This window comes from Eublepharis macularius, chromosome 13 (genome assembly GCF_028583425.1).
Source record: "Eublepharis macularius isolate TG4126 chromosome 13, MPM_Emac_v1.0, whole genome shotgun sequence".
NCBI lineage: Eukaryota > Metazoa > Chordata > Lepidosauria > Squamata > Eublepharidae > Eublepharis > Eublepharis macularius.
The window spans coordinates 8,290,026-8,866,741 of NC_072802.1; the positions used below are offsets into that span (position 1 = coordinate 8,290,026).

General features: G+C 45.9%; 2 protein-coding genes and 1 long non-coding RNA gene across 6 annotated transcripts; 1 reads left to right on the forward strand and 2 right to left on the reverse strand.

The window, feature by feature from the left end:
- Nucleotides 1-60,839: 60,839 nt before the first annotated feature.
- On the reverse strand, nucleotides 60,840-469,218 carry ARHGEF9 (Cdc42 guanine nucleotide exchange factor 9). Of its 4 annotated transcripts, XM_054996023.1 has the most exons (14): nucleotides 468,995-469,218; nucleotides 414,172-416,428; nucleotides 402,101-402,248; nucleotides 395,939-396,048; nucleotides 190,142-190,321; nucleotides 166,610-166,804; nucleotides 146,891-147,070; nucleotides 139,045-139,277; nucleotides 129,811-129,940; nucleotides 99,074-99,205; nucleotides 85,886-86,129; nucleotides 85,301-85,369; nucleotides 65,596-65,755; nucleotides 60,840-62,240 (listed from the first exon to the last, which is right to left on the reverse strand). In XM_054996023.1, the coding sequence occupies exons 2-14, from the start codon at nucleotides 416,386-416,388 to the stop codon at nucleotides 62,228-62,230; spliced, it is 4,011 nt and encodes a 1,336-aa protein (XP_054851998.1). In that variant the 5' UTR covers nucleotides 416,389-416,428; nucleotides 468,995-469,218; the 3' UTR covers nucleotides 60,840-62,227. The 4 variants fall into 4 exon arrangements, with proteins under 4 accessions (XP_054851998.1, XP_054851997.1, XP_054851999.1 ...); XM_054996022.1 differs by having other exon boundaries at nucleotides 60,840-65,755; nucleotides 468,995-469,217; XM_054996024.1 differs by lacking the exons at nucleotides 395,939-396,048; nucleotides 402,101-402,248; nucleotides 414,172-416,428; nucleotides 468,995-469,218 and adding an exon at nucleotides 257,979-258,263 and having other exon boundaries at nucleotides 60,840-65,755.
- A 14,408-nt stretch (nucleotides 469,219-483,626) lies between these two features.
- LOC129341086 (uncharacterized) lies at nucleotides 483,627-484,340 on the forward strand. Its single transcript, XR_008598094.1, has 3 exons — nucleotides 483,627-483,650; nucleotides 483,818-483,869; nucleotides 484,230-484,340. It is a non-coding gene; the product is annotated as an uncharacterized LOC129341086 (long non-coding RNA).
- A 59,645-nt stretch (nucleotides 484,341-543,985) lies between these two features.
- On the reverse strand, nucleotides 543,986-569,243 carry AMER1 (APC membrane recruitment protein 1). Its single transcript, XM_054996669.1, has 2 exons — nucleotides 569,182-569,243; nucleotides 543,986-551,514 (listed from the first exon to the last, which is right to left on the reverse strand). Exon 2 carries the CDS (start codon nucleotides 551,440-551,442, stop codon nucleotides 547,963-547,965), a length of 3,480 nt encoding a protein of 1,159 aa, XP_054852644.1. The 5' UTR covers nucleotides 551,443-551,514; nucleotides 569,182-569,243; the 3' UTR covers nucleotides 543,986-547,962.
- Nucleotides 569,244-576,716: the final 7,473 nt, after the last annotated feature.

Sequence of the window (576,716 nt, forward strand, 5' to 3'; positions counted from 1 at the left end):
TAATGTGCACATGCTCAGCACTGTGTAAAGAATGTGAGCAACATGTAATCCAAGACACAGCCTCAAACAGTCTGAAAATGGAACATATCTGTAAGTCCCTGGCAGTTAGGTCCCTTCAAGTTCTCTACAGTTAACACACAGGTGTTCCAGTTGAAGCAACTTTGTTAGAGATCCATTCAGTTCAGGGTGTTCACACAAAGGTAGCAATTGGCAGAAGTGACAATTCAAACAAAGGCATTACTAATTATAGGGAAACTTCCCGCCCTTCGGGTCTGTTGACGTTCTTGCACGAAAACCCAAAGAAGTTACATGGGAAACAGAGTACAAAGTGAAATTATCCCAGTCTCTGGGGAAAAGATACATTATTCACTGCTCGCAGCTCTCCTCCAAGGACACTTGCTGGAAAAGTGAAAGTAAATATTTTTAACAGATAATGGAGAGGCCCCACTGGCTCTCCTGCATTTCATGTTAGCAGTTTACACACTCTCAGATGATATAACAGAATACAACTTTAGCAAACAGTTATGCTCAGTACAAAATGCATAACACAGTATTGGCAGGTATGCCAATACATGACATACTGCCTCCCCCAAGATTGCTCCCCCACATCGGGCCAGGTTCGTCAGGGTAGAGTCTATGAAATCTGCTTATAAGCCATGCAGCATTCATGTTCGAGCTCTCTACCCCTTCCCTGTGACTTTCAGCAAAATATTTCCAACGAACCAAGTGAAAAAGTTTCCCCCAGCTCATTTTAGAGTCCAGAATGTCTTCTATTTCATGGTGCACTTATCAATCCACTAGGATGGGGCGGGGAGCTCCATACTCCAGATGCCATTTGTCAGGGGGTGGGGAGCTTTTTTCAGGAGACTAAAGTGAAATATGGGGTAGATTTTTAAAAAGTTCTTTGGTAAGTCCACCTCTACAGTCACTTCATTTATTAATTTTTTCACTGAAAATGGTCCCAGAAATTTCCATCCAAGTTTTTTACTAGGTTGCTCCCCCTGCAAGTTTTTGATGGAGATGTACACATAATCTCCTGCCTGTAATTTCCACTGGACAGATCGTTTCCTCTCAGCAACCTTTTTGTAGTCCTCTTTGGCTTTTTCCAAAGTTTTCTTGATGACCTCCTGCTGGGTCAGTAGGTTAGTCCACCACTCCCCCAGATCTCCTGGTTGTTGAGATTTTGGGGTTTGAGCAAAGGGCATTGCTGTGCCCTTGTAGCCTTGTGCTACCATAAATGGGGAGGCACCTGTGGAACTATGTATTGAATTGTTATAACAATATTTGGCGAAAACCAAGAAATTGCCTTTGCACTAGATGCAATGTTTTCAAGTATCCAAAATGACCAGCCTATTTGGAATCATGACATTGTTTCAACACTTCCCTTCTCAGGCTGGCTGGAACATACAATTTATCATTTCTGTACCAGTTACCATTTCCCCCTTCTTTCAATTCAGCTTTTGGTACAGCTTCCCCTTCCTTTTCCACCTGTTTTTTAACTCTTTCCTCCCAGTCGGGGAGGTCAGGCTCCACATTTGCCTTTGTAGTTTGACTATGGGTAATCACGGCCCCTCCTAATTGGGTTGACGAGAACATTGTGTCTATCACCTCCTCCCTTTGGCTTTCATGTTGGGGCATGCACGAGAGCATGTCTGCCAGGAAGTTAGATTTGCTGGGGAGGTTCTTCAGAGTAAAATTGAACTTGGAGAAGAATTCCACCCACCGCAAATGTTTGGCACCTAACTTGTGGGGTGTACGCAGGGCTTCTAGGTTCTTATGATCAGTCCATACTTTGAACAGTACCCTAGCCCCCTCTAACCAGTGTCTCCAAGTAGTTAATGCCAGTTTAACAGCGGAAGCTTCTTTATCCCATATCACCCAATGGCGTTCAGACTCAGAGAATTTTTTTGACACATACGCACAGGAGTGCAATTTCCCCTCACCATCTGCTTGCAGGAATACACCCCACATCGCAACATCGCTAGCATCCACTTGCACAATAAATTTACAATTCTCTTCCGGGTGCTGCAGGACCGGCTCTGAGGTAAACAGTTTCTTTAAATGATCAAATGCCTCCTGGCATTCTTTAGTCCAGATTAATTTAGCACTGCGTTTCGTTCCTTGAGTCCCCTTTCCTTTTGTTTTCAACAGATCAGTTAAGGGTAAGGAGATTTGAGCAAAGTTCTTTATGAACAGTGTGTAGAAATTAGCGAAACCCAGGAAGGATTGCAACTGCCTTCCAGTTTTGGGGGGGATTGCACCCCATCATGGCTTGTATTTTAGCCGGATCCATTTTTAGGCCTTACCAAGACACATGGTAGCCCAAGAAGTCCAACTCCTCTTTGTGAAATTCACATTTAGACAGTTTTACTGGTAAGTGATTGTCTTTTAAGCCTTTAAGCTCTTCTCTAACATCCCATGTGACTCATAATCTCGTGAATAAATCAACACATCATCAAGATAAACCACCACACCTTTGTATAGGTATTTATGCAAAATTTCATTAATTAAATTCATAAAAACCCCAAGAGCCCCTTGTAATCCAAAAGGCATCACCCGGTATTCAAACTGTCCCAGTGGGGTGTTGAAAGCAGTTTTCCATGTCCCAGTGGGGTGTTGAAAGCAGTTTCCCCTCCCTTATTCGTACCCAGAAGTACGCATCTTTTAAATCCAGTTTAGAAAAAAATGTTTCCTTGAGCCACCACATTCAGCAAATCCTTAATGAGAAGGAGGGAGTAGGCATTAGTCACCGAAACAGCATTTATTCCTCAATAATCAGTACAAAGTCTTAGCCCCCTCATCCTTTTTCTTATGAAACAACACCGGCACAGCATGGGGAGAGCTGGCAGGACGGATGAATCCTCGCACCAAGTTTTTATCAGTGAGTTCTCTCAGCTCCTCCCATTCCTCCCAGCTCATCGAATATAATTTCCCTTTTGACAGCTTCTGCCCTGGGAGCAGTTCAATAGCACAATCTCTAGCTCGGTGGAGGGGAAGTTCATCAGCTTCCTTTTCATCAAACACTTGTTGTAAATCCCGATATTCAAGGAGGATTTGTTCCATCTTCTCTCAAGTTAGCAGCATAGTTTCTAAGAGGGAAGGCACATTTGGACCCCACTTTTGAGTCCATACATATTCTCGGCATTTCTTCCCATCAAATTGTAGTCCTCCCATTTTCCATTTGCCAAATGGGTCATGATCCCAAAGGCATCTGATCCCCAACACCAGAGGGAATTTGGTGGCAGTACTAACTATAAAAGTTCTCGACTCCCAATGATTTCCAATGCCCAGCAGGACTGGTTCAGTCTGATAGCGAGTGGGTTCCCCTTTCATGTGAGACGCATCCATTTGTTCGAACACAATGGGGTGTTCTAATTCATTTACACTCAGTCCCAATCCTATGACTAGGGCCGGGGCTATTAAATCTCAAGTGCATCCCCAGTCAATTAAAGCTTGCACTTGCATATGAGCCCCCCTTTTGGGATTAACTAAAGTTACTGGCAGGTAAAGTAGGGCCCTTTTGGTCTCACCTTCTCCGGTACCATTGCTTTCAGGACCTGCCGCCGGGGCCTTTCCATGGCAGACCGTTGTCGTTTCCCGCTGGTTGGGTGGGCTGGTACTCCTCTCCCTCCGAGGGGTCCTTGCCCACCCTATCCGGGATTTCTGCAGCTTCAAGGCTGGTCTCCAATCAGTTCTGTTTCAGGAGTGCCTTTTTGGGTGCTGCTTTTGCTGACGGTGCAACTTTCCTCGCAGGGCGCCTTCTCTCCGTGAGTTCTCTCCTTCCTGGACATTCGGATGCAAAGTGGCCCAATCCTTCACACTGTATGTATAGGCCCTATCTCCAACACAGGGCTGTCTCCATCTCCAAGGGGTGAGGTTTGGGCCATTTTCGGTCCTTTCCTCCCGTTTCCAAGTGTGGCTTTTTGGATCCCCCCTGTTGTTGCATCTTGATGAGTTTCACCACTTGGTCTAGGTTCTCAACCTCACATGCCAGCTGGATCCATCCCAGCAGGGGTCTGGGGTTGTCTTGCATGAGGGCTTTTGCTACTAGGTCTGCATTTAGTCCCGTTCGGAAGAATTCGATTTTAATTCCTTCAGTCCAATTGCACACTTTGGCTGCATTTTGTCTGAATTCAGCGGCATATTCCCGCACAGGTCTATGCCCTTGCTGCATTGTTTTCAACTTTGTTCTGGTCCGTTACTCCTCCAGAGGATCTGCTATTTGGGCTCTCAGTTCACGCACGAACACATTGAGGGTCCATAGTTTGGGCACTCCAGCTTCATATAGGGTCACATACCATTTGGCTGCGGGTCCACCTAATTGCAATCCTAGATGGCTCACACTGCTGTGTTCATTGGGGAAGGTGTGATCCCATTCCTGGAAAAATTCCAGTGCTTATACAATGAAGAATCCCAATTCTTTTGGGTTCCTATTGAACTGTGCATCTAGCTTGTGCCATCCTTGATGTGGGCCCATTGCTGGAGGCCCTCCCCCCTGAAGCAGCTTGTGGTCCAAGGATTGGGGCCGCAGGGGGAGGCTATGGATAAGGTTCTCTCCACCCTCCCGGGGGTGGTAGCAGTATGACAGGGCCTCTACAGGGTAGAGGTGCCCCCTGTGGTGGAAATAGCAATGGCTGCCCTCTTGGTACTCCAGAGGGTGGTTGCATGACAGCGGCTCCCTGATGTGGTAGATCCCATTGTAATCCATTCCCCGCTGAAGCAATCAGTATCCCTGCTGGCAGTACTTGGAGCGGGGAAATGGGGATGTTGTAGCAGTCATCCCCCCCTTGGTGGAAGTGGCAGCAAGCCTGCCACTGCTCCTTGAAGTGGTGGCATGAATGGGGTCCCCTGAAGAGGTAGAACCATCGGTACTCCGTTTCGTGGAGAACTGACTTGTAATCTAACTGGTCCTCCCTGGATTGGCCTTGCAGAGGGGGGGTCACATCAGGTTTCCCCCCCTTTCTCCTGGCTGTGGCTGGGCGGGTTTGGTGGCCCCCAACAGTGCGGATCCCATCGGTAGCCGCTGTCATGGTGGTGGCACTGGCTGGCCCCCTTAGGGTTGTGAAACAGCTTGCTGCGAAGTAGCAGGAGTTAATTGTAATCCCGTCGCCAAACCATGCAGTGGCGACATCTTGGAGCCATTCTGGGGAGTCGACCCCCCTCGCCATCCCATTCACTGGCAAGATAGCTGGTCCCCCCCAGAGAGTAACAGGGGCAGGTGATTGCTCTGGTGGGAGTTGTTGCTGCTCGGACATCAGTTCACTTGTGTCAGGTATCCCATCCCAAGCAGGTTCTGTCATATCCTGGTTGGTAGGGTTCTGTGCGGCTGCTCTCATCCAGCTACGAGTGAGTCCCATTAGGGCTAGCAGGTCACACCTCATTACTTGCAACTCCTCGCGGAGATCAGTTAGGGAGTCCGCCCTCGCTCCGCTGGGTTCTGTATTGTCCCCATTCTCTGTGGACCCCTGATCAAGGAACAAACTCCTTCAACAAAGGCTTCTCCATTGCCTGCGTTTGCACCTCCCTTCTGTGGGGTCCTCTGCCCCCATTAAGCATATGTCGGGGGGTATCAGTTCCACAGGGTAAGTAGCTTCCTCTCCTCAGTGGGGAGCTGAAGTACTGTTCTAGCCTTGGTTCCCACCACAGTTCCAGTCTGTTCTCCATCGATGCTGTCACTTCGAGCCCACGTCATTCGGCAGGGTCCTGATGTGTGCTGTCCTCTAGGTTCTCATGAGCTCCTGCCATGGCACAGGGAGCCTCGTGCAGAGTCCAGCTCAGATGAGTAACACCCCTCCTGGGGATCGCTCCGAGCTCCTCATTTATTGGCGCAGTGCCCGCTGCCCTGAACCCATGCATCCCTGCAGGGTCTTTATCCACGGTTATATCCATTAGGAACTCAACCCTAGGTTGGGGTTTGGGTAGCAGTTCGTTTGAAGGTCCCCCAGCCATTTCATTCCCTGGGCTTGGCTCCAGCTGAGGTTCTAGAATGTTTTGAGGTTCCTCTGGCTCCATCATCCCTGGGTCCAACTCGTACGGCATAGTAGCAGTAGCCAAACATCAGAGGTATTGTGTTCATAGGAATAAAGGGACTTCTGTCAAAATGGCAGTTAAGTCCCTTTAAGTTCTCCACAGTTAACACATAGGTGTTCCAGTTGAAGCAACTTTATTTGAGATCCATTCAGTTCAGGCTGTTCACACAAAGGTAGCAATTGGCAGAAGTGACGATTCAAACAAAGGCATTACTAATTATAGGGAAACTTCCCACCCTTTGGGTCCGTTGACATTCTGGTGTGAAAACCCAAAGAAATTACATGGGAACTGATTCATGTAGTCTAGACAGAGTACAAAGTGAAATTATCCCAGTCTCTGGGAAAAGATACATTATTCGCTGCTCGCAGCTTTCCTCCAAGGACACTTGCTGGGAAAGTGAAAGTAAATATTTTAAACAGATAATGGAGAGGCCCCACTGGCTCTCCTGCATTTCATGTTAGCAGTTTACACACTCTCAGATGATATAACAGAATACAACTTTAGCAAACAGTTATGCTCAGTACTAAATGCATAACACAATGTTGGCAGGTATGCTGGCATACATGACAATATCTGAATTTCTCTCTGAAAAGCAGAGATAGTGTACTCCACCATCAACAATAGCTGGGCTTACCATTCCTCTGCTGGTGGTGGGGGATACTTCACTGCCAGTGGACACTTCCTACTGTCACTGAGCTGGCTGGCAGGGGAGAAATGGCAGGAAATTGGGAGAGGGGAGTCAGTACCATCCCAACATGCTGACTTCACTCCCTCTGCACCTGGAAGTGGTGTCAGTGTGTCACTAGGGGATGCCGCACCAGCAATACACTGATATCAAATCTGGGTGCATGGGGCGTGACATCAGCACATCATTGATGCTGTAAGGACATCATGGGCAGCCCCCCATGACCTGGGTAAGTCCCCCCCCCCACCAGTTACCTGGCCACTCTATGAATAGCTGAGGTACTTCCACACCATCTAGAAAGCTGCATTTCCTTGGCTTCAGGGCTCTGATTATGTCATAATCTTTAACATCTTCTGAAAACATTCTCATGCACATATATCCCAAAGCACGTACAGTTGCTCCTAGTAGCCTTCGTACTATTGCAAAACACAGTTTGAATGGAAGCACTGCAAGACCATCCAGGTGTGGATCCATTTTCATTAGAACCATAGAATCATAAGGTTGGAATGGACCTCTAGGGTCATCTAGTCCAACTCCCTGCACAATGCAGGAAATTCACAAATATCTCCTCCCCAGACACACCCAGTGACCCTTACTCCATACCCAGAAGATGGCAAAACTGTTGGGAATTAGCAAGTGTTTACGTTTAGTCATGAAAGGGTTAGACTGTTTGTGTTACTTAGTTAATAAACCTATTTGCATGTAATTGTTTAGGCTTCGAGTCTATTCTTAATGAAGTAGATTTAGGATTCTCTATTGGGCAACCAGTTTATGGGGGGGCGGGCAATTAAGCTCTTTGTTCAGTCTAAACTCTCTAAACTCTCTCTTAGGATGTAACAGTCTTCTTCAGTCTGCAGCCTTCTTCAGACTAGTGAATGTAACCTTTTATCCTTTACTACATAAAGGACATACAGATCTAGTATATACACTATTTTATAGAGCTGAACTGCAGCGTGTGTGTTCTCATTATATCCAATGAGCATATCTGCTACTCTTCTAATCCAAATTGAAAATATCTCTACAAAAACCCCATCAGGATCCTTAGCCAAACTGGCCTGAGGAAAATAGCTATCTGGCCCCAAGGTAGCAATCGACCTTACACTGGACATGTAAGAAGGGGCCATGAGAACTAAGCACTGAGCATTCCTCATAATATTTCACTCTAATGCATGAATTTCACTGGCTGCTTTCACTAGGCTGTGGTTTTAATGTTTTTAGCTATCCAAACGCTGAAGGATGGAAAGCTGAATAAAGTTAAGTAACTGACGGTGCCATCCTAAGTAGTAGACCAACACAGTTCTAAGCCCATTGACTTCAATAGACTTAGCCAAGGCCATGCCACCCTGAACACGCCCAATCTTGTCTGATCTTGGCTGCTAAGCAGGATCGGGCCTGGTTAGTACTTGGATGGGAGACTTCAATGGACTTAGAGGAGTACAACTCTGCTAAGGATCACACTATAAATGAATTCTTAGTTATTATACTATTATTATAATTAGTTTTTATAACTAGCTGTTATCACTAAACGAATACTTAGTTGTTATGTAACTCTGCCTACATACATAAGCTTCTTTCCGATGCTGTATGTTCAGCATATGTGATTTTTGTAACACATACTTTTGGTGTGTGTGTTGTTCAAGTGTATTAGTCTTGCAAACAAGTTTGCAAAAGCTTGCAAAGGTTCTGTCTAGCCCATCTGTCTGCAGTCAGCGTGAGTCATTGGGGCATGTTAAAAGCCAAGGTGAAAAAAACACAGGAAAAAGCACAGGCTTGCTAGGTTTCCTGCTGGCAATGCTTATCCTTGGCCAGGAGTCAAGTAGTAATTAGCCTTCCAACCACACTCAATCAGTAGCATCTCCAAGGAGGATGAGAAACTGACAGTGCCGTTCTAAGCAGAGTTGCTTCAATGCTCTTCAAAGGGGGCAAAGTCTGCTTAGCATTGCATGGTCACAGTGCAATCCTCGCAGAAAAACAACCGGGATCACAGTGTACAACCCAAAAACAGACAATCACTGTGATGCATGGCTACTATACTTTATAATTATTAAAATTACATATCATCCTTACATGTTACATAGACACATTAGCACAACAAATAATGTGATCCCGTATCACAAATTTAGAAAAGTCCCATCCTTGTGATATTATCAAACAACTTCTGTAATGTGTTGTAGTAAGACCGAGCATCTAGGTGTAAGCCCATTTCGTAACTGACCTTCCTTAGAAGTTACAGGAAGCGAGCCATTCTGATAGCCTTTCCTTAATCAGGTGCAAAGCCTGCTGCTCTAATACTGGCCAGTGAAATGTTCCCTAAATCCTAAACTTGTGCAATCCTAAGCATGTGCATTCAGATATAAATCCCAAATGAGTTCAATGGAATTTACTCCTTAGTAAGTGTGCTTAGGATCGCAGACTCTAATTACAGGAAAAAAGTGAATCAGATTAACTGTTTGGGTATCTGGTAACCAGGGATAACAACGGTCTGTATAAAACTAATTATGAACCATTAACAGGCAAAAACTGACCTTCTGGTGAAGTTAAATTTATCTTACATGGGTGAATACAATAAAAATGATGGGCTCCCCCCAGAATAATTTCCTTCTTACCAGTGGAGACTTCTAATAAAATGTTAAATGATTGATAACAATTGTTAAATACTTTCATATGAGATAATAAATCCCTTTGTCAGAGCAGTTGACCCTTGTAGACTTGGTTAAATGTTGTGGGGTTATACTGGATCCGGCACTGATACTAGAGAATAGAGACGGGCACAAAACGAACCACAGAACAAAATTCCAGACGGAACGTCCGGTTCATATTCAAAGAACCACGCGTTCCATGGGACTGCGTTTTTCCAAACCAAACGAACTTTTTTTAAAAAAATTTATTGGGTGAGTATAATATAAATGTTTACATTTCCCAAATCTGCCCATTCTTAATCTATTCCCTCACCCTTTCCCTCCCCCCTTTCTACTATAGACTTCCAACAGCTTTCCAACCCAATATCTAACTACTCTGCTTAATATTATTTGGCTATTTAACAAATAAATTATTCTCTTAACTCAATTACTATTTCACATCATTGTCCATATGACCCCCTTGTAATGATCACTAACTCCTCCCTTAATCAAAACCTAAAAATTATCTAATGCCCACATCTCCCCTTTTACGTCCCACTTTTTTTTTATATACTGTTTCAATTTCCCCCAGTCTTTAAAAAATTCTTCTGGATTTTGTGCTCTTAGCTTCCTTGTTAATTTGTCCATTTCAGTCATATGTAGTAATTTTTGTATCCAATTCTCTACATATGGCACTTCTTGTGTCTTCCATACTTGAGCATACAATATTCTTGCTGCCATTGTCATGTAAAAGACTAATGTTCTGTCTTGTGGAATAATTCCGTCTAAGTTCAAGTCCAGCAAAAGCAGTTCTGGATTTTTATTTATTTGGATTTGTAGAATTTGAGACATAGCTTCTATAATATTCTTCCAGAACTGCCTTGCAACATCACAAGTCCACCACATATGATAAAATGAACCTTCATGTTTCTTACATTTCCAACATTTATCAGACATTTGATTATTTCCGTATGCTATTTTCTTCGGTGTTAAGTACCATCTGTACATCATCTTATATACATTTTCTTTAATATTGGTGCATGTTGATATCTTTAAGGTGTTCTTCCACAAGTGTTCCCACGCCTCCATTGGTATGTCTCTGTTACAATTTATGGCCCATTTCATCATTTGCACTTTAACTGTTTCATCTTCTGTGTACCATCTTAACAGGACCTTATAAACTTTAGATATCTTCCCCCCCCCCCCATCTTGCAGTATGCTTTCTTCCAATTCAGAGTTTTTCAGTTTAAATCCAAATTTCAAACAATCCGAATTGTGTAAGTCTTTGATCTGTCTATATTGAAACCAACCATATTCAACTGGCAACTCATCACATGTTTTCAACTTAGCCATATTTTACTCCTTTTTCAAAATTTCTTCATAGGTCAAACATTGTTCTCTGTTGTAAATCTTATATTGGGCAATTGTAGTCCTCCTCTTTCTTTTGCATCACATAACACTTTCATTTTTACTCTGGGCTTCTTCCCAGCCCACACAAAATCTGATAACTTCCTTTGTCACTTGTCAAATTGTTTGTTATCTCTTATTATTGGTATCGTTTGCAGTAAAAACATTATTCTCGGTAACACATTCATTTTAATTGCTGCTATTCTTCCTAGCCATGACAAATTCAGTTTATTCCATTTAATCATATCTCTATTTGTTGCCACAGCTTCTCATAGTTGTTCTTAAATATATCTATGTTCTTTGCAGTGAGTTCAATTCCTAAATATTTCACTTTTTGTGTTACCTCACAACTTGTAATTTCCATTAATTCTTGTTGTTTTTGCTTGGTCATATTTTTACATAATATCTTAGACTTTCTTTTATTCACATAAAATCCCTCCAGATCACCAAATTCGTTAATCTTAGTCAACAATTTTGGCATATTTTGAATCGGATCTTCTGTTATAACCATTATGTCATCTGCAAATGCTCTTACTTTATATGTAAATCCTTTTATCTTCATACCTCTTATATCATCATCCTCTCGTATCTGTTTCAATAGAATTTCCAGTACTATAACGAACAGTAATGGAGACAGTGGGCAACCTTGTCTTGTTCCTTTTATTATCTCTAATCTCTTAGTAAGTTCATCGTTTACTACAATCGCTGCACATTGGTCTTTATAAATTGTTTTGACAGCTTGAATAAATTTCTTTCCCAGTTGCAATTTCTCCATTGTGGCGAACATAAAGTCCCAATTTAAATTGTCAAACGCTTTCTCTGCATCTACAAAGAAGAGAGCAACTTCTTTTTCAGGATGTTTTTCATAGTATTCAATTACATTTATTGCAGTTCTCAGGTTGTCTTTAATCTGTCTATCAGGCAAAAATCCAACTTGTTCCTCCGCTATGAATTCTGTCAACCACTCTTTTAATCTTTCCGCCAGTACCTTGGCAAAAATTTTATAATAGTTGTTTATCAAGGATCTGGGACGATAATTTTTCACATTTAACAAATCTTGATCTTCTTTTGGAATCAATGTTATATTTGCCTCATTCCAAGTTTCTGGCAAATTTCGCCCTTCCAAAATGCCATTCATCACTTTTTTCAGAAATGGTACAAGCTATTCTGCCATGAACTTATAAAATTTAGCTGATATTCCATCTGGCCCTGGCGCTTTCCCCAACTTTGTCATTTGTATAGCTTCTTTAATCTCAGCTTCTGTAATTTCTGCATTCAGTTTTTCTCTAAACCTCTCTGGTACCGCTGGCAAATTCATTCTCTCCAAATATCAGTTAATACAGTTCACCTCTATTGCCTCCTTCTGATACAGTTTTGCATAAAATTTATAAAATGCTCTACTAATTGCAGATTGGTCAGTCAATGTTTTTCCCTCATCCAAAATTTTGGTTATCATTTTTTTCTCTCTCCTTTTTTTCAATTGCCATGCCAGGTATTTTCCAGGTTTGTTGGCACCTTCAAAAGTCTTCTGTTTCATTCTCTTCAGTTCCCATTCCAATTCTTTATTTTCCATTGCCTTTATTTGTTCTTGTAACATCCGAATCTCCTGTTGCAGTCCCCCCCCCTGGTCTTTTCTTTAACTGTTGTTCTTTCACTTTTATTTTTTCTTGAATTTCTTTCCTTTTTTCCTTTTTGGCTTTTTTATTGCTGGCATTTAAGTCCATTAGGATCCCTCTCACCACGGCTTTATAGGTGTCCCATACTTTGTGCGTTGGTACTGTCTGGTCCAAGTTATATTGAGTGAAGAATTTAGTCTCTCTTTGTAATAAGTTTAAGTTGTTTTGATGTTGTAGTAAGTCTTCATTAAGTCTCCATCTGAACTTCTTAGTACGTTTTCCAAATCTCCACAAAATTGGATTATGATCTGAGTTACTTTAGGCATTATTTCAACATCTTTAGTCCATATCGTTAACTCTTTTGAAGCCCAGATCATGTCTATCCTCGATAGAGATGCATGTCTTGCTGAATAGTAGGTATACTGCTTAGATTTAAGGTTGTTTCTCCTCCAGATGTCTTCCAAATTCTCTTGGCTTTGTAATTCAAAAAAGGATTTCGGTAACAGTCCCCTTTTCTTTTTTGTCCCCTTTGTTTTTTTATCATCTTGTAAATTCACCACACCATTAAAATCTCCAGCCAAAATAATTTATGCGTATGCCAGTGTCAGGTTCTGACTATGTTTTATGTATCTTTAAACCAAAGAGACTCCATTTTAATCTTGTCAGTATTTTAAGTGCTTCTGTTGCAGGTGGCAAGCAGTTCACTGAAACTTCAGAGAGAGAAGAAGAATGTTATGTCTATAACTTTTCCAGCCTTGGGAAGCTTTTACTTTCTCACCCTCAGGCCGTTTGTTTTGAGAACTGTGGGGGAGGATGGGGCCTACAGGGAACTGTTATTCTGTACCTTTGCTTTTGCCTGTCATTCGTAACAATACTTCTGTATCAGCCAAGATCCTAGCATCTTGGATTGTGGACTATAATGGTTGTTTATATTCAGTAAATCTTTTGAAACCTAGGGACTCATGTCTCATTGCAAGAGGTAGTCTGGATTACAACTTTTAGCAAGCCACAGTCTGACAGCCAGTTGGTCTAATTGTTTCAATATCTCTTTGAAAAAAAGGTCCTTGGCACCATTTGGTGCATAGATCCCTACCATTAATGTCTTTTGAGAGTTCCAATCAAATTCCACAGCCAAAAATCTGCCTTGCAGGTCTTTAAAAATCATCTTAGACTGAAGCTCTTCCTTTATGTATATAACAACTCTTTTTTTCTGCTTTGTTGAGGCCACAAATTCTCTACCCAATTTGTTATTTTTTAGGTATTTTAAATCTTGTGTTTTTACATGGGTTTCTTGTAAACAAATTATATTACAGTGTTGTTTTATTAGCCAATGAAAAATAGCTTTGCGTTTAGAAGGTGAATTAAATCCATTTACATTCCATGATATTATTTTGCACTCCATGATTATGATCTGGGTCGCTTAGGTAAATCTTTTTCATAGTCCAAAAAGAACATCTCCATCTCATGTCGTGATTTGATAATTGTCCTGCTTTCTTGAAACTCAAAGCTCAGACCTTCTGGTATCTCCCATCTATATCGTATATTGAGCTCCTTCAAAATCTGAGTCAGATCTCTGTATTTCTTCCTTTCAAACAAAATCCTCTTGGGTAGTTCTTTCATTATTCTCACTTTTTTCCCATCCATTACAAGTAGGTTTTGGAATTGCCTGCTGATAATTTCTTCTTTCATTCTCTTTGTAATTAACTGCACAAGCATATCTCTCGGTATATTCCTCTGGGCTGCCTACTTTGAGTTAATTCTATACGCCACATCAATATTGCTTGCAATTTCTTCCAATGGTTTATTCAAAAATCCTGCTAATATTTCCAAAATTTGCTCTTGGGCGGATTTCCCATCTTCCTCCGGGACGCCACAAAATCTCAGTTGTTTATCCATATTTTTGCACTCCATTACTGCCATTCTTTCATTCAGTCCTGTGGTCTCCGCTTTAAAAGACGTAGCAAGCTTTTCTGTCTTTTCTTCAACCTCTGTAACTTTCTGCTGCGTTGTTTGTAATTCTTTCTTCACTTCTTTCAAGTTTTTAGCCAGCTCTGCCACCTCCGATTTTATTGCTTCTTTAATGTTGTTCATCATACTTTGCATAGTCTCTTTTAATTCTCTGTTGCCTTCCATCATTTTTTTATCTAAGTTATCAAAAGCCGATTGCCATTCTTTCTTCGACATCGTTGGGCTTGCTTTGCTTCCCGCCCACGAGTCTGATCTCTTCCTTAATTCCGTGGTTTGATTAATTTGTATTCCCAATTTTAATCAATTGGAGTCAAAATAACAAGAAAAAAGCTTTAAGTCCATCAAAATGTTGGGCGTTTTTTCTCTATGGTTCTTAACTGAAGTTTTGCCCTTTCCCTTCTCCAAAACGGCGTCCTTGCTCCTTGGATGAAGTCTTGCCCTTGCCCTTCTTCAAAATGGCGTTCTTGCTCCTTGGGTGAAGTCTTGCCCTTTCCCTTATCCAAAATGGCGCTCTTCCACTTCCTTCTTTGTTCTGTCGCTCTATCACTCCGCAGCTTGTTGGTACCTGACGTACTTCCTGTTTCGTCTCTGTCGTCAGCCTGCCAGTCTCTTGTCGCGATGTTTCCGCAGTTCCCACAGCTCACTATCTCTCCTGACCACAAGTATGTAAACAATCTTCTTTTTTCTTCTCTAAGTCTTTTAGAAAGTCTTATTTTAATCTAGTTTTCTTTCCGGAGCAAACTTAAATAGTTTCTACAGAGTCTCAATTAATGATTTCCAGTTTGATCTTATTCTTCTAGCCAAATTTAAGTCTGTGAAAGAGAGAGTGATCTTTACCTTGCTGGTTCTTTTCTGGGTTGTAATTGCTGTTTCAGTTGTCAAAATTAGTCCAATTTTGCTACTGAGGCTTGGGTACGACGGCCCTATACCAACTCGATGACTCCAAAGTTGTTGCAGAGCTGCCCTTCTTGGAGCGGGACCTCAAGGCTGGGAGAGGATCCTTTATTCAGAACCCCACCTCAGCCGAGATCACACACCCTCTGGGTCTTGAGCGTACCTGCCTGCTTTCCACCTGAAAGTAGGGGGCTGTGGGCGATCTAGCACCCCACCAGCCCAACAAACAACAACTTGGATGGTTCAGCTCCCTGAACCGTGTCAGCCTGCCATGAATCCCAACCGGAAGTCCACCCGAACCAAACGAACTTTTCTTACCATTCTGTGGGTGGTTCAGACACTTTTGATGCCAAAACATTCCCTCTCCCAGGCAACGGTGGCAGTCTTTGGGTTGCCCCCAATCTGAGGCCTCAAGGCTTGATTGGCAGCTGTCCCTGCCAACTAGAGAGCTCCCACTCTGGCCCATCCAGCTAGGAAAAGGGGAGGGAGGGTTCGAATCTCTAAAGCAACTGAGGAGCTGGGCCTTCAGCAGCCATGGTAACACCCAGGGCTCATTTCGAGGGGGAACGCACAGGAACGCAGTTCTGGCAGTTCCCCAAAGAGGTCACATGTCAGGTGGCCCTGCCCACCTGACTCTCGGATTGGGGCTGAAACGGCCTGGATTGGGCCTCTGATGGGTCGTGGATCACTCTCACACTCAGCAGCGGCCCAATCCTGACCATTTTGGGCCCCTTTTCAGCCATTTTCAGCCCCTTTTTGCCATTTTGGGCCCAATTTTGGCCCTGAATGGCCAGGATTGGGTCCAAATCAGCCAGGATAGGTGATGTCAGGGGGTGTAGCATATCCAAACCAGTTATGCTAATAACACACTTCCAGTGATGGCAAGGGGCGTGGCATATGCTAATAAGTTATGCTAATGAGTTCCTACAGCTCTTTTTCTACAAAATGACCCCTGGTAACACCAATCTCTTCCTTCCAAAACCAAGTTAGGCAGGTTTTTCTGCCAACCAGAGTGCTCCTGTGTTGTTCAATCTTCATGGCTTTTCCCATAAATAGAGGAAGCCGTGTGATTCCTGGTTTCATTTTCTCCAGAGTGGAAGAGGGAGGGGACGGAGAGCTTGTTGGATGTAGTGTTGGGAACTTGGGAGGAATCTTTGGCCTGCACTTCTGGCTGCTGGAAAAGGGGCTGAAAAGCCTCTTTTCTTTTCTCTTGCTGCCTTTCTTACTGGGGACTGGGGAGGTGTTTGGGAAAAGGGTGTTTTTTGCCTTTCTCCCCCCCCATCCCAGTCTTAGCTTTTCACCTCTTTCCCCCACCCCCCCAGTCTAGTGTTAGGCCTTTGGGTAGAACTGTGGTCTTGCTTGACCAAGGTTTTTATTTGCTTTTATTTTTCTCCTTCTCTGCTTTGTGGAGGCTTTGGTTTCTGGGGGGTTGTGGCCTCTCCAACCGAGGGAGCTTCACTTTTATTTGATTTTATTTCACTCTTTCTCTGCTTATTGGAGGTTCTCACTTCTGATTTGTTTTGTGGGTTCCCCCCCTCCCCGGGATCCTGACTTTTCTGTTAGCTCTCTGTGTACATTTGTGTGGTGTAGTGCAGTTTGCCCTTTTTCTGCACACTCCTTTACTGCCCTTTAGTTTTCTTATGTGCGCCTCTGCAGCAGCCAGTGCCTGTGACTGGGTGGTGTTTTGGGGGGCTTGTGCCTCTGGTGTGCTGACTCACACCTGAATGGTTGCTCCACTGTCTCTGCTGTGCACACCATCAGTGCCCACACTGTTTTGTTTTTTTTAATTTGGAGCCCCTGTCCAGCTGGGGACAGTGACTGGGTGGAGGTGGTTTTGGGGCTTAACACCCCCCCCCCACTTGCAGAACAGAGAATCTGAAATCTCTTGGATCTTTGTGCATCTCGAGAAAATGCTGCACTAAAGGTGCTTCTGCCACTCTGTTTCTGAGACAGGAGATGTGTTCTTGAATCCTGATCTTAACTGGTCTTGATGTACTACCTATGTAAAGCAGGGGGCCTCAGCATTCAATCATGTAGATAACCCCTGCTGTGTTGCAGGTAGAGAAATCCGTAAGGTGAACAGATCGTGCAGTAGAGGTAATCACAAACTCACTCCCATTGGCCACTAGATCACACACATTACAATTCCCACATCTATAGTGGCCTACAACACTGCCCCTGACAGGTAGATTTTTTCTGAAATCAGACTGCACTAGAGAATCCTTGATGTTTCTGGTGCGACGCAAAACTACAAAGGGTACTCACCCTCACCAATGTCACTGACAAGGTGCCAATGTTTCTTAATAATGCCAATGATTCCTTTGGCTAAAGCTGTATATTTGATGGACCAAGTAAGTCGGGAGTCTCTCTCTCTATTGCTTTGTTTTTAAACAAGTCTTCATGTGGGATATGTGATGCCCTCTGCACTGATGCCTCCAAGACCTCCCTGGGATACCCTCTGTAAAATAGGTCCCTACAGAGTCTATTCCTCTTGATCAAGTAATCGTCCTCTTTAGATGAGTTCTTGAATAACCGAAGGAACTGCCCATATGATAGATTATGTTTGAGATGTGGAGGATGAAAGGACTCATAAGACAAGTATGAATTCCTGTCAATTTGTTTATGAAATGGTCTGACTTTAATAACGTCCTGCTCATTTCTAAAAGTCACCACATCCAGGTAGTTAACACTGGAGCTGCTGTAGTGCCAGGTGTTTTGAATGTGCACATTTCTGGCATTGAGCCATCTACCCATATCCTCTACAGTATCAATGTTTGCATACGCAAAATACAGATCATCAATAAATCTTTTAAAAAATAATATATTGTGGAAGAAAGGATTGAGATCAGCATTCATTATATACTAATTAGACTTTTTGTAGGTCAATTTCCCTGCCCAGGGGAAGAAAAAATGGTGAAGAAGAAAATTGTGATCCTTAACATTGAAGATTATTTATATGAAGTGAACAGACAACTACAGGACCAGACGAACTACCAGCCTATTGCTAGAAATCCCACCTCCCACACAGAGGCTTTAGGTACAGAGGCACTCACAACAGCTGTTCATGATTTCCTTATTAACAAACATCCGAGAATCCCCACCTTTTACCTCCTTGCAAAAAATCATAAAGGAAGGATTCCACCGCAGGGCAGACCTATCTTATCAGGTTCTGGTTCTATTTTGGAACCATTAGCCCAATACCTGGAACATTTTCTACAACCCCTGGCTAGAAAAACAACTTCCTTTATTTTAGACACCCGGGAATTTATTAAGGCAATTGAGAATGCTCCCCCATTCCCCCAAATGCAGCTCTGGTTACGATGGACGTTACCGCACTTTATACTTCTATACCACTGGAAGAAGCCCGAGCAGTGGTAGAGGAGGCATTGATTGCTAATAGTGTCCCTTCAATTCTATTCTTGATGAACCTTCTAGACATCATCCTAGAGAAGTCTAATTCCCGTAATTAACACAATACTCTAACACACACTATGCAATTATTAACAACTCTAATTAAAGTGCTTGTGCAAATATACTCAGTGCAAATTCATAGCCAGCATATCATTTACAAAAATAGCACAATTCATCATGTTAGCAAAAGTTCACTATCCCCAATAAATACTTATACAATCAATTGCAGCTTATTGACTGAGAAAAGGACTCAGTTGGGAACATTGCTGGTGGGAAACCTTTTCGGTCCTGGCCCTGACCTGGTGGAACTCTCTGTCTGAGGACACCCGGGCCTGCCAAGATCTTGTCTCCTTCAGGTGGGCCTGTAAGACGGAGATGTTCCACCAGGCGTATGGTTGAGGCCATCAGGGTTTCCACCAAATGAGCCTCTCTCCTGGTCTCCTCTATGTCTGTAGGGAGTATTGACCATCTACCCCCCACATATGAGCGATCACGCATGGTTACGCCGCACCTCCACCTCCATCAGATGTTATATGGTTTTTATATGGTGAGCAGGTGTTTTATTAGAAACCTGTGTTAATTTATTGTGATTTTATCTTGTATATTTTATCTTCTGTTGTAACCCGCCCTGAGCCCGCTTGCGGGGAGGATAGGATATAAATATAATACATAATAATAATAATAAAAGGAAAAGTGAGAAATTTCCCCTGAGAAAGCGGTAACGAAACAGAAGAGTAGCTAGCGTCCTGTCGGGATTTTGGGGAACACCCATGCTGATCCAGTACAGCTTCTATGCAGGTGGATTTGCATATACCCAGGAAGTGATCTTTACTGGAGTACTACATCTCGATGAACCTGTGGAAATAAAATAGAATGTTTGGAATGAAACAACACCACGTCATTTGGATATTTTAACGGAGCACAGGGACCACAGGGGAGGAACAGTACTCACCTCCATCATCCCCTTTTGAGCTTGATTTTTCCACTTTTCTATGTATCATTGTGTATTTATTGAAGAATTTTGTATAACCTAAATTATTGATCTAACTATTTACTGCAATTGCTTGTATAAGTATTTATTGGGGATATGGAGCTTTTGCTAACATGATGACTTGTACTATTTTTGTAAATGATATGCTGGTTATGAATTTGCACTGAGTATATTTGCACTAGCACTTTAATTAGCGTTGTTAATAATTGCATAGTGTGTATTAGAGTATTGTGTTAATTACGGGAATTAGGTTTTTTGTAGGTCAGTTCCAACCCATAATCGCACTCATTGTGTATCTGGGCAGGGGAATGGCAAGCCTATTATTAAGCACAGTTATTATCACTGGGGATGCTCTAGCATTCAGGTAAAACTCTATGGGGGAGCATTGCTGTCACTTCCAGTTGCGTAGAAAGTGACATCAGTGTTGGGATGCTGGCCTCCCTCCACCCCATTGTCTCCTTTATTTTTCTCCTGACACTTAACTGAGCAGCTGTGGGAGGAGCCCATTGGGGCAGGTGATCCCCACTCCCAGCGATAACTTAGGAAGTCCAGTGCAACCACAAAATGGCTGCTACAGGAGGCTGAGCCAGCCACAAAATGTCAGGGTCATGTGTAACTCTAATAGTAATGCTTTGACATTTCAAGCAGAAGGTCTGTTTAACAGATTGCCTTTTAAAATTTAAAAGATATTCTTTAAAATATTTTCTTCCATACGTACCTTCAGTGATTCAATGAAGATACTTGTGCTGTAGTGACAACTTTATAAAAATATGTACAACCAATCAGATCCATGGCCAATCAGAAGCCCTGCTAGGCAAAAGCCCCAACTGGTCCCACCCACTTTCTAGAAACCAGTTGGCGGGCTTCAGGAAAGGTGCTGGTCTGCCCCATGGTGCCCCTGGGCACCCTGTTGGGGACCACTGGTGTAACTGAAACGCATATTCTTTCATTATGTAGCAGGAGTATTTCAAATATTGGTTCTGTCATGTCCTTCTGATGACATGACAGGAGATTTCACGAGGCTGATGGATCCTGCATCTCTCCCTGCATCTCTCTGTATTTACGGCAGCTCCCGCATCTGTCCCCAATAACGGCAGCCAGCACACAGCAGCTGATACGTCCTCCTTCCCTTCTCTGACACAGGAGCAGAGGGAGGGAGGGGAGGAGCCCTTTCCCTTGGCTGTCACCACATGTCTAGTCCCTCCCTTGGCACTAGGGTTGCCAACAAGCCTGGAGAAAAACTCCTTCTCCTTTTAATATGGGTTTGATATGTGGAAAGCAAAGCTTCCCATGCCATGGAGGGAAATAATATCCCATTCATCCTCTGTTAAAGGAACAGGACATTTTCCCCCACCAGGCAGAGAGTAACGGTACTTGGTGTGTGTACATGTTTGGTCACAGAGGACGATTCACATTCCCAATGCCATTTGTGCACAGGCACCACTGCCGGCACCGGGGGCATTCACCGGCGGATGGCTGGGGTGGCGGGCGGAGGCTGCTCTGCGCTCCGCATGCCGCCCCGGCAGCGGCTCATGGCTGCTGTGCTCGGCTGGGTCGTGTGGCGGCGGCGGCACGGGGCTGGCTGGCTGCAGCAGCTGCGGGCCAGCCACGCCAGCTCCGCGGCACACGCCTCCGCCCCCGACAACCCCTCTGGCGCCTCTCCAGTGCCCTCGCGCCTGAGGCCACCGCCTACCTGGCCTCTATGGGTGTGCTGGCCCTGACAGGCACACACACCATGAAGGTGGAGGGGTCCTTCCTCTTTAATTTGGTGTGTCTCCTTCTTCATCCTCTCTGGCAGAGGATGAAGAAGGGTCCATTCCTGTCCTTACAGTGGCTCTCCCAGGGAGTGGCACTGCCCTGCCAGCTCACCCTTATCCCCAGCCATGTCCCTCCTCCTCTCCCTGTGTGAACAAGTAGCAGCAGGTGGTAGTGGCTACTCCCAGGTGCCATTGCTGCCAGGGCCAGCTCCTCCATTGAGGCAACCCCAGTGATTGCCTGCAGTACTGAGGTGCTGGAGGGGGTGCCGGGGCTGGGGGAGGGGCCATGCTGTGGAGCTGGCGGTGGCAGCATGCAGGCGGCTGACCGGGAGGGGTAGGAAGCTGCCTGCACACTGCCCCAGCCACCTGCCACACCTGGCTCGCAGCTATTGCAGCCTTCCAGCTCTCCCATGCTGCTGCTGCCGCCAACATGCACCCCCGGCCAGGAGCAGCAGCCACAGACCAGGTGCAGCAGGCATCCAGGGCGGTGCGTGGAGCAATGGAGCAGCATGGCTGGGAGGACACATGCACGCCTCCCCAGCTACCCGTTGTGCCTGGCGGGCCGGCAGCCTCTCAGCCCTCCTGCCCAGCCACCCACTGCCCCGCAGTCCGGGTGCACACGCATGTGCAAGGGAGCAGGAGTAGTCCTGAAGCTGCCCCCCCCCCCGGCCTCAGAAATTCTGGCGCCGGCCCTGATTGCTGCTCACACTCTGGGAAGCTTCACCACAGCTGCCCTCCTGTCTCCCTGCTACCCACAGAGTGTTTAGTGAGTAAGTGGGATCCAGCCCTGGAGAATTCAACAAACAGGCAGGAATCTGTGATCTGGCATTCAATGGAAGGGACACCATAGCAGAAGGCAGCCCTAATTCTTCAGGAGGGACAGGATGCTTCTGAAAAAAAAACTCCCAGGAATCAAGTTAGAGATGGAAAAGAGGCTCCAATTCTCCCCCTTCTACCAAGTTTGTTGCACTTCTAGATAGTAAATATACACAGTGAATTAAATGACCCAACAGCTGCAGCAACTGGACAGTGCAAGGCCAGCATGCCGTTTGCTGTCCTAGCAAGAAGGCATGAAAGGGTTCTGCTTTGATCACAGCAAATGCCCACACACATTGCTTTCCCTGGGACTGATTTCTTAACAGTGCAAATTGGTGCCTTCAGACAGTTTGCCAGCTGCCCCGTGAGGTCACGTACAATAGAAGGGATGACAGTAAGGGCTGTTTTTGTTTCGGTTTATAAATCTTGCATTCACCAGATCAGTCTACGAAGGGCTCATCATGTTGGAAAATGCGTTATTATCCAACTGGCTGGCCCTGGGGTAGCATTCACCACTCCCCCCTTCATCACTTTTTCTGGTTTTGCTGCTGCTAAGATTGATTTTTCCCATCTCCATGGTAGCAGCAGGTGAGGACAGACTCATCTGATCCCTTCTGAGTCACACCTTGAAAACCTTTAGGTAATCCTTCATCTCCACTTTTAGCTAAAAAGGGGCCTAGCTGGTGACATTTCTAAAAGTAATTTGTGCTTCTAGATGAATGGCAGAGGGAGAACACAGCACTGCATTCCTAGATGGCTGCCCTGCAGAGGACAGAGCTGAACAAAACTGGGCTGCTCTGTAGACACCAAATGGGCCCAAACTTATGACAGCCCAGTCACTGACTTCTCTGAAGCCCCCTTCATTTGTCTGGCCAAAGAAGTTCACTCACTCAAGAGAAGTGCTGCTCAGCACAAGACACTGTTCCAGTCCTTGGCAGGTGGAATCCCCAACTTCTCCACAGCAAACACGCAGGTGTATTGGTTGAAGTAACTTTATTAGAGATACATCAAGTTCAGGGTGCTCAGACAACTGAATTGGCAGAAGTGACGTAAATGGGGTTGGTAGTGTTAGTTATAGGGAAGGTTCCCGCCATCAGGATAGGGACCGTTAAAGTTTTAGGAGCGAAAGAGCCGTGTGTGTGTGTGTGTGTGTGTGTGTGTGTGTGTGAGTGAAAGGGAAAAGTTAGGTTTAGGCTAGACAGAACAAAGAATGAAATCATCTCAGTTACTAAGAAAGATACATTCCGAGCTGGCCGCAGCTGGCCTTCAAGGACAATTGCTGGAGGCTGCGGGGAAAGAGAAAGTAAACATTTGCGAGGTAACCTACTGCCTTAACATCAATAAGAAACTTCTCATGTCCTCAGAGGACCAGCACATAACACAGAATACATTCACGGCAGATATGCAGAGAGGCATTTATGAGAAGCGCCTCCTCAGGGCAGGTCATTTTTGCATTGTGAATGCTTGAATGATTCTGTCAGATCCTCTTCAGAGATGAGGCATAAAGAAGAAACGGGCATCTCAGGAAGACACTTCCCAAAAGACAGAATGATGCACTTTTTGCTTTCAAAAATCAGGCGACCTGTGTGCACGCTCTCTCATCCTGCCACTGCTCTTCACAGGCACCAAAAAGGCTGAGGCCTTCATTTATTCCCTGCTGGCAGGCTGAGATATTGTGCCCCAAATGCATTCCTTTTGCCGCATCCTCTGTTCAGCAATTTGCAGTGCCGAGCACTGCAATTAGTAATAATCACTACAACGGATTTGAAGCAGCCAAAAAGAAATGTCTCTCTGAATTAGTTTCAGCCCACTTCAGGCCTCATGCTCTCAACTTTAGAAGAAAAAAGAGATAGTACAGAAAGGCACTGGCAGGTCTCCCAGAGAGCTGGGTCACAAACTGGCAGCTGCACTGGGCCCTTGAAGGCCACCAAAAATGCAAATTCTGAAATGAGAAACACATGCGGTTGAGCAGAAAAGCAGGGTAGATGTGTATGCCACAATTCTGTAAAGGACAGTCACCATGGGGGCCAGAGACTCCCAGCTTCGTAAGAACCCTCCTTGTCATTTTTTTAAGAAGTGAGTTTTTATGGACTTGCAAACATTGTTCATCGTGCCTTGTAGCTATAGTTGCCAACTCTGTCTTGGGAAGCTCCTGGAGATCTGACCCATAGAGGGATGAGTTTGGGGAAGGGGAGGGAGCTCAGTAGGTAACTGATCTCTGTAGTCTGGAGATCAGTTGTAATCCCAGGAGAACTCAGGCTCTACCTGGAGGTTGGCAACCCTATCTTTTATTTGCCGATACTGCCCTAGGGTTGCCACACTGTGCGTTGCAATCAGGAAGAGGGTTGTAGATGGGGACACGGGAAGGGCACAATGCTGGCTGGGGTGGTACATCACTAGGCTTGCCATTCTCCCGCCCAGGGTGGGGCATCCCCTGATCTTACCTCCTCCTCCCCGCTCCCCCTTAACTGGACAGTAGAGGGGTGCGCCCCCCAGGACACTCCCCCGGGCAGCGCAGCACACCCTGGGTGGTGTGGCACATCTCCACACCCCTCAACAACCCTGTTTCAGGCCAAATCGGGCTCGCTGGGGTTGGAGGTTGAACTCTGTGGTATAATTTCCCCACTGAGCTGCTTCCCCTGCCCAGGAGGAAGCCTCCCTTCCTCACTAGGCGTCACCCCCACAAATCTCCAGGAATGCATGCTTAACATGTGGCACGTCTAGGGTTCCCAAGTCCCTATACCCTCCTGGTGAGTGTGTGGGGAGGAACCCAGTACTTACTGTGAGTCTTTGAGGATCAGCCTCAAATGAAGCGCAGGGCTTAACTCATCATGACTTGTTGGAATTTTCTCCAGGTCAAGTTAAAATCAAATCAAGAGAGGATTTAGCAGCAGGAGGGCATGTTTGCCAGTGGTTTCCCTATATGCAAATCTCAGAGAGATTTAAACTAGACAAGGGTCAATATGACTTTGAGCAATCTAAAACTGAATTTGAAATTACACTCTGTACAAATGATGAACATGTTATTTCTAAAATGTATAAACTTTTGTTGAGGTTTGAGACAAAAGAAGAGCAAGTAAAAGAACACAAAATTGTGGACATGACATATTAATGGAGCAATGGGAAAATATGTGGACAAGAGGGTTGAAATTTACATTAAGCTCTAGTAGCAAAGAAAATTTCTACAAGATGATGTATCGTTGGTATATGACTCCTGAAAAACTGGCTAGAATGTATAAGCATGCTTCAAATGTGTATTGGAAATGTGCTAAACAAGAAGGGACATTTTTTCATATGTGGTGGACATGTAAGAAAGCAAAGTTTCTGGTTACAGATACAATCACCGATTCAGAAGATTTTGAAGATTAAAATCCAGTTGAAACTAGAGACTTTTTTGTTGGGAATAATGGACAGCCAGTTGGAAAGAAGCTTTGGAACTTAGTTTTTATATTTGATTATGGCGGCAAGAGAACTCTGTGCACAAAAGTGGAAAACTCCAACAGTGCCTACAGTGGAGGAATGGAGCTTGCATCAATGGCAAAACTTACTTCACTGATTAGGGAAAAAACATTAGTTACATTTTTGACTGAATGGAAACTATTTACAGACTTTTTACATGAAATGGATAATAAGGATTTGATGGCATCTGGATTTATGGATTAAGAACCACGAACAATAGAAAAAAGAGGGCTTTTATGTTTAACTTGGAATAAATGAGACTCTGAAAATGATCCATATTTGTGGCAGAGAAAATCGGAACTCAGTCTGTAGTTTAGTTTAAGGGTTCCTTTTTTCCCCTTTTTTCACTTGTTTATGTATTGTTAGTGTGTCTTCTTTTTAGAATTTTTTTTATCCTCTATGATTGTTGTCTATAGCTTTTATGTTATTGTTTATAGTTTAAATAAAGAAAAATTCCATTAAAAAAAAGGAGTACTGCCATGGCTGTGTAATGATATTACTTCTGGAAATGATGTTGTCAGGTAGGGGTGCCAGGTCCCCTGACTCCCCCAGCAGGAGATCAGGGGCCTGGCACTTACTTTGCTGTGTCCCTGTTTGTGTCAGGTTCAATGTGCATATGAGCTGTACTGACTCCATTTTCTAATGCTTCTAGTGTTTAAGTGCTTTCTCCACAGGTTCACCCGTTCCCAAGCAGACTTCTCACCGAAAGGGAATGTTATGTCTATCAACGTTCCACCCAAGATTGGCCTTGGAAATGTCCAGCTTCCCAAGTCTGAAAGCTGTTGTTTTGAGAACTATGGGGGGAGGCTGGTTCAGCTGGGAACTGTTACTTTGTACCTCATGCTTTTCTCTTCATTGGTAACAATGCTCTTGTACCATCCTGAGTCTCCTATTCAGGACAGTGGACTATAATGAACCATTTCTGCAGTAAAGTTTCCTTATTCAAACAATGGACTCTTGTTTGCTTGTAAAGGAGAATCTGTAGGAAGGACATTATCTAGCCACAGTCTGACATTTTGTTACCAATCATGTCTAAGTCGGGCTCATCGGAATCCAAAGCAGTCCCGGACAGGGATCCTTTGTTTGATCCGTATGCTTCTCCCGGCGATCAACAGTTACCACCTCAAGGCCCTGCACTGGAGGGAACCGGAGCTTCGACTACCACCCCTCCTCTCATCGATCTCAACAGTGAGGGTGAAAAGCCGAAGGCCATCACCATCCCACTGTTCTCGGCGCCTACACCCTCGGAGTGGGGACCCAGGCCCCGGGAAACGAGAGAATGCAGGGCCAGCGGGATGTTCCATCTGTTAACTTTGGATGGGCGTCGAAGCCTAGAGACAGTCCCTGAGCAGGACAGCAGCCAACCATGGCTTTTTTGGAACAGGACGACCGAACAGATGTAATGGGAAACGTCCTGCCGCGGCGTCCTAAGATGGGATTATTCGGAAGTCACCCCGTGGACGGGACAACCAGAGATTTCCGAACAACGTTGGGTACAAATGCAAAGCCGTACCCTGGCTGTAGATTCCGGCATTTCCGCAGTTACGGGATTGGCCAAAGGAATTCTAGCAGCGAGGTCGCAAGACGATCAAGGAGACCCTCCACCATGGAGACCGAGTACCCCGGTGACCACCACCGCAGGAGACTCAACGACACTGAGTGAAAGACCGACGGACCAACAGGGTCCCAGTAGAGTTCAGTTACTAGAAGCTAGGTTAGCCGATATGGAAGAAAGCCTAGCTCATGCCATACATTTACTCTCAGTAATGGTAGCGGGGAATGGAGAGAGGCCATCACCCGAAGAAATGGCTCTACAAATAGCTACCCTCCAAAGCGTTATCTCCAACCCGCGGGAGCCTGCCCCATCCCGGCCGGCCACCACGGACGAACAAGGGACAGGAGGTGGAGGGGATTCCTGCTCCGATAACCTGTGCCCAGACGACCCTGAGGAGTCTACATCTGACTCGGAGGAAGAGGAAGATTCCTGCCCTGGAGATACTCCGACAGAGGTCCCGGGAGCGGGCGGAGATGAACCAGTCCGCCCGACGGAATCAACTACTCTGGTAATACCCCCCCCCGGCTTCTCCGGTAATTCCCCAACCGGATCAGCAAGAAGAACTGCCAGCTCCTCCGAGGGGGGGACACCACACCAAACGCCAATAACGACCCCCTTGCAACATCCTCCGGGGGGGATCAACCTCTGCAGACCATACCCCGAGGACCACTTCCAGCTCCAAGACTGACGATGCCGGGAGGGGCAAGCCCGCGCGGTCCGGCACCTATCAGGCCCTCACCGCAGCGGCCCCTTCCGCTCCGGCCTCAACAAATACCACCACCGCAGCCTATAAGGCCACCTCCAGCTCAACCGCTGTTACCACCTCCCGATCAACCGGTAAGGCCTCCCCCACTTCAACCGCTCCGCCCTGCACCCCAGCGACCACCGCCGGTCCAACCTGTTCGGCCACCTCCAACCCAACCGGTACGGCCACCGCCAGTTCAGCCGGTGAGACCGCCACCAATTCCATCGATCCCGCATCTACAGCCGCAGCCGGGGAGGCCCGGGCAACCATTACCGCAGCCACAACCCTGGCCCCAACCACCCCCCCAGCAACCTCCGATCACACCACAGACGCAGCTATCCGTCCCGCTGGACTACTACCCCACCACCACCCCAGTCCCACGGCAAGATCTCCTGATGGGCTGGGTGAAACTGGAAGCCACTTTTGACGGAGATCCCTCCAAATTGGGATTTTTTCTGGTACAAGTGGTGCAGTTCTTCAATCGGTGGGGACATCTATTCGGGAGCGAGGCCAGCCAGATCGAACATCTCGGATCCCGACTTCAAGGCAAAGCGGCGGACTGGTATGTAGGACTGTATAATGTTGGGGCTCCTGAACTTAATACCTTACAAGGGTTGGTGGATGCTATAAGAGCGCAATACGAAGACCCGCTAGAAGAAACTAGAGCCCGAACGGAACTGCAAGCTCTTAAGCAAGGCAGCATGTCGGCCAGAGACTATGTTACAAAATTCCGACAACTAGCTGCCAAATGCCCCAGATGTGAAGAATCCACTAAAATAATATTGTTTAAACAAGGGCTAAATCCGAGACTTTTGGACAGAGCACTTATGCAAGACAATCCTCCTACGCTGTTGGGATGGATTCAACTAACTTGTGAGGTCGAAAATCGTATATTAGAAGTCCGATTAGTTGAACAGCAGCAACAATCAGCACAAAGACGACCTCTAACTTTGCAAAAAGGAGGACGGGGCACTGGATATGCTACTCGAGGAGCGAGAGATGCTAGATGGCAACAAGGTTTGTGCTTGCAATGCGGGCAAAGTGGTCACTTTGCAGCGCAATGTCCATACCGGCCTGTGCAAAGACCTCCGCTCCAATTACGGCGTCCAACCCCTACTCCGTTTCCCCCAGCTCAACGCCCAACACCCGCTCCCAGATTGGGCAGGGGTCGCGGCACTTCCCAACGAAATGTCCCCGACAGAGGGTTAGAGGTAGAGGAACTCATGGAATACGACCCTACTGCCTTGAACGGAGAGGAAAATCCGGAGAGTCCCCAGTCGGGAAACGAAATGGATCTGTCGTAAAGGGACCCAAACGGCAGATCCACTCTCGGCCACAAGGGTCCATACTGTTTATACCAGTGACTTTGTTAAACCCTGAGAGAAAAATGCATATCCGTGTACAAGCCCTCATTGACTCAGGCTGCTCTAGAGACATCATTGCCCCTGCTCTGGTTAATGGACTGATATTACCAGTGCGGGAATTGAAAAACTCAGTCATTTTCGAACAAATGGATGGCACCAACATGAACCCTGTCACCACTGAAACAATCCCGGTGGTGACGGGCATGGGCCAACACTGGGAAAAAAGATCTTTTGTTATTAGTACCACTGCCAAGTATCCGTTGATCCTGGGCAGTAAGTGGCTGTGCGATCACAACCCCTATATAAATTGGGCTGAGGGAAGCATCACCTTCAGTCACGCCAATTGCGAAAACCATTGATGGGATCAAAATTGGGGTATCAATCCGACCCACACCGAGACAGCTCTCCTTACACAGGAGGAAATAAACCAAATACCTGAACATTATTGGACTTACTTACCGGCCTTCTCCGAAGAAGAAGCCGATACTCTACCCCCGCACAGACGAACCGATTGTGCGGTAGAGATCTTACCCGGAGCCTCGCTGCCAAAAGGCCGACTCTACCCTATGAGTCTTCAGGAAAGAGAGGAACTCAGGAAGTTTATTGACACCAATCTTCAAAGAGGGTTCATCCGTCCAGCCAATAGTCCCCATGCGGCACCAGTACTTTTCGTAAAGAAGAAAGACGGAGGACTCCGACTATGCACAGACTTTAGAGGACTTAATGCTGTCTCAACCAACAACGCCTACCCCATCCCGCTCGTCCGGGATCTTCTCAACGTCGTGGCCCAAGGTAAGATCTTTACAAAATTAGATTTGAAAGATGCTTACTTCCATGTTCGTATCAAAGCCGGGGATGAGTGGAAAACCGCTTTTAATACTTCTCTTGGACAGTATGAATATTTAGTTATGCCTTTTGGATTAACGGGAGCACCATCTGTATTCATGTCCATGATAAATGAAGTGCTACATGAATTTCTATATAAGGGAGTAGTGGTGTATCTAGATGATGTGTTAATTTATTCAGAATCGGAGGAAGACCATATATAATTGGTCAAAAAAGTCCTGGCAACCCTAATGGATAATAAACTGCCTATTAAATTGTCTAAATGCGAATTCCATAAAACTGAACTCACTTACCTTGGTTACTGTATATCCCAAGATGGCTTGAAAATGGATCCAGCCAAAATACAGGCGATCCAAGAATGGCAAACTCCCACTACCCGTAAAGAACTGCAATCTTTCTTGGGATTTGCCAATTTTTACCGGGAATTCATTGCAAATTTTGCGCAGATAGCACTTCCCCTGACGGAACTGTTAAAAACCAAAGACAAAGGGGATCAGGCGAAAAGGCCCAGCTCCAAATTACTGTGGACACCCGATTGCCAAATAGCCTTTGAACGCCTGAAGATGCAGTTCATAACCGAACCCATTCTCCGTCACCCTAATGAAAACTACCCCTTCATAGTGCAGGTCGACGCCAGCGATACTGCAATTGGAGGCGTATTATTGCAGAAGGGAGAGGACGGGAAGCTTCGACCTTGTGCATTCCTATCGAGAAAGTTTTCTGAGGCTGAAAGAAATTGGAATGTGTGGGAGAAGGAAGCCTTTGCAGTAAAGGCAGCCCTCACAAATTGGCGGCATTGGCTAGAGGGGGCACGCCACCCATTCGAAGTTTGGACAGACCATAAAAATTTGGAAGCCCTCCGAAGTCCACGCCGACTAAATGCCAAACAACTACGGTGGGCCAAATTTTTCTCCAAATTCAATTTCACTTTGAACTACCTGCCGGGCAAAACCAATTTTCTCGCAGACGCCCTATCGCGCATGCCCCAACACAAAAGCAAACGGGAGGAGACTATAGATACAGTCTTCTCGCCTACGCAATTAGGAGGCGTGGTAACTACACGCAGCCGCACACTTCAGCACCTCCCGCACAGCTCCCAAGAATGGAAATCGAAACTTAAGGCTGAAGTGGAGAAGGAGGGGGAGAAGGCACCCAAATCCAAACTGCATCAATCCCCGCAGGGGGAGTGGTTATCGGGGAATCGCTTTTATGTACCTGACAGTATGCGGAAAGAGGTTTTACAGCGGTGTCATGATGCCCCCACCGCAGGACACTATGGTTACCTAAAAACGCTACATTTAATACAACGGCAGTTCTGGTGGCCGGGCATGCGCAAAGACATTTCCCAATACGTAGCCTCCTGCCCCATTTGCCTCAGCGCCAAAACCCGAAAAGGAAAGCCGCCGGGTCTGTTACAACCCCTGGAAATGCCCAGTAGACCTTGGGAAACAATATCCATGGATTTTATCACTGATTTACCAGTGTCCAAGGGACACAACTGCATTTTAGTGGTAGTGGATCTATTTTCCAAGCAAGCTCATTTCATCCCATGTACCACTATACCCACCGCTCGAAAACTGGCAGACCTATTTCTGAAACACATTGTAAAATTACATTCTTTTCCGTCCAAGGTGATTTCGGATCGCGGCGGACAATTCGTTGCCAACTTCTGGCGGGAGCTTTTGCAGATGTTGAATATTGAACAGGGAATCAGTTCAAGCCACCACCCACAAACCGACGGGCAGTCGGAAAAAACTAATCAAATTCTAGAGCAATTCCTTTGTTGTTACATCAATTTCCAACAAGACAACTGGGTAGACCTCCTCCCTCTAGCAGAGTTTTCATACAACAACAGTGTACATGCATCCACAGGAGAAGCCCCGTTTAAAGTTGTATATGGGGCCCATTTCAATCCTTTTCCACTAGACGCCCCCCCTTCCTCCGCACCGACTTCGCCCGATGTGTCTTCATGGTGGAAGGGGGCAGCCCAGCAATGGACTCTCATTAAAAAACACCTAGAGAAAGCCAAACAGGATTACAAAAAATACGCAGATCGCCATCGTGCGGCCGAATGGGATTTACAACCAGGAGATCATGTTTATATATCCACCAAAAATTTAAAACTAGCCCAACTCAGCCGCAAACTAGCATTGAAATTCCTCGGACCTTTTCCAGTACGCAAAGTAATTAACAAAGTGACTGTTGCTGTAAATTTACCCAAAAATCTTCGCCATGTCCACGACACCTTCCATGTCAGCCTGCTGAAGAAAGCTCCAACAGATGATAAATGGCACGTCAAAGCTCCTCCTATCCCTACTTTGATAGATGACCAAATACACTACGAGGTGCAACAGATTTTGGACTCTAAACTCAAACGCAATCAGCTGTTTTACCTCATCAGATGGAAGGACTTTGACTCTGGGTTCGATGAGTGGGTGAATTCTGTACATGTTCATGCCCCTAGATTAACCAAAGCTTTTCATGCTCGCTACCCATATAAACCTGGGGGGGATTTATTTTAAGGGGGGCAGAATGTCAGGTTCAATGTGCATATGAGCTGTACTGACTCCATTTTCTAATGCTTCTAGTGTTTAAGTGCTTTCTCCACAGGTGCACCCGTTCCCAAGCAGACTTCTCACCGAAAGGGAATGTTATGTCTATCAACGTTCCACCCAAGATTGGCCTTGGAAATGTCCAGCTTCCCAAGTCTGAAAGCTGTTGTTTTGAGAACTATGGGGGGAGGCTGGTTCAGCTGGGAACTGTTACTTTGTACCTCATGCTTTTCTCTTCAGTGGTAACAATGCTCTTGTACCATCCTGAATCTGCTATTCAGGCCAGTGGACTATAATGAACTATTTCTGCAGTAAAGTTTCCTTATTCAAACAATGGACTCTTGTTTGCTTGTAAAGGAGAATCTGTAGGAAGGACATTATCTAGCCACAGTCTGACAGTTTGCTCCCGGCTTGTGCGATGATGTCACTTCCAGGAAGTGACATCACCGTGTAGGTCAAGGGGCAGCTTGGGAGTGCTCACCAGGGGACTGAATTGGGCCTGATTCGGCCTGAATCTGGCCTGCTGTGGGGCATGATTTGGCCCAAATTGGGCTGCTGTAGGCACGGGAGCATGCCATGCCACCTGGTGGTGTGCCCCAGGAAGTGTGTCCCCCACTGGCCAGGTAAGTGGGGGTGGAGGTAGAGGATGGGAGCAGGGACCCCCCACCCCATGCAGGGTAATGGCACTCCTATCGTTAGGTCCCCTGGGAGCATGCACAACCTGCACATTTCCAGGGTGCCTGCCAGTGGTGAGGTATTTCTGGGCATCCCAAAACCTCCTGCCAGTCACCAGTGACTGGCTGACAAGCAGGTAAACCACCCGGAGATTTCCCACCATCAGCAGGCATGTCTTGAATCCATTGGCCCCTTAGGGAAGCTCATGGTCAGTTATCAAGAATTGCACACAGAGGTGACCCAACTGGCCCCTCCTGCCTGCAGATTCTGGTGTCATTTAGGGCAACAGACAAATGTGACCCACAAGGTCAAATTTGAGGGACAGGTTGATCAAGGATGAGAAGGAGGCCACACTGAAACTGGCCTGGAGGCTAGGCACTGTTTTCTCAGAGTTGCCAGGTCGCCCCAGCAACCAGCATGGAGAAGAGGTGCATGTACTGACCCCGCGCACATATGCTCATGACCCCTACCAATGGCTGCTGTGCCAGTGCCAACTCTTTAAAAATCAGCCCTAAATGTTATGTTTGGGGTGAGTTTTAGAGAACTGGCCCCTGGCACAACTCGTTGCTTCTGTGTTGTGCCAGAAATTATGTCATTGACCAGCGACACAGGAACATGTGAATCCATTTTGGCCACAAGCCTCCTGATTTCCCGTTCCATTCCCCATGTGAGCGATGGAAGGAGGTGGCAGTTGGTGGCAGCTGGGGGTGGGGCACGCCCCACCAGGGAACTGGCAACCCTGCTACATAAGCAACTGCATTAGGCTTGTTTCTGTATAATCAGGAGATATGCTTAGACTCATGACTCATGCAGCGATCCATTGGGTGGATTTCTCATGAGGGCAGATATTTTTGGCTCTTACAGATGCTAAAATTTTACTTTTTAGGTACACCAGAGATATTCCCACTGCCCCCATTTTGATTCAGAAAAAAAGCATATCTCATAGAATCATAGAATCATAGGGTTAGAAGGTACCTCTAGGGTCATCTAGTCCAACCCACTGCACAATGCAGGAAATTCACAAATACCCCCCCCCGACTACCCCAGTGACCCCTGCTCCATGTCCAGAAGATGGAGAAACACCTTCTGGATTGCTAGCCAAATCAGCCTGTGGATAACCACCACCTGACCCCAAGGTGGCGATCGGCACCACCCTGGGCATGTAAGAAGGGCCACGAAAACCAAGCACTGATGCAGCCCCTTCTGCCCTCCCCCTCATGATCTGCCCAGGCTCACAGAATCAGCATTGCTGTCAGGTGGCCATCTAGCCTCTGCTTTAAAATCTCCAAAGAAAGAAGCCTGTTCCACTGAGATATCGCTCTAACTGTCAGGAAGTTCTTCCTAATGTTTTGCTGAACGCTCTTTTGATTTAATTTCAAGCCATTGGTTCTGGTCTGGGGCAGTGGAAAACAACTCCACACCATCCTCTATATTGCAGCCCTTCAAGTACTTGAAGATGGTTATCATATCACCTCTCAGGCGTCCCCTCTCCAGGCTAAACATTCTGAGCTCCTTCAAGCTTTCCTCATAGGACTTGGTCTCCAGACCCCTCACCATCTTCATTGCTGTCATGTCTGTGTTCATTCATGCCGTGATTGTCTGTATGTTGTAACCACAATGCTCATTATTAAGCTGATGTATTCTCTCCTTAGTACAAGTGTTACTTTTTGAGACCCAGAGTGGGCCTCTCCTCTTATCTTATAGATATAGGTTCCTCTAAGCTCTAAGCTAAGATGCCAGCTCTTGCTACTTCGCCCAGATACTGGGAATGTATTGTTGTATACTGAGTGTCTAGCCATAACTAAAAAGGGTGCTCACAGGACCTGTGTATACTGCATGCCAAAACCTTAACAGTTAAGCACGGGAAAATCAAGTATAACAGTACTTCTTGCCTTGCCTTATCACTTCTACCAAGCTCCGTGATGGAGTGCAGACCTGAACTAAAGCTTTTCTACTGGAACCAATGTGTGTTCACTGGCAATGGGCTGAGGGATCACCTGCCAGGAAGTGACATTTTGGTAGAAGTGGACCGACACCACTGTCTTCCAGACCTCAGAGGAGGGAGTTGCTGAGCCCAAATCTCAGGAACTAAGGATCATGCGAGCGGAGTTGGATGAATTCTGCCGAGACATGAGGCAACTGCTAAATGATCTGCAACAAATGTTGTGTGAAGTAGCCACCACCAAAACCCTGACAAACCCGACTCTTACAGTGAAATTGACGACAGGTGAGACCACTCCACTTCTTCCGAAGGGGAAGTTGGAGACGGCTGACCCACCTGTGAGACAATTACAAGGAACCTTGACAAGTTCATCCCAAGCCAAGCCACCGATAACCAGAAGCAGCAGGAGTCAACTCACTATCCCACCCCAAGGGGAGTCAGATTCGAAAGTCCCCCTACCAAGGATCGGAATGCCGTGATCTGGATTACAAATGGACTCTGCTACCACACAGGAGATTGGATTACAAATGGACTTTGCTACCACACAGCAGATTGGATTACAAGTACCTCCAGCTGGGAAGTTACAACCTATGCCTCTCCAAAGGAACCGGGAGATTCAAAGGACAACCCCACCAAGGTTGCAGATGAATGCACCCTTTGGACCTATCCCTACAGTGGCACCAGCAACCATTCCAAGGCGACCTCAAATAATACTGGGGTGTGCACCCGGCTCAACCGTGCCACAGGAACTACCTGTCATGTATGTCTCTGCCCAGCCATCCATGCCAATTTTGATTCTACTGCTCAGTGCTTGATGCTGGATGCTGGATGCTTGATGCTAGTATTTGTAAACAGAGGCTTGATGTACTTTGATTTGCTCTTTGTTAGTGTTATAACTGTTCTCAAGCTTACAGGTGGCTATCTACTGGACTCTACTGTTATGACCTTGGGCTTCCTCTCAGACTATGATATGTCTTTCTCCTTGGCAACGAAGCGTGATAGCACAAATATGTGAAATGTTCTCACAGGGAAGGAGCGGGGAAACTTTGCTGATAACTGGGAGGGGGAGGAGAAGAGTGAACTAGAAAAGAAATGTTTCTTTCCAATGTCATCATTCTGGTCAATCTCTAGTCGAGCTGCTTAGATGTTTATATTACTCCTAAGTAGACCTATGGAACTGTATATTGAAATGAACTGATTTCCGAATAAAATCCATTTGACTAAGTACTGGTGTCTTACTGCAAATGGGCCAGAGATCTGTCTGCAGTATCCTGTCATCCGTAGCCTGACATTTTGACCAGAATCCTCCTTTCACCAGCAGAAGCCGAAAAGGAGGGGGAAGATATGCCCAAAGCCGAACTAAAGCAGGCGGGGGATGGCCACTGGTATAAAGGGAGCAAACTATATATCCCAACCAACTTGAGAAGAGAAATTTTGCACCAATGCCATGATGCAAAAACCGCTGGACATTTTGGATATTTAAAAACATTACACTTAGTACAAAGACAATTTTGGTGGCCAGCAATGAGAAAAGACATTTCTCAATACATATCCTCCTTCCCCTTTATGTATAATGGGGAAATCAAGGAGGGGGAAACCCCCAGGACTATTGCAACCATTAGAAACTGCCCCTAGACCATGGGCTGTGATTTCAATGGACTTTATTACAGATCTTCTCCCCTCAAAAGGACACACAGTCATTCTAGTAGTGGTGGATCTCTTTTCAAAACAGGCTCATTTTGTTCCGTTTACCACAATTACCCACAGCCAAAAAGTGGGAGGGGAAGGAGAAGTGAAAATGGACCCGGCAAAAATCCAAGCAGTGGTGGGGTGGGAGGCCCCCAGAACAAGAAGGCAATTGCAATCATTCCTAGGGTTTGCTAACTTTTACAGACCCTTCATAAAAAACTTTGCTCAGATTGCCCTACCCTTAACAGACTTGTTAAAAACGAAGGGGAAAGGGTTACAAGGGAAAAAGCCGAGTGCTAAATTAAACTGGAAAGCAGAGTGTCGAAAAGCTTTCGACAATCTCAAGAAGTTGTTCATTTCTGAACCGGTGTTACAGTACCCAGATGAAAACAGAAAATTTGTAGTGCAAGTTGATGCGAGCAACACGACAGTGGGGCAGGGTGCTTCTACAGCCAAATGACGAGGGGAAACTGCACCCCTGAGCTTACATTTCTAAGAAATTTTCTGAGACTGAACACAATTGGAGTGTGTGGGAGAAAGAATTGTTTGCAGTGAAACTAGCCCTTGAGACCTGGCAGCATTGGCTGGAGGGGGCTAAAGTGCCTTTTGAAGTATGGACTGATCACAAAAATTTGGAGGCACTACACAGCCCCGGAAAACTGAATGCCAAACAATTAAGGTGGGCAGAATTCTTCTCTAAATTCAACTTCACGTTGAAATACCTCCCCGGGTGATCGAATTTCTTAGCAGATGGCCTTTCGCGCATGCCCCAACCTGACAGCCAGAGGGAGGAGATAATTGATACCGTTTTTTCACCGGCTCAGTTGGGAGAAGCGGTGACAACACGTAGACAAGCAGCAAAACTGCAAAGCAGCCTGAAACCTGATCTCTCAGAGTGGGGAGAGAGAGTACAAGTGGAAGCCGAAAAGGAGGGGGAAGACTTGCCCAAAGCCGAACTGAAGCAGGCGGGGGATGGCCACTGGTATAAGGGGAGCAAACTGTATATCCCAACCAGCTTGAGAAGAGAAATCTTGCACCAATTCCATGATGCAAAAACCGCTGGACATTTTGGATATTTAAAAACATTACACTTAGTACAAAGACAATTTTGGTGGCTAGCAACGAGAAAAGACATTTTGTTCCGTGTACCACAATACCCACACCCAGGGCTTTTTTACTGGGAAAAGAGGAGGTGGAACTCAGTGGTGGAACTCAGGACCACACAATGATGTCACTTTGGGTCAGCTGGAGCAGGAGGGGAGTTTTTTAAAGTTTAAATTGCCCTCAGCGAAAATGGTCACATGGCCGGTGGCCCCGCCCCCTGATCTCCAGTCAGAGGGGAGTTTAGATTGCCCTCCGCACTACAGCGCGGAAGGCGATCTAAACTCCCTCTGTCTGGAGATCAGGGGGCGGGGCCACCGGCCATGTGACCACTTTCAAGAGGTGCCGGAACTCTGTTCCACAGCGTTTCAGCTGAAAAAAAGCCCTGCTCACAGCTAGCCAGCCTGTTCTTGAAGCGTATAGTGAAATTGCATTTGTTTTCTGAGAAGGTGATCTCAGACAGGGAGCCACAATTCGTTGCTAACTTCTGGCAGGAGCTTCTTCAACTTGCGGGGATTGAACAAGGATTAAGCTCCGCCTACCATCCACAGACCGACGGACAGTCGGAATGCACAAATCAAGTGCTTGAACAATTCCTCAGATGTTACATTAATTACCAACAGGACGACTGGTTGGATTTCCTTGATTTCGCCAAATATGCGTATAACAACTCAATACATTCCTCACCAGGAGCTACACCATTTAAAATAGAACATGGATATGAAGGAAATGCTCTGCGTTTCGCTACAGCCCCTGAATACTCACAGGGAGGAGACCTGGAGGAATGGTGGACTATGTTAGTTTCCCAATGGGGAATCATTCAGAAGACTTTGGACAAGCCAGGCCCTTAGGAAAGTGAGCCATCTTTAGGGAGGCAGAATGTCATGTATGTCTCTGCCCAGCCATCCATGCCAATTTTGATTCTACTGCTCAGTGCTTGATGCTGGATGCTTGATGCTTGATGCTAGTATTTGTAAACAGAGGCTTGATTAGGGGTGTGCAAGCCAAAAATTTTCGGCTAAAGCCGAAAGCAGAAAGCCGAAAGAGGATTCTCTTTCATATAAGCCGAAAGCCGAAACGGCCAGCCGTTTCGGCTTTCGGCTTTCGGCTTACTTTCAGCTTTCGGCTTTTGGCTTTTTCAATGGGAAAATGCCTCCGGCGTCTTCCCGGACGTCTGGGGGAGGCATTTTCCCACTGAATCAGCCCAAAATTGGTGGGGACCTTCCTCTAACCCTTCTCTACAAACCCCCCAAGTTTCAGACCGATTGGACTTTGGGGGGCATGTTATGGCCCCCCAAAGCAGGTCCCCCTATCCTCCCATAAGAAAGCGAAGGAGCAGCATATTGTTAGCATGCTGCTGCTCATCTTCTTCATTATTTCCTATGGGGAAAAATGAAGAAGCAGGCTTCCTTTGCCAGGGGTGGCATTTTGCATGCAAAATGCCCCCTCACCCTCAGGGGCCCTTCTCCCACCCTTCCTCCCACCCCCCACCAAGGCTCAGCCTGCTCCCACTTGGGGGGGGCCATTTCATGGCCTCCCCAAGTAGGTGCTCTAATCTCATTCTCTACCACTGACAGCTGGGGGAGGCTTGTCTTGCCAGGGGTGGCATTTTGCATGCAAAATGCCCCCCAGCCGTCTGGGACCCTTCTCCCACCCTTCCTCCCACTCCCCACCAAGGCTCAGACTGCTCCCACTTGGGGGGGCCATTTCATGGCCTCCCCAAGTAGGTGCTCTTTTCTCTACCACTGACAGCTGGGGGAGGCTTGTCTTGCCAGGGGTGGCATTTTGCATGCAAAATGCCCCCCAGCCCTCTGGGGCCCTTCTCCCACCCTTCCTCCCACCCCCCACCAAGGCTCAGACTGCTCCCACTTGGGGGGGGCATTTCATGGCCTCCCCAAGTAGGTCCTCTCAGCCCCTAAAGTCCACCCCTTACAGCCCCACACAAACCCAATTCCCCCCCAGCTGCCACACACAGACCCAAATCCCCACATTAGCCCCTCACAGACCCAAATCCACCCCCAGCAGCCCCACACCCATAACCCCAGGAACAGGCTGGCAAAGGCCAGCCCTCTCCCTTTGTTCCCTATGCTGGGAACTTCTAAACTCTCTTTCCCTGGGCAATTCTGCACAGCCCAAGGGTGCCACAATGGTGGGCACACTTCTGAGTGCCAGCTGGTCCCTGTGAAAGAGCACCTGAACCACAGACACCCTCCCTCAAATTCCCCCACCACCTACAGAACACTTTATTTCTTGAACAGCTTTAGGTTACACAGCAGGGGGGAACACCAAAGGGCATGGCAGCACTATCTTACACAAAAATAACACAACTCACTTCACATCAGAGAATCACAAAAACACAATTCCTGGCAAAAACACTTTATTTCTTGAACAGCTTTAGGTTACACAGTAGGAGGGCACAACAGGGCATGATAGCAATGTACTACAAAAAATAATACAACCCACTTCACCGTTTTTGACAGCAATTGTGTTTGTGTGATTCTCTGATGTGAAGTGAGTTGTGTTATTTTTGTGTAGTACACTGCTTTCCTGCTCTGTTGTGCCTTCCTACTGTGTAACCTAAAGCAGTTACAGAAATAAAGTGCTTTTGACAGCAATTTTTGGGGTGATTCTTTAATCTGAAGTGAGTTGTGTTATTTTTGTGTAAGATACTGCTTCCATGCCCTTTGGTGTTCCCCCCCTGCTGTGTAACCTAAAGCTGTTCAAGAAATAAAGTGTTTTTGACAGGAATTGTGCTTTTGTGATTCTCTGATGTTAAGTGAGTTGTGTTATTTTTGTGTAAGATAGTGCTGCCATGCCCTTTGGTGTTCCCCCCTGCTGTGTAACCTAAAGCTGTTCAAGAAATAAAGTGTTTTTGACAGGAATCGTGCTTTGTGATTCTCTGATGTTAAGTGAGTTGTGTTATTTTTCTGTGTGGGGGACTGCTGGTGTAATGTGTCATTATGCTTTGCCTACTTGTACTTTGGAAGGGAGAAAATAATTTTTTAAAAACTTTATTTTGTGTTGTTCTTGTTTTATTCTTTGTTGTGCAGTTGGTTCCCATCATAGGGAACAATGGGGCTGGCTTGCCAGCCATCTGTGTAGGTGGTGGGGGAATTTGAGGGAGGGTGTCTGTGGTTCAGGTGCTCTTTCACAGGGACCAGCTGGCACTCAGAAGTGTGCCCACCATTGTGGCACCCCTGGGCTGTGCAGAATTGCCCAGGGAAAGAGAGTTTAGAAGTTCCCAGCATAGGGAACAAAGGGAGAGGGCTGGCCTTTGCCAGCCTGTTCCTGGGGTTATGGGTGTGGGGCTGCTGGGGGTGGATTTGGGTCTGTGAGGGGCTAATGTGGGGATTTGGGTCTGTGTGTGGCAGCTGGGGGGGAATTGGGTTTGTGTGGGGCTGTAGGGGGTGGACTTTGGGGGCTGAGAGCACCTACTTGGGGAGGCCATGAAATGGCCCCCCAAGTGGGAGCAGTCTGAGCCTTGGTGGGGGGTGGGAGGAAGGGTGGGAGAAGGGCCCCAGAGGGCTGGGGGGCATTTTGCATGCAAAATGCCACCCCTGGCAAGACAAGCCTCCCCCAGCTGTCAGTGGTAGAGATGAGAGCACCTACTTGGGGAGGCCATGAAATGCCCCCCCAAGTGGGAGCAGTCTGAGCCTTGGTGGGGGGTGGGAGAAGGGCCCCAGAGGGTTGGGGGGCATTTTGCATGCAAAATGCCACCCCTGGCAAGACAAGCCTCCCCCAGCTGTCAGTGGTAGAGAATGAGATTAGAGCACCTACTTGGGGAGGCCATGAAATGGCCCCCCCAAGTGGGAGCAGGCTGAGCCTTGGTGGGGGGTGGGAGAAGGGGTGGGAGAAGGGCCCCTGAGAGTGAGGGGGCATTTTGCATGCAAAATGCCACCCCTGGCAAAGGAAGCCTGCTTCTTCATTTTTCCCCATAGGAAATAATGAAGAAGATGAGCAGCAGCATGCTAACAATATGCTGCTCCTTCGCTTTCTTATGGGAGGATAGGGGGACCTGCTTTGGGGGGGCCATAACATGGCCCCCCAAAGTCCAATCGGTCTGAAACTTGGGGGGTTTGTAGAGAGGGGTTAGAGGAAGGTCCCCACCAATTCTGGGATGATTCGGTGGGAAAATGCCTCCCCCAGACGTCCGGGAAGACGCCGGAGGCATTTTCCCATTGAAAAAGCCGAAAGCCGAAACGTTTCGGCTTTTTTTCTTTCGGCTAGCCGAAACGGTTCGGCTTAGCCCGAAACGTTTCGGCTAACCTGAAAGAAGCCGAAACACTTTTGTTTCGGCTTTCTTTCTGCTTTCAGAAAGCCGAAATGCACATCCCTAGGCTTGATGTACTTTGATTTGCTCTTTGTTAGTGTTATAACTGTTTCTCAAGCTTAAAGGTGGCTATCTACTGGACTCTACTGTTATGACCTTGGGCTTCCTCTCAGACTATGATATGTCTTTCTTCTTGGCAATGAAGTGTGATAGCACAAATATGTGAAATGTTCTCACAGGGAAGGAGCGGGGAAACTTTGCTGATAACTGGGAGGGGGAGGACTAAACTAGAAAAGAACTGTTTCTTTCCCATGTCGTCATTCTGGTCAATCTCTAGTCGAGCTGCTTAGACGTTTATATTACTCCTAAGTAGACCTATGGAATTGTATATTGAAATGAACTGATTTCTTAATAAAATCCATTTGACTAAGTACTGGTGTCTTACTGCAGATGGGCCAGAGATCTGTCTGCAGTATCTTGTCATCCATAGCCTGACACTACCGTTCCTGAGGGCCCCCCGAGTACCTTTGAGTGTAAGAACATTTATGGCCCTGGCCCCTCACTATGCACCAGTGAGAATTCCGATGCAACAGCAGAGGGCCTGGCCACTGTGAGCTCTCTTGGCCTGACAGCTTCCTAGGGGACCAGGCCCCTACCAACCCAGATTGGGACCTCAGCCAGGGCCCCCCTGGCACTTCCACTTCACCTTAATGGATGGCTGATCCAACCAATCTCCAGGATCCAAACACCCAAGCCTGCAGGCTATGGATACTCCAAAGGGGGGGCCTCGCTCAAGGCATACAAGGAGCAGGGCCGAGGCTGGAGGCAAATTTCAATGGGGACCCAGAGAAGCTAGGGTTCTTCATCGTACAAGCGTTGGAGTTCTTCTAGACCTGGGGCCGTCTATTCCCAAATGAATCAAGTCGAATGAGTCATTTGGGATCACGTCTGGACGGGGCCGCAGCCATGTGGTATGTCACCCAGTATGAAATCAATGCACCTGAACTGGGGTCCCTAAATGCCTTTGTGCAGGTGATGAGAGCCCAATTCGAAGATCCTCTGGAGAAGGAGAGGGCCCGGATCAAACTCAAAATGATCCAGCAAGACCACCAGGGGGGTACGTGAATATGCAACTGAGTTCAGGAGATATGCAGCCAAAATACATGGCTGGACAGAAGAGATGAAGACAGAATTCTTCCGGGAGGCCTAAAGGCAGAATTAGTGGTGAAAGCCTTGATACAAGACAACCCCAGCACCCTACTGGGATGGATTCAACTTGCATGTGAAGTCAAAAACCGTGACCACATTGTGAAACTTCTGAAAACATGGCAGCAAGGGGGATCCCAACCAGTGTGTCCAAATACAAGTGCTAAAGACAGGCCAGGACCCAGCTTCCAAACTCCAATGGGGGAGAGTTGCGCTGGCAGCGGGGCCAATGTATTCAATGCGGGAGATTTGGAATTTTGCAGCGGAGTGCACAAGTAAAAGAGGCCACACGGGAAAACCCCAACCCCCCGAGGAGACGACATCGTCCCTCACACCAGATCTAAAAAAGGCTCTTCAAACATGGGACAAACCTGAACCCGGCCTGGAGGTCATGGATCGGGCTGGGGAAAGTCCCTCTGAGAAGGAGGAAAACCAAGCCACCCCGCAGCCAGGAAATGCCCACAGCCTGCCGTGAAAAGATCCCGATGGCAGGTCCCGACTTAACCAACACCAAAGATGAGACATAAAGGGGCCCAAGGAAGGGAACACATATGTGCGTACAAGCATTAATAGATTTGGGCTGTGGTCGAGATCTAATAGCCCCTGCTCTAGTGATGGGACTGGGACTGGATGTAACCGAACTAGAGAAACCGATTGTGTCCGAACAAATGGATGGGTCCCAAATGAAAGGGGAGTCTGCTAACTATCAAATGGAACCCACTCCCATGGGCATGGGAAATCACTGGGAATCCAGGACTTTCATAGTAAGTCCAGCCACTACCTACCCTTTGGTACTAGGGATCAGATGGCTGTGGGATCATGATCCCTAAATCAAGTGGAAGACGGGATTGCTAATGTTCGAAAAAGGGGACTGTTGAGCACATGGACGGGCTCCAGAATGGGGCCAAACCACTCCTCTCCCCCTTAGAACTAGTGCTGCTAACACAAGAGCAGATGGAACAAATCCCCACAGAATATTGGAATCTGAAACAAGTGTTTGAGGAGAAAGAGGCCAATGAGCTCCCTCCCCACTGTGCAACAGACTGCACTATTGAACTCATCCCAGGGGAAAAACTTCCAAAGGAAAAACTATACTTAATGCACAGAGAAGAGTGGAAAGAGTTCAGGAGGTTCATTGACAAAAACCTGGTGTGAGGATTCATCTGCCCAGCCAGCTCCCCCTATGCCGCTCGCATCTTTTTCCACAAGAAAAAGGATGGGTGGGGGGCTGAGACTCTGTACAGACTACAGAAAAATAAATGCTGTTTCCATGTCAAACGCATACTCCCTCCCTCTCATCAAAGATTTGCTAAGCGTGGTCGCCCAAGGGAAAATCTTCTCTAAACTGCCCTTGAAAGATGCTTACTTCTGGGTAAGAATTCGGGAGGGGGATGAATGGAAAACTGCTTTCAACACCCCTTTGGGGCAATTTGAGTACTGGGTCATGCCATTTGGACTTCAAGGGGTTCTTGGTGTTTTTATGAATGTAATTAATGAAGTACTGCATGAACACCTGTACAAAGGTGTGGTTGTTTACCTAGATGACATGTTGATCTATTCTCCCGATAAAAAAATCACATGTCGAACTAGTCAGGAAAGTGTTGAAAGCCCTAAAAGACAATCACTTGCCTGTGGAGTTGTCCAAGTGCGAATTCTATAAAGAGGAACTGGACTTCTTAGGTTACAGAGTCTCAAGTCAGGGGTTGAAAATGGACCTGCAAAAAATTCAAGCAGTACTAGGGTGGGAACCCCGCCAAACCAGGAGACAGTTGCAATCCTTCCTGGGATTCGCAAACTTCTACTGCCCCTTTATTAAAAACTTTGCCCAAATGTCCCTGCCACTAACTGATTTACTCAAAACCAAAGGAAAAGGGCTACAAGGGACAAAACCAAGTGCAAAGTTGAATTGGTCACAAGAATGCCAGAATGCATTCGACTAACTAAAAAAAGCGTTCGCTTCCGAACCAGCTTTACAGCACCCTGATGAGAACCGTAAGTTCATTGTGCAAGTGGACGCTAGTGACATAGCCATGGGAGGGAGATGACACAGAAAAACTCCACCCCTGTGCTTTCGTGTCCAAAAAATTCTCTGAAACTGAATGCCATTGGGTGGTCTGGGACAAAGAGGCAGGAGCTATTAAATTAGCGCTGTCTCCATGGAGGCACTGGCTAGAAGGAACAAAAGTGCTGTTTGAAGTTTGGACTGATTTCTGACTGAAAACGCCCACGCCCCCCACCGAAGCTTCAACCAGGAGACTTTGTGTACATCTCCATAAAAAACCTCAGGGTGGAGCAGCCTAGTAAAAAACTGGGGTGGGAATTTTTAGGGCTCTTTCCTGTAAAAAGACTGATCAATGAAGTGACAATAGAGGTGGAATTGCCAAAGAACTTACGTCAAACCCATCCAGTCTTTCACTTCAGTCTGCTAAAGAAAGCTCCGCCTCCTGACCAAGTGGCATCCTGAATGGGGAGCCCCCCATCCCATCCTGGTGGATGGCCAAGTTCATTATGAAATCGAAAGCAGTCTAAACTCTAAGCTCAAACACAATCAACTGTGTTACCTGGTAAGGTGGAAATATTTTGACCCTAGTTACCATGAATGGATTGAGAACTCTAACATGAAAGCTCCTAAACTCATCAAAAAATTCCATGAACTGTATCCTGACAAACCTGGTCTCCTGTGAGAGGAAAAAAAGATCTTTGAGGGGGCAGAATGTCATGTCTGTGTTCATTCGTGCCATGATTGTCTGTATGTTGTAACCACAATGCTCATTTTTAAGCTGATGTATTCTCTCCTTAGTACAAGTGTTACTTTTTGAGACCCAGAGCGGGCCTCTCCTGTTAGCTTATAGAAATAGGCTCCTCTAAGCTCTAAGCTAAGATGCCAGCTCTTGCTACTTCGCCCTGATGCTGGGCATGTATAATTGTATACTGCCATAACTAAAGCCATAACTAAAAAGGGTTCTCACAGGACCCGTGTATACTGCACGCCAAAACCTTAACAGTTAAGCGCGGGAAAATCAAGTATAACATAGTACTGCTTGCCTTGCCTTATCACTTCTACCAAGCTCCGTGACAGAGTGCAGACCTGAACTGTAAAATCCTGAATAAAGCTTTTCTACTGGAACCAATGTGTGTTCACTGGAGAGGGGCTGAGGGATCTACCTGCCAGGAACTGACAATTGCCCTCCTCTGGACATGTTCCAGCTTGTCTGTATCCTTCTTAAATTGTAGTGCCCAAAACTGAACACCATATTCTAGGTGAGGTCTAACCAGAGCAGAGTAGAGCGATACCATCACTTCTCATGATCTGGGCACTATGCTTCTGTTGCTATAGCCCAAAACCACATTTGCCTTTTTAGCTACCACATCACACTGCTGACTCAGTGTGTGGTCTACTAAGACCTTTACATCTTAGCTGTAATAAATCTGGGGAGCCCTGTCTTAAGGGATAAATTTGTCAGGAGACCCAAAGTCTCATTTGGGGTTAATCCAGCTCTCTGGCTAAACTGAACAACTCTGTTTCATCTTCGTCCTTGTTTATCAGCTCCAAGGCTGGATTATTGCTTTGCAAACTAGGCCAACACCCATCCTATTATTGCTTAATTAAGTACAATGCATCTTGTCCCTCCATTTGCATCTGCAATCCAAAATAGCCTGGAGGAACATGAGGGAGCTTAAACAAAAATAATAAATGGTGAACCTCTCTTCCATGCCGCATTCATCATTGTGGAAAGAGGACATGATGGCTCCATTGATGAGGGAATTAGCTGCATGGATGCACAATTTTAAAAAAGGCTGGTCACTTTTCTGTTGCTATGCCAGGAGTGGAAGAGCTGGCAGAGGGGCAGCTGGGGGTGAATCACTTTGCATGAAGGGGCCTAAGCTGGCTGAGTTGAGTCACCCTCGTGTTTTGCTCCACAGCGGAGGAGAGCTCTGAAACTCTTACGTGGCCCTGTGTGCAAGGGCCAGTGGAGTACCTGAGACCTCTCCCAAAATACTTTTTGTTTTGCATTGTGAGGAGAGGTAGGAGGCAAGTTTTTAAAATATATATATTGCTTGTACACACGCAAAGGCCAAATGGCCATCTGACAGCAATGCTGATTCTGTGAACTAGGCATATCATCAGAGGGAGGGCAGGAAGGGTTACATCAGTGTCCCGTCTTACATGCCAATCGCCACCTTGGGATTAGTTAGCAATTTTCTGCACGCCAGTTTGACTAGGGGACTCCTGACGGTATTTTGTCATCTTCTGGGCATGGAGCAAGGGTCACTGTATGTCAGGGAGGGGTTGGACTAGATGTCCCTGGATTCTATGATTTTGTGATTCTATGAAACATGGATTCTTCAGGTACTGGCCACCTGCCACTGATCTATTGAAATCTAAGTGCAGCTTGACCTTATGTGAAATCGAGGCATGCACATAATCACTAAATGCCACACTCCGCTTTCCTAACTGCCCCAAGAGTAAATGGTGCATTTGTACTGCAACTGGTCTTCAATTAGTATAACCACTGTGGAATTCAACATGCTTGAGGGTTGAGGTTATTTTTTTCCCCAACGAAATTGGTATAGTATGAATGCAGCCTGACCATTGCAGAGTAAATGAATGCAGCATACAACAGGAGAAGAGATGGCAGCAGTGTGATCGGAGGGCAAGGGCCAAGCAGTGATCTTTGATGAGAGAAGAGGGTGTAGCAGGTATGCATGTAAGTCTGTTCCCATTTTCATCTGCGGAATATCAAAGGGTATGAGAATACGTCTCTAGGGGACTCCATTGGCCCATGAACACATCCTAGAGATGTTCCAGAGTCCCCTGCAGTTTGAGCCAATGGAGGGATGATGGGAAAACGAAGCACTTCAGGCCCTGGGATGTCTCTGCTGTGGCCGACTTTGTGTGGCTGAGAAGCTACTAATGCACATGAGCGTTTGTAAAAAGGACCAGTTGAGAACGTGTCTTAGGCCCCCAAATATATCCAAGTCTTGCTGGGTTGTGATTTCCCCCCACCCCTCTACTTTCATGCCACATTCAATAACATCTAATTTCCTACAACTTCTCTGTTTTTTTGCGGGGGGGGGGACCTCTCATAACCTTTGCTTACATGAACAGAGAAGAACTTGTAGGTTTCAGTGCCATCTGGTGCCACACACTGTAACTACACTATTTAGTTAAGGGACTTCCATTCATTTCTGGCAGCAGTCAACCCCATCTAGAACTTTCCACCTGTCATTTTCCAAGACCAGAATCTTCCAGTACCCTTTCTGACCCAGTTGAGGCTTCTTCACTGTGTCCTTATCCACTGAATGCAGAGGAAAAGACAGCTACTCAAAAGGGCTTTTTATTCAGATAGGAGGGCTGTAACGTAGGGAGATGGTGTCGAAGAGATGCTTCACTAACAAGTTAGGGAGTGGGACCATAGACTTCACCACTGTGTTGCCATACATACTATCTATTGCTTTAAGCATGACCCTACTGGGTAGTTTTATGTTGTCTAATGTCAGCCCTAGAATTGCTTATGTCCCGTTTCAGCATTTCTTCAACTCTGTATTGGATTTTTTGCTAATGTTATATCTTTGTAAACTTGCATTTATTTACCCTATGGCATTGTTTATTGAAATGTCCTTGATATTGACTGCTATGCTATGTAATCCACCTTGAGTCTCAGTGAGAAAGGTGGACTATAAATGAATGAATGAATGAATGAATGAATGAATTAGGTTTATTTCTCTGAAAAATGCCCACACATAAAAAGCTGTTCTGTCTTACTTCCATACTGAAATCAAGCAAAATAACATTTAATTGTCACAAAAACATTTTCTGACACTTTTTATCCTCTGCCAGGAATTTTAGGTTGGGAACTGTTAGGGGCAAGAACCCTACAAGCCTTCATAAGGAACAAAACTTAAAGACAGAATAATAAGAAAAATCAGGAGCTACAAGAAAAATTAGTAAAAAGTACTCACTTGAAAAACTCAATCACAAAAGCTAATAAAGTTCAGCAGAATCTCAGAAGTTAGGTTGAAAGCTCTAGAAACCCCCCAGTGAAATCCTAAGCAGAGTTACTCCAGTTGAAGCCCATTGCCTAAGATTTCCCTGTAATTCTGACACTCTTTAGAAGCTCTTCAAGATAAGCGTTCTTAATAATCAGGGCTTTTTTGCTAGGAAAAGAGGTGGTGGAACTCAGTGGTGGAACTCAGGACTGCACAATGACATCACTTTGGGTCAGCAGGAACAAGGGGGTAGTTTTTTAAAGTTTAAATTGCCCTCGGCGGAAATGGTCACATGGCCGGTGGCCCCACTCCCTGATCTCCAGACAAAAGGGAGTTTAGATTGCCCTCCACGCTCAGCGGCGCGGAGGGCAATCTAACTCCCCTCTGTCTGGAGATCAGGGGGTGGGGCCACCGGCCATGTGGCCATTTTCAAGAGATGCCCAAACTCCATTCCACTGCGTTCCAGCTGAAAAAAGCCCTGCTAATAATTGTGTGTAGATGTGTGAAAGAAGTGTATCCCCAGAAATCTGCAGGATGGTGGATATGTTCTACCAACTGTACTGTACTCTGCCCTGGTATGTTAGTGTACATTTAACCCTCAGCCAAAAATTACTGCTATGGGATTTATCCCTCAAGAAATTCAGACTCTGATTCATCCTCATCTTTCACCTGGAGAACTTGCTTTGGAAACCTGGTGGTAACTTACGAACGCTTCCTATAATTACCCAACGGACACTTTAACTCTGTGGCTAGTGGCTGTAGACGCCACCCAGAAGTCTGATGTGTTTCCTGTTGTTTCCTTGGGGAAAATCTTGGGTTCATTTGCAGTGACCGATGTCTACAGGTTCACCAGGACTGTTTCTCTGTAACCACTGCTAAATGCTCTTTTGACATCCTAGAAGTCAGTCAGTTGTTCACCTCTGTCAAGGGTGTGTTTGCATCAGAACTCACTGTTAATGTGTTTTTATTAATAACCAAACCATCTTTCCTATGCTTCTTACAGTAAATAGATGGTTCTTGTAGGTTTAGTATCATCACAGGGGGTGATTTTGTCTTTCAGTGGCAGGTAGAGCTCAACCTTAGACATGCTGCAAAACTGCTGCTCCATTCAAGACTTGAATGAATTATCCAAGGCTCCATATAGAGGGTTGCCAGGTCTCCTTAAGCCTACCAGTGGGATGGGGAGAGACCTGGCTCTTGCCTCCTTCTTACTTTCTTTTTTGTTTACCTGCATGCGCTACATGCACACAGTCCTGTGGCTGTGCGCCTGCTTCACAACAGGCTGATTTGGGCCTCAAATGGGCTCAATTTGGCCCATTTGATACCCAATTTGGCCTGCAGCAAAATGCAGGGGAGGTGCGCTTGGTGCGGTGTGATGACGTCAGTGATGTTGTTGCACCACCCTGGGAGCGTGCCTGAGAGGCCCGTTCCTGTGTGAAAGGGAGTGAAAGCGGAGGATCTCCCACTTCCACCGGAGAACTGGGATCCCTATCCATGTAAGACCCGAATCCCATTGAAAACTTGAATGGGTGACCTGAGCATTGTCTGAAGGGCTGTGGGTGGGGTGGACTAGTTCCTGGGCCAGCCCAGTGGCAGAAAGATTGCATCCAGCCCATCCCGCTGGGTAACAGGCTGCCTCTCTTTCCCTCCTTCAGGGAGAGGTGCTAGCCAGGTGACACACCCTTTCCCAAGCAAAGTCTTCCAAGGAAGCGTGGCTCCTGACCTGGGCAGGAAAGGCATTGCTCTTGCTGTGTTCCCATCACCGTCCACTTAGCAGAGCCAGTTCTGACCTGCCCTGGCCTTTGTGCTAGAGCACTAAATCAAAGAGCTAGATTCGGGTTGAGTAACACCTTAAAGACCAACATTTGCACCTGAAAAGAGCATCTAGATTAAATCACTAAATCAATGAACACTTTTTTTCTAAATGGCTTGGAAAATGGCCTCAGCAATGGCCAGACTAAATCTTTTGGAGGACTGATAAAATTTCCAACCCCCCTCTCCCTGGTAGTAACACAATTTGCACATGGAATGCACTTGACATTTAGACAAGCGTATCTGCCACACATCAGTCTGACATTGCAGTGATGCAGCTGCTACAGGCACATCTCGCCCTTCTTAAGCTAGGATGTGCGATAACATGGATGCTCCCCTTGCGATATGAGCAGCAGGAAATCCTGGCATGCCTGAGCAAGATTCTTGCATCCTTCACAGCCACCTATTCCTCAGCTACATGAACACATTCCGTCCTGCCAAGCGCACCAGAAGGCCGCCGTCTCTTAGTGGTGGTTGGCTTGTACCCTAAAACACCAGCACGTAGGATCAATTGGTTTAGCACAGTAGACATGATTTCTTTTAAAAAATAAAAAATGTGCTTACCTTGGCTGCATAGTGTGTGGGGTAGGGAGAGATCTGGTGAGAAGAGCTGTCCAGGTAAGGAGAGGGGACAGCAGAAATCTGCACGCTGTTGCCCTTTCTGGCCACCTGAGATGATGTTGGTAACCATATCAACAACCCACCAGACTATAAACTCTCGCTGTTAAATGCCGGGTCAGTCACAGGAAAAATAGCAGCTGACCTGGCACACATCACTGAGACTTGGCTGGGGGAAGGGGGACAGACTAACCTCTCCCAACTGGATCTCCCAGTGCTAGCAAGGTGGGGAGGTACCGTTGCTGTAGTCTATAAGGATTCTATCCCCCTAGCATGGTGCTCCATCCGGGACACTTCCAGGTGTGAGGTTGTGTACCTAACGTTGGGATTGTTCTGCTGTTTGAGATACTTTTCAGTTTATTCCATCTGTGGTCCTTGGGGGTTTGAGGCCTACCACCTGTTTGTATGACCCTTACCCTTTCTGGCTACTTAAGTCTGCAAGGGGGATAGGGATGGCTTTTTGGGCCCTTCTTGAGAGACGGGAGTGGTTGCCTTAGTTTTGAAATGTTATGGTGTGTCCATGTCATGAGCCAGCCTACTGCCCCCACCTCACCACTGGCCGCTGTGTCCTCCTTGGAGGACAAAGAGTTTGGAGAGCCGGCTATAGAGCTGCCATCAGAGAAGCTGCAATCAGAACAGCAGGAACCCGTTGGAGAAGCCTCTGGGGACAAGAGCTCATGCGGGGCTGAAGGGAAGCTGCCGGCAGAGGAGCCTGCACTGCCAGCATCCCTTGAGTCAGCCACGTGACAGAGAAGCTGGGAAAGGGCGGCGGTTTGGAAGTGGCGGAGAAGTGCATGCTTGCACGTGCAGCACCAAACATTGCTGGTTTCCAAGGACGAGGCCCTGTGCTCATAGGAGGAGGGAATGCCTGCACCTCAGCCTATTAACTGAGCATGAAGATAAAAGGACACAACGTAGGGCTTGTCATGGAAGCAACCTTGTTTGCCACTCCCTGAGACCTGCATTCTCATGCCTGGAAGCTCTTCACCCTCCCTTGTATCCTGCTCCCTGTGGTTGGAAGTCTTGGCTTTCGACCTCGGCTCGACCCCTGGACTTGCCTTGCTTTTGGACTGACTTGCCTGTGGATTGACTTGGACTGTTTAGATTACTCTTGGGCTGCCCTGCTTGTGTATGAACTTGGACTGCCCAACTTACTGGTGAGCTACCTTGCCAATCAGGCACACCCAACCCAGCACTTGGCTGGCACCCAGCTCCAGAGCACAACAGTCCACAACTAAAGAAGGCTACTCTGGACCCAGGAGATTTCAATAACTGTCGACCAGTCTCAAACAATCAATTCTTAAGCAAGCTGACTGCATGGGTGGTGGCTGGGTAACTTCTGGGATTCCTGGAGGAATCAGACAGTTTGGAGCCTTTCCAATCTGGTTTCAGGCCTGGTTATGGGCCTGAAACAGCCTTGGTTGGCCTGGGAGATGTTCTGCACCAGAAAATGGCCAGGGAGTATGCAACTTTATTGATTCTTCTGGACCTCTCCATGGCTCTCAGTACCATTGATTATGGTATCCTTCTGGACTGCCTTTCTGGATTCTCAGGATGGAAACTGGGATGTTATACATGTAGAGCATGTGCCCCACCACAGAAAAATTGCACGTTTCCTCTACCTGAGAAACCCTAACCCTGAATCCCTATTTGTACATTATTTCTGTGGGAAACTACAGAAGATATTGTCTGAAATGAAAAAAACCTAGATAGATAGATAGATAGATAGATAGATAGATAGATAGATAGATAGATAGATAGATAGATAGATAGATAGATAGATAGATATTGTCACATGTTCTTTTCAAAAGATTGTGTCTTTACTAACATGACTGAAAAATTTCCCTTTTCTATTTATTGTACAATTTAGTGCAGATTGTGATCCTAATATAGTTTTTTTTATATATTTAAGGATCTGAGTAGGGATGAGGGAATCAAGAGCTGCAAGTTGTTAATTTCTTTGAACATTTTTTAAACTGATAAATCTATTTATTTATTTATTTCCTGATACAGACATACATGATATTTATGTAAAATGATGAAATGTTAAAAGACCCTTCCTGTGTCCAGGAGTCATATTTGTTTTAGAACATGGGGAATAAAAACCACCCAAAACCTCTGAGGGGGGCTTCTGGCAGGCTCTCACTTGTGCCAGACTGGATGTGCCTCACCATACCTGCTCGAGCAGCACCTGGGGTCCACGCGGCAGTTGTGCAAGCCAACCTTCTCAGAGGAATCAGCCGAGGAGTCAACTGGCATTCTTTTTCTCTTCTTGGGACCAGAAACATGCTGCTCGGAAGAATAAATATGTCTATGCTAGAAATAGCCAACCTTTGGCCCAGGGGACTTGCCGGGGGGGGAGGAATCTGGGAAGGGAACTTGTGACCCCAACAGATCATTCTCAGCACTCTCAAACTCCCCTTCTCAGGATTCTTTGAGGGAAATCATGGCCCTTTGCAATGCAGGAGTGCCCTGGCAGGAGGCACAGCCAGTATTACACGTTCATCCTTTCCAATCAAAGCAGTTGAAAGGGTGCTGGCCATTCTCAGGCAAGCAGAAACCACCCTAAGCTGCATCCAGACATCTTCGGTATCTTGTTCTCATGGGCAAATCATGAGCAAACAATTGTAGACAAACTGCAAAAATTTCCTACTGCAAAAAGGAATAGCACAACAGCCCAAGTGAAGACACCAGAGGCATACCTCAGCTCACTATCAGAACCTAAGAGGAACCCACTAGGTCAGTCCAGTTGTCCACCTAGTCCAACATCATGACTCACATAGCGGCCAACCAGTTACTCCAGAGGGCCAATAAAATGGATTTTCCCTGATGTTCCGTCTTGGTTTCAGAGGTTTTAAGAAATTTATTTATTCATTGTCTGCCTTTCTCAATGAGACTCAAGTGCAATACAATATCATCAACAGCTAGGACATTCACTGAGCGGTATACGATATGGACAACAGTTAGGACATTCAGTGAGCAGATACAATAGGATATAGTAGCAGAAACTTCAAAAACAAGCATAAAGCCAAGTGCAGAGATAAAATATTTCTGAAACAAAGTGTAACTAATTACCATGGCATTAAATGCCAAAACTCCGCAGGAGGAGCATATTGACATCAGCAAACAGTACCTTATAGTGTATAGTCCCCACCCCCACCAAGGCATCTCTCTGAGCTATTGTTTATGAAACAGCCCTATAATCTAGGCAGAAAGCACTCCTGAATATTTCAGTCTTGCATAGTTTGTGAAAAGCCAGGAGAGTGGGAACTTTTCTGACCTCCTCAAGCAGTCCATTCCATAAGGTAGGAGCTACCACAGAGAATGCACGTGTGCGGTCAGCTCTTGATTTTGCCCAGCTGCAGGGCAGTATCTGCAGAAGGCACTGCTTGGATGAATGAAGCTGCAAGGGCAGAATATAGGGAGAGAGACGATTGCTCAGGCCAAGGCCACGAAGGACTTGAGATGCGATAGTTATGACTTTCAGTTGGGCTTTGTAACTGATGGGCAGCCTATGGAGTAACTGCAGAAGGGTGGTGGTGGTGGTGAGATGCATGCTCCATCTAGCTCCTGAGAGCAAATGAGCTGCAGCATTCTGAACCAAATGGAGTCTTCAAGTTGACTTTGAGGGGAGACTCATGTAGAATGCATTTACAGTAGTCTAGTCTTGATGCTACTGTGAGATGAATTCAGGTGGCCAGATGAGCTGTGCCAAGTCTTTCAGGCTGGTCCGAGTTGGGAGAAGGCCTTTTTTGCAGCGGAATGTGGAGGCTCCCTTTGGTCCCCATGGCCAGTGGCCTCTGATAGACCTTGCTCTCCTCCATGCATCTCTCTAATCCCCTTTTACAGCAGTTTATGTTCATGGCCAGCACTATGTCCACTGGCAGCAAATTCCACATTTTAATCAAACATTGAGTAAAAAAGCATTTCCTTTGTCTGTCCTCATTCTATTGCCCATCAACTTCATTGGATTCCCCCCACCCCCCATTTTAATATTATGGGAGAGGAATAAAAAGCTACTTCTATCCTCTTTCTCCACCCTATGCATAATTTTATAAACCTCTATCATATCTCCCCATTAGCCATCTTTTTGTATAGTAAAAAATCCCAGATTCTCCAGCCTTTCCTCAAAAGAAATGTGCTCCAGCACCTTAATCATCTTAGGTGCCTTCCTCTGTACTTTTTCCAGCTCTGCAACGTCCTTTTTGAGATAATAGTGTCTAACTTGTCAGATGTGAGGTCACATGAGCAAAGATACAATTCTCTGTGGGGAAGCCAGAAATCTGCTCATGTGGCACAGAACAGAGCTGGCAAATCCTTGGGAGAGTGATCCTATAGAATGTAGGGTCCGCGGAAAAGGGTAGCAAAAATATTCAGTATAAATTTGTCAACTTGTGACAGCTGCCCAGCATTCTCATGAGTGTTAGATCTCAGTCCTACCTCACTCAAGGGCTCTGTACAGACTGTTGGAAAGCTATAGTCTGTGAATTGGTTCTGCGTATGTCGAGGTCGAACTGCGTGTGTCCTACCCCATAAGTGTATCATGAGAAGAAGCAACATAACACTTGCAGTGTGCCTTGCACACTAAAAGTAATGTTATAAAAACATAAGCATACATAGAGATGACAGTGCAATCGTTAATGACGCATTGAACTGGTTTGAGCTGGGAACTGTAAGTGACAACCAGTGATGTCTGTTGTTGTTCCATTTGGGCCTATCTTGTAGCAGGTCATCCCTTGGTATCATTCTGGCTTTCTTAACCTGTTTTCTTACTACATTCAGTGGGTATTGTAATCCCAGAAAACTCTGTTGTAGATCACGCAGGTGAGACTATGTCAGAGGAACTGGAGCAGATGAGGCTGTGCTGTAGAGCTTGGCTGTAGACAATAGATTGTATCATGCATTCAGTATGATGACTGGAGGTGTGTAGATACATTTGGTGATCAATAGGCTTTTGGTATAAGGTGGTTTTTATATGCTTCCATCATGTATTTGTATAGTGGTGTCTAGAAAATGTACTTCCTGTGTGGATTGATTCATGGTACGGTTTATGATAGTATGGAAGTTGCTGAAAGCCTAGTGAAATTTCTCCAGTGTTTCTTTCCCAGGTGTCCAGTTGATAAAAATGTCATCTGTAAATCTCGGGTATTAGCAAGTGAGAGCTAAGAAAATGCTGCTCCAAGTCAGCCATGAAAATGAGACCCAGTTTGGTGAAGTGGTTAAGAGTGCGGGACTGTAGTCTGGAGAACCGGGTTTGATTCCCCACTCCTCTGCTTGAAGCCAGCTGGGTGACCTTGGGTCAGTCACAGCTCTCTCAGAGCTCTCAGCCCCACCTATAATAACAACATACTTTGTAAACTGCTCTGAGTGGGCGTTAAGTTGTCCTGAAGGGATAACGCATTGAACTGGTTTGAGCTGGGAACTGTGACAACCAGTGATGTCTGTTGTAGTTCCATTAATATAAATCGAATGTTGCTGTTGTTATTATTAAAATGTTGGCATATTGTGGTGCCCTGTGAATGCTCATGACTGTGCCATTGATCTGAAGAAATAAACCATCACCAAATCTGAAGTACTTGTGGGTGAGGACAAACTGGCAGAGCTTGGTCGCAAGGTCAGCTGTGGTGTTGTTAAAGATGTGTCCCAATGGCTTGTATTCTATCTTTGTTGGGGATGCTAGTATACAGGGATTCAACATCCGTGGTGGTTAAAATAGTGTTTTGTGTGTGTGTATACATGCCGTCAAGTGTCAGCAATGCCCTTCAATTCTCTATATAGGACAAACAGGTCAGACTCTTTGCTAAATAATAAATGGACATAAATCCAATATAAAAAAAATCACAACATTCAAAAACCAGTGGGAGAACATTTTAATCTGCCAGGACATTCCATTACTGACCAAAGAGTAGCAAGCAGAAAACCTTCAAAGGAAAAATTACAACACACGATTGCTGAAACTGAGTTCATTTGCAAGTTTGGAACAATGGACCTGCCAGGGTTGAATCAGGACATTGGATTTTTCTCACACTACAGATGCTAATTTTCTGTACTTCACACCCATGCTCTATCAAACTAATTATGTATTATAGCTAGCTTCTTGACACTCTAATTTGCAATACTCCTCTCACTCTCTGCCTGGATTATAAAGACTTCTAACTTTTTCCACTCCATGTATCTTACAAAGGGAGGGTTGACTCCTGGTAATCTAGTTGGGTCTTTATGTTGCTACTGGATTCGACTCTTGCACTTGGTAGATCAGTCACTGAAATCCCCAACTATCCTACTCACCCAGAAAGGAATTTGGATGAGTTTTTCATATGAGTTCTGCCCCCATATTGATTTTGGTTGACTCGTAGGTCCAAATTGTCTTTGAGAAAGTCTCATAGGACCTGGGGCCTCCAAGGATACAGGTACTGTGTAGTTTCAGGTGGGTAGCTGTGTTGGTCTATTGTAGAATAGCAGGATTTGAGTCCAGTGGGACCTTAGAACCCAACAAGCTTTTCAGGGGATAAGCTTTCAAAAGTCAAAGCTCCTTTCTTCAGATACGGTTTCTGTGACTGCTGCAAGTTTTTAAACTGACTTTGCAAACCGGCCTCAGATCCAAAGGCACCATAGTTCAGGTTCATTAATATACTCACACCTCAGAGCTGCACTTGCGTCCCTGGCAGCGTGTGATGCATGTTTTCCTATTGCTGGACACTCTTTCCAGCTTATCTGATGGGCATCGATGATCTGCACAGCCTCATCACACCACATCCTTGGGGGGGAAGCACCAAAGTCTTCCCCAATGAAGCCTATTATGTAGTGTTTCTCCAAACCCTGGTAGTTGACACACACTTCTCCTCCACTGAATTAAAATGGGAAGCAAAAATAACCTGTAGCTTGAACAAGGATATGAAGAGCCCCAATCTGGATGGCCCAGGCTAGCCCAATTTTGTCAGATCTGAGAAGCTACGCAGGATCAGCCTTGGTTAGCTATTGGATGGGAGACCTTCAAGGAAGACCTGAGTTTCTATACAGAGGCAGGCTTTTTTGTTAGTCCCAGCAGGGATCGCCATAAGTCAGCTATGATTTGACAGCAGTATCCACCACCAAATGTATGAATTACCATCCACCCTCCAAGGAAACCCCCCTTCCATGTTTCTGTGAGTTACTACTCTTGGCATGCCTCCTCTGTAACTATGTTGCATCTCTTGATAACTGATCCAATGGAGCCTGCTTCAGAGACAAACATAATTCCATACCCTCCGGCAAAGGTAGAACAATGAGGCACACAGAGACACTGCAGGCAATCTCCACTTTGGTTCTACAGAGCCTTCTATCTTTTAACGTCTATTCCATGTTTGGGAACTAGTGTTGAGGCTGGTGGGAGAGGCAGGATTCCCTGCAGCTTAGTGGGGTAACAACCATCAAGCCTTCCTTGGAACTCCAGGTTCCGGCTCCACTTCCATTTCCTCATGGAGAGTACAGGGTTGTGTGGCCTCCTCCTCCATGCCATAAACCAATGGTGGTCAGGACTGTCTACAATGGCTAAGACCTGAAGTGCACCAATAAGGAAGGCTGCTCCATTTATGTATCTATTAGGAGTTGCTCCATTTATGTATCTATTAGGAGTATGTTTTGTGCCTACTTACACCCTAGGCATCATCTCATGCTCTGGCGATTATGTGTGTGCACCAACTGGATCAAGGTGAAGTCTGACGAAGCAATTATCGGTGCCTATTTGGATGGCACATTCACACTCATTTGTCCTTCATACTACAATGCATCATCAGGAATGCAATGGAGAATACACTTTTAAAAACACACACTTACTAATGCACTTCAATAACGAAGCTGCCCTGCATGAATTCTCATTTTGATATTTGCTTCAAATTTAACATATCTGAAACAACCAAACAAATTAATGAAAAAGATACACACTTGGCTGGGAATTTACAGTGTTTAAGGTACCTTTCTGTCTTCTTAGCTGCTGCCTTGTGTCTGCTCCATTTTGCTTCCTCTCCTTTGTCTTCACTGTCCATGACCTCATTTGTCATCAGTTATTTTAATCTGATTAATTATTGGTGGTGCCCTGACCCGGATAGTCCAGGTGAGCCTGATCTCATCAGATCTCAGAAACTTAGCAAGGTAAGCTTTGGTTAGTAATTGGATGGGAGACCTCCAACAGAGACCAGGGTTGCAGAGGCAGGCAATGGCAAACCACCTCTGTTAGTCTCTTGCCATGAAAATCCCACCAGAGGTTGCCATAAGTCAGCTGGGACTTGAGGGTACTCTCCACTACCACCAATTATTGGTGATAAACCACAACCTGTTATTTAAATGTGTGCATAACATATTCATGTTAAACACAGTCCAATGTAAATATATCAAGAAAATCACATCTCCTGCCACAGTAGCAAATTAAATAGCAGTGACAGCAAATGAGGCCAAGGGCACTGATGGCCAATAAGAAGAGAGACAGAGAAGGAAAGCACCAGCCAATGGAACAAAAGAGCACAAAACAGCTTCAAACAAGTGCAAAAATGTTCCCAAGAGATCACCCCAGGTAGGAGATGCCTTTTGATATGAAAACTAACACCAGGTTAGTTTGGGCTCTTTTTCCATTAAGTGGCTCCTTCAATGGAGATGAAATCCAGGAGTGAACACATGAGTCTTTTATTGGTACCCCATCCTTTGTGGTAAAGGTAAATGCATAGATAAACACATGATATCGCTTTCCCCCAACCAAACAGCTTCTCATACACCTCTTTAGAAAACAAGAAGTAAATTTTTATTTGTGTGGGGAAAGTTTTTTTTTTTTTTAAGAAATGCCTGGAGATGTCTTTTAATTTCTTTTTATTTAACTCCATAAATATTTTTCATAAGGCTCAGTGTCTTTACAACACTTTTTTAAAAACACTGTTTTTTTTTTAAAATACACACAACTCTGACATTTGTTTGACAGGGTCAAACAGTCCAATAGAAACAAAATAATAGAACTGGCAAGTGAGAATTAGCTGGCTTACCAAAACCCTTTGTTTGTTTGCTGACTCGTTCCTCAAGCCTCCCCCACCCCAAAAGAGAATTTCAATATTTAGTTCCAAACGAGGATTTTTAAGCCTTTTTTCTTTCCCCACCTATTCTCTGGCACAAGACCCTCTTTATTTATCCAAGTGCCTTGAAGCTACAACAGGCCCCCCATCTTTTCAAGGAAAAACGAGCTTGGTGATGCCATGCAGAACGCACAATAGCTACTAAATATACATGTTCCCTGAAAGGTAGCTGCAATGAAAAGATGACTGAGCATAAAGTGAACAAAACCGGAAACCTGAAGCACCACAGCGTACTATCAATAACATTGCAAGGGATGGCAAGTGTCCATCCAAGAAAGGAAACGAATTTCAATTTTTCTCTCTGTTTATTGTCTATTTACAACTGTTAGATGCACCTAGGTTTGTTCTTGTGTTGTTTTTTAATTTGAAAAGAAGGTATGTAGGCAATACTCTTAAAGAGAAATCCTTTGTATCTGCAAAGTCAAGGGGGAAGGGGGAATGTGAATCAGTTATCTAAGGAAAGAAGGTAAAATTTTCCCCATATATATATATATATATATATAAGATAGCTATGTCTATATTCTTTGATTCAGCCAGAGAAATTCGGTGTACAGAAAGTGTCCTACAGCTTCCAAGTTCTAAACCTTGAGGCACCATGTTAAAACTGGGCACCAGCTTCCTCTTTGTCAGGCACAGCAATTTAAGTCGATAGAACATGCTCAGTCATCATTGAACCACCAACACCCCCCTCCCCAAATTCAATCCCATCTGAGCTTCCAAGTAGAAAAGACAGCTCAGCCCAGCACCACCTTCCCCATCAAGGACGTCAGTAGGCAGTAAAACTGGAACCCATTGCTGGTTCTTCGTTGCAGTCACGCTTCATTCCGTGTAGCACCTTGGCAACGTATGGAAAGGAGGGGTGTTCTTGAATGCCACAAGGAGGGGCAAATGCCTGCATCTGCTATGCCCGATGCTTGGCTTTGGCACTGAGTTGGCAAAGCTCTTCCTTTTGGGCTTTTCCACTTAAGAAAGAAGCTGGGAGTCGAACAAGTGGCCTTGTCAGACCAAGCGAGTCTTGATTTATGATGCAAATAATGGTGAGACGATGTTGTTTCTTTTTTTTTCCTAGTGCTGAATATTTAGGAAGCATCTTCTCATAAAAATAATGGATGTTTCATTTTCGCTCTCTGAGGCACAAAACAGTAAACGAACAGGCTTAACTAATGTGCTTGATACTTTCTCCCCCCCCCAACAATTAAAAATGCAAAGGAATAAATAAAAGTCCTGACAAGTTGCCCCTTGTCTCCTGCTCTCGATCCCTGCCTCTCTTCTCCTCTCTCCAGCCATTCAGAAACAGCAAGATAGCCAAAAGGCTTTGCAGAGTTACTCAACCCATTTTTAAAACATCTGCCTGGCTAAGTGAACCAAGGTAATAAAATGACTATGAGAGCCTATATTAAAATCTGCTCTAATAACTATAAAAATGCAGCTATAGAAAAGAATATTTTTTAAAGAAGATGCTCTTTGTGATACAAAATTTTGTTACCGACTGTCCTGTTGCTGTTTGCACTGGGCTAAAATGCTAAACCCACCCAGAGTGGCTGGAAAGATTGCTCTGAAGTTCTGCAGATGAAGGGCAGCACTCAGGGATCTGCCAGGCAAACATCTCTCATCTCTGGGGGGGGGGGGGGCAGCAGCTCTGTGGGCACCTCTGTGCCTACGACAGAGTGTTCCTTCCCCACCTGTGACACATTATGAGACTAACATGGTTAGCAACAATGAAGCAGGATCACAGCCAAAGAAAGTGCTTTGTGCTTTAGATGGAAGATAAGGTCATCTATTTCTATTGCCATTCTTGTCTTGATACTTGCTGCAGCCATGCACAATAAGCATGCTTTTGCGCAGGAGTTCCCCATGCTCCAACTTTGTAAATGGACAGAGCAGAGAGCAGGCCTTCCTAGTGCAGTGCAGGAAAAGCCACTACCAGCATCAAACACAGGACGGGGGGAAGGACTGCTATGCCCGGAGATCAGGGTGTCCTGCGGAAAATCCAACGTCCGGTTCCCCCAACCAAATGCCACCTGCCCGCACCAGAAAGAAACATCCTGGGATGGCTTTAAAAAGGCAGGTGTGCACTGTCAATCTAGAATTTTATTCATGGGGCAAAATATGAAACGGGGGTAAGCCAATTAATCCTTCCCATTGAAAGGTCAGCCTGATTCCCCTGAAGGGCAATGTGGAAATCAGACTGAAAATCAATGAAAAGCCACTGCAGACGGCCAAGGAAACAGGAGGTTTGAATAGATTTGCTCTCTGTTTTCAAACAGATCTAAGCAATGTGCAGTTGCCAGCAACACAAATCCTCCTTCTTAAGTAAAGCCTATCTACATTTGTAAATTCAGGCTGAAAGGCAATGTTGTAGGTACCCTGTGGAGGCCTGGAAAATCAGCAGCTGTGCATCGCCAGCTCCTCTCTCTGCTAGTCATGTCTAACAAACCAAAACATGTGCAATGGTGTCATCATGTTGTGCTCCCAAAAATGGCAGCTAAGATATGGAAACATCATCACAACATAATGAAATCACACATTTTAGTTTACTAAATATTACTTGGTGGGGCAGAGGGGGAGAAAAGAGAAAGATACAGAACGACAAACACGTCTAATTTAAATCTCAGACTTGTACTTTAGCAGGCAATTTTATGTCTTTGAAGTTTTAATGCAAGGTCTGGTGAGGTTAGGCCAATTCATGTCTTTGGGGAATCCAGAGCAAAAGGTGGCTTTTACCCTTGCAATGGAGAACGTGGAGTAGGGAGGGGCAGGGTGAGAGAGAGAGAGAACCTTACAAACCACTGACAATGACAAAAAATGCCTGTTTTGGCCAACCTAGGGCTGTATATAGCAGCCACCAAATCACGCAGTTTGCATTTTTCTGTCCAAAGCAGTGCTGCTGCAACTGCAGAGTGTGCTGTGCTTTGCTCCCTGCATGGATCTCATCCCTCAGCAATCAAGCAGGTGGATTACCAAGGCAGTGATCCTTCGGCAAACTGTTTAGCAAATGGCTAATGCTGTACTTGGTAGTTTGGACTTGAGGACAGAGCTTGGAACAGGTGAAATAGGGCAGTCCATAAGGACTATAACGACTTGTCTTCACTGGGACCAAAGCATCTCTAATCAAGGGCACATAACAGCCATCGTACGCGGGATCAGGAGGGATGGGACTCCCTGACAGGAAAGCTAAAAATTTCTTGGAGGCTGAGAGCCCGTTTGGTTCTAAGCTAGGATATGGGCTGTGAGCTTATGACCTCTTTTCTGCACATCTTCTGAGCCTGCAGATTGTGCAAATTAGTAGATCGGGCATTTTATGTGGCAATTGCCCAATGGGAAAGAAAAAAGAAAAGCAGGGGAGACAAAAGAAAACCCTACAATCAACAGAATACACAACCCAAATTGGAAGAACCTGAATAATATTACTGGGGGAGAAAAACCATTATGCTCAAACTACACAGCAGGAAGAAAAAAAAGCATAATTAACAAAAATGCAACATCAGCCAGAGAGTCATAATTCCTTGCATAATAAACAATTGGGTTCCCTCTGGCCACCCCATTCTCTTTGCACCCTTGAGGCCCAGGCTGCCAAAACTCTTGCGTCTCAACTTCCATTTTCTGAATGGCATTGGCATAGCCGCAGAGCCTGGTTGTGCTGTCCCCTCTAGCAAACGCTTCAAAGCAACAGAAGTACTGAGCAGCATATTACAGTGCATAGATTCAGAACAGAAGAACACTGGGAAATAAAAATGCAACTTTAAAAAAAATCCGTAATATTCAACTTAGGTGGCATAATCCCCCCTCCACTCCCTGGCCTCTACCACAGTACACCTTCCAAATAAGTTCTACTGAAGTGAATGAGACCTCCCATTCATCTCAATAGAGCTCAGACAGAAGCGGGTCCTGGGGTGAGATGGGGGGATGGCCTCTATGATGGGCTGTGGGAATGAGATGTCAAAAAGAAGAGTCCTCCCTCCCCTGTGCCCACCCCCTTCTAAGGGCAGACAATCTATAAATAATTTTTTTAAAAGGAAATCTACACCAGAATGGGCCTGTTTGGAACATGATAGAAGTGTGATGCACAACGGACAGCAAATCACCCTGGCAGACGATTCTGACACAAACAGTAAAATAAAAAGTAACAGTAACAAGGATTCCAATGGTGCCAAAATAAAGCTGGTTACATGATTAGAAGTCATTGGTGCTTCCTGGAATGGAGTAGCAGAGACTGCATCCCAAAACAACAACAACAGAAACATTTTTGGTCCTTCAGTATAGACATATATTTATGTGTGTGTGTAAATATATGTGCCACTGTGTGGCACATACATATACACATACATTGTGTGTATATATATATATATGATTTTTTAAAATTGCAACAGTGCTTCTCCAAAAAAGGTCCATCTATAAATATAATTTTTAATTTTTTAATTTTTTATTTATTTTTAAAATTCTCCATCTCACTCTATATATTATTTTTTGAATGGCGTTAACCTGCTGAAGTTTTGCCAGAATGGTGACTGGCTGCGTTTGGGTTCGGAGAACTCGTAGACCTGTGGCTGGGCTATGCCATCCGTCACCATGTATTGTCCCTGATTTAGTGGATCCTGGGGAGGTGGGTAGGCTGGAGGAACTGACCGCGAGTAGCCGACACCTGCATCGATGGTGGAAGAAAAGAGAAGGGTAGGGTGGAATTACAGAAGAACATGTCCATCAGAACGTAACAAGAAATTACAGGCATCCATCCATCCATCCATCCTTCCTTCACTGGGCAGCATGCGCTTCAGCCCCTGGATACAAAATGACGGCCAAGGACCACGTTCTCCACTCCAGCTAGTATAATGCTCTATATATCTAATTCAATTTTAATTACTCTGTAAGCATGAGAAATAAAAACACTAGACTCACAGAATTATGTTGACTTTTGAACTTGTTTGAACTCCAGAATGTCTCCAAAGTTTGAGGAGCCAAGTTCTGGCACCAAGACAGCACACTGGAACCGTGACCCTTTGGCCGCCCTCATGCCCCCAAGAACTGATCTGCGTGCCCTGCCAATTTCCTGCCAGCCTCGCCAGGGCTGAGTCTAAAAGATTGTCCCCTTCTGGTGTCCACTCTGCAGCTGGCATGCCAAAAGGAAAAGATTCTCAGGGCCTAGAGCACTTGCTTCCATTTCATGATGTTCTCTTATGATGGGTGTTTTTGTTTTATTTTTATCTACGGTTATACACTTTGATCTTTTGGGAAACATTGGGATAGGAAATGAACTCTCCAACTAGACATTAGAAGGGTATTACAAATGCCAAGGTGTAGTTTTCAGCTGTTCATATCTCTGAAGTTATCCTATGATGATTCATAAGGAACAGATGTTATTAGTGGTGAGAATTTCAAGGTCTCCAGACTGAGAGGAAGCAATCCTAAGAGTACATAATGCTGACGGGAGCACATAACACCAGTACTGTATGTCTACTCTGACTCTTGATGGCTTTCCGTGATCATTTCAAGGCACTGCCAATGGCCAACAAAGCCCTAAAGGGCCTATTGGTAAAGCTAAGAGGCCACCTCTATCCCATGTTCCACCACAGCCTTTCAGATTGACTATAAATGCCCTCTTAAGCTAAAAATCAAAACCAAAAAAAATGATACACCATCAGGATTGCAATGTGTTGTATTGCAATTTTCTGCTAAAGCCTGAGCATGTTCAGAAGCAACGGAGTTGAGTAATTAGCATATTGGTACTGTTGCAGATCCTTGGGACGGGATAGGCCACAAACCTCAAACAAGCCACAAACAGTCCACAAACCTCAAACAAGCAGAAGGAATAGGATTGGACTGGAGGCATTTGTGGTTCACAATCATTGGGTCACAAAAGAAAAAAAAGCTGTGTTGATCAAACTGGGAGATGTAAAAACTGTGAGCAGAGATGGAAGGACACCCCTGGCAGAGGTTACTCCCTCTTCCATGGAATACAACGAGGGTTGCCAGGTCCCTCTACTCCCCAGGCAGGAGTTTGGATGTTCCTCTCTCGTGCACTCACTCCTGGACAGCGCGGTAACACGGGTCACATTCTGCCCTGGGGCCGCTCCTGCGCTCTGCAGGGGGTTGAATTGGGCTCGATTCGGCCTTGTGCTGCTGCGCTTCGCAGCAACCCGAATCTGGCCCAGTTCGAGCTGAATCAGGCCCAAATTGGGCCGAATCAGGCCCGAATTGGACCGCTGCAGTGTGGGAGCACACCGTTCCACCTGGAAGCACATCCAGGGAGGTGCATTCCCCCCCTGGCCAGGTAAGTGGGGGTAGAGTGTGGAAGGGGGGATCCCCCACTCCTAGCGGAGGACTGTCAACCCTAGGTACAATTCAAGTGTTATCATCACTGGCAAAACCTCTACTGGGACCTTTTAAGAGGATATTAACAAAAGTACAAGTTCTTCCACTTCAGTGTGTCTAGAAAACGGACAACTAAAGAACTACAGCATTTCATTGCTTCAAAGCCAAATAGAGAGCATATTGCCCTATTGTTTCCATTTAACCTCTTATCCTGTAAACCTTTTTCTTTATTACTATCCCTAATAGTAAAGCTGGTGGCTGGTGACAATCACAAATCCAGCAAAACTAGGCTGCCCACTGTCACAGCTGCTGGAGCCCAGGGAAGCTGTCTGCAGGCTGCCACCACTCTGGTCCAGGTTTCCTAAAGAAGGGCCCAGAGCACCCAACTAACACCTTTCGTTGACTCTTTCCCAGTGGGTGTGATTTATTACATGACCAAATGAGGCATGAGGACCCAGGCAGAATAATAAAGAACTTTATTTAAAAGGTTTATTAATAACTGGTTCTCAAACTTGGTATATTAAAGAGAATGGTAAAGGTTGGTGAACAAACAAAACTAAAACACCCTAATGCATCTAACTAGACTGTTCTTACTGTCTTCTAGTGACTGTCTTCCAACTGTCTCACCCCTTCTGGATGAGGGAACACTCTGTCTGCAGCATCCTCTCCTCACTCTGCTCCCTAGAAGTGAACACCCTCCCACTGTGATGAGGCCTTTTATCTCTTCTCTCAGGCACCATCCCCCTATTTTCCTAATGGTGCAAATTCTCCCTCTAAATCCCCTCTTACCCAATCACAGGGGCCAAAGGGAACCTGGGAAATGTAGGCCTTGCAGTAACTTTAGTGCAGGCTTCCCCAGAGCCACTAGGCCTCACTAGGCCCGGGCTCATAACACCCACAAAGAGGGGACTTCCTAGGTATGCAGGGGGGAAAATATACCCTCTTTCTAAACTGGCTAGATGAGCATTCTACCAGAGGCAGAAAATGTGGAGAGCAGTGGAGCATCATTGGGGGGGGGGGTACACAAGAGGGGAGAAGAGAAAATGACATCCTCTCCTGAGAGTTTATAGAATATGGGATGGGGAAGATTTCAGATGGTGCTGTGTAAATTTTCAAATTATTTATTCTTGTGCAGTTCATCGTTGGCCTCTAGCTCAATCCCTCTAATAGCAAACTTCATGGTCAAGTGGATATCACAGAGGCAGTGAGGCCTGCCCCCCTGAAGACAGGGTTTCTGCATACTTGGGTGCCTACCTTTACATGCAGAACAATACTTCCTGGTAATTTTCTGAAACACACAAAGACATGACATTTGCTATTAGAGGGAATGGATCTTGACTCAAATCAGTATTGCTTCAGACTGCAAACTCAGAGAAGTGACTTCTGTCACTTATCAGAAAATCGGTTCAGCTCTGTTGCTTTGTACACACTCCCTGCCCCCCAAAATCCCCAACCAACCAGTGCGTGGTTGGTTTCCAGAGATAGGCATCCTCCCCCCACAGCCTTAATTTCCCTTCTTCCATGAGTGACAGCTAATCATGCAGAGAAGAAACACCCATGCCATGGGATGGGGGAGCTGGAGGAGGAAAATTCATTGGGGATGGGTTGGTGTGCAGTCCCATTCTCAAGGGGAAAGAGAATTAGACTTTGACTGCTGTTGGAATGCTTTGCTGCTGCTTGAAATTATACGTTTGTGGGTTTTATGGCTGTTATTTTATGGATTATATTATCATTCTCAGTCTCGGGGATATTTTACTGGAACGACGGTTAAAGAAATTCTAATTAAATGAAGAACAAATTCAGTAAATTAAAATCCACAAATATATCATGCAGAGGTAGCTCCACAAAAGACCAAGGTCAGTATTTTCAGGACACCAGTGTGATACAGTGGTCCAAGTATCAGCCACGGATCTGGGAGACCCGGTTTTGAATTCCCACCCTGCCAAGAAAAATGGCTGGGTGAATTTGGGCCAGTCACACACCTTCAGCCTAATGTACCTCACAGGGCTGTTGTGAGAATAAAATGGAGGAGAGAAGAGTGATATAAGGGTCTCCAGGATCTCCTTTGTGGAGAAAGGCAGGATATAAATAAAATAATTAAATAAATATGCCACATGGCAGTGGGGCTGAACACATGTAAGCGACTTTGCCCTGAGACAAACCATCATTCAATCCTGCCCGGGCTAGGTACTTGGAATGGCAGCAATCCAATTCTGCTTAGCGGAAACCTGTCGTTCCCACCACGTGCATATGATGGTAAGAGACACACATGTGCACACACTTCTTGAATTGGTGTCTGACTTCAATGCTGACTTACTGAAGTCCTGAATATTTTTTAAAAAGTGTGCATGTGTGAACACTGCAGAATGACTGATTCTTACAAATATGAATTCCAGAGAAATAGCTGTTGCTAGTCCACGGCCACAAAACAAAAAGATCTTGCAGCACCTTTAAAGATTTATTGTGTCAGAAGCTTTTGTGGATTAGAGTCCACTTGCACAAAAGCTGATACAACAGTGGGCTTTATGGAATATTAAGTGGCACAGGTTTCAGGGGTACAAACTTTTGTACCATTTGGCATGGATGAGACTGGCAGATGAGTCAGGATATCCTTATTATTCCGTTTGTCGCTGTCTGAAGAGTTAAGTGCTTATCTCAACACCTCCGCCTCCGCATCTACGCAGGGAACTTCCCCGTTTTAGCTGCTTTCCCCTACTTTCCCCACTGGGCTTTTGTCGCATCCCAGATGTTCAAAGCAAATTCACCCTGCAGGCATTTTCTGGTTCTCCCCCCCCCCACCTTCCTGGGTAGCATTCTGCTCACATCTCCTCTCTGGCGTTTCCCCAGCAAGTGGTGACTGAAATGTTTCAGTTTAACAAGAATCTGCTTATCTCCCACTGGATACTCTTGAGGTATATGCCATGATAGTTCATGAAATAAGCTGCAGATTATTCTGGGGTGGGCTGGGGGGTGTAGCTGCTGGAAGTTTACCTCTCTTGGGTCTGCTCCTGCATTCCTCCTTTATCCATCCTCTTACCTGCTTTTCTCTCTCTCTTGCCACCCTCCCGCTAAGAACTCCATCGCAGTTTCACACAATTCAAAGTTTTGCCCCTCTAAGGAGGTATGTGCATATCTATCTCAGCATTTTCCCAATAGCCAAAAGTAGTTGAACTGTTTGATTAGCAATGAAGGGGAAAAAATACAACGACTTGATATGGCTTAAATGGGGTGTGCCTGACATCAGTCTGCCAAGCGTTTGATAGATAAAGTACACACCAAAAAACTCTACAAATTTGAAATTTCCAAGCTTGACTGGCTTTGTACCTAATCTTTGTTACTAATTAATTTTATGAAGTGATTCCATTTTAGAAATTAAGTATTTCTGTAGCATGTTGCTGACTTCATTAGATCAACTGTTAGCGAGAAAGAATATTCTGATTCCTGAAAGCTGAGGCCATCGTAAAGCTCTTAGTCTTTAACAAGCCACAAGGCTAAAGCAAGTGTTTAATTGTTATCATGCAGTCGTGTTTCCAGTCAAAACAACGGGGTTTCGTGCGGTTCGATTTTTTCAAGCTGGGAGGTTCGGGATGCCTTTTTATCAAAGGAATTCCAATATTGCAAAAGAGGCTCAGCCTGCAAATGAAGGGGCTGCCAGGTCAACTGGGAAAGCAGAAACTAATTAATTTTATAGGCAATGGAGCCTGGACCATCATTTACTTCCAAGGGTCCACAGGGAGGCAAAGAATATGAGAGAGAGCAACTGCTCTGGTTCAGAAATAAATTCAATGAAGAATGCTGTGTTTGTCCAGATAAGCATCTGAAGTAGGGATCCCAGACCCCTGGTGGATCCCTGGAGATTCCCTGCCCCTGCTCCCCCACCCCGCCACCACTTACCTAACTGGTGGGGGGGGGGTGGCACACCTGCCCTGCGGGCTCCCCCGCGGCGCTGCACGCTCCCGTGCACAGCAGCCACCGGGATCAGGCCCATTTTGGCCCGGATCGGGGGCACTGTGGAGCATGAGTGCTCCGCTCTGCAGTGCCTGAAAACGGGCCCGATCCTTGGCAAAATGGGCCTGTTTTGAGGTGCTGCAGAGTGCAGGAGCGCTCCTGCACTCTGCAGTGCCTGAAAACAGGCCCGTTTTAGCGCAGATCATGCCTGTTTTTGAGGCGCTGCAGAGCGTAGAAGTGCTCCTGCGCTCCACACTGCCTCAAAAACGGCCTGTTTCAGCGTGGATCAGGCCCATTTTAAGCCCCTGCGGAGCCTGGACGTGCTCCCAGGGGCTGCGCGATGACGTCACTTCTGAAGTGACATCATCGCACCTGTGTGTGTGTGGGGGGGCGCATGCTTGCTTTGTGCACCCCCCCTCTCCTCCAAGGTAAGTGCCAGGCCCCTATCCCCCACCCGGAGTTTGAGGGTGGCCTGGCAACCCTAATCTGAAGCAACAACTGGAACTGTTCATAAAGTATCTGAGGCCTATGTAGTGATGCCTAGTGGCTCCAGGGAAGCCTGTACTAGATTGACTACAGGGACTACATTTCCCAGGTCCCCTTTGCCTGTTTAGCCTAGTTAGACACAGGAGCGCTTTGGGTTCTGGGACCACGGGATAAGTTTTCTTAGAGAAGGCCTTCTAGCACATAATGGGCTTCACCTCTCAAGGTCAGGGAAGAAAATGTTTGGAAAGAACCTGGAGAGCTTCATCAGGAGAGCTTTGAACTGATGCCGCAAGGGGAAGGGGACGATCAACATAGGGATTTCAATGAGAAGTGATAACAGCAGGAGCCCACCTGAGTAGGACAGATCAAACAAAGGTACAAGGCTACAAGTGCCTATAGACCAATGCCCAAAGTATCGGAAATAAGGAAGAGCTTGAGCTTCTCTTGCAAACAGAGGGCTACAATATAGAAGGAATTACTGAGACTTGGTGGGATGATTCCCATGACTGGAATGTGGTAGTGGATGGGTACGAGTTGTTCAAGAAAAACCAGAAGGGTAGAAGAGGAGGTGGAGTGGCATTGTATGTGAGGAGATGGTTTGATCGTCAGCAAGTTCTGGAGAATGTGGTTGACAGCCCAGTGGAGAGTATATGGGTGGAAATAAGGGAAGGAAGGACAAAGGGTATTGTTGTTGGAGTCTGCTACAGACCACCTGACCAGGGAGAGGAAATGGGTGCTGCCCTCCTTGAACAGATTGATAGAGTATCCAGATATCAGAATAGGGTTGCCAGGTCCAACTCAGTCAATACTTGGAGATTTTGGGGGCGGTGCTGAGCAAGAATGTGACATCACCTCACCTCTTCCTGTGACGTCACTTCCAGGGTACTCCCCTAAAACCCACCCCTTCCTGTTATCACTTCCTGCTTTTAAAATTAAAATTCCCCCACTTATATCACTTCCCACCCTCACCTTTTCCCCATCTTACATTACTTATAACCTTTCTATACAGCCTAGGCTACTGTAGTAAAAAGTACTTCACATCAGGGCTTCTTTTCTGGGAAAAGAGGTGGTGAAACTCAGTGGGTTGCCCTTGGAGAAAATGGTCACATGGCTGGTGGCCCTGCCCCCTGATCTCCAGACAGAGGGGAGGTTAGATTGCCCTCGGAGGGCAATCTAAACTCCTCTCTGTCTGGAGATCAGGGGTCGGGGCCACCAGCCATGTGACCATTTTCAAGAGGTTCCGAAACTCCGTACCACCTGAAAAAAAGCCCTGCTTCAAATTATATTCACACAAGCGTGCCAAAGGAACCAAGGGAAGTACTTATTTGTAAAATGAGAGGTTCTGGAATAGTGTGGAAGCCTTCCAGCACAGCTGAAACACTGCCTCTTAGTGCCAGCTGCGGAGCTGGATGGCATGTTTAGGAAAAGGTACTCAAGCAATGTGCTCAAAGGTGCTTATTTTGGTTATACAGTATGACTAGAACGGTCACCCCCTTAAACGTTTCTTAATTTATCACCGCTCTGGGTAAGGCACGAATCTGTCTAGAAGAGCAGTATATAAGTGCAGTTATTATTATTATTACTATCATCAATCAGATGACACATAGCAAGGGCCACCTCTGCTACGGGATTCCCTTTTCCCTCCTGCACCCAGGTGGGAATACTTTTTCGGATATGATGTTGTTAACACGTGCATATATTACCTAAAGGAGTGTGTGTCCTTTTTTCTGAATAATCCCTGCACTATACGTTATAAAGTAATAATAAATAAGCTTCCAGCCCTAATCATTAGCAAAAGAATGGATGTGTGCATGTGGTACAAAGAATGTGTACAGCAGCTGTGCTCTGGTAAGTTCATTATACAATAAAAATTTACATGTTCAGGAATGAGTTTCTGACCTCATACAGTGTTTTAACATCTCCAATGTGCCATATAGGTGAGATCTTCCAGCTCAGCTTCGGATGCAGTTCTGTCCCTTTCTACTTGCAAATTAGGAAAATGCCAATTGCAGTTATGAGATCTGGTAAGGGCTCTATTTGGAGGCAAGGTGGCATGGTATAGCCAGACCACCACAGATCTCAGAAGTTAAGCAGGGTCAGTACTTGGATGGGAGACCACCAAGGAAGTCTTGGTGGAGGAAGGAAATGGCAAATCACCTGTGCCCCTCACCTGCTTTAGAAGTTCCCTTGCTGGAGCCACCATATTTTCTCTCCCCCATCCAATTTTTCTAATAGGTGGCCTGATGAATAGTTTTGTAGAAATTAAAAATTTCCATGCTGTTTTGTTAGTTTGATAGATGTTAATAAAATACTCTAAATAGGGTTTTTTGTTGTGGGGTATACTAGGAACAGTATCTGATCCTCAAAAGTAGCTGCAGAAAAATAACTTATTTCAACAGTCTTGTGAGCAAAGTGATTACCTCAATTTTTCTATGGGGGAATGGAAAGGAAACCAATCTGCAGAGAATGCTCAATAGCCTTTATGATGGTCAGTTATTTTCAAATCTATTATCTAATGTAACAAGTCCACTGTGTTAAAGCTCTTGCTATGTTCTGAAGTATATGCTTTTGAAACATTTATTTCCATGCCAAACTCCTGATATTTCATGTTTTTTTGGCACATTACGCTCTGGAATTCTTCAAAACGTATGTGTGGTGGTGTGAGGGGGGGGTGGTATCTCTATTCTATATAGTTTTGGGTGCTTCTAAGAGATTCTGAACTTCTTTCAAGTGGGAGTGCAAATGGATGGGCATGGGAAAAGTGGATTTATACCATGCCAACTGCCTTCTGAGTAGACCTGCTTTGAGCATAGTCTGACCTTCCCTTCTTTCTGCATCTTCATAGTCACTCTCTCTCTCTCTCTCTCTCACACACACCCTCCCTCCCTCTGTCTCAATCACAGGGACCCCTCCTGAACGGTCTCAGTCCAAGCAGGAAGGAGGGAACAGCTGCATGCAACACCAAGTTCGGGCTGTCCTAATATGTGTCAAGCCTAGCCCTTGGGATGTCTTTGGATGACAGGCAGCGGGAATAGATCCAGAGGAGTTAGCCGTGTTAGTCTGTAGTAGCGAAATCAAAAAGAGTCCAGTAGCACCTTTAAGACTAACCAATTTTATCGTAGCATAAGCTTTCGAGAATCACAGTTCTCTTTGTCAGATGCATGGAGGGCCAACAGAAACCAGCCAATTTGTGTCTGAAAAAGGGAGCTCTGCCTCTCAAAAACTTACACCTTGAAAATCTTGGTTTCTGCAGAGTAGGACTGCCAGCCTCCAGGTAGTGGCTGGAGATCTCCCCAAATTACAACTGATCTCCAGATCACAGAGATCAGTTCATCTTGGCTGCTTTGGAAGATGGACTCTATGGTATTATTCCCTAATGAGGTCCCTCCCCTCCCCAAAATCTCCAGGAATTTCCCGACCTGGAGCTGGCAACCTACTGCAGAGTCACTGGACTAATATCCTCCTTTTCCCTCTGGTTTTGCTGCCAGCAGAAAAGATCCTCTGCCCTCCCCTCCCTTCTAGGCAGGAAGACAGCAAATGCAAGCAAGCAAGCACTGAAGCTCAGGCTGCATTGCCTCTCTCCAATCTTGCCCCATTTGAGCTGTTCTCGGTCTTATCTTGCAAGGAGCTCTATCAAGCTAATTCTCAGCCTTCTGCAAACAGAGGGTACTGCAGACAACCTGTAAAGAATTGCAAAGGGAAGCAACAGCAAGAGCAGAGCTCACATGCACTCACACACACACACACCATGGGCTGCCCAGGACAGAAGTCTGAAGCAGGGGAGGAGGGGAAGAGTGGAGGAAGCTGAGCTTCTGTATTGTTTTGCAAATCAGTGAAGGTTGGAACTAGGCAGCTGAAACTAACTCACTGGCAGCCTCCTCAGCCCCGTTCTCTGCTGGGAAGACACACAAGCTTTAAGAACAGCAGAACTAAATGGAGCAAGTCAAGGACCCCTGTGTTGGAGGGCGGCGGCGGGGGGGGGGAGTAAAAGAGTGGAACTTGAGACTCAGAAGGCTGTGTGTGAGGTTGCTTAGATCTGCTCATCTCCTCACCACCCACCCCTCCACACAAACAATTTTAAACAATAAACAATTTTAAGAGAAGCGTCCCCATGGGAAAGCCTCTGTTTCCATTAGAAGAAGAACTCAGCGTAACGTACCTCTCCTCTTCTCCTTTTACAGAGTGCACTCAGAAGCTGTGCACACCAGCTTTTACCCGAAGGGGACACTCTAGCTGAAACTTGTCTTCCTTCCATAGAGACTAGGAGGGGAAAATGCTAGAGCGTCCCCCTGGTGGTGGCCTTCCCCCCCCCCGCTGCTGAATGCATCAGAAGCGGGGGGAGGGGGCTCAAACTGTGGGGTCCCCTGCCCCCAGTGGGGGCCTGGCAACCCTACATCAGAACCTTATAATTATGGCTGACTTCAACTTCCCCGATATGTGCTGGGAGACAAGCTCAGCAAAGTGAGTAATCAAGTCACTTCCTCACCTGCCTGGCCGATAACTTACTTTTTCAAATGGTGGAGGAAGCTACAAGGGGCTCGGCCATACTAGATTTAATATTAACCAACAGGGAAGAATTGGTAGATGGGGTGAAGGTGGTGGGGACCTTAGGGGGGACTGACCATGTCTTCCTTGAATTCCAGTTGCTGTGGGGGGCCAAGGAAGTTCGTAGCCAGACTCGTAGGCTAGATTTTCATAGGGCCAACTTCTTCTTCTTCTTCTTCTTTTTTAATTTTTATTGGTGAGTTTATATTCCATGTTTAATACATACATTTCCATCATATCTAATTTACTCTAACCCCCACCCTTTCCTCCCCCCTCCTTATCGACTTCCAACAGCTTTCCAACCTTTAACCCTTCTTATTACTTAACTTCACTTATATTCTTCTATAACACATATATCATAATATCTCTTACTCTAAGCATATTCAAATTATTTTATATATATACTATATTAAAATCACTAATCCACCAATGTGTCCATTTTACTCTTCCTTGATTAAACTCTATATTCTAAGTAAGATTTGCATAAACATAATACTAGCTTAGATTGTAATAATAAAATTCCCCCTAAATGGTAAAGTCGCTTATCTCTTCCTATTTTCAACATCACATTTTAATCGTTCTCAAACTGCCACAGTTCTCCCTTCACATCCCATTTTTTTTCTAAATAATGTTTCAATTTCCCCCAATCAGCAATGAATTGTCCTGGATCAAGATCTTTAAGTTTTCTTGTCTTTTTGTCCATCTCCGCCATGTACAGCAATTTATAAATCCAATCTTCTATAGTTGGTATTTCTTGTATTTTCCATTTCTGCGCGTACAAAAGTCTTGCCACTGTAGTCATATAAAATAACAATGTTCTGTACTGCACTGGAACACCTTCCATTCCCAAGTTCAGTAGAAACAATTCTGGGTTCTTATTTATTTGGATTTGTAAAATTTCGCTAATTGCTTCAGTTATATCTCCCCAGTATTGCTTAGCTACCTCACAAGTCCACCACAGATGATACAGTGACCCTTCATGCTTTTTACATTTCCAACATTTGTCTGACATGTTAGTATTTCCTAACGCAATCTTCTTTGGTGTTAGATACCATCTGTAGATCATTTTGTATGCATTCTCTTTAATGTTCGTACAAGTTGAAATCTTCAATGTGTTTTTCCACAGGTGCTCCCATGCCTCCATTGTTTCTTTATTAAAATTTATTGCCCACTTCACCATCTGGACTTTTACTATTTCATCCTCCGTATGCCATTTTAGAAGTACTTTATAAATCTTTGAAATTTCTTTTTTGCCTTCTTGTAATATCACTTCTTCTAATTCTGAGTTTTCCATTCTTATTCCTCCTTTTAAACAATCCAAATTGAAAAGATCTCTGATCTGTCTATATTGAAACCATCCATACCAAGGAGACAGCTCTTCATCTGTCTTTATTCTTATTGTTGAATCTTGTATTTGTGTTATCTCCTTGTAGGTCAGACGTTGCTGTTCATTATCGACAGTTCTTGGATCTATTACTTCATACGGAACCACCCATGAAGGAATTCCGTCTTCCATATAAACCTTATACTTCTTCCAGATTGTGAAGAGGCTTCTTCGAATATAATGGTGCAAAAACATAGAGTCTGCTTTAACTTTATCGTACCACAGATAGGCATGCCATCCAAACAACTTTTTGTATCCCTCCAAGGCCAGCAATTTACGGTTTTTTAATGTTATCCAATCTTTTAACCATGCCAGAGATTGCTTCATAGTATAGTCTTATATTGGGCAGTTGCAAACCACCTCTTTCCTTCGCATCCTGTAATACTTTCATTTTCACACGTGGTTTTTTGCCTGCCCACACAAAGTCTGAAATTTTCCTTTGCCATTTGTCAAATTGTTTAGAGTCTCGGATAATTGGAATTGTTTGCAACAAGAACATCACACGCAGTAAAACATTCATCTTTACTGCTGCTATTCTTCCCAACCATGATAAATTCAATTTGTTCCATTTTATCAAATCTCTCTCTATTTGTACCCACAATTTCTCATAGTTATTTTAAAATAAATCTATGTTTTTCGGAGTCAGTTCAATACCAAGATATTTTACTTTATTAGTTACCTCGCAGTCCGTTATCTCCATTCGTTCTTGCTGCTTCTGCTTGGTCATATTTTTACATAATATCTTCGACTTCTTTTTATTCACATAAAATCCAGCCAAATCACCGAACTCCTGTATTTTGTCTATTATTTTAGGCATATTCTCAATTGGATCGTCTACTATTAACATTATATCATCCGCAAATGCTCTGACCTTGTAGGAAAATTCCTTTATTTTTATGCCTCGGATTGTATCATCCTCTCGTATTTGAATCATCAATATTTCCAAGATCAAAATGAACAACAATGGAGACAGAGGGCAGCCCTGTCTTGTACCTTTGCTTATTTTCAACTTTTTAGTTAAGTCATCATTCACTACAATCGCTGCACTTTGGTCTCTATAGATTTCTTTGACCGCTTGTATGAACTTTTCTCCCATTTGCAGCTTTTCCATAGTGGCAAACATAAAGTCCCAGTTCAGATTGTCAAATGCTTTTTCTGCATCCACGAAAAAGAAACCAACCTCCCTATCACAGTGCTTGCTATAGTATTCAATAGCGTTTATTACTGTCCTTAAATTGTCTTTAATTTGTCTGTTAGGTAAAAAACCAGCCTGCTCTTCTGCAATAAATTCCGACAGCCATCCCTTTATCCTTTCCGCCAAAACTTTTGCAAATATTTTATAGTCATTGTTCAGCAACGAAATTGGCCGATAATTTTTAACATTAGTCAAATCCTGTCCATCTTTCGGAATCAGTGATATGTTAGCTTCGTTCCATGAATCAGGAATCTTTTGGCCTTGCATAACTTCATTCATCACCTCTCTCAAAAAAGGTGCCAATTCGCTAGCCATCATTTTGTAAAACTTTGCCGTCAGTCCATCCGGTCCCGGTGCTTTCCCTAATTTCGTTGATTGGATGGCCTCTTTTATTTCTTCCTCTGTCACTTCCCTATTTAATTTTTCTTTCCATTCCTCTGACATCATTGGCAGTTTCATTCTTTCCAAATAATCCGTTATTGAATCTCTATTCACTTTTTTCTGATACAGTTTTGCATAAAATTTATAAAAAGCTTTACTAATAGCTGGTTGGTCCAATAATGTTCTGTCTTCCTCTCGTATTTTAATTATGGTTTTCTTCTCTTTTTTCTTTTTTAATTGCCAAGCTAGATATTTGCCAGGTTTATTTGCACCTTCAAATATTTTTTGGTTCGTTTTTTTCAAATTCCACTCCAATTCTTTGTTATTCATTGCCGTCAATTGCTCCTGCAGTATTTTTATATCCTGGTATATACGTTTCTTCCCTGGTCTTTTCTTGAGTTGTATCTCTTTGGCTTTGATTTTTTCAGTTATTTCCTTTCTCTTTTCTTCTTTTCTCCTTCTGTCCCTTGCATTCAAGTCCATCAATGTTCCCCTTATTACAGCTTTGTAAGTATCCCATACCTTATAAGTTGACACATCCTTATTTAAATTGTATTGTATAAAGAACTTGGTCTCCTTTCGTAGCAACGCCATGTTATCTTCTATCTGCAGCAAGTCTTCATTTATTCTCCATCCTCTTCTTTTAGTATTTTTTCCAAATCTCCACATGATAGGGTTGTGATCTGAGCCTACCTTAGGCATTATCTCCACATCTCTAGTCCACAACATTAGTTCTTTGGAAGCCCAGATCATATCAATTCTTGATAGAGTAGCATGCCTCGCAGAATAAAAGGTATATTGTCTGTTTTTTGGGTTTTGTCTCCTCCATACATCTTCCAGACTTTCCTGTTCCTTAATCGCAAAAAACGACTTTGGCAAAAGTCCTCTTTTTTTGTGTGCAATTTTAGATTTCTTATCTTCTTCCAAGTTTGTAACTCCATTGAAGTCGCCTGCCAGAATTATTTGATCATAGGTCAGCTCATCGAGTTGTTTTTGTAGATCCTTGAAAAAGTTTTCTTTTGCACCATTAGGTGCATAAATTCCAATCACCAAGGTCTTCAAGTTCCAAATTATTTCCACTGCTAAATATCTAGCTTCTGCATCACTTAAAATTAATTTTGGCTGCAGTTCCTCCTTTATATACAACACAACTCCTCTCTTCTTCTTTTTGGAGGCTGCTGCAAATTCATTTCCAAGCTTTGCAAATTTCAAATACTTTAAATCCTGCTTTCTGATATGTGTCTCTTGGAGACATACTATATTACATTTTTGTTTTAAAAGCCAGTGGAAAATAGCCTTACGTTTACAGGGTGAATTTAGTCCATTTACATTCCAAGATATTATTTTACACTCCATGATCACATTCTTGTACTTTTTGGTAAGTCCTTTTCATTGTCCCTAATAAAGTTTTCCATCTCCTGACCCGACCTAATATTCCTCCTTACTCCACCAAATTCAAATGCCAGTCCTTCTGGTATTTCCCATCTGTACCTAATTTTCAAATCCTTTAACATCTGGACCGGCTCTCTGTATTTTTTCCGCTCCAACAACACCGCTCTGGGCAGTTCTTTCATGACTCTCACCACCTTCCCGTCGACTTCTAATGGTTCCTGAAACTGTTTGCTTACGATTGACTCTCTTGTATTTCTAGTCGTAAATTGCACAATCATATCCCTTGGTAACTTCTTCTGAGCAGCAAATTTTGAGTTAATTCTGTATGCCACGTCCAGGAGAGCTGCAACCTCCTCTTCTTCTTTCCCCAGGTAGCCCGCCAAGATTTCTGTAATCTGCTCTTGGGCTGTTTTTTCCACAATCTCCGGAATCCCACGAAATCTGAGTTGCTTTTCCATTTGTTTACATTCAGCTACGGCCATTCTTCCCTTCATTCCTCGCATCTCCGTTCTCTGCACGTATGTTAAGGTGTCAACCGCGTTCTCTACTACATTGACTCTCTGCTGTGTCGCTTGCAAGTCATTCTGTACTTGATCCATTTTTTTTGTGAATTCTGCCGTCTCCGATTTTAGTGCCTCTTTAAAATCCTTAAAGTTCTCCTGCATCATTTCTTTAAGCTCTTTATTTCCTTCTGAGACTTTTTTATCCAAATTTTCCAGCGCAGTTTGCCACTCCTTCTTCAACATTGTGGGGCTAGCTCTACTTCGCTCCCACGTGTCCGCTCTTTTCCTCAACTCCGTGGCGCTAGTTTATTACTTTCTGTTATTTTTAAAAGTCCCGATTCAATTCATTTTTTAGAGAAAAAAAGTTTGCATAGTCCAAAATGTCGGGCGTTTTTTCTCTATGGTTTTATGTTGAAGCAATCACCCTTACCTTCACCAAAGATGGCCTACTTCCGTTTTCCTTGAAGCCACAGCTTTGCCCTGTTCCAAAATGGCGGCCTCCCGCTTCCGTTGTTAACAAGCCACTTCTTGCCAGTCTCTTTATGGTTCTGACGTACTTCCTGTTCCTCTTCCTTTCACAGCAGTTCTCGCGATATTAAAACTTTCTCACAGTCTGCTATCTCTTCCTAGACGCAGGTATGTAAACAATAGTCAATTTTCCGCATTAACTTCTCTTTACAATGTCTCTTTTTAAAGTTTAATTTGCCGGAATTTCCTTCTTTACATAACAAGTCTCTTGCAGTTTTTAGATTCTCTTTATCACTTTATTCCTTTTTATAATCTGTCCCGTATTAAGAGATAGCAATCTTTACCTTCTTAGACGTTTCTCTTGGGTTGTAATTGCTGCTCCAATTATCCGATTAGTTCTTATTCCCTTTTCGGTTTACTGAAGCTTGGGTATGTAGGTCTTATGCCAGAAACTGACTCCAGAGCCGCTGCAGAGATTTTAGCAACCTTTCTTCGGGTGGGACCTCAAGAGTGGATGGGGGTTCATTGTGTAGAACCCCCCTCACACCCGAGATCAACGCACCCTCAGGTTCTTAAGTGTACTTGCCTGTTCTCCGCCTGACAACAGGGGGCTGCGGGCAGTTGGCGCCCCTCCAGCCTCCACAAACAGCGGCACAGACAGCCCAGCTCCCTGAGCTGCGTTAGACCTCCATAAATCCCAAACCGGAAGTCCATAGGGCCAACTTCAATGAACTCAGAGGCTTGATGAGAGTCATTCCATGGGGGAGTGTGCTGGAAGGGAAAGGAGCGAGTGAAGGTTGGGCCCTTCTCAAACACGAGCTTTTGCAAGCTCAAGCCTTCACAATTCCAGGAAGATGGAAACATGATTCCGCACACATTGGATAATGCACTTTCAATGCACTTTATCAATTGTTTGAGGTGGATTTTTTGTTCCATACACAAAAAAATCCGTTCCAAATGATATATAAAGAGGATTGGAAGTGGATTATCCAACGTGTGCAGAATCACTCATGGTAAGGGCTCCAAGAAACTGATGTGGATGAACAGAGAGCTCCAGAAAAAGCTAAGGGAGAAAAAGGAAATGTTCAGGAAATGGAGAGAAAGACAGACCTCTAAAGAGGAATATATGAGGGTTATGAGGTACTGCAGATCAGCCATCAGAGAAGCCAAAGCTCAGCATGAGCTGGGTCTGGCCAGGGGGGCTCGCTACAATAAGAAAAACTTCTACAGATATGTGAGAAGTAAATACAAGGTAAAAGAGGCAACTGGACCACTGTTGGAAGTGGAAGGAGAAACTCTGATGGAGCACAGAGAAAAAGCAGACAGGCTTAATGACTTTTTTGCCTCTGTTTTCTCCCTGAAGAACTTGAGCCCGTCTAGAGATGGTAGTAGACACGACAGGACACCTGGGTGGCTAGTTGATATTGACAGAGAGGTTGTGGAGAGGCACCTGGCTGCACTGGATGAATACAAATCCCCTGGGCCGGATGGTGTGCGCCCAAGAGTACTCAAAGAACTTTCTAGAGAACTTGCAGAGCCTCTGTCCATCATCTTCAAGGCCTCCTGGAGGACTGGGGATGTGCCACAAGATTGGAGAAGAGCGAATGTTATCCCAATCTTTAAGAAAGGGTAGAAGGATGACCCGGGAAACTACAGGCCAGTTGGTCTGACTTCTGTTGCTGGGAAGATATTAGAGCAGATATTAAAGGGATTGATCTGTAAGCATCTGAAGGACCACTTAGTGATCTGGGGAAGTCAACATGGTTTTGTCCTCAACAGATCTTGTCAGACCAAGCTGGTTTCCTTTGATCGAGTGACGAGTTTACTGGATCGTGGGAACTCTGTCAACGTGATTTACCTGGATTAAAGTAAAGCTTTTGATAAGGTTCCCCATGACACTCTAATGGGTAAACTGGAAGACTGTGGACTGGACTATAGGACACTTCGGTGGATAGGAAACTGGTTAGAGGACCGCACCCAAAGAGTGGTGGTCAATGGCGTTTCATCAGATTGGAGGGAGGTGTCCAGTGGTGTGCCACAGGGCTTGGTTTTAGGCCCGGTACTTTTCAATATTTTTATCAATGATCTGGATGAAGGGGTAAACAGGCTACTCATTAAATCTTTTGATGATACCAAATTGAGAGGAGTGGCAAACACCCAAGAAGATAGAGTTAAAATTCAACAAGACCTGAACACTATGGAGACGTGGGCGGTTGTGAACAGGATGCAATTCAACATAGGTAACTGCAGGGCTCATTTTGAGGGGGAACATGCAGGAATGCAGTTCCGGTAGTTCTTCAAAGAGGTCACATGTCAGGTGGCCCCGCCCATCTGATTTTTGGCCATTTGGGGCCCGTTTTGGCCTGGATTGGGCCTAAAACAGCTAGGATTGGTCCCAGAATGGCCAAAATTGGGCCTCTGATGGATGGTGGATCACCAGTTTGCTTTCTTTGGAGCAGATCCATTCAGCATTGATCCCCCCTCCCTGCCAGTGGCCTCATGCTACAGGAGGGAGCAGAGATCCCCTAGGATTCTCTGATACGACACACCTACAAATGTGTGGAATTCTTGTTTAAGAAGCCTGATCTCATCCCTAACTGAGAGGGCAAAAAGGAGGGTTGGATGCTGCAAGACAAGGTTCATTGGGTCAGGATACTTCTTGTTCTGGGAATGGACTGCCGGTAGTATGGATTCTTCAATGTATGAGTGAAATCTGGATCTGGATACAGAAAAAAACACACACTGCCACTGTTATCAGAAGTTTGAGAGAAACACTGGTCTCATCTTCCAGGCAGCAGCTCTCCAAAATCTGAGATACAGGACTTTCCCAGGCCCCTTATCTAAAGCTCTCTAACTGGAGACGCTGAGGACTGAACCTGGCGCTTAAAACTGGTTGCCTTTGCACATACTTCTGCCCTTTATGTATTGGAAAGCAAAGAGTATGCTGAAAGTGTATCACAATGCAGTCATCTAATTCTATTCCAATCGAGGGTGCAAAACATGCACATTATAGCAAAGCAGAACCAGCAGCTTATCAAACTTGGTCCAGGTCTGACATCCAGGCTGCGGAGGGCCAGATATCCACCACCTCTGCTCTGCCTCTCTTGCTGTGACCTGAGAGGGGGGGAGGGCTACATCTTAGGGTTTCAAAATAGCAAAGAGTCCAGTAGCACCTTTAAGACTAACCCCCTTTATTGTAGCTTAAGCTTTCGAGAACCACAGCTCTCTTTGTCAGATGCGTCTGACAATGCATCTGACGAAAAGAGCTGTGGTTCTCGAAAGCTACGATAAAGTGGGTTAGTCTTAAAGGTGCTACTGGACTCTTGGCTATTTTGCAACTACAGACTAACACGGCTACTCCTCTGGTTCTTAGGGTTTGGAGCCATTTTGCTTGTTGGGTTGAATGCCAAGGACTGTTTTGATACAGCAACATATCAGCCAAACAAAGATACATTTGTGCAAAGGAAACCAGAGAAAAGCCAAGCCAGAGAGGCTCCTGGCCCAGCTTTGCTCCCTGCTTCCCCCCCCCCCCCCCCGGCCGCCAACAACAACAACAATATACCCCCAGGCAGTTACCTTTTTGTTTACTGACTTTCCTTACTGTCATTGCAGCTTGTCGTTTCTGGTTTTCAGAAATTTCAAAGCCTGTGACGGAAAGGAAAAAAGTCAATACACCAGAGAGTTCAACACTGCTTCTTGCTACCCTCATCAAAATTCCCAAGATTCTTCAAGAAGGAGCTACATCAGGTGAAGTGCAGCGAAACTGATGTAAGTTGGCAAGGTAGATATCCTCTCCCTCACAGCCCATGCCCACCACCAGTAGAGGAGTTTACCAATCAGCCAATGTGTAAAATTAGCTTCATGGCTATAACTCCACCAGTGAATTCTCTAAAGGCTACACAAACTCTACTTCCGACTAGAATCAAAGTCTTCTGGGAGAAGAGAGCTCAAGGCAGAACACAAGGGTAGGCTTTCTTTTCTAGAACTCTGTTGCCAATCAGATCTTTTAAGGGCAAGGCTTCCCCACCATGAAAAGTCACAAAGAGAGAGAAATACATTTCTTACTTCTTTATTCCAGAATCAAAAGCTGCCATAAGAACCTGGATGGTAGAAACATCACTAACACATGCTTCCCATCCAAGTTGAACTGCTGGGCCATACCTATTTTTTCATCTTCTTGTACCATTTTCCTCTCCTCCTGGAAAGCTCTCAGCCACCGCAGTTTCTCCTCCAACTTCTTGGCAAAAAATAAATGCATTTCCTCTGTCTCCTTGTTGTGAAGTTTGAATGCGTTCTTCATGCTCACATTGAAGTCATCATCCCGCCCATCTTCGATATCCAAGACCTCATACCTATCCATATCAATACGTCCTTTGTAATACAGGATATCTCTTCTTATTAGATCCTAAGGGGAAAAGAAAAGGTAGATTTAAATCTTAATTTAAGTCCTTAGAAGTAATTTAATACTTGAATACAAATGGCTATCAACAAAGGTAGTCAAGACTGGTTGCTGAATGTTTTGGAACTGCAATCCTAATCCAAGACTGCTGAGAAATGAACAGAACAGGAAAGTGCTGAAGTGTACTAGAGGCTTGCAGACAAAGATCTGCCTGGTGATTGCAAACCAATATGCAGGCCTTTCTCACCTCTGTGGTACCTGGCCACAGGCATCTCTTCCCCCTCCCAAGTTTGCTCTCGACCCCTCCCTTTACCCCCAAACTCTTTCAGTCTTGTTTTCCTTGACTCTGGTTTGTTCTGCTTCTCCTTTCCTGGGATCTTCTGTCACAGGTCAGAGCAGCTCAACGAACCACAGAGATCAGATTCAGAGGCCCTTCTGACAGGCAGCTAACCGAGCCATTCAGTGCCAGTCTTCATTGCCACAAGGATCACTACAAAATCTCTTAGCGCATCATGAGACAGACACTTCTGCTCATTCTGTATTCTTGGAGGCCTTCTGTTACCCAGAGGGTGGCCTGGTGAAGCAGCAGTACTTCTAGCCTTTCCATCTAACTCTTTTGAATAATCAGTCTTCTTGGCACCACCATCCAACTCTTGCAGACATACCAATAAGTACATGTATATGATTAATAATGTATTTTAAAACTGTTAGATCCCAAACAAGCTGAAAAATTAGTATTTGGGGAGGAAAAAATACTTTGTTTTCTTCTAGAGCTGTTGGATGATGCTGAGTTCACTTAAGGTTTTCTTTCTGGTCTTTACCCCTTCAGTTATTTTACAACTATACAATTCGGTTAAATCATGGGGTGAGCTTGTCTATCACTTGACCTGCTGCCCCAGAAGCTGGGATTCCTGTCTGCTCCAGCTGCTCTCATTAGCTGCTGGCTTTCATTACGTTCCTTGACTCTGAAGAACCCACAGAGCCTGTGAATGGACCTCGGACAGCAGAGGAAGGTTAGAAGCAATAAGACAAGCTGGAGGCAAACCACAGAGGCTGGGGCTGCATCAGCAGCTGCTGCCAAGGAAGGTTAGAAGTGACCAGAATGAGGACCTAGTGAAGAAGGTTCTGAGGGTATAATGTGTCCACAGACAGCCTAAGCAGGAACAAAGCTTGGCTCAGTTCTGCCCTGTTTCCATGGACTTCATTCCCTTCCAGACCACATGTTCTTACCTGGATCATGGAGGGTCTCAACTCAGAGGGTTTCCAGGACCAGCTGCCTGAGCCACTTTTGTCTTGGAAACACCTATTGCATGAAGCTCACAGACCTCACATCTTGGCTTGCCTCTTACCTGTCTCCTTCCTGGCCCTGAAAGTCTTCTGTGGTTCCTTGGTGCCTCCAGACCCCCCCACCTGCTTTTTGTCCTGTACTTTTCTCTTCTGCCAGGACTGCATATCAGGAATTGACCTCAGCTTGCCTCTCTGACGCACAATTCCATGTTGCCCCTAGTCCCCCACTTCAGCCACAGCACTTGCCTAAACAAAGTCTACATCTGGGGAGATCCAACTTCCTGAATTCTCCTGCTCTGAATCTGCTGGGGAAGGAAAGTAAGGACCCCTCCACTGTGGGACAGTTATCACTGGCTGTTCATTTCTTACACACTTTTTGAACCTCTACACATACTGAGCATGTTTAGCATCCATTTTTGGCTTGGACTTCATGGCGCTGTCTGCCACGTGCCCGCCATCTGGGTCAAGATGAACCTGTCTGATGGTTGCTCATTCCAGCAGAAAATGGGCAACTCATTATACATATTTACAGGGATGTTGCACTGACTACTTTGACCCAGGAATGAAAATGCAGATGTTGGCCAGCATTCTTCTGTAAATTCCAAGTTCCTTAACGGTTTTCAATGAATTAACTTCTGACTAGCATCAATGTGATCAAAAATGTCCTGCAATAGAAACCAATGATCCAGAAAGCTCCCCGCATCCCAGTGCTGGCCCCCACAGATCCGTTCCACTACAGCAGGTGCTTTTCTTCTCTGGAAAGAGCTGTCTGAAATGCTTGCATCAAGGGAAGGAAGGCTCTTTGGATGGGAGGAAAGTGTCCAGTGAAACAGATCCACAGGACCCAACCCACAGAGGCTGATTAGATAGAAGGTGTGACTTGATATGGAGAGAGGCCTAATATCCCCTTTACAGATTTAAATAGCGCATTTCAAGACACACAAAGTCAAGGCAGTGTTTTTACAACAGGAGCCATAAACTGATCTTAAGTTGCATAGACTTCATTTTGCTTAACCATTCAATGAACAAGGAGCTGATTTTCCTGGACATTTTATTTCAAAGTTTTTGGAAAAGGTTGGGGAGATCAATATCACATTGAAGAAACAAACTCCAGAGAAAAATAAAAACAAAACAGACCAAATGTCAACAAGATTTAGTGGCAAATTGGTCAATCTTTGGCCAAGGTTTGCATATGATGATTTATTTAAACAAGGGCACGTTAAGAATTGCTGACAGCACAAAGGACAGGACTTTTTAAAAGCCTGTAATACAATCACGTGTGTAGCTGACTAACGGGAAAATGAGGTGAACACACAAAGTCACCTTACACTGAGTCCGGTCACTGGCCTGTTACGGCCAGTCTTGCTTACTGTCGCCAGCAGCAGCTCTCTGGAGTGCGGAGGCGAAGGTCTTTCACATCCCATACTACCTCCTCCAAGTCAGGATGCGCAACTTTTAACCCCTCCCCCCCCAAACATGGAAATACAAGTTATCCAAACAACGTTTTTCTAGGACATTGTCTTCAGTGAGAATGATGCTGCATGAGCTAAACACCTCCTGTGGATTGCTTAATCAATCAGTTGTCACAGAATCACACTGAGTTGGAAGGGGCCACACAGACCATCTAGTCCAACCTCCTGCCCAATGCAGGATGAGCCTAAAGCATCCCTGACAAAGATTCATCCAGCCTCTTCTTGAAAACTGCCAGTGAAGGGGAGCTCACCACCACCTCCCTAAGCAGCTGATTCCACCTTTGAACTACTCTGACCGTGAAAAAGTTTTTCCTACTATCCAGCCGGTACCTTTCTGCATGTAATTTAAGCCCGTAGCTTCGAGTTGTATCCTCTGCTGCCAACTGGAACAGCTCCTTGCCCTCCTCTAAATGACAGCCTTTCAAATATTTAAAGAGAGCAATCATGTCCCCCCCCCCCCGGCAATCTCCTCCAAACTAAACATTCCCAAGGCTCTCCGCCTCTCCTTGTAGGGCTCAGTCTCCAGACCCCTGATCATCCTTGTCGCTCTCTTCTGCACCCTCTCAGTTTTGTCCACATCCTTTTTGAAGTGAGGCCTCCAGAACTGCAGACAGTACTTCAGGTGCAGCCTGACCAAGGCAGTATAGAGAGGGACTATGACCTCCTGAGATTTTGATGCAATGGCCCATTTGATATAACCCAAGACTGTTTGCCTTTTTTGCTACCACATCACACTGACTGCTCATATTTAGTTTACAGTCCAATCTTACCCCAAGATTTCTTTCGCATACACTATTACCCAGAAGTGTATCCCCCATCCTGTATTTGTGCTTCACTTTTTTGTGGCCCAGATGTAATACTGTGCACTTATCTATGTTGAATTGCATCCTGTTCACCACCCACTTTTCCAGAGTAGAACTTTGATAGACAAAGTTCTTTGAGCACTCTTGGGTGCACACCAGGGGGATTTGTGTTCATCCTGATATCACACCCCCTTAGTGTTTATACAGCAACATCATTGACCACAGTCTGTGCCTCCAAGGAAGTTGACAGAAGTTGGAGGGGGCAGAAGAAGGGATGGATGGCTGAGATGGAGGAATGTGAGCAAAAGCTCCATGGATGAAGTTTGGAGATTTAAGCAAGGGCTTTGCAGAAAATGTGATCCCTCCCTTTTATCTATCACATTTGTATGTTACCCTTCTGCCCAGGCATCCAAAATGGGGTACATGGTATTATCCCAGTTGTTTTAACAAGGAAGATGAAAAAGAAAAGATTGATGGTGTCGGTTAGGGAAAACAGCTGGGATTCTTTCAGAGAGAAGGGAAACTTATGCTGGTGGATTAGATCTGGGAGAGCCAAATAATGCCACCATGGGAAATAAGAAAGGTAATTTGGGACCTGCCGCTGGGCCAAAGATTTTGTGCAGCATCTGGATGGGGAGCCAGCCAGTGAGGGGATTTGAGGAAGGGGGGGGTCACCCTCTTTGAGTGATAGGCCCAGTGGTTTGGGCAGTACAGGTCTAGGCAGAAGGAAAGGGGCTGTGATGGAATGGGGGAAGATCAAAGGAAAGGTCATGAGGAAGTCCAGAGAACAGAGCAAAGTTTAAGTGAAGGACCAGACAAGAAGGGGTGGGTTTTGGCCATATTGTATAGGACTAGCACAATATTTTGGCAATAAATTGGATGAGGGGTACACAAATGAGCAATTAGAGAGAAAGCCCAAGCTTCATGCCTGGTTGAAAGGGTGGCTGGTGATGTTGTCTATTGGTTATGAAGAATAATCAAGAGAAGGAAAGCATATTGGGGGTGGGGTTGCACATACTGAGACATCCAGATGGCATCATCAGGAAAGGCAGCTGCAGATGGGAGAGGTCTAGGACTGAGGGGTATGACTGCCTCCATCAGCTTATTGAGGGCAGAAGCACCAGCAAAGAGGAGGCTGAAAACCATGCTGCATAAAAAGAATATGGTCTCTACAGCTTTAGTTTAATTCCCCACGTCTGGAAGCAAGTCTTCTTTATCTATGCCAGTTTATCTATCTGGCCAGTTTACAGCGCTCTGTAATGCCAAGATGCAGCCTAAAGTAGCTCTCCAGGGTGCTGATCTGCTTCTCTCTGAAGCCCGCAGTACTGAACTGTCAGATTCTTCTGTGGCCTGCTGTTTCAAAATACATCCCTCCTACATTCTGCAACAGTGGATGTGCCCTTTGGGTAATGGTGGGTGCTGCTGCTAAAGAAGAGGAGCCCAAGGTCATTGGGCATGAAGAAAGATTCTTAGTGGGTAGCTGTTATTGTCTCTCTTCTCTATTTCTTTCCCCTTTAGCAACAAACTGCATTTGAGGATACTTAAACGGTTTCCCCTGTGGGCTAAGAAACCAATAGGAAAGGTTGCTTGATGTCTACCTTCATTCTGTTCTGTATGGTCACACAGCAGCTCTGGGATAGCCACTCTCTTGGGAAGGGACTTGGGGAGTTTCTTTTCTCATCCCAGGCTAGTTCTACTGGGAGCGATTTCTTTCTGCATCATCAAGGGTTCAGACCCCTAGATTACCAGATATGTTTGGGCCACCATGGCTGCAAGCCACAAGAGTCATCAAGCTCATCTTCAGGCAAAGCTGGAGAAATCTGGAGTGTCCAGAGCTTACGGTCATATAACCAGACTGGTTTGGCAAACAGGCTTAGCTAATGGGCCTGTAAGAAAGAGTTAATTCCATTTTAGATCAATTTTTTTAATCTAGAGGAGAAGAGCTATGGCTCACTGGCAGAATACATGATTTGTACATAGAAGGTCTCAATTTCAAGCTCGTGCACCTGGTTAAAGAGTGTCACGTAGCACCGAGAAAGATCATTCTCAGCCCAAGACCCTGAAGAGTTCCTGCTAAGTCAGAGAAGACTGTACTGACCTCGATGGGCCAGTGGTCAGACTGGGTTTGAAACTGCTTCTCCGTAAGTAAATGCAAAAACTAGATATTGCTTTAGAAGTAATATTATTCTGTTTACCCCTAGATATGATTATAATGTAGTTATGTACAGCTAGGCCTAAGGATACCCTTTCCACTACTCAAATTATGTGTGAGGAAAAGCTGAGCTGAGTGAACTGCAAAGGGGGAGGGAGGCACAATCCATTCTGGTTCTGCTAATCATAGGGAGAAGCAAAGAACAATACTCAACAATGAGCCCCCCCCCCCGACCACTGGAAAGCCTTTTCTACTCCCATTGGTTTTAGAGACTTTACCAGGCACCAGGCACGTACTTCCAAATCTACTTCCCCAAAATCCAGGGGCAGAAACGTGGTTTTTTTTTTTTTAAAGAATGTACTTAAAGCTAAGCTTTTCAGGGTGCTATATCCATCTGTGCTTGTATAGTGTGATTACATCTTCTGCATAATTTTACATCAAAACCTGCCTTACCCCCTTTCAACTACTACACAAACAGAGTGTAAGCGGTCGGCCCGGCCTCCACCATTTTAATAGCAGTTTTATATGGCTGCTTGTGATATTAAAAATGTTCAGGCCTCTGGAGTTAAAATGGCTGCTGTATTGTCACCAAAGGACCTCCAACAGTTGCTGAATCCCACCCGGGAGAACACGGCATGCATGGAATGCCGCACAGGAATGCGGAGTGATTAAGAGGTGATTGGATTTGCAGTCCCGCCAGCCCCATAGGAGTCCAGTGCAACAAAGGTCTCACAGAGTCATCCCCACTGAACACATTCCTTTCCCTTCTTCCGTGATGAGATCTCCTGTCCTTGATTGAGGAGTTAATCAAATGATATCCATAAGCATATACAGTTGTTCTTGGGAAAGTAATATCCCCACCTAAAATCCATCAACTTAGCTTTGGTGGAATTCACTAACAAACTATTCCTTTTATGCAGCGATAGAACATGTTTTGCATTTGTTTTGACACACCCCAGCAGCTACTGATCGAGGTACTCAAACCTTTTGTCAAACCCAGGAACTGACTATTGGAGCCTTTGTTCTAACGGCTAGGTGGGCTCTTCCACCTCAGGGCACATTTTACCTATAAAGCTAGGGCCCTGGCCTCATTCAGATCGCGCATGCTTCCTGGCTGCTCCCTTAAGGTCACTTCCCTAAACCTCTCTCTCATCGTACATGCTTCCGGATCCACAAGCACTGTTCCCTTGAGGTTTGCCCAAGCCTCTTGCTCTCCTAGCCAAGGATGCTGGCGTTCGAAGCTACTCTCTTCTCCTGTAGACTGAACCCCTCTTCAGGATAGGTAGATATATTTGCTCCCTCTCTCTCTATTCCCAATTTCTGACTAAGCTTCCTAGGACTCTGTGTGTGTGTTTAATTATTTTTACCCCATAACTGCGTGTTTATGTGCATGCCATTTTGTTCTTAATAGAAGTTATTGTTTGACTTCAAGAACCAGCCTCATTTGCTATTCTGGGACCTGGGAGAAACTGGGGACAGATCCCTGCGGTTACCGGCCTCTTGCATAGCCATTCTCCTTGCTAGCTAATTCCCCCACAAATCATTTTATTGCAAGGAGACCAGTTCCGGTAAAAAGAGAGTATCATGATATAGCGATTATCTCAACAAAAATACAAATCATGAAATCTTACTAAGAAGCAATTTCTATCAAATTGGATTCAATAGCCTTTCAACCTCTCCCCCTTTCAAGGCAGTGTGGATGGAAGGATTAAACCCTCCTTCTCCTCTCTGCACTGCCTTGATCTGAATCATGGCCATAAGTGGCTTTAATGTAGTTCTTAAAATGCTGCTAAGACCCAGTCAAAGAGCTCCCAACATCTCATTTCATTGAACTCAGAGATAAAATATCAACTTTCTGTTTCTAAGCATTATATCTTAGCGGCAGCTTATAGATGTGATGCAAACAAACCAAACAGTTCTGTGCTTTTATCACATTCTTCTAAATGATCTATTGGTTGGCTGTACAGCCTTGGAGCAGAGAGGAAGGACCACCTAGACAAAATCTTTTGCTGTAGACTGGAACTGATATTTATCGCTAGAAGGAAAAACATTAAAGGACTATTTACTTCAATCTCTCCCCAAACAGATCTAATCAGGAGCTAATAAGTAGGCTAAGTGGTGTGGGATATTAAATGGCAACATTTCTGCAGCATTTGCTGTGAATAAAGCAGTAGAGCCAAAATTACTGTTAACTTCTGGGACATGAACACAAACTGGGTAAGTAATGCAGGCCTGTGCAACCTGTAACCTACCAAGACAAATGCAGCCCAGAACCCACATACTGCGGCCTGCAGGCGCTCAACAGCCCCATTTTGATAGTTCTTAGGAGGCAACAAAAACAGATGTATAGAATCCCTGATCCCCCAAGGTATCAAGAACTTAAAACCCTGCAGGAGGACCCAAGCCCTTTTGGGCCCCCATGATAGTTCTCCGGAGGAGGCAGCTGTTGGCTTGCTCTCTGCGGAACTTCCAGGGGTGCACGGGTAACATGCAACCAACGGCTCAGCGGGAGTCAGCTGCAAGGAGTCAGGAAGATTCTATAAAGCTGCTCAACCTGGCCTGGCTCCTCAGTCTGAGCAGGCATCACTCCAACCACAGATAAAGTTGCTCTTGGCTTGTCTGACCTCCCTGCCCCTCCACATCATCAACCGGGTGGGTTACCGCTGAATGTGACTGGCAGTCAAAGGCTGCGCAGCCTCCTTTAAGGCGGCCTTGGTGACATGGGTGCTAATATCTGTCCCTGGACAAACTCAGCCCTGTGTTGGGCATAGCGGGGGTGGGGGGGGGATGGGGACGGGGAGCATAAACTAGAGGACAAAAACCAAAAAAGAACTTCAGGGTCCTCCTATTAGATGACTTGTATTGAGAGTCTTGGTAGTTGATTTTTTTCATTTCTCCTCCCTGTTTAGGAAAGACACTCTCTTAGCTACCGCCTCACACAAAAATCAGAAAATATATACCTTCTATTTCACTTGTGATTGCTAGACACTGGAGAGAAATGCTGGCTGGGCTGCCCATTTTTCCTCACAAGAAATGTCTGAGGACTGTACCTGTTTGTGCTCTGAAACTCTTCACCTCTGCCACATAGTCTCACGTTCCTTGACTGCAGATGTGTCTAAGGTGAATTTTTGTTCTTGAAACAATTGTGGTGGTTGGTGCTGGTGATGCTGGCTGTGAAAACACCTCACTGGCATGTCTGCCTTCCTTTCCACATACAGCACTGGTGGCTTCTCCCTAGACCGAATGGAGGCTTAAGGCCAGCTCAAGGCAGCTCTCCTACAAGAATTCTCTCCATGGCCAACACTGCCCTCCAGCCCCAATGCATACAAAGTTTACTCACTTTCTGCCCGGGTAGATCAGCTGCCTAGTTCAAGCAAGGGCTCCCAAGGCAAGCTCTGCATTGCTTCACAGTGGCATACCAACAGCCATCAAACCAGGACATAAGCCAGCGTGGCAATGCATGGTAAGCACTCTGCAGGCGCCATGTTTACCCTGCAGTGACTGCAAATACAACTGGATGCCTGAGACTTTACAAAACAGCTTTCCTTGTACGTAAGAACTACAGTCAAGAATTAGTGAAACCTAATTCTATCAAGTCACAGAGAACAGAATAATCTAAAAGAATCGCCTTTTGTCTTGCAAACAGACAGGCTTCTATACTAGAGATATCTTGACAGGAGTGATCATTTTAGAATTGAATAAGCACCAACATGAAAGAGAGCCTCGAAGAACGGGCATTATTCAAAGCCAATTAGTGTGAAGGAGTAACTGCTTCCCCTGTTGTGTGAACTCCCTGGCAGTACCAAGGGTAACAACGTTTACTGTACCCGGCAGTTAGCAATACCTCACATTTTTAAAGAGTTTAATCGAACACACAAAAGAGAAAACAGAGACAGCTCAAAATAGTACCACACGACTCTTTGCATCTGTAGGCTTCTAAGACCTTCACCAAAGAGAGTATCGCTGTCTTTGCTTTGCAAGTGGAAAAATAGACTGTAACGGTAAAATGTAAGACAGGAACCTATAAAAGAACGAGGCTACATGAAGTAGGAATGAGGGGATGTTTCATATTTCATTTCTTTTTATATTCACATATATTTAGCAATCAGTTGGATCCCACTGGTCCATTCTGCTAGCGCTTTCTCCCATTGCCAGGGCCAGGGTGAAAGAGCCTCTTGTGACAGAGGGAGACTCCCTGTGCCGAGGGAAAAAGCCATTATGAACAGAATGGATTTGTGATATCCAGCCCAGCAGTTCCAGTTCTCTACCTTTTTGTCTTTTTAAAATTTTGTTTGTATTGTGCATGCACATTCTATTCTATTTACAATTTTTATGTGATACATTAGTCATACAGGTGATGTATGTTTAAAGGTATAATGTACAATTTATTTTAGATATTAATACCCTATTTTTCAGATAAAATGCTTAATGGGATTTACAATAAAATACATAGATCCAGAGGAGTTAGCCGTGTTAGTCTGTAGTAGCGAAATCAAAAAGAGTCCAGTAGCACCTTTAAGACTAACCAATTTTATTGTAGCATAAGCTTTCGAGAATCACAGTTCTCTTCGTCAGATGCATGGAGGGCAGAAAGAAACTGGTCAAATATAGAGGAAGAGAGGGGAGGGGAGGAGGAGAGAGGGGATGTAAACAAAGGAGTTGTTTGCATCTCCCCTCTCCCCTCCCCTCCTCTATATTTGACCAGTTTCTGTTGGCCCTCCATGCATCTGACGAAGAGAACTGTGATTCTCAAAAGCTTATGCTACAATAAAATTGGTTAGTCTTAAAGGTGCTACTGGACTCTTTTTTATTACAATAAAATACAGAAATTACAATTAGATTACAAGTATACTGTATAATGCTGATTTATTCATGTACCAATAATGCTGTAAAAATGCATACATTTATTTTATGGGGAAAATTTGGTGCCAGGAAACAAAGTATGGTACAAAAATAAAGGCTCATAGATTTGACTTGCCCAAAGTAGTACCAAACTGAAACAGGGATTTTTCTGGTTGAAGCAAAAGTGATGGTATAGCAATCAAATTTTTAAAAAATGTGATTTTCTCCCTCCTCACCATACACTTTATTAGTTACACTGTAGGATTCCAGAACAAAAACTGGAACTGAGAATATCCTGAATCTCACTCATGCACACTCACAACTCCTCTCTAAACATATAATAGGCAACAGTTTAGATTCATCTTTCTTGGCTCCAAGCTCAGTACTGTCATCACTGGCTGCTGACTGAAGGCCTCAATAGACGACCTGGGTTTAGAACCCCTGAACAGTCTTTGTTCTTATCATCACAGAGTCCCTGTTCCCATGGCAATGATTCTGGGTCTCCAACTGGAAACCTCTTGGCCTAATCCCGGTGGTCCCGGCCGGGGATCCTATGTGAATTCAGGCTGCAGAGTCCTGCTCTTTCAGTTACCTAGGACTGGCAGAGAGGAGGGAGCTTCTGGGCGGGCCCGTCCTAGTATAAATGCCAGCAGACAGGCCTGCCCTGAGCAGGCTAGCAGAATGTTTCCCGGCCTAGGGGCTGGGGCCCAAAAGAGGTTTATGAAGTGCTCTGGAAGTGGGGCACAGGCCAGCCACCCCCAACAGCAACTCCTGCCCTTTGCACCCTTCTCTTTGTCTCCTCTTCTTCCTTGTCAGCTTCTCCCGTTCTCAATCTCCCTTCCCCTTTGTGGCAATAATGGGGAGGAAAGCAACCTGGCAACTAGCAACTTTACAACAGTAGATGGAAGAAGAGAGGGGAAGGCTGGAGAGTAGGCAGGAGTTGTTCAGTAGAGGGGAAAGTGAGAGGAGGAGAGAAAGTCGTGTGTGCAAGCGCAGGCTTTGTCTTGGTGCTGCTCCTTCAGCAGCCCAGCCTTGTGCCCAGCCCCTGGAAGTGCCTGACTGCTCTTCACCTGCTGTGGGAGATGTCCTGCACTGAGCCACTTGCCACCCACCTCTTTGCTGACATCTGCCGTTTCCCCACATCTCCTCAACCCGCTGCGCATTCCACCCCCTCCGCTCCTTTTCAATCTCTTGGGCCAGCCCCGAATGGGTCATCATACAAAGTAAAGTTGAACTTGTGTGTCGCCCTACCAAAAAGGCGGGGAACCACTGGGCTAGTCCCTGCATTAAGGTCCCATTTCCTGCTTCTGGCTGATTTTTTTATTTGCTATATTTATAGCCCAAGGTTCTCACCGAGATGCAAGCCTGACAAGTCCCAAGGGCCGTTCTTGGCTCTTTGTGCTGCTGAGCTGCTCCTTCTCTCCCCCCTCTCCTCTCCTCTCCTTTTCTTTTGTTTAAATTAGATTTGTAAGCTGCTTTGAGTCCCCAGTGGGGAGAAAAGTGGGAGAGAGAGAAATTCTTAAATAAACAAACCGGCCCAGTAAATGATTTGTGGGCATCGAATTCCATAGCGGCTCTTAAGCTAAGCAGACATGCGTGTGTTATGTGCCGTCAAGTCATCTCCGACCAAAGGCGACCCTATAAATAAAAGACCTCCAAAATGTCCTATTGTTAACAGACTTGCTCAGATCTTGCAAACTAGAAGTCGTGGCTTCCTTTACTGAGTCCAGCGTTCTCGTTTTAGGTCTTCCTCTTTTCCTAGGGACATGGTCATTTTCTAGGTCACCTCAGATGCTCAGAAGTTTTTAGAAGGAAGAACAGAAGGAGATAGACATGAACATTACTTGATGTGTGTAAAGGTGGGGTATGGTGGTTTGGTGCTGAAGGATAAACATTTTTGAACCTGCCTAAGTGTCTTGCCTAGGGGAAGACACTTAGCAACCTGGGGAAAAGAAGTCCTGCCTGTTTAACAGAGACTTTATACGTGGAAATAGATCCAGAGGAGTTAGCCGTGTTAGTCTGTAGTTGCAAAATAGTAAAAAGTCCAATAGCACCTTTAAGACTAACCAACTTTATTGAGGCATAAGCTTTCGAGAACCACAGCTCTCTTCATCACATGCATCATATCTGATGAAGAGAGCTGTGGTTCTTGAAAGCTTATGCCTCAATAAAGTTGGCTAGTCTAAAAGGTGCTACTGGACTTTTTACTGTATGTGGAAATGGGCCGTTGAAACTTCTCACCACAGAATGATAAACAACGTCACCCAGCGAATAACATCCCACTAAGCTCAGGACATTTTTTCCCCAGGTTGCTAGCGACTCTTGCCATTGCTATGGGATTTGGGGCGGGGGGCTTGATCTGCAATCAGAAGCAATCAGCTTGGATTTCAATACCTTTTTGCAGAGAACCATCTGGTGATCAAAGAGGAAGAAGACGCGCTGTTGGCTTCGTCCATAAGGTTGGTAAATCCAGGACATCTCCCCTGTATAGATCAGCTCAGAGCTGCGATCCAAGATGTCCTCCCCCTGTTGGACACAGGAAAGAAGGAAGAACATGTAATTATGCTGCGCAAAAGTGAACATCCTGAGAAGTCTCATATTACGGCCCAGATGTGGAGGCCAATGCTAGCAAGATGGAAAATCCCTCTGAACAAAAACAGCTGGAAATCTAGCAGGCTGCTCAAAAATCCTTCCTTGTACATAAATTATCCTAGAGCTGAAATTCAAATACTCTGATTCTGCAATAATGAATGCTAAATGTTAAATTCTGGATGTGAACTTTTTCTCTCAGAATGCAAAATCCCTGTGCTTTAGATTTATTTTTACTTCAGCAGGCATCCCACACAAGATTTCAGAAGCGATCATTTGCCAGATGTTGTTTCATGTCGTCTGTCAAATACCATGACATGAGAAATTTCACTTACAGAGAACTGCTAAATATTACTGCCTGGCACCCATCCAATATTTGTCAGATATTAGTTACCAGTGTATTTCAGCAATCAAAAACTGTCAAACCTCAACTGTTGAAGTCAAACCATAAAACCAAATACCATAGCATATCCAGAATATCAGTGAGTCAGCAAACATAAATATCAGGAGAATTTTCAATATCACAGCTCATAAAGTAGAATTTCAGGACCAAATTTCCTATTCTGGCAAAATACTTTCAACAGATTTTCCATCAAGGAATCACTCACTTTTTATAGGGTTAGATGTTTCTGGCAAGAAATTTTAGACAGAATCAGAAATATAACAAGATATGCTTTCCCTTTTAATCCTGGAGTGAGCTTGCTTGGTTTTCTGAAAGATACGGTAAATATCACTGACTGAGAATTTGTGGTAACTTTATCTACTGCTAGCTAAAATGTGCATTGTATTCTCCTGGGAAAAAATCAGACCTCCCCCTGCTTCTTGCTAAACTGACTGAGAAGAGTTTGCTCAACTACTTTCATGTCCAACTTGAAAGACGATCAAAAACAAATTTGTTTATTTATTCATATTATTTATAGTCCTCCTTTCTCACTGAGACTCAAGGCGGATTGTAGAGTGTGAGTACAGTCAATTTCAAAGACATTTCAATAAAGAAGTAATTGGGTATGAAAATGCAATTTTGCAAAGCTTTAAAACTAGTAGGAATCTAATACAGAGTTGTAGAAATGCTGAGTGCATAAGCAGTTCTAATTCTGAAATATTAAACAACATCAACTATCCAGTAGGATCATACTTATAGCAACAGGCAGTACATAGAAGTAAAGTCTGAACAGTTTTTCTGTTGCTACTAGAATGGACCAAATTTCTTTAAGGAAGTTCATGTGTTTCCAGCTTCCTTCAGGCCCTCCTCCCAGCTCCTGACTCTGTCAAGGCAGTCTCGGCATCTCAGCAAAAGTATATAGATATAGCTGTGCCTTATGTACAGTTTGGACTGTATTGCACTCATATACTGTGGGCCAAAATCAAGCGCTTCCAAAGTGCCATTGACTTCAATGGGACTTCAACACAATCTTACCTCTTCCATACAAATCAATGAAACATGAGCCTTTCTCAGTACTGGCTAGCTCACGTCCTACATCCAGGACCCAACCACTGCCTGCCATCTTGGACTGCATTGCACATGCGTTGCATATCTTCCCCAGTAACACAAGACAAACACCCTAGACAGATTGTTCTGGCATCTATGGAACTGATTTAATTTAATTGATCTTGATCGTTTTATTATAGCAATTACAACCCATTTTACAAACTTCACTAAGAATATATACAGCCTTATGAAGCTTCCTTATATGGAACCAGAGCATTGGTCTGCCTGGCTGAGCACCGTCTTTGCTGATTGGCAAGAAAGGTCTTTCCCCTCTGCCATTTGAGTTCCTTCAACAGGAAGTTCAAGTCTTGGACACTCACTAGTGTCCAGAAGGTAGCTGCTCTCCCTCTCTCAGGCCTGAACTACCATTTGAAAACCATGTGAGAAAGGGCACGGCAGCTTTGGAGTAACTGATTTATATTGGGGAAACAAAACAATGGCACACAGGGTTAAAGATGAGCCCAAGGTGATGGAGAAATGAGTCCCTTTGGTTTCCAGGCTGTATTCATGACTCCACAAGGGAGTCATTCTCCTTCTGGGTGTGAGTTTATACGGTCTGTGTTCAAAATTGTATACTGCTGAGAGAGAGCTGATTTGTTTAAACGATTATATAAGGCTGTTGATAAATTGATACTTTTGTACTGAAGAGACTTTAACTGTGTGAGTAATTCTTGAAGTTTGTTACACTGTATAATTTGATTGGTATTAACTCCTGGGTGTTGTGCAGATAGTGCATCTGTTCCTGATTCCAGCCGGGTGAAAGGGCAAACATTGTCACCTGCTCTTCGCCTGATCTCAGCCGGGTGAAAGGGAGCGGGCATTGCTTCCTGCTCCATGCCTGATCCTGGATGGGTGAAGGTGGGGGGCTGGCATTGTCAGGTTCAGAATATATTGTAACCAAAGAAACTCCATTTTAATTCTGTTAGTGTTCTAAGTGCTCTCTTCACAGGTGCCAAGATGTTCCCTAGCAGCTATCTCTCAGAAGAGGAATGTTTTGGCTACAGCTTTTCCAGTCCTGGGAAACTTTCACTGTCTCAGCTTCAAAGGGATTGTTTTGAGAACTGTGGGGGGAGGCTGGGCCTACTGAGTCTTGATACTTTGTACTGTATTCTTTGCCTTTCATTCGTAACAATACACGTGTACCAACCCAGATATTGCATCTGGGCCCGTGGACTATAATGGTTGCATTTTTCAGTAAATCTTTTGAAAACAACGGACTCTTGTCTGATTGCAGAAGGTAGTCTGGATACAGCTATTATTTAGCCACAGATCTGACATTTTGTTATGAATCAACTTTTTCCAATGCCTAAGCCGGAGCAGTCGGATGCCAAAGCCGTTCCCGACAGGGACCCTTTGTTTGATCCATATGCCTCCCCCGGCTCTCAAGGACTGGAACCTCAAGGACCCATTCCAAGAGGGACAGGGTCTTCTGTTACTACAATTTATACCCTCGCTCCCAGTAGGACGGATACCCGGCCTATAGCTGCAGCTGACCCGCTGATATCCTTACCGACGCCGACACAGTGGGGATCGAGGCCAAGGGAAGCAAGGGAAAGAAGAGCAAGTACTGTGTTCATGCAACCCCCAATGGATGGTCGATGGAGTCTGGAGATGATTACAGAGCATTCCAGTAGTCAACCTTGGTACTACTGGAACAGAGAGGCCGACCAGTTGGAATGGGAAACGTCCCGCTGCGATGTATTGAGTTGGGACTATGCAGAAGTTACTCCGTGGACGGGGCAACAAGATCTGAATGAACACACGTGGGTACAATTACAAAGTCGAACAGTCGCCGTTGATGCTGGTAGTGAAGGGAATCCTGGCAGGGAGATCGCAAGAAGAACAAGGTGCGGGGGCCCAAGTCATGGGAGAAATAAGACCTTGGCCCGGGGCAGCCTGTGCGGAGTCCTATGCAGAGTACGTGGAGACTTCGCAAGCTACCGATGAACCTCCCTATAAGCATGCAGAAACCCAAGTCACTGAGGTGAACTCGAGTCGCGTACAAGTCCTGGAAGAAAGACTGTCTAGCATGGAAGAGAGTTTGGCCCATGCAGTCCATTTACTCTCCGTACTCGTGGTCAGAGGATCGGAAGGAAACCGAGAAACATCCGTTGGTATGCAAAGCATTAGTCAGAGTCTGTCAAATCTACAGAAAATCACTGAGACTGGGACACCAAGTCAGCCGCTCCCAATAGCGGACGTCCCGCAGCAACCTGAGCAGCCGCTGAATCCTACTCCGGAACTAGTTGAGGATAACTCGACTGACACTGATGAAGAAGAAGAAGAAGTGGAAGAGGAAGGAGCAGGAGGGGGACAACCTCCAGAGGAGCCCCTGACAACCCCGTCTCAACCGGGGGGTACACCACAACGTCCACAAGGAGAAGCTCCTGTCCTCACACCACCAGTCCTCCCGCCACCAACGTCCCAGGCAGGAGGACAACCGTTTCTGCCGAGACTAGTGGCACCGATGCCGAGAGGTACCACTCCTCGACAAACTCCGCTGCCGGGACCAATCGGGCGGGGAACTACGCCTCGGCCACTACGAACGCCCGGGCTGAGAGGAACCCCTATGCCAATGCAGCCGATTCCAAGAGGGCCTCCTCCGCTGCTACAGCCAGTACCGAGGGGACCTCCTCCGCCACTGTTACCTGCACCGGAGGACCCCCCCCACCAGTTCAACCCGTACCAATGCAGCCAATTCCAAGAGGACCCCCTCCGCCGCTACAGCCAGTGTCGAGGGGACCCCCTCCACGGCTTCCCCAACTGAGACTCCAACAACCTCCAGTACAACCCCTTCCGCAGTATCCTGATGGGGGGGCCGCAACAGGTGCCAATCCAATATTACCCACTGCCTGCACCGGTCGCCAGACAACCGGAGTTACCGATGGGGTGGGTGAAACTGGAGGCCACATTTGACGGAGATCCTTCCAAATTAGGATTCTTCCTCGTACAAGCGTTACAATTTTTTAACCGTTGGGGACATTTATTTGGAGATGAAGCCAGCCAGATCGAACACTTGGGGTCACGTCTCCAAGGAGTAGCAGCTGAATGGTATGTAGCTCTTTATGAATTGGGGCCCCCCGAATTGAACACTCTACAGGGGCTAGTCGATGCGCTTCGCGCCCAATACGAAGACCCCTTAGAGGAAAGTAGAGCCAGGACTGAGTTACAGTCCATTCGACAAGGCAGCATGTCGGCTAGAGACTACGTTACAAAATTCCAACAGCTGGCCGCCAAATGCCCAAGGTGTGAGGAGTCCACCAAAATAATCCTATTCAAACAGGGCATGAATCCCAAATTGTTGGATCAGGCTCTAATGCAAGATAACCCCCCTACGCTTTTGGGGTGGATCCAGTTAACTTGTGAAGTGGAAAATCGTATGCAGGAAGTACGCTTAGTCGAACAACAGCAAACCACTGGGCAGCGGCATTCATCCGTACTGGTTAGAGGAAGTAGGGGCGCTGGATACGCAACCAGAGGAGCGAGAGATGCTAGATGGCAACAAGGTTTGTGTCTGCAGTGTGGACAAAGCGGTCACTTTGCGGCACAATGTCCGTTCCGGCCTGTGCAAAGAACTCCGTTCCCACCAAAGTGTCCAGCCCCCACCGCTCTGCCCGCGCCAACCCGCCCAACGCCCGCTCCAAGAGCTACAAGAGGCAGAGGGACCTTCCGTAGAAATCCTCCCGAGAAAGGGTTAGAGCTGGAAGAAATTATGGACTATGATTCAACAGCTCTAATCGGTGAGGAAAACCCCGAGAGTCCTGCTTCGGGAAACGAGATGGATCTGTTGTAAAAGGGCCCAACCGGCAGATCAAAGATTGGTCCGTTCCTACTCCGAACAGACCTCATGGGTCCATACTATTCATACCAGTAACGTTAGTTAATCCAGAAAGAAAAACCCATATTCGTGTACAAGCCCTGATAGATTTGGGCTGTTCCAGAGACAGCCTTAGTAAATGGATTAGTGCTTCCTGTAAAGGAACTGGAAATCCCAGTCATTTTCGAACAGATGGATGGCACTAATATGAATCCTGTCACTACCGAAACTATACCTGTCATTACGGGTATGGGACACCATTGGGAAACAAGATCATTCGTAATTAGTGCTACAGCAAAATATCCTTTAATATTGGGAAGCAGATGGTTGTGGGATCACAACCCCTATATAGACTGGAAAGAAGGAAGCATTACATTTTCCCATGAGAAATGTGCAAACCATCGTTGGAATCAAAACTGGGGCAAAAATCCTACGCTCATTGAACAAGCCCTGTTAACTCAAGAAGAACTTGATCAAATACCTAAACAGTATAGAGCTTATGTCCAAGCCTTCACCGAAGAAGAGGCCAACTCCTTACCTCCCCACCGGAGGACGGATTGTGCCGAGGAAATTTTACCGGGAGCATCTTTACCCAAAGGCAGACTGTATCCTATGAGTCCAAACGAGCGGGAGGAGCTCCGCAAATTTATTGACATTAATCTTCAAAGGGGATTTATCCGACCCGCAAATAGCCCGCATGCTGCTCCAGTGCTATTTGTCAAAAAAAAGGATGGGGGATTGAGACTGTGCACAGACTTTCGAGGACTTAATGCCGTCTCTGCCAGCAACGCCTACCCCATCCCACTCATCCGGGATCTACTCAACATCGTGGCACAAGGTAAGATCTTTACGAAATTGGATTTAAAAGATGCTTACTTCCACGTTCGAATAAGAGAAGGCGATGAATGGAAAACTGCGTTCAATACGCCCCTCGGCCAATACGAATACTTAGTTATGCCTTTCGGCCTGGCCGGGGCCCCTTCAGTTTTCATGGCCATGATCAATGAAGTATTGCATGACTTTTTGTACAAAGGAGTAGTGGTGTATCTAGATGACATGTTAATTTATTCAGAATCTGAAGAAGAACACGTAGAACTAGTGAAAAAGGTTTTAACTACTCTAATGTGTAACAAATTGCCCATTAAACTGTCCAAATGTGAGTTTCACAAAACAGAACTCACCTATCTGGGATATTGCATCTCCAAAGATGGTCTAAAAATGGATCCGAGCAAAGTGCAAGCCGTCCAAGAATGGCAAACACCTACTACACGCAAAGAACTACAATCCTTTCTAGGGTTTGCCAATTTTTATAGAGAATTTATAGCTAACTTTGCTCAAATAACACTTCCCCTAACTAAACTATTAAAAACCAAAGACAAAGGGGAACAAGCTAAAAAGCCTAGCGCTAAATTGTCATGAACGCCACAATGCCAAGCAGCGTTCAATCAGCTCAAAACCCAATTTGTTTCCGAACCAGTCCTACAGCACCCTGACGAAAATTGCCCATTTATAGTGCAAGTAGACGCCAGCGATACTGCAATTGGAGGCGTCCTCTTGCAGCGGGGGGAGGACGATGTGCTTAAACCCTGTGCCTTTCTATCCCGCAAATTTTCTGAACCTGAAAGAAATTGGAATGTTTGGGAAAAGGAAGCCTTTGCGGTAAAGGCGGCGCTCTCCACCTGGAGACACTGGTTGGAGGGAGCCCGTCATCCGTTTGAAGTTTGGACGGATCACAAGAATTTAGAAGCCCTACGTAGTCCGCGAAGGCTGAATGCCAAACAATTGCGATGGGCAGAATACTTTTCTAAATTCAACTTCACTTTGAACTTTTTGCCCGGCAAAACTAACTTCCTTGCCGACGCCCTATCACGCATGCCCCAACATAACAGCAAGCGGGAGGAGACTATAGACACTGTCTTTTCCCCTATGCAATTAGGGGGAGTGGTTACAACGCGCAGCCGCGCCACCCAACCTCCTCAAACAGACGAAGGGTGGAGACAAAAACTGAAAGCTGAAGTGGAAAAGGAGGGGGGGAATGTGCCCAAGGAAAAGTTGCAACAATCCGAACAGGGAGAGTGGCTTTGGGGGGACCGCTTTTATGTACCCAACAGTTTAAGAAAAGAGGTATTGCATCGCTGTCACGACGCCCCTACTGCTGGCCACTATGGGTACTTAAAAACACTCCATTTAGTGCAACAGCAATTTTGGTGGCCAGGCATGCGCAAAGACATTTCCCAATTTATAGCATCATGCCCTATCATGCCCCATCTGTCTCAGTGCCAAATCACGCAAAGGCAAACCGCCCGGACTTTTGCAACCTTTAGAAACGCTGAACAGACTGCCTGTTCAACACTTGATCCCAGCAGGATGAAGGGGGGGGGGCGGACATTTCTCCTTGTTCTGCTCCTGATCCCAGCTGGCTGAAAGGGGTGTGGGCCTGCTCTGCTCCTATTCCCAGCAGGGAGAAGGGGGGGGTGGACATTGCCACCTGCTTCTCTCCTGATCCCAGCTGGATGAAGGTGGAGGGCGGGCACTGCCATCTGCTCTGCTCCTGATCCCAGATGGGTGAAGGTGGAGGGTGGGAATTGTTACCTGCTCCGCTTCTGATCCCAGATGGGTGCAGGTGAGGGCAGGCATTGCTGCCTGCTCTGTGCCTGATTTCGGCCTGGGCTTCCTGCCATGGCACGCTTTCTGGAGGTCTGGCTGCCTCATCTGGGCTTCCCTCCACAGCAGCGCCCTCTGGAGGCGCACCAGGGTAGCAAGTGAGTTTTCTTGAATATGCCTTTATATAGTAGGATGATCTAGAACATGCATACAGTACAACTGCTTCCATGAGAAGAAAAATAAGGGGAGAGAATTATACAACCAACCCCAAATTTCATCTTACTTCCTAGTCAAAAGACATGGAGTCATTCAAGAAAGCCTACTTGTGAGATATCTCAGGCTTTATTGCAAAGGCAAGAAAAGCAAAGGAAGAAACCCCTACTCACTAAAGACAAAATTCTAACTGCTGGAGCCAGTTTTGCTGCCATGGAAAACAACCACGGCTGGAGGATGGGAAAGGATGCTAAACCCATTAACTCAGTTAACCAAATCCAAAATGTACAGTACCAAGCTTCCAATTTGATGCATTCCAAAGGTCTGTTTGTGTCCAGTACAGACTGGTTTTCATTAAAGGCTCAGTAAGGCACAGACTCCATGTGAGTAGCCCAGCCAGCATTACTTCTCAAAAGACACAGTGGGATGCCTTAAAACAGTCAAGATGGATGCTGAAAGCTTGGGGGACAAGGAGCCTATTTGTACAGAAAGAAGCATCTGGTCCACATCTCTGGTTTACAAAGGAGCATTTAGTTGACTATTCCACATATTCAGACCTAATGTTTCTCCCTCTAATATCAATTCATAGCAAGTAATTGACCGTATCAACAAGTCTCCTAGAATTTTATAGCTTGGTTGGGCAAGCTCTGCTAAGCACTTGCATGCTGTAGCAATGAGACGGAACTTCACTCTAGCTTTAGTCTGCTCTAATTGTGCCCCCACAGCTTTTAAAGGCAGTCTTTACTGGACACCCCCCCCTCCTCCCAAGTGGTCTGAGTTCAAGTTCTAGAGTACAGCAGGAAAAATCATGCATCTTGTTTATTCATCATCATCTAGCTCTTTTATCAGTGTTAGACTGATATAGCAGCCCTTCTACAATCTCTTGTTATTGTATCTCATCATCAGATAGCTGACAGCCACATCTTAGCACGATTTTCATACTAAAACACAGTTTAGCAAATTTTGATCAGAGATTTGACATATAAGTTAGCAAACATTGTTCCATTAAGGCATAACTGACACATTCCACTAGCAGCTTCCCCCAAGTTCTTTTGGCTCCTCCTCCCGCATGTGCAGTGTGGCAAGAAGCCCCTGGCCCTCCTGCACTGTGGCAAGGAGCATCTCAGGGAAGCAGCTGCCTACTCTCCTTGCCCCCTGCACTGTGGCAAGGCAGTGGTGAGGCAATCACCCCCCCCCCCCAACTCAGCACAGCCATGAGCGAGGGGAAATAGTGTCTGCCCTCCTCATCCCCTTGCCGGGTGATGGCAAGGCAGCGCCTGCCTTCTTCGTCTAGTGGTGGGGTGGCAAAACGAGACAAGGCAAGGTGGAGGGAAGGAGGAAGCAGCTTGGGCCCCACCAATGAAAAGCAAGAGCAGGCTTCCTGCGGCCACCTACCAGGGCCAAGGGATCTCTCCTGGGGCTACCACTTGCTGCAGCAGACCCTGGAGGTCCCTTCCAACCCTTTGATTCTATGATTCTGTGGGCAGACAGGCATGGGGGGGGGAATGACAGGGCATGTTGGCACCCCTCCACCTCTGGCACCCTACGTCCAATCTCCTAGGTGTGCCTGGTGGATAGGCCGTCCCTGGACTTTGCATATATCACTCATGTACGGTTTTCCCTGCTTAGCTTCAAGTATGTTCTTTGGCTTTACTTTTGGTCCACACGTTAACCATCTAGCCCACAAGGTCTGACAGTTTGATAAGACTCTCTGCAGTCTCTGCAGGCTGAGATGCGTTATAATTCTCTTTGAGTGATTGCTCAGGAGTCCAGAAACATTTATATGCATGAGAGACAGAGCAGAAATGCGAACACCTTCTCGCAGAACTCCTGCCCCCTGCTCTCTGGGGATCAAGGGCATCACACAAGAGAGGTCCAATGAGCCAGTGTCCTTGTTGCTGAGGAAGGCTGACCATCATCAACGTTCTAAGCCGTGCCCCAGGGCCTCACTCTCCCTCACTTTGCGTGAGCAGGCAGAGGAGATGAAGTGGAGAGGGGTTAAGAGAAGATAATGAAAGACCTCAGATCATGGCCGCAAGAAAAGCAGAAGGATAAGAAGGAACAGGTAGGCAGAAATTAGCTGTAGCATTCACTGTCATGCATGACCAAGATGTGATGCAAAAGCCTAAGAAACCACCCACTCACTCCCCCTCTCTGCTCTACAAAGAGGACTGGATAGTGTCTTCTGGCACAAGAATCTCTTTCCTTGGTTGCATTATTCAGCAAAGCAAGTCATTCCTTTGACTGAGAGTCTAGCACTCTAATGAGAGAACTGATTGCTCGATTAATGTTTAGGGCAATGGGAAAAGAATGAGAAGGGAAGAGAAATATCCCTTTCATCAGTCACCATCTAATGCCTTCTGCCTCTAGAGGAGAGGGAGAGGGAGGAGGGAGGAAAAGAGACCTCCCCCCCTTAAGTATCAGTCCTGAACCTGTTTCTCCACCCCCAGGAGGGTCCCTCTCCTCAAGCTGCCCTTGCTGTGAAAAACAGGATGTTTGCAGCATCAGTCATTTTTTAATTCATGGAAACCTTTGGATTTAATAATGCGGCATTACGCTGCAGCCCGCTCTTGTCTGTTACATAATTAAGGGCACAGAGGCTTCCATTAGAGGATCCATAAATAACTGGAAGAAATTTGAGCTAGAAAGGATTTAAAAGAACAGCACCAATTATATTTTTCTACAATTATTCATCTTCCAGTGAATTTAATATTGTGGGAATATTGTCAAAAGAGACACCTTAGGAAAGGATCTCATTTTGATTAGACCAAATTCCACTGATTAAATGATCCAAGCTTCAGAGTTCTTTTTCAGACAGAATTGGCTGAGATTAAAGGTAACTGTTGCTTACACCTCACGCAAGGCTGGTCAGCAGCAGAACCACTATAATCACTGGTGGCAGAAGAGAGTCCGAGAGCAAGTTTTCATTACTGGCCATAGAAAGCTAATCAACAGGGGAGTCCAGATGAAAGATGCCATCGACTATGCCTTATTGCTTTTGTAGGTGCTCTGACATTGATTGACTGAGCTGGTGTAGAGGCACAAAATGTTCCATTGCTAGGGGACTAAACAGTTTGCAGTCCAGATTCTGTGAGGGAAGGGAAAGTAATCAGTTTGGTTGGGATTAAAACCTCACACAGGAGTAGGCAGAGTACAAAAAAAACTCTTGAGAGACAAGGAGGTTGAAGACAAGACCAGTGCCAAGAAGGCTAAAGGAGAGGCACAGACAAGGTGGTGAGCTGAGAAAGGGAAGACTGAAGGACAGGCAGGTGAAGAAGGAGGATGGAGGAAAAAACCTGAAGAGACAAAAATTAAAACAAGCAAATTGTAGTGGAGCTCTGTGGCAATTCCAGAAAGGCTGCACAATGTGGGGCCAAAGTAAAAGGAGTAATAGTGAGGTTGGTCAATATTCAGGATTGCTAATGGAACACATTAGGCTATGGTCTGAAAAGCAGAAATCCACATACTGCCAAGGCACTGAGCAAAGGAAAAGCTAAACAGAAAGCAGAAAGCAGAACTCAGGCAAATATAAAGGTATGACTGCATGGTCTGCTCTCTATTGGAAGAACAGAAGTGGACAGGCAAGAAAGAACTGCCCAACCCATCTGGCTCTATGCTCCTTAAGAGGCCCTTTGGTGTTTAAAAGGACTCTGTTGACTTGGAACAGATTATTGCTTTCTGCTCTAATTTAATAGGACTTGTTTTCTCAATTATTTCCTTGTCATTTTGGTTATCTCTTGCTATTTCTGGTATTCTCGAATGCTTTTATGGTTGTGGGGTTATAATAGAAGGTGGCTTTTTAATTTTCAGATTGTTTTGGGTTTTCTGATGCTTGTTTTAAGGCTGTTGTAAGGCACCTTGAAGATCCACGGAGATGTAAGGTCAGAGTATAAATGGTTTAATTAAAAAATGTGAAACAACAGCTAATTGTAGGAACTGTTGAAGGAAAATTTGGGGAGATGCATTTTTTCAGAAGAGCTAATTATTAATTATATGACAGTCAACATGTTTACACTAAATGCTAAAAAAGATGGTTAAATGGTAAGTGTAAAAGAGCCATGGCCCGTTCCGGCCAACCTTGACGTCCTCGCCTTCCCAGGCCTTCTAGACAAGACTAAGGGGGGAGGCTGGGAATGGGTGTTTGAAGTGTTGTTACATTCATTTTGTGTGTCATTCTCAACAAAGCTTTCGTTCAGCCAAGGCTTTCCTAGTCCTTGGAATATGGCTACTTGTATCCTGAGCACTGTCTTTCAATAAACTTTTTGGAATCAAGAAACTTTGTGCTTCTTGCAGAAGGGGGAAACGAACTCTAGATAACTGGGATTCCATAGTCTGACAAGCTGCCCGAACATGTGTGTTACGACCCTTTCTTTCTCTTGGGTAGATTTGGTCTTTAAGCCTTTAATTCTTGCCCCCTCTTGGTAGATTGCTGCCACCAGGAATTAAATTCTGGAATAAATTTCTCCTTTTAGTAACATGCCTGAGGGTCAGGCTTTTTTGTGGTACTATGTGGCTCTGAGGAAAAGAATGGGATATAGAAATAACTCTGGGATATAAACAAAAAGCAAATTAAACTTTTATTTTTTATAAGAAGCGTATCGGTTTCATATTATTTCTAAAACTTGATGGTTTTAAAAAGAGTAGTTCTCTGTCATGTATGCCTGCCTGCATCCCTGCCATTAATGCATTTGGCATCTTATGCTGATCATAAATGTTTGCTGAAGTTGTATCTTCTACACAGGATTGATCATCTGAGAGTGTGTAAATTGCTAACATGAAATGTACTGAGCCAAGGGGGGTTGCCTGTTATCTGTTGAAGGTATTTACTTTCATTTCTACAGCAAGTGTCCTTGGGAGCAAGCTGCGGGCAGCCAGCAATGTATCTTTTCTCGGAGACTGCGATGATTTCATTCAGTGCTCTGTCTAGCCTAAACTAATCAGTTCCCATGTAACTCTTTGGGGTTTTCGTGCCAGATTGTCAAGGGACCCAAAGGGCGGGAAGTTTCCCTATAATTAGCACTGCTCATTTTTGAATAGTCACTTCTGCCAATTGCTACCTTTGAGTGAACACCTTGAACTGTATGGATCTCTAATAAAAGTTACTTCAACCAATGCACCCGAGAGCTTGCTGTGAGGGACTTGGGGATCTAGCTGTCAAGGACTGACATTCTCAATTCTTAAAAGTCCTTTACTTAAACTCAGTCACACAGATCTTCCCTCAGGCTTCACACACAGTTTGCCTGCTTTTGATATTAATTTCTCTCTCAATTACAAGTAAGACCTTTTCTCAGGTGCGCACACAGTTTGCCTGCTTTTCCTGACTGAATGTTCTTTCACAAACACACAGTTCAGGCTACCACACAGGTTAATTTTCTCTCAGAACTGCTTAGACTTGCTCAGGCTGCACACAGCTGGCCTCTCTTGCCCTGACTGAATCTTTTCTCTCCCCTCTCAGTCTCAAACTGCCTTCACTCCGCCCACACTCTCAGTCATCAACCAATCATGTCACTCACTCATCCCTCTCTTTCAGCCCCACTCTTCATCTATACTACACCAAGACACTTAGATATATACACGCATTGTCAGAGTGTCAGTTTGCTTGTCAGTTCTCTAGCCAGAGTTATGCCATATTAATTTGCTATAATCTGTAGTTGTTTAGTTTTCCTCCCTCTAGGCCCAGGTGGTGCCCAGGCCGCATATATCCATGGGAGTGAAGAGTTCTTATCAGCCCGTTCCGGCTGAAGACCTTGACATCCTTGTCTGCCTTCGCAGACAGGACTAAGGGGGGAGGCTGGGAATGGGTGTTTGAAGTGTTGTTACTTTCATTTCATGTGTCATTCTCAACAAAGCTTTCATTCAGCCAAGGGCCTCAAGCCTTTGGATTGTGGACACCTGTATCCTGAGCACAATCTTCCAATAAACCCTTTGAAACCAAGAAACCTTGTGCTTCTTGCAGAAGGGGGAGACAAACTCTAGATAACTATGATTCCATAGTCTGACACGCATTTACTTCAAATCATTACAATGTGCTTTTTCTGTGGTAGCCCCCACATTATGGGATGGCCTGCCTGAGTAGTTTCAGAAAAATTTCCACAAATTTCCTGGCTTTCTGCAAACTATGCAACACTGAATTGTTCAGGAGGGCTGACTACCTAGATCACAGGACTGTGTCATAAGAAGAAGCTCAGACAGATGCCCTGGTAGGGACGGGGACTAAATGCTACACTATTGGGTACTGTGTGATGTAGATATGCACTTATTAATGAGGTTCATGCAGCTAAACGTGCCATGGAAATGAGTTAAGCTTTGTTTCAGATAGATTTCATCTCTGTGCTTGGCTTTATGCTTATTTAAAAATTTTCTACCATTCCTTAGTGTATCTATTTTCCTGAATGTCCTAACTGTTGTTCATTACTGTACTTTGCGCAGTCGATGTCCTAGCTGACTATTATATTGTACTAGTAACAAAGCCCATTGTGGGAAAAAATACAGCAGGCTCTAGAAAGGGGAGGGCGGGCAGGCAGGCATTATCTCCTCCTCCGTGACTGATCTTTGTTGGGTGAAGGGGGAGGGGGCATTGCCACCTGCTTTGCCACTAATCCCAGCTGGGTGAAGGGCGGGTGGGCATTGTCGCTTGCTCCATGCCTGATTCTGGCCAGTTGAAGGCAGGGGGCGGGCATCATCACCTGCTCTGCTCTTGATCCCAGCCGCATGAAGGAGGGCCGGACATTGCCACCTGCGCCGCACCTGATCCTGGCCAGGTGAACGGGGGATGGGCATTGCCTCCTGCTCTGTGTCTGATTCCATGTGGGTGAAGGGGTGTGGGCATTGCTGCCTGCTCTGTGTCTGACCCTGATGGGGTGAAGGGGAGTGGGTGGGAATTTCCACCTGCTCTGCTCCTGCTCCGGTCTGGGTGAAGAGGGGTTGGATAGTACCTCCTGCTCTGCGCTTGATTCTGTCTGGGTGAAGGGGGCTGGACTTTGCTGCCTGCTCCACGTCTGATTCCGGCTGAGTGAAGGGGGCAGAAATTGCCACCTGCTCCGCACCTGATCCTGGCAGGTTCAAGGGGGAGTGGGTATTGCCACCTACTCTGCTACTGATCCTGGTTGGGTGAAATGGGGAGTGGGCATTGCCTGCTGCTCCGTGCCTGATCACAGCTGGGAGATGGTGGGGGCGGACATTGCTACCTGCTCTACTCCTGATCCCAGCTGGGTGAAGGTGGGGGTCAGGCTTTGCCACCTGCTTTGTGCCTGATGCCAGCTGGGTGAAGGCAGGGAGCGGGCTTTCCCATCTGCTCTGTGCCTGATCCCAGCTGGATGAAGGTGGGGGGGTGGACATTGCCATTTGCTCCACTCCTGATCCCAGCTGGGTGAAAGGGGGTGGTCATTGCCACCTGCTTCACTCCTGATCCCAGCTGGGTGAAGGCGGGGGGGGGGGGAGGCATTGCCACTTGCTCTGCATCTGATCCCAGCTAGGTGAAGGTGAGGGGTGGGTATTGCCACCTGCTCTGCTCCTGGTCCCAGCTCGGTGAAGGTGTGGGGCAGACGTTGCCACTGGCTCTGCGCCTGATCCTGGCCTGGGCTTCCCGCTGTGGCATGCTCTCGGAGGGATGGGCTGCCTCTTTTGGGCTTCCCTCCATGGCAGTGCCCTCTGGAGGTGCACCAGGATAGGAAGTGAGTTGTCTGGAACACAGTTATTCTTTTATATAGTAGGATTTTTACTCACACTGTTGTACTCTCCATTGGATTATAAAAAATATAAATAAAATAAATTTATGAATGAAACACTTATATTTACTTAATTGTATTTGATTATAAGCCACAACATTTATAGGTTTGTGCATTCCTAACTTAGGCTCATCCCGAAGCATGTATTTATGGATCTTCTGATTGTTTGAGGACTATTTTTTACCAGTTCCTTGCTAACTTTATAGCCATTAGCAGCTTCCTGTACATTTTGATAAAAACATCTCCTGAAATAAATGGGGGGACGGGGAAGTGCAAAAGGAATTTGAATGAAATTTCATTTAACCTGTAAGAATCTCTCTTTTATTTAATACTGACCTCCACATTTAACCTTCAAATCACAACATTAATGAAGTAATCTTGAGGGCTAAGCAGGCTATGATACTGAATTGACACAAGATGGAGCTTGAGAATTCTGCCTGTTTTATCATGTTTTATGAAACTGCAGTCTTAGGGGAATATGAGTATCTCCCCAAAGTGGAAATGTGTCGAGCTAGCTGGAGAGCAGAATTGCAGACATTTTGGTAGCTCTGCTCCTGCGCTGCTGATAGAAACTGGACATAAAGACACTAAACATGATAGAGTGGGGCTCTTGTCTCCACTTTGTCTCCTACTTACACTTCTGCCAAGGCTGAGACTGGCTCGACATGAATCCAGACCTTTGAATTCTTCAACCCAGAGGCCACTTGAAGGAACAAGAAACTTGAGCTGGAACTCTGGGGGACTTGAAGTCCACTACCTCTATTGGCCAAACCAAAGAAGAGAGCCAATTTGGTGTACTGGTGAAGAGCACAGGACTCTAATCTGAAGAGCCGGGTTTGATCCCCCACTTCTCCAGCTGAAGCCAGCTGGGTGACCTTGCATCAATCACAGCTGCTTGGAGCTCTCAGCCCCACTCACCTCACAGGGTGTTTTGTTGTGGGGATAATGATAACACACTTTGTAAACCGCTCTGAGTGGGTGTTAAGTCATCCTGAAGGGTGGTATATAAATCAAATGTTATTATTAATGCTATTGGAGCTCTCTCAGCCCCACCCACCTCACAGAGTATTGTTTGGATAATAATAATAGCATACTTTGTAAACTGCTCTGAGTGGATATTAAGTTGGCCTGAAGAGCGGTATATAAATCAAATATTATTATTGTTAATGTTACTGTTATTGTTCAAATTACACACAACACAATCAATAACAAATAAAGATCACATTATCATTGATTGGTCTTACTAAGCTGATGCTACAAGTTTCTACCAGAGACCTAAGTAATATGGACGCTGTTCCAAGTAGTGCTGCCTTTTGCAGCTCTGTAGGTGTTATGTCAGAAAGCTGCAGTTTTTCTATATAAATTGCAAATTTTTTTGAAATAGTTCCCAGTACTCTGATGACCATGGGGACTACTGTTATATTCTTCTTCCATAGTCAGATGGTTTCTAAAGCCAGATCTCTATATTTAATCATTTTTTCTTGTTCTTTTTCTTTGGCATCCTGTCAGACTATGGAATCCCAGTTATCTTGAGTTCGTCTCCCCCTTCTGCAAGAAGCACAAGGTTTCTTGGTTTCAAAAGGTTTATTGGAAGATTATGCTCAGGATACAGGTGTCCACAATCCAAACACTTAAGGTCCTTGGCTGAATGAAAGCTTTGTTGAGAATGACACATGAAATGAAAGTAACAACACTTCAAACACCCATTCCTAGCCTCCCCCCTTAGTCATGTCTGTGAAGGCATGGGAAGACAAGGACGTCAAGGTCTTCGGCTGGAATGGGCTGATAAGAACTCTTCGCTCCCATGGATATATGCGGCCTGGGCACCACCTGGGCCTAGAGGGAGGAAAACTAAACAACTACAGATTATAGCAAAGTAAAATGGCATAACTCTGGGTAGAGAACTGATAAGCAAACTGACACTCTGACATTCTGCCTCCCTTAAGACCCCTCCCCTCACCCTTCAGCCCCTGATTTTTCAGGGTATTTCTTATGGAATTTAGAGAGTAGCTTAGGGGCATTTATATGAGAAGCCTCCACCCACTCACGAACCCCCTCCTCAAAGTCCTTCCACCTGACCAGGTAAACAGTCTTGTTGTGTCTGCGTTTGGAACCCAAGATTTCTTCTACCTCGTAGTGGATTTGGCCGTCTATCACCCTTGGGTGGGGCAGTGGTTTTTCTGGATGCCATTCATCTGGGGGAGGTGCCTTTTTGAGCAGGCTAATGTGAAAGGTAGGGTGGACCTGGCGCAAATTCTTTGGCAATTCCAATTCTACTGTCACATTGTTGATTACTCGTTTAATTGGGAAGGGCCCTAAATACTTTAACCCCAGTTTTTTACTGAATTGCTCTGATCTGAAATTCTTAGTAGAAACATAAACTTTATCTCTGGGGTGTAATTCCCATTGCACCACACGATGGCGATCGGCATACTTTTTGTAGTCTGCTTTTGCTTTGGTCAACGACTTTTGAATTACAATCCATTGCTCTGTGAGGAAGGCCCACCATTCCCCCAAGTCCCCCGAGTGCTTGGATTCTGGCTGCACTTCGAGGGGGACGCCAACCCCTCATACCCATGTACAATTTTAAATGGATTTTCACCTGTGGAACTGTGAACCGAATTGTTATAGGCGTACTCGGCCAGATGAAGAATTTGAGTCCAATTATCTTGTTGAAAATTAATATAACATCTGAGGAATTGCTCTAACATCTGATTAGTTCTTTCCGATTGTCCGTCGCTCTCGGGATGGTAGGCGGAGCTTAATCCTTGTTCAATGCCCGCCACTTGCAAAAGTTCCCACCAGAAGTTGGCAACAAATTGGGACACGTCCTTCCTGATGCTGGGCCACCAGAACTGTCTTTGTACTAAATGCAATGTTTTTAGGTATCCGAAATGGCTGGCGGTCCGGGCGTCGTGGCATTGTTGCAGCACTTCTCTCCTTAAGCTAGCTGGGATGTATAACTTGTCTCCCTTAACCCATTCTCCAGCAGCCGTTTGTGTCATTTTCCCTGTGGGTGCTCGCTCCCCCTCCTTTTCCACTTCGCTTTTCACTTTAGCTCTCCACCCCTTGAGACTATTTTGCTTCTTTGTTGTTTGGCTACGTGTAGTAACCACACCTCCCAATTGGCTGGGGGAAAACACTGTGTCAATAGTCTCCTCCCTTTTGCTCTGATGCTGGGGCATGCGCGAGAGAGCATCCACCAGGAAGTTGGATTTGCCTGGCAAGAAGTTCATGGTGAAATTAAACTTTGAGAAGAACGCAGCCCAGCGGAGTTGTTTAGCATTGAGACGCCGGGGCGTGCAGAGTGCCTCTAGGTTTTTGTGATCAGTCCACACCTGAAATGGATGCCGTGCTCCCTCCAGCCAGTGACGCCAGGTGGTGAGAGCCATTTTCACAGCAAACGCTTCTTTTCCCCACGCACTCCAATTGTGTTCTGCCTCCGTAAATTTCCTGTATAGGTATGCGCATGGCTGCACCTTGTTATCGTCCCCTTTCTGCATGAGGACCCCTCCAATGTCTGAGTCACTGGCATCTACTTGCACTATGAAAGCTCTGTTTTCATCGGGATGCTGTAGGACTGGCTCTGTGGTAAAATGATCCTTCAGTGTTTCGAATGCTAACTGACAGTTTGGCCCCCATCCAAGCTTAGCCATCGGCTTAGTGGCTTGCTCCCCCTTCCCTTTTGTTTTCAGCAAGTCCGTTAAAGGGAAGACAATTTGGGCGAAACCTTCAATGAATTGTCTGTAAAAATTAGCAAAGCCCAGGAACGATTGTAATTGTTTTCGGGTGGTGGGCGCTTGCCAGTTCTGCACAGCTTTAACTTTAGCAGGATCCATTTTTAATCCTTGCCCCGAGATACGATGGCCTAGATAATCCAATTCTTTCTTATGAAATTCACACTTGGATAGTTTGATTAGGAGCTCATGGCGCATTAGGGCAGCCAACACCTTCTGGACCAATTTTACACGCGCGTCATTATTTTCTGAATAAATTAACACATCATCTAGGTAAACAAAACTCCCTTGTATAAAAATTCATGCAGAACTTCATTGATCATTGTCATGTAAACCGAAGGGGCCCCTTTTAATCCAAATGGCATTACGAGATATTCATATTGGCCCAAGGGGGTATTGAACGCGGTCTTCCAGTCATCCCCTTCCCTTATTCTGACATGAAAATAAGCATCTTTGAGGTCCAATTTTGAAAAAATCTTACCCTGCGGCACCACACTAAGCAAGTCTCGAATCAAAGGAATCAGATAGGCATTGGTCAAAGATACAGCACTGATGCCCCGAAAGTCCGTACAAACCCTGAGCCCCCCGTCCTTTTTCTTCACAAACAGAACAGGGGCTGCATGTAGGGAGCTGGCAAGTCAGATGAAGCCTCTCTCCAGATTCTTATCTATGAACTTTCTGAGCTCTTATCTCTCTGCCGGGCTCATGGTATATAAATTCCCTTTGGGGAGCCTTTCACTCGGGATCAATTCAATGGCACAGTCTATATTCCGAAGAGGCTATCTGCCTCCTCTTCATTAAAGGCTTGAGCCATGTCTAGGTATTCTAGAGGAATAAGATTTAGCTCCTCTGTAGATAAAAGGGCAACCTCCAAATTCGCTGGGGCCTCCCCGCCCCATTCCAATCTCCAATGGTGTTTCTGGCAATATTCTCAATTGAAGACAATTATTCCTTTAGCCCAATTGATATAGGGGTTGTGGTCCCAAAGCGATCTACTTCCCAGGATGAGTGGATACTTGGCTGCTTGGCTTACAATGTATGAGCGACTTTCCCAATGCTTGCCCATCCCCGTGGGCGCTCACTCTGTCTCTAAAATGGCTGGATTCATGTTAGAGCCGTCCATTTGCTCAAAAAAAAATTGGGACTTTCAGCTCATGGGTTTCCAATCCCAGACCATTCACTAACGCTGGTGCAATAATGTCCCAGGAACACCCTGAGTCAATTAAAGCTTGCACTCGGACATGGGTCCCTCTTTTCGGGTTCACTAGCGTAACTGGAATAAACAATATGGCCCCTCTTTCTCTCACCTCCTCCGGGGTGGTCTTCTCTTCGATCTGTCATTGGGGCCTCCTCACGACAGATCCATCTCGTTTCCCGACGGCGGGCTGGCGGTTTCAGGATCCTGAAGCTGGGCGTCAAACTCCATCAATACTTCCTCATCTTCTAATCCCGTCTCCGGACGCCCCCTCTTAGTCGCTCCTCGACCTCTGTTGGCTCGTGGGGCCGGGCCAGGATGAGATGGTGGCGGTGGCTGAGCTTGCGCCCGGAGAGGGCATTGCACTGCGAAATGCCCGCTACTTCCACATTGGAGACATAGACCCTGTCTCCAGCGTGTTTCTCTGGCCCCCCTTGCCACAGGGGTACCCCGACCCCCTCTTGGAGCTGGTGGGGCTCTTCAGGTTCCCGTGGCTTGCTGTTGTTCAACTAGCCGGGCAACTTGGGTGCGGTTCACACGCTAGTTGTATCCACCCCAGGAGCATTGGGTGGGGGGTCATCCTGCATCAGGGCTCTATTGAGCAGCCTGGGATTCATCCCGTTACGGAACAGTACCACTTTTGTTCCCTTTTCGTGATGCGGGCACTTCGCGGCCAGCTGGCGAAATTTGGCAGCATAGTCCCTCACTGATTGAGATCCCTGTCGCAAGGTTTGGAGCTCTGTGCGGGCCCTCTCCCCTTCCAGCGGGTCTTCATACTGGGCTCTCAGCACGGCGATGAAGGCTTGCAAACTTACCAATTCGAGGCACCCCGAATAATAAAGAGTCACATACCATTCAGCTGCGATGCCTTCTAGGTGGGCTGCTAAATGCATCACTAGGCTTTCTTCGTTTGGTAAAAGGTAGCTCCACTGGTTAAAGAATTGTAGTGCCTGAACTACAAAAAATCCCAATTTACGTGGGTCCCCATCAAAAGTTGCTTCGAGTTTAATCCATCCCATAGGTAACTCGGCCCCACTGCCGGCCATCGCGTCTGAGGCTTGGAATGGTTGCAAGGGCAGCATTTGCGGTGCGGGACCCCTCGGCCGAGGCTGTGGTTGTGGGAACGGCACTCTTGCCCCAGGCATGGGTCTCAACGGGACCCCTTGTCCTCTGGGAAGCAGTTGCAGACGGAACGGGGCTTGTGGTTGACCCGGAGGTCCGGCTCCTCTGGGAACTGGCTGCGGCTGTGGCTGAGGCGGCGGTGGCAGTGGGCCTTGCGGCTGAGGAGCACCCCCCCTGGGGCAGTGGGTCTTGGTCCTGCTGGCGCAGCTGGTCCAACCGGAACTATAGGGCCGGCTGGTACTACAGGGCCGGCTGGAGGTACCACTGGCCCCCCTGGTGCTGGTTTGGCCGGCGTGGGCCCCCCCAGGTGTGGCGGGGCCAGCGGGCCCTGGTGGTGGTGGTAAAGGAATTGGCAGCCCCTGGGCCGGCGGGGCAGGTGGATGCATACGAACTCTAGGAGCCAGTAATGCAAGGAGTGGCCGGGGTCCTGGTTGGGCTGGGCCTCCAGGTTGAACTGACCCAACTGTGGGGCCAGGCCTCTGCTGGGCCAGCAGTCCCGTACCACCTCCTGGTGTTGCACCCGACTCCCCGGCCTGCGCTAAGTCCTCTCCCATCGCCTCCATCTGCTCCTCCAGAGCTTGGTAGCGATTCTCTGCCTGGTCACTGGGTTCTGGTTCGGCCTCTTCCTCTTGGGTTTGTTGGAGCAGGCTCTCCTCCCAGGCTCGCTGGCGGTGGTCAGCCCTCTCCGCCGCCTCCTCCAAGAATCCGGCCCCGCATGTTTGGGGCCCCGAGGCAGCAGCTGTCCCTGAGTTGGGTGGGCCCGACATCTCTGAGGCAGGCACTGGCGACCCAGCCTTTGACCATTCCTGTCACAGCCAGTATTCCGTACTGCAACACTTGGGCTTGATCCTGCAGATTAGACCAGTGCCCCTCTCCCGCCGGGATTCCAGTCTCGCTCTCCCAGGTTCCGGCTGAACCTACATCGGCATAGTCCCAGCTCATTAACTCCGTGCACGGTGTATTCCAGTCCGGGAGACTGCCAGTCTCCTCCGGTGGATTCCACTCCACAAGACAACCCGCTTCCTCATCCCAGTGGTACCAGGGCTTAGTGCTGACTCTGGTTGGCCCCGCTGAGAGCATGGAAAGTCGGCCAGTTTCCCAAGCTTGGCCTCTAGTTGGCCCCAGGTCCTCTGACACCGGGGCTAGGTTTGGGTCGATCATGAAGCGTGAAAACATGGTGCCGGTACGCCTCTCCCTAGTGTCCTGGGGTCTTGAACCCCACTGCCACGGCGTTGGCAACAACGTCAACATGCTAAAGCCTCGTCCCATGCTGACTCTCGGCCGGGCACCTCCACCGCTCACTCGCACCTGAACGATCCCACCGTCAGGCAAGGTAGCTGGCCCCGCACCCTCCGTGCCAGGATCAGACGGGTCTGTCGGAGTAGATCCGGTATCCATCCTTCCCGGGTGAGGGGTCGGGGGAGTAAGGAGATTCTCAACAAAATGTCAGACTATGGAATCCCAGTTATCTTGAGTTCGTCTCCCCCTTCTGCAAGAAGCACAAGGTTTCTTGGTTTCAAAGGGTTTATTGGAAGATTATGCTCAGGATACAGGTGTCCACAATCCAAAGGCTTGAGGCCCTTGGCTGAACGAAAGCTTTGTTGAGAATGACACATGAAATGAAAGTAACAACACTTCAAACACCCATTCCCAGCCTCCCCCCTTAGTCCTGTCTGTGAAGGCATGGGAAGACAGGGATGTCAAGGTCTTCGGCCGGAAGGGGCTGATAAGAACTCTTCGCTCCCATGGATATATGCGGTCTGGGCACCACCTGGGCCTAGAGGGAGGAAAACTAAACAACTACAGATTATAGCAAAGTAAAATGGCGTAACTCTGGCTAGAGAACTGACAAGCAAACTGACACTCTGACACATCCCTTGGAATTGCAATATCTATTATCCAAACTTTTCAATTTTCCACAACTGATATGTCTGGTTTATTCAAAGTGTCGATCAGTTTGTATTCTAAAAACCAACAAGATCTTGACTTGATCTTTTTCTAGCACCTTTTCCACCTGATGTTCCCATGAATTCTTTGATACAGGCAAGTTATACTTTTTACACAATGACCAGGGAATGCTCTGGAAAATTGTTCTGGAAGCTCTAGAATCTGCCCATGTGATTCTTTCCTCCTTCGGCCCCGCAGGCTCTGCAGAGGACGTTTAGCTGCTTTGAGTTCATTCTGCTTTTTTCATTCGTGAGTGAGAGAGAGAGAGAGAGAGAGAGAGAGAGAGAGAGAGAGAGAGAGCATAGCTGCTGGGGTCGGCTTTGTAGAGGAGGCTTTAGCTGCTTTGAGTTCATTCTGCTTTTTTCATTCATGAGTGAGTGAGAGAGAGAGAGAGACAGCGAGTACAAGCAGAGTGGCTGGGGTTGGCTTTGGAGAGGAGGCTTTAGCTGCTTTGTGTTCATTCTGCTTTCCATTTCATTCAGGGGTTTCTGTGTATGCGTGTGCTGCTTTGAATTCATGTTTTATTTTCATTGGGGGAGTGGGTGGGTGGGGCTGTGTGTGTATGTGTGCTGCTTTGAATTTATTCTGCTTTCTTTTAATGGGGGTGGGTGAGGATGTGTGTGTGTGTGTGTGTGTGTGTGTGTGTGTTTGTGTTGCTTTCAGTCTTTTGTTGACTGAAGTTGACATTGTTATGGTTCCCACAGCTTCTGAAAGCAGATTGGTCCTGTGTTAGTTAAATATATCAGTTATGGTTATTTGTATTAGTTAAAATATCAGTTATGGTTATTCCAGTTTTGTGCTAGGAATGGATAGCTGTGTCCAAGTCACAGAAGGCTTTCATCAATATATTCATAGGTGTTCTTATGTCTCGATAGCTATAACTCAAATGGTTCTCCCCACCCTTCGCTGATTAACATCACTGAAATTACGGTGGACATATTGGTGTTAAGGAAGTTTTTATGAATATTGTTTGTGTGGGACATTGGAATATTTATGAGCATTTCACAATATCACAACAGCTTAGCCATTGGTAAGGTAGAGTTGGCAGGCAACAAAAAAAAAGCCATTTTAAATTAAGCATAAATCTAATGCAGCTAAAGTTGAGTGTCTAATTTTGAATTGCTCCAGTAAAGCAAAACCCTCCCTGAAAATTTGAAAATTCAATAATCATTAGCAGTATTCAGACCCACCAGAAAAATACAACAGATGCTACGATCAGCAAAAGACAGTAGAGACCCGCTCACCTCTGTAGGAGTATACCGCATACCCTGCAGCTGTGGACAAGTTTACATCGGGACCACACAGCGTAGCATCCAGACAAGAATAAAAGAACATGAAAGACACTGCAGACTTGGCCATCCGGAAAAATCAGCAGTGGTTGAACATAGCCTAATTCAAACAGGACACAGTATCCTATTCCAGGACACTAAAATACTGGACAACACTTCCAACTACTTCATCAGATCGCACAGGGAAGCCATTGAAATTCATAAGCATAAGCACAATTTCAACAGGAAAGAAGAGACCTTAAGAATGAATAGAGCATGGTTTCCAGTCCTGAAAAACACCAGGCTAACAAAATACTCTATACCCGACAATAGCCCTGCAGAGAAGATTAGCATATCAAGCACCAATCCATATGCAAAAGAACCTCCTCAGGATACAGTGAAGCCTCCCTCCATTAGCATTCCACACCCTGGGAAACTCGTACAGGATGACCCAGCCCAACCCTACCTTCCCGAGTAGATATAAATTACCTGCCAACTTCTTTTCCACACTGTGACACAGAGATCTCTGTCTTTTGGTGCTACACCTCTGAAGATGCCAGTCACAGCTGCTGGCGAAACGTCAGGAACTACAATGCCAAGACCATGGCTATACAGCCTGGAAAATCCACAACAACCATCGTTCTCCGGCCGTGAAAGCCTTCGACAATAAATTTGTTTCAGTTGTTTTTAATATGTTCTCTGTTTTCACAGCCTGAAGTAATTTTTCTGTATGTCTGATGTAATCATTCAGACCTCTCTTTTCTTCTTCCACTATCTGATGTATGTGTAACAGTCCTTTTCCACCGAATTTTCATGGTGGTTGTTGTTATTTGAATTATCCGAAACACAATCAACAATAAGCAGAGGTCACATGTTATTATTGATTGTCCTTGCTAAGCTGATACAAGTTTCCACTGGAGACCTATCAACCAGATATCGGCGTAATATGTACGCTGTTCCAAGTAGTGCCATCTTTTGCAGTTCTGTAGGTGTTATGACAGAAAGCTGCAGTTTTTCCATATGAATTGCAAAGTTTTTTAAAATGATTCCAAATGCCCCGATGACAATGGGGACTACTGTTGCATTCTTCTTCCACAGTTTGGTGGTTTTTTTATTGCCAGATCTCTATATTTAATCATTTTTTCTTGTTCTTTTTATTCGACTCTGGCATCCCCAGGAATTGCAATGTCGATTATCCAGACTTTTCGATTTTCCATGACTGTTATGACTGGTGTATTATGTTCAAGGTGCCGATCAGTTTGAATTCTAAAATCCCACAAAATCTTGACTTGATCATTTTCTAGCACCTTTTCCACCTGATGTTCCCATGAATTCTTTGATACTGGCAAGTTATACTTTTTACACAATGACCAATGAATCAGCTTTGCATCCCCGACATGTATAGCTTTGTAGTCCGTCTGTGCAATTTTGCTGCATTTACAAATAAGGTGGGACACAGTTTCATCTTTTTCCTGGCAAAGTCGGCATTTTGGATTTTCACTGATTTTCTGAATGTTGCCTTTCATAACATTCATTTGCAATATTTGTTCTTGTGCTGCAAAGATCAGACCTTCAGTTTCTTTCTTGATTGTACCCATCTTCAACCATGCCCAAGTTAGGCTGTTGTCATGTTTTCCTTCAATATTTTTTAGATGTTGCCCAAGTAAGGGTTTGTTCTTCCAGCCATTTAATCTATTCTCAAACTGTTTCTTCTTGTATTCAGCCTTTGTTTCGGTTGTTTTTAATATGTTCTCTGTTTTCACAGCCTGAAGTAATTTTTCTGTACTTCTACTGATGTAATCATTCAGGCCTCCCTTTTCTTCTTCCACTACCTGATGTAACAGTCCTCTTCCACCAATTTTCCACCAACAGCCTGTCAACATAACTTTTTGGGTGTAAAGAGTGATGCATGTTCATTAGTTTTCACATCTGATCCAATTGTTCTAAAACGCTTTGTGTCTAATCTATTATTCCAGCTGGATATCTGATCACTGGAACCTCTCATGTATTTATGCCCTTGATTGTATTTCCACCATTTAATTTTGACTTCAGAATTTTTTGTACTCTCTTGATATATTCTTTCTGAATCAGTTCTTTTACTTTCACATGCAGGATGTTATCTAATTCTAATATCCCAAGCTATTTATAATTTTCATTGTTTGATAATGATTTCATAATGTCACCATTTTTAAGTTCTATTCCATCATTTTTTTTTTACTTTCCCCGCTGCATGGAGAGTACTGCACATTTGTCTAAGCCAAATTTCATTTGAATATCATCACTGTACATTTTCACTGTATTAAGCAATGATTCAAGTTCAATGGGACTCTTTGCATACAATTTCAAATCATTGATGTACAGGAGATGGTTTATTTTCCCAGATCAGAAATATAATAGCCCATTTTTGTTTTCTCTAGGACCATTGTCAAGGGGATTAATGAGATGTTGAATAATAAAGGCGACAAGGAGTCCCCTTGAAATATACCCTACTGGTAGCAACACTACCACCAGCACAGTTCGCAGCCTCATTGGAACACACAAGCCCCACCACCACTGCAAGATGGCACCCTTGGTGGGGTTTATTACTACTACTACTCTTACTACTACTACTCCTACTACTATTATTACTATTACTATTATCTGAAACACAAACATGCAAAGCCTTAATTAAATAAACAAGGTCATTTATACTAGGGGCATCCAAACTCTTTGGTCCCAAGGCTAGACTGAAATAAGTATGGGGAATCTGCCATTTCTTTATCACATATTTCCCATCTGCTCTAGGATCTGTAAAGGGGGACAAAGCCTCCCCTTTCTAGGAAGTGTCTGAGACATGTGTAGCTCTGGCTCCACATCACTCCTTGTTTATATTTAGGAACGCACCCTTGTTTAACTCTGGGAATGCTGCTGGACACACGGAGCTGACATGAGCACTCAGCACCTGAATGTTCAGTCTTCTGATCAATGCCATTCCACCACATCAGGTTGACTAATCCATGTCAGAGGTATTACGGTCACAAATGCAACACAGTATAAATACAGTGTTCTCTGAATGGCCATTATGCTGGGAACTACCTCCTCTTTATAACATTACAGGAAAATCCAATGTTGCTTCTAATAGTGCAGTCTCCTTACAGATCATGAAAATTAATGCTGAAAGAAATCTCTCAGAGAAAGAGTTGGCTAGTGGCCATGGCTTGCTAAGAATGAATGCCTCAAGGGACTAATGGTGGCAGAACAGAAACAGAACTCTCATCGATCCAAGGCAGAGGTCACCTTGGCCTTCCACCCACTTGTGAACACAGAGCATCTCAAAGCTGATCTGTTCTTAATTTGAGTTTATTTACAGTGAAAAGAATTTTACAAATAAGTCACATTGGTTCACTGCAAGTAAAGCCAGGAAGGCACACCTGATGATCTTCCACCCCAGCCACTGCTTCCTCACACACGCAATAATCCATCTCCACGGTCAGCCTGGCTGGAGTGGAGGGGGGGGGGTTGCTCTCAAATGACGCACCTGTCCCTCATGACTAGTAGTCTTAAAATTCAAGGCAGCGGGGAGGGGGAGCTACTCTGATAAAACCACCTATAAAAAATGGACTGATTTCTTTTCCTGTTCTTTCCTCTTTTGGATTTGCTAGACAGTAGTAAGCATTTTTTCTCCCTCTCCACAGTGGTTTCTTGGATCCCAGTCAATGGCATTATATTTCCATAGTGGGCTGTAGAGAAGAACTGAGAACAAGTCCCTGCCTATGTTGAGAGTGTTGGCTCTACTTCAAAGGAATCTACATCATACATATATAAATGAACACATTTTATAAATATATATATATTTTTACTCGCCCCTCCCCAAAAAATCTTGTAGGGGCTTTACAAGAAAACAAGAAACATGTGGGTGTCTATTTTCAACCCCACTATTGTTTAGGACATCTTGAGTACTAGAGCTGTTCCCTTCTGGATCAAGTAAATGACTGCAAATCAACAGCTTCATAAAAGAAAGAATAAAATACAGGGTTTGTTTTTGTAACTGATATGCAAGAGAAAAACGAAGCTTCATTCGTGGATTCTAGTAGTCATAGCCCTGATGAAGAGCCAATGGGGTTAAAACTCACAGAGATTTATTCTGTATTAACAAAGCACGCTCTGCATCCTGTTCTGCATTTTCTTTTTGCATGACAAGCTGATTTTTGCAGTTTCCCACCTTCTCTACTTTATTTTCATTCCAGAGCGTCATGCTCAGTCTCTTTAATTTGGCTCTTAGAAGCAACACAGGTTTTTGAAGGCCTTGCTGGGCAGGATAGAATCTGCACTATTTTCAACTAATTTCTGAAACAAAACTAACCTCAGACAACATGTGCGTTTCTTTCCAGTGCCATATGCTGCCTTCTAGTTCCTCTAGCTGTTTCTGCTTTTCAGTGCTTTTTTTGGTCACCTTCTTTACCCTCACTCACTGTCTGTGACCTCATTTGCCATCATCATCATCATCATCATCATCATCATCATCATCATCATCATCATCATCATCATCATCATCGCATTTATATACCATTCTTCTAGACAGATTCATGCCCCCCTCACACCGGTGAACAAAGTCAGTGTTATTGTTATCCCCACAAGACAGCTGGGAAGCTTGGCTGAGAGGAGTGGCTTATCCAAGGCCACCTGCTAGCTCATGGTAGTGGTGGGGTTTGAACCAGCAGAGTTCTGATTTTCAACCCAACCACTTCACCACTTTGCTACAGCAGCTCAAAACTGGAGCTGAGAGGAGTGGTTTACCCAAGGCCACCCACTGCACTCGTGGCAGGAGTGGGATTCGAACCAGCAGAGTGTTGATTTGCAATACAACCACTTAACCACTATGCTACAGCAGTTTGATTGGCTGAGGCTATTTGCATTATTTTGTAGACAAATATTCTTGACCATAATGATCTCATTACATCAAAAATTAACATAAGAATTAGTCTTGAGTCAAACAAGGCTTGAAACGTTTCAGACATAAATATGGATCTTTTTGCTATTATCATACAACAGGTATGCCTGTCTCCATGGTTCAAGCAGAGATCTTCCAAAGCTGAGATCCACTGATGGGAGATGCCTGGAAGTGAATCAGGAATCTGGTAAATGCAATCTCTCCTTCAAATATCTGAAGAAGTGAGCTGTGACTCACAAAAGCTCTGACCAAAATAAAAATTATTTGTCTTTAAGGTGCCGCTGGACTGTTTTATTCTGCTACAACAGACTAACATGGCCACCCCTTTGCAATCCAATGAATTTTACCATTGACCCATGAGGGGCCCTGTGCAATTTTTTTTTAAAGTTCATTGTCAAGAAAATGAGAGGCACAATCTGACTGGAAGTACCATATTAAAGAAGTGTGTGTGGGGTGTGTGTGTGTGAGAGAGAGTCTACAGTGTGCAACGTACCTCCCAATCCAGAACCGAGGCCTGCCACTGAGCGATCTTGTCAATGTTTTCTAGCCTTCTTTTTCTCTCGTTAATCTGCTGAGTCACATTCCTCATGACTGCGAGTGCTGCAGCCACATATCTGTAGTCGCTGGGGGGAAAAGGCAGGATGTAAGATCACATGTGATAGGCAATGGAGATGGTGGCAGATATGTAGAGCGTTCTTTGCTCTGATTGGTTACAAACACTGGTTGGTTACAAACGCACACCCCAGCATTTGTGCTGACCATCTGTCATGGATGTTCCTCCATTTTCACCAGATAGTCATTTTGCTATAGAAGACTCGTTCAAAAAAAGGAGTTTTCTTCTATGCTAGAACAATATTGGCCAACATCCCTCCCAGTACAAAATTATATAGAGCAATGCAGTGTGCAAACTGGGTGATTGTGAGAATGGCTGGAAGCAGCTGTGGTCACAGTGATGGGGGAAAGGACTTCTCTGATGTTGGGCATTCCGGGCAGCTGCATGAGCCGCAACAGCCTAGTTGCACAAGGGAAAACACGTGTGTGCGCGTGAGGTGAAGATCAAAGTACTTCTCATGTAAGCCACCTCTCAGTGAACGAATGTTACAGCTCGTTGACTAAGCCCACAAGTCCTTACTCACATCTCCCCACAGCCACCATGATCTAACATTAGTCAAAGCTACACAGTGTAAGGGTAACAGGGCTGTTCTAAGAATTACAGAGACTATGTAAGTGAAATGTTTTGGTTCTTAAAATGAGCTGTATAAAAGTAACAGATATTTGATTTACTTAAAATTCTTATCTCCTGCCTTTGAACCAAGACTGAAGATAAGCCACAGCTACTGAGTTCCGAAGATTTTCAGGAATGACAAAAAGTCTTGCCTTTGTAATAGCTTTTCAACTCTCCTTTTGAAAATGTTTGTTTATGTTGCCCTTGTAGTTTTCTCACTTCTGTCCTCAGTCAAGGAAGTCAATCCACGAAACGTCTGCTGCGCAGTCTGACCAAGTTTGCACCCCTCCCCGTTATCTCCCAGTGATTGCAGAGACTAGCCCTGCCACGGAAAGCACTCCCCGTTACATAGCTAAACGGAAACGAGAATAAGCAAACAATGAACTTGTGAAAGTGCTTGCCTCTTTTGCGCAGATGTGCTACACACTTCCCTGTTGCCTGTCCTTACTTCAGAAGACATCCCCTGGCTCCTGAACAGAATCATCTATCAATCTGAAGTCTCAGGGATTAGATTAACAAATTCAAATGCACAATGAGTAACTGTTCTGGCAGTTCTGAAGACATCAGGACAGAATCCAGCGGGACCAAATGTGTTGTGACCGGTCGGGTTGCGGTCACGGAAGGATTCAAAAAGTGCCACCCCCAGTACTCACTCTTGCTGCAGATTAAGACAAAGCCATACCTTCTGCCTCCTGGATGTGTGTGAGTGTAGTAGAACTGACTGGAAATCACCTCCTGTCAGGACTGGCCAGCTTTGAAAAAGTGATGCTGGAATCAATCTTATTGATTCCCACCTTATGCTTTACTTTCCATTCCGAGAGACCTTAATGTGTACTTCAGCTGGGAAGACAGGCAGTGCTGCCTGCCACCGTGTCACTAGAATTCATGATTGACTTGTGGCTTGCTACTGACTGTGGTCTGATCAGACAAATGCAGAATGTTGCTGAGCAAAGGCTCGCTTGTTCCCCGTTCTTGCTTCCTCAAAAGCAGGAAGTCCCCAGAACAGTGACAGAAGGAGAGGACCCTTAAGGCTTCAGGGCTGCATCCAGATGTTGCAACAAAATGGGACAGGAACACATCTCGGAAGTCTTTGTACTCTCCCTCCTCCCCTTGCGGGTGCCTTGGAAACTGGAATTTCTCCTTCTCAACAAACCAGTCTATAGTGATATTTGAATGGGATAAGATGACAAATGACGGCCTACTTTCCTGCCTACCAACATTGGTCTAATCCTGGTTTGGCATCCTGACTGATAGGCAAAAGAGTAAAATACAGGTTGTTTTATTCACCTGGGATGCCATGACATACATTGGTCTGTTACGACCCAGGGACTCAAGGAGTACTCAAGCTTCAATCTGCACACGACAGGAGAGTGGATGAGGTCAAGAACATCCTAATTTTCTTTCTATAATGGCAAACCATGATTTCCTGGTATGTCTGAACACAGACATTGATTTAGTAAGAATTGTTTACCAATAGCAAAATTGAGCAGGCTGCTAGGGGAGTGCTCAAGCTCCCAAATTAGCTATATAAAGCAGGGTCAGTTACTCCCAAAGCTGGCAGCTGCAGCCATTTTTGAAATCCTGTGCCTCTTTTTTACAAATGCAAAATGTCTTTGCTGGTTTTATTCCAGTGCCTAGCTAATTATCCCCTCTTCTGGACTGGGATCTCTGGGTCTAAATAAACATGTAAACAACATCAAGGAGAGAATGTAATTTGGTGGAGATGCAAGATGGGTTCTTAATACCCCTCCACTTCTCCTCTCCACTCCCATAAGTCATTTTTCCCTCCCATCTGCAGCCAACATGTGTTTGGGAAGTCTGGCTGGGGGGAGCCGTATCATAGAGAAGTGCATAGTAGAGAAGTAGTGAATGAAGAAATGGTAAATCACCTCTGCCTGGGTTCTAATCTCCAACTTCCCTGAGAAAAGTGGGTCACGAGAAGAGGCACAGAAACTACCAAACAATCTGGGCCTTGGCCAGATGTTGACGGGGCACCATTTATTTTGGCAACCAGATGCCTTGTCTTGGCCATGATGGTTGGGACAATGAGTTATTGCACTGTTGTCAAAATGATAAGAAAGGAGAAAGGTCAGGACTGTGTGATGCCCTCTGACAGGTGTGTAAAACAGAGCATGTGATGTAGTTGAGGATAACTCCCTCAAGCCTCTGCTAGGAGAACCCACTTCACAGCATAAATATGATCACAAGAGTTTCTAACCTCCACCCCTTTGGAGAGAAGATACAACCATTCGGGTGGCTGCTCCTGGATAATTCTTAACAGCTGGGAAGGTTGGAGTGAATCATTGCCAGCTCAGGCCTACTTCAGGATAAGCCAGTCCCATAAACGTCTTCCTCCCCATCTCTTCTCCCCTACAAAGCACGTTTCCCACTGTCACGTCAATGTCGGGTCTTCCACTAAACATCTGGTGTGTCCTATGGAGAGTTTCCTTTGCATTGCAATGCAAATATATATGATGAATTCCACCACTTCTTTACATAGTGATGGTTGTGGATCACAGGTCATCAGCCCTCACGACTGGTGCGAGACAGCCCAGATAGGCCCCAGTTTCGAGGATCCTGTCATGGGCAAAGCTTCAAGGAAGAAAAGCATCCCAGGGGTGCCTTCACATGGAAATATTTTAACTTTAACAAGCTAAAAGTTTACACTCCATGATCCTAAGGCTGGGCCTAGAAGTTACAGAGGACACGTGACTGCTTCTCTCTCTCTCCTGTAATGTCTAGCAACATGTGACACAGCCTCATCATGCTCCAAGTTTCATCTGTTAGGACTCCATCCCAGAGGAGGTCTTATTTAGAGGCCATCAGAACACGGCCAGACGGTCCCCGTTCAGGAACACAGTGTATGAGCCTTAGCAAATAAACCCTGTTCCTGGGTTCCTGGGTTTATCCAGGAATAAGGTTGGATATCAGAACACAACTGAACTATGAACTTCAGTCTGAGGGCCAAGCTAGATGTGATGCCAGGCATCACAGGTTTATACCTGTGTCAGCTCATGCCATTTTTATTAACGTGTAGTTTTTTAAGAAGATGGGTAGCCATGTTAGTCTGTTTGTAGCAGTAGAAAGGAGCAAGAGTCCAGTACCATCTATAACACTAACAAAATTTGTGGTAGGGTATGAGCTTTCATGAGCCACAGCTCACTTCTTCAGATACAGCCAAGAGAGAGACAGTTTTTTAACACCGAGCTGCAAGGCCCCATCAAGAACAGGCGCACCGTGAGGCAGCCCTTGGTGTGCGGGCTCCCTGGCTGGCCAGCTCACATGAAGGCCTGGCAAAGCCAGGCAAGAACAGGAAGGAGACAGCAATGGCGGGGCTGCACAGATTTGCCTGCTGGGTTACTTTATTTCTCCTGCAAAAGGAGGCAAGAAAAAAAAGAGGGGGGGGGGGTAGTTTATTGAAACTGACTCAGTGACATTAAAAAGGAAAGATGGAGGAGGTAGGCAAATCCAGTCTGAGATGCTGAGAAATCCCTCTTTGGGCAGCAATCCTATGCACGCTTACCTAGGAGTAAGCCCCATTGAAGACTGAGAGTGGCTCTCCCACCCACTCCTGAGAAACCTCCGGCCTCCACTGCACTCCTCTTCCCTGGGCATCGTGTTCTTTAAGGGCACTGGGAAACCTTACAGGGGAGGGGGGACACACACATGACCCCCATTTCCCGCCTGTCCCGCTGCATACATTCTCCCTTCCACCTATTTCTAATCTGTGAGCCTTTAAGAGGGTTTTCACTTCAATGGGTGATTGATGGCTGTTCTTCCACCATGGCTGCGGTGCTTCTGGCAAATGCCAATTGCAGCCCAGGGTGCTGGTGGGGCGTCTCTCTCATCAGCAGTGGTGCCCGGGCTGCCTCACTTTACCCTGCACCGAAGACAAAGCTTTGATGCCTTTGGGCTTACTTCAGGCTGTTTAACAGCCAGGGGTGGAAGAGGAGCTGGATGGATGCAATGTCCTCTTCCTCAGGAGGAAGATAGCCACCCAGTCAGTGGAGCCAGAAGACAGCAGAAAGAAGTGGACTCACCAGCCAGGTCTCCATCTTTCGCCTGCAAAGGGAGGTGTGACGGGTTGGCACAAGAGGCCACGCTGGAGGGGCAAGGCAGAGACAGCGGGACGGGAGCTTCAAAAGGAAGATGTGCCGCCCAGATGGGGATGGGTGTTGGAGAAGAGAGTGGTGGAAGTGGAGAGCAAGAGAGAGAGAGACACAGGACAGAGCATGAAGCTGAGGGGCAGAGCCAAATCCACTGCAAGCAGCCCGGCTCAGAGACGAGGCAGCAGGGATGGAGGTCCGGTCTTAGAGAGCCAGTAAGAGGGGAGCAGGAATGCTCCATGCAGAGCCTAGACAGGCAACCCAGGACTCCTCATCCTGAATGATGCTACAGCCTACCCGCTGGATAAGGCGTCCGGCATTGACCTCAGGAGGAGCACAGCTGATGGGAGCACAGGAAATCCTAGAGGCCAGGAAGCCCCAGTTAGGCCAGGGATGAGCTGTAAGGCTGCAGCCTGCTGTTAAGGGGGCTGCACCTACTCTGAGGCCACTGGGCAAGCATCACAGGAGGTAAGAGCAGGACGTGGAGGCAAAGGGAAGAGGAGCAATCTCTCTCCTCCCCCCTGCGTGTCACTCTGGGGCAAGGTGGTGAGGCCATGCCTCTGGGCGAGCTGGCTGGCCAGTAACCCTGCTTGTTTAGGGCTGCCTCACTGAGCACCTGTTCTGGACGGGGCCTCATGGATTGGTGCTAAAAACAATTAAAAATAGTGTCAGCTGACACGAGTCTAAACCCATGCCAGGTATCACATGCAGCTCAGCCCCGAGTGGGGAGTGCGATCCCCTAGAACACAGGCTGTGAACCAATTCCAGGAATTGCTTTATCACCGGCCGACACTTGCTGCATCTCAGCTGAATTGAACTTTAGTTGGTTTGTCCCATCACTGATTCCAGTCATTCATTTTCATAATCTAATCCTAGAGCCTCCCTAGAATTAGATGAAAAGGAGAGAAAGAGTTGGGTATCACCAGCATGTGGATGACACTTTACTCCCAAATCTATGATGACTTCACCATGTCATATAGAGGTTGGACAATATAGGAGAAAAAAGAATGATGGATCCTTATGTGATCCACATGCCAGAAATAAAGAGGCTGAGGCATCCAGCATGCCAGACTCATGCAGGAGGGGAACTCTCTGTCTTAGTTTGTGTTAGTCCTGGACAGCTCCCTGCTACACACCTCCAGCCCCTCCACCCAGGGTATACTCCAGCCTGGTTTGATCTCAGAGCCAAGCTACAAGTCATGCCTGACACAGGTTGGACACTTGTCAGCTTCCCTCAAGTTTTGATGGGAAATGTAGGCGCCCTGGTTTTACAGCTTGGCTCTCCATTACCGCTGCAAGACCAGGATGCCTACATTTCCCATCAAAACTTGAGGGAAGCTGACAAGTGTCCAACCTGTGTCAGGCGTCACTTGTAGCTTGGCTCTTAGTTGCCTACTGGAGACCCTGGACCTTTTCCATTGGTTTTCCAGGCAGAGAACGGCACCCTAGTACTTCATTCAGCAATCTCCTCTCCAGGAAAGATCATAAACACTGTAAAATGCTGCCTCGCAAATGCAACCCAGCCAGGTGGTCCAAAACGAGTGGTTCTGTTGGGAGAGCCAACAGAAATGCACTTCCCCAGACCATCCATAGTGAAAGATGGGCATGCCTCATCTATTCAAAACCAGGCTGGAAACCAAATTTATAATGATCCCTATGGTCCATTTTATCTAAGAAACTCTGGCATTAAGATGCAGCCACGTATTTAAGCAACTGATTTAAATATAGACTGGCCATTAATTATCTAGACTTGCCCATGGTTAATAAATATGGGGGCTTCTCAATGCCACCATAACTCTACTTCCATTAGCATTGACAAGCAGCACAACGGGGCTCAGAATCCTTAAAAGTAACCCAAATCTGTTTCAGACACTCATAATTTGAGAGCTGATAGGGAAGACTTTATGACAAAACTAGGGTTGCCTGCTGAGGGCGAGGGATCCGTTACTCCCATCTCCGCTTACCTGGCCAGCAAGGGGGGAACGCGCCTCCTGGTGTGTGCTCTTGCCCACTGCAGCAGCCTGTTTTGGGTTGGAATTGGCCAGATTCAGCCCGAAACGGGCTGCTGCGGAGCACAGGAGTGCCCCCGCGCTCTGCAGAGACTGGATTTGGGCTGGATTCAGCCCCCTGTGGAGCACGGGAGTGCTCCAAGGGCAGCACGCAACCCGTGCAATGTTGTCACTTCCTGGAAGTGATGTCATCACATGAGCTGGGAGTGTGACCACACAGAGTGCGCACGTCAGGAACAAGAGGCAAGGGCCTCCAACCTCCCGCCTGGGGGGTTGGCACACCTGGCAACCCTAGACAAATCTATGCTGATTCTTCTCCCCACCTGCGTAGCCATGGCTGCTGTGGACAGACTGGGGCTAGATCTACTACACCTGAGCCATCCGCTCTGGCCTCTGTAATCAACACCAGGTCAGCATCTGCATTCTGGATTAAATCTTGGAGACCTCTTGTTTCACTCCCTACTAACTGACCTTCAGCTTCAGACCAGACCAGTTACTGAAGTGATTGGGAGAAAGACCCGAAAGGGGGGGGGGTAGCTTCTTCCTAGCCTTAAGAAAAAATAAAGTAAGGCTTTGGGGCTTAATAATTAACTTATGTTGATCTCTCTCTTTTAGTCTTTAATAATGCTTTAGAATTATGTGGCTTCAATATTAACAGATCATTGCTTTAATCTTTGTAGGAAGACATCTTGAAAGCAAGGAGTATAGTATAAATATTTAAAATTAGTAGTGCTCAGCTGTGTGCTCATTATTCAAGCAAATTAGCTCAATATCCTCATTGAATTAGGAAGTCCATCATCATTTTAAATAAGTAAGATAAAAGAGGGCAGCAGAGGACCTTGCAGACTTGCTCATAAACTTCCCCCAGTGCACTTGGCTGGTCACAGACAGCTGAACCCGGCATATGAATACATGTCCTTACACACAAGGGGCACGATCCAACTGGGTTGGAATTCGCAGAGGACTTCTATGGATAGAATGGGGTGGGGTGGGTGGAAATGTTCATTGACCCACAGCAGACCTCCAACTCCCTGAGACTGTTCCTGGAGCTCCCCGTCTCTCAGGAGCAGTATTGGGGGGGGGGGCTTTTGGTTTGCAGAACTGGGTGGAGGCAAGGAAGTTGCACTCCATGAACTGAAAGGCCTCCCACCCACAGAAATTCACCATGGGTCTAACTAGAGGTGTGAAAAATGGAAAAATTCAGGAAAAAAATTTCCATGAACTTTTTTTGTTTTTCTGACAGGGAAAAAAAAAAAGAAAAATTTGGGGGAGAACTGAAAAGAAAAAACTTCCTATGAAATATTTTCTTTTAGAAAGAATAAAGTGCTTCTTAAGGCAAGGTACTTCATACTTGACATGCATAGAATGAAAAAAGTGTGAGGGCTTTTTCCATTTTTCCAACAGAAAAATTGTGAAATTTTGAGGAATACTAAAACAAAATCAGTATTTTGGAGCATCAGCAGTGGCTATTGGCTTTCAAACTGTGTTTTTTCTGGTGCCAGAAGTGACCATACAAAAGTGGGTTGGAGATGGGCGGGAGTAGGCAGGTCAAACAAAACTGAAAGAAGCATTAGACATGAGGAAAAAATTGACTCAAAATCGACTTTCAGGAAAATATCAGGGTAAAAGTACTGGGAAAAAAATGGGGGGAAACAAAAAACCCAAAGCAAAAACGAAAGGCAAAAAATTTGCGTGCAGAAATCAGGAGATAAACCGAAGCAGTGTGGGTTCAGAACCGACAAGAAAAAAACATGTGGAAAACCCCTATAGTTTTTTTTTCTTTTGTAAATGCTTCTTACAAAACAATTTAAAAATATGCTTGAGTTTCTTAAAAGTTAATTTAAAATTGCTATCTAATTGATCAAGGATAACTTTTGAGTCAGTCCGTTTTTTTAACTGATTAATCCAGCCAAACAGTACAGTTCTTAAAAAAAGGAAACTCCTTTAAAACAGAACAAAATCTAAGCTGTTAAAAGCAAGCAATGTACCCATCCACCCCTAATCCTCTACTAGCGAAGTATGACCATCAAAAATCAGGATTCCTTTCCATTTCTGAAAGATTCTTAGTCCTGGACATGAAGAAGGTCCATGTGGTCTTGCCATGAAAGTACTAAACGAGGAATGAGAAGATCCAGGTCTTAACCCCCACCCCACCCCATGAAGCTCAGTGGATGACCTTGGGCCATTTGTTTTCACATCACAGAGCAGTGGGGAGCACAAAATGAAATGGGGAGAGGGGGACAGAGTACCTGATCTCCTTGCAGGAAGGGCCAAAGAGGGTTCAATGGATTTTTCTCCCTCCAAAGTCTCCATAAACGTGAGGCAGCCAGTCCCTGAGAACAGCAGGCCCATGCAAATACCCCGGCCCCCTCTATATCCCCACATACCTGTGGTCTTGGGCAGTGTACTTCAGCAGTTCTGCCAGCTGCAGTGGGTATTTGCAGATCTTCTGCACAGGAGTCAGAAGGAACCCGTCGATGGCAATGTCAATCATCTGCTGCAAGAGTCGGCACGCTTCAAAGAAGTGCTGGTACCGGCCATCTTTCATGAGCTTCGACAGCTCCATGCATGCGTCCAAGTGATTGTTACAGTACTCAGAATAGATCCAGAAGCCATCTTGCTGCAAGATGTGCAAGTCAGAAGGTGCAGAGAGAGAAAAAGAGGAAGAGTGCATGAGACACAGGCCAGAAGCAATCCGCTGCTCAGCTGAGCAGAACCACAAAGAAATCAAATTGCTGCCTTTCAGCAGGAAGCTTCCTTAAAGTTCTGGCAGCTTCAACTAGTCTAAAATGCCATGGCCAAGCAAGTGCTGGGGTTTGGCCACAACGATCTGCCCTGGCTGCCCATTTGTTTGTGGCACAATTCAAAGGCAGGTTCTGATCTTTAAAGCCCTGAATGGCTTGGAGGCGAGAGGGCTGGAAGGGCTGCCTCTTCCTTTTCTGTCCAGCCCATCGGATAAGATCCTCCTTGCAAGCCCTCGCAAGGGTACAGCCTGCAGAGGGGAGATGGGGGGGGCAACCAGAGAGAGGGACTTTTCATTGGGGCAACTCAACTCTTGAAAGCCCCCAACCCTGAGGCTTGCTTGGCGCCTCCCTCGCTGTTTTAGGCACAGTGCTGCAACATTTCATTTTACCCCAACTTTTAATGGAGGGGTTCTATCTTCTGTTTATGATTTGCTTCTAGCTTGGGGGCTATTTTATGGCTTGTGGTTTCATGGTTTTCGGTTTTTTAAAAATATTGATAATTATTCATTTGTATTTTTATGGCCACCTCAAGCAGGTCTCAAGAGATTTGCTAAATATAAAGTAAAAATGGAGGCTCCATTAAAGTATCCATTAAGCTGAAGTGCCTACTGTCCATGGATATGACCTAACTGATCCTTTCAATAAAATTAGAGGATACAATCACATTTTGTGGCAGTAAATTCCATCACTGTGTGCTGTGTGAAGTACTATTTCACTTGGGAAATTTCAGGCATTTCTGCTGGTACTAAATAGACCAATGTAAGCAACTGAAACAAGCAAGTTATTTCCAGAATTTCTTATTTTACAACACATAGCTCTAGTGTGTTTCTTGTATGTATAGTAGCAATTTCTTACTGAACTCTGGAGTGCCACATTACTCTGCCTTTGTTTCCATAATGGAACTGAAGCATTAGGAACCCACTTTTTTAACATCTGAATTTTGTACAGGGAATTGTGCCTGTGCAGTCTGTCACAGCTACCTGTTTCTTCATATCATTTGTGTCCCTTCTCTCCATTTCCAATATGCATATGCTCACTGATAAAACATTGCAAAAAAGCAATTTGCTGCAATTATACATTGGGATGCATTATGATTCTTGTTGTGTGGTGTTTTACCAATGTGCAGAAGAGCAGGCAGAGATTGGTAATACACTGCACAACAAGGTTCCATGTGCAATTACACTGCCATCATCTCAGTGTTTTATCAATGTGCTCATGCTCATTGGCAGCAAAATTGGGGGGGGGGAGATTTAATTGAGTAGTAGTAAATGAAACTTGTGTCCACTGGAAGTGGACTTCTTCACTTGAAGCCAGCTAGGTGACCTTGGGTCAGTCACAGCTTCTAGGAGCTCTCTCAGTCTCACCTACATCATAGGGTGATTATTGTTGTGGGGATAATAAGAACATACTTTGTAAACCGCTCTGAGTGGGCATTAAGTTGTCCTGAAGGGCAGTATATAAATTGAATGTTGTTATTGTTGCTATGATGTTTCTGCTGCTGCTACTAATGATAATGAACGGAATGCAGGGAGGGGCAATAAAGGGACAGAATGGGGACCATCTACCCAACCCCAGTCTTCAGTCACACGGAGAGAGGTCTTTGATATAATCAGTATGAATTTGATCTGGCCTATAATACTGAACCACTGAGCAGGTTAAAGGCCTTGGATATTGACAGGATGGAGGGACACAATGAGTCCAGTCCTCTCCCCAACCCCTCTTCCCCACACCTCCTCCCAACTCCCCATCTTCCCACTCGTCATTGGCACCATCTCTACAGGTGAGCGGGACTAATGCTGTTTTTTCAGAACTGGCCCTGTCCTGCATTTCCCCAAATCAAACACCCCTAAGTCTTGAGAAGAAAGCAAGGGACACTTCCCCCTCTTCCACCCCAGAAGCTGCAGTAAGGACAGGGGATGGGGCCAATATAAGACCTGTAATATCCCGGAAGAACGTGCAGCGCATGGAGAAATGCATTGATCAATCAGATTCTTTCCATAATTGCTCACAGGTTCCCAACAAAAAACAGCACCATCCTTCTGTTTAAAAAACAAACAAACTCAGAGCAGCTCACATAAAGTTCTCAGCTGAATCACATCCAGGCACAGATCAGATCCACCTCAACTTAGTTTTACCATCAGTGTCCCAAGTATATTTTTCCACATGCTGTAAATTATGAATATTCAGTTAAAAAGCAAGGCTCACTTTGGACAACCGAGGCTGTTGGGCAAACCTTTCCAAACACCCTGACCCAACAGTGGCGAGAGATCTACCCGTCTGCTACCCCTGCAGCTTTATTTCCCTCCCCCACCTCCGCTTTTTTTTTTTAGGTAATTCTGCAGAGAGCATTTCTGTACCCTGTTATTCTGAAAACTGACAGCTGAAATTAAACTTTCTGACCTCTGTGGCAACAACCCAGCTTGGAGCAAAGCCAGCTCTGCAAGGGCTGAAGACCACTGCTGTGCTCTGTGCTGCTTCAAACCACACGTGGGAGCTTGTATTTTGAAATGTGCCACCAAATACAATGTCCCCTACACGTATTCTCCAGGATCATGACAGTTTCTAGTTCTGTTTATTTCTTCTGGATTTTTAAAAGACTGCTTATCACTACAGCCTGAGCTATTCTATGGACAGGGAAGAATGCTGCTTTTACACCCTCGTCCTTAAACAGAAAAGCACAAAACAACAGGGAGCAGCAAATCTAAGGCACTCGGAGAGAAGCTGCAGCGTGCAGCTTTAATGGTGTCCTGTTGAAGTTTCATTAGCATCTACAATGTGATTCTCTAATAGTATCTGAAGTGTTGCCGGTGTGAAATGTAGCTCAGCCAAGCAGCAATTGAAAGTAATGTAGTTACGCATAAAAGGATTCAGCATCCTAGATAGCAGCTTCCTCTTACATAAGTGCCAAGATAGTATTTTATTCTCCCTCAAGGCAAAGTTAAAAAAGCAAGGCTGCCTGAATTTCTTGGCATTTCCTGATATATTTACAACACTGGCCAATTCATCAGCGCCGGTACTGTGTGGCTTATGTAACAGCCAAAAAGGGGCGAGCCGAAGAGGGATCCCTATCAATGCAAACATCTTACATATTTGTACACTGTGGTACAGCCAGCTCCCTGATGGGTCACTGCTATGTTTGGAGAGGGCTTTCAGTTATGTACGCACAAGAATCCTCATTCACAACAAAACAAATAATAATACAGCACTGTTCCCCCACCCCACCCCCAGTCTCCACCAGGGCATCATTCCCTAATCCGTCCTGTTCTCCACCTGAAAAAATCTACGAGCTTCGTATAAACTCTGGGTCAGTGGTCTAGTGGGTTGATATTCTCAGGTGACTTTGGAGTCCCTCCTGCTGAGTCACAAACCCCTATGGAGCTGCTGGTTTTTTTAAAACTTCCTTTTGGATTGACCTCCTGCACTGAAGGCAAAGGTGCCATGCCGCCTGCCTCTTTTTACATGCATGCTGAGAAGAGCAGCAGGATAGCAAGGTGAGGTCACTCAGTGGAGGAGATGATTCCTCCAGGGCACGGCACGTCCTGACACTTGCCACATTTCCTGCCCCCAGTGTTTGGATCTGCTGTCCATGGTCCTGGCCTTGACAGAGTGGGGTGACAATTCTGGCTTTCACTCTTCCGGTCACGTGCCTCCGATGTCACGGGACTACCTGCAACCTGGCTTCCAGCTCTGCAAGGGCTGAAGACCACTGCTGGGCTCTGTGCTGCTTCAAACCACACGTGGGAGCTTGTATTTTGAAATGTGCCACCAAATACAATGTCCCCTACACGTATTCTCCAGGAATGGGTTATGCTCAATTTTTCTTTCTGGTGTATAAGTTTAGTATATTCAGGGAACTGTAAAAGTGGAGAGATAAGATTCATGAATACGCATCAATGGCTAAATTGACTACCTATTTACATAATAGACCGTTAAATGAGTTTTGGAAAAAATGGAAGGATCTTTTTGAATATTTAGGTATAATTAATTGAAATAGAAGTTCAGAGGGAGAGAGGGAAGGAGAGGGAAGGAGAAATGTTATGTATTTTGGCTAAGGGAAGTCAAACATGCATAGATCAAAGAAGTTTAAGTGTATTGTCTGTTTAACTCCCAAAACTATTATAGATGTATTGCTTACATACTTATTGTTTGTATAAGATAATATAAGTTTCAATTTTGATGTCTAATCTAGAATCTGTATAATCTTTTTGCTATGCACTTACTTTATTAAACTTTCTTTTCTGTTAAATAAAATTCTTCATTAAAAAAATGTGGCAGAGCACAACAAACGACAACCCTACAGCTGCAATCCGAAGCGGTCCTGACTAACACGCTATCGCCTTCTCTGTACTATGTGCATCTACTGGAATGCTTATGTTTCAGTCACGTTGTCAAGGTCCAAACTACATGAAATATTGGGAGATCCAAGAAGGCAGAGAAAGAAGAGTGCAAAACCTGGCAAAAGTAGGAGAAACTTCATGGTTCTGTGTGACTTTGGGGGCGATTAGGTTGAAGGACTCTTTTCTGATGTGGAATCTCAAATGGAGCATTAAATGGAGCATTAAAGAAAGATGATGGAGAGCTATTTAGCAACTGAAATATTTAGCCTAGCTTCCCTACATATGCTAGCAGCATTTCACATCTGCACTTCTTTCCCAAGTGAGCAAATTTGTTCTCAGCTGAGATTATGGTGAAAGGTCCACTACGCAATCAGAGAGGCCAATCATTTACTCTTCTAATCAAACAAGGATGTCTCACATCTTCCACGTGGTGCCGAAAGCACTCAAGAGTTATTTTTACAATAATTCTTTGATGGCAAAAATCACAGCACATGCAAGTAGCACTGCCCCGATTTGAATTTGACATGGTTTATGCCACTACGGGAGCTGGAGAAAGGTCCATCACAAACTGCAAGGGCTCAGAGTCTGCTCTCCAAATGGATGCGCCAGGCCACACAGCCAGCACCTCTGCATGGTCCTTATGAGGATGCAAACCCACAGGTAGCCTCATGCACTCTTACGGGGTTCAAAAAGCATCTGAACCAGGCCACAAAGTAAAGGGGAGGTGCCTGGCAAATCAGGCAGTAGAGACTAGTGGTAGAAGTCCAAAATGGACTGACACTTGATTGAACACAGGATGGCAGACGGCCAATCAGAAAAGTCAAGTCATGTCCAGGACTTCAGGGATGGAGCTTGATAACACTGGAAGAAGCTAATGGCACAAGCTCTCCTGCATATGAACTCTTATCCTGAGAATTTCATCATGCCCCTTGATACTTTGAGAAGAAACCTGATTCTCCAAAACTTCAAATCAAATCCTGACTGCAAGCAATATTGTAAATAACAGTGCTGGCTAAACTTTTTGGCAACTATGCCACAAGTGATGTTTAATGTTGGAGACAGTGGTACCACTCAGATGCCCATGACAGTTGGAAACCTGGCCCATGCCAGGGTTGCTGAGCCAGGGAGCAAATGACCACTTGCAGAAGAGAGACAGGCAAGAGGGCAACCTTACTCCATGCCATGGGAGCCATTTATTCCTAAGCAGGTGTGCCTGGCTCCTGGCTGGCCAGGTATGGCATCCACAGCCCAGGCTGGAAATCTATGGCTTCTATCATTTCAGATCCAGATTTCTAAACATAACATTAAACTTATCATTCAATACATTCTCTCATTACAGAAAACCCAAATGGACCTTTTCCTCATCTGAATTTCCTGGCTGGCTGTGATGTCTGTACGTGCATGTGTATGAGCGCGCATGCACACGTGAGGGTGAAAATGAATCACTTGAGATGGCAGAAATAGATAAAAAGGAAGCAGAATGGTTTGGGGATATAAAAAACGAGAAGCAGCTCTGGGCAGTGTAGCAGTTGCTACCGCATTAGGAACTGCATTTTCAACATTTTGACTCAAATAAACTCATTTTTACGTTCTTTTTAAGACATGAACAGTGCACTTCAGTGCAGAGATTACACCCTTATAACTCCACTGCAAGTCAACGGATAACTCTGCTTAGAAGGCTGCTACAAGAACTGAAAAGCCAAGCTGCTTAACGGAAAAGATCCCCCAGATCGCACTGGAGTTAGAGGCAAGCAGAGATTCCCAGAGGGGAACAGATTTTTCTTGGGTCAACACTTCTCCTAACTACCCTCATCTTCACAATAAGTTTATCTCATGATAGCTGAAATATCTGATATTGAGTGGCATGCATCTGTGTGTGAATGTCCCAGCCCATAGTATCAGTCTTCCCCACATGTATTACAGTAGGAATTCAGCACCCCACTGGTAAAAATGATTCCCACATGCTTTCCTCTTCTTGATACTGTGGAATTTGCGTAAATTTGGAAGCACACAGACTCTTTTCATTCTTGCCCATCCTCTGGTATTGGTACCATCAGCTGGGAAGGACTTCTGCAACCAGTGCCATCTGAAAGGTTTCAGCATTTACATGGAAACTCCGGCTGGATGCAGAGCAGAGAAACCCCATGGCAGATTTGCAGCGGGCAAGGGGAAGTAACAGTTGGTGGAAGAAAAAGAACAGTGACACGGAGGGAAAAAATCAAGAATGAGGAGTAAGTGACCCAGCTAAACAACTTTTATTGTCACCGTTGAGAGGTGGACTAAATATTGCAGTCCTGGCCTCAAGGTAGGCAACCCAGTTGCCTGCCAGAGATCAGGGGGAGGCAGCAAACCTCCTGGCAATTGCCCACCACTGGCAGGCAACCTGGGAAAGTGCACACCGGGTGTGCTCTGAGCGGGACGTGACGATATCACCTCCCCAAGTGATGTCATCATGCCAGGCGTGGGCTTGCTCCCGCACTTCATGGGGGCCAATTTTGGCCCCAAATAGACCAGAATTGGCCCTGTGCAAAGCGAGGGAGCATGCCTGTGGCTGGTGTGATGATGTCACTTCCCAGAAGTAACATCATTGCACCCAACTGGGAGCGCACATGAGCAAAGTGCAAGGAGACTACTCCAGGAATGTCTTGGGTCCCCCACCACCAGGAGGATATAGGGACCTGGGAACCCTACCCCAAGGGTCAATTGGCAAGTTGAAACATCAGAGTCCTTGAAGAAAGGCAGGCTGGAAAGCAGGATCTTCAAACCAGGCCAGAGGTTTCAAGAACTTATCTGAGACGCATATAGTGGGAAATGTTTCATAAGTCACTATTTTATTGCTAATCAATAAGTAACAGCCAAAATTCAAGACTATGCACTTCAGGGCTTGAAGCAGAAACTGTTCAGGCTCATCCAATAATCATGACCCTGTCCTCTTCCTGGACCAAAAAGCTTAGTTAGTGACCTGAACCATCGTCACGCGCACGCACGCCCGCACGCACATGCACACTGCTGCAATGCGGGTCATACCAAAGGGAGCTGTTCCCACATGCACATGTTTGTGTTCCCATTGGTCACCTGTGCCTCAAAAATAATGAACGAAGACTGGATCGGACAGGTCCATTTTACTCTTTGCCCCCCTTGGAAACACTTACATGCTCCAGAAAACACGGCCCAATTTCACTGAGATGGGGGTCCTCGTTGTTGTACTGCTTCTCCAAGTCTCTTACAAAGCCCATCTGAAACCTGTAGATTTCCTCAATGTTGCCAAAGATGATCTTCAACTGTTCATCACTGAACATGTCTCTTCTCTTCCGACACTGCTTCAAATAACCCTGAAAGAGAAGAGGATGACAGTGAAAACACAGTAAGTGCACAGTTCAGGGGATGCTTACGTGAGAGCAAAACTGTCTGGTTTGGGGGCTTTAAAAACAAAAACAAAGACATGGTCGCACATTGGTGCCTTCCCTTCTCTGTCTTCCCCTGCTTTTGTCTATTCTACATTTCCCTACCAAATGATTCAGGTACCTGGATCAGCTGTTTTCCATGGCTTCTTGGTTTTGTGCTTACTCACTGTACAACTCTTGTGAGTTAAAAGCCAGTTAGAGTGAGGCGAGCTCCGCCCATGTATTCCAAGAGGACTATCTTGCCGCCCACTGTGAGGACACAACACCTTCCTCCATTACTGATGGAGCTAAGGAGAGGGAGAAGCTGGAAGCGGCTGCAGAGTTTGCTGGGGAGGAGTCATTGCTTGTCTGCTCAAATTGGACAACCCAAGATTTTCCAGAAGTTGCTTCTGACATTGGAAAGGCTTTCCCCCCTGCCATTTTGATGTGAATCCACAAGCTTGAGTGGGGAGCTGAGGCAGGTGTTGAAAAATGGACCTAAAGGCCCAATGAAAGTACTCTGGAGAGGAAGTGGAAGGGACTCAGTAGGCAGAAAGAATGAGTTCCATTCCTCTCCAGCCCATTGCTAACACCAGGCTAAGCAACTCTGCAACCTGAAAACATACCCAGGGTCACAGCTACCTCCCCTGAGCTGCCCAAAGTGCTTTCATGGATTGGCCATGGCTGGGGATGATCAGCTAGTGAGTCACTCCACCTTTTCTGAACGTGTCTCACCACACTAAGCAAAATACACTCGAATTACACAGGTACTTGAAGTGTATTTTGTAATTCGAGTGTATTTGAGTATAATTCAAGTGTAATTCAAGTGTATCTGTTGTCTCATGTGGTTTGACCATTAGTGGCAAGTTTTGTCATTGAGGGCTCTTCCCCCTGCTCACTAAAAGGACAATTCCCTGTGGGATTTGGGCTGCAGTGGCTCCCACTCCTGAGGTTTTAGCCAGAGTAAATGCCTGTTGGGGAGGCACACACCCCATGTCACAGGGCTGATATTTTTGCTAGTTTCTGATCGGTTGCTTTTCTCTACTGCTCTCTGATAAGCTGAGTACTTTCCCCAGGATTCTCCCCACAACTGAACCTGCTTCACATCAGTTTTGGTTAGGCCCACAGCAGATGTTTGGGGTGAATGGGCCTACAAGGTGGGAAGAATTAGTGTAGAACAGCACTAACCTAAAATAGGTATTTAAAATGATTTACTTGCATCAAATATGAATAGCATTTAATTGTACAAAATGTAGCAACTATAGAGCTTTTAAATTTGCCTGGTGGCTCAGCACCCCTTGGAGAAAATACTCAAAAGTTTATCACTTACTGAGCAACTGGGTGTACCAGAGCCTTACAGTTCCAAAAATGAATTGTGGGGGGGGGGGGGAAAGCAATTTAGATCTCTCTCACTCTTTTTAAAACAAAAGATGAAATCACAGGCCTGATTTCTCAGGGTGGGGGGTGGGGAGATAACAGGTCCCTTCAGTGGCTATTGCCCCAGTTTGGAGCTTTCAGCTATGAGCTCCCCTGAAGGCCCATCTAAGTACTGATTCAAATTTCACTTTTTAAACCACAGTACTGAATTTTAAAGGACAAAATACACATTTGAAATGTGGTGCTGGAGGAGAGTTTTGTGGATACCATGGACAGCCAAAAAGACAAATAAGTCGGTACTAGGTCAAATCAAGCCTGAATCCTCCCTAGAAGCTAAAATAACAAAACTAAGGTTATCGTACTTTGGTCACATCATGAAAAGACAAGATTTTCTGGAAAAGTCAATAATGCTAGGAAAAGTAGAAGGCAGCAGGAAAAGAGGAAGACCTAAAATGAGATGGCTGGACTCAATAAAGGAAGACACACACACACACACTCAAACACACACTCACAGCTTCCAGTTGTCGGATGCTGCATTAGCATTCCAGTAGTGGGGTTACCTTAAAATAAACAGGAAACCACAATCCAGAAAGTTACTGCAACCAGGTTAACTAACCTTGTCAAATTCATCTTCGCTACTTACATATGTGAATTTTGTTTTTGTTTTTTAGGTGGGTGTTTTCTGTGCAACTTTAAAAACCAAAGTGTGAACTGGTTCTAAGGGACCGGAATTCACTTGAGCACAATTATTTGTGTTTAAGTCTCACGGCCTAACTAGACATTATGTGCTGTGCAACATCAAACAGATGTGATGTTGGGAAATGAGGCCTGATTTGGCTCAGGAACATGGCACAGGATGAGACTAGGGAGAAGCTTCCGCCTCTCCTCCATGGGGCACTTTTCTAAGTACAACTAAAACATCAATATTAGAAACACGCAGCTGTTGGACAGCACATGAATCCTCAAAATCTACTTTGGCTATCCATAGCATGTGAAATGGCAGGATGCGAGCTCTTCCCAGTCCATGCACGTGTCATCATACGCCTGTACACCAGACAGAAAATGCATCTGCCATGATGGGTCTCAGAAATGTCACCTTAGACAGACTCTGGGGGAGGGAGCTGAACCCAGGAGAACGACAACGCAAGCAGCTGAGCCTAGCAAGGAATCCACCATAGGGCAAAAAGCTGAGTCAAACAAGGAAAGGGATTTACTAGTGAAAGGGAACCAAAAGGATGATCTGTCCTTGGTAAGCACGGACAGCTGGAGTACAGAGCCCTCATTCAGCTGGCTGGGCGCTCTCATCCCTCACTTGACCAGTGATAAGACGCAGATGGCTTGGCTCACAGCGACAAAGGACGACAGCACTGTTGTGCTCTTGCAGTCTCCCCAGACAATCAGGCAATAGAATCAGAGGCCCATCAAGGACTCTCCGGATAGCACCCATATCAGGGGTAAGGGACGCTGCTGTTTCCCAGGTTTCGTACGGATAGTGCATTTCTGCTGATGCAGACAATTATCCCAAGCCCACCTTCTGTGCGGTTCACTTTCTGTTGGTATATGCAACAATTCACTTTCAATTGGTATAGGCAAGTGTCTGTGGGTATCAGCAGTTGGTGGGTGTATAAGGCAGCCATAGGTTTAAGAACTGAGGTGGGGGGCATGCATTTGAGTATTCACCCCACTGAAGGCAAACAGTAGCACGTGCATTGGATGGAAAAGCAGAAAACGCAACAGAAATAAAGAGGTTTTGCACATCCCTAATCATATCCCCCCAAGGATGTAATGACTGGGGGGGGGGACGTATGCCTTCATCCCTTCTTTCTATTAGACTGCAGCTGGAGAGCTGGCTGGTGTGAAAATGTCACCCTGTGGGAGATTGCTGGAAGGCTAAAAATAGATGGATGAAGGCTTAGTTTTAAGACAATGACGTTCAGCATCAATTTGTCAAATTCAATAGTTTATGCTGTGTTAGTTTTCTGCTGTGTGTGCAGATGCATACATACATACAAATCTCTCCAAAAAAATCCAATCCATGAAAACTTACATTAGAATTACAGTAAGGAAAAGTGAAGTTGGACAATTTGCTTCAGAATTTCCTCACTAAATTAATATTTGATCGATCTACAAGCTCATAGTGCTGAGATCAAACTCATGGTGTGGCCAAAATGTGGATGTTCAGTTGGACATTTACATGCTTCCCTTCTGTGCACTGCACAGAATCTTGGAACTGAGGACCTTTATGCTTGCCAGTTGTTAGAGGACCTTAGCATTAGGTGACAGAGAGTGACAGGCAGTGGACAAGCAACCAGGAGAATGTGGGGAGGGGGAGAAGGACCATGTACCACTGGGAAGCTATTGCAGCACAGATTCCTTGTGGTGCGAAAAGCAATGGTTTATGGCACTGCTGAATGGGAGCACAAGGGCCAATGGGACTGTGGGCACCTTTGGAAGTTTGGGAAGGATGGTGAGCACCACCCAAAATGGCTACTTCAAGAGCTGGAGCCAAACCCCAAATGGCTGCCACAAGAGGTGGAGCCAAACTTCCCTCCTCCTGGGAAGAAAGGAAGCCTGAAAAAAGGGGGGGGGAGTTAAACCATACACTGTCTAAGGAAAGATCCATCCTTGATCTTCTGGTGGAAAACTCTTTAATTTGAATTGGGGCAGCCAATAACCTTACAATGCCTCGGGGGAACCCTGGGCTATAGCACAGTCTGGTCTGCACTCCTGTCTGTCTCTCCAGGGCTGCACAGCTGCTTGCTCCTATTGCTGATGTAAAATTATCCCCTGGTACTGGGGAATTGCATAGCTATGCAGTGCGCACTCCAGCAGCACTGTCTTATACTGTGGACTCATGGCTAGGGATGACACAAAAGTTTGGGACAACTCTCGTTGGATCCAAAAGTTCAGTTTGCTTTTATGGTTTCTCCAAACTTGGGACAAAACTATGGCCTCCCCCTTGTCCAACTCTGTGAAAGAAAACAAATAGCAAGTAAGTGGTGGGAAAAGTGTGGGATGTATAAATGACATGAAAATGATGGGGGGAAATGCCATAAAGCAAACAAACAAAACAAAGAACTTTATTGAAGAAAACAGAAACAAGAAAAAAAGGTCCTCTTGGCCAAGCATATGCATGAAAAGAAATGAAAAATAAAACAAAACCAGAAAAAAACTCACATAGTTGTAAATAGGGGTGTGCACTTGAAAAAAAATTGGGTATAACCGAAGCAGGAAAAAAATCCGGAATAACCCTAAACCTGAAGTGGCAAGCAGCTTCAGGTTTGGGTATTTAAGTTGCTTTGGAGTGCTTTGTAAATATTCGGAGCATACAAAGCACCACTTCCCACAGGCATTTTCATCCAATGGGAGGGGGGAAGAGGGAGTTCCTTCTTCCCCCCTCCCACTGGGTGAAAAAGGCCAGTGGAGTTTTGAAAGCTCAAAGCAGCCCTGAAAAGAGCTGATTTGAGCTTTTTAAACTTTCAGGCTGGCTTTTTCATCCAATGGGAGGGGGAAAGAGAGAACTCCCTCTTCCCCCTCCCATTGGGTGAAAAAGAGGCCGGGGAGCTTTGAACGCTTTTCTTGCCACTGTTTGCAAATGGCAAGGTAAGTGCTGCTGCTGCTGCTCTACACAAAGCTTCCTGAAGTGTTCCGAAATGCTTTGGAAAGCTTTGCTTCAGGATTCTCTAATTGGCTCAGCAATGCTGGGGCCAATTCGGGAACCCCGAATCTATACAAATCGGGCCCAATTTGGGTTAAAAACCCGAATGGGAAACCTGAAGTGCACACCCGTAGTTGTAAAGCTCTACTGGTCACAGAATCTCTTAAATGGCCAGTACTGAAGTCAATAAACAAAACTGAGAACACATACCCGACGACCTGCTTTGCAGGATATGCCATATTTAATTTTCCCAAAAAAGAAAGTAAAGAAAAAGAAAGGAAAACCTTTTCCTTAAAAAAACAGCCTAAGTCCATTTGGAAAATCAGCCTCCCCCTCACGCTCCTTGGGAGAGCCACGGGGGCCCTGCAAGGCATAGCAGGGGAAGCACCAGTATTGGGGGAAATGCCTCTGGGTTTCTGAGATCCAGAGGTGTTAGCTGTGTTAGTCCGTAGTAGCAAAATAGTAAAGAGTCCAGAAGCACCTTTAAGACTAACCAACCTTTTTTGTAGCATAAGCTTCCGAGAATCACAGCTCTCTTCATTCGATGCATCTGACAAAGAGAGCTGTAGTTCTTGAAAGCTTATGCTACAATAAAGTTGGTTAATCTTAAAGGTGCTACTGGACTCTTTACTATTTTGGATTTCTGAGGGAATCCACAAATATTTGGAGAAGGTAGCACCGTTTCTGATGATGGTGGGGAGCTGGGCAGTTCACTAAAACAAGACCACTGCAGCCCCTCTCTCTTTCCTGTTACCCTTGCAATTGTGTGAGGCAAGGTCAATCTGCTTTCTCAATCTCACTTCAGCACAAAGAGGAATCAACCTATTTAGAGGGAGCCTGGCGTGATTAAGCTGTCTCTTCCAGCTGTGGAGGGGGTTGTGGAAGGGAGGGAATTGCTCAGGCTGTGTACACTTAATTTGGACAAAATGAGTTCCTCTGAAGCAGCAGCCAGCCAGTTGCTTTGCAAATGGCAATGCCCGTTTCAGTCTTCTCTGTTTTAAAAAGACATCTGAAAAGATTTGTTGGCACTCCACCTTCTGGCAAGATTTCTCATTCGATTCCATTTGGGATAATAAAGAGCTAACTAAGAAACTTGAGCAATATCGTTTGCCTTGACACACAGATTTGAAACTGCAAGCTGATGTGAACCAGAGCAATTCCAACAAAGTCCTCAAACGCACTGAGAAGATGGCCCTGGAGAGCCAGTTAAAAGAGCAGGTATGGCAGTTTGGTGCATTCTGACTTTCTCCTTTCTAGTACAAAAAAATACCATGAGAGGAAAGGAAAGCAAGCAAACAGCCGCGAGGCCGCTTCTTCTACAGCGCAGTGCAGACCCCTGCCATTCAAATGACAGAAGTAAAAATGTAAATTTATTTGCTTCTGTGCTGGAACCACCATCCATGTCACTTAGACATGGAACAGTGGACAGGAACCTCTCATGCTACTGACTCGGCACAGGCTGGAAACAGGGCTGGGCATTTTTAAGCTGGGTGTGGCAGAAGCTCTGAGTTGTGGTCTTTACTTCTGGGCCCCGTATGAAGAAGAAAAGTTTGAAGTTCGGCCTCAAGGAGAAGGGCTGAAAAAAAGAGCTTCCAGAACCCGGCAAAGCAGAAAAAGAGCAACTCTCTTTCCCTCAGCAGCTCCTGGGACCAAGCACTGGCACTGGAATAGAGCAGAGCTTGTGTGGGCACTGCCCCAACACAGCCATTTGAGACGAGCAGCTGGAGAAAAGACAGCCACAGAGTAGAGAACCACTGGAGTATATCAGGAAACTCGGGCTGGGCCTAGCTTTGTGAGCAACCATGCCCTGCACATACTAGAAACTCATTCCTGGCACAGAAATAAAGACGGACGTGTGGATTTATCCAGGATTATGAAGCCTCTGGTGTGGCTGGGTGTGGTATAATTGTGTGTGTGTGTGTGTGTGTGTGCGCGCGTGCGCCATCCAGCTGCAATCGACTTATGGTGGATCCAGCAAGGGTCTGTCAAGGTAGGTGAGAAGCAGAGGTGGTTTGCCAGTGCCTTCTTTCTTGGTAGTCTTTCTTAGTAGTCACCCATCCAAGTACTGATCCTGCTTAGCTTTCAAGATCTGACGAGATCGGGTTATACCATGATGCTCCCCCCCCCATGGTATATATACAGAATCACAGAGTTGGAAGGGGCCATACAGACCTTCTAGTCCAACCCCCTAGTCCAATGCAGGATGAGCCTAAAGCATCCCTGACAAAGATTCATCCAGCCTCTTCTTTAAAACTGCCAGTGAAGGGAAACTCACCACCTTCCTAGGCAGCTATTTCTACCTTTGAACTACTCTGACCGTAAAAAAGTTTTTCTTAATATCCAGCCGGTACCTTTGTACATGTAATTTAAGCCCGTTGCTTCGAGTCCTATCCTCTGCTGCCAACTGGAACAGCACCAGGGCTTTTTCAGTCCTGGCCCTAACCTGGTGGAGGTTAGGGCCAGGACTGAAAAAACCCTGGTCCTGGTCGAGGCCAGCTGGCCTCCCTGGGGCTGGGGACCACCAGTAAGTTCTTATTTGCAGATCTGAATGCTCTCGGGGGTACAAATGAGGAGAGACGGTCCTGCAGGTATGCTGGTCCCATTCCATTTAGGGCTTTAAAGGTTAAAACCAAAGGTTAAAACTAAAGGTTAAAACCAAAACCTTGAACCTAACCTGGAACTCTACGGGGAGCCAGTGCAGCTGCTGCAAGATGGGAGTAATATGTGTCCTGTATGGCATGCCCATCAGGACATGTGCAACAGTGTTCTGACCCCGCTGTAATTTCCGGGTTAAGCCCAAGGGAAGCCCTGCGTAGAGCGAGTTACAGTAATCTATTCTGGAGGTGACTGTTGCATGGATCGCTGTAGTTAGGTCGTGGGTCGACAGATAGGGCGCAAGCTGCCTGGCCTGTTGAAGATGGAAAAATGCAGACTGGGCAACTGCCGTGACCTGGCCCTCCATCGATAAGGAGGAATCCAGTATCTCTCCAAGACTCCGGACCGATGAGACAGGAACTAAAATTGTCCCATCAAAGGTTGGGAACCGGATTCCCAAATCTGGCAATCCCCAGCCCAAGTACAGGATCTCCGTCTTTACCAAGTTCAGCTTCAGCCGGTTCTGCTTTATCCATCTAGCCATAGCCTCCAAGGCTCTCAATAGGACATCAGGGGCAGTGTTAGGCCGCCCGCCCATCAACCAATACAACTGGGTGTCATCCACATACTGGTGACAACCCAGTCTGAAACTTGACACCAGCTGGGCAAGGGGACGCATATATAGGTTGAATAGCAAGGGGGAGAGTATTGCCCCTTGCGGGATGCCACACACCAAAGGCTGGCGTGTGAATAAGCTCTCCCCAAGCACCACCCTCTGTCCCCAACTAAGAAAAGAGACAAGCCACTGCATGGCAGTCCCTCAGATCCCCACCTTGGCACGGCAGTGGGTCAACAGTTCATAGACAACTATGTTGAACACTGCTGAAAGGTCCAACAAAATCAGCAGTGCCAACCAGCCTTGGTCCAGATGTCTGTGAAGCTGATCTGTGAGGGCGATCAGTACTGTCTCCATCTCATGTTCTGGACAGAAGCCGGACTGAAATTCTCCTTTTTCAAATGGTGGAGGAAGCTACAAGGGGCTCGGCCATACTAGACCTTAATATTAACCAACAAGGAAGAATTGGTAGATGGGGTGAAGGTGGTGGGGACCTTAGGGGGAAGTGACCATGTCCTCCTTGAATTACAGTTGCTGTGGGGGACCAAGAAAATTTGTAGCCAGACTTGTAGGTTAGATTTTCATAGGGCCGACTTCAATGAACTCAGAGGCTTGATGAGAGTCATTCCATGGGGGAGTGTGCTGGGAGGGAAAGGAAGGCCACAGAGATGTGGTAGGGCTCGGTGTCCTTCCAACCTGCACCCCATCTCAAGGCATGCTGGTTGTGGGGCTATGAGGATGAAATGCCTCCCTCTGGCACCGTTGTTGTGTAATGCCAGGTCCATAAATAACAAGACCAAGACACTGCAAGATTATATCGCAGCAAAAAATGTGGACCTGGTATGCGTGACTGAGACCTGGGTGAGGGATGGCGAAACAGTTGCCTTGAAAGAACTGCCCTCCCCCGGGTTCTCGGTTCTTCACCAGTCCCGGACGGATGGTCGGGAGAGAGGGGCGGCGATTCTCATTCGGGAGTGTTTCTCCTTCAGGCAGCTCCCTGCACGAAAGATTACAGGTATTGATTGTTTTGGCCTCACGTAAGATCCTGAGGAGAGTTTGGCTACCTGTCTGGAGTACCAACCACCTGGCACACCAGCAGCTACCCGGTCAAGCCTGTTGGAGGTTGTGGCAGGTTGGGTCTGGGAGCACCCCAGGTTATTGGCCATGTGTGACTTCAACATCCACATTGATGATGCCACCTCTGCACAGGTTTCGGACCTGGTGTCATCCATGGCTCTCCCAAGTTGTATCAGTTCCTACGCATCAAGCAGGCCTCATGCTAGATTTGATCTTTGGGATGGGGATACAGGTGGATCTGTATAAGAAAACTTATCCCGTGGTCCCAGAACCCAAAGCGCTCCTGCCGGCACCACCACCTCAGCCAACGATTCACCTCGAGTATGGTCTACTCCCTTTGCATTCCTCTTCCTTTAACAGGAAGGATAGAAGAGAATACCACCTGTGCCCCCATTGTCTTCGACTGCCTTCCAAGAGCTTCATAGTCCTCTTTAATTCTTGTGATGGTATTCGCGGTCGTGTCATTCGTTCTCACATGAACCAGCACAAATTGGGCCTGATCAGCCGGTCTGTAATATCCTGAATTCTGGCTCCCGGCAAGCAACACATCTCTTGGAGTAGGGAATCTGGCCTAGATACATGACATTCCATACCCCTGAGCAGAGAGTCCCTGATGACCACCACCTTCCATTTCCTTTCAGTTCCGTGTGGAACCTCTTCACTCCCTCCTCCAGGTTTTTGTGGTTCTCCTTCCATTCTCATCTCCGTCACCATCTCAAGCACCTCAAAATGATTCTTGACCTCCAGTGGACCAGAGCGTCGCCTTAGTCCACGTCTTCTGGTTTGTATTGCAGAACTGAGAGGAGGCTCAGAAGGGAGATTGACTCTTCCTTCTTCTCTTGGACTTACTTCTTCAGGCTTGTGCAGAGCCCCCAGGCTCTTCTCAATAAAATCCTCCCCTTCCTTGGTTTCCTGAAGGGTGGTGATCCTCTCCCCCAGTCTCTGAATCTTCTCCTCCAAGAGCCTGACCAGCTTACGCTTCTGACAAGAGAAGTCCGTCTTCTCTTTCAGGAGGAAAACAACCATGGCACACTCCATGCAGGTGACTGGAAAGGGCCCTTCTGTCGACATCATCGCCTTCCAAGTATATTCCAAGAGTACTCTTCTAGCTGCAGCTCCCTTTCCTGCTCCTTCTCAGATGGCTGTGATGTGCCTCTGGTGAGGAGGAGCCTAATTCAATTCAAGGCTCAGTCAGTAGAGGGTGGGGCCAGCAGTCAGCCCCAGGCAAAACAGACACTCTCCAGTTAGTAACAATCCCCCTCTGCAATCAGCTCCAACTCAGGCAAAAAAGACAAAGAGAAGCACTTACTCCAACTGGCACCACTTTACAGCAGGTTCTACACACTCACGTAGCCCCAAACACTGTCCTCCCCCACAGCAACCTCAGAGTCAAACTAAAAGTGATGCCTGACACAAGTTGGACACTTGTCAGCTTCCTTCAAGTTTTGATGGGAAATGTAGGCAGCTTGGCAGAATGTTGGACAAGTGACAGTTGAAAAGTCCATTGGACAGTAGTTGGAGAGCCAAGCTGCAAGACCAAGGTGCCTACATTTCCCATCAAAACTTGAGGGAAGCTGACAAGTGTCCAACTAGTGTTAGGCGTCCAGGGCTGGATCGAGGGGGCAGGGGGGGGTAGCCTGCCCCCGGCACCACCAAAGAGGGGGCACTGGGTGTGGCTGCCAGCCGCCTGGGAGGCTGAGCACAGGGTTGGGAGACCCTCGCCAGCCCCGCCGATGAGGAAGGGTGGCTTGCCGCGTGTGCAGGACCTCCCAGCCCTGCAATCAGCCACCAGCGCGGCAAGCCAGCTGCCCCAGCACACGCCCTCACCTCCGCAGCTCACCGTGCACTGGGGCGGCCAGCTTGCCGCGCAGGTGGCACAGGGCAGTGGGGCATGCGAACCATGTGCAGGGCCTCCTAGCCCTGCGCTCAGCCAGCCGCACAGCAAGCCGGCCACCCCAGCACCTGGTGAGCTGTGGAACTGGTGGCAGGGAGGGCATGCGCTGGGGCAGCTGCCTTGCCACGTGGTGGCTGAGGGCAGGGCTGGGAGGTCCTGCACGTGGGGCAAGCCAGCCAGCCACCCCAGCGCATGCCCGCGCCACCTCAAGTTCCACAGCTCACTGGGTGCTGGAGCGGCCGGCTTGCCGCGCAGGCGGGCATGCCTCCCGGCCCTGCGTGATGACATCACGAAAGGGAGCGTGTGAGCGCTGTGCGCGCGCGCAGAGCACATGGGCAAAGTTTGCCCCGTGCGCCCGTGTGCCTAGATCCGGCGCTGCAGGCGTCACTTGTAGTTTGGCTCTCAGCAAATTCCTGCAGCAGTTAAGGCAGGCAACAGAAAAAGATTCACCACTCTAGCAGCTCCCTTTCCTGCTCCTTCTCAGAGCCCAGATGGCTGTTAAATGTATGTATGCATACTGTTATTTTTGCGCCAGTTGCAATGACATAAAAATTGATGCAAAATTACATAAAATGGCATCAAAGAACAGACAAAACAAACCAGGATCCCCTTGAGAAAAACTGAATGACTTGGAAAGGTTTGTGAGAACAAACTCCAAAGCCAAAAAGGAACAAAAAAGGCATATTCATCCATGCCTAGACTGAGGCCAGGCCTGTCCTGTGAACGGGCAAATGTTAGCAATAACCTAGTATGAGGCTTGGTCTGTCTTTTCAGGGGGGCCCTAAAATATAATAGTCCATCTCATTACACTGTAGCTCACCTGATATGGGCTTTAAATGAGCTGTGCAAAATAGACAGTTGGTGGGTTATCAAAACTCTAGATAGGAAAATGATCTAAGACTTGCAGTGCCAAAGTTTAGAAAGGTGGCAATATCCTGGGGCAGTGGTGGAATAGAACCTTTTGCACATCGCTAGTGTGTGGGATCCACTGGATCTGGGTACAGCTTTCTCTTCAGGAAACCAAGGAAGGGGAGGATTGTATTGAGAAGAGCCTGGGGGCTCTGCCCAAGCCTGAAGAAGCAAGTCCAAGAGAAGAAGGAAAAGTCAATCTCCCTTCTGAGCCTCCTCTCAGTTCTGCAATACAAACCGGAAGACATGGACTAAGGCGACGCTCTGGTCCACTGGAGGTCAAGAATTGTTTTGAGGTGCTTAAGATGGTGATGGAGACTAGAATGGAAGGAGACCACAAAAACCTGGAGGAGAGAGTGAAGAGGGTATGGGGTCATAAGGAAGTGGAAGAAAACAGAAGGTGGTGGTCATTGGGGATTCTCTGCTCAGGGGTATGGAACGTCATGTATCTAGGCCAGATTCCCTACTCCGAGAGATGTGTTGCTTGCTGGGAGCCAGAATTCAGGATATTACAGACCGACTGACGAAACTGATCAGACTGACTGATCAGTACCCGTTTGTGTTGGTTCACATGAGAACGAATGACACGGCCACGAATATCATCACAAGAATGAAAGAGGACTATGAAGCTCTTGGAAGGCAGTCGAAGACAATGGGGGCACAGGTGGTATTCTCTTCTACCCTTCCTGTCAAAGGAAGAGGAATGTAAAGGGAGTAGACCATACTCAAGGTGAATCGTTGGCTGAGGTGGCTGTGCTGGCGGGAGTGCTTTGGGTTCTGGGACCACGGGATAAGTTTTCTTAGAGAAGGCCTTCTAGCACATGATGGGCTTCTCCACTCAAGGTCAGGGAAGAAAATGTTTGGAAAGAACCTGGAGAGCTTTAAACTGATGCCGCAAGGGGAAGGGGGTGATCGACAGGGGATTTCAACGAAGAAGTGAAAACAGCGGGGTAGGGCAGATCAAACAAAGGTACAAGGCTACAAGTGCCTGTATACCAATGCCTGAAGTATGGGTAATAAGAAGGAAGAGCTTGAGCTTCTCTTGCAAACAGAGGTCTACGATATAGTAGGAATTACTGAGACTTGGTGGGATGATTCCTGTGACTGGAATGTGGTAGTGGATGGGTATGAGTTGTTCAAGAAAAACCAGAAGGGTAGAAGAAGAGGCGGAGTAGCATTGTATGTGAGGAGAGGGCTTGATTGACAGTAAGTTCTGGAGAATGGGGTTGACAGCCCAGTGGAAAATATATGGGTGGAAATAAGGGGAGGAAGGACAAAGGGTATTGTTGTTGAAGTCTGCTACAGACCGCCTGACCAGGGAGAGAAAATGGATGCTGCCCTCCTTGAACAGATTGGTAGAGTATACAGATATCAGAACCTTATAATTATGGTTGACTTCAACTTTCCTGATGTGTGCTGGGAGACAAGCTCAGCAAAGCGACAAGGATCACACAACTTCCTGACCTGCCTGGCCGATAACTTCCTTTTTCAAATGGTGGAGGAAGCTACAAGGGGCTCGGCCATACTAGACTTTATATTAACCAACGGGGAAGAATTGGTAGATGAGGTGAAGATGGTGGGGACCTTAGGGGGAAGTGACCATGTCCTCCTTGAATTTCAGTTGGTGTGGGGGGCCAAGGAAGTTCGTAGCCAGACTCTCATAGGTTAGATTTCCATAGGGCCGACTTCAATGAGCTCAGAGGCTTGATGAGAGTCATTCCATGGGGAAGTGTGCTGGAAGGGAAAGGAGCGAGCGAAGGTTGGGCTCTTCTCAAACATGAGCTTTTGCAAGCTCAAGCCCTCACTATCCCAGCAAGATGGAAACATGGTAAGGGCTCCAAGAAACCAGTGTGGATGAACAGAGCACTCCAGAATAAACTAAGGGAGAAAAAGGAAATGTTCAGGAAATGGAGAGAAAGACAGACCTCTAAAGAGGAGTATATGAGGGTTACTAGGTACTGCAGATCAGCCATCAGAGAAGCCAAAGCTCAGCCGGGTCTGGCCAGGAGGGCTCGCTACAATAAGAAAAACTCCTACAGATATGTGAGAAGTAAACGTAAGATAGAAAAGGCACTTGGACCGCTGTTTCGAGTGGAAGGGGAAATTCTGATGGAGGACAGAGAAAAAGCAGACAGGCTTAATGACTTTTTTGCCTCTGTTTTCTCCCTGAAGACCTTGAGCCCATCTAGAGATGGTAGTAGACACGGCAGGACACCTGGGTGGCTAGTTGACATTGACAGAGAGGTAGTGGAGAGGCACCTGGCTGCACTGGATGAAGACAAATCCCCTGGGTGGGGTGGGGTGCAACCCAAAAGAGCTCAAAGAACTATCTAGAGAACTTGCAGAGCCTCTGTCCATCATCTTCAAGGCCTTCTAGAGGACTGGGGATGTGCCACAAGACTGGAGAAGAGCGAATGTTATCCCAATCTTTAAGAAAGGGATGAAGGATGACCTAGGAAACTACAGGCCAGTCAATCTGACTTTTGTTACTGGGAAGATATTAGAGCAGATTTTAAAGGGATCGATCTGTAAGCATCTGAAGGACCACTTGGCAATCTGGGGAAGTCAACATGGTTTTGTCCCCAACAGATCTTGTCAGACCAACCTGGTTTCCTTCTTTGATCGAGTGATGATCTTACTGGATCATGGGAACTCTGTCGACGTGATTTACCTGGAGTTCAGTAAAGCTTTTGATATGGTTCCCCATGACATTCTAATGCGTAAACTGGAAGACTGCGGACTGGACTATAGGACAGTTCGGTGGATAGGGAACTGGTTAGAGGACTGCCCCCAAAGACTGGTGGTCAATGGCGTTTCATCAGATTGGAGGGAGATGTCCAGTGGGGTGCTGCAGGGCTCGGTTTTGGGCCTGGTACTTTTCAATATTTTTATCAGTGATCTGGATGAAGGGGTAAATGGGCTACTCATTAAATTTGCTGATGATACCAAATTGGGAGGAGTGGCAAACATCCAAGAAGATAGAGATAAAATTCAACAAAGTCTGAACACTCTGGAGAAGTGGCAGCTGTGAACAGGATGCAATTCAACAAAGACAAGTGCACAGTATTACATCTGGGCCACAAAAATGGGAAGCACAAATATAGGATGGAGGATACATTTCTAGGTAGTAGTGCATGAAAAAGAGATCTTGGAGTAAGAGTGGACTGTAAACTAAATATGAGCAGTCAGTGTGATGCGGTGGCAAAAAAAGCAAACTTGGTCTTGGGTTGCATCGAAATCCTCCTGCATCGAAATCGCAGGAGGTCATAGTCCCTCTCTATACTGCCTTGGTCAGGCCGCACCTGGAGTACTGTGTGCAGTTCTGGAGGCCTCACTTCTAAAAGGATGTGGACAAAATTGCGAGGGTGCAGAGGAGAGTGACAAGAATGATCAGGGGTGTGGGGACTGTTATTAGGATATTAGGAAAAACTTTTTTACAGTCAGAGTAGTTCAAAGGTGGAAATAGCTGCCCAGGAAGGTGGTGAGCTTCCCTTCACTGGCAGTTTTCAAGAAGAGGTTGGATGAATCTTTGTCAAGGTTGCTTTAGGCTCATCCTGCATTGGACTAGGGTGTTGGTCTAGAAGGTCTGTATGGCCCCTTCCAACTCTGTGATTCTGAGAGCAACGAGGATGATCAGGGGTCTGGAGACTGAGCCCTACGAGGAAAGGCTGAGGGCCTTGGGAATGTTTAGTTTGGAGAAGAGGAGGTTGAGGGGGGACATGATTGCTCTCTTTAAATATTCGAAATATTCGAATTTGGAGGAGGGCAGGGAGCTGTTCCAGTTGGCAGCAGAGGATAGGACTCGAAGCAATGGGCTTAAATTACATGCAGAAAGGTACCGGCTGGATATTAGGAAAACCTTTTTCACGGTCAGAGTGGTTCAAAGGTGGAATCAGCTGCCTAGGGAGGTGGTGAGCTCCCCTTCACTGGCAGTTTTCCAGAAGAGGCTGGATGAATATTTGTCTGGGATGCTTTAGGTTCATCCTGCATTGGGCATGGGGTTGGACTAGAAGGTCTGTATGGCCCCTTCCAGCTCTGTGATTCTGTATGATTAACAGGATAAAATTGAAAATGGCTTGAAAATTTAGGCTTGTGCATTTGACTGTCACAAGGGAGAAACAAAAATGAAACTGGAATTTTTGAGCTGAACCAGTCAGACTGCAAAATTGGCAGCATCTTTACATCAAGCCAGAATTTCACTTGAGTATTTCCTATGCCAAGAACAGACTAGCCAGCTACAAGCTTCATGCTAGGTAATGGCTCACTGTTGCTGCATTTTCAGACATTTTATCTACAATGGTAGGCATATAACTGTTGCTATGGAAGTGGAAAATAACAAATATTCTCACTTCCCCATAAACACATCAGATTCACGGGGCAATTCTATAAATACTTTTCTGGGAGTAAGTCCCTCTGAATAGACCTGAGCAGGATTCTGAGTATACTTGCTTAGGAGTCCTCTCCTGTCTGTATTTGGCTCTTATATAGAAGGAGAACCACAGAAACATGCAATGATAATGAGGGGGAAAATTCCACTGTAATTGTCTAACTACAAGCAGTAAGAAACTTGATTACACACAGATCACAAATCACAGTTCAGAGACAAAAGTATATAATCCTACTATATAAAAGGCTAAGTGTATTCAAGACAACTCACTTGCTGCCCTGGTGCGCCTCCAGAGGGCACTGCTGTGGAGGGAAGCCCAGATGAGGCAGCCAGACCTCCAGAGAGCGCACCATGGTGGGAAGCCCAGGCCGGGGTCAGGTGCAGAGCAGGCAGCAATGCCTGCCCTCCGCCTTCACGTAGCTGGGATCAGGAGAGGAGCAGGTAGCAATGCCCATCCTCCACTTTCACCCAGCTGGGTTCAAGAGCGAAGTAGGAGGCAATGCCCGCCCCCCCCCCCATTCAACCTGCCAGAATCAGGCATGGAGCAGTTGGCAATGCCCGTCTCCCCTTCACCCAGCCGGATCAGACATGGAGCAGGTGGCAATGCCCACCCCCCTCACTCAGCCAAGATCAGGTGCAGAGGAAGTGGCCATGCCCACCCCCTGCCTTCATTCAGCTGTTATCAGTGACGGAAGATGAGGAATGCCCACCTGCCCGCCCTCCCCTTTTCTAGAGCCCATTGTATTTTTTCCCACAATGGGCTTTGTCGCTAGTTATTTATATTTATCTAATAGCTCAAAAGATTAATCTTCTGTAATCAAGTTTCTTATTGCTTGTAGTTAGTCAATCATTTTTTAAAAATAATTTTTTATAATAATTCAGAAATATTATACATAATTAGATAATAACAGTAAGTATTCACAAACTGTGTATAAATGCTTATTAATTCTATACAAGTTTTGTTTTGTAAATAACTGTACAATAGTCAAATTAACCAATATAATAGATATAATAAACTCTCTTGTCAAATTGTTTTGTTTCATTGATCTAGAGTAATAAAAAATAAGTTTTTAGGCGGTTGCCTGTTTTTTTTGGTCACATAATCAAGAAATGGTAACCATTGTGCTATAAAATTAGTCTCTTTCGGTTAGTGCTCTGCTTGAAATATCCTATCATATATTTTATCTTGTATATAATAATCCCATATTTTCTCCAACCAATCATCTATTGAAGGCAATTTGAGCGTTTTCCCATTTGAAGCTATTAAGCTTTTGGCAACAACAAAAAGGATGCTTATCAGTTCTATTCTACTTTGAGGGATCTCAATTGTATTCCATTGATCCAGAAATAAAATTTCTGGATTGAGAGGGATTGTGTAGCCAGTTATTTCTTTTATGTGTCCTAATACATCTTTCCAAAAGATTTCGATCTGAGGGCACTCCCACCAGCAATGCGCAAACATTCCCACCTTTTCAGCAAAGTGGTGAATCTGTTGTAGCAATCAAAGATAATTTTTTTGGCATCAAATACCACCTATGTATTATTTTATATGTTTGGATTTTAGATATAACTATTCTTGAGTTCAATATATTTGAAGTCCAAATTCCCTTCCATTGCTCTGCTGTAAATTCTGATTTACAATCCAAGTGCCAGTTTGTTTGACGTTTCAAAAGTCTTAGTCTGTACTGAAGCCATTAAGATGTTATATAATTTTGAGATTAAACCTTTCCGTTTAAGAATTTTAGTATCTAGAAGAAGTTCAAATTCTGATAGGGATGTTTTGAGTATTTTCCAAATGTCAAGTTGGTTTAACATATTTGAAAGTTGTAAGTAAGTGAACCAATGTATTTTTGTTGTATTTTTTGTTTCTGTTTCATTTTACTTATAATTCCATTATTTGATGTTATATCAATTATGTGGGTCATATTTGATTGCAACCATGCTTTTTGAAGGCCTTAGTTTGTCCTGGTGGGAACCACTGCTGATCAAGAAACGAAGAGAATCTAGAAATCTTTGGCATGATTTTATACCTAAATCGAACCCAAGTTTTAAGTATTGCTTTGAGGAAAGGGTTGTTTATTTTTTGCAAACATTCTTTTTTGGGGTTCCAAAGCAGATTTTGTATGTTATTATGTTTGATTTCCGATTGCAGAATATTCACCCAGTCTGCAGTGTCTGATGGGATTAAAATTTGAAGGGCGTTAAGCAATCTGGTAGCGGCTTGATAAAATTCTAAATCAGGATAGTTAAAGCCTATAACACCCTTAGTAGTTAGACAATCATGGTGGAATTTTTTCCTTCGTTGCCAGTGTATTTGGCTTTGGCATCCCACTGCAACTATTCAAAAAGCAGGGGCATACAGCCAATGGACCACAGTTGATGCACCTGGAAATCAGTGCAGGTTTCTCCAAAGCCCACCATGCACTGCAATGATTAAGAAGAGGCTACCCCTGCTACCTTTTCCAACCTGCAATTCTTTTTAATCCCAACCCAGGGAAAAGGGTCCAATATTATTTTTTTCCTACTTCCAGTCTGTTTTATTCCTCCCTTTTATTCTCCTTCTTTCAACAACAACAAAAAAGCCATAGGAAAAAAGACAATGGCAAAGTTGTTGGTGTGACCCATTTTGGGTTAGAGGGGACAACCCAGATATAGGGCACAGCCCACCGACTGGAGATCAAATTCCCACAACTCCTTTACTACACCTTCTTTTAGTTTCAACAAAAGCAACTCTGAACAACTCTACTGAGGGGGTGTTCTTTGGTTTGGTATCTCTTTCTTTCTAAACCATCAGCTAGTGTTTGGTGGCTACCTGAAGTTGACAGCAGTGGAGAGCTTTAGGCTTGCAATATTCATTTCTATCAAACTAGCTTTCTGTATATTATTGTGTGTTCCTTTCCAGCCCAAGTTTCTTTCCCATGGCACACAGGTGACCTCCAACACTTTCATCTTAATCAAGGAGACGGCTACCATACCTCACAAATGTCCTTCAGATGTTTGATATAATGGCGTTCAGTGCTCATGATTTCATTAATGACATTGGCTCTCATCTGGTCTCGGTTCTGAAGGGTTCTACCGAGACAGAGGCAGTCTGTAGCATTTGGGTCCAAGTGCCCATTCTGTACTTCGCTAGTTCCTTCCTCGACACCATCTTCTTGGTTAACCCATAGCTGTGGGGGGGGGAAAACAAAGGGTGATCATTACAATGATTTCAGGTAACCTGTTTGGCCACTTCTGTAGTCAGAAGTCTCCTTCCAAACCAAAGCTTTCTTGGCCCATTCCTCAATATGTTTTGATGGTCCAGGTCAAGAGGAAGAAGAGAAGGAGACAATGAGCAACCCTAACACCAACTGATCTGAGGCCCAGATCCCAAGAAACAAACATGCTTTCCTAGAAGGGCAGGGATCCTGGGTCCAGGTAGATGTACTATATTGGGGGCTCCTCTGAACGGACCCTGTGCATCTCCGTGTTGAAGGTGTTTCTGTAAACAAGCAGACGTCATAAGAGCATAGTGTCCCCAGCACAACTTTCCTGGCAAAGAAGCACCGCCTGGAGCTTCAGCCCTGAAACTTCCTAATGCACAGGGAAGTGGAGAGCTATGCACACAAAAAAAACATTCATGTTATGGTTTGTATGACTTCAAGAATGTGCATAAATACCACATTTGCATAAAGGCCTGGAGAATGTACAGAAATCGACAAAGGGCTGTGCTCCTTTCATTGGGGAAAAATGCCACTGTGAGTGGAACAGATTCACAGGATACAACTGTACTTTCCAAGTGACGGGGGAGAACGAACACCAATTGTGTAAAGTGCACACTGGTAGGTAGGCCAGTTTTCTTTACTTGGTATCCACACACAATGCACGGGCAATGTGTAAAAAGCCCACTGTCAGTCAACGTGCATTAACCTTCCTCGATACATATAACCTTTGTGTGTGTGTACACATAGAGAAAGAAAAGAAGGGAATGTCTATAACATAACCGTGGTGTAGGTGTGAATAATTAAATTAACAATATGGAGGAGTGAGAACGCAAATGCTCAAAAAGGAAAAGGATTTAAAGGGCCGCATCTATCCATTTGTGTGAGCTGATCTTGCTGCCTTCTCACATCAGGAACTCTCTTTCCTATTGCTCAACAAATATACCGCAGGCCAAATTTTTGAGATCAAGTACAATTCAACCCTGTGCACATCTATCCATCACTACTCTCCCTTCCCCACTGATTTCCGCACAGGTGGGTCCCCTGGGCCACGCCTCCAGTTCTAAGCAAGTCAACCATTGGAATCAAAGGGTCCAGTTAGCCACAACTAAGGAACAAAATGCATGGGTCCACCCAGACGTGGCTCGCTGTCCTTGTGGAAACAAAGCAGAAGCAAGGAACATTGTTTTAAAAGTCTGTGGAGGCGGGGCGGGGGGGGAGGCAGGGGGAGATCGGATCAGGGCCAGGGAATGGGGGGAGGAGGGGCTCCTGCCTCCCTCCATGCTATTTTCTGGAGCGGAAATGGCTCTGGGAAAGTATTTGCCCCATTTTGGAGCTGCACTTTTTCCAGACCTGCCTTGTTAAAAAACAGCCTTGTGTAGTTTGGCCCCCAGGCGCCGCTTACCAGCAGCAGAGAGTTGCATGGTTCTTTCCCATACTTTATTTAGCTCCCAAATACCTCACAGGTCAAGAGAGGCATGCTCGGGAATAGGGAGGGCGAGCGTACAAAGTACTAATAAGCACTAAAAGATATTAAATAGACTAGCAGTGGTATCCTACGAAGAGTTACTCCTGTCTAAGCCCATTGTGTACATGTACACAGACTGGAATAACTGCTTAGGATTTCACTGTAAATAGACAAACTCAGGCCCTGTTTCAATAGAACGAATTCCAGATGCCTGTTGTGTGTGGTGCATGTGAAGACATATGTGAAAGCAAGATATGTATTATTTGTAAACTTGCATGTGTAAAATGCATGTATGATTTGTTATTACACCTTATGTCACTGGTACTTTCTTTTGGACAGCATGAGTTTGTATATATAATACATTCATCATTGGTTTACAGTGCGGTGCTTATTAACATTTTGGAATCTTGTTTTATTACATGGTGTTCTTTGGTGTGTCATTGTAAATAGGGATAACCTTGGAGTGTTTCTTTGATATTGGTTCCTAGTTTATTCACTGGTTTAGGTTCCCTGCTTTTCATTGCCGGCTTTGAGTTTTTTCATGTACTTATTTAGATATCCGATATTACACCTAATCTTAGCTAAAAGGCCAAGAGGCCTGTCTTTCTCCTAACAGATCTGGTCCCAAGGCAGATAACAAGCACGTCACAAAAAAACAACAACATTAAAATTGCTTTAAAATAACCAAACAACCCATTCATAGTTAGGAAAAGCATTATCTTTTTTGCCCAGACTCAAAATGTCCAAAAAGCTCAAGCCATATCTGGCAGCCTTGCCAAAAAACCAGGAGGGTGGAAGCCCTGCTGACGGAAGGCTGTTCTGCAAGCACGGAGCAGCCACCAACCCCCCCCCCCCCAGCCCTGGGCAGTTGCAGAATGCACCTCATACCAACAATAGACCCTTCTGGGACAAGCGACACTGAAGCACAGCGGGAGGCAGGGAGAGGCAGTCCTTCGGGCACATGGGCACCAAAATTACGAAGGGTTTTCAAGGTAAGCACCAGGGCCTTGAACTGGACCCCAAAAACCAATCAGCAGCCAATGATATGACCTCAGGATAGGAGCAGCACGGTCTTACCAGCTAGACCTTGATAACAAATGAGTTGCAATATTTTGCACAAACCGAAATTTCCTGATCCATCTTCAAGGGCAGCTCCACATACCCCCCCCCTCTTTTCAAGTAGTGTTCCCAAAGCAGCGCAGAAGGTCTGTAACATGCAACTTCCCATTTTAAAAAATAAGAACAATTTGGACATTAAAATGAGAGAACCAGTATCGCGGTTAGTGTTCGACTAAGAGCCAAGTTACAAGTGACAAATGACACTTGAACGGCAAGTGAACAGACTCACATGTATTCCTCCCTGTTCACTTGCACTCCACTTGATCACTACGTCATTCGTCACTTGTAGCTTGGCCCTAAAATCTGGGAGGCTCAGAGTCAAATCTTTACTCTGCAATGTGATCTTGGGCCAGTCATACTCTCTCAGTCTAACTCACCCCAAAGGGTTGTTGTATGGATAAAACGGAGGCAAGAACAATGCAAACGGCTTTGGATCTCCACTGGGAAAAAAGATGGGGCCCTAGGAAGTAAATAAATCAAAACACACATAAGCACGGAACCCAGCAAGTAAATGGACATGCCATGAATGATGTGGGTGAGAAAAGAGCAGATTAGAAAGCAGAATTTTTTAAAAAGCTGAAATGAAAGCAACACACACACACACACACACACACCAACTAAAATGCTTGAGGAAAAAGTCTTGCTGTCAATTGGGGGGGATGTGGTAAAGTCAGTCAGTCTGGTTGAAGAAGGAGCTGACACGTGATTTGCAAACTCATGTTCACTACATTCACACCAAGTACAATTTTTAGATGCCATTTATATGTACCAAATATGTCATTTATAATGTATAGCACTGATTTACAGAGGCACATGGAATACATGTATCTTACAGGAAAAATTCAGTTGGAGGAATGGCATAAAGAGGTGCAGGTTTAATTTATGCAACAGAGAAGGGAAATGGATGGAGGGATTCCTGGGTGAAAAAGCAAAGATAAGAAATGCAAGCATCAGCTGCCATACTTGTAACATCTCTGTTCTCATACTAGACCCCTTCTCCATGTTTGGCCTCTACCCGCCCCTCCCCCCAATTACCCATTTTAGACGTCTCTGCTCCGTATGCTGCATCCATTTATTCTGCAATAATCCTGTCCTCCACTGACTGAAAGCCAAGAGGGTGTTTGTTCTTTTGCCTAAAGATGTCCTAGAAAAACCAAGCTGTCCTGCAATCTGTTTTTAAGCGTTCAAAATATACCTCAGCAGCAGCATGTGAAACGGCAGGCTGGGCGCTGCATGGCGCCTTCGTGTTCATGTGCATGCATTCCTATGCATGGCTCATGATACATCCGCCCCCAGACAGAAATTTAACTGCCAGCAACTAAGGAGAGGGCTGAGCCTTGATGAATGACAACTCAGTGCATGCTAATGACATTTTGGAAGGCATCCCTAAAAGGCAAAAACAGGGATCATGATTTACCAAAGACAAGGAGGAAAAAGAAACCTTTGGGGCTGCTTTGGGTTTAAAAACTGTAAAGGAAAGAAATAATAGAACTCTATAAAGCAGGTCTCGCATCTTGATTTCAACAGAAGTGCAACAAACTTCTTCTGAATCTGGGCCCGACTTTGTAAGCTCTCTCTCCCTCCCCCCATCCCAGTCCTAAAGAAATGGCCCATTTGGGGCAGGATCAGCCCCAGATGGGAGGCAGCGTATTTTAACAATGCTTCTCTCTCACTTTCTTGAAAGGTAAAATCAGCAGGAGGGAGAGAGGAACAAAAACATTCTGGAGCTAACAGTAAGTATAGAGTGCAACAGAACGTTCAACTGCAAGCTTCCTTTCTGTTGTAGGTGAAACGACTGCAGCAAATGTGAAAAACCATCTTCATTAGTACTCACTGCCCGAGTTGAAAGAAGCACACTGAATAAGAAAAGTACATAAATTATACTCTGCATTGAAATGCATTTTAAGAAGCGTTCAATTTTCATAACTTAAATTATTGTAAGCAAGTAGCTGCCACTGCATTTGTTTATAATGTGTACCTTTGGGAACGGCTGCGTCCTTTTAATTCGCAAAAGGCTCCATCAGTCTCTTTTTTCTACAATGTGTGTTCACTGCTTTTCCAGCTGATGATTATATTTTGCTAAACAACATTCCTTTTATTACTGCGCCAGTGTTTTCTCTTCCTACAGAGAGTTTTAAAGGTCAAGAAATTGGAGATTTCAGAGACAGCCCACCTATTTTCTGAACAGTGGATTTAAAGACACAGTGAACAGAAAAGAGCCTATTTTCAAAATTAAGCAGAAAAACTACACAACAGTTCTTTCAGCCTTTGGGCTAGGCCAGCGAGACCTTAGTTACGTGTGGAAAACCTTCGTAAGCAAAGAGAAAAATAGTTCTGTATAAAAATCCACAGGGCAGCTAAGGAGACAGAAATGTTTCTTAAGAAACCTTTTTTCCGTACACTTTCTGGGTTTCTCTCTGCACTTCATACACGGCTGAGAAGTAAACTTGGGTTGGACACCAAGTGACAGGGAACTGCAGCCGATTCCAGCTCCCTGTGAGTAGATGTGTAATGTGTACACACACACACGTGTTGATTAGATTTTCAGGGTAGATACCCGATTAGAGATGCATGAAATGCTCTTCGCTTGACTCATGAACGGTAGTATATAAAACAGAAACTGGCCATTACACATATATTTCCCCCAAAGTTCTTTTATTTTAACTCCAAACAGTCTTAGGAAGCTGAGTTTCAGTGGAGGAGAAGGCACTACTTGACCCTTCCCCCTTCAGATATCTCCCCACTTTGAATCACTCTTCCTGGCCACATTATTCTCCATGGGGAGAGAACAGAGGCACTCATTTATTCCCCCCCCCCGGAGAAAAGCGGGGGAGGGGGAGGGGAGGGATTTTGGTTAGAAAAACATCTGGAAGGGAAAGTGTTAACTAGTCTCTTTCCCACCATCCATTCTTAAACTGACAGCCTACTCCAACATTGTTTTTGGTTTTAGAGGGGGGGGGGGTAGTCTTAAAAAGTTGCAAGCAACTGCGTCGTCTGGTCTCACTTTTTAAAAAAGGTGTATTTCTATCTATGGAGCGCACATAAAGGGACACAAACATGGTTCTCTCTTCCCTGTTCCTCCATAACAACCGCCCTGTGAGACAGATTAAGGCTATGAGCGAGTGATGGGCCAGATGTGGAGAGATCAACACAAACCAGCCCAGTCTGAGTGTGACCCTCTAATCATGACGCCGCCAGGCTCGCTTTTGACCTGCCCTCCAGGCTTACCAGCGGTTACTGCCAAGTTGTGGTGAATTCAGCGTCAACCGAGGTCCCAGGTTCTCCGCGGAGTCACTCAGATCCTGAGGCAGCCCTCTTGGCCAAAGAGAAACCACCGGCACTGGAAGTGCAGGGCTGGCTTCCTAACTGCTACACCCATCAGTGGGTTTTTAGAAGGGTGTCACCCCAGCGACTTTGGCACTGCAAGCCAGCAACAATTACTGTGGATTCAAAGGACTTGGAGGGGCTGTGAATGGATTCCCCCCGTAGGTGGAGGCACAGGGATCCCGTTCCTCTGGTGGGGGTGGGGAATCTCCCCCTTTCACCCTTTCACCCTCCATCCCTCGCCTCCATTTACCTGGCCGGCAGGGGACGAAGGGATGGGAATGGGCCTCCCAGGGCGGCATGATGACATCACTGATGTCACCGTGCCGCCCTGAGAGCGCTCCCATGTTCCTCCACAGGCCAATTGGGGCCCCAAATGAGCCAAACCGGGCCTGTTTGAGGCCCGTATCGGCCTGCTGTGAAGCACACATGCACTCCTGCACCTCTGCAGTGATGTCACCAGAAATGACATCATCACACAGCATGAAGCAGGGAAGGAGGAGGTAACAGCCGGGTCTCCCCCCTCCTGCTGGAAGGGCACCTGGCAACCCTGGGCAAGCAGAAGGAATTTTGTTGCTCAAGCAAGGTAAGCTTATGCCTTCCTGGATGTGAACCACCACTGACAGGGTCCAGGCTAAGACCTGAACCCAGCAGTAATGGCAGGGGGCCCAGGAAGCAGGGTTGCTAACCTCCAGGTAGGGCCTGGAGGTCTCCCAGAACTACAACTGATCTCCAGACTAGAGAGAGGAGGAAATAGCTGCTTTGGGGGGCTGACTCTATCACATTATACCCTCCCGTCCTAAAACCCCACCCTCCCCAGGAAACACCCTCAAATCTACAGGAATTTCCCAAACTGGGGTTGGCAGCCCTACCTGGAAGTGCGGCCACTCACTTTCTCCTGCCGGTGACGGTGAGAAGGGAACAGAGCATCTGCACCCGCCTCACTATGCTTCCCCAAGTCGTTGTTGAGTGCCTTGGCCAGAGAAGTGGCCTTTTGGGTATTGAATTAAGTAACGCTGTATGTTTTGCTTCCGTATGGCTTGTGGGCCAAATAAAGATGCAACAGGCGGGTCCTGGGCACAGTGAGGAAGGCCAGCAGAATCACTTGGTTCTCTCCCAGAATGAAGGAGCTGCTGCAGCAGCACTGCTGACGTTGCGTGCAGGTGCACCCTGGATCAGCTCCTTGCACGGTTTCTCATTTCTGCAGAAATCTCTCCTGAGAGTGCGCTTCTTCCTTGGGCAGAGGGAGCTGTGATTCTTTGCACCATTTTCTACTTCAATATTATTTATATGTGAATAAATTATACATTTCAAGTATAAATAATGTACATTGTACACAAAACATTGTATAAACTGTGTACAAAGAACATACAACGTGAATACAAAATTTCTAAAAGTGACAGTGTAATGCAGAGATATGAAGCCATTGGGGAAAGATGGTAAAGGACTATAAAAAGAAATGAAATAAGGAACATTCACTCAAACCTAGACCTTTAAATGGGAGACCAGTGGAAGCCCTAGGAAGAAACAGGGGGAAAGTACAGTAAAAGCTTGCACCCATTTAATTGGGCTGTTTAGTTAATCAGCAGGCAGGCAACATCTAAGTTATTTGCCCATGCTCTGGGTAAAAACTTTAACCGGCATATTTGGTTAACCAGAAACCCAATCCCCTATGGATGCTGGTTAATTTTTTTTAAATCCTCAGATTTAAAAGAGTAACTTCCAAACTGCACTTCAAACAGAAACTGGAGAGAAACGAGGGATATATGGATCCCGTTCCCTGGAAAAACTAAACCAGACTTTCAGCGGGAATTCTTCCACCTTCACTTGAAATGTGCAAGAGAAAAAGCCAGTAATAGAGCAGTCCCAAGGAGGTCTACTCAAATTCCCACTGAAGTCTCCTTAGTGGGCTTTCTCTCCAGGAATGTGTTCTTTAGGTGGCACTGTAAATAGGCTTCATGTTTTTCTTTGGGTGGAATTTCACTGGACATTTTATATATTTATGCTTAACCTCGTGGGGCTGTGGGGTCCAACAACGTTTCATCTTGCCCCCCATGCGCTTCAACATTTACATGAAACAGCAGGGAGAGGTGATCTTCAGATCTGAGCTGGGTTCTCACCTGTATGCAGATGACACTCAGCTCCATTTTGTGTTTCCAGCTGATCCCATTGAATTTGTAGAAATCCTAAACCAGTGCCTGCAGGCAGTTTGGAAATGGATGAGGGCAAACAAACTGAAGCATAATCAAGACAAGACAAAAGTGCTACCAGTAAGCGGAAGGTCTGACCTGGGATTTAAGGTGTTCTGGGTAGGGTTGCACTCCGCTTGGAAGAACAGACCTGTAGTCTGGGGTTGCTCTTGGACCCAGGCCAACTGCTGAATAAGCAGGTGTAGGGTTGCAGAGTGCAGGAGCAGTCCAGGGCCTGTTGCGCTGTCCCAGCAGTGCTCCCACATTCTGCAGTGGCCCAATCCAGCCCGAACAGAGCCAATTTTGCACTGAATTGGGCCACTGTGGAGCACAGGAGCACTCCTTAACCTGTTGCACGCTTCCATGCTCCACAGTGGCCCTATTTGGCCTGAATCAGGCCCATTTCAGGCCAAATCAGGCCGCTGCAGAGCACAGGAGCACTCCCAGGGATGACACGTGGCCTGTGCAATGATGTCACTTCCTGCATTGTGAAGTACATCACATAGCCTGGGAGGACATCGTAAAGGTGAGTGCCAAGTCTCCCACCCCCTGCTCAGAGGGTAAGGCGACCTGGCCACCCTAAGCAGGTGGCATCTGTGGCCAGGGGTGTCCTCACCAGCTTTGGCTGGTTAGTTAGCTGTGGCCTTTCCTGGGCAGGAAAGATCTGGCCACTATGATTACATCTAGAGTAGATTATTGCAACGTACTTTATGGAGGGCTGCCCTTGAGAAGTGTTCAGACACTTCAATTGGTGCAAAATTCTACAGCCAGGGTATTTTTATTTTTATTTCAATTTATATACTGCCCATCCCAGGAGCTCTAGGTGGTGAACAGTTTAAAATCAATAAAAACAAGAAAACAACAATACTAAAATCAATATACAAAACAATAATGAAATAAATTAACCAAGTGCAGTGGTGGGGAGAACCCTCCCCCACCCCAAAGGTGGGAGGCCGACATGGCACCGCCCCCTTCAACCACCGAACGCCTGGCGGAACAGCTCTATCTTACAGGCCCGGCGGAACGATATTGACTGGAGTAGGTCATACTATATCACTCCAGTCTTGGCCCAACTACATTGCCTCCCAATTTGTTTCCAGGCCCAAATCAAGATGCTGGTGTTGACCTTTAACACCCTATATGGTTTGGGACCAATACCGCAGAGGGATCGTCTGTTCTGTTATGAACCTACCTGACTACTGTGTTCCTCTTCAGAGGCCCTGTGCTGTGTGCCCCCACTTGCCAAGGTCAGGCAGGTGGCAGCGCAGGAGAGAGGAGGGTCTTCTGGGTCATGGCAGCAAAACCCTCCCCAGGGAGACTCGCCTGGCCCCTTCTGTTGCCATCTTCCACTTGTGAGCGAAGACTTTTTTTGTTTCATTTGGCATTCCCTCAGGTATCTCTTCTTTCTGCCCAATGTTTTAATTGTTATTTTTATGTCTTTATATGTATTTCAGTTCTGGTTTTGTTTTAATGATGTGCTGTTCTGTTTGGTTGGTTTTAAAATGTAATTTTATTATCTAAGTTTTCATAGAGGGCCTTCGTGGCCCTTCAAAATTTGTTGTACTGAATTTGTTGTACTGAAGTTTTGCAGCTTTACTACATGAAGCCATTTTATGAGAACTATTTTCATATTGTTTTTATTGCTGGCCATGTTGGCTTTCTTGTGACAATCAGTTTTATTATTTTAGTTGGATGAGGTTGGAAGCTTTTTCAGCAACCTGTCTAATTAGAGAGTGTGGGGTGTGATTATTTTAAATAAATACCATAAATATAAATAAACAAATATAAATTAGCTGGTTCAGGAAAACAATCTCTCTTAGGAGAAATACCAACAGCTTCACAAAAAAGGGTGATTTTCCTAAACCGGAGACTCTTTTCTTACTTCTGACATGAGAAGAGAAAACTTCTGCAGTTTCAAGCCCCCCCCCCCAAATCTGTGCCCTCCCATGATCCCCAACTCCCTGCTTTCAGCTCCGGGGACCTGGCAACCCTATTTACACCTTATTTCCACAAACTATGCAAGACTGAATTATTCAGGAGGGCTTTCTACTCATCATAGGGCTGTGTCATAAGCTCAAAGCTCAAAGAGATTATCTTGGTAAGGGACAGAGACTATAGACTAGGCTACTGGGTACTGTCTGCGGGTGTAGATTATTTCCTACTGGGCAGTTCAACATTGCTAAAGATCTCACGTTAACTGGTGGTGGAGAGTGCCATCAAGTCATAGCTGACTCATGGCAACCACTGGTGGGGTTTTCATGGCAAGAGGCTAACACTGGAGGTCTCCCATCCAATTTCTAACCAAGCCCGACCCTGCACAGCTTCCGAGATCAGGCTTGCCTGGCCTCTTACACTTAAATTCAGAAAGGTTGCATCTATGTGTTTAGATTTATTCTAGTTTTCAAATCTGCAGCTGCCTCATCCGATTCATGTTTTCATTGAACATCCCACCTGTTGATCATACGTGAATGTCTTAGCTATGGATTAGATTGCATTCTCCTGCAGTATGTAATCTGCCTTGGATCTCAGTGAAAAAGGCAGACTGCAAACAAACAGTAACAATACGCAATATTGGGCAATGCATGTCAGCGTATCTCTTTGAGACCAGTTGATGGCCAGGCCACGAGGGCACCAATAAGTGTCCATTAAATTGCTTAACCGCAGCACCCTCCTTTTACTTTCACGTAAACAAGGCCCCCCTAAACTTTCGAGACTGGATGTATACACCTGAAAACGGTTAGATCTGGATGATGCAAAAGCAAGGAGCAGCCAGTCAGAATATGTCACTCGTTGGGGCAAAGCCTTACAAATGGAAGTGGCCGTTTCCAGAGCAGTGACTCACGCGTACATAAAACAGGAGGCCTCTTGTAAGGCAGGTAACTTTGCTGTGTTCCTGTATTGGAAGCACTTGAACGGTCCCTGCCATACCCCAGCGTGGAGGCACAACAGAATTTCTTGTCCCGGGGGGGGGGGGAATGAATGGAAGGACATGAACCCAGAGGAGTGAATCATACAGAGACGCTGCGGGCAGCCTGTGGGTGGGTATTTTAGGTTCATAGTTGTCTTTAATTATTTAATTAAATTCATTTCTCAAGCCAGGCGAATGGCAAACTGGTTGAGAATTACTGCATACACTTCCTCGTTACACACACACACACGCACATACTGAGAGAAATCTTGGGGTTTTGCTGTCCTTGATTTCTGGCAAATTTATGGCCACATCAAAATTTAACTAGAAGAAGCAAGCGCTTTAGCGCAGTAAACAAATGAATAAAAATTCCCGGAAACAATACCTTTGCTTCCCCCGCTGCACCTAGTTATATAAGAACTCCATCTACCGACTACTAACGTGTCGTACCTTTCCTAGGATAGTACAGCGGAGAGTCAGTCTAATGTCTTGAGTGCTGAAGCAGAAATGAAACATGGAGAAATCCAGCTGCCAGGCCCTGTTTTTTATGTCCTGCTGCATCAAAGATGGAACAGGGGAGTCAGGCAGCAAAACCCTGAACCTGCTTCCTCAACAATACCCATCTAACCTATGGTAAAGCGAGGGCCAGGCAGAACTTCTGTTACCAAGGGCCCAGAAGGGGGTTTTGCCCAGCAGGCACTGATCCCACACTCTGTGCCTGTGACAGGCTGTTGTGAGAGAGAGAAGAGGCAATGGGAAGGGACCCTGCTGGTCTTAATCTGCGCCAGACCTTGCGGAGGTTGAACCCAGGGACCAGTTTTTGAGTCCACAGCCTAGCTCAGGAATGCATGAAGGGATAACAAAGGGGATTCTGACGGCATAAAGACATAAGAGGAGCCCTGCTGGAACAGGCCAATGGTCTGGCTAGTCCAGAATACTGTTTCACCCAGCAGCCACCAGTTGCCCTGGAGGGCCAAACGAACAGGACATAGAGGCCTCGGATGCCACCTACTGGCACTGGCTTTCAAAGGGTTGCTGCCTCTGTGCTGTTTTTAATTGAACAACGACAAAGTGTGCAATTCACTGCCCAGTGGATACAGTGATGACCCCAAGCATTTTTTGCACCCAGTCGCAGTCGACTTATGGTGACCCCATAGAGTTTTTAAGGCAACAGGCTTGCAGGGGTGGTTTGCCATTGCCTGCTTCTGCGTAGTAACCCTGGACTTCCTCAGTGGTCTCGCATTCAAGTACTAACTAGGGCTGAGCTTCTAAGATCTGACAAGGCTGGGCTAGCCTGGGTTATCCAGGTCAGGAGGCCACAGGCATGAATGGCTTTAAAAGGGTGTTAGACAGATTCATCAAGGATAGGTCCATCAAAGGCTACTAGCCATAGTGACTAAAGGGAGCTTTCATATTCTGAGAGCCAAAACAGACGAAACGCCTGATGTGTGGTGGACAATTAAGTTTCCACGGGAAATGTAGTGAGAAAGAATCTCTGTCAGGGAGAAGAGGGAGAATCGCCCCCCACCCTCTCCCTGGCAGAGGTTCTTTAGCTCTCGCTGCTTGGGGAGCTGAGCATGCTGGCCGTGGCAAGAGGAAGCTGCCGGCAAGATCGGCTCCCTGTCCTTCTCACCACTCACCTGTCCTTCTGCCAGCGTGCTTTGCTCCTGAGTGCAAAGGAGCAAGGGGAAAATTCTTCCTCTCGCTGCTACCAGCCAGCTCCCCTAAATGGACTCGGGAGCCGAGCGCGCTGGCAGTGGCGAGAGGGAGCCAAGCAGACTAGATGAGACGCCTAGAGAAAGAACCTCTGCCAAGAAGCGGGGAGGGATTCTCCCTCTTCTCCCTGACAAGAGGTTCTTTGTCACTACATTTCCTGTGGAAACTTGCAGGGAAACTGATGAGTGTCCACCACGCATCAGGTGTCTCAGCTGTTTTGGCTCTAGGGCAACAAACCTCTGAAGAACAGTGCCAGGAGACAACACCAGGGGAAGGCCCTGTTGCTGGCCCTCCAGAGTGACTGGCTGGCCACTGTGTGAGACAGGGTGCTGGACTGGATGGGGCTAATTCACACTGCATTGTGAGGAGGTGCTGCAGAGAGTCGAGGAGTGTGAGCTAGGAAATATTCAGCCCAAATCTCACCCCAGCCACAAACCTGGTCGGAAGCCAAGCTACCGCTGCTTTCTTCTCCTCTTCTCTCTGCAATATGGGAGGTCCTCCCATAGCTGATGGGTTGTCTTAATGGCTCCAAAAGCATGCACAACTGGTGAGTTATGTGGCTGTGTCCCACACTGAAGCATTCTACCCAACCCGACCAGACAATCTGTGCTTCACTGGGAGTGCCACGTGCTCCTGAAGTGTGAACTGGGCCAGACACCCCTGAAAGAACATGGCCTGGGGAAATGGAGGTCAAGGAAAAGTCTGCAAATCTTTCCCTTTCTCTCTCTCTTTCCCTATAAGGGATATCCAACAGGAGCAAATGTGGACAAGACACGGAGCAGCAGGCATCCCTGTCTGAAGATATTTCAGATTCATCTGCACTCCCTTGCTTGCATTTTTGCTCCACTAATTTGTGTTATGATTTTTCATTGTTTTGAATCTTTATTATAAATGGAAATCAATAACAAGTATACTTGCAAAGACGGGCAGCAGTTTTAAGAGAACTGAAAATAACTTGCAAGAGCCTTTACTGTCCCAAATTTAAAGCACCGATTTCATTTTGTCTCATTGTCAACTGTTGATCCCTCACGTCTGGCCACAATACAAATACCAAACCTTGCACAATCTGAGCTACTAGAAGAAAATGGGGGTGGTGAGAACATCTGTACCACCCCTGGCCACCTTTTTGCATTCTCCAGGTTCTACCTGCATCCTTTGAAGGGGGCCCACCAGCTCTGCTGCCAAGCTGATCCTTTGCGCTTCACATGCCTGACAGCACACACCTACTTCATCGCTTGGTTAGACAACACTGCAGTGGCACAGACAAATTGCAGGTGACACTGTCTCCTTTGGGCCCTTTATTAGATGTCATTGTCACTTGGACTAGACTCAGCTCTGGCACCCCTTCCCGCATCCTGTTCAACCTCAGACACTCTCCATGGGGGCAACTATGTTGGGATTTGATCACACAATTCCCTAAAACTCTGGGTGACAATGGCTTTTTAACCAGAGCCATACTGGAAAGCAGATAAAGGCTGGCTCCATACGCAGACTTGCTCCCCACACAAGCCGAGATTTAAACCAAGAGCTTTTTAACCCCCTCTGCCTGCTCATGAACAGCCATTAAGGCACTGGGAGAGTTCTTCTCCTATTGTCACAGTGGCTTGCCAACATTTGCTTACACACAGATGTGTGCACAGTCAACCATCAGCCAATGAGCTGCTGTAACACAGTGGTTAAGTGGTTCTGCTGCGAATCAACATTCCACTGGTTCGAATCCCACGACTGCCATGAGCTCAGCAGGTAGCCTTGGGCAAGCCACTCCTCTCAGCTCCAGCCCCCCAGCTGTATTGTGGGATACTAATAACACTAACTTGTTCACCATTCTGGGTGAAGCACTAATCTGTCTAGAAGAGCAGTATATAAGCACAGATTTTAAATTGTTGTTGTTGTTGTTGTTACCATTACTGTTGTTGTTATTAGAAAAACAATCTGACAGAACCTCTGTCGTCTGCATCCGGGCAGAAGGGGTTAAAGAGCCCTTGGTATATGTTTCTGGGGAAATGACTCAGGTACCTAAAGAAACGAGGGCTCTACTAAAGCCTCAGTTGCTGTTCACAATGGAGAAGAAGTGAAGGAACCCAGTGTCTACACCGAGCTCACTTACGTCGCTTGCGCAAGAGAAAGGGGCATACAATAGGCAGGGATCCAAGAGGGGATCGATGGGACATTCCTGGGAACTCCAGACCGAGTACCTGACTTGCCAGCTGTCCATGTCTCCGGTAAGACGTCCAAGCTCCTACTCAAAAAAAGCTACCATCATCCCAAGATGTGAGCAGACTCAAAAGTTGCTATTCTTTGACCAAAGGAACTTCAAAGGAAAATTCAGCATGAATTTGCTGACTTTGAATTTGTCAAGAAATGTGACTGTTATTCCCTGAGAAATGAATAGGGACAAAAGATTTCTCACTATTATCATCAACTTAACAAAACCAAGAACGTAGTGAGATCACAGGTCTGTGTCCTGACCTTGAATACCTTTAGAGTCTATAGAAATGTTACAACCATTGCCTCTTGCATTTGTTGCCACTTAAGCTGACTGTTTACTTGGTTCCTTTATAATCACCTTCACGCCCTGGATAAAGTGGCCTTAATCTGAATTAGCCTCTGTCACAATAAATCTGTTCATTTTTAAGGTGACACAAAATGGCCTGGCTTTCGCTTCACAGGCTAAACTTCTAAAACAGCACCTATGTTTTCCTGAATGCAAAGATATTCGGACCGTATGATGTGAGCACTTGAGAGGAGTCTCCGTTAGGCAGCCTGGCAGAACATTTTCCATACATCATCGCGGTCTTGTTGCTTCCTGGTGAGCTGGTTTGTGCTCTGTGCAAACAGCGTGGGAGAGAAACACTTTTGACAAGACTGTTTCTTATGTGAGAAAAAAATGTGATTGTAAAAAGCCACAGGAATCATCGGGAGGAACTCCGACAAGTGCCAGAGCGAACACAGAGGCCTCTTCCTCCCTAACAGAAGTCATGCTTATCAAGAAAGCTGTCTTGAGGGGAAAACAACAAGGAGAGAACTCATTTAGAGGTTCCCACGGTTCCTCGGTGAGAGCTGGAAGAGCTGAACTGAGGCGAAATCTGTACACCCCATAGGTGGGGCAAAAGGAGCAGGGCCGTGACGGCACAGGGGCTAGAGACCCGCACTCTTACCGTATGGGTGCAGGGCAGAGGCAGACATTGTTTTGTCATGGGGATCATATTGAGGGTGACAGTGTTGCAGTGACTGGAGTGGGAGACTGGGGTCGGGCAGACCCAGGTTCAAGTCCCCAGCATGCCATGGAAGGTGACCTTGGGCCAGCCACCTCCTCTCAGCCTAACCTACCTCACAGGGTAGCTCTAGGTATAAGATGGAGAAGAGGAGAATGATGCACGCTGAGTTGGGTCCCCACTGGAGAGAAAGGCAGGGTATAAACGAAGTAAAGAAGTAAACATCTGGGTCTTTTCTGGCTTTTCAGCACTGTGAGTTGGATGCCGCTCTTCCAGCCTGCAATGTGAACGCTGCCAGTCGTGGAAAGAAGCAGCGCTGGTGTCCAACTCAAAGTCGTCACAAGTAAGCAGAGACCCAGTGGCGCCCCTGTCCACTGGCCTTACTGGCACATGGCACCTGAACTGCTGAACAATTCTTCAGGAGCATCAACCCACTACCTAGTGTGTAGGGTTGCCAGTTCTGGATTGGGAAGTCCCTGGAGATTTTCAAGGTAGAGCCTGGGGAGGGCATGGTTTGGGGGAGAGAGAGAGACCTCAGCAGGGTCTACTGTCAGAGTTTGTCCTCCAAAGTAGCCATGATCGCTGTCATGTAGAGATCAGTTGTAATCCTGGGAGATGGCCAGGCCCCACCTGGAGGTTGGCAACCCTACTGGTGCCGTATGCTGGCGGGCTGATGGTCCCAACCAATTGTTACGCTGCTGGAGGGCTGGTTGAATAGCTGCCCTGGGAGTGGATCCCAGGCTGCCCTTTGCCCCCTTCTGCCAAAGGTACACACAAGGTGACAGTGAAACACAAGGGCCGATGTGTCAGCTCCAAACAGCTGTGGGGCAAATGCTGGCACCTACTTGCCTTGCTGGTGTCTGGCCTAATTGTAGAAGATCTGCTTGCTCCTTCACCATGGCCAGTCCGAGGGCTGTCTTCCATGTGCAAGAGAACGAGGAGACAGAATGGAAAGCATCACCGCAGACTCCGATTAGGAGAGCAAGGAGAAAGCGTCTGCCCTCTGTCACTGTGCCAGTTTTCTGCTGTATGGGATTTTTCAACGTAAGTGAGCATTCCAGAATGGTATCCTCTGCCTGCGGTCTGACACATGGCAGCCCTTTCTACCACCTCAGCGTCCTCCCTCCTCGTTTTCTTGCATGTGAAAATCAGGCCACAGTAAAGCAGTCTGATTTTTGTACTACTTCTCAGATTTTTTGGAGATGAATTTTCCAGCCAGGAGGGACCACCTCTGGATCCAAAGCCTAGCTATTTAAGGGACTCCAGAAAGGGTAACAAACAAGAAAGCAGATTGAGAGGAGAGTACGGCCAGGCCATCACAGCTACAACGCAGCTAAAACTGGATGCCAGCAATATATTCCTATCTGACTGGTAGTACAAGAACATGGCTGCTTCTTCTGGTGCGCTTCTCAACATACATCCAATTTATGCCCGAGGTTCTCAATCTGCCCAGTGATGTTCATGCACAAGCAGATTTAGGCATAGAGATCTCTTTTGCTAGGCTGAAGCATAAGACGTTAATAGTCACTGAACATTCTGACGGAGGGGACCGGGAGGCACATGAACGTTGCTATGTGCTTTGCACTGTCCATTTATGTGTCTTATTGCACATCAGTTTATGAAGAACTTAGATTCATTTAACTGTCTTTCCTTCCATGAGTGTAAGTCGAGTTAAGCAATACTGTAGAGCTCCTATTAAAGCATAAATACATACACAGGAGCACGTGTCTGAGTAAAGAGCTAACGAGTAGGCAGCTGGGGTCTAGTTCTGGAGACAGGCTCAAGTCCATACAAGCATTTAAGTTGTTTATACACAACACCCGGTGAAGATTCTTTAACCAGCGGTCATCTTCAAAAATAATTACTGGTGGACATCTGTACTACTGAAGCCATGAGAAGAAAAAAAATTAATGTCAGACCTGCCCTACAAAATAAAGTATGGTGCAAAATGATACGCAATGTTGTTTGTCTACCCTGGAAGATTCACGGCAGCTCAGAATAATGACTTTCGCGAGCGACGATCTGCCAGGCCCTGAGCAGCAGTTTCTTTTCACTGCATCCTATTTGGGCCGCAGGTGGACAGTCGCTCACAGAAGTGGCTGATGTGCTGCTTCTGTGGATTTGAAGCTCATCTTTTGATCTTTGTAGAAAGAGGCTATGGTTTAAATTTGTCTGAACTAGTGGCGGCTGCCGAGCCACAGAGTGAAAGCAAACACGACATTTCGAGGGAAGTCACAGCAGGACCTTTGCTGTGGACAAGAGCGTGGCAGTCTCCTGGCCTCACGACTGATTGGACAGCCCTGCGCTGTATATGGCAAGCTGCCAAGCCAAAGCAGGGCATCGGCTCTCAGCCTTGCCCCTTTCCAAAGGCTTCAAGCAGCCCACCCACCATTGTCAAAGTTTCATGAACATCTTTGGCCTTCACTGTTATTCAAAAAAAAAAATTCTTTTCAGTTGCCACACCACTCCAGAGATTAGGGTCCAGAGGTGCTTCAGCGACGTTATGGGTGGTAGCCAATGGGTGCCATTCGCAGCTAGCTTTTGCCCCAAACATGCAGAATTGTTTTCTATTCAGAGATGCACCCAGAGGAGAGAAAAGTATGTTCATACAAAACATGGCAAGAGCGCTTCTGGGTGCTCTGACTTCACCATTATTTTGGGATGTGTCTGGGTTGCCATGGAGGATGTGCCACAACTTGTATTACAATGCCACATGGGAAACCCACGATCAGATCTTCTGACTTTTGGTTTCAGAGCAGCTACATGTGAATTGGGGCCACCTCGATGGAGAAAGGGTGGCTCAGCCTTTTCTTGCAGCACAAGTACTACAACCTCCCTGGATTATAAAGACTCTCTTTTCTACTCCTTGTATCTGTTGAAGGGAGCATTGACTCTCAAAAGCTCCTATCTTGGAAATCTAGTAGGTTTTTAAGGTGTTATTGGACCTGGATCTTGGCCTTCCTGAAGCTATTGTCGGATACTTCTCTCTTGCTACAAAGAAAGTGATTTCCAAATCGTCATCATCACTGGCTGACGCTGTGTGCTGACAGGGTGAAAGTAAGATGGAGTCCGAAGCTCTGCCTGAGATCAGGAAGATCGGCTGTGCTGGTTGACATGATCTCAGGGCATGGAATGCCCCCCCCAAAGTCATGTCTGTGCCCTAAATCCAAGAGCCTTCCAAGCTCAGAACTAGTCAAACTGCCTAGAAATTGGAAAGGAACACTTCCACCTCAGATGCGGAAAGAAAATTTCCCTCATTGTACCACCTCTCATTGACTTCAGAAAGCTTCTGATCTATTGGCACTGCCTATGGCAGAAGCATCCAGGTAAGGGGAGAAAGGATGAAAGGGGCAGAGTTTCATGCCTAGCTCTTGACTCCCCCCTCACCACAAATGCCTGAGAAAGCCCAATTAACACTGGCAGGAACTGATGATAGTTGCATGGACACCCCCTGCCCTCACACACTGTTCTCTTATTCTCTAGAGGCTAAAAGAATCTCAGAAGTATCCTATTATTTTTAATAATGAAAGTTTTTTCTGCACTGGAGACAAATTCAGAGTTGCTTATGAAGCTGAGGGAATATAGAAGGCATTCTAGACAGTAAATCATCACAAACAAAAGTGTGTGAGGGGGTACTAGAGCTTTTTGGCAGGTCTCTGAGAAGTTCCACGTTCATGATGCAGTCACCCAAGCCCCTGACAGTTGGCTGAAAAGGAATTTCTGCATATCATGAATTTCTCACACTCAGAAGCTGTTGAAGGCAAGTGCAACATTTAAAAAAACACACACACAGAATATGGATTTGGGTAGCTAGAATTTGGGTGCCCAAAACTGAAGCCATCCTCATTGCAGGCCTTCCTCCTCCCCACCAAAACAGTTTTGCTGCCTACAAAATATGAAACTAAAACACCATTTTTGAAGAACTTCTGAAGAACTTTCAAATTCACAACACATACATTTTATAAAACTAGCAACAAAGCCCATTGTGGGGAAAATACAACAGGGTCTAGAAAGGGAAGGGCATGCAGGTGGGCATTCTCTCATCCTCTGTCACTGGCAACAGCCGGATGAAGGCAGGGGAGGTGGGCATGGCCACTTCCTCTGCGCCTGATCCCAAACAAGTGAAGGGGGGCGGGCATTGCCACCTGCTCCGTGCCTGATCTGGCTGGGTGAAGGGGGCCAGGCATTGCCACCTGCTCCACGCCTGATCCCAGTCGAGTGAAGGGGGGGCATTGCCACCTGCTCTGCACCTGATCCCAGCTGAGTGAAGAGGGCAGGCATTGCCACCTGCTCTGCACCTGATCCCAGTCGAGTGAAGGGGGGTGGGCATTGCCAACTGCTCTGCTCCTGATCCCAGCCGGGTGAAAGGGGGCGGGCATTGCCTCATGGTCCCCTACTGATCCCAGTCAGGTGAAGGGGCGGGCATTGTTACCTGCTCCTTGACTGATCCCAGCTGGGTGAAGGGGGGTAGCGGGCATTGCCTCCTGCTCCACTCTTGATCCCAGCTGGGTGGGGGGCAGGGCGGACATTTCCACCTGCTCCACTCCTGATTCCAGCTGGTTGAAGGGGGGATGGGCATTGCTACCTACTCCGCTCCTGATACCAGCTGAGTAAAGGCGGGGGGTAGGCATTGCTACCTCCTCTGCTTCTGATCTCACCCAGGTGAAGAGTAGAGCGGACACTGCCACCTGCTTTGGTCCTGATCTGAGCTGGGTGAACAGGGGATGGGCATTGCCACTCCTGATCCTAGCTGGGTGAAGGTGGAGGGTGGGTATTGCCTCCTGCTCCGTGCCTGATCCCAGCTGGGTGAATGTGGGGGGCGGGCATTGCCTCTTGCTCCCCTCCTGATCCCAGCTGAGTGACAGCAGAGAATGGAGGTTGCCATCTGCTTCACTCCTGATCCCAGCTGGGTGAAGGCGGAGGTGGGCATTGCCACCTACTCTGCTCCTGATTCCAGCTGGGTGAAGGCAGTGGCAGGCATTGCCCCCTCTCTGCTGCTGATCCCAGCTGGGTGAAGACAGGTAGCGGGCATTGTCACCTGCTTTGCTCCTGATCCCAGCTGGGTGAAGGCAGAGGGTGGGCATTGCCACCTACTCCACTCCTGATCCCAGCTGGGTGAAGGTGGAGGGCGGGCCTTGCCACCTGCTTTGCTCCTGTACCCAGCTGGGTGAAGGTAGGGGATAGGGATTGCCACTTGCTTTGCACCTGATCCCGGCCTGGGCTCCCCACCACGGCACACTCTCTGGAGGTCTGGCTGCCTCATCTGGGCTTCCCTCCACAGCAGCGCCCTCTGGAGACACACCAGGGTAGCAGGTGAGTTGTCTTGAATACACTTAGCCTTTTATATAGTAGGATAAGGAATTGTCATCTTGTTTTCCTGTTCTGTGTTTTTCATGCTCTGAAATGGGGATTCTCTTGCCTTTCCTAGGTATAACCAGGATTCAGTATTCCACCTGAAGTTTCAAGATTTGAGGCCTCCACTGGAGGGGCTAAAATATCTGGATGAGGGGAAAGAACCAACAGGTCAGCCTCCTTCCTTTCTGGCTCTAGAGCTTTTTTCATTTGCTCCTCATACAGCTGTTTTAAGGTTGCCCCTCAAGGCTGGACCCTGAGAGTGGCTGGTGTTCTGCACTCTGCATGCTGGCCTGGTCGCCAGCTTGGAACTGGAATGCAGGGCTTGAGCCTAGCTGACTGGTTGATCTGGTAATGCAGCCCTCTCAGGCGTCAGTCTAAATAGGCCAAGAGCTAAACTGGCCCAATTGCATTCAGCCGGCAGGTGCTGAGGCTGCTGAACCTGGACAACGAGGTCCTGCTCTCAGGGCCCTGATCTGGATGTTTAATGGACTGTTATCCGTGCCTTACCAAAGATCCTACTATCTCAAAAGAAAGATTTAACTCTTGGATAGCTTTCAGCAATTCGTAAGGCCTGTCAAACAGGACTGCTCTTTGAACAAGTTCTGCTTATCAGTACATTATTTATAGGGTCTTTTTTTGCTTTGCTCCTTCTCATCAAAGTACACAGACACTTTTCTAGAGTTTATTTATTTCCTTTTTATTGGAATTACACTCCAGTTTCTTAATGAAGCAAGATATCAAAATATATATAATCATTAATATAAATCCTACAAAGACAGAATACAGAAAAGCAATAAGAATTAGGTTTGCTAACATTTCTGTGAGGCCCCGCCCCTCCGCTGGGGCCACAGGGGAGGGTGGGGCCGGGCCGGGCTGAGCCCAGTCCGGGGCAGGAGGGTCCTGCTCCGGACAATTTCCTAATAAACTCTAAGTTTAAAACAATCAGAGTTTCTATGAAATGCATTAAGATTCCCATAGCATACAATGCAAAGATAAGATTCTTACCTAAATTCTCTTGAGATTTCTTCCAATCAGAACTCTAACATACTATCTGAATTTGCATGTTTTATAGGTTATCTTATACAAATATCTAAGATCTTTTTCATGTGACAGCATAAATAAACTATGATTGGTTTGATGCTTCATTAGATATTCATAATTTCTATTGTACAACCTTCTAATTAGCCAAAAATGATGTTATATCCAGCTTGCAAAACAAAACTAAAAATCTAGAAGGAATTAAGTTGGTAGATCACCACTGGTCCATTCTCTGATAGAAGAGCATTAATCTAGATAGAGTCCAATATTTTTAACTGGCAGTAAAAGATGAAAGGCACACCTGTTTTAGTTACCTAACATTCTGCAAAAAAACATATAGACCGTTCATGCAAAGTTTAGAAGTTCACTTAGAAGACAAGTGTATTCCTTTCTACTGCTTAATGCAAAGTGTTTTAATCAACATTACTGCAACAGATGCAGGCTGGGATCGCGTGTTGCCAGCCTGGCACTTCACCTCTACGGCTCTGCCTTGGCTGGGGCCTTCCACCACCGCTGTTCTTGTGACATGAAAGGGGGTCCCGAAGGACTACTGGCCTGGGTTCACGTCCTGCCCTGTGGAGGCCTAGTGACAATCTCAAAGGCTGGTGGCAGGGGGGTCTCTTGAGCAACTGGAGCATGATCAGCAGGGGCTGTGGTAGCGTCAGGCCCTCTCTGGTCTCTCTGGTCCTTCTGGTGGCCTGGCTGTGGCTCCTCAGCAATTCCTCTGAATCAAGTCACTGGGCTGAACGGGGAGGTCAGGACTGCCTCTTTCCCTGACCCTCCCCGCCCAGGTCTCATGCCCAGCCCCCTCCTCCCCGACATAATTCTTGTGCTTTGCCACCCACCGCAGTCCCTTCACTCCCTGCCTTTCTAGGGAAGCTTGCTTTGTAAAACGCAAGGCCTGGCTGCTCGTAGCCCCCTGGCACAAAACCAACGTTAAGAAGGTTAAGGAAGAAAAAAGAGGGAGACACTCACCCTTACAAAGCTGGCAGGAAACCATCCTTCTTCATCGTCAATCTGACCCCACCACCAGTCCTTGTTGGAGGCATCCAGGACTTTGATAACGTCTCCTGCTTTAAACGCCAACTCCCGGTTGGCCATGGTGACGTGATCCCATACTGCCTCAGCGCTCACAATAGAACCGCCACTGATCAGCTTGAGGAACAAAAGAAGGGACAATCAGAAAGAACGGCTCCTTCTCCTTCAGGAAAGCATGCATGCTCTCTCGTCACCCGCTTAACAATCCACAAAACAACAGCAGGCATTGCTTCACTTTGCCAGAACACAGGGCTGTCTGATTTAAGATATACATTTTAAAAAATACTCAGTAACGAACCTCGGCTGTCTCTCAGAGCAATGGTTTTTAAAACTTCCTTCCTTCAGGGAACACTTCTGAATTTGTTAGTGATGCGTCGCTGCATTAGGAGCATGTTTCGTTCACACCGCACACTAATTAGGGCTGGTGGGGGCTCCTAGTCATCCTTCCTGCGCTGAGATCTACTAGTGCACCTGTGGTCTAGGCTATGGCACTCCAGTTTACACAGCGAAGCGGGGGGGGGGGGGGGATGTCTCACATGACTGCCTGCTCCTTCATACAAAAAAATGTCCCTGCACATATCAAACGAGTCTATAGGGCAGAACAGTTCAAGACAGTTTTCCCGATGTAGGAACTTTTTTTCACGAGGGAACATGCCATTATGAGAACCTCCGCTTGCCATCTGAAGTGGAAAAATGACTTGCACTCTCAAATCTACAGCGTGGCTACTAACCAGCGATTTGCTGCACCCACTATATTGTGTCCTGTTTGGGGGGGGGGGCGGCACTGGGAATTCGCAAGTAAAAATGGAACCCAGTGGATGCATGTCACTTGAACGTTTCGATCTCCAAACTCAGCCTCCGTGCACACACACCACACACACACACACCAAGCCTGTCCAGAACCTCAAAATCATTCCTCATTAGCAGAAGCCAAATCATGAAGTATAGACTCTAGCAACTCCCACTAAAAGCCCCTGCTCCCCCAGGGTTTTTTTTTTTGAGGCACAATGGTTCACTACCAATTTCAGCATTCACCTTGCAACCATGGCTGGAATGAAAACAAGATAAAACAGCGCACTGCGCATTCCCTATACATGCACATTTCGGAGAAGGGGTGGCAGTGGTGGGCCACAGAAGGTGGTCAGCCATTATCACACATGGGAGCACCCCAGATAATACTCAATCACCCACCAGTACAGCTCATGCCCTGTGAACCAGATGAGAACACAGGGTTGATCTGACGATTTGTCTGTTCACTGACTTGTTCGACAAGTTGCTCCAACTTTTTCTTCCTAACAGTCAAGTGCAACCCAATTGGCTTTTTAGTGTATGCGCGTTCTCACATAGCCCAATGGAGCTTGGTTCCCTCCCTCTTTCTGTGCTGTTACTCCAGTGGTCAGGTCATTGTTTACACAGACAGTTCAATCAGTCACAAATCATACAAAACAGTCATAAGTAAATGCTGTGTTTAAAAAATCCTACCAATCAGTGTTTTCTAAATTGACCTTAGCAATATTAATGGCTGCTGATCTGCTTGGATCAGCAGCATTTTTGTGCATTATGGAGTTATATTTTAAAAACCAGTGCAAAACTGTTAGGTGGCTGTTTGAGTTTTCCGATGATGCCAAACTGAACAGACCTAGCAATGAGCTCCTGTTTAATCCTCACAGTTGAACATGGTGAATTCGACTGTCAAACACGCTCCACACAAAGACTGTGGCATCCCTGCTTCTAAACCCCAAATGCCGTTTGAAAACCTCTGCCGTGGCATTATCAGCTCCCTGGAAATTGAGACTTTATATGTGACTTGAGTATTTATCGTTCTAAGCATTCTTTTTACTTTCCTCTCACTCCCTTTTCTGTGCAAGCCCCTGAACTTTTCCAGCCCCCTCTCTTCTCTCCATCGGGCAATTCTCCTACTCCAGGTAAGTAATAAGAGCCCCGTGGCGCAGAGTGGTAAGCGGCAGTACTGCAGCCCAAGCTCTGCTCACGACCTGAGTTTGATCCTGGTGGAAGCTGGGTTCAGGTAGCCAGCTCAACGTTGACTCAGCCTTCCGTCCTTCTGAGATCGGTAAAATGAGTACCCAGTTTCCTGGGGGTAAAAGCGTAGATGACTGGGGAAGGCAATAGCAAACCACCCGTAAAAAGTCTGCCAAGAAAACATCGTGATGCGACATCCCCCCCATAGGTCAGTAATGACTTGGTTCTTGCACAGGGGACCTACCTTTACCTTTAGGTAAGTAATAACTCCTCATGGATCCACTCAGGACCTATCTGGAGGCTGCAAAATAGACTGGTGCCTTGGAATAGCAACTTCTAAACCCATTTTACTTTCCAACTTAAGCCCTATTCACAAGTTACAGTGAACACATGTACAATTAGTGGACAATGTATGCTTGATTTTTCTTTATACATGTGTTGAGTAATTCTCATGTTACTTTCAATGCACGTACAGCTGAACATGCGATTTAAATACCATATCTATCTACGTACTAGTCCCTGGTTTCATCTGTAAAGTGAACATACACTGGCTCTTTCACACAAACAGATGTATGCATGTACATACAGAACGCCCAGGCCTTCACTGTGACATGTGAACAAGACTTTAGCTATGCATTTATAGGGTGAATCCAAGGTTGAAAATTTTAAAGGGGAATTGCTGGTGAGATCAAGGGATCAATTCAGGGTAGTTGCTGATGCCACCTGACAAGGTAAATCATTTTATGGAAAACACACAGCCCAAGATAGTCAGCAAGTGAATGTTGCTGAAAACATCACAGTAACTCCGCCGTGATCTAGAGATAGTGACTCTTTGATGACAATTACGGTGACAGGATGTGAAGTTTTTCAATGTTTTCAGCTTCAGAGTCTGGGGGTTACAGTGCAGTCCTATGCAGCGTTACTCCAGTCTGAACTCTGCACAGGATTGCAGTGTAGCAACTGTATTTATTTATTTATTTTCTGCCTTTTTCATTGAGACTCAGGGCAGATTTCGTAGTATAAGTAAATATGAACATTGTCTGAGATACTGGGTCTGTGTTTGCTCAGAGCCACCCTGAAAACTACGATGAATGAAAAGTGCCATAGAAATATACTTTTGTGCTAGCCTTAGTTTAATTATATTATCTATTAGTTGTATGTATTATCCTGCTCTTAATGCACCATTTTCTACTTTGTAATTCCATTTACTGCATCACTTGACATAGCACAACATACTTTTTTACACTAAATTTGTGCTCCCGGTCCTATTGCATTACTTTTTAAGATTCTCATGCTATTGGATTGCATTGTTTTATATTGTGTAATCTGTCTTGAGTCTCAGCAAGAAAGGCAGGTTATAAAAAAATAAAAAAGCGAGCAAGCAATGGATTTGCATAGTGTCTGAACAGAGCTGTACTGTATATCTAGTTTAATCCTAAATCATGTGCCTCAGTGAAACAGTTTACTGAGCTTCCCAAACCTGGGCTGTTTTCACACGTCTTGGCATAGTGCTAAACTCATGGAATGAGGACGTCTTCATGGTGCAATGATATCAGAAATCGCGCCATGAAGACGCCCTCGTTCCGTGAGTTTAGCGCTATGCCGAGATATGTGAAAACGACCCTGCTTTTGTTTTCAGTTTTAATTGCACGGTTCCCTTACAGCAGGGCTTTTTTTTCTGGGAAAAGCGGTGGTGGAACTCAGTGGGTTACCCTCGGAGAAAATGGTCACATGGCTGGTGGCCCCGCCCCCTGATCTCCAGACAGAGGGGAGTTGAGATTGCCCTCCGCGCCACCGAGCACAGGGCAATCTGAACTCCCCTTTGTCTGGAGATCAGGGGGCGGGGCCACCAGCCATGTGACCATTTTCAAGAGGTTCCGGAACAGCTGTTCTGCAGTTCTACGTCACTATTGTCAAGGTGATTTATCTATAGGTGATGCTATTTTGCACTGAGACAAGTATACCGTTACGGGAGAAACGGATGCAAGAATAATACTGAAATCCATGGAGCATTTGGACAAAGATGAAGTTATAATGGGTTAAAAATGTAGCAATATAGCACGAATATCAGAACTGGCTGATTCTGCACACAGAACAACTATGGTTATAAACAATATAAATGGGTACTGACATATGCTAGGTGCGATACAGAGAAGGTGGGATGCAAAAGTACAAATCCATTTGCTACCAGAAAGGGGGAAGGGGGGTTAATTATGGTAAGACTGTGTTTCAGTCGTGTGAACTGCGGAGCTATCAAAATACCCTGTAATTCAGCCAGCTGGTCAGCTGAACGACAATCACCTAACCACCCAGAAGCATCACGTGGGGAGGCTCAAGAGGGGCCAAGAGGTGTAGGACTTGGATTAATAGATTAGGACTGGGGAAATCCATGGGCAAATCCCACTCTGCCGTGAATAGTGTTGCCAGGTCCAGGTTGGGAAATTCCTGGAGATTTGGGGCGTGGAACCTGGGGAGGACGGGGTTTGGGGAGGGGCCTCAGAATGTTATAATGCCATAGAGTCCACCCTCCAAAGCAGCCATTTTCTCCAAAGGAGAAAATGTCACCTGAACATCAGTTATAATTCCAGGAGATCTCCAGCCACCACCTGGAGCCTGGCAACTCCAGCCGTGAAGCTCACTGACTGACATGACAGTCATTCTCTTTCAGCCTTACAAACCTCACAGGATTGTTGTGAGGATCAAATGGAAAGAAGAAATCATGTATGACCCTCATAACCCCTTGTGGGAAGAGCTGGAAAAAATAGGCTTCAGTGTGGTCAGGTGCACCAAAGTGTGGGGTGTAACGGGGGAGATTCCTTCTTGTCTTGGGCAAGGGAGGCATTCTGACTCTGTCCATTGGGTTTAAGCCTTAAATCAGGTGAGGAAAGAGATTTCAGGGCAGTAACGGAGATTTTATTTTGAGGATTTGGGCTCCACAGATCTCTTGGAAAGAGGTGACACTTGTACACCTCTCTGAGGGAAACATCATATAAGTAGTAAAAAAAATAACCACAATACATTAATAATACATTTTTGCTTTGGACTTATACTGTAAAAACAGACATGCCTTCATGAATCCCCTCCCCAAGATTCTTTGCTTCTCCCACTGATATCTGAAAGGTGTCCCTGTGGAAACTCTCTGACAAGGACCTCCAGTTTAATCCAATATCCCATCTCAGTTGGTTAAGTGCCGAAAGATCTTTCTTGATTCTAGCTGTCATCACACTCTGAACACGTGTGATGTGGCCTTGGGTAGTAAGGACTGTGAAACCTGTGAACCTCCCATGAGGGACCGTAGTTCAGTGGTAGACCACATATTGGGAAAGGTTTTCGATTCCATCTCTAGCATTTCTACTTAAAGGACCTTAGGTAACTGGGAGAGATCTCTCCGTAAGACCTTGGAGGAAACAGCATCGGGCTACAGGGACGAACGACAGGACCTGAGGTCCCCACTAGACCTGACAGTCTCCCCCAGTTTCACCCTGGGGACAAGCTGCATCACAGGGGTCCAATTCTGGTCAGAACTGGCATGGGGTTTGGAGGAAATGCCTCCCTCCCATGCCGTTCTTCTTCTCCCAAATGGTGATGAAGGAGCATCTCACACCCACATTCCAGTATGTGCTTGTAGGATCAGTTAATTCGCTCACTAGAACAATCCTCTGAATGCATGGTGGGAAGGCATAAACACTCACACAAGCTCTTGCAATGTAACTTGTGAGCTATACTCCCATTCAGTCACATTATCTTTCACCCACTATTTTGAGGGGAAGAATAGCACAAAATTGAGTGTTCATAGAGTCTGTGTCACATAAAATTGTAGCTACAGTGTGGGGGCATACGAGGGTACTTTGCACCCTGCTTGTAGGAAGCCTATTCCCTTGAGGAGAGAAACAGTTCAACAAACTGAAAAGGTCTATAGCTGTGGAAATTCATGAATATTACTACTGCATTTCTATCTAAGCTGAATTTTCATCTCAATGTGGATTTGTTTTTTGAATTCATTCTCAACTAGAGTGTCACCAAAGTAAGTTTGCTAAAATGTCTGCTCATCTGTAGCAATGGGTGAGGGGGGTAAATTAATATTAAGATACATATACCAAATACATATATATTTGGCAGAGTGCTAAAACTAGAGTGTTACTATTCCATGCCTATAATTCAGATAAATCGCGGGCAGGTAAACGTTCAGATGACTGAATGACTAAGGTAACTGGCTTAACTTATCCGTCGATGCCGTTCTCTCCATTTCTTCGGATAAGCGGCTTGGGCGTTAAGTTTTGACAGAAGTCATTTCTGGCACATTTAAAAGCTGGGCATCCTGTTACTCCGTTCAGGAGGTGGGTGGGCTTGGGAAAGGGGGAATGGTCTTCTTTAAAGTGGTCTGGGTTCTTAATGACCTTGCAGTCTCTAAAACCTTAGGATCAGACCCGGTCAGGAGGACTTTGGGACCTCAGGTGTAAAATCCAAATGGCACCTTAAACCCCTAGACTCGTTACCCTGCACAGCAATCCACCAGATGTTCTCTTGCACAAAGCTCCACTGCAGCTCCTTCAATGCAGCTTGCTCCGGAAAACATCCTAGTGAATTGTACCCTCTGGGTCAGAGCTTCTGCCTTTTCTGGTGTCCGGTGTCTGCCACCGAACCTGGGCTCCCGGTAAGGCTGCCATTGTTTGAGAAATGGTTGGGTCCTTTTTGCCCAAGAGCGCACCCTCTTGGAGAAGCAGCATCCAGGGCAAGAAGCAAAAGACCACAGAATGGGAAGGACATGCAGTCGGTCCCAGGTTCTCGATTTAGGGCTGCGTGGAATGGGGGTGGGGGACCTAGGCATGGACTCGAGAGAACTGATGCTGGAGAGAGTAGGCAATACTGAGTCACACAGGTGGATGGTCTCTCTCGGTAAAAGGCAAGGCGAATTCATCTGCCCCCAGTGTCCTCACCAAACACATCTGTGTCCAGGTTGCACCCAGTCTTGAGAAAAAAAGCAGCAAAACTCTCAACACATTATTGCTATGACAAGCGGTTTGGTTTGCAGGTCAGACTGCTTTCTCTTCAATGTACAGCTAATCACAAATGACTTGTTATGACAATGGAAGGCTTCAAAGAAGAGCTACTGAAACTCAGGTCACAAAGTAGGAAACCACGGGATCTCATTCACTCACGTGGATTTACATCACTGTCCCACCAACAGAAACACTTGACAATTTTTTGATACCTTTCTGATTACATCTAATCACCCACAACACAATCTTCCTTCCTCACTCTTTTTTGCATTCTATTTTTTGCCTGTTGTTCATTCTGACTGAATTCATTTAGGGCAGACACATGAGCACAAAGAACCCAGAATCCTTACTGCCACCAGGGGAAGAAAATCTCTTGCAGGACCTGTTGGTCATGGTCACCTAGCCCCATTTACCTAACTAAATGTACACCCCTTGACTACTATCCCCTCTCATCTATAGTCAATAGATCTGGAGCAGCACTGCAGGACTAGAAAAGTGCCTCTGAGCATTGGGAGAGTGTTTATGCTTCAGCCCAGAGCAATTGCATAGGACCACATATGACATGGCCATACTGAGTGAGAATGTTGGCCAATGTAGCTCAACGCTCAGAACTCTTGACTAGCAGTGGCTTTCCACGATCTTGGAAGGTCTTTCTCAGAACCTGCTCTCTGAGATCCTTCAATTGCCAATATCAGAGGTGAGACCTGCATGCGATTTACCACTTACCAATCCTTAGATTTTGCTGATAATTAAACTTCGCTGCAACACCCATGAAGACAAATTTCCAATCAGCAGCCCTGCAGATAACATTACCCCACCCACCCCCTGCCCACATTTCCAAAACACTAAGCAGGGAGTTCAATTGCCCTCCATTTGTAAGGGCAGAGGAACCTATGTCTTTCTAAGGGATGAAGCAAGAAGACAGGGCTGCTGGAAGCTCCAGTGGTTTCCCCAGTCTTTCGAGTTATTCACTAATTCATTGTTCTCAGTTGGTGGTGGAGAATGCCCTCAAGTCATAGCTGACTTACGGCAACTGCTGGTGGGGTTTTCATTGCAAGAGATGAACGGAGGTGGTTTGTCATTGCCTGCGTCTGGAACGTTGGTCTTTGTTGGATAGGACTGTAAAATATCACTCTGAGCATGTGTATAAATTGCTTGCCCAATCCCCTTCCCGGAAGCCAGCCCTTGGCTCCTTTCTGGTTAAAAAGATCAGGTAGAAGGGGATATGAAAAGATCCCACCTGAGATCCTGGAGAGCTGCTGCTGGTCCGATTAAACAAGACTGGTCCTTGGATAAGACCAGGGGTTTGAATGAGTAGAAAGCAATTTTGTGTGTTCACACAGGCATTTTGAAGGCGACTTTACTGTTTTTGCAGACACACAAAATGAAGAAAAAATGAGCCCCTGCCTTCTTGCTTCATCCCCTTGTAAGCTTTATATCCTAATTTTTGTGTTGAGCTCTTACGGGAACCTTCAGTGCAAATAAGGTCCCCAAAGTCCTTAGGTGGTCCAGTGCTGTGGGCGAGAGGGAGGAGATTATCTTGGGACAAGTTTAGAATTCTGTAACTGGTTCTCTCTGAGCCACAGCAGCCTACCTGCATGGCATCGTAGAGACAAGGTCACCTGAAGGGTGCTGTTGCCTGGTAGGGAAGTGCATCTCTTACACAGGAATGACAACGAATGCACCGAAGGCAATTCTGCCAGCATCAACACTGCTTAGATAACCTGGGCTGCATCCTGACTCTACCGTCATTTGAAAAGGAAAGCACTGCTGAAGATGGAAAGAAAAAAGAACAACCTGGCCCAGGATGATGTTTTCTAGTCCCAGCCCATGGTGAGGTGGGACCAGCCAGTAAGCACGAGGCCTGGAGCACATCAACACATACCACGCTTCACAAAGGACAGCAAGCCAGCACGGTATACTGAAGACAGAAAATGGAGTTCAATCCCAGGTCGGCTATGGAATTCTCCATTATACATCAGACCAGAGATGGAGTCCTAAAGAGACTTCATCTTTGAAGGGAGAAATATAGTGTTCCCTGCATTCCCCAGACAGTGTCAATGAAATGGTCAGACCCATCTTGAAGGCAGTGACTTCTGGACACAGGAGAGGCTGATTGCAAAGCACAACCTCAAGAATTTCACAAAACTGGCTGACTGGATGTGTTTTGGTGAAGCACCTGCTCAGGGAACCTCACCAGCCGTAGCTGCTGAAAGGGGTTCAAACGCTGTCACTGACTTCACCTGCAGACTATCTGTTATGCAGACTCTCTAGATCCCACACTTTTGGCTCTTAAAAGTGCTAGAAAAGAATAATTAATAGCTAATAATAGCACAACACACTCGGAAGGCAAGGTGACACCGGCTGGCCTCGAGAATGATGACAGGACCTGCCCAGAATGTCTCATCTCTCCCTTGGTAATCAAGACCTTCCTTTTAAATTCTTTGCTGGAAGTACAGACCAAGGGCTGTGTTCCATAGTCAGTCCCTTGCCTCCTTCCAGGTCACTTCGCTGAAGCGTTTCTGCCTTTCTGCTGCTATTCTTTCTTTCCTCATCTCCTTACTTAGCACTTACAGCTCTCAAACTTGCACAGAAAGTTTCTCGCTGGAAAAGACCAACTCAAGTTCCATTACTTATTTATGAATCTCTTTCACTCGTTCTATTACAGGCCACACAAACCGAATTCCGTGAGAATCTCCTTCACCTGGATTCAGCTGCTACTGACTTGTCCTTACTTCTTTAAAAGGAAGGACTGAAGGCAGAGGAAGGGAGACAACTTTAAACTGCTTTGAACCAGGCTTGTAAACAGCAACCTCCTTCCTTGCTCTTGGTAGAGGCAGAGTAAGAAAGGAAATTTGGAGAGGCAATCTAGGAGCAATTTTTGTGAGCAAGTAACCTCTATGGTCTAATTTGTAAGCCTTCCAGGCTTGATCCTAGGCACGCCTTTCTGGCAGTAAGCCCCACTAATGTTGATGGGGCTTCTCTGAAGTGTGTGTTGGATCGCTTCCCTAGAAAAGCTCCATTTAAAATACTATCCAGGGGGAAACATCTTCAGTACAATTAAGGATTTCTGACTCTTCTCAAACTGGCTCTGGGAGATTAGTGTGACAGCTGCCCTGGTGTCCACTGTGAAGGTCCTGCAGCTGGTGACGCTGAACACTCGTGGTGGGTAGGCAAACAGGGGCCGTTGTCTTTGTGCCCTCCTTGAGGGCTACCCAGGAGCATCTGGTTGGTCTCTGCAAGAAACAGAATGCAGGGTGAGAGGGACTTTCGCACAGTGGTTTAGTGGTTTGGCTGCGAGTCAGCACTCCACTGGTTCAAATCCCACTACTGCCATGAGCTCTGTAGCTGGCCTTGGGTAAGCCACTCCTCTCAGCCCCAGCTCCCATGCTGTATTGGGATAATAACACTAACTTGTTCACTGCTCTGGGTGAGGCACTAGTCTGTCTGGAAGAGCAGTATATAAGTGCAATTATTATTATTATATCATCATCATCATCATCATTATTCAAGTGCTTCTGGGCTGCGATGAGACAGGAAGATCACCGTATCCCATTGTTCTCTTAGTCAGCACATTGCAGGCGGTTCTCATGTGGCTCTGAAACTGATCAGACTACACACTGACTAGCAGAGAAACGCACACTTGGAATGCAACTCTGGTTCAGGACAGAAGGCTAGTTGAGCACCACCTCTGCGAAGTAAGGCCTGTCAGGGCTTGCCGCGTATGCCGCTGGGAAGGGCGCCGGCATGCCCAGCCCTGACATCAAAGGGGTGGCAGGGATACTGCTCTGTGAAAGGAGGGGCGGTATACCTCACCCAGACTCCCTCTCAGTCCACTTGCTGGCTTGCTCAACCTTGATCTCCACCATCTCCTCCTTCATCAACTCACCTCCTCTCACACTCCAACTCCCCTCCATCACTCCTACCCAACCCACAAGGAGCACTCTTCTGAGTGAGCTTTTATAGGGTTTCCTTTAGCTGCCTCCGCCCTTCCTTCCAAGCTCCTGCCCTTTCACTAATTCCCCCTGGCCTTCCTTGAATCTCTAGCAGGGTGGGGCTGAATGTGAACACATCCCAGCTGAGGCTTCCTCCAGCTGTGCCTCCTTTCCTTCCTCTCCCCTTCTCCTTCAGTCTTTCCTGCAGGACTGGGCTGGAAGGGCCTTTCCAGGCGATGCACCTTGGCCATCTCTGCCTTTGCTTATGTGGTGCCACCCCAGATGGCATCTGGGCTGCCTGTCCACTGGGGCTGGGCGTGGCTGCGCTTCCCTGGCCTTGCTCCAGAGGTGCCAGCATCTGGGCTGCCTGTCCATTGATGCTGGGTGTGGCTGTCCTTCCCTGGCTGGCTTCCCCCTCTGGCTCTTCCCCTCCCGCACTTGCTGCTGGCTGCGTTGCCTTCTCTGGAGCCTCTGGGCCCCCTGACTCTACTACTGGGGTGCTGTGACTGTTCCACCCTGGACAACTGTCTGTTGAGGCAGCTGGGCGGTTGTCTCCCGGGGGGTCTCCCGTCCTTTTCTCCAGGTGAGTCCAGGGGCTGGGCTGTGGACCCCGGACAAGGCCCCCCAAGTAGATATAACAACCAGTGACTTATATTGGGAAATATAAATGTTCCAGATTTAAACTAACTGGCCTGAACCAGCAACATTTTATATCTATGAGCCATAATTTATGTGTGTGTGTAATAACAAATTCAACCACTGAGGAAGGCCCAGAGGGCCGAAACACATTTGGTCTCTGTGTATGTGCAATCAGTTTTGTGACTTGGTTCTTGTATATGTGCCAACAATTTTGTGACTCTGTGTAACTTATGTTACTAGGTCTCTAGGTTTATAACTTTGTTAAATGGTCTTTAATTGTTTATGCACTGTGCAATAAATAATTGTATTTCTTTTATATCTTATATTTTTTTGGCCACTCAACCTTGTTGGTTCCTGACTGTAACAGAAAAGTAGCCATATGACAAATATACACCATCCTGTTGCCTCCTTTAAATCTGCCAGGCTAGGGAGTTGCAGCTGCTTCTCCCCACTTGCACTCTGGTCCGGTCCGGTCCGTGCCCCGCCCCCTCCGATGTGCTTTGAGGAGCTGCAGCCCAGGTGGAGAGGTGGCGAGCGACAGGACCAGGACTGAACAGGCAGGGCAGCCCTCTTATACTACAGCAACCCAAATGCCGCCTGGACATCAGGGTTGTGGGAGGATTTTTTCCAATTTCTGTACATGTGCAGACGGTTCTGGTACTATTTCAGCCTTTTCCCCCTGCAAATTTGAGTGTATTTCTAGGTTTTCAGGAACCTCTATCCTAAACTGGGTTGCTCCATTGTGTATGGTTTTTGGTTCACGTAGCTATTTGATAGAAGGATTGACAGACATACAGACAGATTCAGTTCACAGGCATGTACATGTGCTGTTGAGGTCTTCATTCTGCATTTGCCATGTTCATAATCCTCCCATTTCCCAAATCCCCTTTTCTCATTCTGCTTATCTTGCTGCTATTCTAGGAACATTTGCAGAAGCAATTTTGTTGTTTTGTGGCCATTTTAAACTTGCTGGAGTTTTTAAACTTAAAATTATTGTAGACTGGCCTTTCCTTCTAAAATAATGTGGTGTTTCTTTTTTCTCCCTTTGCAAAAGGGAGGAAGAATAACTACTTGACATCAATCAGAGATTGATTGTTTGTTTCCCATCTTTTGTGTCCCAACTTCCACCATCACCCATTTCCCCCCCAAAGAATGCCACTAAGGAGGCTGGTTTGCAGATGACCTGGTTGGCAACATTCTTAGAAATTCCCTAGCAATGTGAGCTGTATAGGCTGGGGAAGGGCATAAAAGCTACGGCAGGAAGAATTCTCCCTGTAAATGAGTGGAACCAAACAAGATCTTATCCTGTTGCCTGCTGTATAAGGGACAAAGCTCAGTGATGGAAGAATTCTTGCACCACTGCAGTTGTGCACACTGTGGCACATTCATCATGAACTGTGAATGAAAACATCTTAGGAATGTGCAGCAGCCCCGTATAAGAAAGATGTTGCACTAAGCCAGGCTTGACTATAGGCATGCCAGTCCCCCACTGGGGGTAGGGATCCCTTGCTCCCTACCTCCTGCTCTCTACCTCCACCCCCTGCTCCCTACCTCCTGCTCCCTACCTCCACCCCCCACCTCCGCTTACCTGGCCGACAGGGGGGGAATGCACCTCCAAGGAATACCTCCGGGTGGAGTGGCATGGTTCTGCACACCACAGTGGTCCAAATTGGGCCATTGTATAGTGTAGGAGTGCTGCTGCACTCTGCAGCAACCGGATCTGCAGTCCAGATTTGGGCCAAATCAAGGCCGAATTGGGCCACTGTGTAGCACAGGAGCACTGTTGCGCTCCGCAGCGGTCCAGTTCGGCCCAATTCTGGCCTGAATTGGTCTAAATTGGTCTGGAACAGGCTTGATTTGGCACCCTCAGGAGGGCAGCCCGTGACTCGCGCAACCATTTCACTTCCTGGAAGTGACATCATCACACCAGCCAGGAGCATGTGTGCACTGTGCACATGAAAAGTAACAACCCCAGGTAGGTGCTGGGCCCCAGATCTCCAGCCGGGGTGGGTGGGTTGGGAGACCTGGCAACTCTACTTGGCCAGCTTGTGAAAAGCCAAACGGAACATGAACCTCTGGCCTAACCCTGCCCCCCTCCCATTTTTTGTGGACCAACGAGGCAGCAAACAGTCCCTGTTGCCAGCAGGCCTGCATCCATGGCTGGTAGGGATACTGAATGTAGGGGATCCTCTCCAATGAGGGATGGTGAGCAGATGCATCTGAATCAATAAAACAACATGAGACTTCTAGGCGGTCAGGAAATGAAGCGAGACAGGCAGGGCCTGTTGCTATAAAGGGAATCTGGCATTGGGATTGGCAAGTTCAAGGAAGCTCAGGAGAGGACCAGGGAGCAGGAAGGAGGAGGAGGGGCTACAAGTGTCACTCTCTCCCTCCCCCAAGTGGCTTGTTGCACAGGCCAATCAGAGATCCAGAGACATCCTTCTGCACTGAAGCAATTCTGTGACCATACAACACAAGGATTAATTCATACGCTTGAACGCCAAGTGTTGGCTAGCTTGCAGCAGAAACACAGAATCCAGCATCAGGACAGACCTCAATCCCAATCTCATGCACTAATGACTAAACACTGGTCAGATTATCCTGTTTTATCCTGATTTACTATAGAGCACTCCACGCAAGATCAGCCATTCCAGAAATACTCACTGGAGGAAAAGAAAAGAAAAACACCAATTTACATTACCCTTCAAGCAACTCAACGTTTTCCCCCAGCCCACGAACACTTAAGACTTTGCCACTGCCTCCTGTGACATTCGTGGCTAAACCCAAGGCAAGTACCAGAGGCTATGCCCTTGGCCCTAAGCAGTAGCAGCACACATGTGGAAGCCACACCGGTCACCTTCTCAAACTGTGCTGCCCTAAGCAACTACTTTGGTAGTGCACCAGTCTGACAGTGCACAGAAAGTCACGTTGCCAGCTCTTTTGTGGCTGCTCCTACACTGTCCTGGGAAGACATAAATCTTTGGCTCGCACAGTTTGGGAATGCATGCCCATTCGTAACTTGATGGCTGCACCAAGTTGTACAGCAACTTCTTGTGGCACCAAGTGGGGACTTAAATGTGCAAATGAGCCATCACAGGCTGAACACTAGGGAAGGGACTTCAGAATCACCTCAGGCACAGGGACAGAGTCATGTTAAATTGTGAAGACAGGCAACGAAGAGAGAGAACATGGTTACCCGCTGCTGCTCACTCCCCCCCTCCCGCCACCCTGACCAATTACAATCAAAACAGGAAGGCCAAGGCTGAGCCCTGGAGGTTTCTGAGAACACCGAGATAAGGAAAGGGGGACCACGGAGAAGGCAAGGCCAGATCCACAATAGGCAGAGAGCCTAGAGGTACAGAAGCAGAGACGGTGGGTGATGCTTGCTCAGGATGAATCGCGGACAAGGAGAGGCAGAAAAGGCTTGCCTTCCACTTGAGTGTTTTTGGGCACTTCCGTATCTACGATCCATAGGGTTGCCAGGTCCCCCTACCCTGTGGGCTGGAGGTGGGAGGCCCAGCAGCTACCTACTTGCTGTCCTTCAGGGAAGTGATGTCATCGCACAGGGCACGTGCCACCCTGGGAGCTCTCCGGCACTCTGCTGGGGCCCAAATTGGGCCTGAATTGGGCCACTGCAGCACACAGCAGCACGTCATACCTCCTGGGAGCATGCCCTGCCGGCCTGGCAACCCTAATGATCCAAGATGAATTTGCAGTGTCTCAACACAGCTTAACTCAAAATGCCTCTTTGGACCCTGCAAATTCTGTATGCATGTAGATGTTGGGGGAAGCATAGGAAAAGGCAGTGTGAGTTCATGTAAACATATCCCACAAACCTCCTAAGTATGGCTACTAATGCTTTTCCAAATACGGGGATGCTGCCAACCCTAATTTCCTATAGCGAATGCTCTCTTCACTTCTTGTTACTTCTTGTCAGTTAACTTTTAAGATAAGAAGGAACTATTCGCTCTACATACAAAGAAGGTCTCTGCCCAATTACTACCCTCAAGCTCAAGGGAAGACAGACACCAGTGGTAATGTCAAAGGCATGAGAAGCTCTCTAGTACTGGCCATACATTGCATATTCTCCTCTTCTACTGCTAAATAATGGAAAGGGTGGCAGAAAGCTCATCCGAAGAGCTAAGTCTGAAGATAAACTAAGGGAGCGCTGACTACTTAGGGTGTTCTGCACCTTGGAGGAATGGTGGCAGCTCAGATAAACGTTTGCTGACCTCTTTGCAGAATTCCGGGGCAACGAATTAGAAAACCACAAATGCAGCTGATGTTGATGACCAATTTTCCAAACAATGCAAAGACATTAAAATCCAGCCATTCAGTTCTATTGGTTAATATTTAATACTAAGTGATATTTTTAACCTGCCCTTCCTGTTGTTCTGTTCATGTCAGTGCAAAAATATTACAATTGCATGCTTCATTCTTAAGATCACATGATATCAATAACAAACATGCTTGTCAAAATCCCTCAGAATTCATCGAGAGGTGCCTCTGATGCAGGCAACAAAGCACAGTGCGTCCCCCTCCCCCGTCTCTTCAATGAATTTGTTGTGTCTGTTTGGGGGGATATGTCAGGAACTACATATCCATCTTTAGATACAATGCCTGTACAAATCATGATGGCTTATTACTAGAGGCTGGCACAAACCAGAGAAATGGCGGTTCATTGCAGTTTGTGGCTTGTCACATTTCACGAACCACAAACCACCACAAACTTGCCTGGTTCGCAAACCAGTTCGTTTGGTTCGTCAGTTTGTCACTTCCAGAGCTGCAGAAGGTCTGCAGAAAGTGCCCCCTCCCCAGTTGCCTAGGTAACAGATTGATTGGCGCCACTGGTTTGTAAACCCCCCCCCCCCAAAAACTGGCCTGGTTCGTGACAAACTTTGGTTCGTACTTCAGTTCATGCCCATCTCTACTTATTACTATTTCTGCAACTGAAAACTAAAATAATCCTCCTTTAAAATGGTTGTGTGTGGGGTTTCGATGCCAGCTCCAGGTTGGGAAATTTCTGAAGATTTGGGGCAGGATTAGAGCCTGGGAGGACAGGGGTTGGTGAGGGAAGGGACCTCAGCTGTTTATAATGCCATCAAGTCCACCCTCCAAAGCAGCCATTTTCTCCAGGGCAATTGATCTCCATCATCTGGAGATCAGTTGTAATTCCAGGAGATCTCCAGGTCCCATCCGGAGGTTGGCAACTATAGTGTGGGGGAGGGGTTAACAGCTTTAAAGGAACATGAATCAATACCTCAGTTTCTACAAAAATATGAATTTAGCTTTTATTCTTTAAGCTTCATCAAGAACTCTTGAGACATTAATTTTATTATAACTGGCAATTTCCGAATCCTCCCTACCTTTTTAACCAAGACTGGCAATGTTCAAGATTCTATGATATTCAGAAATTCATGCCGAGATGTAATATGGCTCCAGAGTACCAAAATCTGGAGCAGGTCCAAGGCAGGTTTCACCTCTCCTCATTCTCTCCCCAGGCTAGATCTAAGCACATTGTTATAAAGGACTACTTTTGTTCACGTTGGGTCGTTCTGAATAAAATCCTACTCTGTTTACCTTAAAAGATCCTCATTATACTCCTGAATGAATGTAGTACCTTCCAGACACTATCCTATACATGTAATATATTTCTATGCTTAGGGCAGCCTCCTAATTGTCTGCCCTCTAAAGATAATACAGTTCGATGATCCCATGGCCTTTATGCTCAGAAAGGGAGTGCACGAAATCTATTGCAGAGCAACGTTTTGTGTGTATGTGTGTATCATGTTTGCTTCCTCCAGCAAGAGAACTGAAGGGCTGGATATGCTTGGCTATGCTAGGCTACAGGCAGAGGGACTGCTTCGGCTTGACCTGCACAGGGGCAGACTCAGAGATTATGGGGCCACTGAAGGTGAGGAAGGAAAGTGGACAGCCACAAGAAAATGAGAGGAGGCTGCTGGGGGACATGGAGGGCTACGGTTGCCAGTTCTGGGCTGGAAAATTCCTAGACATTTTGGGGGTGGAGCCTGGAGAGGGTGGGGTTGGGGGGAGGAGGGACCTCAGTGGGGTATAATGCCATACAGTCCACCCTCCAAAGCAGCCATTTTCTCCATGGGAAGGAACTGATCTCTGTCAGCTGGAGATCAGTTGTAATTCCAGGAGATCTCCAGCCACCACCTGGAGGCTGTACAGCAACAACAACAGAGAGGCTCCTCCAGAGTAAAGCATGGCAAACAGCAGGGGAAACTCCAGACACAGGAGGAAAATATGCAAAAATGTATATAGAATCACATGTATGTTTTTATAAAGTGACAAGTGCTGCTAGTGAATTAATATATCTCATACAAAATCTCATACAAAAATATCTATGAAGTCCTATACATAAATTACAATCATCACAACATATATCCAACTCCCTTCAATTCTTTCAATGATTACAAAAATTACACCAATGCAAACACTACCATAAATATCAGAACCACAGATACATACTGTCATGGCTACGGGGCACCACCGCCTCAACCCAGCTGAGAGAAAGAGCTGCACAGTGCCCTACAAGCCGGTTTCACATGGGTTACAAAACCAGCAATGAGAGCAAGTCTCACAATTGTACTAGTAGGCAATAGTAGGGAACATCCCAAGGAACAGAAGTAAAGAGACAAAACTCCAAGCCTGTAAGGAAAGTCTACTTTGCAAGGTTGGCTTGCAAGCAGAGTTCACAAAACAGAATGTTATTATGGTAGGTGGTTCACAAAGTTCATAAAGTGAGTTCAACAGAATTATTTATTGCTTTGAGGCTTCGAAGTTAAGAACCCACACAAAAGTAAAATATAATAATTTATTTTTAAGTGCAAGGTTACTTTAAATACACAAGACAGAATGTGGGGATACAACAAAATATCCTAAAGCATGTTCACTCTTGCTATACATACCACAGTATTTCACAGAAGGCAAAAAGTAAGTTATCGAAGGTGCAAAAGTCAAAGTCTCTAGTCCAGAGGCGAATCAATTAGGCAATCACAGCAAACGAAAAGATGGCTGCATGAGCGTCCATCACAGGGTTCTGAGCGAAGCAATGGGCAAGGAACAGTCAAGTCACTGAAACCCACCCAAAGCTCCACATTGGTTAGCTATTTTTATGCCATTTGGAAACCAAACTGGCCCAGGCCTGTTAGCCAATCAGGTGTCCAAATGCTGATGTCGCCAAAGGTAGGTGTGTACATGAGGAAGGAGGAATGAGACCAAGTCTGCGGTTCTGGACAACACCCATCAGTCCTGCAGGTGCAAATAGTTTGTTAATTGGCTCAAGGAGAACTGTGCCATGGAGGCTCACTCGCTAACAAGGGTGAACGAATTATCTTACCTCCAAGGCCTCAGAGAGCTGAGGCTCTGGAGACAGCTATTTTCTCAGACAGGCTTCTAGCAGAAAAGGGGAGGGGGTTGGAGCAAGAGGAATTTTCCTAGCAAAAGGAATAGGCCTCTATGAGGCCTCTTTACCAAAGTTTCAAGAAATATGGCTTCTGTATAAGTTAGAACAAGGCATTTTCTTCACACATACAACCACAGATAACCACCTGGAGGCTGGCAACCCTAATGGAGGAAGGCAGCCAGGTTTCCTCACTGAGGCGGGGATCTCTCATACCCAGGTGGTACCTCAAATACATGGATGAAAAACCAGAGATTTCCCCAGAACAAACAGAAACTTCTACAACCCTCTCAGCAAGTCCAAATGTGTATAGGTTTTTATTTCTCTCTCTCTCTCTCTCTCTCTCTAGTACTGCTCCTACAGCTATTGCCTTAAGCGGAAATTAAAATGGGAAGAACCTTACTTGGTATCATGTCTCTGATGTTTAATTATTGCCCCTATATATTTTGCCACAGAAAGAGTAATGGAATCATTTGTATCTGATAGTAACCACATCACCTAGGCTCTCATGTTAGGTAGTTCCATATTTTTAAGTAAAAATAGTATACACAGTTGAGTGTCTGAATGCCTGAATTTTACTGAAGTTTCACTTCCTTGGAGTGTCATTATTTTGATATTTCATAATTTCGATATTATAGTAATATAAAATTAAAAAAATAAAAAACAGTTAAAAATGCAGTTTCACGAGTCCGTTCTGAGGGTGGATTCACCCCAAAATGATTTTTCAAGCTACCAGATTTGATTCAGAAACAGCATAATCAATAAATCCAATGCTATGAAGTCAAAAACAGTCTTTTGCAGACTACGGAGCACTTGCAAGTTGAATCAGCCAATAGGAACTCTCGGAATGGCCGGAGAGACAGGAAGGGGGGTGGTTTTTAAAAAAACCGCGTAAATTGCGCATTGGCCTGTTCACGGCCACCGTGAAACTCCCGTTGAAAACCTGTGACCACATATTCGGGAGAAATGCGAATGAAATGCGTCTGTTTAATGAGGCAATGTGACCAGCACTCGGGATTGCGTGGGGAATGTGGGGAACATGAGACTTAGAATGAGTAATGTGGATTTGACCACTGTGTGGGATTGCAACCAGAGGGCCGTGATGAATGGAAATGGTCTGGAGCTGCCTTCCTGAGCTGGGTTTGGACCTGGAGAAGTTATGATGGGCTGAAGTTTCTCTTCTGGCATTTCACAACCCCTTCACACAGCTCCAGTGAAGGGGCCTTTGCCATGCTGCAAGCTCTGTCTTTTTAAACTACCCTTCCCGGCTCACATTGCATCTCCTGATACATGTTCTTCATGTGTCAGAAGTCTCCCATAGAGAGAGACAGTCTCTGCCTCTGTTTCCCTTTTCCGAGGCAGGCAGCATTTTTCTAGAGAGATCCCAGCATCCCTTAAGGCCAGGGGCAGAGAGGAGCTCTGGACTTTCTTGATTGACTGCAAGCTGTAGCCAGTAGGATTACAGACGTGTGACGTATTCCAATCCTGAAAGATATGTAATGAGGCTCTGCCTTCCTTTCTCTTCTCATGCCTGCCCGGCTGTGCCAAATTTTCCCTTTGGCAATATGTGTACCCTTGGGGAGTGCTACAATCCTCTGGGTTTTGACTAGTCTGGATGGGAAACCATGAAGGTACAGATCCAAGAAAGGGGGGTGGAAATTTTCTCCTGAAACTAATAGGAAATCCTAACAAAAACGAATTATGAAAATGCAACAAACAATACTGAAAGAAAACAGGATGAAAAACACACACACAAAACAACCCCAAAATGAAACTCTCTCTCTGGAATTGGTAACAAGAAGGAAATAAATGAGACAAACTTCCATGCAGAATTCTAGAAAAGAATGCGATAACAAAAGAAAATAATCATGAGAGCTTTTTCGTTATAGGCTGTTAGATGGGGCATTTGTTTTGTTTTCATATTAATTATGATAATTACTCCATACTAAATTTATGTAATTATTCTATTTAATAATTAAACATACACCTACTGGCCTCTTACTGGGGGCGGGGAGGAGGAGCAGGAAGGAACCACTACATGGAAAGCTACACAAGCCAGTCCCCTCATCCAAGCTCAGTATTCTATGTGAGTTACTCTATCTCACCTCACCAGTTGACATGTTTATACTAAAAAGAGAGAAAATAAGAAACCTGGCCAGGTCATTAAGAGCTCTATAAAGAATTATCAGTAAATTAAAAGCAGAGGAAAAGATTGCCCATGTTTCTATGCAAAATCCTTGAATCAATTTGACTAGTATGAAAGATTATCTGAACAAACCCCAGGAAAATACTTGACATGAACACGCAGGAACCAAATCAAGTGTCCACACAAGGAACAGCTACAAGCATCACTATGCACAATGTGTTAGCAATTCATGGCACCTCTTTTCCTACATTAATGTTTGGTTACAGAATTTATTTATATACTATTTCTTATCTAATAAATTATTCACATTTTGCAACATGCACAGAGAATTAAGTAAAGTGAAGAACATGTGGAACATGGAAAGGAAAAAAGAGGACTTGTGAAGAAGAGTGTAAAGTGTTAGCAGGGAAGACTGGAGAAAGATTAGAACGTTGGCAAGAAGATGGCTATTTTGTCCGGCATATAAATTTGGAAGACTGCAGTGAGCCATTTACACAGTAAGCTTTGTGAGAGAACAGCAAGGAGCATTGCAGACCGTTGCAGATCGATTTCTGCTACCAAGAGGAGGAAATGTAGCAAAATGATATAAAATGGTCAACAGTCCCCAGGGAAGAATGAAAACTCATACCAGTGGAGAAAAAAAGAACAGGAACAAAATTATGATGGGAACAAGAAGGGAAACTTTGAAAGGAAATAAAGGGAAGAAAAGTAGAAAACGAATATTCAAAAGATAGGTGGATTTTGAATAATTGCCTATCAGGCAAGCCCACACCCATTGTCATGGGAACACACTGCAGGGTGGCGCTGCCTGGGCTCAGCTGGCTGCTGACTTCCAGCGATCCTCCAAGCCAGTGGCCACCAAAGAAACTTTCCCAGTAGGACTATCCTGATATATATCTATTTATTTGGGGAAATTCTGTGTTCTTGAGGAGTAGGGATTCTTTCCTTCTGCGTGGCTGCTCTAATAAGCAAATCCTTAGGCAGTACATGAAGTCTCCTGTCTCTCATACAACAGCCATATCCTGGAAGATTGTACCACCATCTCCTCCAGAGCCCTGGAACAAGATATACACTAAGGGCCAAGCTACAAGTGACGAATTACACTTGAATGGCAAGTGAACAGACTCATGTGTATTCCTCCCTGTTCACTTGCGCTCCACTTGTGCTCAAGTGGAGTGCAAGTGAACAGGGAGGAATACACGTGAGTCTGTTCACTTGCCATTCAAGTGTAATTCGTCACTTGTAGCTTGGCCCTAAGAGAACCACAAATGTGCTAGTAAGGATGGCCTTTGACATCTCAGGAAATCATTTCTTTCGAATGCATTTAATTTGTAATCCATTTCCACATTCTGTGCAAAAGAGGCTGCCAATTTTGGCACATCTCTGGAAGCAAATTCTAGACTAGCTTATTCTCATCTATAAAGTGTTAGTTAGCCTTTAGAGAACAAAGTTCAGAAACATCCATCAACCATAATCCAGATGCTGCAAGATATGAGAACGCACTTTGCCTCGCCTAGGTGACACCATTCCACAGCGATGGGGAAGGAAGTTCAACTGTGGCCCAAACTGCACATAACAACTGTGGCTTCTTGGTGTTGGAACGATCTAGGCCCTGGGCTTTCCTCCTCTCTCCCCTCTTCCCTTCACATGTCACTTGGAAATTAATCTATAGAAAACTACATCTTGCCATTTCTTTCAAATCACAAATGACAGATTGTTCCTACGGCTGCCAATTTTCAGGTGTGGCACTGAGTTCTCTTAAAATCACAACTGATCTCTACACCACAGAGATCAGTTCCCCTGGAGAAAACAGCAGCTTCAGAGGGTGGTCTCTGTGGCATCACTGGGCCCCCTGCCCTTCCCAAACTTTGCCTTCCCCAGGCTCTGTCACCAAATCTCCGAGAATTTTCCCAGTCTGGAGTTGGCAACCCTATTTGTTCCTTTTCCTTCAAACCAGGAGCCCAAACCATGTAATGTGGCTATTTATTTACTCATGTCCTAAGAGCTAGATTGTTGCACACTTCGACGTAAGTAGAACTGTTACACACTTCTTTTAAAAAGTGTGGGTTATAGAGGTGATAAAATAATAGGTTATAGAGATAATAATTGGTTATAGAGATAATAAAATAATACTGAGTAGATAAAAACAACCTAACATTAAAAACAGGATAAAACAAACAATAGCAAAAGAATAACAAATAGAAACTCTCCCATCCAAACCAGTTTTAAAAGCCTGGAACCATTAAAAGCATCCAGAGTAACAGTGAAAACATCAGTATAAAAAAAAAAAACCCTGGACATGTAACATCTCAAAACGATCAGCTTTGAGGCAACGGATCCCTGAATCCCCCTGAAGGCCGTTCAGGAAAGAACAGTCTTGACTGCTCTCTGTAAGGCACTGGGAGGTCCGCTTGGGGCCGCAGGGGGAGTTCCAGGGCTGAGGGGGGCAGCCGCGGAGAAAGACCCCTCCAACATGCACATCATTCTCACCTCACACGGGCAGAGAAAACAAATCCAGATCAGCTGAAGCTATGGGCAGGTGTTGGGCCTGGTGAGACCTGAGTTCGAATCCCCCAGCCACATGGGCTCCTGTGGCCTTAGACCAGTCATTCTCTCGTGGCCTAAGCCATCTTGCAGAGCTTTCACTTGCCCTATAGACCCAGGGCCACTGACACCTCAAAGAAAACTAGGCCAAAGACTCGACAAACAGAGGCCCTTTAAATCCTTCTCTTCTGTTTCAGTAGGCACCCCTTTCTATTCATCACAACTGCCTTCCTTTGCTTCACAGAGCAAGAAATTTCTTTGCAGCTCAGTAATCACTACAGCCCATCTTCACTAAGTAGTACAACACCACCACCCCGTGCATTTTATAAGCACAAGCTTTTCTATTCACCACCAGGTGGGCTCAGTCCCTTCTTTTCCAATGCAGGAGAGGAACGAAATGAGGGCAGCGCACAAGTTCCTGGACAAGCAGCAACAGCTGCTTCCAACTTGTCTTTTCCTTAACTGCCTCCTCAGATCCAGGTGCCCAAATGTTCATTTGCAGCCACTTCCCATACTGGGAAAGGGTCCAAGAGAATGGATACAGAAAAACCTAGGCAGGGGAAGCAAGGGGTTAAGTATTTCCTGGAATGGATCACTTCCTGTTACACCTGAGGGAAATCAAGTGTGGGTGATCTTTCTGCTAAATCACTCCCCGCACACAAAAAGCTGGAATGTCAGATAAACTGTTGTTTGTTCCTCTGAGGCAGCTTCCCGGCACCACCCACTGTGGACAACCTGAAGTGCCACAGACCTGCTTAACCACTGGATCATGTTGAATGCATACACCAGCATTGAGAAGGCAGGAGGGCATCACCAGAGTCCAGGGCTGCCAATCCCCTGCTTGGGGCGGGGAATCCCCTGTTCCCACCTCCACCTGCCCGCCCTCACTTACCTGGCTAGTGGGGGGGGCGTGCCGCCCCAGGGGGGGGGCTGATGGCGCAGCGCACCTGCGCACCCCGCAACGGGCCTGTTTTGGGCCAAATTGGGCCCGCGGGGGGGGGGGATTCAGCCCCTTGGCAAGCACAGGAGCGCACGTGCAGGCCACCCTTTGACCCGCGTGATGATGTCACTTTCCCAGAGTGACATCATCATGCATGCCGGGAGCGCGCACACGCTAGGATGCCAGACGCCGTGGAGGGTGAGTGCCGGGTTCCTGGTCCCCCACTGCGGAACTACAGGGACCTGGCAACCCTACCAGAGTCCCTCCGTCACTCCATTCATGGCTCTCAACCCCAGGTGTCATTAGGATCAGGGCCCTCTCCCATCTGGAGACAGGGTTGCTTGGAAAATTCCTGGAGATTTTGGGCTGTTATCTTAGGAGGGCAGAGTTTGGGAGGAGGATGTGATGTACGGATCCCAGGTGTCCACCGGTGGCGGGCCATCTCCTGGCAGTTTGTCTGATTGCCTGCTGGGCACTGGCAACTGGCAGGAGGTTGCAGGCCACGCAGTGATCACCCAACATCAGCAAGCACCCCAGGCACAAGCTTGATATGTGCATTCCCAGTGGGCACAACAACATCACTTCCAGAAGTGACACTATTGTGCTGGCACCAGGAGCGTGCACGAACCAAGAGTCTCCTGCCGTTCCAGACACCCCGCCCCCCTAGGAGGGTATGGGGAACTGGCAGCACTAATTTGATGCCCCCCCCCACCTCCAAAGCTATCGTTTCCTCCAGGGGAACTGGCCTCTGTAGACTGGAAATCAGTTGCAATTCCAGGAAAAGTCCAGGCCCCACTTGGAAGTTAGCAAATTTGTCTGAAGATCATTTTCTTAACTCATCTTTTCCAGAAAATCTGCCCCAATTTCTCACATTAGTGCCAAGAAATTCATTCAGCTTATCATCTTTCTAGGCATTTTTCATCCTGCATAGAAGGCAACTTAAAATGTCACATTTACTACTTGGCAGAGGGAAAAGGATATTTCAGAAAACAGAATAACAACAATATAATATTTATACTAGTTATTTCCTAAGTCAACTGTTTCTTGAGGGACTAATTTTCAGCTCTTTTTTTTGCCAAACCCAGGAGCACATTCATGTGTGCATACCACCAGAACGACAGCCTGGAGTTAAAAAAGACTAGACTGCTTCCCAACATGAGGATCTGGGGTCTGCACGTGCCAAGCAAATGTTCCCTGTGCCCACTAACTATGCTGGCTTAAAGCCTCTTTTCACAAGGCTGTTTTAGGTGGGTAGTCGGTTAGGTCTGCAGCAGAACAGCAGGATCTGAGTCCAGTGGCTAACAAGATTTTCAAGGTATGAGCTTTTGAAAGTCTGAGCTCTCTTCTTCAGATGACCTGTATTTCAAGAAGGGAGTTCTATCTCTTGAAAGCTCATACCCTAAAAATCTTGTTAGCTTCTAAGGTGCCACTGGACTCAAATCCTGCTATTTCACAAGGCGTAAGCTTTCAAGAACCACAGCTGTGGTTCTTGGAAGCTTATGCAACAATAAAGTGGGTTAGTTTTAAAGGTGCTACTGGACTACTTACTATTTTGCTACTACAGATTAACATGGCTCACTCCTCTGGATCTCTTGGCAATACTGTTTGTGTGAACCTCTGGCTGCTTGTGAAGTGTCAAAACCCTCATGGGAAAGGGGGCAGCAGTGTACACAGTCTCCATGTGAAAGCAGAGCCTACCCTGTAGCACTCCTCCCTGCAGGTGGTCACATGTACACTTCTGTGTGTTGGAAATGGCATTTGGTGTTTCATCGGCCTCCAATCCTCTGGAAAGGAGGCTGATTTTCGTGATGACTAGCTGGTGAAATGAAATATGTGCTGTGTTCTTCCTTCCATGAGACCCTTGAGATTTCTGCTTCCATCTGGCTTATTTTTCAGAGCTACTGAAACTCTGAAGGGTTTGGCAGGTAGTCACTAAAATCTCTCGTCTGTCTGTTCTCAGCTTTCCCCACTCGCGTCATCTCTCACATGGTGCAATCCTGGCCCATTCTCATGGTTAGGCTAATCCTCTCGGCAGGTGGCATCAATCAGCCTTCCCTCCCACTTGCCTGTTGCTCATATCTGCCTTTCCTGCTGCAGGACAAATTGCTTCTTTTCACAATGCTAATTATCTTTACAAAGTAGACAAATGAAAAGTCTCTTCTTGTCCTTTCTCTGCTCACACCCTCTGGGTGTGATAAGATGCAAGTTGGCAATAGTTTTAGATGGCTTTTGAGAAAGAGAGCAAATAGACAGATGCATGGAAGTATCCCTGTATTCTGTTTCCATGGCCAAGTAGAGGCTTTCAGGAAGCCCACAATGGCAAAAAGAGAAGAGCCTTCCCCAATATTTGGTATTCAGAGGTAGTTGTGACCCTGGATTGTTGTTTGCTTGCTTGCTTGCTTGTTTGTGTTTGTTTGTAGTTCGCCTTTCTTACTGAGACTCAAGGCAGATTAAATAGTGTGAGATGAGTGCAACCCATCATTCTGGATGACTAGTCCAGAATGATGGATTAGATGGATCTTTGGTCCATTTGGCCTTCTGGTCCTGCATGTATGCTCCACACAGCTCTAGATTACCCAGATCATCTGCCAGTGGTCAACAGAATATTTTGCAGTAACTGCCCAAGCAATGCTGCAAAGTAGGGTGAAGGGAACAAGAAACTTCTCTGTTTTAGGACATGTCTCCAAAGAATTCTGGAAAGGTTTGCTAATTGAAAGTCAGTGTAGTGCAGTGGTTAAAGCCTCAGATGAGGATGTAGGAGACAGATTAGAGTTCGCACTCTACCATGGAAGCTTGCTGAGTGACCTTGGGCTAGTGATGCCAGATCCCCTTACCATCCCAGCAGGAGGGGGGGACCCAGCACTCATCGATTTTTTGGTTTGCACGCACACTCCCAGGGTAGTACAATGACATCACTTTCCAGGAACTGACATCATTGCACAGGGCCTGGGAGTGCTCTCACGCTTTGCAGTGAGTCAATTTGGGCACGCGAAGAAAAAGAGTGCTCCCAGGTCATGCGGGATGACGTTACTCCTGGAAGTGACATGGTCGCGCCACTTTAGGAATGCACCTGGGAGGCCTGTTCCCCCACCTTCTTCCCCCCACTGGACAGGTGAGTGGTGGCAGGGGTGGAGGGTTGGAGTGGGGCATCCTGTGCCCACCCCAGGGGACTTGGCATCCGTGACTTGGGCCGGTTATATTCTCAATCTAACCTACCTCACAGGGTTGTTGTGAGAATAAAATAGAAATGAGGAGAATAATGTAAGCTGCTTTGGGTCCCCACAGGAGAGAAAAGTGGAGTATAAATGAATTTGAAAAATAAATCACACACATACACACACCAAAGGTCTCTGTCCACCCACTAACCAATACATCTGCACTGCAATTTAAAAATATATGATGAGACAGAAATTGTTTTCACTTCCTTGACAATAATCTAAGGAAGCTGAAACCCAAATCGGTTTGGTGCACAGGGATCAAAACCAGTTTCAGATTTCTTATGCTCAGTCAACCGCCTTTTCCAATACTTCCTGGTGGTCAGGAGTGCACCACCTATCCTCTTAAGAGCACAGAACCTTGCCATCCTTACAAACCCTTGCCATCCTCCTTCTTCGCTTGCTCCACTTCCTCTGGTTTGTCAACGCTTCACTACACAGCAGCTCTTCCTGGAGGGATCACGCTCCGGGCCCAGAATCTGCCAACGCGAGAGGGCCATCAAGTAAGAGATTCCTGCCTGGCTTCCCTTGTCATGGCATCTATGAATGCCAGTTATAAACCAGGAAGAAGTTAAACAATCAAAGGCTTCCTCAAGCCCAAATCACCCGCCCACAGCGGAGGCTGACTGCTGTATCTCTACATGGCTCACAGTTCTGTCCCATACCTTCCAATTAACCACAGCTGAGCGAGGGTAGGAAATTCCAAAGCATCTCTGTATTGAGTATTATTTGAGTTATTCGGTTTCTCCAGATGTAGGGACTTTTCATACAGAGCTTTTCCCACAGTTTGGGTGCCCAACTGTAGCTGTTTTTTGCCGAGCATCCTCAGGTTGTCATTCTCCATTTAGTAAAGAGTCCAGTAGCATCTTTAAGACTAACCAACTTATTTGTAGCACAAGCTTTTGAGAACCACAGCTCTCTTCACTACAAATAAGTTGGTTAGTCGTAAAGGTGCTACTCGACTCTTTACTATTTTGCAGCTACAGACTAACACGGCTAACTCCTCTGGATCTGTTTTCCATTTATTGTCTCTTCAGTGGTTTCTTCAATATTTCTCCGGAATAGTTTGAGAAACCATGGAGAAATGATGAGGAAAACACAAAAAGACAACAAATGAAAAACGGGGATGTGAGAAAGCTCACAGGGGAAAATGCTGCAGGCTGGCACCCAAACTCCATGAAAAAAGACCCGAAGAGATGCAGCAGAATTGGCCACTCTCTGAGGAGGCTGCCCGTCAGGTCTTTGCAAGACTCTCTCTCCTGGGACCAATTCCTTTTACCCAGAATAGTGATTCACACATAAGCAGTTCATTTACGCGTGCGCGCACAAGCGCACACACACACACTCATCTAACACCCTGTTACTAATGGGCACAAACAAACTGAGGAAACTTCTAAAGGCTGTTCTTCAAATAAGCATATATGGGATTCCATTGAAATTCTTTCTGTGAGGAGTTTTTCTGTATGTGTGTGTTCCTGGGCTTTGGTAAAACACAGTACACAAAAGAATCTTGTACAATTGTTATTCTTGTTACACTTATTGTACCTACTGACAATTATATCCATATTACTGGGCATTTTATTTTGTTGTTTTTATTAACGCACAAGTGCAATGGATCAGTAAGTAAAGGGAACAGCAGAAAAAGACAAACTGGACACTGTGGCAAACTGTGTAAGGTAAGGAGTATTCTGTACAGAATCTAGAAGCGAAAAATGAACGCAATTTGGAATTTCAAAATGGGGGGGGGGGAGGTGTCAGATAAGTAGAATTTCAGAAGGATCCCAAATGTTGCTTCACTTTATATGCTCTAATGGTAACACTTTTCAGGATTAAGAATCATATGTACTTCCAATTTCAATTCAGAAAAAAAAACATGCTTCAGCTACCGAGAGTGGGTATGTGTGGGATGAGGTTGTGAAAAAGGAAGGCAATTTCAACTTCAGCTGTTGAGAATGCAGAAGGTGGCTACCCTAGCCCCAAACCTAGCCCAAACATAGACACGTAGAAGAGGGACAGCCTTAGCCACAGGGCACCTGGGATAGCTGCCCTGGACCCCAGGCTGGGGGGGGGGGGTCATGACTGCTCATGGCCATGCCTCCCCAACAGAGGGGGGAAAGAGGAAGAACTGGCAGTGGCTGTGTGCACCTACCCCTTCTGGGGCTTGGGCCAGGTCAGCTCAGCACCCGCCTTGTGCGGTTCAGCAGCCTCCGTAACCACCCATGCTTGCTTGAGCCTGAGGGGGTGAGTCAGGGGTGATCCCCAGAGGAGCAGCGTGGCACTGATTCTAGGGCCCCATCCTGGACAACTGCCAGGGGCCTCAGGCTCACTAAGACCGCCCCAATGTAGAAAGCCAATGTAGGGTGGTGATCAGAGTGCTGCACTAGGACTGGAGAGGTCCAGGTTGAGGTCCCTGCTTGCCAAGAAGCCTTTTGGCAGGCCCTGAGCCAGTTGCTCTCTCTTAATCTCGCCTGCCTCACAGGGGATAAAATGGGACAGAGGAGAACCCTGAGCTCCTTGGAGAAAGACGGGATACCAAAGGATGGCTACACACCCATTCTGAAGCACCCAGAAGAGCCTCAGAATGGACATGCCTATTATTATGGGCAGAAGAGCTCCAGCCCCTGTCCTGCGCTCCCTCCCTCATTTTCTCACGCGTGTGCTTTGCCTGCATCCTCTCTGCTTCACTGAGGCCCAATCAGGCAGCTGGCAATTGGTGCCCCTGCCTCATTAGCAAGAGATATAAAAATAGCAGTGCATTTTTGCATCACGCCCTCCCAGCTGATCACCCACAGTCGCACCATGGCAGCAGAATTCAGCAGGCAGGAAATTGAAGGCAGCGTGGCTTCATATGAGAGAGAGAGAGAGAGAGAGAGAGAGGGAGGGAGGGAGGGAGAGGGAGATAGAAAGAGAGAGGGAGGGAGGGGGGGAGAGAGACTCTCTTCCCCACCCACCCCTCAAATTAATTCAGTATCTGTGTCTGCAGGACATAATTCCCGATTCTGCTTCCCAACTCCAACCCACCCCCATCCCCACAGCCAGATGTAAAATTATTTCAAAGATGCCCCCTCCTCTCTTTCTCCTTGCAGAAATAAAAACAATATGAAATCAACATCTTGTTTGGGTAGGGTTGCCAGCCCCCAGGTAGTGGCTGGAGATCTCCCGGAATTACAACTGGTCTCCAGGCCACCTGGAGAAAATGGCTACTTTGGGGGGTGGACTCTATGGAATTATGCCATGCCAAGGTCCTTTCCCTCCCCAAACCCCACTTTCTTCAGGTTTCACCCCCAAGATCTCCAGGAATTTCCCAACTTGGAGCTGGCAACCCTATGTTTGGGAACAAACTGACTAAAGGTCTATAATGGGGCTCGTAGGCTATTCAGTGACACTTTTTCAAATTCTTCAGGCTGCGCTGGGTCCTGCCTTCTCCTTTCCACACAGGGATGGCTTTCAAGAGGAAACTGGCAAACTGCCCCCCCACCTTCCGCCATGAATGGCCCACCCAAGTCTTGCCTGCCCATCTTCCTCTGTTTTGACATGGGTGTCTCTCAGCCAGGAAAGCAAGAGGGATTTTTAACCCCCAAAGAGTCTTCTCTATATCCTCATAGATGCAGAGGAGTTAGCCGTGTTAGTCTGTGGTAGCAAAATCAAAAAGAGTCCAGTAGCACCTTTAAGACTAACCAATTTTATTGTAGCATAAGCTTTCGAGAATCAAGTTCTCTTCGTCAGATGCATGGTACAGAAACTGGTCAAATATAGAAGAGGAGGGGGGGAGGAAAGAGAAGAGGCAATTAGGGGGGGAGAGGGAGGGTGCAACCAAAACATTCCTTTGCTAGTAAATGTAAACATCTCCTTTTGGTGTTGGGGTCAGTTGGAGTTTGCCCTGTTAGTTTGTAGCAGCAAAACCAATTCCAATGCAGTATAAGCCTTCAATAACCACAGCTCTCCCCGTCAGATGCATCTGACAAAGAGAACTGTGGTCCCCGAAAGCTCACGCCAGGCGTCACTGGGCTCCCCCAGACCCAGCCTCTGTAAAGGAAATCTGTTACCTGTGATAATGTGATAACCATTCATAGTCCCTATTCAGTCCCAGCTTGACAGAGTCAAATTTGCATATGAATTCCAATTCAGCAGTCTCCCGTTGGATTTTGTTTTTGAAAGGTTTCTGTTGAACTACAGCGACCTTTAAGTCTTTGATGGAATGTCCTGGTAGATTGAAGTGTTCTCCCACTGGTTTCTGGACGTTTCCATTTCTAATGTCAGATTTGTGTCCATTTATTCTTTTGCGTAGAGGTTGGCTGGTTTGTCCAATGTACAGAGCAGAAGGACATTGTTGGCACATGAGGGCATATATCAGATTGGAGGATGAGCAGCTGTGAGAGCCAGAGACAGTGTAGTTGATGCCATTGGGTCCTGTAATTGTATTCCCTGGGTAGATATAGGGGCAGAGCTGGCATCTGGGTCTGTTGCAGGGCCTGGTACCTGTGCTGGTGACTCTGCTGGCCGATTCATGATTGTGAGTGAGAAGTCGTTTCAGGTTGGGGGGCTGTCTGTAGGCAAGGAAAGGTCTTCCACCCAGGGCTTCTGAGAGAGAGGTATCATTTTCCAGGATGGGTTGTAGCTCACTGATGATACGTTGGATGGGTTTGAGCTGGGAACTATAGGTGACAACCAGTGGTGTTCTGTTGTTAGTTCCTTTAGGTTTGTCCTGGAGCAGACTTCTCTCTCCTCCCCCCCCTCCCTCCTCTTCTATATTTGACCAGTTTCTGTACCATGCATCTGACGAAGAGAACTTGATTCTCGAAAGCTTATGCTACAATAAAATTGGTTAGTCTTAAAGGTGCTACTGGACTCTTTTTGATTTCTCTATATCCTGCGTTTGACCCTGGCCACTGATGGGGCCTTCCTTGATAGGCCCAGCATCACAGCCTGGCTGGTGCCAGCCCCAGCTGCCGCCCCCTTAAAACTGCCAGCGAGACTCCTGTATTTCCAAAGCTTTCCTTCAGCCAAACAGCAAGCTGATTTTCACCTGTGCTTACATCACCTGTGGGCGGCCCAAGAGCCCCATCCCGCCCCCCCCCTAAGACTTCTCACCTCTCCTCCAGCCTTTCGCCCGGTCCCCATGCTCCTCAGCCACCCCTGTTTCTTTCTCCTGTGCCACATTCTGGCCATGAGTCTTTACATCCTGTTTTCAGTGCCAGTGGAGGAAGGGCAGCAAGCCAATATTCAGACGTAACTGAATTCGACAGTCTGGCAACATATGCATCTCTGACCAAGAGTGCAGGCCAAAGTAAATCTAGTAAGATGTTCAGAAACTGTCGAGTCAGTTGAAGAGCAAGGTCTGGGCCCAGCAGCACTTTAAAGACCAACTAGATTTCCAAGGCATGGGCTTTTGAAAGTTAAAGCTCCCTTTGTCCGATACAAGGAGTGGAAAAAGGAAGCAGTCTTTATAATCCTCACAGAGGGCGGGAGGGGTATTGTAAATTATAGCATCAGGAAGCTTGCTATAATATATGTTGTAATTAGCTTGATAGAGCAGAAGTATGAAGTGCAGAAAATTAGCATCTGTAATGCAAGAAAAATCAGTGTTCCAATTCAACCCTGGGGGATCTATTGTTCCAAACTCAATTTCAGCAATCGCACGTTGTAATTTTCCTTTGAAGTTTCTTTCCTTGAGAACTTCTACTCTTAAGTTAAAGATGAAACGTCCCAGAAGATTAAAATGTTCTCCCACTGGTTTTTTAATGTTATGATTTTTATATCAGACTTTTGTCTATTCATTCTTTTGTGAAGAGACTGACCTGTTTGTCCAATGCAGAGAGCTGAAGGGCACGGCTGACACTAGATGGCATATATACTGTTGGAAGATGAACAAGCGAAAGAGCCTAAAACGATATAGCTGGTGTTCCTGGAAATGAGTTTATTTGCAACACTCTGAGGAGTGACCCAACATGGCAAACGATCAAGATGTATTTTTTTTTCATGCATAGAAAACTAAATCCAGATTCTAAGGCAGGCGGTGCTTCACTACGGGCTACCCAACAGTCAAAAAACTAAAGTTTAATACCAGCTTGGGCTCACATGCTAATTTCACCATTGCCTTTATGACGTTATACCAACTTAACATTTCCAGGTATTGTGGTACATTGTCAACTTCCTGGATTATAATTATTTTCTGATCCAACGGAGCAATGACTCAGGCTTGGGAGGAGAGGTAGGGTTTTACACTCCTGATGGAATACACTGCCTCAAAAGGTTAAGATGACTCTTGATGACTTTTTAAAGGATTAAGCAAATTCATGGAAGAGTTCATAGAAGAATTCATGAACATGGCCATCCATGGATATTGGCCTTACCACTGTGGGAAATGGAAATTCTAGGCTAGACGGGACTTCGATTCACCCCTGCAGATCTCTCCTTGTGTTCTTTTGATACTTCCAAATAACTCATTTAGCATAAAGGACAACTGCTGCAGGAGAGGTCCCCAAGGTGGTGCCCATGGGCACCCTGACACCTGCCCACATCTTTTAAAGTGCCCGCTAAGTGTTTTTAGAAAGTCTGTGGGGCCAGGTGGGTTTTGGGCCAGCAGGACTTCTCAATGGCTACTGAAAATCTGATTGGCTGCGCAGATTTTACAAAAATCTGCTTCAGCAGCAGCTGCCAACACAGCAGAAGGACCTTGACTGTGTTACTGTGTATTTTTTAAACACCTTGAGAACTTACAGCACATTAAAACTAACACATTTATTGCGGCATAAGCTTTTGTGAATTCCATCATTCCATCAGGTGCGGCAGTCCATGAAAATTGCTGCCAGTCTGTTTGCCTCTAAAGTTTGTGTTGTGATAAACTACCCGTCTTGAATGAGAACTTGGTAAGTGATTTATGATTCCAGCTTTTTTTCAGCTGGAACGCGGTGGAACGGAGTTCCGGCACCTCTTGAAAATGGTCACATGGCCGGTGGCCCCGCCCCCTGATCTCCAGACAGAGGGGAGTTGAGATTGCCCTCTGCACCACATGGCACGGAGGGCAATCTCAACTCCCCTCTGTCTGGAGATCAGGGGGCGGGGCCACCAGCCATGTGACCATTTTCTCCGAGGGCAACCCACTGGGTTCCACCACCTCTTTTCCCAGAAAAAAAGCCCTGATTATGAGTGTGACCAATCGTCCATTTAGCTGAGTGTTGTTGACTCAACTGGCAATATCTCCCCAGGTCTCATGAGAAAATCTTTCTCACCTGCTGAGATCCTTTTCCGGGAGATGCCAGGGACTGGATTTAGGACCTTCTTTATGCAAAACACATGCTCAACCACTAAACCACAGCCTAGAACTGCTGGGAATGATTAGGAAAATATATTACTTTTTCAGAACTAGAATGAATATTTAACTCAACCTTCAACTTGGGACCAAATTTTAATTTACATTTCCCTTTCTCTCCTACTGAGGCCTATCTACAGCTTTTGCACTACTGTCCAAGATTTGAGAATTAGCCACTTTAAGACTTCTCCCTCTTCCCACATAAAAAAATACACACTGTGCCTGCCTTTCCTTTTCTCCTAACCCATCTTACCCTTCTACAAAACCCACCTGTAGAGCACAACCCTCAAAGTAAAGATCAACATATTAGATCAGTAACGCCCAAACTAGGCACATCAGTGTGCCACAAAAAATTAAATAATCAAATCCTCTTCTCTGCTTAACATCCCATCCACAAAAGAGGATGAGTGCTGCATGATTTATCGGTCCTATCTTCCCCTCCTTCTGTGGAGCGGGGGTGGCATTATTTGTCCCTGTACCTGCGTCAGATGTGACTTAATCATTCAATTCTTCATGGACAGAATGATTGCCCTCACAGATGGTTGCCCACTGGGTCCTTTGAGAGTCACTGGTCTGCTCCTCCAATCAGGAGGCATGATCAGTGACCCATGCACAGCCACAAGGGAGAGGATTCTCTGAAGGTCGCCAAGTTTCACACTATAAAACTCGGCCCTTTAAGACTGTAAGAAGTGCCGTGTTGGATCAGATCAGGAGTCTCACTGGTCCTGTTTCCCACCACAGCCAACCAAATGGTCCTGGAAGACCTACAAGTATAGCTGTGGCTCCCCAGCAACTAGTATTCAGAGATACATGAACACCTGAGGCTGCCTTCTGTTCCATCAAGGCCAGTACTGTCTACTCTCTTCAGGGTCTGAGTCAGAGAACAGTCTTTCCCCTCACCTACAATCTGATACTATTTAACTGGAGATGCTGGGGATTGAACCTAGAACTTTCCGCACACCAAGCAAATGATCTACCAGTGAGCCATGGCCCCTCCCAGATACACTGCCTCTGAACATGGAGGCTTTTCTCACTTAGTCCTACCAAAGGATCTCTCCTCCTACATGATTCTGTCTAGTCTCCTTTTAAAACTATCTAAGCCAGTGGCCATTACCAATCCTCTGGCAGTAGATTTCACACGTTAACTACGGGCTGTGTGAAAACGATGCTGGGTCTATGTTGAGTCTACTGCCTCTTAATCTTCATTAGGACCCCTGCCCCAAGTTCTAGCATTATAAAAGAGGCAGCAAAACTGCTCTCACTGTCAGTCTCTCCCCTTTCCCTATATACCGTGCATAGTCATGTCACCCCTAAGTCACATTATTTTTAATTCTAAAAATCCCCAAACTTTGCCAAAAACTCAGCCAAAGACATCCATTCCAAGCACCCCTTCCCTCTTTGCTGGTGCAAAAGGCACCTAAACAAGCAGTTCATACTGTTGGTTTGTGTGGACCGTAAGGGGTCACAATGCCAAGCCTGCTCCCCTTGAGGACAGAGGCACTGACTACATCATTTATTGAATTTCTCTTTGTTTTTTCTACACACACACCCAAGATGAAATCCATACATAGGATGCTCTGAGACAAGGGAAGAGGAGGGCACATCTGTGTCTAGGACCAACACACAAAGATGAGTTCAGTTGTCAAGCTCATCCAAAAGTCTGATACTACTGATTTGCCATGCAAAATCTGTTGGTTGGTTTTTAAAATCCATATAAAGGCAGTGTTGAAGGGTCAGCCAATGCCGCTGGAAATAGACAAGAATGGCAAGTTACAGTGAACCACGCCAAAAAGCATTGATGTTTCTGGCTCCAAAAGCAAAAGGCATGTTACGTCACAAAGCATTCCTAATGATGGGTGAGACGTTTTGCCAGCTACTCGATCAATCCTGAAATCTCTGCTTTTCAGCTCATTCCAACAGAAGAATTCCAACTTTTAAAAAAATCTTGGACTCAGATATTAATACTAATTGATGACTCCCTTTTTATGATCTGGACACCAGTGGCTTCCAGGGACTCTCCTCTCTGCCCTTGGGATGCTGCTTTCATCGACAGCATGGCCTTCCTTATTCACAGCAGCTATAATTCTGCTGAACTTTCCTCTTAAAACAGTACTTCTGTACACTGGAGATGCATCTCTGGAAGTAAGTCACAGGCATGGTGGTGTCACAGGAAAAAGGGGGCAATAAAACCCAAAGGAAGATAAAGTAGCAAGGGAGAGTAGTCCCATCAGATGGAAAGGTTGGTACCTGCCCTGTACAGAATTGACCCATCTTTCTGAGACCCGTTTCTTGGATATGCAAGGGATTGAAAGTGGGCCTTTTTGCCTGTAAAACAGGTGCTGCAGCACTGAACTGTGTCCCTCGGGTCTCTGCAAATGTATCAAGCATTCCTTAATGATGAGGGAGACAAGCGGCCTTGAAAGGCAGCTTGGCCACTGCTGCTGGCAAAGGATATTGGTGGGTCCCAAGCAAACTATCCTGGCTCAGCTAGGCGGCCTCTGCTGTAACGTCAGATCCTGCAAACTGAGAACTCTCTTGTGTCTTCTTGGGTGCTTCTTGCAAAAGCAGAACGACTGTGATGCTGGGGAGGCAGATTCTTTGCTGGGTCTTGGAGCTCCTGGGCCTGTGGGCTGGGGATGCAACTGTCTGTCTGACTCGGTGGCTTCCTTGCCCATTCCTACTAATATTCTCCTTCTGTGCGCATCCACAAAATTGTACTAGGTATTTTGTAAACTGCACTCACAGGCGACAAGGGATGACGGTGCAGTCCAACAGGTCTGCCCCATACCCATGAGAAATAGCCCAGATCCTCCGTAACGCACAGCGGTCCCACGCAAGCAGGCAAGGGACCTTCAGCAGATAAAATGAGGTTCAAAATAGTAACAACAACAACAACGACATTCAATTTATATACTGCCCTTCAGGGCAACTTAACACCCACTCAGAGCGGTTTACAAAGTATGTCATTATTATCCCCACAACAAAACACCCTGTGTGATGGGCGGGAATGAGAGAGCTCCAAGAAGCTGTGACTAGTCCAAGGTCACCCAGCTGGCTTCAAGTGCAGGTTCACGGAGGTAAAAAGTATAAAAACCATTGTTCAATGGGTTCCATTTTCTAGAGATTTTAGAATTTAGTTAAATACCCTGTCATCTGGGGAGAAAGGGAATACCTGCTGCAGTAGAGTGGTTAAGTGGTTGGGCTGTGAATCAGCACTCTGCTAGTTCTACTACTGCCACGAGCTCAGCAGGTGGCCTTGGGTACACCACTCCTCTCAGCCCCAGCTCCTCAGATGCATTGGGGTAATAACAACACTGACTTTGTTCACCACTCTGAGAGTAGTGCTAATCTACCCAGAAGGGTGATATATAAGCACACAGTTGTTATTGTTAGTATCAGTACCATCACCATCCCTTGGGATACCTGGAAAGTTGTCCCATCACCCTCACTATCAGGACTGTGTGCAAGGCAGAAATCTAACCAATGAAGCTCTCCCTGGCACTACAACAGCATTTCAGGAAAAGCGTCATCTGTGGCACAGAGCTGTTCATGGCCCGTGTGAAACCAGTCAGGGGAAAAAATAGCTGACCCCCCCCCCCCGAAGTATAAAGAGGAGGGTGGTCTAGTTCAAGCAATTTACACACCTTTGCAGCAAAAATGGAGGCTAGAATCACAATCATTTACACACTATTATAATGGAACCAGGTTGTATTTGGTATTTGGAAATGTGTGGAAATGAGAGAGACTGCTTAGCATCACAACCTTTACACCTGTGTCTCCTATTAGATTCCACTTGTTATGCTGGTCTCACTTCTGATCAGAAATAACTGGTGCATTCTAAAGATAGACAGGTGCAAACAGCCGCCCTGCAGCCCCGAGGTCTCTCAGACAGAGGGTTTCCTGTTGCAGTGACAGTTATGATAAGAGGGGGGGAAAACATACACACACCCCTCGACAGGGAACACAGCGTCTCTGTGTGCTCAGCAAAAAGACATGGGGCAGCTTTCTGTGGGATCTCAGAGAGGGCTGGACAGAGGGCAGATTTTGCCCTCGTGAAGAACTGCTCTTTAGAGCGGACCTTTCCTTTCCACATGAGTGTGTGTGAATGGCTGTTATACATGAATCTGCCTTATATGACATCAGACCACTGATCTATCAAGGTCAGTATTGTCAACTCTAACTGGCAGTGAATCTCCAGGATCCCAGGCAGGGCTTCAATTGGATGGGGAAGTGAAGCAGCACCCCTCTGCACTGTTTCATCTCTTCATGAACACTCCATCACAGATCTCTGGGAACTGTAGCTTGATGGGATTTCTCTGTTAGAGATCTTTCACTCCACTTACAAAACTACCTTCCCCAGGATTCCCTAGGACAGCAATTGAATAAACCCACTGAAGTTTGTGGTATGGAAATGGAAATGGGATTTGTCTTGATTTCTAGATGACATTCAAGAATTATACCATGCCATTACTAATGCTTTCATTTTAGAAACCATTTTCTCTCCAAGGTTCTTAGAAGCATTCACAGTTTTAGACATTATGAGCAAACCTGTGGTTTATAGCTCTCTCTCCGCACCCCCCCCCCCCGACTCCAGTTTATTTCTCTTTCATTTTCTAGCCAAGCTATTTTACATCCACCCGCCTTTATGTTTTATTAACTCAGGGATTAGGCTTCAGGCAACACAGATTCTGTGAGCTGCGTCTCCCTGTTGAGAGTTTGCCAGTGGCTAAGATAAGACAATGATGCCTGCACATTTCGACAGAGGGAAACGCATCTGTTCAGAGAACACACGGCAGGATGCTCTTTCGTCTCAGGCCTAGAGCAAAGGGGGTGGGGCAAAAGCTCTTTACATGCTCGTCTTTGCAAGCAATGTGTGTGTGTCTCCTCTGCCAGATTCCAAAGTTCTGCTCCCACATTTGCAACCATGGCTCACAAATGCAAGGCTGTTGTCCAAGAGAGTTTTTGTGTTTTTAAGGTCTCTCTCTCTCTTACACTCTCTCTCTCACACACACATTCAACCAGTGCAAGTGCTCTCAGCACTAAGATGCACTGCCTGTGAATTTCTGCCTGCCCTGATGCTTTTTAAAAACCTAGACCCTCTGCCCTAAAGAGGCACCTTGTAGAAAGAGCTAGCGTGGCACCGTGGGCCTGACTACGGAAAGCCTAAATCTGAATCTCTGTTCAGCCATGAGGCCTTGGGAAAACCTCTGTCTTTTGACCACACCTACGATAAACACATTTCGAAAACAAGAATTCTTCACACACCATAGAATCAGCTTACAGAAGCTGCTGCCACAAAAGGTAATGGTCACTGAATTAGTTGGCTTTAAAAGGGTCTAAGACAAATGGAGGATGAGTCTATCAAAGGCTGCTGGCTAAATGGAGCCTCCATATGCAGAGACACCATACTTTTGAATGCCACTTGCTGGGGGGCAGTGGCGGCCTTTAGCTTTTCTGCCTTGCTTGTGAGCATTCCTGGGGCATCTGGTTGGCACCGTAGGAAACAGGATGGGGGATCTTCTAAGGTCCTGTTATTGGTGCCCCAATTTCTGAGAGTAGGTAGGTGGCAACCTGAGACAGGGCCTTCTTGGCTATGGCACTAAAACTATGTGAATCTCTCCCCAGGGATGTTTGTTTGTCCCCTTCTGTCACTGTCTTCCGCAAGCAGGGAAGACTTTTTTGCTTTGTCTGGTATTCCTCAATGATCCCTCCTTCTTGTCTTATGTTTCCCTTACTGTTTTATGTAGTTTTAATATGTATTTTAGTTCTAGTCTTAATAGCTTTTATGAATTGTTTTTATAATGCTTTGGTTTAACTGACAGCCACCTTGGTGGCCCTCATTGGTCAGAAAGGCAGGGCACAAATTCTGTGAATAAACAGAAATAAGTTAGAGATGTTCTGATCCAGTCAGTAGAAAAGAGCAAGAGTCCAGCAGTACCTATAAGAAGACTAACAACAGCATTTGTGCTAGGGTACGACCTTCTGTGAGTCCCCGCTCACTTCAGGTAACTTGCTCTTTTCTACTGCCACAGACAGACAAACACAGCTACCCATCTTGATATGATCCAGTCAGGTTCTTCTGATGCACTTAATTCTTTTGTTGTCCTGACCTGGACAGCCCAGGTAAGCCTGGTCTCATTAGATCTCAGAAGCTAAGCAGGGTCAGCCTTGGTTAGTAATTGGATGGGAGACCTCCAACAGAGACCAGGTTGCAGAGGCAGGCAATGGCAAACCACCTATGTTAGTCTCTTGCCATGAAAACCCCAGCAGGGGTTGCCATAAGTCAGCTATGACTTGACAGCATTCTCCACCACCAATGTTTTTCTTCGGTACTTCAAACACAGCCTCTAAGGCTATCTTTAAAAATGACAAATCTAAATTCTACTTAAATCTCAGAAAATCCTAAGAATTGTGATTGTAGAAATATCAAGACTTTTTCTTCATTTGCTATCCTTTTGCACCTACAGACATTATAGCCATGCAGCGCTGATGCGTACCTAACAAAGTGACATTCACAAGCACCCAGGGAAACCGCATGAGTACCTTTTAAGTATCTGTAATAGTGGAATTTTAAATCATAAGCCTACAAGGCAAATAAAGCCTTCACTGCTGGAAAGTAAGTAGGATACCTTTTTATTTAAAAGATGTACATAAACAAAGACTAGTGGTATTTAATGCACTACATGTGTGCACGATACTGCTATCTATAATCTGCACACTGGAAATGCACATGCCAGGCCTTCTGGAATGGACTTATCCCCGCTGTAACTTCACTGAAGTCAAGAGGTGGGATTGTTTCACAGCTCACGCCAGTTGGTTGAAAACCTCAAGCTGTCTCTGATTTTCTTTTCCATGATCTTATTGTCTTCAATTGGTTTACTCAGAAGAAAGGTGGGTTGGGTACGGCACACTTAGGGAGCAATCATAACCAGATCTACTCAGAAGTAAGTTCCATTTTATGCAATGGGACTTACATCTGGGGAAAGTGCTCTGAGGACTACAGCCATAGTTTCAGCATAAGGATACCCTCCAGGGGACTGAAAAGTCTCTACACCTTGTACTCCAGGACAAAAAAACGAATGAATGAAGAACTGAGAAACAGCAGCGTTTCCCCCACTCAACAGAGGCTCAAGGGCTGACCTGGGAATCAGCAAGTTCATTTTCAAGTTTTGGCCCTACCATGATCTTGCAAGGTGGCCTTGCACAAGCCACGCTATCTCAGCATTTGGGATTGGGCTGCTTTGTACGGTATGGTGGTAAATAACATCACCGCACAAATAACATCTCCATTAAGCCTCTATTCAAGGGATAAGAGATTCTTTTCTAAGCTTGTGTTGATGACCCTGGCAGAGACCCTCCCAGGCATGCTTTTTAACAGAAGGTGCAGCCACAGCACTCCACAGGCATGTGCCATTTGATGCTTAGTTCTGCTCTAGAGCTCCTGGAAACAAGTTGCCTGGAGTTAGTGCATTCTTATTCACTCTTCCTCCAAGGAACTCATGGTTCTCTCTTCCCCATTTTATCCTCACAACAACCCTGCAAACTAGGTTAGGCTGAGACAGAGCAATTGGCCCAAAGTCATCCAGTGTGCTTTTGGACTGAGTGGCCACTTGAACCCAGCTCCTACTCCAGTGCTTCAGCTCCTACACTGCAGTGGTTCTCCCAGTCTTCCATCTGGCTGTCCTCATTATGACCGCTTCTGCTCTGGCATGGATTTCTCACTCCAGCCCTCTCTTGAAACCTCACGTTGGCTTTTACATGGCTGCACACCTCTTGCTCCCAGGTATGTCTGAACGTCTGCAGGATCGGCTCATGTCCTGCCTGTCAGTTGTAGACAGACAATCATTTGGTGAACGGTTCAGCTGCATCCACCTGAGCTCTGATGCATCTGCTTCTATGGTTTCTCATATGAGTAGCTGACTTTTTTGCAGCATCCCCATTCATCCGCCTCCAATTTTTTTTTTTTTAAAGTGTGGGGTGGGGGTGGGGGTGTACATTTGCAACATTTGAGTTGAGACTTACTTCTTAGGTGTCTCACAGAGCAATCCTAAGGAGAGTAACACCAGTCTAAGCCCATAGATTTCAATGGGTTTACTCAGGAGTAACTCTCCTCAGTGTGCTTTTGGTGCCTACTCATGAACTCAGCCAACCTTGTGATCAGTTGTTACCACCACAGATGCCACTGATTATGCAGGCTCAAATAGTAGGCGGTGCTTCCAATCCAATGTTGGTCTTGCTTTTGACAAAACTGCAGACATGATGATTAAAGTAGCTCTGGTGCAAGCACAAAGCTGTTCAGCACAACACTACACACAAGACAAACTTCACTAGAGAACGCAATCCAATCAGGAACTGAGACTGAACAAGGCATGTTTGTCTAGCAAGCAAATTCACCTTTAATGGTTTGGCATGCCGGGTTGCCCCCAGACGAAAATAAGTCTTGCCCCTTTAACAGAGGCTTCCACTTCACACCGCTGATTGGTGGGATTCTGGCTGCTTCCAAAGGGCAGCTCCTGTGAGCGCCTTAGGTTGGGGTTCAAAGCATGTCACCCAGGTAGGGGCAGCTGATGTAGCAGAAGAAGCAGGTGCTGTGAGTGGGGCCATCATTCCTGCCTGTTAATTCTCAGACTCTGTTCATCAAGGGAATTTCACCTTGGGAAATGGAAACCGTATGGTTGGTGCATAGCCTGATCATCTACAAAGAATTCTACTCCTCTTCTGAAAGCTGTTCATGGTAAAATAACATCACTGAACTGGCCAGACCAGGGTTGGGCTGATTTCAGTCTTAGGCATTCTGCTTCCTTTGTTTCGCACCAGAATCCTTGTGGTCTGCCAGGATGTGTTTTCAACTTACAAACTAAGAGCACACATTCACGATCTCTTAACAGTCGGTGTGTAATTAATCTGAGAGTGATCCTCATTCTGTTGGTTCTGCACAGAACCAACAAACGAAGAGCTTTGCATAGCAATCCCGAGCCCGACCCTTGCACAAAGTCTGTCTGGCGCAGCGCTTGTGCTCATTAGAGACTGGCCAGCAGATCACCAGCAAAGCATAAGCCCCAACCTCGAAGTTGGGGTCAGGGGCCGCTGGCTGCCCTCCATTCCACAATATCTCAGTTCTGTACAGTCTGATCGATATCCCTCATTTCTATAATGCACACTCAGTGCATGTCTCCCATTTCACACTCCATGGCTCTGAAAATCACAGTATCTTGAAAATCTGATATGACAGCTCTGAATAGTATGCACAATGGTATGCCATGTACTCGCTCCTTCTTGCACACCCCACACACGCCCACATACCAACCTGCACGTCCTCTTGATCAGACAAACAAGAACACGCAATTGTCCCTGCAGTGCTTCTGAGGTCTGCACAGAACCAACTGGCTCCGCTTGTGCCTCCAGCCTCCTCCCTGGGAAATATTAAACAAAGCCTTTACAAATTCCCCCTCTGGCTAACACGGCCCAGGTGATAGGGTTGCAGCTGCACTCTTGAAACCCAGCCCCTATTTGTAGAAGCAGTTCTGGATTCCAGCTGCTGAGGGACAAGGTCTACTTCATGGGCTCAAAGAAACGGCATCCCAGAAAACAGGCCTAACCTAGGATGGCCTCCTGGAGGACTGGGGAAACGCTGGTGGAATTGTGCAGAATCAAGGGAGGAGGTCACCACAGCCAGAAGGATTAAAAGGCCATGAGGCTGACGACAGCCAGGGCCAAGACAGCAAAGTCCGATGGAAAACACACCGGGAAAAACATGAACAGATTGCCAACAAGTATCAAAACCTGCTGAAAATGTGACAATTCTTGATACACAAAAATGAGCATGAAAGAGGCAAGTTATTTCAGCTGAGCAAATAGATTTTGAAGAATGGCATTTTATTGCCTTTTAACAACTGCATTTAACCTGTTCCCTTTGTGATCCTGTCTACCTTTAGGAGACCTGAGATGTACAATAGCAGGTAAACTTCTGTCCACTAGCATTTTTTTTTTGGTCTGAGCCCTCTTTAGCTTCATCCAGTGCTGGACCACTCGGCGTTCCTTCCTTGACAAACTCCATCCCCAGATGCTCACTCCAGGCACTGTCCGTGCAATAGGACTGCTATGCAAACTCCCTGGACTGAGAAGACTACATGGCAGAAATGCTTAACAGAGTGCATCCCAGAACCACAATGCATAGCAAAGAAAACTGTCTCTCCTCTTTAAATGATCAGACCAGCATACGTACATGACCGCGTGAAACCCTGTGGAACTGGCTTTTAAAGCTCTTCTGATAATTAATGCAAGACTGAGATTTGCTCCTAATTTATCATTAATCCACATGGCAATCACAAGCACTCATGGAGGGCAGCAGGTGGGGGTGGGGAGCATAAAATCAGCATGCAAAAAGCACACAGAGACACTACAGATCCAGCTAAAAGTGGTTGTTGATTACAATCTATTTTGCATGTAGGTGGAGGAGTGGGTGATGGTTTGTGGGAGGATGGCAGAAAGGGCATTGCATTTATTTCTAGAAATACAGTGTGATTATAAAGAGAAGGGGTAGAGAATTCTCTCCCTCTCTCCCCACAACACACACAAGGCAGGTTCTTGCACGCAATGCAAAAACAGAATTAAAAACCGCCTCCTTAAGTTTTGCTCTTGCTATTCACTTGGAGACGGGGCAGCAGCGGCAGGGGGGCATGTAACAAAGGTGAATCCTGGGCAGACACAGGTTTACAAATCTGACACAGCCACACAGAGCAAGAAAACAAGGTCAGCTGGCAGAGCTTCACCCCCTGATGGTTTGAGGATGCTAACAAAGGCTGCCTGCAGAAGCAGTTCTTCCTCCACTGCAATGGAGTTCTTCATTGCAAGCAATTATGTAACCATGACCCTCCAACCACATTTCACAACCCATCCTGGGGACCAAGAAGCCAGATGCTCACGTTTAACACACACACACACACAGGCACACAAGGTTCAGTGCATCCAGACTGTTGGATTCAAACCAATTCATTACATCTCTGTACTAGGCTGAAGACGGACAATCACTTCACTATAGGTGAAAACAGGATGAATGCACATACCCCAAGCAGTGATCCGTTTTTCTCCAGTTCTCTTCAAAAGCATACAACACTGACATGCTCAGGTTCCAGTCCTTGGGCCCCAGGTATACGCTCTGACTGTTAGTGGCTTTTGAGGTCAGAGACAGCCTCAGAAGCCTATCAAAGCATTTCTCCCCTAAAGACTTTTTAGCAGAGAGTGGACTAGACACAGAGTTGCCAACTCTTAGAAGGTGCAAATCTGGCAAAGAGCATGCTTCCATGCACATCACACACATAAAGCCACAACTTCATTAGTCACTTTCATGCATCAGCGTGACAGTGGCAACCAAGAGGCTCTAAAGAGCTGGAGAGGAGTGACAATAACGTCAAGACTGGGTCATTCTGAATTCATCCCCAAAGCCAGTGTTTGAGAAAACCTCAGGGCTGCCGTGAAAAGACAGAAAAGGAAGAGGACGTCTGGGCCAGAGGCGAATGTGGCACTAGAGAGTATCATCCAGCTATACCTGATCCAATCTCTAAAAAGCTTCTTCTCTTTCCTGGGAAGTGATCTGTTGGACGGCATAAACCAGAGGAGGTGATGGAAGGGTCCGGCTCAAACTCCAATGGGAGAGGTTTATGCAGGGGAGGTGGTGGGTGACAGGCAGCTATTAAGCATGGCTTTAATGATAAAAATGACAGTTTTCAGGGCTCCCTCCATCTGTCTACAAATTACTCCTCTCACTCATCTAACACAGGTAGGAGAAAGAAGCACTCTGCACACGCCCATGGTATGCTTTGTCCCTGGCTCAAATTTAGTCAGACCTCAATCCTGCAAGACCTTTCTTCTGCACGGGTAGATCGTAGAACACGTGTTTGCCTGGCTTGGACAGATTTAAACCCCAGAACGAAAAGATTGAGAAGGTATACTATTCAGGCAACCACGTGTTTTTATCCTTTTCAGGCCTTTAGCTTTGTTCCAAGGTGAGGGGAGAGATGAGGCTGTCGTTTGCCCAGTGGATTTTAATTAGTGAGAAAGCCATTTTACACATGCTCAGAGGCAGACATTCTAGCTCAGATTTTCTGCCTTCTGCTCTCACTTGTCATTGCTGACATTAAGCGGGGAGGAAGAAACAACCAAAAAAGGAAGGGGCAAGAGAAAGGAGGATATGGGACAAAGCATTTAAGAATGAGTTCAGTTGGTAAGACTCCGTCTGAGAGCCGGTTACAGACCTGGTCGTGGCTTCTCCTTCCCATATCCCTTGAGGGACCACTGGGTTGAACTGCTTGTCCCTCGAGTTTCATAAGCCAATTTTTAAAAATGAAAACTAGAAATGCAGAAGGGGTGGTGTCATGTCTGCACCCCTCCATGCCATTAAATTCTGCAGATGTGTTACTATGAACCATTGTTCTATGCTGTGCCTTGATATCATATTGCTGATGCCATCACTTGCCTTATATTCACAGGCCTGTTGTATCCAGAGTGTCTTATCTCTTGTGCTTTGAAGCTCTGTGTCTCTGACCTTGCAAAACTGCTAGTTCTCAGGGGGGGGGGAGAATACCGTGTTTCATTTTTAATCTGTTGCCTCTCTCCTGCCTAGACAAAGCATGTCAACGATTTAGGGAGTTCTCAGGGCTTCTTACGCCAAAATTTGTGTTTTCCTGTTGGGAGGGGGGGATGAGTACTTGGGACCTATAAGAACTATAACCTTTACAGCTCTTGTTATTCCTGTCAACTTCTGATCAACCTGTGGACATATCTATGAACATGATTTGATTCCTTGAATAAAACCTTTTCAACCAAGACCATGGAGTGCTTGCTGTGAGGGTACAGGGATCTATCTGCCCTAGCCTGACGGGTGGCTTTTGTCTCCCCAGGGGGCAAGCTCTTCCTCCTACCGGCACCCTCTCTTGAGGTCCCCTCAAGGTGAGATGGATGCAATAGGAATTAGTTAGTATGAGTAACGGAGGAACAAGTTCTCTGGTCCTCTGCTCTCCCAGAGAGGACAAGAACCTTCTGCTTGTGGATGCCTCTAGCTAGTCTCATCAGCCAAGTGTGCATTTGGGTGCAAATAAAAACAGCTCTTTCTTGCTAACGGCTGCAGCATCCTACTGCTCTGCCTCTCTCTTTTCCTGCTTCTTTCTTTCTTTCTTTCTTTCTTTCTTTCTTTCTTTCTTTCTTTCTTTCTTTCTTTCTTTCTTTCTTTCTTTCTTTCTTTCTTTCTTTCTTTCTTTCTTTCTTCTTGTTTTAATCCGACTGAAAAGACTCTGACAATTCTTCAGCAGCACCATCAGTTTCCAACAGACTGGTGCAGTCTGGCTCCAGGCGCTGTGTGGATTAGATTTATCTAAACTTGACCAGAGGGACTCAGAAAATCTATTTGGCTGTCATCTAAACACCGGTGAATGATTGCGGTCTCTCCCCATTAATTACAAGCAGCCCTGCTTGGTCCCTCGGAGTCAAGGCCCCTATTTCACCAAGGCTGGGGGGGGGAGGTCCCCCAGGAAAACAAGGAAGCAGAGGCTAGACGGCAGCAAAGGCCTCCTCCTTGAGCAGGGTTCTGCTATATGGCTGGCCCCAAACTTATAAATCATTCAAAAGTGTTCCTTCTTATTGCTTCTTTGTCATCCACCAGAAATTAAAAATTGAGTTGAGCTCTTCAATTGAGTGGGGAGTGGATGGGGAATCACAGCTGACTCAAATATGATTGCCCAAAAGAGGATGGAAGGGAATGTTCACCCTTCACATAGGACAAGCAATGGTCATTATTCTGAAAACAGGTCCTCCTATCTTTCATTAGATCCAGAGGAGTTAGCTGTGTTAGTCTGTAGTAGCAAAATAGTAGAGAGTCCAGTAGCACCTTTAAGACTTACCAACTTTATTGAGGCATAAGCTTTCAAGAACCACAGCTCTCTTCGTCAGATGAATTGTCAGCTTTTGAGAACCACAGCTCTCTTCATCAGATGCACCATTTTTCATTAGATCCAGAGAAGTCAGCCAGTTGCTCCAGAGGACTCTGACCAACTTTATTGAGGCATAAGCTTTCAAGAACCACAGCTCTCTTCGTCAGATGCATTGTCAGAACCACAGCTCTCTTCATCAGATGCATCATTTTTCATTAGATCCAGAGGAGTTAGCCAGTTGCTCCAGAGGAGCAACTGACAGGACCAGGTCAGAGTCCTGGGTGCTCAAATCCTAATCAGACTGTAAGGACCAGACAGGAGTCCTGAGCAGTCACCCACACTGTTTGGAATGGGAAAACCTATTTTGCAGCTCAGCGTCTCTATTCCTGAAGCTGGGAGCTTGGGCTGAAAATATTTCTGGGGACAATTCAAAGTGGCAGTTGTTATTTATAAGGCCGTAAATGGCTTGGGGCCAGGTTACTTGATTTGCCACTTCCTCCCATCTTGTCCTGTCTGCTAATTTTAAGCCCTGCTCTCTGTGCATCAGCCAGTACAACAACAACAACAACAACAACAACAACAGTGCTTATATACCGCTCTTCTAGATAGATTAGTGCCCCACTCAGAGTGGTGAACAAGTTAATGTTATCATTATCCTCACAATACAGCTGGGGAGCTGGGGCTCAGAGGAGTGGCTTACCCAAGGCCACCTGCTGAGCTCATGGCCTTTGTGGGATTCGAACCAGTAGAGTGCTGATTCGCAGCTGAATTATTTAACCACTGTGCTACAGCAGCTCTCCATAGTGAAGAGGGGGAGAGCTTTTTCAGTGGTGGCCCCTTGCTTTTGGAGCGCCCTCCCCCTTGAGACTTGCCTTGACTCTACTTTGTTGACTTTTAATCACCAGACCAAAACATGACTCCTTATCCAGGCTTTAATTAAAGGATTCTGTCTAACTGTTTCCATAGCCTGCATCTAGACAGTGGGCTGTTTTATGGGTATAATTTTAGGATAATGAATACTGTTTCACAGCTTATGTTAATATTAATAATTGTACATTTTTTATGATTTTACCAACTGTTTTTACTTATGAGGTGTTTCGTGGAGCTCTGAAGAGGTAACAGATACATTTTCTAACTAAAAACACAGGAGTGCAGCAAGCGCCATTATGCCAATCAGGCCCGAGGCCAGGATCCTGGTTTTTACGTTGGGTCAGGCCAACCCAGGGCGTTCTGGAGAGGGTGTTGTGCCCAAAATGAGCTTGAGACCCGGGCAGGGCCAGAGCTGGCTGCTAAGGAGGTGGTGACCCAGTTCTCAATGTCACATCATGATGACTAGGACTGAAGCAGAGACAGCCACGGCTTACTGAAAAATGCTCCCATATATAGCATGGGCAGTTCTCATGCGGGTATAAATGAAGGAAAGCTACCCAGAATTTCCTCCTCTAAAACCAATTTTTGCTCCAAGTTGAGTACTGTAACCTTTCAAAGTAAGAAACACTTAACTTTTTCCATTGTTTTTAAAGTCTAAAAGATATAATACCTTGTATTCTGCTCATTGACTGCCTGATGTTATTTTACCTTGTAGTTTGTTTACTGATTGACAATGTCTGTTATCATACTTGTAATCTGCTTTGGGTCCCAATGAGAAAGGCTGACTATAAATGAAAATATTATGATGGTGATTAAATTTTGAGTTCTCATGTTCTTCCTCAAAGAAATGCCAAAATAAATATGACAATCTGTACAATACAACAACCTCTCAGTTATAAATGTGACCTTGTGAAAAAAACTGTTTTTGTTGTAAATTTCAAAACGGATACAAGGGTGGTTTTCAAGCTCTGTAAGAGCAAAGGAGAATCTTGCTGGATCATGTTTCCCACGGTGATCAACCAAATGACCCCAGAAAGTCTACAAAAGGGCACGCAGGCTAAGCAGCCCCCTCCCTCCCCCCCTCCCCCCAGAAGTTGGTATTTGGAGCGATACCAGCTCAGAATATGGAGATTCCGTTCACTCACTTTCGATAATAGCCACTCATGGATCTATACTCCACAAATTAGTCTATTCTCATTTTAAAGCTCTCTAAACTTGCAACCATTGGATGTGGCAATGAATTCTACTCCAAGTGCTGGGGGAGGGGCTGTTCTCAATCCACTGCCCATCAACTTCATTGGGTGATCCTTTGTAATCGTGAAAGACAGAAAGAAACACCAAGATCCAAGACCAGGGGTCCAGAGAGAGAAAGTTCTTCTTTCTACTTTCTCCGCACCACATATAATTTTATCAACCTCACACTGCTTCCCACTTAGCTATAAGTTTTCTAAACTGAAAGGGATCTTTTCCCATCTACCTGCGTCTACTGAGGAACCTTGCATACTGCAGGGATTTTGGGATGTTCTGAGACATACACACTTCACACAAGGCACTAACCTCCACAGTACCTTGTGAACTTCAGGGCTGTTTCCCCACATCTTAAAAATAGCACCCCATTCACAGAACGCTGCCGGCTTTTCTGTGCGATTTCTGCCGTCACCGTTGCCAAAATGGATGCAGGCAGTTACAATTCCGTTTTCACACGAAAACGGAATTGTAACTGCCTGCATCCATTTTGGCAACAGTGATGTCAGAAATTGCATGGAAAAGCTACCAGCGTTCCGTGAATACCCCATTTTTAAGACTTGGGGAAAAGGCCCTGGTCTCCCCAACTATTTCTCATGGATGCAACGCCAGGAATGATGGAAAATGTCTGTAGTTTAGGGAAGCCTGTTTATTTGTCGCAAACAGCTTCCAAGGAAATCTAGGGTTCCCCGGTACACAATCTGAAAATCACTGTGATATAAATGAATCTTCTTGTTTGCAGATTGAAAGTTATATTTAGAAGAATATATATTATGTACCAAGTATTTTCCTGCACGGGTATCTGAGGCGATAACAACACGTTCAGCATATGTCAACACAAAACTTTTAAATGTGCAATTTACAATTCTGTTGGTAGCCAATCAGGGATCACTTACTGAGAAAGAGTATACAACAATGATATTTATCCAAATCATGTTTTGTTATGTGATGATGTCACTGTGGGCAAATAGAGCCAGTGCAGAGACACTGTGTACCTTGTGACTTCTGACATCAGCTGCGAAAAATCACTGATGGAGGGGAAGGCTGCTTCTTGCTATTTGCAAAATGCAGACCATTCCCTACTCCAGCTCAGCGCTAATTGTTAGTTCTTCAAGAGTAGGACAGCTCCTGCTAGTCGTATAGGGCTGATACTCCTGGACTTCTTTGTTTTATCATTGGCTGACTGTTACCACACACTCAATTTATCATCTACAATGTGCTGGCCTTAGTCATAGCTAAGAAATGCATTCTGCAAGGGCACTACAAGCTCAGTTTTGTTTAATTTATTTATTTAAAAGAGGGAATAAAGTCTTCAAACATAAAACAGTTCATTTCAAAACAAACAGTTTTACAACATAATCTCCCCTTCCTTCGTTTGATTATCTGATTTGATTTTTTTTGCACCACAGTATCAATTAAAGCAGTTTTGTTTAACAAACTAGAAGTGGTTTGATAAAAGAAACAAGTGTTTTTGTCACAAGTAAAACTTGGTCAAGAATCCCAGCCAACGTCCCCCGCCCCCCCCCCCCGCTCCAAGGTTACTCACCATAATATGTAAAATATGGTTTAAAGTACAGTTTTAGGGTCTTTCTCTAGCTGCTGACTGATAAGATATTCAGCCAGATAACTAACTCATATTTGTTTTTAACAGCTCCAGGTTTGTTCATTCATATAATACATTCATTTGAATAAATAGACAGAAGTATAATCACGATGCATAATGGTGACACCTGGAGAAACTGGAATGGCCACTAAGGTAGACTCCATACAGGCTCTGGAGAGATGGCTTGTTGTGAGCAAAACCCACAAGCAAATCAAAGAAGAATAAACACATGCATTCCCAACAAAAGACAAGTATGACTGCTGAGTACATTATCTCTCAAAGAAAGCACCCCTATATGTTCTTCTGCAGGGATCTAACAGCACTTTCTAAAGGCTGGAAGTTAGGTGGGAAGAACTCCTGCGCAAATCCCTCTCAAGTGCTGTGCCAGGCGATGAGAATACTGTGGTTGTTGTGGGTTTTCTGGGCTGTATTGCCGTGGTCTTGGCCAAGACCACAGCAATACAGCCCGGAAAACCCACAACAACCATCGTTCTCCGGCCGTGAAAGCCTTCGACAATACATCGATGAGAATACTCCTGTGCAGCTTTCCCTGGTCGCATCCATTCCATTGGGATTTGCACAGGAGAACGTCACACTCCATGATGCCCTGCCTACAGAACTGGACAGAAGAGAGATGCTTTATGGATATAGAGCTGGGGTGTGCTCAGTAAGAAAAACCACCCTGTGGAACGTTAACCAGGATCAGCTTCTGTAATGAAGCAGCCATCTCAGAGGGGGGATTTGGGGAAGGGTCAGAGGTTGGAGGGCAACGTCCCACCTGCTTATCACCAGCCTTCCACCCCATCTGCCTCCTCTGCAGCTGCCTCCTTTCCTCCGCCCCTGCAATGCTACTGTTTTTAAAGTGGCCCAAGATGCCGGGAGGATTCACGGTTCCATCTACAGGGCAATGGCTGGCTTATGGAAGCATTATAAAGTGAACCGATCATGGCATGAACGTACAGGAAGTGCATTGCCTCTGCTTAAATCTGTCTGTTTGCGGGAGAACAATAAAAAAATTAGTTTGCTATAAGCTGGTATAAACCAGAAATGAGGGGCTTTACAAACAGTTTTTCCTGTCAGTATCTTGTACATGTTTTACAAAGGATGTGTTGTAAGATTTGGTTGTGGATTTTAAATTTTGACAATACCAAGATGTAGGCTGAGATCTCAAGAGCTGGGGGGTTGGACTAGATGACCCTGGAGGTCCCTTCCAACCCGACGATTCTATGATACTTTAAAGTTGGCAGTAAAGGCTTCAACCTGCCCAGCAGCCCCCCCCTTTCAGCTGCAACCTCTTTTCCACCATATAAAACTGGGTAGCCTTGTACAGTTAAGCCCAGGACTGTTTTTGACCATCAGCAGCTTTTTCCAGTCTTTCCAATCTCACACTCGGGGTTTCCCCAGTTCTGCTACCTGAAAGCTTTTAGACTGGGAGGCCAAGGATTAAATCTGGAACATTTGGATTTTTTTTTTAAAAAAGCGTTTGTTCTACCACTGATCAATGGCCCATCCCCAGAACTTAATTTTGAAACTTCACTCAATTTTTTTGTATCTGCAGCAGCAGCAGCAACCTGTATTGGCATTACATCCATATTAACAAAAACACTCAACGCAACCAGAACTCAGTCTACAAATACACAACTCGCCTCATAGATGCAAGATACAAAAATTTAGCTACAGTTTTGATAATTTTTTGGTTCTGAGTAGCCAATAGGAAGATAACTTTACATTTATCAGATTTTCCAATTTGCTCTCTCAGCAGCAGATCAATGAGTGTGGGACGTATATCACAGTAATAAGTACAATACAAAAAAACATGTTCCAGGGTTTCTATGTCTCGCTGAGCACAAGTGCATAACCTGTTAGCATATGGCGTTTTATGGAATCTCCCATAAAGTATCGCAGAAGGTAGCACATTAAACTGAGCTAACGAATAAGCTCTGCGATAATGTGGGGCTGTTAAACAAGTGAGATATTCTGCCCTATACCCATGGGGTAAAACCCCCCAAACCCAGGGGTGAACTCCTGAGGTTCTGAATCTCGATGTCAAGGAGTCTTTGTCTGATCAGTGCATAAGCTGATTTTTCTGTGCTTCCCTCAGTTTTAGAAGTGGTTTGAAATGCAGCAGGGTGGGGGCAGAGGCAAATGAACTTTTACAAAACTCGGACTCCAAAATCCCTTCAATGGGACACAGGTCTTTGTATTCCAGCCAAAGCTCAAACAGCATATATTTGGGGTCAAGCACTTCCAGAATATAACTGAAAGAGTGCATTCATTATGTTTAGAGTTTCTTAGAGGAAAAGAATGTACAGTCAGAATGTATACGCAATGCATTTTTTTAAATAAGAAATATCTCTACCTCAAACATCTACGTTTTGGTGTGTCTTTAGTGTCAGTGCCCGCTCCTCAAGATGCTGAATCTGCCTCCCTTTCTATTGACATTGGAAGAAGGATACCTCCATAATGTTTTCTTTCCCCCTTTAAGCAGATTAGTGCTATTATACCATGCCACTGGAATATTATCTAATGGTAGTGTTGGTGTAATAGTGCAATTTCATAAAATTTAAATCAAACCATGTTAGTCTGTCTGTAGCAGCAGAAAAGAGCAAGAGCCAGTAGCACCTATAAGACTAACAACATTTGGGGTAGGGTAGGAGCTTTTGTGAGTCACAGCTGAAGAAGTGAACTGTGGCTCACGAAAGCTCATACTCTACCCCAAATTTTGTTAGTCCTATAGGTGCTACTGGACTCTTGCTCTATAAAATTTAAATAAATGGTGACTGACATTCAGAAGTCATAAATGCAAGAACCAAAGAGGCAACGACTTAGCCCAGCAGAATAAGCGGCTACTGCATAGGCTCGCAATTGCCCAATGCAAACTTTGACAGTGACCAGTGGAAGATACCCAGTCAGGACAGGAGTTCGCCTCTCATCTGATCAAGGGAGTCAAGGAAGGTAAATTCTGGCAATCAAGTTCATGTTGAAATATGCACCATTCCAGCCTACTCCATGCCAAGTGAAAACATTGGTGCCATTTCAGAATTTGGTTACTGCAAGCCCTTCACCTTACCATCTGACTGAAGCCCTGAAATCTTCCTCTTGTCCGGCACGAAAGCATAAAATGTCCACAGCCAAAAGAGAGAGTCACAGAATATAGAATAGTATTTTTTTTAAAAAAATGATCTCCTACATTAATTCAGTAACGTCATGGAAATGTGGATGTTTTGGTAAACTAACATTGATTCATGAAACCAAAGAAGACAAAGGCCAGTAAAATTACCATTAAAATCTGGTCTTTGAGAATTATTGAGCTAATTCTTTCAGGAATAAACCTTTCATCTTGCTAATATAGTTACCTGAGATGTCAAAAACTGCTCTGTGAACATCCCCAGCACACAAGCACAGCCAATAAGAAACCCTGAAAAAATTACTTTGGGCCATTTATCATAATTCTCATTATCCTCACTATACCTAATGATCAAGTGGGTGGGTGGCTTGTGCCAATCATGAAGACAAGAAAACCAGACCACTACTCACAAAGGAGGCAGGAGGTGCTGCCTATGTGGGGGATTCCTCAGTTATACAGGGAAAAAATGACCTTCCAAATTACCCAAAAGGAAAAGGAAGAAAAAAACCTCAAGTGGTCTGATGAAGACAGAGCATTCTCCAGAAAGCACGGAATTACTGAGAGCAGGTGAGAGACAGTAAAAGGAAAAAAAAAATGGGAGGGGAAACTGCACTGCTTAAATGCCTACAGGCTTAAAGAATACTACAGGGAAAGCTTTGAGTGCTATTTATGTGTGGATTTTCCCATTAATTTTCTCCCATTGTGCATTAGGATTGTACTGGGTAGAGTTTCTAGTACTGCTTCAGCAAATGTCAGGAGATTTTAAGAGTGGCACCTGGGGAGGTGGAGTTTGGGGAAGATGTGACATCACTTCTGAGTGACACTCTAGGAATTTCTCCTAATTTCTATAGTAAAGACCACAGAGTCATGGTGACATCCCTGGAGTGTCACTATGGAGGCCATTTCCCAGCCATTTTCTTTCTCTTACTCAGCTTCTCAAGGATGGGGGATGGGAGGCGAGGGCAGAGGTTATCCCACTCTGTACAGGTAAATAACAAGCCTAGTACTGGCCCTAGCACTTGTAATTCCTGCCACAAACCTAGCAGAGTTGAAAGGCATACTAAGAAATGGGGGATGAGTCCTTTTTAACAGCTCATTTTATCCTGGTAGGCAAATTCTCCCCCCCCCCCCACATATGCCTGTGAGGGGAAGATATTCCACCAAAGATGCTTGTTGCTTGCTAAAAAAACAGGGAACACTCCACATGCAAATGGTACATGCAGGAGGGCATCAGCTACACTTCAAGAGATACTTTCCTTATTCTGCTCATTAAATTTGCTCATTAAATTTGCTGATGATACCAAATTTGGAGGAGTAGCAAACACCCAAGAAGATAGAATTAAAATTCAACAAGACCTGAATACTCTGGAGAAGTGGGCAGCTGTGAATAGGATGCAATTCAACAAAGACAAGTGCACAGTATTACATCTGGGCCACAAAAATGGGAAGCACAAATACTGGATGGGGGATACACTTCTGGGCAGTAGTCTATGTGAAAGGGATCTTGGGGTAAGAGTGGACTGTAAACTAAATATGAGCAGTCAGTGTGATGCGGTGGCAAAAAAGGCTAATTCAATCTTGGGTTGTATCAAAGGGGCCATAGCATCGAAATCGCAGGAGGTCATAGTCCCTCTCTATACTGCCTTGGTCAGGCCACACCTGGAGTATTGTGTGCAGTTCTGGAGGCCTCACTTCAAAAAGGATGTGGACAAAATCGAGAGGGTGCAGAAGAGAGCGACGAGAATTGTTAGGGGTCTGGAGACTGAGCCCTACAAGGAAAGGCTGAGGGCCTTGGGAATGTTTAGTTTGGAGAAGAGATTGAGGGGGGAAATGATTACTCTCTTTAAATATTTGAAAGGCTGTCATTTGGAGGAGGGCAAGGAGCTGTTCCAGTTGGCAGCAGAGGGTAGTACCTGAAGCAATGGGCTTAAACTACATGCACAAAGGTACCAGCTGGACATTAGGAAAAACTTTTTCACGGTCAGAGTAGTTCAAAAGTGGAATTAGCTGCCTAGGGAGGTGGTGAGCTCCCCCTCACTGGCAGTTTTCAAGATGAGGCTGGATGAATACTTATCAGAGATGCTTTAGGCTGATCCTGCACTGGGCAGTGGGTTGGACTAGATGGTCTGTATGGCCCCTTCCAACTCCATGATTCTATGGTCTGTATGGCCCCTTCCAACTCCATGATTCTATGGTCTGTATGGCCCCTTCCAACTCTATGATTCTATGGTCTGTATGGCCCCTTCCAACTCCATGATTCTATGGTCTGTATGGCACCTTCCAACTCTATGATTCTATGGTCTGTATGGCCCCTTCCAACTCTATGATTCTATGGTTCTATTCCTTCCACAGAGGAAGGGATCAAAATGCGGGAGAGGTAAACTTTTACTATATCAGTAAATGGTCCCCAAAATTCAGGATTATAGATGTGCTGTTTCACCGTTTAAATATTATAAAAAAAACAGGAGCTGAGACATATTTATAAGTTCAGTGATAAAAAAATCATCATTATAAATTAGATCTCCATTATTAAGATCACCACGTGGAGCTTCTCTCGGTATATGTCAGAAGGAATCCAATAACACACACTGCTCTTTCTTTCCAGAGAAGAACCAAAATAACACCTTACAGCTAGGTGGCACTTTTCACAGTCAGAACGTATACTGAACAATTATTTAACTTACTACTACAACAATGTTACTATCTCTGGGGAGACTGACTTGGTTGGTTCAGGATTAAACAGCACCAGAATAGGACAAAGGAGGGACCAGAAAATGAACATCCACATTTCCAATTAAATAAGGGATTTTTAAAAAAAAATACCATTTTCCTTAGTAGGCGACTATGTAGGAAGGAGGCCCAATGGTAGAAAAATATCCAGTAGGATGTTGTGTTTTAAGGGTCAGGCTCCAGGTTAAATGCACAGTTTAGAGAACAGAAATTACAGCTCACCTGAATCCTACAACCTTTCTTCATACCAACTGATGACTTCTACCCTCTGATTTCGCAACACTATATCTTGGGTGGTGTTCTATCCCCAAACTGACCAAATCGAGGAGCAAATGCAGCTTAATCCAACAGCTTCTGCAGCATTACAGTTGAGGGTTGTGGTTGACCTCCTTTTAAGTCACAGAAACAGGGGACATCTGGAACATGCATTCTTGGATTTTGGATTTCAGAACCTAGGCTCTTCACATTCAGAAAATCAGAAGTTTTATGATTTACAAGATACTCCTTGCCCATGAACAGCCAAGTCTCTGAACTGTCCCAATGCATTTTCTGAAACTCATATCCAAACATAGTGATAATGTTCCAAAAATATCTGCTCACTGGAGGATAGCAGTCCTCCATACTACACACAGTTTTCAGGCAATTGCATTTCCTGGTTTTTGTTTTCATGGCACAAGCAACACTACTTTCAAAAACTCAACAGAGAAAGCTAAATTCAAACTCTCATAAGTAAAATTGGGAAGCTTCCTGTGAAGGCTGTTTCCACGAGAATTCCAAGTGAAACATATTTATGGACCTACCATCTAATTGTATGCAGTTTACTCAGCAATAAATCCCACTGGCTCCAATGGCATTTACTGTAGCGGAATACAGATTTTAAGAGAGGGGAAAGGTCAGTTCTGCTGGAAAAATAGTGGTGGATCTTACAATATCAGCAGTAAGGCCCAGAGTCCGTGTAACTGCATTTGCCAATACTAATCCCATTTACTTGCTTATTTATTTACGGAATTTTTAGCCTGTGTTCTTCCTAAAAAGGACTCAAAGCTGCTTATGTTATCCAAAGGACATTCAGAATCAACCAAATAGCAATTAAAACCACATGGATAACAATTAAAGTAGGGTTAAACCACCAAAGATTAGTCATTATAAGTCCCCTCTAAGAGTGGCCACCCATCTACTAGGAAGTCCCTTCTAAATAACACAGCATTGCAGTGGTACCAAAATACTAGCAGCAAAGGGGTCTTCCTTACATGCTCAGGAAAGCCAGTGCACAACATAGGATTAATCGAAGATAAAACTCTGGTTCATTGCACACTGGCACGCTAAAGATCCAAAGAATGAAGCTTCTGCCCAAGAGTCTAGTCAGACTTGAAGATATATGGCTCTGAAGAGCTTTCTAAGTGATAGCCAGCACCTTGAATTGGACCAGAAAACCAATAAAAAGGCAGCACAATATTCTTTTAAGAAGGTGTGAACTGCAGGTGATTAGAGATAATAAACAAGTCACGTTGCAGCAGTTTGCATTAGCTGAAGTTTCCAGGGTATCTTTGGGACAGCCCCATAAAGAGCATGTTAGAGAGCATGTTAGAATAATGCAGCCTTGAAGTTACTGTGGCAATGTGGCATGGATGGATCAGTATGGCCAGATTGGCTGAGTACAAACAGCCGGCCAGTTTCTGCACTAGATGGAGACAATAAAGCATGATTTTGACCAGTGCATGGATCTGTTTCTCCATCAGAAGAGCAGAGTTGTAAGCATTCCTGAGTTCCTCACAGTCAAAGATAATTTTATCTCGCCAAAAGTGAAGAGCGCTTGACCGCTTGACTTCAGTTAGTGATCACCGTAACTTCTGTCTTATCTGGATTCAACTTCAAGTTGTTCACCATTTGACCATGGCCGACAGACACTGGCCCAGGATGGAGATGGCTGCTTCCAGTGGCCTAGATAAAGAGGTGTCCACATTGATGACTAACTGCCCCTCCAAAGCTACAGACCAAAGCTATAGACTGAAGGCAAATCTTGGTATCCCTCAAGAGAGATTCCATATTGCTGATTCAAACTCCTTAGATACAACCTTCCACAACAACATTTAACTGTTTGAATCCTGTTCCTTGCAATTCTGTTTCCACATGTTTTATCAGTACTGAGTGGCTGACCACGTCAAAGGCTGCCGAGAGATCCAATAACAGTAAGAGGGAAGTACAACACTTAAACATACATAAACAGAGATTGTCCACCATGACAACCAACGCTGGGCCTGAAGCCAGGCAGAAAATGATCAAGGGCAGAGAAACATTCAGGAAACCCTGAAATTGCTTTGCTGGAGTTGCCAGCCAGGAGCATTTGGGAGGTTGAGACTGTGGTAAATTATTTACCGTAAACAGCATCATGCAATGTCCCCCCCCCCCTCCAGCTTTGCTCCCATTGCTTTATTGAGCAACGGCAGGACCAGAGTAGCAGGGGCAGGAAAGAGCGCACACATCTTTTTGCCCAAGGAAACTTTCTTCAACAGAGGATGACTAATTGTCTACTTTAGTGTTCTAGGAAGAATACCTTGCCTCAATGAGATGCTGATAATATTCATAATTGGCTCCTTCACCTTCTCCCAGCATGATTTTACCAACCAGGGATCAAGGTTGTCCTTTCACCACCACCCCCTTTCATCTCCCTCCTTTGCTTCTCTTCTGTTGAAATGTAGATTGTGAGCACCATAGGACAGGGACCTGTCTTTTTAATATCACTGTGGAAAGCACCATTGGTGGCACTATATTGTTATTAACATCCTGAGAGCACAATCTTATAAAAGCAGGACTGGCGGCACTTCAGTCGGGCTAACCAACAGCTGACTTGATGCAGCTACAGCCTGGACAAAACACCACAGTGGCAGTCTATGGAGATCCATAGACTTTTAGAGATCCCCCAAATCCATCACAAGAGGGTAAAGTCACAGTTAGGTGGGCTTTCAGAAGGGAGAGCGTAAGCAGCCGATTGTGCCGTGAACTTCGTTCTCATACAGGTGGTACCAGACGGACTTGGCAGGGTACCCGTGGAACTAGGGTTGTCAGCACCCCCAGAAGCCAAACTGGGGGTGGGGGCAGTGGGGCACTTACTTCCCACATGCTCCCCCAACATGCCAGAAAATGATGTCACTTTCCAGCATGGCAGGGGACCTACAGTTTGCATTGGAGACTGATTCATTAAAAATGGCCTCCAAACAGGCAATTTGTAACGCATCTAACTTCACTGTGACCAGCAGCTCCCCCGTCACTGAAGGCTGTTTTACCCTGGGCCATTGGAGGAAGGGTAGGATAAAAGTTTAGACAGACAGACAGACAGACACTGACTGTACTAATCTCATGCAGTGTAATCCGCCTTGAGTCTCAGTGAGAAAGGCATACTATAAATGACATGAATAAATAAAAACAATAGACAGACAGAATCACATCTCTTTAACAATTATAAAATAATTGCACAAAGTTCAAAAATGGAATTTGGCCCATGAATCTACATGTTTTGGTTACAGTCCCAGAGCATCCCTCGTCCTCCTTCACACAGCCAGTCTTGAAAACATCTAACCCTAATCCTCATGTTAAGTCCCTTGCCACGAGCATCCCCTAAATCCCAGAGTTCTTCCTTAATTTCAATCATCCTCTCCAGCAAAGAAACACACAGAAGTTCCTTGGGGCCATTCTGCTTTCCCGACCAACGTTAGCAGACCACATTGTCTTATTATGCAGAAAATGACATTCCTCAAAAGGGATGTAGACAGCTAGCGAAATCACTGCCAATGGCATGCTAGGATTTACAGGCAAAGGTCTCAAAAAGGTTGGGAGAGGGGAGAGAGATGGGTAAGGAAAAATCTCAGCCATCTGCAGGTTCCCTGAAATGGAAGATAAAACCCTTCTGCTCTTGCCAAAAGAGGAGCCAAGTGTCACAGGAAATTCACCCCCAGTGCATTGGATAAAGAAGTGCAAGATCTCTTAGTGGCTTTCCTTCCAAGAGCATCTATTTTTAGGCAGCAGCATATAAATCACAGCAGCTCATAGCCCAGCACCACATTTGCTTTGAAAGGAATACTAAAAATCCAGCCGTTGATGCTTTGGCTGAGATTGGCCACTGGCACATCAGCTTTCTGAGTTTGGATGCCATGTGTTATCCTGATGGAGGAGAATTCATCGCACACTTACACACATGCAGACAGCCTTTGCTAATACCCCCTTCCTGGCCACAGGAAACTGAGGGGCAAACAAGCCCTTGGACTCCACTATCCAATTTTAACAGCTATAAATAAAATCACATCATCTCTTCAACAGATCTATACATTAGTCAGACGGTGGAATTATTAAATCTATATCAGCTACTAGCAATATTTGAGGTATATTCTCTATTCATACGCTACTAGCTGAAATGCATTTTAAAAAATATTACAGTACCCAGTTTGAAAAGGAAAAATGTATACACGGTAAATAAAATATACCAAGAGAAACCTCTTGCTCCTTTTCTTCCTTCTCCTCTACATAAACGCATCATTCACAAGACATTTCACATTCAAGTACAGCACAATCAGAGAGACATGCCCATACATACATGCAGGCAGGCAGGCAGGCAGGCAAGTAGAATATGAGAGAATATAAGAGCATTTTCTCTCATCACAAGCAGCATCCATTACATTTTTTTAAAAAAAGAAAACGACAAGACAAGAAAAAACAAAGGAACCATAAAATGTGGCTTCTATTAACTGAAATAAATTGCATTTTTTTAAAAAAAAAAACTTACATTGATTTTTTGAAATTTTCCTTCGGTCATTATACACAGCAGCTGGGCTGTGTACAGAATACCTGATCCAAAGAGAAATATAACCACATTATGAAAAGAGACAGGGCTGGTGGTGGAAGCAGGAACTAGGCTGAACATGCAGCTATTAATGTCAGAAGCACCTTACTGTGGCGCTACCAACCTTTCCCCTGGGGACCAGTCAGCTTCTCTATTTACTACCAACAACCAGGGGAGCAAAACACTTTCTAGTCACCCTTACCAGCCAAGGGGTAAAGGAATAAATAAATACATCCCACCCCATCCCCCACCCCCAATGGCTGGGCTGAAAAACATCAGGAAAATCTCAGAGCAGCACCCCCTCTCTCCCCCCATTCACCTCGACAAGTGAAATCTGCAATGAGCCGTGGCCGGGGGAGGGGCGGGGGGCTTAGTGATGACACAAAAGGGATCTTTGAATAACAAAATGACAATCCATCCTATCAGCATGAAAACGACAGGATCCAAATGGTATGGTGAAGAAATTCTTTCTGGCCATTAAGGGGAGGGGGGAAACGTAGCTATGCTTCTCTTATCTTAAGAGATACCTGGAGCTTTAAGAATGGGATTGCTGCTCAGGAGGAACTGAGATATTTTTTAATGTACTGAGTGATGCAGAGGTTGCTAAGATACATAGAGCAGCATTATTCTTGGATACTGTAGCACATAACACTGAATGCTGCTTAAGCAAGCACACAGCCATTTAGGGCTTTCATCTATAACCCACACGTGGTCACAATTGCTAAGATCTCTCTCTCTCTCTCTCTCTCTCTCTCTCTCTCTCTCTCTCTCTCTCTCTCTCTCTCTCTCTCTCTCTCTCGGGAGAGTTTGCTTTTGTTATGTGCTTTCAAATAATAACAATGTGGCTTATATCTGTTTCTCTCACAGCACTGCACACAGATTAATATACCTTTAAGAAGGGGTCCATTTTTACATGGGGAAGGGGGAGGTGACTTTTCAAACGCAAAATTCTGATGACCCTGGTCACCACCAACAATCCTCCAGGGTTGCCAAAAAGCGCAAGAGAGGTCAGTGAAGTCTATCGCTCACTATGTTTGCATGATCCAGGTGTAAGGCTGCCATTCACATCTGGCAAAGTGCAAGCAAGAAGACCCATTCACCACTGCTGCAGTGCTGCCAAGCAGCAGCCTCTTAAAGGCCTTCTTCCTCACTTTTAATGAGGCTTTCTTACCTATCAGCTACTTAGAAAGCCTTTGCAGTTGTGAATCTCCCATTTCCAAGTGCAATACAACAGGTGCAGTTGCAGAAGCCAGTTTGAAAATCAGGACTTTAATTGAGCAGGTATGTCTACTTTGGACCCCATTTGTAAGCTGCCATCCTGTGCCTGGATTCTTATTTGGGAGTAAGACTTCCTTGCAAGTGAACTTATATAGGATCAAATACATGGAAGCATTATGGATCTAAAAACTAGGCCAACCTCCGCAGTTCATCACTACGAAAGTAGATTTCTTCTCATAGTACTCAGCCTGAATCAAATTTATCACCTGCATAATAGTGTTGTTCGCATCATTTTCACCCCACATACAATTATCAGCTACATCAAACCTTTGGTCATGGGCATCTTATACTTGTTAGTGTAAAGAGACTAACAGTACAATCCTAAAGAGAGTTATAGGCTCCTAACTCTCTTGAAGTAATTGGGTATAGAAGGATATAACTGTTTAAGAAAGAAACTTAAGGCTCAATCCTAATTTATTTGGGGGTGGAAAGTACTGCCAACCCGGCAGGGTTTTCAAGGCAAGAGACAAACAGATGTGGTTTGCTGTTGCCTGCCTCTGCATAGCAACCCTGGACTTTCCTGGTAATCTACCATCTAAGTACCTAACCAGGGCTGAGCCTCCTTATCTTCTGAGATTTTAGGAGATTGGATTAGCCTGGGCCATCCAGGAGTTTCTTGCATACCTATTGACAATTCTTGCACTTAAGTCTGAGTTAATGCATGGCTACAATCCTGTGCATGTTCACCTATGCATAAGCTCCATTTAACTCAGTGAGACTTGCTACTTCCAAATAAACACGCAAATGATCTGACTACGAATCCTTTAAATCCACACGTGAACATTTTACTGCTTTTAATGCCTTTCAGGTTTTTTCCTCTCCCTTCCCCGATTCACTTCCAAGTAGTCTGACAGTATACATGAATCTGTCATCATTTGTCTAGAATGAATTTTAGCCAGTTTTTAGATTGAATTTAGTATAGGTATCAAGTTGGTCTAGTGGTGCCTGCTGCCATTTTCTAAAACTACAGCTCGAATTGCAGCTCCAAAATGCATTCTAATTTTGCTCCAAAATGTATTCTAATTTTGCTTAAATGCAACCCCAAACTAAAACAGAAATCAAAAGTCATGTCAAAATAAATGCTTCATATACCAAAACGTTCAGTCTCTCTCTCTCTCTCTCTCTCTCTCTCTCTCTCTCTCTCTCTCACACACACACACACACACACACACACACACACACACAGAGCAAAGTCCCTACATGGAGAAATGTGATTCACTCAGGTGGTGGTATTTGCCAGTTGCCAAGCACTGCTATAGAAATTATTTTTGGATAAGCCTACGTGTCCAAATCTAGCCTCAGAGACACAAACAACATTCCGAGATGCTTCAAGCCATCTCTTTTTCTATCCATTCCTTCCTGCTATGACTCATTCTCCATTCCCTCTGTTCCCTCTGCACAGTTATACCGCTCAACATTTTTAAGACAAAAAAGTCTTAAGAAAAATCCAGCTGAATACTCTGGGGTCAAATCTGTATTCAGACGTATTGCTTACACCTCCCTCCAACTGGTGGGACTAGATACTCCGGAGGGGAATCACACTTCACTGGGGATTTCAAAAAGGAATAAACCAAAACACCATCCAGACTTCATGAAGCTGATGGCAACCTGTTCCTTGGGAACTCTACAAAGTGAATGAGAAGAATTCCCAGCAGCAGGTCAGCTCTGGAAGTTCAAGCTACAGATTAAGCACAAACAGTGGTATTACTCCCATTACAACTATATTAAAGTTGGTTGCCTATGTTCTTACTCCATAACTCTAGCAGAACACAGCAACCAACCGCCAGCATCTGCCTCCGTTACCTTACTCCACCTTGTCTTTTCTGCTTCTATCCAGTTCAAGAGCCAAATTGAGTTTATTTCAAATACCAGCATCTGATCATGTAAAAATGTGCACAGAATTGCAACATGCATGCACGAGTGTGAGCGTGCACACACACGCACATACATACAGCAAACAATGAATATGTGGGAATAGTAATGTGAACTGGGGAATTGGCTCAGACTATCTATGTTATCAGTGAAATGGTTACCAGCAACATCATCATGGAAGTTAATGTTTGCAAAATGTGTTTTAGAGGATTTTTTTAAAGCCAAACATTGTTCTCCAGGAAAATAAGAACTAAAGTACAGCAGAAAGGCAACAAGCACACACACACACTGCAAATATATTGTCCAGACTCTGTATGCTTTAGCTCTACTTTACAGCTTGCAGCATGCGTACCCTTCTCTCCCCACCCCCACCGTCATCCCTCATGTAACAATTCCACCCCCCTCCATGACTTGAAGTCAGTAACTAGTGATCACCTTTTCCTCTATCTTGTAATATGTAATTTAGCAGTTCATTGTCAAGAAAATCAATGGCAATCAAGTCAGTCTAAGCTACCCATATTGGAATCTTGTTATCTCTCTGGTTGGTAAAGATTTTTATCTCCCCCCACCACAATGCAGCCAAACCAAGCTTCTGTCATGGCTTTAAAAGAAAACCATATATTTTTAAACCATCATCATCATCATCATAATCATCATCAAGGATTCTTTTTCCAGGCTGCAAAGATGGGAATTCACTAGCAGCTGAAGCTGGCATTGAAGTGATTGAGGATTCAAGTCACACCATGAAGGCAACAGAAATAAATAAATAAGCCTTGCCTGGTTCTTATCAGGGCAGGCTCTTGAAGTCCAGCTAAACCTTCTATCTTTGCACAGATCCCCCCCCACCACCACCTCCACCTCAGATATACACCACCAGGTAAGGACTACAACTGCATTTCCATTCTGTAGCCTGGCTCCCCCTTTCCCAAAGGAATTTTGCCTTTTCATTTGTTTGCTTTGAAGCAGGGCTTGTATGGCCATAATGATGGTCAATGTATTTTAGTGCCCTTTTCTTGAGCTGATTTTTTAAACAGTTACATTTTTTTAAAAAACCTGTGCTTATTATGAGGCAAAGTGCTGTTTCCCCTAAGGGTGCAATCCTAAGGTCGCTTTCCTGGGAGTAAGCCCCATTGAATAAGATGGAACTTACTTCTGAGTCGACCTGCTTAGGATTGCTCCCTCAGTCTCCTCAGGGCTCATTTGCGCCAGACAGGAGGTCTAGGCGTTTATTCCGAACAGCCACAGGCGCGGATATATCTCGAGATAGATACGGAGAGCGTTGCTGTTCAGGAAAACCCCGCAGTCAATCAGTCGCTCGCTCCGGAAGCGGCTCCCCGGCCAGGCATGCTTAAGGGGCCAGACGGGCGGAAAGATGCGACCAGCGGCAGCCGGCTCCCAGGCAGGCAGGCAGGCCCTGCCGCGTCTCTGCGGGCCCTCGGCGGGGCTAGCGGCGGGCGGGCCGGTCAGGCGAGGCGAGGCCCTCAGCGGGTGCCCAGGAAGAACATGAGGATGACATTGACGAGCAGCAGCAGCACGATGACGGAGAAGACCACCACGGTCTGCACGTCCAGGGTCATGGTGCAGTGCAGGACGCTGTAGTGCTCCAGGTGCGGCGCGGCGCCGGCGGGGAGGCTGGCGGCTGTCAGCCTCTGCTCGGCGAGACTGTCCATACATCCAGCATGCTAGACGGAGGCGGCGGCGGCGGCGGCGGCCCAGAAGCGCGCCCGGCCTCGCCGCGCCGCGCTCCTCTCCCTCTCGCGCCTGACGCGCCGCCGGCTGGGCGGGGAGGGGGCTCGGCTCGGGGGGCGCAGCGGCTCAGCCCGGCCGGCCGGCGGGCAGGCGGGCGGGGAGCGGAGGAGGCGAGCCCGCGCTCAGGCCCGGCGCGCTCGGTTGGCTAGCTGGCTCGACCTCCCGGGCGCGCGTCACGCCGCTGCCAGCCGCCCTCGCCGCAGCTCTCGGCGCCTGGCGAAGCGCAGCGCCGGACGGCCGCCACCGCGCGGCGGAGAGACGCGCGCCTGTCACTCAGCGGCCGGGGCGGGGTGGGGGGCTGCCCTGCTCGTCGGAACCGGCGGCCTCCCGGGCAACGGGGGCGCTCTCGCGCCGGAGGGAGCTGGCGGGGTGGGCGGACCAGCCGGCCGATCTTGCGCGGGGATCGCAAGATAGGCCAGCAGGACCTTTCCAGGGGTGGCCTGCTGTGGAAATGGAGGCTGGGGCGTTGTGCCTGGCATGCCTCCTCACTGGACCAGACCAGGGGATTCAGCTAGTCTGGTGTCCAGGTATGCTGCCTCTGGGACTGGAGGCTCCATTGATGGATCATCAGGCACCCTGATGGCTCGCTAAGCAGATGCTTCTGCCGGGGTGTTTTTGTTCCCAGATATGCTCCCTCTGAAGCTGGCATCTCTGTTTAGCTCTGTTTTAACTGTTATGGCCCTGATTAGACTGAACTCAATGAATTTATTACATTTCTGAATTTATTAAGACCTTTGGACTACCAGAATAATTGGTGTCCAGTTTCCAACAGCGGCCAGCCAGAGGTTTTTACCAGCAGGGCAGAAACACTTGCCCTGTTATTCTAAGTAACTTGAAATGAGAGAGATACTGCTTCCGAACATGGAGAGTTCATTACTGGCCTTCACACTGAATAGCTGCTGATTCATAATGTGTATCACAAATTTGACTAACCCTTTACCTTTTTTTTTTTTAACGACTGTCTTGCTGGTTCGTACCAAAGGCCTCGCCGATACTGTATCTTGGTTGCAATAAGGAAACTAGCTTCCAGGCTCGTTGGTACATGACACCAAAGAAGATTGCGCTAGGGAATTTGAATACTTCTAATAAATGCTGGAAATGTAAGAAGCATGAGGGCTCCCTCTATCATATGTGGTGGTCGTGTGAGGTAGCCAGGCAGTACTGGGGGGAAATAATAAGAGAAATGAGTGAAATTTTACAATTTCAAATTAATAAGAACCCAGAACTCCTGCTACTGAACTTGGGAATGGAGGGAATTCCAGCCCAACACAGGACGTTGATATTTTATATGACAGCAGCAGCTAGACTTTTGTATGCGCAAAAATGGAAAGTACAAGAAGTGCCAACTATTGAAGATTGGACTTACAAATTGCTGTATATGGCTGAAATGGACAAGATGACAAGAAAATTGAGAGATCTGGACTCAGGGCAGTTCAACACAGACTGGGAGAAGCTGAAACAATACCTGGAGAAGAAATGGGAGGTGGGAGGAAAACTGTGGCAGTTTGAGAACTACTGAAGTATTGAAGTAGAGGGGGGAGACTTTACCGGGGGGAGAAGAGATAAATGTGAATTAATAAGCAGTCAGATTACTAGATTGACATATATATAGATATATATAGGTTAACAAACAGAACATAGAGAAAATAATTAATTATAAGGACTAAATATAAGGAGCGATTAACTAACAATATTTTCTTTTTTTTCTGACAAGTTTTGTACCAAACTGAATGTCTGAAGATATAGATGGGTCAAATTGACTACGTGAGGAGAGATATATAGAACTATTATAAAAAGATAGAATGAGTAATATATATAGAGAATAAGTCAAATTGTTTGATATAAACGAACGTATGATCTATATGGTTTATGATATATAGAAATACCTGAAATTGAAAAATTGGGATAAATTGTTTATCTAAGATGGAAACAAAGGCTTACAGTTTGGGCATATAATGTTAAAAATAGTTAAGGATGTACTGCTTAGAATAATGGAGAATATATATTTGTTTTAGATAGAGGAAGCTAATAAAAGTAAGGGAAAGGGGACAAAGGGTTGGAAAGCTGTTGGAAGTCAACAAAAAGGGGGGGGAAAGGGAGGGGGTTAGAGATGAAAAAATTGGGGAAAATTGAATGTAAATGTGGAAATAATGGATTCTAACCCAATAAAAATTTTTCAAAAAAAAAAAAAAAGGAAACTAGCTTCCAGGCAACCCAGAAGCAGCGCATGAAGAAACTCCTTCCATGTTCCCCAACGTAAGTAACTAGTATTCAGAGGCGCATTGTCTCTGAAGACAAAAATACAAAAAATGTTCAGTTATTGTGGCTGCTCACCATGAACTGAATGCCATCTAAACCAGTCAATGGCCCAAACATCTCATGGCAGAAGAAAATGCCATGATTTAATTATGCATTGTGCATCATCAAGGTGTGATTGCAACACTCAAACATTCCTGTACAAAAACACAGACAAACCCACAGAACACAAGCGGCTGCCCGCTGCATGATTTACTCCTCCGGCCTGGTCTCTTCTGCTCAGCCTCTGCCTTGCCTCTGTATTCTATCTTTGGAAATTCAGCCACTCCTGAAAAGAAGCACAGCAGAGTCTTATCTGTTGCATCTCTGCAGCAGGCAGAAGGCATGCCCGGTTCCCGCTGTGGCCGATGCAGAAACGCAGGCCGAGAGAGGCCAGTAACCTGAGCTGTCAGGCTACAACTTGAAACAACAAGACAGCAGTCCATTTCTGTTTTTTGTGCCTTAGTGTGGGAAATGTAGGCAGCTTAGGTGCTAGGTATGATTGGAAGGCGCACATAACAGCCAATCTACTACTGAGGCTAGCACATATTGTTTCACATCAGTCCCTTAGGGAACTTGAGTTCCCTAAGGCAGGTCAGCGACCTAATAAACATCAGAAGACACACATGCAACCTTGCTGTGAGGACATGAGGTGGGGCAACTGACCTGCTGCAGTAGAGTGCTAGATCTACTCAGCTCCCTTGCCATTTGTCCAGATATTGCACAAGGAGATTCACAGGCAGTAACAGCATTGTAAAAAGGGGTGTGTGTGGACACTGTTGACCTCACCTGCCTCTTTTAACCACTCCCATTCAGCAATACCCACTGCCATCTTTGGACACAGCCTATCTTTACAAGAAGCAGTAAGTAGTTACCTAGCAGATCACATCTAAGCATATGCAGAGAGCCCTTTTTCCAACACTGAGCAACTGCAGCACCCACTCCACAGGGAAGAAGGCAGACTTCCACAAAATCAAATGTACAGCCCGTCTTTTAAAAAAAAAATTAGCCTCCCCCCCCCTCACCTCCTTGATGGCATTCTGAGAACCTGGTTCAGGCCTGTTGTTCTTAACTCTGGAAGTCTTTCGTAGTACTCCTGTACCTCATGCCAAAACTTAATTCTTCATCTTTTCGAACAAACCTAGCAGCTTTCACTTGCACACTTTGTCCTTGTTGTCTTCATTTAAGGAGACAAGAGACTCAGCGCTCCAGATTTACAAGACGCTTCTTTAAAGATGCCCAAGGCGATACTCTTGCCTCGTCAACCCACTGGCGGGATTGTGCTGGGCTGACAGGTCTGTCTGTACGTTTTGTTCCCAACTCTGATTCAACATTTTGAAGGTGATGTAGGCTTGGGAGGAGAGAGGTGCTTTGGGCTACTGGACACCCTTTTAGCTGGTCAAAGGATCAGGAAAAGACAGCAACAAAAGGTAGAACTGGAACGTTTGCCAACATCCCAGTCCCACATGCAGGAGTGCATCAGGCCATTAAATGGACCAGGATCAAGGAATGCTGGGAAGCCCCAGCTCAGACCCTGCTCGGATCATCCATGCCTTTATTTCTTTAAAATGTGTATATGCTGTCCCTTCAAAGACTTGCTTGAAGGACATAAAGCCCACAGAATAACGGGCTGGACTAATTCAACTTTAATGGATTGCAGGTTAATTTCTGTCATTCTCCCTTGGAGGTTTGAGGCCAGCCACCTGCTTGTATGACCCCTTTCTTTCCTGGCTACTTAAATCTGCTGGGGGAGGTTGGGGTGGGGGCTGGCTGACTGGGTATCAGAGGTAGTTAATGCCTTGAGAGAGAGGGTGTGAAACAGTCCACTACTGAAGAAGCCAACCCTGGACCCAATAACTATCAGTCAGTCTCAAATATTCCTTTCTTGAGCAAGGTGGCTACATGGGTGGTAACTGGACAACTTTTAGCATGGATGGAGGAGACTGGATCCTTTCCAGTCTAGTTTCAGGCCTGGTTATGGGACTGAAACAGCCTTAGTTGCTCTGGTGGATGACCTGCACTGGGAAATGGACAGAGGGAGTGCAATGCTGGTGGTTCTCCTGGACCTCTCGGCAGGTTTCCATACTCAATCATGGTATCCTTCTGGACTGCATTCATGGCCTGGGATTGGCAAGTGGTGTTTTGTGGTGGTGGATAGGTTTCAGAAGGTGGTGCTGATCCACTGCTGCTCAACTACTTGGCCTCTAGCCTTTGGGCTCCCATGAGGCTCCGTCTTGTCCCTCGTGCTTTTCAACATATACATGAAACCGCTGGGTGAGATAATCCAGAGATTTGGGCTGGCCTGTCACCAGTATGTGGATGGCATTCAGCTCTGTCTCGTGCTTCCAGCAGATCCCAGGGAAGCTTTAGAAACCCTGAACTGGTGTCTGGAGGCAGTTTTGGAGTGGGTGCAAGTTAATAAATTGAAGCTTAATCCCAAAAAGATGAAAGTACTGCTGGTGAGCAAAATGTCCAACCCAGGATTTAAGGTGTTGTCTGTTCTGCATGGGGTTGCACTTTCCTTGAAGGAACAAGTCTATAGTTTGAGGTGCTCTTGGACCCAGGCCTACTCCTGGTGGTAGCTGAGGCCAGGAGTTGCCTTTTTCCAGCTTTGTCTGGTTAGCCAGCTGCTGTCTTTCCTGGGCAGAAAAGATCTGGCCACAGTGGTCCTGGTTAGATTACTGCACAGCACTCTACATGGGGCTGTCCTTTAAAAATGTTTGGAAACTTCAATTGGTGAAGAATGCTGCAGCCAGTATGTTGACTGGAGAGGGTCACAGGGACCATATACCTCCTTGGCCCGTCTATACTGGCTCCCAATCTGTTTCACGGCACAATTCAAAGTTGCTGGTGTTGATCTTTACAGCCATATATTTATTGAGACCAACGTACTTGAAGGACCATCTGCTCTCTTATGAACCTACCTGGGGCATTTGCGGGGAGGGGGGGTAGTTGTGAATTTCCTGCATTGTGTAGGGGGTTGGACTAGATGACCCTAGAAGTCCCTTCCAACCCTATGATTCTATGTTTCTACCTGACCACTGCAGTCTTCTTCCGAGGCCCTGCTTTGGGTACCCCTGCCTTTTGAGGTTAGGCAAGTAGCAACTTGGGAGAGGGCCTTCTCAGGTGTGGCACCAGAATTCTGGAACTTTCTTCCCAGGGAGACTTTTTATTTTTTAAAAAATGTTTATTATTTTAATAGTGCAAAATGGAAAAAATAAGAAGTAAACAAAAAAGTGCTGGCTACAAAAACACTATTGGCAAGTCTATACATAGATACAAGGTTTCCAAATATCTAAAAATAAGTCCATATGCAATTGCCTTCTATATGTGACACAATTAAATGTTTATAAGTTTATAAGGTCTTCAGTTCAGTGAATTACAAGTCTTCCTGTAAAAGACTCATACTTCCAATCTGGAAGTCTTTTAGCAACTATACGGGCAGGGAGGGCCCATTTCCATTGACCATCAGTTAGATTCCAAGAGACAGGCAAGTAGTTTAACAGTGCATTAACATCCTCAAAAACAAATGAGTTTTCTAACACAAAATTAATATGACTAATAAATTTCTCCCAAAGAGGCTGAATGACTGAACATGTCCCAAGCTTAAGAGGTTCATCTTGTGAATTACACTGCCAGCAGTTAGACACTGTGATTAAATTTCTAGTAAAAAGATGTTATAGTGTCCAGTATACCCTAAACATAATCTTTTCACAACTTAAGATCCATAGAAGCAACAGGTATCTGGCTTAAAGCCTGATCCCATTGCTTTAGCAAAACTCGACACTCTAGACCATTATTCTATTCATCTCTAAGGCTCCATGCATTATATTTATTAACCATAAATATTTATATACAAATATTGTAGGTTTTGTTTTCTGTATTGATTCAATAAGAATCTCTAAAAGTAGGGGAGATTCTGAAAGCTGCTAAACCATATTTGGATACCAACAAATGCATTTGTAAATACTACCATTCAGCAAAGGTTGGCAAATCATATTTAGACCTCAGTTGAAAAAATGACAAGAATTCATCATCATTACCTGTCAATTAATCTAAAGTAAAAATTCCCTTATCTGCTGAAGACTTCCATAAGAAAGAGTTCTTCCAGATTTTTAAATCTAGATTTTACCACAATCTTGCTTTAGCATGTGAGAATGGGTCGAACTGATATTGTCCTGATATTATGCGCCATATACATTAATCACAACCATAACAGAATCAAAGCCTTTCACTACCAAAATAATAAAGCAACCATTTGGGTCTGTTATTACTTCTTGAACCTGAAAAGAGATATGTTTGTGTATTAATATGGCCACACCCTTAGATTAGTAGATGTATCTGTAATATATACCTCTCTAACCCAGTCTCTACATAACTTGTTTTTATCATTTGCTATTATGAGAGTTTCTTGTAAAAAGCCACATCAGCATTAAGATTTTTTTTTTTAATTTGGAGATAATCTTTTTGCATTTGGTAGCATCTCTCATGCCCTTAACATTCCATGACATAACATTAAACATAAACCCAAAATATAGCATATCCAACCAATAAAGCTCTCTTCCCTTATCACTGAATAAATGCAGGATTTCACATACAGAATTTTATTAAGTCAAATACATATAAAATATTAAAAGAGAACACATGGCAAAAATTTACTGATTTCAACAAAATGAGTAGAACCATAATTCTTAAATCAGCCAGCAACTGCCTACGACAACAGTTCCCACCCCATAGCAAAAGTGAAGGGAAAAATTAAAAAAAGGGGGGGGATCTTTGCTTCCAGGTAAAATGCCAGAGATTTCCACAATACTGGCCACTCTCCTCTTTATAGTAATATAGATAGACATAAATATTTATGGACCATATATCTGTCTAAAGCTTAAAGATACCTAGAGAAGAAAAAATACACATGTGGACGCGCACACACAAACACAAAGAGAACACAGTAAAAAAAACAAGTTGTTATCTTTAGCTGACATTATGGCCAGATCTACAAGTCAAAACAAAAAGAGGGCAGAAAAAGAGAAAGAGGAGGGAAGATTGATGGAAGAATGTTTGTTTCCAGATTCATTTGTATATGTATAAATACTTTAATATTTCTTCAGATGGACAGCACAAACAATTCATTTTTTAAAGACTGATGAGGTATGCTTCTGACGACTGTGGATTATAAAATTTCTTAATTCGATCTTGGTACTGGACTCAAAAGATGGCAGGATTCTTGATGCAGTGTTACAAATTCAAATCTCTTGCAAGAGCTCTTGCTTTTGTGAACTGATGACGTAATATCAACACTTATTTAGTATAATCTGGGTAAAGCATAATCTGCTCTTCATTAGGACCCCAATACAAGTCCTGTTTCTCTCTTGCCAAATGTAAAAGGCGGTCCTACAGCCTCACTCGTAGAAACTGGACAATTACTAGAGCTGGGTTTTTTTCACTTCCTGATACCTGAGGAATCCTGTAAACTTGTTTAATCTGCAACTGATAATCAGCAGAAAGCTGCAGAACCTCGTGTAGTAGCATCTCCATAAATTCAGCTAGCCTCTTCAGTCCTGTCTTTTCAGACTGTTTTGAGAGTCCAAGAACACAGATGCTGAGTGAAACTCTGTAGCTGAGAGATTCAGTTAGAGAGAAGATTACATGAAGCTGAGATAGCTGTCTCATGAGCGATGGTTTGGTCTTCCAAAGCAGTTGAGTCTCCATCTGTTGAACACGTATACCAATAGCCTCAGTCGACTCCTGAAGTTGTTGAATCAAGTTATCAATTGCCTTATCATTAGTGGAAAGTTGTTTTAGTTGCTCAGATTGTTGTTTTAGTTGCTCAACTGAGCCCCCGTATTTTCAAAAGAGAAATTACTTCTTCTTGAGCTTCAGCAACAGCTTTGAGAGAAAGGGGGGGGAGCAGCTCCTAATTATAAGCCCACTTTTCTCAAGTTGATATGCAACAGAAAATACAAACCAGTAAATAAAGGCTAATTACCGCTGCAGCAAAGACAGATCCAAATCGATGAGTAACATGCAAAAGAGATAAGAGCAGCGCAGAGTTGCTTCTGATTACTTTGCCATCTTTACTGGAAATTGCCCTTCCCAGAGAAACTTGTCTGTCCCCTTCTGTTGCCATCTCCTGCCAGCAGGGAAGACTTTTTTGTTTTTGTTGAGCATTCCCTCACTGTTCCCTCTCTCCTGTATTAATTGCTTTTTTATGTTTTTGTATGTTTATTTTAGCTTTATTTTTATTTTTTTATGTGTGGGTTTTTTTCTGGGTTTGAATGGTTTTTAAGATGTGATTTTTATGTATGTTTAAAATATGTTAGCTGTATTAGTGGCCCTGATGAGGGAAGAAAGATGGGGTATAAATTTTGTAAATAATAACAACAATGATTTCAGGGCCAAGCAGATATCATCCTATTATGCACACGTTGAAACAACTGCACTGACTACCTAGTTGTCTCCAAGCCCAATTCAAGGAGCTGGCCTAGGCCTTTACAGCCCTAAATATTGGGGAGTGTCTACTAGCATATGAACTTACCCCAGATTTGAAATTACCTGGAGCCATCTTCTTTCAGACATGTATGCAGGGGAACGTTTGGCCCATATGCTAATAGTAGCTCCTGCATTCTGAAGCACCCTCCATCAAGAGATCCATCGAGCATCACCTTTGCTGATGTTCCAAAGGATTATATTGGGTTTTTTTCCCCAGCAAGAACCTTTTTGATAAGTGAATTTGTTTTCATTTACTGTTCTGGCTATCCCTGCTAGTTTACTAAAATGTTACTGCATTTTATATTTTATGAATACTTGTTCACAAGGTTGAAACTTAGTATAGATTTTTGTAAACAAAAAGTGCCATCAAGTTGCAGCCAACTTATGGCGACCTCTACTGGGGTTTTCAAGAAAAGAGAGGAACAGAGGTGGTTTGCCATTGCCTGCCTCTGTGTAGGAACTCTGGACATCCCTGGAGGTCTCCCATCCAAGTACTAACCTGGGCCAATGCTACTTTGCTTCTGAGATCTGACTAGCCTGGGCCATCCAGGTCAAGGTGGATAGATAAATATGAAGAAGAAGGGGGACCACAGCAAGGCAAACCAAAGAAGGAACAGCAATTGGCGCAAAGGAAGAATTATTTAATTATAAAGTAACCCTTCCGCATTTCGCATCAGCTTTGTCAGGGAGATCGGGGGGATCTTCAGAATTCCTTTTAATGTCTATCCTGTATGTGCACTTATTGCAGAGTACACTTATTATGTGCAATAAGCACACATATGGAATAGATGTTAAAAGAAATTCTGAAGATCCCCCTGACGAAGCTGATGTGAAATGTGGAGGGGTTACTTTATAATTAAAGAATTCTTCCTTTATACCATTTGCTGTTCCTTCTTTGTTTTGGTCAGACAGACATAGTTCAGTCCCCCATTCTGCCATGGAAGCTGACTGGGTGACCTTGGGCCAGTCACATGCACGCAGCCTAATCCACCTCACAGAGACAGAATGAAGTAAACTGCGTTGGGCCCCTCTGGGAAGAAAGGCAAGGTATAAATGAAGTAAATAAATAATTAAGTGTTCCTATTTCTCATTAAACCCTTGAACAATCCCAGAAACAAAATATGTATTTTCGTAAGAAACAGGCTAAATTGCAATTTGGGAGCAAGGTTTGAACAATTAAAAAAAATATAAAGGAAGTATCCTTTGCAGTCAATTGCTTTGCACTTTCCTCCAAAATCTGCATTCCTAACAGATTTTCTCCTGCACGCCATTTTTACTGTACCATTGCCTACAAGCCATGGAACGCATTTTTATTTTCCTCGAAGAATCTGTTCTCCTTTTCACTGAAGGCTTTAAGGATCCCTCCTAGAAACTTTCTGTTCATTTCTCATGCTACCCCCAAGCTGCCTTCCCTCTGTGACCTGCATGTCCTTCACCAAAATGAACGCAAAGCATTGTAGGTAACTGAAAAAGCTGCTGAATCATAGTAACTAGAGATGGGTGCGAACCGAAATACGAACCAAAGTTCAGCACGAACCTGTCCAGTTCGCAGTTCGCAAACCAGCTGTTCATCAGAGCCCATTTCTTTTTCTTTTTTTGAAAATTTTTTTATTGGATTAGAAATCAATCAATATTATATTCATTACAATCCATTTCCTTTAAATATTCAAGTTCTAACCCCCTCCCTTCCCCCCCTTTTGTTGACTTCCAACAGTTTTCCAACCCCTTATCCATTTTCCCCCTACTCATTTCATACTTATTTTATTCTAATAATCATATACTTTCACTCTCTTCTAAGCTTGTCTATTATAACACCGTGCTATCTCTATTCCCTATCCCACTTAACTTATCAGCTAAACATTACATTCCTGGCATATACCCTTTAATAATAATAATCATTTATCTATTTTTTGTACTCTATATTTTATCTCACACATTCTAGTCTCATCAATATGGGACAAACAATTCGTCTCACATTCTACATAACTTTAAGTATTTCTATAAACATAATATATATTCGATATAAGTCAATCAATCTAACCTATACTCTATATGTTACTCTTTACTTCCTTCTACCTATCTTATGTTCATTATATTTTAATTATATCATTTCTCCATAATACAGTTATCTGCCAACAATAATCAATCAATTTGACCCATACACTGCATATTTCTGAGTACCTCTATGAACACAATGTACATTTGGCACAGGTTAAACAATTTAACTCATATTCTGTATGTTACTATATATTTCTTTCCACCTTTCTTATATTCATTCTGTCTAATTATATAATTTCTCCATTAAACAGTCATCTGCCAGAAATAGAACTAATTAATTTCTATCCTTATAACTCTTTATAATTATTATAATAACACCTCTGTTGCTTAATACTATATTTAATAATCAGATAATATAATTGCTTAGAATTTCTCCTTTAACTTTCCTCCCCCCGGTAAAGTCACTTCCCCCTTCTTTTGTTATATTTCAATAATTTTCAAACTGCCACAGTTCTCCTCCCACCTCCCATTTTTTCACCAAATATTGTTTCAGCTTCTCCCAATCCATGTTGAACTGTCCTGGATCAAGGTCTCTCAGTTTCCTTGTCATTTTGTCCATTTCCGCCATGTACAGCAATTTATAAATCCAGTCCTCGATAGTTGGCACTTCTTGTACTTTCCACTTTTGCGCATACAAAAGTCTAGCCGCTGCTGTCATATAAAATAGCAATGTCCTGTATTGTGCCGGAATATCCTCCATTCCCAAGTTCAGTAGCAGGAGTTCTGGGTTCTTATTAACTTGAAATTGTAAAATCTCACTTATCACTCTTATTATTTCCCCCCAGTACTGCCTAGCTACCTCACAAGTCCACCACATGTGATACAACGATCCTTCATGCTTTTTACATTTCCAGCATTTATTAGACACGTTCAAATTCCCTAACGCAATTTTCTTTGGTGTCAAGTACCAACGGTAAATCATTTTATAGACATTCTCTTTAATATTAGTACATATCGTAATCTTCAATGTGTTTTTCCACAAATATTCCCATGCCTCCATTGTTATTTCTTTATTAAAATTTATAGCCCACTTCACCATTTGCACTTTGACTATCTCATCTTCTGTGTACCATTTTAACAGCACTTTATAAATCTTAGAAATTTCCTTTTTGTCCTCTTGTAGAATTACCTCCTCTAATTCCGAATTCTCCATTCTTACCCCTCCCTTCGCACAGTCTGAATTGTAAAGATCTCTGATCTGTCTATACTGAAACCAATCGTAACTTGGAGACAGCTCGTCTTGCGTCTTTATTCTTACTCTAGAAAGTTCTATTCGTATTATCTCCTTGTACGTTAAGCGTTGTTGTTCATTATCGACAGTTCTCGGATCTATTACTTCGTAAGGAACCACCCAGGAGGGAATTCCTTCCTGTAGGTAATCTCTATTCTTCCAAATTGTGAAGAGGCTTCTCCGAATATAATGGTGTAAAAACATAGAGTCTGCTTTTACTTTGTCATAACACAGATATGCATGCCATCCAAATATTTTTTTATATCCTTCTAAGGCTAGCAATTTGCGATTTTTCAGCGTCATCCAGTCTTTCAACCACACCAAACAAATTGCATCATAGTAGAGTTTTAGATTGGGCAGTTGCATTCCACCTCTCTCTTTTGCATCCTGTAATACTTTCATTTTTACTCGAGGCTTCTTGCCTGCCCAGACAAAGTCCGATATTTTCCTCTGCCATTTTTCAAACTGCTTAGAGTCCCGGATAATCGGTATTGTTTGTAACAGAAACATCACTCTTGGCAACACGTTCATCTTCACTACTGCAATTCTTCCCAACCATGACAAATTCAATCTATTCCATTTAATCAAGTCCTGCTCTATCTGAGTCCACAATTTTTCATAGTTATTCTTGAATAGATCTATATTCTTTGCAGTCAGTTCAATTCCCAGATATTTCACCTTACTTGTTACTTCACAGTCTGTTATTTCCATTAATAACTGTTGTTTTTGTTTGGTCATATTCTTACATAATATCTTTGACTTCTTCTTGTTTACGTAGAATCCTGCCAAATCTCCAAATTCCTTGATTTTCTCTATTACCTTTGGCATATTCTCAATTGGATCTTCCACAATTAACATTATGTCGTCCGCAAATGCTCTAACCTTGTAGGAAAAGTCTTTTATTTTTATTCCACGGATTGCATTATCTTCTCGGATCTGTATCATCAATATTTCCAAAACCAAAATAAACAACAGTGGAGACAACGGGCAACCTTGTCTTGTACCTTTACCTATAGTCAGTTTCTTAGTCACCTCGTCATTCACCACAGTTGCTGCACTCTGGTCTCTGTAGATTTCTTTCACTGCTCTTATGAATCTTTCCCCCATTTGTAGCTGTTCCATGGTGGCAAACATAAAGTCCCAGTTCAAATTGTCAAATGCCTTTTCAGCGTCCACAAAGAAGAAACCAACCTCCTTGTCGCAACGCTTATCATAATATTCAATAGCATTTATAACTGTCCTTAAATTATCTCTGATTTGTCTGTTTGGTAAAAAACCAGCTTGTTCCTCCTCAATAACTTCGGAAAGCCATCCCTTTACTCTTTCCACCAATATCTTCGCAAAGATTTTATAGTCATTATTAAGTAACGAAATAGGTCTGTAGTTTTTGACATTGGTCAAATCCTGTCCTTCTTTAGGGATCAATGATATATTAGCTTCACTCCAAGTCTCTGGAATCCTTTGATCATTCAAAACACCATTGATCACTTCTTTTAGAAATGGCACCAGCTCATTGGCCAGTACCTTATAAAATTTGGATGTAATTCCGACAGGTCCTGGCGCCTTTCCCAAATTTGTTGACTGTATTGCTTTCTTTATCTCTTCCTCCGTTACCTCGCTATTCAGTTTATCTCTCCATCCTTCCGAAATTATTGGGAGCTTCATTTTCCCCAAATATGTCGCTATTAAGTCTTTGTTCACTTCTTTTTTGTTATACAATTTAGCGTAAAATTTATAAAAGGCTCTACTAATAGCCGTCTGTTCCAGATGCACTTTGTTGTCTTCACATATTTTATTTATTGTCTTCTTCTCCTTTCTCTTCTTCAGTTGCCACGCCAAATATCTCCCAGGTTTATTTGCACCTTCAAACGACTTTTGGTTCATTCTCTTAAGATTCCATTCTAGTTCTTTATTATTCATTGCCGTCAGCTGTTCTTGAAGGATTTTAATATCCTGATATATTTTCTTTTTCCCTGGTCTTTTCTTTAATTGTATTTCTTTGGCTTTTATTTTCTCCATAATCTCCTGTCTCTTCTCCTCTCTTTTTTTCCTGGCTCTTCCATTTAAGTCCATTAATATGCCTCTAATTACAGCTTTGTAAGTATCCCAAACCTTATTGGTTGGTACTTCTCTATTCATGTTGTGTTGTATGAAGAACATAGTTTCCTTTCTCAACCTCTCCATATTTTCTCCCTCTTGTAACAAGTCCTCATTTATTCTCCATCCTTTCCTTCTAGTTCTTTTTCCAAACTTCCACATGATTGGATTATGATCTGAGCCTACCATAGGCATTATTTCCACATCCTTAGTCCAAAGCGCTAAGTCTTTTGAGGCCCAGATCATATCGATTCGTGATAACGTAGAGTGTCTCGCGGAGAAAAACGTGTATTGTCTACCTTTTGGATTCTGTCTTCTCCATACATCTTCCAAGGTTTCCTGTTGCATTAGTGCAAAAAAAGTCTTTGGTAATAGTCCTCTTTTCTTTTGTACAGTTGCTGATTTTTTATCCAATTCCACATTTGTAACTCCATTGAAGTCTCCTGCAAGAATTATCTGGTCATAAGAAAGTTCATCTAATTGCTTCCTCAAGTCCTCAAAGAAGCTTTCTTTTGCTCCATTAGGTGCATAAATTCCAATCACCAACACTCTCTTTAAATTCCATGTACATTCCACTGCTAAAAATCTGGCTTCCGCATCTCTCCTCACTAATTTTGGCTGTAGCTCCTCTTTTATATACAGTACCACTCCCCTTTTTTTCTTCTTTGAGGCCGCTACATAGTCATTGCCCAATTTATTCAATTTAAGATATTTTACATCCTGGTTTCTAATATGAGTCTCTTGCAAACACACAATATCACATTTCTGTTTTAATAGCCAGTGGAAAATACTTTTTCTCTTATTTGGTGAATTAAGTCCATTTACATTCCAAGATAAAACTTTACACTCCATGTTCATAGCCTTGTTGCTGGTAAGTCCTTTTCATTGTCCTTCAAAAACTTTTCCATTTCTAATTCAGATCTGATGCGCTTTTTCACTCCTCCAAATTCAAAGGATATTCCTTCCGGTAGTTCCCCTCTATACCTTATTTTCATGTCCTTCAGAATCTGGATTAAGGCTTTGTATTTTTTCCAATATAGCAACACCGATCTGGGTACCTCCTTCATAATAATAACCGTCTTGCCATCAACCTCCAATGGTTCTTGAAATTGTTTACTCACAATCATTTCTCTTATATTTCTAGTCGTAAATTGCACAATCACGTCTCTTGGTAATTTCCTCTGGGTTGCAAATTTTGAATTTATTTGATACACCACATCTAGGATAGCCACAGTTTTCTCCTCTTCCTTTCCCAGGTATTCAGCTAACACCTCGGTAATCTGTTCTTGGGCCGTTTTTCCTTCTACCTCCGGCAAGCCGCAAAACCTCAGCTGCTTCTCCATATGCTTGCTCTCCGCAACTGCCATTCTTCCCCTCATCACCCTCATCTCTGTTCGTTGCGTGTCTGCAAGGTTCTCCACCGCATTTTCCACTACATTGACTCTTTGCTGTGTCGCCTGCAGGTCATTCTGTATTGTTTCCATTCCCTTCTTCACTTCTGCCAGTTCCTTCTTTACTGTCTCTTTAACATCTTTAACCTCTTTCACCAGCTCAGGTTTCATATCCCTGAGTTCTTTAATCACTTCTAAAAGCTTTTTATCCACATTCTCTATGGCCGATTGCCACTCTTTTTTCGACATCGTGGGGCTCGCTTTACCTCGCTCCCATGAATCCGCTTGCTTCCTTAACTCCATGGCGCTTGGCTTAGTGTCCTTTTATTTTAAATGTCCCGGTCTTTTTGCAGAAAAAAGCGTTTAAAGAGTCCAAAATGTCGGGCGTCTTTTCTCTATGGTTCCTCTATGGTTTTTGTAATCCAATATAGCTTACTTCCTCTTCCGCTGAAGCTGCAGCTCTTCCCCTTTCAAAGATGGCGATTCCCTTCTTCCTGTCTTCCGGTAAGGGCCGCCTCTCTCCAGCAACTCTATCACTGTTACAAACTTCCTGTTTCCCGACTTCCCCCAACAGTTATCGCGATGTTAAAGCTTTCTCACAGCCTGATATCTCCTTGCAACCACAGGTATGCAAAACAATAGTCCAATTTCTTCTATAACTCCTTTTAATTTAGTCCTTTTTCTAATATAGTTCTTGCCGGATCCTCCCCTCCTTATAATCAGTCTGTTGCAGTTTAAAAGTCTACTTTAATACTTCCTTGTTTTAAGTAATCTGTCCTGTTTCAAGAGATAGTGATCTTTACCTTCTCCAGCACTTTTCGCGGGTTGTAATCGCTGTTTCAATCTCAAAATCCCATCAATTCTTCTTGCCCCTGTTGAAGCTTGGGCATGGGGGTCTTATGCCAACCGCATTGGCTCCAGGACTGCCGCAGAGATTTTAGCCGACCTGTCTTCGGGTGGGACCTCAAGGTACGGGAGAGAGTCCGTTGCGCAGGACCCCCCTCGCCCAAGATCAACGCGCCCTGAGGTTCTTGAGCATTCTATGCCTGTTCTCCGCCTGAGAACAGTTGGCTGCGAGCTTGATTTGCCTTGCCGGCCGTTAAAACGGCTGCCCGGTCAGCTCAGCACTTAGAGCTGCGTTAGACCTCCATGGATCCCAAACCGGAAGTCCATCAGAGCCCATTTCTGACGAACCGCCACAAAATTTAGGCTGGTTTGTTTGGTTCGTTGTTTGGTTCATCACTGCAGACAGCCTGGCGCCAATCAATCAGTTTCCTAGGCAACAGGAAGAGCTTTCTGCAGACCTTCTGCTGACCCGGAAGTGCCCTTCTGCTGACTCGGAAGTGGCGTTTTCACGAACCAGATGAATGGTTCACAAACTGGGGCAGGTTCATGAAAGTTCATGGTTCATGAAATTTGATGAACCACGAACCACATGGTTTGGTTTTTTTCCTGGTTCATGCCCATCTCTAATAGTAACTACTAATCAGCTTATCTTCATGTGGCATAGTTTGTATTCTTGGCATGACTATATTAACAGCGTTGCTACAGGACAGAGGCAGGATGAATACAGAACTGATAAAGGTCCTTAATCCCATTCCAGAATAACAGTAGAAATGAAATTGAGGGATGCAGGTAAGGAGTGCCTTGCAGGGTGGGGGGAAGATGGGCACTAGAAAAATCCCTGAAGGCTGTCAAAGAAATAAAACTGCATCAAGAAATTCTTAAGGGAAGAGAAGAACATTCTTGCAAGAAAAGCCACATGAGGTTGAGAGTGTAGAATCTAACTATAAATAAGGTGCACCATAGAATCTGCCTTCCCATCAGCCACTTGACTGCAGTTTTTTTCCTGCAGCTGCATTCTGTCATCATAATAAACCACTTTTTTTTTTGTGGCAGTTTGTGCAACAAACTTTTGTTAGTGTGCAAGACACAAAATAATCCTGGCTTGTACATAAGCATCAGTTTATCTGCTGCCTGTCACTTCCCAGCGGACTTGTTCTCCATAAACTTCTGGTGTGAAGTCTGATTGTTTTTTATATTTATATTTATAATTTATCATTTTTATGATTATTTTATTTGTAAGCCACCTTGAGCAGGACTCTGAAGAAGTAGCATAAAAACTCCGTAAACAAATATATAAATAACACTGCCTTCTCTGGCCATAAGAAGTAGTGCTACTCAGCAAAGCTTGTAAATTCAGACATCAAAACCAGTTACAAACTGTCTGGCACTAACTACATAGATGCAGAGAGAGCCATCAACTGGAGCTGGATCAAACAAACTGTGGTTTATAAACCACTGTTTGTTGTGATGACTGCATGGAAGCACAGTCTTTTGTTACAGTGTGTGGAGCTGCTTTGTTGTATCTCTGAGGATGGAACTGGATGTAACAAGTGATGCAGTGGTGAGATCCAGTGTTTGGGTGGCCTCTGGACAGAGGACATTTCCCTAACTTTGGAAAAGTGAGAGGCAGAGACCCAGAAATCTCTTTTGTTGCCTATCAATGGTCTTGGGTGCTCTATGCGCAATGAGGGTTAGGTTGCTGCTAAGGCACTAATCCCTGTACCAGTATTAGGACCCCAGGAAACCGCCTATTCTAGAGCCAGCTGTGTGAAGGACCGACATGGTTTTGCCACCATTCCTTAGCCTCAGTCCAAAACACAAAGTTATGGAAGCTCCTAATGCAATTTCTCCACTTAGTATATTCACCCTGGCCCTGCCCTGCAGCTGCCAGTCATGTGGGGCAGAAGTGTGATGAAGTGACCTCAGCACATTCACTTCCGAAACACTATGTACTATACACTGGAGGGCCTGCTCAAGGGCTGCCATTTTTGATGGGGAATCTGTGTTGGTCGCTACACTGAGGGTCAAAACACACGATACTCATGTGCAAGTGTTGGATCCTGCAATGAGCCTTAGAAATTGTAGTTTTAAAAAACCACCTGTTCAATGTGATTCTCAGCTGGGGAGGGACGGGGGAGTTTCACCCACACGCACACTCTTTCACTTTCAAAAATCCTCTGAGAACTTGGGATGGGGGTGGGTGGGGGAACAACATAACAAGAGACAGGAAAAAAAGCAGAGGTGTTTTGCGAGCAAGATAGAAATTTGTCCCTCCTGACGGGGTTGCAACTCGGATTCCCCCCACCCCACCTCCATCTCTGTGCTGAAGCAAAACCAGCTGTTTGGATTTTTGAAAGAGAATCAGTGTCTCTTTGAGAGAATCTCTTTGAAAGACAATCTCTTCAGTTAAGTGGCTGTTCTTTGCAAGAAGTTCCACTTTGCTGAGGGGCGGGGGGAAGGTTAGACTGCTTGTCCCAGCAGAGATTGTGGGACCAATCAAGTGCTCTCCATGTGAAGTTTGTCTCCTGTGTTCTGACCCTGAGTTCTGCCGTCAGGAGCAAGCACTCTCCCTGCTGCTTTTCATGGGTCATAAATGCTTTCTCTTCTGTGCTTTAGGGCAGTAGATTGCTTTTCAATGATGCTCAATCTACCCAGAATGCTGTACCTCCTTTTCTGTCGCTGCTGAAATAATGACACACACACACACACCCGCTCATGCTCCCAAGAGGTGTGGGTGGTTCAGTATATCCTTTGTGCAAGGAGGCAATGCCAAAGCATGTCCACTGCAAAAAATGCTCTCGCGGTCAAACACTCAGTCAAGCTAGACTTTCAATACCAATGCAGGGAGAATGGTCTCAGTGAGGAAGACTGTGAGGCCCTAATGAACATCCCACAAAATACAGATACAATCCCAGGCTAAATACAGTAATTTCAAAACATCTGACCTAGATGCAAAAGCAAATTCAGTCTCATCACCTCCCTTTCATGTAATAATAATCCTTTTGGGCTGTTTCTCCTGCCAGACTTCCTACGTGAAGTTACATTTTCTGTGGGAGAAGACCTGGATAATGAAGAATGAATGCTAATTTCTTTGTTACAGAACTGATGCTCAAATAGCTGAAAGCTGGAATATGTGCAACAGTTGTTTTTTTATTGGACAAAAATTATTTATCAGATTGAATAAATTTTGGGGTCTTTGTTCTAAGAGCACTTGATTCTAAGCTTGGTTACCATTGGGATTTTTAAATTACCTATAGATTTGACTTGGATTTAATTGTACTGAGAAGTCTGAATTGACTTGTCAACCTTTTGGAGCTTACAGAACACTGTGGGATGTCAACAGCTACATCACAACCCGAAAGTGACATTTGGGGTGGCAAAGCTCTATCCCCACTATCTCTGACTTGAATGTCAAGGACCAGCTATGGAGAAAACGGTCTTTACAGCCAAAATGTATCAAGCAAGCGCAGTTTCACATGAAGAGTAAATACCACATTGTGTAACAATTTGGGGCTTATGAACGAGGGGCCTTGAAAGAAACAAATTATTGGCCAAGTTGTTCTTGTCTACAACAACACTCAGATGTAGAAATGCTTTGAATATCACTATGAATGCAAAAATCTGGCTGAAAGGGGACAAATCAAATATATAATTAAAGGATCTTTATCGATGGCAGCCATCTTGTTTCTCTGATGTGGATGGCAATGCACAGGCACAGCTTGGTGTGTGCTGGAATGGGTTTGCTGAGAAAGGAGAGTGGACTTCTGGAAGAAGAATGCATCCTTGCACACACATCTCTACCTCCATGAGGGGCTGGATCAGAAAGGGGCAAAAGCACCTCTAAAGCCATTACTGAGTTATGATGTGTGTGTTATGTGCCATCAAGTCGCCTCCGACCTATGGCGACCCTATGAATGAAAGACCTCAAAAACATCCTATAATTAACAGACTTGCTCAGATCCTGCAAACTGGAGGATGCGGCTTCTTTTATTGAATTAAGCCATCTCATTTTAGGTCTTCCTTTTTTCCTACTGCCTTCTACTTTTCCTAGCATTATTGTCTTTTCCAGTGATGCGACCAAAGTACAATAGCCTCAGTTTTGGCATTTTAGCTTCTAGGGAGGATTCAGGCTTGATTTGATCTAGTACCCACTTATTTGTCTTTTTGTCTCCTCCAGCACCATATTTCAAATGAATCCATTTTTTTCCTGTCAGATTATGATAACCTATACATTAAAAGGGTAGTATGACTTTAGGAAGGGCTGGATTTCACATATGTATTTTGACTGGCGCAGACCTGGGTAGGGGCTGACCCACCTACCCACAATACACTGAGGGGCAAATCATATGGCAACAGCAGCTTTAGACATATTGTTAAGCACATCTCTTTTGGTAAGTAGCAAAATCAAAAAGAGTCCAGTAGCACCTTTAAGACTAACCAATTTTACTTTATTGTAGCATAAGCTTTCGAGAATCAAGTTCTCTTCATCAGATGCCTGATCCGAACTGGTCAAATACAGAAGAGGAGGGGAGGGGAAAGAACGGGACATATATCACAAGAGGACAGGATGCAATTAGTGTGAAGGCAATCAAAACATTCCTTTGCTTGTAAATGTAAACATCTCCTTTTGGTGTGGAGTCAGTTTGCCGTGTTAGTTTGCCACAGTGAAGGTATACAATTCCTATGTAGTATAACCACAGCTCTCCCTGCCAGCTGCATCTGACAAAGAGAACTGTGGTCCCCGAAAGCCCACACGCACTCAGGCTGAGATAATTGACAAACAAAGCCCACACCAGGCGTCTCTGGGCTCCCCCAGACCACGCCTCTGTAAAGGAAATCTGTTACCTGTGATAATGTGATAACCATTCATAGTCTCTATTCAGTCCCAGCTTGACAGAGTCAAATTTGCATATGAATTCCAGTTCAGCAGCCTCCCGTTGGATTTTGTTTTTGAAAGGTTTCTGTTGAACCACAGCAACTTTTAAGTCTTTGGTGGAATGTCCTGGTAGATTGAAGTGTTCTCCCACTGGTTTTTGGACGTTTCCATTTCTAATGTCAGATTTGTGTCCATTTATTCTTTTGCGTAGAGGTTGGCTGGTTTGTCCAATGTACAGAGCAGAAGGACATTGTTGGCACATGAGGGCATATATCAGATTGGAGGATGAGCAGCTGTAAGAGCCAGAGACAGTGTAGTTGATGCCATTGGGTCCTGTAATTGTATTCCCTGGGTAGATATAGGGGCAGAGCTGGCATCTGGGTCTGTTGCAGGGCCTGGTACCTGTGCTGGTGACCCTGCTGGCCGATTCATGATTGTAAGTGAGAAGTTGTTTAAGATTGGGGGGCTGTCTGTAGGCAAGGAAAGGTCTTCCACCCAGGACTTCTGAGAGAGAGGTATCATTTTCCAGGATGGGTTGTAGCTCCCTGATGATACGTTGGATGGATTTGAGCTGGGAGCTATAGGTGACAACCAGTGGTGTTCTGTTGTTAGTTCCTTTAGGTATGTCCTGGAGCAGACTGTTTCTATACTACATAGGAACTGTATACCTTCACTGCGGCAAACTAACATGGCAAACTGACTCCACACCAAAAGGAGATGTTTACATTTACAAGCAAAGGAATGTTTTGATTGCCTTCACACTAATTGCATCCTGTCCTCTTGTGATATATGTCCCGTTCTTTCCCCTCCCCTCCTCTTCTGTATTTGACCAGTTCGGATCAGGCATCTGATGAAGAGAACTTGATTCTCGAAAGCTTATGCTACAATAAAATAAAATTGGTTAGTCTTAAAGGTGCTACTGGACTCTTTTTGATTTTGCTACTACAGACTAACACGGCTAACTCCTCTGGATCTATGACTTTGGTAAGTAGATATCAGTGCTAGATCTTGGGCCCAGGGAGGAGTGGGGAAGGCACAGCTGAGATGGTTGTTGCCCAAAGTCTCCATCTTTGTGATCCTGTCCAGTCAGAGGGGGCCCTGCAGTTCTTCCAGAATCTAAGACCATGCAACCACAGTGAGCTGGGAGGACTTGCCTGCTGATAAGACCAGCAGAATGTTGCAATTTGGCAACCTGTTCTGACAAATCTAGCCATCAGTGTGAAGACCTCTGTGGAAAACCAAAACCACTGCAGGTGGTTGGGAGAAGCCTCAGTTTGTCCATGTCTCCAAAGTAGAAATGGAATGTGGCAAAAAAGCCAGGACAGTGTTTGCTGAAATCCAGTGTGCCTGGTCCATGTGAAAGAGTTTTAGCACAGTAAAATTCTTGCAGCCATTAAAGTTCTCTTTTGCAATACGTTGGGCTCAGTTTTCCTCCATTGCCTTCAACAACTTTTCCTTTAGTCTTGTCACCCAACAACTTCCACTCCTCTTTATCAGTGTACTACTCCTCTTTTTCTGTTCTCTGGGTTAGCTCCCTCTCTCTTCTCACCTTCTCATGCCCTGGGCTCTTGTGTCTCTCTCTATGATCTTTCTCTGGGCTCACTCTTCTGCTCCCCTTTTCAGGATGATGAAGTAAACTCACATAGTAGTGGAGAAGATTTTTCCATGCCTTGGCCCCTTGACTTATTCCTCACAATGCCTTCTGGTGTTCAGCTTTGGTTTCCAGTCTTTGGCTCTCCTGGTTGCCTGCCCATAGTTGTAGCATGGACTTCCAGGAAGTGACATCATCACGTGGGCCATCCTGGGAGCACTCCCGTGCTCCAATTCGGGCCCAATCTGGGTCAGGTTGGGCCCAATCCAGGCCAATTTGGCCCCAATTCAGACCAGATTGGGACACTGCGGTGTACGAGCATGCCGCCGGCCTGAGTGCGCACCCTGGAAAGCACGTTCCTCCTGCTTGCCAGAGTGGGGGACTCATAACCCTAAGTCCAACCCTCTGCACAATGTAGGAAATTCACAGCTATCTCCTCCCCCCTCACCTCCCCCAGTGACTTCCAGGTTCCCTGGTTGATCTGGCCTTCCTGACCCTGAAGTGGCCATCGGCATCACTCTGGGCATGTAAGAAAGGACCACAAGAGCCTAGCACTGGCTCATCCTTTCATGCGCTCCCTCTCCTGATCTGCGTACATTCATGGTAAGTCAAAGAATCATCACAGCTGTCAGGTGACCACATAGCCTCTTCTTCAATACCTCCAAGGAAGGAGAGCCCACCACACCCTGAGGAAGCCTGTTCCACTGAGGTACTACTCTGCCAGGAGGTTCTTCCTAATGTTTAGCTGAAAACTCTTTTGCTTTAATTTTAACCTATTGTTTCTGGTCTGACCCTCTGGAGCAATAGAAAACTGTTCTGCAACTCTGTAACTTCCTATCATGTGCATCACTGCTCTAGCTGGTCCCATACCTCTCCCTTTCCTCTCCACTTCCTAATATGCATACTCATTTATTTTTCTGGGAAAAGAGGTGGTGAAACTCAGTGGGTTGCCCTCGGAGAAAATGGTCACATGGCTGGTGGCCCCGCCCCCTGATCTCCAGACAGAGGGGAGTTGAGATTGCCCTCCATGCTACCAAGCAGCGCAGAGGGCGATCTAAGCTCCCCTCTGTCTGGAGATCAGGGGGCGGGGCCACCAGCCATGTGACCATTTTCAAGAGGTTCCGAAAATCCGTTCCACCGCGTTCCAGCTGAAAAAAAGCCTTGTGCATACTACTTAAATTATAAGTCCAAGGGAAGAGCCTCTGTCTTTTGTTTGATTTACAATTCCTTGCTTATTATGATGATGTACAAGGAGACGAACAATCTTTTTAAGTTTGCAAAGGACTGTCAATAAGTTGGTTTGCTAAAAACAGTATACCCAAAAGCTACCTACTTTATTTAAAGAGCAGGAAGTGCAAAAAGGAGAGACAATAAAAATGTTTCTTACTTAGTGGACTAACCTTGTAGGAAGAGATTGTGTGATGAGAGCCTCCACTGCTCAGATCTCCCTGTCTCCCACAAAGTGTCAAGAGCATCTTTGCTCAAGTGGGCCCACTTCAGACATCTCTCTGTGATACAGCATAAGGGATTAATCCTGTAGCTTTCATCAAAGATTTGCAAACTAGGAAGTCCTTGTAGGTCTGGCACAACTTTCAGTGAAGGAGTTCTTTTACAAACTGATCTCGGCACATCACTTAGGTAAAAAATAGGTAAAAAAAACCCAAAGAAGGCAAACTTCCCAAAAATGTGTTTAATTACATGGAAATGTCACAATTGGAAGATGCTTGCAGGATCAAAAATCTGAGTACTGGAGACTATACTGTTATTTTCTAACAGACACCAAACACATTCAAGGATTGACATGTGCTGGATATAAAAAACCTGAGTTATTTATATTGTTTCTTTTGATGTAATTATAATTGTGCTATCATTTTTCTTTTCTTTCTCTGTTTTCGTTATAATTATAAACATAAATTTTATATTAAAAAAGAATTTATACACTGCCTTAAAATACCTATGGCTATGGCCCACACTAAGTAGCTTAGTCCTTAACCCTGGCTGGCTCCACTCATTTTCAATGTAGCAACAGTCAGATTGCAAGGCCTTTGTTGGACATAATTGCGACATAATTGCTTGGCTCCAATTTACATTTTGGAAAACAAAACAATGGCCCACAGACTGGAAACATTTAGTCTACATTACAATTCCCAAAAAAGAGGATGCCAAAGAGTGCAGCAACTGTCAGACTATTGCATTAATTTCCCATGCAAGCAAACTGATGCTTTAAATTCTAAAGCAAAGACTCTTTCTATATATGATATAAGAAATGCCAGATGTTCAAGCTGGATTCAGAAAAGGGAAAGGCACCAGAGATCACACTGCAAATTTATGATGGCTGATGGAACATACCAGGGAATTTCAGAAGAAAATCAGCCTGTGTTTTATAGATTACAGCGAAGTTTTGTCTGTGTGGATCATGAAAAGCTATGGTGAGTGTTAAAAGAAATGAGGGTACCACAACATCTGATTGTTTTGATGTGCAACCTGTACTGTGGACAAGAGGCTACTGTCAGAACAGAATATGGGGAAACAGAATGGTTTCCAACTGGCAAAGGTGTCAGACAAAAATGCATATTATCTCCCTATCTGTTCAACTGCTATGCAGAGCATATCATAAGGAAAGCTAGATTAAATCTAGAAGAAGGTAGAGTGAAAATTACTGGAAGGAACATTAACAATTTGAGATATGCAGATGACACCACGTTACTGGCAGAAAATAGTGAAGACAACTACTGATGAAGGTTAAAAGAGAAAGTGCCAAAGCAGAATTAAAACAGAACATCAAGAAGACAAAAGTAATGACTACTGAGGAATTACATAATTTTAAAGTTGAGAATGAGTTTTTCTATTCCTTGGCTCAATCATCAACCAAATAGGAGACTGCAATGAAGAAATCAGAAGAAGATTGAGACTTGGAAGAGCAGCTGTGAGGGAGCTAGAGAAGATCCTTAAAGATAAAGATGTCTCTTTGGGAACCAAGATTAAGATAATCCAAACAACGGTATTCCCCATTACTATGTATGGATGTGAAAGTTGGAGAGTGAGGAAAGCTGACAGGAAGAAAATTGATTCATTTGAAATGTGGATACCATGTGGATACCATGGACAGCCAAAAAGATAAATAAGTGGGTACTAGATCAAATCAAGCCTGAATCCTCCCTAGGAGCTAAAATGCCAAAACTGAGGCTATTGTACTATTGTACTGAGGCTATTGTACTATTGTACTATTGTACTATTGTATTGCACATCATGAAAAGACAAGATTCTCTGGAAAAGTCAATAATGCTAGGAAAAGTGGAAGGCAGTAGGAAAAGAGGAAGACCTAAAATGAAATGGCTTGATTCAATAAAAGAAGCCACATCCTCCAGTTTGCAGGCTCTGAGCAAGTCTGTTAATGATAGGCCATTTTGGAGGTCTTTCATTCATAGGGTCACCATAGGTTGGAGGCGACTTGATGGCACATAACAACAACAACAAGAAGAGCAAGACTCCACTTCTAACGCTGTCCCTTTCCTCAGGTTTCAGAGGGAGAGAAACCACAGAGTTAGAAAGATAGACTGGTCAAGGCATCTGTTTACTGTTTACTCCTTTACTGCTCTGAACTATCCTTTGATGTGTAGATTGCTAATCTCAGGACTTCCTTCTCAGGAACAGATCAGTAGATAGGAATCTCTCTCTCCACTTTCCTATCAAAGTATGGAGTTCCTAAAATAAAGAACTCTTACTTCTTTTCTAAGACTAAGACATGTATAAAAATAGTATTGAGAGCAGTTGCACCTTTAAGACTAACCAACTTTATTGTAGCATAAGCTTTCGAGAGCCACAGCTCTCTTCATTATATGCATAGATCTGACTAAGAGAGCTGTGTCTCTCAAAAGCTTATACTACAATAAAGTTGGTTAGTCTTAAAGGTGCTACTGGACTCTTTACTATTTTGCTACTACAGACTAACATGGCTCTCTGGATCTAAGGCAAGTATAAGTTTGTTATTTTCTCTTTCTCTTTCACACTCACACCAGCCAGCACACTCCAACCACCCATTATCACGTTTTCTCTGCAATCAATGATACTCTGTTAAGGACCAGTTTCTATTCCTTTTAATAGGGAAAAAGTGAGTCTCTATTTTACTTTACTTTTCAGTTGTGTTATCATTACATTGTATTTTGGAAATGGAACACTGGGAAAGGGTAGGCCATATGTTTCCTTGTTGAAATAGCTTTCTTTGTTTGCTTGCTGTTGGGGGGGGTGAGAGAACAGTTAGTTTTTTCATGGTAGGGGGGCTGCTTCAGCCACTCTTAAAACTGCTCTTTCAATTTCCATTCCATTTTTAAATGGAGCGGTGGTATCTGTCAGGAAACCAAGAAATCTGTGCTTCTTGCAGAAGGGGGAGACGAACTCTAGATAACAGGGATTCCACAGTCTGACAGTATCTATTGCAGTAAAGGACAATTCTTAAAATGTCAGCCTGAGTACTGTCTCTCTGAAACAATGAGAAAGCCCATCTGCATGAACAAGACTGGGGGGGGGGGGATGCAGATCAGAGGCCTTTAAAAAAATTTCCTTTTGCCTTGTGTGCAGCCCAGAGAGAACATTGGCAAGGAATGTGCACTTAATTATGTGATTTTGTTGATAATGTGTTTTGAATGTGTTTTTAAGGTGGAGTTCTTAAGCAGTGTGCTAAGAAAGCAAGGTATATACAATCCTAGGTAGTATAACTGTGAGTTTTCTTTGGGGTCATGACTAGCACTGTTTCGAATTGTCTCAAAATGTGCTTGTACTCATTGGATATGAGTTTGAAATGAGAAGGAGATTGCTACTACTCTGAACTTTTTACATTGCTCAGAAATCGAGTGCACAGCAACTGTTTTGTATTCTGCCCTGGTTTAGACTTCAACCACACATTTACCAAATGAAGGTATCTATGATGCCACAGTTTAGTAAATTTCAGTACTAAGTCACTCTTACAAATAAGGCAGAATCAAGACTCCTGTAAATGAACATCTAGGAAAACTCTAAAAATGTTCCCCTACAGGCTTTTCTGTATTGTCTTTCTTAGTGTCAAATTTGTGACCATTAGTTGTGACCCTCTGGATAGATTGCTGCCACCAGGAATTATATTCCAAGATAGTTAATTTAAATTTCCCTTGTAATAACATGCCCAAGCGTCAGGTTTCTTTGTGGGACTATGTGGCCCTGAGGAAAGGAATGAGATATAGGAATAACATATACTCTGGGGTGGGAAAAAAAAACAAAATAAACTTTTATTTTCACAAGAAGCATATCGGTTTCATACTATTACTTAAGCTTGATGGTTTCAAAAATAGTTCTCTGTTCTTAAAGCTTCTTTACATAGGCTCAGTAACACAGATATACCTAAACTTTCTCTCTCAGGCACACACACAGTTTGCCTGTCTAAACCAGAAAGCAGAATGAATCTTTTCTCTCCACTCAGTAATTACTCCACTGCAGTTCACTCCACCCACACTCAGTCATCAACCAATCATCTCCCTCACTCTTTCACCCCCACTCTTCATCTGTACCACACCAAGCACTTAAAGACACACACACACGTAAAATCATGATTACACCCCCACACACACACACACATTTTAAATACAGGGCTGGCAAGAGTCCCTGTGAGCCCTCTGACAAAGATCTACCCTGGGACCCTCCTCATATCACCCAGACACAATCCATGTATCACATCCAAAGAAATCTGGTGATGTCAAACTTCTTGACCCCCCCCCCCCGAATTTCTGCTTGGCAGCCCTCAAGAAACAACCAACTTTAGCTAGTAGCTTCAAAAAAGCCAGCCAAGGCTTTCTGTCGCACACTCAAGGCTGCACGGAGGGCAGAGTTGGAGCTGGACAGCCTCACTCAATTGCCAGAAGGATCTCGTGGGGAGAGGACAGGCATCCGTGCTCACACACACATTTTTAAAGCATCCAAAATGTTTGGAAATGCCCCACTGAACATTTTTATGTTGCTTGAAATAAATGCTAGCAGTTTCAGGTACAGCCTGGGGGTGTTCACCCATCATTTATCCTAATTACCTCAACAGCTCCTCTACACCACTGTAAGGGGCCTTTTCAAGAGCAACATGAACCTGTTTATGTAAGTATTTTAAAGTTTTAGGGCCTGAAACTCTGCATTGACATTTCTTTCCCGTCTATATTAAAGCTGCTGGGTTTAAAAGACTGAGGAATCAAACAGGAGCCAAGACACAACTTAAACACTAACCAAATTGATTCCAGTATAAACTTTTGTAAGCTAGAGCTCTCTTTGTCAGATCAGCTATGACTCACAAAAATTTATACTGGGTTAAATGTTGTTAGTCTTTAAGGTGCTACTGGACTCCTGTTTAATTTTCTTACAGTAAACTAACACAGTTAGTTCCTCTGGAATTATAATTGGATTTCAGTATCTGCAGCTGAATTTCAAATGTGACACAGATCGCATTCAATGCCTATACCTGATGCACGTTCCCAATTACTTACCAGGATTATAATGGAAAGGGGTTTTTTTAAGCCAAGTTCTTTCATTTATTTAACACATGTATATACCATTTCCATGTAATCACTACACTGTAATCACTCAAAGCTTTTTCCCCCCAACTGTGCAATTATTGAGTAATTTGATGAGCATCTCACAATTTAAGAAGCCTTAGAATTAGTCATGTCCCAAACCACAGAATGTTCTCTGCCCTGATCGCTTTGAAGCAGGCCTTCGTGCCATAAACAGCCTACAATATGAAGATGAAAACTCGGAGAAAGGCTTCAGAAAGGACTCTGCCTAGATACAAGCTGATTGATTGGGGCGGGGGGGGGGGGGCTGCACAAAGCACCACAGTGCCACAATGTGCATAGAAATGTGTCATCTTTTTTAAGTTTCAAAGCAAATGTGTATCTTGACATTATCACAATGTACCCTTTTGTTTCAAAGTATTCCTGCAAAGCCTTCTCAATGTTTTAAGAGCTGACATAGCAGCACATTAAAGTCCTGCTCTGGAATCAAGATTAAATTGCATAAAATTAGGGTGTTTGAAGAACATGTTCTACATTACCCTTTTATCACTATGTCCGATATTAAAGTGAATGGCCATCACAAAGCAACAAATGCAGGCCAAATACAGAAAAAGAAGCTATCTCTACATACTCGGGATTACCCAGGTAGGCTGAAAACTGTTTATTTACTTTATTTACTAACTTTATTTACAGCCCATCTTTCTCATTGAGGCTCAAGGACTGCACAGTGTAAACTGATGCAATGAATTTGAGACATCTAATAAGCATTCTAACAGATTTACATTAAAATCCCTTTGTAAAAAAAAATCCAAAATTCAGCCTGAGAAAGTGTGAATATGTGCTAGACGCACAGAATGTTTAGAGTAGTTATGGCCATTTAAAGTAAGGGGGGGGGAATTAACCTGTTCATGCCCTTGAGAGCTTATATAACCTGGAAAGGGAAATCTTGACAAGAAAGCAATTTCTAAACCCTTGTTCATAGGGTTGCCAGGTCCCCAAATCTTTACCTTTCCCCTTGTGCAGAGTGCATGTGCACTCCTGGTGCATGCAATGACTTCACTTCCTGGCCCACGCCAGCAAAAGGTGACCTATGACCGAGGAACCCGGCAACAAGCCTTTCGGCAAGGGGAAAAGGTCCTCGTATGCCACACAGTTTTCCTGGGGGCAGGGGAAGACCCATGGAAGAGTCCCTACGAGGTGACGAGGGTACTGGGACCCACGACGTATGAGGTCTGGTGTGGCCCCCAGCGACGCAATAGCAAGACGCTCCATGTGAACTTGCTCAAACAATGACACGGAATAACTGAAATAGTAGCAAAGTTTCTCTACAGTGCCATGGCTATATGCCCTGACAAGTAATATTCTATACTGGTTTTGCTGCACTGTTGCCCTGTTCCTATCTGTAATTTTAATCTCATTCTGTATGGACTCGTTTCTGTGTTTAATATCTTATATTTTATATATGCCAATAAAGGCTTTCCTAGTGGCACCAACGGCCGATTGCAGAATGTCAGCTGGCTGAGGACCCCATGGAGCTGCCGACCGATGAGATGCTGTGGTCCGTCAGGGCCCTGGAGTTTGAGGAGCCCAAGGTGGATCCCCCCTTAGCTTGATCCAACCCAACACGCCTAGCTGCGAGCCCTCTGGGAACGCGTGCTGGGGATCTTCTCCTGTAGGCCCGGTAGCACAAGCCTGATACAGCACGCCATCCGGACTGAGCCAGGGCAGATGGCTTGGGCTACTTGGCACCCCATCCCCAGGAAGCAGTGGGAGGCCGTAGAGCAGGAGACAGCGGAAATGCTCCAGATGGAAGTAATCGAGCCCTCGCAAAGTGCCTGGAGGAGCCCCATAGTTTTGGTGCTGAAGCCAGATGGTACAACCTGCCTTTATATAAACTATCGAGAGCTGAATAAGATGGCTAAGTTTGACACCTACTCCATGCCCCAAGCAGACATGCTAGTGGACCCCTTGGGGTCTGCCCGATACTTGTCAGCCCTCGATTTGACGAAGGGGTACTGGCAGGTACCCGTATGGCCGGAGGACCGGGAGAAAATGGCCTTTGCCACCCCACGAGGCCCTTTTCAATTTAAATGGATGCCCTTCGTTCTCCATGGAGCGGTGGCCACGTTCCAAGAACTGGTGGACCAGGTGCTGGGTGAGTGCAGGGCGTACACGATGGCGTACATTGATGATATCATCGTCTTTAGCCCTGACTGGCCCTCCCACCTCCAACACCTTGAGTCAGTCCTAAAGGCCCTCCAGCGGGCAGGACTCTGAGCCAACCCAAAGAAAAGCCACCTGGGTTTCAAAGAACTCCAATACCTTAGCTTCATGGTTGGAGGAGAGCAGGTCCGACCACTCCTGGACAAAGTGGCCTTGATTGTGGATGTGCCCCAACCCCATACCAAGAAGCAGGTCAGGCAATTCATGGGGCTACTTGGGTATTACGGGCGGTTCTTCCCCCACTTTGCCTCCTGAGCAGCATCCCTAACAGACTGTTTAAAGAAGGGGGCGCCCAACCAAGTCCAGTGGACCCCCAGAGTTGGAGGCGGCTTTCACTGACCTGCGGACTGCCCTCTCTAACACCCCAGCCCTGTGGAACTCTGACTTTGACCAGCCCTTTACTTTGGCCACGGATACTTGCGACACCGGTCTTGGGGCCGTCCTGACACAGGAGCATGAAGGAGTGGATGTCCCAATCCTCTTCCTGAGTCGGAAGCTGCAACCCGCAGAAAGGCGTTACACTACAGTGGAACAGGAGGCAGTAGCAGTCAAGTGGGCAGTGGGGGCCCTGAAGTATTACCTTGCCAACAACCCCTTCGTGCTGGTGATGGACCACATGCCCCTCCAATGGATGCACCTCATGAAGGAGCACAATCCGCGGGTACTGCGGTGGTACCTCTCCCTGCTCCCGTTCCAGTTTACCATTTTTTTTCCATTTTTTTCATAGAGTTGGAAGGGGCCATACAGACCATCTAGCCCAACCCCCTGCCCAGTGCAGGATCAGCCTAAAGCATCTCTGACAAGTATTCATCCAGCCTCTTCTTGAAAACTGCCAGTGAGGGGGAGCTCACCACCTCCCTAGGCAGCTGATTCCACTACTCTGACGTGAAAAAGTTTTTCCTAATATCCAGCTGGTACCTTTGTGCATGTAATTTAAGCCCATTGCTTCGCGTCCTACCCTCTGCTGCCAACTGGAACAGCTCTTTGCCCTCTTCCAAATGACAGCCTTTCAAATATTTAAAGAGAGCAATCATGGCCCCCCTCAACCTCCTCTTCTCCAAACTAAACATTCCCAAGGCCCTCAGCCTTTCCTCGTAGGACTCAGTCTCCAGACCCCTGATCATTCTTGTCGCTCTCCTCTGCACCCTCTCGATTTTGTCCACATCCTTTTTGAAGTGAGGCCTCCAGAACTGCACACAATACTCCAGGTGTGACCTGACCAAGGCAGTATAGAGAGGGGCTATGACCTCCCGCGATTTCGATGCTATGGCCCCTTGATACAACCCAGGACTGAATTAGCCTTTTTTGCCACCGCATCACACTGACTGCTCATATTCAGTTTACAGTCCACTATTACCCCAAGATCCATTTCACATTTCACAGAGGCTAAAAAGTCATTAAGCCTGTCTGCTTTTTCTCTGTCCTGCATCAGAGTTTCTCCATCTACTCCCAACTGCAGCCCAATTGCCTCTTTTACCTTGCGTTTGCTTCTCACATATCTGTAGAAGTTTTTCTTACTGTAGCGAGCCCTCCTGGCCAGACCCAGCTCGTACTGAGCTTTGGCCTCTCTGATGGCTGATCTGCAGTACCTAGTAACCCTCATATACTCCTCTTTAGAGGTCTGTCCTTCCCTCCATTTCCTGAACATTTCCTTTTTCTCCCTTAGCTTATTCTGGAGCTCTCTGTGCATCCACATCGGTTTCTTGGAGCCCTTACCATGTTTCCGTCTTGCTGGGGTAGTGAGGGCTTGAGCTTGCAAAAGCTCGTGTTTGAGAATGGCCCACCCTTCACTCACTCCTTTCCCTTCCAGCACACTCCCCCACAGAATGACTCTCATCAAGCCTCTGAGTTCATCGAAGTTGGCCCTACGAAAATCTAACCTACGAGTCTGGCTATGAACTTCCTTGGCTCCCCACAGCAACTGGAATTCAAGAAGGACATGGTCACTTCCCCCTAAGGTCCCCACCACCTTCATCTCATCTACCAATTCTTCCCTGTTGGTTAATATCAAGTCTAGTATGGCCGAACCCCTTATAGCTTCCTCCACCTTTTGAAAAAGGAAGTTATTGGCCAGGCAGGTCAGGAAATTGCATGATTCATGATGCTTTGCTGAGCCTGTCTCCCAGCACACATCGAGGAAGTTGAAGTCACCCATAATTACAAGGTTCTGATGTCTGGATACTCTGCCAGACATCAGAGGGCAGCATCCATTTCTTCTCGCTGGTCAGGTGGTCTGTAGCAGACTCCAACAATAATACCCTTTGTCCTTCCTCCCCTTATTTCTACCCATATACTTTCCACCGGGCTGTCCGCCCCACTCTCCATAACTTCTTGACAATCAAGCCCTCTCCTCACATACAACGCCACTCCACCTCCTCTTCTACATGTCCGGTTTTTCTTGAACTACTCATACTCATAGCATTAATTGTGTACAGAATAAAAGATCAAAAGAGAAGGAATTTCCCACTAAAGCAAGTTTTGTCCTTCCTGTGTGAATCTCTGCCTGAATAATGCTCACATAAGGAATCTAGACGAAGGGTCCACGGGAAGCTGCACGCATGTTCTCAAGTGTTCAGGTGTCTCCCTGTCTCCCCTCTGCATGCCTTTTTCCTTGGCTCATGATTCAGCTGAGACAGGGTCAATACACCTGTTAAATATGGTCAACTGACCGCTCAAAAATCCGGTCATATAACAAATTAAAAAGCCTTGTTTCACCCACCCACCCCGCCCCGCCCCCAAATTTCTGAGGCAGGGTGAATTAGGGCTCCAGATGGGGGTCAACCCCAGATGGTGCCATGGGCCTATTTTGTAATGCTAGCATATAAAACGTATTCCAACCATGACAGAAACAGTGTGTGAGGGAGGGGGCATCATGTCAAAGCATGTGGAAAATGCACATTAACAGACTTTCCAGTGCCACAGCTCATTGCCTAAGAGTTCAGATTAACACCGAGTCCACTCACTGCGTTTGCTACGGAAAAGAGGCTACTTTAGAACACTGTGTAGACTTGCATTTATTAATGTGTATGCAACATCACATCAATGGCCATGGCACTTTACAGGTGAACAAGAAGACAGGTCTATGCCCCAGGGAGCTTACAAATTAAAATTCAAAGTTATGGAATGTGGGGTGGGAACGAAGGTATGGGTAACAAGAGAAGAACAGAGATGGATCCTCCAGCCAAGCAACTACACAGGGCGCCACATCAAAGAAGATACTGTTGCACCTTGGAGGTTTACAGTGAAATCTTAAGCAGTGTACATGCCAGTGTAAGCCATTGATTTCATTGGGCTTAGACTGGAGTAACTCTGCTTAGGATTTCACTGTCAGTTCTCTTCCAGTCCCCAGTGGCAATGGGAGGTGACTGGCATTAACACTGGGGCCTGCTCCCCTGCTGGCCATGCCCTAGCCAAGGCCCTATGGACTAGTCTTGGGTTTGGATCCAGGAGGGAACTGTGTATTTTGCTTGGGACGACAAAACACACCAAACTGGCCTTATTCCATTGAACTACATATCTTTAGGTTTCATTTCAGAAAGGAAGGAGGACTAAGGATTAAGCCAGTAAATACAAGTTTGCAGAATCTGAAAAACAGATATGAGTGGCACCGTGTGTGTGTTCTGGGTGAGAGTTCGAGAAATGAGTTCCAAACCACTCCTTTGTTACTTGCAGTGCCAATCAGATGTTCATCTTTGTTCTTGTTACTGGAGATTCAGTTGTTTTATAGCAGATACTCAGAGAGTTCAGCCACTCAGTTCCAATGACGCATGTAAAAATATCCTCACGGGAAGCTCACATCAACAGCCGAAGATTAAATGGTTTTTGAAATGGATGGAAATCAGGGTACTCAACCATTAAACAATTGAATACGGTGCAAAGAGGTTCTGCAGGTTTAAGGATATCACTTGGAAACGAAAAATGGCATGCCACGCTGAATTAGAGACAGAGGGTGGGAAGAGATTTTTCTTCAGTTCAGATTGGCTAATAATGTTTTATTTTTTTTAAAGTTTAATGCCTCCCATCCACCTTTCAGCTCAGCTTCCTTGAGTTCTGTGGGAATACTGAAAACATTTTTTTAAGCAAACGAAGGACCTCTACATTGGAGTACTGGGGGACAAGAACGGTTCCATTGTTTCCTTATGTTATTTTCTCATTCTAATCATGCAATCCCAAACAGAGTTCACCTTCCAAGTCCACTGAAGTCAATGGGCTTAAAGGGTGTAACGTTGAGCCTAACTAGATATTACAAACTTCCCGAGTTCACCATGGGGACGTGCAGCTATACTGTAGCTGCTAATTCCTGATGGCAACTCTTATGTAAATGTGCAGCATGGCTCAGTTTGGATTGGGACTGCTGTGTGGGAGAAGAACTGGAGTGTTTATTATATGTATTGAATTCTCTAATGGTATATTATTGTTACTATTGTTAACCTTATTGCTGCATGTGTCACTTTATGAAATATAAATAGAATCATGTTGTTTGGACTTGAGAGAGTATATATTTCAGATGATACAACATTTCCTAGCTATTCTGTATTATATTATTTTCATTAACGCACATGCCGCTTTATGAAATATTGGTTGGATGATACTGTGTGACACCTATATGAGAGCTGAACTTGTGAAATTATAATTTCAGCTTGTCTTTCTTAAGGATTTGGCTGACTGAATGATTGCTGTTTACGTTTCTAGTTAGATAGTTGCAGGGGGGGGGTTCTCTGTTTAATATGGTGTGTGGGAGAAGGCGGCATTCCTGCCTTCTCCCTTGTGCTGTTTTTGGTAGTGGAAACAGCGTAGGACCAGGGGAGGTGCCACTTGCTCCATTGCACATGCACTGAATGCTTGCACATGCTGGCTCCCAATGGAGCAAATAGCTCCCCATCTCCGCAGCCCCTAGTCTGTTTCAGGCACTGAAAACAGCACAGAGGAGAAGGCAGGAATTCCTCCTTCTCCCCAGTCGAAATGGGGCCCTGCTGTGCTTTTCTTCACAACTTGCCACCAGGAGCTCGCAACTGCAGTATAGCTGTAAATCCCCATGGTGAACTCATGCAGTTTGTTACGTCTAGCGAGGCTCTATTTAGGATTGCACTCTAAATTACGCTCAAGCTGCTATTAGTCCAAAAAAGATAAATGCAGGTACTTACAAGCAGCTTTGGAGCACTGTGGCATTTTAGATCCGGAGAACTGTGTACAGAGGGAAGCAATAGCCTGCCCTTTAGCACTGTTGTTCTGCTCAAATTCAGAGACTACGGCAAGCATTTGGAACCTCTAAATTCAGAAGCATTTGACTTCTGAACACCAACCTTGGGGGCAACAATAGGAGGAGGCCTTGATGTCTGAGTCTAGGCCATCTGGATACATCTTGTGAAATGGGGTGGTCTTATGCTCTTCTGACAAGTTGTCTATAATATGGCCCAGAACTTGCAGATGCTCTTGGGTTATGGCCCAGTGGGCTGGACTAAGGGCCAAGCTAGAAGTGACGAATTACTCAATCACTAAGTGATCGAGTGGAGCGCAAGTGGAGCATAAGTGAACAGGGAGGAATACATGGGAGTCTATTCACTTTCCATTCAAGTGTAATTTGTCACTTCTAGCTTGGCCCTAAGCAAACTGACATTCTTTTCGTCTTGCAGCAGGGAGTGAATTTGCTCCAGGTTCTTTCACAATTCAGCTCCAAAGCCATGAAGATTTCACTGAATCCATTGATTTGTCTTTTCATGGCCAGAGCATTCCATCAATTAACCAGATCTATCCGTTTTGACCAATTAAAAAGATGTTCCTGATTAACTGGGCAGCAGACATTTATTTTAAAGAAATGGTTAATTACTGTGAACATAAGCATGTGCAAAAAAAAGTCAGGTTTAATCTCAGACAATACTTTCCTTCTCTCCCTCTCTCTTAAAGGAAGGGACACCTCTTCTAAGAAATGAATAGGGGTCTAGTAGTACCTTAAACAAAGGCTCTGGGGAAGACTGTTGAAGACCGTTGCAAAGAGGGTCTCCCCAATAACATAAACTGTATACAACATACCTTAAACACTAACAATTTCATCCCAGCATAACTCTTCATTAACTAGAATCTACTTTGTTTTAGCCCACAAAAGTTTATGCTAGAATAATATCTTAGTCTTCAAAGTGCCACTACACATCAGAGATCTTTTTTCACTGCAATGGAACAACAGTGCAATTCTGTACAGAGTTACTCCAGTCTAATCCACAGGAATCCGTGGGATTAAAGCCTGCATTGCACAGTGCCACAGGTGTCTCTCCAGAATTATTCTAAGAAAGAACTTCTTGTAGCTGATGCACGGTTTGTACAAAACATACTTTCCCCTTGTTATGGAAATGTAGGCATTTACAGTGCCATCCTACAGTGCCACTGAATAGATTTGAGCAACATTCTGAGTAGACCTGCTTAAGATTGCATTTTTAATGAATTAATGGACCAGTCCTTTAAAACTCGTAAGATCACTTGACCCACATGCCCTGAGGCTTATACATTTCCTTCCCAACTCTCCTCCTAGAAATTCAAAAGCCATACATGAATGGAACAATACTGCTTTAGCCTCTTCTTTCTGTATGAATTGCTCACAAGCCCCCCCCCCCCCGTATTGCAGATCCAAAACATCTGGATGCCTGAGTCAGAAAACCCACATGGGATCTCTCTCCACTTAAATGATAAAAATAAAATAATAAATTCAATAATTAGCAATCTGTTGCCTGAGGTCTTTCCCAGGAAGAACCCACTTTGACAGCAATGCACGTGTGGAATTTCAAATGGTCCATGTGGATGAAGACTTTCCACTTTGCCATTCAATCACACACACACTGCAGTTCCCATCAAAACAGTGCCACATATCCAAGTGTTTAAGCACTGGCCATGAGAAGAGTACAACTGACTGGTTATACAATTCCGTTTCTTATTATTAATTATAAACTAGAGTAAAATAATAATACTTAGTATTTGCATAGCCCTCTCGGGCGTTAAAAGTGCTTTGTATGCATTATCTTGTTACAATCCTGCAGGGTAGGCAGCAAAATCCCAGACTTAAAGCTGGAATGGAATAGGGCTTGCTTAAGGTCTACCAACTCCACTGTAATGACAAGATTAAAATGAGACCAGTGTTTTAGCCACGACCCTCCAGTGGCATCATTTACCCCAGAATTGAACTTGGCTTGTGCTGAGGTGATTTGGTACGTAAGATTTAACAATATTCTGCTCTTGGGGTTTCTTTTTAATGTTCTGTGTGATGGTTTTAGATATATAAATAATGGAGAAGGCAGAGAAACGGAACATTTTGAGGAAAATGCTTTAAAGTTTATGGATGGAGGAGAGCAGGGCAGGAGCCAATTGTAATACAATATAGACAGCATTACCTGACATTTAAATGTGTATTTTATTTATTGTATTTCTTTATTTGCTATTTTTGTGATTGGTGGAAGGAAGGAAGGGAGGGAGGAAGGAAGGGAGGAAGGAAGGGAGGGAGGAAGGAAGGGAGGAAGGTTCCATCTGATGACCAAACAGAACCTGCTTGGCAGTATCTGTGCCATATAAATCTTCTAAACAAATATAAATAAAGGCACATCTGTGCAGCCTTTATATTAAAAAGAAGATCAAGGTAATCTGTCTAATTGTCCCTGTATTTTGAGAGATGTATTAGACTTAAAGGATGAAGGAAACTACAATGCCTCCTTTAAAACAGCAAATAGAAGACACACAGAAAACAGAATATTTTGTTCAATTAAAATCTCCTCTCCCCCCACAGGTAAGAAAAAACACATACATCTTGTCATCACATTTATAACATGATCTTCATTTGAAAACGTTTGCAGGCAACCTGGCAGGGCACAGCTTGGGTTGCTTTGACACGGTGTAGGAGCAAGAAAGGCAGGACTATTACGTGCTGTACATTGAATGGTGGAGAACACGGGAGATGTGTAGGAGGATAAGAGTGGGTGGCAGGGGATGAAAGTGTGGAGAATTGGCAATCCACGTGCACAAACACAAACCTGCAACATTGTGATTCTGATCCCAGGTTTGCCCAATGTGCTTTGCCTCAAACTCTGGCCCTCAGGAAAGGAAGTTTTGCAAGTCTCAAAGAGGAGGCTGAAGTGTTGGTGTTCCTCTTCCTCAGCAGCCCCCCCCCCCCAGCCCTGCTTCCAGGTGAGATTTCCAGGTGAGCCAGGCTGTTGAAACCTGCCTGTGCTCTTCGCCCCCCCCCCCCACCAAATAACAGTATCAATATATTGAGGCTACAGGAGTGCGGAGGTCTCTGGTTGCTTGCCAAAACCCTAGCATATGGCAAACAAAGGCATTCATTTTGCATCAAAGCGCAAAGTCGGAACAAAAGGATTATGGTGTGGAAAAGAATGAGATTAACCTTTGAATTTGTGACTTGCAATCAGACAAAAGCACATCTCCTTTAAAGCATTCTCTAACCCTTCTCTCCTCCCCCCCCCCCGCCTCCTGTCCTCCCTCCTGTGCTTTGAGAGGAGGGGGATTGAGTTCAAAGGAACAGGACCTTGCTTGACCCCAATGCAAAGGGCAGGTGAGGTGAGCACCTGCACATTGCAGGGGCAGTAAACACAAGAGAGAAGGAAGAAAGCCTGACGAGGAGGCGGGGAGAGCTGCTATTTTTAACTGCCACCCCCTCCCTTTCCAGAGTTGCCTCTCCTGCCACCCGAGTGCCTCCTGCAGCACCAGCAGGACATCTCAGGAACATGCTCGCCTTCCAAAGGAACACCTCTGCCCCTGAGCCACAGCCCTCCACGGCTTCACTGACCCAAAAAACAATTCCTCTGGAAGTGCCCCCTCCCCTCCCCCCTCCCTCTCCCCCTATGCCTCGGCTAGCCCTGTCATTCCAACAAGCACATCACCACACACCCAGGCATCCATCCTTCCCCAAGCTCAGCCTCCCTCCCCTTCTATGCACACTGCAAGTGACATTTCTTTCATGCCCCCCCTCCTCTGGCTTTTGCATGACAGAATCTAGAAAATGGATACACCCATCAAAGCTTTCCCAAGGAAAAAAGGGGGGGCAATACCCTTCGAGCCAGCAGCCCTTGCAATACTGCAGGTGGGAGGGAGAAAGAAAAGCAGAAGGTACCTGAACTCACCATTCCAGGTCCATTCCTGAGCCACTGCATCTCTTCCTCTGGATGGTGTGCTGATTATTAAGGGGAGGTGGGGGGAGAACTCTGCCTGGCAAGAGCTGCAAGGGAAGCCCCTCTCCCCTCCCCTTTCAATCTGCCATCCTCAGCAAGCATGAAAGGAGCAGAGAGCAGCTGCCTCTGTGCTACCTGGGAAGTTGGATCTTTCTCTGGAAGCACAGGCAGGAGCCCCTCTCCTCCCCCCACCCCCTCTCTTTTGGATCCTTATTTTCCCACCTGTGCTTTGAAAATTGTGTATGCTCCAGGGAAGGTGGGAGGGGGAAGGACAAGGGAGTGGTGTGAGAGCAAAGAAAGCAACCCCAAGGGGCTGCAGAGGGCTTCTTCACCTTCCCGGTCCCCTCCTCCTTTGCTCGGCTGCTCTCTACCCCCCCTCCCCCAGGATACCCCAAATGCGCAGAGTCAGCAAATCCCTTTGTGCTCAAGTTAGCCGCTTGTTTTCTGCTGACTCTTAGAGACGGGGAGAGCGGCTTCGCTACACCTGCCAGCATCCGCTCCCCCTATCCCCCCCTTATGTTATCTTCCCCCTTATTGGGCTTCTGCCCAATCAAGATACCCACAAGATCCCAGCCTCTCTCCCCCTTCCTCTTTCCTTTCGAGTTAGCAGATGACCTGGATTTTAAGACAGGGATTCCCCCTCATCCCTTTATTCTTAAGCAACTCTGCATACATATATAAGAACCTCCCCGCCCCCCCCCCGCCCCCAACCTGACATTCCAGGTATAGAGCTCTTATTGGCCACCCATGTCACAAGACAGAATGCACCCCCCCCCCCCGCTGCTGCTCAAGAAGCACATGGGGGGGGGGGAAGGGAAGTGCCCTTCTGCCAAGGCACAGACCACACTGGCTGCTGGAGCTGGTTGAGGAAGAGCCCCAGTTCTTCAGCCAAGCTACTGAGGAATGACAGCCGGAGGCAGGCGAGAGCGCGTCACGGCCGGCTCAGCTCCCGCCCAGGACCTTCTGTGCTCACTAACTAGGGCAAAGTGCGATCCGCCAAGGAGGGAGGCGCGTCCAGTATTTGACTCTCAAGTAAGGACCTTCTCACTCAGGAACTCCTTGCACGTCCATTGAAGAGGTGCAGGGCTGGGCACTGCGGGAGTGCAAAAGCGGAGCCCAACCATCCAGTCCCCAGGAAGACTAATCTCTGGGCCCGTCATGCATGCTTCCCTGCAAGTACCTGGTGCGAACTGAGGCTGCCTGAACTTGCTATTTGCATTTCATGGACAGAACAAGACATGTGATCTTCATAGCGTCTCTTTGAGCCACAAGAAGGAAGTCTGGCCTGCGTCACCTGGGAATAGTGTTGCCTCAGGCTGGAAAACTTTTGGAGATTTGGGGTGGACCCTGGAGAGGGTGGGGTGAGAGGAGGGACCTCATGCCATGGGAGCCATTTTTTCCCAACTGATCAGTTGTAATTCTGTGAGATCTCCAGGCCTGACCTGGAGGTTGGCAAACCTACCTATGAACCAAGTATATACCCTGCCCAGCCTCTTTTGCAACGTGAGAGATTTCTGCTCCAGAGTGGTGCCCATATTGATCTCTTGTGGTGGAAACAAAAAGGAATATTGTGACACCTTTAAGACTGAACAGATTGATTCCAGCAGAAGCTGATACCACAATAAATCTGTTAAGTTGTTGAGGTGTTACAAGACTCCTTTTTGTTTCTGGAGTTCTATGACAGAAATGCAGGAAAGCCTCCGCAAACAAGGCCAGGTTTGCACATGCAGCCGAGTGGCTCACGTGGCAGGAAGCAGAAGGGCTACCACAAATGGCCCCACCTGCGATTTCCAGGGAGGGCGGGGGCGTGTTTCTGAATGCTCTCCTACGCACAACTGCACAAGCTGAAATCTAGTACATCAGGGAGAAAGGTTTGAGTCCAGAACTTTGCCTGCTGCTCTGGTTTTCTGCATGCAGAAAGGATCCTCCAAGCCCTCTCAAACCCTGGCTGGAAGAATGCTTGTTGAATCTGGGCAGCTCATCAGTTGTGAGCAGAACCAGTTCAGACTGAGTTTAAGTTTACCCATCCAGGAAATCAAAACGCCCATCCTCCTGATAATATCTCAGCAGGTCAGGGTGTCCTCTAGTGGCCTGCTCAATAACTGTTCCACCACCACTGCAAGATTCCGTCCCTCTTTGGGCCTGGAATAGGGTTGCCAGTCCCCTGCTGGGGGCAGGGGATCTCTCGCTTCCACCATTCACGCCCAGCCCTCACTTACCTGGCTGGTGGGGGGGGGGGGAATGCGCCTCCTGGGGCATGCTCCTGGGTGGCACGGTGCGTTCCCATGCACCACAGCAGCTTAATTCAGGCTAAATTGGGCTGGATTTGGCCCGAATCAGGTCTCTGTGGAGCACTGGAGTGCTCCTGCGCTCCACGGCAGCCCTATTTCGACTGAATCAGGCCACTGAGGAGCACAGCAGCACCCCTGTGCTCCGCAGCAGCCCAATTCATCCCTCCCTGTGGAGTGCAGAAGCACTCCCAGGGTGGCATGTGGCCTGAACAATGATGTCACTTCCCAGAAGTGATGTCATTGCATAGGCACACTCCATGGAGACACAACAGGGACACCAAAAGGTAGGTGCCGGGCCTCCAACGTCCTGTCCAGGGGGGGGGGACCTGGCAACCCTAGCCTGGAACCAAGGGGGCTGAAGGGTTCTAGAAAGAGTTTCTGCTTCATTCAGTTTTTCCTGTGTCTTTCCTACAAAGAAATGGGAAATCGTCCCAGAGGCCCCGTTACTATCCTGCAGAGGTGGCAAAAGAACAGAAGAGCAGCCCTGCCTGTCAGGATGAGGGCACAGATTTGCAAGCCTTTGTAAATCAAACTGGCCTGTGATTCAAATCCAGCCCAGGAAAGTGAGGAGGACAGGGCAGTGAACACGACTTGCTCTACCTGACATCCTGAGACGGGTCAAGGGATATCGTTCTAGACCTGTGCTACCATCATAAAACCAGTAGCATGAGAGACAAGGCCGACGTGGCAAGGGGCCAGCTCATCATGGCGTTTGGGAGAGGCTGGTTTGAAGGGAGAGAACTCTTCCCCCCACCTTGGAAAATGAAGGAACAAAAGGGCTCAGCAGCCATTTGTGTTTGTGGTTGGGGGATGGAGAATGGAGGGCCCTAAGGGTGGGCTTTGCTTCACCTTGCCAAACACTGGACACCCATCCCAGCAGGGGATGCCTCAGGCACTATTTGGTAAGGAAGAAATGAGACCTTTGGACTTCTTTTTTCTTTCTCTCGTTAGCTGTAGCCTCGTGCACTGCTCCTTCTATATATATTCTCGTACTCTTATGTATTTTATAGTCTACTGTAGTACAATAAAGATCTTTTCTTTGGTTAACTCAAACTGTGTCTAAGCCTCACCTACGAGCCTTTTGATCAGCCATTTGCTAGAACTCTGTCCAGCAATTCTCATTTTGAGCTTTGGACATCTTTCAGCAAAAGACCTGCCCTCCACAAATCTGCCCAACTCCCTTTTAAACCCATCTAAGTCAGCAGCCATCACCATCAATGTGGGTCTTAATTTTTAAAAATAATTTGTCAAATTCCAATTTACAATGTTTCCTGTTTATTAGATTATTTTTGTATATAGGCTTCTGAAAGAGGCTTATAACTTTTACAAACTTATTCCTGTTCCCAGGATATTAGTACCTACTAGTGAGTTTTCTTTCTTTCTTTCTTTCTTTCTTTCTTTCTTTCTTTCTTTCTTTCTTTCTTTCTTTCTTTCTTTCTTTCTTTCTTTCTTTCTTTCTTTCTTTCGCCAGTTCATATAAATAATTTCCCATGCCCCTCTTACATACAGAGAGCCTAGAGGCAAAGCCTCTGACTTTTATGCCATAGCCTGAGATAAGCCAGCCCATTAACGAAGTGGAACTGAAAGTTCCTTCTGGCTCCATCACAGTTAAAAAAGGATCGTCTCAATCAGAAAGTACTGACCCCTGCGTCCTGCACCTCAGCGACTGTAAAAGGATCAGAAGTAATGGGATTATTTGCCACTCTTGGTGCTGATAAAACAATTCAATTTTGTCCCAAAAAAGTGACTGGGATGCCAAACTTTGGGGCATAAAAAATAAATACATTTAGAGGGATGACCCTAAAGATCTTTTCATTTTTTGACCCTGATAATTGCCTGTTCTCATCCCTATCTACGATATTTGCAAATGTAATCTTATCTATTATTAAGAAACCTGTTTTGCTAATGTGTATTAGCAGTTAGTCTTCTAGCAAAAACTGCTGAGAATATTTTAGAATAATCACTGACTAAAGAAGTGGGCCTATAATTTGGACGTTTTCAATAAGCCCTGCCAGTTTTCGGGGTGGCTGTGATGACTACACTGTTACAGACCCTGGCAAAACCTTTCAATCCAAGTCGTCTTTAACAGCCTCGTAGCATATGGGGATCAACTGACTGGTCTTCAAAGCACGGGTACCTTTCTGCAGGCAGCCCATCTGTTTCCATGCTCATAGCTTTCAGCTCATATTCTCCTACTGTAACAGGGACTTCAGAAAAATTCACTTGTGATTCATCATACGGAGGCAAATGTGAGGCACCACAAACAAATCTCTGGACTCTTGCTTCTCTGGTACATTCTATGTAGCATACGTAAGTTTATTGAAATTGTTAGGTTTGCAGCAGTGACTACTATGCTGACCATAAACCACAGTGATGGGGTCTTTGGCTCATTTCTGTCTTTGCTTGTATTTGCTCTGTTAATGGATCTCCAACAGTGATCGCCTGAGCCCCAGAGTTTGGGGCTGCAGCAGCTGTTATCAGAGTCGGGTTTGCACTCCCGCCTTGGTGGGGGCCCGCTCGGTTTGGAATATTTGTGACTGCTGTCACAAATGGCAAAGTCTGCTTCTTGTTCAGTAGTGCCTGTCATCTGATATGGGAGATGTGGAGATCATAAGCAATTTAAGTTTATCCAGTGGGGCAAATGGCAGATCGCCCAGGGCCTTTTGGTTCAGCAAACTGGTGTGGGAGGGTGGAAGGCTCAAGCTCCCTCTCTCTACACACCAGGATCCCATGGTAAAGTGGGCCTGCATGGGCCTGGGAACAAAGTTTGGAACATGGAGCTCCTAAATGATATCTGGTTGACATGTAGTTAGGTCCTGAGTAGAGGTGGGCACAGTCCGGAAAATGGACCAAAATTTTGCACGGTCCAGCCCAGTTTGTGATTTGCGAACACACAGTTCATGGAACTCACCTTTTTCACGAATTTTGGTCTGTTTGGACTGGTCCGTTGGTCCATGAGTCCAGACATCCTGGCACCCATCTATCAATTCCCTAGGCAATGGAGGGCACGTCTGCAGACCTTTTGCAGCCCCTAAAACCTTGATAGGCAGCTCTGCCTGCCAACCAGAGAGCTCCCATTCTGCTCTATGAAGCAAGGAGCAAGAATGAATTCCCTAGGTAACGGCCTAGGGAGTGAGTGAGGGGGCTCTTCCCCCACCATTTTCTGTTTGATTTTGCTTTATTGCAACTTTTTGGTGCTTCTAGCCTTGTAAGTGGATAACTTGAATTGTTGCTATATGCCAAAAAAGGCTAACTTGAACTTGGTGGTGCTAGCCAATACAAGTCAATTGGCATTTGCAACTCCAGTATCTACTGGAAGATTCCTGGGGGCGGCTGCTTTGTGGGTCTGTAACTCGGACATCCAAAATACAATCTTGACCAAACTTGGAGTGTAGCTGAAAAAGAGGATGCTGAAGATTCTTTACAAGTCTGGGGTCTCTGGGAGTGAAGGGGCAGAGCCAGGGCTGCCAAAAGTGATGGACCACAGACCAACGAACTAGTCTATGAATGGGGCAGGTCCGTGAAAAGTTCATGGTCTGTGGTCTGTGAAAATCACCGGACCATGGGCCGGCTGTCTGTGGGGTTTTCCTGGTCCATGCCCACCTCTAGTCCTGAGACAAAATAAAAACAGATAACTAACGGCAGTGCTAAGCAGAGTTATATCCATTTAAGGATACTGAAGTCAAAGGGCTTAGAAGGGTAAAACTCTGTTTAGGATTGCACTATTAATATAATCCTACTCTAAAGGGCAGAGGGATGGGAATTGGCCATCTTTCTTCCACTTCCATAAAAGCCACTGAAAGCTGCAGCAAATGTTATTCTGGGTGCTCTGAGGTTGCAATCACTGGATACGTTCTATTGATCTCAGTGGGTGCTGCTTAAACATGCCTGTATGAAAATATCCCCACCCTTTCAGCCATTCTTTTATACCTGTGCATTCTCTTTTACTTTCGTCCCAATTCCAACTTATTTACTCATGAGTTACAGAAGCACCTTCCCTCCTCAGTGAATTCTTAAGACAACTCCTGCTCAGTCCTACTTGATTAGCTACTACCTTCCAACCACATTTTCCACTCCCATGTTTGCTGTAATTAAACTTTGGAAACCTGTTGTCAAGGCACTTACTTTAACAGGGAGCATTTATAACCAGCAGAGTACAAAGTAGAAAATGCCCCAGCCACACTGAGTAGGCTGTATGTGGTCAGGAGACGGCCAGGGTACTGAAGGAGCCCAGGCGCTCCTTCAACGTAACGTAACGTAACGCAACATTGATGGGTCTGCTCAGCTTGGACCCAAGAGGGGTCACTGTTGGTGATGGATGGATGTTGTACTGCTGTACCTGCTGCCATCATTGCCACGGTCCATGGACCCCACAAAAATGCCTGCATCATCATTTGGCTCACCTGCTCCTGGCTGCCTGTAGCTCTCCAGGGCTACATCCTACCATGAATTTTCCCAGTAGGTTCAAAAGCCACTTTGGCCCTAATTGTGGCTGCAAATGAGGACATTTTCTTCTTTATGCTACAAATACCAAGAGGGATACTGGCAAGAGCTGAAGGCAATCCTGATCCTAGCGTGCGACTTAAGAGTAGGAACAGAGCACCTTCAATGCTCAGGAAAAAAATACTGTCCCCTCCTCCTCAGCATTTGAGCTCCATCAGGCCTGACACACTTCCTGTCTGCTTGCTGGGCATTTCTCCACCCAGTCATCACTCAGGAATGCCAGAAGGGGCTTAACTGCTGGCTTGTCCTCTCTGGTGGAGTTCCTTAAAACTTCTATACGTGCAAAAATAGCAAGCCCTCTGTGATGGAGAGTGCGCATTTCCTGAGATGTCCAAGTCTATTTTTTGGGGGGGTTTGTACTCATTTGCATTTTAAAAGCTTTTAAAAAATGTAGATGCTATGGCACATGTTTATTTCCATTATTATATTCTTTTTCACTTACACTAATTTCAACAGAAAACGTATCTGTAATACTCATGGTATTTATGCATTCAGACTTGTACTTGTTGGGTTTTTGTTCTCCAGTGAAATGTAACAAACACGCTTTCTTGGTTTGTTTTGTCATTAGCTTAGAAAGAAATAAAGAGAGGGATGACTCGAACCTTCACCTAGATTGCCGGGTTGGCCCTTGTTAGTAATTGGATGGGAGAGCACCCAGAACGTCCAGGGTTGCTATGCAGAAACAGGCCATGGCAAACAACCTCTGTTAGTCTCTTGCCTTGGGAACCCCAGTAGGGGTCACCATAAGTTGGCTGTGACTTGACAGCACTTCACACAGACACATTCGTTGAACAATGAGCAGTTAGCAGCAGTCCTGCCCTCTGAGATGCAACTGTCTTGCGACACGGAGTGGAAAGACAGCTTCAGAAAAGTTTTTTTTTTTCCAAATTGAAGATTTCAAGTCCCGTCCTGTTCATTACATAGCTGTGTACTTGTGCAGTGAATTAATGAGTCGTTTGCACTTCTAACGTTTCTAGCGATATAAAAGAGTGAGGGTCAAAGTTTGCAGAGCTTAACAATCCTTAATATTCAGAGAGATTGAGTTGCCTATGAATTATTTACTGTCAAATGTCACCTAGAGACCCCAGGGGTGGCTGGATGGATCTTGGCAGGCAGTGAAAATATCACGACGTTTCACCCATTCAAAAGGGAATGTGCCAGCGAACAGCAAGACAGCCAGAGGATGTGTGGCATGGCCCAGCTGTGCCCTACAAAGTTCAGGGACTGGCATAGAGGCCAGGTACAAAACTATGCCTGAGCTGTTTGCTGATACATGTTTTAGTGGACCCACAGATGTGGGAAAGTGGTATTAAACATCTACTATGTGGTCTGATGCCAAGAGAACAGTCCTGCTTTAAAAATGGCAGCTAAAATGCTTCCCTTCCCACTGCCGAGGCTACCTATCAGTGAAAATGTTGTGTGTGGGGGGGGGGCGTAATCCATTCTCTCCTTGCACCACAGCCCTAATCCAAATACAGATCCCCAATGGCTATGCTTTACCTTTTTAAAATGTGGAACAGATCCGGTCAGGGGTATCCCAGTGTCCTGTCCACTTTAGTTCTTAGCATTCCCCAATTCATAAATGTTGTCAGCATTTTACCATAAACTGAAGAAGCATTTGGACACTCATGTGGTAAATTATCCTGCAAGCAGAGTTTTCTGTGATCTTTTTCTCTGCCAGCTTTGGTTAAAACCACCACAGCATGCAGTCTGGTTCTGAAACCAGAAGGAAGAACAAAACAGACAAGAACCTAAAATCATAGAAACTCTTAGATAATTTTGCCCAAGAAGCTTGCTGGGTGACCTTGGGCCAGTTGCACACTTAGCTCAACCGACCTCACAGGGTTGTTGTGAGGATAAAACAGAGGAGAACGCTGTAAACCATTTTAGGTCTCCCTTGGGTAGGAAGACGGGGCACAAATGAAATCATGTATAAAACTGGTTATGAAACAGTCATTGCAGGAGAGTGCTGTGGGAGGGGAGGAACCAAGTGGAAGTGGATTCTGTTGCCAAGTAGGCCCCCTCCCCTGCTTTAAAGCCTGCTATGAACTGTGTTAAAGTTTCCTGCATTACTGTTTCACTGCTGCACAAAGATTGCTTTGCACGTGTGCGTTCTGATACACGTGTTAGTTCCTGCCTGCGTGTCAATTACCCTTGCTGCTGCTATACACTGTGTAGTTTACTGACTCCATGTTTGGGTAACTGCACAAAAGGACTCTCTTTCTGGGCAGCCCTGCCCTGACCTGTATCTGGAATTCCCAGTGTGTGTTTGGACTTTGCTACAAGTGTGCCCCGTGCCTGCATTGCCATCTGCCACGGACCGTGCCTGTTCCCTGCTTTGGACTGTGTTTTAAAGTGTTGTTCCCCCTGCCTCCATGGAAGCCTGCCTCACATGGGCCCAAGCCGCTGCTAGCAGCCGGGCGCCTGCCGGGGAAACCTCCAGCGAGCCTGGCTAGGCGCTCCCTGGTCAGTTCCCGTCTGGAGCCTCCCGCGAGCCGGTCGCCGAGCTTGCCCTCGCTACCGGGCAGCCTGCTATCCAGCCCCAGCTATGCCCAGCCGGCATCCATGTTCTCAGGCAGCCAGAAGACCCTGGGAAGAAGACTGCTTTGAGAAGCCATTTCGGCGAAGCGGGCACACCACGTCCGCAGCGAGAGCCGCTCGCCCCGCTCTGCATATCTTAGGAGCCGCCCCGGAGAAGGAACTAAGTGCCGACCATCCCAAGCACTTAAAGAATGCATCTCAAAGAAACCTCCGCATTCCAAAGCTGATGACATCAGGACAAGCCCTGTCCATTGGAACATCCTTTCAGCCCACTTGGATTTCCCCCTCCCTCTTTTGTCCCCTCTTCCTGAGGTGTCACTTATCACAATCTGATTACCAAAGTGGCCCATCCAAGCCATTCAGCAGCCCATTAGACCCTTTGTTTTGATCTGTGAGAACCACCAAGTACAGCACCAGCCCCAGGGTATGTTTTGGGGTATTTAAGCTGGTCTCTCAGACCACTCGGTGCCTCGGCCATTCCCTATCCAGACCTCCTTGCTGTCCGTCTGTGGTCCCAGTGCTGGCATTGGGTCACCCTCGCTGCCGTGTCTCTGCTTCACTCCAGGATTGTGAGTATTTCCCTTACCATCGTTGGGAACCCGCTAATGCGAACGTCTCTGTATTTCCTACTCTGTATTTCTTAGACCTTGTGTGTTCCTTGTATGATTGTGCAAGCTAGGCTTACGCTACACTCAATACACATGTTTGGACCTTACTCCTTGTCTGCCTCTTTTTCACTAGAGTGTCTGGGATCGGGACCTCCGTAAACATAGGTTATGATCCTCGCTTAATATTAATAGTTACAGACTGCTGCAGCTAATTCCCCATTATAATAAAGAGCAGTTCTGGTAACAGTTTACTGGTGGAGAATGCGGGCATAACCCAGTTCGTGTGAATGCACGTGAGTCGACACGCGTGTCTTCAGCGAACTGACTTAGAGGAAAATTTTCCAGACCTCAGTGTAAAGAGTGCAATTTAGCTCAGGGAATTAAAAGTGTGAGTGTGTGTGGCTCTAGCGAGCATTTCTATCTTGTGGGTTGGCTTTTCCCCATTTCCTCCTTCAGCCAGCTTTGGACTACTTGCCTTTTGTTGTGCACCGCGAGGCCCTCCAGCCGTTATAACCGGTGTACTGTGGGTGAGGACCTCTGAACTGGTGAAGTTCCTGGCCACCTTCCGGGCCGCCTAAACGCGTCTATGTGGGTGGGATCCCAGAAGTAGGCTCTATAGATTTATATATATCCTGAAGCAGCACATATAAAATTCTTTTCCGCCCTCCCCCGTCTCTCCTAAGTCCGTCCAAACCCCGTTCCTGCCAGCACTTAGGCTTCAATCCCCGCTCCGGAGGAAACGTGAAGGGATCGATAGTCCGTTTGGTTAGTTAGCTTTGGGAATCTGAAGCCAGGTTCCTGAAGCCCCGCGGCAGTCGGCCGCACCGTGCTTAAGAGTTTTAAGTTAGACTCTTGGGCGCTTTTCCGCTTGCGAGTTTTAAGTTAGACTCGTGGGCGCACCTCGCTTGGGAGTCAGTGGGACTCTTGGGCACACTTTTGCTTGGGAGTTGTTAGAACTCTTGAGCGCACCTCGCTTGGGAGTACAGTAAGCTTTACTCCTGGGCACTTTTGCTTGGGGACTTGCAGAGGCAGTCCTTGAGCGCATTTAGTCTTTTGGTCGAGGCTTGGAGACAGTTTAACCGTTTGTCTCTGAGCACGAGGCCTGGGGACATTTTGAGTTTAGTTCTTGGGCAGAGAGCTTGAGAGCAGTTGTAGCTTCTGAGCAGAGGCTTGGGAGCATTTCTGGTTGCCTGAGCAGAGGCTTGGGAGACCCCTTAATTGCAGCTTCTGAGCAGAGGCTTGGGAGCATTTCTGGTTTTCTGAGCGCATAGGTTTGGGAGACCCCTGAGCTTTGGTTTTCCGAGTATAGGCTTGGGAGACCCCTGAGCTTTAGCTTCTGAGCAGAGGCTTGGAAGCACTGAGCGTTTTTGTTCTTGGGCTTAGAGAGCTTGAGAGCACCCTCTGAGCCAGTAAACTTTTCCTGGTCCCGTGGCTTGTAGGCAAGCTTGAAACGGGAATAGGAATTTTCCTTCTCCCCCGGTGGAGAAGAGCCGAGTGTAGAACCCTTAAAAATCCCCTTGTGAACCTAAAAGTAGAACCTTAAAACCCCCTGGTAAAAACCCTTGAGGACCTGAGGGAAGGATAAACCACCCAAAAGGAACATAGAGAGGAAGAAGTTGTTAAAACCCTTGAGCAGCTTTAATCGCCCCACCCCTGGTGTCGCTGATCCACTCTTTAACCTCCCCGAGATCAGCCTTAAACGAAAGTAAAATGTACCGGGCAGCCCCCACCGTGCCCCGCCTGGAGAAGTGGCTAGTTAAAAAGGGAGATTGCCCCTGGGAAGCCGGTTCCTTCAAGGGACCCGACCCGCTCCAGATTGTCAGAAGCGCCTTCCAAGATTTTTGCGAAAAAGAGAAACCTAGGTCCAGTAAGAAGGATAGGTATGGAGCCTGGGCACTTTTCACCGCCCTACAGGACAGCGTGTCCCTAATTAATAAGCTACAGGTAGCTCAGGAAGAACAGGAACAGGAGATAGAACAGTTAAGGAAGGAAAAGAAGGAGTATGAGGAAAAGGCAGCCAAATGGCGTTCAGAACGCGTTAACTTCATGCTGGAGAAGCAGGGACTAACCACTGCCCTCCAAGACGCCCAGCACAAGGCTGAAGTAGCCACCGCTCGTGCCGATATGGCTGAGCACGCAGTAATTGAAGGTCAGGAGAAAATTGCAAAGTTAACCCATGCTGCCCAGCTCATGGCAGAGCAGAAAGTCGCAAAGATAGCCGCAGCAGACCACTCCGCTTGTAAGAGGGAGCTAGAGGCCCTAAAACAGCACCTGGGAATGCAGCAGGCCGTAATTTCCGCCGTGCATCCCGCAGCCCTCTTGGCCCTCCCCGAAGGTAGTACCGACAACTGGTCACCCCCTTCGCCCCAGCCTGCGGAAGCCCCACAGCCCCTCCACCCAATAGCCACCAAGGAAATTGTATCCATGGACGAGGATGGCAGGAAGACAGACCGGGTCGTTAAAGAAACCCGCAATTGGAGGCCCGATGAGCTCCAAGCCATAGCAGATCGCATGGGACCCCTAAACCGAGACACGGCCATCCAGTGGTTCACCCATGTGACCACCTCCCAGCCCTCCGCTAGTGGTTCCGATGTGGCCCAGCTGGCCCGCCAATGCGCTGCCCCTGAAATAGTCTCGGCCCTGAATGCCTATATCTCTAACCAAAGGTTAGCCACCCGCAGTCAGTACGGAGCAATTAAAGAAATTTGTGCATTCTTGTGGCCCACCAAGAGTTTGAAAGCCCTGTATATCGCGGAGTCCCAGAAACCTGGGGAGGACCCAGAGGCATATTTAGCTAGGAAACAGCTTCTTGCAGAGCTAGCAGACGAAGTGGACCTGGATGCCAGCGATGTACCCGACTTTGACGAGTTAGAATTCAGGAGAGCAGTCTTAGATGGACTCAATAGTACCACCCGCCTAGCACTAGCAGGAGTAGAGCCCGGGAGCATCTCATGGGGAGACCTGGAAGCTCGCATCAGAAGCATTGCTGGCCTGTTGCGAGAAACCGGCGCCATCCGCCATGTGAAGCCCCCGGCCTCTCGTAGGAAGGAGAGCGAGCCGATAAGTGCAGTCACCTATGCCAATCATGGCCCCCACTCTCAGTACCGACCACAGGGACGCAGCCCGTATCCGGAGGCAAGGGGAGGAATCCTGAGGGGAAGGAGCGGCAGCTTTAACCGGGGAAGAGGACCAAGGGACTACCGCCCTGGAGTCTCCTTTGCGCCCGCCCCGAGTTACAGTTCCTCCTCCCAGCAAGGACCCCACGAGCCCCGACTACAGGATGCACCCATAGCCCCTTCTCACTCACGAGCATCGCACCCGTACCACCATCAGGTCTACCCGCCTCCAGATCAGTCTAACGCTTGGGGAGCATCGCAGGGCGACCACGAGGGCTACCGGGACCGCGGCAGCACGCCCCAGTCCAGGGACTCCCTCCGTTGGGAACTATGGATGCGCCTCAAAAATATGGGAGCGAACATGGAGCTATTCGATGGGAAGCCCACGTCCGTTCTAATGAAGGCGATCATGGAGTGGGAAGACCAGCAGCAGCCCCCAGTACCTCCGTCGGCGCCCCCGTTACCGCCAGACCCTCCCTTCTCGAGTCCCCCGATAGCTGCGGTCCGGGAACGCCCGAGCCCCAACAACCCCTTTAGAGGAAGCGCCGCTTCCACCGATCAGGGTGCAGGATCAGAATAGGGTTGCCCCGAGTCCCAGTCTCCCTCCGTGGGCATAGTTGCCAAACTAAAGCCGGACACATGGGGGAGACCGACAGTAAAGGCAGGGATCGGGACTCCCGGGGAAAAGAAGAAGCCTGCCACTCTCCTTATAGACACCGGAGCTTCACTTAATATACTCCGGCCCACCTTAGTCACAAAGGGAACTCAGACCCCCACAACCATGCAGTTCGCCGGTTTTGGAGGCGGCATGCAGGAATCCCCGGTCTGGCAGGATATCCCCCTCTCCGTTGGGAACCTGGCCACCCGGATTTCGGCATGCGCAAACCAGGGAGAAGATGATGGACTTTTGGGCATGCCATTTTTCCGTGCCGAGGGACTGACCATTGACTTAGCGAACGGGCTCCTGTGGCGCATCCCGGGAGGCCCAGACTTCGTCAATGCAGTCCATCGATGCGCAGCCCTTAAGGCCCCCCTTCCTCTCGCCCCCATCACGGGAGACCCCTGGGCCCAGGACTTTCCTGAAGTATGGGTGACAGACAAGGCCGAGTGTGGGATAGTGAAGGGCGCCTGCGTCCTGATTGAAGGAAAGGATCCCCCTCCCCAAAGACAGTACAAGTACCCAGCAGAAGCTGAGGCAGTGATAGCCAAGACTATAGAAGGACTCCTTGAGTGGGACGTCATACTCCCGATGCAGTCCATCTGCAACGCCCCATTGTGGCCAGTTCTGAAAGCAGATGGAGTGACCTGGAGAATGACGGTCGACTTCCGTGCCCTGAATGCCACCACCCCTCCAGTTGCCCCGGTTGTGGCCAAGTATAATGAGATCCTAACGGCCATTGCCGCTGGGTCCCGGTTCTACTCGGTCATAGACCTGGCCAATGCTTTCCACTCCATCCGGTTGCATGAGTCCTGCTGGTACAAGTTCGCGTTCACTTTCCGCGGCCAGCAATACGCATTCAAGCGGACACCCCAGGGATTCCACTCCAGCCCCAGTATTTGTCATGCCCATGTGGTTCAGATGTGGGAACGCCTCCAACCCTCCTCGAGGCCCCACGTACTGAGCTACGTGGATGACATTTTAGTCCACGCCCCCACGGAAGAATTAGCCCGCCAAATCACCAGGGAAGTCCTGGAACTCCTCCGCGAGACTGGGTTCAAGGCTAGCAGGGAAAAGGCCCAATTGGTTCAGACCAGCGTCAAGTACCTGGGTCTGACCCTGGGACCCGAGGGTCGCACCCCGGACGCCCAGCGAATGGAGGTCATTTCCAAGCTGCCTGCACCCACCGATGTCCCCTCCCTCAGAGCCCTTCTAGGAACTTTTAACTTTTCCCGAGACTTCATCGAGTCCTTTGCAGACAAAGCTCGCCCCCTTTATGCTCTCCTCAAGAAGAACACTCCCTGGGAGTGGGGACCGGAGCAACAGACAGCCTTAGCCGAGCTAAAGCGCAGCCTGGCCGCAGCCCCAGCCCTAGCCCATCCAGATGTCACTCAGCCATTCTTTATCCAGTTAGCAGTATCAGACAAGAGCATAGGAGCCACGCTCACCCAGCAGCAAGCGGGAACCGCTAGAGTAGTAGCCTATGCCTCTCGCAACCTAACCGCAGTAGAAGCTAAGTTTAGCCCATGCGAAAAGACCTGCCTTGCTCTAGTTTGGAGTCTGACCCATTGGGAATTTATCATAGGAGGTTCACGTACGATAGTTCAAACCACTCACACGCCCCTCAAATATATTCTGTCTGGCAAGATACAAGACGGACAAGTCTCAAACGCCCGCATAGCACAGTGGACCCTGGCCCTGGTCAACCGCGGAGTAGAATTTAAAAAGGAGACCACTGAGCCACCAGCCCCCTATGGCCTATTAGTAACCGGGACCGAGCACGAGTGCCCCCTGGACCCGCCACCGCAGGTTGTTTGGCCAGTCACTTGGGGAGTCCCGCTAGAGGAAGCCCGACAGAACGGCTTCACATGCTGGTTCTGTGACGGCTCCTCCTTTCACGTTGGAGGCTCCCCTCGGACAGGCTACGGCGCCGTGCGAGTGAGCGATGCCCATACCCTCAAAGGTCCAGCCCGCCCCCATTCCAGCCAAGCAGCTGAGGTGCAAGCGCTTCTGGCAGTGCTCGAGTTTGAGCCCCCAGAAAGCCCACTTGCCATTTACACAGACTCGGATTGGACGGCCAAAGCCGCCACGGTCTGGCTCCCGGTGTGGCAGAATCAGGGGTGGAGAGCTAGCGATGGGAAACCCGTAGCCCACCTACAGCTATGGCAGCAAGTAGCAGCACTCCTTCAGTCCCGCTCAGGCCCAACGCAGGTGACCCATGTCAAGGGACACCAGAAGACGAACTCTGAGACCGCTTATTGGAATGACCAGGCAGACCTCGCAGCCAAGGCAGCCGCCACTGAAAATGCTCCCCTACCGGAATCAGCCACCGATTGTCCCCTCCGCCCTGTCACCACCCGGGCACAAGCCCGCAGCCAGGCTCAGGGAACCGCAGGAACACTAGACCTAGCACAACTGCAACTATCTGACCCAGAAATAACCGACCTCCTAGCCGCAGGAAGGGATCAGACAGGGAGACTCATGATCAGAGAAGAGGAAGGCATAGTTTGGGCAGTAGATGCAGCCGGCGAGCGCCACTGGGTAGTGCCATTGGAAGTTAGGGCCGACCTAATTCAGTTCGTCCACGAGCAGGGACACCGAGGCAAGGACCTGACTCTGGAAAGGGTAAAAGAGGTTGGTTGGTGGCCTGGCATGCGCACCGAAGTAGCGCAATGGGTAGAAAACTGTCTGTCCTGCGCTATGGTCAATGCAGACCCCACCGGACCTAGAGCTCCCCTCCAGCATCAGAGAATTGACGGACCCTGGGCTCGCATACAAATTGACTTTATCGGCCCCCTTCCCCCCACTCCTCGCGGCAATCGCTACTGTCTCACTGTCATAGACCCCTTTAGCAAATGGGTCGAAGCGTTTCCATGCAAGCGCAACAATGCAGCCACCACAGCCAAACTACTGTTCAACAATGTCTTTTCAAGATGGGGCATTGTGAAAGTCATGGACTCTGATTTAGGCTCACACTTCATCGGAGAAGTTACACAGGAGCTTTGTAAAGCACTGGGCATCCAGCAACGTTTCCACATAGCAGGCCACCCTCAAGCTTCAGGCGCAATAGAAAGAACCAACCGGACCCTCAAGGAGGCTCTCCGCAAGATGGTTCGCTCCTCCGGGAGAGACTGGGATGAAAAACTCCCCATAATCCTAATGGCCATTAGAGGCACTACCGCAGTTCACGGGCTCACACCCCATATGGTAATGACAGGGCGAAGAATGCAGCTCCCGGAAGCCTTCTGGCTAGATACGCAGCTCCCTTCCGATATGCAGCCCGTAGTGATTAATGACGCCTGGGTCCAAGACCTGCTCTCATCCATACACGCCGTCCACATGCAAGTAGCCCAGAAGCTGGGCACAGCTCAGAAAGATATGGACCGCAAATTAGGATGGGTCAGGAACCCCAGGCAGTGGGAGGAAGGACAGCTCGTTCTGTACAGGAAGTTTTCGCAAAAGGCGCACTCACTAGCAGCCAAATGGCAAGGCCCAGTCCCTATCACAAAAAGAGTCTCCCCAGCTGTCTATCAGGTAGCCATCCAGAGAAAGACAGGAGGAACGTGGCTAAAATACTTTCACGCCTCTCAATTAAAAGAATGGAAAGGGAAGCCGCTCCAAACCGCCCCTCCTGTGTACGACCCTGGGGGAACCGCCACCAGCCCAGCCCCCCTCTGCCCAGTGATTCGCCAGATATCCCTTCACCCTGGGCCAGAGATACCCTGTGTCCCCTTAGACCAGACCTTTGTAGCTTTAGTATAAAAGAAACAGTAGAATATGTAGATGTAAGTGTGAGTGTCAAGAGTTTTTTAATTCTATTCTTTAACTTCCTTAGGCGGGCCCCACAGTTGGGACCCTTGGGGAAGACACGGCAACCAAAGCCAAATAGGACCACCACCGAAAGTGATTCTTGATTGGATTGTAAGCCGCATGTTCGGAAAAAATTGCACAGGCAAAAGAGATTTGCTGTGTGTGAAAGTGTTTGGAGAGGCTTTAGCCCAAAAGTGAATGTGTTTCCAATATTGGAGACACACCAACAAAGGTGATCTCTGTATTTGAAAACATTTCACCCGCCGTGCTGGTGAAGATCCCGCATCTACGTAGATTCGGGGTCTCACCTGCCAGACCCACGCTTTCGCATGATGGTCGGCTTTGGCTTTGAGGGCCGTGCCTCCCCTGGAAAAGGTCCCCCAAATAGCCCAACATCCCTCTTTTACTAATGTTCATATTCGTCACGGTGAGTTGCTATACGGCGCCACCAGCCAGTACGCTTTAGTGCAAAGGTAAAAGACCCGCCAGTATTTTGTAAATATGTGCCCTCTGGAATATGTTATTGGGGTGCGTTCGCCACGCACAAGGGGCAGCGTACCTCATTTACATAGCCAGGATCCCCCGCGCCAAGATGACCCCCGATTCACCCAGACCCAGTGGCGCCGGCAGATCTCGGCCGCCTCCGCCACTTTTCGATAAACGCTGCCGAGCACCTTCGGCTCCACTTCGGCCTTTTCCGCCAGCAGCCGCCCGCCCCACGTAATCTTTTCCCTTGCCCGTACCGCACAAGGGAAAAGAAGGGGGGGAGACATATTGAAGTTATAGTGAAGCCCTGCCAGGCCTTCCAAGTGAGGGCAACCCAAAAGTACCCCACACCCGTATGCCTCTTGCTCCGTGTATTTTTCTTTTGGCTCAGTGCATCTTTCTTTTGCTCAGTGTATTTTTCCTTTTTGCCCGGTGTATCGTTTTTCTCTTAACTAGAAGATGGGGCCTCCCGAGGGAGTCCCCCCCAAAAATTGGTTGTCCTGCAAACATATGTCGAAGGCCTATTTTTGAAAAATTAAAACGAGGGCCCCCGTCTGCAGCAACCCTTATAGTTAATGTAAGCCGCTCTCTAGTTTTTTTTCGCTTTAAAACGGCAAGGCCAGGCCGAGCCGGACTGACAGCTCTCAGCCCGCAAAATAAAAGCAGCCCACCGCCGAGCAAGAGGCACCTGAAGGCCACATAGCCTAGGCACCCAGGGACCCCTGGGGCGAGTTTGCATAATCCCGCCTAACGCACAGCCGACCCTCGCTCGACGCAAAGACGTTTCCCCTCTGAAATATACATGCTCTAGGAAGAAGCCCCCGCATAGGAGTTCCCCAGAGCAACAAGCTGGAAGGCCCGCTTAGTGCTCCGGGACTTCTCGTTCGAACCCCGCTTAACATACAGTGCTGGCAGAAATACACCCTCCCTTTTCCCCCATTCCGCTTTATTCATTTTTTGCTGCAATAAACTCAGGGAGCCTGTACTTACATCCGCAGGTCTCCCCAGGATATTTTCATCACAGAAAGGAAAAGGAAGGCCAGGAGATGAGGCACCTGGCTACTCTGTGGTTGCTCGTGCTGGCAGGCACCCTAATAGAGGGACGCCCGTCCAAATTATTGCCCTACCCCCACTGGAGATGTATCAATACCCTGGCAGGGAATGAAATGATGGTCTGCAAAGTTGTACAGCAGAGCAATATGACCACCCCCACGGACCGCACTAACTTCCGCAGTTGCGAAGAGCAGTGGATCCGACCCCCAGAGCTTGTTATTTTATGTGTGGGAGTAAAAACTATGTCCCAAGAATTAGTATGTTACTCGCCTACTGACACAGTGTCACCACTTGCTCCGATTCCTTGTATGTTTCTTCCCCGTATCAGGCCAGCCCCCACCGCAGTCCCGGTGGTAGACAGATATACCACCCCTGCCAATTTCGAAACCTCGCCGTTTGTCACTGAGGCTTTCGGACCATACTGTGAAGTTATTTTAGTGTCGGCCGCAGTATGGAAGGCAGGAGACCCCTTTAGAATGACCATCCTACTAGGCACCACTACCACTGAGTCTGCATCAGTCACTATCACGCCCCCTTCAGGTGCAGTTCTCTCCTTTGCTATAGAACGCTGGGAGAACCTGACCTGGATTGTAAAAGAGGAAGACCTAGCCAAACACGGCCCACCCGATTGGATACTGGTTCAACAGACGCCCGAATGCCAAACCAAGCCCCTAGTAGAGAAATTTCACCGGCTTGGGCTGCTCTTTGTAAATTTGACTCACGAACCAGGCAATTATTCCCTGCTGATCCGGACCCAGGAGACCCACGCCATCCAAATTGACCCTTTGATTGCTAGCAATGAACAATTAAGCCAAGGCGGCACGCATATAGTGGGCTCCCATGTTTTGAAAACTGACATTCGAGAGAGAGTTCTAGTCCGCCCGCAAATGTCTTTAAAAGAGATCCGCATAGACTTAGCTGAGCTAAATGTAACCCAGAGGCTGCCGCAGTGCGCTCCCTACCTGGAGGCCGGTAGCAAGGGTTGGAATGCATGGCTACAACTGTGGATCGATCCCTCTCCTTCTCTCTCGCGTGCCAGACGAAGCATTGCCGACTGGACTGCTCCTGCAGCCGGAGGCTTAGCAATCATGGATTCGGTCAATATTGAGACTCTCGCTAATAAGTTTGCCCATGTCACGACTAGCATCTCCGACTTAGGTAAACCGGTGGTGCAGTCCCTAAATTCCATTTCAAATGGGCAACATGAGATCAGCTCCATTTTAGTTAACTGGGAGAGTCAAATTGAAAGAGATTTTTCTCTGCTGCTCAAAGGAACACAGTCTTTTGAATGCAACGTGTCAATAGCCATGGCATGTATGCAAGCCCAACAATTAAACCAGGCTGTGGCCATGGGGCTAATTCGGCAAGCCACGGACGGGCATTTGCCCCTGGAAATTAAAAGATTGATTATGCCCAAATTGTCACCCATAGAACTGGAGCTTGAATCCTGGTGGTCTCTCGTAAATTCCTCATTCTCACCAACCACCCAGGAGCTTAAATTATTTTTATTAACGGCCAGTGCGCACGAGCCATTCCATGTGTATCCAGTCGTGCCTCTGGGACTCCAAGTCAGCGATACCGAAGTCCTCTACGCCCGCCACCCCGACCATTGGGCCCGCTTCACCCCGACCGGATGGCAGCTCGTCAGCCTCCAAGGGTGCCAGCATCGAGACCAGACCGGCTTCATTTGCCAGGACCAAGCCTTTGCACCTCATCACCCCTGTGTAGCCCCGCAAGTCGACGCCCTCAACGAGTGCCCCTTCGAGGTCGTCCGGGAGAACAGCTCCGCTGTGGTCTACATTGGGAAAGGATGTGCCTGCGTGCGAACGGCCTGCGACTTCGTGGTCCTGAACTCGTTCCAGCTGAAGCCCGTGATCCCGGGAGTCAACCGCTGCTTTTGCAACCTGTCTTCGGTAGCAGCCTGCGACTTCACCTACACGGTACCGGTCTGGACCCAAGAAGAGATCCTGGTGGCACCCTCCATCTATCGATATGTGAAGCCAGTTTCCCTTGGCATCGGCCTGGAATTAATCCATGAGCTCCTGGCCCACCCGCAGCTCCACCACACCCTCCAGAGCATCCAGAGGGACGGGGACACCACTGCTTTGGTTGTGTCCCACAACGGAAAGGAGATTTTGGATCTTGCCCAGCGGATTAAGACCACCGGCGAGCATTCGTGGTGGGAGACCCTTTTTGGTTGGAGCCCCACTGCCACTGGAATTTACAATTTGGCTCTGCACCCGATCGTTGTTATTCTGGCCTTCCAAGTTTTGTTATGTGCCTCACTGCTTTATTTGGGCTGTTGGAGCCGCCGACAGCTCCAGCAACTCCAACTGTCCTACCGTTTGGATCACTATAACCCCGACCTTCTTCTGCCTTAAGGGTTGTTCTTGGCGCCCCGTTTAGCCTTTGTTTGTTTTATTGCTTGTGTTGTTATGATCATATGTACGGATCCTGAACCAGCCCCATGGACGCTTTGATGCCGGACACCGCTCCGAGGCCCTCTTGTGGACTAGGGGGGGACGTGTTCCTCTGCCTCCCAGCCCACGGCCCGTCTCCAAACGACCGCCAGCAACGCCACCGCCATGAGGACTAGAACTGTGTGTCCGAAGCCCTTCTTGCCGCTCATCGACCCTGCTCTGCGGTTTGACGCAGACAGCAAGGGGGGGTGGAAGTGTGTTTTGGAGCACATGGACTAAGTTTGCTTGTTCTTGTAAATATGCAACCCAGTCCAGCAGCTGTACTGCAGACTGAGCCGTCTGTGATCTTTGTTGCTCTATTGTTTTATGAATTTCTTCCCATTGCTTCCATGAATTTTACTCCCATGAATTTAGCCCCGAACTAGTCCCTCCCTCCAGCTACTGCAAGTGCGCCCATGAACTTTATCCCGATGAATTTGATTTTAACCTTTTGAATTGCCTTCTTAACCCGACTCCCTCCGCCGAGGCAGTTCTAGTCTATGAATTTGATTTTAATCCAGCCATATTGATTTGGGTTTTAATCGCAGAGTTTATTTTTCTGTCCCCCATGAGCCCTTCCGCCGCTTACCCTCATGAATTGTTTCCCCGCACTTGCTTTTACTATTGCTGCTATCATCTATGAAATAGGTTTTAACTTCCTGAATTATCATTTTAAACCCTATGTATCTATGTATTTATGATTTTAATCATTTATGAATTACTCTACCCTCTATGAATTGTTCTACCTGACTTGCACTTTCTTGTATGAATTATCCCTGCTTTTAATCCTATGCCTATGAATTAATCCATGTATATGAATTGCTCCTGGTTTTTAATGCTTTTAACCCGTCATGAATTCCGTATGAATTACCTCCCGCCATGAATTGATCAATGTACCCAAACATGAATTGTTGTTGTTTATATGCATGAATTGATCATTGCTGCCTATTACTATGAATTACTATTGCTATGAATTGTTACTATTTATTCTGACGATTGCACTTAGCACACCCCCTGGTGTGAACCCAGAGACCTGCAGCCCATTGGCTGATCTAAATTGCACTTATTCGGTTAGGTGGTTCTCCAAACTAAATTTTTGAGTGACGCCTCCCCCTCCTTCCCTTCCCACTCCTTCTTTGCTCGAAGCTCGACCACCGGACATTGCTGACCACCTCGCCTTTGAAGTCAAGTTCGGAGACCCGCGCGCCTGACGTCCCGGGGTCTCCGAGGGGGGGAATTGTTGCCAAGTAGGCCCCCTCCCCTGCTTTAAAGCCTGCTATGAACTGTGTTAAAGTTTCCTGCATTACTGTTTCACTGCTGCACAAAGATTGCTTTGCACGTGTGCGTTCTGATACACGTGTTAGTTCCTGCCTGCGTGTCAATTACCCTTGCTGCTGCTATACACTGTGTAGTTTACTGACTCCATGTTTGGGTAACTGCACAAAAGGACTCTCTTTCTGGGCAGCCCTGCCCTGACCTGTATCTGGAATTCCCAGTGTGTGTTTGGACTTTGCTACAAGTGTGCCCCGTGCCTGCATTGCCATCTGCCACGGACCGTGCCTGTTCCCTGCTTTGGACTGTGTTTTAAAGTGTTGTTCCCCCTGCCTCCATGGAAGCCTGCCTCACATGGGCCCAAGCCGCTGCTAGCAGCCGGGCGCCTGCCGGGGAAACCTCCAGCGAGCCTGGCTAGGCGCTCCCTGGTCAGTTCCCGTCTGGAGCCTCCCGCGAGCCGGTCGCCGAGCTTGCCCTCGCTACCGGGCAGCCTGCTATCCAGCCCCAGCTATGCCCAGCCGGCATCCATGTTCTCAGGCAGCCAGAAGACCCTGGGAAGAAGACTGCTTTGAGAAGCCATTTCGGCGAAGCGGGCACACCACGTCCGCAGCGAGAGCCCCTCGCCCCGCTCTGCATATCTTAGGAGCCGCCCCGGAGAAGGAACTAAGTGCCGACCATCCCAAGCACTTAAAGAATGCATCTCAAAGAAACCTCCGCATTCCAAAGCTGATGACATCAGGACAAGCCCTGTCCATTGGAACATCCTTTCAGCCCACTTGGATTTCCCCCTCCCTCTTTTGTCCCCTCTTCCTGAGGTGTCACTTATCACAATCTGATTACCAAAGTGGCCCATCCAAGCCATTCAGCAGCCCATTAGACCCTTTGTTTTGATCTGTGAGAACCACCAAGTACAGCACCAGCCCCAGGGTACGTTTTGAGGTATTTAAGCTGGTCTCTCAGACCACTCGGTGCCTCGGCCATTCCCTATCCAGACCTCCTTGCTGTCCGTCTGTGGTCCCAGTGCTGGCATTGGGTCACCCTCGCTGCCGTGTCTCTGCTTCGCTCCAGGATTGTGAGTATTTCCCTTACCATCGTTGGGAACCCGCTAATGCGAACGTCTCTGTATTTCCTACTCTGTATTTCTTAGACCTTGTGTGTTCCTTGTATGATTGTGCAAGCTAGGCTTACGCTACACTCAATACACGTGTTTGGACCTTACTCCTTGTCTGCCTCTTTTTCACTAGAGTGTCTGGGATCGGGACCTCCGTAAACATAGGTTATGATCCTCGCTTAATATTAATAGTTACAGACTGCTGCAGCTAATTCCCCATTATAATAAAGAGCAGTTCTGGTAACAATTCCAATCAGGCTGCCTCACCACGTCCCCCTCTCTGTCATACAGCTTCCATTTATCTCTCAGGCACACAATGCTTTGAGCCATTCCCAACTATCACCTTTAGCTTGGCAAAGTGGGCCAGGTCATGAGGGCATAGTTCTTCTTAAGAAAGTGGGACAGCATCAACCAAGCGGGGCGCCCTGGTTTTTATCTGGAAAATAAAGTTTCTATTTTATATGGTTCCTAATGTTTTAGTTTTCCAAACACTGGCTGTTTATTCTCCCACCCACACTCTTTAGCTTTGAGTCTTGCCTCAAGAATGGGACCAAATAATGATGAAATGAGCAGCAATTTAGGAACACTGGAAACAGAACTGCCTATTTGGAAACGAAATCTCCTTCCTTAAGAAGGAAAGCAATGGCATGGAGAAGTCCCTGTCAGAAGAGTGCCAGACTAGGATCTGGGAGCTGTGGGTTCAACCCCCACTCTGTTGTGAAGTTCATTGGGTGACCTTCGGCCAATCCCTCCCTCTCAGGTTAACCTACATTACAGGGCTACTGTGTGGATAAAACAGAGGAGGAGAGCAGCGCGGATGAAACACTACGCCCCTTGGAAGAAGGACAAAATAAAAATGTTACAGATATTGCCAAGAACTGAAGCAAACTGGCTAAAGCAGAAGAAAGTCATTTTTAATGCAAAGCTTTCTATCTGGTGCAAGATCTGATTGGATTTTTAGTGGGTGGAGAGAAGCAGCTAGCCAACAGTGAAAGTATCTCCTTTGCACTGAACACCTCCAGTTCGGAAAATACAAACAAGTATATCAAAAGTATGCATTATGGAAGGTTTCTGGTCTCAGTGAAAGCTTATGGGGATAAACAAGTGTAATTTAAATGGTCACAAAAACTGAAGCGCTTCAGAAATACAAAACTATGTATAATAGTTGGGGAGAACATTCATCTATGATGCTTGTTCTAAGTTTCAGGTTTAGATGCCCTAGAGAAAGGGTGGTGCATGTAGACAAAGGGAGGAAAATGCAATTAATGCTTTAAAACTGGGGCAGTTGGTAAGTAGGATTGTCTGAAAAATACTTTGGGCTGGGCTGACACAGTCAAAATGGAACCATTGTATGGTACAATGTCACTGAATCTATTAAAACGTTCAAAAATCACCATTTATCTTTAAAACATCTTTTTAAAAAATTCATCCTACTTTGGCCCTTTGAATATCTCAGGCAGCACCGTCTTCAATCAACAGAACCAAAGAACAACTATAGAAAATTTCATCATGCTCCCATTCCTGTGGATTTCTGATGGGCTGCAAATTATGTATCAAAACTCCTATTGCCAGTTCACAGGACCCACCTTACAGTCCATGCAGATTGTTCTAGTTTATCCAGTTCACAAATGTATCCACTTGTAATTTGGCATATTTGAACAATCTTGTTTACATAAAAATGAACCCACCACCACTATAACTATGGCACCAGAAAGGATGATAACGGGGCTTTGGAGGTGGCCGAATATTTGAGTAGATAAACCTCCAGTTCTGCCAGCTGGGCCAGGAACATCTTTGCCATTGAGCCAGAGAGGAGCAGAGGCCCCTGCCTGCCTGCAATGAAGGTGCCGCAGTTCATCTCGATGGAGAGGGGGGGGGGGAAGAGAAGAAAAGAGAAAGAGGCAGGAAAGGGAAAGAGAGAGTCTCCTCCATATGTGCTCACGGCTGTCCTCCAGCACTCTGACAGCTAAAAGAGGCGACTGTCCACAGCAGGGGGTTAAGAATAAAGAAAACAAGAGATGTGAACTGTGCTGCCAGACCGGATGCTGCATGACGCTGAGGATTATTATCACACTAGCAAAGGGCCTGTCAAGTTTGACAGTAAGGGTGGGGAGGAGAGAGCAGAGAAAAAAAGGGAAATGTACTGGCCCCACACAGAACCAGGCACAAGCCTCCATCTGCTTTTCCCAAACCTGGGCTGCCTCATGATAGTGGCCACAAGGCCCTGAAACATGGTGGAGAATGTATTTGGCTTCAAACCCAGTATCTCCCCCACCCAAATTTTCTCTCACAAACCCAGTGTCCGTCCACCCAATTTTTCATGGGACTTCAGAGGCAGGGGGAATGTTAGAAACATCTTGCCCCCTCCCTTGTTGCAAAGCTGGAGCTAGATCACAAGTGTGTGTGTGTGTGTGGAGAGGGTAGGAAATGCAAAGGACAGCTGTCTCTAGAGCTGATGGGGCAGAGCCCCTGATTCGAATCTTGCTTCTCATTCAGTGCTAAGCAAGCCACTCTCTCTGCCCCCGCCCTGTCTGCTTGTGTTTGTTTTTAAATATTTAAACTGTATTTATTATACATTAAATTGTGGTTGTAATTTTAATGTATATAAATGTGATCCGTCCTGAGCCTGGCGGTGCGGGGAGGGTGGAATACAAATTTAAACAAACAAATAAATAAATAAATGTGGGGATCATAAGACTGATCTGTCCTTATAGGATTATTGTGAGGATTATAACAAGTGTATGTGTGTGATGGGCTTTGAACGTCTGAAAGTGCAATACAAATACAAGGTAAAAGTATTCAGTCTCTCTCTCTACACCTACATCCCATTTGTACCAAAGAAGAGTCATTAGTTTTAAATTACAGAGAAAGACCCCAGAGGACATACATCCAAACATATTTACACGAGATTGGTCCTACCCCGGCAGCTGCAGCATTCAAGTAAGTCACATCTCTGTGGGAAGAGTACCATGAGAAGGGGCCCCCACATATGGTTGTATGTGCATCTGAGAAGACAAACTCTTTCTGCCCCATCATTCTTCATAACATGTACAATAGATCCAGAGGAGTTAGCCGGATTAGTCTGTAGTTGCAAAATAGTAAAGAGCCCTGTAGCACCTTTAAGTCTAAGCTTATGCTACAATAAAGTTGATTAGTCTTAAAGGTGCTACTGGACTCTTTACTAATGTGTACAATGACTCTCATGCAAAGGAGAGAATCCCTGGGTTTATGGAGACCTGCAGTCACATCTCTCTCTCACTCACAGACGCACACACACACACACACATATATAAATATACATATGCAAACAATTTCTGAAATGCTACAGTCCTTGATAGCAAAAAGTCCAGTAGCACCTTTAAGACTAACCAACTTTATTGTAGCATAAGCTTTTGAGAGCCACAGATCTCTTCATCAGATACATGGAGGGTATGAAGAAACTGGTCAGAGATATATGTGGCGAGGGGAGAGGGGAGAGGATGCTGGGAGTAAGGGTCATGTAAATAAACTCATGAAGGAGGTGGAATGCACAATCCAGGCTCCCCGCCATGGCAGAATCTGAATAGAATGCCTGAAGGTAGTTACTTTTGGTAATGAGATAACCAGAGATGCAAGTGACGAAGAGAGCTGTGGCTCTTGAAAGCTTATGCTACAATAAAGTTGGTTAGTCTTAAAGGACTCTTTGCTATTTTGCTACTGCAGACTAACACGGCTAACTCCTCTGGATCTACAGTCCTTGATGACTTTCTTCAGTTATACCTTTGTGATTCTGTTTCATTTCAGGGGGCTTAAAAGGGACTAAGATGACTAGCATTATTCACTGCCTAATTGCTAATGTTCTTGCAAGTTTCCAGATTTCTGCCCTGCACTCTCTGCTCACCTCCATCTATGGAGTTATTTGCATTTCTACTTGTGCTAACAAAAGGGACTGCCAATCATTCCAGATTAACTTCTTACAGGAAAAAGCTATCTTAAAATGTATTAGCATAAACTCTGCAATATTTTCTGTGGGCAAATTGCATGCATGATTTTAAAATAATCAAGTTGGGCAAAATGGGAGGGGGGAATGGGATGAAATGCAAGTTTCTCCAAAATGGTCTCCCCAGCCCTGCTAACAGAACTGTGTAATTCATGCAAATGACTCCAGTTCAAAATGGATGTTTAAGCAATGCAAATCTAAACAATAAACATTTATTCTCCACTTGACCACCCTAAAAACATACAACACAAGTTGGCTTTTGGCATTAAATAATGCATATTTCTATATTTTTTTACACGTGTTTAATGTACATAAATTGATATAAAATATTTGGATTGATTTTTTTTCAGCACATTGAAGGGGATCAAGCCCAGTAAAACAGGACAAAACAGGGATATCCCATATCTTCTAGTCCCTGGCTGTGATAAAACAATGTTCTTGTTTTGCCTTTTGAGAAGATTGAGTTCAACAGAACTTACTCCAAAGTAAGCATGCATTCTAAGACTGCAGCCCTGATAAGCACAAGAGGCCTATCACCTACTTTGCTGGCATCTAAGAACCAGGCTAGAACATTTCTCCTCACCAATCTTTTGACTAGACCCCCTCCCACTTTTTCTCTTGTATCAACCTGCCCTGTTTTACCACCCGACAATACTTTTATGGTCTGTTTTTTATTATTATGATCATTTTATGTTGTTTTTTATTGGCTGCTGCCTTTAATGTATATATAGGATTGGGATAACCATGTGAGCAACCCTGGAGAAATGGTGGGATAAAAATGTGACAGGTGGATCTCTGATCCATGTGGATTTGCCTTGAACTCTATTCCTGGGGGCCAGACAATAGGCTCATCCCAGACAACAGTCCCTAGGGTTGGGGAGACGTACAAACAATGAGCTAGCAAGAAAACTACTCAGGAGGAGCGATGGCTGACGCCTCTTCCCAAGAATCCTACTTGTAAGCTGATGAAGGATGGGAACTGGAATTCCCCATTCACAACTGAGGAAGCACGTATGTTGTGATGGAACAGGCAACTCAGCATGCCTTGGACATTTGGGGGGGGGGGGCTGCAAGTCTCTCTTTGTGTATGTGTCACTCTCTTGCTAAGTAAGCGGCTTCTCTTTGTCTAAAGTGGGAATGCCTCCTGACTCTCCTTTGTCTCTGTGTCTCCCTCTTGCCTCATGGTCTTCCAAAGGAGAAGGATATGTTTCTCAGGAGCTCCTGCCATGAAGGCCTTACCCACAGACCTGCATGCCGTCCTGCTGCCAGACTCCGGCGACTCTTTTGATTAGGACTCTCTCTCTCTCCTCCAAGACATTACAATGGATGGAATCTACCTTAATAAAAAGTTCTATCTTTTTACAATTTGTCTGAGGATTAATTACTGCACGTTGGGGTTAACGCTTCTAAGTAACTCTGCCACCAAAAACGAAACACAACTAATTCCTAATGTAAGCCTGTACTGAAAAAAGGGTTTGGGGCCTCGGGCCTAGAACCTAGGCCTGGTTAATAGACTGCAGATACGTAGATAGACCGGACTAGCAGATAACTGAGCTGTACCTAGGGTTGTTTAATTTGCATGTTTAGCAAAGGCCCATGGGGCATGTATATAAAAAAGAGGTCACCATGACTAGGAGGGGTGGTATAATACAGGACTAGGCTAGCTGGAAAAGCTGAACCCTTCTCCTTGGGAGAACTGCAGTAACTGACAAGAGCTGAAGAAGCAAGGAAGAGCAAAGAACAGGAATTGCTGGCAGCTGAATTTGTTGACTCTTTGAGACCAGCATCCTAGTACAGAGTTGTCCCACTTCATCGTGCTAGGAGAAAATGGGAACTGCTCCTAGGGCAACAAGCAAGCGCCAGGATTCAGGCAGCATCTTCACAAACAGAGTTCTGCTGTGGCAAGGCCTTTTGGATATTTCGGATGCTGTTCCAGGCATAGCCTCTGGCCAAATTCACAGAACTGTCTGCGTACTTTACCAAGGGATTGTGAGTAGGACTTTGCACTGGGTCACTAGTTTTGATATTGATAACTTGGGGAATGTTTCATAGTTGTGTTTAAATAAATTGCATTTATATTTTGAATTGATAAAATTGAACCTGGTCCTCTTGACTCTAGGGGTTACATTTGTGGGGGCTTGTCCAGGATTTATTGTGTATTTGTGAAATAACGGTTGTTGTATATTATTTTAAACTGCTAAGCTACAAAATGGAATCCCAAAGATTGAATGATATGTGCCAAAGTATTAATGTAGACCCTCTAAAAGCTATCTTGGTTACCCAGTTGGCTGAGAAATATGATGCTGAAATTATACAGAGGACTTTGCAGGCTATTGAGGGTTTGGGTCAGTGCAAGGTAAGAGAGGTGTCCTATAGATTTGAAAGTGAAACCTATGAGGCTGTGATTGAGCTGCATGTCCCAACAAGTATAATACAGATACCTTCTAGCCTCCATACAGAGTATAGGCAATGGGAGCTTGTGAAAGGTGTAGATGCAGAGGAGTTAGCCATGTTAGTCTGTGGTAGTAAAATCAAAAAGAGTCCAGTAGCACCTTTAAGACTAACCAATTTTATTGTATGCTACAATAAAATTGGTTAGTCTTAAAGGTGCTACTGGACTCTTTTTGATTGTGAAAGGTGTAGTTTCATCCCCTACTCAAGATGTAGCATTCATGAAGAAGCTCTCACAATTTTTAGAAAAGAAAGGAAAAACTATGGCTGACATGGAGGGACTGTTACCGCCCAAACCAGATGCCAAACCAGAAGTGCCTATAGCCCATATGGAAATTATACAAGCTATGGGAGAAATGCTAGAAAAGGTGATGCAGCCCTGTCCTGAGGCAGCACCATATCGGAAGTTGCAACTCTTCTCTGGTGCCATACCCCCTGGTCCAGGAGAGGAAGAATATAACATTTGGGCTCAGCATGTTAAAGTGATGATGCAAGACTGGCCAGTACCAGAGGGTGAAAAGAGGAGACGATTATCTGAGAGCTTAAGGGGCCCTGCTGTGGACATCATCCACAGCCTAATAATAAACAATCCCCAAGTCAGTATACAAGAATGCTTAGAAACTTTGGAGCACACCTTTGGGAGTGTGGAGGGCGCTGAGGACTTACTGTGGCGATTTAAGACTACTAGGCAAAGAGAAGGAGAGAAGCTGTCTACATATCTGCAACAGCTGGAGAAAATATTGCAGCAAGTAGTGCAAAAGGGTGGTATGATCCTTGAGCGAATGAATCATGAGAGTTGCTCAGCTCCTCAAGGGGACTCTATATGATGAGTTTTTCCTAGTGAATCTCCGTCTGCAAGATCAACAGAAAAACCCACCAAATTTTTATCAGCTGATGAGAATGATCTGAGAAAAGGAAGAAAAGCAGGCAACTAAAGAAACTTGCAGGAGGCAGGCTCAGCAAGCAGCCAAGTCAAAGCAGCCCTCGGCTATGACGCTTATAAGTACCATGGGTGAGTCATCTCCTTTGCTAAACATGCAAATTAAACAACCCTAGGTACAGCTCAGAGCCAAACTACAAGTGATGCCTTACACAGGTTGGACACTTGTCAGCTTCCCATCTTGGTCTTGCAGCTGTAATGGAGAGCCAAGCTGTAAAACCAGGACGCCTACATTTCCCATCAAAACTTGAGGGAAGCTGACAAGTGTCCAACCTGTGTAAGGCGTCACTTGTAGCTTGGCTCTCAGTTATCTGTTAGTCTGGTCTATCTACGTATCTGCAGTCTATTAATCAGGCCTAGGTCCTAGGCCCCAAACCCTTTTTCCAGTACAGGCTTACACTAATATGTTGCACTTGCCTAAGCCTTCATTTTGCCCTCCCAATGAAAAAGGGATTCACAGCCTCGAATTAACGTACATTGTGTTTGCAAGTGACCAGGGAACTGAAGCCAAAGGTTGCAATAGAACAAGGCGAGGAGAATCGGATGGCAAGCAACAGCCAGGTGTGAGAAAGCCAGAAAGAAACAGTGCGAATGATACCCAGGATATTTTCATTAGGAGTAGGCTTCTTCACCATAGAGCAGGAGCAAAGAAATTCAGAGAGATGTTTGGCTCTGCTGTAGCTTTCCCTTGCTCAGAGCAACACCCAGCAGCATCTGCCCTTTGTAGTTGTATGTATGTGTTTGTGGGTGGGTTTTTGTGTGTGCCATATATACATCTAAATTCTGAATACTACCAAAGCGTCATAAAAAGCACCAAAATCCTCACAAACAGATAAGGGGCAGCAAGGTTCAATTCGTATCAGAGCCCTAGCAGTACTATTCTCTACCCTAGCACATACTAAGAAAGAGGTGACGAAAGGCTTCTGAGCAGGCTCATTTTCCCACTTCTAAGGGGAGTCTGAGCAAACCAGGAACCAAGGGCCAAATGACCCGTGACACCCAAGATACACATAATCAGATCCACTGACACACAATGTAGCTGCACAAAGCAGCCATCGAGAGACCGGACATGGACAGGAGCCACGGCAGTGGAGAACAGGGGGTTCAACTCTTCCCTCTAGGTCCCGTTCCTATGGAAATGGCCCCTCTGGACTCCTGCTTAAGCCCCTGTGATGAAAAGAAATGGGGGGCATCCTTAGAGAAAAGCAGGTGGTAGCATTAATGCACTCTTTGACTTAGAATTTATTGACTTCTTTTATGCCATTCTCCCCAATGGGGACCCAAAGCAGGTTACATCAACATTCTCCCTTCCTCCAGTTAATTCTCACAACAACAACCTTGTGAAGTAGGTCTGTCTAAGAGTGTGTGACTGGCCCAAGGTCATACAAACTTCCACAGTAGAGGGTGGATTCGAACCTGGGCCTCCCAGATCCTAATCTGAAACTTTAATCACTACACCGCACAGGCTCTCATGATGCTTGCAACTTGCCCCTCTTCTTTTACCTGTCTTGCTTCATCTTATTTACTTTATTACACTCCACTTTTTCTCTCAAATGAGGACTCAAAGTGGCTCACATCATTCTCCTTTCCTCCATTTTATACTCACAACAACCCTGTGATGTAGGTTAGGCTGAAAGAATGTCACTGGCACAAGGTCACCCAGCCAGCTTCCATGGCAGAGTGGAGATTCAGTCCTGGGTCTCCCAGATCCTAGTCCGATTCTCTAACCACTTCACAACACTGCCCCTTTAATTCATGTACATCAACAGAGATTGGCTTAAAACCTCTACAGTGGAGAGACAGTGGATAGGCAGGGTGGTGAAGTGGGTAGAGCGCTGGACTGGGATTGGGCAGTCTGTATCCCTGCTCATGCAAGATGCTCGTGGGGTGACCATGGACTGCCCAGGGTGATTGTTGCGAGGATAAAATGGGATGCCTGAGCTGTTTCAAAGGTGGTGATACATAAATGGGCAATTTGTGGCAAGATGTGTTAAAATAGTTCACTTTCTTTACGATATTCATACTCTGCTTTTCTCCCAAAACGAACTCAAGGGAACTCCTTGATTGTCACCCACACAGTCATGAGAACACATGGCGGTAAGTAAACAAGCAAGGAGATTCTTCAGAAACACTGGAACAGCTTCAAGCTCAAGGATTTAATGTTCCAAATGCCTTAATTCCTACCTCCCCTAATGTATTTCTGCCACTTTCTCTTAGACACACAGTCATGCAGACAGATTGATAGACAGACAGATGGGGTCACAGTTCAGTGGGAAAGCATCTGCAGCTGTCCAGCGTCTGAGATCATTGACATCACCTGCTCTGTGTGTGTGATGTGCCATCAAGTTGCTTCCCATTTATGGGTGACTCTATGAATGAATTAATGACCTCCAAAATGCCCCATCATTAACAGCTTTGCCAACCCTTTTAACTGGAGATGCTGTGGACTGAACCTGGAACTTTCTGCATGCCATGTGGCTGCTCTGCCACTGAGCCACAGTCCCAACCTGTGACCACCACTGTGCTTTTCTTGAAAGGTCTCCTGCCTCCCATTCATCTCAGCCAAAGCAAACTCAGCGCTCGGATCCCGTGCCCTGGGTTCAGGCCAGCACTCGCTGTACAGCTGGCACTGCCTAGTCATCAATTGCATTATTAGCCAGTTATTGTTATTCACCAGGGCATGCCTTAATCCCTTTAGGACAAGCGGGGCAAGGGGAGCCAGCACAAGGAAGCTTTGCCAGAGTGCAAAAGGGCTAACCGTGTTGATCAGAAGCAGAAGGCAGGACACAGCTCAGATCTTCTCCATCCTTCCATTATTCAGAGGCAGATGACAGCAGTAGAGCTCCAGGCCAACTAACTGTCTCTCCTCCCAATTTATTGAGGATTCAAGGAAGTTGCCTAGCAAGCAAGGATGACTCAAGGGGATCCAAGGGAGCTTTGTTCTCGCATTGCCTCTTCCTAAGCAGCAGCTAAAAGAAGCAAGAGAAAGCCAGGCTCTTATGACAGTTATGATCTTCCCTCAGAACTCCAAGCAAGGCCCTCTTTAGTGCCTTTAACTGAAGGCAAAGTGTGAGCATCAAGTTAAAAGAGACAGCTTTCACATCAGGGTACCTGCCTGGTCTCTGCCAGAGATCAACCTGTCGTCACCACGGCTGCCAGTACAAAGTCATCTGTGCCTTACCATCTGACCATCATTTACAGGGTCATGGTGGGAAGCTGGTGCATCATGGGAATTAAAGGCATGAGCTGTGGACTGAGATGTCCTGGGTTCGAATCTCAGTACATGGCCTTGGTCAAGCCATTTTCCCCATCTTTTCTCTCTCTCACTCTCTCTCACACACACGTTTGTAACATGGAAATATTACTACTTTACAGGGTTGCACACATTTAAGAGACAATGCATTTCAAGTACTCAGGAAAAGGTTTACCTAAGAATGTGATTTGGTGCACATGTTCCCAATGTGATTTGGTGCACATGTTGGTGCTCCATGACCCACATACATTCTCAAATTAAGGCAAACAATAGGGATGCCTTTAAATTTCTTATCCCAGCTGTTTCCATTTTGATAGTGCTTCTCCTTTGTGCAAACTGAATGAATTGATTCTTTATCTTCATACCATTTTTATTTCATTGCACCATTTCCCCATTAAAAACAGTCATTTATCAACATTACTTGCATACCAATTAGACATGGGCACGGAACAGGAAAAAAACAAACCATGTGGTTCATGATTCATTCATTTTCACGGAACACGAACCACGGATTACCAAACTTGAGCCGGTTCCGAACCCATTAGAGGGAGCCCAGAATGGGCACCTTCACACTCACAGCCAAACTAAACAAGACTTTCTGTCCAATACCCACCAAATTTGCAGAGCACCTAGTCCTCACTGTTCTCTAAAGATCCCCCCCCCCAAGTTTCAGAGGGATTGAACCCCAGGAAAGGCATGATCCATGGGTCCCCCCCCCCCGTCATTTTTCTCACAGTAGTAAAAACTAGAGTGTCTGCTGGAAGCTTCTTTGAGGGGCTACAAACTGACCTTCCCAATGTCCAATACCCACCAAATTTGCAGGAGACAGTCCCCACTGTCTTCTAAAGACCTCTCAAGTTTCAGAGAGATTGAACCCCAGGAAAGGCATGATCCATGCGCCCCCCCCCCACTTTCTCTTCACAGTGGCAAAAACTGGAGTGTCTTCTGGAAGCTACTTTGAGGGGCTGGCCCTTTTCCTGGTTGGATGAGCCAGAATGGGAGCTCTCTAGTTCGCAGGGACAGTTGCCAATCAAGCGTGGAGGCCTCAGATTGGGGGCAACCAAAAGACTGCAACCGTTGCCTGAGCGATGGATTGAATGGCGCAAAGTGTTTGGCTTCCCAAACCAGCAAAGGAACGGAATGATAGGAAAAGTAGTTTGTTCCATAAAAAACGCGGACCCACGGAATGTGTTTCTTTGAAAACGAACCAGCCGTTCCATTCGGAATTTTGTTCCATGGTTCGTTTCGTGCCCATCTCTAGTACCAATAGATCAGTATTCTATTCTATATTAGATGTGTATGTTCGTATACACTGTACGCATGAATATCCTGTCAGACGCATATAAAAATGGTGTCACGCGCATCCATAATACAAAAAAAATCCACAGAAATCACCGCAATAAGCAAACAATAAGCAAACGATAAGCAAACAAAAAAGGGAACATTTGCCCCTGCCTGGCAAGCCGCTACCCCAGTTCCAACAGCTGGCACAGAGAAGGGGAGCGTTGATTCTTTAGTAGATTATGTATATTCAGAGCTGTGGGTACTGGAAATTTGCATCCAGGATGCTGGAAAACTAGAAATATGCATCCAGGAAATCTACAGTCTGAGCCTGGTATCAATTATGCACACAAAGAAAATTTGCAAGCCATGGCATGGTCCAAATTAGCAGCATCTCTTCTCTTCTGCATACATCATTCCTTAACTTTTTTCCTACTCTGCATCATGAGTTCCGGGTTTTTTTTCTTTAATCACAGGGAGGGGCAAGGAGTTACAGAAGCATCAAAGCCCTGCTCTCGGCTTGCCCTCCAAGCTTTTAACTAGCGCTGCTGTCCCTACCTTAGTAGTCATATGGGCTACATGTAGATCTCTGTAGAGCCAGGACTAGAAACTTGTCCTTTTAAGATCTTCAGGGTGCTATTTGCACATACTACCATATCCTGTAGTGGGTTTTCTTTTCTGTACTCCTGTGAAAGGACACTATAAACACAGCTATATATGTATTTGCATGCATGCATGTGCAAGCGTGTGCACATGCAAACACCAGCCAGAGGATTGGGGGCCATGGAGAGGTTGTACCCTCACCCTGCCCAGAAAGCACCATGGCCAGGAAAAGATCAGCTTGGCCCAAGCCATCAATCAGGGAATGAGTAGCTATAGTAGTAATAAGTAGCCATAGTAATGATACAGGATGCCTGCTACCCCCACCACATCCCAGCCCCTCAGCCAGAAATAACTCCGTTCTAACTCCCAGCAGCCATGGGATCACAGCAGGCAAGGGAAAGGAACAGATGCTCTAAGCCCTGTCATAGCCAGCGGACAAAGGGACATTGGGAGGTGACCCCTTCCTCCCAGGAAGAGCCCTGTGGCTTTGGGGATGCCATTGGCAAGGCCCTGCTTCTGGCTGCTACAGTTCTGTCTGCCCTTCTTGATGGGATGCAAAACAGGACTGGATTTTGTTGGAATTTTTGCAAGTGTCCTACGCTCAGTCATGAAAGAGTTAAATTATTGTTCTTTTTGTTTAGTCAGATATCTAGTTAGCATAGGACCACTTAGGCTTTGAGAGAAGGTCCTGCCAGAGAAAGTGGGAGTCTTTAGTCTTAATGAGGGAATCCAGGAGCGTCTATTGGATGAGCCAGTTTATTGGGGGGCAATTAGCTAGCAACATATGCTAAGGTTTTATTGCTCTTTGTTCATTACTCCTACTCTACTAGACCATGCAGTCTGAGTTCAGTCTACTTCTCTTGGCAATCTCAGCTTTTCTCTCTCTAGTACCTAGCTGAGACTATCAAGATGTAGTCAGAAACTTTTTGTTGTTTTTCCTACCAAATGTACCCTTTTTACCCTATTATGTAGTAAAGTATTTTTATAGAGCTAGAATCACAGAAGTCTGTCTACTTATTTCCATTGCACTATTATCAAACTCTGCAACTCTGCAAACTTATATCTAATTGCTGTGCAACCGCCAACAGATTTGAACAGCATAGTGGTATTCCAGGGGATAATAAAAAGCACAGCTGGGCAAGGGCACCTTTCTCTGCCAGGTACCATCAGGAACCTTGCTCAACCAAACAGTGGAGTAGCACCAGGGCCAGCCAAGATTATCATCTTGCATCTGTGGTGAGCCGTCTCACTTAAATTAAAGGAATGCAAACTGAAAACTCCATTAAACGAATGCAAACTGAGAATTATTAGTGGACTAGCAAGAAAGCCCATTGTGGGAAAAAATATAATGGGCTCTAGAAAGGGAAGGGCAGGCAGGTGGGCATTTCCTCATCCTCTGTCACTGATAACAGCCGATGAAGGCAGGAGGGACAGGCATGGCCACTTCCTCTGTGCCTGATTCTGGCTGAGTGAAGGAGGGGCAGGTATTGCTACCTGCTCCCTGCTTGATCCCAGCTCGGTGAAGGGGGGACAGAATCACAGAGTTGGAAGGGGCCATACAGACCTTCTAGTTCAACCCCCTGCCCAATGCACAATGAGCCTAAAGCATCCCTGACAAAAATTCATCCAGCCTCTTCTTGAAAACTGCCAGTGAAGGGGACCTCGCCACCTCCCTAGGCAGCTGATTCCACCATTGAACTACTCTGACCATGAAAAAGATTTTCCTAATATCCAGTGGGTACCTTTCTGCATGGAATTTAAGCCCATTGCTTCAAGTCCTATCCTCTGCTGTCAACTGGAACAGCTCCTTGCCCTCCTCCAAATGACAGCCTTTCAAATATTTAAAGAGAGCAATCATGTCCCCTGTCAGGATGTCAGTTCTCTAGCCAGAGTAACGCCATGTTAACTTTTGTTATAATCAGCAGTTTTCCAGTTTTCCTCCCTCTAGGCCCAGATGTTGTGCAGGCCGTTCATACTCATGGGAGCGAAGAGTCTTATCTATCCAGTCCAGCCAACGACCTTGATGTCCTCGTCTTCTCAGGCCTTCACAGACAGGACTAAGGGAGGAGGCTGGGAATGGGTGTTTGATGTATTGCCACTTTCATTTTACATGCCATTCTCAACAAAGCTTTCGTTCAGCCAGGGGCCTCTCCAGCCCTTGGATTATGGACACCTGTATCCTGAGCATAGTCTTTCAATAAACCTTTTGAACCAAGAGACCCTCTGCTTCTTGCAGAAGGGGTGGGAGATGCACTCGAGATAACTGGCATTCCATAGTCTGACATTCCCCCTCAATTTCTTTTTCTCCAAACTAAACATTCCCAAGGCCCTCAGCCTTTCCTAGTAGGGCTCAATCTCCAGACCCCTGATCATTCTTGTCTTCTGCACCTTCTCAATTTTGTCCACATTCTTTTTGTATTGAGGACTCCAGAACTACGCACAGTACTCCAGGTGCAGCCTGACCAAGACAGTATAGAGAGGGACTATGACCTCTTGTGATTTCGATGCAATGGCCCTTTTGATACAACCCAAGACTGAGTTTGCCACTGCATCACACTGACTGCTCATATGTAGTTTATAGTCCACTCTGTGGGCATTGCTTCATGCTCCCCTCCTGATCCCAGCCAGGTGAAGAGGCGGGCATTGTCACCTGCTCCTTGCCTGGTCCCGGCCGTGTGAAGGGGGATGGGCATCGCCCCCTGCTCCATGTCTGATCCTGGCCAGGTGAAGGTGGGAGGCGGGCATTACCACCTCCTCCACTCCTGATCCCAGCTGGCTGAAGGGGGGATAGGCATTGCCACCTGCTTTGCTCTTGAGCTGAGCTCAGCGAAGAGGGGATGGGCATTGCCATGTGTTCCGCTCCTGATCCCAGCTGGGTAATGGCAGGGGGCGAGCATTGCCTCCTATTCCACTCCTGATGCTAGCTGGGTGAAGGTGGAGGGCGGGTATTGCCTCCTACTCTGCGCCTGATCCCAGCTGGTTGAAAGTGGTGGGCGGGCATTGCCACCTGCTCCACTCCTGTTCCCAGCTGGGTGAATGTGGGGGAGTGGGCATTACCACCTGCTTTGCTCTTGATCTGAGCTGGGTGAAGAGGGGATGGGCATTGCCTCCTGCTCTGCACCTGTTCCCAGCTGGGTGAAGGTGTGGCAGGCATTTTCTCCTGCTCCCCTCATATCCCAGCTGGGTGAAGGGCAAGCAGGCATTGCCTCCTGCTCTGCTGCTGATCCCAGCAGGGTGAAGGTGGGAGGAAGGCATTGCTGCCACGCCTGATCCCAGCCTGGGCTTACTGCCATGGCGTGCTCTCTGGAGGTCTGGCTGCCTCATCTGGGCTTCCCTCCACAGCAGTGCCCTCTGGAGGCACACCAGGGTAGCAAGTGAGTTGTAGTACACTTATATCATAGGATGCCACCTGGGGGAGCCATTTGGAGGTTCTGCCTTAGATCCCAAAATGACTTGGGTTAGTTCCCACTGATGGCTGACCTTCAGTCCTCTAGGGCATGTGTGTCCATCATGCCAATTCCTAAACCAGTGCCTCTATATGACAATAAACCCAGCAAAAATGAAGCATAAACCATCTAGCTGGGATGCCAGGGCTTGGCGCTGCTTTCCTTCTATCTACCCATCTGCCACTAAAGATGGTGATTGGCTTTTGTTTTTAAAAAGAAACACACCATCATTCAGCTTATGTCAGCATTTCCTGGCCATTCCAGCCTCTGGTGCTCAAGTCTTATCTCAAGGCTGGAAACCCAGGAGCCGTTTATATAATTTCCTCCAGCTGAACTCCAGATGTCATCTCCAGGAACTCTAAGCCCCTGACACTGAGGTTCCTTGCTCTGCCTTGAGCAGATGATGTAGCAGCAGGATGCTGGCTTTTTAACAAGCCATCGCCCATCAAGATGACAAGTCCCCGTGCAAGGTTCTCTTGCTGTGGTATCCTAAGTGAGCTTTGTTCTTTTCTCTGGAAATCCCATTAAAGTTGAGTGGGATTGTTTTAAAAATTCATGAACTGATCCAGCAGAGCGAGAGCGAGAGAGAGGGAGAGCCTGGATATCTCAAGAGATAACAAAGAGCCCATCTTCCAAGTGCAGAAAAAACACCTGGAGTGCAAACCTTTTTCCAGTTCAGGTAAAAGAGAGGGAGAGACAGAGACAGAGAGAGACGGAAAGAGAGAGAGAGAGAGAGAGAGAGAGAGAGAGAGTGTGTGCCTGGATATCTCTAGAGATAACAAAGAGTCCATCTTCCAAGTGCAGAAAAAACACTTGGAGTGCAAACTTTTTTCCAGTTCTGGTAAAAGCTCAAAAGCATGAAACATGAAAGAGGAGAGAGGGTTCACTAATGCCTGATCTAAAACAGGAACATGGAAAGGAGCACTTGAGCAAAAAACTTTCAAAAACTGCTGATCGAGCAAAGTAAGGCCTGAGCAGAATTCAGAAAACAACATGGCATAACTTTGCAAACCCATGATGCACAACTGCAGCTGCCATGAGGGATGGAGCTAAGCAGATCAAAGTCAAATGGCCTGGCAGGCTCATCCTGGAGCACCCACCCTACAATGGGATACCCATGAAGCTGTCATGCTCTGGCTGGAGTGCTGGACGTCGGCCGGGCAGGTTAGCTCACTGGTAGGCCAGACCAGGTAACAGCAAGGCAGTCAGTTAGAGCAGGAGTCAGCAGTCCGAGTCAAGTTAGTTCACACTAGGGGTAGGCAGGCGAGAGGTTCAATGCAAGCCAAGGTCAAAATCCATGCGGTCAGGCCAAAGGGGAACAAGGTTCAAGGTGAGGTGCAAGGCTTCCAGGCACGAGGCTCAGGTCCCGAGGAGTGGTGAGCTAAGTTGCTAAGTCTCCCTTTAATGCTGCTCTAACAAGGTGCAGGTGTCGCTTTTTCTTCTGATAGCCTTGCCCTGTTCTCAGAAAGCCTCGCCCTGTGCTGTGGCTGCAAGCGAGCACTCCTCCATCTCTCCCACACAGCTGCCTTTGCTTTATTTGGTGGGAGTCTTCGTTTCTAACAGCCTCCACAGAGGTTCCTGGCTGCTCCTCCAGGGTTTCTTCCAGTGCTACAGCTGTCACAACTGGCTCTAGAGTAGACCCTGCTGGCTCTTCCAGCTCCTCGTCCTTTGAGGAGGACTCTGGGGCAAGAGGTAAGGTGGCCGGTTGAGGCTGCTGCACATCAGGTTGAGGCTTACTCACAACAAAAGCCTTCAACTCCTTTTAGCCAAGGTATGCCCCGCCACTTGCTGTATCAACCCAACCTGATTTGAGAATAGATCCTGCATTATCCAGTGTGTGGTTAAAAAGGCACTGCCCTTTCAGATGCCAGCTTAGTGCCCTCCATACAGGAGCAGGCAAAGATCTCTGCATTCTCTGCCGTGGAACAAATACTTAGGTTGTGGGGAGTAAGCAACAGTCAAATACTTTCAGCCAGACCAGAGAAAATTCATTCATGCAGTTCCAGGCAGCCCCATCAAGTAAGTGACCTTTGGGAAAAACCTTTATCTGCCTGAGACCACAGAGAGAAAATACTGCCCAGAGGTTAGGCCTGGGTTTGGTGGCAAGCAGTAGGCCCCAATTCCAAGCCCTGGCATCTCTGATCAAAGGATCAGAGCTGTCAGATGTTGGGAAAACCCCTTTTCTGGCTAAGATCCTGGAAAGCCATTGCCAGTCACAGCACCAGACAAGATGGGCCTGTGATCCGACAGAGTAAAAACCAGATATACATTTTCATAAATCAAAGTAAGCATGTTACAGATGTTCTTATTTATTTGTTCATTTTATTCATTTACTAGCAACAGAGCCCGTTGTGTGGAAAAATACAATAGGCTCTAGAAAACTGATTTGGCAGGCCCCTGCTGTGGAGCCTTGGAAGGGCCATGACAGGCCTCTCTGCCACCTATGCAGGCACTGCAGGATATTGGGAGGGCCATGCCACCTTGTTAGGCCTCCCTGCCACCTCTGTGGCCCCTCAGAGGCCTGGTGCAGGCAGCAGGGGGTCCCAGCGCGGCAGTGCAGCCCTCCCAAGGCCCTTCAGTAGCCATGACACTGCACCAGGCCTTCCTGCTGTTGCAGAAGCCTCTTCGGGGCCTCCGGAGGGCCGTGCTGCCATGCTGGGCCTTCCCACTGCCACAACAGCCTCCTCGGGGCCTTCGAGGCCCGTCGTGTTGTCAATGACTTATTTTTTATCCCTGCAGAGGGGCCTGCCAGTGGACCTGCATGGGGATAAAAAGTGAGTCATTGCAATTATGGCCTTTTATATAGGAGAATGTTATTTATAGGCCACTTTTCCCACTGTGACTCAAGGAGGATTACATAGTATAAGTCAGTACAGTCACTGACAGGGACATTCAATACATAGTACAATAGGGTAAGGATAACAAATTTAAAAACAAACAGAAGTTCAATACAAAACTGGAAAAAACACTGAAAAAAGCATAAGCAGATTGATATGACACAGATTGCTACAGCATATTAAACAACGTGGAACTATCCAGTAAGAGCATACCTGGCAGAATGTCAGTTTGCTATTCAGTTCTCAAGCCATAGCTACGCCATGTTCTCATGTTATAATCTGTAGCTGTTTAGTTCTCTCCCTCCAGGCCCAGGTGTTGTCCAGGCCACATATATCCATGGGAACAAAGAATTCTTATCAACCCGTTCCAGCTGACCTTGATGTCCTCGCCTTCCCAGGCCTTTTAGACAGGACTAAGGGGGGAGGCTGGGAATGGGTGTTTGAAGTGTTGTTACTTTCATTTTGTGTGTCATTCTCAACAAAGCTTTTGTTCAGCCAAGGCTTTCCTAGTCCTTGGGATATGGCTACTTGTATCCCGAGCATTGTCTTTCAATAAAACTTTTGGAATCAAGAAACCTTGTGCTTCTTGCAGAAGGGAGAGACGAACTCTAGATAACTGGGATTCCATAGTCTGACAATACCCGCAGCAACAGGCAGCGCACAGCGTGATACTTATCCCTTTGCCAGTGCATCTATTTCCTGTGTAAGAAGGCTCTCCTAAATAATTTGGTTTTGCACAGTTTGTGGAAAGCCAGAAGAATGGGGCTTTCTGTCGTGTATGACTGTACCCATTCATCCATGCCAATGTTAATTATTATTCATTGTCAATAAGAGTGATGTTTATTGTTCTGAGGTTTATTGTTAACATCATCCTGCTGTAACTCAGTATTGTAGCTGATCAAATATTATAACTGCTAGGCGCATTTCTGGTGGCTTTCGTTTTCTCCCTCTCACAGCCTGGCAATGCAGCTGGCAGAGCTGCGGACAATCTTCTCTTTTGATGTTCCTTGAAATGACCTTGTATGTCTGAAATGTTTCAGTTTTCTATATCTTGTGTAACTAATGTATAAACTCCAGAAAGGTTTCCCAGACTACTGCCAAACTTGTGGTTTAGGAGGGAGGGGAATGTTTGAGTATTTACACCTGTACTTGCTTTAAGCCTTATTCCTTTCAAAGAGAAGTTGTACTGCTCAGACGCATTCTTGCTTCTATGTAAACCTATGGACCTGTGCATATGGAAAAGGCTGATTTTCTGAATAAAAGTCATTTATCCAAGGAACTGTGTCTTGCTGGAATGATCCAGAGATCTACCTGCCATATCCTGTCATCCCTAGCCTGACACCTGCCATATCCTGTCATCCCTAGCCTGACACTTTCCTAACCTGTTCAGGCAAGCCATTCCAAAAGGTGGGTGCCAGCACAGAGAAGGCATGTGTATGGGCAGCTGTTAATTTACCCCTTTGCAGAGTGGCACTTGCAGAAGACCCTGTTCAGATGAACGACGCTGCTGTGGTGGAGCATAAGGAGAGAGGAGGTCCCATAGATATGCCCAACCAAGGCCACGAAGAGCTTTTTATGTTATAGAAAAAATCTTGAATTGAGCACAGTAACTGATTGCAATTGAGTGATTGCAGAATGGGTGTAATATGCATACTCTGTCCAGCTCCTGATAATAAGTAGGTGCAGTGTTCTATACCAACTGGAGTCTCTGAGTTAACTTCGAGGGGAGACCTATGTAGAGCGTGTTATAGTAGTCAAGTCTTGATGTTACCCTGCTGTGGACTGAGGAGGTCAGATCAGCCATGTCGAGATAGGAGCCATTTTCTGGGCTAGACTAAGTTTGTAGAAGGCATTTTTTGCAGCTGTGTAAATTTGTTTTTCGAGCAACGATACTGGACCCAGTATGACTCCTAGTTTCCTAACCAAGTCTGCAAGGGCCAGCTGAACCCCATTAAAAGTAGGGAGCACAATGTCTTTCAATATCTCTGCCTTCTTAACCAGCAACACTTCTGTCTTGTCTGGGTTCAGTTTCAATTTGTTCACTTTCAGCCAATTGACCACAGCTGTCTGCATCACCAGGGGATTTGAATAGAGAGATGTAGAGCTGGGTGCCATCCACATATTGATGATATCCAGTTCTATGGCTACGAATGATTTCTCCTAAAGGCTTTACAAAGAGGTTGGATAACATGGGGTTGACCACACTTTGACCACACATGGGGATTGACCACACTGCGGAACCTCACGAGGTAGTTCCCACCCTGAAGACAGCTGGTTTCCAACACCAATCCTGAGTCCGTCCCATGAGGAACCATTTAAATCCGTGGCACATCCCTTGATATACTCTTCTCCCTCCAGACACAGATGTCTGTCCTTCATGCCTTGGAGAGGGTCAGGCTGCTACTGGCAGAGACACGTAGAGTCATATGCTCCCAGTCAAAAGCTTAGCAAACAAAATGAGCTTTTTGGTGATTTGGGACAGATGCATCTCTGTAATCGTTGATCCGAGCAGGCTGAGTCTCCATTCAAATGAGAGAGGAGCTGATTTCCCTGCTCCCCATTCTTTATCATTCCAGACTTGCACACTGTGTTGTTTCCTTCCCGATGAATTCTAGTTCGACTAGCAAAATTTCTAGAATTCATTCCAAAACTAGATCATGAGCACTTTGACACAGCTTTCCATTCCTTCCATCGATTTGCAACTTTTCCCCTGCTCCTCTGCTAACCATTATGATGTGCATGAGTGAACTGGGAAAAACACTGCAAAAAAGGTCATCTTGTTGTGATTGCTATCCCATAAAGATCAGCATCAAGAGTCTATTTGTGCAGTGCTTTAATGATTTAATGGGCTCTTCCTGCACACAAAAGACCCTTGATGCGACCACACATGCTCCCACATCAAGAATGTTACAACTATTGGTAATAGAGACTGAGGGTGGGAGGGTGAAAGATGCAAATAAACTGAAGGACTTAGAAGTTATGACCAACTGGGGATACACAGCTCTCTGTATATCATTTGGAAATAAAAACTGGGGCAGCCGTGGTTTCCTAATGCATCAGTTCCAATTTGGAAACAAGGGCAGGTAATTCTTTCAGGAGCTGTGGAGAAATTTGGATCTGGATGAATTCCTGATTCAAATCATTTAGATACTGATTTTCATACCACCTTTTTAACAGAGTTCCTGTATTCTAAAACAGCTTCAGAGCAGGGGAGAAATTCCAGAGGTGAAGCTTTTCTAATACATTCCCATTCATGGGTAAGCTGCAATTGAAATTAAATGTAAAGGGCTTGCTTATACAGACATATTTATCACTTGAGGAAATGGAGATGCACATATCTGAACTGGCCATTACTACTCTAATGACAAGAAATCTGCTCAGAAGTCCCCAGATGTAATGTTTTCCAATGGAATCCACTTACACATTCACCTGCCAATTGAGGGTATAGAATAAAGGGCAAAGAAATCAAGAGCAGGCATGAACCAGCGAATACTTTCATCACAGTGAAATGACTAAACATTAGGACTTTCAACACAAGATTACAGACTTGATTTATCGTTTGGCTTTCCATCAACTAATCAGTGAGATTTAAATGTATTTGCATGTTGCAAAAGCTTCAGTGGAGGTGCTTTGTCAGAGGTACCACAAGACGCAAAGGCTACTTTATAATTTAATAAACAAGCTCAAATTTAGAAGGGCCATCTTTAATATTTACATCTTTATTCCATTACTTTAATATTCCAGAGCCAAAATTGCCTCAGAAGATAAACAGATGTTCCTGAAACTTATTCCCCTGATGGAAATTGACCTGATTGGCGAACACCACAGAGATTAGTCCATTAAAAATTTAACCAGATACACCAGGTCAGCTAAAAGCCTAGATCCTCCTTGGGGCCATACATATCCCTAGAGTGAACATATTTTATTTATTCATTCACTTACACACTTATTTTATTTACAAAACGTAAACAGCATTTTTCAGCCCTCATCAGGGCCACCAAGGTGGCTTACATATTAAAAACATATTTAATAAAAACACTCCTTAAAAACCATTAATACCAAAAAATCCCACAACATTAAACCAATTAAAATCACTGCTAAAATACATTCCAAAACATAAAAACAACAAAGTGTTGGGCAAGGAGGAGGCATCACTGAAGAAACACCAAAGGAAACAAGAAAGCCTTCACCTGCTCGAGGAAGATGGCAACAGAGGGGGACAGGCAAGTCTCTCTAGGGGAAGAGTTCCAAGTTTTGGTGCCACGACTGAGAAGGCCCTCCCCAGGGTTACCACCCACCTAATCTCAGACTCCAGGGGGGCTCAAAGCTGGGCCACGGAAGACGATCATGGTGGCTTAGTAGGTTTGTGAGGAAGCAGTGCTATTGGCCCCGTTTCTCTCCCTGCTCCAGCTGCCAACACTCACTCTTGAGGCCTCTTTTTAAAAAGGAGCCATTGCGCCAATATAGGGACTATGGCACGCTAGACTATGAGTCCCTCCGACTCAGGAGGGTCAGCTCTCAGATCAGTGATGGGCAACAACCCTCGGGGCTGTGCGCCAAGGTCTTTCTCCGCACCTGCACCCAGAGGGATCCTCGGACCAGAGATAAACAGCAACCTTGCAGCAAGATTCTTGCTAGTCTTTCAGATGCCCCAAGACTCCAGTTTATTTTTGATGCAACAGACCAATGTGGCTGGAATTCTGACCAAAGATGCCAGGGACAGGAGGTGGAAGCCTGTGCTTGAAAGTGTGCATTTGGCCCCAGATCGACATATTCATGGTCCAGCCATTCAAGAGAAGAGGGCAGGGTTTAGTCCCTTCTCTCTCCACTGACTGACATGATTGCCCCTTTTCAAGAGGGATCCTTATGCATCGCTTTAGCTCTCACCGACACCCACAACTGGATCAGGGCCAACAAGTCTAGATCAGTGAGCTGTGCACTGCATCAGAGCCAATAGTATTCAATAATAATTATAAATTAAAGCTATAAATAAATAAGATATTCAGAGACGGATCTGTAGCCTCTGGAGAGTTGGATCCAGATGAACAATCGGAAGAAAATGTTTAATATTTCATCATATATTTAATCTTTAAACATTTAAGTATTTTAAATTTTAATTATTCCATTTTAAAACAGTACTGAAACTCCTTCCCTCCCCAGGTCTTGCTAAGTTTCCCAAGGGGCTCTATACAGATAGATGTTGTTGGTCACCAGTTTGGAAATGAGCTGCCAGCTGGCTGGAAAATCTGGCACGGTTGGCTTTTGTACTTTTAACAAGAGTCTGATGAGCAAAGAACAGCCGATGAAGCTTCCCAGCATGTAAAATCCAGGTTCCTTCTATCTCTAACACTTTATGGCTCTGGCTGTCTGTTGGGAGTGTCCTGTTAATGTACTGAGCAGGGGGGTTGGACTAGATGACCTCAAAAGTACGTTTTTATCTCTAATCATAGAATCATAGGGTTGGAAGGTACCTCTAGGGTCATCTAGTCCAACCCCCTTGCACAATTCAGGACATTCACAGTTACCTCCCCCCCTACACATACACACACAGTGACCCTTACTGCATACCCAGAATATGGCAAAACACCTCCAGGATCCCTGGCCAAACTGGTCTGGGGAAAATTGCTTCCTCACTCCAAAGTGGTGAGCGGCATTATCCTGGGTGAGTAAGAAGGAACCCATGAGAACTCAGCACTGATGTAACCCTTCCTTCCCTCCCTCACATGATCTGCCTAAGTCCACAGAATCAGCATTGCTGTCAGATGGCCATTTGGCCTCTGCTTAAAAACTTGATCTATGATAAGCTGTGACTGGTTGAAGACCAAACGGCACAAAAGCAGCTAGTAAAAAAAGTGGCAACCGTAACTAGGAAAAATTGGAGAAAACAGTTGGAGCAAATGGAATGATTTATTCCAAATGCTTTTGGAATGATGACATTTTGTGTTTGTTATTAAAAAAAAACCCAGGAATTATCGACTGGACTCCCACAGAAACTAAACTGGACCTAGAAAATAGTCTGCCAAACTGATGAGGGGGGAGGCTGAGAAATGCAGCAGCTGTTCTGTGCTCATGTTCATATTTGTTCATACGACAGGAAGGGGTGTGTGGGTGTGGGAACATTCCAATTTTATCCTACTCTTCCCCAAGACCTCAGCTGGCAACCCCCAACTACCTCAACCCTACTTGCCCTTAGGGTTGGATACCCTACAGCAGGAGGACCAGGTACAACAAAGGAGGAGGGGCTTGGGTTATCAATTCTGGCTCTCACAGGTTTATTTCCAAGCTCTGCGCTGTTCTCTTTCACTGCTAACTTCAGAAGATGCGCCATCACCTGGCTTGGCCTTCAGCAGAGCTGATGCTGCCTCTTGCTGCAAAGATATGCCCTTAAATGAAACCCTGGACCGTCTCTTCGGTGGCATCACAGCTGCATCATGAGGCTGTTTGGGCTTTATTGACTTCATCTGTACCCTGCCTTCCTGCCCAAAGTAGTTTATCATCTTTTGGTGTTTTTTAGGGTTTAAAGGCTTTCCCCCAGCAAGCTTAGTCACACAAGCCTGGAACAAGGCCAGTCCGGGGGGTTCTGCTTCCACTCCTGGCCATTACAAAACAGACAGAGAGGAGCTAATATTGGATATTCTAGGAATACCTGCATGACTATAAATAGATGAAAACAGTCATTGGTGGAGGAAGTGCCTTAAGAAAAGCATTTCCTTCCTGATGCCAGGCTGTTATTATCCCTGGGCTCTCATTTGACAGCAAAACATGGCCCAACTGTCATGTTTGGTGTGCTGTGACATTTCTGGGAAAGCATGGATTTAATAACAAGACACTTCCTAGGGGCCAGCTGAGAAGGGCTGGCCTAGGGTACAACTTCAAATATGCAAGGATGCAAATTAACTTGGTGGTACAAGTCACCAGGAAGTTCATCTGCACCAGTCTCATTTCTATCAATGGAAGTTGTGCAAGATGGCCATGGTTTATGGACTCATAAAACAGAAGGCTTCAGCTTACAACCAGTCTGATATTGTAGAGAGTGCATTGGACTGGCAAACCTCGTCGACGGTTAAACCAGGTGTTTGTTTTCAGCACCAGAGCTGAATCCTGAAGTATGCAAAGAAAGGAACCTTAGAGAACACAATCAAAAAGAGTCCAGTAGCACCTTTAAGACTAACCAATTTTATTATAGCATAAGCTTTCGAGAATCAAGTTCTCTTCATCAGATGCCTGATCAAAACTGGGCAGATACAGAAGAGGAGGGGGAAAGAGAGAGAAAAGGGAGGGGTCACGCTACACATCTCCTGCCCTAATGAACAATGGACTCCTCTGGGCTCCTACACACTTGAAATTCGGGAACAGACGGCCTCTGAGCGCAGGCTGAGGCAAGATCTATACGGGCTGAATCACCGGTCACTTTCCTGCATGGAAGATACTTCCACATCTGCTTTCCTTCCCTCAAGCAGCTCCAGGCATATCTTTGTAAACAATAAAAAATAAAACCCACCTGCACAGAGGAAAGAGCCCTTTTCACTTTTAAATACTGTGGCTTTAGCAGTAAATTAAGGTAGGGTGGGGGGGAGGGTTAGAGATGACTGGCTCTTACAGAAGCAAAAGGGACTAGATACTTAAGCAGGTGCTTTTGTTTGCACTTTCTGAAAGCAAAGCTTTTGGGGTATACAAATGAAGTGTGCCTCCGCCTTTAACGCAGAAAAAGGCCAAGGAAGGCCCATAGGAGATGAGTTGTGGCTCACAACTGAAGGGAGTGTTTCTAGGAATGTCTCGATTCGCTTTCAATTAAAGCAAAGATGGGAGACTGTAGTACAGTGGGAGAATGGCAGGGGAAAGGGGCTATTTAGAACTACCCCTCCAAGCATTTCTACACTCACCCACCTATCCCAATTTCTTTTTTACCTACGGGAGGAAAAAGTGGCTACATGTATCCTTTCATGACAGAAAAGCAGTTGAGGAGAGAACTTGGAGCAGAAAACTGGCCAAAGAGGGGAAAGCCCAGCAGTCCCTGCCCTTCCTCTAGGGCTGCCAACTCTGGGTTGGGAAATTCCTGGAGATGTGGAGGCAGAGCCTGTGGAGGGTGGAATCTAGGGAGGAGAGGGGCTTCAGCAGGAAGAAGATGCCCTAGAGTCTACTCTCTGAAGCCAACATTTCCTGCAGGGAAACTGATCACTGTAGTCTGGAGATCAGTTGTGATTCCAGATCTCCAGCCCCCACCTGGCGGCTGGCAACCCTAGCCTCTGCTCCTGACTGTTGCCTCTCATGGCTGCTTTTCATTTTAAGAAGGAATTTGCTGCATGCTTTTTCCAGCAGTAACCTTTAGTTGGACTCTCAGCTATCAGAAGTTAGAGATTAATCAGTCACAGTGCCTTTGAACCAGGCTAAAGAACGAGATTAAAGGGGAGTGGATGGTAAGTGTTCGCATTGATCTGGGGAGGCGGGGGGGGGCGTAAATCCATCAGAATGCAAGTTCAAGAACAAGTGGAGCAAGGGGTCACTGCAGTCTGGAAGGTCCTTCCTAATAATAAATCTGCTGAATTCTGATCCTGCTCGCTTGCAGATTTATTTGCTTCACTCCCAAGTCACCCAGCCTGAAACGCGCTCCGGCTTAGAGCACCACCAGAGCAACGATGAGCAAATGGAGCGTGCGTCATACCTCCACATCAAAGGACTGGCTGCCACAGCTTCTGCAGGGACTGGGTAGGAAAGGGGGATAGGCACAAAGACAGGAAGAGCAAAGAGCTTGCGTGGCAGGGGAGCTCACTGACGTCTCATAAGCGGCATCTATAACAAGACCCTGCGGCTGAAGTTCAGAACTCGCTGCAATTGGGCCTCCCCTCCCTTTGTTCCCGATCAACCATGCAGGAATACAAAAGGGGTGCTGAGAAAAGATTTCTGCATCATACGTTTCATTCTCTTTAAGACCAGACCTAAAAATGTAGCGTCAGTAACACTTCAGGGGCTTTGCTCTCTGGTACAATCCCTCTCCACAACAGGCAATAGATAGAACAAACTAGGAAAAATTATACAGGCTACAGAATACAGAATACAAAACCAGGGAACCAGAAAGCTGCCACAATTGGCATACCAACCACAAAATTGAACTGTTCTTCATGTAGAATACAGACTGCCTGGCTGCTGCATTGAATCCCAGAGTATGGTTGGTGGACACTTGCTGCAGAAACCTTGCCAAAGCTATGCAAGTCCAGGTCAGATCAAAACCTGGATGGCAGACACTGCTGTATGTGGTGAGAATTTTCGCAGGACCTGACCCTTTCGGATCCCATTCGGTTGCCCCTCACCAAGGCATGTATGAATGCAGGCTAACCTTGCTTTCCCTAGCGCTAGTCTGAATCTCAGCTGCAAACAGTACCCTTTGCACAGAGAAGATCTTAACCAAGACTGAAAAGTTTATTTTAGAAGCAGAGAAGAAAGATACAAAGTAGCAAGACAAGGCTCCGGTACCGGGCCTGTCTGCCCTTGAGTGTTACAATGCGAGCAAGACAGATAAAGACACACAAGTAATAATACAAGTGGGGGAAGGGACATTGCAGTTTAACTGTATTTTGTATTACTACTTGTGTGTCTTTATCTATCTTGCTAGCATTGTAACACTCAAGGGCAGACAGGCCCGAGACCAGAGCCTTGTCTTGCTACTTTGTATCTTTCTTCTCTGCTTCTAAAATAAACGTTTCATTTTATGTTCTATAAAACGAAATGGTCACAAAACTTAGGATATAATTTGGATTTGATGCAATGGAATAAGATATGGAAAGTTAATATTAAAATAGCTAAATCAGTTGCTTTCAAAGAAAATCTGTGTAAGATGTTTTATAGATGGTACTTGACACCAGATAGGCTAGCTAAAATGTATAAAAATATGTCAAACAAGTGTTGGAAATGTGTGAAACACACAGGAACATTTTATCATATGTGGTGGATATGTAAAGAAGTCCACAAATTCTGGATAATGGTGCATACCTGTTACAATAAATTTTACAATGTACAATCCCTTTTAAACCTGAGATATTTTTGTTAAATTGTGTACCAGAAGAAATTGGAAGAGATCAGAAATATTTTATAATCCATGGAGTAACAGCAGCAAGAACTCTATTGGCATCCTTCTGGAAAAGAGCAATAATACCCCGAGAAGAATTGATAGTGAAGATAATGGAAAATGCAGAAATGGACAAACTAACTTCATTAATGAAAGGACAAATAGAAGAAGATTTTGCAGCCTCATGGACACCATTTTATGAATGGATAAAAAATAAGTATACTGACTTGAATGTAGTAACTATATGAAGACACTACTGTAATGTATTATCAATAATCACAGTTAAATGTTTGATGAACTGTTATGTTGAAAGGACATAGATAAGTAGAATTCTAACTCGAGCAGACTCTATGATATATATTTGATATTCCCTCCCTCCTTTTTCTCTTGTCCTCCCCTATTCCTATATGAGAAAACTAATAAAAAGCTATTAAAAAAATAAAATAAAATAAACTTTTCAGTCTTGGTTAAGATCTTCTCTGTGCAAAGGGTACTGTTTGCAGCTGAGATTCAGACTAGCGCTAGGGAAAGCAAGGTTAGCCTGCATTCATACATGCCTTGGTGAGGGGCAACCCTGAGCAACGAACCCTAGAGGCGAGTGGGATCCAAAAGGGTCGGGTCCTGCAAAAATTCTCGCCACGCTGTACTGCTGCGGTCTTCAGCTTTTCCAGTCCTCCAATACAAATGCAAAAGAAGTCCGTGCGCCGTAGTAGGTAGAAAGGGGCTGGGGACACGTGGGCTCAAGTTCCTGCTCAGCCCTGAAAGAGGCTTTGGGTTGGTTGTTATCACTGTCGGCCAGGTCTGAACGGAAGCGCTGGCTTGGAACACCTGTGGAGCCATCTGGCTTGGCTTGCTCCCAGGGCCATTTAATGGACAAGTCTGCCCTTGTCAATGTGTCAACGTTAGTTTTAAACTGAATTTTGTTTCTGTTCTAATTTATATTGGGGAGATATATTTTTAAAATGCTTTTGATCTTTGATTTTACGTCAATGATTCTTGTACAGTGCCTTCAATGTAGGAAAGACAGTCTACAAGTGTATTTATTAAATAAACGCCACCAAGAAAGAGTTAGATAGTGTCTGAAAACCACTGCTATAATGCCTGTGTGTGAAAGTAGGGTTGCTGGTCCCCTGGTGGGGGTGGGGGACACCTGCTCCCAGCCTCTGCCCCTTGCCATCACTTACCTGGCCGGCAGGGGAAAAGGTGTGGGAATGGGCCTCCTGGGGTGCACTCCTGGTGCAGCAGAACAACGTCACTTCCAGGAGTGCTCACGCAGGCCATGAGAGTGTTCCCAGGCTTCACACTGGGCCGATTTGGGCCCTAAATGGGCCCAAGAATTGGTCTGATGCAAAGCGCAGGAACACGCCTGCAACCTGGGCAATAACGTACTCTTGGAAGTGATGTCATCACGTCAGCACTGGAATCTGTCTCCACCCCCACCCCCCCTTGCCAAGAGGGTAAGGGGACTTGGCAATCCAAGTGCAAAGGGAAACGAACCATGGATTATGGTGTCATGAGTCAGCCCCAGCCTCGACTGGCCACCTTACCTATTGCCTCAGAGTCCTCCTCAGAAGATGAGCAGGAAGGGCCAGCAGGATCTTCTCTAGAGCCAGAAGCCCCTGCAGAAGCTACTGGAGAGGAAGAGCAGCCAGAAACCACTGCTGCTGCTCCAGAGGGAATTCAGCAAGAACAGCCAGAAACCTCCACAGAGGCTGTAAGAGACAAAGACTCCCCCAGGGCAAAAGCGAAACCCGAGCACCTGGGGCCAGCTGAAAGGAGGAAACTTAAGAGATAAGACAGCTCTGCTGGAGAGGCGAAGGAGTGGCCGTTTACAGGCACAGCACCAAGTGGAGCTGTTAGAGAGGCAACAGCTGTTCCTCATTAGGACAGCATAAAAGGAAGACGCCGAGGAAACCAAGCATGGAAGCAACTCAGCTCACCACTCCCTGCTACCAGAGCCCTACGCCTTGCCTTGCCTTGCCTTGCCTTGCCTTGCCTTGCCTTGCCTTGCCTTGCCTTGCCTTGCCTTGCCTTGCCTTGCCTTGCCTTGCCTTGCCTTGCCTTGCCTTGCCTTGCCTTGCCTTGCCTTGCCTTGCCTTGCCTTGCCTTGCGCCCTGCTCTACTGCTTGATTGGACTTTGACCCTGGCCTGCCTTCTGACTACCCTTCTGCCTGCTTCTCCCTCTGACTGGCATATTGGTCCTGACACTTGGCCTGACTTCTTGACCCTGGTTTGCTGCCTTCTGGACTACTGACCTCCTGTCTGTTGTGTTCAGCCCTGCAGTACCAGTGAGCCTCCTGCCTGCAGTGCCCAGCCCTGTGCGTGACATACGGTCTGGACTTGCGAACTTGGTATGAAAGTGGGATAAAAACTGGGACCATGTGAAACTGTTCTTATCCTTTATTTAAATTATTTGTACATACACACACCCTTTCTTCTACAGGAAGAGCTTTTCTCTCTAACTTTCATAAGGAGGACAGATTTTCAAAGGCTTCCAGTGTAATCCTAAACAGAGTTAAATCCTTCCAATTGACTTCAATGGATTTAGAAAGGTGTAACTCTGCTTAGGATTGCACTGTTACAGAGACAGTGATGCATAGTGGTTAGAGTGTCAGGTGAGGATCGGGTGCCCTTGGGCAAGTCAGTGTCTCTATCAGCCGAACCTACCTTACAGTGTTGTTGTAAAGACAAAATAAAGCAGAAAAGAACACTGCTCTAAGTGCCTCGGGGCGAAAGGTGGGATAAAAATGGGACAGACAAGGAAGTTAACCCCTTTTGCTTCCTTAAGGCAGGGTTTCCCCAGCTCTGATAATTATGGCAAAATAGAAGCAGTTGTAAGAAGAAAAAAGGTTGCTAAGAACTGCCCTCTCTCCTTGCAGTTCAGTCCACCTTGAGAGTTCCCAAATAGCCATCAATCAGAGACAAGGAAGATTTGTGTAGTGTGCCAGTCAGGGGCATGGGAATCAGAAATCCAAAGGATGCTGCTCTCCTCTTAATGCCCACCTCCATCAAATGTGAGCCCTGCTATGTGTGGAAAGGTATCCATGGAGACGCCCAGCGTAAAGCTGTGGGCTGAAAATGATTCTCCATAGTGCAGCTTATAGCGTTCCAAAGGGACTTTCAGGGCATATTAATGCCTATTCTTCAGCCCAAGATTCAAATCGGAAGAATTGTATGCAGGACATCTGGCCACCACAGGCAACAATGTTCTCTGCCCAAACTGGTTCCTGAAGGCTCCCCGCTTTGCTGGCCCTTGCTAGGGTAGCTTGGAGTGGAGATGGGGTGACTTTGAGATAAACCACAGACTGTGGTTTCACAGCTGCACACAGAAGAGAGGATGAGGCTGGCCCTGAGAAATTCAGCCACACCTCTATCCCTGACCGGCCCTCAGAGCGGAGAGGCCCGTGGCAGGCAGCAGTGACATCATCACAAGGCCACGCTGGGATTCCCTGATGCTGCAGCTGAGCAGGTGCAGAGGAATCCCGCGAGGAGTCTTGGGCGCATGTCACAGTACATTCTCCGTTCACAGCAAACCATGGTGTGTCCCCCCCACAAGGCCTGGCACCCATGCTCTCAAGAACTGACTGTACACCCTAGAACAGACTTGCAATCCTTTGCAATACACGGGGCTTCTTCAGCACAGAAATTAATCAATCTGGAAAGGGTGGAAAGTTTGAAAAATTGCTGGCCTAAAATCTCTGGCTTACACATCTGACTGTGAAAAACCCAGGTCCTGGCTGAGCCCACTAATATGTCTGAATGTTCTGCCACCAAAAGAATTTAGAGTAAACAAAAAAACAGCAGGCCGGGCAGAAGGGCAGGCCAGAACCATTTCCCTGGGCAACTAGTTTCTCAGGTGAAGGCAAATTTCAGTGTGTGTGTGTGTGGGGGGGGATTCTGTCACATGGGCTCTCTCCCACCTCCCAGTGCAAAGTAGTATAGCCTCGACACAGCATGGCCGTCCCTGTGAGGCTGCGGCTGTGCTTCCCAATGGTGTAGAACTTGAGTGACAGAACGCAAGGTGCAGGGTGGAGGAGGAGCTCTAACCTGAAGATGCTTGTAGGACATGGTCATCCAAGACAGGGGAAAATGAGAAAGAAAGCCAGAGAGGGTGTTCGCCTTCCCTGTGAAACGAAGCCCCATTTCACTATCTGCCTCAGGGAGGGAAATGACTTTTATGATTCCGTTGCAGCTTCTCCCACCCTCCGCCAGCAATCTGGCTGTCTTCATTTTTTTCTGTACAAACTTGCATTTCCACGCTGACAGACTCTGATGGTTTTATGTAACTGTTTAAAAATTTAACAAGCTTCTTAACTTAGATTTAGTAGACTATATATTCCCCCCCCCTCTCTCCTTAAAAAACTTCTCTCTGTCTCTTGACGGCACATTAAAAATAATGATTACAGGGGAACAAAACCTTTTCTCTCCTCTGACGTCAGTTCACCTGTTGCAGCGCACAAAGACATTTTATTGAAGACGTCAAAGGGGGAATATTTTTACCCCCAATGCAGATGTTCTGCCTGATCAGATCTTCCAGGTAGCTTTATTGGAGGGAAATCCAATATAGACAGCTAGGGAGGGAGATGCATAAGGGGAGGCACAAAGCTATTCAGCAGAAATGCACACTAGGGAATCTGCAATTATGGGTGTGTAATCGGTCCCCGTTTCATTTTTTTTCCTATCCATTTATATTTTTGTCGATATGTTTCATTTATCTGCATTTTGCTGTTGGCTTTATAGATTTGCTCATATTGTGTACACAAGCTGGATGCTTGTTACAAGCAATTTATATGGCACTTATACATACAATGTACATCGTTTATACACATAATACATGCATAATGTACATCTATTGACATACAAATAATGTTTGAAACATTTTCCAGAGGAGAAAATCAGTACAAAGAAACACAAAATAACATTTTAAAAAAGATTCATACAAGGGAGAAGCAAAATCCCAACTAGCCAGAAGTGCTACCGGTAGGCTGAAAGTGTGACCTGGGATTTTATGCTCTTAATCGTTCTGGATGAGGTTGCACCCACCTTGGAGGAACAGATCTGTAGTTTGGGGAATGCTCTTGGATCCAGGCCTGTTGCTGGATAAGCTAGGTGGCAGCTGTGGCCAGGTGTGCCTTCTACCAGCTTCATCTGGATAGTCAGCTGCAGCCTTTCTTGGGCTTTTCCTACGGCCCTCCTTGTGGTACATGCCCTGGTTACATCTAGATTAGAGCACTGCACTGCGCTGTATGTGGGGCTGCCCTTGAGAAGTGTTTGGAAACTTCAACTGGTGCAGAATGCTGCAGCCTGGGTGTTGACTGGAGGGTCTTAGGGACCATATCACTCCCGTTTTAGCCCATCTACACTGGCTACCCATCTGTTTCCTGGCACAATTCAAAGTGTTGGTGCTGATATTTAACACCCTTTACGGCTTGAGACCAGCATACCTGAAGGACCGGCATTCCCTCAATGATCCTGCCTCTCTCCCCAATGTTTTAACTGTTGTTTTTATCTTTGGTATTTATTTTAAAGTTTGGTTTAAAATGGTTTTAATGATGCATTTATGTTTTGGCTTTAATGGTTTTTAAGATGATATTTTACTCTGTATATTTTATATTTATTAGTCGCCTTGGAGGCCCTGTGAAGGCAGAAAGGTGAGGTAAAAAATCTTTTAAATAAAAATGTAAAGTTGTGAGTTAAAACAGCAGGGATGGGAAATCTGATTGTATTTCCATCCTCTGCAATGCTGAAAGAAATCTGAGCCTGAGTCTCAGGCAAGGGTTGCCAAGAAACAGGGACAACGATTTTCGGAGTAGTCTGCTGCTTGTTCCACCAGAATTGGGGGGGGGGGGGGGAGTTCAGCATTCTCACTGAGTGACCAGCATGGCTGAACTGTGCCGTGCATGCCTGTACATCAGGTGCCTCATCGCTGAGTCGTTTTATGCTGCCTGAAAGACTTCAGGGGGCGTGCACGTTCTTTCCCTGTAGATGCTCCTCCTCCCAAGATTCTGTTGAGCTGAGAAAGAGACGGGAGGTGATGGCGCGGCAACGTGATGACTTGGCATCTGCTGCCATGTACGCCCCACGCTAAAATCTATGCACAAACAGGCCACTGTATTTGACAGCACCACCCTGAGGAAAAAGCAAAAAGCTTAAACTATTAAGTCGGCTCCTGCACTCGCTCCTGCTCCCCACTTTACGGCTCCACCTAGTTGCCAGAATTTTGAAAATAAGAAAATGGCAACCCAACTATAGGATGACATTAGCCCTACCTGGCCTAGGAATAGCCATGGCCATACATTGCTTTTTAGATCCAGGCATGAAACTCTGCTCACTTCCAGCCTGTAGGCTGGAGTCATGCCTAATCATGCCTGATAGATGCAGAGGAGTTAGCCGTGTTAGTCTGTGGTAGCAAAATCAAAAAGAGTCCAGTAGCACCTTTAAGACTAACCAATTTTATTGTAGCATAAGCTTTCGAGAATCGAGTTCTCTTCATCAGATGCATGATACAGAGACTGGTCAAATATAGAAGAGGAGGGAGGAGAAGGGGAGGAGAGAGAAGAGGCAATTGGGGGGGAGGGGGAGGGTGCAACCAAAACATTCCTTTGCTAGTATATGTAAACATCTCCTTTTAGTGTGTGGATCAGTTGGCTTCAAAGGAGTTGAAGTTATCGAAGTGTGTGTGGATCAGTTGGCTTCAAAGGAGTTGTGGTTATCGAAGGCTCATACTGCATTGGAATTGGATGGTCTAGCTGTTTGGCTGCTACAAACTAACAGGGCAGACTCCTTTGAAGCCAACTGATGGGGGGAAATAATGACAACTCAGCAACAGATCTGAATCAGTTAGCCTTTCTGAAAAAGAAAAAGATGAGATTGAATCTACATGCAATTTCTTTAACTGATTATCTTAAGGCTAACAGAATACCAAGCGGGCTTCGTATACAAAAAGCACCAGTACTTTATTTGGACAATGAAGGATTTCGGATAACTTGAGACACATTGTGTTGTGAATAACTTTGAAAGTACTAGGGAGTGTTAATTAACATATATACCAGTATAGAAGAGACTGCACTATTCCAATTACTTGTTTTATGTGGAATAATGAATATATGAGTTCAAAGTAACATGTTGATGTGTTTGATAACACACTTTATTAGTTTGAGTACTTAAAAATAACCAGTTGAGACATGAGCCCGTATACGTGGTGTTTTTTCCAGAAGTGGGGGGAGGTGGCATGATGACATCACTCTGGCAGTGACGTCATCGCTCCGGGGCCAGGACCGTGCACAAGGTGAGTGCTGGGGCACCCACTGCTCTCCAGAGTCTGGCATTTTTCTGGACCCCATCTGGCAACCCTATCCCTTTCCCCCCCAGTTTTCAAATAAAATATTGTTAAGGTGGATTGGCAGGGAAGTGACATGGCAGAGCTCAACCAAGGAAACTAAGCAGGGTCAAGTCTTGTCACCACGTGGATGGGAAAACCTCAAGGAAGGCTGGGATTGCCCTGCAGAGGAAGGCAGTGGCAAACCACCCCTGCTCCCCACTTGCCTTGAAAGCCCCATACTAGGGTTGCCGTGAGATGGTTGCAACTTGACAGCACATATGTACATAAATTGCATTTCCTCCCTTAGATAAAGGATGCGTGTCATTTGTGCATCAAAACCCTTTCTCCCTTAATGGTGTCTTCTGGGACTCCTTAGCTAATACAGGCCTTAACCAGCTTAGCAGAACTAGGGAGGCTGCCAGTGAAGGCTCTTGTTGGGACTGGTGTTGGTATTTTCCTTCACTGCATTTGAATTTCACACAACTATGTCTCACCCTGCATTTCCCGCATGTTTTTTCTTTAGAACCTCATATATAATCGCCTCCTTAGTGAAGACACAATATGTGCACCTTTTGAAATGGCTGAGGTCTACAAAAGTTTTTGCTGGAATAAAATCTTATTAGTCTTTAAGGTGCCACAAAATTCCTGCTTATATTTTCACTGGGGATGTAAATGAATTTTATGAGCATGCCAGTTCAGTCGGATTATCCCCACTTTGATCCTGTTTCTCCCTTGGGAGAATGAAATCCAGGAAGCTTAATTTCTCTACAATTTTCTGATTCCTCACGCTGAATTCTTCCCATAAAATGTATACATCTGCAATGTTTTGCATGCCTCAATAAATAAATAGTGTGTCTGTATGCACACATACACATCATATAAATTGCATTAAAAGGCATAAAAGAAATAAATGACTCATCAATAATACTAACAGACCAAAGCTATTCACAATGGCTACACATGGAAACAAAAGAGCTATAATGGAGTGTCTTTGGTCATTGCTACTTCTTTGCTCCCCCAAATTAGTTTTCTAGAGTTGCCCTTGATTTCAGCTCCCACGTTCTGTTGTTCTGGCTTTGTGGTACAGCAGTTACTGTATCGAGGTGGGGTTTGGAAAACCCAGGTTCAAATCCACATTCACGGAGCAGTGTTACACCCTTCCAAGTCCTCTGAAATCTATGGTCTTAGAAACACATAACTCTGCCTAGAAAAGAGCTGTCAGCCATGAAGCGCACTTGAAGACCACATTCGTACAGTCTAACCTACCTTGCATATCCTAACCTACCTTGAGTGTCTAACCTACCTTGCATGCTGCAGTGAGCTTCTTGGAGGCAGGTGAGATAAAAATGTGACAGACTGACGCAAAAGATAGCTTTGCTGGCTTCATAAATACGCATGTATGTGAAACACAGAAGAACCAGGCAATGGAAGAGGCATTCCAGGGGCAGCCATAAAATCTAGTGAGCTTGTTGCCAGAGAGATGGAGGGTAAGCCAGAAGCCTGAACTCTCAGCAGCCTGAAACATGGATCTGAGGCAGCTCTTATCCGTGAAGATGCTTAACCCCTCCTGGCCTCTCGCTACAGCTCTTCAATGAGGCGGCTTTGCGGTTTGGAAGCTAATCCTCTAGGCTAAATATTAATTTTTGAATGTTCCCTGCCCCACCACCATCCAACTGTATAGCCACTAATTTTGCTTCTTTGGAACCTATCTGGACAGGCAGAGCTAAGCAAAAACCATGAAAGGAAAAATCATCATCATCATCATCATCATCATCATCATCAATAATAATAATAATAATAATAATAATAATAATAATAATAATATCCCACCCTCCCTGCAAGCGGGATCAGGGTGGGTCACAACAGTAGATAAATATATAGAGATAAAATCACAATCATTTGACACAGCTGTCTAATAAAACACTTGCTCACCATATAAGAAACCATATAGCATCTGATGGAGGTGGAGGTGCAGCTTAACCACGCATGGTCGCTCATATATGGGAGATAGATGGTCAAGTAATGGAGGTTTCAGACCTCAGCAAATCTACCTCTTTTGATTTTGGCCGGCCACCCTCTTTGAGTTTGCTATCTGAGAGTGGAGAAAGCATTCACTTCCCCCATTCAGAACTGCAGCAGTGAAAAAAAATGATACAATAAAAAGATGTAAATAAGGCAAACAAATCTCACAAAACTGCAAAGATGGAGAGGCTGACAGGAAAGAAACCTTTTGGGATCGGAGCTCAAGAAATATTGCTTAGAGCTGAATTCCTCTTGAGAAATCCCCCTCTGTATTTGCCTCAGTTGGAAGCAAAAACAAAATCAGCAGATTTCAAACAGACCATGCAATCGATCGGGAAGTATTGATCAAAAGGAATAACGCAGAGATAGTTCTTCAGCTAGCACCTGCTTCTCTTGCACAAACCTGATAATGGTTTCACTCAATAATTCAAGCAAACGATGCGCAGAGTTTATCCAGAAGTAGAGAAAAATAAACTATGCAGCATTTCCAAACAAGGTTGATTCCTTATTCCTCTTACTGTAATCAGGCGTCAATTGTTTAAAAGTCATCAATCCACTGCCTTAACAACTTAAGATGTACTTTATTTCAGCGACACTCCAGCCCACTTTCAAAGATCTTGTGGATGGTGGAGGCGCAAGTCTCTTCTTCCTGCATGCTGCAGTCTCAGACAGTCCCTGCACCTGGCATTCAGATTTCACACAGGAACTTGCAGCATGTCAAAACGTTTCTTTTTACCCTGGCTTTCAATTAGGGAGGTGACCTTTTTGAATTATATTTTGCGGTCTAGTTTTAGCCTGAGGACTTTTAAATTACAATTATTTTAGGTTGCAAAATGTTTTATGCTGGGTTTTTACGCTTATGAAGAGAGCTGTGGTTCTCGAAAGCTTACACTACAAAAAAGTTGGTTAGTGTTTTTTTTTAATTGATAATGAACAGATAACAAGTAACAAGATACATTTAACAAATAACAAGTAATGAGTAATAAGTATTAAAAAAAGAGAAACAAGAAATAAGTAAAAAGAGACAAGTAATAAGTCACAAATAATAATTACTATGCGCAGAGGAAAACTACATGTGACAAAGATGGCAACTTATCCTGTAAAATATTCATTGTAACAATTATAACAATTCAAATATAGATTTTTGTATCAATGAATTAGACCAAATGTTATTATTTTCCAGATATTCGAAGAACAGAAACCAATTTTCTTGACAGTCAGTACATTTAGGAAAGCACTCGGCTTGGTATATTTTGTCATTTAGCTTTTCCATAACAAAGTGATCCCAAACCTTTGTATGACAATCAAGAATTGTTGGTACATTTTTTGATTTCCATTGAGTTGCAATAGCATTTTTTGCAGCAATTAATAAACTTGCTATGAGGTCTTTTCTTATTTGGGGGGTGTAAAGTTCGTTCCACTGGTCTAAGAAAACCAATTCCAGTTTTAGGGAAATTGAATATTTAGTAATATAATTGATTTAAAAACTTTCTTCCAGTATTTAATGACATGTTGGCATTCCTACCAGCAGTGAGAGAAACTTCCTATCTCAACACAGCCTTTCCAGCATTGTATAGATAGTGAAGAATAAATTTGTGAGAGTTTTTTACAAGTCAAATACCATCTGTTTATAATCTTGAAGGTTTGTAATTTGGTGACAGCTACAGGGGAATTGTAAATACTTGATGATCATATTAGAATTGGTTGTAGGTGTTGAAGTGACGCCAAAGGATCTGTTAAGTAAAGCAACATGTCAGCTGCAAATATACTTATTTTAAATGTGGATATATTTATACAGATTCCTTTTACTGATTGTTTTTCTCTGATGGCGACTGCTAGTGGTTCTAAGGCTATAGCAAATAGGATTGGCGAGAGAGGGCAACCTTGTCTTGTTCCTCTGCCAATACTTATCATGTCTGATGTTTTACCGTTGATTTTGATGTTAGCTAATGGTTTAGAGCAGTGTTTCTCAACCTTTTTCCTACCGTGGCCCCCTTCTGACCTTGTTTCCTTCCTGTGGCCCCCCTATCCTACCGGTATAAAGGTAGCCTTATAAAGGTATACCTAGAATATCAAATATGTAGGTTTATAACAAAATCTGGAGTCCTTCAGGCCTCTCAATAACTCTGGGGAAATTGCGCTTTTTCTTCCTTATATGGAATACCCCTGCTCTTTAGCTCCCCCAAGTGGACTCAGGGTTACACATGCATGAAGAAACAACACCCCACACACTGTCTTTTCTTTTTCTTTTCTTGGTCACTTCTCTGTTTTCTTCACTTCTCACTTCCCTCTGTGGCCCCCTAGTCTCATGCCGTGGCCCCCCATTTATGCAATTTTTACCTGTGGCCATCCTGGGGCCCCCTGGGGGGCCATATGGCCCCAGGTTGAGAACCACTGGTTTAGAGTATATTGATTTTATTGCCATGAGAAATTTGTCACCAAATCCCCTATGGTGCAGTATTTTGATTAAATATGGGACCTCTAGGGAATCAAAAGCTTTTTCAATGTCTAATGATAGAAATGCTGCTGCAATATTATATGTTTTACAATGTGTTATTAAGTGAAGAGTTTTATGGATGCTATGTGTTTTGTCACGGGTAGGGATAAAACCTGTTTGATTAGTCTGTATGTGATTAGAAATAAAGGAGTTAATATGTTTTGCTAAAAGAGCTGTAAAGATTTTGTAATCATGATTGGGCGGTATGACGTAGTGTTTAGGGGGTCTTTGTCCAGTTTCGGTACTACTATTACTGGTGCCATTTTCCAAGTAGGAGGTATTTGACTAGTTTCCATAATTAAATTGCAGGTTTCAGCTAGAGGTTTTGAGATTAGGGAGGTATATTTTTTATAAAATTCAGGTGGATAACCATCCGGTCCAGCTGCTTTGTTGTTTTTTAATTGTTTTATTATTTCTAATACTTCTAGATTTGTTATAGGTTTATCTAACATCTTGTGGTGATGGTATTCTAATTTTTTAAATGCTTTTAAGTGAGTTTATAAAGAATGAGATTTTATTTGCGTCAGGATTTTTTGACGTATATAGCAGCTCATAAAAGTCTTTAAATATTTGGATAATTTCATCTGTTTTGGAATGTAGTTTGTTATATTTATCCTTAATAAAATTCATATAATTAGTAGATCTTTTTTGTTTTACTCTACTTGAAAGTAAACATAATGATTTGGGGCTATTATGTCAATATTTTTGCTTGATATAAAGAAGATTCTTTTTTATTTTATTGATTTCCAATGTTTCTAATAATTTACGTTGTGCTCATAGTTTTTGATGTTTTTTATTACCTTTTTTATGTTAATCCTCAAGGGATTTAATATTTTTTAGCAAGTCCATCCTTTGGGCTCTCCTTTGTTTATTTATGTGAGATGATAAAGCAATGATATGCCCTCTTGCAACTGTTTTAATTGTGTCCCAGACAATATTTGCACTAGAATAAATAGTTGAGTTTTCATTAATCACCAGTTCTAATATTTTTTCTGTTTCTTTAGCTATATGGTGTATTGCAATAAATGATTTAGGTAAACACCAGTGTTTGCTGTCTTGTACCTCTGTATTACCAGAAATTACTAAATTTGCACATGAATGGTCTGAAACTGAGATAGTGCCTATTTCTGATTGAATAGCTCTATTAATTAGGATATTTGAAATTAATATAAAGTCAATTTTGGTATAAGTATTATGTCTTGATGAAAAGTATGTATAATCCTTTTCTTTTGCATGTAAGTGTCTCCAAATGTCTGTAATATGGTTATTTTTTAGCAGAGTTGCCAGTCTTGTAGACAGCTGTTTTTTTCCTATTATTCCTTTTGTTAAAGTTTGATTTATCTAATTCGTAGTTAATTATAAAGTTGAGATCTCCATCTATTATTAATTCGCCCTCTTGAAAATCTGATAGTTTGGTTAGTGTCTCTTCAATAAATTCAAGTTGATTTTTGTTTGGAGCATATATTGATGCTAGTGTATATGTTTGATTTTCAATTTGCCCCTTGACAAAAATAAATCTGCCTAGAGGGTCTTTTAACATGTTCTTATGTTGAAATTGAGTATCCTTTAATATTAAGATTGCCACGCCTCCTGATTTTGAGGATCCCATAGCATGGTATTGCAACTGTATCCAATTTGCTTTCAATTCAGTGTTTCGAATTGGATTAAAATGAGTTTCTTGCAACAAGGTTATATGGGAGTTTGTCTTTGCTAAGGTTGTTAAGATATGTTTTCTTTTGATAGGATTTCCCAAGCCTCGCACGTTGTAAGATGTAATTTTCAGTTTTGAACCCATGAAAACTAAGTTATTTGAAGTATAGTTATAATGAGATAAATAAATAGTTATACTTAAATATTTATTTATATTCTCTTTAAAAATTGAGTTTCTGGCTTGCTTTTGTGAAATAAGTTAAAATTTGTATCTAAATATGAAGGTTGTATAATTAAATTTGTCAAGAAAAGTTTATAAAATACAACAGTTTATCAGCTATAATAATGGTAATTAATCAATTTTACAAAGAGAAAAAATACAATACAATACAACACTGCTGATATGTACTTGGTTAGTCTTAAAGGTACTACTGGACTCTTTACTATTTAAAACATCCTAGGTACCCTATTAAATTTCTGAAGTAGCCTGCCAAATCTAATCAATTCAGTTGTAAAAATATACCCCTTGAGGAGAGGGAGTTATGTACTTGTTTGAATTGTAACTTACTTTATGACTGTCATTTATTGCATTTTTATCCTTGCCTTCTTCTGAAAGATCAAGGAATGGCAAACACCATTTTGCTCTCATTTGGGCCCTCTTTCATGAGTTACTCCTCTGTATGCATCTGTGTTAACTGGCTGTAACCCAATGAACATGTGCCAGTGCAATGCAGACCAATTCATACCACCAATGGCACAGCTACTAAAGCAGCAGGCATATTCTACACAGCTGACATCGAATGTTGCATGGCCCCTGGGACTTCTGTAATCCAAGTCATTGGAGGTGATTGATTCATCATAAAACAGTCTTTGCAAACAAGGCAAGTTTGAATGTTTACCACATGTTTTTCAAGTCCTCAGCAAGCCTGCACCGCTTTAATTTCCTGGCAATGTTGCTTGAGGCTTGGTCTGCCATCAGGGAATGTAAAGGCTTAGAGCCAAACTAGACATGACTTCCATCACAAGTCAGGACAGCATTCCCCAACCCCACTTAGGGTCTCTCTAGGTGTGCGGATTTGTAAAGAGTTCCCCAGGCCCACCTTGGGTTGCTGCAGCCATACAGTAGTTAAAAAAAATAAATGGCTGTTAAAAAATAAAGGAGAGCCTAAACAGCCTCAGAATGCTTCTGTAGGGAGAGTAACAAGTCACAATAGCATGGAAGGAGTTTCCACCCCATTTTTACTGCTCCACATGCACGGAATACTCCATGTGGAGCAGAAAAAACCAGGGGAGAAACCTCCCTCCCCTGCTATTTTGACATGGGAAACAGCTTGAGGGGGGAGAGATAAGTCCCCCCCCCCGTGGGGCATTCTGAAGCCGTTTGGGCTCTCCTTTATTTTTAACAGCCATTCTCCAAAGGTGCTGTGTGGTTGCAGGGATCTTGAGTTGGGTCTGGGGCACCTGTGCCCCTAGCTTGGCCCTTAGACAGATGTGATATTGGGGAACTAATATTCCCAAGTGTTCCAGGGCCCAATTTGGCTCAGGAATGTGGTTCAGTGTGGCCTCTTTCAATGTCAATCAGATTAGGGTGCTGGGGAGAAGATCTTTCCTGTGGTGGTTGTAACCTGGCTGTAGAGATCCCTTTGCAGTCAGAGTTTCTTGGTGCTGCCATTCTTGGTTTTGCCATTAATGTGCAAAACAAAGTCTATCCTGTTTGCTGGTGCTTTTTAATAACATCTAATATTGCCCAGGTTTTCATCAACATCAAACACTGAGTGTAACTTTCTTCTAATTATTTATTCCGTTTACTGCAGCTTGTGTCGACTGTTTTTAATTTATTTCTATTTTTATATCGTCTTTATGAATCTGTAAACTGCCTTGGGAAGTATTTTAATGGAAATGTGGGATAAATAAGCTTAAACTAAATAAACCAAAAGTCACCCACAATCAATTCCAGATTTGTCCCACCTTTCCTTGCGCTCTTGATCCTCAATGCAATTTCCTCAATTATCACCTTCCTGATAACAGAGGAGGAGGACAAAAGTGATGCAAACATATTCCCCTGGCAGCAGTTCAAAATTAATCTTGAAAGTGATATTGAAAGTGGGCAGGATGTATGAATATTTTAATTTAATATAAATTTATAGAAAAGAGCAGCTGCATTTAAGGCCCTCTAACTGACTGATCTACACTGCAATCACATTATTTATTTTGCAGCCATGCAGAGAGGATCCTGGTGATCTCATTTAATTGACAGGCCAATAAATCAACACTAATCTCAGCTTTGCTGGGCGTAGTTATGCATGCTGATTTTCGGCGAGGGTCAGCTAATTTGAGCACACGGCAGCGTTTGGCCTGGCAGAGCCGAGGAAGAAAAAGGGCAGAAATCTTCTGTGAAACTGTCACTTTGGTAGCAGGTTCAGTGATCTCTCTGGCTCCAGTCCAATGCTATGTGCACACGGCACCTCCTGGCACCCCACGCATATTGCTTCAGAGAGATGAAGGCATAGGTTGCATGTTTCTTCTACAGGTTAGCAATTGTTCCTGCATGAGAATCTTCCATAGTTCAACTTTGGTGCTTTGAGCTTCCAGTGCCCTCTAGCCATGCAAACTGCCCTCACATACCAGTGATGGCACAGAGCTACACTCCAAGCAAAATTTGGGCTGGGGCCATTTTCCAGATTGGACAGAAGCATCTCCTGAACAGATCTTGTTGCATTCTGTCAGATTCTGTATGCTCTCTGGAAACACATGAGCTGGGCTTGGTCTGGCTTGAGATTTCCCTGGGCCACTCTACACTCGCTTCCTGTGCCCAGGGACCACCAGCAGGCCAAGGAGGCTGCAATGTCACCATGTCTTTGGAGAGCCAGATGGCTGGAGAAGACAGGGAAAGGCCCAGGGGATGTGTCTAGTTTTCACTATGCCTCTCGTAAACTGCTCCAAGACTCATAACGGGACAGCAGCACAGCCACCCTCACAGTGGACCAGTTGTCTCTGCACATTCCCAGAGACATCTAGTAACTCTAGGCCATTCTCATCCCACTTGGTGATGAACTTCTACAGGCTTGGAGGAAGGAGGTAAACCCTGAAGAATGAACAATGCTAACCTCTTGCACTAACAACATTTTAACAAAGCATCCCCAAAAGGCAGAACTAGGGACAGCGAGCTACTAGGGCAGGAACAAGGGCGCAGTGACTGTCCCTGTTAAATAAGGGGAGTTGGCATGCAGATTCTCCATTCAAACAGATCTTTCAAACATGAACTGGTTCTGTATGAATTGTTGGAGGAAGCTGGGTAATAATCTGATTTGCAGTGGCTGTTCCACACATGCAGGTCCCCAGTGGATGTTGACTGCACGCAAGTGAGCAGTCTTCCCCAAGTCCAGCTGCATGAATGAGTCTCCTCATCTCATGACTGCTGCTTGAATGAGTTGCAGAACAAAAGCAGCTAGAAAATATCAAATTCAGGCTTGTAAACTGCCTCTTGCATTTTTATTCATGGCAAGAATTGACTTCAGACAACCAGGAAGGGAGACTTTATGCAAGGTTAATTTTACTGTTTATGCCACTAATTTGTTCTTGTAGGTAGTGTGGGCAGGTAATTCAGTAAACAAGAGGGCTAGCAACTTTGCTAGACTTATTTGTAAGATGGACTTAGGATCCATAGCCTCTCCCCAACTCAACTGCCCAGCAATCCTAAAGGTATTTTAAAACACCTTAACTTAGGGTCAAGCTAGACATGCAAGTTTTTAAAGAGTTGGGTCTGAGTTCTGCTGTATAAAGTAAAGGAGAGCCTAAACGGCTTCAGAATGCCTCCAAGGGGAGAGGAGGGGCTCCTTCCTCACCCCTCAAGCCTTTTTTGTGTCCAAATCGCATGGAGGGATCCCTCTCCCTGTTTTTATTGCTCCACGTGCACAGAATACTCCACATGGAGAAGAAAGAAGGGGGGGGGACCTCCCTCCTGTGCTATTTTGAAATGGGAAATGGCTTGAGGAGTGAGGGAGGAGTCCCTCCTCCTCTCCCGGAGGCATTCTGAGGCTTCTTAGGCTCTCCTTTAGTTTTAACAGCAATGCAGGGAACTTGAGTTGGATCAGAGGAACCCAGACACAACTCTTTAAAAACTTGCACGTCTAGCTTGACCCCAGTTATTGTAGGTAGCGTGGGCAGATAATTCAGTAAACAAGAGGACTAGCAACATTTGTAAGACTGATTTAGGACTGACTTAGGAACCACAGCCTCTCCCCAACTCAACCACCCAGGAGTCATAAAGAATGTATCGTTTTATTTTTTACAGAGATTCTCCAAAGCTGCTGAGCAGCTGCAGGGAACTTGAAACTTGCACTTATTTTTTTTTATAACATGCTTTATTAGTTTTAATTCCAAATGAACCTACAAACAGATCAAACCAAATCTTACAGGATTAATACATATTTATACAATATATTACACTCCATCTCTACAGTTCAATTGTATTTGTGTAGTCTTTTCATTACTGTTAGCCTATTATTTCTATAAGACTACTTTGTTCAATTTTGATAATTAATTTCTTTTCTCGCTATTTTGGGTCCTATCTTCCTAAACTATAATTAAATTCTTATTTTGTATTTTAATTCAATCCACCTATAAAAGGGGATCCATCTTTGTTTCCAATTGTGTCTGGTTTTTTCTTTTATTAATTCTGTTAGTATATCCAATTCTGCAGTCTCCAAATTTTTTTTCTATCAGTTCTTCTTTTGTTGGTATATCTGTGTTCTTCCAATGCCTGGTGTATACTATTCTTGCTGCTGTTATTATATGAAGTATCAAATATCTAGTTTCCCTATGCATCCCTTCCGGTATAATATTTAGTAGAAGCATTTCAGGTTTAAAGGGCATAGTCTTGCCTCTTGCAATAGTTCATGTATCATTTTCCAATATTTCATCACCTTTTTACACAACCACCAAGTATGAAAAAATGTACCTGTTTTATCTTTGGATTTCCAACACTTGTTGGACATTTCCGGATACATTTTTGCTAATTTTTCCGGTGTCACATACCACCTGTAGAACATTTTGTATAGGTTTTCTTTAAATGTGGCTGATTTTGTTATTTTAATATTTGTCTTCCATATCTGTAGCCATTGTTCTAGATCTATACTATACCCCAGGTTTTGCTCCCACTTTACCATGTAGTCTTTTACTATTTTATCTTCTATTTTCAATTGTTTTATATAAGAGTAAAGTTTTAAAATTAATTTTTCATTTGTTTCCAATAACAATTTGTCAAAGGGACACCATTCCAAGTAGAATCCTTGTGATTTGTCTTTAGCAAATCTGGATTCAATTTGCGCTCTTAACCACCAGCCTATATTCATATCCTGTTCTTTTAATTCTTCTATTGATTTTAGCTTTCCATCATCTTCTAAAAGTTGTTAATAGGTATATGCTTTCTCCCATTTTAATAGGTTTGGTTGAGTAAATGCTTCCACTGGCAAAACCCATTTTGGAGTTTTTGTATATATTTGAGATTTTATTTTTTCCCAGACTGCCATCAAATATTTTCTTATTACATGGTCCTTAAAGTATTTGTGTATATCTGTTTTTTGGTACCAAGGAAAGCGTGCCATCCCAACTTAAGATCATGCCCTTCTAACTTTAAAAGTCTTGTGTTTGGTATTAGAATCCATTCTTTTATCCATACCATCACACAAGCGTTGTAATACATTTCCCAGTCTGGCAAGGCACAACCTGCTTTCTCCTTAAGATTCTGTAGTGCTTTAAATCTTATTCTAGGTCTTTTGCCTTGCCATATAAATTTTGAAATTATTTTATTTAGTTCTTGAAAATATGCTTGGTTTCATATAATAGGAATGGTCTGGAATAAGAATATATATCTTGGCAATATGTTCATTTGGATTGTAGCCATTCGACCCAAGAGAGAGATATGCATGTCTTTCCATTTATTTAAATCCTCCATGACTTCTTTCAATAATTTTTGATAATTATCTTCCATCAATGAGGTGACAAAACTTGCACTTCTAGCTTGACCTCAAGTATCTTGGCAAAATTGTGGCACATCCTGTCGTAGCATCAATGATCCACCTGGCTGGAATGGTTAGCTTTCATGCTATTATGTTTCTGCTAACAGAGAGGATAAAAAAAAGGCACACACAAAAACAGCACTCGTCCATCAAGATTGCTGCTATCACACAGACAAAGACAACACTTTCAGTCTCAGAACAAGGTCCGGTTCAAACGCTGCTTGATTCCTAAACTGCCAAATGGACTTAAAAACAGGCCTTCAACAAAGACAGGAAATCCAACACAACTAACTGCTTGGAGACGAAGAAATGTCAGAAGGGCATTCCACTGTGTCCTCTTGGTTACAAAAAGCAGGGGGAGAGATCTGTGTGACTCAAGAGAACCCTCCACACCTGATGTTGTTGGCTACACTGAGAAACTCCCACTTCCCCAGAGAAACTCCTTACTTTAGGCTGCATCAAAATAGAATGAGTGTCGCCATTTTCACTGCCATCCACTGCATTTCCTTGTGACCACACAGCTCCCCTTTCTTTGTTTTATCTTTATAACACATCTGTGATGTAGATTAGGTTGAGTGAGAGGGACTCGTCCAAGCTTACCTAGCAAGCGAGCAAGACTTTAACAAAGCTTTTACATTACTGGGCACATAATCTATGTTTGGAACTACGGGCAAACCACTTTACTGGCCCAACATTACAGCTGACAGCCTCACCAGGATTCTTCTCTTCCCTGTTCTGTGAAAACCAGGCATAAGAATCACAGGGACTTTTTGGGGGGTTCAGCAAATCAAATCCATTGCATCACTTTCATTCCAGATTGGCCCTAACTGCATGGGACACATTTGGTGAAACCTCAACAATTATTATTCAAAGGAGAGGAAATGCAGTGTGTGTGTGGGGGGGCATGCTAAGCACTTGCCACGACCACAACTTTTCATCTGCAACTCTCTTCCCTTCCTTGTGGGGATCCAAAGGACAAACACAGACAAACAAGGACAAACCTCACAGGGCGCAGGGGCTTGCAGGGAGAAGCAGGGGTCTGGGGGGGGGGGTTAGCACCCTTTCTGAAGAAGTGAGCTGCGACTCATAAAAGCTCATACCTCACCACAAATTTTGTTAGTCTTATAGGTGCTACTAGACTCTTGGTCTTTTCTACATGTACTCTTTCTGTTGCCCTAATTGCCCCATTTAAAGCAATTTTCCTTTGAAAAAGCAGCTGTCAGGGTTTGGGTTATATAACTTAGAGTCTCTCTACACAAGATATCTTGCACGGGGATGCTCAAGTGTAGGGAGACATAATGTTAGCCAGGTGTCATATATGCCACCTGCATATCTGCCATGAATGTATGTTGCCTCTGACTCTGGTCTCTGAGGGTATGGGAAGTTCTTTATTGCTGTAATGCCAGTAGGTTATCTTGCAAATGTTTACTTTCTCTTTCGCGCTCCGCTGAGCCAGTGCCCTTGGATGCCAGCTGAAACTGGCTCGAGATTGTATCCGTCTTGAGAAGCAAAGATAAGTTCGTCTCTCTCCCTGTCTAGTCTAAAACAATGTCTCGTCCCAGCCCCCCCCCTTTATTAACGGTCGTTTCCCCAAAGGCGGGAATATTCCCTGTAACTAACATTGCTGGCCCCATGCACGTCACTTCTGCCAGTTGCACTGTCTGAGTACCTTGCACTGAATGGATCTTTCATAAAGCTTCTTCAACTGGAACATGTGTGTGTTAACTGTGGATAACTTGTGGATCTAACTGCCAGGGACTGACACCAGGACCCTCTGAGGAATGATCGTTGCCAGCTCTGTCTTTTTAAACTATGCTTCCCAGCTAACGCTGCATCTACCTACACTTGAGCATCCCTGTGTAAGATGTCTTGTGTAGAGAGACTCTGAGTGTGTAGTGCATGACTGGGCTCTTAAGGTTCGGAAACAGAGCAGAGGGAAGCCCAACATATGCAGAAGGAGGTACAGAATTAGCATATTTGGTTTAGCCTGAAATGTAAATTTACTGTATGCAGGGAGAATTCTAAATTCTAACCCCTCATTGTGCAAAACGCAGAGAACAGCTGTATCTTAAAGAACAAAACCAGCTTATTTCCTACCCAAGGATCAAAGACATGTAAGAGGGAACAAAGTTACTTGGAGGAGGGGAGGAAGATCTCCGCCAGATCTGAGCATCCTTCCATCCCAAGTCTGAGAGGCAGGCTGCCCACACCCACCTGCTCTTTGGTCATGCTCGAATCAGTGGTTTGGTCCTACAGGTGGTTGCGCAACCCTTCCCACTCTCACACACCACTGCTGAGGCTGGAAATCATGCTACAAACAGCATACAATCTAATTACTGAGAAAATACACAGCAATCTTCTGCCAAGCAGTTCTGCAGAAAGAGAGTAATGTAGCAGCTCCCTAAAGGCAGCACAAGCTTCTCGACAATATCTTGAGTAATTTACAGATCCCTGATTCCCATCAAAGCTCTGTATTGTCCAGGAACGGCTCCGGTTAACTCATGGATTAAAGCATATAGGAATGTGTGAAGCTGTAATAGGCCTCTGGCCCATCTAGTAGACTCCAGCTGACTCCAGTGGAGGGTCTCCAGGGTCTCGGGCTGGGAAGCGTCTTTCCTGGCCCCCCTCCTTGAGATCCTTTGACCAGAGGCTGAAGCAGAGGCTTCGTGCATGCCAAGTAGGTGATCCACAGAGCCATGGTCCCTCCTGTCCCAAGGAACATCTAAAGCAGCTTCATTCTGAATCCAGAGGGTGACCCCTCAAGCTCAGAACTGTCCCTGTCAATGGCTCTGTGGGGTTTCAAGAAGAGAAGGGTCTTGAATCAGATTCCTGTTTGGTGTACTGGTTAAGAGCGGCAGGACTCTAATCTGGAAAGTAGGGTTTGATTCCCCACTCCTCCACTTGAAGCCAGCTGGGTGACCTTGGGTCAGTCACAGCTCTATCAGAGCTCTCTCAGTTCCACCACAGGGCGTCTGTTGTAGGGAGAGGAAGGGAAGGTGATTGTAAGCCACTCTGAGACTCCTTTGAGTAGAGAAGGGCAGGTTATAAAAGCAACTCCTCTTCTTCTCCTTCTGCAGCCCATGCTATTAAGATCTCTCTAACAGTGCCCCATGCAATTTACATCCATTAATCTCCTGGATCCAAGTCCTAACCCCCAAATGTACTTACACTTTTTCTTTCTTTCTTTCTTTCTTTCTTTCTTTCTTTCTTTCTTTCTTTCTTTCTTTCTTTCTTTCTTTCTTTCTTTCTTTCTTTCTTTCTTTCTTTCTTTCTTTCTTTCTTTCTTTCTTTCTTTCTTTCTTTCTTCCCTTCCCTTCCCTTCCCTTCCCTTCCCTTCCCTTCCCTTCCCTTCCCTTCCCTTCCCTTCCCTTCCCTTCCCTTCCCTTCCCTTCCCTTCCCTTCCTCCTTCCTTCCTTCCTTCCTTTCTAGCATTTCTAGCTTGCCTTACAGGGCTGTTGTAAGGACAGCAACATACTAATGTACATGAAACATTTTCATTATTCATGCTGAGGATTACCACCTGTCATATCTACTCCATAAACACCTGGAGTGATTTAGAGCATCCAATCCTAACATGTCACAACAAAATTAGAAAAAAACGAACTGAGAATCGAACACATCAGAAGTTTCTGGCTCTGGAATTCCACCCCAAACACACGCCTGCCTTCGTCAATTCTGAGACCAGACTGCCTTTTTCAAAGGAAAGCCCCCAGATTGCTGCACCTGCCAACTGGCTTTGGCTTTCTCTCTTTTTCCCTCATTCACTTTTTGATGGTTGTGAAAGAGATGTTTCGGAACTGGTTTCTTGCCACTTTTATTGTCCTCTCATTTTGTAGACTTCATGCCAAACAAACAGGCACACAAAACCTCAGAAATGGTTCCTCATCAATCCCAGTTGCTGCAGGCTAAGATGCCGCACTCTCAGAGCAACAAAGACCACAGCCCACCAGGCAGGAGGGACCCAGCCCTGAAAAAGCCGTCCTCTCAACATCCAACATCCATCCCCAAAGCCATCTCTACTGCAACAGGGTGTGATCCATGCTGCTTGGACAAGTTACAAAAGGGAAGGCTAGCTTGGCAGTGCCTTAAAAGCTGCCTCTTCGGGGCAACCGTCTCGATTGTGCAGAAGGCAGGTGCACCGCAGAGGGGAAGGGTCCGACTGGCCCTTCTCAGAGCCCCATGCAGGGCGCTTCCATGCTTGGGCGCTGTGCTCACGTGAGGAATATTCTGCCCCCAGAGCTCTGGGGGGAAATGCTATTTCCTCCCTGGAGAGCAAAATCAAAGGACGCTTGACTTGCCAGCACTAGGCTTGCTTAGACAAGTGCTGGGTCTGATGCAGCAGATCTTATCACTGTCCCAAGTGAGAGGTGAAGCTGTGCACCCCCTTTGCATCCCCCAGACCGAGGCGAAACCATCTCTGGTTATACTCTGACTAATTACAGAACAAGCCCAGCACCATCGCTGCAGTTCAAGCTGTGCCTTCCGCAGCCTGCCTTTGCCACACTCCCTGCAGCTCCCCACTTTCACAATATTAGTGTCAGAAGGATCAAGGGCAGCCACAGTGGCCAAGAACTCTTGCACTGGGCACAGCTGCCAAGTCCTGGCCCAGCCTCCGTGGGGGTCTGCCTCACAGGCAGGGAGGGTTAAACAAAGTGTGTCTGCAAGGCCAGCTGCATGTTTGAACTGGACTCTTAGCTGCCAGTCATGCAGTGTGAGCATGTCGTCTTGGTATCCTTCCAAGTCTCGCTTTCTGCCATGCTCAAGCTACATGCAGGCCACCTGTGGCTTAAGCAAGCAGCCGCCTGCGTGGAATACTGAACCAGGAAGTAACTGAGTTTTATTTCTCTTACACATTTAGCATCAGGCCCTAAAACTGATGCCTTAAAAACTTACAGTCTGTTCCCTGTACCACTGAGCTCAACAGGACTTACTCTCAGAAACGTGACCTGGACTGCAGCTTTACACTTTAGATTTAAGTTGAGACTGTGATGAGAACTTGGAGGGGAATATGTTTGACAGACAAACAGTCTCTGTTTGAACATCCTCTGATCCAATGGACAATGCACTTTAGCAATCATTTGCAACTGGATTTTCCTGCATGAAATGTGGAATCCACTTGCAAACAACCGCTAAAGTGCATGGAAAGTGCATTATCCAACGAGTGTGAGAGCAGCAAGTGTCACCTGGTAAAGGTCATCTTCAGCACAGCACCCCACTGAGCACATGCACGGGAGGATGTGGTTACTGCAGCCGCCATCACTGAGTTAAAAAATGGAGTTCTTTTGGGGTCATTAGCTTGACTGCCTTGAGTAAAGCTTGGAAGCACTCGATGTTTGCCCCCTTTCTGTGTCTTGCAAATCAGATGTATCCTTTCAATGGGCTTTGTAGTAAGTCACTAATAACAATAGAGACTATGGTTTTTACCTAGAGGTATCTAGCTAGCCAGCACTAGAAACAGGAACAGACCTTTGTATTCCTGATAAAGGATTGTCTAACTACCACTATCTACTAGACTTTAATCCCAACCTCCCTGCAACTAGTTTAGGGCAATATACATAGTTTTACCTTCCTGGTTTACTCTCACAATACCCCGTTACGTATTTTAGACTGAAAGAGAGAGAGAGAGAAATTGAAAAATTTCATAGCAGATTTTTTTCTATTATTTTCTTCTATTATGTGCCCTTTTAAAATTTAGAGGTGGCAATCACAGCAAATGAGTGACAGGAGGCAGCAGCAGTGGCAAGAAGCTCTGGTTGCACTTGAAAAATTATCATAATCATGCAAACAGAGACATCCAAATTTATCTGGGCGTATGCAAACAGCTCCCAGCTGGCAATCGGTGAGCAGGACATGGACCGAACTAGTCAGTATTCAGGCATGCAGCTCCTGTGCATGCATGACTGCAATGCCAGGAATCCATGTCCTGAGTGTAAACTGTAACCAGCAACTTGGTTAAATTTTACACCAGAAGTATATTTTTTTAACATGTTGCCCCAAATTGAAGAAAAGAAGTACACAATTCATAGGGACAGCTTGTCCTTCTTAACAGGGCTAGTTTCCCATTTTCCATCACCAATGGGAAGAAACTTCTTTAAAAACTTGCCATGTCATAGAACGAAAACATATCAACAACCCCTGGACATTTTCAGACATGCATCATGTTACTTAAGGGCGGCAAATGTGTCTTCTACAGGACGCTGTCTTCATACTGGCTGAAACCGCCTCCCTGTTGTGCCACCCTCTGAGCTGCCATGTCATCCCCCTGCATTTGAAAACTTCTCCCATCACCTGAGTCTAAAAAGAGGTGCCTGGCAAGATGGCCCACGCTCACACGCCACTTCCCCCCTTCCCAGCCTCCCTGTTTGACCTGAGAAACACCCAGGAGGCAGCGCGGCCTGAAAGAGCTCCTCTCCACTTTCCCTTTTTAAAAGCTTGGAGTTCCACATCCCCAGCCCTCCCCGCTTTCCCTTCCCTGCCAGAGTTGCCCAGGTAGTATTTAGTGCAGGCAAGGAAGAAAGCGGGTGGGGGCCTGGGTTCTGCTGCTCCCTCTAGTCTGCCCATCAGCCTCTTAAGCTTTCTTGTTACTCCAATGGAGCAAATTTTTCAGAGAGGCAATGGCTAGCAATGTTTCTGCTGATAAGCTCGGCAGTGCAGGCCAGGTTCTCTTGGGCAGGCCAGCTGGGATTGCTCCAATAGACTACCACAGGCATATTTGAATTATTCAGCATGGCTCACATAGGATCTTTCCAGGCAGCTTGAAAAGTCAACCCAAACTGTCCTTTGCAGTGTCACCCCATTCACACTTCTTTAAGTGGGTCTGGTATGTGGCCCACAGGTCCAATTCCACTCAGAGTTTTCCCCTGCTGAACTGCACAGGTCTTTAGGCGGGCCCAGCTCAACCTTCTGCACCAGGGAGAACATTCCTTTCTTATGAAAACCTGCTTGGCTGAACCCAAGCACCTTCCTGTCCAGCGTCCTGTTTCCAAAAGAAGCCAGCCAGCATACCACAGGACAGCGACAGAAAATAGTAGCCATCCTTTAATGTCTGAACTCCAAGCTTCAGAGATATACTGCCTCTGCACTTGGAGGGTCTATTCCCAGTGATCATGATCAATAGCTACTGATAGGACTGTGTTATATCTAGAGATGGACATGAACCGAAATATGAACCAAAGTTTGTGACGAACCAGGCCAGTCCACGGTTCGCAAACTGGCGGTTCGTCAGAGCCCATTTCTGACGAACCACCACAAACTGTAAGCTGGTTCGTTTGGTTCATTTTTTTATTCGTCACTGCAGACAGCCTGGCACTGATCAATCAGTTTTCTAGGCAACAGACTTCCTGCAGACCTTCTGCTGACTCGGAAGTGACAATCTGCTGACATGAATACGACATTTTCACAAACCAAAATGAACCAGTTCGCAAACCGGGGCAGGTTCATGAAAGTTCGTGGTTCGTGAAATGCAACAAACCACGAACCACACAGTTTATTTTTTTCCTGGTCCATGCCCATCTCGAGTTATACCCTGAAAAGCCAGAGTGGTGCAGTTGGATGACAACTGGGGAGACACATATTCAAATCCCCATGGCATAAAGGTCACAGAAAGATCTTAGGCCAATCTCTCTCTTTCAGTCTAAAATACGTAACAGGGGTATTGTGAGAGTAAACCAGGAAGGTGAAACTATGTATATTGCCCTAAACTAGTTGGAGGGAAGCTGGGATAAAAGTGTAGTAGATGGTGGTAGTTAGACAATCCTTTATCAGGAATACAAAGGTCTGATCCTGTTTCTAATGCTGGCTAGCTAGATACCTCTAGGTAAAAACCACAGTCTCTATTGTTATTAATGACTAACTACAAAGCCCTAAGTACAAAAAAATACTTATTTACATGGCCCTTACTCCCTGCATCCTGTCTCCCCTCCCCTCACTCCTATATATCTCTCACCAGTTTCTTCATACCCTCCATGCATCTGACAAAGAGAACTATGGCTCTCGAAAGCTTATGCTACAATAAAGTTGGTTAGTCTTAAAGGTGCTACTGGACTCTTTACTATTTTGCCATTCATGGTTCAGGTTGTACAAGATAGTTCCTGATATGAAAGGGAAGGAATTTTATTCCACAAGCACACCATGAAGCCTCCACTCTCACATCCAAACACCACATCACAAGCAATTGTGGATTCTTTGACATAACAGGACTTCTCACCTCTTGCTTTTTTAGTTACTGGATGCTGGTTGTGGAATAACAAGACAGCTGTCTCATTCCTCCATGCTTTCCAGGGGTTAAAGAACCCTGGCCCCAATCCATTTAGCTTATGTGATACATCAGGGTAGGGACAGAGACACACTTGCTACCAGAAGCTTGGACAACCCTGCCAGACCATGTTTGGTTAAGCTTTTAATTACCTTTTTTAGAAGTTATACTGTTGGGTAAGTTAAGATTCTCAAGTACACTGAATTGTTTCAGAGCTGTCAGAATGCTTGCACCCTTTTATTTTTCTGTAAAAAGCGGTTTTCACACCCTAGCATGCCTTTTTTTAAAGGTCAGAAGCTGCAGTAAGGGTGATTTTAGATTGGAGCTAAGTGAAATCATTAGAATCCGCTCACCGTACTAAAAGGAATGTACAAATCATGTTTGAGGGAAGAGGAAAATTTTCTGAGGCGGACTTGGAAGGAGTGTGGGATTTCTGCAGGAGGATAAACATGACATGTGTAAATGATTATCCCAGCTGCATCCAACACGTTGCATCAGACACCACAGAACACGAGGTGTCTTTGGGAGAGCAGAGCTGAGATCACAGCCCTTTGCAAGACAACTGGGTGCTTCTGAGCTCAGTAAGATCTCAAGTTGTTAAGATTAAGACTCTTAAAATTAAAATTACAAACCCTCTGCTTTTTTCAAAAGTGGCAGAGACTCAAGGACACAGTACGTGCCTTGTAGGTTTCAGTCCTTGGCCTCTTTCTCCACTTAAAGGCTCTCAAGCAAGTGTTAAGAACTTTTCTGAACCTCAAACCATGGAGAGCCACTAAGGTGGTCAACAGAGAGAATGCCATGCTAGATGAACTAATGATCTGACGAAGTTATGAGGCAGCTGCATTTACTCACAAGAAAAGTTCTAAAAACTTGAGCTGAAGGGACAGCTCAGGACCAAACTTCTACGATCAGATTTTGCCAGGCTTCATATCTAGCCTGTTTGGCTGCTCCAGTTTTGCACAGTTTGTGAATTAGCTGCTAACCCAAAGACCAAAGGTGAGTTGCACGTAGATCTGAGAAATATAGCCCCCAAGGATAAAACATGAGGCCCCAGTGTTCTTCAGTTCAGTAATTCACACATGTCACCCTTCAGACCCCTCTTTAGTTAAAGTATACTGTATCTACCACCAATTTTGGTTCAGGACTACAATTGTGATGAACTCTGCAAATGGAAGGAAACGTATGGCAACTGGATTTTTAGAGACTTCCTCTTGCATCCATTCCTGGACCCTGTTAGACTCCAGCTATGATCTAAAAGGAATCCATTTTGGACTGCTAAGAACTCTCCTTGCCCTTCCAAACTTGGCCAAGCTGGTGGGTAGGGAGGAGAGTTCCCTGTGGCTGGGCCCCTGGCACAGTCTCTCCACACGAGAAGCCTCAAGTGTAGGGAGATGCAATGTTAGCCAGGAAGGGCAGTTTTAAAAAGATAGATCACTCCTCAGAGGGTTTGTTAATTTCATCTTTGCCTCTCTGGGGCTTGTCAATTTCACATCTCCAGTCTAAAACTGTAGGGGATCACAACCAGAGGGCAGCGAGGAATGGAAATGGGCTGGAGCTGCCTTCCAGAGCTGGGCTCGGACCAGCAGAGGTTATAATGGGCTGCAGAGGTTATAATAGGCCCTTCACACATCTCCTTCACACAGCTCCAGTGTACAGCAAAGCCTTTGCCCTGCCACCAGCTCTGTCTTTTAAAACTGCCCTTCCTGGCTAACATTGCAGCTCCTGACATGTGTTCATGTGTTAGATGTCTTGTGTAGTCTCCTGGAAATGTAGATCCAGAGGAGTTAGCCATGTTAGTTGCAAAATAGTAAAGAGTCCAGTAGCATGTTTAAGACTAACCAACCTCATTGTAGCATAAGCTTTCGAGAACCACAGCTCTCTTTGTCAGATGCAACTTTATTGTAGCATAAGCTTTCGAAAACCACTGCTCTCTCTGTCAGATGCAACTTTATTGTAGCATAAGCTTTCAAGAACCACAGCTCTTCAATGCATCTGATGAAGAGAGTTGTGGCTCTTGAAAGCTTATGCTACAATAACGTTGGTTAGTCTTAAAACTGCTACTGGACTCTTTACTATTATGGAAATCTAGGACACAGCAAAGCCTTCTAGAAATGCCAGAGAAATGCTCCTAAGAGCACCACACAACTCTGCACAGTGTTAGGTGAAATGAATCCTGATGGTCTGCAAAGTAAGCCCTTTTGAGCAGATGGAAATGGGAGAAGGAAATAAAGAGGTGAAGATGTCTCCTGTCCTTCTTGTAACAAGGAAGGCTTGTTAGCAGTCTGTGAGAAGAGTGGCTGGACAAACACATCAGAACTTCTTCCGTACAGGAGAAATCCTGGGCTTGTTAACAGCTGCCCACCCAGTCTGCAGTCAGTAAGAATTGCTCCTAGGCAACCAGACAGAGAACCTTCACAAAAGTGGGTTCTTAGAAGATGTGTAACCGAGCAACATAATGAAAATTTGTGGGCTAGTAACACATGTGGACATTGACAAGGTGGATATGTCCTATTTCAATCCTATTCTTTAAGTCCTTTCATCAACTAGAGGCCAAGCATTAGAAAACGGGTAGATGCTATTCACAAACTCTGACCTTTTCCTTTGTCACGTGGTACATTGGTTATAAGCTACCTTGGGTCCTGCAAGGGAAAAGTGGGAAATGAATACTTTAAATGTTTCCCCCCTGGTACTTGGCATCCCTGCACTCTGCTGCAAACACCGACAGCAGCAAGCTGGGTCTGTGGAGCCTTGCCAGTGGCCCACCAGGACACTGTCACCCCCTCCTCTCCCAGTGTAGGGGGGATGGTGTGGAGGGCTCTCAAGCGAGTGCCTCTCTGTTTTGGAGGAAGCCTTTTCCCCAGGAGTTCTCATTTGCAAGCTGGGCACGGCTGCCTGTACTTTCTTGGAGAGCACCCATCCTACATCAGCTATGAAAATGCTTGCCAAGGAGGTTGTGGAATTGCATTCCCTGGAAATCTTCAAGTAAAAGGCTGGAAAGAGAGCTTTGGGGGAATGTCCTCTTTCGGGCCTGGCAATTGTGGTTCATCCCAGTCACTTGGTTATTAGCTAAGCAATGATCAGCACAGGTGATGATCGGAAAGATTCAGGAGCTTATAAATCAGGTCAGCAGAAGAGCTTTCCAAGGAGATCACTAGAGCATGAGCCGGCCTCAGAGAATATTGTGCCAGCAAAGTCCAGCTTAAACTGAAGAGCAAATCCTGCCGAGTGCCTGATTGCCCCCAAACCTTCCACGCCTGGCAACACAATTTAGAATTAATCAGGGTGGAAACAAAAAATGAAGGCCTCTACTGAGCTGTAGTTGTTCTTGATTCCGGGGGGAAGGTGGGGTGGACATGTACATATGAAGCTGCCTTATAATGAATGAGAACATCAGTTCATCAAGCTCACTATTGCCTTCTTGGACTGGCATCTCTCCAGGGTCTTCTACATCACCTGATCCTTTAAACTGGAGGTGCCAGGGACTGGGCACGGGGCCTTCTGCATGCCAAGCCCATGTTCTGTCACTGAACCACACAACCCTCCCATGTCAGCCTTCTAGGGATGCCGAATGGTCCTTAAGCAGAGGCCATCATTTGATGCCCATCACTGAATCTCTTGCAGGGGATGTTCCATTGGGAGCTCCACAAGTCCTTCAGCTTCAACCAGCCCATTCAATCCCCCTGTTCCTCTCTGCATCTTCTTCTGTAGCTTTACCTACAGAGGTTCCCTGAGGTTTCCTTTATGCATTACAATAGATCCACTAGAAGAGGAGCTTTTCCAAGAGCTTGTCTCAAAGACCTACAATCCCCAAGGCAGAGGTTGATCCTGTGTGACCTTTTCCACTGGATCGGTCCCAGTCCCACAGGGTGTTTTTTCAAAAAATCTGGTCACCACAGGCTTCTAAAGGTAAGACCAGGTGCAGAAAAATACAGAGAGAGCAGTCTTTGCTTAAAAGAGTAGATCTGGGGGAGAGTGTGACATAAAGAGAGATCACGGCAGGGCTTTTTTTCAGCGGGAACACGGTGGAACGGAGTTCCGGAACCTCTTGAAAATGGTCACATGGCTGGTGGCCCCGCCCCCTGATCTCTAGACAGAGGGGAGTTGAGTGGCGCAGAGGGAAATCTAAACGGCACGGATTGCCCTCCGCGCCGCTCAACTCCCCTCTGTCTGGAGATCAGGGGGCGGGGCCACCAGCCATGTGACCATTTTCTCCGAGGGCAAACCACTGAGTTTCACCACCTTTTTTCCCAGAAAAAAAGCCCTGGATCACAGGGTAATTTTCTAGCTCTTCTCCATGCACACAAATAGACCTCAGAGTGAACAGATATTAAAACTAATTAGCACAGGTGAGTCTGTGCTACAGATCTCTTTCTTGCCATCACATTAGCTCAGACATAAAGGACGTTGCAAACAGACCTGATTAATACTGCTCACATCTCCCCCTATACAGCAGTTGACAATCCCCCACCCCCACCCCCGGTTCTGAGGAGAGAATTATAGTATCAGACACGTTTCAAAAACAGCAAGCAGAGAACAAAGCGCTCACTCAGCATCTCGGTAGGGGATAAAAATAGTCGGCTACCAAGACAGTATAGCGTGGAATGGCCAATATCCGTTTGTCTGTCTGTCTTGTATGTTACGTGAACAAAGAGAGAACCACCCTGTGTCTTTTGTCCTCTGGGAAACCACATTTTGACAGTTTCCTCATGAACGTGGTGATTTGAAAAGTCTACATGAGAGGGAAGGGTTTGGGGGCACTGCTTGTAAGGAACACAGCCCACACACAACCTACGTCAATCCCAGCAGCCTCCAGAAATAGCCTGCGTTTGTTTCAGAAAGAAGTACATCCCTTGTGAATATTAAACACCTTTTTTCCACCACAGGTTTGCATTTTCCCTGCTATTAGCACAGAGGGGTGTTTACAGAACCAGCCAACGGCAGATGCGGAATTTCCATCTTTAAAAAAAAAAAAAAGATAAGCAAACCAGAGGCTTTGCCTTGCGTAACAGAGCAACACTTTAATCCTGCTTGCTTGCGTAACCAAGGTGGTTAGGGAACAGAAGGAAATAATAATAATAATAACAACATTCAATTTACAAAGTATGCCATTGTTATCCCCACAACAAACACCCTGTGAGGTGGGTGGAGCTGAGAGAGCTCTGAGAGAGCTGAGACGGATCCAAGGTTACCCAGCTGGTTTCAAGGGGAGGAGTGCGGAATCAAACCCAGCTCTCCAGATTAGAGTCCTGCCATTCTTAACCACTACACCAAACTGGCGAGAATTCCTGCTCAGTTGGTTATTACTAGTCTACATATACCGCAGATTGTTGTGGTAAAGTCCACAGGCATTAGAGAGGACTGTCCCTATTGTGGAAGAACAGCACCTTTTTAAAATATTCCCACAATGCAAGTCGTAAACTAGCAGAGCAATTAAAAAGGTTCTGCTACAGCCATCTCCCTACTGGGTTCTACTTGCATGGTGATTTTTAAAAAAAAAAAAAAATTGGAGTTTCCACATTAATTTTGTGCATTTCTATCAATTTCCCTAAAACCTCAAAGTGGCTTCCAAATATAACATTCCACAGACAATATATAATTTAATCATCATCTAATGCTGAAAGAATCAGCACCCCGCCTGCCTTGTGAGGTGAGAGCATCTGTTCTGCAGCCGGGGATTCTTGTCTTCCATTCCACCCGCAGGTCCCAGAGACGGAACCCCGGCCCTTCTACAAACTGCATGCAAGTGGTGAGAGGTCTAGGGGAAGTACTACAAGATTTGCTTCGTATTTAGATGAGCGATGGGGAAGGCAATGGCAAACCACCTCGTAACAAAAGTCTGCCAAGAAAATGTCGTGATGCGATGTCCTCCCATGGGTCAGTATTTTATTGACATTTAGGTGCCAGGTGGAAGCATTTATTATTTTCACAGCTTTTAATGGAGGTTTCCTCCCCTGTTCACTGAATATCTTACACATGGCCTGTATTCCATCTTTGTCTCCAATGATCCTGAAGTGCTTTTGTGTGTTTTTATACTTCTGGGCTTATCAGTTTTATGGCTGTTAGGGTGAACAGTTTTATTGCCGACCAGGTTTGTTTTATTTGTGTGCATCATTTTAACTTTAATCTCAATCGGGAATTTTTTGTTTATTGTTATTTATTTGTTTACTTTGACACGTTTATTCAATTATTTTAACTTGTTCCATCCACTTGTTTCTATTTGCATTAGGAGATGTGAGGCAGCTGAAGCAGCTTCTTGGAGAAGGGGCATCTAAACCCTCTGAATGAAATGACTGAACGAACCATTCCCACCGCTACTGGTGCTCTGAGGTCCGGGGCTCAGGCTACCCGTGAGGCAGGGGAGCTGGAGAGCATCCGGGTTAGGGCTGCTGGATTACACAGCTAAAGGTCAAGCAGGGATATGCGGAACTGGCCAGAAGGTGCACCTTGCCCAGGAAGATCCAAGTGGCAACAGAAAGGGGGCTATGGTGCGGTACCTTCCTGGAGCACGAAAGGGGACCCGTCCTGACCAGGCCTAGGTACAGGGCCTCTCCCCCCAAGTGGTGCTAAGAGTAGGGAGGGCCCCTTTCCAAATGGGGCTTCTGTTCCGGCTCACGGGCACTGATCGTGAGCAAGCCTGTATTTGGGGATGGCAGAGAGCTGAAGCATGGAGCAGTGTGGGTGTCTTCCACGTCTGCTGTGTCCAGCAGGTCTCTCTGAGTCTCCCTCTTGGGGTCTTGAATCTGCCTGGCTGTAGCTGTAGCGGTACAGGGGAGGGGCAGGAGAAACTCGGTGGTGGCAGTGGTGGCGTTAAGAACTCTCCCGTTTCCTCCTCAGAGAATGGGACGTATCAGGGCACATTTGGCTTTTCCAGAATTTGGCTTATCAAAACAGTGCATGACGTGGACTGAAAGGGTTTTTTTCCCTCCTTTTGCCATAGGCTTTGGGACTATTAAGGGCATATCTCTACTAGAAACCTACATCCTCTTTATTGCCATTGAAGGATTTTACTAGATGTCAGAGTCATCATCTCTCTCTCTTCAGCTCCAAATAATGTTCAGATGAACAAAATGGCATTCCTTTGTCTATGCATGAGATTTACAGTGGCGTGACATTATTGATTAGTTCACTGCTGTGTCCTTGGACGTGGGGTGGGCAGGGCCAAGCATGAGAATGCCACACCTCATGTTAAGTTGACATGGAAAGAGGGGCAAAGTGAAATGACGGTGGGGGCAACTCCAAGTTTCTCGCAATGTCTAACTAAGTCCTGGAACTGAAAGCCAGCAGGTGCCGAGAGCTGGCTGCCTAAGGCTTGCCATGTTCTAGCTGCTCAGCAGTGCTCCCTGGCCACAAGGATACTCAAGAGGAACAACTGCCTGGCAGTCAATGGCCAAATACCACAGGTGGCCAGAGAAGACTAAAGAGATAAAATTGGGCTGAAGTGACAGTCCTTGGAAACTGCAGTGGGCTTGATACTTGTGTTTTATGGAACTTCCTTGTGAGGGGAGAAAACAAGATTTAAATTGCGAGACTTTGAGAGATATGAAGTCTTTTAACAAATAAACACACACACAAAACCACAGGTCCTGGAGAGAGAGAAATATCAAACCAGTTCCAGTTCTAGCATCTTGTAGATGTGATTCTGCCTCTGCGTCTGTAGAACTTCCAGCGTGTTAGTTGATTTTGCAGTATGTTCTCGTTCTTCTCAGATCTAGCACTTTTCTTTGTTTGCAATAAAGAAAACCTTTCTTGACATGTAGGGTTTAGCTAGCCTTACACCCCTGGAATCTCAGTCCTAATCACATGGACATGGAAGTCAGTGGTATGGATTGCAAAGTAGGCCGAAGCCCTGTGCTTAAGCAGCTGCAATTCTGCTTTGTTTCCACAAAGATTCTGATAAAGATCCCTTGTCAAGCCACGAGCAGCAAATCTGACTGCAGTGTTACAAACCCAGCCAGGAATTCTCGATTCATGGAACGTGACTTGCAGGCATTTTTGTGAGCTACCAGAGATGGGCAGGATTGGGTGCTCCCTCCATACAGGTCCAAGCTTACAAACTCTGCTCGCATCTTTTTAACATGGAAGACTCAATTTACATACAGTCCCTAAAGCGATGCCTCCAACTCAGATGGAGCACAGTTCAACTTCTCTTGGGCAGAGTGCAAACAAAGCTCAGAAGCACCCAAAAGTTCAGAAGCACCCAAAAACATCCTTTCTGAAATGTATGGCACTGAACCTTGCATGGGATGAAGTTGTCACGGCTGTCGCCATGCAGGAAAGAAGGTATCAACCAGACAAGTGGCAGTGGACAGTCTGAAGAGCAGCTCACTCTATATTAGAAAGATCTGCTTCCATAAACAGAGTTAGCAGCTTTTTGGACCAGACACCGACTGGCCTCTTGCATCACTTGAGCCCTGCTGAGTTGGCAGTTGCAATGCCACCTTCTGGCCACCTGCAGCAGTGGTGCTGAAGCACACCTCCATCAAATGCCTCTATCAAGTCCCAGTCCTTCCAGCAACTCCTTCCCCCAGTTTGATAACATTGCACCAAATCACCATAGGAACATAGTCTGTGCATAGCCTAGTGGAGGTGGCGGAAGACTGCTGTAGCAGCTGATTTTCACTACATCAATTCATTGCATATGCACAGGCAGCTTCTACAGATGGCATGATCTTCTGGGAGAAATGTACCCAGGTTAAACAAAACAACCAAGTTTTCCATAGAATCGTGTGTGTGGACACCAATTATGACCGTCTAAGGAACCTACTGCCTGCCTCAGGGCCCGGTTCTGCTGGGGGAGGGGTATGAAGAGGGTACCAATTGCCACTTGTGCTGCTGGGGCAACAGACATCGCCTCCTGGACCCATGCAGCTGCCAGCTGAATCCAAGTACAGGCCCAAAGTCCCGGCTGCCTTCTCTTTGGGTCTTCTAGCAGGCTGCTAAAATGTGTCTTGCCCTGGGAGCCTCTGGACCTGGATCCAGAAAAGTTAGCCGTGTTAGTCTGTAGTTGCAAAATAGTGAAAAGTCCAGTAGCACCTTTAAGACTAACCAACTTTATTGTAGCATAAGCTTTCGAGAACCACAGCATCTGACGAAGAGAGCTGCGGTTCTCGAAAGCTTATGCTACAATAAAGTTGGTTAGTCTTAAAGGTGCTACTGGACTCTTCACTATTCTGGGCCTGGAGGCATTGCATATGGATGGGCCAACTTCCTTTCCCTGGTCTTAGCTGGACTTTGGTGCCCTTCTCTCCTTTGGCAGCTGCCACTTCCCCCAAGGCCGCATCTTTACTGATGGGGAGGCTGTGCCCAGTTTAGGGGAGAGGGCAGAGCCCACTGGCTGCTAATGCCACCACACTCTTTAACTTCACCACGGGTGAGCCTGTCCTTACACCTGTTCTAGGGGGAAGGGGGCACCTGTGCAAGGTAAAAGGGCCCAGGTTCCCCGCCTGAGTCTCTGCCCACTCTCCGCTTTCTGGTAGTTCCTCTCTTGCTCGCCCTGGCAGAGCTGCTCAGGAGACAATGTCAGCAGGCTCCTTCATGATCAAACCTCCGGACCGAGGATTTACCCAAGGAATTTAAAAACGAGCATTAAATCAATACGTTCATTTCATTTTTATACTTCTGGATTGTGGGTCCCAACACAGATGGAAAGATTTACTTATTTACAAGATTTATATCCTACCCTTTCTGCCCGATTAGGTCCAGAAGAGGTGGGTGCAGAAAAATTCTGGCGCTGAGACTGAACATCTACTCTTGGCATGTGTTATACTGTCACCAAAGCAAAAAACAGCAAATACAGTAATTTATGCAGCTTTTTTTTTTAACTTTAACGGGTAAAGAGAGAATTTGATTTATTGAAGCTGGCTGACCAGAGCTGTGCATTGGGCAGAGAGGCAGTAACATAGCCATACGATATGGTACAGCTGACAGCAACCCAAGATACAGCTTAAATACTGAACAACAAGATAAGTTGCCGACTGTCACATCCTCTTTTGGTGAACAACAGTGCTGTTTTCCTGTGCATAGACTTCTACTGACATTTGTGCACGTACAACCGTTTCTCTGGTTACCATCTGTTTGACCCAGATGGCAGACTGAAAGGAGCTGTAAATTCAAACGCACAACCTCTGTTGCCTGGGGCAGGGACGGCCTGCTGGGTAGGCGGGACACACCCCTTCCCAAGACAGCTGCTTTTGGTCCCTGGCAGGTCTGCTGATTTCTGATCAGGCTGCCTTAAAAAGTTTGCCTGTTTATCAGAAAAAAAGAAAATGTATTTTAAACTGTAAGAAATGAGAGGCCCCATGCTTTCACCTTCCATCTCTCTTTTGGATCTAGAACACGATAGGCATGTAACATGCACATATTTGTGAGTGACATTGCACCCGAGCAGAGGCACTCCTCTCCAATGCTAAAGGGCACCAACTCTGTTGTGAAGCCTGGCCACTCATGAACGGAGCAGAATGTGTGGCCAAACAGACTTCTGGAGAACAGGCCAGCCCGTGCAAATATGGTTCATTTTCTCTGGCTTAGAGCCAAGCTACAAGTGACGAATGACACTTGCCGGGCAAGTGAACAGACTCACGTGTATTCCTCCCTGTTCGCTTGCTGTTCACTTGCTCTCCGCTTGATCAAGTGGAGCACAAGTGAACAGCAAGTGAACTTCTGAAGTACCCCTAATAGAAGCACTGTGGAAGTCACCTTCACTTGCCACCTTCTGCAGCCACTAAGAGCCAAGCTACAAGTGACGGATGGCACTTGCCTGGCAAGTGAACAGACTCACGTGTATTCCTCCCTGTTCTCCTCATCTAAGTTTCTCCCTAGCTATTGGGATTCCAAATTGTTTGGCCAAATTTGCAAGGTAGAAGGGGTGCACTGGGAAGCCTCCACTGTTCCATGTGTTGGTTTCCAAGCTGCATACACAGCACAACACAACACACAGGTTGCTGCAGCTTCCATAGCCTTCCTGCCTCCTTTCCCTTCTGCATTAGAGCGTGGTGTACATGCACTAATGAAACTCTATTTAAAAAGCCATCTTCATGCGATGAACACTCTTTCAGTTGGCCTGAACTGGCATCTCCCTGGCCTTAATCTGACAGTGACCACACTATTCTCTGATCACAGCCTCTGTGCTGGCTGGGCCTGATGTTCTGGACTTGACCAGCCAACAGAGCAGGCCCTTCTGCCTGTTGTGCTCCAGGCCCCAGCGTTTCCAGTTTAAGTTTCCAGCTCCAGCCATTGACTGCCGAGAAGCCGAGCGGGAGAAGATTTTTTTCACTGTCCAGATTTAAGTCCAGCAGCCTCAGTCTCTTTGGGTATGAATTTAGTACACTGACTGTGCTCCTGAAAAGATGCAGCCCCCTGCAACCATTTCCAGCAGCACCTAACGGCTACCCTTGCTGAGCTAGCCACGACTTCCCAACTCTTGCTCCAACCCATTAATGACCAATCCTCTGCTTTGGAGGCCTGAGACTTTCACTCTGTATTTCACAGCATCTGATTTGGAGAAGAAACCAAGTTTGGTTCCTGTAGCCAAAAGATAAAAATAAAATGGCACCGGCAGGCATTTTAATTCAAATTGAAATGAAATGGAAAGAATGGGGGGGGGGTCCAGCCACTTTTGCCTCTACCCCTAAAAAACAGGACTCTCTGCTATGTATCAGCTGGCAAAATCAATGGAGAAACAATACACGATTAAAAAGGCCAGCCTCGGCAAGGAGACACAGAGGCTTCCACGTACCAATAATCCTTTCCCTGCAAGCCTCTTCCAAATGTTGCCAGACCTGTCTAGAGTACAGAATCCGGACTCATCCGTAGCCATAAATCCTCAATAAAACATTTCTCTTATCTGCAGAAGAATGAAAACAGACAAACCAGCTCTTTGATGGCCATGCATATCAAACTCTGCTGCAGCAAGCAAGGCGGAGGAATTAAAGGAAAACATACAGCAAAAATCAGGCCCAAAAGAAATGTGATGGGATCTGTGCAGCTGCCCCCAAACTGAGATCCCAGACCTTCATCTCCACAGTAACATCTCAGGCTTGATTTAAATAGGACGCTGGCAGGGGGGCACTGAGCATCTCATGTATTCAGGGCTCCCTGCTGCATGATGTGCAGCTTAAGCACAGCCCAGGCAAACATGATAAAGCTGCACACATCGCAGCAATGCTATCTCCGTCGGATACTGCGCACCTGCAAGAACAAGCAAGGAGGGTTCCTCTCACCTGCGGGCATCAGGTCTACGAGAAGACAAAGCGTGCCATGGCAGCCTGGTGCTCAGAGTCCAGTCACCCTCCTCAAGCAGCAGCCGGTGAATCCAGGCAAGCTCTAAGCAACCGCAGTTAAAACACGGGGACACCGGATGAATTGGGACCCTTTATCAACAAGCTGTGCCATTTTCACAAGCTTGCGCATTTTACTCTACCATTTTGCCACGGGAAAATGATGTGTTTCACTCACAATCAATGCTGCAGATTCCATAAAAAGATAACATGCAAGACCGTGGGTTGGATCCTGTGGATCCCTTTGCTCTCTCTTTCAGGCATCTTAGGCGAAGGCGAACACCACCACCGCCCCACCAAGTGGATCCAGAAGATCCCACTCAGTAACTATTAAGCTCTCCAAGGGCATGCACAAGTTTAAATATATTATAAAATCAAAAGGCATGGGCTTAATTCCATGCAAGTGTTTTTTCCCCAACATACTGCTTTCTGAAAAGCACCCAGATTAGAAGGAACCCTTCACATGTTAAATTCTATCTCCCTTTTATTTCCAGATGTAGCAGACGTGTTGATAATAGAACTGGTTGAGTGGACATACGTTTTAAATATTGTTACTGTAATTTTTACTACTAACTCTTGATGCTTATTTTTGCTAGAATGTTTAAGTGACTGTCTTATTTCTGACCACTGGCAAATGTGGCTTTATGTTTCTGTCACTTATTACTCGAGTGTGATGTATTTTAATTTGGAGTGATAAGGAGAGAATTATTCCTCTTTCCAGTATGTGAAAAACCAGGGGGTCTCTTAATTCACCATCTGCAAGAACCAGCCTCCTGCTCTTCAGTGACTATCAAGGCATTTATCTTACCTTCACAAACTAAGGGCAAGTGAAACTGCTTTAACTCAGAAAACAATAATTAATTTAATAGCTCCAGCTCCAGACAACTGACACATAGCTGAACAGAAGTATTTAACTCAGGAAAAAAGGTAACAAGCAACCACCTTTCTTCAGAATTAGGCTCAGTAGATGTTGCAGATGACATGTATTCCCCCAGAAACTTGTAGCTGAAATGGAATTTCTACAGAAATATTAACCTGAGCCCCCTCCCAGGTGAACCAGAGATTCCTTCTCACCATCCTCTCCACAACATGTTTCCACATCGAAATAAAATTAAAGCCCTGAAGCCTGATTATCAGAGTGGTTCAGAAACACAGAAACAAAGAGCTGGGTCATCTAGTCCACCCTCCTTGCCCAGAGGAAGGCAAAAAACCTCTAAGATCCCCAGCCAATCTGGCATGGGCAAAAATTCCTTCCTGAGCCCAAAGTGGCAATTGACATTACTCTAGGCATCTAAGAAAGGGCCACGAGAGCCTCGCACTGGCTCGTCCCTTCCTGCCCTCCAACTCCAAGTCTGCATACATGCATATTAAGTCATAGAACCATCATTGCTGTCAGGCGGCCATCTAGCCTCTTCCTAAAGAACTCTAAGGAGAGCACACCACCTCCTGAGGAAGGCTGTTCCACTGAGGAACTGGTCCAATTCTCAGGAAGTTCTTCCTAACGTTTAGCCAAAGACTCTTTTGCCTTGATTTTAACCCCTTGTTTCTGGTCCAATCCTCTGGGGCAAAAAAATAAAAAACAAAAAAACCCTCCACTCCATCCTCTATGTGACAGCCCTTCAAATGCTTAAAGATGGCTTATATCACTTCCCAGTTGTCTCCTCTCCAGGCTAAATATGCCCAGCTCTTTCAACCTTTCCTCACAGGACTCAGTCTCCAGACCCCTCACCATCTTTGTTGCCCTCCTTTGAACACGCTCCAGCTTGTCAACATCCTTCTTAAATTGCAGTGCCCAAAACTGAACAGAGTACTCCAAGTGAAGTCTAACCAGAGCAGAGTAAAGCAATACCATCACTTCACATGATCTAGACACTATACTTCTGTTGATACAGCCTAAAATCACACTTGACTTTTTAGCTACCGCATAACACTGCTTACTCATGTGAAGTATATGATCTACTAAGACTCCTAGATCCTTCGCACATGTACTACCACCAAGACAAGTCTCCTCCATCTTATAATTACGGCTTTGCTTTTTCCTACCTAAATGCAGGACTTTACATTTATTTCTGTTGAAATTCATTTTGTTCGTTTTAGCCCAGTTTTCTACCCTGCCAAGATCATCCTGAATCTTACGCAAATTTAATGAGCATCCCGTCTTTGAAGTCTAGACATGATCTCCAATCTCTGTCTGCTTGGCAGATCCTGTCCACACCCACTAATCTGCTCTTTGCCCATCCACTCTCTGGCTGTTCCTCCCCTCTCAGACTCCTCCCAAACACCACTCCTCTGGGCCACTCCCAACCTGCCTTTCCTCGGCTCTTCAGGCTACAGCTCCCTCTGGCCTCTTTCCATCAGTCCTTCAGTCAGCTCTAACTTGACCTGGGACCAAGCAGCTAAGCCAGTGAGCGCAAGAGGCCCTTCTGCATGACCCACCACCTCATGACATTGAGTAAGTTCAGCCTATCATGTCACCTGTCTATTACGATACTGATCTCTGATTTGTGGAGACCATTTTTAGATGAACACGTGAAGCTGCATTTTACCAAGTTGGACCCTTGGTCCATCAAGGCCATTACTGTCTTCTCTGACAGGCATCAGCTCTCTTGGGTCGTTCCTCAACCTCTTTTACTTGATCATTCTAACTGAAGATGCTGAGGATTGAACCTGGGACCTCATGCGTACAAGGCAGATGTTCAACTACTGAGCTATGGCTGCTCCGAGGTACAGTGACTTCAGCAGCAATACAGATCAGGAGACAGGCTGGCCCACCTACAAAGTAGCAGGAATAACTGCAGGTTTTTTCAAATGGATTATCTTGAAAAAGGGGTGGCAGGTTGCAGGTTTGACCTAAAACTTGTGCGTTTCCACGGGAAGGAAGGCATTAAAATTAGGAGTTAAAACAAATACTGCCAGTAACCACAAGACTGTTTTGCCAAGGATGCATTCATAGCCCGTCTAAAGTTTAACCCAACCCATTTTTCCCAGCATGTTCTTCCAGTCTTGATGTCTTTGCATTTTTTACAGGCATAACAAATCTCTTTCAAAAAACCTCTGGGAAAAGAACAATGTTTCTGCCCTGGAGATCAGATGTTAGACGCTTGACATTTTTAAGAGAGATGCCACGGGCAGCCAGGCTCTGCTCACAGCTCCACCAAGCACCTCCCCTGAAACCTCAGGCTCCGCCCAATTCTCAGGAAACCTGGCGACCCTCTCTGGAAAAGCTCTTAGAGAAGACCTGTGGGAGTGCTCTGCACTTCCGAATGTACAACACTAACACACATTCCAAATTCGCCTAAGAGTTGACTGCATTTTTATTTAAGTTAAGAATCCCTTGATTTGTATTTGAAACCTCCTTTGGAATGAAGCAACTGCATTAATGTGCCGCTCAGAGAGTTTCAGTAGCAATAACATTGTCAAAAAAAAGAAGCAGCACTGATCAAACACCACAGACGATTTAAAAAGCACTCGGTTTCTCCATCTGTGAAAACAGCTCAGTCAGAGCAGGGGGGAAGGCGGTTTTAACTCCCTGACTGATACCCGAGAGAAACAGGGAGCGTAATGTGCTAGTTTTTATATCATCATAAAATAACTCAGAGACTAATTGCTAATTTAAAAAAACACGCACACGTGCCGTGGCTGCTCAAGAAAATGCATTTTGGATGCATTTTGCAAATGCTTTCACCAAACTGTATTGTTCCTTTTCACTGCTAACCATGCAGGAGATAAATTCAGCTAGCAAGGCAGTTAGAAATGCATTTCAAATAGGGGCTTACTTTACTGAGCAGCAGCTGCTCCACTCCAGGCTTGAGGGGTTTCCACTGACTTCTCCCATTCCTGCCATCTCGACGCCGCACTTCCAGAGTTTTGGAACCCAAGTTGCTCTCTGTTGCCAGGACAAGATTCAGAGGAAAGAAGGAATAAAAACATTGTAGGAAATGGACCCCTTTGGTCAGCTCGCTTCTCCCCACTTCCCAAGGCCTTAATTCAAGTCACCAGCTTCCCTGGGTATGACCTCCAACGTTATGTTCCCACTTGAAACCAATGTAAAGTGAGGTCCAGGACTCCCGTACTTACTCCACAGAAACTCCCAAACTGTGGTGTAGCTTACACACACTACAGAATGTCATACAGTGGTTTGGTGAGGAGAATGGATAAAGGGTGTTATTTTCTAGAGGTGGCAGGAACCAGAATTCTTGTCATGTGAACATGAAACCACCTAGTACAGAGTCAAAGCACTGTCTGACTGTTTCTTTTGTTCACTGAGCTTTCTGAAGAACTCAAAACCTAGCTTACTCTTTTGGGAATTTCCACTCTATAAGTAAGGGAAATGGGTGAACCTTTCTTGGAGCAGCCAAATACCTTGAGCGGGCCAAGATGCATCTCTTCAAATTTCCCTCTTCTGCAGCTACTAAGGCACAGGGGCACCTCAGTCTCCTTTACACTAGTCACCCCAACTGGATGAATGACCCAACTCACAACGCTAGTGTGTTTGGATTTAAACTTTGCCAAATGAAACGAGGTACTTTGCCTTAAAAGCTTCTTCAGTTGTGGCCACTGGTCTTTTTCAACATGGCCACCTTTTGTTCCTTTTATAACCTGAGATTTCAAAGGCTTTCAGAGTTCAACCCTAGTGCCAAACTGGCAAGTGGAGCTGGTAGCAGGGCAAAGAGACTTCCCATTTCTGGGGCACAGGGCTTTTTTTCAGCTGGAATGCAGAGGAAAGGAGTTCCAGCACCTCTTGAAAATGGTCACATGGCTGGTGGCCCCGCCCCCTGATCTCCCGACAGAGGGGAGTTGAGATTGCCCTCTGCCGCCAGCGGTGTGGAGGGCAATCTAAACTCCCTTCTCTCTGGAGATCAGGGGGTGGGGCCACCAGCCATGTGACCATTTTCGCCGAGGGCAATTTAAACTTTTAAAAACTCCCCCCCTTGTTCCAGCTGACCCAAAGGGACATCATTGTGTGGTCCTGAGTTCCGCCACTGAGTTCCACCACCTCTTTTCCCAGAAAAAAAGCCCTGCTGGGACACAGCAGAGCTGCAGGTCTGCCTGTCCCACTCATGACCCTGCTCAACTGTTTGGGCCAATAGCAAGCGGCACAGGAGAGTAGATCTTGGATTCTTCTCATTTGCCCTCATAATAGCAATGCTTACAATGAGCAAGGCTGGATTTAATGTCAAGCAGCTCCAGCAACTGCCTGAGGTGCTTGAGTTGGAGGAGAGTGCCTGGCTCACAGCTGCTGTCCTGGGCTGTCCACAAGGAATACGGTTTAACCGGTTCACTTGCAAGGCTGGCAACACTGACTTCTGTGGACAGCATTGCCGCGTTAACGTTTGTTTGTTTGTTTGTTTGTTTTTGTTCGTTCGTTCGTTCGTTCGCTCGCTCGCTCGCTCGCTCGTTCGTTCGTTCGTTGCAGGACAATGTACAGCACCAGTGCCCATTCACCAAACAGTGGGAATGTGAATGGTTTTGATAGCATCAGTACCATAAAAACAATCAAAAAGCATTAACAGTCAATAATGAAACATACATTAAGACAAGGATCACTCCTTCTCTAACGTGATAGGGATTGGGGTGGACTGGTCATTTCATTCAATGGGCAACTGCCCTGGAGGCCCACTGCCAGCCCGGAGAAAGGCCAGGGTGGCTGGCTAGGAGACTGCAGGTGAGGAGACACTCCCCGTCGCTTCCGCTGGCCAGGTGGCCTGCTCCTTTTAACTTCCTCGTCTGCCCCTCGCAGGGATCAATCATGCATGCAAATCATACACTGAAGTCATGAAACGCTGTATGGTATTCCAAAAGCAAACAAAGAGGGATAGACTGTCAGAGCTGCTTCTCGCCTGGGGTGACATTTGGTCCAGAGCTGGCCCTGGGGGTTTCAGAACAAAACAAAATCGGTTGATGCTGCATTGTGCAAAGGCATTGACATTTGATGTGGCAGCCTCTAGCTTAGGGAATTTAGATTGGGGAATTTGTCCAATCCATGGATAGTAAATTGATCAATGACAACAATTAGCCATGAGAGCCACAAGGAACAAGACAGTAAAGAGTCCAGTGGCACTGATGTATCTGACAAAAAGAGCTGTGATTCTCGAAAGCTTATGCTACAATAAAGTTGGTTAGTTTTAAAGATGCTACAGGACTCTTTCTTTACTATTTTGCAACTATAGACTAACACAGCTAACTCCTCTGGATCTATGAACAAGGAACAAGGGATGCAGGAGGATGCCCTTTGGCAGTTCTGCTTGTTTCTCTATGTTAACTTGGTGCACTTTTTTTGTTCCATCAATTTGACTGCTGCTTTTCTGTCATATGTATATATCCTAGACCACTTATTGTAAATAAATGAACACATTTTAATTAAATGAACACAAAAATACACTGGAAGATGTGTTAATTTTAATGGGAAAAATTGTTGCAAGAGAGAGGCAGCTCCTATGCAAATAAAGATTCACAAGTTCCACTTGCTGATGGAGTACATTGAATTGAAACAGAGATTTTTTACTCAAATCAGAAGGGATCAAAAGTTCAACAGCGTTGCCCAATGGAGCCTCTGTGTTCAGATGCACCATATTTCAGGGCAGATTCACATGTTAGTAAGTTAGTTAGTAAGTACACATGGCAGACATGTGGCCATGGATGACAGTTCAACCCACAACCTGTTCTCTAGTGCAGACCAGGCTTTCTGGGTCTTCGCAACCTGTTCAAGTAGTTCAGCACCAACTGGAGGGGTGGGGAGGTAAGAAGCCTACTTGTAGCTAAACTGAGAGTTTCTAGTTCACTCCACTCAAAAAACTTGTGTTTTTTAGAAAGGCTGAAACACAGCTAAGTTAGAGATCAGAGACCATGTTTCAACCTCCCTAAAAGACAGCAATTTGGGGGGCACACGTGGATCAGAAATCCACTCCTACTTGATCCTCTACTCAACTGAGAGTCAGCTTCTAATCCCCCCTCCCCCCAAAAAGCTTTGATGAGTTTGGCAAATTTGTCAGGCAATGAATTTTCCCGGGCCAGGAGATCAGAAGCTGATTCCCAGATGACTGGAACATTGGCTGGCAGTCAGATCCTAACCCACGCTCCAAGAAAGCCCCCAGTGGGTCAGGCAGGCAAGCCAGCCTGCCTGCCATACCTATGAATGTATTGCTACTGGGGGGATGGGTAACGGGGTAGCTTTCCTCCTTCACTGTTTCTTGCTTTGCTTGGGCCAAGGGGTGTTATCAGTGCCGCTGGAGCGGTGTGGGAACAGACCTTGGGAATTTCAGCTCTGCATCTCTTGCAGGACTTTCGCACCAACTTCAACTGACTCTTGTTTGGACTGGGGGGAGGGGACTGGAGGTATGACCTCTTAGGGAAGATTTGGCTTTGGCATTCCAGGCAATTACTCTGTACCATGCTTTGCTAGCATGGATTCCTAATAAAGACCTTCTTATACAGCTGTGTCTGATGAAGTGGAGAGTCTGAGAGAGTCCTCTAGCCAGGCCTGACACAGTGCTGCTGTCAGTCCCTGGCAGTTAGGTCCCTCAAGCGCTCCACAGTTAACACACAGGTGTTCCAGTTGAAGCAACTTTATTGAGATCCATACAGTTCATGGTGTTCACACAAAGGTGGCAATTGGCAGAAGTGGCAATTCAAACAAAGGCATTACTAATTATAGGGAAACTTCCTGCCCTTTGGGGTCTGTTGACATTCTGGCGCGAAACCCCAAAGAAGTTACGTGGGAACTGATTAGTTTAGACTAAATGAAGTACACAGTGAAAATATCCCAGTCTCTGGGGAAAGATACAACATTCGCTGCTAGCAGATTGCCTTCAAGGGCACTTGCTGGAAAAGTGAAAGTACATATTTTCAACAGATAATGGAAAGACCCCACTGGCTCTCCTGCATTTTATGTTAGCAGTTTACACACTCTCAGATGCTATGACAGAAAACAACTTTAGCAAAACAGTAATGATGCATAATACAATAATGGCAGGTATGCTGGTCTCCTGTTTAGCTGCCGATCAGGTTCTCTGTGAAATTCGCAGTATCCTTAGTGGCCACCCTGAGGATAGTGGATCAAAAACAGTGTTTCCATGTCTCCTCTGAAATGTGCACTGCTTGCCTCATTATCACGCTTTTCTCTGCCCCTCTCCACACCATTAAATGACACTGGCTGGAGTAGTGAAATGCAGAATGTCATGGCATCACAACATGGGATAAGTGATGCACAGATGCATGTGGAAGAATTCAACACAGGAATTCCATTTTCAGCAGTGGCTCTGTATTGTCTGTGATAAATAATTACACCATCCTTTGCAGATGACATTGAACAGGGGAGGGTTACCTCCTTGAGAATTTCCTGGAAGCATCTGTCTATTTGCTCTTGGAAACAGAATGGTGGATTAAATGGCTGTCACCAGCAGGGGAGAAAAGGGGAGGGTCCTCAACGCTGTATAATGCCATAAAGTCCACCCTCCAAAGCAGCCGTTTCCTCCAGGGAAACTGATCTCTGTACTCTGGAGATGAGTTGTAATTCTGGGATATCACCAAGTTCTACCTGGAGGTTGGCAGCCCTGACACAAAGTCAGACTGTGTAACTCTGTATTGTCTCCTCTGACTAACAAGAGCTCTCCAGAGTGCCAGGCTGTGAAGAGGCCTGTCCTAGGGTCCATGCCCTGAGATTCTTTTACCAGGAGGCATCAAGGTGGAACCTGGGACCTTCTGCATGCCAAACACGTGCTCTGCCACTCAGTCCCAGGAATCCAGCCAAGCAGATCTCATATTCATGACACACAAACGTTGGAAGCATCCTGAGTTATTCTACTGACAGCATCCTCCTCCTCTTCATTTGCCTTATATGGCTGCATGGATAACAGCCAAGTACCAAGAGGCAGGTGGAGCGAGGGAGGAATCCAGGATTCTAAAATTAAATGCTACCATTCTCATCAACCCAGGAATCAATCTCCTTCCCCTCCTCCTGGCACAGCAGTTCTCACAGGCGCACCCCTCAGAATTTCCAGAGGGGCTCCACAGCCACTTCATGCGGCATGACGCAGCTCCCCCTTTTTATGCAGTCCTTGTTCAGAGTGACACCCACTGGGAGAAGATGCCACGTGCCTAGCCTCAGCTGCTGCTTAAGTAGGCTCCGAGTCAGCACACTGCACGTGGCTTGGGCACATCACAAACAGCACATGGGCTTGTGCATTTCCTTACTTCCTTTCCTTCCTCCCTCCTCCTCCCAGCATCCTAGCATCTATCATCCCTTTCCGGGAGAGTGGTGCCTACTGAGCACAGCTAGACTCGGGATAAGTCAGCTTTTCTAAGCCTCCTTGAGAGCAACTGTGCATCGCGCATTAATCTGGGATGAGGCCCTGTTGCAGAGCTCCAGCTCATGTGAGAGGTCTCAAGAGTTATGGCCCTGGACCAAAAAGGCCATAGGTTCAAATCTCAGCTCTGGCATTCAAGTGAACAGAAGTTGGGAAAGTGAATGGGATGCATTCACTAATAGACTGGTAGAGAAATTAACAAAATGCATTAATTAACAAAATGAAGGTGGCAAAGAGTGGGGAAAACAGGCAGGTGCCAGGATGCCAAGGCGACATTATTGAGAGCCAGCGCAGAGCAAAAGACAGAACAATGTTTGCAAACTGATCTTCGGAAGGCAGGGCCATTCCGCTGTGTCTCTGCATCAGGCCCCTCAGCCTTAGGACTCAGCTCCCTGCTTTGTTTAACAGGTGCATCTTTTCTCCTTTAACATGCTAACAGCAACACCTAGTTTCCAATGGCAAAACCACTAGACTGATGAAGGGTTAAACCCCCTCTTCCTTCCCTGCGTGGCCCTGGGGGGAACCGAGACTGCAGTTGCCTGCCATTAACTTTGCAGGGATGAACTCTAGCACTTCATCTCTTACAAAGCAAAAACCTTTGCCTAGAAGCAGCCCAGGTAGAGTGTGACTTACCTCCAGGACTTAGCAACAACTTCCTCTTCCAGCCCAGCTGATCCAGCCCCATTGGTGTGCTCTGGGAAAGGGGCAAAGAGTGGCACCTGTCCAAGAGGAGTTTGAAGGGCGGCGATTGTGGTGAGGGATGTAGAGGGTGAGAGAGTGGCTGGGAGAGAGAGAAAAGGAAAGAAAGGAAGGAAATTATTTCCAGAGATTTTTCACAAGCATTAAGAAATCCAGGGCCAGTTTTTGGGCTAAGCCCCCCCCCCACACACATACACCCCGGATTGCTTGGGGCACCACAACAAGGAAAGCACCTGGGCACCACAGGGCTCTGCCCACTCCTGGCATTCAGCAGTGCAGCAAGTGACTGGCACCCATTCCCTCTTGGAAGCAACTGGCAAAGGCAGGGACCAAGAAGGAGAAGAACGTGCCTTGCTTGGGGTGAAAACACACCCTGAACCAGGCCTGAAGAAATTAGTTTGGGTGTATCAAGATGACTATCGGGGCCTTTCCCTACATTACACAAGACAAACGCACAGAGAAGGAGCCAGTCTGACTCTCTGATGAGCATCCCTCTAAGAAACCTTTACTTTCTTGCATTCACAAAGTATAAGAGAGGCAGTGTTGTGTAGTGGCTAGAGTTGTCGCCTGGAATGGTCTCCTTGCGAGTAATGTCATCATGCAGGCCTCGTGCTGCCCCGGGAGTGCTCCTGTGCTCCACATCAGGCTGATTTCAGACCGTTTGGGGCTGAATTGGACCTGTTTGGGCCAAATTGGGCCTGTTTGGGGCCAAAATTGACCCGCTGCAGAGTGCAGGAGTGCTGCTGGGGTGATGTGACAGGCCCTGGAGTACTCCTGCACTCTGCATTGAGCCGATTTTGGCCCCAAATGGGCCCAATTTGGCCCACTGCATCCTTGGGAGTACCGCTGGGAGGGCTCTAGCGAACTCCTGCACTTCACAGTGGGCAAGGAAGACAGCTATGCGAGAGGCCGATAACCACGGGATCTTTCCCAAGGATACATACACATAAAGCCGGTGTTCTTAAATATAGGATAATTGTTTTATTCGAGGGGCAAATGCATACACACAAGATTGCATGCAAACACACAAAAGGCCTAGGAAAAACAGTGGTGAAGATGGAATAGATACAGGGTATTGCAAAGCAATAATTACCTATCCGGAGAGCAGGGAAGTCTGTGGTGAGAGAGCTTCAAGTGACAGCATTCTTGACCAGGAGAGCAAGAGGCTTAGGGCAAACCTCAAGGGAACAGCGCATGTACAATTTGAATGGGGCCGGGGCACTACCTTTATAGGTAGCCGACTGCTTACAGAGTGACGGCCTGGGAACTGGTGACCCAGGTTTGACTCCGCCCTCTGCCAAGGGAGCTTGTTGGGTGACCTTGGGCCTTTACACACTCTCAGCCTAATCAACGGAATAGAAATATAATGAAATAAAATACTTCGCAGGGTTGCCGTAATGAGGAAAAATGGAGGAAAGGTGAATGATGTAAACTGCGTTGGGCCCCCATTGGGGAGAAAGGTAGGGTATAAACGAAGTTAAAGAAACCAAAAATCTTTTTTTAATGTAATGTGCAGCATGGTCCCCTCCAAACACAAAAGTCAGGGGTGTCACATTTTTACAATGAACTTGCTTTTCTGTTATTTGCACTGGGAAACTATTTTTATTTATGTCATTGATATGTCAGCTGAAATTCCTTCCTCTGGACCATCCGATCCCAAATCCAATTACTGAGTGGATCAAACACTGGAGAATATCCATCTTTGTCCAGGAGGCTCCCTTCCTCCACCCCATTCCTTTAAGACTCTGGTCCTGTGGTGCCCCCAGTTGGTACTGCAGCAAGTATCCAGAGATGGACAAACTGAAACCTCAGAAGTGGCCGTTCATTCTTTTAGCACCATCGCTGTGCAGAAAGAGGCTGTGCCAACTCTCATCTGCCTAGCAAAGGGCCCCCAAGTTTATGCAGCCCCTCCAGATGCTGCTAATCTCAGGGTAAGGGGAGAGAATGGAGGAGGCAGCCTGTTTTCTGTTTGGCATTTGCACTATACATTCAGTCATGTCCACTGGATTCCACCAGAGGTACCAAGCACAACCAAACTTTTGGCCCGACCCCCCCCTCAAGTTGTCACCCACTGCTCCCAAGTATGCTCTGTTCCTAATCTTCCAGGCCCCACCCCACAGTTTCCATGTTCCACCCCCCAGAGTCTAAGCCTGAGGTCTTTACTTTAGATGTTCCAGTGGTTCCGTGGCATGAAGTGCCATTCACTAACATAGGGAAGCATACAATTTGCTGGTATTGGACAGCCTTGCCAAAATTATGTGTGCTCTAGTAACATGCAGATTAGATTACAACAATGTGTACCACATGGGGCTGCCCTTAAAGACTGTTCAGAAACTTCTGCCAGTATGGGACACAACCACCAGGTTGTTAATCGGGACTTGCCAGTCAGAGCATATCTTTCTAGCGTTAGCAGATGTTTGCTGTCTCCCAGGTTGTTCTGAGCACAATTTAAAGAGCTGGCTTTTGCTTCACTTTTAGAGGTCAGGCTGGTGTTGATGAACAAGGATTAGGTACTCACTGTGGTGCCTCCTTCATCACAGAATAACCCTCTCTCCACTCACGTGGCACCAGATTGATGGTCTTTTAGACAACAGATACCGTTGCAGTTATTTTCCCAGGCTTCTGGTGATTAATACTCTGCTGCTGTGACGTTGCTATCTTAAGTGACCTGCGGGATTTTTCTAAGAACATTCTTGGATTTTATTGTGAATTTTAAAATAATTGTTAGCCCTCTTAGAAGACCCAGGGCAGAAAAGTGACACATAAATGTTACCCCAAAAGCAACTCGTTGTGCATCTCAATCTTGTCAGCAGAGCCATCTGAGGGTCATGCACAGGTGAACAGGCACTCTAAGAGAAGGCACCATATTGAAGGCTGTCCTTCCTCTCTCTTTGCTGCAGATTATTTCCCCCCCTAAAGCTTGGATGTGTCTCTCTCCCACAGGGGAAAATCCCAATATGGCAAAAGAATTGCTCTGAAACCTGACTGGTGACAAAATTCATGGAAAACACATCTCCCCATCCTCATGGCAATTCAAAAGAAAGCAAGGTGCTTCTTCTGAAAGGTCCTCCCGGGGAATGATGCTCCTTGGGTTGGGCTGCAGGACAAGATACAATGGAACCTGTTCTACTCATCCCATCTGTGTCCCACTCTTGTTCCAAGGAGTCCCAAATCCCTGCAAGGTGGGTTTGACTACAAGACTGTGCCGAGCCCAAAGGCACCCAGGTTAATTCACGCCTCAGCAGGGAATAAACTCGGGAGTCCCTATCTCAAGGCTAAGCATCCAACCATGAATTCCACTAAAAGCCTCTTTGGCATGTTAGAAATGCCGAGTGACACCAATGAACACTGTCAAAAGTAAGGGGCGTTGGGGAACCAGTCACCAGTAACGTCTTTTGCAAAGCTGCCCCACTATTCTGTACCCTCCAGTTCTCCCTAGTTTTCCAGGGCAGGGGACGAACTTTTAAATGCCAGCCTTTCTGTCAAAACCCACCGGTCTCAGCAATGGATTCTCAAGTATTCTTAAACGCTCCAATGCAGACGACTCCATTGATGCCACGCTACCCGATCGATCCCAACCCCCTAACGGGCTTGTTGTCCATGCTGATCAATGCCACATTTCTGGCACAATAAGCAAGCTGGGGACTCAGCGGAATCTCGATGCATATTCTATCTTATTCACATGCACTGGAGTTTAGTTGGACAGAGAAGACGTGATCTGAAGCCCAAGAAGCAGACAAGAACAGTCCCCAGATCAAGGCCATCCGAGCAGCCACGCAGCCTTGACTGTGATTTAAAGGTATGGGGGGAGGGGGTCTCACTTAGGCTTTTTTCATTTGCACATGTCACCAAGACGGGATATGAGAAGGCATTAGCTTTGTGCTGTGCAAAAAACAGCACTTAAAAGGCCACTCAGGTTTGACATTTGCAACATAGGAGGAAGTGCTGGGTTCAAGTTTTTACTTTGGTGAGAATACGAAGCGCGTGCTGGATCAGACTCAAGTCTCACTTCATCCAGCATCCTGTTCTCCGCTGTGGCCACCCAGTGCCCAAGGCCCGTGGCACAGGAGTACTAAGGCCAAACTCTCCCCCTCTTTGTTTGTCTCACCCTAGCAACTGGTACTCATTGATACACTGCCTTTGAACATGGAGATGCCATTTCCACATCTTGGCCTCTGAGGGTTTCCTCCTCCTTCTCCACGAGTATCCCTAGTTTCCCTTAAGGCCAGTCGTCATAACTAGGCATTAGGTCTGCCACTGGAAATGATGCCCTGAATTTTCCTGTAAGCCTCCAGGATGTTTGCACACGCACCATCAGCAGGGACCCACCTTCACCCTAGGGCTGTTCTAGTACCCAGCAGGCACACCCCCTTTGGCTAGTTGGGAGTGTGGCTGTCTTGGAACATCACACTTGTTTATCCCTTTTGTCCCCTTGCATGAGCATTACAGACAAGCCCAATACATTTGTAAGGAGACACATGAGCAATCGCTTTAGGGGTGGGGAGGTTAAAAGCAGGGACGTGCTGCTCTGCAGTGCATCACCCAGGTGGGCAGGACATTGTTGAGCCTCTGGGGACTCTTCAGCACATGAACTGCTCTGAGAACCTTCTGTGGCACAGCAAACTTGGAAAATCTGTATGAGGGATTTTATAGGGGGAGTCGACACTGCGAACATTTTCTCCTGAAGCTCGGCATTTCTAGTTTCCTGAAGGACTCGACATTTGTACTGCGGAGTCCCACGGGTTCTCTCTCGGTGGGGTGAGTGTGTGACTTGTGGGTGAGTCATCAACTTCCGTATTTGCATTAAGCTCCTACACGGGTTGAGTTCTGCCCCACATAATAAATCCTATCCGCTCCCCGCATCATCTTTCCAAGCATTTCTGTGCCCCAGCAGAGCCGGAAGCCCACCTTGCAATCACACATCATGATGGGGACCACAGAGCTGCCATTTTCAGAGGTGGCCCCAAGTTTCTCACAATGATTACTTCCAGCCTTAAAAACAGGCTCACGGAGGCAGCGCAAGCGAGCCATCGCCCCTCTTTGCCAGCTACACACTAGGCTGCTGCAATCAGGAGCAGAGGAGGCAGCTGTTGGGTACCTGCCCATCACGCCCGGATGCAGCACCAGCCAAGAACTGCCAGGAAACGCTCCTCATCCCTGTCCTGTCCTGGCATACAGCTGCAGGGGAGGCCCGGGGAGTCCCCCCAAGTACATTTGGCTCCTTGCCAGCTGCTGCCTACCGGCCTGAAGACGTCATTGGCAGAAAGGGGAGAGCAGCCGGGCACCCCACCCTGTTGCCTGCCTCTGACACAGTTCTCCGCTCTTCAGCAAAAACCTATTGCTCTGGGCACTGCCAAAGTGTTACAATTGGCTTTGCTTGAGTGTTTTCTGTAATCTGCCTTTAGAGGAAAGGCAAGGAAGGCATTCAAGACATGAAAAGTGGGCTAGAATCTGCACTGCCCATAAACCGTAGGGGAGAACAAACTTGCCTTGCCATCTCCTTTTTTTAAAAGGCCCGTCTCTTGATACCATTGGTTGTTCTGCTCTGATATCACAGTCGCTTCAGCTACCACTGACTTTCCCTTGTGGGCCAGGCCAGCCATGGGCCAGGCACCTGAGTGATACAGCAGGAGCTGGGAAGCGTTCAGCTTGGAATTCTACAGCTCAGAAGCAGCTGCAGTTAAGCTGAACCACGTCGACTCTGCCCGCGTGCCCCAGGTTTTCAAGGGAGAGCCTGCTGCTCCTGAAGGTCACAGTCCAGGGGTCCTGCGCTGTAACATCCACTCAGCAGCTCCAGACAGACACTTGCAGCTCAATAGTCCGGGGTACGATCATGGGAAAGGGCGCAGGGCCTTCCCTTTACTTCACTTGATGGAGCTCATCCAAGTTTTAATGTTCCTCTCGGCTGCCGCGAAGAACACAGATTTTATTATAATCTGCACTCAAGTCAAACACTTGGGAGGCTGAGCATTATGCACTCGCATAGCAATGTGTACATAGCACTTAAGAGAATCACCTATGGGTGGGGAGGGGAGAACAGGGGCTGGTGGCCATCTCAGTGCAGAGGGCGGAGGAAGGAGGCGGCAGCGGCCACATCGGAAGCACCTTGACCCACAAGGGCAAACGGCCTCTCCGGTCGGTGTCCAGAAGGGCAACAGACAGGCAACTATGTGAGGCTGACGGTGGATTACATTTATAACTGGCCGTGGATATCGGATTTATCAAATCCCAGAAAATGAGAAATCTTGATTTCACCCAAAGCCTGCAGAGGGCAGTCAAAGACTACAGTGAAGGAAAGCCAGGTGTCCTTAAAACTGTGGGCCAGCCGTGACGGTTATACACAGGATAGGTTAAGTGGCAGGAAGGGCCAAACCAGATCACACTCTGTCTAGGAGGCCCATAAATGTATCTTCACAGCACTTTCACAAGGAATAGCAGCTATGCAGGACTCCTATTTGGATCAGAGCTGCCGCATGAGTGAGTGCGTGTGTGCATGCGTGCGCACACGTAATTGAGGAGGGATTTAACCTTTCCCTCTCTATGCAAATTAGCTAATTGAAAGCAATCCCTTTTTCCAGGGGCTATTATTGGTTCTGAAAAGGAAAAGGGTCAGACACTCTCTCTTTCCCTGCCATTCTCCTCTCCAAAGCTATCTACTGCCTGGAGAGGAGCCAGTTTGAGCAAGTAAGGGTTAAACCTTCTCTGTGCATTTACTATTTCCCTTTAAAAAAGGATCTCCTAATGTCATGTTTAGTTTCATCCTATAGAATGCTGGATGATGCAACACCCCTTCCCACTTCTTGCTCTTCACATTAAATCACTTGGGCTTATCAATTTCTTTAATCTCAGGCAAATCTGCCCCTAGAAAGCATTACTTCTTCCTTGCAAGGCAGCATCAAGAACCTGAGAAGTGGATACCTGAACACCGTTCTGGGGGTCTTTTATGTTCATTTGGGTGAGAAGGGATGAAGCAGCCCACTTCCAGGATGAGCAGAGCTTCAGGTATCAAGAGCGCCCTCCTCACCGGCACGACTGCTGAAACCCACCTGAGACGACCCCCACCCCCAGTCCCTTCTTTTGTTCTACTGGTGAACCCAGTCCTGTCTACTCTGCGCCACATCAGAGAAGCACGGAGCGGGGAGTGCAGAGTACAGGCTCAGCCAGACGGCCTGACTCTCCATTCTATGGTCCAAGGCCAATGACACGGATATGCTACGAGGTAAGTACAAGTCAAAGAGGGAAAAGATCTTGCCCTTCAACCTTTTGCAGAGGAAGATGGGGACACACCTGTGACTGAGCCCAACCCTCTGTGCCGTTACAGATGGCTGAAGAATGCACTCACTGGCGGCAGGCTGTGTTCATTGGCTCAACAACAGCCCGTCCTCCACTGATTTAAAAGCCAAGAGGGCGTTTGTTCTTTTGGCAAGGTTCCTTTTGGAAAATATAATTAATCTTCAATCTGTTATCAACTGTTCAAAATATACTCCAGCAGCTACCATGCGTGAAAGGGCTGGCTGTGCACAGTGCTCATGTGCATGTGTTGACTAGAGGCGAGAAGTACCCATTCCTTCCCCTACTTGAGGCCAATAGGGGTCCTAGACACTGAAACCTGGGTCAAGGGGGCAGTGGAAGTTCAAGGCATTTTGCTGCCAGAGGCCCCTGCCGCCCTCGTCTCACTGCTACTACGAGGCAGCCCGGACCCCCATCCAGGGCCCTGGAGGAGCTAATGCTTCCAGACTCTTCACTCTGCCAAGCCTGCCTGAAACTCATGCAGCCAAGTTACATTTGCCTTTCAGGCACCCCAAACTCTCACAAGAGTCTTACAAGAATTCAGTGAGCTCTATAGGACATGTGTGGATTACTATGCTGGTTTTAGAGAGACTTGGGGAGAGGTGGTGAGCCCCACCAACTCTGAGGACGAGGCAGCTCCATCCCACCCACCAGTTAGCAGCCTTCTAGGGCTGCTTTTCAGGAGAAGGTTTTCTTTTTTTTTAATGATGGGAGAAAATGACATGGAACTCTGTGCCACATCTAATTCAACCTCTTATGTCTTGCAAAACATCTGGCAAGCGATTGCAGGAGCAAGGGGCTGTGTTGGGCTTGCAGGGTCCAGGTCTGTTCCCCTGGCTTCTTTCCAGAGCAAGTGACAAAAGGGCACCAGAACCCCATGACAAGTTTGTATGGCCGTTTCACTCACTGAGCCATTACTATCCCATGTCCGGAGGGCGATTCTGCTTTCCCCCCTCTCTAGAATGCTGGTGAACTATAACCAGCTTTCTGATGCTCAAGATACCTCTTATCTGGGCCTGCAAAATGCACTGCAAATTAGCTGGAGATCGTTATTTTTGTGCCTTGTTTTGCCCTTAATATTCTTGTCACCCAAAATAGCAAACAGCTTTGCATTCCTGGGGCCGGAAGAGTCAATAGGTTGCTCTTATCATCTTAATCCTGGCAGTCATTAGGAGATTTTGCTTTTTAGGGAGGGGAAGAGATTTCCTGTTGCAAGACCTCCGACCACTCTGACCGAGAGTGTGTTTCTGTAAATGACAACAGGACCAAATAAACACATTTTGCACCCATCTAGAGCCTTTGCCCTGGAAAACCATTCAGCAGATGCAACCGGGAGAGCAAGCTGTGATGGGAGGGATTCAGCCACAGTTCCCAGTAAAATATCAGATGTCAGAGATTACAACACAGAGCAGTTTCCAAATTTCCTGGTATGCCTCAATCAGAGATAATTTTTGAGGGTTTTCCAATGACTAGATGTGCCCAGAGCCTGCCTGGCAGGAGCCTGTGCCAGCTTCAAAGCACAGTTTGGTGAACACATGCCACACATTGACGTGATGAACATGTCAGATTCCAGGTGTGTGTGTGTGTGTGTGTGTGGGCGGGGTCATATTTCATAGATTCATAACGTTGGAAGGGACCTCTAGGGCCATCTAGGAAGGGACCTCTAGGATCATCTAGGGTCCCCAAACTCCTTGCACAATGCAGGGAAATCACAATTACCTCCTCTCCCCCACCCCCCCACCCCGCAAATGACCCCTGCGCCATGCCCAGAAGATGGCAAAGCACCGTCAGGATACCTAGCCGAACTGGCCTGGGGGAAATTTCCACCTGCTATGAAGAAGAAGGACAGGTCAGGTCCAAGGAGAGCTGAGATGCCGATGGGTCCAGAGCTTCAAAGGGAACCTTTGCCCAAAAGCTCAATAGATCAGATCAGATTCGTTTTATTGTATATGGCCATTGGCCTTCACAATATCAAAACACTCTCGAATGTCAGTATAATACATAATCAAAATGATCAGGGAATCAAACACTTCAAAACCACATAAAATGCCCTACTAAAAAAAACCTTTAAAATTAATGAAACCTTCTAAAAGCAACCACAGCGAATCAATGGCTGCAAAAGCTCAATAGATAAGGCAGGGGTGCTAGGCACAAAACGCCCACAAGAAGAACAGAACGAGGCAGGCTCCTGGCTCCAGCCACACGCTCAGCCCCACAGGCAAGAGGCTACAAAAAAGGCTGTCTTGGGTAAAGGAAAGCAGCCAGTTTGCGACAAGCTCCACCTACTAACCTGCCATTTTGTTCTTGAAAGTTCCCAAGGCTCTTGAAAAATATTAGACAGCTCCCAGAAACATCAGGGGAGACCACCCCTCCCCTTTCTTAGATAATTGATACATCTTAGACAACTTTATTCTATTTGTTTATATATCCACCCATTTTTAACCCATTCCTCTTCTAAGGGGCTCAAGGTGGTATGCTTCCTTTCCACTATTCTTCCTTTTCACCTTTTCCTCATGACACCCTTGGGAGTTAGGTTAGGCTGAGAGACTATGACTGCCCAAGATCATTCAATAAGCTTCATAACTGAGAGTCTCTCTACACAAGACATTTTACACAGGGACGCTCAAGTTTAGGGAGAAGCAAAGTTAGTCGGGAAGCATAGTTTTAAAAGACAGAGCCCGTGGAGATCACTTCACAGAGGGTTTGTTAATTTCATCTTCGCCTCCCCAAAGGCTCTGTCAACTTCACCTTCCCTTTAGGGAGGCAAATTAACAAGCCCTCTGAGGAGTAATCTCCAGCTTTGTCTTTTTGAACTATGCTTCCTGGCTAAAATTGCGTCTCCCTGCACTTGAGCATCCTCATGTAAGATGTCTTGTATAGAGAGACTCTGATTGGGAATTTGAACCCAGGTCCTAGCTTTATACTATCCACTGTATCACACTAGCTATCCTAGTGTATCTATCAAATACATGAAGTGCAGTTGGCAGCCATATATAGAGACATGAGTAGAAAAGGGGGAGGGAGTAGGGGTGTGTGCTTTGGGTGTCTGATTCAGGTAAAATACTCGAATCAGACCCCATTTGTAAAGATTTGGGATTCTTGAATCGGGGCCAGCATGGGGGCGTTTTTTTCCTTCTCCTCTGCTACAGGTCTGCAAGGCAGAGGAGGAGGCCTTCACTGCCAGCCCCCAAAATCAGAGGTCAGGTAAGTGGGGGGCTGGGGCTGGTGAGGGGGTGGGGTGGGGCTGGGGCTAAGGGCCCTGCCGCTTGCAAGCAGCAGGTCCCTTTAAACTATCAGCTGTCAGGCGTCTGGGGGGATCCCCCCTGCCGCTTGCCAGCTGATAGTTTAAAGGGACCTGTGCTTAAACAGGCAGGGGGGGGGTGATGGGTGGGGGTGCTGGGAGAAAACCCAGCCCCCTGAGTCACTGTAGAATGCTCCAAATCTTTACGGAGCATTCCGAAGTGATTCAAACACGCGAATCCGAAGCAGCTTGCTATTTCGGGTCTTGGGTGTTCCCAAATGTTTTTGCTGCTTCGGGTAAACCCGAAGCAGGAAACCCGAATATTTTCGGGCTGCACACCCCTGGGAGGGAGGGAAGGCAGCTCAGTCTAGCCCGATCTCCTCAGATCTCGGAAGCTAGGCAGGGTCGGTACTTGGATGGGCAAACACCAAGGAAGACTGCAGAGGAGCCCACTGGCAAACCACCTCTGCTTCTCACTTGCCTTGAAAGTCTCTTACTGGGGTCACCATAAAGTGATTGTGACTTGATGGCACATACACACACAGAGAGAAGAGGGGAAACAGTAAATAATGAAACTGAAAAGTGCAGCTATGTTAAAGGTACAGTCTGTGACCTTTCTAGGAAAATCTCAAATCTGTACAAGATAACAGTGAGTATTTTTTATATATTTGAACTGTGCATAAAACTGACAGAGTGTACAAACTATGATGCTTAATGAGGAGGAGGGGGAGAAAGGTAGGCAGAAATAGGCTACAATGAGTCAAGATGTTTCCAAAATTCTCCTCAGTTTGGGAAGTTTTGAATTAACTGTTTCTGAAGTGCAATCAGCGTATCAGGGATCTTTCAATGTTCCACTCTTTATTCCCGAACTTTGTACAGTGTCCTGTGCATATGTACTTGGCTGAAGTTTCTCCAGCCCATTTGCCTATTCCTTCAGTGTTACTGATATACATGTGTGCATTAATGAAACATTGCAAAAAAGCAACCATGATGTAATTGTATGTATGACTACAATTACAGTACAATCCTAAGGGCACTTTCCTGAGAGTAAGCCCCACTGAATAGACCTTAGTCTGAGTTTAGGATAGCGTTGTTGTTTTTGTGCAATGTTTTACCAGTGCACAAAAACCTGTAAAGAAAAAACACTGAAAGAATCTGGATGCAATCATACAATTAAATCCAGATAGCTTTTTTGCTGTCTTTTATCAACATGCCCAGGCACATGAACAGCATCCAGGAAAGCAGCAGCAAAGAAGGTACAAATGATCTGAAGCAAGAACTGAAAACTGAAGCAAACTGCACGTGCAGTTCTGGAATTAATTATAGCAATTCCCCTAGTTACACTAGAATTAAGGAGGAATATAATGCAATATGAAACAAGTTTCCAGAAAAATTAAGGAATGGAGCACAGGAAATCCACTCTTCCCTGACAATTACATGTTGAGAAGACTGCTAGACTTCAGTGACGTCTTACCTTTCCATGGTTGAATTCGTTGAAGGAGACAACTGTACATAGGCTCATCTGGAATGGGTGATGGATCTCCCTGTACTTAAAATGTTCCACTTTACGAGGTTTCCCCCTAGGGCTTTGTTTGGACGGGAAAGTTTTTCCATTGACTTCCACAGCGGGATTCTCTTGATCTAGTACTTGCCTGTCAAGGGTAGGACAGTTTAAAGGAGCAGATGTATAGGAAGTGTACGCATCCTCCAGAATACTGCCCAAGCTCTGAGTAGCGGATGGAGCTGTACTAATGTTCTGAAAACCTACAGAACTTTCTAAATCACAGGTATCTGTCAGCGTACCTGTTAAATCCTGAGTATTCTCAGGGATCTGTTTATCTACTAGTATAGTCCCCAAGTCTGGATTATCAACTGGAGGAAACTCCACATCTTGGCTAACTTGAGAAATGCCATCGTCATATTTAGTATCTACTGGAGTTCCACAGTCAGTCCTTGTATTTGCTACAGTACTGGTTAAATCTTGACTACCACCCATAGTACTAATGTCCTTTGGAAGAGCACTTAGGTCCACAGTACTCCTGTCTGTCTTATATGAAAGTTCTGATTCAGTGTCACACCAGTTTTTGTAATCCAGAGGCACATTTTCCATGTTTGTAGCATCCAACTTAGCTTCGGTAAAATCTTGACCCTTTAAGCAAAGTGTACCCAAGCCCCGAGTATCATCCAAGCTGTCAGTGTTACTCTGGACCCAAGAATCTAATACCCATGTTTCTATTGGAGCAGTACCTACACCCCTATGATCAACTTGATGAAGAAGGGGGTCATCTATCGGCAACAGTTCCATAGCTAGACCACGCACACCATGAAATGCACAGCAGTCATTAGGAAATTCTGAGAAGGGAAAAGCAGACAAACTTGTGCCAGGGGGTGGAAAGGATGTTTCATTGAAACTGCCATTTTCACTACTTAAAACAGAACTAGAGACTTCTTGAGAAATCTCTGCATTTTCATTTCCTTTACACCGCTTTTTACTTGCTGAGCTTCTTGAATTGTGCTTATCCCAGATGCCAGAATCTGGAAACATTCCGGTAGAAGAGAGAACTCCGGCTTTATCGTTTGTGATGACCAGCAGCTGCGGGTGAGGTGCGACCTCTTGCCTTCGATGACCACGACTGATGTTAGGCCTTTGTTCTTCCTGTGAAAATGTTTTGGAAGAACCCCGCCACTTCCTAGCTGCCTCAGCAACACTGCTGAAGAATCGACGGACCCCACCAAAGTGAGTGCTTTTAATGGCATTCCTGGGTCTTTTAGGCTGGCCAACTTCTGCCTCCTCCTCACATCTCAAGTCAAACTCAAAATAAGAAGAGGAATTATCCATTGCATTTTCAAGCTCCTGAAAGTTTGGCTCAATTCTTTCATCTTGTAGCTTTGAATTATCCTTGCTTGTTAATGAAAATCCTTTCAAATAACTCCAGACATCAGAACTCCTTCCTTTTCTATTCTCAGGCACAGCAACTGTGTGTCTCCTTTGAGTGTCCCCTTGTGTGAATCCAGATTTTGGAGAATTTTCAAACTCTGGAACCACACTCTTTTGAGGTGACGTTTTGTAACAGTCATTGCTGGCATCTTCTCCATTTATTCCAATGTCCACAATCCGGTGCCACTTACTTTCACTGGTGTCCATATCTAGCACACAGCTGTTAAGCTCCACATCTTCCAAAGAAGAATCCAACTCCTCAATGTAGCCTGCGTAGGAATGACGGAAAGGCCTTTGACCTTCACCGAGCTTCTTGATTCTGTGACGTGCCTTCTGCTCAATGTCCTCCAGAGTTTCCTCCGTGATGATAACGGCCTTGCTTTTGGAGACATTCTTGGATGTGCCAGATGACCGTAGCTTCTTGAAAGATCTCACTCTTTCCATAAAGGACATCTTATGATTTTGTTCCAAGACCTCCATGTTATCTCCAAAAAGGATCATAGACTGGGGTCTTTTGGAATTCATGGAGGTGCCTTTCTTCCGGCTAACAAAGTTCCAAATCCGATTGCCCTTAGTCTTCTTTTTATACCTAGCTGCATCCTCCTGTTCACAGCCATCAGAATTCGGATCTGCACTTCTTTCCTTCGAATGCACTTGAGAAATCTTACTGGTGTATCCATTCGGAACTGGCCTAGAGCAGGCATGCTGACTATACTCTACAAATTCCATCCCTCCAACTGACAAATCCTCCATCTAAGGGTCATGGCTCCATTGTTATCAGATGCTTCTTCTTCTGCAGAGTTTAAAAGAAAGACAAAAATATAATTCAATTAGCTGTTTCTGGAAAGTTGCGTTTCTGAAAACAGATCCACATTCCTGACATTAAGAGCTACTTTTGCAATCAACTTCCAAAGGGCCCAAAACACAACATTTAATAACTTCCTAAATGGGTGGAGAAAATAATACTTTCAAAAATCCTTTTCTTTACTCTTCTAGAGCTGAATATGCATATTTTGGAGGACCAACTCTGCTCCACCTTGTGCTGCACAGTAAATATAATCCATTGTAAAACTGGAAACATGCTAGTCATGAATGGTTCAGAGTTTCTCCATGCACTGTAGCAAGAATCTCCATAGGAGCCCCCTTGCTAGAAGCCAAAACTGGCCCTCACTTCATCACAAGTCCAAACCGAAAATCCTATCAATAGATTTTTCAGTCATGTTCACACAATTCTGCAAAGCATATACCAAACCACTTTTGTCTTCCTTCATACCATCTGGCTGACAAGACCCCAGCTACACTATCGCCAGAGCTGGTGGTGAAAAAACAGGTTCAGAAGGGGAAGGGGTTGATGCGGTAGGACTGCTAGATAACCATGCGGTGTGTTAGCGTGAGTATATGTATGAGAAAGGCAGTAAGTATGTATGCTTAGGAGTGACACTCAAGAAGCTGTATACTACTCTTTTCTTGCCCTTTTCAGTTCAACTTTTTCAGTTACATTTGCCACATCAAAAGGGGCAAAAAGCAAAATAATAATGGGCCAAACATAATGCAAGGCCTTTGCCTGGGTTCAAAGCCTTTGCCTCTTCAGAGTTCTCTCTGCAGGTATGTTTGTAACTGCAACATCCTCTCCCTTAAACACGGAGTGCTGGTACACATTTGATATCTCAAGTTCGAAAACCAGCCAACTCCTTACGCTGGTTTTCAAAAGGGAGGAATGGCAAAATATGCAACAGGTTTGAGATGGGGGGAACAGAGACTGGGAAACAAGCTACAAATGACACCTGACACAAGTTGGACACTTGTCAGCTTACCTCAAGTTTTGATGGGAAATGTAGTGGTCTTACAGCTTGGCTCTCAATTTAATTGAAATTTACAGAAACACCCCCCCACACACACACACACAGTGGAGGGGAAGGGGGGCGCCTGGCAAGAGCCCGATGCCTGCACTCCCCTCCCGACCACGTTCTTCCTTCCATAGACAGCTGTAAACTTCAATTAAATGGAGAGCCAAGCTGCAAGACCAGGACGCCTACATTTCCCATCAAAACCTGAGGGAAACTGACAAGTGTCCAACCTGTGTCAGGCGTCACTTGTAGCTTGGCTCTGGGAGCGGAGGATCCCCTCCCCCACGGGTGGTATGGGATCTCTAGGGCCCTGGCCCCAATCAACACTGTTGGAAAACAGAGATACTGTACCGTAAGCATACTCAGGACATGCCAATTTACTCACACCGTGGGGAGAGGCCGTAGTTCAGTGACAGAATATATGCTCATCATGCTGAAGCACACTCACAAACACAAAAAAGGAAGGTGTTTTCGAGGTAAAAGCCTGGGTAAAGAACGCCTGAAACTCTGTGAGAGTGGAAACATAAGGAGTGCTGATTGAGGCCAGGGCCCTAGAGATCCCATACCAGTGGTGGGGGAGGGGATCCTCCGCTCCCAGTCTCCATCCCCCCCCATCTCTCACCTGGCCGGGGGGGGGAGGTGTGGGAATGGGCACCCTGCAGCGTGCTCCTGTGCCCTCCAGACCACGTTGTTGCACTAGCAATGATGTCATTCTGGCATAATGTGGAAGCAACAGATCCTACGTGGGGCTGATTTGATAAAAATCAGCCCCCAAACACTACGTTTTGGGGGCAAGCCCTCCTGGTGTGCACCCCAGCCCCGCCCCACAATTTCAAGCCCAGGAGACCTGGCATCCCTACAGGGCCCTCCTGAGGTATAAGTTTAAGATCACATAAGGGGGAGCTGAACTGCAGGTCCAAGGGCAAAGGCAGGTCTAAGAAACGGCCCTTTTCCAAAGCTCATACAGTCCTTGCCAAGTGGGTCACTTTGTCCCAACTGGAATGTTTGGCCCCAGGCAGCTGTGCATGAGCCACCGGCTCAGTCCATTCCCTCTGGGGCTCATCGTCATTCCCAAGATTCACAGCTGCAATTCTCTGAGCCATTTAATTCCAGGGAGCAGATTGGCAACAAAGGGACCGCATGAGAAACAGCAACAGGCATATGCATCTTAGCAACAGGCACACAAAAGCCCCAAACTATTCTTTTCTACATTTATTCCCCAACAATATACACATTATTTTGTTTTTCCAAGGACTGGCACTAGCTGAAGAGAGAGGCACAGAGATGAACACAAAAGGAAGAACCCTCTTGAACAGGATGTTTATATTTCATCAGAGAAAGAGGGATCTCTGGCCTCCTTTTTTCATCCAAAGAGAACATGTTGCAGCAGGGCCCAAATCCTGGGTTGCACCCAAGTACGGGAGTGTCAAGGGCCTCTTCGCCAGCTGCCTGCCACAGGAGCCTGACTGGAGCCAATTCTCCACCCATCATCACCTAGAGGCAACTTTCCAAGCAGGAATTCCTCACAAGGGGCGGTGCCAGCCAGGGATGGGGCCATTTTGCTTCTCCACCCAAGACAGAGCAGATAGGCAAAGCAAACGTCCAGCTACTGTGCTGCATTGTCCTCAGGAATAAAGATATAAGAGGAAAGGAAGAAGAGGCTGGACTAATACTTGTCAGAGATGCTTTAGGCTGATCCTGCACTGGGCAGGGGGTTGGACTAGATGGTCTGTATGGCCCCTTCCAACTCTATGATTCTATGAAAGGATGTACGTGGCTGTGCACTACACTGGGTGAATCCCCGTGATCACTTCTCACAGAATAGACCCTTTTGGCCAAAGAGAATGAAAAAGGATAGAGCACAATAAGGGCTATTTCACACAGAGGGGAAAAGACCCTACGTTTTCTACTGATGTACTCAGCCAAAAGTTGGGGCCAGTTGGGGCTAGCAGGTATACCTGCATGAGATACACATTTTCATGTTGAATACACTTTACATTTTTAAGGTGGAGATCTAAGAGGCTTTGTGTGTGAAGCAACTTAACTGTAAACCCTCATTGGCAATGTGCAGGCAATACTGGATCCATCAGGTAGAGGGAGGCTGAGGAACCAAAAAGCATTCCACAACAGGGGCGCACACAGCCTCACACAAATACACCCCCAGCACAGCTTGCCTGGTCTGATGGACAGGAGCTCTCCAGCGTATCCAACAGAGATGTTTCCTAGTCCAAACAGTGACTCTGGGGATTCATGCATGCTTTGTACGCTCAGCTCTGATTCTCCCCAATGCAAAGCAGCCCTCATTTTGCACACTGCTCTCAGGGCATCCCACTCCTCAGTTCACTGACCAGTCCCAGGGGAGGGTGGGTGGCCTGCCTTTCTTGCACGTTGGCTAAACACAGGAAGATTTAAGTTGCATCCAACTTCCAGTCAAGTGACACATTGCCCAAGTGGTGTCGTCGTGGTTACTAGGATCTGGAAGTTCAAATCCCCGCTCTGCCATGGAAGCTTGCTAGGTGATCACCTGGGCCAGCTACACACATGTTCTCAGCCTTACCTACCTCACAAGGTTGTTGCGAAGATAAAAGGGAGGAGAGGAGAATAATGTAAGATGCTTTAGGTCCCACCTGGGGAGGACGGTGGAGTATAAATGAAGTAAATAAAAATAAAAAAAGTATGTGGTTGCCATGAAAAATGCCCCCTCCGTGTTATATTATCTCCTCTTTGCAAACAATGTGCGTATACCCACCATGTAACATCAACATCTCATGCCTTATCCAGCCATGGCTCCCAATGACACAGTTCGGGGACAGAGAAAGGGACAATGGGCAGCCTTATGTTTGAGAAGTAAAACTGCATACTCCTGGGAGAGAGAGAATAAAGGGCTACCAAGAAGCTGTTTACAGGGGCAGCTCTGCTTGGTGCACAGTGTGATGCAATGTGTAAAACTGATGCAAAAGCCAGAATGCTTTCAAACAACCTCTCTGTTAGGGAGCGCAGGTATGATTTTCCTCACTTGTCCAACAGCTGACCTGTGGGAGTGTTTAAGAGCTTGGCGAGCTGTGAGAGGCAGGAGTCCTGCTGCGTTTGTCATCTTTTCACACAATTAAGCAGGCCAAGTCTGCTCCTGTTTCAGAAATTTGACGGCTGCTGGCTGGCCTTTCCCAGTTTGGCTCTCTGAGGTTTCCGATCTCTCTGGAATAATGCAGTCAAGTGGATGTGCATGACTGTCAAAGACTACTTTTAATGGGTTCCAACTAATAAAAGCACAATCTGTCAGCTAGTCTACACAGGGAATTTTAAAACTCCAGTCAATTCTGCCATATATACAGCATTGCCAAGGTTTGTTGTGGACTAGCCTGACCCACTAAACTTCATTTTGGCAATCCAAGCCATGTATGATCTGCATTTAAACCTAGATTAGGTTTTTAATAAATTAATTCCAAAAATACTGAAAGCACGGTGGGTTCAATTTAACTGAAAATGGCCAGGGCCAGAGGCAGGGGCGTAGGGGGTGGGATTCTAAATGTTTGCAATGTCTGCATTATACCCTTTGAACGCAGAGGTTGTACAGATAGTTGTATTTAGTTACCTGTAAATGGCAACCAAAGCTATGCAAAACTTAACTTCAAATAAACCACTTAACCATCAATAAAAACAATATAACCAAACAATACAACAGCCAGGGAACCTGCTCCCTACAAAGCTTTAATCACTCAGCAGGAAATGGCTTCAGAAGAAGTGACCAAGGAAGGAGCGGCAGAAAACTCCCTAGAAAAGCATTCCACAATGTGGGCCAGAGGCCACCGCAGACAAGGCCTGACTCCATGTCCTCATTAACTTCAAAAGTCTGAAAGGAGAGACACAGATGCAAGACCACGGAGCCAAGGGAGTCGCACAGCTTTGTTCTGATGTGGTCCCCATTTAACCTACCTGTCAGCTATGATCATCCACAAGATACCTTCTCCATGTGTCCCTCTCTCTGACTGAAATTAGGGAGGTAACCACAAGATAATTTTTACAAAATGTATACTGCCTTCTACAAAGTTTTTCAACAGTTTTTATAACTTGCTGCTTTAAAGTTTTTGTGTTTTATATTGTTTTAAATCTGCTATCCACCTTGGGTCCCTGCTGCCTGGCAGAAAGGTGAGTTGATGAAGGTTTTAAATGAATAAATAAGGGGGCAGGCCTTTTCCATCCTGGCACTGTGTCTTTGGAATGCTTTCCGAGCCTTTGGAACTACTGATGCCATATAAAGGCGGTTGATCATCCAGACTTCCTGAATTGTTTTCATTTTGGCAATTTCAGTGCTGAGTTCGGATTCACTTGCACTGACAATTTTTATCATTTTCTTGCTGCTTTATTTATGATTTCTTCCCAACGGCAACCTGAAGCTGCTTATGAAAAGACAACTTAAATGAAAAAGCAGAAGAAACAAAAATTACAGTCAACTCCACCTCAGGCCCTGAGCCCTGGGCGTGTGAGTGAATGCACAGCCGCCGCAGTCCAGGTATTGGAAAGTATGTATGCTTCCATAAGAACTACAGCAGAGAATTACGCCCCTGAGGAAGTGAAGGGACAAAATCTGAGCTTTTGAGCCGGCCCCAGATAGGGCATGGAACCGTAACTCCATTGGTTCTGTTTTCTACCGTGTATAAAGTCAAGCAAAAGAGAAAAGAAGACACATCACTGAAAAAGATTTTTCTCTGGACTTTATTGCCTTCCCGGTTGGGTTATTTCTGTATACGTATATGTACATGATTGATTGGATATTTATATATTTATTGGATATGAATTTTGCACACTGCACTTTTGAAATAATTTTGATATTCTAGAAGGTTGTTATTATTTTCTCCCAAGAGTTTTCTCTCTGCTAGTGTTGGTTATCAGGCCAGGCCTGGCCTGGCAACTTTACTACACAGATCAGCAATGGGAGTAAACTGGGAGAGGTCAGATGGCATCACAACGTCACTTCCCTGGAAGTGATGTCATATACTGCTCAATGCTCTAGCAGTCCCCCAAAATTCCATGGTAGAACTGCAGGTTTGGGGGGGATCATTAGAGCATCATGTGGACACCATGACATCACTTCCTATTATGTGACCATCATGTTCTTCCACCACTCCAAAGCTTCCAGTCATTGCTGGCCTCCAGCTGGCAACCCTACAGTCCCTCAAACTGTGGCCTAGTAAGCAATAACAACACTCTCTTCCTATTATATTAACACCTTGTGCTGTTGGATGGATCCCAGACAACAGGTAAGTACACAAGTCCAACGTTGCTCCTGTATGTAATTGATATTGATTTTTCTCCCTCACAGACAGCAACTCCAGGAAGGTCCAGAAATCCAACGCTTCCCACCCAACAGACGGCAGCAGACTTTTTATGCTCTTGATGCAGATATCCATGCTTTAACTTGCCACTATTTGTTATTCTATACGCCCTTGATAAAGGTTTCCGAAACTGACCTAAGCTAGCGGGCTGTTGGGAGGGGGGGGATGTATTGAATTTCTGGACCTCCCTGGAGTTGCTGCCTTTGAGGTGTTCTTATTGCAATGTATATTGAGCTCATTTTGTATTGCATTGTATTTTGGATGTCACTTTCATGATTATTCATTTTGTATAGTTGTTTTAATATTGTACGCATAATTGTTCTGTTTATTATTTTGCACATGATATTGGCATTCTGCACTTTAAAATCACCTTTGGATATATTGCACCTTAGAGACCAACAAGATTTTCAGAGTCTAAGCTTTCAAGAGGCAGAGCTCCCCTCTTCCCTTCAAGAGTCAGATATCCATTCTTCAAACAGTGTCTGAAGAAGGGAGCTCTGACTCTCAAAAGCTTACACCCTGAAAATCTTGTTGGTCTCTAAGTTGCTCCTGGACTCAAATCTTGCTATTCTACTATGGACCAACATGGCTATCCACCTAAAACTATTAACACAGCAAGTTGCCTGCCACAACAAGTTGCCTCCCACTGAGTCATACCACTGGTCTCTTTAACCCGGTACTGTCTGCTCTAATTGGCTGCAGCTCTCCAGTATCTTGAGCAGGGATTTTCTGCAACTGCTGCATGAAATCCTGTCAAGGACTGAACTCTGAATAAGTGCCAGGTCCCCCCCACCCACCCACCCACGAGGGTATAGGGAGCTGGCAACCCTAAACTGTGCACACCCTTCAGCACGCACACACTACATATACGCAGCCGTTTCCCCAATTAACACTCTGTATGTGTGTGCGCATGTGTGCACATGATGTCATTTTGCCCAGCACAATCAGCTGCATTTTGAGATCCAGTATCTTTGACAACTCATGAAAGATTCTGACTCTGGATCCTGGAGACAGATGTTCCTATTCAGCTCTTCTGCTCTAAAATCTGGAAACTACCACCTGCCACATGTGGTTATTGTTCTCTTGAAGGAGTGAGAGCAAAAGGTGAAGCATACAATTCAGATTTCCCAAAGGCAAAGGAAGCAAAGGAAATTCCACCTGGGCTTCATCCATATCCATATCCGTCCTTCTCCAGGAAGGGAAAAGGGAGGGAGGGGAAACTGGGGGACAGTCTTGCAACCCTCTAGAGAAACCCTCTCTATTCCAGACGGTTTTTAGATCCAGAGCACACCAATTCCCACTGGACAGAAAAGAAGAAAGCAAGCAACATCGCCCCCCCCCCGCCCATCACATTTCCGCTACTATATACAGCCACCAAAAAATGGGAGGAAACAGATGTTTGGTCATCTAGCAACAGAAAAATCTTTTTAATGCCTCCATCTCTATCAATGCAGGTCAGTCAAGTAAATAGTGACAGACTTGAGGTTTTTCTCTTTGTGCTTCCTAAGACCCTTGAGAACTGATGTGACGGAGCAGACCAAATACGGCGGAGTAACACAGAGACCTGGGTCCAAATCCCCACTCCCCACTCAAGAAGGTGCTCTCTCTCAGTCTAATTTACCTGACAGAAGTTAAAATACCACTATGGGGAAGGGGCTGCAATACAACATAAAGCAAAACACACACACACCTCCGTCTGTTGGGCCATGCCCAGATAGTTCAACTTTGGACAACTGAATGAGCCTCCCGCAAATGTTTTGAGCCCTAAAGCTCAAACTCCCAGAGGCACCCTGTTTTGATTCCTTGATGAATGTTCTCTTGCACAAACCAAACTGCAACGAGCAGGAACTTCACAAGGGTATTTCTGCCGGAGAAGGCCCTAGTGGAGGAGACCCCTATGGGGCAGACCTGCCTGGATCCTACTCTGCCAACTTTAAGGGGTGAGACTGTGGCTCAGTGGGAGAGAGCACTTGCTTTGCATGTAGAAGGTCCCAGGTTCAATCACTGGCGTTGCCAGTTAAAAGATCTCAGTAGCAGTTGTAGAACATCCATCTCTGCCAGAGAGTCTCACTACACAAGATGCCTCGGCAAGTGTTCGTCAAGTGTTAAGGAGAGGCAATGTTAGTCAGGAAGTATAGTTTACAGGACAGAGCCCGTAGAGATCACTCCTGAGAGGGTTTGTTAAATTCCTCTTCACCTCTGGAAGGCTCAGTCAATTTCACCTCTCCAGTCTAAAACTGTATGGGATGGCATCCAGAGGATAGAGAGGAATGGAAATGGGCTGGAGCTGCCTTCCAGACCCAGGCGTGGACCTGGACAGGTTCTAATAGGTTGAAGTTTCCCTTCTGGCCTTTCAAAGTCCTTTCACACAGTTTCAGTGTATAGCAAAGCCTTTGCCCTGCTGCTGGCTCTGTTTTCTTAAACAACCCTTCCCGGCTAACACTGCATCTCCCAACACGTGTTCTTCATGTGTCTCATGTAGAGATGGAGCCGCTTCCAAAGACAATGAGTTGCAGGTCCAGGGGCCGTCAGCAGGCCCCTCTCCTCAAAAGTGGTAGCTCGTCCTCACTTGCTCACCCAAAGAGGTGATGGAAAAGCAATCGGGTGCTGCCACTGCAGGAGACGCGTGAGGGGTATGTCAGGGGTTGAAAATCTGCCCGAGTCTTCTGGCCCTGGATGGCTTAGAGACTGGAAGGCGGTGCTAAACCAGGATGAAGAGGTCCCCCTTGGGGGTCAGATCTTGGGGCATCATCAAAGCAGAGGGAGTGGCCCTTCTTAGATCTGCTTAGGAGGCTGACATTTGGGGGTTCTGCCTCAGATATGGACGTGTTTTGGGTTGCCTCAGCATATGTGGGGCATACGCTGAAGCATACACACTCACGGGCCCACATGACTTGGGTACAAAGAAATCAAGACGGATGCACTATGGCAGAAAGGCTTGCAAGATGAAGAGTGCATTTCAAGTCATATGATTCAGAGAAGAAGAAATGTCTTTGTTACATCAAACATGACCATCTACATATGCAACAAACGCTGCAACTCAGTAGGAGAGTGCCAAGCTTTGCAAGCAGAAGATCCCAGTCTCCACTATGAAGCTACTAGGTTTTTTATCCCACATTCCCCTCCAAAGAATTCAGACTGGCAGGCCCATGATTCTCCCTTCCCCATGTAGGCTGGGATGAGAGAGAGTAATTAGCCCAAAGCGACCCAGAGAGTTTCCATGGCAGTTTTGGGATTGGAACATGGCTCTCCCAGATCCTAATCTGAACCTGGACTGGTTCTCCCGTGACTCTGCACTAGTACCTCCTGTGAAAATTTCTCAAGTCTAGCCTAGAAGCCTAGTGGTGGAGAGTGCCCTCAAGTCATGGTTGACCTATGGCGACCCCTGGTGGGCTTTTCATGGCAAGGGACTAACAGAGGTGGTTTGCCATTGACTGCCTCTGCAACCCTGGTTTTCAGTGGACATCTCCCATCCAATTACTAACCAAGGCAGACCCTGCTTAGCTTATGAGATCTGATGAGATCAGGCTCACCTGGGCCATCTAGGTCAGGGTCTAAAAGCCTAGACATGCAGTCAAATGAGACAATAGAATCCCAACATTTATTTAATTGGGATGTTTCTAAGCTGCCTTTTCAGAGTCCTATATTTAAAACGTCACCAAAAGACCATTGGACATAAAATTGAAGCAGACCGTTAAGAAGCTGGTAAGATAAACCCCCAAATTAAAGACTGGTTAAAAAGATGTGTTTTGGCCTGGTGCCTAAAAGAAAGTAATGTAGGAGGCAGGTGAGCCTCAAGGATGAAGTTGTTCCAGAGGAAAGGGGCAACCACAAAAAATGCCCTGGTCTCTAGTCTGAAGACAGGGGAACAGACAGCGGGATAGAATAGAACATATTGCTTCAGGTGGAAGGTGGCCCTTTGGAATTCTTTCTCTGCCTGTTTCTGCTCAGTTCCCTTCTTATTTACAAGGAACTGTTCATGCATCTGAGTATTCAAAAATGTGATCCTCCACCTGCAGCCTGATGGTCCAGTGCATTCCACAACCTCAGAACGGGTTCTGCCTCAGGGAGCAACTGTTGGGAAAGACCTTTCAGGGCCTTAGAGCCAAACTACAAGTAATGGAGCTGTAATGGAGGGCCAAGCTGTAAAACCAGGGCGCCTACATTTCCCATCAAAACTTGAGAGAAGCCGACTAGTGTCCAACCTGTGTAAGATGTCACTTGTAGTTTGGCTCTGAGAGTCTGGATAGCTGAGCCCCAACTCTATGGTCTGACTCATTAAAGGGCAACTTCATATGCTCATCTATCCATTGGTCAACTTAGAACAAAAGAGTCTGGGATGCTATTACAACAGGAAGTGTCTGTTGTTGGTGGAAAGTGTGAAGAATTGAGAAAAATTAGGTGGCCGGACCATCTGCTAAAGAGGTCTGAGGCTCCCAGCAAGCCCCGTGAAAGATTCCCTGAAGGAAATGAACAAATGCAGTAGGGAAAAGCCCTGCAACGGAGGGCGTTCTTTTGTACTGTGGCTGGAAAACACACTGCGGTGGAAGCTTCAAAATCCTTCACTAGCCAAAGGAGAGAAGCTGGATGAGATCAAACAACAGGACACCGAGGGTTTGAACTTAAGAGAGGCCAACCAGTTAAGGCTTGTCCAGGCCTGCGAAAATTCATCTGAGGATGGTACCTGCTTGTCAAAAGGTACAATCTCAAGTTTACAGAAACCACCAGCCAACCTGGAAAAGATTTTAAAGTGGAAAAATGGTTATTATTAGTTGCTTGTCTTGTATGTTGCTTGTCTTCTTTGTTATTTCACGTTTATATGTACTGTTAGCATGGTTTTTTAGATTGTTGTGTTTTTTATCTTTTATGTTTACTGTTTATTGCTTAAATAAAAATTTATAACTAAAAAAAGGAAAAGATTTTAAAGTGATATGATGGAGGCTGCACTGCCCCAGACGAGAAGCACTCCCATCTTCTAGAGTCCACTATAGCACACTCCAAAGCTGACCAGAAAAATCAAAGTGCAGAGAGTAATAAATCCCTTCTGCCAGGAAAAAGATCCTTCTTGTGTGGAGCTTTGCACTTCTTTCCACTATATGAATTGCACAATCCATGCTGACTGTGGACCTAAAATACCTATGGATTTACTCAGAAGAAGGGGTGTTCAGAGGACAAAAATTCAGTTTTCCCACTTCGGGTTTACCTGAAGTGGAAAAATGATCTGTAAGTATTTAAATTGCTTCGGTATGCTCCATAAAGTTTTGGAGCATACCAAAGTGAGAGGGAAAGCTTCCTGTCTCCCAGCCCATCACCCCCAGTCCCCTAATTAGTCCCCCGTCCTCCACACTCCCATCCTACCCCCACCCCACTTACCTGGCGGTGGAGCCAGGAAGAAAACCAGCTGGGCGGTGGGGAAGGCCAGAGCCGGCACCTCCGCTGCCCATTCTGCTGCCTCCGTCACCTCCGCAGCCAGCTGGGTGTCAGAGAGGCCTGGTGCCTGCTCCTCCGCTGCCCGCACCACCTCCACTGCCACTGCAGCTAGCTGGGTGGTGGGGAAGGCCAGAGACGGCTCCTCCGCCACCGGTGCCACCTCCTCCACCGCTGCAGCAGCCAGCAGGGTGGCGGGGAAGGCCCGGATCAGGTGTTTGGCAGGGATCATCCCACCAAACAGCTGATCTATGGATTTAAATGCCCCTTTCCATGCTGCTTCGCAGCAGCACAGAAAACGGCATTTAAACCCCCGCCGACTGGATCAGCTGCTTGGCGGGGATCTCCCCAGCCAAACAGCTGTTCCTAGGGTTTAAATGCCCCTTTCCATGCCACTGCAAAGCAGCACGGAAAGGGGCATTTAAACCCCTTGACCCAAAGTTTCCCAAAGCGATATGAATCACTTTGGGAAGCTTTGATTCGGTGTTTCGGGGAAATCCCAAACCATTGTGAATCAGGTCCGATTCAGGTAGTTTATCCAAATCGGAAACCCAAATCATACACCCCTACTCAGAAGTCCTTCCCGCTAGGGGCTAGAGCTCTCAGCTAGAGCTCTCAGCTAGAGACTCCATATTTCTCTCCACTTCTAGATCTAGCAACACCGAGCCACGTGTTTGTTTGCATGTTTTGCAGGAAATATCAGTCCGTGCCCATTCAACAAAGAGAAAGAGGGAGAATGTTTGTTATATAATTGATACCATAAAATAACTGAACCTCATGAAATTAATAAACATCAAACTTGTATTAAAATAGCTTAGTCCAGGTATTACCAAGGTTTATGGTTAGTTTGGGAAACCAGGATTCAGTTAGCAGATTTTCTGATTCACCTTGACAAATGCTTGATTCATCATTTTTGCTCTGTAGCCAGGGAACATAAGAGAGCAGCCCTATGAAAATTTATGCCAGTCTGTGTGTGTGGTGCCCTCAAGTCATAGCTGACTTACGGCAACCCCGAGTGGGGTTTTCATGACAAAATACTATCAGAGGTGGTTTGTCATTGCCTGCCTCTGCAACCCTGGTCTTCGTTGAAGGTCTCCCATCCAATTACTAACCAAGGCTGACCCTGCTTAGCTTCTGAGATCAAACAAGATCAAGCTCACCTGTGCTATCCATGTCAGGGCCAGTCTACTCCCACTGAAATCAATGGGGATAAACTGGACTCGATGGCACACAATTATTATTATTTAACCCTGCATAGGATCACATTGTAACTGTGGATTAATAAACCAACTTCAAAGCACAGTTTTTTAATCCTGGTTTGACAGACCCTATCTAACCATAGCGGCGTTGCGCACATTTTACCAATCACACCAGCTGGAGTTCAACTAATGGTTTTACATCATGTCTGAACTACCATTCATTTATTCTCCTATATGATGGAGATAAGTCAGACATACATATTGTGCATCCAAATAATCAAATGGGCTGCACATACAAATGTGATATTCTACAGGTGAGTGCTCAAGCCTGTAGCCTATTTAGTCCAGTATGGACCCCATTAGTTCCATGGAACTTACTCCTGAGTAACTCTGCACAGAATTGCAGCCGTTTTTGAGACGCAACATGCTCAAACACTCCACTCCATTGGTACCTGAATCTGCCCCAGATCATAAGCTTGTTTCTCCCAAATGCAAATCTCAGCTCTTCATTCCATTAATTCCAGTGTAACCCTGGAGACTACCCATTTTCCTACACAAAGCAGCTCACAAAATATGATTACCAGCATGGGGCAGCTTGTCTGTGCCTCTGTGTATGAGCCCACTTTTCCCCAGGATGCACGTATCCTACCCTATTGTTCCCACTCAGCCATTAGAAAGGGCTATTTTTAACTTACTCCTTTTGCCTTTTTTTTAGTTTGTTTTGAGCTTCCTCTTCAATGTAGAATTACTATTAGGGGAAGTGAAGACACAAAAGGGAAAAAAATAACACCACCATTTCATGATTCATCTCTGCCAAACCCAGCATTGAAATGGAGCACAAAGATTTCTGGGCTGAAGCAACATCCAGAGCAACTCAACCGAAGCAGGCCCACTTTATACAAAGACAGCCAAGTTCAGCAATATGACAGTCTAACATTCCACCTGAAAAATTCTCAATTCTGCAACCAGAATGTCATAGGCCGATCGTCTCTAAGGTGCTCTTGGAGCCAAATCTTGCTCTTCTACTATTTATTTATTTATTTATTTTTATTTCAAATTTCTATTCCGTCCTCCCCGCGAGTGGGCTCAGGGCAAATAACAACATATTAAAATACAATTGACAATAAAATCCATACACATTTAAAACAGGATGGTGGACAGCCTTCACAGGGAGGGTTAAGATTTTATACACCCCTTTTTTCAGGCCGGCAGAGGCCCAGCCTCAGCCATATGCCTGGCGGAACAACTCTGTCTTGCAGGCCCGGCGGAAGGATAGTAAGTCCTGCCGGGCCCTGATTTCAGCAGACAGAGCGTTGCACCAGGTGGGAGCCAGGACGGAAAAGGCCCTGGCTCTAGTCGAGGCTAGGCAGGCCTCCTGGAGGCCAGGGACCACCAACAGCTGTTTGTATATTCTAAAATAGTTAATTTAAATTTCCCCTGTAATAATGTGCCCAAGCGTCAGGCCCCTTTGTGGGATCATGTGGCCCTGAGGATAGAAATGAGATATAGGAATAACATATACTCTGGGATGAACAAAAAAAAAACCCCAAAATAAACTTTTAATTTACAAGACGCGTATCGGTTTTACTCTAGTATTTAAGCTTGATGGTTTCAAAGATAGTACTCAGTTCTTAAAGTTACCTCACATAGGCTGTCACACAGATATACCTAAACTTTCCCTCCCAGGCACATACATAGTTTGCCTGCTTTGGACAGAATGTTCTCTCACAGACACACAAAGTTCAAGCTTCCACACAGGTTGCCTGCTCTGCCCAGACTCAATATGGAAGAATCTGCGCCTTCTGCATTAGGGGAAGGCTCTTGGCCCTGGAAGAAAGCACCACCATTTGCAGAACAGACGCACGGGATCCAACCCCAAGGAGACAGTTCACAAATGGACATCAGCAAGTGCTTGTGTTCAAGACCTTAAGTTTGCAATCTTAAAAAGTACAGGGCCAGTCATACTCTCAACCTAACCTACCTCGCCGGGTTATTGTGAGTATAAAATGTAGGAAAGTAGAATGACAGAAGATACTTTCAGGTCACATATATCATAAGGAAAGCTGGATTCGATCTAGAAGAAGGTGGAGTGAAAATTGGTGGAAGCAGGGCTTTTTTTCTGGGAAAAGAGGCGATGGAACTCTATTATCACATGTGCACGCGCAAAGCACGCACATGCTCCCAGAAATGCTTGATGACGTCACTTCCGGAAGTGATGTCACTCCCAGAAGTGACGTCACTCAAGGAAGTGATGCCGCTTTCTGGAACCCAGTACAATGAATTACAACAAGATGTTAGTAAGCTTGGAAAATTGCACTATTACGAGAAAGGGTTTTTTTCCTTTCTGTATCCTCTACAAAAAGTGAAATCTTCCATTCCCTTTCCCAACCATTTCATTTCTTTGGAATTATATTTTAAAATATGTAAGAAGGAAGGGGTCCTCTAAAAAATCCAAAACTCATCTCACAAATCTAAATTCTAACATTCCCTCTGCCAGCATAGAAAAAAAAATCCAAAATTCTTTCTCAAAATTCCACAGAGTCTGAAATTCCTGATCTAATGAATATTTAATTTTCAAATTTTCAGGGAGGGTTTTGCTTTACTGGAGCAATTCAAATTTAGATACTCAACTTTAGCTGCATTCGATTTATACTTAGTTTAAAATGGCTTTTTTGTTGTTTGCCCACCTTACCAATGGCTAAGCTGTTGTGACATTGTGAAATGCTCATAAATATTCAATGTCCCAGACAAACAATATTCATAAAAACTTCCTTAACACACACACACGTCCACTGCAATTTCAGTGATGTTAATCAGCTGAGGGTGGGGAGAACCATTTGAGTTACAGCTATTAAGACAGAAGAATACCTATATGCTGATGAATATATTGATGAAAGCCTTCTGTGACTTGGACACAGTTATCCATTCCTAGCATAAAGCTGGAATAACCATAACTGATATTTTAACTAATACTAATAACCATAACTGATATATTTCACTAACACAGAACCAATCTGCATTCAAAAGCTGTGGGAACCATAATAATGTCAACTTCAGTCAACAAAAGACTGAAAGCAACAGACAAACACACACACATATGCACAGCCCCACCCACCCCATGAAAAGAAAGCAGAATGATCTCAAAGCAGCTAAGCCTCCTCTGCAGAGCCGACCCCAGCAGCTGTTTGGACTCTCTCTCTCATTCTCTCTCTCACTCACTCATGAATGAAAAAAAGCAGAATGAACTCAAAGCAGCTAAACCACCTCTGCAGAGTTTGTGCCAGCCCCAGCTCACTCTCGCTCACGAATGAAAAAAAAGCAGAATGAACTCAAAGAAGCTAAACCTCCTCTGCAGAGCCCAAAGGGCCACAGGAGGAAGGAATCACGTGGGCAGATTCTAGAGCTGCTGTAACGGTGTTCCGTAGCATTCACCCTCAAAAAAAGCCCTGGGTGGAAGGAACATTGTTTGAGATATGCAGATGACACCACATTACTGGCAGAAAATAGTGAAGACTTGAAACGGCTACTGATGAAGGTTAAACGAGAAAGCGCCAAAGCAGGATTGCAGCTGAACATCAAGAAGACAAAAGTAATGACCACTGAGGAATTACACATTTTTAAAGCTGACAAAGAGGAAATTGAAATTGTTCAAGATTTTCTATTCCTTGGCTCAATCATCAACCAAAAGGGAGACTGCAATGAAGAAATCAGAAGAAGATTGAGACTTGGAAAAGCAGCTGTGAGGATGCTAGAGAAGATCCTTAAAGATAAAGATGTCTCTCTGGGAATCAAGATCAAGATAATCCAAACTGTGGTATTCCCCATTACTATGCATAGATGTGAAAGCTGGACAATGAAGAAAGCTGATAGGAAGAAAATTGATTCATTTGACATGTGGTGCTGGAGGAGAGTTTTGCAGATACCATGGACAGCCAAAAAGACAAATAAGTGGGTACTAGATCAAATCAAGCCTGAATCCTCCCTAGAAGCTAAAATGACAAGACTGAGGCTATCGTACTTCGGTCACATAATGAGAAGACAAGATTCTCCAAAAAGTCAATAATGCTAGGAAAAGTGGAAGGCAGTAGGAAAAGAGGAAGACCCAAAAAGAGATGGCTGGACTCAAGAAAAGAAGCCACGTCCTCCAGTTTGCAGGCTCTGAGCAGGACATTCTGGATGACTCTCATTCACAGGTTCACCAAAGGTCAAAGGCAGGTCGGCGACTTGATGGCACACAGCACCTTAAAGACCAACTAGATTTCCAGGGTCAGTGACTCTCGAAAGCTCATATCCTGGAAATCTAGTTGGTCTTTAAAGTGCTACTGGACCCAAATTTTGCTCTTCTACTACAGACACACATGGCTACCTACCTGAAACTATCATCATGTAAACCACTTTGGGTCCCCACGGGAGAGAGAGGCAGGGTATAAATGAGCAATAAAATAAATAGGAAATATCTGCACATGTAATTCAATGATGATTTTGTGGGAGTGGCACACAACCAACTGAGGTTATGGCGTTTCTCTCTTAGGGGTGGCTCCTCCTCTGAGCTGCCGTCATGACTGACTTGTTCCACGTCAGGAAGTGAGTTTGCCAGGGACAAAAGAAGTCATAAGTACATAATACATAAATAGAAATCACTGAGAAATCCTACAAAGATCTGGTAACCATTAGCCATAAGAACATAAGAATCACCTTCCTTACTGTAGCAGATCACCAGCCTGTCTGGTCCAGTACCCAGTTTACTACAACGGCCCATGGCCAGCCAGATGCCTTTAGGATGTTGGCAGGTGGGCCAGAGGCCTCTCCTTATTGCTGCCCCCCCCGCCCTCCCCCGTGCAAAGAGGGGTGCTGCCATGAACATCACATCCATGGACTGGTTTTATTGAGAGGATTTTTGTGCTACCTTTCCACAGAGCGTGCTTGAGGGAGCTAGAGCCTGTGCAAGGTAGTCAAATATGTTTGACCATGACAATCAGATGTGAGCCAGACACTGTGCCGCTCTGATTCCGTACCAAATGCCTCCCCAACTGCTTTGCACTGGTTTCCCCCCCAAAACTGTGCAGCCTCCAAACTGTTCATGATCAACAACCATTAACGTCTCTATGGTCGATGTTAATGGTTGTCCTATTAAGCAGTAGGATTTTTTCTTTTTAAAAACTCCAACACATTTATTTAGGACTGATTTATTTGATTTGTGACCGATTTAACTCTCTGTGGCAACTTCCACACAGTAACAAATCTCCAAATAGCTCCACAAGAGAGACTTGCAGTGGTAAGGAAGGGTCCAATGCGCTGTATGCCCCTCACAGCCCTCACCACCCCCATACACCATCACTGCTTTTATTCAGGCTTTAAAAAAAACAACAACAGCAGTGCTAAGCACTAATGCACAACAACATTGCAATGGTTTTTGCATTCATCTGGCTTCTCTAGCTTCCATTTTTAGATGAGGTCCTTCTTCCTCTTGTTGCTGAGATATACAGGAGCACCTTTCCCCTTACAGTATATTTCTGCAGTGAAAAGGGCTAGATCATTTTTTTAATGAAAATATTGCTGTATAATGTTATTGTACATTAGTAATTGTCAATTTTTTTAAAAAAATCCCACCTAAAGCTAGTGGCAAAGGAGGGGAGCAACCTATTTAAACAACTGCCTGTTAAGCAGAGCAATAACACATCAGTGAAGCGAGTATGGGGGAATGAGAGCTCAATTGAGCTGCATGAGAACATGCACGCATGAAAAGCTGATTGTGCTATACTGCACTGTTACAAAGGAATACAGTGAAGCAACTTGCCACACAGCTACAAATCAGCTCCCTGTACCATCACTATGGGCACACAACTGATAGCATCCCTACCATTTCCCAACGGATCCTAACTGCTTGTTGGTTGCATGCTTTCCTGGAATTGCAGCCACATCCACAGCTGATGACATTCCCAGGGAAGCCAACAGAGATGTCCCAGCAGCAAGCTGGGCCCAGTGGCCCCTGCAGCGTCAGCAACCCTCTGCTCCCCTGCCCCACTGCCCATCCCACCAAGCGGCCCACAATCATAAACAGCAATTTAAAATTACGCAACGGTGGGCTTAGCTTGGCAAGGATTTTCCCGCCTGAATGAGAGTCCTGGAGGTAGCTGAAAAGAAAAAGGATGGAGTAAAAGACTCTGCCTGCAGTTCTAATGACACTTCCTCGGGAGTAAGCAGCACTACTGAGTAATATTAAGCTTAATTCTGAGTAGATTGCTTAAAAGTGCTCCATCACCTGTTTACAGGTGTGTCCTACTTAGACTTCTCCGCCTTCCTTGCTGAATAAGCCCTGCTTGCATTTTAATTTTATTTGTGAAGTAGAAAAAGAGGTGAGAAGGGGGAGTTGCTTTGAAATTGCATTTCCCTTTACTCTGGATGCTGGTATTTCCCCTCTAGGTTAGGAACAATGGAAGCCAGGGGGCCACAGGCACTGCAAGTTTCTCCTTTTCGACTTGATAGCACAGATCCTGTAATATCTTCCCTGCACTGAGATTGCTGAGGGAAACTAACATGAACAGCTTGAAACCCCAAATCCAGCTAGCCCCACCACTTCTCCGGCCTGACTTCTATTTCCTAACTAGAGAGAACTTTGCAAGAATTCTGGGTACCTTAAAACAAAGATTTATTAAAATACAACAATACATAATCAAAACAGAATTCTGGGCCCCTTTTTGCATATTGTCAGCATTTGGTACCCCACAGCTCCACCATGGGATGTTCTGTCTGTTGTTAACAATGGCTTTGCAGAGCCGTTTGAGATTTCATCCTTTCCAGATTTACTTTCCTTCCTCATGGGTCACCAAAAAAGCAGCCAGATAATCAGCCCTCCTTCATGTCCCTGCAATTCCTATTTTCTCTCTCATTTAGTGGTGTGTGGGGCTGGGGGGGTGGGGAGGATCAGCATTTGTTTCATGCATGTTGTGTGTACATGTGTGGTGGTGTTGCTTTAACTTGTTTGTTTCCATCTGTGCACAGGTGGTTCCCCCCATTGTTTTCACAACAAAAGGGGGAAAAGGTGAAAAGATCCCTGAGATTTAGAGGGAACTGAACACCCACAAACCCCAACAGCAACAGAACTGTCAGGATATCACAGGGCCAAGGCCAGTTCAAGGCATTCAGTTGCTGCAAACAAAGTACATCCGTACTTCCACCTCCACCTGCCATCCATGCCAATGTCAGTTTGGACCTGGCAGGCCCAGGAGGGGATGCCAGTCGACTCCTGTGCCACTGACGGCTGGCATCGGGTCCTCCTTACCATGCCAGCTCAGACAACAGCTTAGGCGGCTTAAGCAGAGGCCAGGCCCTGCGTGGGACCAAGGTACCTCACCGTCTCAGTGCAGCCTGGCATGCATGGTCTGAGGAGGTGATGCAAGAAATCCTGGGGCACATCCTGGAGCTCAGGACCCAACTGAACCATCCTCTTTTACCTACCACCTGCACGGGGCTCCCAGGGAAAAGCAGGAGCTGTCACTAGTGGGAGAAGTCCACAGGGTTGCTCTCTGGTCCAACCCACAGAACTCTCTTTTGCCTGACAGCCACCACCACGGGCCAGCTTTCTTTCACTTTCTCCTCAACCTGTTCCCCTGATTACCCCCCCCCCCCGCCCCCCAACCATGCTTGGCTCTGGCTCTGCCTGCCCTCAGTCCCACCCAGCGTTTCTTAAAAATTAAATATGCGCAACACCAGCCAAGCGCCTCAAGGATGCACTGCAGAGCTTGGATCAGCTAAACAAACATGCCCGACCCCGAAGGCTTCATAACAGGAAGAAGCTGTTTCGGCAGCCTTTCCTCTGCACTGAGCAAATCTGTTGTGAGCAGCTCCTGAAAAGTTCCTCAGAAAGAACACACACACACACACACACCCCAGCCGCCCACGCACACTCATGGCACACTGGTGCAGAACGCCCCCCCCCCCCACAGCAGGCTTTCCTCACAGGCTCGAAAGGCAAGCCCCTCGATTCACTGGCCCATCACAGCCGAGCAGCTCTGGGATTCAGTAAGCAAAAAACCCTCCCCAATGGCTTCTGGAAGGCAGATGCCCAGCTTGGAATGCCTTTGGAGGATCTCCCGAGAAAAGCCGCATGAAACGAGGCTCCAGTATGCGGCCGGCAGAACACAAGTGAGCCTTTTGCTGAGAGAGCATGAAATTCCCATTGAGTTTTGTGCATGGAACTGTCTGTCAAAAGTGCAGGTGGAGACACCACCAGGCCTGGTTGAACACCCAAGCAACAGACTGCTTGGGACGCTGCACTAGCAGTGGGTGGCACACGGAGGGAAGCAACTGGCATGGCTTGTGCCAGTCACTGCTTCCCACACCCATGCTTCCGCCACCAGCACCCAAGACAGGCTGTGCAGCACACCCTGCAGCCGCTGGAAGATGTGTGGGAGGAGTCTCGCCCGACTGCGCTGTCACCACGGGGCTTGAAGAGCCCATGGGGAACAGCACAGGAGAAAGGAGCTGGCGGCACCCAAAGGCAAGCGGCTTGCTTCGCTGGACCCTCAAAGCCCAGCATGCCTGGGAAGCAGCAAGCGACTCCCCAAGGGCTTTTTGTGAGCTAGCCACGTGACCTGTGAAGGCCTTTGGAGAGCTCTTCATGCTATGCTGGTCCTGGATGCCACTGGACTGGTCTGCTGCCCCGACATGGCCTCTGATCGGAGGTTCTGTGGGCACAAGGTGCTTCCGGGGCTTTACAGACCTGCCTGTCAGAAATTACATGGCAAAACCTCCAAGAACCGATGGCGAAGGGTGTCAGACCACTGATCTGATCCAGCAGGGCTCTTCACGTCCTTACCTGCTCTGTATGCAGAAGGCTCCAGGTTCTGTCTGCAGCATCTCCAGCTAAAAAGCACCAAGCAGTAGGTGATGGGACAGACCTCCACCTGAGACCCCAGGGAGCAACTGACAGTCTGAGGGAGCAAGACTGCCCTTGATAGGCCGGTGGTCTGATGCAGTAGATAGCAGCTTCGTGAGTTTTTGTAGCAGGCCCAGAGGCAGCCTCCAGAGGACCCTCAACCGTCTGCTTCAGCTGCTCCATATTTCATTTTTTTTTATTTTTCGCCCACCTTCCTCACTGAGAATCAAGGTGGATTAGGGCATCCAATAAACAATGCAACAGGGTTTGGAACTGAAGAAAAATTTGAAAAACAAGCAAAAATCTGATACAGAGCTAAAACAGTGTTGAAACAAAGCATAAGCAACTTAACACGAGGTGCTGAACGATGCGGAAATTATCCAATAGGAGTATACTTACAGCGACCGACAGTATGCAGTAGTATAGTCTACAGTCCCTATCCCTTTACCAAAGGACCTTTATGAACCATTTCCATACGTTATGTTCCTCCTAGCTCTGACCTGAATAGCCTAGGTAAGCCTGATTTCATCAGAAGCTAAGCAAAGTTGGCCTTGGTCAGTAATTGGATGGGAGACCTCAAAGGAAGACCAGGGTTGCTATGCAGAGGTAGGCAACACTGGCAAACCACCTCTGTTCATCTCTTCCCTTGAAAACCTCAACAGGGGTTATCATAAGTCAGTTGTCACTTGAGGGCACTGCCACCACCACAGCCCTCCCATTCATGTAAAAAAGCGCTCCTGGATAATTTAGTTTTGCATAGTTTGCAGAAATTCAGGAGAGTGGGAGCCCTCCGCACCTCTTCAGGCTGGCCCTTCCATAATGTGGGAGCCACCACAGAGAAGGCACACGCATGGGCAGTTGTTAATTTTGCCCATTTGCAGGGGGGCACCTGCGGAAGGCCTGGTGCCTCTAATTTTCAGGGCCATGCTGCAAGTCAGGATGGAAGTTCTCCCACTGTTTTTGTGAAAACTTTGCAGCTGCGTGGAGTCCCGACTTAGGAGGAGTGAGGGGGTGAGAATTTTAAGCAATTTCTCCCCAAGTTTTTTATAATGTGAGTCATGCCTCCCTGGGCAGTTACTTATCCTATATGTAACATACCTGTGACATTTTCATCTGCAGGGCAAGCAGCAGTCCCAGAACTGATAGAGACAGAAGAAGGAAAGTTTAACTCCTCCATCTAATTTGGGGTCCCACCCAGCTGCAGTTTAAAACTGAAAAAACGCCGAGAATTAATTCACAGGTTTATTTACTTCATTTATTCTCCACCTTTCTCCCCGGTGGAGACCCAAAGCGGCCCACAATGTTCTCCTCTCCTCTCTTCCACTCTCACTACAACCCTGTGAGGAAGGTTAGATTGGAAGTGTCCGACTGGCCCAAGGTCACCCAGCAAGCTTCCAGGGAAGAGTTGGGATTCGAATCTGGGTCTCCCAGATCCTAGTCTTGACACTCTTCCCACTGTACCACACTGGCTCTCATTCCCATTGTCATGTGCAGTTTGGACAGTAGTGGTTCTTGTTTTTATTTACAGGCCTAACAACTAACCTCTAAAGGGCCTCACAATCAGGAAACGCCGCAATACAAAAAATACAGATTTTTTAAAAAGACATAGAGTGATTCCACACACATTGGATAATGCACTTCCAATCCTCCTTATAGATCATTTGGAACAGATTTTTTTGTGTGTGGAACAAAAAATTCACCTCAAATGATTGATAAAGTGCATTGAAAGTGCATTATCCAACATGTGTGGAATCAGCCATAGATCCAGAGGAGTTAGCCGTGTTAGCCTGTAGTTGCAAAACAGTAGAGAGCCCAACAGCCCCTTTACAACTAACCAACTTTATTGTAGCACTAGCAACAAAGCCCGTTGTGGGGGGAAATACAACGGGCTCTAGAAAGGGGAGGGCGGGCAGGTGGGCACTCCCTCATCCTCCGTCACTGATAACAGCTGGATGAAGGTGAGGGGGGAGGCGGGCATGGCCACCTGATCCAGCTGGGTGAAGGGGGGGCAGGCATTGCCACCTGTTCCACGCCTGATTCCGGCAGGTTGAATGGGGGGGGCAGGCATTGCCTCCTGCTTTGCTCCTGATTCCAGCCAGGTGAAGGGGAGGCAGGCATTACCTCCTCCTCTGTGCCTGATCCAGGCTGGGTGAAGGGGGCCAGGCATTATGCTCCCCTCCTGATCCTCATGCTCCCCTCCTGATCCGGGCCAGGTGAAGGGGCGGGCATTGCCTCCTGCTCCATGCCTGATCCTGTCCAGGTGAAGGTGGGAGGCGGGCACTGCCACCTGCTCCGCACCTGATTCCAGCAGGATGAATGAGGGGGCGAACATTGCCTTCTGCTCCGCTCCTGATCCCAGCTGGGTGAAGGGGAGGCGGGCATTACCTCCTTCTCTGTGCCTGATCCAGGCTGGGTGAAGGAGGGCAGACATTGCCACATGCTGCCCTCCTGATCCCTGCCAGGTGAAGGGGAGATCATTGCCACCTCCTCCGATCCTGTTCCAAGCTGGGTGAAGACGGCGGGCAGGCATTGCCACCTGCTCCACTCCTGATCCCAGCTGGATGAATGTGGGGAGCGGGCATTGCCTCCTGCTCCCCTCCTGCTCCCAGCTGAGTGAAGGTGGGGGATGGGCATTGCCACCTTCTCCGCCCCTGATCCCAGCTAGGTGAAGGCAGAAGGCGGGTATTGCCACCTACTTTGCTCCTGATCCCAGCTGGCTGAAGGCAGAAGGTGCACATTGCCACCTGCTCTGCTCCTGATCCCAGATTCGTAATGGCAGGGATGGGCATTGCCACCTGCTTCACTTCTGATCCCAGCTGAGTGAAGACAGAGGGTGGGCATTACCACCTGCTCTGCTCCTGATTCCAGCCTGTGTTTTCTGCCGCAGCACACTCTCTGGAGGTCTGGCTGCCTCATTTGGGCTTCCCTCTGCAGCAGCACCCTCTGGTGGCGCACCAGGGTAGCAAGTGAGTTGTCTTGAATATGCTTAGCCTTTTATATAGTAGGATAAGCTTTCGAGAACCACCGCTCTCTTCATCAGATGCATCTGACAATGCATCAGACGAAGAGAGCTGTGGTTCTCAAAAGCTTATGCTACAATAAAGGTGCTACTGGACTCTCTACTATTTAAAAAGACAGAAGTAGCCATGAATGATAGAATGATAGAATGCAACCTCTCCCTGGCCCTGTTGTTTCCACTGCTCCTCTCTGAAGTCTCTGTGGCAGCCGCAAGAAAAATAAAGTGTTCAGGCTCAGCTCTGGAGAGCTGCCCCCCAGCACCTCAGATCTGTTTGCCCCTGGGGCTCAGCCACCCAGCCAGATGGAGAGGCCACGGTTCCTGGCAGCAATAACGAAGGCCTGGGAGTGGGTTGTGACAGGAGCTCCTTACATCATTATTATTTGAGTGACACTTAGTGATCATTTTCATTCCTAGATGCACAGGACCCCACTCAGTTGCCTCTACGCTGAGATCATCATAATTTTGACTAAGTTCATTAACAGCTACTTTTGTTTTTTGGATACATTCAGGTAGACAGCCATGTTGGTCTGCAGTAAAGCAGCAAGACTTGAGTCCAGTGGCTCCTTAGAGACCAACAAGATTGTTCAGGATGTGCACTGTCAAGAGTCAAAGCTCCCTTCTTTAGATCCAGCCTAAGGGTCTGGGATCTCCACTCCTCCCTGTATCTGAAGAAAGAAGCTTTGACTCTCGAAAGCTTAAATCTTGGTATCTAGGGTGCCACTGGACTCACTCCTACTTTTTGGAGAAGACTTTACTAGCCCGAATTGCCAGAGTTCGCTCTTATGGCCTGCCCTGGATCTCTAGAAGTCTCCAAGTGAAGAATACGTACCAATCATCTCTCACTCACATTCACAGAATTTGCACGCATACGAACATTCAAGCAGTGCACAGTGCCAAAGTATGCCGTTTCATATGCCAGCGAGGCTTATTTCGGCAACGCCTGTGTTTCTCTGGCACAGCTTTCACCTCAAGGACAAATGGGTGCTTTTCAAACAGCACTCAATGGACTGCTTCAGGGGGCCTGAATGTAGCAGAGTGTTCAGTGACGTGTGAAGGGGCAGGGGACAAGACTTGGAGCAGTAAACCTTGACATAAGAAGAGAAGTGTTACAGACTTGTCCCTTTTCTTAAGTCTGTAGCTTGGATCCTGGTAAGCCTGCACACATCCACATTACAAATGAAACCAGGGACTGTTGTCCAGATAAATGTGGGGTTTGTATGGAATGTAACATTAGAATTTGTCACGCAGGAGGGCGCCCCCTTGCGGTGGAGTTGGCGGCGGGTTGGGGCGGGGTGCCCGCGGCGGGTCCGTCCTGGCCTCCCCGTGGGTGGGGAAAGCCACCTCCCCAGGTCACCCGGGTCTTGCAAGGGAAGTCCTCCCCTGCTGGCCTCAGAAAGGGTGGCCCCTCTCTGCCCTGGCAAGCCAGGCAGCACTTGGCTCCACCCAGCCAGCCACCCTTCAGTGTCAGGGCGGGCTGGATAACTCTCTCCTCCTCGGCCAGGTCCCTCAGCTTCCTTATATACCCCTGCAGCTAATTCCACCCACGCCATGTATCCCAGGTCCCCGCCCCCAGCGCTATCCCCAATACCTGTGCCAGGTGCGGCCACACCCTCTGAGCCCACCTGTTCCCGCCCCATTGGCCTGCTGGCTCCCATCCCTGCCCCTCTCCCCCCTGCCTCCCGCCTCCTGTGCAACGGGCAGCCTCAGGGCCCTCTCAGAGAGGCAGCTGGGCGGGCTACCCTGGGGCCTGTTGCTCCCGCCCCCTTCCCGGGCCTTCCGGCACTCCTGGGCCTCGCTGGGCCATCGCGCCTGCGCCGGCATCCAGCCGCCATGTGCGCTGTCGGCCGGGCGCTCTTCGCGGCCACGGTGCTTCTCCCCGGGCCGTCGCCACCGCCTCAGCCGGCTCCTGCTCCCGGTGAGTGCCGGCTGCGCTGGGGTGCCTGGCGGCCAGGGGGTAGGGGGCGGCCCAGTCCAAGGGCATGGCCTCGTCGCCCCTCAGACAGAATTACGCAACACATATACAAAGAGCAATCATGTGTACACTGTACATGTGTTTACTGTGACTTCTGAACAGGGCTTAAATTTTGTAGTGGATAGTCTGACTAGCATCCTGGGAGGCCTGAATTCAAATCCCTTTCTACCATAGTCAGCATGTAACATGTAACACAGTATGTAACACACACAACCTACCTCACAAGGTTCTTACGGGAAAATGGAGGAGTGGAGAACAATGTTCTAAGCCACTTTGAGTCCCCATCAGATAGAAAAGCAGAATATAAATAAATAAATGGAAATCATTTAACACACCAGAGACCCACAGCTTTGGCAAAAGTTCTTGCAAGTTAATATTCCATGTGAGGCAGATAAAGGCAGAGTTCGAACAAGAAACTGGGGGCTTGTAATGTCACATGCCTAACTTTCCATCAGGCCTCAGTTCAGATTGGGAGGCACATACGGGAACATATTTATTTATATGTTTGATTTATAGCCCTTCCTCTCTGCAAGCAGGCTCAGGGCGGGTTACAACAGCATCAAATATACATAAATACAATAAAATCTTACTATAAAACTCTTCCATAAATCTAAAACACCAATTAAATAGTACAAACAATTGATGGTTTCCACAAGCATGTCCAAAACGTTGTAGCTGTAACCCACAGTGCAACAGGTGGACAAAAATCTGCCAGAAAAGTAAGAAGAGAAAAACAGGAACCGGGGGGGGGGGGAGAAATAAGAAGGTGCTGCCATTGCCTCAACCATAAGCTTGGCAGAACATCTCTGTCTTACAGGCCCTGCGGAACTGCTGTAAGTCAGTGCCCTGGGATCCTTTGGACCAGGGGTGACCAGCAAATATTTGTCCGAGGAATACAAAGTCCTCCAACGGACATACTGGAAAACACAGTCCCATAGATACGTTGGTCACAGTCTACCTACAGCTTTAAATGTCAGAACCAATACCTTGAATCTGATCCGGAATTCAACCAGAAGACAGTGCAGCTATCGCAACACTGGATATATATGTGCCCTAAACAGTGTCCCTGTGAGGACAGGCACCACCGCATTCTGGCCCAGTTGCAGTATCTGGGTCAGTCTCAAGGGTAGCCCTGTGTAGAGCGAGTTACAGTAGTCCAGTCTGGTGGTGACCATGGCATGGATCACTGTAGCTAGGTCGAGGGAGGAGAAGTAGGGGACAAACTGCCTGGCCTGGCACAGGTGGAAAAACGCCGATCTAGCCACCATGGTGTCCTGGGACCTATCAGATTACTTTCTGGGTGACACTGGGCCCAGTCTCTCTTTCTCACAAGGTTCTTGAGGTGATAAAATAAGGAAGAGAGAACTAGGTACTGTTATTATTATTAACAACTGATAGTCTTCCATTCTCACTAAGACTCATGATGAGTTACAAACCATAAAAAATAATTGAATGAGATGCCACTCTGAGCTACGGAAGTGGAAGAAAACAGAAGGTGGTGGTCATCGGGGACTCTCTGCTCAGGGGTATGGAACATCATCTGTCCAGACCAGATCCCCTACTCCGAGAGATGTGTTGTTTGCTGGGAGCCAGAATTCAAGATATTACAGACCAACTGCCGAAACTGATCAGACCGACTGATCAGTACCTGTTTGTACCCGTGGGAATGAATGACACGGCCACAAATATCATTGCAAGAATTAAAGCGGACTATAGGGAGGTATACGAATAGAGAATTCGGAACTAGAGCAGACCCTTCTTAAAGAAGATAAGAAAAGAATATCCAAGGTATACCAAGTACTGTTGAAGTGGTATACCGAGGATGAGATAGTTAAAACACAAATGGTGAAATGGGCTATAAACTTTAATAAAGAAATAACAATGGAGGCATGGGAATACTTGTGGAAAACTACAATGAAGACAACGACATGTATTAATATCAAAGAGAACATTTATAAAATGATCTATCGTTGGTACATGACACCAAAGAAGATTGCGCTAGGGAATTTGAATACTTCTAATAAATGCTGGAAATGTAAGAAGCATGAGGGCTCCCTCTATCATATGTGGTGGTCGTGTGAGGTAGCCAGGCAGTACTGGGGGGAAATAATAAGAGAAATGAGTGAAATTTTACAATTTCAAATTAATAAGAACCCAGAACTCCTGCTACTGAACTTGGGAATGGAGGGAACTCCAGCCCAACACAGGACGTTGATATTTTACATGACAGCAGCAGCTAGACTTTTGTATGCGCAAAAATGGAAAGTACAAGAAGTGCCAACTATTGAAGATTGGACTTACAAATTGCTGTATATGGCTGAAATGGACAAGATGACAAGAAAATTGAGAGATCTGGACTCAGGGCAGTTCAACACAGACTGGGAGAAGCTGAAACAATACCTGGAGAAGAAATGGGAGGTGGGAGGAAAACTGTGGCAGTTTGAGAACTACTGAAGTATTGAAGTAGAGGGGGGAGACTTTACCGGGGGGAGAAGAGATAAATGTGAATTAATAAGCAGTCAGATTAATAGATTGACATATATATAGATATATATAGGTTAACAAACAGAACATAGAGAAAATAATTAATTATAAGGACTAAATATAAGGAGCGATTAACTAACAATATTTTCTTTTTTTTCTGACAAGTTTTGTACCAAACTGAATGTCTGAAGATATAGATGGGTCAAATTGATTGACTACGTGAGGAGAGATATATAGAACTATTATAAAAAGATAGAATGAGTAATATATATAGAGAATAAGTCAAATTGTTTGATATAAACGAATGTATGATCTATATGGTTTATGATATATAGAAATACCTGAAATTGAAAAATTGGGATAAATTGTTTATCTAAGATGGAAACAAAGGCTTACAGTTTGGGCATATAATGTTAAAAATAGTTAAGGATGTACTGCTTAGAATAATGGAGAATATATATTTGTTTTAGATAGAGGAAGCTAATAAAAGTAAGGGAAAGGGGACAAAGGGTTGGAAAGCTGTTGGAAGTCAACAAAAAGGGGGGGGGAAAGGGAGGGGGTTAGAGATGAAAAAATTGGGGAAAATTGAATGTAAATGTGGAAATAATGGATTCTAACCCAATAAAAATTTTTCAAAAAAAAAAAAAAGAATTAAAGCGGACTATGAAGCTCTTGGAAGGCAGTTGAAGACAGTGGGGGCACAGGTGGTATTCTCTTCTATCCTTCCAGTCATAGGAAGAGGAACGCACAGGGAGCATACCATACTTGAGGTGAATCGTTGGCTGAGGGGGTGGTGCCGGCAGGAGCGCTTTGGGTTCTGGGACCACGGGATATGTTTCTTAGAGAAAACCTTCTAGCCCACGATGGGCTTCACCTCTCAAGGGCCGATTCCAGACGGCCCTCTGCAATCCGAAACGTCGCGCGTTGTTGCGCGTCGTTGCGCGGAAAATGCGAAATATCACATTTTCTCACGTGAGTTTTGAGCGAGGTCGCACAAAACTCGCGCGAGAAAATGCGATATTTCGTGTTTTCCGCGCGATGACGTGCGACGTTTCGGATTGCAGAGGGCCGTCTGGAATCGGCCAAGGTCAGGGAAGAAAATGTTTGGAAAAAACCTGGAGAGCTTCATCAGGAGAGCTTTAAACTGATGCCACAAGGGGAAGAGGACGATCAACATGGGAATTTAAATGAAGAAGTGATAATAGCAGGGACCCACCTGAGTAGGACAGATCAAACAAAGGTACAAGGCTACAAGTGCCTATATACCAATGCCCGAAGTATGGGTAATAAGAAGGACGAGCTTGAGCTTCTCTTGCAAACAGAGGGCTACAATATAGTAGGAATTACTGAGACTTGGTGGGATGATTCCCATGACTGGAATGTGGAATGTGGTACAGAAGGGTAGAAGAGGAGGCGGAGTGGCATTGTATGTGAGGAGAGGGCCTGATTGTCAGCAAGTTCTGGAGAATGTGGTTGACAACCCAGTGGAAAATATATGGGTGGAAATAAGGGGAGGATGGACAGAGAGTATTGCTGTTGGAGTCTGCTACAGACTGCCTGACCAGGGAGAGGAAATGGATGCTGCCCTCCTTGAACAGATAGGTAGAGTATCCAGACAGCAGACCCTTATAATTATGGGTGACTTCAACTTCCCTGATGTGTGCTGGGAGACAAGCTCAGCAAAGCGACAAGAATCACGCAACTGCCTGACCTGCCTGGCCAATAACTTCCTTTTTCAAATAGTGGAGGAAGCTACAAGGGGCTCGGCCATACTAGACTTAATATTAACCAACAGGGAAGAATTGGTAGATGGGGTGATGGTATCAAGGGCCTTAGGGGGAAGTGCCCATGTCCTCTTTGAATTCCAGTTGCTGTGGGGGGCCAAGGAAGTTCGTAGCCAGACTCGTAGGTTAGATTTCCGTAGGGCCGACTTCAATTAACTCAGAGGCTTGATGAGAGTCATTCCATGGGGGGGTGTACTGGAAGGGAAAGGAGCGAGTGAAGGTTGGGCTCTTCTCAAACATGAGCTTTTGCAAGCTCAGCCCTCACTATTCCAGCAATACGGAAACATGGTAAGGGCTCCAAGAAACCGATGTGCATGAACAGAGCGTTCCAGAATAAGCTAAGGGAGAAAAAGGAAATGTCCAGGAAATGGAAAGAAGGACAGACCTCTAAAGAGCAATATATGAGGGTTACGAGGTACTGCAGATCAGCCATCAAAGAAGCCAAAGCTCAGTATGAGCTGGATCTGGCCAGGGGGGCTCGCTACAATAAGAAAAACTTTTACAGATATGTGAGAAGCAAACGCAAGATAAAAGAGGCAATTGGACCGCTGTTGGGTGTGGAAGGAGAAACTCTGATGGAGGACAGAGAAAAGGCTTAATGACTTTTTTGTCTCTGTTTTCTCCCTGAAGAACTTGAGCCCATCTAAAGACAGTAGTAGACATGACAGGACATCTGGGGGGTTAGTTGACATTGACAGCGAGGTTGTGGAGAGGCACCTGGCTACACTGGACGAATACAGATCCCCTGGGCTGGATGGTGTGCGCCCAAGAGTGCTCAAAGAACTTTCTAGAGAACTTGCAGAGCCTCTGTCCATCATCTTCAATGCCTTCTGGAGGACTGGGGATGTGCCACAAGATTGGAGAAGAGCGAATGTTATCCCAATCTTTAAGAAAGGGTAGAAGGATGACCCGGGAAACTACAGGCCAGTCGGTCTGACTTCTGTTGCTGGGAAGATATTAGAGCAGATATTAAAGGGATTGATCTGTAAGCATCTGAAGGACTGCTTAGTGATCTGGGGACGTCAATGTAGTTTTGTCCTCAACAGATCTTGTCAGACCAACCTGGTGTCCTTCTTTGACTGAGTGATGAGCTTATTGGATCGTGGGAATTCTGTTGACGTGATTTACCTTGATTTCAGTAAAGCTTTTGATAAGATTCCCCATGACATTCTAATGTGTAAACTGGAAGACTGTGGACTGGACTATAGGATAGTTTGGTGGATAGGTAACTGGTTAGAGGACCGCACCCAAAGAGTGGAGGGAGGTGTCCAGTGGGGTGCCACAGGGCTCAGTTTTGGGCCCGGTACTTTTCAATATTTTTATCAATGATCTGGATGAAGGAGTGGAAGGGCTACTCATTAAAATTGTTCATGATACCAAATTGGGAGGAGTGGCAAACACCCCAGAAGATAGAGTTAAAATTCAACAAGACCTGAATACTCTGGAGAAGTGGGTGGTTGTGAACAGGATGCAATTCAACATAGATAAGTGTCCAGTATTACATCTGGGCCACAAAAATGTGAAGCACATACAGGATGGGGGATACACTTCAGGGTAGTAGTGTATGTGAAAAAGATCTTGGAGTAAGAGTGGAGCGTAAACTAAATATGAGCAGTCAGTGTGATGCAGTGGCAAAAAAGGCAAATTCAGTCTTGGGTTGTATCAAAAGGGCCATTGCATCAAAATCTCAGGAGGTCATAGTCCCTCTCTATACTGCCTTGGTCAGGCCACACCTGAAGTACTGTGTGCACTTCTCGAGGCCTCAATACAAAAAGGATGTGGACAAAATTGAGAGGGTGCAGAAGAGAGCGACGAGAATGGTCAGGGGTCTGGAGACTGAGCCCTATGAGGAAAGGCTGAGGGACTGGGAATCTTTAGTTTGGAGAAGAGGCGATTGAGGGGGGACATGATTGCTCTCTTTAAATATTTGAAAGGCTGTCATTTGGAGGAGGGTAGGGAGCTGTTGCAGTTGGCAGCAGAGGATAGGACTCAAAGCAACGGGCTTAAATTATATGCAGAAAGGTACTGGCTGGATATTACGAAAAACTTTTTCAGGGTCAAAGTAGTTCAAAGGTGGAATCAGCTGCCTAGGGAGGTGGTGAGCTCCCCTTCACTGGCAGTTTTCAAGAGGCTGGATGATCTTTGTAAGGGATGTTTTAGGCTCATCCTGCATTGGACTAGGGGGTTGGACTAGAAGGTCTGTATGGCCCCTTCCAACTCTGTGATTCTGTGAGTCAGAGCAAGTGTGGGGTATTAAGTAGGATTGCCTGCTCCTGGTTGGAAAATTCCTGTAGATTCGGGGGTGGAGCGTGAGGAGGGCAGGGTACACTGCGATAGAGCCCACCCTACAAAGCAGCCATTTTCTCCAGGGGAACTGATCTTTTGTTGGGAGATCAATTGTGATTCCATATATCCAGGCCTCACTTGGAGGTTGGCAACCTCCAGTATTAACATGAAACAAATGTTAGTATTAACACAACCTCCACAACATTTTCCCAGGCCAAAACACACAGCCTGAACATGGGGCAAATGACTCCCCCTCCTCAGCCATATTTGCTCTGAAAAAATGGTGCAAAAGGGAAGGCAGGAGTGCCACCCCCTGGATAGGGTTGCCAGGTCCAGGCTGGGAAATGCCTGGAGAGTTGGGGGGTGGAACCTGGAGAGGGCAGCATTTGTGGAGAGGAGGGCCGCAAAACACTATAATGTCATAGAACCCACCCTCCAAAGCAGAGATTTTCTCCAGGGGAACTGATCTCTATCGCCTGGAGATCAGCTGAAATTCTGGGAGATCTCCAGCTACCACCTGGAGGCTGGCAACACTACCCCCCCCAGCTGAATCAGACTTCTGTGGACCTTTAAAATGCAGTAGCTGCTGTGTAGCTACAAGAAAAGTGAGTCACCTTGTCCCCAAATGTAGTGGGTGGTTTGAGCCTCAGCTCAATGGGTTACTCATTCTGGCCTACCTCGCAAAGTGCTTTGGTCACTCTAAAGAGCTGCAGAAATAACAAGTCCAATTCTTATTATCAGAGACACGCCAAGTTTCACTGTGACCTCTCAGTACCCTTAGGAGCTATTGCATTGTAGCATTTCTTACCTTTTTCTTGATCCTCCCCCCCCCCCCACAAAATAGGTGTGGGGATCAAGTGGGACCTTCTTGAAACAGAAAACTACATCCTCCTCCCCAGGCCTACTAAATCTCATTCCAAGGCCTCTGTGCACAAGGGAGGTACCATGTTACAAAGCAAACAACGAAACAGAAAACACAGAGCAGGTGAGAAGCGCTCTGCCTTGTCTACTGAGGCCCCTACATAAAAGCAGTATCCTAAGTGTCCAGTAGTGCAATCTTACCAGTTGTGTCAAAACTGGAATCATGGGTGCATCGTTCCCCCTCCTCAAATAAAATTAGAGGCACGCTTCATTTCTTGCACCTAAAAAGATACACATCATTTCTTCATCAACGGGAAGATATTGTCCTTGCAATTACATAGAAGCCTGGTTAAATCTGCTTCCCCTAACAGATCCGGGATAGGAGAGTGTTTTTTTAATAATGACAACACTTCTGGGATTCCCCCACAGCTGTGAGATGCAGCACTTGCTGCATCAGGGAATCCTGCCGCATTCGTGTGCTGCCAAAAATTATCACTGTCTATATGCTGGGGATGGAGCCAGAGTATCACCACCACTAACGTTATGATTCCTGCACAGAATGCTTTATTTATTGTTTTTATGTATTATGTATTGCTAACTTTCTTGCAATGTTTAGCTGACAGTGAATTGTAATAAACTATGATGATGACAATACTGGGAATGAGGGAGGCAATCCATGCATGTGCTCTTTAACAATGACATGAAACTGCTGTGTGCGCTCATCTGGAGATCTGGGCTGGGTTGTCTCCAACATGCAGATGACGCTCAGCTCTACCTCGTGCCACGGAGGGTGTAGAAATTCTGAACTGGTGCCTGGAAGCAGTTCTGGAGAAGAGGTGGGCGAATATCATGAAGTTTAACCCCCAACAAAATGGAAATGCTACTGGTGAGTGGAACGTCTGACTCAGGATTTAAGGTGTCACCAGGTCTGGATGGGGTTAATTGCCCTTGAAGGAACAAGTGCTCTTGGATAAGCACCTGGCAGCTGTGGCCAGGGGTGCCTTTTGCCAGCTTTGCCTGGTTAGCCAGCGGCGGCCTTTCCTGGGCAGGAAAGATCTGGCCGCTGTGGTGCATTTCCTGGTTACGTCTACATTAGATTATTGCTCTCTCTGTAGGTCTACCCTTAAAAACTGTTTGGAAACTTCAATGGTTGCAGAATGCTGAAGCCAAGAGGTTGACTGCAGTGGGTGGCAGGGAACATATTACTCCAGGTCCATCTATACCCTCTCCTGCTCTGTTTCCAGGCACAATTCCAGGGTGGTGCTGACCTTTAAAGCTCCTATATGTTTCGGAGCCAGACGTGCCTGAAGGAGTGCCGGCTGTCTTACGAACCTCCTTCTTGGCCACTGCAGTCATCTTCTCAGGCCCTGCTTCAGGTGCTCGTTTTCTAACACGTGGGCTGCAAGTGCAACCCAGGAGAGGGACTTCTAGGGTCAAGCCAGAGGCGCAGGTTTGTAAAGAGCTGGGTCTGTGTCCACATCCTCCCCCACCCCCAGGCGTTTCCTGTGGCAAAACAGAATGCGGAAGAGAGGTTTTCCCCCTTATTTTTTCTGCTTCACTTAAAGTATTCTGTGCATGTGGAACAATAAAAATGGGGGGGGGGACTCCCAGTGCTATTATGACACAGGGAAACTGTAAGTCGCCCTGAGTCTGCTTGCGAAGAGGGTGGGATAAAAATGTGATTAAATAAATAGCTTGAGCCCCTCCTCCTCCACAGAGGCATTCTGAGGCCGTTTGGGCTCTCCTTTATTTTTTAACCGCTATTCCCCATAGCAGCTGTATGGCTGCAGGGAACCCAGACCCGACTCTTTAAAAACCTGCACATCTAGCGCGACCCCCAGTCACGGCAAAACTCTGGAACTCTCTCCCCAGGGAGTCTCGTCTGCCCCCTTCTGCTGCCATCCTCTGCAGAGGATGAAGCCCTTTGGGTTTCACTTGATACTTCCTCAGTGATTCCTCCTTCCTGTCCAACGTTTTAAAATTATGTTTTGTATGTATTTTAACTCTGGTTTTAATTGCTTTAATGATGTGTTTTTGATTTTAATGGTTTTTATGTGACTTCATTGTATGCCTGCGTGTGTATAGCGTACTGCCTAGGTGATCCTTACAAGGTCAGAAAGTTGGAGTATAAATTTTGTGAAATAAAATCATGACACACCTCTCCATGCTAGGGGATAGCAGAATAGTGAATGCATTTTTCCAAGGCGCACTTTTACTGCACAAAGTTGTGGAATTAAGTGCCAATAAGTGATTTAAAAAAAACCTCTTTCACTGCAAATATGTCAAAGCTTCCCCTGGAGGTACCCTGCCCACACAGCTTAAAAACCTTTTCAACCAAAGGTGGAGACTTAAATGTCTCGCAAAGTTTAGGATTACTTGAGGGGAAAAACACCCCACTAAATTTTGCCACGAGCCTTTTTTTGATATTAAAACTGATGCTCTCTTTTGGTATAAGCAAAAAAAAAAAATCACCATTCCCTCTTCTAAAAAGCTTGTTCCAAGCAACAGAACGTAGCACATAGCAAACGATTTTTACAGTATGGAGTTTCTCAGCTGCAGTGAGGACCTGTCACCATGGAAAATCAAGAAGCAAGGCAGTGGGGGGTGAGGTTGCTCCCCACGGGAAGGGAAATCTCTTCCACCAAGTTCGATTGTTAAAGGCGTTTTATGATGAAGACTAGCCCAGTCAAACTCTTCTGACAGAAAGGAATGAAAAACCATCCTGTCGGAAAACATGTGTGGCTAATTCATTACTGCACTGAGCATTAGCAAACATCTGGGCTCAGCTCTCTCTCTCACACGGGCAGCTACTCTGTCTAGTTCTCAGAAAGACACATCCGGTGCACACCCCCTTTGAAACCGCCATTGCTCCAGCGAGCTTGGGAGACCCCTCCAAGGACTGAGCAGGTGTTATCCTGGTCAATCCAATGTTATCTTGGAGTTTCATGGTCAGATTCTCATCAATCCCCATGTTTATTTCGAAGCCCAAAAGCAGCTGGGATCCCATTTGGATTTGTGCCACAGTGAAGGGGCAGCGTCTTTCTTCCCAACTCTCCCCTCCTCCAGAGGTTCCCCAGAGCTGTTATTAACGGCAATGGGGGAAATTAAACCAATTTCCTATTTCAGACTTATCAGAGCTAAGAAGAGGGTGGTTTTGACTGGAGAAATGGTAAGGAGAAAGGAGTAAAGACCCCACACCTCGTCAATGCAGCCCTGATACAAAATGCACCCTCCCATGAGTGCTCAACTCAGAGGCTCTAGTTGGCACTGAATGCCACAGCTCAGTTGCTACTGGAAGCTAGGCAGAGGGGGCATGTGACACCCACGTTGAAATCATGGCTTACTTATCAGTCATCAGGCTCAATTCAAGCAAGATACAAAGCCCGGCGTGACCTTGGAGAGCTCTCATACCTGAAGGACCACCTCTCTTGCTATCCATCCACATAAGCCTTCTGAAGGTGCCACCCTGCAAAGGGGTAAAATTGGTAACTACCGGGGCACAGGCTTCCTCTGATGTTGCCCCCACCTTGTGGAATGGCCTGCCAGAGGAGACCAGGAAGGCTCCCATAATTCTGTCATTCCACAAACTATGTAAAACAAAATGGTGCAGGAGGGCACTTTTTAAAAGAGGGTAGGTCTACTGGATAATGGAATGGCTCAGGAAGGTGCTTTTATTAAGGGAACAAGATTGTAGTCTATGCCACTGTTTATGGTACCTTAGGGTTGCCAGGTCCCCTTACCCTCCCAGCAGGAGGGGGGACCTGGCACTTACCTTCTTGCTGCTCCCAGCATGCTCCTCACGCACTCGCAGTCCCGCAGCAGTGCAATAATGTTACTTCCAGAAAGTGGCATCCTCTTGCAAGGCAGAGGAGCACGCGTGCGCCTCTCAGAGGGCAAATTTGGGCTCCGAATGGGACCTTGGCCCATTTGGCACTCCAATCGGCCCACTGCAAAGCATGAGAGTGCTCTCAGGGTGGCGCAACGACATCAGTGATGTCTTCGCAGCAGCCCCAGGAGTGTGCCTGGGAGGCTCTTTCCCCTCCACCAGCCAGGTAAGTGGTGGTGTGAGGCAAAAGGTCGAAGCGGGGGATTCCCCACCCCCACCAGGGGAATGGGATCCCTAGGTATCTATTACGTTTTTATTATATGAATTAGATCCAGAGGAGTTAGCCGTGTTAGTCTGTAGTTGCAAAATAGTAATGAGTCCAGTAGCACCTTTAAGACTAACCAACTTTACTGTAGCATAAGCTTTTGAGAACCACAGCTCTCTTCATCAGACGCATCGTTCTTGAAAGCTTATGCTACAATAAAGTTGGTTAGTCTTAAAGGTGCTACAGGACTCTTTATGCATTGTATGTATTATGGCAAGGTTCAGGTCCAGTAGGGAGCCTTGACACTCGAAAGCTCATACTCTGGAAATCTAATTGGTCTTAATGGTGCTACTGGACCTGAATCTTGCTCTTCTACTACAGACCAACATGACTACCCACCAGAAACTTATCTTTATGTATTGTGTTGTTTTTACTGCATTCTGCTCTTATTTTGTGATTCCATTCTCTGCATTGTTCAACATATTATATGTGATACTTTTTTGGTACTGATTGTACTTGATCCTGTCTAATACTTTTTTCACTGTTTCTAATTTTTGTAAACTTAGTCCTATTGCACTGTTTATTAGATATCTCAGACTGTCATGCTATCTGATTGCATTGTTTTACACCGCATAATGCACCATGAGTCTCAGTGAGAAAGATGGGTAAAAAAATAAAGTAAATAAATAAAAATATTGAGGGATCCAGTTATGGATCCATAGCATAATGTGTAACTTGTACATCAACAGAAATATGGTCTACTCTGTGTTGCATCCTCTGGAGTTTTTTTTAATTAAGTCACTACTACTGACAATACTACTGCAATATGTGAGAGTATATCAAACAGAACCACATAAAGAACCACAACTACCTCGATAGACCACATGACAGAAAACACTTTAAATTTCTTTAAACACACACAAACACACACACACACAAAACTGTTGGCATGACATTCAACTGGAACACCATGCCAAAAAAGGGGGGGGAAGCCAAGTGTAACGCTCTCGAGAGACTGCACATCTCTTAGAACTGCTCTCTTTGGAAATGGAAAGCATAATTGTGAATTGTTTTTTATTAAGTTCTTTTCCGGAGGGCCTTGGAGGGGCACTAAATGAGTCATCTCCCCAAAAATGATTGATTGGGCTTTGACAAGTTACATTTTCTTCTTTTTTTCCAAAGCTGTTACTTTTTTTTTTGCGCACTACTTTCATTGGTATTATGGCTGACTTGTAATGGTTCTAGGATTTCAAAGGTTTGGACTTTCAAGTGCTGCTGTTTATTTTGTTAGCCTATATTTTATTACTTTAGTTAAATTGTTATTTTTACTTATTTGATATTATTTTATTCTCTTTCTAATAGGGAAGAAGACAAGCCTAATAAATAATAGCTGGAACTTTTTTTCTTAAGAGGCAGAAAACAGACCAAGGGTGGGGGGTGGGGATGTTCAATACACAAAAAAGCACAAGGGAAAGAGTTAAACTACCCCTGCATAGTTCTGCACCTGAGTTAATTTTTAGGATCAGAATCCATTAGCCAAGGGGGCACGAGGAGGCTCTTTTTCACATTGGGCAATCTCATTTTCACTCTTCATTCCCATCCCAAAATTTAAAACACCTGCTTTTTTGACTCTCTCTCTCTCTTGAGGCGAGGCAGTGATTGAGAAGTGACCATCAGCTCTCCTGGGATTACAAGTGATCTTTAGGCTACAGAGATCAGATCTTCTGAAATGGCAGCTTCAAAAGGCAGACTCTATGGCATCTTCGCTGAACTTCCTCTCCCCCTCCAAACTCAATCTTCCCCGGGCATCACCTCCAAATCTCCAGGAATTTCCCTAGCTGGAGTTGGCAACACAAGGAGGAAGACTAAGCTGTCACCACTACCCCATGCCACAATCTCACTCAGATTTGGGTCTCCACTCACCAGACTTTTAGAGAAATAACCAAGTGGTGTTCACAAATTCCAGAGATGCATTTACTTGAGAAGCTTCCATTCCCAAAAAATGAGGCACGGCTCTCATTCTGAACATGGACCAAGGGCAGCAGCGAGAAATAGCCACAGATCTGCATCTTTGCAGTATGGGAAATATCAGGAGCAACCATGAGTCTGTAAGCTCAGAGGCAGAGTGCTTGCTTTGAATGCAAAAAGTCCCAGGTTCAATGCACAGCATTGCCAGCAAAAAAGAGCCTCACCTCTGGGAGGATGGCCGAAGAAGAACTCTAGTGAACCACAGACAGAGAGAGGAGACAATGCTCTGGAAGAGCCACTGGTCTAGCATGGCATGAACTCCTCACTACGTATTACCCAACCTCAGTTTTCAACCATAATCAGTTTATTTCTTGCAACACACTTTTTCAAACAGCAAACAAGAGAACTGTCCGGGGGCAGTTCTTGTGTTTGTAACACAAGAATACTGGCATCACAATGGCCTGTCTTACTTCCAATCCCCAATGTAAAGCATCATGGAGGGCTAATGTGTGTAATTTGGCTCTTGTGTAAAGCGACCCTAAAATTTCATCAGCTCTTTGCCCGCCAATTTCCATGCAGCTGGGATTTTAGCTCCGCTTGAGTTGGCAAGATTTCATAATAAGGCCCAAAGGGCATCACAGGAACTCCGCTTTCATCTCCTGGGAAACAATGCAAGAAACATAACTGAAGGACCAAGTGCAACCTGCAGGGCTTTCCAAATGGATTAGACAAGCTCACAGGCCCATCAGCAGCTATTCTCTATGATAGTGAGAGGGTAGCTTTGTGAAGGTCTGAGAGGGAATGATTTGGAACTGATCACCTCCACTCTTTCAACCCAGAAATCTCTACTTCACTTTTGCTTCTCCCTTGTGCTAACTGCACATGCGATGCTTCATGTTCATGTCGTTTTCTTTTTCCTAGCAATGATCTTTTCTAATAAAATGCATGCACGTTTAACATTCCATGCATGTCAATTAATAAGCATTATATGTATACATGGCATACACTAAGCCACACACTGTGAGTATGCAGTACCAGTGACTATAAAATCAACAGCAAAGTCTACGAAAGCACCAGAACGCCTCTAAGATCACCGTAGAGAAACAAGGTTGATGGTTTTCATGCTTGGCTGCAAAGTTTGCCACAGCATCTATCTGTCCACTTAGAAACAGGATTCTGGACTCGATGGATCCTTGGTTGGACCCAGTAGGGCCGTTCTTCTATCAAATGAGTTCTAGATGCAGCTGACATTTTACTTCTATTGCTTGACAAGGTAAAGGAAGTGTCAGATTAGGATCTGGGAGGCCCAGGTTTGAATTCTCACTCTGCCATGGAAGCTTGGTGAGTGACCTCAGGCCAGTCTCACACTCTCAGCCTAACCTACCTAACCTACAACATGGTTGTTGTGAAGATAAAATGGAGGAGAGGAGAATGACATTAGTCACTTCGGGACCCCACTGGGAATAAAGGAGGAGTATACATAAACTAAATAAACAAATAAATATGGTATCAGTCAGAACTGACTCCCGACAGATTCCGTTCAGTCTGCAAGCCATCGACAGTCCCCCTTTCGTGGCCCAGATTTTCATTCCAGAGGTTCACAGCCTCCATCCCCATTGTGATATTTTTGATCTGGCTTAAACAGGCAGCCCGGTGACTTCATGTTTAGACTAAAGGCTATTCAGCAAGTTTTCAGACAGACAACAGAGCATCAGCAGGGTGGGAGCTGGCTGCCCTTTGAATGAGAGAGCCGTTCCTGGTTTCATTCAAACAATGAATGTGAAAGCTGACTGAAATTTCTTTTGACTGGCGCACTTGTATCAGGCCTTTCGAAACAAAGCAAGAGCCACGCAAGAGCAAAATGGGGGGGGGGGTGGCTCAACAAGAGAATGACTCTCAAAACCTGCTTCCCCACTAGACATTGAAGAGAGGAGTGTTTCTCATTGCAAAATTATTCCATGCCCACCTGGAGGGCTGTGCTAAACGGGAGCGCAACAAAGGAGGGTGTTTTTAGGCATGGTACTTTGCCACACCAAGGAAGGTACAGCCGGTGGCATGCAGGCCCAAGAGGGGATGCCAGTCACCTGCCATGCTGCTGGGTGCTGGGAGTAAGCCATGCCTCTGTGCTGGATCCATGCTTTCCTCACTTTACTGCCACAAGGAGCTGCTTGGGTGGGTTCACCAGAGAACCGTCCCTGTGTGTTTAAAACTAGATCTGCCAGACTCAGATAGGAACAGGAGGACCCAATGGCAAAAGTGAAATGGGCAGAGGTATGGAAATGCAGCTGACCATCTCACAGGTTAAGATGATTCTTCAGCAATCCAGGTTCATTTTGGGCACCTGAGCAAAGCAGGTACAGGGGAGTCCTTGGGGAGAAGACTGTAGGGAAATGAGCCATGGACAGAGAATACTTAAGCTTCAACCTCCCACCATCATGTCTAGCTTGGTCCATAGATAAGCAGAGAGAAGCCACATGGGCCCACCTGTCCATGCAATTCTGGAGATAATCCAGATTCATCTTTGCCCCTAACCAGCCAAAGACACTACCGAGAGAGGGCACAGCACGGCAGGTACAAAACTGAGAAGACCACTAGAAGTCCCCGGTTCAAACCTTCCTTGGTGATATTTGGTAAGCCACTCTTCTTCCCAGACTCACATTCCCCTAGTGCAATCTCAGGAAACTAATACAGACCAACCTCAAAGAGCAGGTGTAAGGATTACCGAGATAATAAAGATGCTTAAGTACTGTGTGTTTAACATTTGTTTACTAGAGGTGGGCACGGACCGGGAAAACCCCACAGACTGCCGGCTCTTGGTCTGTCAATTTTCACGGACCACGAACTTTTCCCAGACCAGCCCGGTTCACGCACCGGTTCGTCAGTCTGTGGTCTATCACTTCCGGCAGCCCTCACTCCGCCTCCTTCACACCCAGAGAGCCCAAACTCACAGAGAATCTTCAGCAGCCTCTCCCCCAGCCACCCTCCAAGTTTGGTCAAGTTTGCATTTTGGACGTCCAAGTTACAGACCCACAAAGCGGCCGCCCCCAGGAAACTCCCGGTAGATACTAGAGTCGCAAATGCCAATTGACTCACATTGGCTAGCAGCTCCAACAAGTTGCAATGAGGCAAAATTAAAACAGAAAATGGTGGGGGAAGAGCCCCCTTACCACACAGACACCTTCCCAGCCGTTGCCTAGGGAATTAATTCTTGCTCCTTGCTCGCATAGAGAAGAATGGGAACTCTCTGCTTGGCAGGCAGAGCTGCCTATCAAGGTTCTGAGGGCTAAGATTGGCTGCAGAACATCCACTCCTCCCTTGCAGGATGGGCGCTCTCAGGTTGGCAGGTAGAGCTGCCTATCAAAGTTTTGAGGGCTAAGATTGGCTGCAGAACGTCCACTCCTCCCTTGCAGAATGGGAGCTCTCTGCTTGGCAGGCATAGCTGCCTATCGAGGTTTTTAGGGCTAAGCTTGGCTGCAGAACGTCCACCCCTCCGTTGCCTAGTGAATTCATTCTTGCTTCTTGCTCCATAGAGCAGAATGGGAGCTCTCTGCTTGGCAGGCAGAGCAGCCTATTAAGTTTTTAAGGGCTGCAAAAGGTTTGTGGATATCCCCTCCATTGTATAGGGAATTGATAGATCGGCGCCAGGATGTCTGGACTCATGGACCACGGACTAACAAATTGGACCAAAAATGGACCAAAATTCATGGGAAAAGGTGAGTCCCACAAACTATGTGTTCGCAAACCACGAACCGGGCCGTACCGTGTCTAATTTAGGTCCATTTTCTGAACCATGACCACCTATATTGGTTACATACAATCATATGTTCAATTAGCACTCCATTCCCAAGAGTATCCTCTTGGCTTCACCAGCACTAGCCCAAGCCTTCTCGCTGCTTTAGCAAAAATTAACCCACCAACCACCACCTTGTTCAGTGCAGGACAGGCAATTGAGTCCCCTCCTCCAGACTGTTTCACATTGTCTTCTGTTCTATACATGCGAAAGTTCAACACCAGGATCAGTTGTCAAGAATATGCTTTGCATACAATCTCAGGTTCACTCCCTATCATGTCTCCAGCTGAAGGACCTCAGGAACAGGTGCAGGGGAGAGCCCTTCTCTGCCCAAGAGCCACTGCCAATCACAGCGGACAGTGCTGAGTTCAATGAACCAATGGTCTGATTTCTCCTTTGTCGCTCGTCTGGCTCTTCCTTCTTTGGAGGTTTTTAAGCAGAGGCTAGATGGCCATTGACAGCAAAGCTGATTCTGTGAACCTAGGCAGATCCTGAGAGGAAGGGCAGGAAGGGTTACATCAATGCTTAGTTCTCGTGGCCCCTTCTTTCATGCTCAGGGTAAGGCCGATCGCCATCTTGGGGTCAGGTAGCAGTTTTCCCCAGGCCAGTTCAGCTAGGGATCCTGACGGTGTTTTGCTATTTTCTGGGCATGGCACAGGGGTCACTGTGTGGGGAGGGGGAGGTAGTTGTGAATTTCCTGCAGGAGGTTGGACTAGATGGCCTTGGAGTCCCTTCCAACCCTATGATTCCATGACTTGCGAGAAGTAGGTAGGTAATAAATTATAATTTTAGTCTATTCATCTCTAAGGAGTGGGAGAATGCACAGGAGGGGTGCAACAGTACCCAGACCCCATTGTCCCACAGCCTTCATGGTGAACCCTGAAAAATCTCTTCAGGGTCTTTCTGGATCACTTGGAGCCCCTGGAATGTTGCTGTCCTAGGCAGCTGCCAGTTGGGTTGAATCAGGCCTGCGTTCTCCGCTGCCCATAAATAACATCAGTCCCCCCCCCCCAAAATTACACCGTGCTCATTACGTTGAATGTGAAGCACTGGCAGATTTCCCTGCTGGAGTCGCGGTGTTAGTTTTACAGAGATTAATCTGGCATTTTCCTTTACTCTTTCCCCCAAAGCCAATCATTCAAGGTACTGGGAAGGGAGTGACCAACATTCCGAACACAGAAGAGTGGCCCAGTCAGAGCAAGCTGAGACCTCATTCACCACTTCCAGCAGTCAGGTTCTCAGACAGCCGGAAACTGACGCAACCCCGTCTAGCACTAATATTTGCACTACAGGCTACTCATTTTAAAAATAAAATGCACCCAGCTTTCAAACAGTAATAAACAAACTCCTCCTTGGATAATTTTTTAAAAGAAAACAGTCCCTCACCTTAGCAAATGTTGCTTCCTCAAGGAAGGTCCAAAGGTCCAAAGAAATATATTCAGCAGAAAAAAATATAACGGCAGCATGTCGTGAATCACAGGATTAACCCCCCCCCTCCCCAAATTTCAGACCTTGCATGGCTTTCCTTCAAAAGCACCTCCATGCAGAGAGGGGTTTCTCCACATGCTCATGATCCTGTCTACCCAGCACCTAGACACACAACATCCATACTAGGCTTGCCAACCTCCAGGTGGCGGCTGGAGATCTATCAGAAATACAACTGATGTCCAGACAAGAGAGATCAGTTCACCTGGAGAAAATGGTTCCTTTGCAGGATAGATTCTATGGAATCCTATCCCTACCGAGATCCCACTCCTCCTAAACCCCTCCTTTCCCAAAATCCACTCTCAAATCTCCAGGAATTTCACCATGTGAAGCTGGCAACCCTTATCCATACTCTCCAGTTTTGCAGGGTAAGGGTGGCATGCAGGCCTTCTTTAAAATGGAGGGGGCACTGTTGAATGTGTTAATTGCGTTGCAAAAGCCAGTGCTTTTTTCCTTTTAAAAAAAGGTACTGGTACTTTGCTGCCTTGGTGGCTGAAGCCCACTGACCCAAAAAGATGCCAGTACTGTAGAAAGAGGTGCCAATACTGCATACAGGCGCATACTGTCAGGAAAAAAGCCCGGGCTAGAGCTCATATAAGAGTGCCGTTCTAGGCCGAATTACACCCATCTAAGTCCACTGACTCTCTAGAGTGCCAGGCTAATCAGAAGAATCCTAAATTCTCCTTTACTGGGCTTAGAAGGGGATAACTGTTCTTAGGATTGCCCTGTAAGTTATTTTAAAAGTAATCATAAAACATTTTATTTCTATACAAGCACATTTATATTAGCTCACACACTAATTGCAGCAACTCCTTCCTCCTTGCTGTCACCTTTCATAAAATGGTGAGGGGTGCAGCAGCCAATGCTGGGGCTTTTTCATTTGTTGCCCTGGAACTTGGTAGCAGGTTTCCAGCGGAGGTACACACAGTGCCCTGCCTCCCCTGAAGGTTGCACAACGCTTGTATTCTGGAGAATGTTTGGTGGCATTTTTCCCGTAAGGTCTCTCTTGATGGCAGGTTCTAAAGATCTTAATGCTGCTGACTTTTAGACATGGAAAGTCTAGACTGGGAAACCTTTGCAACTGATCTGTGAGACCGTTTCCTTCTCCACTCATAAACCACCTTGAGTTCATTTTTAATTAAGAACTAAGGCAAGCAATATGAAAATATGTTTTGTATTAGAAAAGTGCCAGCGTTCTCACATAAGGCTGTGCCAATTTTCACCCATTCCCCCCTCCCTCCCCTCTGCAGACACTCAGTTCCTGAGGGTCCACATCCCTTTCTCTGGATGAGGGGAGGCAGGACACTGCGCAAGGATCAGGAACGTGGGAGAGCCCCAGAAAAAAGTGTTGGTGCTTCATACTGGTCGGTACTGTCACAAAAAAGTCCTGCATAAATTTACCTTGAATACATTCAAAGGTGGGCCTTTAAACCTTGTTGAGAACTTGCCTCGTAAACTGCAATCTCGGTTGCCCACCCGCCCCTGCAATTTAAACCACAGCCCACACACAGAAGCTGGCAACAGGATGTCCCTGGGCTCATTTGCTCCTTTGAAAACTCTTCCAAGGAAAAAAAACTTTTCTAATGACCTCACTTCCCGGCTGTGTATGAATGGCAAGCATTACACAGCGAGCAAAGGAGAAAGCAGAAGCTAAATCACAGCACCTCAAGTGCCTCAATTCTTTCCAGTGGTGATACACGCAAAGCACAGAGGACAGGTTGTATGCCCTTTAAACTCACACCTCAGCCAGGTGTTCATGAGATGACCTTCAGCCAGCCACTCTCTTGCAGCTTCGGATTTTCCTTTTCTAGCTTGGGGAGAACACAACTCAGGGGTTGAGGGAGGATTACCTAGATAATGTTATATCAATGCTTTGAACACGTTAGTGCAACGTTTCCCAACCTGCGGGTCGGGACCCAAACGTGGGTCACAAAGCCCCTGAAAGTGGGTTGAGGCCAACCAGCCCTAAGGCAACAATAGGACCAAAGTAAGGGAAAACAGAGAGGTTTCCTTTCTGCAGATCCAAGGGGAATGAAGCCTCTGTGCAAGGTGAAAAGCGGCAGGTTCTCTAAACACAGCCTGCTGGTTCCACCTCCCTTTCAGCTCTGCGGTGGATGTTCTCCCATCCATTCTAGCGCAACAGTTCAAAAGAAGAAATGAGACTGACTGGCTTACAGACATTCAGCACATTATCATTACATTTAATTAATCAATACATCTAATTCACAACACTGCCCCGTCTATGGGTACTTAAATCCAGAGATTGGGCCATGGACAGACATGAAAGATCTTTCTACAAACCTTAGAAAAGTTCAAGTTTGCAGAAATATCTGAAACCTAAACAACAACAAAAAAGTTTTTAACCCCTCCAAAATGACAGAAGCAGTGCTTGTAGAAACAAATGTCCCCAGTGGCTGTTGCTAGGCAACTGCACCTGTACTGCCAGAGTTCAAGCCTTGGTTTCAGTCAGTAAAAGGTAGGCAGAGAAGGCAGGGTCCTATGCAGGGCTGTTTTGACCTTTGATGGAGGACTCACTGGGGCTGGATCCAGCAGCAGCCACAAAGCTACATATTACTACGTAATCTGCAGGACTTACCCAGGCCTGGCTGCTTGCTACTGTTCAGCAGCAGCCACCCCACAAAACACGGTTGCAAGTGTGGTTTGGGAAATTCCTAGAAATTTGGGGGTGGAACCTGGAGATGAGAGGGTTTGGGGAGAGATCTCAGCAGGGTATAATGCTATACAGTCCACCCTCCAAAGCTGCCATTTTCTCCTGCTGATCTCCAGACTCTGTAGTCTGGAGATCAGCTGGGCCCCACCTGGATGTTAGCAACCATACCACAAAAAACAGTGTGGTGGTTAAAGTTTCAGACTAGGATCTGGTCTACCCAGGTTCAAATCCCCACTCTGCCACGGAAGCTCACTGGGTCATACACTCTCAGCCTAACCTATCTCACAGGGTTGTTGTGAGGAGAAAATAAGAGGCAAGGAGAACAATGTAAGCTGTGAGCACTCACGAGGGAGAAAAGTGAAATATAAATGAAGTAAAGAAAAAATAAGTACAAGATGAAGATGGAGGGCAGATGAAAGTTTGGTTGGTTGGTGAATGAGAAGGAGAGAAGGAAATAGGGAAATGTGAGGATATGGGGCTGCCAGGAGGAGAGAAAGGGGAAATTGTACAGGAAGGCGATACAAAGTGAGGTGCCCTCCGCAAGTCCTTACAGGTTCCTCGCTGTTTAACTGGGCCTGGCCAGGCCAGCAATACACAACTCAGCCCACTCCAGTGGCTGGCGCTACACAACTAGGCCAGACTTTTCCTAGATACAGGATGCGCGGGGGGGGGGGGGAGGAGGGAAAACTGGAGGTCAGATAAAGGTAGGCTGACTGGTGGGTGGGAAAGAGGAAAAAGGGGAAGCAGGAAAAAGGGAGAGGCTTATGGGGGCTCTCAGGGAAGGGAAAAAGGAAATAGTGTGGGAAAGGAAAAGGAAATGCCCCATACAAGTCCTTGCTGGTACCCTGCTTGTAATATCTAGCGGTAAAGTGGGCACTTTGTACAAATCATGGCAAAAGCAAAACCAGGCTACCTACAGACAAGGGAAGGATTCCAAGAAAGGGAGAGGCTTCCAGGTGCCTGTCAGTGGCAGGCAATCTCCTGGGGGGTTGCCCCGTGGTCTACCAATAACTGGGAGGTAGCAACCCCCCCCCAGCGATCGCCCACCACCAGCAGGCAACCCAGGAAAGTGCGTACTGGGTGCGCTCCTGGTGGGGTGTGACGACTTCACTTTCCAAAGTGACATCATCAGGCCAGCTGCAGGTGTGCTCCTACACTTCACTGGGGCCAATTCGGGCCCCAAACAGGCTGATTTGGGCGAGTGCAAAGTATGGGAGCACACCCATGGCCAGTATGATGATGTTACTTCCCAGAAGTGATGTCATTGCGCAAGCATCGGGGGCGCACGTACACAAAGACTCCGGAGAGTGCAAGGTAAGTGCTAGGTGTGTCCCCTCCCCTCCTTCTGGGAGGGTGTAGGGACCTGGCAACCCTAGATTTGTAGGAAAATAAATGACTATGAACCAGTAAAAATGGTCTGATGAAGACTAAGCATGCTCCCAGAGACACAGAATATCAACAACAGTTGAGAGTCTGTTCAGGTGTGGAGGAGCAAAGTAGGGGAAACGGCCTGTCCGTACCCTTATAGTATCCTGGAGGGGGAGATCTGAGTTGGGATGAGATTTCTCAAACATTTATTCCTGTCAATTACATACATCCTAATAGGCCCCTAACGTGGCGTGCTGGTTAGAGTGCCAAACTAGGATCTGGAAGACCCGGGTTCAAATCCCCCCTCTGCCACGGAAGCTCACTGGCTGACCTTGGGGCAGTTACACTCTCTCAACCACCCAGGGCTGTTGTTGGGAGATAAAATGGAGGAAACACTATGTTGTAAGACACTTTGGGGCCCCCTTGCAGAGAAGAACAGGAAATAAATATCTAATAAATAATGTAAGATGCACTGAACCAGCCTACATTTATAAGAGTGCCTCTTAAGAATCAGTATAACTTTAGTTTGTTGGTCCAAATTTATACAACTATCTTTATTTGGAAAAGAGAGAGAGGTATATTCCCACGCTACTATAAAAACCACATGGAACTAATTTGCTATACTTGTGGCAAGGCCTGTTAACCTTGCCACAATCTTCAAAATCATCACTGCAAATAAACACTTAGCAACTGTTTCAGGTATACATTTTAATCATCTGTTCCACAACCAGACTGTCAGTGCAATCCTAAAGGAGTTACTTCAGTCTAAGCCCACTGAGATTTCATTGATCTTAGACTGGTTTAACACTTCTTAGGATTTCACTGTATATTGTACTTTCTCTCTGTAGGGCTTGAAACTTTTAACTTGCCAAAAAAAAAACCTTCTCTAAGATCACGGCTGTTTCATGCAGACATCTGTCACAAAAGCACAGCAGAACTTATCACCTGTCATCTGCCCACACATGAGAATCATTAATGCAGGATGGAAGAAGTCCTTTCTTAACACAGCAAATACTTCTCTCTGTGTAGGCGTTGCAAATTAACTACACATACAAGCCGCGCAAACACTGGCTAAAACAGCATCATACATGAGAATGCCCAAAAATTCTGGTCCAGTTTCCAAACTAGCTTTCAGCTGGAATAAGAGACTTGAGAGTTCGCATGAAGGTGAAGCCACCCCCACCTCCCAGCAACTGGGTTTCAGAGACGGACGGACGGACGGCCCTGAACCTAGAGGTTCAATTTATCTGTCATGGTTAACAGCCCTTGATAAATCAATCCCACAAAACATCTAAGAGTTTTTACGGGCTTCTAAGGCCTTGACCATCGCAACCTGTGGCAGCAAATTCCTTAACTATGCAAAAGGTGCACTTTCTTTAGCCTGCCCTGAATCTACTACCAGGTGCTTTACAAGGCAAAGCTAAAAACACAAATGAACAGCTACTGAAAATAGGAGACCCATTGTTGGAGATGCTACGGCTATTGGTCTTGCTACGGGCCAAGCTACACATGACGAATGACACTTGAACAGCAAGTGTATTTCTCCCTGTTCACTTGCCCTCCACTCAATCCACTTGCCGTTCAAGTGTCATTCGTCATGTGTAGCTTGGCCCTACAATAGTTTTTTATGGAGAGCAGCAGAACTTTCACGGAGCTTTGCTTCCCTTGGGTTCTATGCACATTTAGCTTGTTCCACAGTCCCCTCTGGCCAAACAGATCCGGCAGGTTTTTGAAACACTCCCCCAAACCTGCCAAACCTGCTCTCCAAAGGCAAAAGTAGCGGAAGTGAGCATACTACCAGTGGCATACCACCCCAGCACACTTACTTACCTGCAATGATGGGGGAGGGGATAACCTGTACTCTGCTAGACCCTCAGCACATTCCTCAGTCATATTTACTCAGAGGTTACCCCACTGTCCATGAGGTTTACATCCAGACAGGCTATGACTGCAGGTGGCTGTGACCAGCCTCCCTAAAATCCAAAAAAGAGCAGTATGATACTTGATTGGGCCCAACCCAAAATGTTGTGCTATTTTGGTTGTTCCTAATTTTGTAAAACTGTTACCATACTGCGGCTCCCAATCGCAGAGAAACACGTGCACAAGGATTCCCTACAATTCTATGGCCAGATTTGGGTCCAGTAGCACCTTAAAGACCAACTAGATTTCCAATATATGAGCTTTCTGAGAGTTAAAGCGCCATGAAAATCTAGTTGGTCTTTAAGAATCTTCAAGATGGGTAGCCGTGTTAGTCCGTCTGTATCAACAGAAAAGAGGAACAGTCCAATAGCACCTATAAGACTAACAACATTTGTGGTACGGCAGGAGCTTTCGTGAGCCGCAGCGGGTATCTGAAGAAGTGATCTGTAACTCACAAAAGCTCCTACCCTACTATAAATGTTAGTTTTCTAGGTGCTAATGGACTCTGGCCTTTTAAGAATCCTTTAAGAAACCAACACGGCTGCCCACCTGAAACGACCGCACGGCTTATTTACTCCGAAGCCAACTCCGCCGCTTTCCGCAGAACAGACTCGCAGGCTCACCCTCTGCCGGGGAGCCTTCCAGGCGGGCCGCAGCAGAAAGCGACGCGTCCGACGGGCGGGCAACGTTTATTCCGGGAGCCGGAGTTCGCTTCAGCAGATGCCTCTGCAGCGGGCAGCTCGGACGCCCGGAACAAAAGCTGGTCGCCTTCTTGCCTTTCGTTGCCAGAGAATGAAGTCGACGGCGGGCTCGACGGCATTTCTCCCGCCGGCTGGGCTACCGCGGGCAGCCCCCGCGAAAGCCCGCCAGACTCGCGGCCGAGGAAAGGCGCCTCCCGGACCTCCCCGAGCAGAGCGCGACGACGACGCCCCCCCTCCCGCCCCCCGCGCGGCCGGCCCGAAGCACGCGAGGATACCTCGGACGCTCGGCCCGGCCGGCCGCTCCCGGGCTGCTCCCAGGCGCCTTCCCGGGTCCAAGGCGGGCGCTGCTGCCGAGCCACGTTTCCGCTGCCTGCCCCGCGCGTTACTGTCGGGCACCTCCTGGCGTTCGGCCCGAGCCTCAGGACGCCGCCAGCCGGGCCGGAGAACCCCGACTCGGCCCGGCCGCTCTGCCCTCGTGGGGGCGCACGCGGGGCTGGCGCGGCCGCTTCTCCGGGCGCGGCGGGCAGGGTGCGCGGCGGAGCGCGGCCTCGGGGCGGGAACCGGGCGCGCTCGCGGAAGGGGCCGCTCGCTCCGGCCTCCGGCGGCTGAGTGCTTCCTGCCCTCGGAGCCCTCGCCGGAGCCCGGCCTCCACCGCGGAAGAGAAGGCGGGCGGAAAGCGCGCCGCTGGGACCCTTTGCGGGCTCCGCAGACGCTCTGGGGCTCGGGCTGGGCGGAACACTCCAGCCAAGCTCCTGCCTTGAGACCCCGGCCTACCTCGCAGGGCCGTTGTGAGGATAAGGTGGAGGACGGGGACGCGGCCTTGTGCTCCGTGGAGGAAGGGCAGGTGGCGACCTGATTGGCAATAGCTCTCCTTCCCCCACCCCCATCGTTGGGTTTTCTTGTCCACATTTTTGAGTATCTGCTGTGAACCGTGGGTGTGCAGAGGAGAATTTTGCATGTTTGAAAGGCAGTTCCCAAGTTGGATTTCATGCAGTGATGCTATCAGGGCTGGAAGCCCATTTCCCCACTCCAGGGGGCTGTAGTGTCACATCTGAAGTTAGTCATAATAATAACTGCACTTGTATACCACCCTTCTGGACTGCCTAGTGCTCAACTCAGACCTGTGAAGAGTCAGTGTTATCATCCCCACGAGACCGCTGGGGAGCCCAGGCCCAGAGGAGTGGGTTACCCAAGCCCCCTGCTGAGCTCAGGGCAGTAGTGGAATTCAGAGTGCTGGTTCGTAGCCCAAACACTTAACCAGGCGCCTCCCTTGAATTGTGCCTCCATTAAACTATTAGGTCTAAAACTACTTAGCTGCTCCGCTGACTTTACAGCAGCAATGCTCACTCATGGAGAGAGAGAGACATTCACAAAAGCTCCCAAAAGCTACTTCCATTCCTGGCAAGACTGGCATTGCATCTGTTCTACTGATGAAGGCTGTGTTAAGGTGGAAATTAACTACCAGTTACAAGTCCTACCCGTCAAGGGCCTTGCCCACTTCTCTAAAACGTGGAGGAGGTGCCACACCGGAGAACAGTGTTCACTTAGAAGAGCCACAGATGTCGTCAAGAGAGAGCTACATGAGGCTCCTGAGCGCCAAGCTACAAGTGACGAATGACACGTAGTGATCAAGTGGAGCACAAGTGAACAGGGAGGAATACACGTGAGTCTGTTCACTTGCCGTTCAAGTGTCATTCGTCACTTGTAGCTTGGCCCTCAGTATCACTGCTTGCAGAGAGAGAAGGTGTTTGGGGAAAACTCTGCCTTACTCGCTTTTGTTTTCACACTCATTTTGAGTATAATTTTCTTTGGGCCTTTTCTTCTCCTCGTCCATGTTTGGCATATACTAAGGGCACAGTCCAACCAGAGGATACAGACTGTAAAGTTTTATTTACTTCATTTATACCCCCACTTTACTCTCCAACAGGGACCCAAAGTGGTTTACAGCATTCCCTTCTTCATTTTATCCTCACAACAACCCTGTGAGGTGGGTTAGGCTGAGAGTATGTGACTAGCCCAAGGTCTCCTAGCAAACTTCCATGGCCGAGCGGGGATTCGAACCTGAGGTTCCCAGATCAGTCAAGACACTCCAGTCACTACAGAACTACAGGTCTCAAATGCCATTGATTTCAGGAGGAGAGCTATGCTTCTATTTACCTCTCTCCCCCACTGATTTCAGTCTCTGGGCTGCACACCTAGCATCCCTCCCTAAGGCTTAGTGAGTCCCAGTTAGGGTGGCTGGTGGTGGTCTTAAGGGGACAGAGGTTCAACAGCCTTAAACAGCAACTTCAGCATCCTTTTTCCCTGCAGGGGAAATTTATTTATTTAGAGCAGGATTTGAGTCCAGTGGCACATTAGAGACCAATAAGACTGACTCTCAAAAGCTTCATGCCCTTGAAAAAAGTGCCACTGGACTCAGAGCCACTGCAGACCAATATGGCTGGCTACCTCAGATTGTTTATTTAAAATCTGCCTTTCGTGCTGAGACTCAAGGTGGATTACAGGATGCAAAATAGTGTAGAGAGATGGCATAAGACAACCAATGAACAATGAAGTGGGACAAGAATTACAGGAAGAGAACACCGCAAACAACAAACCAGCTAAGGCAAAATATACTATAAAGGATGCAGAAGGTGGGTTACGAGGTATAAGACAGTTAAAAGACGGCAACGCCAACAGCAGTCATTGCAGTGGACTACAGTCCTGTTCCATCATACAGATGTCCTCCTGGGCTACAGTTCTAATCTCAATTCATTGATTTTTTTCTCTTCCCCCTGTCATGCAACTATGAAACAGCTCTGGCCATAATCAAAGTGCCAGTCCCTGTGTCAGTCATATGGTTTACAGTCTTGGGGAGATGCAGGAGTGGAGATCTTGCATTTGCCAAGGGAAGCCGTTGTCTGCACATCCTGGAGCTTGGATAAGGCCCCTCTCCAGAGGCTGGTTATAAAGAATCACTGTGGTATGTCCAGCAGGATCTGAGTCCAGTGACACCTTAGAAACCAACAAGATTTTCAGGGTGTAAGCTTTCAAGTGTCAGAGCTCTCTTCTTCGGATAGTGTGTCCAGTGCCGGAACAACCAGCACTGAGCTGAGTGGGAAGACCTGTTCCCCCAGGGAAGATTGCATGTGGGAAGAGGAAGGGTTATTGTTCTTTTTGCATCCTGCTTTTCAACCAAAAATTGACCTCTGGGAATCAAAATCTTAACAAAATGATAAAGTCCAATATAAAACATCGCTTAAGGGGAGTTCTCAGCTGAGGAGGCTCTAGGCATACCATAAGGATCCTGTCTGCTTCCGAACAGGCCCATCACAGCTGCTGGGGGGAAATGGGCTCTCAGCAGGAACCAAGTCCAGGCACAATGGAGGAAGGCCTGGCTGCTTCCTGTCTTCTCCCCCCCCCACAGCAGTGGTGGGAGGGGGGTGCTGTCTGCTGCAGCAGGATCCCAGCATAATGGAGGGATGGCAGGCTTCCTGCAACTCTTTCTGATGCCTTCCCCAATGCATGCAGTCTGCCCATGCGATCTATCCCCAACAGTGACATTCTCCATGCAACGGATGGATTGTAGCTGGATTCCGTGCATGCTTACTCAGAAGCAAACCGCGCTATGTTCAGTGGGAACATTGAGGGAGGGAGGGTCATCTCACAATTTGGAAGGGAGCTGGTTTACTCAGAAGTAAGTTCTATTTATTCAGCAGTGCTTACTCACAAAACTGTGTTCTTTGGATAGCACCAAATTCTGCTGACTTTTGGAGCACGGAGGTGGGAGAGATTGGAAAGCTCTTTTGTCTGCTGCTGTAACAGAGTCCTAATGCTTATTGGGGCAGAAACTGAAGCATCCTTTCCACCAAAAAGACAGTCCACGTTCACAGCACATTCCAAGGGAAGCCTGGGATTAGGTTGAATGTCAGAATCCTCATGTTGGTTCAGAGGAATTCTTACCGCTCATTGTGCTGTAAGAATTGTGACTTCCCCCCACAAAAAACCTTAAGGGATGAACAAATAATAAATGCATGTGTGAAGGCCAGCATGAAAGAGACTGTCACGCTGGCTGTGGGATGTGGCTAAATTATGCGTTGCATTTGTTCCCATGTGCCATATATGCACTACCACCATCGTGATGTGACATCTCCCCATGGGTCAGTACTGACTCAGTGCTTGCACCTTTACCTTTACCTACCGTCCCATATATCTGGGGTTTTCTAGTTTTGATCAGAAAAGTGCAAATGAGAGCCAGTTTGGTGTAATGGTGAGAGAATCAGTCTAAGATCTGGGAGATTCGGGTTCAAATCCACCCTTTGCCATGGAAACTCACAGGGTGACCTTAGGCCAGTCACACACACTCAGCCTAACCTACTTTGCATGACTGTTGTGAGTAGGGTTGCCAGGTTTACCAAGTATGGGGTGAGGCCCCAGTCCAGAGACCGATGTTGTACACGAGCTCCAGGGCACTTCTAGATCATGCTGGGAAGGACATCATTCCTGGTGTGGTGCGGAAGTGCTCCAGAGCACGTGGGGGCCACATCTTGAAGCCACTTTCCTTCCTGGCACTGCAGGCCTTCCCTCCTCCTCCAAGCATCCATTGGCTCCTCCTTGCCCCATTTAATTCTTTAGCATTAGGGAATGCACGGCAGCCTCAGCCGGGGAGGGCACTCAGGCTCTTCAGAAAAACCGGATGGAGAGGAATCTGCAGGGCTAAACCGCTGTGTACTGGACAATGCTTTTGTGCATGTACAGCTGAGTGCTTTTCTCTATGCACTGAATAAGCCATTGCATATCGAGGGTTTGTGGGGAAAGAGACTGTGGCTGCCAGAGAGCTGTCAGTCCCATTATAGAAATTAAGCACTAATCTGGATAAATGGGTCTGTCAAGCCAGGTTATTCCCCCCCCCTCTCTCTCACACACACACACTTACTTCCTGATACACATTTAAACACCATCGCCACCAGATTCCTCCAGTTTGCAGACACACAGAAGTACCTTGTGGAATTGTAATGCCTGATGCTTTTGGCTTTCCACCTGCTACAATGTAAATCATAGACCTGTAAGGGACCCCAAGGGTCATTTAGTCCAATGCCCTACATTAGGCAGCAAATTCACAGCTACCCTCCGCTCCCCCCTTCTCAATGACCAGAGGAAGAGAAGAAACCTCCAAGATCCCCCGCCAGCCTGGTCTGGAAGAAAAATTCCTTGATGACCCCAAAGTGGCAATGGGCCTTACCCTGAGCATATAAGAAAGGGCATAAGACCCTAGCACCAGCTCATCCAGAAGGAGGAGAGCCTTTTAACCATCAAACTTGCAAATAAACATACAAAGAGCCCCAGTTGTTTAAAAGGGAAGTTTGTTAATGGAACAGGGAACAGAAGAGCTGCATCATCGGAAGTTTCTCTGAGAGGGGAAAGCAGATCCTTACACCCGCCTTCTTCAAGAAGCTGGAAGCAAACTCCTCTGTTAGCAGGGACAAGCTGAAGGGCTTTTAAAGTAGGCATGCTCAGTCCCCAGGCCGTTTGGTTCCTATCTTGCTTGAAAGTTACAGTCAACGAAGTGATTGTTTGATGAGCTGCTTCAATGCAGCTGAACAAATTCAGATGCATCTAGTTTATATAATTACACTGCTTTCTTAGATAATTAGAATGCTTTCTCAGAGTCTCTGTCACCTGTCTGCTGCCATCATTTTCAGTTTTAAAAATGCACATGGTAAGGGGAGAGGAATCCATCTGAGATTTTTAAAATGAGACTTACTACTTAGGTGTACCTTGGTGTCTGCCCATGAACTTAATTAATCTTGCAATTCCTTCTTGTGATTGCTTCTTAAATCGTTGCCACTGTTTGCACAGGTACAAAAAACAGGCAATTCATTCTCTCCAATGTTGGTCAATTAAAGCATCCAACTGCGCAGGTGCAAAGAGGAAATGGAAAGCAGGTGATTTCTGTGCTTTAGAACTCAAGTCAGTCAATTTAATGACCTGGCCATGACCAACCACAAGCTGCTGCTTCCCGGCACTGGTAGCACAAGCACCTACCACACAGGTACAAAGCTATTCGATGCGATGCTATGCTTGAGTTGAACTTCTCTAGGGAACGTTTAGGTGATCCAGTCAGGAGCTAATCTTTGTGTCCATCCAAGTTCTCAACACGTCTAATTTTACGGCATGAGAGAAGCCGCTTGCTGTGCCTCACTGTAATTCCCAACAGTGTGCCTTATGGCAAGTTACTGCAGTTTCCCAGGCCTCTGATTCAGCAATTTACACACTGCTTTTGAGGAACAGCTAGCTGCTGCTTTTAGCTAAAGGATAGAGGAGGTGCTAGGCCCCAACTACTGGGAGGAATAAGAGAAGTGTTCTGTTGTTGATGGCACCAGTCTAAATATTGCCATGGATTTTCCAGCACTTTTTGAAATAAACAGTCCCTTTTTAACAGCAAAGGGATCTCAGCCTGTGTCTGCTCTGCCCCCTCCCCTCTGTAGTACACTACCTTCCTCTTTTAGAGCTTCAGAAGTTGGAAGATATGGGGAATGCTGGGCTTCTGAGAGCTCCACTGATCCCATCCTGTTACAGGAAGTTTGCCTGTTTGGGAAGGAATCATCACACACTCACACTAAAGGACCGGGTTTGCAGTTTGGGCAGCATCAGTAAATTGCAATGCATGTCTACAGGCCTCTCTCTCTCTCTCTCTCTCACACACACACACACACACACACACACACACGCATGCACGCACGCACCCCAAGACCTTCATCCCATTCTTGCCATTTTAGTCAACACCAGTTCCACCTTTGTCACCAACAACAACCTGCTCCCTGTTCCTTGCTGTGTGCCGTTCTGCTCTGCAATCTTCACTCTGCAACATCTTGCAATTGGGATGCCCAATAGCAGTGCCAGATTACAATTGGGAGGTGCTCACCATTGACCCTGCCATTTCCTCCTCGGTCAGGGAGTCACGCCATCTCAACCTGCACCCTATCTACATCACTCCGGCTGGGTTCTGTTCCTTGGGAGACTGGGCCAGAATCGAACAGGCATGTGTGTATCTGTTCTTTGAGAGTCTATTCTCAATCAGTGAATACACCAGACTTACAAATGTACATTTGTCTCTGTAAAAGTGTTAAGAAAATACAGTCCTGTTCTTTAATCTATTGTCCAGGCCTGCCCTTTGTATTTGAGCAGTCAAGGATAGAAATCTACCAATTTCAAAAACCGTCTGTCAATGCCTTTAAACGGTTGCGTGATTTGTTTCTTAAAGACTTTCCCCGGCTCCTTTCCTTTGTCAGTTTTTTTCCCCTTTCCCCATTAGCTTTGTCCCAGGCAGAATACGCCTGCTAGAATTCCATTGTAGGAAGTCACTTTTTTTTTTCTGGCGCCGTCAAAACATAGTTCCTTTGATATTCCAGAAATGAGAGAAATATCAGGGAGATAAAGCGGGGGGGGGGGGGATTTAGTGGCATTTGGAAAGCCGAAACAAAGCTCTCTGAAGAAGATGAGGCAACAGACCATTTCCCAAGATATCACAATTAAACCACTTGGCCAGTTCCTGCTTGTTACTCTAGGCTGTATGGGCAGGATTCACCAATGGCCACAGCAACACTTCTGTGTTTAGCCAATGAAAGCATTTCCCTTTTGCACATCGGTGGGATGCCAAGATCTGGATAACAGACTGGAGCCAAACATTCTCTCGGCCCTCCAGGCTCTTAATTTCAATGTGGCCTTGCTGAATATTCCTTAGTTAGATAGTGGCCACCATACAAAACCCCTTATACTGTCTGGCCGTGGATCTCCAAGGTCTTTTGTTGCCTGCAGTATTTTGACTAGTGATGCCAGGGCTTCAGCATCTGATCTGCCACCGACCTAAGGACTCTCCAGGTTAAATTGTCTCCATCATACTGGGCTTGAATCATTGCAGAAGAGGAGCCACTGGCAATTACATGCTATTGTCTGGACGGACTTCACTTCTCTTCCGTACAAAAAGGACCTTGACTGAGATTGTTGAATTGCAACTGATAACGAAGCTCAAGACAATGCATCCACCTGGACTGAACTGAGACACAGGCTTCCTGTCTCATTACCAATGCTAATTTCTCCACACCCACTACCCCTCTGCATACCCCACCCCATTAAATCACACCTGCCATTGTCACTCACTGACTATTATCATTCGGCTTCTTCAATCATTCCACTCTCCAAGATATAAGGACAGATGGACTCACATTCTAGCTGTATCTGAAGAAGTGAGTTGTGGCTCACGAAAGCTCATACCCTACCACAAATTTTGTTACATCTTATAGGTGCTACTAGACTCTTGCTCTCTTTAATTTAGCTGATTGGTGAGCTAAAGAGACTCTGCAGCTCTAAGTGACGTTGCTTAGATAGAGTCAGCAGTTTTTAAGGTTAAACAGGATCTATAAACTTTTTTGTCACTGGTCCTCGCTGGGCTGGCAGCTGCAATACCACATTCTGGCCATTAGTGGTAGTGGTGATGCAAGGCAGCAGCTTTGAGCCTGGCCAGCCACTCTCTTTACCTGCTACACTGATAGTTGCACTGGCTAGTAGTAAATACTGCATTTAAAATAAGAATACTGTGAACATCTCTGGTTCTCATTCAGGTTTTCTTACACAGTTTTTAAAATTAATCTTTGAAAAAGGTCAATGTGGACCCATCCATGCCTTATCTCTTATTGGTAGGGTTGCCAGCTGCAAGTTGGGAAATTCCTGGAGATCTTGGAGGTGAAACCTGGAGAAAGTGGGGTTTGAGAAGGGAAAGGACCTCGGCATGGCATAATTCCAGGAAGAGGCCCTGAGTCACAAAGGGATCACCAGCGATGGAAAAACATTTGCCAAGGGATCTTGTTCCTCGCCCAGGACTCCCCCGAGCCAACAGATGGGATGGAGTTGAGAGGGGAGGATCGTTTGGATTACCTCAGTGAACAGCTCCAGGTGATGAGATATGACTTGTTGGCATTAACGGGACTTACCCAGGGCTGGATAAGAAGCGCAAGGGATGCCCAATGTACCCTAGTCCCGGCAGATTTACAAGTAACGGGGGACCCTGGAATACCCCCTGGAAATGCTGCAGAGTGCAGTGGGTTTACAATTGACCCACTAAATTGGTGGGAAGCGGGAGCTGCAGCTGGGCCAAGCAACCAGAAATGGGGCCAGATGCTGCAGCTCCCCATGCTATAGGTGGTGACAGCACAATTGGTGTTGGGGGATGTACAAATACAGGGGGGCCTGGGATTAACCCCTGGCAACTGGCAAAGTCCCCAGGAGTACATAAGCAATGATGGTACCTACACCCTGGACTGGAGTGCAGCCGGGCCATCAGTCCCATTTGGAGGCCAGATGCCGCAACCAAGAGAGGTGGGAGAAAAGTACCAGATCCTCAAAGCCCAATGATAGCATGTGAGGTTGAAAATAGAACCCAAGTAGTAAAGCTTGTAAGAATGCAACAACCTTCAGGGTCAAGAAGACCCACCACTGCAGACAGGAGTTGCATCCTGCTTGGTTCAAAAGCCCCTATCTCCATGCTTGGAAGAGAAGCACGATGGAGACAAGGACTATGTCTAAATTATGGGGGCATGGGACATTTTGCAGTGCAATGCCCCAGAAAGCTGGTGCAGGGGGGAAAGAGCCAAATTCTACCCAAACCCACAAGCCCCCTTAAACCGCTGGGTCAGACCCGGGGTTTGAAACGTGGGAAACCAGAGACCAGCTTGGATGCCGATGAGGGTCCTGGATATATTGAGGAACCCACACAAAAAAGAAGTGGAAGAGGATTCTACCTCACCGTCGGGAAACGAGACAGAGCTGCCGTAAAAAGGCCCCGCCGGCAGGTCCAAAAGGGATCTGAACCACCAAAGGTGAGAGAAAGAGGGGCCATACTGTTTATGCCCGTGACATTACTAAATCCGAAAAAGGGAAGCCATGTGGGGGTGCAAGCTTTAATAGACTCTGGATGTTCACGGGATTTAATATCGCCAGCTTTAGTTAATGGACTGGGCTTAGAAATAACTGAATTCAAAGAATCTATAGTATTTGAACAAATGGATGGGTCTAATATGCACCCCGCACAACATAAACAGCACCCACTCCTAAGGGCATGGGAGACCATTGGGAGAATCGGACGTATATAGTCAGTGATGTAGCCAAATATCCCTTGGTACTGGGAAGTTGGAGGCTATGGAGCCATGACCCGTACATCAAATGGTCCACCGAGATGGTGGTCTTTAAAGGTGAATGTTGTGCAAAGCATGCATGGACTAAAGTGTGGGGTAAGGAGGCACCCTCCCCATTACAGACTGTACTGTTAACCACAGAAGAGGAATAAAAAGTCATTTACCCAAGAACCCGTGTCTTGCTACAATGATCCAGGGATCTGTCTGCCATATCATGTCATCCATAATCTGACACCACGCCCCAAAGTAGCCATTTTCTCCAAGTGAACTGATCTCTGTGGCCTGGAGACCAGTTGTAATTCCGGGAGATCTCCAGCCACTACTTGGAGGCTGGCAACCCTACTTATTGGTAAGTAAAGGTAAAGGCAAGCACTGAGTCATTACTGACCCACGGGGGGACATCGCATCACGACATTTTCTTGGCAGACTTTTTACAGGGTGGTTTGCCATTGCCTTCCCCAGTCATCTACACTCAGTAAGTATCGGTAAGTAAGTATTACAAAAAACAGCATAATCACTAGTTGTCTCTTTCCTGTCTTAGACTCTCTTGCAAAGCAGCACGAGAGGGACAGTACGGTATAGTGGCTAGGGTGCTCAACTGGGGAGACCAAGGTTCTAATTCCTCCAGCGCCCTCTGTACAGTATGCTGCTGAGTAGCCTTGGGCCAATCACTTTCATTCATCTTAAATTATAAAATGGGAAAGTGAGATGCCCTCTGACCTCCTTTGAGGGAGGGCAGGATAAAGATTAGAGAGAGAGAGATGAAGGACAAACACAACAAGAGTGTCAATCAGTTGTGTCCTTTACTGCATTGTTACATTGTGACACCTAGCAGGCTTGGCTCTTTCCACCCCTCATTCCCTAGCTGCTAGACAGGGGAGGCAGAGAGTGCCCTCAAGTCATAGCTGACCTATGGTGACCCCTGGTGGGGTTTTCACGGCAAGAGACTATCAGAAGTGGTATGCCATTGCCTGTCTCTGCAACCCTGGACTTCATTGGAGGACTCCCATCCAGTTACTAACCAAGGCCAACCCTGCTTAGCTTCTGAGATCTGATGAGGTCAGGCTCACCAGGGCTATCCAGGTCAGGGCCTACTAAAGAGTAATAAGTTCCAAATGTATCCAGGATGCAGAATGAATGAGAAGGTAGAATTCTGCACCATACCCCTTCATACTGCAGGTGATGATGTCATGTTTCTAGTCTTTCCAGAGGTGACCAGGGCTTTTTTTCAGCGTGAACACAGTGGAACGGAGTTCCGGAACCTCTTGAAAATGGTCACATGGGCTGGTGGACCCGCCCCCTGATCTCCAGACAGAGGGGACTTGAGATTGCCCTCCGCGCTGTGTGGTGTGGAGGGCAATCTCAACTCCCCTGTGTCTGGAGATCAGGGGGCGGGGCCACCAGCCCATGTGACCATTTTCTCCAAGGGCAACCCACTGAGTTCCACCACCTCTTTCCCCAGAAAAAAAGCCCTGGAGGTGACAATGGTGCACAGTGAAATCTTACTATCAAGGATACCTATAGACGGGCAATAAGGCTGCCTTGCGAAAGCAATGGTGCAAAATAAGCCAGGAAATGTGATTAAATTGTACTCTAAGCACTTTATATAACTTCACTTTCATGTGTATCCAGGGCTTGTCCATTTCTAAAAGGCAGATTTTTTAAAAAAGTTGGCTAACAGAGTTGCCTCATGGTTAAAAAGTGTGAAAAGTTGACGGTGGCAACATGAGTCAGAAGTACCTCGCTCTGCCGGGTTAAGACACTCTGTCCTAGTTCTCATTGAGGTGCCTCACATGGTCCAGCCCAGACACAGCAAGTGTGGGCTTATTTGATAGAAGTCTCTTCTAGAGGAAAAGGAATCCTTGCATGCAGAAAACTAACATGCCAGAACCCTTTTATGGATACAGTGGATTTCTATATGTGGGGTATTTGCACCCAGCAGAGCTCTCAGTCACTCTGAATACTGCAGTCCACATAGGTCTGCCTTGAAAACTAGCCCTTGGTCACATGAAACACAATCTATTTTTTTAACCATCAAGCAGGAAGCTGCTCAAAAGTAAGAGCTGTTTCTGGCAAAGAAAACATCAACCCTTTCCCTCAGGGAGTGTGAAGGAATTGTGAAAAAGCAGCCGCTTGTCTCTTTCAGTGTGCCTGCAACGTTCCTCTGGCACACCCATACACTCTTTGGGTTCCTTTTCCTTCCATGAAATATTATCTTATCACAAGGGAACAGTGTAAAAAGAGGCATAATACAATGTGCACACAGGGGGTGTTCTTTATCCCCAGTTGTGCTTAATTTTTCAAAATTTACATACAACATTTATCAAGAGGATAAACTCCCTGATCTACAGTTTCTAACTTATCAGCAAAAAAATTTGGAAAATTTTAATACACAATTTATCCAGATCAATTGCTGGAAATTTATGTTTTTATTTTATATTTATAGAAGTTGGGGGTATATTTATGGGTATGCAAACAGAGATTGTTCTTCAATTTTTTTAAAAGCAAAAAGCCACAGCTGCATTTTTCCTCAGCATACATTCTTATTCTGTATAGTTTTCTGATATTTGCTGATGCCAGTCTTGAGAAATTACTGCCTTAATCCATGGAAAATAAATCTATCAATGGCTATGAACTACGCTGAGTCAATGGAACTTCCAGCTTCAGAAACAGCGTACATCTGAACAAAAGTCGCTGGTGAAGGCAACAACCGGAAGACGTTTTTGTGCCCTGCTTGCAGGATTCGTTGGAGGCATCTAATTGGCCACAGTGTGGGCAAATGGGATAGTAAACTAGATAGATCTTAGGTTCTTCTGCCGGGGGGCAGGGGGGGCGGTCTTTAAAAAATATTGTTTGTGCAAGAACTCACAGTGGTGTCCATGGTCCCTAAAAATTAAATTTTGGGGGGCACAGGTGTGTCCTTCTCCTGTACCTTAACGGCCTACAAGCCATACGTTGGAGTATTTTATGAGTAATTTATAACTGCATAGAGAAATATGGCTAAATCACACACTTTTTTATCTCGCCTGACAGTAAGACCTTTCACTTCTGTTGTTCTGAAACGTTCTGTAGCCAGTCAGTCCAGGGAGTAATATATTGATTACAGAGTGAGATAAAATAGGGACAACTAAAAAGAATATGGGCAATGGGATCAACTTGATCTTTACAATAAGTACAAAAGCGTTTCTCAGGGGGGGCGGGTTCTACTAAAACAGCCCTTCATCTCAGTGGAAAGTAACACATTGCATCTAAGTAATAGGAAACAGCAACGATATTTTGGAACTGTTAGATAAAAGAAATATTTAGAGAACTCAAACATTTTCTGATAAGTGGAAATAGGGAAGCATTTCTGATTAGCTTGAAGTTTTAGCATAGCCCAATCTTTTTTAAGTAATTGATTTTGTTCAGTTAACAAGATTTTTTTTTCCAGCAAGTCCCTAAAATTTAGATTCAGGTTTAATATTGCAAGCTTTGAATCAATTGGGCTGAGTTCCCAATGAGAATTCAGCTATTACTAATTGCAGTAAGGATAGTAGAGTATTAGATTCATGGAGTGATAATCTGAACTTGATAGGACAGTATAATGCTAATGCTGAAATCTGGGGGACCCCGAGTTCTAGATGCACCACGGTTGAAGGAATACTGGGAGAAAGAGAAAGGATCTTACAGAAGAAAGTTTGCTGGAACTTATCAAGAGGATTCAGTTGTCCATTGATCCAGATCGGGGCAACACAGAGCAATTTAGAAAGAATGATGGCCTTACATAACTTTAACAAAAGCAGGATAAGTTGTTCACTTTGGTATAAAAAAATTAAGACTGATTAATGTCATTTGGGTCTTTCTTATGACAGAATTTATATGGGAGTTCCAGGATAAATCATAACTAAACATAACACCAAGATATTTAAACTAACTTCTTCAATAGTTTCTCCATAAATTTACCAGGGATATTCCTTCAAATGTTTCACTTGGAGGATCTCAAGATCTTTGTTTTGGCAAAGTTAATTGTCAACAACTGAGCACAAAAGACACAGAATCATCATGAGTCTCTTCAATCCAATTGGGGTTTGGTTGAGGAGAATGGGCAGCCCAATCCTAAGAAGGGCACGGAAAGTGAACAGGAACCGAACTAAGGCTTGCGAGGGCGCATCTAGCCCGTACGCCCGCGTAAGTGGCCTTCCGCCCGCGCTGGGACGTGGCGCTGGCCCGCCGGCGGGCCAGCACCGGTGCAAGCCACAGGCGCCCGGGCGGCGGCGCAGAAGTGGCGTAGAGCCCTACGCCGACGCAGGGGGGGGCGGGGAGCAAGGCAGGGTCAGAGTTAGTCCGCTCCCTAAGCTCCTCCAGAAGCGGGAACGCCCACAGCGGCGCAAAAAAGCTACGCCACGGAAAAAGAAGGCGTAGCCCATAGGCGTCCATGGAACGGCGAAAAATCAGCCCCCTCTCTGAGCGCCTCGCCCCGCCCCTATGGCCCGAAGGAGCATAGGATGAGAACTATCCCGGGGACCAATCAGCGTGCGCGCCCGGCGTGGACGAGCCCCCCTCTCTGCACCCAATCACCTGCGACCGCGCCCTACAAAACATCCGGCCAGCGCCGCCCAAACCCCCAGGTAAGTGAGCACTCGGCCGGAGGCTCTGCCCGTCTGCTGAGTGGCATTGCCCCTTTGAAAACCGAAACGGGCTGAGGGCATTCACATTGGCAGGCGCAGAATGCACTCCGGGGACTTTGCGAAAAACTGGGGGAACTTCGCATAAAGGGGAAGAGGTGCAAATGTCTGCCTAACTCTCTTTCTACCGTGATAGAAAGAATGACTCCACAGCTAACTGATGCATGCTAGTTGCTTCTAACTAAGCACAAACAAACTAACCCTTCCGTGGCAGAAGGGAATGACACTTTGCAAATTAACCGCATGCTCTCCCGTTTCCTTGCAGGTGCCCTGACTCTGGCACTCCCACCTGGTGATGACCGACGGAGCGCTGACAGGTAAGGAGGAGGTGGGGGGGCATTCCGCAAATTAGTGCAAACCGCCCATTCACCTGAACCCACCCGCTCACTTGCCGCTTTGGGTGAGGCCCAGCAGGGGTGGGGGGCAACCATGGCTGCCCCTGGCTGCCTCAGAGGCAGGCGCCTCGAAAACCACATGTGGCCAGGTGTTTGTTGTGACCAGCTCATTCTCTCCCTTAAAGGTAAAGGCTTGCCAAGGCCGAGTGCATCCTCACCAGACCGTCATGCATCAGCTGCTGCCCTCGACCATGTGCAACCCCCCCCCCCGGATGGCGGAGTGTGGGGCTTGCCTTGCCAGTGGAATGAGGCAAAGCCCACACGTGTCTTTTTCCCCCACAGGCACGTCCAGGGCATGGCTGCTCCCCCGCGCCCCGCCCTCCCCAAACATCTCTGACGGACGGTTGGCTGCAGCCCAGGAAGCACCGTCGCGCCGCGGCCTGCATCCCAGCCCCGCCCCTCCGAGCGGGAAGGAGGGCTGTGTGGAATGCTCCGGCTCCCTCGCCAGCCTAAACGCAAGCCCGCTCTTTCCAGTGCAATAAAACGAGATGTACAACAACTGTTTTCTGTGTCTGCGAGTCTGACTTCGTCCTCCGCCCCTCCCCCAACACTCCCGTCACATCTCCCCACCTGCACATTGCCACAAATGTATCCGACACACCCCGTCTTGCCTCCCCGCCCCCTCCCTCCCTCCTCCCCCCCTCCTCCTCTGTATTTGACCAGTGTCTGTACCACCCATCTGCCGAAGAGAACTTGATTCTCAGAAGCCTGTGCCACAATAAAATTGGATAGTTGTAAAGGTGCTACGGGACCCTTTTTGAATTCGCTACCACAGGCTAACACGGCTAACCCCCCTGTATCTATGGCCAGGTAGAGGGTTGGGGCGGGGCATGTGAGCGGGGATCCCCGGTGGGGAGAGTAGCTGGCACACGATAAGCCAGGGAGAGGGTGGTGCGAGCTGCAGCTGCAAGGGGGCGGGAGATGGCAGGGCAAATGGTCCGCTCGCTGGAACCCTAGCCCCCACCAATGGAGAATCCAGGGTGGTGGCAGGTGGATGCCATATCCCGGGCAGGAGGTCTCGCGCGCCTGGGGAGGGTCGCCCCCATCGCAGCCGCAGCCCCAGCAACACAGTCCCATGAGCGGCCGCCTCCCAGAGTGGGTCCAGCCCCTCGGGCGTCTGCAGCAGCCCCATTGGTCATTCCAACACCTTCCACCCCAGGGCGTCCTGCCTCGCATCCAATCCCGTGGAGCAGTTGCCAGCCTCCCACGCCAACAGGCCATGGTTGTTGGGAGGGGTGGGGTGTGCCTCTCAAGTCCGTGCCGAAGCCCTGCTCGGGCGGCTCGTCGCCATCCTCGACCCTCCGGCCCCACCCGCTGCAGCAGCTCCACCCGCCCCAGAGGCACCCCTCCCTCGGGCCCAGTTGCGTGCGAGAGGCCGGGCCCGTGGACGGCCAAGGGGGTCCGGCCGCCGGCCTCGCCGGTGACCGCCGCTGCCGCCTTGGGGGTGGGGTGGGGTGTTTTGCTGCACAGGCGGCTCTCCTACACGCCTCCCCTTCCTCACGTCTGCTGGGGGAGGTGGGATGATATAATAATAAAGGCTGATTTCTGTGCAATGGGTGTCTGTGTTCTTTGCCTTGGGATGGGGACGAGGGGGCAGGCCCGCTGTGTCTGCCTCTTGGTGGCGGCCTCAGGCCAGCCCTCCCCTTCGGCGCCACTTGGGGGCTGTCCCCTGCTGCCAGAGACTGGCTGCTGCCCTGGATTCCTCATGGCAGGGCGCCTGCCAGTCCCATGCCAACCTCTCTGGACGCGGCCGCCAGGGACTTGGTGCTACATTGGGCAAACGGGGGAAAGGCTTCTCAGACTACGCCCACCCCTCTCCTTCCCGACTGCGAGCCCCGCCCGACACACGAGCCGAGGCAGTCTGCCAGCATGGGCGCGGTTTGCCTGCTGCTCTGGGGCCTGGCCGGGATCGCGTGCTGCCCATAGGCTGCGCCTTTCCTGGCCCCTCCCCCTGACGCTTGTCAGGAACAGCGCCCTTTGGCTGCGCCTGGCGGCGGCCGTGGATCAGACCCGCCCACAACACTTTCTGGTTCTCCAAAATTGCATCTCTGCGCCGCTGCGGGCGCCGCTGCGGCCACACTTTGCTGGCACAGGATCCGGCCCGGCGGCGCTGCCACACCACCAGTGCAGCCGCGTCGGCGTTGGGGCCGGCCATAGGATTGCGCTGTTAATCATTGGCATATAAAAGCATTGGCAAAGGATGATTTGCTAATTATGGTACATGAGTGTTATTTTGCAAATTTGGGAAGCAGTTATTTATATATAAGTTGAATAAGTGTGGAGCTAAGACAAATCCTTGCCATACACCTTTTTCAGTTCTTATTAATCTCAGAGACGAATTCATATTAAAAGTTTTTAACTGTAGAGCATTCCCAGTATATACATTTTTTATCAGGGCCAATAACTGCATAGGAATAGAGGTGTTCAACTTATCCCACAGGGATGCATGCAGACATAAATGCTAATGCATCATATCTCCCCCTCCCACAATAAATAGTCCAGATTGTAAAGGCTGCTGAATGTCTTTTAAGTTGCAGATATTCTATAAGGTCAACCAATTCCCTAGAGCAATTAAAAGCAAAATGTCTTAAACATTTTTTTAAAAGAGTTATGGTCCATTTGGAACACACCCTGTTTCTCAGAAGTCAGAACACAGTCAATGCAGATGAACCTTCTGCAATTCTAACGTAATGGAGAGGAGGCCTAGAGTTGCCAATTCTGGGTTGAGAAATTCCTGGAGATTTGGAAATAGAGCTTGGGGAGGTCAGAGTTTGGGGAGGGGAGGTAACTCAGTGGGGAAGTGCTACTCTAGAGTCTGCGCTCTGAAGATACTGTTTCTTCCAGAGGAAATGATCTCTGTGGTCTGGAGATCAGTTGTAATTCCAGGAGTCCATAGAGTCCACCCTCTAAAGGAGGGAAACTGATCTCTTTTGCCTGGAGATCAGTTGTAATCCTGGGAGATAGCCAGGCCTCACCTGGAGGCTGGCAAACATAGGCTCATAGATCCTCAGTTGTGCTGGTCCCTGACACTGGCCTTGGATGGCTGAGTGGGGGGTCTGAGCCTGGAGTCCCCAGTCCTCAACCCCTAACAGGCTCCCCTTTTCTCTCTTATGTCAATAGCAGCCCAGAGTAAAGATCAAATAAACCAGGACATGGCTGTTCCGGATCTCTTAATTGTCTTAGCTCTCCAGCTTGGTTGTGGTTTATTAGACCTAAGTTATAAAACATCTGTAATGAAAGGGTTACACCCTCATGCTGGAAAACAAAGTTCTGTTTTTTCATTCTGAGTTTATTTTGGTGTGTATATTTCCCCCCTGCCCCTCATTTTGGCTAGTATTTAATATGTCAAGCAGTTTTGCAGTGAAGACTGTATTCTCCATAAGCTAGGTTAAGTGGATTCCTTAGTGCTATACAACATTATAAAATATAATGTGGGGGAAAGGGGTTTGTAAAATCTAAAACATCAGAAAAGGCTTCCTGATTTTTTTTTAGGCCGAGTCAGATGCTGTACAAAAATTTCCAGAGCTACTTACATTATATCGCCAGTTTCTTGAAACAAAAGAAGAAAGCAAGCCCTTTTCCAAATAGCGTCAATAAGGGCCCACCTAGTTCACAGATGAAAGTATAGACAGGTCACCGGCCAAGGTTGCCAAACTCCAGGTAGGGCCTGGAGATCTCCCAGAATTACATCTGATCTCCAGGCAAAAGAGATCCGTTTCCCTGCTTTGGAGGGTGGACTCTATGGCATTATACCCTGCGGAGGTCCCTCCTTTTCCCAAACCCCCACCCTTCCTAGGCTTCACCTCCAAATCTCCCGACATTTCCTAACCCAGAGCTGGCAAACCTAGCTGAGGCCCACAGCTTTCACCACTGGCCTGACATTGTCCCAGACAACCCCACAGGTTCTTCCAGGGCAATTGCTCATTCCTTGATAGAAGGGAAAGCAATGGGGGGGGGGCACACCTTTCTCATCACAGGGGTGTCTGGGATGGTCACTCATTTCCCGTTCAGATGCCCAAGGGAGCAGAGCAGTGACTTTCTTTGGTGCTCTAGAGTCTTTCAGGGATTAACAGGGTTAGGAGGGACCCCCAGATCCAGCCTGGCCTCAAAGAAGTCATTAAGTGAAGGCGTAACTACTCTTTCTCAGGCATCTGTAGGCCAGTTACGACTGGGCCTTAAGCTTTCCCTCATACTATTTTCCTAACCCAAAAGGCCACTAGTATTTACCCGACTGGGGAAATCACATGTACTGATGTGCTACATGCAAATTTCCCCAAAGGAGTAATTATGGGCAGCTGGAGATAAGAAAAACACAGCAGGTGGGAGAAACACTGTATCTCCTTTATGCCACAACCCTGATCCAAGCCAGGCCTGTGTTTGTCTGGGAATCCCCAGTTTGGAATGCATGTTTGATTACACAGACCCAGAGAGGATATGACAAAAACAGAAGAAGGATAAAGCTGCGGTTGTATGGGAAGGGGCCCAACACAAGAGTGTCTTGCCCAGGGCCTCTCAAACCTTGGCATTGATCCTATAGCTATGAACCCTAGGGTTGCCAGGTCCAGGTTGGGAAATTCCAGGAGATTTTGGAAGTGGACCCTGAAGAGGGTGGATTTGGGGGAGGGGAGGGGCTTCAGTGGGGTATAATTCCATAGAGTTCACCCTTCAAAGCAGCCATCTTCTCCAGGGGAACTGATCTCTGTTGCCTGGAGATCCGTTGCAATTCCGGGAAATCTCCAGCTATCACCTGGAGGCTGGCAACCCTAATGAACCCCATTGAGTGACCTTGAGCGAATCCCTACCTCTTCGACTAATCTACCTCACAGAGTTGCTGTGAGGATAAAATGAAGGCTGTATATCACTCTGAGTTCATTGGAACAAATACAGAATTTTAAAAAAACATTATAGATGAAACCATACAGAGAATTTGCCTCAACTTCTTACAAAAGTAATTGGCCATTATTGAGACTGTAAAGATTATTTCAGCTTCCTAAGATCGAGCAACCTCCTGCTTGGCTGTGAAGCCTTAATTTTTTTTTTTTTAATGGAACAACTTGGCTGAGTTGCTGGAGAGAAGCAACATGTCTGTACTAGTACAGACATTGCATAAAATGTGCTTAATGGCTGCCAGGCAAGAGCTACGCTGGTTGTGAACTGAAAGGAAGGGAATAAATTTTGCAATGCATCAGGAATAAGGAGGAGCTCACGGGATCCTCTTCCCCGGAGCTCCTGCAACATGAAGACTCATAACTTTACAGTTTTCATCATGACAATCCAGAACTGCTGCATTCAAATTAGGGTTTGAATCGGTTTAAGATTGGTGGTCAACAAAAGTGGCAGTTAATGTGGGAGCCAGTTGTAATCAATGGGGCTATAAGTAAGTCTGTTTAGGTTCTAATGTGTTGCTATAAAATGGAACAAGGAACGGACACAGGAACACCGAAGATGCATGTTCCATCATGTAAGGAAGCTTTTGAGTTGTAAGTCCCAAGGCAGGGATGGAGACCCGACAGAAGCTAAATGGGACTGGGTGAATTCATCCCTTATATTGGATCATAACCCCTGAGCTGCAGTAAGACTAGAGTTCAAATCCCCAGAGCCATGAAACTCACAGGTTACCTCAGGCCAGTAACCCCCTCTCAGCCCTAACCTACTTCAGAGTGTTATTGTGAGGATACAGTAGGGGAGAGAGAGTTGGCATATACCCCACCCTGAGCTACTTGGAGGAAGGGCGGAATAAAAATAGAATAGATGGATAGATCTGAACATAACGTATACCCTCCCAGGCTTTCCGTGTCTTTCAGAGCAGTTCTCTATTCCATGATGGGAAAAGGGGAAGGTTAAAAATGTTTAATATTTAAGTCACCTTACACGTTCTTCAACATCTCAAAAAGGTAGCTCTCATGAGTTGTCAGAGACGTGCTATTTAAATACAGTTGATTAATGTAGTGGAAGAACTGGTTAGATAATCCGTGAAATACAAATTCTATAATTGGCTGATGGCCGTAGCCGGATGATTCTTGGCCCTTAAAGGGAAGTATCACTTTTGAAGCATAAATCAGTTTGGGATGTGGCTGTCATACCTTTGGGGGCATAATTTAATTTGGGGGTGTGACAGTCCCATCTTTTATTAAATGGAGGCTCCCCAGAAATCAAAGGCTTTGACAGAAGGACCTTCTGAGATGAAAGAAGATGTTCTGTAAGCTTCACGAATGCACGAATGCTTGCAGGATGCCAGCGCAGTTCCCCTCCCCTCCTCCAGGCATTTGGTGAACTCAAAATGTGTGATCATCTTGGGCAACACATCAAAGCACAGGCAGGTCTTGGACAAGATGCTGGAATCTGCTGCAGCTCAAAACCTCCCCAAGATGTGCAAAGTGAGGCTTTGAGAGATACAGCTGATCTGCTGGTGACCATCACAAAGAGACGGTGGGAAATGTCACCTGCAAACGAGTGGAAGAAAGCTCCAATGGCTTTTAGAAAATTAGAAAAGCGGTGCAAGGAGCATTGAATCTGAGACATGGAGGGGAAAGTATGCTGTTGCTTAACCATCAGCCAAGTGTCATCTGCCCCCTCTCTTTTCAGACTACAACAAGGCCAGCCATCCAGCAGGACAGGAAGGGGCCACATCAAGCCCCCCGCCCTTCACCTGCTTTCACCCAACTGTTCTTGTTATCTCTATTTATATTTGTTAGCCACCTCGAATTTTTCTTGTGAAAGAAGGGCAGGATATTATATAAGCAACCCTTCCCCTTTCTTCTCCTTTCCCCCTAATTGTTTGTAAAGCATCCAAATGATAACTGTTGGAAATGGGATGCCACCTAAAAGAGCCCTTCGTCGGATTCAGCACGGTCATTCTTATGTCCTTATTAGGAAAGCACAGATAATCGAGATTTGATTCATCCAATACACATCCACAAATATTATAAATGCTCCAGATCTAAACAGAATTATTTCAGGAGCAGGCAGAAACTTTCTGATCTGGTGGTCTTTCTGGAGCCACATCCTCTAGTTTCATTTTCCCAAGCAGCAGAAGCTGTGATAGGCATCAGAGAAATAGAAAGAGAGAGAGAAGCTCAGTAGGTAGTAGAGATGGGCATGAACCGAAATACGAACCAAAGTTCGGCATGAATCGGGCCAGTTAGTGATTCGTGAACCAGCGGTTCATCAGAGCTAATTTCTGATGAACCGCCATGAACTTTAGGCCGGTTTGTTTGGTTTGGTTTTCAGTTCATCATTGCAGACAGCTTGGTGCCGATGAATCAGTTTCCTAGGCAATGGGAGATGGGCTTCCTGCAGACCTTCTGCTGACCCAGAAGTGACCTTCTGCGATGAACCATGAACTACCCGGTTTATTCCCGGTTTGTGCCCATCTCTACTCAGTAGTGCTGCCTTGAATTCTTTGGAGGACTGGCAGGATAAAAAAATGCACCAGACAGACATGTACTTGACAGGGACATCATCCAACCAGAATAGTTAGTTAATGCTCCTACCAAACAGTATCTCTTCATTTGGAGTTTCTGTGCACAGCACTTCCATTTCTTGCCATTGTACTATTTAACTGACCATATGGGGGATGTCTGTTTGTGGCTCATCAGGAAATGATAAAATTGCTTCAAGAAAAAAATAGCCAAGTTAGTACATTTTCCAAGGTGACATAATTTATCATAAACTTGAACCAGCTTACAGTCATAAAGATAGGACAGCAACATAGTGAACTTTAGGAATACAAGATCTTTAGCTCTCTTCAGAAAGAAGACAGGTGGTGCTGCCTGCAACCCCCCAAAAATAGAGTTCAAACCATTCCCTTCAAGCCATGCAGGTAGGGTTGCCAGTCTACAGCCAGTAACCCTCAGGAGCATTTTGAGGGCAGGAACTGGTACCAGAGTACTGACATCATTTCCTGCAAAAAATGAAAGTGACATAAGAGGATGCTGTAGGATTTGCAAAAGCTCTAAGGTGAAACTATAGCGTGTTTTGCAAACCCTAGAGCATCCCATGTTGTTTCATCCAGTTTTCACTATAAGTGACTGTAAGGACACTATTACTTTAAGTAAGTGGTGCTTAACATGATAAACAGATCCTGGAGGAAAAACAGAACAAGTGTGGAGATGGCTGAAGCAGAAGGTAAGCTCTGTTCCCTCTAATACTTATTCCTAAATTATGTAAATTGTAAAGTTCATCTTACGTTATACTGCATCCTGGATCTGGAAAGTTATTTACAAAAATGTTACAGTGACATCACGTGCCAGTGGAATGCCAGTGTGTGTGTCTCCCAATTTGCCACCATTTTCTCCTGCTGATCTTTCAGGTGCCAGCGGGCAGTGTGAGGTCTGCTGGGAGGTCTCCTGCTATAGCTATATACACAGCAAGCCTACACACAGGGCTTCTTCTCCCCCTGTTTGTTCTGCAGGGACTCCTGCTGCTGCTTTCTCTTTAACTTGTGCCCGCAAAGAAATTAGCAATTCCTTCTAGCCAAGCTCTAGGCCTTCTCTTCCCTGCCACTGGCCAGCCAGACTGACAAGGGGGATGTCCTTCCAGCTGAGAGCACAGAAGCAATATTATTAATTGCTGGGGCTCCATGTACATTTGTTCTCTAGGTGCAGACTCATTGCAGCCATTTCCCCAACTTCATACTTTAAAAAAATAGAAAGAGATGACCTTAAAGGACAGGTAACATGGATCTGAACTCAAACGTCTTTATTATGTTCATTTATATAAGTAGTTTGGCCCACTTTTCTCCTGGAAATGGAGAGCTTAAAAACACTGCATCCAAGAGGGGCTGTCAGGACTGTGACCCACAGCACTTCCATCTTGCTTTCCTCCCTTGCTGTAAATTTCCAGTATTTGTTTGTATCTGCAGGTTCCCGAGAGCAGCTGGATTCCCAAGAAGGTCTTATCAGGGATGGCTAGCCGCAGCGACCTCGGAGCCGTTACTTTCACATTCTGTCTTAGCTGGACAAGCAAAGGGGGGAGGGGCGGGATTTGGAGGGTTTGATATACCATTGCCAGCCTTAACACGTCATTCTCAACAAGACACTTGCATATTCTGAATATATATTCTCTCAATAAATAACCTTTGACTCAAGAGATGTTGGATTTCTTGCTGCAAGGGGTGGGAGATGAAATTAGAATATCCTGCCTTCCATAGACTGACATATTGTTGAGAATCATCAACTCTCCCTAACCCCACACCCGGGAAGGATGGCTACCGGATACACACCGATTGAACCGTCTGCTCCTGGAGCGGTGGCTGGAGAGACCCCTGGGGTGTTGCCCTCTGGAAGCTTTCAACCGGCACCGGCGGGAGATGTCGCGAGGGCTGAGTTGGGAGCCATTCACCAGAGCGGAGCTTCTCACTTGATGTAGACATCTCTACCTACACCCAGGCAATGGGGCCCGAGGACCAGAGAGGATAGAGAGCGGCGTCTGGGAACGTCTTTTATGCGCTATTCAGCTGGAATGGGTCCCAGTAACCTGGATCCACATCTTTCCCCTATCGTGGAAGCCCAAGGAAGGTTTACTGGAGGGGATCCGGTGTGGGAAACACTACAAGCAGCCACAGTAGCAACCACCCCAGTGAGACTCAGTGTGGCCCTGAATTATGTTTGGGATGAGGCGGCGGGGTGCTTTGTGGAGGAGACAGGCCGGCTCGACAGTGAGATAGGGGCGTCTCATGACTCACGGATATCACCGCAAGAGCTCCAGAGCTGGGACAGCCTGGAAACGGGTCGGGCAAACCCGTCTACTATGGAGGCATTCCTATGGATAAAGTCCAGGTGATACGCTACGATGTGTTAGCAGTGTCTGGCTTTACCAAGGGCTGGGTGGACAGTGTGTCGGGAGTTCAATGCCCACTAATACCTTTAGAGGCTACTGGACTGAGTCAAGAGGCCTTAGCAGGTGATCTAAGTGCAGTGCAACCGGCTTCGCTGGATATACAAGTGGGGCCAGACCCCTTTGAAAGCTCCTTGGAGTCTGTTTCATCACACTCCACCGATTACCACGATGCGTCGGGAACCCCTTCCAGAGACTTTTGCAATGTGGGGTTGCAAACCACCCCGACGCTAGGCGCCGGGATGGCCCCAGATGCTGTGGCTGATGAGTGGGAGCGCGCGAGGCAGATGCAACAAGCATGGGAGGAGGAACTCCGCCGGGCCACAGCGATGGCCTCAGGGGATGGGAGGCCTGGGGTGACGCTGGACACGGCTCATTACACCGCTTTAGAGGCCCAGGTGGAGGCAATGAGAGGGGAGCTGGCCCAGGCAGCCCAGTTAATGGAACTCATGCTTACCCAGCCAGTGGGACCACCTGCCCCGGCACCGGTGTTACCCCTCCACCTCCGCTTGTGCCTGCAGGCACCCAAACCAGGGTGATAGGGCCTCCCGCAGGGAGGAGTATGGCAGCACTGCAGCCCCGCCAGCTGGCAGCTCCCCCTGTCCCCCAGCCGGCTCAGCTGAGGGATCACCCAAGGGGTCTAGCCGCTCCTCTGGGACTGCCACCCATTCCCTGTCCAGGGTCTGCATCGATGCCAGCACCAGCACCAGCTCCACAAGTCCCGCCGGTGCCGCCCATGCCAGCTGGACCTATGCCAGCCGGACCGTGTCACCTACCCCAGCCCCGAGTACATCCACTGCTGGCTGCGAGACCCGCCGAAGCTCAGGCCAGAGGGGCGGAGGTGCCAATCGGGTGGATTAAACTGGAAGCTACTTTTGATGGCGAGCCACGAAAGTTGGGATTTTTCATTGTGTAAGCGTTGCAGTTCTTCAATGAATGGGGACACCTGTTTCCCACGGAGCAAAGCCGTGTCATTCACCTGGCTTCCAGGCTGGAGGGGATAGCAACGGAATGGTATGTGACCCTTTATGATATGGAGGCGCTGGAACTTCGGGACTTGCAAGTGTTCATCACCGCAATATGAAGACCCCTTGGAAAGTGAGAGAGCTCGCACAGAGCTACGGGCTATTAGACAAGGATCCAAACCAGTGAGGGAATATGCAGCTAAGTTCCGCCAGCTAGCAACAATATGCCCCAATTACCATGAAGGAGTGAAAATTGAGTTATTCCGCAATGGCTTTAACCCAGAGCTTCTGGACCGAGCATTAATGCAAGACGACCCGCCCACCCTCCTCAGTTGGATTCAACTGGCGTGTGAAGTCGAGAATCATACGCAAGTCATCCGCCTTGTGAAGCAACACCAACTGACGGTGCTCAGAGGCCTGTCCCTGTCCCGGCAAGAGGTCGAGGAGCTCCCAGAGGGACAGGGGTAGCTCGAGGGACTCGAGATCGTGATGGAGGCAAGGCCTCTGTCTACCATGCAGGAATAGTGGACATTTCGTGGCTCAATGCCCTCTGAGAATTCCAACTGAGCCAACAGCTTCCAGGCCAATCCCAGCCCCTCGAATGGGCAGAGCTGAGCGTAAGCTGCCCACAAGACGAGGGAAAACCGACACAGGGCTGGAAGCTGAGGAAATTCCCAGGGAGATCGTCTACCAAGTACAGGAAAGTTCACAATACCCGCAGTCAGGAAACGAGGAGGATCTGCCGTGAAAGGGCCCCAACGGCAGGTCGAAAAGTAGCCCACCCCTGCAGAGGTGAGAGAAAGGGGGGCCATACTGTTCATGCCAGTTGAACTCGTAAACCCGAAGCGGGGGACACACATAAGGGTGCAGGCCCTCATAGACTCAGGGTGCTCCCGAGACATTATATCCCCCACTTTAGTGAATGGATTGGGTTTGGAAACCCATGAGTTGGGGGATGCCATAGTTTTTGAACAAATGGACGGATCCAGCATGAGTCTGGCAGCTTTTGAAACTGAACCCGTACCCACAGGCCTGGGGAAGCACTGGGAAAGCAGACCTTACGTAGTTAGCCAGGTAGCCAAATGCCCCTTAATCTTGGGGAGTCGCTGGCTCTGGGACCACAACTCCTACATAAAATGGTCAGAGGGGATGATGATCTTCAGCCGGGACAAGTGCCGACACCATGAATGGGACAAGAAGTGGGGTGAGAAGGTGCCCTCCCCCTTGGAAGTTGCACTCCTTACAGAGGAAGAGTTAGTGAGCATCCCAGAGGAATATAGAGACCTGGCCCAAACGTTCAGCGAGGAAGAAGCAGATGAACTTCCTCCACATCACCTTTCAGATTGCGCCATTGAACTGGTGCCAGGGGAGAAACTACCCAAGGGCAAACTATATTCCATGAGCCCGGCGGAACACCAAGAATTGAGGAAGTTCGTTGACAAAAATCTGGAAAGAGGATTCATCCGCCCTGCCAGTTCTCCCCATGCTGCACCTGTGTTGTTTGTAAAGAAAAAAGATGGGGGATTAAGACTCTGCACGGATTTTCGGGGAATAAATGCGGTTTCCATGTCCAACGCTTATCTCATCCCTCTGATCAGACTTGCTTAGCGTGGTGGCTCAAGGTAAAATCTTCTCTAAATTGGATCTGAAAGATGCGTATTTCCATGTAAGAATACAGGAGGGGGATGACTGGAAAACCGCTTTCAATATGCCCCTGGGACAATATGAATATTTATTTGTGCCCTTTGGCTTAAAAGGCGCCCCAAGCGTGTACATGATGCTCATAAATGAGGTGCTACATGAGTACCTGTACAAGGGAGTGGTGGTGTACCTAGATGATGTTTTGATTTATACACAAGATAAATCTTCCTATGTGAAGCTAGTCCGCGAGGTACTAAAGGCGCTATTGCAACATAAATTGCCTGTGAAGTTGTCCAAGTGTGAGTTCCATAAGGAGGAGCTGGATTACTTGGGCTATCGCATTTCAGCTCAAGGGCTGAAAATGGATCCTGCTAAAGTCCAGGCTGTTACTAGTTGGGTGCCCCCCTCCACCAGAAAGCAATTACAGTCCTTCTTGGAATTTGCAAACTTCTACAGGCCGTTTATAGAGAACTTTGCTCAAATTGCCTTACCCTTGACTTGTTGAAAACTAAGGGAAAGGAGATGCAAGCGAACAAACCCCAGGCCAAACTAAATTGGACCTCAGAGTGTCAGCATGCCTTTGAGAGGCTGAAAGACAAATTCACCTCCAAGCCGGTGCTGCAGCATCCGGATGAAAATCGTAAATTCGTGGTGCAGGTCAATGCAAGCGACACAGCCATGGGTGGGGGTGCTGTTGCAGCAAAACAAGTTTGGGAAACTATGTCTCTGTGCCTACCTTTCCAAGAAATTCACCGAGGCAGGGCAAAATTGGAGTGTATGGGAAAAGGAGGCTTTTGCTGTTAAATTGGCACTCACAACTTGGAGACAGTGGTTAGAGGGAGCTCGCCACCCTTTTGAGGTCTGGACAGATCATAAAAATTTAGAAGCACTCCGCACGCCCTGCCAGCTTAATGCTAAACAACTTCGGTGGGCGGAATTTTTCTCCAAATTCGACTTTACGCTAAACTACCTCCCAGGAAAGACTAACTTTTTGGCAGATGCCCTTTCGCACATGCCCCAACATGATAGCAAGAGGGAAGAGATTATTGACACTGTCTTCCTGCCCACCCAATTGGGAGGAGCGGTGAGTACTCGCAGCCGGGCAGCGAAAGAACAAAGCAAAGGGAAACCTGATCTCAGTAAGTGGAGGGGGAAAGTGAAAAGCGAAGTGGAAAAAGAGGGGGAGGAAGTGCCCAAAACTAAGCTCAGCCAAAAGGAAGCAGATGAATGGCGCAAAGGCACTAAGCTGTACATACCCCTAAGTTTAAGGAAGGAAGTACTTCAACAATGCCATGATGCCAAACTAGCTGGACATTTTGGCTATTTAAAAACCCTTCACTTTGTTCAACGGCAATTCTGGTGGCCAACTATGAGGCAAGACTTCTCCCAGTATGTATCTTCCTGCCCTACATGCATAATGGCTAAAACTAGAAGGGGAAAACCACCTGGACTGTTACAGCCCTTGGAGACCCCCTCCCGCCCATGGGCAGTAATCTCAATGGACTTTATAACCGATTTACCGCTTTCCAAGGGGTGCACTTGAATCTTGGTGGTGGTGGATTTGTTCTCCAAACAAGCTCATTTCATCCCGTGCTCTACAATCCCCACTGCAAGGAAACTGGCTGGCTTGTTCATGAAGCACTTTGTATGGCTCCATTCATTTCCCCTCAAGGTGATATCTGACAGGGGGGTACAGTTTGTTGCCAACTTCTGGCAGGAGCTACTTCAGGTGGCAGATGTGGAACAAGGTTTAAGCTCTGTCCATCACCCTCAAACCGACGGCCAGTCGGAATGTATAAATCAAGTGTTAGAGCAGTTCCTCCGATGCTATATCAGTTATCAACAAGATAACTGGGTGGATTTTATTCATTTTGCCAAATATGTGTACAACAACTCTGTTCACAGCTGTACTGGGGAATCCCCCTTCAAAATAGTGCAAGGATATGAAGGACAAGCCATGCCTTTTGAAACTGCTTCAGAAACCCAGAAACCCGGGGATCTAGGTGCTTGGTGGTCCTCTCTCACAGAACAATGGAAGATCATCCAAAAAACCCTAAAAAAGGCCAAAGAGGATTACAAAAAATGTGCAGATCACCACCGTGCGGAACAGTGGAAACTGCAACCTGGAGACTGAGTTTATGTGTCCACCAAGAACTTCCGAAGTGAACAACCTTGCAAGAAATTAGGACTGAAATATATGGGTCCTTTTCCAGTCAAGAGAGTGATTAACGATGTGACAGTGGAGTTAGAATTACCCCAAAACCTACGTCAAATGCACTCCACGTTTCACTTCAGCTTGTTAAAGAAAGCACCGTTGCCGGATAAATGGCATCGGGAGAAAGCAGACCCTCATCCTACCCTCATTGATGGACAGGTACACTATGAGGTTGAGGAGATTCTGGACTCCAAATGGAAACATAACAAGCTTTATTATCTTATCAGATGGAAAGACTTTGATGAAAGCTTCCGAGAGTGGGTAGAAGCCTCACATGTAAACGCCCCAAGACTCATAGTGAAATTTCACAAAAAATATCCAGACAAGGTGGGGTCTGGGGGGTGAAGGGGGCCTTTGGGGAGGCAGAAATGTCAGGACTGTGACCCACAGCACTTCCATCTTGCTTTCCTCCGTTGCTGTAAATTTCCAATATTTGTTTGTGTCTGCAGGTTCCCGAGAGCAGCTGGATTCCCAAGAAGGTTTTATCAGGGATGGCTAGCCACAGCGACCTCGGAGCCGTTACTTTCACATTGTCTTAGCTGGACAAGCAAAGGGGGGGGATTTGGAGGGTTTGATATACTGTTGCCAGCCTTAACACGTCATTCTCAACAAGAGTTCTGTGTACAGCCAATGCGTCTCTTAACCTTTGGATTATCTATAGACACTTGCATATTCTGAATATATATTCTCTCAATAAATAACCTTTGACTCAAGGTTTGGATTTCTTGCTGCAAGGGGTGACTCAAGGTTTGGATTTCTTGCTGCAAGGGGTGGGAGATGAAATTAGAGTATCCTGCCTTCCATAGACTGACAGGGGCCCTGATCATGAGTCTGTCTGTATATTGCTAAAGCAGGGAAGAAGGTCTGTTTTTAAACATATGGATGAAGTCATTGAGTTTGCTAGTGTTTCCAACTCCAGGCCAGGAAATTCCTGGAGATTGGAGGGGGGGTTGAACCTGGGGAGGGCAAGGTTTGGGGAAGGGAGAGACCTAGGTGGCATAAAATGCCATACAGTCCGTCCTCCAATGAACCATTTTCTCCTGGGCAACTGATCTCTGTTATCTGGAGATCAGTTGTAACTCCAGAAGATCTCTAGGCCCCACACATGGAGGTTGGCAATTCTAATGCCAGCCCAAACATACACACACATGCATAGAGAGAGAGAGAGAGAGAGAGAGCTTACAGCACTTAACTCTTTAGAAACATATTTTCTTTCCACCAGCCTCCAAAATTGAAGGCAGCAGGGCAGATAGAGAAAAGGTTAAAGAAACAGTCTGGTAAGGTAAAATGGAGGGGGGAGGGTTTATTTCTCCTTATCTGCACATTCCAGATTAGTAAACAACAAACAGACAAAAATCCCTGCCCCTCCTGAGGATCCTGAGAGGGAAGGAGAAACTTTGCATGCACCAATCATGCCTCCCCACTCCTGCACTCCCAGTGAGAGATTTAATTGCATCTAAAAACAGGGATTCCCACCCGCCATTGGTCTGAAATGGAAGAAGGATCCCTTGGGTGAGTGGTACAATCATGGAAAATTTCATCCCTGGGGTGGTGGCATATTTCTCATTGAATCCAATGGAAACAACTATCATCTTAATTTCCTAATAGGGCCGGCTTTAAGTCTGAGTTTAAAGAATCCAACTCTGTTTTTTTTTAAATGGCAAGCAACCCAATTCCACCTTCAACTTCTTTTTATAACAGACCCTTAGTTCTTATGAATTTGCATAAAGCAGTCATTGGGGTCTCTTGTTTTCTACTACTTTTTGCCTTCAGTCATCCCTTACTGGCTTTTCTAGTCTCTTTATCTCCTTGTCCCACTGCCAGGGTGATTATAAGTACTCATCACTGAGCTAAAACAAGCTCCAGCAGTTTTTCCTCCTCCACCACTAAGCAACTGTTCACTTTGCTGTCTAAATGAGCAGGTGGCTCCAGGACTATGCAAAACAATTTAATATTTTGTAGGACTGGAGCTGCTGAGCCCTGTGCCCGGGAGAAGGGTGCTGGCCTGTTGCGTGAAACAGATTAATCAGTAGAGCCCACTCTGATCTCCAAGCACCCATCCACAAAGGAGTCTCCCTGCTGCTTCTGTACATGGCTTACTACCAGGGCGGGTCCATCCATTAGGTGCACCTAGGTGATTTGTTCAGGGCACCAGAGGTGAAAGGATGCCAAAACCACCCCACCCACCCAAGCATTTGAGGGCCTGCCCATGGCAAGTAGCAGCCCCAAGCGGCACCCATGGCCCCAGTGGGTGGTCTGTAGTGAACCCTTTTTAAGCACTGTATATGGGCAGAATGCACGTGCAAAGAGGGGAATGAGAACACAGTGGCTGAAGTGGTGTCCCACCTTCTGCTTCAAGCCCCTCAAGAGAGCAAGAACCAACAGGAAATTTTGAGTTGTCTCACCCCGAGCCACCTCTCTGTATTCATTGAACTGTACACACAGAGCCTGCATGTGTACAAGTGTGTGAGCATAATCTCTGGGCACAAACAAAAACCTCATAAAAGCAGGGCTCCTGATCATGAAGAAAGAGATATGCATGCACATGTTTTTATGCATCAGTTCCTACAGATGTGTCTAGGTCCAGGGCTGACTTTGCCATCTCAGTCTTGCTCCCACTTTCACACACACACACCCCCACACACAGAACGTATGGAAAGGGCTACAATAGCTTTTTGAGTATCATGACAAAATCTGAACCCAGGTTTGCAACTCATCTATTAGAGTAGCGATGTCATCTATAGCCAAGAGAAGAGGCAGAAGGGAAGCAGAGAGAAGAGCATCACAATGGTATTCACTGCTCCTTCCTGCCAGAAGGAAAAGAATGGGGGGAGGGAGAGGCAGCAGAGCTGGCTGCTCAACAATCAGCTGTAACCAAGGCCAACTTCACACAGCTCAGATTTCTAGCTGCAATCCATCAATGGTGATAAGGAAAATGAGATGGACCATAGAGTCCACCTGCCAAAACAGCCATTTTCTCCTGGGAAACTGACCTCTGTCACCTGGAGATCAGTTGTAATTCCAGGAGATCTCCAGCCACCACCTGGAGGCTGGCAACCCTAAATTAGGGCCCCCACCGATGGATCGTTCTCCATCTGGCTGGGTATTTTGCCCTAGCAAGGAGATTAGGATGCTGATCCCAGACTGCAAAAGGCATTACAATGGCACTGTTCAAGGAGAAGAGCAGAGTTCTCCATTACAGCGGCACGGCATGGCGTCTTGGTATGAAGGACAATGACATTGGCAGGAGCCACACGGCTCTGGCTAAACGGAGCTTGTTTCATGACTTGCAGTGAAGTGATGGGCGAGCAGACAAGGAACAGGTTGGAGGGGGTCTCAGTCCCTCCTTGCTGCAATCCTCTGCCCCTCAGCCACTTGGCTTTAAGACCAAAAATAAACATAGCTAGAAGGAAAAAGGGCCTAGGGGTTCCTGGCCACATTGCCTCTTTATGTGATCTGCATTCTAGATGGCTCTCTATAGGCTGTCCCTTTCTCAGGGTTCAGAGAGAGAGAGGTCAAGGGTTGTTTACCCTTTGCTCTTGACAACCCCAACACTATACTTCGGTGAGTAGTAGATTCATCTTCTCAGGACTGCCTCCTTGTGACCCCTCATCTTCCTCCCTTTGTCACAATCTCCACCTTTCCTCTCCATCTTGCACCATGGAGGCAGGACTCGTCCCATCAGCCACTGGCATCCTTAAACTCTAAGACATCCTTGGAGTTCCTACAATAAATGTTAGGAGGATTTAATGCTGTCCCTTTTCTCAGGTTTCAGAGTGGGACAAATCCCAAAGTTAGAAAAATAGAGAGGTCAGAGCATCTGTTTACTTCTTACTGCTCTGAACTATCCTTTGATGTGTAGATTGCTAATCTCAAGACTTCCTCCTCTTGACATCCTTCTCTTCCTCTCTTTGTCACACTACTATCTTTTCTCTCCATCTTGCACCATGGATGCAGGACTTGTCCTGCCATCCATGTCCATCCTTAGACTAGACAGGTAGACAGGAATCTATCCCTTCACTTTGCTATCAAAGTATGAAGCTCCTATAATAAAGAATTCTCATTTCCTTTCTAAACCTAAGCTAAGTTTATTTTCTCTCACACACACTCATACCAGCCAGCAAGCTCCAAACACCCATCGTGTTCTCTCTGCAATTGATATGTTTTTCCCAGATTAAAGTACCTTTTTAATAGGTTCCAGGATCAGATTTTAATGATAAAAAACTATCATTTCTTTTCTAAACCTTTTCTAAGTGTAAGTTTGTTTTCTTTCCCCCACGCATATTCAGCCACGCAAGCTCCTGCACCCTGCATTTCTTGGCAAACTATGCAACTCTGCTAGTATCAGCTACATGTTACAGTTTCTTTCATCTAGAAAAGATCAAGAGCTGTGACTCATGAAAACTCCTACCCTACCACAAATGTTGTCAGTCTTATAGGTGCTACTGGACTCTTGCTCTTTTCTATTGCTACAGACTAACGTCTGCTACCCATCTTAATCTAGTTTCTTTCATATGTTTCCCCCTTTTGCCAGCTTAGTGGCCCAGGATTCCTTTCTCAAGGAAGAGAAGGGCACAGGGAGAAAGAGAAATTCAAATAATTTCTTTCCCTTCCTTTTTGGCACTTGAAAAAAACCACAATGAGCTGTTTCCCCCCAGTGAGGGGAGGGGGCCTTTTTATTGACAAAATGGTGGGGAATAAAGGGTTAAAATTTCCTTCCCTCCCTCTCATCTCCACCATGTTGTTCTCTTTGATAAAGCAATCTTGGCAGCCAAATTGGCGAAACAGAAGATTATTTTAAAAGAAAGATGGAAAAGACCATAATGTGTGGTCAAACTCTAAGACCTGAGAGAGCAACATCTTTGCTTTGCTTACAACTCCATACTAGGAAAGGCCAAAAGCTTTAAGGATTTTCAGTGTGTGTGTTATGTGCTGTCAAGTCTCCTCCAACTTATGGAGATTCAATGAATTAATAACCTCCAAAACTTCCTATCATTGACAGGTCTTGCAAACTGGAAGCCGTGGCTTCCTTTATTGAGTCCAAGCCTTCTCAAGTTGGATCTTCCCCTTTTCCTATTGCCCTCAACTTTTCCTAGCATTATTATATTTCCCCCCGAGTCTTGTCTTCTCATGGTGTGATCAAAGTACGATGGCCTCAGTTTAGATATTTTAACTTATAGGGAGCATTCAGGCTTGATTTGATCTAGAAGAGGGAGGGGGAAGGTGACTAAGAAAGGACATAGAATTATATGGAATTGGGTTAGCCGCTTGATCTAGCCACGATAAAGGTCAGTGTGCAAATGTGCACCCGTACTTGGACTATTTCATCGGCACCCTGCCTTTGGGGTGCCCTTAGAGGGTACAGATCTCGTTATTATGATGTGATCTTCAAACAAGTTCCATGCTTCCAGTTTCTGGACCTCATGTTACGTGGCTAATGGAGTACTCTCATGTTACCTGCAATCAGATGTCCAGATCCGCACATGAAATGAATACAGAGAATTCCACATTTGGGGCTCACAGTGAATTTTGCAGCTAAACGTTCAGACAAGCACAGGCCTGGTTTAGGTTGGGACATGGGAGGGCTACTTAGGATTCTAGAAGTCATTCTGTTGCATGTGTTGTTCTGGCATCAAGAGATGTGTCAAAGGGCTATGGAATATCACCTTGAAATTCATACCAGCCAAATAAACCCTTGATCACCAGCTATTATGTTGTTTTCAATTTAATGAACAGCTGTCTAAGGAATGGCGGATCAAAATCATATCCTGGGCTTTATACGAATAGCCTCCTCTGTCCATATGAATCCTGGACATTCTGCTATAATGCCATGGCCCAGATTGTTTCATGATTCCTCGCCCTCACGATTTATACTCTCACACACCAAACCAGAGTTTCAGTATCTCTAAAACACATATGGTTCTCTTTGGCTTCTTTCTGTTTGAATACACAATTTTTTAAAAATCAAATTTAAATTCACTTTGCTTCACATGTCAAGAAACTGCCCTCAGCCTGCAGTCACAAGATTATACCTTACTGTCCAGTTCATGGTCTGAAGGAACTTCACTTCAGACACCCCTGTGTAGTTTAGGCTGCAAAGGACACAGAATTGTCCCTAGGCATAGGTATGTTTTCTCAATCCTGCTAGATAGCTTGGGCAATGAAAGAAATGTTTTAATGGCACAACCTAATCTTCAACCCGGTCAGCAGTTCTCTGCTGCTGCCTAATACATGAGAGACGTTCTCATGAAATGCAGCCGGTGGCTTTGCAAACCATGGAAGCCGCTACATAATTATATGGAATACCAGGAGGGTGGGGTCCCATGCTCTGCTGCAATTTCAGTGCTCAGATAAAAGTTTTGGAGGCTGTCCTAAGGTTACCAACAAACCCGGGCGGGGGAGGTCGAGTGGCCTGTCCCTTTTATGGAAGCTTTAATTGTGTAGAAATGGGCAGGTGAAATTTTTCATGGCACAGAGGTCAATAACATCACCTGGTCAATAATATCTCATTAAGAGTCTATTAAAGGGGTAGAGAACTTTTTCTCCAGGCTATTGGCAACCTTAATGCCAACTTCACTCTTTTCACTACCCTATCTGTGCCTGGTTCCCTGTGTAATGTTGATGCAGGGGGATTTGTAAAGAAGTGGCAGTAGGGATGCTTAACTCTTCCCCCATCCACTCAGTCTCCTCTGTAAATCCACCCACATACAATATTGGCTCAGAATCAGAAATAGGGCTGCCAATCCCCCATCTGGGGTGAGGGATCCCCTGTTCCCAACTCCTCCTCCTAGGGTTGCCAGCCTCCAGGTAGTGGCTGGAGATCTTCCGGAATTACAACTGGTCTCCAGGCCACCGAGATCAGTTCACCTGGAGAAAATGGCTACTTTGGGGGGTGAACTCTATGGAATTATGCCGTACCAAGGGCCTTTCCCTCCTCAAACCCCACTTTCTCCAGGTTTCTCCAGTTTTCACCCCCTAGATCTCCAGGAATTTCCCAACTTGGAGTGGCAACCCTACCTCCCCCCGACCCTACTTACCTGGCCAGCAGGGGGGTGCGTCCCCTGGGGTGCCCTCCCGGTGCTGTGATGCACCCCTGCACCCCGCAACAGGACCGTTTCGGGCCGAATCGGGCCCGTGGGAGGGGGGCGGGTAAGTGCCGGGTTCCCAGTCCCCTGCTGGAGGAATAGAGGGACTTGGCAACCCTAATCAGAAAGTTGAGCCAAGTGGGGAAAACAATCTTGGGGACAATTGCAGAGAAACTGATGGACACAGAAAAGACTACCCCCCACCATCCCATCCTGGAAGTGCTTCCTGGCTTCATAAGCACAGGGCCATATTATTCATAATGCTGACTAGGCCAAAGCCTAGGTCAGGGTCGTATTATTCATAAGCAGGGTTGCCAGCTCCAGGTTAGGACATTCCTGGAGATTTTGGGGGTGAAGCTTGGAAAGGACGGGGTTTGGAGAAGGGAGGAACCTCAGCAGGGTATAATGCCATTGGGTCCACCCTCTAAATAAGCCATGTTCTCCAGGGCAACTGATCTCTATGGCCTGGAGATCAGTTGTAATTCCGAGAGAACTCCAACCACCACCTTGAAGCTGGCATCCCTAAGGCTGACTAGGCCGAAGCCTAGATCAGGGCTGTATTATTCCTAAGGCTGACTAGGCCGAAGCCTAGGGGGCCGTCATTTTTTTTTTTGCTGAGGCACACCCCCATATAAATTACAATTAATTGATTCTTTTATATAAGCTCTATTAATAAGATAATTGACTGCTTCCTTACTAAAGTGAAACAAATTGTCTCTTATATTAAACCAATTATCCATAAATTATATATTTTAATAAATAATAAAAATTGTATTCACTTCAAAATATTACAGTATTGAACAATTATACCCCCAAAATGTGCTTTCCTGAAGAGTTCTACTTGCACAATAAAAATATTTTAAAAACTGTGAATAGAATTCTTCAGGAGACCCTCAAAATGGATATAGGGCTATGCACTGCAGTCTAGTACCTACCGTACCGGCTGTAGTGGAGTGAAAGACTAAAGAGCCAGAGGGGGCCCGAAATACCTGAAAGCCTAGGGGCCCGCCCATGGGTTAATACAGCCCTGCATAAGCACTGAACTTTAGCTATAAAAATGTGTTTTATTTCACATTTTTTCCTTTATTGTTCTGAGAGCCACATTTGATGTGCAAGAGGAGTTCTATGTCCAGAGAGCCCAGAGTATTTTCTCAATACTCTGAGAAAAATCACTGGACACTCTGGACATAACCCTCCCTTCGTTTTGTAATTCCCCTTTTCAAATGAGACACAACCTCTTCCCCCTTATTTGTCAGAAAAGTATTTACCAACAGGTGAATGCTGAATTTCCTCTTTTTTTAATCCTTAGGGATTACTTATAATTCCCTCCCTAGTTTAATTGGTAGGATCATTGAGCTCAGGGCTGCTATATTCAAATTCCACAAATCAATTTGCATAATAGTTTGCATAATTAATTATGCAAATCAAGCCTATTAATTCCTCCATTATGCACTACTTGATTTGCATCTCTTCCTGTTAACTACTAGTAAAAAGTTGGAGCAGGATTATAAAAAACATCCCCGCCTCCAAGATTTGCTCCAGGTTTCTGAACAGCAAAGCTTGTCTGGGAGAAAGACTGATCAAGGCCTGATCTCTCCAGCCTTTACCTTTGTGGCTCTGTTAAGGGAAGGTGAAGCTCCCACATTTGATTTTCTCCCATGTCTTGAACCCTTGACAGCTAAATACTAAACATACACAGATGCACACCTTTAGCCTGTAATGTTTAGTTTTGATGGAAAGTCCTTATCGTCAGCTGAAGCAAGATTTGGGTACACACTGCCCTCCCATTGATTTCAGTGGGGTTTCCTTGGTTTCCATGAAAATTACTGACAATAAACTGTATACAGGAGGACGGCCTTAAAGTCTAATACTAACTTACTTGGAGTCGGGAGTAAACCTTATCCATTTGAAGGGGACCAACTTCTAAACAAGTCTGCATAGTACTGCAGTGTTAAAAGTCTCAAGTACCTTCCAACAAGTCTAAGAGCTTCTCTGCCCAAACCGTGAAGAAACTCCTGTATAAATCTTGGATAATATACTCAAGTCCAAAATTTCAGCCACTTAACTGAGCCCCAAGAAGTGCACTCACAGATTCCTCGCCAGCCTCTGGCTGTTCTGCTGCTGGACTCCATACCCCAAATTCACACAATCTGAACATATTTTTAATCAGTGCTTTTTTTCTAAAAAAATGTTTAGGGGTACTCTGTTTGACTCAAGAAAATCACCATTTTATAGTTCAAATCGGAAAAAATAAATGCAGTCAATGGACAAAATTACCAAGAACATGCATTACCTCATATTACACAGCTCACAATAACTTCCAGATTGGCATGAAGTTGTGTTCACTAACATCTTCCCGATTCCTCTGCTTGCTTTTGGTGTCTGTTGCCAGATGTCGTCCTTTCAAAAACCATGAATTTACATACACTGAAGGCTTAAACAAACTCAAAGGAGGGCCTACCAATTTTATAAACATTAAGTTTGCTACAGTGCTTAAATGCAATGAAGCTCTTGGAGTCACTATTAAATTCATCTGTGAGTTTGTATAGACAAACTCTTCGCGCAAAACGTACACAAATTGGTCGCCGCCATCGGGGGTAGGAACAAGACTGACCAATCATAGAATCATAGAATCATAGAGTTGGAAGGGGCCATACAGACCATCTAGTCCAACCCCCTGCCCGGTGCAGGATCAGCCTAAAGCATCTCTGACAAGTATTCATCTAGCCTCTTCTTGAAAACTGCCAGTGAGGGGGAGCTCACCACCTCCCTAGGCAGCTGATTCCACCTTTGAACTACTCTGACCCTGAAAAAGTTTTTCGTAATATCTAGCCGGTACCTTTGTGCATGTAATTTAAGCCCGTTGCTTCGAGTCCTATCCTCTGCTGCCAACTGGAACAACTCTTTGCCCTCCTCCAAATGACAGCCAATCAAATATTTAAAGAGAGCAATCATGTCCCCCCTAAACCTCCTCTTCTCCAAACTAAACATTCCCAAGGCCCTCAGCCTTTCCTCGTAGGGCTCAGTCTCCAGACCCCTGATCATCCTCGTCGCTCTCCTCTGCACCCTCTCGATTTTGTCCACATCCTTTTTGGAGTGAGGCCTCCAGAACTGCACACAATACTCCAGGTGTGGCCTGACCAAGGCAGTATAGAGAGGGGCTATGACCTCCTGCGATTTCGATGCTATGGCCCCTTTGATACAACCCAGGATTGAATTAGGCTTTTTTGCCACCGCATCACACTGACTGCTCATATTCAGTTTACAGTCCACTCTTACCCCAAGATCCCTTTCACATATACTACTGCCCAGAAGTGTATCCCCCATCCAGTATTTGTGCTTCCCATTTTTGTGGCCCAGATGTAATACTGTGCACTTGTCTTTGTTGAATTGCATCCTATTCACAGCTGCCCACAATCACCATGCTAGATTCCAACTACCAGAGTTCCAAGTGGCTTAGAGAAGACTTGTTTGTATTTGTCTGGTTATGCCAGCGATCTCGGTGGCATGTTTGATGCTCAAAGACGTTCCATTGTTTGTAAGACGAACAGAGCTCCTAGTGAGTTTAAATATAACTAAACATCTTTGTTGCCAACATACGCTACATAAAACTTAACAAATCACATAAATATCCATAATAATACGTTTGGAGTTAGCTTAGCGGGAGTTCCAACATTTTAAAATTTTTACTTTCTCATGTTAGATTCACAAAATGTTTAGGGGTACGCGTCCACCTGCATCCCCCCAGAAAAAAGCACTGTTTTTAATTAATTTAACCAATCAAAAGCTGAAGATCAGTATACTGAAGATCATTCATTAACAGGAATAATATTTCTTTAATACAGAACTAGAAAGAAGAGAGCTCTACTGTGCAGAAAGGTTAGACCAGAATTCAAAAGCTTTTGTGAGCATTCAGGGTATTACTGAATCATGCCTCCAACCCCATATTGGAAACTAGGCTGTGTAAAGAGAAACTAAACACCAGGCCATCAGTTTCGTTTTAATTTTTTTTAAGTACGCCAAATGTTCTCCAGTTTACACCATTTTCAAAGACCTGAAAGACTGGACTAATTCCATGCCCTCCACTCACTTTGGCTCCTTTTGACTTGCTCATGTGTCATCAATAGTTATTTTCCAGATCTGAAAACATAAAGATTACTTCCGTTTTTCTGCTGCTCTCAACCTTACAGACAGAACTGGAAAAACAGCCCCCCCCCCCCGCCCCACACACATTTTAAAAGAGAGAGGCTTCTTGTTTATTAGATTACTGCTGCCTTTTGGAATCATTTCAAAAATCCCGAGAAAGCATGGAATACTTGTCCTTAAAATTACTTACTTTAAGAAAGCAGCTCAAGCAGAAGAAGCTGTCAATTACTGATGCAGCTCCCGCTGTAAGTGTGGAAGCAAAGCATCCTCTTGGTCTTCTCATAGTTGGCCATCACATGACTTCATTGGGTAGAACCAAGGGAAGGAGGAAGAAGGTATAAAATTAAAGGCATAAATTAAAGAGAAAAGTGCCTGCCCATTTTGCCATGTCTCTGAAAGACCTAGAAATGTGAGGTTATTTTAATGAAAGCTAGGAATTCAAGCCAGCTATTGGGTCAGACAAGTACCAGGTGGCATGCCCAGTTTCTAGGTAAAGTAGGCAATATGGCACATTTAAATGAATAGCAATTGCCTTTCCTGCCTAGGTGAGACTGGGCCATAACCCCTACTCAGACTAATGCTGGGACATTCCCAGATGTTCAGTGTGAAACAACTGTATCCCTGGTGATTGGATGCCTCATTAGTTAGTTGGGCTATGAAAAGGCAGCTGGGAAGAACAGTGGTGGCACTTCTTCCCCAAACTGAAGAAGTTATACGACTTGGTGTGCCAAGAGACAGCAGGGGCACCTGGAAAAGAATACATTTGGTCCACCATATGACCCAGATTCAAAACAAATCAAAAAAATCACTTGGCTTTGTGTTACTGTGAACAGAATTATAATTGTTCATTAAATCAATGAACTACACTAAAAGTAAAATTAATTCAAATGCATTCACTGAATGCAGGATGATTTTAGGTTCACAGGCTGTCAAGATGACTTGAGCCTAGGGATGTCAGCCCCCCACTGGGGGTGGGGGATTCCTGCCCCAGTTGCTGCCCCTGCCACCACTCACCTGGCTGGCAAGTGGGGAGGTATAGGGAGGCTGGCCAGAGCACACTGTGGAATATTGCATGCTTGCTCTACAAGCCCCTGATGATGTCACTTCCTATTTAAACAGGAAGCAATGGGGTCTCAGTGGGGCTGATTCTTTAGGAATTGGGCCCATGGAGACCCTGTCACTTCCAGTTTAAATTGAAAAAGATGACATTGTGGCTGCATGGAGTATATGTGTGCAAAACAAGAAAAGAGGTGGCAACCCTGCTTGAGCCCCCTGAATTTTGTACCGAGTCCCCTCCCATCTCACAGCAGCTCTCTGGTGTCCCATCTCACATCACCTACTGCTTGATCCTTGTAGCTGGGGTGCCAGGGACTGAACCTGGAACCTTCTGCATGCCAAGCAAATGGTCTACCACTGAGCCACAGCCCCCTCCCCAATCACATCTTTCTGCACTGACCAAATGGTAGGGTCCTTGGAGTTTCCACAGCATACCAGCACCTCTTTCTGCATTGGGGCTTGGATCATCTATGCAGGGGTACAAGTACCTTTTTTGCAAGGTACAGAAAAGATGATACGAGACACATGGCTCACCCCAGCAGCCTAATCTCCTCATGCTAAGACTCAGGATGGAGCCTTTCCAGCCAGTGGGAGGAGACCCGGCCTTGGTTGTGAGCTGACATGCTCTCTGTACACGCAGCTCCTCCTCTGCTTGTCACCAGTCACCTTTCCACGGTAAGCAGCATGTTTGCAAGCTTGCAAGGAGGCTAAGGCAATCAGGAGGAGCCTACGCAGAGTCCCTGGCCAGGGAGTGCAGCTTTGAGCGTCCAGTGCAAGAGGAAGCTGCAGCTGCAGCAGAAGAAGCAGTTCAAATGGGAGATGGATAGGGAGCCAATTGCTTGCCTGGAGCAGTGCGACTCAGACGTAAGAGGATTCTGCTGCCCAGTGCCAGGTCCATTCTTGGAGTGTAGGAAGATGTGTCAGTGTTGCTGAGCATGTGCAGAGTGCTTATCTCTGACAGTTGAAGAATTAGCACCAGCATCCCAATATATCTAGGATTAGGATCTTCAAATCAGAGGCTTAGATTACCAGTCAGAATTGAACCCAACTACCTGTTTGTTAAATCCAAGAGACTTGGACTTAAGCCAGCATATCAGGGTAATAAGTGACAGGACAGTAGAACATGGGGGTTCTCAAGAATAGAAGCGCAGTCAAGATGGAGTGATCGGTAGAGATGGGCATGAACAGCAATACAAACTAAAAAAACCCACAAACAGCCCAATCTGCTGTTCACAAACAAGCTGTTCGTGAGGTCCCATTCTAAATGAACAGGTGGTCGTTGCAAGCCTCGTTCATTGCTGTTCATCAAGCCAGACAGTCTGGCACCTGCAATCAATCCCCTTGGCAACTTAGGCAGGGATTGTCTGAACTCTGTCTGAACTCCTGCTGTTGCCCTGGAAACCCCAATCTAAGCCCAATTTAGCTTGATAGGCAGGTCTTCCTTCCAAGTGTGGACTGGAGCTCCAAATTTGTTACAAGAGGAAAAGACCAGGGGGGAGGGGGGCTCCCAGCTCTGGCTTTCAGGGAGAGACAGCTGCTGTTAGAGAGACAGGGTGAGTGTATTAGAGCTTGAATTTTCGTTGTGTGTGGTGGGATAGGGATCTACCCCTTCAGGTTCCAGGGCTGCTGCCAGGCTCTGGGGCCAAGCTATTATTTATTATTGGTACATTTCCTGCTGCCTGCTCAGGTAGGGTTTCTGGGAGTGGTGCGGTAGGGATCTTGATGGCTGGAGGAGAGCCTGCTGGCCCCAACGAACAACGAACATCGAACATTATCGTCAATGTTCGTTGTTCGTGGATGGCAACAAACAACAAACACCATGTTCAGTTTTTTTTCTGTTTGTGCCCATGTCTAGTGATGAGTCTCAACAGGACAGAGGTCCCTGAGGCTTCCCACTTTCCTAGAAGTAAGCTCCACTGAAAAACATGGTACTTCTGAGTGGGCCTGGTTCACATTCTTGTCTGTCACCACCAGTCAGTAGTTAAATTGCTGGTTACTTGGCTTGGCTGGGTTATTTGTTCCCTGTTTTAATGAGAAAAGAGAGGAAAGTTGGTGGGCAGGGAGGGATTGATGAAAAATTGTGGTAGAAAAATGAAGCATAATACCCAACGTCTTGCACTGTGAGAATCTTTAAAAGGCCAAATCATATATATATATATATATATATATATATATATATATATATATATATATATATATATATATATATATATATATATATATATATATATAAAAAGGTAGTTTCCTCACCTCCTAACAATAAATGGTAAGTTTATTAAATTGTAGATTTTCTTGTACTTCTTTTAATATTTCATGGAAGCAGCTATATTGAGAATGATAGTTATATAGAAAGTTAGTTAGACAGAAAGCAGATAAACAACTCTAAACTTGAAAAAAATGTGTTGTATATTTCTGTAAATTTAGGTGTGCTAACTGAAAAAGACATAAAAGTCCAGGCACTGAAGAGTTTGTTTGCAAAGAGCCCAGTTTCTGGCCCCCACCAACTTTTCCAAACAGAGGCCTTGGTCAGGCTGCACCTGGAGTATTGTGTGCAGTTCTGGAGGCCTCACTTCAAAAAGGATGTGGACAAAATCGAGAAGGTGCAGAGGAGAGCGACGAGGATGATCAGGGGTCTGGAGACTGAGCCCTACAAGGTAAGGCTGAGGGCCTTGGGAATGTTTAGTTTGGAGAAGAGGAGATTGAGGGGGGACATGATTGTTCTTTTTAAATATTTGAAAGGTGGTCATTTGGAGGAGGGGCAAGGTGCTGTTCCAGTTGGCAGCAGAGGATAGGACTTGAAGCAACAGACTTCAATTACATGCAGAAAGGTACTGGCTTGGTATTAGGAAAAACATTTTCACGGTCAGAGTAGTTCAAAGGTGGATTCAGTTGCCTAGGGAGGTGGTGAGCTCCCCTTCACTGGCAGTTTTCAAGAAGAGGCTGGATGAATCTTTGTCAGGAAAGCTTTAGGCTCATCCTGCATTGGACTAGGGGGTTGGACTAGAAGGTCTGTATGGCCCCTTCCAGCTCTGTGATTCTGTGATTCTGAGAACCATAGATTGTCAGATGCATCTGACGAAGAGAGCTGTGGTTCTCGAAAGCTTATGTCTCAATAAAGTTGGTTAGGCTCACTGGACTTTTTACTATTAGGTTTTAGTGGGACTTTTTGATGCTGGTACATGCTAATATAGTGAACTGGCACCTCTTTCAGCTGGTGGGACTTGGGCCATCTATGCTGAGTATAAAAACCAAAAACAAATGCTGCACATGGGCTGGTGCGCCCAAGGCCTTCCTGGTGCAGACATGCCTTGGCACCGGCTTCTCATCCATTGGACACCCCAGTTAAAGTAGCTGTCAGAGGTGGGTGGTGATGATTTGAAGTCTGACTGGGTTCACATCAGGCCGCTTCCCCAACCTGTGTTTTCTTTCTCCTTAAAACATCTCTTCCATCTCTTTGTCTTGGAGAGATTGCTCACCATGGTAACCGAGGGTTAAGTGTTCCACGGCTCCCTCTGTTTGGATCCACTTCTCCACCACTCTGCACCTCTTCAAACAAGTCAGCTTGTTCTTTGCTTCCGCAGCTTCCTCTTTTGACCTCCTCTCCCCAACACAGCCCTGATTTTACTTGACTCCCTGCTTTGGAATATGTTTGAAGGGCATCATTGATAAGAAACAGGATAAGACTGGGCTGGGACATGAATGTGTATATTCAATATAAAAGCATTCTCTGAAGGATGAGTAATGGTTGTTGTGGTATGCAACAGTCCCTTTGCTCGCAGGGCACAAGGAAATTGCACAGTGAGCAGATTAGAAATGGCTTAAATAAATAAATAAATTTGCACCTCATCCACAACAAAGTGTTGGCTGTTTGCCTCTCACATGGTTTCCTCCTAAAGATGAGCAGCACTCTGGTTCTTATCTGGAAGGGATACACATGCTATAGGAGGCCTAATGTATGCAGGCCTCAGGCAATGCTCGTGGGCCTGCAGCATGATGAGGTGGTGATGGTGAACTTGCAGCCTGTAGTCACACGAGATGGGAGCTCAGCATGGCCTGTCCTCACACACTTGAAAGCTTTTGGTGGAGTGGGTCAAGGCTAAGACCAACATCCTCACCATACCAGAGGCTGTGGAAGACCCAAGGACCTCCATGTCCCACTCTTGATGTCACTTGGTACACTTCAGGATCTCAAATGAGCCAAACTGGTGCTGGACTTGAAAGAGCAATAAGTGTTTTGTACAATTATGTATTCATTTATTCCTCATATTTATATTCCACCCTTCCTTCCAATAGCTCATGGGGGTGATTCCAATTTTTCCCCTCACAACAGCCTTGTGCACTGGGTTCGCTGGCTCTCAGGCCAGGTTCACACACGTAGGCAAACGAGGTGATAGAAAGGACTGCACCAGTCCAGGCCACAGGTGAGGGAACGCTATCTTCTTTCTCACAACAAACAAACAAACAAACAAACAAACAAAACATGCGGGCAAATAAGAGTATGAGCCCAGCAGAGAGAAAAGTTCTATTCATTCTCTGGGCTGAGTGCGCTGGTTTTCTGTTTATGGGGAATTTGTAATACAGGGAAACATTCTAAAAAGAGATCCTCCAACTGTAATTTGAAATGCCACAACCCATTCTGCTACCGAATTCCCCTGGGTGTGTGAACTGGGCCTCAGGGACCTATTGGTATTGGGTGGGGGAAAAGAGAGACAACTTTGCTCGTTGCCAATGGGCAAGCCTGGCACCCAGCCAGCAGCAGCACAGGCCCTTGATTGAGGGAAAAAAATACTTTGAATTGGCTCTGGTTTCATGGCTGCCAGCCACACAAAAAGCAGGACAGGAGCTAGGGTTGCCAGCCTCCAGGTAGTGGCTGGAGATCTCCCAAAATTACAACTGGTCTCCAGGCCACAGAGATCAGTTCACCTGGAGAAAATGGCTACTTTTGGGGGTGGACTGTATGGAATTATGCCATGCCAAGGTCCTTTCCCTCCTCAAACCCCACTTTCTCCAGGTTTCTCCAGGTTTCACCCCCAAGGTCTCCAGGAATTTCCCAACTTGGAGCTGGCAACCCCAGCTATACTCTGCATTCTCTTTCCTCATCCCTCTTGGGGCAACTAGGAGCTCCAGTGGGCTGATGGGGGAAACCTGCTAAATTTCTGTGGGTCCAACTTTAAAAATATGGAGGGGAGCCAAAAAAAACAAGTAGACACCCAAGCTAGTGACAGCCCGAGTGGTGTAGTGATTCGGACATCAGCCGAAAGTCAGCCAAGTTCAAATCCCTACTCTGCTATGGAAGCTTGCTGGGTGACCTTGGGCCAATTGTACATTCTCAGACCAACCTACCTCGCAGGGTTGTTATGATAAAATATGGAGAGGAGAATAATGTAAGCCACTTTCGGTCCCCTCTGGAGCAAAATGCAGGGTATAAATGAAATAAAATAAACAAAACCAGTCTTGTGGCTAACAGATTTGAAGTCCACTTCTGTTCATACATCTTAACAAACCTGTGAGCCTTTAAGAAGCGATGAGCTTTTCTTTGTCGGCAACAGAGTAAAGTAGCTACCATTCTGGAACGAGTAACCCTGGACAGTGGAGCCTGGCAACAGGGATCACTGCCTGCAGCCCATCCTGAGGCATCTAGTTGGCCATTTATGGTAGAGAGAACATCAAGTCGGATAGGGTTGCCCAACTGGTCTCAGGTTGTCCAACAAATAATTTTAGGAGAACCCTACATAACAATTCTTTGAGGCTCTACAATAGTCATTCTGAAATATGTTAAAGCAAAAGGTGGTAATTGAACCAGTAGACATGCCCACCATTTTGATCCAAGAATGCACTGCCAGGAGTAAGGATCTAGCCCACCGTTCCTTGGCCAAGAACACTGTGTGTCCTCTAGTGGCCGCTCTGAGATTCATACTGATCAATGGCCCAGCAGTGGCCGGACTAGCTGTTGGTTGCTTCAGTACAGTTAAGTCGCTGGGACATTAACTCTTGCCACAGGCTTTGAACTCACCCCCTGGAAGGGTAAAGCACTGACTTTTGTTCCCAATTTAGTAAAAGTCCAGTAGCATCTTTAAGACTAACCAACTTTATTGTAGCATCAGCTTTTGAGAACCACTGCTCTCTTCGTCAGATGCATCTGATGAAGAGGGCTGTGGTTCTCAGAAGCTTATGCTACAATAAAGTTGGTTAGTCTTAAAGGTGCTACTGGACTCTTTACTATTTTGTGACTACAGACTAACACGGCTAACTCCTCTGGATCTGTTCCAAATTTGTTTGGGGGGGGGAACAAGCTCAAAGAAACCTATAAAAAGCTAGTGGTGAGGAGACAACAACCTTTGTCCTCTTTCCATTCTGTATAGAAATAATACTGGCCTGTCCCCTGGAACTGAAGAAAAGAGTTTCTTTGGCTAAATGGATTTTGCCTGCCAGATTCAATGATAATTTTCTTCTGCATTAGCTAGAGGATTTCTCCACTTTCCACTGAATGTGTCTTCTAATACGTGGGAAGCACTTTTGACAGATTCCCTTTAAGCTTAAAAAAAACCCCTTCCATTTAATACCTTTCATTAAGACCAACCAAAATGCCATAAAAATGTGTGAGCTTTAGAGTTGTACTGAATTCTTCATCAGGCTGGATGTTTGAAAACGGGGGAAAGGGGAGAAAGAGAAAAAAATATTTCAGGCCATGATTTTAGGCCTTTCCTGTATAGAATGTCCCGAAGGCTAAATGGATTCTGCCAATCTGTGCCAGGTTGAGGGTGGTGCCTGGCCTAGTAGAGCCTTTCCCCCACTTTCTCCCATGTCTTTAACAGAACCTTTTCTTGGCACAAGGAAAGATAAAGATAAAGTTCATAGCAAAAGCTTCACTTTCTTAATTTGCTTCATGTCAGACTGGTGCTAAAGGAACAGGACAGAGTTCAGCCAATCCAAAACCTGAGTCCCTCCCTCTGGTCAGATCAGGAAGACAGAGAGATCAGATAGCCAGATAAGCCCCTTGTGTCAATGTCCCTTGAGATTATCAGCAGCAGTCAGGGTTGCCCAGTCTGGGTTGGAAATTCTGGAAATTTGAGGGCGGAGCCTGGGGAGTGCAGCAGAGTTTGGGGAGGGGCTGGAGCTCAGCAGGTAATCCCATACAGTCCATTGTCCAAAGCAGCCATTTTCTCCAAGGGAACTGAGCTCTGTCACTTGGAGATCAGTTATAATTCCAGGAGAGCTACAGCCACCACCTAGAGATTGGCAACCCTAGGGGGGAACTGATCTCTTTAGTCTAGAGGTCTTTTGTAATTCCAGAACTTCAGACCCAACCTGGACTTTCATAATCTTGGCAGCAGTCCTTTTCTGATTGCCCTGTAAGGGGCAGCTTGGAACATTAAAACAACCAACTCCTGTTGTTATTGTCACCATGGCCCAGGTCAAAGCCAAGTAGACCTTCTGGTATGGCCAACACCACAGGAGTCTCTTGGCTTGGCTGGCTCCTGACTGCCAGTAGCCTTCCAAACCAGTGGTCCACCAGTATGTTAAAGGTCAGAAGTTAAGCGAGTGGCTGCCAAAAACAGGAGGCTTTTCTATAGCTATGGTTGTTGTGGGTTTTCCGGGCTGTATTGCCGTGGTCTTGGCAAGACCACGGCAATACAGCCCGGAAAACCCACAACAACCATCGTTCTCCGGCCGTGAAAGCCTTCGACAATACATCTTTTCTATAGCGTTTATGAAACTCCCCACCCCCATAGCTTATCACCTGGCCCTATGGTTGCCAGCTCTGGGTTGGGAAATTCCTGGAGATTTGAAGGTGGAGTGTGGGGAAGGACCTCAGTGGTCTCTAATGCCATTAAGCCCAACTTCCAAAGGAGCCATTTCTCCAGGGGAACTGATCACTGTAATCTGGAGATCAGCTGAAATTCTAGGAGATCTCCAGCCACTACCTGGCAGGGCCAGATCGAGGGAGGGAAAGGGGGGTAGGCGGCACACAGCGCCAGGAGCGCACGCATGAGGAGCCAGACTTGGGTTGCCCTGGGCGCCAGCAACCCTAGATCCAGCCCTGCCACCTGGAGGTTAGCAACCTTACCCACCCTCTCTCTCATCTTTTAAGTAACAGGCAAAATTTATCTTGTTTGAGCTTTCAGTGGGCTTTGTGGTTTCTACCATATGCAGTTGTCTTCTGGGTTCTATGCTGCTTTTTAAAGCAAAGTTTTGTATCAGAAATCAATCATTTCATTTTAAAATTTTTATTGTGAGTGACCTGCTGTGGAGACCCATGTAGAATATAGGTGGCATACAGTTACGGCTAAATAAGCAAGGTACACAAAAATAAAACTACTCACCCTTGGCACAGAGGCTAGTCTTGTTGTCCCCTTGCTGGGCAGTGCCACACCTGCTTTCGTGACTTTATTTTGAGGCCTTTAACCTCAGTTCTCAATAGGAGACAACTTTCCACCTAACACTCACTGTTTGCTGTTCACAGTCTCTGTTCACGTTACACTGAATGCCTGTCCAACTTACAGGAGTGGGCATACACAAGGGTTGCCGACATTCAGATGAGGCTTGGGGAATCTCATGGCATCGTCTTTGAAGTGCTACTGGACCCAAATCTTGCTCTTCTATTGTAGACCAACACAGCTACCCTTCTGAAAGAAACTGATCTCCAGATAGTAAAGAGTCCAGTAGAACCTTTAAGACTAACCAACTTTATTGACAAAGACAGCTGTGGTTCTTGAAAGCTTATGCTACAATAAAGTTGGTTGATCTTAAAGGTGCTACCGGACTCTTCACTATTTTGCAACTACAGACTAACACGGCTAATTCCTCTAGAGGAAATGGCAGCTTTGGGGAGTAGACAGTAAGGAATTACATGCCTCCTGAATTCCCTCCCCTCCCCAAACTCTGTCCCCCAGGCTCTGTCCCCAAATCTGCAAGAATTTACCAATCCAGATTTGGCAACTGTTTGTAAGAATGAGCCACTGTGCGTTCACTTTACGAATGAATCGGGGGACCAGTACCTGGATAAATATGGGTTTAAATCACATGCTGAGCTGTACATGTCTTTAACATAGCCTAGTTACTCAAGATAGTTTCAGGTTGGTAGCCATGCTGGTCTGCAGTAGAACAGCAGGAACTGAGTCCAGTGGCAGCTTAGAGACCAACACGGTTTTCAGGGTATAAGCTTTTACGAGTCAGAGCTCTCTTCTTCAGATACTCAACACATAATGACTCAATGCACTTATAAAGAAACATTAAGTATACAGTGTACATGAATTGGTCAGGTGTTCCGCATAATTTGAGAATGGGGCTATAGCAAGTTGCCTGAAATAACCCAAGCTCAGGTGCAAGAGCCTTTCCACGGCTGCTCAGGACTACTTTTTATCTTTGCACGGAGCATTTCCTGCTGCCTCTAACTCTAGAAAGACAATTTCTAAACACAGGGCAAAAAGTGCAGGCATACATAACTTCTAAGCAAACTGAAGCATGTTTATTGGGAAGTGAATGTAATAGGACTTCTGTGGAAGTAAATGTGTTTTAGCTTCATTTTTTAAGAGGCTCTTGTTGCTGTTTGCCAGTCTCTGGAGAGCTCTGGCGCCCTCCTCAGGGGATAGACACTATCACACCTGTGATGCTCTCATCTGTCAGCTGCTAAAATGCTTAGCGTTTATATGGCCTTTTCTGTGCTCAAAGCCAATGTAATCTTTATATCTGTCCTGTATACGTCAGGCTTCTTATCTTCATTTTTTCAGATAAGCTAGGTGAGGCGCAGGGGTGGGGGTGGGGAGTGGGTTGCTTTAGGCCACCAAGTCAAGGCAGAGGCAAGATATGAACAGATGTCCTCTCAAATCACAATAAATGCAAACTGATTTGCTGTTAAATGTTTGCTCATTTATAGTTGGTGGACAACAACCTACTTTGCTAGATGCATGACGTCCGTTCAGATGCTGGGTCTATACTGGGATTGCCAAATGACAGGGGAAGAAACCATCTTGGAGCACTCTTGTTCTTCTGAGTGCAGTTAGATCTGTCAAAATCAGCAGAGGAAGCTCTTCACAGCGTAAAGACCCACAACATGGCCTGTAAGGACCAGCACACAGTGCTGCAGCTAAATACAAAACAGGAGGGGGTGGTTTTTTTAAAAAAAAGTTGGCTGGCTGGTACACTTGGCTGTTGGGTGCTGTTTGACTTGATGCTCACAGCAGCTGCCAGGCTAGGAAAGACAGCCTTGACTAAGAGGTTGAAATAAGCTGAATATTGATACCTGCATATAAGCTGAATATTGATACCTGCTGCATCCGACGAAGAGAGCTGTGATTCTCGAAAGCTTATGCCTCAATAAAGTTGGTTAGTTTTAAAGGTGCTACTGGACTCTTTACTATTTTGCAACTACAGCCTAACATGACTAACTCCTCTGAATTGATACCTGTTGATTGCTTCAGCTCCAATTGGGTCTTAAAGAGCTACAGGGCCTTGTTGAAAAGCTGGCAGCCTTCCGGATGTTTGCTGCATTCCCCCCCACCCTTTACTTTTTTTATTTTTTATTTTATTTCAATTTATATACCGCCCATCCCCAGGGCTCTGGGCGGTGAACAGTTAAAACAGATAAAAACAAAAATTAAAATCAATATACAAACAATAAAACAAATTAACAAGGTGCAGTTCCCGTGTTCCTGTGTCTTGAAACAGCAGCAGTGAAGCAGGTGAAGCCCTCTGGGCACAGCTGCTGTGCTCAACATCTGTGTGCTTTGCTGTTCTGTAGGGCATGAAGAGAGGAAATCATCTCTGGCATGCAAGTTATGTGGACGAGTTGACTTCATTATCTCCCACTGAGTGCCACTTTTCTGGGCTGCTCAGCCTTCAAAAGTGCATAAGAGATCGACATACAATGGGTGAGACTTTGCCTGGCCCAGAAAGTGCCACCTCACAGAAATAAAACCCAGAACATCTTGTGACACGTGTGCACGTACTAGAGGACAAATGGAGGAGGGTTTTATTTGTTTCTTTATTGGGAGTCTTTACATCCCCTTCATTTGTCCCAACACGGTCAGGACCCAAGACAGGTAACAACAATAAGTACAATTCAAAAATGCTAATTTTTAAAAATCATTAAAAAGAAAAGCTAGAGCCTACATCTGTAGCCTTTAAACAACTCGATACATTCTCTAAAACAGCTGTTTCTTGTCCTTTCTACAAGGACACCGAAGGGCAGGTGCCTCTCCCACTCTTTCCAGGATGCTATCAACAGTAGCAGAGCTTAGACCATAAGAGATCATGTTCTTCAAAGCAAGGGGACTCTTAGGAGACCCTGTCATGAGAAGGGCAATTGTCATACAAGTTCATATTGGGTGGGAATCCTTCAAGCATGTGATCATGAAGGGCTTTAAAGATAAGCACTTTGAATCGGGCCTGAAAACAAAAAAAGGATGCAGAACGGGTGCATTGTTGTCCCAAGGCATGGCCCCTGATAATAAATAGGACCCTGCATGTTGCACCAACCGAAGTTTCCGAATCATCTTTAAGGGCATGTGAAATGTGTTGTAGTAATCTAGCCTTGGGGTTACCATAGCATGGATCAGCATGGACAGATCAGATGCCTGTAGAAATGGGGACATCTTCTGAACTAAATGTAGTTGGGAAAAGGCACTTGTGCTAGCTTACTTACCTGTTTTTCTAGGGGTCCTGAATCTAATTGGACTCCCAAAGTTGTGTTTGCAACTGAGCCCTTCAATGAAATTTACACCCCCATCAGTAAAATTACCCCATTCAATGCAGACATCTTACTAACTGGTGTTAGATCCAATTTATCTGGATTTGCAAGCTTCTTCAGAGGAACAGCAGGCTGAAGGCAAAAGAAAAACTCCTTTGCATGCTTCCCAAGGCGCAAAAGAAACCACACTGTCTCCCCCAAAGGCAAAAAGGGGCAGTGATTGATCCAGGACAGGTACTTGAAAACAGGCAGAGTCTGTGGTGTGTAATGAGGGGAAGTGTTCACAGGGATACTTGATCTAAGAATAAGGTTGTTACAGAGTACACAAGAAACCTGTTTTCCTTTGTGGAAAGTGGAAGAAAGAATTTCTTTAAAAAGCAATTGTGTTTTCAAAGCAAAGATTCTGCTTTCGAGAAAGGCTAGCAGTCACATCCTTGACATAAAACCATTCTTTGAAATCTAAATTGTGTCCCTGAACATCCCTTTGCTGGCACTTTGAGGCTAGCAGGTCTCAGGAGAGACAGAGCATTGGAAGCAATCCACAGGCTCAGAAAGGCTCGGATGAGATGATTATTTCGATGCAGACGCACCAAGATAAGCCCAAGCCAAAGGCCCCGGCCGAAGCTGCCTCTGGGCCCTGCCCAGCAATCTGACATAAAGGCAGGAAGGCTGACCTTTCTCTATGATTCCCTGCTCCAATCACCTTATTACAGGATGTAAAGTAATCTGCTTTGTTTAGCTAGAAAAACAGGCTGTCTCTCATTACTTTTGACTCATTTCCACTCAACAACAATGGGCTTGAACATACTCGAAATGGCGCCATTTGGGCTCTGTCTCTGGCCTGCTCGATCCCCCACTGCACATTGGGCAGAACAGCATTGGCATTGCCAGTGGGTGGGAGGAGGACAACATTGCTTTGAAAAATCCTGGATTCATGAGCACATTGGGGGAATAGAGTCAAGGGAGTGAGAAAGAGTGATAGAGGCACAACCTCTGCTATTTCATAGATGAAAATAGAGACATGTATTTATTCCCCTACAAAAATAAAAAGATTAAAAATTAAAACAATTTAAAAATAAAAAACCATTTCCAACTCCTCCCATCCTATTATTGTTCACCTTTTTTCTTACCAAGCATAAATGGTTCTTCCCTCCTCCATTTTAGCTGACGACAACCATCCTGTGAGGTCGGCCAGGCTACAGTGGTTGGCTCCAGAGTGCTTCAAGGCTGACTGTGGATTCGAACCCAGATGGCCCCATCCTGGTCCCACTCTAATCACTATACTACACTGTGCCACTATTACAACAGGATAGGGCTTTCCACAGCATGTACCCTGTCTTCATTTACTCTGCAATAACCTGTCACCTGCTGCCTGAGACCCAGAATGCTGCTTGAGCATTTGTTTAGAAATAGGTAAGAAAAACACAATTGTTCTGCAATCTGTCATCAGCAGTTCCAAATGTAGCTCAGCAGCTGCAGCATGTTTAATGGCAAGCTGTGCACGGCATGGGGCCTTATGTTCATGCATGGGCATTTCAGTGGCTGTGCATCTTGTCCTACATGCATGAAACTCTGATTTTTTTACCCTTCTTCTCTGTTCCTGTAACCCCTTCCAACCTCCAAAAAGATCGTTCTTCCTAAAGTCAGGTGACCTTTGTGGAGAAAGTTTCGTGAATTGCAGGGCTGGAAAAAGGAGGCGGAAGCGGTGATGCTGATCCTTTTGTGTTTTCTGTCAGCCGAAACTTTTCTGCCTCTCTGTAGTACCCTGATCTTTGTCCAGATCCACAGCACCAGGAATGATCATTCTGGTGGGTAGAGGGTTCTGCAGAAGTAGGGAAGACAAGTAGAAAACTCTGTGCTAGGATGGTGGGATATGGGCCAAGGTGCACCCACCCACCAACTTGGACATGAAACTTCTAGAAGAAGAAAGGGAGTTGAACCCTGAAGCATAAAAATTCTAGCGATTTTTACTAATAAGTGTTTAAATAAGGAATCTCCATAAAGGAAACAGAATAGGGGCAATGACTAACTCTTGTGAATGCTGCTATTATTGACTAATACAGATGTCTACATGGAATTATCAATTTTGCACTGATCACATATTCCTAATGCTGAAGTTGTATATCAAGATCCGAGTCCAGTTGCACCATAATGACCAACAAGATTTTCCAGGGTATAAGCTTTTGAGAGTCAAAACTTTCTTTGTCAGATATATAAGTAGGAATGGCCTTTATATTCCCTCTCAGGAGGTGGGAGGGTGTTGCAAAGAAGGGTGCAATTGAAGCTAGATGAGAGGAGAAATTAGCACCTGTAGTGAGATTTTTATTTATTTATTTATCTATTTATTTGTTTGTTTGTTTGTTTATTTATTTATTTTCAACTTTTATTCTTCCCTCCCCGCATTTCCAGCAGGCTCAGGGCGGAGGATAACAATCATAACACAGGATAACAATCCTATGTTTCTATTCAGCTGTGGGGGCAGCAGGGGGGGGGAGGTGTCCATTGTTCTGAATTTATGAATGATCTTCTCAAGTTCAGGAATCTCATGTTGTACTCTGCCCTTGAAGCTTCTTGATTGAGGACTGCCACTTTTAGCTCAGCAATGGAGTGTCCTGGAAGATAAAAATGTCCTCCCACTGTTTTTTGAGTGTTGCGATGTTTAATGTCAGATTGATGTCTATTTATTCCTTTGCATAGTAGTATGGATTAGTTGTAGGCTGAGCACCTCAACCAAGGAAAGCAGATCCTGCTTCTCCATCCTATTATATAATAAGTAAGCTGTATTGGTGACGACTCACTTTTTATCCTCACGCAGGAGCACTCTGGCTTCGAGGCTGCTGCAAAGAGTTAGAAAAGGGGACTGGTGATGTCTCTGGCTCAAACTTTCAAGACAAGAACCATAGAGTTAGACAGATAGATAGGCTAGTATCAATCTCCTTCCTGCCTACTCTACTATCACTCACTTTCTCTGATTGGTAGAATGTAGTTGAAGGGAACTTCCTTCCTCTTTTTCCCTGCATGCATCAGGAGAAGCAGCATGGCATCTCCTCCTGGGACAAATGAAGCAGATGGCCTGTTATCAATCTGAAGCCATCCTAGTTAGCTGGTTTAGTTAGTAACTTTTTCTCTCCACTAAAGTTAATTTACTTCTATAAATAAATAGACCATTATCGGTTCTTTAATTCAAGGGAGAGGCTCTCTGTGTGCGATTTGTAAGATAGTGTGGTAAATATTAGTTTAAGCCATGCTGCTGCGCTGAAACTCAGGAGGGGCACTCTGTTAATAAGGAATGGCTGTCTGACTGATCCAGCCATCCTTAACTAAACCCAACAATTGGTTATGAGCCCAGCCTCACTAAGTTAATTATCAGAACATACTAATTGAGTTCTGTTTAACCAAGTGGATACTAAAACCTCAAAACTGTGGAGAGAGAAAAGAAAAAGTGAGGCATAATGACTGCTCCTATAAAGGATCAAGACACATATGTCTTTGTTCTCAAAGACGACAACTTTGATGAATGGAAAATAAGGGTGAAGTTTAATCTCAAGAAAAGGCACCTGGAGAAACACCTTACAGAAAGCCCACCAGCCAAGGGCGACAAGCAGGGTGGGTTTGATTTAAATCAAACTGATTTAAATCACGATTTAAATCACGATTTAAATCACTAGTCAGTAAGGCTTGATTTAAATCATAGTTTTCTGCATAAAGACTAATTCTTGCTGGTATAACTTTAATATGCAAGTAGATGAAGATTGTTCACAAACTGTCATCAGACAGTTTGATATACTGCTCTTGATATACTGCTCAAAACAGTCCACCACAGAGTTCCATCTAACATCTTGTGGGAGCGTTAGCTTGGTTCCACCCATCCTTTTCAGAGCTGCTGCAGCAAAAGGATTGTTATAGAAATATTTAGCAATTTCAACAACATTAGTCTTTATTTCTGGAACACTTAAGTCTTTGGCTAAGAGGTGCAGCAAATGAGCACTGCAACCATATGTTATTAGCTTTGTATTCTCTTCCTGCTCTTCTAAATTTCTTCTCATCTTGGATACATTTGCAGCATTGTCTTTAAGGTCTTTTTCTCAACTCTGTTCATGTTATAACATTTTTGCTGTGAAGAAGAGGCATGTGATCTCTGCTGAGCTGACACAAATTCAGTTTTGAGAACTGCAGAACCAAGCATCTGTGATAATATCTTGTAGGCAAAGAAACTGCCCAATAATCGTACAAAAACCTCTGGAAGAGCATGACATTGTGAATGGATTAATGGAATTTATTTACCAAAAAAATTAAACATATACAGCCTTATTCTACATAATTAAAAACTAATCTTTATTTCATGATGGAATAACCTTTGGATGGTAATATATTTTCCTCAAGAAGCATTTTATTTTTAAAAAATCCGATTTAAATTAAAAAAATCCGATTTAAATTTAAAAAATCTGATTTTTTTGATTTTTTAAAAAAAATCATTGATTTTTATCCACCCTGGCGACAAGAATGTGAAGTGGAACCAGGAAGATGATATAGCACAAACAGTCATTGTAAGTTCTGTTTCTACCAATTATCTAGAATTGATTCAGGACTGTGAAACAGCTAAGCAAATGTATGACCTTATACACAAAGAGCTTCTGACAGATGATTGGGCAACCAGGTCACTTTTGCAGGATCAATTGCAAACATTAAGATATTCAGACAGACAGTGCTTTAAAGGTCATGTGAAAAAGCTACAGGACCTGTTCTTTCAGTATGCCCATGCAGGGGAAGGAAAGGATGATTCTGCCAAGGTTGTAGCTTTGTTTAAATCTCTAGACCACACATTGAATAAAGGGAAAATTGAATTTTTGAGAAGCAGTCATACAAATTGAAAAGCAAGTTGCAAGACGTAAAGCTTTAAACCCAAATTTATGAGAATTGCTTCACCAGTTTGTTCATAAAGTCTCCATAAGAGCAAAAATGCAAGTTGCCACCTCCAGCCCTGGAGAAAGACATTTCTCAAACTATCAGATTGGCAAGCAGCCCAAGGGGACTATGCTGGCCAGGAAGGGAAAATCCTTAAGCAAATAAAGGTTCGCTACAGCAACCCAGCATGAGATGGGGCAAGACTCATTTGAAACCACTCTAAAGGCAAAACAATTCACATGTTACAATTGTGGGGGTATAGGCCATAAGCAAATTGACTGCTCTTCCCCCAGAGCAATGGGAGCTCCCCCTCCCACTTCTAACATAAAAGCAAGAATTTTTAAATGCAAGGCAGACCAGCACAAGAAGTTTAATCTGAATTCAATCTGCACCAGCCGTACAAATGCAAATACCATAGTATTAGACAGTGGAGCATCTATATCAGACTTTCACTCTAAAGAGTTCTTCAAAGAATTAAAGGGCTTAGAACAGCCCATCAAGTTAAAACTGTCTGACTCACATGAAATCCTTGCCATCAGATGTGGAACTATCAGCATTCCTCTCTCAAGAGACAGTTCCAAAGAACAACTAGAAATACAACAGGTTTTGTATGCTGCCGAATTCCGAAGTAATGTCCTTTCTATAAAGCACATCTGTGAACAACATAACCTGGAAGGACACTTTGATAAAGAGAAAATTGTACTTGCGAAGAATGGAAAGGTGTATCTCTCAGGCAGTATCAAATGTGGACTTTATATACGGGACAAAATATCAGAGACTGTCCAAAATAATTTTTATATAGACAAATATCAAGAAGAATCAGACATAGAGGAAGATGATGAAGAGAAAGATTTTGTTGATATGTTGCAGCTAGAGTCCTCTAATTGTAAAAATGGAGAAGAGCAAGTAAATCTCACTACGACCTGTGACCATAAAGAATGCACCACCCTATGGCACTGTAAATATTGCCAAAGGGGTTTAGAAACTATAAAGGAAATGCATATAAAGGGGCTTGTCAAAAATATGTGTTAATGATTACAAAATTAACCAAAGTTGTGTTTCTTGTTTGGAATGCAAGGCAGTGCAGCAGCCTTTCCCAAAGGGAAGCCAGGAGAAAACAAATGCCCCAATCCAGTTGGTCCACACAAATGTATGTGGACCACACCCGACCACAGTGGGAGGAAACAGATACATTCTGAATTTTATCAACAATTTTAGCAGGTATAATGTTTGCTATCTCTTAAAGGAAAAGCCTCAAGTGTTTTACAAGCTCACAGAATACATAGTGATGGTGTCCAACAAATTTGGAAGAAAGCCCAAGGTCCTACGCTCAGACAATAGAGGTGAATACATGTCCAATGAGCTCCAACAGTTCCTGAGAGACCAAGGCATCGTTCACCGCAGGACCATCCCCAGATGTCCAGAACAAAATGGCATAGCTGAAAGGAAGACTCGCTATCTACTGGATGCGTTGAGATACATAATTAAAAGGTCACACCTATCACACACCTTTTGGGGCGAGGCTGACCTTACGGCTAATTACACACAAAATAGGCTACCCACTAAGGCCACAGGTGTTACACCATACCAACTTTATTTTGGCTACAAGCCATCAGTTGAGCACTTAAAAGTTTTTGGATGCAGAGCCTATGCACGTGTCCCAAAAGAAAACAGGCACAAGCTAGATGATAGAGCAGTGGCTGGCATATTCATAGGTTACGCTGCCAGCTGCAAGGGTTACAAAATCCTGAATCCTTAAACTAAAGGAGTGATAGTAAGCAGATCAGTTCATTTCGAGAAGAATGCAGAACCTCCAGGTTCAAGGGTGTGTGTATAAACCCATTGAAATTCTTTATGGATTAACAGAACAGTACAACAAAATAGCGTAAGGATGTTTTGAAGAACCTCAGCAAAGCAATATCCCCTTAAATCCTGTGATGGGGCGTGATCATAGCTACTGTCTTCAATTTAAAAAGAGAAGAAGGACAGCACAGACAATGAAAGCAACCAGTCAAACATGAGAAATAGCAAACAAAATAAAAGGCCAGATACACAAGCAAGGTACAATTCAGTGATGGGATTTGGGGGCAGTAACTGATTAAGTAACATAGAGTGCAATCCTAAACAGAGTTACTCCAGTATCCTCTGCTCAGGATTACACTGATAGGGATACAAAAAATGTTTGATAGATTGCACCATTGCTCCACTGCAACAGTACAAGCTCTCTCTCTCTCTCTCTCTCTCTCTCACACACACACACACACAAACCTACTGCAAACTGAATAGTCTGTAAAGGAAGATAGGACACAAGCACACAGAGAAGGTGCATATAAAATCTAGCAGTGCAGAATGACCATCCTGAATGTACTGTGATCAGAAGTGCCCTGGAGATGAGGAAAACTGGGTTGCACTTACCTGTAACCGTTGTTCATCGAGTGTTCTTCTGTGCAGGCACACATGGGAACTGCGCATGCGCAGGCTGGCCTGCGCATGCGCAGTTCCCATGTAGGATTGCGCAGAAGACACAGCGATGAAAACCCAGATCAGCACTGTGGTTTGTAAAGAGAGAGGAACTGTGGACTGCACTACTATATGTACTGTCCGTTTTTTTTTTAAGTATGATCCTGCTATGTAATTTCTGCTTCATTTAACATCTCAAGTTAATGCATATGCTTCATTTCAGCTTTGTTTCAGCTCTGTTCTCAGATGTCTGCTTGTTTTCAGAGTTCTGCCGTCCAAACCGTATTACTTTGTTTATTGGCAGTCCTATCCTGTGGCTTGTGTTTGACCTATGCGGTGAATCTTCCTAGAGTCTTATCGAGAAGGTGGATTACAAATAATGTCAACAAATAAATCCATGTTGTGGGCTTTGGGGGCATTTTCTCAGTCATTTAGAGAAATATTGCTGCTCTCTATGGGCCATAGTTGTATCATGTTTTGTTTGACAACTTGTTGAGAAGCAGCATATAAATGCATGAAATAAATACAAGAATAAATAACTGGGTAGCTTGCCCAGATCTCAGAGCATGGTTGAATGGTTTTCCTCCATGCCTTATCATCTCAAACGCCAAAGTCAACAAATCATTATCACAACTCTTAAGTGTTCTATCAGAATATTCCCACTCCAGTTACTAGCTTGCTCAACATGCAGCCAGCACGGGTGATAAGCATTTAGCAGAAACAGAGATATGAATGAGTCCAGTAGCACCTTTAAGACCAGTCGCATAAGTTTCAGTTCTCGAAAGCTTCTGCTACAATAAAGTTGGTTGGTCTTAAAAGGTGCTACTGGGCTCTTTACTATTTTGCAGCAACAGACTAGCTTGGCTAACTGCTCTGCGTCTATGACCAGAGATAGGAATGTAGCATATCCAGTTCCCACTAGGTGTCACCCTTGCACCAAACAGAATACTTGCAAAGGCATAAGTCTCTCAGAAGATGTAACTTCTACACAAAATTATTCTTCAACATTTAAAACGGGCTAAGTTCATAAATATTATCTGTCTGGTACTTTGTCATCTCACTCTTCATCCAAAGAATTTAGGATAGTGTAGATGATTCTCCCCTCCCTGTTTTATCCTCACAACAGCCTTATGAGGTAGGTGAGAGAGAGAGAGAAAGAGAACAGGGACCACAGCAAGCTTCTCGTCTAAGAGAATTGACTGCCAAATGAAGCTAGAAGGCCCAGCAGTCCGAGGCAGAGATCTGATACCTTATTTGGCAGAGCACAGATGAAAATGTCCAATAGGAGAGAGAGCGGCCCCATCCCAGCCAGGGGTGAAAGGGCGAGGCAAGCTGAGTAGTGGGCACAAACCTGGAAGGAGAATCCAGGACTTTCAGCAGTGAGCTAGCCCCTCCCAGTCCTGAGTGAGGCCAACTTTGACAGTTTCAGATTTGCACAACTCAGCAGCTTCTGTTTAGCCTCCCTTTTAAACTCTCCTGTCAAACTATTGTAACCTTTAAGTTTCTCTCTGAACATCCTGGGAGGTTGAAATACAATGTTCCTTACAGGCCACCGCTTACAACATGCCGTCCATTCATCCTCAGGCTCAGGCACTCCTTGCTTCTTGTTCTGAGGATTTTTACAGGAATATCCCCACAGATATGGCTTCCCCCCCTAACACTGCCCAGTCCTTTTGCCTGTTTTCTCACTTGGGAAGCAAATGTATCCACTTTTTTTTCCTGAACTAGGTTTCTGCAGTATTGGGCCAGCAAAAGACCTTTGCTTGTGAGGCACCCTGGAACACCTGGCACCCACTGCACCGGCATCCTGTATCTCTCTGAGTCGGCCTGTTGGTCTTCCTGAACAGTTGTCTGGGGAGCTAAGGGGCCAGCCGAAAAGCTGAGAGGGAAAGGAAGGCACTAGGCAGTGTTTGAGGAATCCCCACCCCAGCCTTCTCCCCTCTAAGAACCATGTAGGGGAAAAGTTGCACGACTTCCTCTTGTTTTAAGGGAGATACCAATAGAGTTGTGACATCAGCAGTAAGTGCACCAATCCTCACATTCACCTTAGACCTATTTGCACGTTTAGCAACCAAAACAATTTACAGCAATAGAAGACTGAATGTTGGCCTGCAGAAATAAGCGGCAATAACCAGCAGAGGTGTTGCCTGTGAGAACACAATTCGAACAACAATACAAGACAGGGACATTCTCTAAAGTTTGGTGGAAAAATGTGAAAACAAACTATTTGTTATAAAAGGATTCCCCCCCCCCCATACATGCTGTCCCACTTTGGTGGACAATTCACTAGCAGCAATGATGACAGGAGTACTTCTGTGCATACATAGAAAGCAGTTCCCTCCACAGTGGATAACTATAGTTACAAGTAATTAGGAGGCTTCTCAAGTAATTCGAGGGGCAAGTAATTAGGGTGTTTCTCATGCAAGAAGAGCTGTTTCAGCCTCCGAGGCACAGTTGAGCTCCAGAATCTCTCCTTTCAGACAAATGCTTCCTCTTAATTCTCCTGCCAAAAATACATTCTGGAAATAGATTGCACATCCAAAAAAATATCTTAAAAAAACTCTAAAGCACAAAAGAGACTGTAGTCCTATAAACCCACCAAATATAAAGAGATTAAAAATAAACCTAAAGCATGCAATGAATTTTAATTCCTGTGGAAAGGCATGCTGGGGATTTACAGTTGTCCTCCAGAGGCCGTAAGGAAAAATAGCATCCAAGAGAAAGCAACTGCAGTCAATGCTGGGAGATCTGGTTGCTATGGCAATTTCAATTTTGAGCTGCTGTGCTTTGATAGAGAGGATTATGAAAGGCACCTTCTGGAAGGGTGATCATCACGGCTAGGGCTAGTGCCACAGGTGACACTGCAGGCAGATTAAAATGGCTAGATAAGAAGCGCCTTGATGGATCGGACTGAAGATATGTCTTGTCCTGCATTCTGTTTCTCAGAGGCCAGTCAATCTTCTCTGTGGGGCCAAAGGCAGCTGTGTTGACTCAAGTAACTGCCTTTCACCACTATATTGCCCCAAATCTGGAGGTTCCGCTTAGCTACCTACCTCAGCTATCTTTCATGAATTTGTCTAACTCCCTTTCCGACATCATCATATCCTGTGGCAGTGGATTCCATAAATTTATTCTGCATCATGTGAAGTACTTTCTGGGGTCTCTCTTGAAACCATCACCAATCAGTACTGTCATTCTTACATTATGGATAGGGGGAGAGAAATAACACATTAACTCGGGTTGCCAGTTGGCCTGGAGAAAAATGTCCTGTCCCTTTAAGAGAGGTTTAATGTGTAGAAATTGGCAGTTGAGGCTTTCCTGGCATGGAGATAAACATCCAGTTAAACAACTATTAAAGGAACAGGATATTTTCCTCCAGCCCAGTTGCCAACCTTAGTGACCCTCCAACTCAGAAGTATCTTTTAAAAAAACATTCTTCCTACCACACCAGAAACTGAAATATTCAAATTTTATGATTGCTTCATATTTCCCATTCTTTGTAAGGAAAACTTTACAACAAAATAACTTTTCAAAATATGAACTACTAGCAGGGAACCCACACTGACTTCAGGGGACACCTAATTTCCCTGCATCCTTTCCCCCCACACTATTTCCTCTTCCCCTCCTCCTGATACCCCCATATCCACTCCCTTTTCTCTGCTTCCTTCCCTCCTACCCAATCTATCTTTTATCCACCTGGGTCTCTCAGATCCTAGTCTGGTGCTCTAACCACTACACCACACGTTCTCAGCTTTCCCTGACAGCCTCTCTCTAGGAAACGTCCAGCCAAGTTACAAAAGTTGTGTGCTAGCAAGTCACTCAGGTGAGTTGTGTGGTGGCCCCTGCTGGGACCAGATGATTTGTGTGGCATCCAATTGTACAGTGGTCACCACTGGACTTGAATGAGTTATGAAAATGGCATGGTACTTAGTTACTCAAGCAAGTCGTATGGTGTTTGCTGTTATGTAGAAGCAAATTGCAAAGTGGTCACCAAGGGGGGTGAGTTGAGTCACACTAGTTGCATGATAACAAGTTGCCTGGTGGTTGCTGCCTGGCCTGGGCCTGATGCTTTGTCTCTCGAGCGCAGGGGGAAAGGAATTTGGGGGAGGGTTTGGAGGCCAGAAAAAGCCCTGGAAAGGGCCCTGCCCCCTCCTCTCTGGCTTTTACTAACATAAACCAAGTCTTGAAGGCTGGCAATATTGTTGTGGTTGCCTAGCAACCCCCAGTAGGACCTCTGAGATCTAAGAGAGCATTCATTTCTTAAAGTTGCAGGCACTGCTTCCATTATTGGATGTGTGTGCAGGGAATAAGTCCCATTGAAGGAAATGGGAATTATTTCTGAGTATACATGTTTAGGATTAGAAGCCCATGCAGCTCCTTCTCAAACTGTTATTCCTGCATATTTTTGTACTGTTCCAAATGTAAGAGACTTTTAAAACCAGAGTTTGTTTCCTGGTGCCATTTTGAGTAACAATTTCACCCTGTGCCTGTTTGAAGTTTTGTTGTTTAGCTTTTAATTCGGGACTTTTACTTCTAGTTACTCTCAAGTTGGACCACTTTGGATGAAGCTGTGTTGGATCTATTGGCAGAGACATTCTCATGCTTTTTACCCAATGAGACATTCTGCCAGAGATAGTCCTACAGGCAGAGATGGTGCCATAAGTGCTTCGTATGCATCCTCTTATTTTGAGAAGTAAATTGGGTGCCATGCGCCCATCTTGAAAGTGGCAAAATGGGACTTTCTACAAACAAGGGATGCAGAAAAATGCAACTTTGTTAAGTAACTAAAAAAACAAAAAAACAGCAGCAATCAAACCATCCAGAAGGGGACTGAATAACCTCCAGGAGGGACAGAATGTTGAGAGTCGGTTCAAGGGAAGGCAAATTAGGCAGCTCAAACATCAGAGAGCATTTTGAATCCTGGAGGGTGAGATTCGGGAGGGGAGGAAGGAGGATTCCAAATCATTTTCCCCTTCTGCAATTCCTTCTGGGCTCCCAGCGTTTCATATATAATACTAAAAAGATCTATAGCAAAGAGAGAGAAAGAGTTCACACCCTGTGTTGCACAGTCCACATTACTCCTCCATGAAGCAAACCTAAACAGTTCCCACAAAGAACATCCATCAGCGTTTAATTAGATAACAGCTGTATTGTGGAGCGGCAGGGCAGCCATGATTTTTCCATCACATCAGACTCTGGCAGGGAGTTAAAGGTCATTTTATAAGTAGATTTACACATGGGCAATGGTCACAGATTTATTGTGAGGTGGACAATTATGTTAGAGTTATGAAAGCAGGTTGGCTCAAAACAGTCTGGGTTTCTCTCTTATTGTTGTCTGAAAAGTGTCCCCAGATGTAGCCATTGAAGAAGGGGGCAAAATGGACCTGGGAGTTAATCCTAAAGTGAAAATGGGACATTTGAACATCTCTGTTTCAAGAGGGCATCATAAAGTGTATCCCCCCCCCGCAACAGCCGAGGAAGTATTTCAGAATTTTAAAATTGCTACAGTAGATTTTCCAAACAAAAAAGCTCTGGTTTTCTTTCTTAAAACAGAATTTTACCTTTAACTAGCTGGCCCTCAACTCAGTACCAAAAGCAGCAAAAACCTCCTCAGGCTCAGAGCGTCCTCACACGGGCAGAAACTTCTGACTTTATCAATTAGCAGCAGCAAAAGCAGAAGAAGAGGCAGCATTTCCTCCACATATTCACAAAAGCCAGGTGAGCACTTCTTCTTGGTGCTCAAGAAGATATGGAACGTTGAGAAATGCTGCGTGTCAGTTCAGAGAAAAAGAAGAGGCGGAGAAATCAGTCTGTTACAATCTTCTATTGTGGAAAGGGGGTGGTTGGTGGTGGTCTAAATTTTACCCTGCTTGCAATTCCTCATAGGTGCCCAGATGGTCTTCATTAATAGCAAAATGACTGGTCCATGCCCAGATAATGGAAATAGCAAAACCAGGGCACCTGCAGTATAGACAGCTCCAGAGGGGGAAAAAAGACTTTGTAAATTAACCAATTGGGCCAGATGAGGAGTCAGTATGCTCCCGTTGGGAAGGAATGGTGAGAGCCCTGGAGGGTTAAAGGGAAAAATAAGAGGGGAGAAATTAGCTTGCTTGCTTCAGGCTTTGAGAATTTATAAAATGTGAAGGGGGAAGCGGGGGGCGGAGTTTGTAGGGAAATTTCCAAGCTGTTATTCTCTTCTACATTCTCCACAAGCACCCAGTGTTTAAATGTGTCTCGTGAAGGCAAGACAAGGTTTCTGTGTGCTTGGATTCTCCAGGTATGCAGAAAAATATGTCTCTATAAGCTAGAAGGGGAGGGGGAGACAGAAGCCTGATGTCAGAATTGCTGCCAAGAGGTATTCTTAGAGTTGGTGGGGGGAGAGGCTGAAGTTCATTCTCAGGATACTGAGCTAATTCTTAGGAGAATATTTTGGGACCTGGAATTTCATTTTTTGCTCCCCAAATATTTGCCCTAGAAAATTCAGCTCCGCAATAAATTTGTCTCAAATGCAGCAAGGGAAAGAGAGGGCTGCCTCCCACCAAGCCTCTAGTGATTTAAGAGAAGTAGACAAACTGTCCCTGATGGTTTTCTACCCAACTCAATTTTCCATTTCATTGTTACAGCTAGCTACGTTTCTAATCTCTGTCTCCATTCAACAAAGAGCATTATTGTGTGCCAATCACTTGTCTGCTTATACCTGCCCCTCTGCCTTCTCCCTGCTCTCTTCTTAAATTAAATTAGGTCTAATTAGATTAAATAGGAAGACAGATTGGTTTTTGAGCACATTGGTCCCCTGAGAGAAATAGGAAACCCAACCGCCTTTCAGAGGCCCTCACTTTAGCAGCACCATTTTCCCTACAAGATCCGGTATCAGCTGGTGCCCCTTTGGCCACTGCTTCTCAACAGCCCACTTTAGCAGAAAGCAGGTCAAAATGGTCACTCTTGCTTGGTTCTAATGTGTTTAAGGCCTGCTGATCATCAAGAAACCACCTGTTCCCTCTTTACTGCTTATTAATCCCATCTAAGGCATCCCCAAACCCCGGCCTATTGTCTCACAACACTTCCTTTCCCTAAGATCAACACAACAGATGAAGCTAGATGTCATTTCTGTAAGGAAATAACAACATTTGCACTCAGAGACAGCAGTTAGTGACACTGAAAATGTGAGTTTCAGATGGGCAGCTGTGTTGGTCTGTAGTAGAAGAGCAAGATTTGGGTCCAGTAGCACCTTAAAAATCAACTAGTTCTGACTAGGGTTGCCAGCTCCAAGTTGGGAAATTCCTGGAGTTCTGGGGAGTGAAACCTGGAGAAACCTGGAGAAAGTGGGGTTTGGGGAGGGAAAGGACCTTGGCATGGCATAACTCCAGAGAGTCCACCCTCCACAGCAGCCATTTTCTCCAGGTGAACTGATCTCTGTGGCCTGGAGACCAGCTGTAATTCCGGGAGATCTCCAGCTGCTACCTGGAGGCTGGCAACCCTAGTTCTGACTCATACCCTGGAAATCGAGCTGGTCTTTAAGGTGCTATTGGTCCTGAATCTTGCTCTGAAAAGGTGAGCTACATCAGGGACGGAGGGAACCCAGAATTTTATATCAAAATGGTAAACCCAATTAGGCATAAAGTTGGGATCTCATGAAGGAGGCATCCAGTCGGGCACATGCAATTGCGCATTCGCGTATCTATTAGCTACACATAGGGAAGGCTCTTTCTGTGCACAGGTTTCTCTTTCTGGATTGCAGCAAGCAGCAGAGGCTGCAAGAAGCCTCTCAGCCACCTTTTAAAGCTACTCTACAAGCTACTGTCTTTGCAGGTCTTTAGACACAAAGGCCTCACGCAAACCCACCTCCCCTCCCCCTTCATGACTCAGTACTTGCATGAAATGATAGGCTGAAATTTAAAAATGATGCCAGCTTCACTGTCCTACACTGGTGTGATCAAGTTCTTCTTTGACCAGCTTCAAGTAGGAGAACAGCACCGCCCTGAGCTTAGAGGGCAATCTGCGTGGCAGGAGAGCTTTTCTCCTTCAGTTGATTACAACACCCACGCTAGGATGATGTTAAATGAAAATGAAATGAAAACAGATGGCAGGCGACCAAAGCATCTGCTAAGCCATCCGTCCAAGCCGTTTTACCTGGAACCAGCCCCTGCCTGCATCTGGTGTCTTCCAATCAGAGCTGACTGCTGTGATGGATCCAGCGGGTGCCAAAAGAGAGACTTGTGTCTGAAACCCTCGAGAGAGTTCCCTGTAAAATTGGCTGCACATTACATGCAATTTGCGACAGGACTTCTGTACAGCTGGCAAAGGCCCCTTTTCTAGTTTATTGACACCAAGGCCAACTTATTGTTTAGTTTTAGGTGCAATGAGAAAACTGGGAAGGGACATTGTTCAGGTTATTGTGAAACCATCTCTGCTCCTTAAAATTTCTTTTATTGGGTCTGTTTCTCAATGACCTTAGGGATATTTGCCCCAAAGATGTATTTCACTCACTCTGTGATGGAAGCCCTCAAGCCTTAGGATTTCACTTTATGGAAAAGTTTACATTTTACCACCACCAAAACCTCAAGAGCCAAGACAAAGGAGATGCTTCATCCAACAAAGCAGAACTCTTTCACCACTTACTTAAATGGGCATTCAATTGTTTCAAGACCTCTTTCACCCCCAAAAGTCCCTTTGGCTGGATTTCAGTTACAGGACTAAATGACTTGCAAACCACCTTTTGCATAAAATTACAGCACCTTCACCCCCAAATCTCTCTCAGCAGCCCTGCCAAGAGTTTCTTTCCTCCAGAATACGCTGTTTCGCTGCATCCCTTTCCCCCTGTACTCTTATTTTGTTGTACTGGCTTCGTTCCTTGTGGTGTCGATATACCGGGGGGGGGGGGGAGGGGGAGAGAAAATGGTAGACTTTGAGAGCCTCGGAAGTACTGCTGCCAAGAGGGGGCGCCTTGGACATGCCCCCTCTGCTTGAGGCCTCTGCCTTTTATCTTGAGGGGGAAACTTACGAGGTACAGAAATCTCTGGATATGGGTGGAAGTATTTCTTCTGCAGGCCTTCTACTCCCCAAAACTGCTGTGTCGAAAACAGGAGGCTGAATGATGGGCTATTTATTATACAGGGCTTTTCTGGCGGATGTTTCTATCCCTATGGAATAATCTTCCCCTCTGAAAGCACTCTGCATACACAACTATAATCTGAGGTGAGAGGCAGAACATCTGCTTGGCATGCAGAAGGCCCCTGGGGTCTCCAGTTAAAAGGATCAAGCAGCAGGTGATAGGAAAGGTCTTCTTCACCCCGAGATTGAGAGCTGCTGCCTGTCAGACTGAAGCGGATGATGTTCTGATTCAGTATATGGCAGCTTCACAGGTATGGCTTGTGGTGGTTCTCAGCAGCCTTAAGGCTACCAGCTTTGTTAATAAGCTTCCTTGAGAGCAGCAGCCACAAAATTCACACATCTTAGAGCCCCTTCTTAGCCTCAAAATTCAACTTCCCCTGTATGGGAGATACAATCCCTTTGTCATGCAAGAAATCACCCCAGGGTGTTCTGATGGGGTCATCCATTTAAATACGGTTCTCCCCCCAAGCTGCATGGGAGATAGCTGCCTGCCTTCCAATGTCCATCAAAGTCTGGGTGCAAAAAAAAAATGGCACCTCGTGCAAGAGCAGGAACAGGCCTACACACTGGATGGCCAGCAGGAAAGTGGTTTCCATCTGCCTCATGCACCCCCTTGTGCTTCACACTGCATTCCTCCTTTGTGCAGGATGGTTCATTGCAGAGAGAAGGGGAAAGAAAAAGTAGAAGAGTGCAGACATTTCCCACTCAGCATGGTGCATGCCTTAAAACTGTACTGTGGAAACAGCTGGAACATGCAGCAACCAGCCCCCTGGCAAAGAATGGCACCCGTTCTTGCATGTAGGAGGCCTCTAACTCAATCCCCAACCAGGGCCGTATTAATAAAGCTGAAGCCTAGGGGCCCCACAGGGGCTAGGGGCCTGTCAATTTTTTTTTTACTGAGGCAGTTACCTGTGCCCTAGGGCTCCAATGCTTAAAGGCACTTTACTCTCTGCACTACAGCAATACGTATATTTATCTATATATATACCCTCGTAAGTATATATGAATAGAATTCTTCAGACCCTCAAAATGGATATAGGGCTATGTATTGTGGTCTAGTACCTACCATACCCGTGTCAGGCTGTCAGCTGTAGTGGGGTGCAAGACTGAAGTGCCAGAGGAGGTTCGAAATACCTGCAAGCCTAGGGGCCCGGCCATGTCCCTAATGCCTTCCATATAAATGGTGTGAGGAAGCAGGACTGTTGAGTCAGCCATTGGTCTGACTCAATAGAGGACAGCTTCAAGTTCGAGCAGCCTAAACCCTGAGAAAATCCTCCCCGTGCAACTTCTGGTGTAAACACTTTTGCAGCCATGTATGTATGTATGTATATCCTATTGTGGAAACCTTAATAATTTCCTTATTAGCAGAACTGTTAAATTTGCTAAACATATACACTGGCCGTCGTCACACGGGCATCTCTTCCGTTAAATTTACAGCATATAGCGTCCACCTGTTATCGGCACCGTAACGTTTCTTTGGGTCACCTAACGGCTCTTCGCGCCCCCAGCTGTCCACACCGAAGCACTCTGTTCTGTTCTCTCTAACCGCGCAGAAGCAGCTCCTCCCCATTTATTTTTTATTATTCTGGCGTTTAATTCCGCTATAACGGAATAACAGCATATAAACATTCCGTTAGAGCAAAACATTATGACCTTTTTGTTTTTCCAACTTTGAAATTATATAAATAGCCCTTTGCCCGCAGAAAACTCCCTGTCTGACATGATCCCCATCGTTGAAGACTCTGCCATGGCGATTGAGTCATTTTTACTTCAACAGACAGTTTGCATTGCGTTATGGCGTTATGGCGTTATAAGGACATAATAAAATAAAAAAAAGGGGAGTCGCAGGAAGAAATGGATTCTGGGATTGAAGGGAGGGCATAGGACGTTGCCAGGCGAAATACATCGACGTGAGGCATTCACACTGAGGCACAACATAGCGTGACTATCAAGCACAAAGCAGAAGAGAGAAAATCGCTACAGTGTTGGAATAAGGTGGGTGTTTGCCGGGAAATAGCGCCATTTTAGCGCTAAATAAAAGCCCGTGTGACGACGGCCACTATTGCTTCAGCTGCCAGCATTGAATAGTGTTGCACTTGGGGAAGGGAGACATGGGGGCAAATCCTCCCCTAAATTAATTTTTCAAATCACAAGGAACCCCTTCTTATGAAAACATTTACAGGCCAGAAAAAGTTGATGGTAGTAATTGCAATTCAATCACTGCTAAATTATTGTCATTCTTATTATCAGTGGTCTGTAACGATATGAAACAGACACGATTCAACTAAATATAACCTTAACAACCATGATATTTTGAGGGATATTTGGATTTTTTGGTGGTATTTCACTTTATTTATTCCATGTTATTTTTGTGGATCCCCTGACGATGTCCTGTGGAATTGCAGGGTTCCGCAGAACCCAGGTTGAAAAACACTGCTCTATGGCCTTCTTCAGAGACAGATATAATGATTCTAGCACAAATATAGTTCAGAGTTAACAACCATAAAAACCAGACGAGGGACACCAATAAACAGGAACACTCGCTAAAAAAACTTCAGTTTATTTATTAGACTTTAGCAAGAAGGACATCCATTTTAAAAACACAGAAAAACACATTTAAAATATTAAGAACAAGTGAAAAGAAAAATCAATCAAATTTAATGAAATTCAAGTAAAAAAATAACTAGTTGAGGGAGTCACAGGGATGGAGTGAAAACTGGCCCAGAATTTTGATCAACCTGTGCATACAAGAACAGAGTGTATCAGGCAGTGATAAAAAGATCTGCTGTGATCCTGTAAAACACTTTACTGTGAGAAATGTTACTGACTTCTGCAGGAATTGTTACAAACAACGGTTTCAGAGTTCCAATAAGGTTTGTAAAACGACTTGCCCTGCAGCCTGAAATTGTCACTGGGACCTTTGCAAACTGGACATCAGATTTCTTATTTGGCAAAGGGTTGGTTTTTTTAATTATCACCCTGATGCAACTGTAGTTACACATCACTAGTTGTGTGGGAATGCAGACAGGAATTTCCACGGACTGTACCACCGTGTGGACATGCACTCGCATCATGCCACTGCCCAGAATGCAAAATCCACATGCAGATCTCTCAGCCAGGGACTTCTCTGTCTCGCCTTCGCATGTAAACCTTGTCCCAAAAAAGTGACAACTTGGCACAAGCCAGAACAAACCACACCAATAAGACATGATGCTCTACACTGGAATGTGGAAGCCTAGCAATGGTGGGGGGAAACCTTTGCATGATTCTAGCCCTTCCATGTGTTTAAAGCAAGAAACAAATATTTTCTCAGTAATCCTTACAACAACCTTATAAGGTAGGGTTAGCTCCATATGGCAGCTACAGGACTGAGGTAATGGCTTATCTAATTCACTGCAAAGGGGAGCTGTAAGTCGACACCTTTGTTAGCCACCACGATACAGTGGCTCTTACCTGCACTTGCTAGGTAACTGACATTATAACGTAGCATTTCCTTTCCAGAGCTGGAAGCTGATTTACATGAAGCGACTGCCAACTTCATCAGTTTCCTCCTTTACACAAGCCTCGCAACTACACTCAGCCAATCCCCAGGCCATGAAAGACACACCTTTCTTGGGGGACCTGTTAACACACATGCACTCCTTTACTCCCGTACTGGAGAGGAGGAGGGCAGAACCATTTCTCTCCACTCCTGCCTCTCTGCTATGGTTGTGCATGTACTTTTACCATTTTTCCTCCGCTAAAAACAAGACCAAATGGAACAAGATCCCTTCAGAGCACCTTAGAGAAAGAACATACACACATCCACATCATGAGAACGTACAACAGAAAAAAACTTCACAAACGGTTTGCAAAATGGGGAGGCCTTCAAAGACGCCTCTGCCATGTTAACAACAGCAGGGCAAAGGCAAGGCAAATATTAGGCCAGACAGGATCCTATAATGAGCAAACTTTAGCTGCGCAGGAATATTCCAGCAAACTCCTCCTCCCGCAGGGTCAGGTGTTAATAATCACGGCAGCTTTTAACTGACAAAGCAAACCTGGCTTTGCAACTGGAAATACAAACCTGCTCACCAGAAAATCCAGCACTAGATGTGTGAGCTCAGCAATCTCATGGGTGCTAGACAAACATTCACCACAGCTGGTCAGCTTTTCCCCAGTTCATATAGAAAATCTGCAGAACAAGTTTATTAAAGCAACCTCCAAGTCTGGTGGGGTGGGTGAGAATAAGCGGTGCTTATAAAAGCAGTAAATGTGCTATCAAACAGCTCCCTGCACTATTAAAAATGCTGCCTCTCTCTTCACCCTTTGCTGCACACTCCTGCGCTAACCTAAAGTAAGGAACATACAAAAGCAAACGGTGCCTGGTATAAAGCCAGGCTGCTACTGCTCCCTTAGCCCAGCCAAGAGGAGTGGAATCACTGGAATGCATTTGGCTGTTTCCTTCCTGGATTAGGACCAGCCCCTTTACCATCCAGGGAAAAAAAATACAGTTGCTTTTTTCTTTTCTCCTCTTCAAATTCCTTCCTGTAAAGCCACCAAAATCCAACAAGAGCCATCCTCACCAAGATTACAGGATGCAAGGACGGATTCTACTACTGCAGAGATGTGATCAGAACTAAGAGAACTCACACCAAGGAAGGAAGAGGGTTTCACCCACAGAAATCCAGTGGTGGCAACACTTTGGCAATACCATTCCCCTTCCTACAATTCTTCAAAGCATTTAGAAAAGAACTATTCTCCAAAGGGATCAATTTTTACAAATATAAGGACAAAAAATAACAGTTTTCTAGTTTTAAATAGTAAAGAATCCAGTAGCACCTTTAAGACTAACCAACTTTATTGTAGCATAAGCTTTTGAGAACCACAGCTTTTGAGAACAAAGAAAGCTGTGGTTCTCGAAAGCTTATGGTACAATAAAGCTGGTTAGTCTTAAAGGTGCTACTGGACTCTTTACTATTTTGCAACTACAGACTAACACAGCTAACCCTCCTAGTTTTAAATAGTAACCTAAAATACCTCCAAATTCGCGAATAAAAAGCCACAAACAAGAACCCAAAGGAACACAAAATCACCTCAACAGGACCTGGCAGAGATAACGAACTGCTACTTAAACCGTCAGGGGCTGTTAGTAACCATGAAAAACGGGGGGGGGGGGGGTGTAGATGAAAAAGGAAGGGGGGAAAGCGCGAAATATTCCAACGCATGTGTTGGAACACCACCAAGCAACACACAATTGAAAACAACATCAATGAGCACATTTGCCCTTTCCCATTGCACAAGTGATAGCAGCAGTCATAGATTTTCAAAACAGTAAACTGCAACTTTTTAAAAAAATACAAGTCAAAAGAACAGTCCCCATGAAAAGCTTTCCCATGAATGTATATAAAATGCAAGGGAAAAAACCACATATAAAAATAGGTAACATTGATCTTATATGCATATAAAAAGAAATCTCCAATGTAGTGTAGACCCAGCACTTGGAAGATGACCTGAACTATCACTGGGTTCACATCACCGCTTGTGAGCACTGGACACTTCTTTGGCTCCCAGCCAATTCTGCATGTTTCTCTTGTATGGATTTTTGTCAACTACACTGGACTGGACTGGACTGGACCATTAGATCCTTCCACAACCAAGCTGTTCTTCAGAGCTGAACAGGACAATGCTGTTGATGGACGATGTCTAGTTTCACAGCATGGAGGCACCCTAGATATCTTTTTGATTCATTTCAGCTCCAAGAGTTGTTTTACACATTACTCAAAATCAAGAGGTAGAATCTTGGGACTGTACCATCTGACGGCATGCAGGGCGGCATGTGTGGGCATGATTCTGTTTTTAATGTCATCCATATTAAAAATGCCCTGCATCTATTATTTAAAGATTTAAACCCTTCTTTTGATCCCATGATCGCTTACTAGCTTAACACAAACTCTACCCCTCTACCATGCAGCTGATGGCAGATGCCAGAGTGTTTTTCCCTCCCATCTGAAATCACGAGGCAACCAGCATGCTAAACTTGGTGCTTGTTTTCTAGATAGTTTTTAATACATAGGAGAAATAATTTAAACACTTTTGCCATCTGGCACAAGCCTGGATTCTACCATCTCATTCAGTGTAACATGCAGAATGGCTTTACTAGCTTATCTGTTGCCTGCTGCAGTTGAACTTTAACAGGCTGAAATCTGCCAAATGGGAAGGACAACAATACAGAGGCCAGAAGAAGGGGGAGCAACCTCCTCTCCAGACCCAACCAGTCGGCTTTTAATAACTGCAGTCCCCCCCCCACCCCAGGGTGATGTTTCCAAGTGCCAAATCTTGCCCCCAGATGAAATAAGACTACACATTTATGATTTTTTTCTTAAGCAATACATTCAAGAAACCCACTGGAAACAGGTCACGCTACCAAGGCAGAGCTGAATAATTTGTACATATTAGAATATAAAGTGTTCTTTTTAAAAAAACAAATATTTCCATTAAATATGTACAACCAAAAATGCTAAAAGACACGCATTTGCAGATATGGACATTCTTAGCAACACCATGGTTTTTTTTTTTTTTACATATACATTAGTAAAAATGACACCACTTGACAACAAACTTCACAAGATGTCTTTGGTGACATGCTTAAATGAAAAGGCTCCTCCCACCCACCCCCAACACATCCAAGAATACAAGGCTGAAGGAGGCCACTGTGAAAAGCTGTCCACAGTGCAAGCAGCTTGATCATGAATAGTCCTGGTGTGTATGAACAACAGCAATTCCAAATGGAGAAGGAAGGAAGCAGCCCCCCACAGCCCATAATCCACAAAGCAGAGCAGGACCTATCAGACAGGACCGTTGACCAAGTGCTTAGCAAGGACACCCCACCTGCCCCCGCCTTTGGCAGATGCTGGTAGACCGAGAATCTCCTATCTCCAATCCAAACGCTCCCTTGTATGAGCAGAAGGCTTTTGGTCAATTCTCACGAAATCTCCAGCTGCCCACTTGATTTCCCAAGTCAATACTGAGGGTGCCCCTGAGGGTGGAGGATCACCTTTTTGTCTCAGGAAGAGCTACAACTGGAAGGAGGAATATTCCATTCCAGAAGGGGTAACTTCTCTCGCAGGCCCGAAATAAAGGCGGAGATCTAACTATCCCAGCATTGATGGAGTTGTAGAATCTGGATGGATGGTCTTGGCCAGACAGTCTAGTATTTATTTACTGCAAATTTTATATCTATATGTTTCTCAGAAGCACTGTCCTTAGTCAGAAGTTTTTCCATCTCACTAGTTACTAGCCTGGAAGTTTAGGAGTCAAAGGAATAATGAATGCAGTTCTGAGAACTAGGAATGGAGTAAGCCACAAGTTTTCACAAAAGGTAAGACTAATTTATGGAGAACCAAAGATTTCCCCCTCCCATAATAGGTAAATAGAACCTCTGTATCCAGATGCAGCATACTTCTGGATGGCAGGTGCTCAGACAAAAAGCTAAGAAGGGTTATCAACTTCTGAAGAGCATCTTGCTGGGCAATCTTGAAAACAGGATGCTAGATGGACCTTTGGTCTGATCCAGCATGCCCCTGAAGTCCTCTTCAGGTAGAAAACCAAAGGAACCATCAGGACAACGGGGGGGGGGGGGAAGAGGTCTGAGCTCAAGCGCTTCAAAACCAAGAAGTCTTTCTGCACAAAACACACTGAAATCACCCAGTGCTCCTGTGTGTTTCAACAGGAGTTGCACAGGGCAGTTTCTCAGTGGATTGTGCCCTACCTTAATTCATCATTGTCTTTATGTAAGCCAAGATGCTACTGGGGTGTTCTGCCTTGGGCAGCAAGATGTCTTGGCCAATCCTAGCTGGAAGACAGAAAACAGAAACCACCCAGTTTGTTCTACCATAGACCCTACATGACATTACAGACTCCAACCAGCCAAGAAGATGCAAAAAACTTGCAGTATGACACCTCCAGGCACTAATCCACTTAAGCTTTTCTAAAGTATTGCAATCCAGTAGAGAAACCAGTAAAGCCAGAATAAAGAGACCAGATTCAACAGCAGTATACCAGTGTAACTAGTTTGGTGACTGAGCTCAGTGTATTCTAGGTACTGGGGGGTACCCAGGAAAAGTTAACTTTGCCAGACATTCTATCAAAAGAAGCGTAGTTGTAACCAGGACATGATGGAATGCAGTCTTTAAACGGGACGTGGCTTGAAGCAGACTTTTAAAAAACTAACCCCTTGAAAATCTGCAAGTGTGTCATTACTTTGCCTTCATTCCTCTCCATAAAGTAACTCCTGTTTAAGAAGGTGTCTTCTCCCTTGTCCCACTTTGGTCACTTTAACCAATACCCCATCCAGCTACTGTCACAACTTTGCAACTCAACCCTACTACGCACACCCTTGACATGCAAGGGATTGTATAGATTTGCCTGTCCTGTGGATAAAACCAATCACTTTCTGCAAATGGCTTTAGTAACTGAAAAACTGAATATTTACCACTTTTTAACCATAAGCAAACCATTCTTGTTAAAACCATAATGAATATTTAAAAGAAAGAGAGCTTTGCCCACTGGATGGCTTCAGCAAATGATTTTGCCCCTTTGACTTTTAACTTTACTGTAGAAGGCTGAGATGGAGATTCTTACAGATGGATCAGCCGTAATCCAACGTCCCCATGAACTGCAGCCAGCACCCTTTCTTCAGCCCTTCATTAAGCAGCTACGGAAGTTCACACAGTGGAACAGCAACTTGTTATTTAACCTAGATAAGAGCACCATCAGCTGAATTTCCACCTGCATCATCCTCACCGTTGAGGCAGCAACCCACCCACCCCCGAATATAATTTAAACTTATCATTTGCAACGTTTCAAATCCCACCACAGCCTCTGGAACCTGTCCACCCTAACCCACTTGTGAGACTCACACGAGCTATTTGGCTACTGTTACATTCCTCGCGACATTCTGACAGGAGGCCAAGGGCGCCTTCCAGCATGCGGCTCTCCTGTTCAGTGGGTTGGCTTCAGAGCTCCCGTGATGCTCAGCCCCGCCCTTGAAAGCCTCAGCATTGCTGCAGTGAAACTGGGGCACTCCTTCCATCATGTCTGCAGGTTTACACATTGCTGGTTTGTCGGGGGAAGAGGCAAAAGCAAAGCTGGGAGGCAAGTCAGCACCTTTATCTCCCAAAGGGAGCACCCAGGCCAGTTTTTTAGCCATGGTGTCTCCACAATGCCTGTGAGAAGCAGCAGGTACTTCTTGGGACTCAACTGGAGTCTGCAGGGGGAGGCTGGATGGCCTGGCCATCAGTCTTGGCATCTGAAACACTGGAGTATTGGTCCCATCATGCGGAGGTCTCCTGGCAGTCTCCTGTGCAGAGTTCTGCCCCATGCACATGAAAGGCAGCTCTGCATCGGGCTGGTCCAATGTGCCCCATGTGCTCTGGAAGGCTGGTGCATTCAGATCATAGTCCCACCGTTTTGCCTCTTGAGAAGGAAACGTATCCACCCTGTAGGATACGTTCTGCAGTCCTGGCCAAGGAAGGGTGCCGCTACTTTCCCTTTCTTCTGCAGAACCTGGAGAACTTCCCTGGCCAGCACTCACTCCTGGCTCAGCAGGTTTCTTTTTGCAGCTACTCCATTTGGACCAAAGCTCACAAGGCTTCAGGCCATTCTTGGATGGCTGCAAACTTCCAAGCTCGAACTCCAAACTCTCGGTGTCCAGGGACCGGCTTCTCCTGCAGATGGACAGCGGCTCTGGCATGGGGGGGCTCAACTCCTGAAGCCGAAGACAACGGGGAAGGCTGGCAACACCCCAGTTACTTTGGAAAGAGCTCTGTAGAGACCCAGGAAACATTCTCTCGTCACATTCAGCAAAGGAGTCTTTCGGAACATAGCTACTGTCAAAGGCCTCAAAAGATGCTGCAATATCCTCATCGGTGTTCATCTCCAAATGCTGCTCCCACTCCCCTTCGCCCTCCTGTTCAACGTCGACAATATCAAATGTGACCATTGTCGGAAGGGCAGGAAGGTTCTGAGTGAAGGCAGAGCCCGAGTCTGAGCTCCCGAGGCTTTCAGAGAGACTGGAGAACAGAGTCCCACTGCTAGTGAATTCCACCAGGGCTTGAGAGAAGTTCACAGCCTGCTCCGGTCCACATTTGCTTTCTGGGTGAGACTCTTGAAAGCCAGGTTCAGTTCCACTGTGATGTTCGCTTGGTGGGCAGCTGTGGCGGCCATGTGTTCTGTAGAAAGGGTAGGTCACAGATTTTTCCAGGGCCAAACCACTCAAGGCGTATGACTCGAGTGCTGGATGCTCCAAATTGGAATCCAACATGATACCATTTTCCATGAACTGAATAAAGCAACTGCCATGTGCTTTGGGGCCACAACTGCCATTAGTATATTTTGGGGGGCACAGCATCTCTTGCAAGTCCCTCCAGTCTTGGTTTTCAGCTGAGATGCCAGTGTTCAGGCTTCTGCTCAAAGCATGAGGGCCACCTTGCTCACAACCAAGGCAACTTGGACATTTGCCGGTTAAGTTGGCTGTTCTTGTTTTACATTCATTGCATTCCTTTTCCCTGGGATGCTGATCTTTACTGAGCATATCCAGATGTTTCAAGACTGGCTCTCGCTGCATCTCCCAATACAGAAGCTGCTTCTGGATGGATGTTAGCCTCTCCTCCTCTGTTTCCATCACTTCACTCTTCTGTCCCATCATCTGGACCAAATCCTTCTCTGCAGAAAGAGTAAAGTCCAAGAACTGGCCAAAAGTCTCTGAGGGGGGAGCTTTCCTGTCAAACCAGGGCTCATTCCCATGAGAAGGACTCATGAGCACATCATCTGGCTCATAAAATTCATAAAGAGCATCACCGCTGTAGCTGTCCCTCGGAAGGCGATCCTTCTTGATTTCTTCATCTCCAGCTTCATCCTCAGGACCCGGAGTGTTTGAATCATAGTAACCCTCATCACTATTGGGAGCAGATTCTTGCTGGTCACTGTGTGGAGTCAGGGGATCCATGTTATTCCTTGGGCTGTCACCATAGTGGTGAGGCTCCTGCTTGCCAGCGTTCACTCCCTGCAGATCACTGTTTGTCATGAGCTCAGGTAGGCGGGTTTCGTAGGTGGCAGCATCCACTTTGGCAGCACCTTCCCACATCTGCTGGAGATACTCCTCTATAGCATCAGGCACAGCCATCTCCTCCCCTCCACCCTGGTAAGTAACAAGGCAGGAACTCCTTTTGGTGGCGTCTCTACTACGCCCTGCAGAAGTGGCGCTCTCGGTGATACTGTCAATATCTGGCTCAGCAATAATGTCTCCGCAGCCAGTGAAAGAGTCAAAGCTTTTAAGGGAAGTCACATCTCCAAACATCAAGCTAAGTTGGTCCCCAGAAGGGACGGAAGGCGGATCGCTGTCCAAATACTCTGGCTGGAGAGTGTCCGGAAGGACATCACAGGTAGCGTTCACACAGAGGGTGTCACCCACATCCAATGTGACATCCGGAGAGTCTCCGCTGCTTGCAATTCCAGTGGCTGCACCCCCATCAGAACTGTTTTCATCAACTACCAGTTGGTTTCCCTCTCTTGATTCACCAAGACTGGCCTTTATTCCAGGTGCAGCTTGATTAAGAAGGTTCTCCCCACGTTCTGGAGGAAGCACCATGCTTTTTTGATTCATCTTCTCAGAAGTCTCCTGACTTCCAATGCCCGCCTGCTTATTTATTTTGCCTTGTTCTTCAGCAACAGCTCCCCTAGACGTCCACTCCTGCAGCTCTGTTTTCTCAGGTTCATTAGCTTTGTTCTTTCGATGGCGCCGGATGCTGTTGAATAGCCCCTTCAGACCTTTTTTAGGCCGTGGGAGGAACAAAGATTTGTCTCCACTGGGCTTCTTCTCAAAGCCCTCTGAACTCCCACACAGAGAAGCTGACTGCCCAACAAAATCAACCGGAGGGCCAGCACCTCTTGCCAAAAGGGCACTTTGGGAGCTTGGCAGCTGGGGAGAAGGGGAGTCTGTTCCACCATCCGAGGGGCTCCTGAGACGCCCTCCACCAGCATCTTCACATCCAACATCACTGATGCCATCATGAGTTTTACTTTTGCACAAGCCCTTCTTAGAGGTTCCCTTTCCATGGCCTTTGTTTTTCCCTCCGAAAAAGCTCGGCAGCGTGCAAATGCTTCTCTTCCCGCCAAAGAGCTTGAAGGCTGTTTTCTTCAACTTGCCTGCAGCAGCTTGCTGCCGGTTCTGCTCTGCTGCTATGAAGGAAGCATCGCTCTGTTCAGAGAGCCGGTCAGCCGTCCCATTCTCCTCCTGCAGCTGCTGTCTCTGGGCCTCAAGTCGCCTGCAGGGAGCTGGCGGAGACCTGGCTCCAGCTTCTTCCTCAATACAGGAGGCACCTGCAGCAGCCATTCTAGCATGCATATTTAACTGAAAACGAAGACTCTTGCGGCAGCATCTTCCTCAAAGTATGTTGGCTGAAGCATGGTCACTTATCTGGGGGGGGGGGGGGAAACAGGGAAAGAGGAGGGAGAATGATTATTTCAGAGGCATTTGGAGTAATCAAAACAACACATGTCTAAATGCTGAGGAAAGGGCGTGACCCCACAGCAGAAAATGCACTTTGTGTGTAGCAGTTCCATAGTTCCCTGGCACCTCAAGTTAAAGGACTTCAGGGAAAGAAGTCCCTTCTTTGCCCATGAACCTGGTGAGCTTCTTCAAATCAGAGGAGACAGTGCTGAGATAAATGGACCAGTCGACTGATTCCCCAGAAGGAAACTCCGTATGTCCACCTGAACTAATGGAAAGTTCATCACAGCTGCAAACACGCTTAACGCTTTTGTGTCTTCAGCAGCTGCATGCTAGCCAGAGATACAGCGACGAGGAAAGGCGTTCCAGCAAAATTGTGTTCAGCTAACAACTGTTATAAAGCACAGGCCTCTTCGCCAGGGAACGAGCTGGCAGTTCTAGGTGGGAAATGCGATTTATTGACTCGATCTGACTGCAAATATATGATGGTTTTCTCTAACAAAAACCAGTATGTTGCTGCCTTACCATTCAGTCGTAATTCTCTTCTCTTTTTCCCTTTGCTACAGCCCCATGACTGATGAATCAGAGAACTGCTTGGGTTTATCAGTATGATAAGGGATCATTTCTTTCTCAGAGTCCCCACAAGAGGCCACCAATTAAGTCTTATCAGAGCTCCATTTCCTCCCCTTGACAGGGGTGTGTGTGTCCTCAGAAGCCCAGGGCAGCATCTCTAGCTCAGGGCAATTCAACTCACTGATAAGACTACCCACCCTGCAGCTCCTTGCTCTCTCAGGCGCTCACAAAATCCAAAGAGACTGGAAAAAAGCTTTACTTAAGCACAGGAAGATTTTACTTAAGCACACTTTTAGATCATCCTAGACCCTTTCATAGATCCAGAGGAGTTAGCCATGTTAGTCTGTAGTTGCAAAAAGTCCAGTAGCACCTTTAAGATTAACCAACTTTATTGTACCATAAGCTTTTGAGAACCACAGCTCTCTTCATCAAATGCATTTGACAAAGAGAGCTGTGGTTCTCAAAAGCTTATGCTACAATAAAGTTGGTTAGTCTTAAAGGTGCTACTGGAGTCTTTACTATGTCCCCTAGTGGTACGCTTGGATCTACCGTGGGTTACCTTAACACAACGCCCTCGAGGCAGCCTTCCCTTCAGCAGAATTCCTCTGTCATGAACCGTACCAACAACTCCTTGCTCCATGCAGCTATGAACACAGCAAGTCCTTCCTCCTTGGCATCTGGTCGTTCACATTTCCCTCATACCACACTGTTTCCCTCCAGGGAGGATGCAGCCAACTTTATGGTTTGGCACTTAAAAGCTGAGACAAGAATTGCTTCTATTCAGTTATGCCTGCAGGGCGCATATTCAGAGCCACACTGGCTGCAGAATAATAATAGTAACATTCAATTTATATACCACCCTTCAAGAAACTTAACACCCACTCAGAGCGGTTTACCAAGTATGTTATTATTAACCCCACAACAATCGCCCTGTGAGGTGGGTAGGGGTGAGAGAACTCTGGAAGAGCTGTGACTGAGTCAAGGTCACCCAGCTGGCTTCAAGAGGGGGAGTGGAGAATCAAACCCGGTTCTCCAGATTAGAGTCCTGCCACTCTTAACCACTACACCCTACACATATTTCATGCATCCTTTCCAATCCACTGGAGAACTAAGACAGCAAGGATTTGGTAAAATTTACTTCCCAACATTGCCAAACTGCTGGAGCTCATTTGCTTCCAATTCACATTCACCCATCATTTGCTAACCAGCTACCTGTTGACATGATGTATTCTTAAACTATAGCAGTTAGAAAACAGAGAAATGTGGACTGTTTTACACCAGGTTTGCACAAACAAGACCAAAAACAGGTCGAGGACTTCCGGTTTGGGATTCATGGAGGTCTAACGCAGCTCCATTTGTGGAGCTGACCGGATTGCCGTTTTAACCGGCCGGAGGGGTGAAAATAACCCGCGGCCGACTGCTCTCAGGCGGGGAGCAGGCAAAGAACGCTCAAGACCCTAGGGTGAGCTAGATCTCGGACGAGGGGGGGCTCTACACAAGGAGTCTCCCCCCCGATCCTTGAGGTCCCACCTTGCGACGGGTCGGCTATAATCTCTGCGGCAATTTTGGGGCCAATTCGGCTGGCATAAGACCTACATACCCAAGCTTCGATCGGGGAGGGAAGTCGAGAGGAGAATTTAAGATCGAAACAGCGATTACAACCCGAGAAAGCTGGAGAGAAGGTAAAGATCGCTATCTCTTGAAACGGGACAGATTGACAAAAACAGAGAGGAAAGAAAGTAGATTTTTAAACTGCAACAGACTAGTGAAAAGGAGGTGAAGACTCGGCAGGAGTTGTATTTTAAAAGAGACTAAGTTTAAAGAAGTTATTACAAAAATCGGACTATTGTTTTGAATACCTGTGGTTTTGGAGCTGTGGGAAAAAGACACCATCGCGAGACCTGCTGTGGGAAGACGGGAGACAGGAAGTGCGTAACAACAATAGAGTGGCTGGAGGGAAGCGGCCCTTGCCAAAGGACAGGAAGTGGGGAATCGCCATCTTTGAAAGTGGAAGGGTCGTGGCTTCAGCGGAAGAGGAAGTAGGCCATCTTGGATTATAATAATATAGAGAAACCATAGAGAAAAGACGCCCGACATTTTGGATATAAAAAATTAATTTTGGCAAAGATTGGGACATTTAAAAAAAAAAGGAAAACGTTTAATTATACGCCACGGAGCTGAGGAAGAGAGCAGATTCGTGGGAGCGAGCTAAAGCAAGCCCCACGATGTCGAAAAAAGAGTGGCAATCGGCAATAGAAAATTTGGACAAAAAACTTATAGACATGATGAAAGAACTTAAGGACACGAAATTGGAGCTTATTAAAGAGGTCAAGGAAGTTACACAGACAGTAAAGTCGGAGCTGTCAGAAGTGAAAAAAGGTGTGGAAACGATTAGCAGTGAATTACAAGGAACGCAGCAGAGAGTTAAAACAGTAGAAGACGCGATGGAGAATTTAATAGACACGCAACAAACAGAGATGAGGCTGGTGAAGGGGAGGATGTCAGTTGCAGAAACTAAACACATGGAGAAGCAGCTTCGTTTTCGTGGTCTGCCAGAAGTGGAAGGGAAGTCAGCGCAAGAACAGATGACTGAGGTGTTGGCTGATTACCTGGGGAAGGAGGAGGAGGAAATTGTGGCTATCCTAGATGTGGCGTATCGTGTGAACTCGAGAATTGCAACCCAGAGGAAACTACCAAGGGATGTGATTGTGCAGTTTACAACCAGAAATATGAAAGAGAGGATTGTGACCAAACAATTTCAAGATCCATTGGAGATTGATGGCAAGACGATTATTATAATGAAGGAATTGCCCAGATCAGTGTTATTGGACAGGAAAAAATATAGAGTGCTAATTCAGACTTTGAAGGACATGAATATCAGATACAGATGGGAGTTACCGGAAGGAGTGTCCTTTGAGTTTGGAGGGGCAAAAAAACGCATCAGATCTGAGCGGGAGATGGAGAGATTTATCAAGGACAATGAAAAAGACTTACCAACAAAACCATGAATATGGAGTGTAAAGTATTATCTTGGAATGTAAATGGACTAAACTCACCGAATAAGAGAAAAAATATTTTTCATTGGCTACTAAAACAAAAATGTGATATTGTTTGTTTGCAGGAGACCCATATTAGAAAACAGGATGTAAAATATTTAAAATCTGGAAAATTGGGCAAAGAATTTGTAGCGGCTTCCAACAAGAAAAAAAGAGGAGTGGTGTTGTATATAAAAGAGGAGCTGCAGCCAAAATTTGTTATGAGAGATGTGGAAGCTAGATTTGTAGCAGTGGAATGTAATTGGAACTTAAAGAGAGTGTTGGTAGTCGGACTTTATGCACCTAACGGTGCAAAGGAAAGCTTCTTTGAGGACTTAAGGAAGCACCTAGACGATCTTGTATATGACCAGATAATTCTTGCTGGAGATTTCAATGGAGTGACAGATTTGGAATTAGACAAAAAGACTACAAAAGCACAAAAGAAAAGAGGACTATTGCCAAAGTTTTTTTTTGAGTTGATTCAACAAGAGACTCTCGAAGACGTATGGAGGAGAGAATATCCTAAAACCAAACAGTTTACTTTTTATTCTGCAAGGCATCTTACATTATCAAGAATTGATATGATCTGGGCCTCAAAGGACTTAGCGCTATGGACTAAGGAGGTAGAAATAATGCCGATGGTAGGCTCAGATCACAACCCAATTATGTGGAAATTTGGAAAAAGGAGAAAAAGGAAAGCCTGGAGAATAAATGAGGACTTGTTACAGGAAAGTGAGAATATGGAAACACTGAGAAGAGAGACTAAGTTTTTTATACAATACAACGTGAATAAAGAAGTACCAACCAGTAAAGTTTGGGACGCGTATAAGGCGGTTGTAAGGGGCATACTAATGGACTTAAATGGTAGAGCAAGGAAAAAGAAAGAGGAGAAAAGACAAGAGATTGAGGAGAAAATAAAGGCCAAAGAAGTACAGTTAAAAAAGAGACCAGGGAAAAAGAAAATACATCAGGAAATCAAAATTCTTCAAGAACAGTTAACAGCAATGAGTAATAAAGAATTGGAGTGGAACCTTAAAAGACTGAATCAAAAAGCTTTTGAGGGTGCTAATAAACCTGGGAAATATTTGGCATGGCAATTAAAGAAGAAAAGGGAAAAGAAAATAATAAATAAAATTTGTGAAGAAAACAAAACGTATTTGGAGCAGACTACCATTAGCAGAGCCTTTTATAAATTTTACGCTAAGCTGTATAATAAAAAAGAAGTAAACAAAGAATCAATAGCATCATATTTGGAGAAAACCAAACTTCCAGAGATCTCGGAAGCTTGGAGAAATAAGCTGAACAGTGAAGTAACTGATGAGGAAATAAATATGGCAATACAATCCGCAAATCTAGGAAAGGCGCCAGGGCCAGATGGACTTACGGCTAAATTCTATAAGACAATGGTCAATGAACTGGCACCATTCCTAAAAGAGGTGATGAACGGAGTTTTTAGGGATCAAAGAATTCCAGACACTTGGAGCGAAGCGAATATATCATTGATCCCAAAAGAGGGCCAAGATCTGACTAGCGTGAAAAATTATAGGCCTATATCACTACTCAATAATGACTATAAAATTTTTGCGAAGATATTGGCGGAGAGATTGAAGGGGTGGCTCTCGGAAGTCATAGAGGAGGAACAAGCAGGCTTTTTGCCAGACAGACAAATAAGAGACAACTTAAGGACAGTGATCAATGCTATTGAATACTACGACAAGCGTTGTGACAAAGAGGTTGGTTTCTTCTTTGTAGACGCTGAAAAAGCGTTTGACAATTTAAACTGGGACTTTATGTTTGCCACTATGGAAAAGCTACAACTGGGAGAAAGATTCGTCAGAGCAATTAAGGAAATCTATAGAGACCAGACTGCAGCAATTGTAGTGAATGATGAATTGACCAAGAAATTGACGATTAGTAAAGGAACAAGACAAGGTTGCCCGTTATCTCCATTGTTGTTCATTTTAGTATTGGAGATTCTGATGATACAAATTCGACAAGATGAGGAAATACGAGGAATAAAAATAAAGGACTATTCATATAAGGTCAGAGCATTTGCAGACGACATAATGTTAATTGTAGAAGACCCACTGGAGAACATGCCAAAAGTGATAGACAAGATCAAGGAGTTTGGAGATTTGGCAGGTTTCTTCATTAACAAAAAGAAGTCAAAGATATTATGCAAAAACATGACTAAGCAGAAACAACAATTGTTAATGGAAACAACGGATTGTGAAGTAACTAGTAAGGTGAAATACTTGGGAGTTGAGCTGACTGCAAAAAATATAGATTTGTTCAAGAATAATTATGAAAAATTATGGACTCAGATAGAGAGAGACTTGATCAAATGGAATAGACTGAACCTGTCATGGTTGGGCAGGATTGCAGCAGTTAAGATGAATGTGTTACCAAGAGTAATGTTTTTGTTACAGACAATACCAATCATCAGAGACTCTAAACAATTTGAAAAATGGCAGAGGAAAATATCAGATTTTGTTTGGGCAGGCAAGAAGCCTCGAGTGAAAGTAAAAGTTTTACAAGATGCAAAGGAGAGAGGCGGAATGCAACTGCCCAATCTGAGACTTTACCATGATGCAATCTGCCTAGTTTGGCTAAAAGAGTGGATGACATTAAAGAATAAGAAACTATTATCCCTAGAGGGATATAAAAAAATTTTTGGATGGCACGCATACCTATGGCATGACAAAGTAAAGGTCAACTCGATGTTCCTGCATCATTTTGTAAGGAGAAGTCTATTTACAATCTGGAAGAAGTATAGAACTTACCTACAAGAAGGAACCCCCTTGTGGGTGGTTCCATATGAGGTGATAGATCCGAGAGCTGTGGATAATGAACAACAATGTTTAACGTATAAAGAAATAACTAAGATTGAAGTATCTAAACTTAGAATAAAGACGCAAGAGGAACTATCACCTAATTATGATTGGTTTCAGTATAGACAGATTAGAGACTTATACAACTCAGACTTTGCAAAAGGGGGCATACGAACAGAGAACTCGGAACTAGAGCAGACCCTTCTTAAAGAAGACAAGAAAAGAATATCCAAGGTATACCAAGTATTGCTGAAATGGTATACTGAGGATGAGATAGTTAAAACACAGATGGTGAAATGGGCTATAAATTTCAATAAAGAAATAACAATGGAGGCATGGGAATACTTGTGGAAAACTACAATGAAGACAACGACATGTATCAATATTAAAGAGAACATTTTCAAAATGATCTATCGTTGGTACATGACACCAAAGAAGATTGCGCTAGGGAACTTGAATACTTCTAATAAATGCTGGAAATGTAAGAAACATGAGGGCTCCCTCTATCATATGTGGTGGTCGTGTGAGGTAGCTAGGCAGTTCTGGGGGGAAATAATAAGAGAAATGAGTGAAATTTTACAGTTTCAAATAAATAAGAACCCAGAACTCCTGCTGCTAAACTTGGGAATGGAGGGAATTCCAGCCCATCATAGGACGTTGATTTTTTATATGACTGCAGCAGCTAGACTTTTGTATGCGCAGAAATGGAAAGTACAAGAAGTACCAACTATTGAAGATTGGATCTACAAATTGCTGTATATGGCTGAAATGGACAAGATGACAAGAAAACTGAGAGATCTGGACTCAGGGCAGTTCAACACAGACTGGGAGAAGCTGAAACAATACCTGGAGAAGAAATGGGAGGTGGGAGGAAAACTGTGGCAGTTTGAGAACTACTGAAATATAATAAAAGTATAAAAGAGAGGGGTGACTTTACCGGGGGAGGAAGAGAAATGTGAATTTATAAGCAGTTAGATTAATTGATTGAGATATATATAGATATGTATAGGTCAACTGATAGAGAATAATTAATGATAAGGTTTAAACATGAGGATTGACTAACTAACAATATTTTCTTTCTTTGACAAGATTTATATGCACCAAACTGAATGTATAGAAGAGTTAAATTGATTGAGTATCTGAGGAGTTATATAGAATTACCATAAAAAGTTGAAATGAGTAATATATAGAGAACAAATCAAATTGTTTGATTTAAATGTGGGAAATTTTTATGGTTTATGATATATAGGTTTATATAGAATTATTCAAAACTGGAAAATGGGATAAATTGTTTATCTAAAGACGTATAGTTTGGGTGTATAATAAGTAAAGGAGTTAAAGATGTACTGCTTAATATAATGGAGAATGTATATCTGTTTTAGACAGAGGAATTTAATAGAAGTAAGGGAAAAGGGACAGAGGGTGGGAAAGCTGTTGGAAGTCAACAAAAGGGGGGGAAAGGGAGGGGGTTAGAAATGAAAAATTAGGGGAAAATTGATTGTAATGTAAAAATAAAAATGCTCTAACCCAATAAAAAATTTTTCAAAAAAAAAAAATGAACACAGCAAGTCCTTCCTCCTTGGCATCTGGTCGTTCACATTTCCCTCATACCACACTGTTTCCCTCCAGGGAGGATGCAGCCAACTTTATGGTTTGGCACTTAAAAGCTGAGACAAGAATTGCTTCTATTCAGTTATGCCTGCAGGGCGCATATTCAGAGCCACACTGGCTGCAGAATAATAATAGTAACATTCAATTTATATACCACCCTTCAAGAAACTTAACACCCACTCAGAGCGGTTTACCAAGTATGTTATTATTAACCCCACAACAATCGCCCTGTGAGGTGGGTAGGGGTGAGAGAACTCTGGAAGAGCTGTGACTGAGTCAAGGTCACCCAGCTGGCTTCAAGAGGGGGAGTGGAGAATCAAACCCGGTTCTCCAGATTAGAGTCCTGCCACTCTTAACCACTACACCCTACACATATTTCATGCATCCTTTCCAATCCACTGGAGAACTAAGACAGCAAGGATTTGGTAAAATTTACTTCCCAACATTGCCAAACTGTTGGAGCTCATTTGCTTCCAATTCACATTCACCCATCATTTGCTAACCAGCTACCTGTTGACATGATGTATTCTTAAACTATAGCAGTTAGAAAACAGAGAAATGTGGACTGTTTTACACCAGGTTTGCACAAACAAGACCAAAAACAGTTCATCGGCAACTGCATTTGCAACCACATCACTCATTTTGCAAGGCCTGGTAACCACAAGGTTTAGTGGTCAACCACCATATATAACTGGGGGGGCTACATTCAGCATGATATGGAAGGGGCAACAAGTTTTACCATCCTATTCTAAGCTTTTGCACATACCACTGGGTGGCATCCAGATGAATCACACAGCAAAGGCCTGACATGGGAAGCAAAACAATTTCTTTTTTCCCCACTCATGGCTGGATTTCCGGGAAAACACAGGATTACCTCACCAGCTTCATTCCCTGGAAGCTGTGAGATGAAGGCTTTGCCTGTGAGGAACATGTTCAGGGTGGTCGGTGGATAGGGAACTGGTTGGAGGACCGCACCCAAAGAGTGGTGGTCAACGGCGTTTCATCAGATTGGAGGGAGGTGTCCAGTGGGGTGCCTCAGGGCTCGGTTTTGGGCCCGGTACTTTTCAATATTTTTATCAATGACCTGGATGAAGGAGTGGAAGGGCTGCTCATTAAATTTGCTGATGATATCAAATTGGGAGCGGTAGCAAACACCCAAGAAGATAGAATTAAAATTCAACAAGACCTGAATACTCTGGAGAAGTGGGCAGCTGTGAATAGGATGCAATTCAACAAAGACAAGTGCACAGTATTACATCTGGGCCACAAAAATGGGAAGCACAAATACTGGATGGGGGATACACTTCTGGGCAGTAGTATATGTGAAAGAGATCTTGGGGTAAGAGTGGACTGTAAACTGAATATGAGCAGTCAGTGTGATGCGGTGGCAAAAAAGCCTAATTCAATCCTGGGTTGTATCAAAAGGGCCATAGCATTGAAATCGCAGGAGGTCATAGCCCCTCTCTATACTGCCTTGGTCAGGCCACACCTGGAGTATTGTGTGCAGTTCTGGAGGCCTCACTTCAAAAAGGATGTGGCCAAAATCGAGAGGGTGCAGAGGAGAGCGACAAGAATGATCAGGGGTCTGGAGACTGAGCCCTACGAGGAAAGGCTGAGGGCCTTGGGAATGTTTAGTTTGGAGGAGGTTGAGGGGGGACATGATTGCTCTCTTTAAATATTTGAAAGGCTGTCATTTGGAGGAGGGCAAAGAGCTGTTCCAGTTGGCAGCAGAGGGTAGGACGCGAAGCAATGGGCTAAAACTACATGCACAAAGGTACCGGCTGGATATTAGGAAAAACTTTTTCACGGTCAGAGTAGTTCAAAAGTGGAATCAGCTGCCTAGGGAGGTGGTGAGCTCCCCCTCACTGGCAGTTTTCAAGATGAGGCTGGATGAATACTTGTCAGAGATGCTTTAGGCTGATCCTGCACTGGGCAGGGGGTTGGACTAGATGGCCCCCTGTATGGCCCCTTCCAACTCTATGATTCTATGAGGGTATTATCGTGCCTTAGGACTGAGAGGCACTGCATTCTTTCTGTAAGCAACCTACCACAACCCATCAAATCGCTCACTCTCACGTGGGCCGAAGCTTCCTCGGGTCACAAGAGAGCAGCCTTTCCAGCTGATTACCTCAGCGATTGCTCCCAGCCACATACACAAATTCTAAATCAATGAGCTCATCCTATCACACACAGGAAAAATCTGCAGCGCCAGCATGGGCAGTTTGCTGTGAAGACCTAGGTTTGGGGGCAAACCAGTTAGTAACAGCATTAAAATTACAGCTAGCTTCAGAAGATTTTCAGCACTGTTGCTGAGGGAAAGCATAGCTGGGTCTGGGATCTGCCAGGGTTTGGGGCAAGTGGGACAGGCTGGGAGAATCCAGATGTAGTTACCCTCATGTCCTTCCATTCACGACAAAGGGACGACCGTATTTAAAAAGAAAATGGAGCATAAGAGTGAGGAGATCTAAACCCTACCCCCCTGCCTTTCATGGCTAGAACCGTTCTCTCCCTGTCTGACCTTGAAATGAGATGAGCTGGGGGGGGGGGCTTTAAAAAACCAAACACAGCAAGGAAAGGGAGGAGGGGGGGTCTTAGTTCTCCTTACCCACACCCCCACACACTCCGTTTTCTGTAAAACTTATCCCTGTACTCCTCACTGTACAAGTGAAGGGGTCCGTGTTTGAGTAAATTCACATGAATCTACCAGTCAGTTCTGGGTCAACTGATATGAGCAAGAATTTCAGCCATGGTTCTTCATTTGAATGTTAAAGTGAGGATAAAATCTGAAGTATTCATTTAGTGCAGTTATGGGGTGGCACATCTTATATTTATAAAAACCCAAGTTAATTCATTGTTTTGATGAATCAATTAATCTAACAGCCTAACCCTACTCAGACTTAGGTGCCCGTAAATACACTGAAGTTAAAGGTCTTAGGCTTATCTAGGTCAGCTTAATGTTCACGCTGTAAATTTTAACTATGGAGATAAATCACCACTTATACAAACATAAAAAGGTACGATAGTGATAGTCAAAACAATTCTCGCCTTTTGTTTACAACGTGGAGAGCCCAAACTGTTATAAATTAGGTTTAAAATTAAAACACTTGAAAGTATACCTAGCAGAGTATATTTAAAAGCATATAAAAGAAAAAAATTAGTGGTTTTCAAAACCATGTTTTAAAAATTATATTATTTAAAAGTCTGCCAAGAAAATGTCATGATGCGACGTCCCCGTATGGGTCAGTAATGTCTCGGTGCTTGCACAGGTGTGCTTGCACACCTTTACCTTTACAGAGCTAGTAGCTAATTAAAGAAGTCTTAATTAATTACGCACAGCATTATTAATTATATAATAAATCTAAAACTGAACACAACCAAAGTTCTGAATCTGACTTTTTGATCTACAATACTTTCTGGTCATTAGTCTGTCCTCAGAGGAGAAATCTTATCAATTAATGGATTCAACTCATTATTTTAGCAGTTGGATTTTTCCCATAAAGTGCAGCAGGTAAAGAAAAAAATACAGGTATTTATTAGAGTTGTTTAGGTGGTTAGCCATGTTAGTCTGCAGTAGAACAGCAGGATTTCTCAAATGGTGGAGGAAACGACGAGGGGCTCGGCCATACTGGACTTGATACTGACCAACGAGAAAGAGTGGGTTGATGGGGTAAAGGGGGTGGGAACCTTAGGGAGACGTGATCACATCCTCCTAGAATTGCTTTTGCTGTGGGGTATCAAGGGAGTTTGTAGCCAAATGAGCAGGTTAGATTTTAGTAGGGCAAACTTTAATAAACTTGGAGATATAATGAGAGTTCTTCCATGGACAAGAATGCTGGAAGGTAAAGGAGTGAGTGAAGGATGGGCTGTCCTAAAAGAAGAGCTCTTGCAGGCTCAAGCTGCTACCATTCCAGCAAGACGGAAATGTGGTAGAGGATCTAAGAAGTCAATGTAGATGAACAGAGACCTCTGTGATGAGCTAAAGAAGAAAAAGGAGATGTTCAAGAAATGGAGGGAAGGAAATGCATCCAAAGGCTGAGTATCTAGGGGTAGTTAGGCACTGTCGGGCAGCTGTCAGAGAGGCCAAAGCTCAGAATGAGCTGAGACTGGCCAGGGGGACTCATCACAACAAAAAGACGTTCTTCAGATACATGAGGAGCAAACAGAAGGTGAAGAGTGTGATACCCCAGTTGCTGGGTGAAAATGGAGAGACTCTAACAGAGGACAGAGAGAAGGCTCAGTGCTTATTTTGCCTCGGTTTTCTGCCTGAAGGAGAGAACAGGCCCACCTAGAGATGGGTTTAGGCAAGGTGTCAGTCTGCAAGCATCTGGCAGACAACATGGTGATATGGGGAAGGCAGCAGGGATTTGTCCCCAACAGGTCCTGCCAGACCAACCTCATTTCCTTCTATGATCGAGTGACAAGTTTACTGGATTGCGGGAACGCTGTCAATGTAGTTTATCTGTATCTCAGTAAAGCTTCTGACAAAATTTCTCATTATGTTCTGATGGGTAAACTGGTGGACCTGACTCTAGGATGGTTAGATGAAAAGGGAACTGGCTGGATAACTGCAACCAAAGAGCAGTTGTCAATGGCATCATGTCTGAGTGGAAGGAGGTGTCCACTGGAGTGCCAAGGGCTCGGTTCTGGGCCCAGTACTTTTCAATATTTATGATCTGGATGAGGGTGTGAAGGGGTTACTCAGTAAATTTACAGGTGACACCAAACTGGGAGGAGTAGCAAACATCCTTGGAGACAGGGATAGAATTCAACAAGATCTGAATATACTGGAAAAGGGGCCAATTTAAATTAGATGCAATTTAACATGGATGTGCCAGGTTCTTCATTTGGGTAACAAAAATGCAAAGCATCATACTGATGAGGGATACACTTTCTGGGGAGCAATATGTGTGAACAAGATCTTGGGATACGGGTGGATACGAAGCTAAATAGGAGTAGTCAGAGTGATGCAGCAGCAAAAAAGGCAAACACAATCTTGGGATGTACTAACAAAGACATAATATCCAACTCACAGGATGTCATTATCCCACTATATACCACATGGGTCAGGCCCCACCTGGAGTATTGTGTGCAGTTCTGGAGGCCTCACTTCAAACAGGATGTGGACAAACTGGAACGGGTACAGAGGAGAGCAACCAGGATGATCAGGGGCCTGGAGACCAAGCCCTACAAAGAAAGACTGAGGGACCTGGGAAAGTTCAGTTTGGAGACGAGGAAGTTGAGGAGAGACATGATTGCTTTTTGAAGTATTTAAAGGCTGTCACTTAAGAGGGAAGGGAGCTGTTCCTGTTGGCAACAGAGGGTAGGACTTGAAACAATGGATTTAAACTACAGGCAGGACGGTATCAGCTGGACATTAGGAAAAACTTCATGTTAAGAGTAATTTAGCAGTGGAATCGGCTGCCTAGGGATGTGGTGGGTTCTCCCCTCATGGCAGCTGGATGAATATTTGTCAGGGATGCTTTAGGGTGTTCCTGCACTGGGCTGGGGGTTGGACTAGATGGTCTGTAAGGCCCCTTCCAACTCTGTGATTCTACGATTTGAGTTCAGTGGCACCTAGGAGACCAACAGGATTTTCAGCGTATAAGCTTTCAAGAGTCAGAGCTTCCTTCTTCAGAATCTTGTTGGTCTCTTGGGTGCCACTGGACTCAAATTCTGCAGGTTATCTATTGTGCCACGTTAAATAGACATTTGTTCTTCAAGTTCATCTTACTCTGCCATGCAAATAAGACCACACAAGTTACTAGCTCTCACACATTTGCATTACCCTGCAACCACCTTAACATGTTGGCACTTTTTGCCTAAAAGAGAAAAAGAACCAATTTTCATCAAGCTTCTATACTTGAGATTCTAGAAATGAAGGTCTGAATATATGCAAGGTATTAATTTCTGTATGTTTCTCGAACAGTTAACAAAGAGTGTCCTTGAGCTGACACACTAGTCAAATGGACTGTTCATACCAACTGCCTATTATCTGAGCCATAGTCAAATATTGTAAAACATACCCTCAAGCCAATAACGTTAATGCTTTAAGAGACAGCTTTCTGTTTTGATTCCACTATAGTGGCACCCCTTAGCAAGAATGAAGGTCTCTGGCCCCTTGGCCCTGCAATAGTTGCCTGACAAATGGGTCCCCCATGGCTGCCCGTTAAGACGTTAACCCCAAAACATGGGCAGCTCTAATCATGGATTCTTTTCTCCCTGCTCCTTTGATTGCTGTAGGGGGGGGGACATGTTGTTGTTGTTGTTTTTTGCCTACATGGGATAAAAGCAGGGGCAACCATTTTAAGCTGGGAGTAAAGGTGCAGGATGTGAGAGTTGCCCTCTCCCTTCCGCAGTGACTTAGACACGATCCACATCGTGAGAGCCAGTTTGGTGTAGTGGTTGAAAGTGCAGGACTCTAATCTGGAGAGCCAGGTTCAATTCCCCACCCCCTCCACTTGAAGCCAGCTGCATGACCTTAGGCTAGTCACAGTTCTCTGGAGCTCTCTCAGTCCTACCCACCTCACAGAGTGATTGTTGTGGGGATAATAGTAACATACTTTGTAAACCGCTCTGAGTGGGTGTTAAGTCATCCTGAAGGGCGGTATATAAATCAAATGTTGTTGTTGTTATCTCCCTCTGCCAATCAACTGCCCACCCCAAGTGCCTTTTAGGGACCCCAAACACGGCGGAAGTTCCCGTCACACAAAGGTGCGTACTAAAGCCTCAGAAAGCAGCTCTTGCCAACCCCCGGCTGAACTCCGGGCATCTTCAAACAGCAACAACCGGCTCTGCCAGCACAACTACCTTTAAAAACTGGCTATAAAGAAAAAGTTGCTGTTATTTTGCTTTATTTACACTTTATTACTATTTTTTAAAATGTTGTAACTTATAACTAACAGTGGTGTTCCAGGGGGGAAAAACCCTAAATAGCTGACACTGTTAAGTTTTAACTTATTACAACTTTCTGAAAAGTTTGTTTCACAATAGGTTAGGCTGTTTCAGGTGGATAGCCGTATTGGTCTATAGCAGAAGAGCGGCAGCAAGTAGATTTCCAGCGTATGAGTTTTCGAGAGCTCTTTGACTCTAGAAAGCTCATATACTGGAAATAAGTTAGACTGTTTGTTTCTGTAGGCCTTTTGTTATCTTTTATGCTGTTCTAATAAAGGCCTTATTTTAAAAATATTTGACTAGTCAATTAATCAAATCTTTTGTTTTTTACTGCTGGTCAAACACCCACCATAACACATCCAATACTTAGTAAAACCGCTTGCTTTCTGCCTTCCTTCTTTCATCATTAATATATTTTGTTTACTGCAATAGTCCTGCATCTTTGAAAAGTTCAGAAGTTAGTTATGCAAGGTGGCTGTGGTTAGTCCTAAATGTAACATGTGCACCCAGATTCATGCCGACGTCACTGAATCTCCTGTCTTTGCTCACCGGCACCCAGCTGCCATTTAAAAGCTGGGTTGCCGCTTATGTGAGCACATTCCTTGCCTTCCTGGAATATTTGACCACAGTCAAAATAATACACAGCGAGAGCGACAGGTAAGTGGCACAGCACATACTTGGCACGCATCAGAGCCCAGGTTCAATGCCTGTGGCCTCCAAGGAGGGTCTTGGAGAGCTACAGGGTCTCCAAGCAGGAAGCAACAGCAGACAGAAACACTAATCTGAGGTTGCTACCTGTTACCATTTGGGGATCTCTTCAAAAAATCTTCAGACTTTCCCAGCATGCTTGAAATGCTGAAGTTGTGAAACTCAGCTTCTGCAAGTACCAAACGCCAGACCAGAAAATGGTTAGGACTCAAAAGAGGGGAGAAAGCAAGAGCGACGCTACAGAGCCCTGGAGCTCTTTCTTGGATGCTCAGCTTCCATTTATTTCTTTATGTCAGTTAGGATCTAAACCTTAATGAAATATAAGGATAATACACACTCCATGCATCTGCTTAATTGTTTAATGCTAATTAAACGTGCTCCTACCTTCCAGTGTTTTGGCCAGTGAGTGCAGTAGGCTGCCAGACAAGGGTTAGGCAATTAAAATTAAATGTTATCAATTTAATGTATTAAGTAACTAAACAAATTAGTAAATAGGTTTACACTTAAATATCCAAATACATTTGGCTACCTAGATTCTGGCACTCCAGGCCCTCTCACCCAAAAAGGTCTGGGCTGGGGCTGGGGCGGGGTAATGGGCCACACAGCCAAGAGGCAGGTTACTCTTGGGTTAGGGTTAGGGTTAGTCACCTGGGCCCTGAAGTGCCATTTCACACCTTCTCCTTAGTCAGGTGAGCCTGATCTCCTCAGATCTCAGAAGCTAAGCAGGGTCGGCCTTGGATAGCAACAGGATGGGAGACCTCCAGCGAAGATCAGGGTTGCAGAGGCAGGCAACCGCCAATCACCTCTGTCTCTTGCCATGAAAACCCCCTACCGGGGGGGGGTCACCATGAGTCAGCTATGACTTGGGGGCACTGTCCACCAGCACTCAACACCATGTTCTGTTGTCCCTTCTGACTTAAGGCACCCTTGCAAATGAGGGGCCTCCAAAGTGTCCCCTCACTGGCACCTTGCTCAGCTGGAGGCTGTGGCTTCCTTGACTGAGTCCAGCAATCTCACGGTGGGTCTTCCTCAACTTTTCCCAGCATTATTGCCTTTTCCAGCCAGTCCTGACTCTCATTATGTGACCAAAGGAGCGCAGCCTCAGTTTCAGCATTTTGGCTTCTAGGGAGGATTCAGGCGCGATCTGATCCAGAACCCACTTGGCTACCGGCCCAGTTTTGCGAGGAAGCCTTTCCTCAGCAGGAGCCAATCAGTTCAGTGCATTACACTTATCCAACAGACATTACAATACCAAGTTAAAAGTCCAACTAATACACACGAAGTCCTGGCTCTCAGGGCGGGACCGGGGCGGGGGGCACCTGCGCTTGCAGCGAGGCGCGTCTCCTTCGCAGGCCTGAAGGGCCCGGTTTGTTTCCCTGCAGCACCCTCAATATGGCCACTCCGCTGGAAACAGCAGGTCGAGGCGCACGCTTAGGGAACCGCCAGGCGCGGGCGGCGCACACAAAGGCGCTCCGAGGGGAGCTGCAGAGCCCCGGTGCCCCCCAACCGGAGAGGGGCCAGCGGAGGGGCGGCGGAGAGCGCGGGGCGGATGGGCATCGAGGCGCCGGCCGGGCTGCCAAGGGGCTCCGCAGGGGGCTCCAGCCGCCGCCGCCGCGCCCCGAGCTGCCAGACGCCCGGCCTACCCATGGGGGCTGCGGGGGGAGGCGGAGGGAAGGGCGCCGCCGGGCTGGCAGGGGGCAACGCAGCCCGGGGAGGGGCGGGGCGGGCTGCCCGGTTCGCCGCCCCAACCCCGCGATGGACCGCGGCAGAAAGGAAGGCGCGGGGCCTCCTGCGTGCGCACACCCGGGCGCCCCGAGACAAAGGGCGGGAGGGGGGCGCTTTGCACGCCCCGGAGCAGCCAGCCAGCCGGGCCTCCCCCTCCCCCTCCCCCTCCCGTCCGAGGAGGCCGAGAGCTGGGCGGGGAAGGGAAGAGCTGAGCCGAGCCGAGCCGAGCCGGCGCCGCTCTAGCCGCCAGCGACACTCACCCGCCTCCGCCGGCGCGCCCGGGGATCTCCGCACGCCGCCGCGGGAGGAAACTTGCGCGCCCCTCCTGGGCTCCCGGCTGGCCGCCCCCGGCACGGAACAAGCCCCTCCCGCAGCCGCGAGGGGCGGGCCTAGGGGCGGCCGGGCAGGGCCAGTCGGAGGCGCGGGGCGGAGCCAGGCCGGCCCTCCCCCGGCTGCTTCCGATGCGCCCGGCGAGAGGCGAGGAGGGGCGCGATCCTGGGCGCGCGGCGCGGAGGCGCAAACGGCGCGCTTTCCTGGAGAGGCTGCCGAGGCGGGCGGCGGCCATCTCCAAGCAGGGCTTGGCTCCGGAAAGCGCCGGGCTGCTGCCCTGGGGGCTCTGCAAAGGCTACAGTGAGGGGCGACAGACAAACAAAAACAGCAACAACCGCCCATCTGTAATGCAAGACTACTTTTCCGTCTCTAAACGGCATTCTTTTATAAAGTCAATGTAATGTAATGAATGGCTACGATGCTAGTCAATTTCAAAGCTGGAGTTAACTGTTTGCCTTCTAAGCGTTAGGGAGGTGAGACCGTATGACGTCGTTCGGGCGGGGGACCAGGATCTGGGACTCGACGCCCTCGACTACAGAAACTTGCTGGGCGACCTCGGGCTAGTCGTTCTTTCAGCCTAACCTCCCTCAGCGGGTGGTGGGTGGAAGGAGTAAATGGAGGAGGGAGGGGGCAACAGTTTTAGAAGAAAGGCAGGCGGTCGCGTTCTTCTCTCTGCTCTGAATTGTGAGCTAGCTTGAGTAGGTATCTGGAGAAGGTCATAATCATTTTCTAAAATCTTTTTAGGTGAGTAGCTTTGGTGGTTTGCAGTAGAACACAGCAGGATTCTAAGGTGCCAGTGGCACCTTAGAAATCAGCAAAATATCAGAGTTCAGCTTTTGCCAGTCAGAGCTCTCTTCTTCAGACAGCATAACAACAACAAATATACCACTCTTCAGGAAAATTAACACCCATTCAGAGCGGTTTACAAAGTGTGTTATGCTTATCCCTGCAACAATCACCCTGTGAGGTGGGTGGGGCGGAGAGAGCTCTGAGAGAGCTTTGACTGACCCAAGGTCACCTAGCTGGCTACAAGTGGAGGAGAGAGGAATCAAACCCAGTTCTCCTGTGGCTCTTAACCACTACACCGAACTAGTCTGCAGAATGGACCTTTACACTCAAAAGCTTACTCTGAAAATCTTGCTGGTCTTGAAGGTGCCATTAGACTCAAATCCTGCTGTTCATTTTCTAAAGATTATGTATCTAGTTCCACTCTTGCTGGTTGACTGAGAAGTGACTGCTCCAAGGTTACCCGGGAAGTTTCTTGGCAAGCTGGGATTTCACCCTGGTGCTCTCCATCGCAAACCATCACACCAGTCTGGCTTTTAGAAAAGAAAACAATGTTGTTATAGGAAAATCTAGAAAAATACAACATAAATACCAAGAATATAAACACTGACACAGAAAAGGAACACTCTCCCTGCTGTGTTAAAACAGAAAAATAATGCCAAGAAGAGACTTAAAATATAGAGGAAAATAAATGAAGAGCCAGTGTGGTGTAAAGAATATTTTGGATTTTTAATTTCAAATTGCAATAAAATCCATTTTTCAATTATTTTATCAGTTTGTAAGATGACATCATTGGTTTTTTTAACATAATTGCTCTTATATCATTTGTTAAATTTGTCACTGAGGGACTGTGCTACACCCTTCAGAATCATCCAGATACTGAAGGGCGGGTCTGTTTTGTCCAATATAATTTACAATGCTCAATAAATTCTGAAACTGAAATATCTGACTGTCTCAAGAAATGCAACAAACAGTGCGATCCTATGCAGTTACTCTAGTCTAAACCCACTGAAATCAATGGAATTAAACTGGAGCAAGTCTGCATAGGATTGCACTGAGAATATTCTAAAGGAAAAATATAAGCAATGTCTCCAGTTGATTGAAGGATGACTTTACAATTTTTTTTAGTAATCAGAAATAGCCAAAATATATGTAGGAAGTGTCTCTCAATTACTGATGTGATTCAATTTATTACATACACAAATGTTTAAATCCAATTGTCTGCCCCTTGCATTTCCTCTTTAATCAATGTCATATATGCCTCCTGCATATCTGCCATGAATGTACGTGGGTTCTGCCTCTGGCTCCTGAGAGTGGGGGAAGTTCTTGATTGTTCTGTGCCAGTGGGTTATCTTGCAGTGTTTACTTTCTCTTTCTCCTTCCGCTGAGCTAGTGTCCTTGACCGCCAGCCGAAGCTGGCTTGAGGTGTGCTCTTCCTGAGAACTAAAGATAAGTCCATCTTTCTCACTGCTTGCTCTAAATAATGTTTCACTCCAACACCCCCCCTCCAGGTTAAGGTGGGAATATGCCCTATAACTAACACTGCTAGCCCTATCTATGTCGCTTCTGCCAATTCTCATTGTCTATGCACCTTGTACTGAATGGATCTCTTAATAAAGTTTGTTGACTTAAGGGAATGGATATACAAAGAGGATGACCTAATTGACAATTTTTTAATCAGGAAAACAAAATTTGCCCCATGGTATAAAACCATCAAAAAAGACCACATTAGAGCATGTTATCTGACTGATATCACAGTCTATAAGCTTAGGGTAGCATTTATGTCATTACACTTCCAGTCTATGCCAACTGAGATGCTACTCTGGCAATTCCAAAAAACCCCCATCCATCAGCGGATATGTGTCTGTGGAACCTCAATTGAGGACTTACCACACTATGTTTAAAATTGTCCCTTATACCAGGAACCAAGGGGGAAATTTCTCACGAATATTTTATCTAGTCTCCATCTTCTGCCTTGACTTTGATAAATTTTATTCTTTCAGATATAGACCCTTTTATTTCGAATAGGATGGCCCTCTATGCCCTGGCTGCTAGGAAAATAAGGGCAAATGTGGTATCCAGGAGAGTAAACACCTGACATAGATTAGAAACCGTTCGGTTTTAATGTTGTTTAATGTTTACATTTTAGGCAAAATGCATTTTATAGTAATTTTATTTATATCTATGTAACTATATCTGTATTCTTGTATTTTTTGTTCTGTTCTGTTCTAATAAAGTTACTATAACTGGAACACCTGCGTGTTAACTGTGGAGAACACTTGGGGGACCTAATTGCCAGGGACTGACAATCAAGTTCAGCTACTATGGGGGGGTGGGGGTGGAGAGTGCTCTCAAGTCATAGCTGACTTGAGAGCTGACTCTACTCCTGGTAGAGTGTTTATGGCAAAAAACTAACTGAGGTGGTTTGCCATTGCCTGCCTGTGCAACCATGATCTTCGTTGGAGGTCTCCCATCCAATTACTAACCAAGGCTGACCCTGCTTAGCTTCTCAGATCTGATGAGATCAGGCTTACCTGGGCTATCCAGGTCAGAGTACTATGGGGTGTTAGGATTTTAAAAAAAATAAAACATTAAAACAGCATGCTTTTCAAAATAAAAGTTTTGGTTGCTAAATATAAATCAAATCCACATGTTAACTCAGACCCACTGCATTTGCATTATGCTCTTGCTCCAAAAGAGTTCAGTTGGGGCAACATCTGCCACCATCCCCTTTGATGTCAGACCATCCAATGAGGTGGACACAGCTGAGAGACGCCAAATAAAACTTCATAGTTGAACAGGGATTGGAACCTGGACTTCCCTGGTCTGAAATCCAATGCTCCGTCAAGCAGGCCCCCTTTAAGACTCTGAGAACATGAATGTCCATCTGTATTATCTTTGCCTTCTCACAACAGCCTTTCTCCATGTCACTGTTTTTGCAAGATTTTATACATGCAGTCTTAAGAATAAACAAACTTCATTTTTACCTTCCAAACTGAGTAATGTAGTATGTCAAAAGAGTTTAGCCCTTTTCAGATGGTACCCTCAGACATACTCGGATGTTGGCAACTGCGCACAGATCCTCCTGACATGGTCCGTTGCCACACAGCTTCAGCACATGCACATTGACCACTGGATTTTCCAGGGTTCCGGTTTGTGCATCTATGTATGTGAAATACATGCATTCCCCTATTCCGCCAGCAAATTGGAAGCATGTGGACAGCACAGAATCCTGATACATGCACAATTTTATTTAAGCTGAGTCTGGAATTCACGACTTGAGCATGGGTACACCCCAGAACGAACCCAGAGACTGGAAAACTAAGGCCTTGGGGAAGGTAAAGCTTTCAAGCATCTCACCTGCATGATTGCTGGTGTGGCTGTAATCAGCACCCAGCTGTCAGCCAGCTATCTATGCAAAAGGATCTTCATTTCAAACATTGAAAAGGAGCATTGATTGTCATAGTTGATGCGTGTGGCCTGAGGCAGCTGCTCCCCTTCAGAAAGGGCCAGCAGCAGACACACCTCATCCCACTCATTATCTATCTGTGTGTGTGTCTCATATGCATGTATTCCATGCTTGATGTATCCCATGCTTTGATGCGATGCTGCCTTCCCCTAAGCTGAGAACCCAACCACATGTGATGGTGGGAATTTGGGTCCAGATTCCCAAGTGTGTAATAGAGCTACAAAAAGCAGCCAGGAGACAATATGGATCAGGGCCATGGTGCTGGGAAGGAGGAGCTTAACCCTCACCCTACTCCACATGCTCCTCTCCCAAGTGGGAATTCTCCTTGCTGACTTGATAGATGGGAAAAGGCCTCTTGCACCTGACTTTTCCCCGCCCACAGCTGCATGCTGCAGGAGGGCCATTTCTGATAAACAGCCAAGAGGAAAAGGGAAGAAAGGGTTGCACTTACCTGTAATCAGGGCTTTTTTTCTGGGAAAAGAGGTGGTGGAACTCAGGATTGCACGACTGTCACTTTCGGTCAGCTGGAACAAGGGGGGAGTTTTTAAAAGTTTAAATCGCCCTCAGCGAAAATGGTCACATGGCCAGTGGCCCCACCCCCTGATCTCCAGACAGAGGGGAGTTTAGATTGCCTTCCGCGCTGTGTGGTGCGGAGGGTGATCTACACTCCCCTCTGTCTGGAGATCAGGGGGTGGGGCCACTGGCCATGTGACCATTTTCAAGAGGTGCTGGAACCAGGGCCGGCTCTAGCGTCACTGGCACCTGAGGCAGATTAAAGGATGCCACTGCGTGCACATGCACATGTGTGTGCGCCGGACTGTATGATGACATCACTGCGTGTGATGTCATCAGGCAGAGCTGGGTGCGCACGTGTGGGGGCTTCCAGCCCTCCCGTTCAGTTGCTCTGTGGGCCAGGTGCAGCCAGCCGCTCCGGCTGCTGGCTGCACCTGGCCCACAGAGCAACTGAACGGGAGGCTGCCCGTTCAACTGCCCCACACTGCTGCCGCCAGCACGCGCTCCTGGCCAAGCACAGCAGCTGCGGGCCAGGTGCGGCAGGTGGCCAGGGTGGTGCATGGCGACGTGCATCCTCCCAGTTCTCCAGCTCAGATGCTCTGTGTGCCCCCATGGCCTCCTGCTGTACTTGGCCCGCAGCTGTGTGCTGGCGGCGGCAGTGGCAGCAGCACAGAGCAACTGGGTGGGAGGGCTGGGAGGCTGCCCGCTTAGTGGTCCCGCGCTGCTGCCACCAGCACACGCTCCTGGCAGGGCACAGCAGCGCAGGGCAATTGAGCTCCATGGTGCATGCCCCTGCCCCTGGGCAGGCGCCCCCTCTGGCACCTTAGCGCCTGAGGCGGCTGCCGGGCTGGCCTCAGTGGGCAGGCTGGCCCTGGCTGGAACTCCATCCCACCGCATTCCAGCTGAAAAAAAGCCCTGCCTGTAATTGTTGTTCATCTAATGTTCTTTTGCTCAAGCCCACATGGGAACTGGATTGCAACTGGATTTTCCTGTGCTTTTAAATAAACATCCTAAGAATGGATCTTCCAGCCACATCTAGTTTGGCTCCAAGGTGTCGGCATGAGCATATTTGTTGCAGTGCCCATTAAAAACCAGTTGCGAGAGAACAGAAGACTCTGCAGTTCATGTTTGTTTTGCAAAATTCCAGCTCAAACGTGCTTGGGTGGTGTTCTGAGAAAGGTCACCCGCCACTGGCTCTTGGAGCTGGATCAAAAATCTTTATGCTTACTATGGTAACTAACCTCAGGTCTGTTTTCATTTGCATTGCTCTCATCCCCTGTAGAACCCATCCAATTTCCACAGGGGTAATTCAGAGCGCTGGAAGAGGAGTGGAGTGTGTGGGAAAGATCTTCATGGGCCTTGAGGAGACAGAGGGCCAGCTGAGCAGACAGGTGGTGCTCGTGAGTCCCTGCAGCTTTTGAGCCAGGCTAGGTAGCTGAAACAAGAGCACAAACTACAGGAAAGCTCTGTGGCCAGTCCTGAAACAGTTCAGCTAAGAACCCAAATGGCGATGCTATGACAAGTGGTGCCTCTTCTGCACTAGTGGGCAGAAATGTCCCAAGTATGTGGTGGGCTCCTACACCTGTCATGAGATAACCCCCTGTTGCTTTGTGAAAGGAATCGGCTAAGAAAGAAACTAATGTACCATCTTGCAGAGGGGGCTTCCTGCTGCTTCTCTGGATGATTTCTATTTCTGGCTTTGTCCATGACTGTGGTATGACTGGATCACCCAGTCTTTGTTAATGCAAAAATGCAGCAGCAGCAGCAGCAGCAGCAGCAGCAGGATTCTGCACCCTCAAGAAAACTGCGTATTTTCTTCTACTCTGAATAGTGCGCATCTGGTCCACAGGACTGGGGTGGACTCAGGGATGGTGGTGGACACAAGGACAAGGTAAAGTATAGTTAGGCCCTTGTATGTTTAAATATTAAACCTTCTGAAGTGTCACCCATTCTGACCAAGGAAAACAAAAACTGACTTGGGCAGCTCAGTGAAAGGCAAGTTCAGCCATGTCAGTACTTGGATACGAACTGGCCCAACACCAAAGGAACAGATCTTGATTTCAAGGGGTCTGTCTTGATTAGATGCTCACATTTACATGCACCAGAGGAGACAACAGAAGTGGTTCGTACAATTGATGCTCCATCCAGTGGTCTATCCTGATAACAGTGCGCTTATATACTGCTCTTCTAGACAGAGAACAAAGACAGTGTTATCATTATCCCCAGGGCTTTTTTTCTGGGAAAAGAGGTACTGGAACTCAGTGGGTTGCCCTCGGAGAAAATGGCAATATGGCTGGTGGCCCCGCCCCCTGATCTCCAGACAGAGGGGAGTTGAGATCGCCCTCCGCGCTGCCGAGCGGCGCAGAGGGCAATCTGAACTCCCCTCTGTCTGGAGATCAGGGGGCGGGGCCACCAGCCATGTGACCATTTTCAAGAGGTTCCGGAACTCCGTTCCCCCGCGTTCCAGCTGAAAAAAAGCCCTGATTCTCTCCATAACAACAGCTGGGGAGCTGGGGCTGAGAGGAGTGGCTTCCCCAAGGCCCATGGCAGCAGTGGGATTCTTAACCCCTGAACCTCTGTGCTACAGCAGTGAATGACACAGGCTCCTCTATAGTGCCTATAACTTCTGCCCATGTGAATAAGAATTATAGTGAGCAAGTGAGGAAGGACAGTGTGAGTTTTGGCCTCAGCCAGAAG

Excerpts from the sequence above, each read along its gene's own strand:
- AMER1 (XM_054996669.1), bottom strand. The coding sequence starts at position 551,442 with ATGCATGCTAGAATGGCTGCTGCAGGTGCCTCCTGTATTGAGGAAGAA.
- ARHGEF9 (XM_054996022.1), bottom strand. The coding sequence starts at position 416,388 with ATGGAGGATTTGTCAGTTGGAGGGATGGAATTTGTAGAGTATAGTCAG. Across the intron at positions 190,322-395,938 it reads AGCAGCTGCTGCTCAGTAAA|CTGATCAGTGGCGGTTCTAT; the intron begins GTAAGCCCCTAT and ends TTGTTCCTCAAG. Across the intron at positions 85,370-85,885 it reads ACAAGAAGATGAAAAAATAG|GCTTTGAAATTTCTGAAAAC; the intron begins GTATGGCCCAGC and ends TTTCCGTCACAG.